At 40.1% G+C, this 576,716-nt stretch overlaps 11 protein-coding genes across 25 annotated transcripts in view; 6 read left to right on the top strand and 5 right to left on the bottom strand.

Annotated features, from left to right (window-relative positions):
• Positions 1-105,370: 105,370 nt before the first annotated feature.
• Positions 105,371-266,367, top strand: enox2 (ecto-NOX disulfide-thiol exchanger 2). 5 transcript variants are annotated; one of them, XM_041048652.1, is made up of 17 exons: positions 105,371-105,508; positions 117,722-117,817; positions 139,821-139,910; positions 181,575-181,721; positions 216,550-216,681; positions 229,266-229,421; positions 237,350-237,556; positions 240,417-240,650; positions 242,107-242,319; positions 245,295-245,401; positions 250,019-250,133; positions 252,460-252,632; positions 254,615-254,755; positions 259,279-259,335; positions 260,186-260,291; positions 262,271-262,356; positions 265,551-266,367. In XM_041048652.1, the coding sequence occupies exons 3-17, from the start codon at positions 139,877-139,879 to the stop codon at positions 265,680-265,682; spliced, it is 2,040 nt and encodes a 679-aa protein (XP_040904586.1). In that variant the 5' UTR covers positions 105,371-105,508; positions 117,722-117,817; positions 139,821-139,876; the 3' UTR covers positions 265,683-266,367. The 5 variants fall into 5 exon arrangements, with proteins under 5 accessions (XP_040904586.1, XP_040904583.1, XP_040904584.1 ...); XM_041048649.1 differs by having other exon boundaries at positions 252,445-252,632; XM_041048650.1 differs by lacking the exon at positions 105,371-105,508 and adding an exon at positions 105,684-105,830 and having other exon boundaries at positions 252,445-252,632.
• Positions 266,368-277,753: 11,386 nt separating this feature from the next.
• Positions 277,754-301,539, top strand: wu:fb13g09 (multidrug resistance-associated protein 5). The gene is made up of 29 exons (XM_041047856.1): positions 277,754-278,020; positions 279,667-279,855; positions 280,370-280,525; positions 283,466-283,613; positions 284,537-284,770; positions 285,101-285,274; positions 286,045-286,192; positions 287,359-287,507; positions 287,757-287,864; positions 288,618-288,962; positions 289,078-289,149; positions 289,341-289,465; positions 289,559-289,631; positions 289,797-290,000; positions 290,165-290,290; positions 290,603-290,714; positions 290,861-291,045; positions 291,446-291,592; positions 292,527-292,656; positions 293,096-293,249; positions 295,962-296,090; positions 296,292-296,478; positions 296,881-296,970; positions 297,419-297,611; positions 297,728-297,887; positions 298,478-298,556; positions 298,661-298,774; positions 299,149-299,313; positions 300,198-301,539. Exons 2-29 carry the CDS (start codon positions 279,677-279,679, stop codon positions 300,288-300,290), a joined length of 4,179 nt encoding a protein of 1,392 aa, XP_040903790.1. The 5' UTR covers positions 277,754-278,020; positions 279,667-279,676; the 3' UTR covers positions 300,291-301,539.
• Positions 301,540-303,472: 1,933 nt separating this feature from the next.
• On the top strand, positions 303,473-324,073 carry med12 (mediator complex subunit 12). 2 transcript variants are annotated; one of them, XM_041047820.1, is made up of 43 exons: positions 303,473-303,608; positions 304,355-304,459; positions 304,564-304,755; positions 305,034-305,193; positions 305,379-305,554; positions 306,127-306,237; positions 306,596-306,868; positions 307,005-307,151; positions 307,412-307,511; positions 307,625-307,761; positions 307,955-308,086; positions 308,852-308,978; positions 309,186-309,415; positions 309,531-309,590; positions 309,757-309,930; positions 310,371-310,515; positions 311,444-311,562; positions 312,467-312,610; positions 312,707-312,870; positions 313,311-313,442; positions 313,683-313,910; positions 314,017-314,161; positions 314,469-314,589; positions 315,226-315,336; positions 315,429-315,542; positions 315,666-315,802; positions 316,509-316,688; positions 316,992-317,063; positions 317,161-317,324; positions 317,467-317,628; positions 317,854-318,055; positions 318,195-318,304; positions 318,471-318,606; positions 319,071-319,220; positions 319,513-319,878; positions 320,016-320,157; positions 320,244-320,449; positions 321,342-321,416; positions 321,658-321,887; positions 322,023-322,203; positions 323,021-323,215; positions 323,476-323,557; positions 323,661-324,073. In XM_041047820.1, the coding sequence occupies exons 1-43, from the start codon at positions 303,507-303,509 to the stop codon at positions 323,696-323,698; spliced, it is 6,477 nt and encodes a 2,158-aa protein (XP_040903754.1). In that variant the 5' UTR covers positions 303,473-303,506; the 3' UTR covers positions 323,699-324,073. The 2 variants fall into 2 exon arrangements, with proteins under 2 accessions (XP_040903754.1, XP_040903752.1); XM_041047818.1 differs by having other exon boundaries at positions 320,244-320,458.
• On the bottom strand, positions 324,042-327,617 carry mars2 (methionyl-tRNA synthetase 2, mitochondrial). Its single transcript, XM_041047824.1, has 3 exons — positions 327,344-327,617; positions 326,823-327,157; positions 324,042-326,347 (listed from the first exon to the last, which is right to left on the bottom strand). The coding sequence occupies exons 1-3, from the start codon at positions 327,615-327,617 to the stop codon at positions 325,169-325,171; spliced, it is 1,788 nt and encodes a 595-aa protein (XP_040903758.1). The 3' UTR covers positions 324,042-325,168.
• On the top strand, positions 327,575-333,071 carry zgc:101583 (uncharacterized protein LOC494104 homolog). 2 transcript variants are annotated; one of them, XM_041047826.1, is made up of 6 exons: positions 327,575-327,689; positions 329,421-329,553; positions 330,232-330,288; positions 330,598-330,688; positions 331,500-331,660; positions 331,790-333,071. In XM_041047826.1, exons 1-6 carry the CDS (start codon positions 327,642-327,644, stop codon positions 332,422-332,424), a joined length of 1,125 nt encoding a protein of 374 aa, XP_040903760.1. In that variant the 5' UTR covers positions 327,575-327,641; the 3' UTR covers positions 332,425-333,071. The 2 variants fall into 2 exon arrangements, with proteins under 2 accessions (XP_040903760.1, XP_040903761.1); XM_041047827.1 differs by lacking the exon at positions 327,575-327,689 and adding an exon at positions 328,980-329,118 and having other exon boundaries at positions 331,790-333,067.
• A 66-nt stretch (positions 333,072-333,137) lies between these two features.
• Positions 333,138-334,616, bottom strand: timm8a (translocase of inner mitochondrial membrane 8 homolog A (yeast)). The gene is made up of 2 exons (XM_041047829.1): positions 334,417-334,616; positions 333,138-333,866 (listed from the first exon to the last, which is right to left on the bottom strand). The coding sequence occupies exons 1-2, from the start codon at positions 334,525-334,527 to the stop codon at positions 333,705-333,707; spliced, it is 273 nt and encodes a 90-aa protein (XP_040903763.1). The 5' UTR covers positions 334,528-334,616; the 3' UTR covers positions 333,138-333,704.
• A 253-nt stretch (positions 334,617-334,869) lies between these two features.
• btk (Bruton agammaglobulinemia tyrosine kinase) lies at positions 334,870-345,528 on the bottom strand. Of its 3 annotated transcripts, none has more exons than XM_041047821.1 (19): positions 345,390-345,528; positions 342,308-342,359; positions 341,890-342,048; positions 341,633-341,737; positions 340,966-341,047; positions 340,638-340,763; positions 340,479-340,543; positions 340,199-340,386; positions 339,813-339,875; positions 339,614-339,668; positions 339,440-339,519; positions 338,986-339,113; positions 338,719-338,790; positions 338,331-338,502; positions 337,886-338,105; positions 337,655-337,719; positions 337,190-337,308; positions 336,871-337,028; positions 334,870-336,581 (listed from the first exon to the last, which is right to left on the bottom strand). In XM_041047821.1, the coding sequence occupies exons 3-19, from the start codon at positions 342,028-342,030 to the stop codon at positions 336,510-336,512; spliced, it is 1,911 nt and encodes a 636-aa protein (XP_040903755.1). In that variant the 5' UTR covers positions 342,031-342,048; positions 342,308-342,359; positions 345,390-345,528; the 3' UTR covers positions 334,870-336,509. The 3 variants fall into 3 exon arrangements, with proteins under 3 accessions (XP_040903755.1, XP_040903756.1, XP_040903757.1); XM_041047822.1 differs by lacking the exon at positions 345,390-345,528 and adding an exon at positions 343,439-345,351; XM_041047823.1 differs by lacking the exon at positions 342,308-342,359 and having other exon boundaries at positions 345,390-345,495.
• A 401-nt stretch (positions 345,529-345,929) lies between these two features.
• rpl36a (ribosomal protein L36A) lies at positions 345,930-348,059 on the top strand. Its single transcript, XM_041047828.1, has 5 exons — positions 345,930-345,981; positions 346,687-346,792; positions 346,882-346,949; positions 347,034-347,156; positions 347,982-348,059. The coding sequence occupies exons 1-5, from the start codon at positions 345,979-345,981 to the stop codon at positions 348,000-348,002; spliced, it is 321 nt and encodes a 106-aa protein (XP_040903762.1). The 5' UTR covers positions 345,930-345,978; the 3' UTR covers positions 348,003-348,059.
• A 27-nt stretch (positions 348,060-348,086) lies between these two features.
• gla (galactosidase, alpha) lies at positions 348,087-353,431 on the bottom strand. The gene is made up of 7 exons (XM_041047825.1): positions 353,163-353,431; positions 351,715-351,889; positions 350,668-350,842; positions 350,254-350,345; positions 349,889-350,050; positions 348,926-349,123; positions 348,087-348,708 (listed from the first exon to the last, which is right to left on the bottom strand). The coding sequence occupies exons 1-7, from the start codon at positions 353,354-353,356 to the stop codon at positions 348,376-348,378; spliced, it is 1,329 nt and encodes a 442-aa protein (XP_040903759.1). The 5' UTR covers positions 353,357-353,431; the 3' UTR covers positions 348,087-348,375.
• Positions 353,432-372,465: 19,034 nt separating this feature from the next.
• Positions 372,466-414,037, bottom strand: glra4a (glycine receptor, alpha 4a). Its single transcript, XM_041048092.1, is given in 11 exon segments — positions 372,466-372,756; positions 377,919-378,068; positions 380,387-380,601; positions 380,943-381,080; positions 384,583-384,665; positions 386,173-386,396; positions 387,443-387,510; positions 388,786-388,916; positions 413,781-413,862; positions 413,865-413,902; positions 413,904-414,037. Coding segments are annotated over 11 exon segments (1,554 nt in total).
• Positions 414,038-481,939: 67,902 nt separating this feature from the next.
• Positions 481,940-576,716, top strand: part of diaph2 (diaphanous-related formin 2) — a 372,649-nt gene continuing 277,872 nt past the window's right edge. For 3 of the 7 annotated variants that reach the window (XM_041047582.1, XM_041047579.1, XM_041047577.1), the window contains exons 1-6: positions 482,672-483,077; positions 497,004-497,036; positions 498,967-499,143; positions 504,586-504,690; positions 509,657-509,677; positions 572,828-572,967. In XM_041047582.1, the coding sequence (XP_040903516.1) occupies positions 482,994-483,077; positions 497,004-497,036; positions 498,967-499,143; positions 504,586-504,690; positions 509,657-509,677; positions 572,828-572,967 (560 nt within the window). In that variant the 5' untranslated portion in view covers positions 482,672-482,993. Of the gene's footprint in view, positions 482,031-482,671; positions 483,078-487,556; positions 487,744-497,003; positions 497,037-498,966; positions 499,144-504,585; positions 504,691-509,656; positions 509,678-572,827; positions 572,968-576,716 lie in introns of those variants that run through there. The other 4 variants (XM_041047578.1, XM_041047581.1, XM_041047580.1 and 1 more) reach the window with 4 other exon arrangements.

Raw genomic sequence — 576,716 nt, 5'->3', positions numbered from 1 at the left:
TATTTCCTTCTTGTAGCTCTGAGTGAATTATGATAATTTATACTTTGCTGTGAATGTAACTAAATTTTCCTCTGAGCTCCTGAATACGATTAATTCTCAATCCATTTCATATGTATTTATACCTTCACATGGTTAAGAGCTCTCCAGTGATTTAAAAAAAAAAAAGTATACCATGTTTACATGTCATGTAAACAGTCTCACACACCACATGTGGAGTGTTAAAACTTTGATTTTTTTTGTGTTCTGACAACTGACAAAGCCATGTTTACTTGGTTTGGCTTCCTCAGTTCTCTCCATCCCTTTTTTCTCCTGTAACTACTGCACACGCCAAAATGAGATTGGCTTCATGCATTTATGCATGCCTCTATACCATTGTTATGTCTCGGCTCCATATATTGGACAAGACCAGGCCTCTAATGTGTTTACAAGGGATTTTAATAGCTGCCTTCATTCAGCCGAGTCTCTTCCCCATGCACTATTAGACAAGGACAGACAGAGCCTCTCTATGTGTGGTCTCTCACCAATCTATCTTGTGCTTCTCCTCTATGTATATGTCTTATATTATTGCGTCTGTCTGTCTGTCTGTCTGTCTTTTTATCAAACAGACAAGAAGAGTGCCTGTAGCTGAGCATTATCTCTGGACACAACCACATTTAGGTTTGTCCAACCTATTTTTGCGACTTAGATGACTAAAGACACAAGCATAATCTTGTCACAGTGCAGGATAATCTGGATAGGGAGCTGGAACAGTATATACTTTTGGTGGGGTGAATTTATTGGTATTCCAGGTGGTGAGGGAGCAAGGTTCAATACCAGCCACTCAGCTCCTCTAGTCCACCTTAAAAGCAACAGACAGTTTCCTAATGGGCTAAATGCAGAGACCCGTCTGGTTTCTCCTAAGAGAAAACTGTTGCTGTTTGGGAGCTGGTTCCAAAGTGCAACCATACAACATATGCCTCCAAGTGCTATGCCCCTCTTTAAGTAGATAAAGATGTTTGACCATGTTACCATGTTATCTGTGCGTAATGGTGCAGCTGATGCAACACTATGCAAAGTTATTTTGGAAGAAAGATGTAACTGCATTTTGGCATCAACACAGTACTTGTTTGTTTTGTTTTGTTTACTAGTAATTAAAAGAGTTGCATTCAGTTAGTAATATTAAGGGAAATTAACATATACCATATATGGGTATTATTACAAATTTTCCCCTTTTAGGTCTTTAAGTAGTACTAGTCTGTGATTCCACAGGTCTCTTAGAAATAGCCCTAAAAGCAATAGTTCATTGTCTGTCTCAAGCATAGTTGTGAAGACACTGACAGAGTCAAGCTGGCCCAGAGCCCAACAGTAGTTGCCACAGCAACCAAGGTCATAAAGATATGATAAACCAAGCCTCCGGTTGCGGGAGTGAACAGTCATTATACTGGTGCCCTTCAGGGTCATGGGATAAACAGTGTTCCCTTGGGGAGGACATGCAATGCCAATGCCTTAGGTGTATGTGTAGGATCTACACACATATATGGAAAGATACTGTGGTCCTATCCTTGTGATAACTTTTGTATGGGTTTAAATACACCCTACATTTTCAAACTTGCAGTCTTCAGCCCCAGCCAATGCCGACTTAATCATCACTTAAGGACAGGCTTCATATAGCTCCACCCTGAAGCCACAAAAGGCTTTAAACAACTTTTTTTTTTCACATATGCAGTTGTTCTCCTCAACTTTTATTTGGTTATCAACATTGCTGCTGATTAATTTTCTGTTTATAGACTAAACATTTCAGCAACTTATTGCTTCAGCCGTAAAATTGCTGTGAAAGCTAGACAGGAAAAACTCAAGAAAAGGCATCTGAGTGATTTGAAGACATCCATATGTGCGACTCCTCTGACTACAGCCATGAAACGAATAAAAAATACTTTTGCGTTTGAGATAAGAGTTGGTCTCAGTAGTCAGAAACACAGGCGCAATTTCATGCCAAAATGATTACCAAAATTAAATAAACACATTGCAGGTGCCTCACTTGACTTCACATTTAGCGTATAAACACACCAGTAATTATGGAATGAACAAATCAAAGCACAAGGAAACACCTTCATCTTTGCAGGTATTTCTGTTCTAACCATCAGCTGAGAGCAGTGGCGCTGTAATCTAGAGTACGTGACACCAAAAACATGTTTACCTCCAGCCTCTCCTGTAAACACAGATCTTCATACTGACTGTGTTGCTTCCCTTTTTGGAACCCAGAACAGAATGTGAATACCAATGTTCACACATGCTTGAGCCTGCATCTGTATTTCTCCCCAAAAAGCCCTCCACCTCTTTGCTGTCTGTGTAATGCAACCGTCTGGGGTTACATCAAACACACCAACGAGCACTCACTCACTGACTGCATCAGTCCTGCGATGTCTGCAGCCCATCAACATCCATCTGTCTGGGGTTTCTCTCTCACTCTCTCTGGAGCCGAATGACAGACCCAGGAAAGTGTCAGTTCATCTTCTGTTGCTGATTTGATACTACTGCTGTCAGCCTACAAACTGATCTTTGTCAACTTTTTTATCCAAGACATTCAAAAGTATAAAGAGAGGAAACAAGAGGGCAAAATATCAGAGTCTGTAAAAGAAAGAAAGGAAGACAGAGTTGGTTTGTACACATGGGTGTGCCAAGAAATTCTGGGCCTCAAAAACAACATGTAGCTCCGTGTTCACCACCCTGATGTGTCTGACATCAAACAGCAACCCCTTGTCTCTCTAAACAACCCCTGTAAAGTTTTGTTTTGTTTTTTTTTTTAACTCCTGGCATGTTTGTGTGCTTTTTTTTTTTTTTTTGCATTGGTGGATATGTTTTTGCTAAGCTCAAATCTGTGTCTCCTTTCTATCTATAACCAGGCAGGTGGATATGTGTATTTTTTGTTTTCTCCAAAGGCCTTAACCTTGATTGCCTACACTGCATGGTAGTGCTACTCGGACTGGAGTTTAGGTAGGCATGGTCTCCCAGGTAATAACAAACACTCTGAAAGGGAGCACGGTGGTATACGCCCCGACCCAACACATACATTTGTGCAGTAGTATTATCAGAAATTAGCAACTTTTAGAAGCATCCAAGTATTTTAATGCCACAAACAGTGTGATTCATACATTTAGACTGGTGGCTATAAATGACAAGTCCTGACAGAAATTACTCACTGTCCCATAAACATTTTTGAGCTCCTTGAGGCAGAAAAGACTTTGGGTGGAAAATTTAAAGTAGCACATTTGGTGAATAATTAATGCGGCAGCCTAAAGATCGATTCCATTTTCTTGAATGTGCTCTCTAATGTAGCCCCTGAACATTTTACATTCAGATTGCCACCTACTCCAACAATGTAAGTAACAAATATCAAAATAAATCATTTTAATTTTCGCATGTCAAAAGTTCACCACTTTATCAACGGATGGAAAAAGCTAGAAAGCCACACTTTATAGAGACTAATGTGGACCAAACTAATTTAGGGCTGCAACTAGCCAATAAGTACATCGTTCGTAGATTATTACAAAATGTCACAAAATGTTGAAAAATGACCAATCACAATAGAGTCCTGAGTCTTCAAACTGCTTGTTAATCAGACCAACAGAGCAAAACCAACAAATATTCAGTTTAATGTCACAGAAGACCCACAAGTGAGAGGCTGGAACTGCAGTAAGTAATGGTTGGCATTTTCAATAATCAATTTATCATCAAAATAGCTAATGACTCATTTTCTGTCATTCAACTCAATGATTAATAGACTAATAATTTCAAGTCTCAGCTACTTTCACATAAAAATTGATTTTGAGATAATTCTCTCTCTTTTTTGACATTTTCCTTTGCATAACTAGAGTGAAAGCAAACTGCAAGTGGGAGTGAAATGACATTTGTTGAAGGCGCCTGTGGCCAAGACCGAAAACGTAGGGAGAACGCAGTATGCGCCTTGAACCTATGAGATACTAGGATGCCACATAATGGATAATTTCTCCTATAGTGAATGAAACCTGAGAATATGGAGCAAGAATCTGACAAGACTAAACATATTCAGCAAGAAATTTTATCCTTGAGCCTACATGCACAAGTCCCTATCAGGTTTGCACATCTGGACACTGGAAATCTTCCCTTCATTTATTCCTGTTTGCAAAAGTGCTCCAGCTCTATCAGCAATATCTTTCTGCATGTAAGCGTAAGCAGACAAGCATTTACAGGAAGGAGACACATAAAACTTTATACAGAGAGAGATGACCGGTGAAGAAAATCACTTGAACCACTAATCATTAAACAATGCCATGTAACAGTAATGGATCTAAACTGGCTAATGGGTAGCACACATACATGGACAGTGTGCTACCATTAGCCATAAAATCTGCTGAATATGATCCCCCTGCGCCCCCCCTTTATCAGTAAGAGGAGTCAATGCCTCACTATGAACACAACACATGACTCAGAAAATCATTTTAAACATACTGAGTATCCTGTTACTTAGTTTTCTTTGTCTTTAGTAGTCAGTACTGAGAAATGCAGGAATAGTAAATAGCAGAGGGGTAGAGCAAAAAATGTATAAAGAGGGAGAGTCCAAGAAGGTGTGGCAAGCTGTTTGACCACTGATGGTTCAGATCTGACACTGTAAATACATAAATATACAGTATGGTGTTAATTTCCAACCATTTATCTAGGTCTGGGCCGTGGTGGCAGCAGATTCGGCAAAATTACCCAGATATCCTATTCCCTAGCTACATCCTACAACTCCTCCTGGGGGATCCTGAGGTGTTTCCAGGCCAGACGGGATATGTAATCCTTCCAGCGTGCTCTGGGTCTGCCCCGGAGCCTCATCCCAGTTGGACGTGTCTGGAATACCTTTAAAGGGCGGCATCCTTATCAGATGCCTCCTGGATAAGAAGGAGAATCAAAACAAGCTGCACTGAGCTCCTTACCAAAACCTATAAGGGTGAGCCCATCCACCCCGCGAAGGAAACTCATTTCAGCCACTTGTATCCATAATTTCACACACAATCAACAGAACAAAGCATGATTTTTTTATTTTTTATTTAATCGTTATGATGAATAATTTAGTAGCTTAGTAGCTTTTCCTAACTGGGAATTAAAATTTTGGACACCAAACAAATCAAAGCAGCACAGAAACATGTTGAGGGAACCAGTATCAGTTAATTCTAGTATTAGACTGGGTTCTCTTTCTTTCTTCCCTTGTCCTTGTTAAAATGATTTATAATTCTACATTACTCCACGTTCTCTTCTGCACAATTTGTCTGCGCTGTGAAACCATTTCTTTTGGAGTAAATTGGCTGTGTAAATACATAGATCACTGGATCTTGTTATGAACATATGAGCAGTTTAACAGCAGAAAATTGGCACACATTAGCAGGTGAACTCATGTGCATCTATAAGTGTGTGTCCAAGAGAGAGAGAGAGTTTGGGTTCAGAGGCAGTACAGTCAAACTGTCCCAGCCAACCATGAAAAAGCATATGTAGATTACTGTTCATTCATCTGAAGCAGATAAAGGTCCACCCTAGAGACATAAAATATTAACACATCATTGAGTGAATTTGATTTGTTTTTTTTTCCTATAACTTCCCACAGAACCTCCATGCTTATTTGCCCATGCACCTCAGAGGATTTAACTATTATGACAATGAAAAATCAAGGACAGTGGAGGAATTTGAATTAATGCTTGAAGTAAGACTTCTCTGTACCGGTGTTTGAAAACATGAGACAGAGCATACTTTATGCAGCCCCAATCCTCATAAATATACACCACAAATCCATTTAAATCCAATTCAATCACCACATACATTGGGATGGTAATTTAGGCCTAAAGATAATTATATGTTTAGCCATACAGGCACATATCAGGAGGGGATGCAGGGAGAAAAGAGCTGTCAACACAAATTTGCTTCAAAGCCTCAAACCTTCATTTTACAGTATTTCTGTAATGAAAATATTGAATAATTTACAGCAGTAGGCACACTCTCAACAACTGAATTAACCACAGTAAGCTTTTCTTCCGCTACCTTTGTTCTCAAAGGAGTAATTTGTATTTGCAAGGTTACACCTTGCATTTGGCCTTAATATTCCAGTTAATAATGTTAACACTTGGCCTTACAGAAACAGGACAGAGAATAGAAACTGTTTTCTTCTGTTTTTAAATTAAATGTAGACACCATGTGCTTTCCTATTGTCAGCCAGCCTGTTCTCACCTGACATCTGACCACTATGAAAACTGCACTGAAAGTCTTTAAAAGCTCTCCTTGCTGACAGTGCAATGGCGGATACAATAGACAAGTCATCATCTTTTCAGCATTTTACCAATCATATGACTTTAAAAATGTTAGAAACTAACTTTTTTTCTATACCATTTAGACACTGACATACATATTATCATGCCACAAAGGGGAATAATAACAGGATATCACCTTTAGACTCTCTTGGCGCCGGAACACAATGCTTTACTTCAGTCCTATATTAGGGAAAAGGGCAACAAATTAACACTTCAGGTCATCTTTAATCAGCAAATTGTTTGAAGGCAACTATTTGCAATAAGTTCCACTGAGGGGTCGTGACCTTTAACAGAAAGACGAAAAATGAAACTCAGCCGTCTATGACCTTTATGTCATCCCTTGAATTAGCTGCTTCCTGCCCACTGAACAAAGATATCCAGGCAGAGGCTGACAGAGCCAATGACAGTCATGCTTTTTACAAAAATTATATCGGTCACAAAGGCCGTAAGTCACACTCGGTCACAGCTGAGGGTTCAGGGTGCAACGTAGCCACTCACATTAATCTACTGGCTGATAATTTCCAGGTTGGCTGCTATTGGTCAAATTTAAGTGACAGATTTCTGGTACCGCCATGCATGGTGATAGCTCCAAGATTAGCTTCCTGTCACCTGCAGCGGATATGTTCCCATATTTGGAGCTTTGCCCATTAAACCCAGTCATGAGACCTCTCAGAGTCTCTAAGTGAGTAGAGATACCAATAGATAGGTCAACCACTGGAACAAGTCATTGCTCTATTCATAGACTGGACTGTCCGACTCAACGACAACAACACTGGTTGAAGGTCACAGATGCTTGGCTGTGAAATCAAGACAGTGGATAAACAAGGTGTCTGACTGATTTGGCTTAGAAGTAGCTGGTTTGGTACACATGGCATGTGAAGCATGCTCAGAAGGACATTAACCTGGCTTTTCTCTTGTTGTTTTGGTATTTTTAGCAGCAGAAACAATAAAGGGGGAAGAGAAAACATAAACCTCCCTGGAGATTTGTGTTTTACCGTTAAAACACTGATGACCTGGCAAAAATAAAACAAACTGGATCTCTGAAACAAAGTGGACTTCTTGGGGGGAAAAAAAGGTTTCTTTGGTGCTTCATGAATTTATGTCCTCACAGACCCTCTGTCAGCTATCAGACGTTTAGCATCCAGATGTACAAACGCAACCAGATGGGCAGCTTTCATCGTGTTGATCTCAGCACAGTGGGCTACTTCCTGCATGCCAGGACCGATGAGGAAATGTGAAAGAACATTCATCAATAGTTTCTCAGTCGGCCCACACAACATCTGCCTCTAGTGATGACATGAAAGGCTTGTACACACAGAATACGTAGACACACCACAAATAAACGGGAAGGCAAACAGAGTTACAGTTCTACAGTGAAAAATGTAAAAGGTAAAAAGTAGAAATTATAAACATGCATTTTATTTTTTAACTTTAAAAAGGGATTTACATCTGTGACTATGGAAAAAAGGGAAGTTTATGATATGGTGAAATGAGCTGACTTTGAGATTAGTTCTATAGCTCCTCCAGGTGATTTCTGACCTTCATCATGACTGTTAATATACACTGTGCCCATAACCTAGTGGCACAATGTGCTCACCAATTTTTTTAACATCAGCTCTTTGTTATTCCCTCAGGAAAGCAGCAGAAAAGGGTTTTTCTAAAACCTACTTTGCCCATATTTTGTCAAAACTGAACCTTTATTAAAACTTAATACTGCTACAATCAATGTTTTAATATAAAAAATTAATCAGAACAATTACCATCTGACTGCTCACTTCCCATGAGTGTTTCAGCATCTTTGAACTACTGCAGCCTCACTGTTTTGGTTCGCTCTCACCACTCTCATCAGAGCTTTTTTCAGACCCAGCAGGCAGCTGTTTTCAGCAAAAATAAGCCCACTGTACACTACCTGCCCAGCATCAGACAAAATCAGCAACTAGCCGGTGAACATCACGGACCATTTATCAGCTAAAGAGCCACATTTTCCCGAGGAGAGAAAAACAGAGCTAAAAGGACAGTGAGTACTGGACTTATATTCATTAGATGGTCAGACACAAGACTCCAAATGACTGACATTGTTTCTCTGAGTCTGCTGGATGTGTAAATATGCAGCTTCTTTATCTCTAATTTGTTTGTTTTTGGGCTTTTTCATTTTCGCTGGCCAACATTATAAGCCTTAACATAACTTGATTTGATACACAGAACAATATATATTTATATACATTTCTTATAGGTATTAAGGTTTTCTGAAAATTGGCTATGCTGAGTAGGGTATCTATGGTGACACCGTAACCCTTGGTGACAGGTATCTGTTAGCACAGGTACCAGCTGCTGTTGTTCAGTTTGACTGTTTCCACAAAGATTTGAACGCAGAAAAACGGAAGATCTCAGCTGTGCCAGCTGTCAGCTTTATGTTGTACACACACAGCGAGGCTGCGAGAGACATTACACACACAGTCACTCTCACACACAGAGACATACACACACTTGAGCGTGCAACCAGGCAAACTGAGCAACACAAGTGCACACAGGCATACATAAACACAAACACACGCCTACACGCTCTCTTTGTTTCGTCTGTATCACACTCAGCCACATGCACTTTTGCATGCAAGAGTGAAACAGCCGCACATCTTCCATGCCAGTAGTGACGACTTATCAAATCGACACCTTTCTGTGAAAACAGGCTTAAAGCAGACAGTGAAACCACTCAGCCAGCCGTTCTATAAACTGTCCTTTGTGAGGACTGCTTGGTAACGCTCTTGTACAAAGAGGCCAATTACAGATTTTATGGTATCAGGCCATTTATTGAGATAGCAGAAGCTGTGTGAAGGAGATTGCTGATGTGAGACTGCCTCATTTGTACAGCTTTAGCAGAAGTAAAGAGTGGAGAGAGAGTAAATGCTGAAAAGGCTATTGTTTTCATTGACACTATAGACATGGCACCTACTCACGGTTCTGTGCTATGGAGATGTATTAAAAAGACAAATGAATAAAACTTACACTGGAAAATACAACGCAGGAAAGAAAACAGAAAAAAAGATTGGCTAATGTTTTAATCCAAAACCACAAGTGAATTCTAATGAATCTTTCATAAACTCCCCAGTGAAGGTTCATAAAATGCAGGCTGCGAAGAAAAATAAAACATAGTTTTCATATCAGGACTTGGCAAAATGCAGTAAATTCTCAGCTGAGAGAGTGGAGCTTTTCTTTACAAAACTTCACTGTGTCCTGTTCAGAGCATATAATTTTAACTTTCAGTATAACCCTGATAAAAAATATTTTTGGCTACTCATAGGTATCACATCCTCACTGACATTTTACATTTATAAGGTCACTTCTTGTTTGATATTTTAGGTTGCTTTGCATGGAGGTTTTTCAAATGTCTTTCTTTATTCTTATGCTCTGGACACACTTTGTTATGAATTTAATATGAATCCACTTCAGCAAAACCTTTATTTACAACTTTGCCACATGTGCTGCTTTTATCCCAAAAAGATGCATGCACAGACACATATGAAGACACATTCAATATACAATCCTGAAAATATGATAAAGCTTATTTTATTTATTTTTAGTCTCCCCTTCATCATTAGGTATCTCATGTCCATTCACACAAGCGCATGTTTACTTATAGGCTGAACAAGATCAGAGTGCATTCAGGCCCGAATCATGTCATCAGTATTCATTACATCGGTGACAAGGAGAAAATTCCTTCTCAGCCCCCTTCTGTCATTCCCCCAGGCCTCAGGGAATCCACTGAAGGTTAATTTATTTAAATCCCCCATCCACTCATCTCTATTCCATTAAACTCTACTAATAAATCTTTGGTTTGCCATGTAATCTGTTTTCTACTGTCAAAGGCCCAAGCCTCAGCTGCATTTTGCATGCATGCTTGTGGATGTGCCTTAAAAGACAACATGGCAGCAGATAAGGTCATGTTAAAATCAGTAGATGTCATGTTCTGTGAGTGTGAGTGTGTGTGTGTGTGTGTGTGTGTGTGTGTGTCTACAGACGTGTGTAACTGTGGCCAGACATATGCCCTTTGAATGTGGCCGAAAAGCCTGGCTTAATTAATCTGAGTGCAGCTCATGGCAGGGGGCAATAAAATCAAAAGGCTGAACCCTCTCAGATCCCTGTGCCGCTCTAGTGTCCCAAAGGTCCTATAAAGTCTAATCCTGTGGTATGAAACACAATTTCCCATCTGCCCTCTCTGCTGTTTTTATCCTATAATAAAGAATATGGTCATACCTCTCTGGTCATGATAGCAACGATTAGTCTGAGCTGCAAGGGGACCTTGGCTATACAGACAAGTGCTGTATCATTATTACAGCATGTCATGTCAGCGTTACACAGATGCCGTTATGATAATGATTGTTAAAAAGCTCAGCTGTTGACTCAATAGTGGGTGAAGCCATTTGCAGTCTGTTGGAGAGGACGTCTCATTGATGTCAATGTGGTTTTTGTGTTCAAGAGGTTTGGTTAATGAGAGGCTCAGAGGAGCAGAGGAGTCAGGACCAGGAAACTGGCTCCAAAGGGCTTCAACACTGGTAGAGAGGGTAAGTGCACAGTCTGAAGTACAGACGGGTCTCTCAGCCAAATTATGTTTGCCTAATCAGACACAGAGAGCATTTAAAGGACAAAAATGCTCACTTGTCTTTTCAGGTGTTAGCCAGATCACAAATCACAAACATGACTGCAATATGTCTTGATTTTCCCGTGTCACAGGCAAATCAGTCATCACCACACCAGTTCAGAGGGTGGTGGTAATGGACATGAAGCTTGTTTTCGTAACTGAAAGAAATGACAGAGGGAGAAAAACTTCAATCAACAACAAACAACAGTAGGAAACAGCGAGCTAACAACTACTGATAAATTAGAACAATCACACGAGTGAATTGCATTTATGGACTATGAGAGAGAAAATTTTCAATGGCATTCAAGCGACAGAGAGAACAATGGCTAATTTCAGTGTAGATTCGGTGAAACTTCAGCTGCCATTATCACAGGAAACAGATCCTGTGAGTGGCTGTTTGCATAAACACACTTGGGGGAGGGGGTTCAAGATTATTTACTGTATGTATCTTGGAGAAACTGATGCATTTACACCTTTCTGGCATCTGGCTGGACTGTGTCTTGAATTTCAATCTATCTTGAATGCATTTACTTTTAGATTTCTTGATATCTGATAGCTATCCAATAGGCCCAAGAGGCATGGAATGCAAGTGTTATTGGAGTCATATAGTGTTATCCTAACATAAGTACATTAGGTGGTTTGTTGAAGAAGACTTACAGATTGAAAAAAAGTTTATATATAAGTTATGAACACTTTATGATGACAAAACCTGACTGACACAAGCTTTACACGGCAACAGGTCTCCTGACAATTACGCAGAGAACACGGTAGAGTCTATTTCTGAGTGGAAAGCAGAGTTTATCTCTTCTATTGAAAAGGTCCTGGGTTTTAAACTTTCCCCCGAGCTTTTTAAAAATCCCAGCTTCATTGGCAACAGTCTCGAATTTAGCATACAGGGAAGCAAAAAACGTCACCCAAAGATGTCAAATATCCTCTCTGAAACTTAGCTTCAGAGATTGAATAAAGCTACGCCAGCACAAAATACAAGAATGTGTCTCTCATATTACCCATTATACATGTAACACAAGCTCTGAGTTTTCCATTTTTCTTCTCTCATTTTTCCTCTATTGCTGTGTCCACCGTTTTCTGCTGCACCAGTTTCTGTCACATCAGCCACATGGTACCTGTGACATTTCAAACATCTCAAAGACATCAATATAAATGTAAACTATAACACGCTTTCCAGTGATGACATTTTTTTCTAACATATTTTCCATCACTTTTCCCATTTAGTGGAGAAAGATTTCCATTTACTGTCACTAAGATATCCATCACATTAAATACACCAGTGATATAGACAATACCAAACAAATGACATTACATTCATGGTCTCTTCAAGACTGTGTGGTTGGGTACAGATTTTTCTTTGATGGCCCTTTTTTTTTTTTTTTTTAAATTAATGGAGCAATAGTTTTGAAAATCACCCTTGCACACAAGTAAAAAAAAAAGGGAATTCTGGGCAGAAATAAAATTATATACACCTTGTTTGTCAAATTCAACTTCAATGTGTCAATAGTAAATTTTCTTTATTCTTTTAGAATAAGATATTTCTTTTGTGATGTTATGCATGAGAAAAAAAAATCTTTCTGGACGACAGCAAATCACATGACATGCAATTTTGACAGTGGCCACTGTACCAAAAATCCCCACACAGCCCAGCATTATTCCTCTGAGCTTGACCACCCTGCAGCATGCAAAGTACTAATCCCCCACTGTAGATTCTCTTCCTCTCTGGACCCTCTATGGCATTTTTCTACAATCAGGCAGGAAGCACAATGAGCTTAAGTTCTATTTTCCATATGAGTGTGATGATTACGTGTGATTGAATCTGAATCAGAATGAATTATAACCCGGAGCAATGACACAAGGGAGAGCTTTAGAGCCAGAAGCCTTCAGTTCAAAAGAAGAGGCTTTCTCCTTTAAAGCTATTCCAGTATGCAGTTCGTGAATAAGCTAGGGGAGAAGGATAGCCAGATGGCTGCTTGTCATTCTCTGTGAGCTGGAGCTTTCAGTTCTGCAAACCTAACACGGATGATTTTATATTTCAAATTCAAGTGTACTGAAAAAAAAGAATCACGTGTGACTCAAATTGCAAGAAAGAAAATCATAATGTAAATAAAATGCAGTCTAGGTTTAGTCGAGGATTCAAAATTATCAAAATTGAAGCTTGTATCGTGTTTCCAATGTTTCACCAAATGATAAATAGACAGATAAAAAAATCCTGTTAAAGGAAACTAAGAAACTTGTCTGATGTTTTTGTTTGCATGTGTAAATTTTGCTGACGTATTACATAATAGTGGGACAAAGTTTACTACATTGTACATAAATTGGATTGTTTTATCTGTGATGTTGAAATGTGCCAGCTGGCCGGGGCCTTTCTCTGTTTCCTCCAGGCACTCCAGCTTCCTTTCACATCTAATCTGTTAACATTTTTTTTGATTGATTGATTAATCATTCAGTGTATAAAAAGTCAGAAAATGTTGAATGTTTCCAGAGTTTCCCAGAGCCCAAGATGACGTCACCAAATGTCAAATTTTGTTCACATATTGGTCCCAAACCACAAAGATTTTCAGTGACATAAATCAGAGAAAAGCAGAAAATCTTCACATTAGAGAAGCTGGAACCATCAAATGTTGAACATTTTTCTTTCATAACCCACTTTAACAATTCCAAAATAGTACTTTTACGTCAAACACCTCATCAATTAATCAACGAATCGTTTCAGCCCCTTTATAAAATACTGTTTTTTCTTCTTTCTTGTTTATGAACTATGCTGAACTCTCAGCAGTGAATATGTACCCGACCTGGCAGTGAGTGCAGCTCAATCCACTTATCACGTGTGGACGGACAAAGAAGCACAATAATTCATGTGATTTATTCAGATGCCCTGAATTTTCAAGAATACATGCTGAAGAAAAGCAATGAGTCATTTTGTGACAGAAAGAACAGAAGGCAAAGTGAATCATTATTAAAGCAGCTCTGTAACAAAGAGAAGTAAACCAAGTGGCGTGTTCTACAGTGAATCAGAGCTGCTGCAGGACAAACAGATGGCTTCCTCACTGAATGGTTGTCCACTGTCCTCAGAGATTTTATAACATTTCAAATACTTAGCACGACGTACAAAATTTTAGACAGTAGAGGCTACAGTAATGGGGACAGACTGCACAAAAGTACTCCTCAGTCTACTTCTTGTCCTTTAAAGAGGTCCAAAAACCAACACAGATTCATTATGTCACTCATAGTGAACAAGAAAACAAAAAAAAAACCAGAAGATGAATTTAGATTCTCTGCACCTTTTGCGTCACCAGTGCCCAGTCTGCTCCTCCACAGAGAAGTGTATGCATCCTTCGCATTTCCTTCTCTTGTCAGTTTACTCCATTGAAAAAGAAAAAGACTCCCACTGAGACCACTTTGTTATGAATTCTCCGCTGTTTGCACTATTTCTTACTTTTGGAGCAGGGATTAAGATGGATAACAAGGGGGAAGGATTAAAACAGACATCACAGTGGAAATATATTACAGTTTCACCACAAACTTGACAAATGGCATTGGAATTGATGGGCGCATTCGCAGGATGGCACTGAGAGAATCAACCTTTCAAGACAAGAAATGACCCAGTCACAGACACCATTACTGCAGTAAAGGAGAAGGATAATCAGCCTGTCCATAGATTACAACTTAACTGCTGAGGGAAAAAGCAACCAAGCCAGCCAGAGCTTTAGCTAACATTACACTGGACCTTGCAACACCAATATTTTGCACCTTCAATATCCTAAACTCTATCCTTGGCTTCACACCCTGTGATTGAACTGATTGAAATGATAATAGCTGTCATCAAGGCTGGTCTGACATTTCACACCTGAATAATTTGATTCTTTGGACACAACAGAATGCTTCAAACAGGACTGAGATTCAGAGTTAAAAAATAATGTTATTTCACTAAAGCCAGTTTAAAATTTTTAGCCCAAGGATATAGTTTCTAGGAATTGTAGACTGTGGATAAAAAAAAATCCTTATAAAAATCGATTAAAATAGATCAAGCAGGGTTTCAAAGGCGTACATGCTGAGTAGCTGGGATAATACACATCAGTGCAGTGCTACTGATTTCTGGAGACATTGGAGTGAGATTAGCAAGGACTTTTTATTATGAGGGACTGACCCCGCTGACACCCAGACATGTTCAGCCCTCTAAATACCTCACAGCATTCCTGTAACCCACCTGTCCAACAGCAGCTGGGAAGCAGTGTGGGCTATTTCTGTGCGCTGACCCAGAGATGACCGTTCACACTGTCCACATCACAAGCCCGCCTCCAATATAGTTCATTTGGCCTCCAGCCACTGGACCTGCAAAGGGTCATGGTGGAATCACAGTCAACTGCTCCAGATGTATATATGTTCACCCAAACACACATGCAGCGACTTTTTGGCCTTAATTACTAGGTATGGGTCGAAGGAAACATTTACCAACATCACAAAATACAAACAACACAAGGATGTCACAAACACTGGCAGTGTACACGAGTGAGAAATTCGACTGGATTCTTCTCCTTGAATCCAAAATGATTGGAGTCTGTATTTACTGAATGAGTATGAAGGTGTTTGCCGAGTGAAATTAATGTAAGCAATTAAACATTAAAGCAGGATTTTCAAAGGCTTTATATGCTACAGAATGTGTTTGGTCGGTATATTAGACAAGACAAACACTCATACCTAGTTTAAATAAAATTAGAATAAAAAGTATGAGGGAAAACATTTGTATATCTGTTATTCATCATTACTAAATTATTTGTAATTAGGGGAACAGTGATCCACATTTTTCTCCCCCAGTAGTGATTCGGTTACCTCAACTGGGAATCTGATCACCACCATATATACATACCATATAGCACATTTCATGGACAGTGGCAGTTCAAAGTGCTTTATAGATTTCATTAAGAAAGGAATAAAATAGCAATAAAACAAAAAAAGTACACCAGTGCTCTCCTTTTTCCATATTTAAACTGTATATCTCACATAAAGTATGTAAAGTTAACACTAAAAACTTTGTCAGCAGCCTGCCATGACTGAATAAAGTGCAGAAACACTGAATTTTATATTGACATTGACAGAGACTGTATTTAATGGTACTTAATCAGGTCAGTATCGGCAGGGATACCAAACCAGCGGATCAGACTGTGCATCTCTATTTGTCTCACGACTAATCCTAACTTTCATAGCACATAATAATTGTATTCAGGATAAAACCTCTTGATCTACTAGAAGGGATTTCCTGTGACATTTTCATAAATAAGCTGCGGAACTTTTGCACTGGACCAAATAAAATATTTTTGGATCTAATCCTTACGATGAAGGCAGAAGCATTTCTTTCTAATAATATAATTTGTCATTAAAACATTATTTACAGTAATATGTTAATGAGAAAATGCTGCACTAACTATTTCATACTACTTCAACCAAGGAATCTGAGCTGTACAGTTTTAATTATTCTTGGAATTACTTGAGGCCTATTTCTCATCTTATCCAAACTACAATAATAGAAGGGTGTTGATATAAAAAGAGAGCTTAAGCAGCTTAACCTCCTTTCACTCCGAAAAGATCACCCAGGGACATGTGAATCACACAAGATGATTATTTGAGAAAGGACTGAAATAACTGTATGAATTTGTTTAAAAAAAATATATAATAACATTTTTTTGTAAAAAAAAAAAAGTCGGAGTTTCAGAAAAGCCGCAGATTTAAAGATACAGATTTGTATCTGTGGAAAGTTCTTCAGAGAGGTTCGACAGGGAATTGATCCTCTACAGGGAGTTGATCCTCTGAACTCTGATATAAAGCACCTTCCAGCTCATTCCCTGTAGCAAAGGTCTGGAATGGCTCTGTAGGAGTTATGATGGTCAGTGCAAGTTAATGTAGCTGTGATTCACTGGAAAGCCCTCCATTGGTGCCCTCTGTGCCATTTTATGGCCATTATAAACCATAGCTTCCATCCACCACAGCACTGCATGCATGTCTTATGAGACAGAACTAGATGTGGACTAGAGAAATACCAAAGAACAAAACAAAAAAACTTAGGTGGTAAAAAATTTGAGGGGACAAGCCAAAGAGTCTGGGATTAATCCACCAAATTTTATGCATTTCCATGAGAACTCGCTGCTCACATAATCCCTCTGCTGTCTGATCTCCACTGTTCACACCTCTGCGTTCAGAACAACACCATGCAGTGCTTCTCTTTAATTACCTGGACTGTGGCAGCCTGCCAGAGTCTAATTTGTCCCACCACAGTTACATACTGAACCAAAAATATTTTTACATAAATCAACATTCACAGCCACATATCAATTGCTCCGCACCCTCCTTGACCTCACCACCGGGAGAAATCCCGCTGCATCGGCGGACCGTCAAAAAAAATCCATAAAGTTTTTACCGTCCCTGTCCTGTCTTTCTCTGTGTGCTTATCATTCTGGGTGTGTGCGTGTGCTGGGACTGGGTTCACTGGTCAGTTGTTTGACACAACATCAAGCACTGGATCTTGTTCAGTTATTTGTTTATCTATTTATTTGTCACAAAGTATTTGGTGATTAAAATATTTAATTATTCATTTAAGAAAGCCACCCTCTGATTCTATTTGTGGCAGTAGCTGACCCCCTGCCATGTGCTCGGTGATATAGTGTATAAATAGTCTTATCTGGTACCAAGACTATTCAACTGCATGGTGTTGAATAGTTGGTTGTTATGGAGCACTGCTGGTATTCACCACAATAATCTGACATGGGTGGCAGAACAGATTTGTAAACAATATGAGGAAAAAAAAAAACAATTTAAGACAAATGAAATGAAGACGCTGGAAGCTAGATGATTCATGGCATGGCCTAATGAACCAGTGGATTTCCCCAGCTTGACTATTCATTTTAATGTAGTTAATATCGTAAAAATGAAATACTGAACACAGAAGTGAAGGAGCTCTGCCAGCACACATGGCAAAGAGCCTATATGAAACCCTTTCTATGATGACACAGCAAGGGATGTGAATGAAGTTCACTGTACTGTCAGTGAATAAAGCCAAAGCTAAATGTTTCATATGTCTACATTTGTAAAATCTTTAGATGTGTTTGCTTAACACTGGACTCAGAGGAAAATAGCATCTTGTTGTTTCAGCTCCTTAGAGGCAGTCATAGTACATTGACCTGGTTTTCTCTGAAACTGTTCATCTGAGTTACCACAGTGGAGAAAAAGTGCTTTGGGCCCTTCAGGCTGTCGTGAGCAAGGAATAGAAGAGCAGCAGTTGGCATCAAACCCCTGCTTCTTTATTTTTCAGTGGCACTGCAGCGGGAAAGCAAGATAATTAACAGTGACAAAAAGCCATCTAAATAAGGAGATGGCATGGAGGCTTGGTGGGTTTGAGCTCACTAGCCTTATAGACACTTCTCCCAAACCACGCTCCACCCTTGATGAGCCAGTCAAATCAAGCCAAAGCCAGAGGCAGCGCAGTGCAATGTCCACTGACCAGCGCCAACGTAACATATTTAAAATGAGTGAAAAAGAGGCAGATGTCTCAGCCAATTAAAGAGGGGACTGATGAGAAGTTGCTGCTGGGCACAGGCTACAACAAAGCAACATTAAAGCAGATCAAGTGTCTGACTTTATATTTGTGTCAGTAAGCTGAAGATCCAAAGGCCACCTGACTTGGCACAGGCAAGAACATCCTACCGGAGAGACCCGGGGAGCCCATTACTCAGATGTTTCTCAGGCAAAATATCAGTCAGCCTAAAGTCAGTTTAGGCTGAATTTCCCCCTATTTTTACATCCCCACGACAGCAGAGAAGCAACAGAGAAATTCAAAAAGTTATTCTGGATGCTAAGCCAGTTTTGAATGGTTCAGTGTTTACAGAGGCAAAGGTTTGTCAAGTACAAACAAACAAGTACAGAATGGGAAAATGACACGTTTGTTCTACAGTGTCCCACAGTCAACATCAGATTTAGGCTTGCAAAACTGACCAGGACGATATCCTGCAAACTCAGTTTTTGCACTTTCAAGATTATAAACCTGACAACTGACGGAGTCTGACTATAATATGTTGGATTAATCAGACAAAGAAGCTGAGTGTTTAGATGCCTTGGCTCATTGCAACTCTAAACTCCCAAACCTTATGAAATGTTTTATACCACAAATTTTCCTCAGTGGCATCAGGTTTGACCTTCAAAAGCCATTATAATTTTGAAATGCACTGAAGACTTGTCTAAGAGCTGCACACTGTGTTTTCAAGTATCTGAATGGAGGAATCACTAAAGGAAAACCAAGCCCTGTTTGTTCTTTTCCATAAATAATGTACTGTTAGTATATGAGACATCTATTTAATGTTTGACTTTAAAGTTCATTTTCAGCAACTCTTTGGTTCACACCTATGGTTAGTTATAGCTATAGTTAGAGTGTAATAATAGGCATTCACACCTGGGATTTGCCCAGAGCAATTACCCTCTCTTATTGTTGCCTACTGAGCAATTCCACTGTAGAAACACAGGCAAAATAACCTTCCTCCAGGCTATCTTAGTAGTGACCACTGAGGAATTCTTATTCACTGTCTCCACATACAGATGAGAGACAAATTAAAGGAAAAGCTTGAACAATGAATGGAGAAAACATCATGAAGATATTTCATGTTGGTTTTTCCTTTAATGTGTCACTCGTCTGGTACATTTAACAGCAAGCTCACCTCCCTAACATCACCTACTCATTATGCTCTGATATGGTTGTAATGCACCTGTAATGTGCAAATGTGCATACAGTGGCTTATAGGCCATACTCTAAGTAAGACATTGCCCCTTTTCCCTTCCTCATAATACCTAGATTCAAAGGTATGAGCATTCTCCTATCTTTCAGATGTGTTGAGGGCTAATGTAAGACTGTCTAGGTGTCTGACAGCTCATCTCTTCAAAGGCTTTTGTCAGCTAGTTGTTCTGTGGGTGGATTTGAATAGCAAGCTCCCCACAGGAGCAAGTGTGCCCTGGGCACATCTCTCATCTCCACACTGGTCTGTTTACCTGCGGGCCTCATGTTCGACTGGAGGAGTCGATGGAATTCTGGAAACAACCTCCTCACTTGTCAACAAACACATACTGAATGAAAAGGTCCATCAATTTGGTTGAAAAAACAATGTACGATAATCTGCACCCAGTAAGTGTTGCCATCTCAGCGTTTTGATTTGACGACAAACACTGACAAATCTTAATGTACTTCTGTAAAACAATACAAATAATTTCGAAAGAACTATGTACTTACAACTATTATTCCTTGATGCATTTTCTTTTCATTTAATTATGGCTAAAATAAAGCAATAATAAGAATGCTGGAAAATTAGAGCACTGTATCAAAGCTAATCCTAATGGAGAATTGTTCTGTCGTTACCCTCCAGCTACTGGCCCACAGAGATACTCCCTGCATGTCGACATGTATAGTTCATGATCATTATTCCTCTCTTGAGCCTTGTGATTGTCTACAAGGAGCTCTTCACTGATGCCACAGACCCATGTATGTGATAACCATGGTGATGGCTTGCCCTTGCCCACTTCCTCATTAGGAAAGTACAGGACAAGGAGTAAGTTGGGTAAACAAGCTGAATCCATTCCATTAATGGCTGTGGGCTCCCCTGCCACACCACCATTAATTATCTGGTCTTACAGAGAGATTAGATGAGAGAAAACAACGAGCCAGCATCAACTGCCTGGAGGTCTGCTGACTTTTTAATTAGAGAGGCATTCCTCATGAAGCTGCAACATGATCAAACTTCTCCAGTCATTTATTCCTGTATTTAATTATAACTGTTCTATAAACATTTCCAAATTCTGCTTATGTGGGGAAATGGCTGCATTTAATAGAACTAAGCCCAACATTTTTTTGGAGAAATTTTCAACACGTGACAGTATTTTGACACAAGTGAAAACTCCAGAAACAAAAACAGGATTCCCCCAAGATTAAGTTGTTGTGAACAGATGTGGAGGCTGGAGGAGGGAGTGCCCCCTGTACAACAAGCACTAACTTGAAAACCACATCAACTGAGAGGTGTGACTTCTCTGGAGACTGTAACAAACAAGACACTTGGTTGATCAACCAGAGATAAGGAAATTCAGTATGACAGTAAACCGCCTTGCAAGTTTACACAAAGTTATACTACACAGGTGCATTTTATATAACAAACTTGTATAATGAACAGCTATAGTATACTCCTGCAGTAAACAGCATTTTGTGCACAATGAAAATGCCATGCCTTTAAATCAGCAGCACACAAAATCAAAAATCAGTTTAACCCACTGAGAGTGACCACTCAGCTATGCAGCTCTATGCAGCTTTCAGCTTATTTTCTGTCTTTCATCAGCCTCCCCATCATCATTTGCTGCAAACACTCTCAGCCAGGCTGAGTGTACCCTGCCTGCCTGCCCAGAACAAAACAGCAGAGAGCTGAAGTAAACAAATGATCGGTGATGAAATTTGAGCATCAAGAAAGCTAAACAACAAAATATTTCTTCTCTAGAGTTGATGGACCAAACAAGGAGAGGAAAAAAATGGAGCACAAATTCATCAAGTAGCCGGAAATACTACTACAACATTACTATTCTCAGTCTGCTGGATATACGCATGCAAGTGCTTGCTAACTGTTCTGTGGTACAAGGCGGTGAGTTTGTTTCAGTCTTTCTTACCCCATGGTGGTCAGAAAAAAATCTTTAAACATCTATCTATTCAGGAAAAACTTTTGAATTTATTATTCTTTTTCAGCCTGAATTTATTTGCTGCATCACTACATCAAAAACAGCTTTGATGGCATAAAATCAACAAATTATCTGACTTGCAGCAGGTAGCCATTCCATCTATTTCAATTTACCCTAATGCAGTATAATACTATGCTGTGCAATCTAAACTTAGCATGCTAAATAGTTTGGCATTGTTCATTTTATACTTCATTATTACTGAAGAAGAAGAGGAGAAGAAGAGCCACTGCACTCAGAATAATATTGTGTGATCTTGGGGGAAATGGCTGCATGTATGGAAACTATTTTTTGTGTTTTCCGTATGTTGTATAATTGCAGCAAATCATTATTACCGTGAATTCAAATATTTCTAAATGACGAAGGTATCAACCATACTGTTAACTCTGGCATCCAAAAGGTAATGGCTGGTTTTCAATTTGGCAACGAATTAAAATATGTGGCCTTAGTAAATTACTCAGACTCGTGTTCTTCTGTCAAGAAGAAGCAAATTATTTTTATAAGTACAAGTGGGGAATAGAAAAACACTGTCAAATTGGAAAATAAGTCTGCAGCCATTCTCTAGATGGTGTACACAAGTGTAAATGAAAGGGTTGTCGCTTTAAGGCACATTTTCACAGCATTAAGGCACAGTAGACATACTTTCTATTGATATGATGGTGTGTCATCACATTGAGGCTGTGAAAAGATCTTCAAAGTCATCTCATCTTTCCTCAGGGCAGCCAGGAAGGTAATACGGGTGCAATTCAGTGTATTATATCAATCACTGTCAGGAATTCTATGAAATAATTTCAGCACTTTTAATAAGCAACAGTAAAAGTCCTTCATTATTGATACCTACAATCAATGTAAGCTGCATGCTATTTGTTAGAAGCCCTCTTTTCCAGCCAAAGTGGCCAAATGACCTGGAAACACAGCAAACATTTATTATATCAGTGATGTAATAAATCACTGTGGTTGTGCTGGTCTCTAAACACCGCTGCTCTGGAGGCAGTCCTCCTTAATGTGTACCGGTTCAATAGTTTCCACCCTTTGGAGATCTGTTCCTTTCTGGTTTCATTCTAATGCAAAATGTATGTACAGTTCAGATTTATTCTGTATTTTTTTCTTCTTTTTTTCAGTAAGAGGTTAGGATAAAGAGTCTCACACCCTCTTACAATGGTAATGTCATTTGGCAACAAGCTGATAAATGAACAGGGCAGGCAGGATTATTCATGTTTAGATATAGTGGCTTAAATGTAACTTGCAGTATATCTAACCTCATGGATCCAATTTTCCAGCTACTGGACAATCAACTGCTAAATAATTCAATATTCCAAATTAATACAACCCATCTTTGTCACGAATGTCATAAAAAAAAAAACACTACAAATGAGTCAGTCTAGAAAGAAAGTTTCTAGACAGACTGACATCAATCTTATCCCTCTACAGTAAATAATGAAGCTACAGCCAGCGATCTGTCAGTCAGCTTAGCATAAGAACTGGAAGAAGGGATAAACAGCTAGCCTCTGTATGTCTGTCTTCTCCTCTAACTCAAGAAAGTGAATAAGCATATTTCCAAAAATGTTGAACTGTGCCTTTAAGCATCCATTGACAGGACCAGGAAGGAAAACTAGGGGCTCTCTGACACTGCCAGCTATTGGCCAGATTGCTAAGTGGGAGTTAATAGTCTGCATGTGAGCATACGGCACACCTCCAGCTATGCTAAATCATCCTCCACCTCCTCTTTCCTTCCTTTTCTTCCCCAGCGCATTTAGAAGGCTAAAAGATGAAGCGACAGGTATTCAGGGGTCCTCCACATCTCACTTATCAAAAAATAGGAAAACACAAACATTTAATCTTGCTGCAGGTGATTGATGTGAAGTTGTCACAACCTCAGCGGTATGCTTTCCAGTCCAGCCATTAAAGTATACACACAGGCATATGGCAAATTGAAGGTCATCTGCAGGATGGTGTATATATATATAAAAATATATGTGTGCATGTGTGTGTATGGTGAACACTAGGCTAATTGAATGTAAGGAGCTGTATGAATACTGATGTACCATGGGGAGTAACAGATGTGAGGCTTTAATTCAAAGATGCAATATTAAGTTGAGAGTGAAAATGTGCGCGCACGAGCACACACACACACAGTACTAGGTTCTTTGTTTCCACATAAAGAAAATTCTCACCACTTTATGAAAACACAGTTATTTATTGTCTATTTATATGAAGAAAAACAAGCTTTTCAGAGCACACACACCATTTCACATTCAAACTGTATTCACACATGGATGCTGGCTAGAATTGCAGCAGTCTATTGCACATTTTATTTTGGAGGGCCTTTTGTATTCACAACCATCTGTAGTCATACTACAGAACTATGAGTACAGACGGATATCTTTGCTGTACCTAGTAAATGTGAGAGCCCTAAAGACATTCCCATGTAGCAGATGTCCTGCAGAGATAAGAGTCGAGGAGTTTCACTAACGAATGCTTTGATGTGAATGCAAGAGACAACATTATATGATCAAGCTTAACTGAAACAATCTTTTGTTTTAAATATTTCATTGACTGAGCAAAAATGTGTCAGGACCATAGCAGAGCTTCCAACTCATCCAATTATGTTTGCACTATACATTAAGTTTATTTCCAATTAAGAATATGAATCCTCTGCTCTGATTTTAGCGAAGAACTGAATTACTGTTGGCAAGGATGCCTAAATAGTCATCACATAGAAGTGGGATTTAAGCCTGTACGCAATGCTATTACAGTATAGAACTGATCATGAGGAATAAGTATGCGGAGATTAGTATGGATGAGGAGATTGTTTGACTCCGTTTACGGAGGCAAAATGCTTTTGCTTGGAGTGCAAATCCCTCCTGAGGGAGCAGTGTGCTTACTATCTGTATCTTGCTGCATTTGCATCAGCTTCGACAGTCCATCCAATCAGACGATCCCAAGCACACCTACGGTGACATCACCCCGTCCATATCTACCAGCGGCAACAGCAGATATCATTCACGACCCCATCAGTAACGAAACTCCTCCACTCACATTCTGTTTTGTCTTTAATAAATCAGCCTGGCAACACCCACATATTCCTGTGGCCTTCAGAAAGGGAATTTATCATTCAGCTGTTGACCAAATCTGGCACACCCCAAGCATTGCTGGCAACAGCGGGGGAGGTTACACACATACTGTTGATTTATTGGCATGATATACTGGACATAGCAAAATAAAATATGTTCCACTGGACATAAGCCATTTATCTTGGAACTGTCACAAACCAATCTTCACTGCAAGGACAAGCAGAAATTGAAAAAGGGAAAACAGAGTAGCAAGTTGACCAAGTAAGCAAAGCAGTGCCCTCAAGGACCAGCGACATTCAAGCACACAGATATCCTGAACTGAAACAAAAGATGCTCCTGAAGGAAAAGTCAGTCTGACACATCGGCAGACTGAGGCACCAAAGACCTGATGTCTCCAACAACAACAATCCCACTGTAATCTAATACTTTATTTAAATGTTTGCAGATTTCGTTAGGCCAAGTGGATGGCATGATTTCTAGGTTTGGATGCTCCTTCTGCTGGGAGACGAGCCACGGTGTGCTGCTCTGGAGCTTTTTTCCAGTCCAGAGTGCAGACAAACATGCTCAAGCCAACTCGGGGAGAAAAGGAACAGATTTCACCCTGCATATGGAATCTCAATGGGGGCCCGATGAAGCAGACCGCTGTGATTGCCCTCTGTACCTGCAGAAAACAATTAATCCTCATTCCTCTCTGCCATGGTTGCTCTTGTTTGGAGCGGTGTCAGCAGCGCAGAGAGACAAAGGATAAGGGTGAAAATCTGAAAAGATGCAGCTGGACTCTTTGGCTACTTCTCACACCAAGGCATTTTCTTCCCCCATGACACAGGAGAACCAGTTCCAGTATTTCTCTTGCAGCAAGAAAGGACTGCTCACTCTGCCATAAAGAAGAGCACAAGACAAAGATCGGGTGAGAGAAGGGTCACTTCATACTGTGCAAGGCCATATGTTCTGACCTCTCCGTTTAGTTCAGGCATGGCCTCAGGTTTAAGGATGTACAAAAACTCTGTGGATGACATTCCTCTTGATGCCTTTCATCTTCCCAGCTCAGTCCTGATCAATGAAAAGAGCTTGCTGTTGCAGTACAACGAGAAGAGGGGCAAATGACTCATGAGATCCTGCGGCATATTTGTAATTTGACCCAAACAAATGAGTCAATTAATACAGTTTTGACTGCCATGTATTTTAAGAGGATTTGGTAAAACACATTAGATATTACTTAGCCCAGTCTTCATTTTAGACTATAAGTCAAAGGTTTAATTGCCTTCAAAAGCATGTATCATTCCAGTCAATGATACAGGGCCTAGTTCTTTGGGGATGAGTGGTATTACAATGACTCATTGCTCATCAGTGGTTTTCCCTCAGTAAAAGCACTACAAAAAGTTAAGAAATGAATACTGATGCTCCCCCGCTGCTCTCTCTTCTGTGCCAGTTATTCGCTACCTACAAACTACCTCTGACAAACCGCCCAACAGTCCCTGAAATATTACCCATAAAGCCCAATGCCACTATAAACCTGAAGCTGACAGCTGATTTGTGAATCCAATTACCTTCCTCTCTGTAATGGGTGTGTTCAGTGCCATGATGTAAGTCAGCTGCTGCTGGCATCTGTCAACAAAGAGTCAGCTTTCACAGAGAACGACATGCAGCACCCAGGACACTGACTTTATGGCATAACCTTTAAGTTATAGCCCATCACTCCTTCAAAGACATTCATGGATGATGAGAACAAAAGTGCTGTTATGATATGATGACAGAAAACATGGAAGCTACCGTTAAGTAACATTTGGGAGCAGGAGATGCACAACATACATACACCAGCGAGATCAGTGTTTTCCAGTAACAAACTAAACCAAGATGGTGAACATTAACGTTATCCACCACTGTGCCAGATACAACCTCACAGAGCAGTCAGCGTGGCTCTGGAATCCTGTCTAAGTGTGGAGGCAGCCCATCTTCTCATTTATGTACTATTCTCTCTAATTATACTCATTTTTCAGAATAACTGTGGTAATTTATTCATATTAAATTGCAACACAAAACACCTACATTAAGAGGTCAATAAACACATTCACACCTTCCTGCATTCGTGGCCCAAATACTGAGGGAACAAAAATGTATGCAGCGAGTCTGGCATGTGATAGTACACTAAAATGGTGAAATGAGCACTTGCTGACAGCACTGTGCAAAGAGTGCAAACTGGAGGTACACAACAGTTGGCATCAGTTGACATCTGGGAGAGAGACAGGCTGCTGACAGGGAGATTATCTCCACCGGAGCTGCAGCACAGTGGGAGCTGTCCACTGCAGCTGTGATGCTCCTTAGGGAGCAAGGACTCTGAGGTCTGCTTGGAGAGACTTTCACCGATACAGTGGAAATTAAGGAGAAAACTGCATTCCTCTGTTCCACTCACTTAGCACACATTCTCACACTAAAAGACACAGGGAGGCAGAGACCACATCCATCAAAAAGGACCAGTAAAATGATATGCAGGAATGCAGCGATGATGACTCAGATCCTTTGGGCATCTGTCACCTACAGGAGGCCATGGTCGGGCCAGTTTGATGTAAAATGGACTGTGTATTGAAATAAAAGGAGAAAAAGACTGAGTGTAGGAGGGAGGGGAGGTGCGACAAAAAGGCAGAAAAGAACAGAATCCTACTGTGTGTGTCATTGTTCGTTAGCTTCCCTCCTGCCTCTGGCAAATTAATTATTTTTAGCTCTATTTAAGTCAGTTATAATTTATCTAATTAAATTCTGGTCCAATATGAGGAACGGTGTGCATTTTTACCATAGTGTGTCTTGTCTAACTGCACCAAATGGGTAACTTGATGTCTTGCTGTTTTCTCCATCTTACTGCTTGCTGTGCTACTGAAGGTCTTGCCAAAAGGACAACCACACTGAGGAAGATACTGACAGTTTGTCCAAGTATAGCCAAAGAGTAATTTTATTTTATCACACTGTTTTTATTTCCTGAGGCTCCAAAAACAATCAGAGGGGGCATCTGAGCTGTTTGAGACCTGCAGCCTGCAGCCTAAAGAGGGATTCAGATTGGGCTGACCCAGGTGGAGGTCTCCTCAGCTCACAGACGAGGCCAAATCAATGAGGGGTGCAGTGAAATGCAGACAGCAAACCCCAACAGGAAGGTGTTTGGATGAAGAGCCACAGGCAGAGCAGGGATCTGAATGTAGATGAGAAATCACATGGTGAGAAGGCTGCAAGGACTCACACAAGCATGAGAGGTGAATAAATGAGCCCTGACAGGAACCATAGGAGCTGATGTCTTTCAATGGATTTTTGTTGCTTCCATCTTTATGTTATAATTTTCTTTGGCAGATGTTTTAAAAGGGTAATGCACAACAGCCTCGCAGAGAAACACTTTTGCAGTTACAGGTAAGTACATTTTTTACCATACTGGAGCAAAAGCTGCTTTTAAATTTCAAAATCTACTTCCTGACATATTACCTAAAAATAAAAAAATATCTCTATCTACCTTTATAAGCATGTGAAGAACTTGAGCGAAACAGACTGCAAAAAATGTAGAAAACCTAATTTAAAAATTACAGTTTTTTGTATACTGGTATCAGGATAGAACTTTTTGGTACCCTTGCTACCATCTACAGACAGGAAAGTAAGCAGGGAAGAAGGCATTATATAAATGTGCTCAAAAAATATGTAAAACCTTCTGCAGGCAATGGGACAACTTGGTAAACCCTGTTAATAAACCTGCCATATTTCTTCATTCTTAAAGCTCTCCTTAGTTTTTGAAAAGCAGTACCTTACCACTCACATTTACAATATAAGAACACCGGTTATGAGAGGAACAAACTCAGTAAAGACATCCCGTCTCTAAAATATGACATTATACTTTTTTATACTTAAAATATTCATGCAACTTCTAGTTAAGGAGATTATTACGTGTGAAGGTGACTGGTTGATAGTTTATATAGTACTTAATCAGAGCAGAGTAAGTTTAAAGGATGTTGTGTCATCAATTGCTGACAACAATTATCACCTTTTCTAAACAATATCCTGTGGGAAAAGCTATATGAGTACTGAAGACTGCAGCATGTGAACCAGACCTCATTTACACATTATGGTTTTTATGTGTACTATGTTATATCCTTGATAAAACACAGTCTAAGAGAAAGAACTATCATAAACAGAGACAAAAAAGTAAGTAAATACACAAGCAAAAATAAAACCCAAACAGCTGAAAGAAAACTGTGCTGATTTATCACAAGCAAGCAAATGAGAGCGTATAAGGAGGTAACAGAAAGTGAAGAAATAGTCTTATGGATGAGAGGAGTGCTGGTTGTGAAAGAGAATGCCTGAGTGAGGGAGGAACAAACAAACTGCTGACTTTAAGCTGCATTTTACTGGTCAGAAATACACAGACCAATACATTAACAACTCAAATGAAAGCTGTTTTGCTTTCCTCTTGAAATGTTACACCCGTGATGTATCTCTTCCTTGTAAATGCTGACCACAATCCATTCCGCAAGAAGGCTTCAAAATAGCAACCGAACAAATTTCGGTCAGTGAGATGTGCTGAACACACAGAAATCCTCAGAGTTATCCAAACAGCAGGGGTCTGACTCTGGCCAAGCGCAGCGGGGTAAACACTCGGGTACAGGGCTCCTTTTGAGCTCGCACAGTGAATCCTTCATCACTGCTCCAAATGACATATTAGATAGAGCATCTTCTGTATTTATGAAGGGGTCTGCACAGTGGAGGTCTGTCAGAGTGAGAATGTTTACAGCAAACAGGAGAAAAATTCCAACATATGATTCCCAGAAAAAGCCCCCTCAGGTAAATGGAAAATTACCGAGTTGCCATGAGGTTCCTCTGTATTTCAGTAATTCTGAAATAAATCAAGCTCCTAATCCGAAGTAAGTCTGATTCCAAAAACAACCCTACAGTGGTGATTTGACTTCCAGGGGGAAAATAAAAATCAGCTCTCTTTCAATGCCAGGCGGCCCCTAAGGACAAGAATCACCCAGCACCCACAGAGCTTCAGCCGCACTATTGATATGTGTGGCTGAAAAGTCTGCCTCCTCTCCTTCACCGTTATGGTTTGCATTTTGTTGCTCAAGCCATTTCTGTGTCACGCAAGTGTTCATGTCCCTGTTCATCCTTCCAAGCTTCCATCAGCGCCCCTCAAGGCATCCTATGTCTATTACGTTGGAGACATGGCTGCTATTCAAACAAGCAATTTCAAGCTGCTGGAAGCTGCTCTTTATTGGGGCCAAACCATTAAACCACCACCTCAGTGTTCCAACATTATAGTCACTACAGGGAAAATGTTAAACATGTCAATGTCTGCAGAAAAAAAACATTTTATATAAACAACATCATCAGTACAGCTATTTATCTATCTATCAACTCAAAATACTCCATATACTTAAAACATTCATATGTCCACACCCATTAAATACCAAGGGAAAAAATCTGGTATTGGTGTGGCCATACTCAACAAAAGTGGTGAGTAAACTGAATTAGTTTTCAGTTACAATAAGTACCACTAGTGCGCATCTATTCCCACATATACTGTACCCTCCATCCACTGTGCAGGAGCAGTGGACGCAGGCATTCTGATGTAGTGTGCCTCATCCCTACAGTAATCCATCATAGCCTGTGTTGTGCTATTTCCAATTGTTTATCCTGGCATTGCTGGAAAGAGAAAAATGCCAGAATCGCAGCAAAATCTCAGCATCGCTTTGTCTCTTGGGGGAGAGGCCACTGTGCAGTGAAGGCGATAGTCACAGCAATACAGCTTACAGTGTCGCTGCTCCATTGCGACGACAACAATGTTCCCGCACCTCCGCTATTCTGGAAGGGTGGGGATGGGGGTGGGTTAAAACAAAGCAGTCAACAGGAGGCCCACGGTTTAGTTCGGACGCAGCCGTTTTATGTTCACATTTCAGGTGGAATCTATCGATCCATCTCTGGCTCAGTCTGTCCCTGCTACCACACAGAGGCTCATGCTGACAGGCTGAGGTGAAGCCGGATATTGATGTGGCAGAGTGAAAGCGTCTTTCTCAAGATGATATGTGAGAACAGAAAAAAAAAATCTGCTGAGGTGCGAGCCGCTCCCAGGGGAACAGTCTAATCAAGCTTCTTCCATCTACTCCTGTATTTCCACAGTTCTCCTACACCACAGTACCTTACAGTCATTTTTCGCTTTCTTTTTTATTCAACATCATAAATTGAACTTCTCTGTTCCATCTTATATTACTGTTTCTAATCTGACCACTTCAGACTCAATAGGGATTGTTTGCATTCACATTTCTGGATGGCATATTGATATTTACCACACAAACTCTGTTACTGAACTGATACCAGCTTCACTAAAATGGACTAGTCCACCGAATTAGGGAGGTCAGTACATAATCCTGATTGCTCAGCTTTGTGAACCTCCAAAAGCTGAACAATCAGACTGTCCCAAACACAGACATCTGAACATAAAACAACAGCCATTACCTAATAAAAAGCAAACAGGGAGAATCAGCGTGTGTGGCAGAGGTGGGACCAAGTCATTGTTTTGCAAGTCCCAAGTAAGTCTCAAGTCTTGGCCCTCAAGTCCCGAGTCAAGTCCCAAGTCAAGACAGGCAAGTCCCGAGTCAAGTCCAAAGTCAAGATTGACAAGTCTCAAGTCAAGTCCAAAGTCCTACACTTTGAGTTTCAAGTCCTTTCGAGTCCTTTTAACCACACAGCAATAATATATTATGTAAGAGGTAAGCATATTAAACAGATGTCAGAACATCCCTTATAGCCACACATGAACTGTATTGAAACTACTCTTAATTACTCATATTATTAATATCAATCTTAACATTGTGTGATAATATATTTTGTATCTTAGTGTGTTACGTTGCAGCACGTAGACCAGCAACTCACGTGTGCAAGCTAACTTGTTTTTTCGTCAATGGACTGCTAGAGAGTAAGAGCAACGAGCAGTATAACTTTGTTTTCCTATCGGAAAAATCCGTCTGACAGCAAGCTAAAACGGTACACATATTCTTAATATAGCGCACATTTAAAGTGACCTTGATTTTATTAGGTTTGCCTCTTTGTAGGTGGCTAAAATATGCGTTGCTGCTAACCGCCGTCTACTGTGTGATACCTTGACTAATGTTATGTATAAGTACCTCAACCATAGCCCTGTTAAAAAAATACTTAACAAAGGTATGAATAAGGGAGTGAACTCGCAGTAGACGCAACAAATTACCGTGTTTGCAATGATTTAGCTACACAGCAAAGAAAAATTAGCTACTTAGCCAATAAATGTAAGCTTTCATTCAGAACTTACCTTTCTTTGTGCAACTTCAGATGTCGAACGAAGTTCGAAGTTGTTGCGTCTCCATCTGTAATCTTCGAGCCACATGTTTTGCATACTGCAATTCGTTTTTTATTGACCACCTCGTAGTTTTTATACCCGAACGAAACTATCTTTGGTATCATTTTTTCCAGCTAGCGCGCTGTTTGACAGTCCGTCTTCATTGGTTGTCCTGCAATTTGATTGGATGGATGCTGTCGGATCAAAACAACGTTGATCTAATTTGATTGGATGTTGTGCCGACAGCACACACACAGACGCACACATACAAAGAAAGATACAGAGCGTTCCTTAATAACATCCTTTTTAATCTTTGGGTTTTTGAGGAAAGTAGCAAGTCTTGTCGAGTCAAAAGGCTCAAGTCCAAGTGAAGTCACAAGTCATTGATGTTAAAGTCCAAGTCGAGTTGCAAGTCTCTTTACATTTTGTCAAGTCGAGTCTAAAGTCATCAAATTAATGACTCGAGTCTGACTCGAGTCCAAGTCATGTGACTCGAGTCCACACCTCTGGTGTGTGGTGAGGCACAGAGACAATCTGAAGTTATTGCTCCTGCACCTGCTGCAGAGTCCTTAGTTCCAATTTCAACGTTTCTTGCATGGTACTTTATCTCTGAGGTGATTAGGAACAAACAGCTCCATCAATCAGGTGGTCGAGCCCCAGAGAGAGCCAGAGCTGATCCAAAAACACTTGCCAAGTTTCTGCTGATTCTGCTGACACTCACAATATTCTACCACGCAATCCTTCACACCGCTCTTCAAATGAACTGAGCCTGGTACTGGCAAAAATCCCACTTATCTACTGAATGCCTCACCTGGAAGACAAGGCCAGCTAACAAGAACAACCAGACAAACGGATTTTCAAACACAGACATCAGAGAAAAATAACGCTCCAAGAGCATTCCTTCACTGGAAAATAAAGACGAGTAACTTGATTCACAAAAGTGCAGGTCGCATCATGTTTCGCAAACAACTGTCACTCACAAACTGCAGATAAAATTTGTGAGACCTCACAAGTTTGACATTTTGTCTTTGATAAATGAAACATTTCAAAATGTGTGAGAAGAAAATAACTGTATGTTGCAAATTGCGGTTTTGGAGACTGAATTCCCAGTTCATTTTACCTCATTTTTCATCTTTCTCATTTTTATTTCCTTTTGTTTTGCTTTAATCAATCAGTATTTGACGTCCTTTTGACATGATTTCCAGTCGACATGGAAGCTGCAACAGCGGCTACTAGGAACATTTCACATTTTTCAAGCCAGCTGATGAAATATGTTGATTTAGGAGTTGTTTCTTGCTCATTTGTTTGAAGAATAACGTACCAGTCTATAAAAGAGGACGTGTCAAATTTCTGGGGAGCTGAAGAATTCCTAGTTTGTCCAAAAAAAAACTAATCTACCATTTGTTGATGCTTCAAAGTAATGTCAAATTACACTTCACAACAGAAAATTGCTGCAGCATAATATATTGCCTCTACTAACTTCATTGTCGCCGTATTTGCATGTAATTTCCACCTGGAGAGTGTGACAATTGGTGAAGTAGTATTCTTTTTCATCACATCCTTGAAAGGTTGTAAAAAAGGGTTTCCACCTGCTAAACTAGTAACATATAAAAGACATATAAACATATAAAAAATTCATTATAATTAGCTAAACATTGAGTTTGTAGTGTCAGTGTCTTCATACAGCAAGACAGAGCTCAGAAATTTGGCCAAACTCAACGTGTTCGCCCTGTAATGTTGTCCACAACTAACCTTTTTGCACTTATCTGCAATCATATCTGTGCTTCCTTGCTTCCCTTCTCTGTTTTTTTTTTTTTTTATGAAGATGATTACAGCCCTTCAAATGTTTCTGGTACCCTGTTATTTCTACTTGAAAGACAGCAAGAATACAGGTGTTAAAAACAATGACTAGGGAACGGTTGGCAACTCGCCTCCATCAATAATTGAGCATTTCAGTTCCAATAAATCCAATCAAATTAGCAGCAACAACTATAGCAAACTTGCACAATGACGGTGAAACAAAAGAAAAGGGAAAACTACAGCATCCACAGCACTTGTTTCAAACTTTGGAGCTACATGAAACCGCTACATAGATGAAACCAAAGCCTCTCACACCGCCCACAATCAGCCAGGAAAGAGCAATCCATCAACAAAGTTGCCAGGAGTGTGAATGCACAATGATAGTGTTCAACAGCACAGCTGTCCACTGCAGTGGTAGTAATTGTGGAAAAGGACCATTATGTGCCAAAATCCTGACATAAGTGTCACAGCTATAACAGGAGCATTTCTTTCACCTCGCTGCCAGTTCAAAAAAAAAAATGGATTAAAAAAAAAAAGAAAGAATTTTACAGACAACTTCTTTTGCACGTGCATGAGGTGTTAAAATATAAGAGGAGCAGAGTGAAAATTACAAACTCGTGTAGTGCCAAACAAACGCTGACTATGTCTTACGGCTTCAACCAAAATTAACCTGTTTCTTTCACATCTTTTTCTAGCTATGCACATTCAGATGAAAACTCTGATGAGCTCTGGAGGCAAATGTCACAGAAATAAGGTTTTGGTCATTCTGTTCCTGAGATGTAACAAGATAAGGAAGGTTGTTGAGGGATTCACTTAAGCTCCTCATCAGGTTGCCTGCTCAAAAGAGGACTTTCATTAAATAAGGGTTCAAACTGCATTTATCAATGATGCTTTCACATGGATGAAATGCATTATGAAAATTTATCCTCGAGAACCAAATTTGATGATGGCTCTGCTTTCTTCATGAGTCTTTTTAGTTCAGGGATATTCCTCAGATTCTGCTTTAAATAATTACCCTCTGCCTTCAGGGTAAAGCCAGTTGAGGTGAGTTGCTTTGTGCAGACGCAGTAAAAAAAAAAAGTGAGTTACTTTCTATTAAAGCTAAAGTAATACAAATGGACAGAAAAGCAATAGCCTTATACTGACCATACACCACACAACATTTCATGTGATTTCAAAGTATTGGGCTGAAAACCAGGACAGAAATCTGCACACCACTCAGTAAAAGCTGTCTAAGCACAGTCATTTTCTTAATCGTTTTCACCATCAGTAATTTGCCAAACAAACCTGCTGTGGCTAAATGGAGAGAGCTGTTTGAGTCATGTAAAATGTGCTGCTGTATGATTGCCAGTCTTTGTGTGAAAGAACTGTAAGGTGGAGAAAATGTAAACACCACACTCTATGTTAACAATGTACGGTTGTGCTCGCTGTCAAAGAGAGTACTTCAATTTTAACCACATTAAAAGGTCATTTTAGCCAAGAAAATACCATAATCCAACTATCAGAGTTTTTCCTTCATTTTATGACACATTGCTGTCCAACAAGGCATCCTCATCTTCATCTGCCTCTTTTTCTGGCATCTGCCTCATCTGTACAACAGAAAACTAAATGTAGACAGGCCTCTGTCTTTCATCTAACAGTGCTCATGCAGAATAGCATAAAAACAAATGAAATACTGATGGAATATAATATTCCATAGGAAACCCATGTACACAAGATATCTGTTAGTCTAATTATTGACTAGGAACTGTCTCCTAATGCATGAAAGACATAATTCTCTGTATAACACTCATCTGTGCCTTAATGAAACTTAGTGGAGACAATAAGAAAAAGTCATACTGTTCAAAGCACACAGTTTGCCATCATCATTTATTGAGCCTCAACCTTTGGCTCTCAATAACTACACGGGAAAAACTGCTTTAAGACTGGACCACAGTAAGACATGAAGAGCTATAGGAAACCAACTTGGGAGTTAAACAGCCAGGAGAGTTCACATCTACCCGGGGCCTTTGAGGCACTGCTGCATGATCCATAACCAGGTTACTAGAGCTGAGCATCTCAGCCTTTCAGAAGCGTACCCTCCTGCATCCTCCATTCCCAAACAGTGATACTGCCAGCGGTACTCAGAACGAGAGCTTCCTTTATCTCTGTCTCATATTTTCACATTTCATTATGCGGCCACTTTTCCCCATAGCCATTGTTAGGAGACACACATTTACTGCTGAATTGTTAGCAAAACTGAGCTTACGTTTCCTCATTTAAAAGGGAGATTTTCCAAAGCTGACAAATCTCTCCACACTACAATATCTTACTCCGCATGCAGTTGTGCTTTAATTTACCTATTCTAGCACCATTATCCTGGGGCCATTGCATACTCTAAACAAAGCACATATCTAGTCCTCCCTTGTGCAATCTTTTACTCCATCACCCTGTGTTTCTGTCAACCGTCTCTGAGCCCCTCCCCTCCTGAAGGCAATCCAACAATGTCCTGCTCATTGATCAGAGAGGGGATCGGATCGGTGCAGTGTGGAGGTAAATGGCTGTCACAGGGAATGATAGACCTTAACTCAACCATGGTTGCTCCTGAGGCCACTCAGCCTCCACTTATAGTGATGGATGCAAGGATGTCACCCATCACATTCTTGAGAGTGAGGCAGACTTTGTTCCATCACCAGAGGACTCAGGAAAACATTAACGTAAAACATCAGTTTTTCAGAAACCATTTCATCTGCTTTTTCCTAACTCATATCACAATGCAAATTTGCCTTCCAAAGACATTATCAAGTCCACAAACATGAGGATTTACAACAGTTCATCAGTATGACTGACTAAACTTCACAGATGTGTGTACAGAGCTGCTGCCTCAGAGAAGGTTTGCTTGCATATTCTCAGCACTTGGCCAGCTAGTTACTGGGGGAACTAATCATCGAATTATGTGCACTTATCCATCATTAAACTGTCTGGGAGAGTCCTGGAGTAAGATCTAAATAAATCACAGCTCTGTAAACCAGAGGCAGCTAAAACGGTGAACAAAGTGGTGGAATAAAAGTTGGGTACTGTCAGCCTGCTGGTGGGAGGTGATTGGATTGCATTATCTCCCAGTAGCTCAGTGAGGGTGGTAAACAATTTTATTTTACTACAGTTAATGGATCACAGGGAAATTAGAAAACAAATGCAGGGATAATACAAAGTCAGTGGCACTACACTATCAGTCCTAGATGACTTTAATCCAGGGGGCATTTAAAGGCTGAGTGTTCCTCCCCACAAAGAAATCAAGAACTCCAAGAGGTTAATGAGTAAAAGTATAAGGATGCCTGTTTTATCAATATGTCTGTGCCTATTACTTGCACATATCTGCTTTGATACTGTCTGGGAATAGACTGGAAGTTCACTTAAATGTGTTGAAACTAGAGTAAGTGGCACAAAAAAAGAGAAAGTTTACGATCCTGAAGCGATGCACGCCTATCAGATTTGTGGCTGGAGAGTCTGATAAAGTTAACTTTGTTTATCCCTATCCAAGCCAAATCAAATGATTTTTCAACAGTCGGTTCACACTTCACACAGGTTCCCCATCACTCACAGGATGAGAAAAAGGATAAAGAATATTATAAAGTCAAATGAGCAAGATGCATTTCATTGTGGAATGAAGTAAACTAATCCTGTAATAAAAGTTTTAGAGAAGTATAAACTTTTAAGCACTGACTTCACCACAAAAATAACTTTTAAAAAAATGAATTAGCCCAGAATGAGGTCACTGTTAACTCATAGTTTATCAGTGGTGGAAGATTAATAAGTATATTTACTCAAGTACTGTAATCAGGTATAGTTTTGTTGTACTTTACCTCAGTATTTCCAGTTCATGCTACTTTATACTTCTACCCACAACATTTCAGACACAAAAATTGTGCTTTTTACTGCTTCACATTTCTAAGAAAATGCAGATAAGACTATTGATTCCTCGGTACAATTTTACAAGCTGCCCAGCAGTATATAAAGTAATTAATCTCAGCTGCAACATTAAAGTAATGCTTACTAAATGCATCAATAATTATTATTCAATAATATGATAAATATTATTCTGAAATGAATCAGAATGAGTACTTTTACTTTTGAAATCTGAAGTACATTTTCATGCTAGTACTTTTACTTGTACCTTTAATGAACTAAAAATCTGAATGCAGAACTGAGCCTCTCACAACAGTGAATGTGGGAATAAACAAATACAGATGTTAGCTAAAATAACACCGGGTGCCAAAATAAACTCAGAGGGTTACACTACTATATTTGCTTCATGTATGATGCTGCGGAGTTAGTTAGACCTGCCTACCGGTGTACTGCAGGACGAACGTGCTCCTCTGCCTCAGGTGTGGACACTCAACAGTCCCACCGACGATAAAGTCTCCTTCATAAATCCTCGAAGCGGAGGAGTCTCCTGCCGGTTACACTGCGGTGGAAACGGTATGACTCTACAGTGCTGTCCCGCTGTGTCTCCCAGCCAACGATCACAGGTTATCACCTGCCTCACAGCACGTGCCATGCCAGCATACAACTAGGAACACCGATTAAACGGAACTTCCGACTTTGACTTTCATAATAAATCCCATGGTGACCCTTACAGTGAGCAACGCGCTAAATCTGCCTTTTGAGACAAATGACAGAGGGGTTCCGTTTAAGTACCGTAAATCATTATTTGTTCCGAGACTTCCGCTGTCTACACCTGACATTACTACTCGCCTATTTAGTTATTTTCATCTTTGGAGAAAAGTTCAAACTTTTAATTTGAAGGCAGGTGCACCTTGTTTTCCCATGTTGCAAATGACGGTAGGTAGGTTGGCAGGTAGTGCATTTTCTAAGGGTGCAAAAGTAAGAGTCCTCTAATGAACACAAATAAAGCATTTTCTCCCACCATGTGGGAGAAAAGCCCAGTTTGTGGCAGTTTGTACCACTCATGGATGAGAATACATTCAGGTCACAGAAGTAAATAATATGAAAAAAAAAAAAAAAAACAAAACACGCAGATACAAATACTTTATTTAAATCTAAACAAAATCAAGAAAATAACATAAAAACATAAATCACTTGCTGGGTTTAATGCAAAATTTAACATTTACAGTTTTTTCTAAGGCTGTAATTTTGTCCAAGTGTGTGAGGACACTGTGGAATTTGTCACAGCAGTAGGTAACTGGGTTGTTTGTTCCTGTCCTCATTAGTACTCCTTAGCCTAGTTCATAGCAGGAACCAGGGATCTATTTTTGTGACAGTGCTCGGCAAATGGGGGCCTTTGCATCAGAAAATTACATTTTTATTGGATAAATATGTATTCATCCATACAGCTTATCCTCCTGAGTGAGCCTTCGGTAACTGGCTCCTGCTAAGAGATTTTCAAACCCTTTTTAGAGCAGAACAAAAGCAAGATACTCCATCATAAACACACACTGTGAGGGTGGTCACATCCTTCACACAAGTTAGATAGTGGCTGGTGGAAGCACTCCTCCTGCATCCAAACTGTCCCTGTGCTTCACCACCAATGTCTGGTTGGCTCTTTGCCTAATATCACTGAACCGTTTCTACACTGGGAAACAGTTCTCCAAGCACCTGTGCAACATATGTTAACCAAATGTGTGATTTCCTCCAAGTTAGTTTAACATTATTTGCTCATTTCTTGTTCTGTAAATTTGCTCGTGGCCAGTTTTATGATGGGAGAAGCTTAATGGGAAAATTGTTGTAGATTCTTCTGTCACCAACTCTTCAAAATGTTGTGTTTGCCACAAACCAGTTAAAAAGGTGTGCTTAAATTGGTGCAACTTGTGCCAATATTGCGTATACATACATACTGCAAAAACACATACTGCAGAAACAACAGCAAAGAAAGGAGCAGCAGTTCTGTTTGACAAGTACAAGTATTCATCAAAAATGTTTTGGGTAATTGTTATATTTCTGAAGGCAGTGAAGTGGTTGCGTTGGTTGATGTCGTGCCCTGTCAAATCATACACCATTTACAAACACTTCAGGGCAGGTGCAATAATTTGAAAGCCTTTCAAAGTGAAAACTTAGGTAAATAGTTGGACAGCAGATGACTCTTCATTTTCTCTTTACCCCGTCTGAAATTGTTTTTTGTTCCAAGGTGATATTCTGCCTTTACCACTTGACACCAGTGTCTCCTTGAAAAATGATTTTGAATAACTGTCCCTTCACCCTGGAACTAGAAAAAGGTCAGAGATAAACAGCATGTCAGACACATCCTAAAGTGGAAAAGAATTAGGCACACGGTGCATTCATCATGCCCAGCAAAGTGTTCTCAGCATTGATTTTTAAACAACTTTGATGTAATTACAGAAACAAATGAGGCGTTCGCTGTTCACAGAGCACTAATGCTGATTTCTCAGTCTGCACAGCCATTTTCTGGATTTGGAAATTGCATGTTTACAGCCAGAGTCTGCAGCAGTGATTATATGTCAAAGCAAACACTGCATATGAAATGCATTAAAGTAAAACACCTGATGTATGAATACATTAAAAGTCAAAGAGTGCTTCAATTTGGTTTTTAATGGAAACAGCAAGTCATTTATCATCTGACTTGGGACAATGTAGCTTGAAATGGAGTTGCCCTTTTAGTGTGCTGTACACAGTGCATAAAGGGCAAAATAAAATAAGAGCAGGGGGTTTGAGCTCAACTGATGCTTTTCTAAGCGGTATTATAACTTGTTCAACCTTTCACACTTGTAAATTTCTAATGCTTAAGTAAACCACCAGGCTTTGTTGCCTCAGAATCTCTCAAGGCTTAAAAACAGGTAATCAAGAGTGCTTGAAATCTGCAGATCGCACTACACGTATTAGCAGTATGGGCCTTTATTAAGAACTCTACGCATCCTTAATTGACTTCATTTGCCAATTACATTACAAGCTGATTACGTATGTATGTAATCAACAGCACGGCTGATTACTTATAGCAAATGGTTTACTCAAGAGAGACGGATATTCACTGATGATGCAGAAAATTACACATTCTGTATTCAGTTTACTGTACATAGGTGTGTGACTATGTAAGCAGTCATTATTCAGTAAAAGTGGCATGCCAACTGATATAGCCGGGCAAGGTGGAGATCATTTTAAGGTAGTTTTTTATATTGTTGAATAGTAAAAACAGTAACAGCACATCATATGTTCTAAGGGCATAAGCTTTTTGTGCAAAGATTTATTTTCATTTCTAAAGTAACTTGTAACTATAGCTGTTAAATAGCAGATGAAAAACTACATTTCCACCTGAACAGTAGAGGAGCAGAAGTGTCTGAAAGAGAAACTCTCAACTAAAGTGCAAACATCTCAAGTTTGTATGTAAGTAAATGCACTTGAATTAATGCACTTGGTTATGTGTCTAACGCTGTCAGAATTGCTGCAAGTATGCAGGGCCTTGTGGAATATTCAAACAAAGTGAAATGTGCTCTGTGCTGTGATGTAAGTGAGAGCTCAATTAAGTCGCTGCACTGTGTAAAAGTGTTGAATGAGCCAAATTTAAACACCGGTATTGATCATTCACAGCTGATGTCACAGAACAAGGCCAGGTGGGATTTGGCTGGCTTGACAGGCACAGAGTGTTGAATGCAAGAGCTAAGTAAGTAGATCAGAGCATCGCTTTTTCTGTATGATGTTTTGGAACCTAAGACAATCTATTTTTAAACAAAACAAGCAGGAAAAGGGATTTAAAATCCCCCACTGGGTGAGCAAGATGTGCTTCATGCGTTGGTTGCATTGGCGTTTAGTGGCCATGCAGAAATGTACAGCCAAACAGGGCTCTCTTTCACTGTTCACGATTCCTCTGAAGAAAGGCAGTCATAAATAATCTTAATGGTTTCCAGACCGAATTCAATTACCTCTGTCACCCAGTATAAATGAATAAAAGCTAGTATGTGCTCTTATTCTATTTCATGTCCCTGGGGGATGATGTTTGCATTTCCTCAATTTTCAGTCAGTGGTTTGCTTTCCATGGCTTGCTTAGTCAGAAAATTCATTTAATCAAATGCTAATTTGACATAATACCTAACAGATGCAGGAGACCTTCTGTGGCTTTTATAGATAGCAGTGTGCGTTAACAACACCACAATCTTCCACAGCAAAGTGAACTGGGTGGCTTGAAAGTGGGGGAGTAATAAATCAAAGTAATTCCTGCCAGAAAATATCCACTTCCCTCAGAAATGAGGAAAAATCTTCACCATCACAGAAAACGTCACAGTAACAGTTTCTTCAGTTAAAGAAGCATGAATTTGACCCAACTCATTCCAGCCTAACGCAAAATTTACAGATCAGCTGATCATTCCTGATAGCGACATCTAAATACAAAAAAACAAGTTTGGAAACTTTTATTATTAAAGGTAATTCACTGTTTTAGGCAGAAGAAACGCTGATATCTTGATTTTGAAAATGGAAAAATGTAATAAAACAGCTGAAGATCTTGGCTTCTTAGATATTGTCTCTGACTGTTGTGCAGATCAAATGAAGCCACCTATGGTATTTTCACACATAGCATGAGCTTTAAATCACAGCTGGGTTCTACTCTCTCCACAGGTCCTTCGCATCCTCTTCATGTCCTTCTCTCAGCAGAAAACACACTCACACCCCTCTGTTGTATGTTCGGTGCTTCTGCATTTAGCAGCAAATATGTGATGCCAAACATAGCTCAAAGCACCTTGCAAAGTAAATAGTCTACCATGATGCTCTTTCCACCTGATAAGAGGTTTCAAGGACCTGGCCCTCTGAAGTTAGAGAAAATGATATTTTAAAGGGGCCACTTAAGGGAAAGATTGAAAGTCTTTGGTTCAATAAGAAGAACAATGGCTCTCTCATACCTGTTACATATGAAGCTACAGATAGCTTCATATGTAGCCTGGCTCTTTCCAAAGGTAACAATACCAATTAACCTGTAATTGTCTGTAATCTTGTTTGTAAATTGGTACATTTCCCAAAGTGTTGAACTCCATGCTAAAAACTACAACAATATTTGGTATCCTTCCTTTTGAAACCAATGAATTGTGAGTTTATTGCTCAGCCAGAAATGAAAATGTCACATCTGAAGGTTGATGATGTTTCATTAACTCCACTAACCTCAGCCGAGTGAAAGACAGAGAGCAAATGATTGTGAGCTCCAGACACTTGTCTTTTTGGCTTTTCATTTATTTCTCCACATAGCTCTGTGGGGTTCTCTTGTTCATTCTATTTCCACTTTCTCTCCCACTCTCTGTCTCTTCTGTCTCTTTGTTCTATCTGTCCTTCATGCCATGTCATCATTAATTCTCATTATTTCCCATCATCTGTTCCATGGCTCCTCTCCGTACCTTCTCGTTCATTAGTGATTAGAGAGTGATCATTTGGACTGAGAAGGTCGGCGCAATTCTCCAGCCCATCAGAGCCACACCTCATTAACTGAGCACCACATTGTCCCAGTCAGCGGGCTGGCATTTACCAGTTTGAATGATGTGATTTAATGGGCGAAAGCAAAAGAAGTGATAACACAAAAGAAAAAGTGTGGCTGAGGTGTTTTATGCTCCGGGAACCTTGTGTTGAGGTCGCTTAGTTTCTCAGAGGGGGAGGAAAAAGATTGGCGTTTTGTCAGTGGCAGCATTCGGTAAATTGGATTAAATCCGCACAGAGGCCAGTTGGTCTCTAGAGGATTTCCCCCCAGCATGCATACTGATGTAAGGGTTTTATGTAGGGCAAATAATAACGGCTCTTAACCTCTCTCTATTTCTGAATCTCTGTCAACAGTGTGAGCCTGAAACCATCCCTTGGAGTCTGGAGGTCACTTGAACGTGAAACATCATCAATATAGCAACGGGAGAAGGCTAAATTATTTGCTTTCATCACAAGGGAGTCCAAACTCCCATTAAAATGCCACAAGGATCCTGTTCCACAACACAACAGTTCCATAACAGTGAGTGGGCACTCTAATGCATTTTGGCAGCTGTGTTGTACAGCGAGCTGGTCATGATATCTGGCACCAAACGTGCCATCTGTGAGGATAAGCATCACATACATTGGCCCTTGGACAACACTGACACGAGGCCAACAGAGTCGGTGTTTACTGAGCAAAGGATAAGGACAAGAAAGAAACAAAATGCCATGTTAGCAAAAGAGATCACCTTATCTTCCCTGGATCGTTTTGGACTGTGGACCTTCCATCTCTCTCGCCCTTCATTTCCCATCATCTCCACTGTTGCTATCTACTGTAATAAAGGCATCTTCTGCCCCCCCAGTTGTATGTTGTAGTAACTGCAAAACCATTTGTGGTAAATTATCGAAAACTGATTTGATTTGACTTGACTGCCTGAACTTTTCTGATCTTTTCAGCTCCTGCCGTGATCTGTCCCTCTGTTCCCCTCGGCCCCTGTCTCCAGCCTCTTCTCACTGCTCTCTGGCCATGTTTCTCCCCTCATTTAAAAAAACCTGCCTCCCCCTAACTGTCTGCCAGATGTTTCTTATACCATGTCATTCTAATTGATAGATATGATGGCCAAAACTATGCAAATAAGACTGAAGTGTTAAAAACTGAATCTTCCTTTAAAGGTGCAAAAGCATAACCATTGTGAACATGAGCTTATTAAAAACCACATCATCTCTTTGCTCATGGTGCGGCATGTTCATTCTGCAGTAATTATTCATCAGACACACTCCAGGTTCATTATCATTGCTTTCCTCCTCCTGCAACATTCAAGTGCCAGTCACAACTCAGAGGAAACCATCGAGGCATCCAAATCCGACCAATCCTGCAACCGTCTGCCCTGCCCTCCACCTCTCACTCTCACCAATTAAGAGGGTGTGGTTAGCAGCCCTGAACTTGACACTTCCCGTTTCTCTGCTTTAAGGCCACAGAGAGGACAGTGTCCAATTAGTCGACAGAGAGAGAGGGCGATGAGTGACGTCACCCGCACACATGCCAGAGTCCATCAGAAAGAGCCAAATGGGCAGTTCAGCTGTTGGTGAAGAATGAAAAAGCTCATCTAAAGAAGGGTGAGGATTAGAAGGATGGGGGTGAAGGATGGAGGGGATCAGAGCTGATGAAAAACAGATGACAGATTTGTGGCTAAATGTAGCTAAAATACTCATCACTTGGTATGAGCTCTAATCACTCTCAAGGAACTTCTCATTTGATTTTCCCTTTATCCACCCTTGTTTTTATCACCACTTCACGTTTGATCTTTATTGCAACCCCCACTCTCACTAACAGTCTCATCTCCTTTATCCCTTTCTGCCTTTTTTTGTCTCCCTTCATCTTTCCCTCTCTTACGAGCTCCCTAAATCTCTGCTGTGCCCACGCATGTGAGCCTGTTATTGTTCTGTAGCATGTCATATGTTTTTCAGTTAAACGTTAACGCTTTTAACACCCTGTAATTTACCACTCACTTTTGGGAGCCTGCAGTTGTGGAGCAATAAAATAAAGATAGGGCTCTCATTTTTTAATCTCTGGACTGCTGGCCTTCAAACAAAAGAGCAGATGGCATGTATTTGCTTAGCTATCTTTACCAAAAATGAAAAGGGCTCTCACTTTTTTTGTGATTTGCAGCCTCAGAGAAGAGGTGTGCACTTTTTGTATTCATTTATCAGGTGCTACATTCTGGTACACTTTGATGAGACCACATCAGCAGCTTGTTTCAGACCTCCTTCAGATCTCCTCAGGGGACAATGACACCGTTATGTACTTTTCTGTTTGACTGTACCAGATGATAAAGTGGACTAATAATAATAATAACAACATGTTTTGGGCTTCGTTGGTAAATAGGTTCATGTGTACGTGGGTAAAGAGGGTGTGCTTGAAGAACAGGGCAGTGGATGTGCTTGTGTAACTGTTTATTTGTAACTGAGTTTTTATTAAGAAACAACAGTTTTTCTACAGTTTTTTGACTCAAGCGGTTTCTTCTTTTACAAACTATTTCCCCAGCCTTGGAAAAAAACCCGTTCAGACGGCACAGATGAGGCTGGGGTGTGTGTGTGTGTGTGTTTATATGTAATGAATCTATATGTCTTATCTATATCTAATTTATATATATATATTGCTCTATATACTGATTCTCCAAAAATACACTATCAACATAAGTAACTCTCAAAACACCTGACAAACGCAACAAACCGACATACTCTGCAAAGAAAAATTCAACACACTCGATCCCACCACGTGATTCGCATGACAAACCGAACCAATCAGGTGATTCGTATGACGTCTGAAGCACTCACCTGCTTCAAACGTCAGTGACCAAACCACACGTTGGTACAGTGGTTCAATACAACTGCCTCATGCGCTGCCGCGCATGTGTAGGAGCCTCAAGTATTAGAGGATCATCACTAGGGAGGACTCCCACACTCTTCCAACCTAACCACCACCTTCAGTCAGGGTGCCGTTTCTACATGCATGTGCTGGTGGTGCATGCCGGGAGATGGGGACGGCGCGAATTGGCCAATTTCCCACACAGTAATATGATAGATGATAGAAAAAAAACAATGAATGAATGAAGTGTTGTCAGAAAAGGGGGTGGGGGGATACAGTGGGAGGGTCTAGGAAGTGATGTCATAGAGGCGGGGTTAGAAAGTGATGTCACCAAGGGGCGGGATTTACGCCACGTGGTGGGGGGTGGAGTGTCATAAATTAGGGTCATAAATCACCTTTTTGGCATAAGGGTGTACCCTTATTCTCTACCCTGGTGCTCCAATTTATCTACACTGCCACCAGTTCAAGGACACTGAGACAATTGGTTAATAAGGGTCGCAGAGTTTTCTTAACCACAGACAAACAAAAAAAAAAACATGGACTTCTTTTTTTTTTTTTGTATTTCATCTGCTGCCCTGCAAAGTAAAGCCTTCTTGCTGAGTGTTGCAGAAGCTCATCTGAGCCAAAGACTGCTCCAAGGTTTGGGAAGGACACTATGACTTTATTGTTAGCACTCAAATGGGAAAAATGACCCAGAAGAGCACAGAAAAGCTACCAGGGGCAAACTGGTAGGACAGTTCTCTGAGCAAGAGGAGCCCTGAGGGTCTTGTGATGGCCAGAATTATTGGATTTCCACAGTTATTATAATCTGCATCATTAATTCACTCTTAACATATTCCAGCACACAAGTATCCCAATAACAGAATCGACAGAATTGTTTTTCCCTGTAGCATCAATCAAAATTAGAATCAGCCCAATGCTTTGGTTTATGACCAAATACCTGCAGACCTAAGGGCAGTCCCATCCCTGTCCTTTGTGTTTAGTGCTAATTAGCAAATGTTAGTATGCTAAAATGCTAAACTAAGCTACTGAACATAAGTGGTGAACATAAACATTTCACCTGATATAATGGCAGCATATTAGCATTGTCATTGTGAGCATATCAACATGCTGATGTTAGCATTTAGCTTAAGTTCAGCTTCACAGAGCCACCAGCGTGGCTGTAGGTTCTCAGCCGTCTTTGTATGTACCTCATCTTTATCCCTTTATAATGTTGATTTGTAAAGGAGAAAAACCTTGGCTGTGTGAAAATAATTAACTTTTCACTTCTGCTGACCAGCAGTTCTGTCCAATTTATCCACCACCCTACCTGCTCCCTCTGCCTTTCTTCTCACAGCCTCAGCATCCTGTCCATCGTATTTGTTGCATACCAGAAATCCTGGCAGGAAGCTAATGGTTGAGGACCACTGATCAATAACCTATCTTTATCTCAAATTAGGACAGGCCTAGTTTCAGCTCTAACACAGAGCCAAAGTTGTTCATTACGTGTAGCTTACTTGTCACAGTGAATAATGGCCAACAGGACAGGAGCACAAGCTGTGTTGTCAAAGTCCTGACTCCAAGCAAGTTTCCTTTGTGTGAGAAACTGGTCAGAAGCACAAGCTGTGAGATTGACAGTGACTTCCCAGACATGTTTTTTATGGCTAAACATCTCCTGAGGACATGTCAAAGCGTTTCACTGCTGTTGCTATTAACACTGATGGCGGTTCCGAGAAACATACTGTACCATAGCCAGTTTATATTAATGAGAGGAAACTGCAAAATAAGATCATCATGGGACAGCAGAGTACTGGAGCTTTTGTCTCAGTTAAGAGGAGCTTTTAATTATAGCAGAAAAAAATGTAAACCACTTCTCCCAATAGCAGGAAACATTTATAGTGGTATAAAAGGATCTTTCTTTTAGGAGTGAATCTTTAGGCAGCTGCACAATTGCTTTGTATATCACAAACATTAAATTCTGACTTCATGTTTGATGCTTGGTGATCAGAATGTCTCTCTGTCTCTCTCGTTTTGTAATTTAATGCACTACTAACCTGTTTGGACCTCAGACTCAACTGGGAACTTTTTATGGAAGAACCCTCCACCCTTTGAGACAATTCTTCTCTTTGTGTATACTCAAAAAATATAGTTGGAGTCATAAATTACAACTTGGCAGTTTCATTTTGCTCTACATGCACTCTAGCATGCTTTTCACTGTAGCCTATTGTTGTTTTCAGTAAGTGTTTAGAAAGAAAACACTTTCTGTTTTTCTTTTTTTTTTTTGCTGAACAAAGAAACCATGGAGTTGAGGTGCTAAACAGTCTCATGTAAGATAATGATGGCAAACAAGAACTGAGGTTCCAATCCTTTCACCATGGAAGAATGTAGATATCGACGATTCTGGTAAACCCAGGATTGAGGTCAAAGAGAACATAACATATTTCAACATTAAGAGTAATCTTGCTTTCAATGATATCTGCATATTGCAACTATAATGGTTATGGCAAATAAACCAAGGTTAAGATCACTGTAAGAAAACATCACCTTAGTAAAACTGAAAATGCTTGTAGGTGGGTTTGTTATGTCACAGTTACATGGTTAGGAATGACGGTGATGATGCTTAACTTTATGACTGGGTTGCAACATTTTTATGCCCATCTCACCAAAATACAAAATTAATTACATCATTTTGAACATTACTCATTATCCTCACTGTCCTTTTGTAGAGCTGTCTTTTTTTTTGGGGGGGGGGGGGGGGGGGGGGTTGTTTAGTGCAGTACATATACTTGGTAGATACGTGTAGATCTGTGTTGATAAGAGGTTTTTTTTTTTTTAGCAGTGTCCTTCGTTGTTTTTATTCATGGCTGATGTTCACACACTGAGTTGTTGATACTTTGTCATCTAAAGAATGAACAAAAACCAGAAGGATGCCGGAGCAGCCATGGTATCTGCATTGTTGTATTAAAAAACAGACACACACAAGGTGCTCTTTGAAAGTGCAGAGGTTTCTGGTAAATGCATATTATCCTCAGACACACCTGTACACAGATAAGATAAGATAAGATAAGAGAATCCTTTATTAGTCCCTCAGTGGGGAAATTGCATTTAGCAACAGCAGGGATACAGTACAATAAGTGAAAGTGAGATATAAAGGAGAGGAGAGAAGGGGGAAGAGAACAATACAAAGCAATATGGCAAAAAAGACACCGTGTGAAAATGGGATGAAAACTGGGCACATTTGCCACTGCTGAATTGGTAGAGAGGCAAAAGCAGTTGTCTTAAAGCAGAGGGGGTTAAAAGAAACCCACACAAAAACAACATCAGCAAGATCCATTCATCACAGCTAAAACACCAATTTTCTTTGTACATATACCACTGAGGTGCAAACATTTCTTTAAAGGACTCCTAACAAGCTTGAAGCAACAAATGTGTAATGATTATTAATGGCCTGGGATATGGGAAAAGAAAATTCCAGCATGGTAATATGCTTCTGTAATCTGTCTATGACTACAGAGTGCATGTTCAGATTTAACCTCCTGAGACCCGACAATTCATTTTTCTCCCCTGTGGGGGACACGAGTCTGAGACCCCTAGGTCAAAATATCATTTATAGAATCTATCTCAATCGTACTGTCCTTTTAAGTGGACATCCTGGGTTTTCTTGTGATGCATCAGTTGTGGGGTTGTAGCCAACACAGCAAATGCACTGTCTTTTCAAAGTGGCGGGAATTCCAACTTCCACAATTTATGGCAACAAGAGAGATAAGTCATTGATTTTTTTTTGCAGATATCTTGTTTCTGTTGCTAAAAATGAAGTTTCTTTAATATCAAAGCCTTGACTTCAATTTAATAAGATTTTTTTAAAGACGCAATAATTTTAACCTGTTGAAAACACATTTTTGATTCAATGTCCTTTGTCGTGGACATCAGGACTTACTAAGCCCAATTTTTAATATATTAGGGAGGAGAGGGCTAAGTGAGGCAGAGAGGATTTTGCAAAGAATTGTGGAGGGAGATTGTGTAGAAAGGGAAATGAAAGCAGTTTTCGTTCACTGTACACAAGTGAACACAGAGGCACAGTACACAATCATTTAAAAGTTTGATTTGGCAAACTACTTACCCTGTTGATTTACATATATCTGCAAAAAATGGAAAAACTTTTTTGTCTCCTTTCTTTATCACTTAAGTTTCAGAATTCATCAGAACTGGAAGCCCTCTGTCTACTTCCAACAGTACATTGATGAGAGTTTATTTGAGTATTCAGTTTAAATTCTTAGCTTTGGCACCATGTTTAACTACCTCGGTTAGTTAGACTGAATAGTTTTAATTAATTGTGTTACACAAAAAAAAAAACAAATAAACAAAAAGAAAACATGTTCTCTCCTTTGGGATTACATTGTAGCCCTGAATTGCTAGCTGGCATCTTTCATTTTTTATCTTTGCACACAGACCAACTGACAAGTTGCAATTGTAAAGGTCTGACCAAAACGTGCTGATTTCCGAGCGAAGAGCATGTTAACTGTGAATGGGAGAGATGCGGCAAGCTACAGGCCTCAGGGTTGTGGGGGCGTGGCCCTGAGTCAAACCCACGAGCGAAGAGCGTGTTGACTATGAATGGGAGAGATGTGGCAAGCTACAGGCCTTTTTTCCTCTGGGGCTCAGGAGGTTAAGCCTATACATGAAAGTAGGGCATGCAGTAGTCACAGTGAGAATCCTGTGAAAGAGCATATATTCCATTAAACATAGGAATTAACCATGAGAAAATGGATATAACTTCCTACTTAAAATGTAGATCTTACATTCACATTTCTTTGAAAATGACACTCCATTACAGACCTACAGAATATGCAAATGAGCAGCATATATGTTCTTAGTTCTCTGGTTTAAAGCTCACAGCATGTTAAGAGCTGATTCGATTTTTGAGCTGTACAGGGAATTTACAGGAGGGGAAGTGAGTCATACTAAAACACGTGCTTATGATTAAAATATTTACAGTTTTTAATTTTGTACCAGGTAAAATAAGCACACAGCCAAAAAATATGAGGAAGAGCTGTGGAGCACTATTTTGTTGATCTTAGAATAATTACAGAAAAAAATGTACTTGACTCGCTCTTTGCAATCACAGAAGGTTCCTGAATACTAAGAGCAGAGGCCCGAAACCAGTTTCAAGCGCTGATCATAGGACCCCCCTCCATGAACACAAAATTACCAGAGAAAGTCAATGTGTGCACTGTAATGGAGGAGGGAGATACAACACCACGACACATCTGAGTCCATTCATCTTGCCTGGTTGCACAGCAGGAAAACAGCAGCCCAGGGAGGCGCAGAGCAACTAACTCCGCACCAGCTCCCCAGCATTGGATTAATCATACTGACTATACCAGAACTAATCCATACTTCACAAGCAAGACTCTGGTTCCTTTCCTTTGCTTTAGCTGCTCCTCAGTCTGCATTCTTATCTGTGTGATAAAGTACCTCAGCTCGTTCACCGGGAAGCAAGAAGGAACTTCTTATTTACTTCCCACCCAAAGCAGCGGATTGTTGTAGGTGGCAAAAGCATTTTGGACAAAATGTTCATTTCTGATTATCTTCTCTGCACCAAAGTGTTTCTTACTAAGAGAAGCAATAGTATTAGAAAGATTTTGGAGAAAAAGCAAAATGTTTTTGTATAAATTACCTGTGAGTTAAAAAGCCTCATGTTGTCAGCTCCACAAAAATATCAGTGATAAAATCAAAGTGGGATTTTGACTAAATCTTCTCTGTAAACAGATAAAACTAATATAAATGACCTGCTTAACAAGTATTACTAGTGGCTTGATTCAAATTGCATTAGACTGGATCTGCTATGAGCCATTAAAGGTCAGGAAAAATACATATTCAAGCAGGAGACCACTGGAGGGAAAAATAAAACTGTCACATTGTTGTTCTTTGTTTTGTATTGTGGTGGTAAATGTATTCATTACTGGTGTCATTGAAGCATTTTCATTGCCTGACTCCATCATTTGTCTCTCCCTCTCTGTTTGGCCTGATTAGTCTCTCACCCTTCTCATGTAAAACACTGTCGTAGATTTTACACCTGCTTTCCTCAGATGTTAGATTTCAGACACAATGTCCTCTGCCACAGTCTGCGGTGATAAATCAGGTGCAGCGGCTATTTGTATAAATTTCCATTCCCTCTCCCACATTTTGCACTTCTAAACAGGAGCACCTTAAAATACATATTGCATGAGCCCAAACATGCAATTCTCAGCAGTGCCGCTTATCTTTCATTTTACTTGAAATGAAGAGAAATGCAATTTGATTTTTTAGTGCCTAAAACCAGGCTGCAAAAGGCTTTTCAGTTGTTGGTCCTCATGTACTGGCTCACTCTGGACAGTGATCTGTTGATCACCTCACACTTGGCAAAGATAAAAGGTGGGAGGGCAATTTTTATTCTATCTTCGGTGAGGGCCTGTTTGTGAGACCAGTTGGTTCTTTGTTTACAATTCCTCTTGTTTCCTGAGGCTGGAACTCTTGTTGGACTGTGGGGCGATGGCACAGATTTGTTTAGTTAATGAGTCCCCGCTGACACATTTAAGACATGACAGGCACTGTCATGCTTTCGTTCACTCATGGAACCAACAACCCAGTGCCAGAAGCAGACGTCTGCTTGAAGGCTGGCAGAGGCTCCACACTGCAAAGCAGATGCCCAGACATAACAAATAACAGAATAACAAAGCCTGAAATGGTTGGAGGAATAAAATCAGAGTTTGACAATAACTCAAGCAATTCCAGTATTTAATGGGTAGAAGTCTCATTGTTTGTGACCAGAAAACCATTCCAGAGTGAAAACTGACTCCTCATTTATATGCTAAATAATACAATATGGAAGAAGAGAGTCTCACTAGAAATATGTAAAGTGTTGGCTACGTTTGCAATCATAATTAATCCCTGGTCAAAACAAACCCTAATCAAGGTTTGTTGGAGCAAAATTCATAAAATTCCATCGCCGCACCCTTTGGAAAAGCACAACTGAACATGTCATGCCCATCTGTAAGTAATTTGATTTACAAATAATTCATGTTTGGCATGTTTATCTCTGCGTGTTGAATTTGCCATTTCTTATGAACATTTATTTTTTAAATTTACGGCATGATCAAACCCAACTCTGAGCAATGAGGATTCTTTGTGAAATGTCTTTACTGTGAGACATAATATATAAGGTGGTCTTCAGAGAAAGTTTAATGCAATAATGTTGAATCTTGTTATATAATAATTAAATGAAACATACTGAACACTTAAAGTCACTTTCTAGCCTGCTCAGGTTGGATATTGAAAGTTAAATCATCCTCTACAGATCATGAGGAAGAAGAACAAAAAATGACAATGATGAGAATGATTTGTTGAGACAATATTTTGTGAAACACACATTAATGACAACATAAACAGCTGACTGGCTGGCTGCGGGACTCGACAGCCCCTACCAAACAGCTCCCCTGAAGTCAGACTTGGAAAAGCAGTCTCCCTGATGTTATTTATGACATTGCTGGGAGACAGTGCACCTTGTTTAACAGCGTATATCCACATGTTCTTCCTTGCATCCATTTCCAGTTGGTAAGACAGGGAAATCATTCCGAGCCCTTTCTCATTTTCAAACGAGCACATAAACATACATCACACATGTCAAAGAAAGGATGCAGTTTGGCAGCACCTGCTTGAACTCTTCTCGCAAAAAGAGGAGGAAATAAATAAATGTCACCAACTTAAAAAGAAAAGGAAACTGATGAAAAAAGTTTAAATCAATCCTGACAACAGCACTGAAGTAACAAGGAAGGAAGAGAGAAGAGTAACGGAAGGGAAATAGAAAATGAGGCACTGCTTGACAGCTTTAGTTTCAGAAGTACCTGTGATGCAGAGTTGCAGTTGCTCAGAACAATAAAACTTAAACTCTTAATCTTTTGTGTGCAGCTCGGGTGGTTTCTTGCTTATATAATGTGCACACAAGTGAAGGATCTTCCTCTCCTGAAATCAATGCTGAGAAACGAGAATAGGTCACAACCCAGTACATGGCTGGACTGTTTATGGTCAATGAGTGAAATTGAGGATGTGGTTGAAAACTGTTCTGGAAGCACTGTTACATGGGAAGTAGCTGAAGCCTGCTCGAAAAGTCACTTAATCTCTCTCAGTCAGGTGATACAGTACACTCTGCACTGCTAAAATCCTGAGTTAATAATAACTCAGTTACAAATAAACGGTTACACAAGCACACCCTCTTTACCCACGTTCACATAAACCTCTTTACCAACCAAGCCCAAAACATACCATGATATAATCTGTATTTGCACCAGTACCATGTGAAAATGACATAAGTCTGTATTTGTAGAGCACATCTCATGAATGTACCAGCACCATTTCAATGTTTCACAACACAAAATATAAGTGAAGATTATGTAGGGTTACAATCAGCCAAGCAAAATAACAAACATAGTCTTCTATTATTATTATTATTATTATTATTATTATTATTATTATTATTATTATTATTATTATTACTATTAATCCACTTGAAACCACATTATCAGCTGGTGCACTCAAACAGAAAAGTACTATTTATCTAGCTCCATGACAGTCAGACTCCCCATCTCCCAGCATATGCATGTATAGACGGCACCCTGACTCAGGAGGGTGGTGGGGTTGGGGGAGTGTGGGGTCCACTTTATAGAGCAATATTCTAATGGAATTAGTGGGCTAAAGTCACTTTGGCTTTCTTCACATTTTATTCATATTATAAATACAGGCCTTCTAATTCTTGGGGGGGGGGGGTCTCGCCCAGGGAGTAATTCAATGTGGAACCGCCACTGCTATGGTGTGGCTGTTGTTGTTGTGGGACTGTTCCTGAAAGGCCCCCTGCTGCCTCTTCATCCACTCATCTCCCATCCCGCCTGACTGATGCTACGACCAGGGTGACAGAGACGAGGGGGTCTCTCTGTAATGAGAGAGGCACAGAAAGAGGTTGTAGAAGTGCTTGATGTATTGTCATTACTGTCACAACAGCTCTGGTGGACATGCTGTGATCATTTGGAAGTCAATCCCCGAGCAGCCAGCAGGGCCGAGTTGTTCCTCTGCGGTTGGTCAATAAGGCTTGTCAGTCACAACAAACCAATTTAGACTTGACGAGTGTGCTCCGATGTCAGATATCCAGAACCAGAAAATTGAAAATGACACCTAATCCTATGAAATGATTGATCCCCAAAATCAATTAAAATAAACACTTGATTTAGCAAGTAGTTTAAGTACTTTGTAAAAACAAATTATAATACTCATACAGCGTAGTTCCTCTATAGTTTAGGGATATTAATTAAAAAAGTGACAAAATGTGCAGGCATCACTGTGAATGTCTTCCTGAAGAGACTATTTGAAAATGAAACAACATCCGACTGGGAGTTGTTGTACGGCTCAAGCAAACAAGATATAACGTGTTAATCTGTGAGCTCCAGAGATGCTGGTGGACAGAGCTGCATTTGGACAGAGCCAGGCTACATATTTCCCCCTGTTTCCAGTCTCCATGCTAAGCTAACCTTCTCTTCTCTTCTCATCTACCACTTGGCAAGAAACCAAATAAGCATATTTCAAAAAATGTTGAACTAGTCCTTTAACAAGAAAATCCACTGACTTGTTGAACCAAGCACTTTAAAGATTGATATTTTTGCAGGATGACTGGGATGGCTTCACCTTGAGTGACTTTGTGAATCTGCGAGCAGCTGATCTAATATTTAAAAAAAAAAAAAAGAGCAGATGTGAGGAATTGGATGTACTGTCTTTCTGATTGTCATTTGGGAATATAAGTCCAGCATCAGATCTCTAGAGCTCATTCTTTGGGCAATTACGAACACTCCACAACATATTACTTCTCTCACATAATATATATCACATACACACACAGAAGCATGGAAGCATACTTCTTGTAATAACCTTGTGGTGCATCCCTTAAGGAATGAGATATTAACTGAGAACGGCTGTGAAACTATGTTTTTTGATGAGGGTTCAGTGAAATTGAAATGGCCATGAAATTCAGTGATGAATTGTTGTCATCTAATAGTATGGTTTCACTCTGCTATAATTGTCATACATGAGATGTGCACAGTTTCAACAGTTATGCTCAAAAGTATATGCTGCCCTCATGGACAAGAAAAGCTCTGAAATATGAAACGTGGATTAGAAATGGATGACACAAAAACTCATTACTTGCACATTTTTCTTATAATCTGTAGCTTGTGATAACTACCATTTCTGTGAGCAAACACTGACCTGTGAGTGTGGACTGGCTGCAGCTTCTCCATGAATCACAGAGGCGGCACTTAAAGAAACGGAGTGGAGTCACTTGACTGATTGCAACACGGAAAGTCCAATACAAATGATTCCCAGAGGCAGGTCAGCTTATATTCTGGTGTGATCTCTGGTAAACTCTAAACAACCACTTTGTTCATGAACTAGTTTTGGCATCAGGTTTTCAGTGATTAGCAGTTGCTGCTGTGGTTTTAAAACTGCTTCTGTATCACCCTTGGGTGATATCTTAACCACAACTCATAAACTGTAGAGCAAATGAATAAAAATGTCTGATTTAAAGCCCAAAAAAAAAAAAAACTGGCAAACTTGTTTGTAACTGAATGAATGTCATTCAGGCACATATAGCAGTCCAAGACACAAATTTCACATTACAACCGCAGAGCAGGGAAAAAGGATTTAAGCAGAAAGAAATATTTTAGATTAAAAACAGTAGAGCACAAATCAAGATTTACACAGTAATGAAAAACAGGATTATGGATTTGTTCAAAAGCTTTTGCATGTCACACAAGTAGGCAGTACAGTCTGTATCTGGTGGAACAGTGTTCAAATACTTAATGCACGCTATCACTTGATGTTATTTCAGTAAGTGCATGTTTGTAGCGCTCTTTTTTTTTCTTGGTTGACAACAATGTTTTTGTCTTTTACTTATATCTCAGGGAGGTTTTCCCACACAGCAACTGATTCTCCATGGTCAGGGCTTGAGGCCACCAAAACACCCTCTATTGCGTGCGTCAGTTGGATATAAGCTGTAGTTGGGTGCAATGTTCGGATGTGCATGGTGTTTGACTATAAGTATCGACTATGGTAGGCTCTCTGTGGCAGGACAAAAATGTAGTTAATGATGGAATCACATTCTATTTACTGGGAACAAACAAAAGAAGAAAGGCAACCTGTGATTTTATGTTTAAAACACCATTTGCACTGAGAATGAAAAACATTTTTTAAAACACCTCCCAGAGGGCAGCAATTCAAGCTGATCACACAGGGGTTAGTTGGTATTTTTGCAAATGGACTGGACTTTGTCTTTTATTATAATGGCCTACAAATCCCCCAGCTGGCTTTGAGGTTTCCTCATCATTTTACGTGCTGTGTTAACCACTAGTTAGATTAATTATATCTACAAATGAGATGTCCATGCCTAAAGTACCTCATGAACAACCCCAGGAAAAAAAGAATTAAATATGATGAATTCATTTTAGCTGGGAAAACAGTTTTCATAAGCCTCAAAATTTCAGTCCTGAGGTGGAGAAATCTCAAATTTCTTACAGCTACACTATGTCTCACATGACTGTCTGGAAAAAAAAAACTTCAACATTTTATTTGTGTCTGGTTTCACTTGCTAACAAAAGTTACAAGTATGTAGCACATAGCACAGTGTTAGTTCAGGCAGAGCTGATTGACATTAAATGCTTCATTCATACTTCACTGGCTCATTCATGAGCTGCTGTGCTGCCAGCTGACTGGTAACATTCGATCATATTCATGCAGGTTTACTGTGCAGCCACCTCCCCACCATTACGCTTACCTCCACCATCCCAGCCTCGTCCTTATGTGCTAAGCTCGTGCTAAGATTAAATAGTCTTGTATGTGTTTGTTAGGGGAAAATGGACTCTCTCTCTTTCACTGCTCAGATTTTTTGAGAGCTCCCTTAAAGAGCAAATTTAACTGTCAAAATATATGATTAAATGTTCAGTTCTTTAAGTGTCTCTAACTGAGCTAATGCAGCATATTACTGGTGTAACTACAAGGCTAGAAATGGGTGTAACCATCCTGAATAATGTGTGAACGCTCCCAAGTCTGAATGACGGGGGGTTGTCTTGTTCTTCCACTTTTGCTGCCATTATGTGAATGCAACATAACATTTACAGAGACAGAGAACAAAGGATAAGCAACACGGGTTTGTTAGCGAGATATGCTAAAGTCATAGTAATAAAGCACAGTACTGTATGAAATATGCTGACAGTGTAAGTGCAGGCTTGAAGTGCTTATTATATAAGATGTGTCTGGAGCAGAGTGCGATCACTACAGCCCTCAGTCACTATCAGTGGTTGAAGAGAGATAGAGGAGAGCTCATCATTCAAGACCCAGTCATCCATCTCTCCCTCCCTCCATCTCTCCATCTGATTCTGTCTATATCTGCCTCTGTCTGATTCTCTCTCCCTCTCTTCCCCTCTGCATTGCCAGACCCTGCTGAGGCCAGAGACAGTCATGTGGATTTGAGGGCTTTGAGCCAAGAGGCCTCCCAGGGAAATTACCTCGAGCTTGCTGGGCATTTAATGAGGTTCACAATGATTTATGTTGCCTTGTGTTACAGAAAATAGAATCAGAGACCCACATATTGGTTTGTTACTGATTAATTCCACACTCTAATTTTACCCTGGATACATTTCAATATTATATTGACAACAGTGTGATGTCCTCTACTTATTGCTTTACAAGGAGGGAAATTAAAGTTCTAAGAAATTACGCACATGGATCCCTGTCTGAGTGTTGTTTTGCAGTGGTTTGTACTGTTTTTCCTTTGTTGGGGAGAAGTCAAGGTGAAAAGGTCTTGTGTCAAATGAACTGGAGTCCCATCTGTGCCAAGCTCAGCTCGACTTTCCCTCCCTTTCTGCCTCTTTTTCTCATGTATCATCATAAGTCGATGCAGTCTCTCTAACAGTGTGACCACATGCACACACACACACACATGCACCATGTGCTCACACACATCAGTCAGATATTTGTCTGACATTGGGAGGAGAGACACGCACTCCTGCCTGTAACAGAGCAGATATTATTTACTGTCAAGTTACCACTGGGCATTTATTCCTCAGGACCATGCATGAGTCACTGTCAAGTTTTAATTTATCAAAGCTGTCAAGTTATTAGTGTTGAATACTTTGAGCTGTCTCTGGGAGCATTTTTCCACTATTATTTCCACCTGCTGTCTGTTTCAGCCGGGTGATATCAGGCCTGCTGGCTATTTTCTAGCTGTGGATGAAGCCAAGCAGTCAGTCCCATGTCCGGGGGGAACAATGGATTATCAAGAATCGGGGTCTGCTCCTTCCCCTCTCAATTTAAAAGCCAACAAGTCTATCTACAGATCAGTTAATAACATGGCACTTCTCCCTCAGCCAAATCTTTTGGTCTGTTTCAATCAGAGTTCCTCTTATTGACCTGAGATTTGAAAAGGACCCTGTCTTGCGGCAAGTCCAAGCCAACATGTCTTTCATAATAAGCAAGGATTTGTTGATTATCAGTAACCTCTGCTCTGTCATGTGCTCAAATGAAAGTATCGGGAAACAAGGTTACAAATATTTGAAGTATTTCTTTAATGAAGAGAAGTTTTTTTAGGCTACAATCAGAACACGTATCTGGAGAAGAAAGCAAGACGAAATAAAACTCATCAGGATTTTGTGTCTGTCTCCACATCCCTTTCTCCAAATCCCCTTTCCCAAAAATAAAAAGACAGATTTCAGAATGGTCTGTGCAACTAATCTCACAAGCAACTGTCAGCAAAATGTTTGAGGATCAACAAAGATGAAGTATTGTTACCATAAGCTAATGAAAAAAATCCACTGTAATATATCCAGCAGCTTAGCTGTGTGAATTTGAAAGTCTTTCCTTAAGATCAGCAGCAGTGAAACTGACAGTGGTAAGAGCTATATCTCAAAGGTACCACTCTCTAATAAGTCACCATTAATAAAGGGTTTATCATAAAACATCAGATAATTAACAGATAATTTCCTGATGCTTTACGAGTCAGTTGTAAGCTGTTAGTGAGAGCAATCATTGGAGTTGCCAGGCTGAGAAAAATCCCCCCTGTGCTATTTATCCTCCTCCAGGATGACCCTTGCTTTGTCTTTTCACCTCTTCAATTCATCAAGAAGACCACTAAAACTGTGACTGTCTGAAAAAGAGCCATGACCCTTTCTTTAATGACTTGCCTGCATTTGTAGCTGCTAACATGATAATCAGCCAACAGGAGGTTTTACAACCTGGCAACCCAAATGTTCTTCTTATTAATGGCTTATAATGGATCTATAAAGCACTGATAAATTCAGTGGACCAAGTAACCAAGTACATTTACTCAAGTACTGTATTAAAGTACAATTTTGACGTACTTCTACTGGAATACTTACATTTTACACCACTTTTTACTTGTAGTTCACCAAAATGGTTCATCTTGCACAGTGAGCACTTTTGCTTTTGGTACTTTGAGTATATTTTGATGCTGACACTTGTGTAAGTCTAAATGCAGGGTTTTTACTTGTATTTCTTCACTGCGGTGTTGCAATTTTTAATTAGGTAAAAGGACTGAGTTTGTCCACTACTGCTGAGTAAATTAGTTATTAAAAAGGCATTAGCTGTGGTGCTTGTTTTTACATTTCGGCTTTTGCACAAATTAGACAAATGAGATGTGACATGTTAATGAACAACTTTACAAGTACCGGTAGGTGGATTTTGTAATCTTTCGACAAGGGCAGGTTTGCAGTTTTTCCCCATTTCCAGTCTTTATGCTAAGCTAAGCTAATCTTAAGAGACAGATGTGAGAGTGGTATCAATCTTCTACCTGAGCTCTCTGCCATAAACTGAGTAAGCACATCTCCCACAGTGTCAAACTATTCCTTTAAAACAATATGTTCTGATTTACGGTTTAGGGAGACAGGTATTACCAAAACTGCACAATGTAAATTCAGCTGGTCCATAATGACATTTGAGCTATAAATACTAGCTGTCACAGGACCTACTGATGTAATATCTCCAGATCTTACTTCACTGGTCCTTGAGTCTCTGCTATTCTTCCCTGTGATCACTGTCCAGCACTGAGCCAAACGGGAAACACAAACTTAACAAGTGTTCAAGTTTCGGCATTAGTCAAATCCACTCTGCCAGCACTGCATAATTCTTTCCTTTGCACTTGTGCACCTTTGAGGGCCATAGACAAATGCACATGCACAAACACACACAAATTGAATGCATATTTTTATATTGCACCTGTGCGTATGAGTGTGTGCACACATGGATACACGAATCCCACCTGTTCTCACTGCTCAACAACACTGAGCTCCCTTTCCCCCTCTCTGCATAACAGACGTGGCTGCCAAAATGTTCCCAAAACCACACTGTGACTTCACTCTGTGCAATATTGTTGGTATTTAGATCAATTTAGCTGAACATATGCTGCTCTTTTATTGGATCATGTTTATTAGAGTTCACTTTTTGTAGCCTTGTGAGGAACTTTGCTTTTGACATGTGTCATAAATTGTAGACATTTTAGAATAATTGTCTTATTTGTGAGGTGTGTGACATAGAAAGGTCTCTTTATAAGAGAAGAAAACTAATGATTTATTATCACAAATGTAGAAGATTTCATTGATCTTAGGGTTAAGCTCTGTTTTCCCCATTCGGACTTGAGAATGTTGTTGATAGACAGGCAAAGCCAGACAGCCTGACACTATCTGAAACTACCATGGGTGTCTTGAGAGGTGACAGAAAGCAAATAGACTAATGTCACCCACCCAATGAATCTCTCATGTTACACTGGCTGACACTGTCCACTGCAGCAGGCACCTAGCCCACTCAATAACTAATTACAATGTCTTTAGCCTTGTCTCCTTCCTCTCTACCTCCACCCTTTCCTCTTTTCAAAGGTAAGTCAAAGGGCAGGATGTCTATTAATTAAAAAGGCTGACTAATGGTACCTCCAGCAAATACTCCCTTTTTCACTCTCTCACTTTGACATATTAAGTAACTGTGTCTGTGGTGTTAGCTGGGATTTCAAATAGAATGAAGCACCAAACCTAAGCAGCTGGATGTTCGCTCAGTGTGGTGCCAGAGTTGCTGTACTGAGACAAATGAACATATGTAACATGCTGATATATAAGACCACTGCTTGCATCCTGTTACCCAGCAGCTTTGGTGTCACCCTGCTTATAGGGCTGCCAAATAAGAAAACATGCTCATTTTGGAAGTCAGTGATCTACAATATATTATTGATTTAATGATGGGCAATGTCAAGATCTGTCTTGACAGTGTACCCGTAAGTGAAACACTTGTTTTAGATTTTAGGCGGCATTTTGTCTTAATTAGATGGTTAACATTGAGGACAGACAGAAAAGGTCCAGAAGGAGACAAGGATGACATTTAACAGATGGTGTTATTATGGATGCCAGGATGTCGCCGTTACATGGTACACTATTCCCTTATCCCACAGGAACAACTACGAAATGTACACTGTATTTAATAGATTGCATATTTTCTATGTGGCAATCCATCTGAGCAACATTTCAGCCAACATTTATGTGCATTTTTGCTTTAACTGTCTGACTATTGAAGATCATGTTTAAGCATCATTACTGTGTCCCCTGTGCCTCTGGTAGAGGAGGTGACAGCAGGCAGAGGAGAAAACGCTGTCACTGGTTTAGTCCTGTGGGAAAGCGTCACAGGGAAAAGATGGCAGAAGGTCATCTGAGTGTATATTAGATCACCTTTTCTTCAGCATGGTAACTTCACACAGTCTCCCCCTCTGGATCTCCCTGTCAGTGGTACTGAGTAGTCCTAGTGCAAATTATTGTCCTGAGTATAAATAGGCTGAGAGTCTGGCAGGGCCAGGTGGTCTAATCTGCCAGTTCAGAGTCCTCCTCACTGGCTGGCACAGCGCTGCAGCTCTGAAGTGGATGTTTTCCCCACATTCACAGTGACCTCGAATTGTCCACAGATGGCACGGTTCCCTGGCAAACTGTAACGAAGCAGCACTTTTGATGAACAGATGACTCCTAAAACCAAATGACAGTCCCTACAATTAATTCCCTCAGAAAATGTTTATTTTGTAATGTGGCAAAATAACCAAAAATCCATCAAATGTAATGCTTTAATTAGAAACTTCAACAAATTTAGTATGACTTTCAGAATACTTATGCTGCTTAGTTACAACAATTCTGTTCAACAACTCAGATTATTGTTCATCTTGACCTTTTAATTGATTACCCTTGTGATTGCGGCTGTCCTTGTTAGACAGGTTTCATTCAAAAAGGTCACAGTTGTGTTGCTGAGAAATTACCATCAGTGTCTATGTTTTGGCCTTAAGTAATATGTGAGGAAGATAAATTGAGCTGATAGTTTACAAGTACACCTAATAACCAATTTAATAAGGCTCAAGTCGTGGTCCATTGGAGACAAAGTCCTGGTACATTCAGTACAGTTTGGTGCTTAGTGCCATTCTCAAGGACACTTTGAGATTTGGACAGGAGGGGTCATGGATATGTTTCTCATACCTTCTCAGTCCATACATGAAAGCACATCATCTGTGTACAATGATAATTTATATTGTTCTCCATTTATTGTCAGCCCCATTAGTTGTTGGCATGTTAATTGTATCTTTAATAAACTGTGTTAGTGTTTCCATAACGAACAATGGGGGCAATAGAGAGCAACTCTTCCTGTTTTAAACCCAGTCTGATCAGGATGAACTATTGTTGCCTCCGTCCAGGAGTGGGCCATGCTTCCAAACTGCAGTGCATGGCGATACAGTAAAGGTGATGAAATTCATTAATATACCCATCCGGTGCAGGGCTTTTGTTGTTTTTCAGTGTAGAGATTTCCTGTTGTATATCCCATCCCATAATCAGATCATCCAACTCCTTTGCCACTGACTCAGATAACTCTTTTACATTTTATATCAATTGAAAATTGAGCTAATTAATCATCATCTGTGCAAGTGTCTGCATGTCTGGACAGGGATTTATAAAACTTTGCAACAGGCGCTGATTGCTGTTTTTTAGATTTTAACGCTAACAATCGACTTTCCCTGTTGCCATTTTCGTAATATTTTTGATTGGTGAACCTTAAATTGCCCTCAGTCTTTTCAGTGATTCGGCTGTTTAGATGTCTGTGTGCTTGTCTGAGAGCATTAAGTAGACTGGAGGTTGGTGTTCTTTTAAGTTGTTTCTCAGACTGCCTTATTTTGTCTTCTAATTCATGCTGTTTTGCTTCCCTTTTCTTTTTTTCGCACTTTTACATGAGATAATGGGACCTGTAATATATGCCTTGGCACAGTCCCACAGAGCGAGAGGTGATATTTCGGGTGAGACATTTGTATCTAGGTAATTACTTAGTTCAGTTGTTGCAAATGTGATAAAGTCCTTATCGTTGCAAAGTGATGCATTTAATTTCCATTGTTTGGTTGTTGGCCTGTGACCTATGTCCCATGATAATGCAAGAGGTGCGTGATCAGATAAAGTAATTGGTGAAATCTTTCTTTTTTTTTCCCAGAATAACATGAATGTGTACGTGAATAAAAAAAAATTCTTTCTCCAAATGTCCACCAGACCTGTTTAAGCATTGTATTCTATTCAAGCATTCTATTCTAGAAGTGAGCGTTTTTGTGGTAGGTTGTCTATCCATAAGCTTAGACAAAACACAGCTAAAATCCTCTCCCACCAGTAGGTTACCAGAGCTGTGCTGTAGTACTGTGGTAAAGACTCTCCTAATGAGGCCAGGCTCATCCTCATTTGGAGCACATACTGTAAAGTGTCTTAGTAAGGTGTAGGGCCCACACAGACTGTCAGAACAGTTTCAGTGTTCTTAGGCAGAGATACAAATCCCAGAACTCTACTGAAGGGATATGTATCATTTTACCAAAGGATGTTCTCTCATTTAGTGTTTTATGGATGGTGGACACATTGTTCCAGAATGTCCCATAGAAGTTTAGTTGGTTTTAGATCTGGTGACTGTGAAAGCCAAAATATATATGATTCACAGTATTTTCAAACTCATCGTTTAGGGGCATAGGAAGCTGAAAACACAACACTGACTGTCACGAAAAGGGCATGGACTTGGACCCAAATGCAAAAACCCTCATGACAGGCAGAGTCTTTTAATTAACCAAAAATCACTGGAAGTGTCCAGGACCAAGAAACAAAACTCAAATAACCAAAAATACAAAAGTCCTTACTAGAAAACAGGAAATCAAGATAAGTCCATGAGGGGAAGAATGCAAGACACAGGAACATGAACAAACACAAGAACTTGACGTGGTGCAGACTCGAGCATGGACACTGACATGGAAACAGACGAACTGACAAGAACACAGGGAAACGACGAGACTTAAATACACAAGGCAAGGGACAACAGGTGAAACCAATTAGGGCGGGGCAGACAATCACAAATGGAGGGAAACAAGACAAAGAAAGGAAGTAGAACAAGACGAGATACACAAGGGCCATGATTTCAAAATAAAACAGGAACTATTAACAGAACTTAAGAAACAGGAGTCCAAAAGTCCACAAAAGAGTTCAAAACATAACAAAAGGGTTCTGAAAACAACTCCCTCAGGGGCTAGTCATGACACTGACATATTATCAGCTTATGAAGCTGATAGTGAACTTGTTTGCAAACACTTGGCTGCTTACATATCCAGCAGATATTTAGCATCATTACAACTACAACTACAGTCTCCATTTACATTGCACATAAAATAATTTAAAAAAAAATAAAATATATATACTGATTTGTGTACCTTTAAATTACTTTAAATTGCAATGCCTATGTTAAAAAAAGTATAGTAGAAGTTATCCAAACTATTTGGAAAATGTTTTCATCTGATGGAATTTGTGCAGAAAACTGTTTAGAAAGTTTTGGGATAGACAAAAAAAGATTGACTTGGTAGCGGTTGCTCACAACTAATAGGATTTTTAAACTCAATGCTAAACTTAAATTAATCCGTAAAATGCATATGTCTTCATTACGGCTCCATCAATTCCCTGATTCCCTTGTCCTAAGGCCCCCCCTGCATCTGTTTACCTGTTTACCTGCTTCCTTCCATTTCTCCTTCATCCTCATCCTTTATCTTCTCCAGTCACGGAGGCCAACTTGTCACCAGCAGACGTGTTGATGTCTAATGGTTGTGGGAACATTTTCTACAACGCCTGCAGCAAACAGGAACCCTGACGGGCTGCTGGGAGAACAGAGGGGGGGTTTATCTGGGAAGGCAGGCCTTGCCTCCATCATCATGCCAATAGAGACGGCAGCACAGAGCCCTGTGCTCCACAGCCAGATAAGGCCCCCAGACAGAGCAGCACAGCAGCTAGACCCCACTCACTACAATGGATGGGACAGACCAGACACAGTACGTGACCAACAGCCCTGCCCACTTCTTGCCCTCTGCACTTTCAAACAACCACTAAACCTTTCTTCCCCAAAATTTCCCCAGAGATCTGAGCTATATACAGTATATTATACAAAGTGTGGAGGTGGCCATTATTAAAATTTCTCAGCATGGTTTTTTGGTGACATCTGTGGATGAAGATCACAGAATTTTACTTTCTAACCAAAGAGGTTGAATGAATGTGTCCAGTTTCTTGAGTTGCCTTTAAGAAAACTTTGGGATTGAACATTCCTCATGGATTTTGAGTGTGACAGGTTACTGATTAACTTAATCTTTTAAATTTCTAAAATGTTTATCTACTCTGCTTGTTACATACATTTGGTTTTACAAACAACAACTTTGATGTTTTTCTCACTGCTCTCATCGACCTGGTTTCCTGATATATTAAGAATCTGTTTTTAGTGAATCCTGCACTGTAGTGTAGTGTAGTGTATTGCATCCTGCAAAAAACATTTACATATTACAAATTTGGCAAACAGTACTGTTTACAGGCAATGTTTTGTTTTTTTTAATCCAGCAATTAAATCAAATTATCTGTACTGATTATTTCCACTGTTAATACAAAAAATACTGATTAATGCATCTTTAATGTTAGGAAAGCTTAGTTGTGGTTCTGGTTAGGTATTGAACATGTCCCTTCTTATACTTCAAGTCATATTTAACCTACACCAAAATCTCTTAACCTCAACCAAGAACCATAAAGCTGCTAATCATGCTTTAGTTTAGGTACAAGATATGATAAAGAAAACATCTGAAATACACTGAACATTGAATATTTTGCAGTTCTGTTCATTGTAAACATTTCCTCTTCAAGTTGATAACAAAAACACAATCCAGTCAGCGTTATGTTTTCTAAGTTTAATTCTTTAGGGTATTTTTTGAATGTGTAAGAAAGTGAACATAGAATTTCACTCTTTGTAAAGGATCATTGTTGAACATACTGTTTTTGAAAAAAGGAAAGTAAGTTGTGTTTTCTTTTCTAGTTCTTCTTTTGTCTCATCGCTGTTGCTGTGGGGTCCCATGCGTGTGTACAAGGTCTTATGGGAAATAACTGCATTCAGTGTGTTCTGTGCTGGGAAATCCAGTTCTGTGTTTGACCAACCATGTCAGGCACTTAAATCACAGAGGGTCTGAATTCCTCTGGGCCATTCCAGCCTGTCACCATGAATGTAAAGACAGGCTTTATCTCCTAAGACTTAAATAAGACCATGAATAATGTAGAAGCAGGTAGAGCAAGTATTGAAGAGGGATCAGAGGAGCATTACATTTTCCACGCCTCTTTGATATTGAGTCAGTGGCACGATGCCACTGAATCATCAAATCTGATTTACTGCTATCATCTCAAAGTGGGAGTGGAATACAGTAATCAAAAATCAACAGAAAACCTCATGAGCTTGGAGATTTCAAACACATGATGGATGAGGCCTGTAGTAGATTCATAATGAAAGAAAGTGTTACAGAATAAGACATAGAGCTGAATACAAAAAACTCTTTGGGTCACCTCCTCTGTCTGAGTTCTGTGCTGATAATGAGGGGGAACAAAATACGTTGTTGGCGGTTTTTGGCACGGGCGAACAGGACAGCTGCCCGGGGCGGCATCACATGGGGGGCAGCACAACCACGTGAAAAGAAAATCATCTGCGCCACTAAGCTGTTTTCTATTAACTATCATATTTCTGTGTGGAGAAATTGGCCAATTAGCGCCGTCCCCATCTCCCAGCATGCACCACCAGCATATGCATGTAGAAACGGCACCCTGACTCAGGGTGGTGGTTAGGTTGGAAGAATGTGGGAGTCGTCCCGAGTGATGGTCCTCTAACACTCGAGGCTCTGACACATGCACGGTAGCGCATGAAGCAGTTGTATTGAACCACTGTACCAAGGTGTGGTTTGAAGCACTTGAGTGACGTTTGAAGCAGGTGAGTACTTCAGACGTCATGCCAATCACCTGATTGGTTCGGTTTGTTATGTGAATCATGTGGCGGGATCGAGTGTGTTCAGAGATAGAATAGCTCTGTATAGTGGCGGCCATTTGAATTTTTCTTTGCAGAGTATGTCGGTTTGTTGCGGTTGTTAGGTGTTTTGAGAGTTAATAGTGTTGATAGTGTATTTTTGGAGAATCACTGTATATAGAGCAATGGATATATAATATATAAATTAGATAGATATAGATAAAAAGTTATATAGATAGGTATATAGATATATAATCAGTCAATCAGTCAAACAGAAAAGTATTATTTATCTAACTCCATGACAGTCAGACTCCACATCTCCCAGCATATGTATGTCTAGACGGCACCTTAACTCAGGGTGATGTCTGGCTTTATGGAGCGTGTGGGAGCCATCCCCATCTCCCGGCATGCCCCAGCAGCATATGCATGTATAGACAGCAACCTGACTGTACAATGGCTGTACAAAAGCGACACAGTGGCCGTGGGGCACTGTGCATTATGGGATGTTTCCATGGCTGTACAGAAACGACACTGTGGCCGAGGGGCACTGTGCATTATGGGATGTTTCCATGGCTGTACAAAAGCGACACCGTGGCCGAGGGCCCTGTGCATTATGGGATGTTTCCATGGCTGTACAAAAGTGACACCGTGGCTGAGGGGTGGGGAGTGGCAGAATCTCAGAAGGCTCACAGGTAGAGACCTTTTTCCCCAATTCCAACGGAGGTGTCTTTCTTAAGTTGCCTGAATTTTTCAGAGATGCCTGGGAAGAAATGACTACTCCCACATTCAACATGCTGCGCTCTTCCTTTAGCACTGTCAGATAACTTTTAATCTCTTTTTTTAAAAAACATAGGTTGAGATGCAGCATGCATTTTAGTCTTGTGTATTTTTCATCTTTACATTATTTATTGTTCCAGGCCAAGCGCCAACTGGGACAGAAAACGTATGACAAAGTGTCTACATTTATGTGTCATGATACCAACACCACCAAAAGATTTTACCAAGGTTATGTAAACAAGTACTATAATGTCACCTCGACTTTCTTCCAAATAACGCACATCTCATTCATATTCTAAATACAGACCTATAATTCGTCGTACAAGTCGTACCTGAGGTCAACCATGTATTAGGAATGGCCCACTGGCTTTTCTGTCATCAGTATCACTCAATAGGGGAGCAGGTTTCATATGATGACATTATTGATGATTTTGCATCAAGGAAGGCCAGAAAGGTCAGGTTTTAGTTTTAGTTTTTTTTTAGTTTTTTTAATAGTGTTATAATTAGATTTCCTTTAGTGTGTTTTCATTTGTGTGATGAAGGATTTGTGCTATTCAGAATATTTATTCTATATTTTATTTGTATATTATTCTTTTATTTTCTTTATTATTCTAAAGTAATAAAATTGCATTGTTTTTATTTTATATTATTGTTATTCTCTGCTGTTGTTATGTGTGATTGTGTATATTTTTGCCACTTTTATGTATAGAGTTTGTTTATTTAATTTCTGATAACTTTAATTTCTAAATTGTTTTGGCAATGTTGGAGTTGGACATTGTTATAATATAAGTATTTTTAAAACATGTTGATGTTAAATGTCTTTTCTTTTTTTTTGGGGGGGGGGGGGGGGGGGGGTCGCTCGGAGGGGTTGTCGCCCAGGGAGTAATTCAAAGTAGAACCGCCACTGGTTGTTAGGAATGGGATTTGCTGTATTTCTTGCTTGTTATTTGTTGTGTGTGTCAGCATATAACCATTTGTGCTTGTCTGGCAAGAAATTAACTTAGTCACAGTGGTATGAGACAATAGCAGCCAGGAATCGCTAAGCCAATTGCAGCACCTCAGCAATGGTAAAGCCATTTCGCTCCAGCAGATCACTTAATAGCTTTGGCTGATGCAGAGTTTGGAAATCCATCAGTCAACTGGGCTAGAATAAGATGAGTAGCCTGCTCAGCTACATAAGCATGTAACTATCCTCCTCACCAGTTCAGGCAATTCCTTGTGAGGTCATCTCACTCAGATTTTGATTTCTGAGATGACATTTTGGAAACAGACTACAGCAGAGCCTTTACAATTTGCATTAATAAACACCAACTTTGTACCATTATCACACCAGACGTGGTAATAGTGCAAACTAGAGGAGCAGCGTGAGAGAATGTGAGCGACTCAGAGTATCAAACTATCTTGCATATTTAGATGTGTGAGTTAGTTTTCCCTTAATAATTGGTGAACTGCAAAACATTTTGCAGATGCTCATGCTCACAGGATGCTCATTTTGTGACATTTTTGGAAATTAGGCTGAAATGTTTTTCGAACCCACGAGCGATGAGCGTATTGTCTGTGAAGGGGGAAGAAGCAAGAGAGCAGAGACCCGAGGGCTGTGGGGGCGTGGCCCTGAGTCAAAACCATGAGTGAAGAGCGTGTTGTCTGTGAAGGGGAGGGAAGCAGGAGAGCACAGGCCAGAGGGCTGTGGGTATTGATGGCTGATCGAGCCTTTGTTGAAGCTTCGACATCTGATTCAAAAAAATGGTTCATTACCCGAGGCTTCAATGGTCAGTGTTTCGTTGGTAAAGAGGTTTATGTATACGTGGGTAAAGAGGGTGTGCTTGAAGAACAGGGCAGTGGGTGTGCTTGTGTAACTGTTTATGAGTTATATATATATGTGTGTGTGTGTGTGTATTTGTATGTAATGAATCTATATGTCTTATCTATATTTACCGTTATTTAGGACTATATATCTATATACCTATCTATCTATTTTATATATTATATATCTATTGCTCTATCTACACTGATTCCAATCTCTGATCGCACTCGATCCCGTTACGTGATTCACATGACAAACCGAACCAATCAGGTGATTCGTATAACGTCCGAAGAACTCACCTGCTTCAAACGTCAGTACTCACGTGACCAAACCACACCTCGGCACAGTGGTTCAATACAACTCTTTCATGAGCTACGGCGCATGTGTCGGAGCTTCGGGGGGGGGCAGGGTGGTGTATTGTACGGCTGTACAAGGCAGCGCACCGTGACCCTGGGGGGGGCAGGGTGGCGTAGTACAACGAAATGCAATGAAGATGTGTCATGTATTGGTTCATGGATTTTTTGGCTTTTGATTCAGCATCTACATTCTTGTTCGATTACACTTACATGTTTGTATGGTTTCAAGCTGACACAATAAAATACAAATATAAAATACATATATGAAATGCATAGGCTATATTATTTGACACATCCGAAGGAAACAGCGATATACTTGGCCTGATATTTTGTGTTATGAATCGTAAGCTACCCTAAAACAAGTCTAAAGAGTCCATAGCTTAAAAGATGTTGAATACTGGGTGTTCAGCCCCCAGATGGAAGGACAGGGCAGTGGGTGTGCTTGTGTAACTGTTTGTTTTTATTAAGAAATAGATTATTAAGTTTTTCTACAGTTTTTTGACTCAATTGGTTTCTTCTTTTACAAACAATTTCCCCAGCCTTGGAAAAAACCTGTAGGACTGTATATCTATATAACTCTCTATCTATATCTATCTATCTATCTAATTTATATATTATATATATATTGCTCTATCTACACTGATTGTCCAAAAATACACTATCAACACTACTACTACTACTACTAACACCTAACAACCGCAACAAACCGACCTACTCTGCAAAGAAAAATTCAAATGACCGCCACTATACAGTACTATCCTATCCCTGAACACACTTGATCCCGCAACATGATTCACATAACAAACCGAACTAATCAGGTAATTCGTATGACTTCTGAAGCCCTCAACTGCTTCAAACGTCAGTACTCACGTGACCAAACCACACCTCGGCACAGTGGTTCGAGACAATTGCTTCATGAGCTACCGCGCATGTGTCCAGGACCATCACTAGCTGTGGCCGTGGCCGGGAAACCACGAGTGAGGGGCTCGCTCCTTGTAAACGGTGGAGATGCAGCGAGTGCAGGCCTCGGCTGTGGCCGTGGCCGGGAAACCACGAGTGAGGGGCACATTCCTTGTAAACGGTGGAGATGCAGCGAGCGCAGGCCTCGGCTGTGGGCGTGGCCGGGAAACCACGAGTGAGGGGCACGTTCCTTGTAAACGGTGGAGATGCAGCGAGCGCAGGCCTCGGCTTTGGGTGTAGTAAAATTTCAATGATGACAAATACTTGAATTACATCCTTTAAAAACAGTGTTCTGTGGAGTTTTCTGTTATTATATGTATTTTTTACAGCTTAAAGCACACAGAAGATATCACTCTAAGATTCCCAATGCAGGTTAATGTCTTAACTCTGATCTTAGTCTGGACAGTAATAGAGATGACCCATACTCATTAATGACAACTGAGTTGTTTCACTATTTGCACAACGCGGCTGCTATCAGAATAAGAGATAAGGTTCTCATTCGCCTCCAACACTCTTGTCTTTCTCCTCTCACCACTTATCCTGCTACAGTCACTCGTCTCCATACCAGCCCAGCAGTCGCTTCAAGCAAACCATAAATAATTCATTGTTTGAAATGGACACAATGAATACCAATTCCCTCATACTGCCCAGCACCACCATCAAGGCTGATTGCTCAACCTGAGGTCATTAATGTTATTGGTGGCAGCATGTCTGCAATATTAAGTGGTCACTTTGAACTGTTGACACCCAGCTTTGCCAGAAACCTACTGGAAACATGTTGATTTTGAAACAAATGAGCACAGTGTATTGAAACAGTTGTAAAGGCTATCACTGAGAGTTGCATGATGAATCTATCATAATAGAGTAGTTCATTTTATTTGCCCGCCAGTCTGTTTACTGCCAAACCAAACAAATTAGTATAGTAAGAAATTACTTGCTGATGGTTTGCTTTTTTCTGTATCTGTTGACTCTCTGCCAAAAGTGAATTTGAGATCAGTCACCAGACTGATTTCAACTTCTGGAACCAGCACAAGCAAAGACTTGGCATTGCTAAACAGACACCCTGATCCATGACATGAAGTTGTTAATTGTTGCCACAATTGTTAACTTTTGCTACAGACATTTGAACACATTCGAACAAGTAGCATAAGGGACCTCCAGGACAGGCTCTGTAGATTCAGGCTGGAGCAGTCAGGAGCACCTTTTCTCAATACCAATGCCAACTAGCCCAGCTTATCAATGCTAGTTTTGCTCTGTTATGGACACAGATAAAACCGAAACAAGAGTTGGAGCAATAGGACAAACTTCAGTTCCCGGTCAAGCACACGTCTTTTACTCTTGAAAAAAAGAAGTTTGAATAAACAGTTGTAGGAAAACTTCATGTTGTCTTTTCTGCAGACAGTAATTTTTAGTGCAAAGTAGTATTTCTAACACTTGCAGGAGGATTTACATTTCCTTTGACACTTTCTTTTCTGATTATCATCAAAAGACTGTATCATCTTCACTTGGTCAGCATCTATGTGACCTCCCTTGATATTTGACTCTCGGATGAATCATAATCCGCTGAACATCAGAACAGCTGAAACCTGTATACAATTTGTGGCATCGCCCATGAGCTATGAACCAAAGAATGACATTTCACAGAGCCGTATCTACAGATGAGTGCCTCCAACCAGAAATACAAACCACAGAAATTCTGATCACAATTTGATTCTTAAAGCAAAGGCAACACTTACTTTCACATTCTTTTCAAAATTTAATTGAAGACTGGGCCAAAGAAGAAAAGATTCATGACTTGGAATACGCAGAATGACAAACACAGTCTCTTATTCACAAAGACTTTGAAGTTCCCCTCCAGCAACCTCACAATCAATTTGAAAAACCTCAAAAAGCCTGCAAATACATTGCCAGTTTACAAGACAAAGAATGAGTAATAACTGATTCCTGCCAACTGAAAGAGGCACAGCTGTATGTCAACTGCTACACATCTGAATCTTATTTTGACTGGGAGCATGAATGGTTTCTTTTTAAATTGTGAAATGAATCGTTTCAAAAAATTGATTGCAGTGATGATAGCACTGAAAGATGCATCCAAGTAGAATTATATTGTATAATGTCCCTCTTAATTTCAGTTTGTTGTTGATTCATGAATCATATAGGAACACAGGCTTTACAGGCTTATGGCCGCTCGTGTGCTTAAAAACTGAGCTCTCCACAAGTTGTGACATGATGACTTTATTTTCCCAAATAGTTGTTTAGTTTCTCCCCATCCTGCATGTCTGTTGTATCTATTTCCTGAAAGAATAAAAACCTAGATTTGTAATCTATGTTGACATGATACACTATATTATACAATACTCAATACCAGAAGGATACAACAACACAGATCCTGCTATCCCCTCTGCAATATGAATTTCTCCTTACATCAGCACAAAAAGCGCACATGCAGACAGAGACACACACACAGCAACACAAATACACACACCCCCAGGCAGTAACTCTGTCAGCTAAAGGGGCAACAAGTGTCCCTGCACTGCTGTGCTTGGGGTTCATGCAGCAGGTCAAAAAGGTCATGTGACTTCTGAGGTTGTTTTGAAAAGTGAACACACTCCGGCCTGCTTCTCTCCCCTTCACAGACAACACGCTCATCGCTCGTGGGTTCGACTCAGGGCCACGCCCACACAGCCCTCCGACCTGTGCTCTCCTGCTTCTCTCCGCTTCACAGACAACACGCTCATCGCTCGTGGGTTCGACTCAGGGCCACACCCCCTCAGCTAGTGATGGTCCTTTGACACCCGAGGCTCCGACACATGCGCAGTAGCTCATGAAGCAGCTCGATCAACCATCATTACCCACAGCCCTCCGGTTTCTCTCCCCTTCACAGACAACACGCTCTTCACTCGTGGGTTCGACTCAGGGGCACGCCCCCACAGCCCTCCGACCACTGCCCTCCTGCTTCTCGCCCCTTCACACACAACACGCTCTTCACTCATGGGTGAAGACTGTTGTGGTTGTTAGGTGTTAGTAGTAGTAGTAGCGTTGATAGTGTATTTTTGGACAATCAGTGTACATAGAGCAATAGTTATATAATATATAATATATAAATTAGGTAGATAGATAGATAGATATAGATAGAGAGTTATATAGATATATAGCCCTATGGGTTTTTTCCCAAGGCTGGGGAAATAGTTTGTCAAAGAAGAAACCGACTGAGTCATAAAAACTGTAGAAAAACTGTTATTTCTTAATAAAAACAAACAGTTACACAAGCACATCCACTGCCCTGTTCTTCCATCTGGGGGCTGAACACCCAGTATTCAACATCTTTTAAGCTATGGACTCTTTAGACTTGTTTTAGGATAGCTTACGATTCATAACACAAAATATCAGGCCAAGTATATCACTGTTTCCTACGACAATCGGATGTATTTTATATTCGTATTTTATTGTGTCAGCTTGAAACCATACAAACATGTAAGTGTACTCGAACAAGAATGTAGATGCTGAATCAAATGCGAAACAATCCATGAACCAATACATGACACATCTTCATTGCATTTCGTTGTACTTCGCCACCATGCCCCCAGGGTCAGGGTGGGCTGCCTTGTACAGCCATACAATACGCCACCATGCCCCCAGGGTCAGGGTGGGCTGCCTTGTACAGCCATACAATACGCCACCATGCCCCCAGGGTCAGGGTGGGCTGCCTTGTACAGCCATACAATACGCCACCATGCCCCCAGGGTCAGGGTGGGCTGCCTTGTACAGCCATACAATACGCCACCATGCCCCCAGGGTCAGGGTGGGCTGCCTTGTACAGCCATACAATACGCCACCATGCCCCCAGGGTCAGGGTGGGCTGCCTTGTACAGCCATACAATACGCCACCATGCCCCCAGGGTCAGGGTGGGCTGCCTTGTACAGCCATACAATACGCCACCATGCCCCCAGGGTCAGGGTGGGCTGCCTTGTACAGCCATACAATACGCCACCATGCCCCCAGGGTCAGGGTGGGCTGCCTTGTACAGCCATACAATACGCCACCATGCCCCCAGGGTCAGGGTGGGCTGCCTTGTACAGCCATACAATACGCCACCATGCCCCCAGGGTCAGGGTGGGCTGCCTTGTACAGCCATACAATACGCCACCATGCCCCCAGGGTCAGGGTGGGCTGCCTTGTACAGCCATACAATACGCCACCATGCCCCCAGGGTCAGGGTGGGCTGCCTTGTACAGCCATACAATACGCCACCATGCCCCCAGGGTCAGGGTGGGCTGCCTTGTACAGCCATACAATACGCCACCATGCCCCCAGGGTCAGGGTGGGCTGCCTTGTACAGCCATACAATACGCCACCATGCCCCCAGGGTCAGGGTGGGCTGCCTTGTACAGCCATACAATACGCCACCATGCCCCCAGGGTCAGGGTGGGCTGCCTTGTACAGCCATACAATACGCCACCATGCCCCCAGGGTCAGGGTGGGCTGCCTTGTACAGCCATACAATACGCCACCATGCCCCCAGGGTCAGGGTGGGCTGCCTTGTACAGCCATACAATACGCCACCATGCCCCCAGGGTCAGGGTGGGCTGCCTTGTACAGCCATACAATACGCCACCATGCCCCCAGGGTCAGGGTGGGCTGCCTTGTACAGCCATACAATACGCCACCATGCCCCCCCCGAAGCTCCGACACATGCGCCGTAGCTCATGAAAGAGTGGTATCGAGCCGCTGTGCCGAGGTGTGGTTTGGTCACGTGAGTACTGACGTTTGAAGCGGGTGAGTGCTTCGGAGGTCATACAAATCACCTGATTGGTTCGGTTTGTCATGTGAATCACGTAACGGGATCGAGTGCATTCAGAGATAGGATAGCTCTGTATAGTGGGGGTCATTTGAATTTTTCTTTGCAGAGTATGTTGGTTTGTTGCGGTTTTTAGGTGTTTTGAGAGTTAGTAGTGTTGATAGCGTATTTTTGGAGAATCAGTGTAGATAGAGCAATAGATATATAATATATAAATTAGATAGATATCTAAAGAGTTATATAGATAAGACATAGATAAGACTTATAGATTCATTACATACAAACATATATATACACACACACATATATATAACTCATAAACAGTTACACAGGCACACCCTCTTTACCCACGTATACATAAACCTCTTTACCAACGAAGCACTGTGTCATTGAAGCCAACAACACGCTCTTCGATCGTGGGTTCGACTCAGGGGCACGCCCCCACAGCCCTCCGGCCTGTGCTCTCCTGCTTCTCTCCCCTTCACAGACAACACGCTCTTCACTCGTGGGTTTGACTCAGGGCCACGCCCCCACAGCCCACCGGCTTGTGCTCTCCATCACAGACAACACGCTCTTCACTCATGGGTTCGACTCAGGGCCATGCTCCCACAGCCCTGCGGCCTGTGCTCCTGCTTCTCTCCCATTCACAGTTAACGCTCTGTTTTTGCAAAAAAAATTTTCACAACTGAGGCATCACAAGAAAGACAGTACGATTGAGATAGAATCTATAAATGATATTTTGACCTAGGGGTCTCAGACTCGTGTCCCCCACATAGGACAAAAATGAATTGCCGGGTCTCAGGAACAGAAATACACACACCCTCAGGCAGTAACTCTGTCAGCTAAAGGGACAACAGGCATCCCTGCACTGCTGTGCTTGGGGTTCATGCAGCAGGTCAAAAAGGTCATTCGACTTCTGAGGTTGTTTTGAAAAGTGAACACGCTCCGGCCGGCTTCTCTCCCCTTCACAGACAACACACTCTTTGCTCGTGGGTTCGACTCAGGGCCACGCCCACACAGCCCTCCGGCCTGTGCTCCCCTGCTTCTCTCCCCTTCACAGACAACACGCTCATCGCTCGTGGGTTCGACTCAGGGCCACACCCCCACAGCTAGTGATGGTCCTTTGACACCCGAGGCTCCAACACATGCGCAGTAGCTCATGATGTACAAGCTGCCTTGTACAGCCATACAATATGCCACCCTGCCCCCAGGGTCACGGTGCGCTGCCTTGTACAGCCATACAATACGCCACCCTGCCCCCCAGAAAATACAAGTGAAGATTATATAGGGTTACAATCAGTCATGCCAAATAACAAACTTGGTCTCCTATTAGCGTGGGTTTGATTCCACATTTGCCATCTGGGGACTGAACACCCAGTATTCAACATCTTTTAAGCTATGGACTCTTGTTTCTCACTTGTTTTAGGATAGCTTACGATTCATAACACAAAATATCAGGCCAAGTATATCGCTGTTTCCTATAACAATCGGACGTGTCAAATAATATAGCCTATGCATTTAATATATATATTTTATATTTGTATTTTATTGTGTCAGCTTGAAACCATACAAACATGTAAGTGTAGTCAAACAAGAATCTGCATGCCAACTCAAATCCCAAACAATCCATGAACCAATAAATGACACATCTAGATCTCCTACTCGAGCACTGTATCAATGAAGCCTCGGGTAACGAACCATTTTTTTTATTCAGGTGTCGAAGCTTCGATGTAATTCAAGTATTTGTCATCATTGAAATTTTACTACGCCCACAGCCGAGGCCTCCGCTCTCTGCATCTCCACCATTTACAAGGAACGTGCCCCTCACTCGTGGTTTCCGGGCCACGCCCACAGCCGAGGTCTGCGCTCTCTGCATCTCCACTACAAGGAACGTGCCCCTCACTCGTGGTTTCCCGGCCACGCCCACAGCCGAGGCCTGTGCTCTCTGCATCTCCACCATTTAGGCCTGTACTGTTTTTTTGCTATTTTTTTTTCAAACACATTGTTTTTTTTCAGCTGTCCCTTGTAGTGGACATTGGGTTTTGCTTGATACATAATGTAATGATGCAATGTTATGATACTGAAATCATTTTTGTATGGATTTCCTTTCTTTTCCTCCCCATCCTCCTGAGTCAGGGTGCTTACTTTTATACATGCATGCTTGTGGTGCATGCTGGGAGATGGGGGCGGCTCCCATGCACTCCCAACCCCACCACCCTCCTGAGTTACTTTTTTTGGTTAGATTTTACCAAATGATAAAAGTGGCGAGGCTGAACTCACACATACACGCACACACAAGCACATGCCCTTCACATAGCCTGTAGATATACATCCTCAGAGGCTGGAACATTAGAGGATGTTCAAACTAAGTAATACAATTGACTATTAAGCACATTTGATTCAGACACCATTAAAAACAAACCCACCACGTGTGTAGATTTACTGTCATTGCTGCTTCTTGACTTGCTGCTGTAAGCAGCTTAAGCTTCTACCTGTGTCCGTCTTATGTTTTATTATAGATGTATCAATGTTTCTTAAAGGCCTGGTGGCCTCAGTTTTTAAGTTATTTCATTACTTGTTTGATGCGCATTCACTAGAGCCAACAAGGGTATATGGCCAGTTCACAGGGTGATGCAAAATGACATACTGACATACTTTTGTATAACTATGTGAAACCACTGAGCGGTTGGACCCTGTAGAGGACTGTCAGATGACACCATATCTATAATGACCAATGCTACTCTCGATATTGTTACTACACAGTATGATTTCTTGGTGGTTGCTCACAGCCGTATCGGTAATTGGTGTTTAGGATGTAAACATTTTACAGTTGCATCCAAGTATCCTCAGGTATTATGTTCATATGGGATGATTTTTAACCTCATGATTTATGTTCAGTGCCAGTGCAAGGGAGCAGGGTGCCCTTAATGCATCAAGGCTGGTCGGATTTTTACTGTAATCATTTTACTGTAATCTCTTTCCCTAAAGGAAGTGTTTTAGTTCTCTAATCCTTACCATACCAGAACTATAGATTACATGCCATAATCATGGTCTTTTATCAACCTTAACTGTCTTCTTAACCACTTCGGTCATGCAAAGATAAGGGAGAAAGAAAGACAATATAATTCAGGGCTTTGAAGAATTGTCCAACATTCCGTCTACTGATTGGTGTTTTACTTGTGTGCCAACAATAGATTTGTCATTTCTGTCTGTTTTGCTTTGTTTGTATGCTCAGGAGTTGGTAGCACATTCAGTATGTGCATGATTTGATCAAAATTCACTGCATAGCAGCCATAAAACATTGATGCATATGTAGCAGGGTGACACTGGGACCCATGCAGTCAATGGGAGAGCAACAGACTAATAAGTAGGCTAATGGGGAGCAGGTGTGTGAGACTGAAGACTGAATGTTAAAGAAATGGTAGAGATGCAAACACATGGAGATACGATGCATTTACAAACATGGGTCTGCTACAGCTTTTATTGTAGCATAAGAACCTTGGAAAAAAAATATTTTGTCACCTTGTCTAAGGTACGTACTGCATTAAAATAAAAAAAAATAAAAAAGCAAATTCATGTTTACCTTCCACCTAATTTGTAACAGTGCTCTTGTTTGTTTACAGGCACTAGCTGCCATTTATTGTGGTATTATTTGTTTTCATGGTTGATCTTAGCATTATTTATTGTAGTATTGTTTCACAACTCCCTTTTGATAGTGGTTTGGTTTGTGGTGGCACATTTTCTTAGCATGGAGTTTTTATTTTAACTTTTGGTTTTGGCTTGTGTTATCCTTTTCACGGTTAGGATACTAAAACATAGATTGCTGATGGCCTGCCCTCTCCTCTTCCTCGTTCTCAGGATTTTAGTTCTTAATGAAGAGCCAATTATGGTAGCTGTTACTGTTGTGGTGTTTTTACTGAATCTGTGTCTCAGTCCATTTGGTAGATCCAGATATTTAAGTCTTGGCGTCACAGATAAATCTTTCTCAGTAATAATTCTGTAGCAATCAAAATCAGGACCTAACATTTCCTCACAGACTGTGAAGTACAAGGTCATGTGACCGCCACTGAGGCTTTGCCAAACACAACATCCTTATTGAACAATGTGCTCTTGTGCCTGTTCAATAATATATCTCACATCACAGTCAAGCCATGATGCAACCCATATCAATTATTCAATACATTTAAACTGAAAAAATATTTGAATGATAATTGATTATACTCAAGGTTGTATAAATTGCACTCTGTGTACAATTAAGTTAATGAATACATTACTGATTTTCAATAGGTTCCACATTAGGACAAAGGTGATTAGTACATACATCAGCATCCATCAGGACAGAGGTTGAATTATTAGCTTATTGATGTGGGTTCAGTGTAATGAGCACAGGTCATTGTGGAAGACTGAGTACCCAACATTTGCAGCTAATAACAGTGCGCAAGGACAGGAAGGCAATATGAAAGGGAATTAAGAAAAAAGACCCAATCTGGGAGGTGATGAAATGCAAATTACAACGGGAATACGGTGAGCATAAAATCTATTAGCACTGGAAAGATGGAAAAAATAAAATATATAAAAAGGGATTTATGGATGGAATGAAAGGTAATGCAAAGTTTAAGGACACTGTTTGGCATGGCTGGCATCATTCGCAGTGTGGTTCACAGGCACAGGGGAAATTAGTGCACACAGTGCTGCCAGAGTGTCAGCTGAATTGCAGCGAAAATACATTCCAGTTACACTGGCCTGTAAGGCAACTGCATCGACTCATGTGCTTGATGATATCCTGTGAGGATGGCAGTGGAGGAGGCCTTCGCGCTGATCTATTGTGGTGAGACAAACAACGAGCCTTAATTCAACTACAGTAATAATCTGTGACATTTTTTACCTCTACTGTACTGTACTGCTTTATTTTTCTGTGGTTTCTTCACAAGCTTCCTGCAAGCTTTAAGGGTTTTTTTTTTTTTTTTTTTTCAGTTAGCTGTTGTTGGTGAGGTCTTTTCTGGGGACAAATCCTCTAATGTAGAATAAGTAATGCAATGATAATACTGTATTGTTTAAGATGTCATTATTAAATTTGAAGAAATATCTTCTTCTATCTATGATTATGTGACATGTTAATGTGCACGAAAGCCAGCTTGGAATACAATGTCATGTCCTGTGAATCACTTGTGAATGTGCACACCATCTGAATCCTGTGCAGGAATGGTTGCCACTGACAATATATTAAGGGAATGCATGTAGATACATTTAATGGGTGTGTATATATATCATATAGACTTAATGCTACTCAAATGTAAACATAACTATAAAAACATTAAGTAGCTGAAATACACTGACAGTGAACAGGTGGCTTTAAACATACATTCCATCCAAATGTTTCCTTATCTTGTTAAAAACAGAATCTGGGAACACAAAACGTGTGTTCTGTTGCAGATTCGTATTATATAAATGTAATTTTTCAGAGACAGGGATGCAATGACAGACAGTCAGACTGTCAAAGGTCAGACTGACAAGAACATATCCAGACAAGGTGGCTGGAAGTTAGGAAGCACCAAACAGACAGACATAAGAACAGAGGGATCTGCTGCTTTGAAAAACCATTTCCTCCCAGCACACGTCATGATCCCATTACAAAGCAAACAAAGAACAGCACGGTGACCATCAATCAACCAGATCCTTTCAGCAAACACGTCACTCATCAGTACAGTACAGCTGCGTCCTCACTGAACAGCATACAGCCTTGACCATGAATTAGAGATGATGCTGTAATCCCAGGACTCTGAAACAAAGCAGTGAGGCTCAGGGATGATACAGGCGGCTGTGAATCCCACCCTTAACTCAACAACAAAAGAACTACGTGCCCCCAAAGTAACCATGTTCCATTCTCTCAACCAGCCACTAATTACAGCCAAAGGGAGGAATGTAACACTCAGTTCCACAGCCCAGTGAAAAATGCAGAGCTATTCATTACAGTAAGAGAGAGGGAGAACAACAGCATATTACAAATCACTGTAGGGGAGAATACTTTCAGTGGATTAAAAAGAGGGTGCTGCTCGTTTTCATTTTCCTTTTAGTTAGCATATCATATTGGCAACATCTCTGAGGAGGGAGCTGAGGGATTTCTTTGGATAATCCTACAAATATGCAAATCCAGGCAGCTTCCTCATTATTCTGAGCATGATAACCGCTGGCACATTCTTGGCTTCTTCTTAGCCCTGTTAGGCAGGTAGTATCCAGAAGCATGGCCTGTTGCATTATCAAGTATCACAGTTGATAAAGACTTGAAACCTGTAGCAGTGAAGAGAATTGATGTGGGTGTAAAAAGGTATTGATAATCCAGCCCCAAAACATCTCTGTGTTCCCCCGTCTGAGCCCGTGAACAGAGCAAAAGGTCTTCACTCTGCCGGCTCCAAATGGCAGTGCATTGATCAAAGGGTCATACCAGATTGGATTCAACTGTCTAATTCGCTGTCTCATTCCATGTTCCCACTCCAACAGCTGTCAATTATGCTACTGGTAAGTCAGGTCAGGAGCAACCATGGCAGTTTATTGCTAAGATAAGGTTTAGGATACACTTCAGAGAGGAAGCGGGAAATGGACAGACCTGAAAAGTGCCGCTCGTCATGGCAGGTAAAACACAGTAAAATAATGTGAAGGGAGTCCAACAAAGCCACAGAACAACTGACTGCTTACTAAACCATTCACTAAACCCTGAGCCCCATGCATGGTTAGGTTTAGGAAACAAAAGCACTTTGGTTAAGGTTAGTGAAAGACTGTGGTTTTGGTTAGATGTAAATAAACACATGGTGTCTGAAGTCACTGTGAACTTTTTCTGTAATCACCAGACCACAATAATAATGTTGTAATTGATATTTTACTATCAAGGAAAAAAATGGAAAATTTCTGTCCATGTACACAAATCAATACATTAAATTTCACGAACTGCTGTGACAGTGGGTTGCAAATTGAAATATATTTTATAGTTTATAGTTTGACAGTCATGCTGAGTGTCACCAAAAAAGGAAAATTTGTGGTAACACTTTAGAATAACGATCCTTTATAAGACAAATATTATAAAGGATCATGTAGGATAGTGTAGCTTCCAAAAAAACACCATAAACTGATTAAATGTCTGCAAAAGAAAAATATACTACAAAAGAAGGTTAAAAGCAATTCATGTCGGCATAAAATGAAGCTGAAGGTACAGAGAGATTTCACAAACTGCCAATGCAACTGGGTTGCGTCATTGTTAACTGCATATGCGCTGTGCAAGAACAAAAATTTGACAGGCATAGCAAAGGGGGGTATAGATTAGCAAACCCTGATCAGAATCACAGAGAAACTTACTTAGTATTACAACATTTACTGTACATTGTTCAATGTTAAACACAGTAACGACAGAGGCATCAGTAATCACCTTGTCAGCTTGTTGAACGCTGCATGCGTATACAACCCAGAAACTTTACCACTGATCTTCTATTCTCATTTTGTGCTCCAGTCTTATGTGTCTCTTCCTCTGTGGGGGGTGGTTTGTTGGCATGCTGGTCCAAGGCCCTGAGGGACATTCAGCTGTGTCTAATTTGCTCCCAGCTTGCATCAGGTGCCACAGTGTTTACACAGACAGAGGTGAACATTGAGTGTGTCTTGTTGGTCATGACAGCCACACATGTTCCTCCTTTTTCGCAGCAGATGAGAGGCAGATGACAGTCAGTGATGTGTCAATCTCTCAGCTATAGCCTCAGCATTCCTCCATCGCAGGGGGAGGAAAACAGGTCGAATCCTTCTCCACATTAATCCAGATGGCTGGCTGCAATTTCAAAAGCCTCATTGTCATTCTCTGACATTTCACAAGCCCCCCTCTGAGTCTCTGCTTATCTGAGTCATGTTGACTGAAATGAGGATTGGAGCAATATGGAATTTAGATGCCTCGCTGGATGATCAGCCCTAATTCTGTCTCTTGATACAAGGAGGATAATTTTTGTGTCCTGATTGTCTTTGAATGATTAGACAGTTTGTCAAATATGAACAAATGAGGAGTATAAACAAACACATTTGCTAACGTGGGCTCTGCATAATTTAACAGTGGTATTTGGAGGTCATTACTAATAGATGCCAGTTGAGGTAGACGACTAAAGGCCACTTATGCCTCACCAATACCTGTTTTGAAATGTAGTGTGAGGGCTGACTGGAAAAAAGTTTGTTGTCTTTATCATTCTTTATTACTCATTTCAATTTGGTGAAAAGGGTTGTGGATTAAAGGTCATATGGATTACCACTCATTCGTTCACCCCTATTCCTCGTGTTTTCCTGTCTTTTCCCTCTTCCCTGTTTTCCCAGTATTTTTCTTAGTGTTTTGCTTTGACTAACCTGTCTTTTCTTGTGCTTGTCCCCCGGGCTGTTTCTCTGCTTCCCCGCTGGCCTCAAGCACCAAGCCAGCCCTGCCAGCCACGCTTTCCCCTCATTCCACGCTCATTCCCAGCCACGCTTCTCTGTCACCGTTCCTCACCCTGCCTCCACTGTATCCCCCAAGGCCAGCAAATTCCATTCACATGAACCTACGCTGCTTACCAACCTCCACTCTCTCTGTGTCCTGTGTTTGGATCCCCTCCGAGTTCTTAGCAATATAACAAATTGCATTGTGAGGTTGTTAGAATGAAGTAGTGCACATGCCATGGATTCTATTTTAATCAAACCATTGTGGGAATTTTTGAGGGTGCCTCATAGTCCACGTACTTTTTGCTCAGAATCTGGTCTAATAAAAGGTCAAATATAGTTCACTGTATAGTAAAGGTAACTGATTTCAGACACAGCCTAGCCTAATTTATCTGTTATTAATCTTATTAATTACACTGAGCTTTTCCTGTTAAATGTCAAAATGGCTGCTGTGAAAACAGAGAAAATCCTGAATAGTTAGGGAACAAATTAAAGAATGACTTCATTAATGAATAGCTAACAAGAAGTTCTTAAATAACCCAACATACCCAAACAGATTCTTTCCCTATTGCCTGTGACTGGCATCTCTGTCACCCTCATGTTAATTCTGTTGTACCCGTTAGAGCGGTAAAACTTACCCTGTTATCATTCTAACAGACACCTCATAGTATTTTCTGACATTTCAAAAAGCCAGGCCTTTAACCTGAGATGAGGTCTAAGCTCTGAGCCAGAGTCATTGAAAACACCTGTGTGAATGTGTAGGGCTTTTAAGAGAGGGTAATACTGAATTACTCATTATGTGCCTTTTAGCACCTTAAAGAGGAATTATTAATGAATTAGAACGCATTCTATTAAAATTAGTTAATATTGCATCAGAAATTTACTACAGAAGGTATTTGGATGATGATTTAGTTTAATTTAATAATTTAAAAAACTGTCACGAAAACCAGATGTGGAACCAGTGGGGGTGGATGGGCACCATCTGCACCATCCACCTACAGGGGATTGACACAGCCCAAAAAATCTTATCGGTTCTCATGTGATGTCACAGAAGAAGTAAAACAATACCAGTTTAGGACAGAGACGGCTCTAAAACATTCACTTTTCTGCACCAAAATTGACACAGTTATCATGTTTAAAAGATTGAGGCAGATCTTCTCCTGTGTGGCAGACATCTAACTCCCATCAGCCTGAGCCGAAAGGATGCCCTTCACATTATTTATGACTGGCAAGATTGACCAAGGTAAGAACCAGCAATGATCTCCTTGTCACTTTCACCAGCTTATATCAAACACGCTTCACCACCACTGCCACTGATAGCTCAATTCCAGCAGCAAAAATACAATCAGTGCCAACATTGACCAGCTGTCTCTTTGAAAAATATGGTTTTTAAGAGAGTGAGGCCTGTAAGTTCCAGGGTTGCGGTGAGGAGTAACTGAGTTAAATAGCTCACAGCATTTAAGGCCAACCTCAGATAATCAGTAAAGGAAGAAAATGTCTCAACTCATGAACATCCCTGCTGAGTGAATTCAAACATGTATGGGTGTGCATAACACTGCAATACGTCTTTTTTTGCTGTGCAGGATTAGCATAGCGCAGTTACCCACATGTCAACTTCAATCAGAGTGACTGCTCAGTCAGAACTGAGTTTTCAGGCTTACTGGTGTATGAAATTCATTTACTTCACACCTCTTCTCAGACTTCATCTTAAATCAGTGGCCATTCAGCTCTGATGGGGGGGACTTATGGCATGTGGCTGCCTGCAGTACATACAGCAGAGAACTTTGCACTCGAGAAGGAAATATTGGCAGAACTAGATGTAAGGTTAGTAGAATTAGATGTGTCTGCTGTGTCATCTTTGGAATAGAGATGCATAATGCTACTATTAGCGTGTGTCTGTGTGTGTTGTGCTGATGGCAGCAGCAGGGAGCGGAGGATCAAAACAATCTCTGGCTTTAGCCTTGTTGGGGACATGTTCGTGCGAAAATGTTTTTGCATAGAGGAATATTTAATGATATATGTGTACTTAAATTTATATTTATGCCCCAATACAGAGTTTAAGTTCTTTACCTGTGTGATCTACAAGAAGTGTATTTGTACTGCTGCTGTTATATTATCATGCTATATTTTTATGGTGCCTTTTATTTGGCCTGGGATGACTGGTAAGGACTATTTTCAGTTATCAACATCAGTTATATGTATTTATAAGGCTCCAAAAGACTGCACAGACTGGGTAACTGTTGAGCGCACAGAGGAGCTGACATGCACTCTTTCCAAATCAAAAAACACCACGTGTACTGTATATACCTGGGACCCATCTCACAAAAGCGATTGGTCAGCACTGTTTACAAAAAAAAAATCACAAATGGTGTGAATGTCCTGATGCACAGGCCGCAAGTATGACATTTGTTTTGAGTAGTGAAATATGTCTGACTTAATAAGAAATGATCTCATCATACTGAACACTGAAGCTCTCATGTTGCAGATTTGGTGGAATGGCTCCTGAATGTTGAGTGTTGTGCATAAATACCTACATGCAGACACGTACCAGCAGTTAGATTGTAAAGTAACGGTGGATTAGTTAAATTCTCTTTTTTTGTGTGTGTCTGTTTCAAACTATAAACACATGGCATCACATTTATGTTTGTGTTGGCAAACGTTTCTTATATTTCTGATATAATGTGCACAGAAAGTAAAGTGATTCTACTGATACAAAAATATGTGGTTGTTCACTTGCTTTTACTTATCAGCACAGGTGGGGAACAGCAGGTCTGCCCACAATCCCACAAAACATTGGTTTACTCTATCATTAGACAATGAAACAAGACACACGCTGACAGACATGGATCAAACTGCGACCTTGGAGTACTTGATGACATTTAAACTAAAGAGAAGGCCAAATGTTTTTCCAGTGATTTAGTACTATTTTGTTTTCGTCTTGGAGCTGTTTCACAACCATCTGCATTTTGTTTTCATGTTTTCCAGCTGTGAGCAGCTCCTCCGTTTCATTTGGTACAGTGCATTGTGGAATAGCAGTGTCAACCAGCAGCAAACATGAAAATCAAGCAAATTTAGTAGGCATACTGACATCTTTGAGTATCCTTAATTTTGGCACATTTCCAGAGTGAACACAGCACATTCAAATTCATCTGAAAATGGTAATATTGAGCTGCAGCACAGTGAGAGATTAGTCAGATGATATAGAGACAAAACATGGAAGAGACAAGGATGAAGGTGCTTCCCATTAGAGTCTATGACATGTTAAAAATATTATACTATATCAGTTTATCTTTCGCTGTTGATGATGATATAACCCTGGCCTCGTTTTTAATGCTACATTTTGTAAGTGCTTTCACTTTTTTCTGTCACTGAATTTATGAGTGAGGTTATGAAAAACAGGCTCAATATGGACTCAATTTACATTTATGGGTTTTAATCTGAAAATATTTAATAGCTCTCATCTTAACTCATAAAGCATTAGTAATGGGTTCACTAATTCACCACACATGTCTTATTTAAACTGCTCTTTTCATCTCTACCAGAGGTGTTATTTACTGGCTTTGCCGAAATTTTGCTCCCTATTTATGACTTACATAATGTCTTTTGTTATCTGTTGGTTTTTGGATTGATGATATCACCTTTAATGCACAGTTAAGGGTGTCTGCGGGCTCTACTGCAGACATGTTAATCCCCTTTGAGACAGCTCACAATCTTTTTTCCTCCAGGCAGGGTCCTTCTACTATTGACCAGGTTTTTACAATCAGATCTAATAGGTTTTGGAATGAGGACTCGAGGCAGTCTACTTCATCTTTTAAAATCCCTTCCACTATTTTTTATACTTAAGTATATATAAAAACACATGTGAAGAACTGCAACAAATGGAGGTCAAATACTGTAAAAGACTGCTCTGAATGAGTTAAACAGCCACTCAGATTTGATACATTTATATTATAAAAATATTTATAATACCTTCATTAATGTTTGCTAACATTAGCCAGTGGTCATACCAGAGTGTAGGAGCGAAAACCTTGAGTGTAATGAACTGAGAAGGGTTTTATTGTTCATAAATTGTCAGCAGAATGGGAATGTTGTAGAAATGTCTGAGGCAGATCTCGTCTCGAGCAGGAGAGTCTTGTATATTATGCTGCACCGAGGGAAAGCCAAACATGGCACAATGGAGAGGATTTTTCCATCAACAGACGGTTTCACTCAGCATATACAGGCAATACAAGAAGGATGTAATGGAGGGGGAGACATTTCATAAATGTAACTAGAGTCATGGGTTTAATCAATAAGATTGGAGTCATGGGGAGGGTTTTAGCATGGACATGTCAGGAAGTACTTTGGAGTACATTTTAGAGTAGTCGCTACAAAACCGTGAGCTCAGACTAATAATTCACAGCAAGAATAATCTGAAACAAAATGCTGTTTAAAGAAAACATGAAAAGGAGATGGATTTGAATGATTTCCCACTAATCTGCTCAGAATTACGTGGTACATGACGTGAACGCAACATGTCTTCATTTCTTCATTACTGCGTTTACCTTTAATAAAACCACTGACTCTGGTTTGCATGGGACATCAGTGAAACAAAACCTGTATATTATGAAAAGTGCCGGTGGGTGTGATTAAGGTGATAGTCCTATTAAAATACCATGTTACAGTGTTAAATATGTCAACATGTTTTCATCAATGAGGATAAAGAAGCTGGGTGAAAATAAGCTGATGTAAATATAGTTTTTAATACCTTTCACTGCAGCCTGCTGATTATCCCATCACATTTCTTCAGTCACACAAAATGTCGGTGATGTCTTGGATTATGAACCTCTCTTTGTGCAACGTGCCAAACACTGAGAAATCTACCTTTGAAGCTTTAAATAAAGAAGCAGTACTATATGACAAGATCCACAACACAAAACGCCTCATACTGAACGGGAAGTTGGTTATTGTAGTGTGGCCCGCTCACCGACACAGTCGACAGAGAAGCAGCATTGGCTGTGGCAGCTCACGGCATTAGGGTATTTTAAAACCCAAACCTATTGTTGCTATACTCCCTCTCTGAGTCATAACTCAGTCAAATATGAACACACAGAGATTATACACACATTTTTTACAATCTGTGTTACTTGCATTTTCTGAGGAATAAATTTCTGCTATGTCCATCACGTTTAAATGTCCTTAAATCCTCTTAGAAATCATAGAAGAAAGATGCTCCACAGAACTCCAGAATTTTCCTGTGAATCGTCATGTTTTTCAGTTTTCCTCTGTGACAAAGTCATCCAGTCATCACTGACTCCATGGCAACATTATACTTCCTGTTTACATTCCCCAAAGTCCCGAAATTATGTCAACTGTTGCTCAAAATCTTAGAGCATGATTATATCCCAAACAGAACAACTACAAAGAATAATATTTGAATCTTTATAATAATAGATATTAAATTCCATTTTTACTATTTTTTTCATGTTGCATCAGTTTTAATATGGGTGCTGGTGGGTGAGGTAGCGTGGAGAACCTTAAATTTGGTTGTCTCAGTTTTGTCTTGGGGCGGGCCCACAGCTCACAGTCTTAAAAACCCCTCGACTATTGTATTATGAAATGTGAAAATTGCCTATTCTACCCGTGGATAGTAAATGTTTCCATTCAGTCTTATTTCAGTGGAATACTTTTAAACTCTGTAATAATCTGATATTACATTGCCACAAATCTTTCCTCATGGCACACAAGCATTTAACGTGGATTCACTTGGGTTTTTTCGTGTGGCTCACCAGGTTCAGAGCTCTACCTTCGAGGCAATTAATCAGTCAACGCTCCATCACCCAATCAAAAGGCATCCATAATAACCAGTGGGACACCAATTAGAGCGAGGTGCTCATATCTCCTATGCCAGCTTCCATCCTCCTATACTGAGGTACATTAATAGGACTGAGTAGCTGTCACAGACCAACATATTACACTTTCAAACTGAAATAGGTCGAGGTTAGAAACTCAAACAGGATTTTGAAGTTACAGAAATGGAAACCTGTGCTGTGAATCTGCGAACATTTTTCAGCAGGGAAACAAGTGTCTGTGCTCTGATCCACAGATACCGTGTCATGATTCAGCCTGTGTCAGTGATGTTTTGCAGAGGGCGAAGATACTGTTGTTCCTCCTGACAGACAAGCACAGCCTATAAAAAGCATATTGATTGAATAGAATGGAACCTCCTCACATCTACATCTTTTCTCATCTTGCCAATGCCCTTGAGGGTCAACACGGTGTCTTTGGTAATTGGAAATGCTGCCAAACCCTCACTGTGAAGGACAAAAACAATTTTGGCCAGGATAGGTAATAAATGGGACTAATGTCTTTGCCGTACAGATGCTGTCTGCCAGGCTGAGTTTTGTGTATACAGCCTAAGGCGGTGGAAATGTTGCTCTTCTGAGGTCAGCTTTGACAAATCTCTGAACAGTGGCGGTTCTACATTGAATTACTCCCTGGGCGACTCCCCCCTCCAATAATATACTTTATTGTAAAACAATATTTTACAATAAAGAAATTTGTGGGTTTCTTTTGGTCAGCCACTATGGATTTTATTTTTAATTGAAAAAGCAGATTAATGATTTATGCATATATGGTGTATCATTGCTGATAGGCTACCTTTAATGTTCTGTTTGTCCTAAACACATCAAGTTTGGGATGATAGGAACATGTAGGCAGTGCTTGCTAACCTGCTGTGGCCATGCTGATCAGTTCTGTGGCTTCACTGGCCTTGCTGGCTGTGTGTGTATTTATATGTAATGAATCTATATGTCTTATCTATATCTAATGTTTTTTAGGATTACATATCTATATACCTATCTATATACCTATCTATATAACTCTCAAAACACCCAACAAACACAACAAACTGACCTACTCTGCAAAGAAAAATTCAAATGACCGCCACTATACAGAGCTATTCTATCTCTGAACACACTCGATCCCGCCACGTGATTCACATGACAAACCAAACCAATCAAGTCATTCGTATGACGTCTGAAGCACTCACCTGCTTCAAACGTCACTCAAGTGCTTCAGACGTCTGTGACCAAACCACACCTCGGCACAGTGGTTCAATACAACTGCCTCATGAGCTACCGCGCATGTGTCGGAGCCTCGAGCGTTAGAGGACCATCACTAGGGACGACTCCCACACTCTTCCAAACTAGCCACCACCCTGAGTGAGTGTGATGCCGCCCCGGGCGGCTGTCCGGTTCGCCCGTGCCAAAAACCGCCACTGTCTCTGAACCCAGCCTGATATAAACCTGGAGGAAAAATGAAACAGCGGGCAGCAAATATAGAAATAGGCACTATGAAAATAATCTATATCAATAATATTGACTAAGACATGGGCACACACAAAACATTCGCCTTCAGAAATAACAAACTGCAGCATAACAGTTCATGTTTTTTTTGTCGAAAGAGGTGTTGAATAGATCTCCAAATAAAATATCACATCAACAACATCAGTGTCATCCCAGATATATTATGTGCATAATGTTAGATTTGATTAGCCGTAACCTTTGAGACACAACAAACAAAGCTGATGAAAGGTTATAATGCTGTTGTCCGTGTATCCCAGTCTCAGCAGGAGCTGGACTTATCCTACACTGGTACAATAGTTCTTTCTTTACGATGAACACACACACTGTGCTTTATTTTGGGTCTATGTATTTTAATCTTCGTCTGAAAATAGTCCCCAGAAAATAAGCTATTTACATCAGTTTGAGTAATGTTTGCTAAAATCTACAGTGCCCAGCTGTTTTAGGAAACTACTCAGTATTTCAAAACAAGGCCACATTTTCACGACCTATTTGTGAAGATTTATATCTTCAGTAAAAACCAGTGGGTTTGTGTCTGAGTGCCACAGACAGAGTAGGGAAAGTGGAAAGCATTTCAGAACCAACTAATACATACTTATAATGTTCATCTTTTACTGAGAAGATGTCGGAGTAATTTTGACTCATCTCTGTTATTATTTACTTTACAAATATTTATTTAGTAACTATTTACCCCTTACACTCCATACACTAAACAAGCAACAGAAAGCCAGTGCACCACAGCTGTGAACAACTGTGACCAAGCAATCCGCCATCTATCAATCCATCTTCAAGGCGCTTGTTATCCCTGTCAGGTTTACAGTTGCAGCAGGGAGAGCACAGCAGTTCAGGTCTCCTTTGTACCACCAAGCTCCCTCCACCTCTCTCAGGGTGACCTCAAATGGACGTGTAACCTCGCCAGCATGTACTGGTCTGCCCTCTGTCTGCTACCTGGCTGGTCTCCTCCCATTCATTTGTGCTTCAAACACGTCCAAAGGGAGATGCTCCAGGGTCATCCTAACCAGGTGCCTGAACTACCTCAGATCCACTTCTTGTTATGCTCAGTAAGCATGCCGCACCAAAATGCCTCTGATGATGCAGTGCTAATCCCTCATTATTACCTTGAGTCCAGCCCAGCACACACAATACGAACAGGACATAATGCATGTTAATTATTGAGCTTATTGTTGGCAGGTTCATTTTGTTACCTTTGGACAGAGCCTGACGAGCTGTTTTGCCCTGTTTCCAGTCTTTGTGCTAAGCAAAGCTAACCAGCTGCTGGTGTCACATTTATTGTACAGATGTGAAAGTGGTAACAATCTCTCATATCTCTCACCTCTTGATAGGACAGCATATTTCCCAAAAAGCTATTCCTTTAAATTCAATGCCACAGACTTAATTAATGCCATGTGAAGTCTCAGAGTATGAGCTCCTACAGCATTTCTGTATCCAGACACTATACTATATCTGCTGTACTTTAGGAGTAAGATGCATCACCTCTGCTAATACACTGAGTTCTATAGTACTGCACAAATACTGTGCTGTGCATTCTTCCTTTATCACTAAAAGCCTCTCCATCACATCTAAGTAACTGGCATCGATTTCTCTGAGGAGCTGCACTATGGACAACATTCAGCTTTGCTGATTTTCTTCTCACGGTCTCAGTCTACTGCATGAACTGAGCTTCGACTACAGAATAATGCAAAGCACAGCAGCTACATTTGTTCACTGAAGAAGCAATGCAAACAGTACATCACGTTCAGGTAAAGGTCCCTGCTGTATCACATTCTCCTCTGTCTCTGTACTCTACATGAAAAAACGTGCTTGGCAAGACCGAATAATAAAGTTATGATGTTTCTGAATTCACTCATTCCCCATTTTACTGGTATGTAGTACCAGTATATCACCATAGGACTTAATAAGTGAGAGAGGGATTTATCTGTAATCCAGAGGCAATGATTGTAAGATTAGATTGTTTATTCAGTCTTGCAGTGTTAGCTTATATTCTGCTTCTGCAGAGAGAGTGATATTTGTAATTGCTTTGAAAGGAATTTGGAGGGTGAAAGGATGAGTTATCAGCTGTTCAGGAGGTTTTTTTCATCATTTAAATGAAAAGCTAAGCAACTGTATGTTATTTCTGCCAGTAAGACCTATTTCAACATGTGGCAAGCTGTTCAGAGGAGGGATGAAGCAGGGGATGAATAAAACTCACAATCAGATATTACTGAGTTTACTAAACTGGGAAACAATTTGCACAGGTAGATTAAATATTTCTAAGTTGTGTAGCCTTTCTTGCAACAGAACCAAAACCAGTTTAACAAGATGATTGTTATTCATGATTATTGTTTAACAGTTTGAGCCAACATTTTAAAGCCCACACTAGTGAACAAATAAATCTCAGGCTCCTAAAAGCCCATACAGTGTATTGTATGTCCATGAATTTTGTCGCCAATGAAAAAGGCAGATCAGGTGACAATAACATGGATGCGGGTGTCATGGTGCAATGCAAGGTCATGGAACCACAGATGCAGGATCAATCAGACAGATTAATGAAGCAGATCCTGCTGACGTGACAGATTTGGACACTACTACTACATCAGTGTCCTGTGGCCATCAAATCTTGCCCAAGTCCAATCATTTATAGTATGGATACATTTTTCAGGAACTGAACAACCCTCGCTGGCCTATAAGTTTTCAAGGATGTTAACATGATTAAATTTCTGTCTGAGAAAAAATTGTTGCACAAATGTCTATAGTATAAAGAGTGATTGATAAGTTTGTGGCCTAAGGTAGAAGGAGTCAACTTTAGAAGGCCCAGCACATTTATTTTTCAACATACAACAAAATTACAACAAAAATACCACAAAAGTTATGAACTTCAAACTCTCTGCATGATAATTAAAAGACTTGAACTGCACAGGCAGGTAACGAGAGCTGTATAACTCATCTCCATCTAACTCATCAGGGGTTCAGAAGCTGAGTCCTGGCTGTGGTTTCTATGTTTAGGCAACAAACGCACTTTGGTTAAGGTTATGGAAAGATGGTGGTTTTGCTGTTTAATTAAACACATCCTGTCTTGTTTATCAAGTTAACAGTGATTTTGTCAACATTAAATCTGTTTGTCTGATCTTAAATGTGCCCTATAGTTTTCATGTTACTCACCAAAAGCATTCAGGGTTGCTCACAAAAATCTGTGTAACCTTCAGACCTAAAAAAAAACATGTTTTTCTTTTTTCTTTTTTTGACAAGTTAAACCTATATTATATATAAAATGCATGTTTATTTGCTAGCAGTCTTCTCCACAGGGAACCTTTAACCAAGTGTTTTGAGGTCCACAACATAACCATAAATAATGTATTATGCTTCAGTTCTTACTGTGTAGATTTTATATTGCAAGAGCAGATTTTGCAGGAAAATAAATGAAATACGTTTTCAGGGAACAATATGCAGATAAATTCAGTCAGAGCAATCGTGCAGCTTGGCGGATACTGTAATTAAAAATGTGTCCTCCTAGTTTTGATAATATAGTTTTGTCTAAATGCATTTGCTTCAGCAAATTAGTAATATACATACACAACATCTAGGAGACAGAGTTGAACGCAGAGCACAACAGTGTTCCATGAAAGATGAAAATGTTTGTGCACTGTGTGCCATGCTATAAAACAAGTAGAGCCCCAGAAAATGAGTTTACCAATATCTTTTGTTATACACAGATATCCAATAGAGAGTATGATACAGCAAGCTGTAATCTGATTTGTTCTGTCTGTCAGGAATGAACACATTTCTCAAAGTTATTTGTGAGAGGAATTGTTCCACACCATCCTGTATAGCAAATCTCCCAGTGGTTGATTTTTCAGTGACAATTATTTGCTGTTGGAGTGTGGAGTGTTTTTGTTCGCTCACAGAGCTGAAGGTGACTGTAGGTCAAATTCACCTCATCATGAGCCCACTTGCAGATAAACGCAGTGGCTGCATAGCTAAGGCTCTGCTGTGTTTTTTGTCTAGGTGCGAGCTCTCCGCTTTGGTGTCCTCATCAAAGACTTATCTTCCAGGCCTTTGGGGAAGTTCCATCATGAAACACTCTCTACTCTCAGATTCTTATATTCTCATGCTTAGCATCAGCATATTATCCACAATTTGTCACACTGCTTAAGGACCCAGCTGGATTTAAAATTCTATGTTCTATTCTATGACTTTTATGCAACAGGGTTTTTCTTATCGCTAATTTTACAATATATCTGTATGTGTCTGAATCATTTGCATCTTGTATGGCTCATACATAGTACTTCTAATGCACTCCTTTTATTGCCTTCACAGCACAAGATTGTAAATTAAAGTCTTTCATAGTTATGCCATAGATGTATGTGTATGTGCAAAAATAATCACAGAAATTAACATTTTTCTATTTCAACACAATCATGTGAGCTGTTATCTGGAATCTGTATCCTCTGGGGAAAGCAGCTAACATGGTAGCTGTGCATTTGCAGATACAAATGCGTGTAGCATATTAAAAGCTGCCCACAATGTGTGCAATTGGTTGTCATATCAGTTGTGTCAGGAAAGAATTTTTTTTTTTTTTATCTCTGCAGTATGTTGAAGAGCAAAGCAACACGGTTGTGCTGTTAAACTGATGATCACTGATGCAAACAGTTATTTTACAACTTTCAACATCATCTACTGAATTCTATTCAAAATTATGTGTCCCAATGTTACATAAACCTTTATATATAATTATTTTTAGCCATCTAGTGAACCAAACTAATGAGTTCCTAATAGTGTTCAACCTTTTTTGATCTCCAATTATATGATTACTTGGCTAAAATGAAATGCACTCCATGCGTGACAAATGCAAAGAGAAATATTTATCTGTCTTGATATACTGTGTAATTACCCAATTATACAATAAGCCGAATTACAAGTGATACTAATGATGCGGTTGGTCACTTGAAAATTATTTCATCCAGGGTGGCAAATAACTGCTCTGTGGTTTCAAATCACTCACTGGAACAGCTGTTCCTCTTCCAATGTGTCAAATCTGTAGAGCAAAGTAGAACGTGCAATCCACTGAGAGTTGAACATCTGAAAGGCTTTAATAGGGAGACAAGTGTGAACTTTCATGTTATAGTCTTAATAATTCTCTTTGATGGAAACAGCCTAACAAAGTGGCTTAGGTCTTTACATAGCCCTGCGTTTTTGTTTTTGTTTTGTTTTGTTTTGTTTTGTTTTGTTTTGTTTTGTTTTGTTTTGTTTTGTTTTGTTTTGTTTTGTGCATATAATAAGGAAAATGGGCAAGTCATATGTACTGAAGGGTTTCAAATGTACTGTATGACCATCAGGTCCATCTTCCATTTGCTGTCTTGTGTTCTGGGTTCCTTCAGCTTGCCATCGAACCACTGCCACCAAATGCCCCCCTCTGTCTGTGAATAAGTAGCTGTAAAAATGATTTATAAGGTAGGAAATCTGTTTTGTTAGCAAAGAACAGCAAAAGGGTGTCCATTAGTGGATTGATGCATTCATTGTGCTCCATTTAACATTATTTGTGCACTTGAAAACTTTTTACACTGTTTACAAGAGACCACACAACTGTCAACAGTCACATCAACAAATTCACCAGTTCATGTCAAAACAAATATAATATGGCTACTGCTGTCCAAAACAAATTAAAACAAATATTTGAATAAACCCAGAATTGGGCAAGAAAACAAGTCAAACTACTCATACCCGAGTGCTCCACTGAGACATATATTGTATAAAGACCACCTTTACCTCTGATTGGGTCCTTTTGCCAGTGTAGATTGGGCTACAGGGGTAAGAACAAAACAGAACACATCTCTAAAAAGTAGAAAAGATAAAAGTCCATAAAAATATAAGCGCTCACTGGGAAGCAGTGCACTCTGGGAGCTAAAACGGACAGTGAGAAGTGACTTTACAAAAGCTGAAATTCAGTTTACTGTGAAATCCAAAAAGCACATGTTTACCAACCCAGCTGGTCTGTGATGGCTCTTTACCAGAGAATACCAGTGGGACGGGAGGTGGAAAAGATTTAATTGGCAAGTCAAACTTTTTCATGGTTGCTCAGTTCCTGCTTTTTAGGAACAAGCCTGTATTGAACTTTTTAATTTTTTTAAGCAGTTATGTCTTGTCCATATCTAACGCCAGAATTTAATTTGAACAAACACGTGAGCCTCAAGAGTTTTATTTAGACCTCGTGGGACACTCTTTTCTCTAGCAATAACACTTTGTGAGTTAATCTGAGAAGACAAGTTTAATTTTATATAAAATCTCTCCTAGTGCAGCTTCAAGGTGGAAAACTGCAGACAATTCAGAGACTGTATAGACTGTGTAACAACATTATGCTTGCCTTCTCGCACTGTGGCATGCTGCTAGAGTAGTCTTGCTGGCACAAGCTTCTTTATGGCTTTTCCCTGTAAAAGTTATTGTCTCATCATAAATTAAGTGTGATATGTGTAAACACCATACAGATGGAAACTAACTTGCTAAAATATGAATTCAGCTCCCTCAGCATTTCAGGCTGAGACAGTCTGCTGGGTTTTCTTAGTTCACTGTCACAGCGTAGCAGCCTAGAGAGGGTGATAAATCCACAAAGGGCTTATATTTGCCATGAAATCATTCTCAGACTGAACACTGGCAATCAAGCCACAATCAGATGCTGTGGCACACGATGAAACCTATCCGTGAATGTGACCCTCCAGTGTGAAAGACGGTCAGATGGTTTAATTCAGCAATCACCACCCAGCTCAAATACCTGATTGAGTCCATTTTGTCTACGCTCATGTAAAAATCAAGCGTTTGGTGAGGGGGGATTACACACACTTCAGCTCTCATTCAGGACAAGAAAAGCCATTATTTCTCTGGTTTGCCACCAGCCAGTTTGAATGATTAAAACATTCTCTGATTGCTTGTAAACACTTTCTCATCAGTTCATAGAGAAGCAGCCCTGTTGACTCTTAAGTTGTGATGGCCACGGGCAATACCCAATCAAAGCCGGCTTTTATTGGCTGTTGCTAGGATACCAAACTTTCCATATGTGAATCACCCTGGACATGATGAGATTTGTGCAGGCTTGACACTTGAATGCATTGCATCATTCCACACACTATGCACTTCAAAAATACTTGGGATGCATAAGAGTAGGAAATCTAATGAGAAAAGCTGAACAGACTGGTGGAGGGACCACAGACAGCAGCTTGGGAAGAGATTGGATGCCTGCAGGAGGGCTGATATTGAATGCTCTCACATACACTGTTGATGAGAAACGACATGTTTTCTCTGGTCAACAGCAACTTATATTGTAGAAGTAATCTCTTTTTCATGTTTCTGCTGGGATGTTTTACCATCAAAGCCGGGTAGCTGGCAGCAAAATCTTTTTTTTAACAAATGTTTGAAAGGTGGGCGTCCATCATTAGCCCAGATCAGTATGCTTTAAATAGTCCAAGTTTCTGTAAACGGATTTTTTTCCCCCACTTTCATTTCTTCAGCGCTGAAGGAAACATCTTACCATTTGTGTCATGCTGGACTCACCAACCATACTCTTTCTACATATGCTGAAAAAAATCTATTCACATTTACGGTGTGGTTTACAAGTTCAGACAAAAAAGCAGAGACCACACATGAGTTGTAACTAAAAATAAGTTTATTTTACATCACTAAAAGAGAATATGAACAAACAATAAACCCAAAGGGTGGAAGACAGGGGAGAGAGAACGAGAGACTGACTAACTGAGCATTTCAGACTGAGACAAAGTTGAAATATTTACATTAAACCTCACAAACCATGTCTCCCATTCATCACTGCCATAGACAAAGATTCCTCCAACTGGCCCAGTATATTTACAGTAAGACAAACAAGACTGGAGTGGGTGTAAACATAAAAAGGTCAGTCAAACCAAACCAAACACAAAAAACCCCCCTGAACATTAAAGGAATAGTTCAACATTTTGGGCAATACTTTTATTTGCTCTCTCGTTGAGAGATAAATGAGTTTATTATTTGTTATCCTGGTGGAAAACAAGTATGTTGACTGTGAAAATTTTACTTACATGTTCAGTATCAATGTGTTTGCAACTTGTCAAAAACATAAATTAGCAACATTTCATCAACAGAAAACATAAAGCGGTTGCAATTATGTTTCTTACAAAACATATTTGCAGTTTAGTTGTGTATAAACATAATTTCTGGGATACTGCTCCCAGAATGTAATGTGGGAAAACTCCAGTAACCAAATAACCAACTTAAACCAAAATGTATTCTTATTAGCACTTAACAGGTTTCAACCATAACTAGAAACATGTCGGCAAAAAGAGACGAAGGACTAAGAAATTGCCCCCCCCCCCCCAGTAGAAAAACAAAACCAAACTTTATTATTCAAACGTACAATAATGCCCCCAAATTTGTAGTTAACAAAGTAGGAAAGTTTTTTCAATTATCCCAGGTGGTACAACACAAAGCAAACACTGAAAATCTTGTTAGTGGGCTCCTGCCTGTACTTTGGGGGAAGATGCAGCTTCTCTTATGAAAAACACCCTGAGTTAAGCAGCAGAAAATTGCAAGAAAACTGCACTATGTACAATATATCCACATTATAGAACTCCAGGATTGTGTTGTGCAGCTGAGGCTGTGCAGTAGGTGTCTAATTGAAGCAACCTGCTGTGAATCAGGCAACGGTACATCTTTCCAGCTGGGGGAGACATGTTAACTGGGATTATGGCTCATTCGGGAATATTAATGGCTCATTAAGCATTAATAGATCTCTCAGATCTGTATTTACACTGTACTGGTTTCTACTTTTTCCCTTGTAGCTGGAGCACATGGGACATAGACAGCTGTAATAGATGCTGAGGTTTGGTCACAATGAAAAAAAAGGACGTCTGATACAGAACAAATAGTGATTGCCAGGTAGTCCAATCCAGTGCAAACATGCCAAAGAAGATAAATTCACGCAGACTTGTCAAAACTTGTCAAATGTCATCATGGGCCTGGGGGGAAGGGTGGGCGCAAAGAAAGCATTAGCAATGGTGTAATTGGCTGTAAATGGTCCAAAACACTTAATGATGTGTGAGTGGAATGCATGCTGGCACATATGATAATCCCCTTGTAATGAGAATTCACTAGATATCACTGGCTTTGTTCATGTCCCAGCATCTCTGAAAGAGCTTAGCCACCAGAACAGTAACAATAAGCTGTGGAGTAGGAGATGGCATTGGAACACAACTGAGAGCAAAGTGAAATTACACACAAAATGAAATCATTTGCTTAATAAGGAAAAGTAAAGTGGTATTAAGTAGCTTTAAAAAGACATGTTCATTCTTCCTCTGTTTTTGGCTGATTAAGTAAAGACATTTTTGTGGTGAGGGGCAGATTAACACAGTTGTCTCTTTACAGGCATGTATTTTAAGTTTTGAAAGAGTGAACCATTTTATTTTTAAAGATCAGGATGTAGACAAACTAAGACTCACAAATCCCAAACCTAAAGTACAGCAGGAACAAAGTGAAGAATGAGAAATGTGGGTAAACAGCTCACAAAACCCTGACCTTTCATCACCGATTTAATTCGCAGCACCTTGGAGAGAAAAGTTGTCATCACTTCTCAGTGTTCAAATCCTTTAGTTGAGTAAAAGTACAAATCCATTTATGTAAACATCCTCCATAACACATAAAAGTCCTGCATTCAAAATCCTACATAAGTAAAAGTACAAAAGTATTAGCTGCCAATTCTTCTTAAAAATATAAAAAGTAAAAGTACTTGATCTATAGAAAAATGTCCCCTGTGACTGATATATAGTTATATGTGACATACTATATATTGACATTGTTAACAGTGATGCATGAGCATTTCTGCCAAAGCAGAATTTATTGTTGTAGCAGCTCGAGGTGGAGCTAATTTTAAATGCTTTATATACAGATAGGTAAATTAGCCCAGTGGTTCCCAGCCTTGCGGTCAAGCCCCTTCAAACGTTCACAAGATAAAACCAAGGGGTCATGAGATGATTAATGGAGGAAGAAAGAAGAAAAAAGTTCTGCTAGACAAATTTCAGTTCAATTTATGGACTTTAATCTTTGCTTTTTTGTGAAATAGGCCTAATAGGTCATTTTACCTTATTGCACCCCACAATATTTTCAGCATGAAACAGTCCAGTCTCCAAGAAATTCTGTCTTTATGCCACTAAACTGTATCAGCAAATGCATTTAGCAGGAAATTTAACCGCAACCAGATCACATTTTCTATTATCATAATTGAGACAACATATTGCTTTTCCACCAAATAGGCTGATCTAACAGTGTAGTATCCACTTGTAGTGGCTACAGTCTCAAACATGATAAGGGCCCCCAGATAAGCCAAAAAAGGCTGGGAAGCACTGATTTAATCTTCAGCTGTACATTGTATTTCAAAATCTTATCATTTGTTTTTAATGTGAAAAAAGTAGCATGTCACTACAGCCTGTTTCCCTCCAAAATGTAGTAGGGTATAAGTATAAAGAAATACAAAATGGAAATATTCAAGTAAATTAAATAAAAATTGTACTTATGTACAATGTACTCGAGTGTATGTAATTAGTTACTTTCTATCACCATCTCTAATGAACATTAAATTTCACTGTGAGCAAATGCAGACCTTTAAGGATGCTTCTCCCGTAAGGGCCAACTCAGCTTTAAATTTCAACCCCATCTACATAATAGTCTTGTATTAATTTGAATTGGAATTTGAAAGGAAACCATTAAATAACTGCAGAAGAATAATGACAGCTGTAAAAGAGGATAACGACTTCTGATAAATGCAGCAGATAGACAGAAATTAGTCATCTGGGTCTTTAAAAAACACTACAGTTAAAACTGAAAGAAAGATGTGAGCTGCCAACTCCAGGAGGTTAAAATGATGTATTTTTGTGTAATTAATAAAAGAAAACCATCTAACGTCTTTGATGTGAAATTTGATGAGGAATAAAAACTGAATATATCCATCAAAGCCCTGTCGGGAGTTTCTGGGAAGTTTTCTGATTTATTAATTTACACAGTAATTGCCTGCCACCCTTTATCCATAACCAAAACAGGTGACACACCTCCGTCCTTGAGATGTCAAAAGTGATTGAAGTGTCAGTCACTTTTGAGAATGAGACACTTTTCATCACTATGGACTTGATCATTAAGTGCAAAACAAACAAACAAGCAATAAATAAATAAATCCTTTGATGCAGAGTCTCGCTGTGTGCAGCTGCTAATCCTTAATTACAGAACTAAGCATATACACGATTACAGATTGACACTAACGTTATTGGAAATTTAAAATTAGAAAGAAGCTTTATCTTAAGTTCATCTCTGAAAGGTCAAAACAAAGTGCTATATTTTCAATAGAATAGACTAATGTGCTAATTATTAATACTGTCTGATGCAGTCTATCTTTTCTGAGCTGAGTGAGTGCATGTGACTCTAATTGCCGATTTTACAATGACAGCAGCCTTATTTTACTGAAGCAGAGGCTTAACTGTGTAGAAGATTGAACAGTATGACCTTTCTGTAGGCTGCAATGTGAGGTGTATTGCATTATACAAAGAGGCGTGTGTTGTTAAGCCTACCCTCATTGATTTGAACGGGGTGGACAAAATAGGATATTATTAGGAACACCTAATAATGCAGGTCAGCAGCACCGCAGACTACATCCTAAAAAATTATCACAAAGTTGAATCAACACCACTTCAGCACAGTTTTAACAAAAAAGGAACATTAAAACCTTCAATGAAGGAAGACTTATTCAAGGACTGTTAGACTGCAGTAGGTTCAGCTTGCTGTAGTCTACCTAATAAACTGCAGAGTATGTATATTGTTTTTTTATTTATCTTTTTCATAACCATATGTGTATATTTATTTATTTATTTTATTTATTGTTTTTTCACCCACTTGTACATAGAAGTAATGTTTGTGCTTATTCATCTTTATTTTTCTTGTTTTTGCTGTATGTCCATGTTTATCTTCCTGACATTGCTATTGGTGTTGTGTATAAGTACACTGAGAGTCACTAAAAACAGGATTCAAATTCATACCAGGCCAATAAAACTGATTCTGATTCTTATTGTACTGAAGAACTGCTCGGTAGGAAAGGCAGGGAACAGAAACGGTGATCGTTCATCATGCTTAATACTTTTACAGGCCATATCTCTGCTGGGTACATCTATTTTAACAGCAGATTATTCCGGCATGCGGCACCAAAACGAAACCATCCTAAACATTTCGCCCGTAGGGGGACGTCAAAAAAAAAAAAAAAAAAACGTCAACAAAAAGCACGTGTCGGCCTCCTGCTTGCCGTACTTGGCTCCGCCATTGTTTGACAGGTCTCGTTGCTAACCGGAGGCTTTCCTGGTTACCCACTCTACGGGAACAGAAACATACTTCCAAGTTTCGCATGGATTTGCACGGAAACTTTTAGCAGCACACAGAGACTGGAGGAGCATAGCCGTTGTAGTCAGGTACTTTTATACTTCCTCTTTGCCTTCCTTTTTCACTTCGCCGGTGCTAACTTCCGACAACATTAGCATTAGCTTCTCTCGCACTGTCGCCGATAGGGGAACAACATGGTAAAAGTTGGGGGCATATTACATATTTTGTCGCTTGTAAAGCGTTCAGTTTAGAGTCATCTGAAGCGATATGTAGTCAGAATATGCTCTGTCTTACTTTTGTACACGGAGCGTTAAGTTAGCTGACTTAACAACTGACTGATTTGACATTAATTTAACCGAGCAGTGTGACAGCATCGTTTTGAGCATCTGCAGTGACAGCTCTCCTGCTAAGGTAATTATTCTGTTTTATCTACTTCTATAAGTCAGTCATACTGCTGGTTAGTCCCGAACCGGGGTGCTTAGTGCAGTGAAAGTGTTCCTCTCCTCGTCAAGTTAAGGTTGCAAGAGGAGCAGGCGATATTCCTGTAACACTCAAAACTATTACCTGTAATTTAGAGCAGCGTTCAAGAAGTTATTTTGAGCACAGAAAACGATGGATTGCTCAAGGAAGAAAACCCAGGATGGTTATGCCTATACCAGGCTGTTTTATACCGTACCTTTTGTACTCACATATTGATGATTATATTCTGGCTTGACTGTATCGATAAATAAGCAGATGAATATGTAAAATACCACTATTGTTGAGGCAACTTTAATCTGGTTAAAGGGCGGGGAGTGTGGCTGACACGTTGGTTTGAGATTTACTGAATTACTGATAAGACAAATAATCAAAAAATAATGTGCAGAGTAGTTGATCATAAAGGCTAACTAATCTTTAGTTGCCGTCCTATCTCATATTGTGTGAGTTTCTGATAAATATGTAACTTGAAATTTTCATTAACTTATAAAGTTGATGCAATAACTTTTGAGCACAAATGAAATTGATTGCAGCCACAGCAACCAGTCTGTGACATTTTGGAGTTCAGCTTTTTAAAGGAGAGCCCAATTTCCATTATAGTTAAGCCCATCTTGTATTCTGTTTATCATGTGAAGGAATAGGTTCAGAAGTTTTCCTTCTTCTTGGGGCCTGATTTATTTAAGCAGTATTGGGGACTGCAGGACTAAGATGTAATAGGTGTGTCAATATTTTGTTCACAATGAGCCTCAACAGACAAAAGCGGCAAATTTCACATTTTAGGCGCTGGAACCAGAGAATAATTGGCATTTTTCTTCATAAATAATCTTGTATTTTTCTGTTTTGTTTTTTTTTCCCCTCTGCACCGTAAAGCACTTTGGATCATTACTGTTGTTGTGCCATAAGTACCATAAGAATACAGATGAATTGAACGGAGTTAAATGATTAATTTATTACCAAGACGATTAACTTCTTCATTAGTCAACTGATGTTTCAGCACAGTAGTAACTTGTTTGCAGAAATTAGTTTGCAGTCAAGTTGTTGTGCTGTGCTGCCAAAAATGTGAGAAACACAGGCTTGCTCCGTGCAGTAAGACAGTTTTATGAGCGCTTTGTGATATGGGAATACTAAGAATCACCTTTGTGGTACTTAGCTAAATGTTCAGAAGACCAGCCTTTGATGAGGGCATGAAAGTGGGGAGCTCGCCTCTAAAAATGTGGAGGATCATTACTAAGACACCTCTGCAAATACATTCATTTCGAGGAAGGCTCCTGATGAGGTGCTTTTCTTTGGAGAGATTTGAAGGATTACTGACTCACTAATGGTAACCTAATGGTAAACTTATGCTGTATTACACACATATGGGGTGTGATACAGGTCTGAAGATCTAAGTCTAGTAATGAGCTAAATCATGTCTTCATAGGTATAATCCTGAATCTTGACTCCACATTTTGCGATGAGAGGCTCTGCTGATAGCAAAGGTTAATCCTCCTATTGATTAAAAATGGAGGATGCCATTTGTTCTGGCCCACTCGGAGTCCCCGTTGTCAGAAATACAACCAGCATCTGGGCAGGAGAAATGACACTGGAGGTGCTTTAAGCCTTTAAGCAAACCAGTTAATTCAAGTAAAAACAGCTTCATAGATATTTCCATCTGCTGCAGAGCTGTGGGCCGACATACATAGTGTTTAATTTTGTCATTTGATGCATTTCCTGTTATGCTGTGTGGATTTACCAAGGGAAAGGAGGTGATTAGGAGGCTGTACATGTATAACTAATAGCTAAATTCTTAATCAGAGTGAAACATGCAACCATTCACGTAGTCATAGGTTTAATCACAGGATAGCCCCTCTGCCCCCTGTGAGCTGAAATAATTTGTTAATTTATCAATTAACTGAAAATTAACTGCCAACACTTCTGATCATCAATTAATCAGTTAAGTACTTTCTCAATCAAAATTGCTAAACGTTTGTTGCAGGGATGCAGCTATGGATTACTTTAATTATTGGTTAATCTGGGAGTCATTTTTCTTGCTTAATTTTTTAGTCTATGAAATATAAAAAAAATGTATTCAAATTACATTTGAATTGTTGTCATATTTTACAAGAAAAATCAGAAATCAACAAAAAATCAACACAATAATTGATAATAAACTGTCAAAAATAGTCAGGAGTTTCTTTTAAGTAGGTTATCCTAGCACTTTATTGCCTTATAAATATTAACCAAAAAAACTTCTGAACACAGATGAAGCTTGCAGTCACTGCTTACAAAATAATATTTAATACTTTCACATGTTTGAAGTTCGGTATTTCCAGGGAGAGTCCTATTTCCATTATATTTAAGCCCCTCTTGTATTCTTTTCATTTTGTGAAGGATTAGGTTCAGAAGTTTACCTGCCTCCTTCTGCTTGGGCCTGATTTATTTAAGCACTGTTGAGGACTGCACGACCAAGATGTAATAGGGGTGTCAATATTCGTCATGTCAGCAGGTTGTGCTTCATTAATCTGTCTGATTGATCCAGCATCCATGTGGTTCTGTGACCTTGCTTTGCACAAATAAGAACTGCACCCATGCCAGTGATACCTGATCTACTGCTCTGTTGATGGATTTATGCTTGACTTATTGAAGGCACAGGACAGAGACAAATGTGGACACCAAAGCTGTGAGTGTAGAGGGGATCATCATGTGTAACATAATAGGAGGCCTATTGTTTCATGTTATGATATCATGCAGTCATGATTGTGGCAGCAGAATGAAGTCATTGTGCTCTGTCCCATTGTTTAAGTCTGATCAGCAGGGAAAATGGGTGTTTTAAATGATAATTTAAGGAAGATATTAGAGGTAAACAATGAGGGGACAAAGAGTGATTGACTGAATGTATATACAATAGCAATACAATGGTGGGGTGGCATATGACTAACAAAGGTGGTTGAAATGTTTGTAACTGTGTCCTCCAGCCTCATTAAAGATGCACCAATCTGATCGGATTAATCATTTGGTCTTTAAAATTTCAGAAAATGCCAGTTACAAGTTCTTAAAGGCTAATCTGATTCCATTACACTACAAAACCTAAATATATTGTTTTATTATCGTATAAGACGAAAAAAAGTAGAAAGTTCCTTCAACCAAGAAGCTGGAATTAGGGCTATATTCATTCAGTCACTGTCATATGTTTAAATGCCAGGTATTGGATCGGTGCTCAGATATCGGAGTCCAGGTATCTCAACTGATATGGGCAGAGAAAAAGACGAATCTGTCCACCCCTAGGACTCAAACATTGTTTAGTCCAGTTCTAACCTATCTTTAACTAAGAATAGCCTTTTTCATCTTATACTTTAACCTAGCCATTGATATCCACATAAATACCTAAGCAAAACAAATTCTAATCATCATTTAATCGTCTTAATCAGATGTAACCAGATAAACTAATGATTGCTTGTTCCTCTCAGAACACAGTGAGTAGGATACACACTGACCAAAATTTAACTTTATTTTGTCCTCTTTAAGTAACAACGAACCAGCCTTTTTTATTTAAATGAGGGTTTTTTTGAAAATTGCATCATGAATGGTTTTCTAAGTCTTCTTTGTCAGAAAAGCCTGTCAGCTTACACTTAAAAGAGAATTGAACTTTTTGTTACTATACTGCAAGCTATTGTATTTTTTAATAATTATTAAAGGTACTTTTGTCTGCACTACATTTCAGATCTGTTAGATCAGTTAAAGCTGGATGTCCAGGAAGGTGACCCTGGCTGCTTACAACAGAACTAAGCTTGAATAAAAATGCAGTAACCTTACATATGAAGTCAAAAGCATATCCTGCATATGAATTTAGGCCAGTTTTTTGCTTTAAAATTAAGCTAGCCTGTTTGAAATGTGATCTTGTACTGTCAGAAATGATTAACAGTGGCTTGTTGCTGTGCTTCAGTATATGTGGGAGTTAAATGAGCACAGAAATCATGTCGTCTTATGCAGGAGTTTTGTGATTAAGGCCTGCTTCTTCTCACTATCACTGGCAGCTCTGTGCGTCCAAATGGAGGACAGGTTATGTAGGTAAATAATTAAGATGCTCAGTCAAAAATGAGATTAGGTGAAGCTAAACCTGGATGGAATATGTGTACGCATGGATGTTTATGTTTGCCATCTCATTTATTTAATTATTTTGCATTTTTATGCAATTATTTTGATAGAAGAGAGACAGGAAATATGGGAACAAGAGTAGGGGACTGACAAACAGCAAATGGCTCAACCAGGGACTCACTGCTCAGGGCCTTTGTGCCCATGTGGTATGTGCCCTAACCACTCGGCTATCAGGTCGCCCGCCTGCTATCTCATTTATATTGTGATGGACAGTACACATTTATGCTTATGCCCCTAAGGGATAAACAGTGGAGTTATTGATGATATATGTAAAACAACCCTTCCTCTACATGTCCCATCTTCATGGACACAAGGAGAAATATGTCTGTTATTTCCTCCTGCAATCCTAATTCAGTTTATTAAAATGCATTACCATAACAGCACGCCCACATTCCACCATATGGTCAATATTTCTATTACTTGAAATTGCTGTGAGTGGTGGGCAGTCCCTCCCCCTCTCAGCCCACATATAAAGTGTGTATCATGTAATGTCATGCACATAGCCCAGCCCAGACAGTGAAATTTGATTAACTACACAATTCTGCCATGTAGCATAAAATGACTGTGTTTTATTGCACACATCAATCATGAGCGAAGCAGATATTTTGCAGGTGCACCACAGCTCTTGAGTGCTGATTTTGTAAAAACTGCATTTGAACTTCAATATTTTGTTCCTGCTGAAGAGGAAGAGAGGCTGTCAGAATCTTGTCTAAACCCTCTTACCACAGACTAACATGTCGCTTTTCACAGATACGAAACAAAACACTGCTGGCACTGTTGGTTACAAGAAAGCTGTAGTGCAAGTTACCTAATCCTAACTAAATTAACATATTCTTCCAAAAAAAAAAAAGATTAGTGTTACTCGACTAAAACCTTACATAAAAACAGTGATTAAAACAACAATTAATAAACAGCAGGTGTGTCTGCCCATTACTCAGTTGTATTAATTAGGCTGATGATGTCACAGGCCTAAACCGCTTGTTAGGTAAAACATCAATATGTGTCAGCATCCACCGCACAACATCATGTAAACAGCTTCACTTTCCTCAGAGGCTTTTAAACCATTTCTCAAGGAAGGTTTATGTTTGTGGATGGCAAATGCTTCATTAAGAAGAAGGATGTCCCAATATTTACTTTGGTCAATAACAAGTCCTGGAAAAGCAGTTTAGGCCTCTGACATCATCAGCCTAATTAATGCAGCTGAGTAATGGACTGGTACACCTGGTATTTAATTGCTGTTGTTTCCTGCTCTAATTACTGTTTTAAAGTGACATCAAAAGCTTCAAACTGCAACAGTGGCTGTCCTTTTTTGACTGTCGACCTCCTGATACATTTACATGTTGTATAAATGCTGCCTGTAGATGTTTACTAACAGGAATCCCATTGTTAAAGTAAATGTAAACACTTGTTAGTCTATTATGGCCTATAACTGACCTGCCAGTTTGTATTAGTGTGACGATTCTTGCTCCAGTGTTAAATTATAAATTTAAGCCTGTCCTTTCTGTTTTGTTGCATCCTGTGTAAAATTGCACTATTTTGATTTCACTTGCAAAGTCTGTCTGACAAGACATTCCTGCCTGAGGCCTTCTCACTAAACTTAGCTCAGTGGATGGCGCCATGTTGAGACCATCTCCCATGGTCTGAACCAAATTGTTTTTGTCCCACTTGAGGTGAGAAGAGGTGACATTTCTCATTAGAGATGTTTCATTGACCCTCAGGGGAATTTGGGAGCTGGATGGAGGGAGGTGGTGAGAGGGTGTCGTTTGAGCTAATCAATAAACCTTTGTGTATTTTTGGCCTGTGCACACTGCACCTGCCTGCAACAAAACATCAAACACGGGAACACTGAATTGTGAGTTAATATCTGTGGATCAGTGCATGAGAAATTTTCTTTTTCTGCACTAAATGTGCAGTTTGTTTCAAAGACAAAATTATGAACTAAACTGATACTGTCAAGTTTCCGTTTTTATTACCTCACTAGAGTGAGGTGGAGTAATTTCTTCTTCAAACTGAGACCTATTCCTAAAAATATGAAACACATAAACAAAATTGTGTCTCATTTGCCTTTAACCACTATGCAGGAGCCTTTTAATAGCCTTAATTGCATTTAATTATATTTAATCTAATCCTGCACTGTTGTGTATCAGGTAATACTGAGTGAACCTGAACCTGATATTCATATTTTCTATATAACAGAGCTGCACAGTGCACAGACCTGACTTAAAGTACTGATTAAAAGGTAGAATATTTTCCCTTTGAATGGCAGTGAAAAGTACTGTCAGCCAGGGAGAGTTTGGATTTCATTGAATGCTTTTCTGCCACAATATCATTCCAGTATTACTCAAGTGTGTTCACACATAAACTGCAAGGGTTAGACAAGAAGGCAAACTTAATGTGCACATGAAGACATTCAGTTGGCGTTGTAACTTAATTATAGTCACCTCCCTTGTAGAGGTCTTATGTCACCTTCTGTTCTTTTCACTCAAATGGCTGTTAAAAATAAATCTATTTCACAAGTTTAAACATCCCCTACCTTTCCAATACAAAAATAAACTGGCTTAAATGACAGTATGGGAGCATACGCTGTGCACTTCCCAGGAGGCTTAAAAAATAGAGCAATGGACTTGCTCATACTCCAAGTGCCACATGGGATATGCTGTAGGCCTACGTATACAACATGGATGAAAAATGAAAATTCCACAGTGACCTTGCAGTATACACCCAGAGTAAACAAAAGTGCAATGCACAATACTTTCAGGGTGTAGTCCAGTGCCTGATAACAGGTCCAATTTAGTCCTAAACACTAACCTGCTATACACAGCCTTTTTGTCCTCAGGCAGTCTGAATTGGTGTTGAAATTGGTCTAACCAGCTCACTACAATATCCCTTATCACTCCCTGTGGTCAGTCATTTAGGCTATGTGGCTTTCAGCTTTAGGGTAAATCTCCTCATGAGGTCTCAATGGACGTTGATCTTATGTGAAGTCTCCAAAAGGTGTGAAGTAAATTAATTTCATACCCCAGTAAGTCTGGAAGCTGCAATGACATTGACAAGTGGAGAGGAGGGGGGGTGTACTTTCATGTTAATCCAGTGCAGGAAATGGAACTGTGTTCATCATACCCAAACATGATCAGATTTCAAACATGCACGACTTTTCAAATTCATGAGCTGAACAAGGATGTGAGCTGTACTTTACTCGTCTTGCACTGATTGCTGATCATCTGAGGATGACTTCAGAGCTTAAAGTCTTTTGGGCAGGGCAATTACCTTCACGAATGCCGTATTTTTCATAAAGATGAAAGCCACACTTTTAATCAAGCAGTGCTGATGATGGGTTATAATTTTAGTGATTGAACTAAATCTCCAGTTGGAGTGATGAGCGGTGAGGGCTTTGATTATAGCAAAAAGTGGTCACAACATCGTTGCACACTTTACCCTTGGCTATCATGTCCTGTATGAATGACATCTACATATTTCAAACTAATGCAAACTGGAATTAGATTTTGCAGTGGATTTCCATGCCCTCATGTCTCATGTTTTCTTGGATTTTATAAGCCGGCTTCTGTCTGGTTTTATGTGAGCATGCTTTTATTTGTAGGATTTATAGAGAGTAACATATGAAACAAACCTTTTTATTTACCCTTGTTACATCTAGTAAAAACTCTGCAGCAGGCATGTAGCCAGACGTATTCCACACACTGGATTTGTTTATGTGATTGCTCTCAAACCTATCAAACGGTAAAGCCTCGAAAGACTGTACAACCGAAACACAATCTTACCCTGGTAGATTTTGTAAAGATAGGCTTGGCCCCGTCACTGCAACTTTTTGATGAAAGATAGCAGCTGATTAGCTGCCAAGACTTTTGAAATGACTCCAGCTCTAAAGCCAGGATACAATTCTGACAGAGCTGTGTGTCTGAAGCAGCCAGACATCTGGATTAATGTGCGAAAGGATTTGACTGGTTTTACTCCCTCAGAGCAAGTGCTGGAATCAGAGATATATAGACTGAACCAAAATAGGAATTCTTATCCTTGTTCTTGGGCTGGTAACAAAGTGAAACTTTTACTTGTCTCATGAATATGTTTATTTGCCTAGTGAATGAAAACAAACAGCTTTTTATAATGTTGTACATTTATTTAACAGTGCAATACAGAAACTATTATTCACAATTGCCTTCTGGGTAAATCTTTGAAATACAATTGGGACATCAGTCGATTTTATAAGTTTCCATAAATGCTGTAATAGGTTAGGTTAGTAGGGAGGGGTTGGAAAGTCTGGATTCATCTTTCAAATACAGTAATTTGACCTAATGAGCATTTAGCTGCTTTGCAAGCATAATTGTACATGGAGGCTGGGCACTGTTGGCTCTTATTTCAGGCGCTGACTCAATGTTTGTATTAACTGTTTATTAACTGAGTGTTTGTACCTTTGAGAAGAAATGTCCATTTTTCCTTTAGCTGACATTGGCACATAAAATCCCTTTTGTCAAATCCTGAAACAGTTTTACTCCATGGCCGTGGCCATCAGCCCTCTTCTCCATCATAGCAGTCTTCTGCTTGTGTGCTGGTTTGCTATTTATTCTATAGAGCTTAATGTTTCAGTGATACTAATTAAATACATTCTCCAGCATTTTAAAAAAATACAGAAAATGCAGTTAATTACGGCTTTAATGTACAGTGTGTATTTCATATATAATCTACATTATTAGCTAATGCTAATTGGCAAACTAAGTAGTAAAATGTTACGGTAGTGTCCATAGAAGAGATTAAGTCACCATTAGGGGAGAAGGCATTACTGTGCAGAGTTTGGATTGTGTCGATGAACAGACGTCTTTCTTGAGTTGGATTTAAGAAATGCATTTGGCAAATACGACAGTGAGGGGATTAAAGGTGTGCTTCATTTGCTGAGAGACACTAGAAATGTGTCGCGTTCTCTCTTGCTCTCAACTGATTAAGATGAATATGACTGAAAAATTCATTCTTACGTAAGCATTATTCTTTCTGAGTTTTAACCCCTTCCTATGTGTGAACTGCCACGTTATGGTGGCCCCGGTTTACCTGGAAGACGACTGACAGCTGTTGGAATTCGAACAAGGAGTGTCACAGTCAGTTAAAGGGCTGGATTCAGCCTGGCCTGACCTTCTAATCAATGCACTCCTATTTAGAGCTGGCGGGCTAGAGACCAGCACTCTTTTTTTCCCGACTAATAAAGATGGCACTGAGAGCAGCTCCTGGGCTGGACTGCCAATACTTTTTAACACCCCCATCGATTCTCATTACTGTTAATGGTTTCTTTGCTAGTGTGAGACGGATGTTGAAGAGGGTGTGGATGGGCAAGGGTGTAGTTGGAGATTTGGCCAGGGGCAGAGTCATCATAATATAACCCTGGTTAGTGGAATGGCTGAGGTAGTGTCAGTTTTCAGCATGTAATACAGTAATGTAAAAGTCCTGTAATACAGTGTGTAAAAGTAGTCATAGTTCTGATCTTTAATACCTGTTAAACATAACAAGAATCATGAAAATATTAAATCACAAGGGGAATTTTGCAATTATCTTCATCAGCCTTGCTCCAGACCTCTGAATTGCCCGCAGCATCTCCGATTTGTCCACCAAATCAAATAGGTCTGGTATTCTGCCCATTGACAGGTGTTTCAACCAGGTGGAGGAACAGTCGGCCAATCACAGTTTAGTAGACAGGATTAAAGATGGGGACGCCATCTTTTTACATAGCTAATTAGCTACATAGTTACATTTATGGAAACAGGAACTGAAAAAACATCACAAACCTGGATGATTCCTTATACAGAAATAATTATAAGTCTGTTATAACCAAAATGCTCACAAACTGCTGTGTTACATTAGTTAAGAAATGAGCGCCCAACAGGCTGCACCTGCACTGGTGGCATAGGGTTGATGGTGGAATGGATGGGGGAGTGTCACGGTTTCCTGTTCCATTATCAAGACATGAGATTGTGGACGTTTGTGTGTCGTGGTTTCAGTCACGGTTTCATAATCATTATGCCCCTACAGTTTGCAGGTGTTGGGGAGCACTGCTGCGTATATGACAGATGTTGTAAAAGCATTTTGTGGCTCCAGAGAAAACTGTGGTTCAGGCTGCAAGTTTGAAAATTTTTAAAAACGAGGGGGTGTGGACTTAGCTGCTTTTAGCATAATACACCTAAATCTCTGGGTGAAGTGTGTGCAGTTGAGTTGCATTGTGGGCGATGTAGGCATCAGGTTCTGACAGAGAAGAAGAATGTGTGGAATAAAAAGACAAAATGTCTTGTTCTTCTATTGTCCATCATGAATCTGACAGTTTTATAGGAAGGCAATGCCAGACTGGTGGACCACTGTTTAAATCCATATAGTTCTTTGTTGATTGGTTAATGATGTTAATTTCCTAACCTGAGCACAATATCAGACTGGAACAGCAATTCAGTCTGGTTATCAGGCAGGCTACATCAGGCAGGCTACATCTTTATCAGCTGAGAGTAAAAAAAAAATGCCACATAAGTCCGGTTTCTTTCAGCAAAACAGTCATGCCTATTCATCCCCTCAATGTTGTATTTTCTTACTGAATTTCTCACTACTACAGTTCAACTACTGTTGCAGGAAGGTGTCCCTTTATCAACACAACATAAATTATGAACAACTCAAACCTGCACTCTTTGGAGATGCAACCACTGTGACAGGGTCCCCAGGAGGAAGATGAAAAATGCATTGCACAGTTTTTAATCCCCCTGAAAAGATCCACTTCCTGCCAGGTCTAAAGCAGTTTGCAATGCTGTTGTTCTCTCACGCTGCACTAAATAGCTCTGCATATTTTAGTGGCCTATACAGCTACTGTATGTACATATTCATTCTTTGGCTCTAATTAGTGAGCAGCCTGGATGGAAATATTTCTTCAGGGGTATATGATTTTTTATTTTGCTTATCTTAAGACAAGTCTCTATAGTCTGCTGTGGAAGGCTGCCTTTAAGTTTTCCTTCCTCACTCAAATGTTCTGGGATTACAGCAACATTGTCTGCTCATCATTTGAACGTTCAGTGCTGCATTAGAGGCCTTCACACCGACAATAGCACTGTGGAAAAACAGTGCAAGGGGTTGTGTAAGTGTGGGCATCTTGCCACAGGGTGCAGGTAAAGAAGATGAAATACAAACAAACGAGCCCGGGATGGAGGCTTAAAATGCCTAGACAGCGGTTTATGTCCTTGTACTCCTCCGAGGTCTGATTGAACATCTCAGGAAAGTTAATCACAGCAGCAGTAAGTTTCCCCTCAATCTCAATGCTGGTCAGATAAATGAGTACAATGCTGCAAGGCCCACAGTGCAAGGTAATCCAGCTGACGTGTGTGCTTGTGAGAATTTCATTGGCCAACACAGTGTTTTGCTGAACGGCCTAACGTTGTTTTGCCGGATCGCACCGCAACAGAATCCCCCGCTGAGCTAAAGCAGTGGTCTCATTGAAATGACTGAGGAAGCTTGAGCTTTTGCAGCAATGTTATTGTCATTGTGAAAGCCACCTTCAGCAGTGCTTTGGCATCCACAGCTAAAATGCGCTACATAAAAATGGACTTTATGCTGACTGCTTTTGTCCCATAGCTTTAAACATGACGGAGTACTACGAAGGTAGAGGCCTATTCGGGGTTTATAGCAGCGTGGGCTTCACTTTGTTCTGTTGTGTTTTGCAGGCTCAGAGATGAAGCTGAACTACTGCAACGTCGTCTTTGCCAGGGTGAAGTGGCTTGGTGCTTGATATAGGCTGCTCCGTGACTGCAACATCACAGGTACGATCCCCACGGCTGGAAAGATGCACACTTTTCAAAGCTGAATTACGCATTACTCTACCACTGCCTCGTGTAGTGTATTTTTCCTTCAAACCCTTAGTTTTATCAGCTTCTCTCAGAAGATGTTCCTGTTATTAAGTAAATGTTTAGAGAACAGTTCACTAATTAACCATCTTGCATTTTCAGCATTTCTCTCATCTCCTAATTCCAATGATTATTTTCAAATTTAACACATCTCTGAAAGTGTGTTAATTAACCTTGTAACTTTCGCAGGAAACTCAAATGATTACAGTTGCTCCAAGCTTTTGTTGCTTGCTCTTGTTCTTCAGAAGGTGACACTTTTAGCTGTAAACTGACATTAGCCGAGAGTACCTACACAATCAGCTGTCATGTACTTTACGGTTCGATGTCTGTATGTTTTGTAAAAGATTTGAAGCGGTTTGATGTAAGTCGAAATGTCCTGTGTGAGAGAGAAGTACAAGGGCAGTAAAACGGCGCTTAAAGTATTTTGCTTGCAGGATATCTGCTGTTCTTTGTTGGCCCTGAGGCTCAGGTGCTGCTTGTCTCTAAGGCTATTAATACTGGAATCTGCCTTCAGATTCAGCAGCAGATAACAGCAGTGGTTTCTCCACTAATTGTCTGTTGCCCAAGAACTACTAACTGCTGGAGCTGTGGGCTGCATGCAAAATCGTTTTCTTCAACTACATTCTGTGCCTGCGTCTGGGCACATGCACAAATTAGAGCCCTGCTCATCTGAATATACTACAGTGTATTTTCCCCTCCATGACATAATTATGTAAACCCTATTTTTAGTTTAGGAATTGATGGCATATCACCATAATTTCTCTAAAAAGTATACCGGTAACCTAATTTTGAAAAATGCTTGGTCAGGATGGCTGAACAACAGTCCACACTGAGCAGACAGACTCTGATTTGACATTTAAATTGCCATTTCAATTAAGTTGTAACTGAACAGACAGTGCTGCTTTCTTGTGCTGTCCTATTTGCAGTTTTGAAATAAAACACAACTTTCTCTGAACAGAGTCTGTGTGCTGTATGACGGATTGTATTTGCATATGGACTATAATGTATGGGCTGTATGAAATGGGCTGCACTTAAAATGTGGATGGGTCTTTTTCAAAAGCTTTATTGGATCTTCTGCTTCTTTTGTTATTGTCTGCACTGGGTTCCTGTATTCAGCTCCTAAGGATAATAATAATTATAAGATCATAAATTTTCCTCATATTTAGCGTTTCTATCTCCATGTCCGACCATGATCTACCAAACCAACCAGTGTGTTGAAGGAAAAATAAACATTTTGGCAGCACTGCACAGTTAATGACCGTGCATCGAATGCCAATTCTCAACTCCTGTTCTCGTCCAAAACACACAATCAAGCTCATTTGCAGAGAAACTGGAGTCAACAATGCTTGTTGCTACCTGTTTCAAACAGGAGTCATTAATATGAGTTGTTACTCTCATTCATGCCAAGTACGAACTTGACAGTATTAACCACTAAAATGAGGAGCGACAATTGCTCTATAGTGTGAATGGTGTCTTGATAGCTTATAGTGTGTCGTAATTATATAATATGTGTTTACATGGAAATTAATTTACCGTTCTCAATAACCTCAGCAAATAATACCCGATAAACCTCTTGACATGGTCAGTAATAGGCCCTGATTTTGTTTTGGCATTTTTATCCTACTAATACAGTGCCCGTTCAACATGTGCCAGTTGGTAGGGGCTAATTACTTGGCCCTGCAGCTTTCTTGAGAGCATCATCCATACAATGTCACACAAATAGCACCACTCATAGACATTCAGTGTAGGCGTAGGTGTCATTTGTTACCACGGGACTTAGCTGATCCTCTGTGGTCCGGTAATGTTTGGGTGACAGCGTAGAACGTGCCTTTGCAGTTGAGTTTTTTCCTTTCTTACAACTGTGGCATATGCACGCTGTAAATTGTCCAGGTGCTGCACTGCCCTCGTTGTGTAGTTCCGTCTTCACCCCCAGCCCTGACTGACTGTCGTGAAATGTTTTTCTTTTTATGTTTCTCAAGAACATTCAAAAAACCTTCACAGTCGACACTGCACTTCCTTTGAACCTCAGCATTACACATGTGAGGTTTAAGTCGAATGGATGTGCGGTTGTCGAGAAAATCGAAGAACAGGCAGACAGAGATTCCCCCTTTTAGATGCCCCAACACTGAGTGAAAATGAGTAGAATAAGCTCCAGTACCTCTCCCTTTTGGTGTGGTCAGACATTCCTTCTGTGCCTCCAGAGACAAAAGAAGTTTCTGCAGCCAAGCCACACAGTGCAATTATCTTGAATAGAGCTCACTCTGCCTTTACCACATCTTCAGAATGATTTATGTTGTCTTATGTAAAGAAACTGGAATCCTGAACTCCAGTATTAGCTGGTTGTTGATTGACTTCCCATTCTAATTTTATCCATACAAGATTTCCATGTGATACTCAGTAGACAGAATAATGTCCTAGTTTAATGCCCAACGTGGAAGCAAATGGGTCAAAGCTCCCATTTTTAACTGGGCACAGAAGAATGTCTGTCACTGCAGCGTTTGGGAAAAACTTTTAAGGTGAAAGATTGGATTAGAGCAGAGACTTTCTTCATGCTGCCAGTTGAGAGTTTTACGTCACAGCAAGAATCCTTTTGTCATTGTGAGATATTTTTGAGTTTCTGGTCATCCTGTCTCTAAAAAAAAAAACACCCTCTAGAGCCAGCTGTGAGATGTGATAAGAGCTTTGTCGGTTCTTTTTCACCTAAATCATATTCAAAATACTGATGCTATTGTCTTAGATTTTTGCTGAGACCAGCTTGCTCAACTCAGCACAACAACTTGACCACACTCACACGCACACAGTTTGAGATACTTGCCAGAGGAATGTTCGTCAAAATTTTACCAGATATTACTGAGAGCAGCTATTTGATCTGTGAGCAGCAGAGCTACTGCTGTCTGTCTGAAATGGAGAGAATATTACCCAGTATTCAGTTACTAGTGCAGACATTTTACAGGCCAGAACAAATTGCTGTCAATTTCTAATTTAACATACTGATGGAGTCATTTTCTGTCAAGTGCTATGTGCCTTTTTCTATTGCTGTTTTCCCTCTCCTGTCTGTTTTGCAAGGTCTACGCTTGAATACACCACTGTAAGAGGGTGAAAGCATGCATTAAAGTGTGTAGGGGGGGGTAATAGTTGAGGATCACTGCTCTGTGCTCCAAAAGCTAATATCTCTGTCACTAAATATGTGACAAAATAACGCCTTTTCAACAAAAGGACCGGCACCTCCGATTTGACACTTTTTTTCAGATTTGTAGTCCTAATGGCTACCCAGTGCTTCAATTATGGATTCATAGCAGTGTAAACTACAGGCATATCATTTTAATAAAATAGCTACTCATTATTTAGGTGAATAAAAGATGCGATTGGTAATGCTAAATTAAAAAAATCTTTTGGGCCAGTTGCTTTTTTCATTAATTTTTAATCACAAAAGCATCTAAAAATGATTCTCATTTATCATCATCTGCTGACATCTGAGAATTGGTCAACACTTAATTTTATGATTTAAACATGGATAGCTTACTTAACCGTCTGGAGCTAATTGAAAGATCATGTAAATATGTCATTAAATTCTTGTCCTTATTGGCCTTATTGCTTATTTTGCATCTTTCTTTGTCTTGGTAGGACCATGAAAAAGACACTGAACTAGATTCTTTGCTGTATTAGCGAATGGTCTTAAATTTTATTGGGTGAACTCCGCAGAAACCCTGAACAGGAAAACCAATACTCAAGAATTTCTGAATACATATTTATATAGTTTTTCAAGCCTGACCGGGTGAAATGTTTAAGTAAAGTGTGAATTGGTAGAATTGCAGCTAATGTAACTGGCACTGATGCCTTTTGGAGGAAAGATTCACAGAGAGCAGAAGAGTATTTCTTGGGATTGTGGTTCATATTGTTAACCTCTCTTCCAAACCAACATGCCATTCACAGCAGCAGACTAATATTAGCACTCACCTTTGCTCCATGTGTCAGTCTGTCTTGCTCTATCTTTCTCACCGACTCTCTCATGATACAAGCACCCATACAAAACACGCACACACACCCACCCACACCCACACACACACACACACACATCCACACACGCAGCCAGTAAATTAGCTCCATTTAGCTCCACCTGTTTTCCAGGCTCAGTACTAAGCTCTCTTTCACCTCTCTGCCTACAGAGAGCTGAACAGTTGTGATTGCCAGGATATTCAGCGCCCTTTCAGATCAGCTAATACAGCCTAATTTTTATGACGCTTGAAAACACCATATAAGCCATGTTAATTTAATTCATAGCACTGAATCAGCTTACAGCATCAGTAAATTTGGACGTAATTGCGGAAACAAATACCGTTGTGCCCATGTGCAGTTCTGTCTCCATTAAACATAAACTTCATAAATAATTGTCAATGAGCTTTAACTCCTATTTTTTTTTTTTTTATCACCATTAGGGCCTGCTGCATACCCGGTGCCAGTGTACATTTTGTTTGCATATGTTGTGACTGCAGTACATGACAAATAAATGGGCAAAGTCACACAGTCTAAAAAGTAGCACCGTCAACACTTTGTTCAGTGAACATCATCAAAATCTCTAATGTCTTTTTCTCTGGCATTTTCCACAGCAGCAGTTTTGTGATGGTGGTGGCTAATTACAATATCTTCGACTCATCTCTGCCTCCAGCCTTTTGTATTTTTAAAAAGAAGGCTATGGATTGGATATCTAGGAGGCTGAAATGGCTGTTGAAGCACCTACACACACTTCAGCTTGCTTTTCCACACCAACACTTAGTAATGCACATACAGTATCTGTAATTTTAGTTTAGGTTTTTTTTTTTTTCTTTTGGAGCAGCATTTGTGACAGTGACCGACCCTCTCCTGAAGTTTTGGTTGAACATATTTTTGATATTATCAAAGGAACGTTTGTGAAGCTGCTTCTTTAATAGTGAATGGGGAAGGAATGTGAGGGCAGGCTCACATTCAGTCAGAGAAACTCCTCACAAGTGGCTCTCAGCACGTTTGAGAGGAATTTCACACTGTAGACAAACATCAGTCACTTTGTGATGAACAATTAAAAGAATAGTTTAGCATTTAGGGAAACATAGTTATTTGCTGTCTTGCCGAGAGCTTTAAGCTGGATTTACAGTTGATGCAAGGGTTTGATGGGAATCAGGTCATAGATACAGACAGAAAAGTTTGTGATTTATACTTGAGAGTTGGATTGAACTGCTAATGTAATGTCAGCAACACTAGACACGTGTTATCATGTTCTCCTCGAAAACTGTGTTTACATCATGTCATTAATGTTTATCATGTTATGTTCGTTCGTGATGAGCAGAACGTCTGCAGTGTGATCACTTTGTTAGATGTTTGCAATCGAAAAGGAGAAGACCACTGAGAGTCTTTCTTTATGTTTCTTATTGTTAAAATTCACACTGAATGCGACAGTTGTTTACAATGATGACCGCCTTTTCTCATATTTGTTTAAAGTCCTTGTACATCACTGAGTTGAATCTAACAGCTTAGATGCCGACAGCTGTGCTTCTGTTTCTTGAGGGAGTCGCTCTCGGTCGTCGCTCCGGCAAGTGAGATGAAAGTTGAAGAAAGCTGAACCTTTCTCAACCTCTCCAGGTCACGCTTCTGGGAGACTTGGGAGTCTTGAATGGAGCCAAGAGGCTGTATGGAGGTTTTATTCACAATGGTGAATAAATAGAGGTCTGTGGTTTGAGTCTGTGTGTGTGAATGGAGGGGGGTGGTAAATGTTGGCAAGAGAGCAAAAACTGTATTTCCCAAATTGTTGATCTATTCCTCTGAGTTTTTTTTTCTAAATCAGAGATAATTTGGTGGATTTAAAGTGTTTCCACAAAAAAACCCCACTTTATTTCCTAATGGTGTTTGTCATTTTCTGTCTTGAGATAAAATATATAGCTATACATTTCTGTAAAATAAAATACCCAGGGTGTGAAGTTGCAGACTGTGGCAATAATGCAGCTCCAATTTCTTGCTATCAAACTCCTGAGACGCCAGATGTTTCTTTCACACAAACTGAGACCAAAAACATCCCAAGGTTGTGTATTGCGTGCAGATTCTGAATCTCAAGAGTGTGCACATTTGATTGTATGATGCAAATATATCCACAGTTTTTCCCATTAAAGGGTTTGTTTTTTCTGCACATAGCAGAAAAGCACAATTCGAAATGTTCAGCATTTCCCACTCGTTTACTTTCACTCATAATCTGCTAATAGTCCTTGTCCTAATCACAATATCACAGTCATGCCTATCAGTCTAAGCTGTATAATTTGTGTGAGACTAAATGTGTGTTATTGTTTAAAGTGAGATCGCAAAGTCCATGACAGTAGATATTTGTACATCTCAAAGTTGAGTAACAGCACAGTCAGTCAGGGTTGTATGAACTGTGATAATGGGTCTGATATGTAATTTCTGAGTGATTCAAATTCTTTACTTTTATTGGATCTGTTAAACACAGTGACACATTAATTTCACTTGGTGACATGTTCATTACTGTGTGAAACGCTCTCTGAAATGAAATATTGGTGCCACCAAATTACGCGCCCGTGCTGCTAATGGGAAAATGTCAGCCACGGCAGAAGCAAAAAATAGAGCTCTTTTGGGGTTTTTAGTTTAAGCAACTCGTTGCCTGGTTTAATTGCAGTATGGTTTATTGCAAAACTGTAAGATTATCACTTTTAGAATTTGCCACAGTTTTGCAGGAGCAGAACTGCAGTGTAACAAAAAGTCATGGCCAAGTTTACTCACAAGTCATTAAAGTAGATATGCTGCTCCTTATCTTTTGTAGATTCTCACGTTTTTATGATGTGTGACACAAACTTTGACAGCATGACAAATCAAACTCTGACATGAGCTTAATCAAAGGCTTTATTGTAGTCCTGTGAGGCGTCTAGAATATATAGGCCACAGTGTTATATTCAGCTGGGAAAGGTATTTGTTTTTGATGTCAAGCTGTCTGCATGAAATAATTCTCTTTAAATGACTTGTTTAATCAAATCAATTTACACATCGACACAAACTTTAAAAAGTCACAAAAAAATGATATACCTTTGCTTTATTAAACATGTATAATCCAGGTCATGTTAAAACATGAATTTCATTTCGTAGCTCTTACACACTGACAAGTCTCTCTAGTGACTGAAGGAGCATACAGTTGCAGAGGAGGACACTGTCATTAGTTCTCTCCTCTGGGAAAGCCACACAGGGAAAAAGAGGGAAGAAGGTCATCACAGTGGCTCTTTTTTTCTTTCTTCTTCACCATGGGAATGTCACAGGGAGCTGCTTCCCTCTGGGTCCCTGTCTCTCTGCTACTGGGCAGTCGTGGTGTAAATTATTGTCCTGGGTATAAATAGGCTGACAGTCTGGCAGGGCCAGGTGGTCTAGTCTGCCAGTTCGGTGTCCTGCTCCCTGCCTGGAAAGGTGGTGTGTCGGTTGTTTGTCCCCACAGTAACATTGGCCTCAGTACCCACAGATGGGCTTGTTCTTGTATATTGATCAAAACGTGGCCTCAGAGATACTTTTTTATTCTTTTATACTTAAGGGACACCAGATCTTTTTTTTAAATGGTCAGTATAATAGCAAATGTATTACAGTGTGGCACAAAATGAACATCACCTGTGTTCACCTAGCTCTGGACATTTTGTGGAAGTATGAACTAATCAGAGTGATTAGTCATTCTGTAGAAAATCACTGTTTTAATTGTATGTATGAAATGATTCATGGCAAACATTTTCTGGTTTCTCAAATGTTGTCTTAGCATCAAAACAAACTGGAGATCTATAGGTGACTTTTGTTAATCGAATATTTGAGAAAGCATTTGGCGCATTAATTGATTATGAAAACCATTAGATGCAGCCCTGCCACAAGCTGGGAATAATTCCATGTTTTGATTTGCTCATGTGTCTTCAGACCACGTTTGTTTTAATTTCCTTCTGCTTGTTATTCATATCAAAGTTAAAAATTCCTACTAGCAGTTTGTCAGACTACTTCCAACCTGTATTTAGAGGATTTTGTGCTGTTGTAATTTAAGTTTTAAGGAGAGAAACTGTTGAGCATCCAATTATGCCTCCCTGTATCCAATCTCTCGCCACCTGGAAGGAGTATGGCTGCTGAATATTCAGCATAACAAGGTTTTCCCCCTGGTGACAGTTTTGGAACAGCAGCAGCAACAACCATCATTACTGTGTGGTTACTACAAACTGTCTGCCTCACTTTTTCTTTTTTTTTTTTTTTTTCATGGTGCACCATAATCATTTCATACAATTTTTTTCAAGCTTGACTACATCTGTGCAGTTAATATGGAATTTTACTTGAAATGAGTTTTGAAATGAGCAGCGTCTCCTGTTTAGCTTTTGGTCTCAACATGCTGGAGTGCATGGTATTGGCAGAAGTGTTGATTGTGCTATTAGGGCTGTAAAACATGTATTTTTCAGCACTTTCATGAGAAATACTTTATGAAAGTACAATCACTTTTATCAGTCATCTTATTTGGTAGCCATCCTAGTCTAACTTTACCCTGTCATTCTGCCTTGTCCCTGTGTTGCCAGTCTCCATCTCCCCTGTCATCACTTTCCCCCATCTTCAGTTGTTTCCCATCAGAGGTGCCAACATGTCACCAGCAGTGCTAAAGTCTAATGGCTATGGGAACATTTTCTCTGACACCTGCAGCAAACATGAAGCCTGCTGGGCTGCTGGGAGAACAGAGGGAGGTTTATCTGGGATGGCAGGCCCTGCCTCCATCACCATGCCAATAGAGGCAGCGGCACAGAGCTCGGGCGCTTCACAGCCAGATAAGGCCCCCAGACAAAGAGGCACTGCAGCTAGACCCCACTCACTACAATGGAGAGGAAAAGACAAGATATATCACGAATAATCCTTGACAGTTCGCTCCAGTTAAATACTTTTACTCTCTAAGTCAGTCGTCTGAACTGTTATCTAAAGTATAATTTACATGTGTTTAAACTAAAGGTAAACTTTATGCAAAACTGAAGTTCCAACTTGAGAATCCAGCTTGTGGCAAAGGTTTAGATAAATTTACTTTGAGGAGAATAGTTTAGGGGGATCTAATTCTTAAGAATTACTAGATTGAACCTATATATACCAGCAGACAGAACATACAGTTCACAGATTAAGCAAGTTTAGGGTGTGACTTAGGTTACATTACTCTGTCAGACACCAAGGTCAAAAAGGTTGTACCTATAATCACCACATATTAACTGCCTAATTAGCATTTTATGCAGTTATGTAATTTTTTTTTTTTTTTTTTTACAGTAAGAACTGTGATTGGCTGCTTGTGTTGTCCCTTGCAAGTGACGATACCATGAAGCAAATTAAAGAAAGACTCAGCAATTTGCTTTTTTCTCTCACGTCTTAACAAACCCATCACCACTGCAAACTCCCGGCTCACTGTGATTGTAGCTGCAGAACATCATAGACAAAAGGGATTAAATCAGTAGCACTTAATGATTGCATACCCACACTTATTTCAAAGGCTAAGGCGCGGATTCTTTTGGTTATTCTTTCATGTTTGCAAGGAGCTTACATTAGTCATCACATTCCTAGATTTTCTTTTGGTTGTGTCCTTAGGCCACGTGTGTGCTGCATGTGTACTGCATGTGCACTGCACCTTCATAAGTCCCTGTGGGAATATAACCACAGCCAGAGCCCTGGACTGGGAAATCAGGTCTGTGTTTGGCTAACCATGGCAGGCAAACTTGAATCGCGCAACGCCACAAGATGCCTGGGTCATCTAGTCTGTCACCATGAATACAAAGAGTGGATTTATCTCCAAGCACTCAGATATGGCCAGGAATAATGTAGAAAAAGGTTCTGCATCCTTTTAGCCCTTTCCCACATTTTCATATAATAAAACCTGAAGCTTTTTTCCACTACAGAGCTTGTCCCTTTACATGGCTTTAAGACTACAAGTAATTGTTATTAATTTATGTATTTAATATATGCAAGACATTTTATCTACAAGGACTATTTTTTGGACTGAATTAAACTTTACTGAATAGTGCAAGTCTTGTGTTAAGTCCTTACCCTGAGATATTGAATGGGTAATCCATTAAAGGTAGTTGCTGTATTACACGGTGGTTTCAAACATAATATTGGTATACTACTTCACAAATGCCTAAGCATAAAAAGAACAAGCTATTCACTCAGGTTCCTTGAATGAAACTCATTTGGCATGGGTCACCTTACGTGACCATATGTTTGCTAAAAGAAAAAAGAGAAAATAGAGCCATTGGGATGATTCTGTTTTTTGTTTTGTTTTTTTGTTTTATTTATTTATTGTGTCGGCGTAAGTGTTTGTGCTTGTCTGGCAAGAAATTAACTTTGTCACAGTGGCCCTAAACAATAGCAGGCAGGAATTGCTGAGCCTAATGTTGCACTCTGGGAACAGTAAAGTCATTTCGCTCCAGCAGACCACTTAATAGCTTTGGCTGATGCAGAGTTTGGAAATCCATCAGTCAGTTGAGCCAGACAGAGATGAGCAGTCTTCAGAGTTGCCAATATGCTTAGTATGTGCAGAAACAGGTATCAGGACAGTGGAGCTACTCTCACCATGAGCTGGAGTCATGTGAAGACATCTAATTGCTGTTTCAGACAACATAATATCAACCAGTGAACGGCTTGATCAGACAGGCGGCTGTTGTGAGCATCAGCAATGGCAGTAGGTATTTAAATTCTGTATAGAGTGCCATGGTCTTCTCCATCTTATTTCAGAGTGCTTTTGATCTTTTTTTTTTTTGTCTCAGCTTTAGTCACAGGTTTGATTGCATCCATGACAAGTTTAGTGATGTTCATGACCAATCAGATGTTGAGCCAGACGTTGTTAGGGATCGCTGTCTTCTCACTGAGAGACAGGTTTAAAAATCTGTCCAAGGTTCTTATTCAGAGTCTGGACCATCAGTGGCCACAAAAATGACAGCTTTGTTCATTTGTTCAAGAAGACTGAAACACATTCCCTGACAAGTAACCTGTTGTGGTTGTGTGTAGCAATTGTTGTACAAGAAACCAGCACTCATAGATGTGACTCCATTAAATGAGCATAATTGTTTTCAGGAATGAGACCTTGCTCTGCTTTTAAGGTGGATTTAATACCTGTAGTTGAGTTCAGTTGGCCTTGACCAAGAATATTATGATATATTGTTATCTGCTGGTCCATTTCATGTTCATTCTGACTTATTACAAACAAACCAAGAGGAATAAATATTAAGTTGTATGATAGGTAACCCATTCATTGGGTGGCTGTGGAGACCCACATGGACAAATCAAATTCTAGTGACTGACAGAAAGTTATGCAGCACTGTTGTACATTTATTATCTGCTCTGGCTGTCACAAAGAGCTCACTAAGATGTGCATAAATATTCAAGATTTCAGCTAGACCTCACGTGTCATGGATCACAGAGAACAGGTAGAAAGAAGATAAAGGAGGTGTCTTTCTGTAATATTGTGGAGGTGGATATGGGGATAGATAGTTAAATACATGGCAGCTGCATTTCATTCACTTTTTGATGACAAAGTGTCAGATTAAATGGAGTCTGACTGGCACCAGATCAAGGCCCACCTCTTTTAGGCAGCCTCTTTCCAGTTGCTGTCTACACCAGAGTCCAGCTGACAGCTTTCATAACAGGCTAAATGAGCCAAACCAAATGGCCAAATGCAGAGGTCGTTTGGACCTCTGGAAAAAAAAAACCACATGTGACAGAAAATACCAAAACTAAAGACTTGAATCCACCCTGCATTCTCTAAGTTGTGCACAAACAGGGCATTTTATCATGTCCAGTGAGGACAGTTGTATGAAAAAAACCTATACTGTGGGCACGTGTGGTACCTCATCTCTGAATGTGAGTCTCAGTAAATTTAGTTTTTTGCTGAAACAAGTTTAACCATATATAATTAAAAAATTCCAACCTCAAAATGCCCTCCAGCTTTTCATCATGTGGACGGGGGACAGACAACCTGGCCCATTGTGTCAGTCTGTAAGGACCACGTGCCCAGCTAACCTCAGTGTCAGCACTCTTATCTGACTGGCGAGCAGACACATCTCCACCAATGAAGTAAATGCCCTTAGGTAGCTTAATCAGCCGTGATGATGGTGCAGGGCAATATGAGGGCATTGTTATTCACTGTGTCCCACAATGAATTATTTATACTTTGCTTCAAAGTATGGTTAGATTTGGTGGAAAGATGAGTGATTACGGCAGCGTAAATGGTGAAAAAGGCGACTCTGCTTTTATTGTCACAGCAACAGCTTAAAAAAAAAAAACCTGGCCCACAATTAAGTGTCATGGCTTTGGGTCATTTTCATGATGGCTGATATTCATTGTGATTTGTTGTTTCCTCAAGTTTCAGGGGTCAGCTGCACTTTACAAAGGTTAAAAAAGTGAAGGTTGAATGTTATCATAAGCAGCAATATTGAGGGTTAAGCATGATTCAACAGTTGCAACATTTCTGGAGTCTACTGGAATGACTCTCTTAAGACTTGGAAGCTAATTGTATGTGTTGCAAATGTGTTTCCTAGTTTTTAAGTACTGATTTGAAATGTAATGTGAGGGGTAATAATTGTTAGTAATTCATTATGTTTTATAAATAGGTTTTATTAATCGTTGATGCCTTCTGTGAATACTGCCACACCTTCATTGCACTACATTCAAATATGGTTTCAAAATTTGTGCGTAATTGTAAGCCCTGAAACAAGTGAACAGTAAATTAATTTGTCAATTTTGAAGTGACAGTTTTGATAGTTGAGTAATTGTCAGTTAATAAGAAGAAAATTTCAAACATCTTTTGGTTCAGGCTTTGGTTCAGGATTTCATGTCTTTGGGTTTTGGACAGTTGACTAAAGGATGAAGTAGAAGAAATAATCAACAGTTTAATTCATAATGGAAATACTAATAAGTTGCAGCCCCAATGAATCTCATGTAATTGCACACAAACTTCTTTAAAAAGCTCAGTTTATCCTGCATCCTAACTATCTCTAGGTTTAATTGTGCCAATAGTCTTCAGCAGTTTCTCTTCACTCCTAAGCAGCTCATGCCTCTTATCAGAGGCTGCTTCAGTGTTGAGACAAGGTAATTAGCTGTTAAGAGAGGAGCCTGCATTGAGGAGCAGAACAGACTCATCTGCTTTTCAATCAGAGACTGTGCACTCTGGTCAGGACCTGAAGAGAACACAATAGACCAGCTGAATGAAGATGCCTCCTCATAAGTTGTACGGGAAGAATGGATCGTATTATTTCATTATTGCTCACGACAGAGTGACAGCCGAATTTGGATTCTTCTTAATTATGGATTCTTCTTTGAAGCATAAAATTCATACACCTAAGTAGTGATCAACAAAGGACTCTGAATCTTCTTCATTTATCTCTTTATTTCTTTATGCAGTGTTTGAAAAGATAGGGAAGAGTGCACACCCAGTCGATGTGCTGCTGGCACAGGCGGAATCAGACTGTTAAATATGAGACAGCTGCACACCCAGCTTTCATTGCATGACAAGCAATTTAGGACACAGATGATGATACCTACTTTAGCTTACTTTAATGTTAATTGGGCAAAGTATGACAGACAATTGTGAGAAAAGTGCAGTACCTTTATGTGTTTTGTGCAGTTCAGAATGAATTCTACTGCCTGTGGTCATTGACTCACAGCATCACAAGCACACATACACACACACGGTATTTGTTGTAACACAAGGCAACATCCTCCTCAGGCCAATCATTGTTTTGGTTGCCTAAAACCATTTCAGTCAGAGGCAGCGCCAGCTTGTTAGGTATCAAACGTTTCCAGGTTCTGAAATCTTTCCTGAGTTTCCTGAAAGGGTTGTCTGCAATCTGACAATCTGGAATTTGATTCTCTTCAGATGAGCTAACCTTTTAATTTCTTAGCTTACCTCCCTTCATGAGTATTATCCTACCTGATATGAGTTTAATATTTTAGTCCTTGTGTTGTAGGTCTTACCGAGACATCAGAGTTGAAGCCGGGGGTGTCTGCCTGTAGCAGCAGTATTGGTCTCCCTGTCTCATCCTTTCCCCTCTACACACATGCCTTGGCCTGCCCTCCTACCTTTCTTCCCTGACTTAAGTACTTGTGACAGGGAGAGCTGAGCCCCATCTACCCCTTCACATGCAAGACTGCTTTTTCAAACCTTTATTTACCAAGGGTTGCTTGACTCAACACCTCTGCTCTTTTTCAGCAATAGGCTCTCTACACATTCACACAGTTGCACATATTCAAAGTAGGAATGCGCCGTGCATTTCAGAAAAGGCTTTTGTGCACTATAGTCAAACTTTCAAGGATATTTACTCCATTAAAGGCCCCCGGTTTTAAGGATTTTCAGAGATATGAAAGCCTTGACTTTTACAGGATGGAGGCTGATGATAATTAAGACCTTAAAGGCAACACAGTATTGGTCTTCTTTATTGCCATTTCTAGTAATCATTCACTTTTAATATTCTTATTAAGTTCCCTCTTTGTCATTGTTAACATAATAAATTAATGCAACGCACTTGAGATTTCTTTTAGATTTTCTTCTCAAAGGGAAAATAATCCACACTAATAATTTAGCCACCTAAATGGTTCCCTCCTCCTCTCCAGCTGATATTAAATCCTGTTTATTTTTCATCTTTTTGAATGAAATTCTTTGTCGTCCATGACTGTGGAGCTCACCGTGTATGTGCGTGTGTGCGTGCATGCGTGTGCGCGAGAGGGTGAAAATGATTTCCCCAACCTCCTCATTGGCCATGAATGCAAAGACAGCACGTGTCTACGGCTGTTAAACAACACTCACTGGCTCCCAGCCCACTCGTAAATTACGGAGCGAAAGCCTCTCCCAAGACTGCCTTCAGTGAAACAGTCCAGTCAGTAAGGTTGCCTCCCATAACCAGCACCACAGCTGTCAGTTAACAGAGTTTTGTGGCTCAGAGACCAGGATTGTGTTAACAAATTATGAAAAGCGGCTTGGCCGGGTTCATTAGTTTCTTTATTGCTCGGATTGTATAACATGTAGAATGGCTTTCTTCTGTATGTTTCCCCCAGAGGCTCTCTCAGACAAGAGTACTATCTAGTTATCGGGATACTAATGGTACAGTGCTGGTGTTGTAGCAGAATATAGGATTCAGAACTGCAGCGATTTCTCAATTTTTCAATTAGTTGATCACCAGAAAAATAATTGGCAGCTGTTTTAAGTCATTTTTTTAAGTAAAGATGATGAAAATTAGCTGGTAGCTAACTCTGGTATGGCGGAGAGCTATGCACTGTCCCTGTTAAATAAACCAATAAATAAAATAAATCATTTTATGATAAAAATAGAAAGCATGATGGTTCAACATTCTCAAATGTGAGCACCTGCTGCTTTTCCCTGTCTTACTGTATAGTAAATTTAATCTCTTTGGTCACATCACCTTGGACACTTTTCACTGTGTTAATTAAGAAAATAATCGGCAGATAAATCGATAATGAAAGTAATTGTTAGCTGCAGCCCTGATGGCATCTGCTTTTTGTTGCATGCTTAAATGAAAAATTCTTGAGGATAGCAAGTTCTCCTGAGCGGCCTCTCATTCACCAGGGGTTTCAGAATGGCTCATTGAAGTACGTTCACTTTGCATTGTGCAACTCTTAAAACTACCAATGCTCCACGCTTTAGACCTTGTGTAAACTCTTCTATAAACCTAAGATGCAGTTTCATTTGTTATTTGAGGATGCAAACATTTTTATTGCTTTCCTAACACTTGTGGGCTTGTTTCCTGTCTTGGAGTAAAAGAAAATAGTGTTGTGTTGGTCCTCTGGCTATGTCTGTTAACATTGTGGAAAATTGTTTTCCTGCTTAACTTTAGAGGTTTCAGCCTGAGCCCTGTCTAAAGGATGGAAGATGCAACCACTTCTTTCTCTTTGATCATTGTTTGGTGGAGAACAGTGGATACATCTTTGCTTTGCTGTTGCTGTCATCTCCTTGCCCTCTGTCTGCCCTCTGGCTGTCTTGCACTTCCTAAGTTTTGTTTATTGTCATTTTTTATGATGTGCAATGTTAAATCTATACTGTAACGTCAACCAGCGACTACAAAAGCAACTAATCATTTGCTTGAAATGCTACACGGATGATTTATAACGCACATACTTCTTTTGTTGCTCTGTCTTTATCACTCACAGATTAATGGAGTGAATTTCAGTAGTTTTTCTTTTAATTGTTTTGTTCCTGGATGATTTTAACATTTATGACAAGAGAAATCTACGACCATACATCACTATTTTTTACTGATTTTACATTGTGGCCATTTATATTGAAGCACAGTGGTGCTGCCATCTCTCCAACATGTTGGTTCCCTGTGTGAAGAAAAGCTTGACAGACTGTCATCTCTTCAACATGTCTGCAGGGGCTCATTAACAAACAAATACTGTACCACATGATTCTATGTTTGTAATGGCGTGGGAACAGTTTGACTGTATTTTTAGTTTATGTTATGCAATTTACAATCATGCTGTTAAAAATATGGATCATATTGATTGTAGAGTATGCCCACACGGTGATCGTGGGACAGATGACAGAAGTAACCACATCAAGACAAACATGACAATGCTTCTATCCAGTGCAGTGTTTTTATTCCCACAACCTCCATGTGACGTTTGACAGCTGGAAAGGTTTTCCTTGTCATTATTCATATGCTGTATGTATTCAGCCAACTGTAGGAAACCATAATACGCATCAACAGTATATTGCTGACTGTAGAGAAATGTTGAACATCTATGCTCATGTCTATTGAATCTTGCCTTTAACAATAGCACTTATCAGAAAGATGAACATTGAACTGTAAGGGTTGGTCTTAGCAGTTCCCAGGGATCTGTGGGTAATTAGCTTTGACCTTCCTGTTCTCACTGTATTAGGTCGAGTGCTGCTGTACTGTATGCTACAAAGGCAGCACTTACATCACAATTATGTAGCTCTCACGCATATAGCTCTTATTCCTCTGGGATAATTTTAAACATATACATGTTCTTACTACTATTATTAATCATGGAATAGAAGAGAGCTGAAACGGTTAATGGATTAATCAATCAGCCAATTTAAAGAAAATAAACCTAGAACTTTTTTTTTCTCATTTTTGAAGGAAAAATGTCAGAAATGTCAAGATTTTTCCTTTGTTTTCATCACTAAACATGACATGCTGGGAAGCTGGGATTCATATTTCATAGACTAAATGATTAATTGAGAAAATAATCAATAGATTCATCAATAATGCAATTATACATTAGTTGTATAGGCAGTAGCTTTTTGGTTTTTTTTTAGATTACATTGTGAAGATACTATAATGTATTTGTATAAACATGATAGTTGTTGTAGTCAGGTTGTGCTTTTTTACCTTTTTCAGTGTCATGGACATATTTCTGTGATTTTCAGACAAATGTGAAACCTTCCGAGCTTTCTCTTTGTTGTCCCTGTGTGGGAGATGAGGTACTTCATCACAGAGATAAGCATGCAGACTGAGGGACAGCTACAGGAAAGAAAAGGCACACAAGAGCAGCCTGTGAAGTACAGATCAGTTCTTGTGAAGTTGGTATGATTAATCCAATGCTGCAAATTTTTGCAGAGGGCGATTTGGTTTGCTCCTTCCCAGGCTCCTGTTTCCCTGCTGGGGAGACAAAAGATGAATGGACCTTTCGGGCCTATTATGGGGTATCTCCCTTCTCCATCGCTATAGGGGCTGGTTGACTCTGATAATCCTCTCCTCACTGAGGCGATCTTCTAATCCCTGCCAGACACAGGTGTCTGGCCTTGTGCATTTGTTAAGATGGCGGATGCACTCAGCTGTGTGTGAAAATACGTATGAAAATACATACATACTGACACAGAGCTAAATATGTGGAATATTATAAGAATGATGAATCTCTGTAGGAGGGGATGCACAAGAAACATGACATCTAATGGCATTTTAACACAGTAAGACTGACAATTTGGCCCATTTTCTGTTAATTCACCAGTTAAGCATGAACTGTCATCAATAACTGTCGCGCCCCCAATGCCCCTGAGATGTTTTTTTTTTTTTTTTTTTTTTTTACTATTGAGAAATTAGACCAAATAATCATTAACCCTTATATCATTTAAAGCGACTTGTGTTGTCCTAGCTGCCTGTAACTTCTTTCTCATTTTGACAAACAATGCAAGTTGTATTTCTGCTTCGAAGAAAATCTGCTTTTCATTTTAATAATGGCTATGGTCACAGCAAGTGTGTCTGCATAAAACTCTGGCTAGAGCACTGTCTCCCCAGCTTTTGTGCTTACTCTGAAGCTTGCATATTGGTGAGCATACTGGATTTGAATCATAATTTCAGAGACTGATTTCAAAAGCCAGTGTGAAGCCTCCTTCTTCCCAGCTTCTCTGCTTCATTCATAATCATTAGTGTACACATTTCCTCAAGTTAGCGACTCATGGATTTTCCTAACTATAGAAATGTATTTTAGAGCTGAGTGTGTGGAAATGAAAAATGCTGGTAATAACAAATGATCGGGAAAGTGGGTGCTTTAAGAGTGATGAATGCCATTTGTTGTTGTTGCCACAAAGGACTTTTAAAACGGATTTTCTTTGCATCCTCCTCATTAAGAAAAGTCTTATTTTCCCAAATTAAAATAACTGTCATTATTCTTCAGAGGTTTAAGCTAATGCCATTCTGATGGTGAATAAGTAGCCTATTTTTCTGTCCTCACAGTGTGTGCATTTTCTTGTTGGCCTTGATTTCGCTTTGTGGTTGCCATTACTGTGGTGAATGGTCTGTTCACATTTTCAGCAGTCTCACTGGCTCTCAGTGCTGCACCATCTTTAGGTCCAAATGTCTGTCACTGCAAGGACAGAACATATTCTCATCAGTCATTCTGGTTTTCTGTGTACAACCATGCTACTGTGCAGTAATGTGTAAAACAACTAAACAGCACGTCTGATTATATGCTAGACTTTTATGGTGGGTTTTTCAGATGAAGAGGTGCTGAAGTTGATGTATAATTTTGTACACAGTTATGGTTTTTGGGTTTATTGGTCAAGAATCAGAGCTCTTTTTGTTTAACATTGCATTACAAATCCTGGGTCTGGGTTGTTTTCTTTACAATGCTTTCCTAACAAGCCAGTATGTTGAAAACAGACCATTATGAGTTGAAAACTGGTTCAGATGTGTTCTAAAGTGGGTCTTGTGATGCGAATAGGAATGCTTTTCTCTTTTTAAAAAATCTTGTACAGTCTTTTTTTTTTTTTGAAAGTATTCATGCTTGGAGAGCGCCTATCTGAACACAGGCCAGCATTTTAATCATGTTTCTCTTTTTCTCATCCTCCAAGAATTTTTTTTTTCAGTCTACATTGTTTTTTATATTGAAACCATGTGGAAAAAGGAAACAACTGTGCATTCATTCATAAACATCTCCTCACCATATCCTGGGTTCAGAGATCAGATTGTCTCCAATGAATAATATTAAAAGGTCACTTTGGGTCAGTCGTGTTGATAAGGGCACCTTAGCAATGAATTTGATTATAACACAGGCAAATACAAGTAAAAACGAATCAACATTACAACCTATAGAAACCCGGGGAGAACCTTGGGCTTTGGCAGCACTGCTGTTGTCCTGTTCTGTTGTCTGTATTCACCACAACACACACAGTAACAGTAATAAACAGTTTGTTTCAGTGTAGGAGCTGATTCCAGGGTTGCTCTTACTCAGGGGAAAAAAAGAACCAGAGTTTTGACTTCAGTTATGTTGCAGAAGTAGCCAAAACAAAAATCTTTTAAATGCTAATCTGATGCTCATAGAGGCTCAAATTGTTGAGTTAATCACTGTGACTTTTAAAATTTGCTGATTAAAAGGTAGACTGAGGAATGGTGTCATGGCACAGGCAGTGCCATGACGATTTATTGTTAAGCCTGGGAGCTTTTTGGCTGTATCAGCTACTGCTGAAGGTCTTGATTGCCAATAATAAGAAAAGATGCAACTCTTACCTGAACTCCACTGAACTTAACTCTCACTTTGTAGCTGTCTAAAAGAAGCAGCTTCTGTGGTCGCTCCACTTGCCCCCTTTGCAATGTTGCTCATCCAACTGAGTGGTTGGTGCCAGGCCTGCCATCGTGTCATCAACTCTACAGTGAGCACACTTCATTTTAATTCTCCACTTCATACTGCAGTGTTGCTCTTTACATTCATGTGCAGCATTCCTCCATACCTCTTCTCTCCCTCTGATTTGACTTTTGACTGTACCTAGAATACACCAATGTGGAAGGAGCAAGCTGCAGGAGAACAGTTAAAAGAACATGTTCTAATGTTCAGTCCAATCTCTTAAAATGATGTTCATATACAACTAATGAATTCACACTTCTACCTGAATTATATTTTTTATTAGTACTCATGATTTTTATTAGCAAAATGTTTCTGTTTGAAGAATGAAAAACAAAATGAGAAAACTTCCAGAGCAAAATGTTCATCCAGACAGGATAACTTCTTTGTATGTTCCATACGTGTCTTCAACTGATGTCGAGGCGTGGCTGTTCAGGGCTTTTTGTGTGCTGTGAGCTTTGCATCTATTGTGTGGGTTTAAAAAGAGCTGTTTGCAGAGATGTACATGCATAGTGGGCTGCAAAGATGCCATGATGACGTTATTGTGTATGCCAAGGTTCTGTTGTGCCTGTCATATACAGCATGCATGTCAGGCAGTGATAAGTGATAAGAATCTTATCACTGCCTCGCATGTAAGGAAGCAAATAACAGAACTGATGCACTAAAATCCTCACAAAGCTGTGACATGAGATGTGGTCAAAGGGGTCTACATTATGTGGTATGTGCCATATGTGTGTCATTATACGTGATTGTATTGTATTGGACTGCAACCAGTTATTATTTTCATTATTGATTAATCTTTTATGATTAACTGATAAATTGTTTGGGTTTTTTTCTAAGAGTTCAGAAAATGTTGAGTTCAAGATGAGTTCATCAGATTGCTTGTTTTGTATGTTCTGACTTTAAGATATTCAATTTGCAATTATATAAAGAAGAGAAAAAGCATAAATCTCCACATCTGAGAAGCTGAAATGACAAAATGAATTTTAATTCATTGACTGATTGATATGTAGTTTATGTGTTCGCTGTTAATGTGTAAGGTTTCACTTTTATTGTTTTTAAGTTTGGACCACAGTTTAAAAAAGAGTAAACTGAATTCCAAGTCACAAGCAAATATATTGATACTAAAAAAATTTACTGAAAGTCTAAAAATTCAAGTCCTTGAACTAAAGATAAAATCTCAAGAATGCAGAAAAAATGCTGCTCGTGTGTCGTTTGAATAAGAATTCAGATGCTGCTGTCAGCAGAGAGGAGCGAGGTTTGGGGATCACTGTGACCTTCTCAGTGGCCTGAGAGTGTGTTGGCATGGCATGACTGATGCAGATTATCATAGCTGGAGAAAGCCAATTACTCTGGTCATCACGGCACCCTCAGGGCCCCTCTTGGTGGAATGAAATGCATTACAGAATTCTCTGTGCATCCTTCTGGCAGCGCTTTATATTTCCTCTATGCTGATCCCCCCAGTTTGAGTGTTAATAGTGCAGTCAATGGGACCCTCCTGCGCCTCAGAGCCCTCCCTGGCTCGGATGAGCTTCTGCTCCACAAAGCAGGGAGGTCGTGCCTTTTGGAAAAGCGGATGAATTACATTCTCCTGTTTGTCTTCTCTTTCTATTCAAGACAAAGCCCTTCTATTTTGGCCCCTTTTTAAATGCTCCCCTCAGTCAGCGTCCTTGAACGACTACAGAATGAATGAATGAATAAGTCGTATTGCAGAGTTGTGGTGTAACAGACCCTTCTGTAGTGTTTTTATGAAAAGAGCAAACAGTGACTGATCAGACTTTTTTTTTTTTTTTATCTTTGCTTTTGATTCCCAAAAAAGATTTGCTGCAAGACCGGAGAGGGTGAGATCACACACAGCAACGCTGCATCTCTAGGATGTACAAAGACTACAGATCAAGCCGAGTCACAGGTAGGAGACCTGGATCTCTATATGTGCCATGTTGGTTTATATGTAGGTGGTTCCACTGAGTTTTGTTCCAGAAGTTTTCATTGTAATGCTGAAATTTCACACTCAACATCACAATGGGGATTTGCTGGTCAAATCTTCACATCTAAAAAACAATAGTCAGTGACCCTCTAAATGTCTTTTTGTGTAACTAGCTTGGAAGAGATTTGTCTTCTTTTTTTTGCCATAACCTCCAAACCTGCCTCACTCTTTCCTGGATTTTAATTATTCTCCTTTAATCATGTTTATTTTTTTCACAACATGTTCACTTTGGTTTCTTTTGTGCACACATCAAAATCTGCGGCATCCTCTCAGTTATTAGTGTCAAGGCTTCTGATTCAAAGTGTCAGTCTCATTCGAGCTTACACATATGATTCATATAGCACCCAGACATAGAGAGCAGTGGCACACACACACACTGTCTCAAAAAATACCATGAGGGCTCATTTTTTTGTGAGCCTAGATTTGCCAACAGAGCACTGTCATCTGATAGATGTTTTTTTTTTTTTTTTTTTAAATCCAAAGTGACCTACTATAGTAGGAGTACATATGTGAATGGGAAGCTCAATTCAATTCAAGATTTGTCAACGTCCTCAACGTCAGAAGGCCATTTCACAACACATCATGAAGCCACACCTAAGAAGATGATATGTTAACTGAGATTCTGGTACAGTTGATCTTGTTCACCACTGTGTGAAATTGTGATAACCAAACTCGTTACCCTAGTCTTAATATGCCATTGAATTTTGAAGACTCTGGGTATCTTCAGTATATGCATGTAGAGATAGTTTCACCCCCAGAATATTTTATTTATTCAAAAAATAAAAAAGTCGACACTGCTTCTGAACAGCATGAGATATTTGGCCTACTTTGACAGAAGATTGCATAACATAAGATACAACTAAAACAAGTTTCTGGGCCAATACTGATGTTTGGCCCTGGTTCTGTGGCTCCGTCTGGCCAGTGCATTTACAGAAGCCATTTTTCTGAGACTGGACACTGCAGGGGGAGGTTTAGTTTACATAAAGCAGTATGCACTGTCGCAGATTTTTGTTTCAAGCACAACATTGAGATTGTTCTATAATTGCTCAGATGCAGTTAATAGATGCAAATTGTGGATCAAGAAGCTAAATCACTTACATGGCCATGCATTCATTCATTGTTTGTATTTGTTTCCCTTTTGCGTTGCTGCAAAACTGTGTAAGGTGCGTTGCGTCTCCGACACTTTATTGCCATTTTAAGTGACACAGAGTATAGTGTAGTATAATGGTTTTTTAGATAACTATAGATAATGAATCACTCTGATTTTGGTGATCCCCTGACTTTTTGAGATTGACATTTTCAGTCCTGAGTTAAATGTCTCAGCAACTATTGAATGGATTGCTGTGAAATTTGGATTGGATTTTCATGTTCGCCTCAGGATGAACTGTAATAATTTGGTGCTGACTTTTCATCTGTTCCCACCATTTTTAATTTGTCCAGTGCTTTGATTTACGACCAAATACCTGCAAAGCCAGTGACGTTCACATCAGCCTCAGCTTTACTTTGTGTTTCCTGCTAATTAGCAGATGTTAGTATGCTAACAAGCTAAACATGACAAGCATTATAGCTGCTCATTGTCAGCATGTTAGCACGGTCATTGTGATCATGTTGGCATGGCAACGTTAGCATTTATCTCAAAGCACAGCTGTGCACAACCTCACAGAACTGCTAGCATGGCTGTAGACTCTTAATCTTATCACATCTCCTGATCAGTTGTTACTCTGCCTCAGATATTTGCCATTTAGCTGAAAGCTCATATAACTAACATGATAAGTGCACAATACAGAAAAAAGGGATAAGAGTACTCATTAAATTAACAATTAGATGTTACATAATCATGTTCAGAGAAACGGCATAGCATGGGCTATTCAGTGTGCATTACATTAGGCATGGCACTGCTGTGTCTCAGCAAGCTGTTATTGTATTTCTGAAAACAATGGGATTCTACAGTACATTGTCTGAGAATAGAAACTGAACCGAGTTAGAAACTGACAGATTGCTTAAGAGAGAGGAAAGAGAGGGGGAATGAAAAGCGCCTTTCTTGCTGGGCTCTGGCCGATGAGTGTGTCCTTTCCCATTACTCTCACACAGTGCAATATGCAGGTCAGTCAGGTGATAATGAATGCTCTGTCTGATACTTGGCCTTTCTCCCTCCCTCCTGCTTGTCTGGTCTGCTCTCTCTGTTGTATCCTCTCTCTTTCTTCACCCTTGTACACTGCAGAGTCTTCTGTAGTATCTAGTATATTTTCCTTTAGCGTTTTTAATTATCTAGCAATCTCCTCTTCCTCTGTCCTGGAGCGTTCGGCAGTTTAAAGGTGTCTCAGGTCAGGTTGTGAGACAATGAAGATGTCGAGTTTTCAGTCTCTGTCTTCATTAATTTAATAATGACTTAAGGCCTGTGGAACCTAATTTTTTGTATGAACAAAAGGAAAAGACACCTTTGGTTGATAGATCATTTGCTTTAGTTTTCACAGTGCCCAAAGAATTGAATGAACTAATCGAATTCTGTGCACACCAACCCCCACTGCATGACCGTCTGCAATAGGAAGCGATGTAATAATGCATTCAGCCAACGTTTCGCTAAAATACGTGATACTGGGTTCAAGGTTTGATATGGAGACATTTCTAGTAAACAATAAAATATGAATGAAATAATTATGACTAAAGCCAAAAACAGAAACTAAATGTAAACTAAATGCAAGTTGTTCAAGCCATCTCGGTTGTATTTTCTGTTTGAAATACAACTGAGTACAACTGAGTTGTGATGCTGTGTTAGTCGTTAGTTGTGTTTTAGTTTTCTTCAGGCGTGCACCAACTGATTGGCCAGCAGTCACTGTTAGTTGATAAATGATCGCTCTAGGTGTTTGTTTACACTGGTACGTATTTGTATTCTGTTGTTTCAGTGGGTGGTGAAGTTGGTAGGGTTAATATTTTGCAAAATTAAAAAGCAGGTAAGTTGCATAATAAAGGAAATTTACCACATCTGAGTGGCTAGATGTTAGTGATGTTTGTAGCAAAGATCCTTCTGATGTTAAAACTTAAAAATTTTGATATAAGTAACAGCAAATAACTGATGACAGCCCATCAAAGTTGGATAATGGCCTCTGTCATTTTAAGAGATTGCTTTACAGTGGCAATATGTGCAAAAGACCTTTTTCAAAATATGATTGAAATACTTCCTGACTGGAGCGAAGCAAAGCTTTTATCCATAAAAACATTAGGTTTAAATAATATGCCACATCAACTCCTGGCAACTCATGACATATCAGTGTTTTATATAAAAATACATTGTATAGTTTCCATTATTTTAGAATTTGAATTTGACTATTATGGAACAAATGGGTGTTTCTGTCTGAATACTTTGAAGGAAGCTTCTCCATTTCTCAGAATCAAGAAGAAAAGGTTTCTGCTGTCCTAGAAGGAACAGAATATTCCAAAGTGATTATTTTGGCACCTTCTTTGACCTACATTAATAGTGACTGTTCACTTGGTATTTAAAATGACTATATATTTAACAGTTATCGTCATCAGAGGAGAAATGACCAATCCTATGACTAATAATCAGCAAGAAAATTAAAAAAACACAAACAAAACATTTAACTGTTACTATATATGAGGTGCTTGTTGATAAAGATTTACAGCTGCATCTGCTGTTATCTACTGGTCAGAATGTAATTTAGCAGATAAATGCATAGATATGCAGATGGATAAATGGTCTGTTCTCATGAAACATGCAAGAATCATTCTTCAGTTCAGTTCAGTTTTTTGAGGTTTGGCTATAAGACATTACCGGCCTTTGTGTTAATGTTGACTTGGGGGCAGTGAATTTGATGCCCTTGCACTGCTGATGGTACATTTGGTGCCAGCAATCACAACCAGCTTGCTGCACAACACAGCTGCCAAAATGCACCACAGTGCCCACTTGCTCGCATCAACACCTTTTGCTTGTATCGGAGGACCTGCAGCATTTTTATACCTTGTGGTAATGTTACAGAATAAACAAACACGATTTGTCATCACCTCTTCTTCTGTCTATATTGGTGGCAATGCATGAGTGGTGTTTGAGTCAAGTGATTCTCTGGCTGTGAATGATGGTGGGGCAGCGGATGCTGTTAACAACATTTCAGCAGTGCAGAGGGGTTAACAGTTGTTTTGCACTCTGTTTGAGACCCATTTCCATCAATATGCATGCTGAGGGAAAATTCTCCAGAGATAGTCCTGGCCTCCTTTTGGATTTAGCCTAATCCAGTATCCAGAACAGATGCTGCCGTCACCAAGGCACCTCCAGTAACTCCCCCCTCTCACATCATCATGAAAACTATGGCAAACATAATTCTGCATCTCAAAACACGTTGTCTCCAGTTACTTTTTATGGGGCCCTGTCACTCCTCCACAACTCATTAAATTCATCCAAGTAGGAATACACCAGTATGTCAACTGGGACGCTGTGAAGCTCGCTTAATGAGGTGTGACTTAAGCTGGGGAGTCACCTCAACCTTTCCTGTCCAGAAGATCATCTGCTAACCATCAGTCAGGGGGCAGGAATGTGAGGTAAGGAGGGAGAGAAGGAGAAGAAGAGATAGGTAATTAGAGAGGGAAGGATTAAGGAAGATAGAGGTCGAAGATAACTAGCAAGAACCCAAAAGACAAAGATGACGCCCATGTTCAGGACACATTTCTGTGCTTGCTGTTTTCCTCCATAGAGGGCAGTGGAGTTAATGACATTTTTCTCTCGTGCCTGAGCTGCAAACACACCATTCATTGATCTCAAAATGGACGACACTAAATATCACTGCAGTCACTTTAAACTGATAAGCTTTCCGCTGAGCAGAACCTTTTTAAACATCATCCTCTCTCCCTCTTTGAAGGCCTTGTGGAGCAGCTACCTGAACACTGTTGTGTGACTGCAAAGGGCATATTGATACAGCACGGTGCACTCTTACCAGTTGAAAACAGGACTGTGTGATTTGGCAAATTACTCAATAGAGGCAGACAAACAGTGCCAACACCTCATGGGACAAATAGTCATAAATGTTGTTTAGTGAAAAGGGAAATATTGAATAAAACGAATCCTAGTTAAGAGGAAGGCAATGCCTCTCAAAGCCCTTGTTAAAATTTTACTATGATAGTTGTCAGTGAGGCCCAGCTTCCATTTAATATGCAGTAACTGAATTTGAATTATTCATTATATGAGAGATTTCCCAGCTAACTAAACAAATGTATTGAGGGGAAGATTAGATCTAACTGGGTCGACCATTCTATATATTTCTGCATTAATATATAAAAGCGAGATGAGCTGGACGAAATGGACTTGTGATTTCTCTCACATTCCTTTTTCTTTTCTTTCTTTCTTTCTTTTTTTTTTTTTTTTAAAGAAATGGTTAAATATGTCAGCCAGACACTTATTTCACTTCACTTTGAAGTCAGGCAGTTTATTTGACTAAAGAGGACTCTAATGTCACCAAACACACATGTTCTCATACAAAACCTTAAAAGCCAAAAACCAAGGCTGCTTTCATCTGCTGAGGCACGGAGTCAAATTAGTGTTTGATTTGAATGTTTTGCTACACTAAGCAGGCCACAGAAAGAACATCATTGTTAAAAAAAATCAAGACATCAGACAAACATCATTCCCTAGGGACACCGAAATTGAATGAGAGCATGCACTGGCTGTTACTCATTACTACTGGCTGACAGAGGTAATTGAATTCTGCCTGGAAAACATTCAGTTTATTTATGACAAGTCTTTTCTGGTGAAAACATGGACAGCGAAAAAAACAGCTATAAGTTGGTTGCCTTGCATGTTTTTATAAACAAGTAACTCCTGACTGATTATACTGTGTTCGTGTCCGCTGACGCTTAACGAAGTGTGTCTTAGATCCAACCTGCGCGTGTGTGTAATATGTTTAAGAAAAATAACCTACTTCACAGAATGTGTAAAGCAGTGAATACAGCCTTGTTCATCCAATATTTTTCAAAGGCTAGGCTGTAGCCATATTTGTGAAGGCTTTCCAAGTAACCTGTACCATAGCCTCAATAATACATTTTAGAATAAATTGGATTAGTTTCCAAAAAGAGAATTGAATTTCACCTTGATTAGTCTTCAAGACTATCAGGCTTTATTTTAAAATAAAAAATAATTTGTATAAAAAGTCGGAGGGAGGAAGAACTCTAACTGAAACACTGAGTCTATGATAAGAAAACAATCAGAAGAGAAGAAGAAGCTTCTCGGTCATAGTTTTGGAGTCTCATAGCTTTAGATTCTTGTTAAATTGTACCTGCGGAGGGAAGTTGTCAGCTGGAAGGATCCTTTTAATTCTGTTTTCCATACTTGAGACGAAGCTTAGCGTGATCATTATGTATATATACTGATCATCCTTCAACAACAGCTGACTGTAAACATGCTATTTTTGTTTCCATGAAATAACAGTGCCTATTGAGCCAACGCTGTTGTTTACCGAAGAAGAGACTCGGTTTATTTCTCTGAATCAGTCAAAGCTGTTTGGAGAGTCACTGATGGTATTTGTTGACAATGGATGAAAGACACAGTGTAGTAGGTTACTGTCATAGCTACTCTGAATCAGTCCAACACCTTCTTTGTAGTGTAGTGTTCTTCTGACTTCACAGTGGACTGGAAACTGGTCATTGTGTCAAGTCTAGCTTAAAACAAAAATCTAAATACTGCAAAAAAAAAAGCAAAAATGTTTTTACATTTGGCTGACGTAGAAAAATTGGTGCGTCGTTAAAAGCAAAATGCAACGAAGTGCACTGGAAACCAGCATGGCGAATAAATCATGAGGTACATGAAGTATGGGACTTAAACATCCACTGAAGCTTCTGCTCCACTGAAGACACTAAAAACAGTGGAGGCTGAAACCATCAGGTCTGCGTGGCACGATGAGGAGGCTGTGACGTTCAAATTAATACATTTAACAAAAATAAATTTCATACCTCCATCGTGTTTTCCATGTTGTTTTTCACCCTTTTGAGGTTTGACCGGCGTTCTTTTAGTTACATCACCTCGTTGCGCCCTCTTCTGCAGTGGTTTAATGGCACCTGATAAGAATTAGCACAGCCAGCTGTCATAACATCATATAACTGTAATGGATAGAAAGGTCCATTCCATTCCAATTTTCTGGAAGTTCGGCCCAAATTAGCTGACTAACCCTGGCTAATCTCACCTCAAGGCCCATTTAGTCGTTGTCCTGTAATCATGGATCACATCACATGGTCCTCATTAGCATTTTGGACGCTGTGGTTTGTGGTGCTGTTGAATTGTATTCTGTTTTTCTGAGAGGTGTTAATAATTTTGTCCACCCCATTTTTATAAGGAAGGTAGACTAAATATTATATCTCAGTTTGACACCTGGATCAATAGTTCTCTAAAACATTTTCCAAAAAAAAAAAAAACTTATTACAACCTTGATTTGTTGCAGGACCTCTGTATTAGACTGTATTGGGTGCAGCTAGGAGTAAATTGACAATTAATCTATGAGTGCTGACCTATTCATTCTCCTAGTACAAGGAACAAATACTCTCAAAGTGGTCTTCATTTTCTCATGGGAAAAATTCCTATAGTATCTGATGAAATGTTCCCCAAAATGAGCACACTGCTTATATCAGCTTAAAAGAATAGTAAACCTTTTTGACAGACTCTTACCATCAGAAGCTGAATTAAATATTAACATTGAACAGGTGATGTCAGTGTCTTTCCAAAACCCAATCTGCAGGGGGTTTATGAGATCAAAGATGCCTGATTCAGCTGACCACTGCAGTGATACATTCGATAGGATTGTAATGCACGTTCTTTCTTGTCTCTGTACACAGCTTGTGTCTAATTATGGAAGCATAATAGTGTTTGCTCTGCTGTTTTCCTTGTGTAATTAATCTTTTGGCTGTGTGTTGATCCAGCCACGTCAGTGATCGCGTTCTCAAAAGCCTCTGTTGCGTTTTAACATATTTATTGTTGTCAGCGTGAGCACAAGATCACGCAAATATTTGGGTGGGGTACTTCTTAAAGAGTATAATTATCAGAAACATCTAGCCTTGTGGAAACAGCTTGAGTCAATGTAGAAACCTGGCTGAGAGCAGACACTGCTATTAAGTGGACAAACAAATCCTGGTCATTAGCATTCATTCAGTCTTACTCTGCTGATTCACTTGAGCCACTTAAGGAAATCACATCCACAACTAAATGTGAGGAATCCCACTTATTTTTTATTTTTTTTAATAAATACCTTAATCACTTAAGGCTACTTGGACAAGTACTCTCATGCTTTAATTCTTTTAGATCATAGTGTATCTGGAGCCTCAAGGAATGGACAGGAATGCCTCTCATTACAGTCTGCATGCTAAGCTCTGGTATTGAACTGATAATCTCTATGCTTCTCCTCCTCCAGCTGGCAAGCTACAGAATGACACCTTCTTAACAGCACAACTGTCAAAAAGTTTTGGACAAATTACCTCGCTTTTTTTTGGGCATTTATCGCTTGGCTGCTTCTCAGAATATGTAGGTTGTTTTTTTTTTAAATGCAAACTCGAAAGAATGGGTCTTTTACTAAATTCTTATTTATTTGGCATACAGCTCAGGAGCGGGTGGCGTGTTGACTGATTCTTCCTCTTGTTCGCTCTGAGTGATTTGCCGTAGGGACAGCTTGGCGGTATGTGGCATTTCTCCATGAAAGCGACATCCTCTCTTGACAGTTCACCAGTGCTTGAGCTCGCTTTTACAGCAGAGTGACAAAGAGTAAGAGCTCTTTTTTTTTTTTTTTTTTTTTTATTAATGTCAGTGACTGTGGCGCCCACCATCACATCCCGAACAGTTCGCCTGCGTTACGCTGCGCGCATCTGAGGCGAACTAGTATTCTGCTTCAGTCGCGAACCGGGCACGTCGTGAGGGCGGGCTCGCCTGCCGTAGCTAAAAGGTCCCGCTTTGACTGGCTGCTCTCATTGCAGTCCAGTCTGCTGAGCGGAGTGGACTGGCTGAGGAACGAAGCCCCGTCTCCATTCAAGGATTTTACTTCGCACGCTTCGTCCTACAGCAGAGGACCGACAGGAATCGCACCTCGCCTTCTGTGGACAATGTTTCTCTTGCAGTACACAGGTACATGCTTCAAGTTTTATCCTGCTCTCGCTCTTGGTTCATCCTGTCTCTTCTCCCGGTTGCATTGACAGCACAGATGTTATATTATATTTTTTGTCCACACCGACTGTCTGTACTTATTGTGTGTCTCTGCGGGCTGTAATGTATCACTGAACGGCAGGTAATGCGGGAGTTATGTGGCGTTTTACCACATTTCGTCGCTCGTCTTTGCCTTGTTTGATACAAGTTAAAAGAACAAGCCAAGAGATTTTTTTCTTGCCGTTTTTAGTCCGTAATTGTCGGGCGTGTACCAGCTGTTGAGACCGCAGAAGAAGAGCGGTGCTGCCTCGCTCCACTGTGGTAGGACTGTGCGTGTTCGTGTGTGTGTGTGCGTGTTTTTTTTTTTCGTGTGTCTCAGCATTTGATGTGCAGTGGTGTGCTTTATGATGATAAAAGATCAATAATGATTTCCAGTGCACGCTTTCCACTTGCTTGTCAGTACAAAAGACACGAGCCGTATCTATTATCTTGAGTGGCACACGCCTACTGCAGCTGTTCACGGATGAAGTTTTCAGAATAGATTTAATCCGCGCTGACGCCGGATCGCTGCTATTGAAATGCTTATTTTTTTTTCACATGCAATTCAGTCCACGTTTCTGTTATATACGGGCGGCATATTCGAGCTTGGTGAGTCACATAGTATTAGATAGGCCTACCGTGCAGAGGCTTGCGAGTTGTTTGTTCTTTATAGGTACAAAGTTGTTTGGTTTCTTTGCTGCCACGGCCGACTGTTAAAGATTTTCGTGTCATTTATTCCCGAATCGCCACAACGCATAAATAGCTCGATTTTAAATGGGGGCATTTTCTCCGGGCTCACAGGATCTAATTAAGCGAGGATGCTGTTTGAACTCTCACATTAACCTGCTTACTCTGCTTTATTCTGGCACTCTCTTCACCAGCATCCTCTGTTTATAGTCATGGTAAATTTACCTCAGATGTCCCACAGCTTCTTTTTTGTTGCTGTCTGTGTGTTAATAGCCTAATTGCTGCTTTCCTTTAGCTCATAAAAGCAATGGCTTGTCAAAGATTAGTCTCATGGCATTAATTTTTGCTTGTCATCAGTGAGTTAAAAAAAAAGAAAAAGTCTTTTACTTTTCCTGTCCCCCCACCTCATATAATGGATTTATACAACACAATATATTCTTTATGTACTTTTTGACATTTAAAAACAGGCTTTTCAGTAGTCTTTGGAAAGTGCAGTTTAATTGGTTTTGTAATGAACCTTGTTTTTGAGCTAAAAGTGCTTAAGTGCTGTTATTAAGAGTTTTACACTGCTTAATTCTGAATAATTCTTAATTCTTCTTTAATTGGAAGATATTTACTTCTCTGTTGCACTGTTGTTTATCTTGCGCAGACAGAACTGCTCAGTTCCATTCTCCTCTTCTTTCTTCCCTTCTAGATGCGCAAACATGTTTTGAATCAAATCAAATGGGGGTTGAGCACCTCCCCATGTCCACTGGGGAGAGAAAAGGTCCATCAGGCCTTGTGACAGCCATTTACCTCCACACTGTGCTAGTCCTCTCTGATCAATCAGTAGAGCATCTTTTATATTGCCTTTAATGGTGCGAGGGAGGGGGGCACTCTGCTTAGATCAGTCAGAGAGGAGAGATTTAAAGGTTGTACACTGAGTGCTTGAGAAGGAGCTAGAATATTTCAGCTCTGTTTGGCATAGGATGATAGGGTGGCAGAACAAATTAAGACTGAATACAGAGCAGACTACTGTACAGTATCAGGAGATTTGGCAGCTTTGGAAACTCTCAAATTTCAGTTGGATGCTGGATGACAACTTGTGGTTACTTAGTGGGATTTTTTGTATCAGTGGCTATTGAGAAAAAAAAAAGTGTTGAGGACAATGGAAAAAGGCAAAAAAAAAGTGAAAATATGAGCAATAGATGACCTGCAAATGTTAGAATGAGTAAAACGTTTCATGCGTTTCTTGGTCTATTCAAATGTAGCCTCATACATGATACTCAGTTTGTCCCAGCACAATTAAATGTATGAATTGCTGCCTATCACAACTGTAAAATCTCAAAAAAAAAAAAAAAAAAAAAAAAAAATCCAAACCCCGTGTGTTTATTTTGAGTGTGACTAATGCCATATTGAACATAGGGTCTCTTTATTTACACATGCTGGACCAACTGAACATTATAATCACTGCAGAGCCTATTAATTTCGTAAGTGAGCATCAAAGTCAAGGATGAAAGTAATACACGCCCACTCACCAGCAGTGGTTATGTGAATAAAGTCAAAATTATCCAGGAAAAATTCATTTGGCCAACTGAATGCAGACCAGTTATTTTATTTGTCTTTGATGACAGTCACAGGCACTTCACCTTAAATGAAAAAGTACTTGGCTTCAATTTCATCCACGCTTGTGACAAATTCCCACAGCTATTCACTGACTCAGCCTGCCCATCTGTATTCCACCCTGCTGCTGTCAACTGACTGCTCAAAGCGGAGCTGACAGACAGGTAGGAACCTCTTTAGCTTATGGATGAGGCAAGTGCGTAACGTTAAAAGTGCAAATTCCTTGTGTAAAGCTTCACCAGCCAAGCTAGACATGTTAGCCGTGCTCATACCGACATTAGTGATATGGTGAACACACAGAGAGAAACGAGAGGCTCCACATCATCGCCTGTTGGGGAGAATTTTGTTTTTCCAGTAGACTTTAGCAACACTGAAGTGTGGGAGTAGTGTCTCAGACATTAATTGTGCTAACAACATTGTTTACATCTAATGAAGTTATGCTTTTGGAAACAACAGCCTAACATCTCCTGAGTTTTGTTTTTTGTTTTTTTACCTACTTGGAAGCAAGTCTGTCTCCACCTGTGTTCAAGAACTGTCTTACTGCACTCAGACTGGGCCAAACGGATAAAGATATTGCAGCAGATATGCACTGCTACAAAATCAAAAAGCCATGTAATTAAATATTACGATTAAATCTTATAAAAGGATTTTTTGTATGATTCTTGCTTACCTCCACTTTTATTTTCACTTATTTTGAAGAGAAATCAATTGAAAATATTTTTTATATTGACTAGATACTAAGATAACACAGGAATAATCTGCTAGATAGTCATTTACTTTATTGATGGTATGACAAAATCAGCTCAGTGCAGTCCAGTGCATATTTTTCTTGTTTAAAGTTGCTGCCTGTGGATTGTGAAACCTCATGACTTTGGTGGCTAGTTTAGTCCCTTGTGGTAGTGTTTTACATCACTGTTGCAAACACAGCTTGCCACATTTAGACCTTTTGTACACTCATGTCAAAGTTCACCAAACTGATGCATTTTTTTGTTCAAATGTCAGTGCTTCCCACTACAAGATGTCCTCAGATTTCCCCTGCTTCTCCATAGCTGTCACTGACCCCAAGCCTTGAATGTTTAAAATCCTTCTCTCTAAATGTAGTCATTTAATTTGGGTTATGAAGTTGTCAGAAACCACATTATGTCCTGCCCTGAAGTTTTCTGTTTGCCATGTTTATGTATTCTATCTATGTGCAAGTACTATATAATGTGTCAGCAGTGTGCCAGTAGACCCGTACTTGAAGGAGAGCTAACATAGCATGGAGGGAGCTAAAAACGATTCTGATAGTGGAGACACTTGGAACTGGTTCTCACCTGGAACCTGTTCTCAAGTCCCATCCCTATTGCTGGTGTAAGATGATTTATTATTTTAATAATAAATAACAATTCAGTACATTTAAGTCCAGCCTGATGTCGCTTTGCAGTTAAAAGAATGATCCCAGTCTCTTCCACACAGTGAGGCATACATAGATTGGTACCGGAACTGGATCAGTGCTCGATACTGGACGATACCCAAAGCCCAGTTATCAGTATCAGTATTGGGACTGAAAAAGTTGGATTGGTGCATCCCTACTTTAAACCGTCTTTGAGGACCACACTATGTTTGTGACCCTCAGTCACAAAACAATAGCCATTCATTAGAACCTCTTTACAAAACTCCTGTTGAGAAAACAGCATAGATTCTTCTGTGCATCATTTTTTACAGGATACTTGGCTGCTTTTGTCAAGTCGTTCCCCTTCATGTGGTTCTAACGCTCCAGTGCACCATCTGTAGGGTTGGTGTTTAAGGCTGTTGGTGTAATAACTGGATTGTTTCATCGCCTCACCACTCATCCTAAATCTCCATAGCAGGCTAATGTAGAGTAATGATTGTTGTTTGTGTCTGTGTCTAATTCTCACTTGTATGTGCCCTCCAGAAGCCCCATTTGACTTAGTCTAATTGTTCATCTTTTGAATTGCAACAGCAATGTTAAAGCGAAGCTAAAGTGTGTTCAGGTTGAAAGAAAAGTATATTAGCTTGTGTGGAAGATCCCTGTGAGGATCAGCAGTGTTGGCAGCGGTGGTAGTTCAACCTGCCATCTGGTATTGAGTAGCTAAGAGAGCTTGGCAGCCTCAAGGCAACCAACTCGGGGGCTCCAACCATATCACTGACAAAGCTCTTCATTTCTAATCACTTTCTTGATAAGCAACCACGCAGGGAACCTTGAAATTGGAGCTAAGGACTCTGCAACAGCAAGTTCAGGAGCAACATGAAAGATTCTGCATTTGCTGTATACGAGTATTGAGCGAGACTTGATTGTGGCTGCAGTGCTGCTGTGTTAAACCCTCTTGACAGTCCCTCAGAGCAGAGGAGAATAGAGAAGCAGTTTGAAGATGCTGGATTATGCTGTTCACCAGGGAGTAGCTCTACAACTTTCAGCTTTTTCATATCTACTTTCAGAAACATATAATGAACCTTCAGTCTTCTACAGTTGCCTCAATGTTCTGTGGAATCTGTAGTTCCATGTGTGTTGGGTTAGGCTAACACAAACATTGGAGGCATGTATCCTACGTCTGACGCTATGAGTATTTGCTATATTTACAAAGAGGGTCTGTCACTCAAAAGCAAGGATTTCTATTTCCTGCGTAATGCTCGTAAGCACCAATTTATCTCACACACCCACTTTTACATCCGATTGTAAACATTAATTCACTTGTGCTGAATCAGTTCAGCCCATTTATACCAGTTAATTATAGTGTAGTTCAGACTCAGCATTGCATATGACTCACCATAAGAACAGACACTGAGACAGTCATTACACCCAAGTTTGCTTGCTCTAAACAAAGTTTTCCTCTAAATATAAAGCTAACATACTAAAGGCTCAGCATTAGGATTAATAAAATTCTGAGTCCATAAGTTGCTGTTTCTTGACAGAGTCTCTAAAATGACTGTATGATAGCTCCAGAGCTCCGTCGTCTGGTAATGAATGACATAAAGCTTGATCATAACTTAATTTTGGATTATTATGAACTTTCTGTTCTTGGTCATTCTCTTGGTCAATTTGGGCTGCTGATATGGAACTCTCAGGAGAATGGTTTATTTTGTTTTTTGAGCTAAGGCTCAATCTGAACCGGCCAAAGATTTAATCCATCTTGTTAAATCAAAGTGCCTTTCTTGCTGTTTGGTCTCTAACATGTTTTGCTACTCATCCAAGTGGCTTTATTAAAAAATTAGAACAATAAAACTTTTGCATGAGAGACAAAACATCTGTTATATGGGGCTTGTCAGTCTAATTGAGAAGACACATACCACATAACCGCAACATCCACTGTTCAGTTCCCAGCTGGGGGACCCTTGTTGCATATTATACCCCTCCTTTCTCTCTCTGCCATTGTGTCCTGTGTCTCTCTAGACTGTCAGCTGAAAAATAAAGGCAAATGCTAAAAAAAAAAAAAAAAAAATCTTATTTAAAAACAAGCTGTTATACCAAGCTACAAATCCAGTCACTTTTCACTTTTCACATCCTGTGACCTAAATGACTGAGAATCTTTGCAGACATCACGTCATATTTGACTGTCAGACCTTTTACAACTCAAAGATTTAAGAGCAGCATCCTCACATACTGCAGGCCTTGTGCTTATGCTAGTGTTTTAGTAATGAGAGAACCCATAGCTGTCACTATAATGTGCAGACACACACTTGTAGCTGTATCTCCTGGACTGTCCCACTTCAGTGCGCTGCAAGAAAAGGACACGACAAGTCTCTGGGTGAAACAGTCACAGAAATATTACACCTACCAGGCCATTTGGCATTCCCTAGATACAGAATGAACCTGAGTTTTTGTTTTTAACGGTGGCATCTTTTTTCCTTGGCAGCAGTGCCAAGACAAGCAGTTGAAAGAAGCACAACACATGGCGTGATTTATCACCAAAGGGATGTGGGCCACTACTGCTCCACATCTCTGAAGTTACCTGTGTCCACTGCTGCTGCAGAGACTGTATTACAATAAATTTTCTGCCTTAGCACTCGATGATAAATTGAGCCACTAAATCTAACGTTTATGTAGGAGTTGCGGTGTGGATCGAATTTGTTGTTTTCTCCTTTAAATATCATAAGAATTGGCTTTTGCATATACCGTGGATTTATTTGTGAGGAACTGCATTCACTGCAGGAAGTTCCATGACATTTATTAAATTTTTGCTGTCCCTGTGAATATATGGCTGTGCAGGATTTGACCCTCTCGCCCGAAATCTGTTCTTCCACACATTGATATGTTGAACATTTCCCCCTCAGAGAGAATGGAGAAAGCTGAGACCGTGGTTCAGTGTTTTGGACCAGAGAACAGGGGTGTCCACAGAGATTGCTTGTCTGGAAAGCAGCCATCGCTCTACTGTAATAGAGACTGAGAGCCCAGATTTATAGGGCTCTTACTTTAGGAAGAAGGAATGGCTTAAGGGGGGGGAGGAGCATGAAAACAAAATGGTACTGGAATGGACGGACAGAATGTAACCAAGAATGCATTATTAATAGGGTAGCAGAGGTTCTCTGTGTGCTGTCTGTCTTATGGGGGCATTTTGCCTCTTAGTGAACAAATGAAAGAAAGTGCTTTCATGGGTTCGTTGGTAGAATTTTCTGCAAGAATATTAACCTCAGATTCTGAACCATGTTTACATGATAATTTAGCTCTCTGTGGAAATGAATTTTGAAGACTTGGTAAACCAGGAATTTTCCATTAACAGGATTCAGTTTTTTTTCTGTGGTGAATTTCATTTGGGCTGTTTCTTTCCATTTTATATCAACAAGCTCGCACTCACAGATCCCCACTGTGCAGAACATTTCATAACTCTGGAGGAAAAAACCCTATCTGAAATGTCACTGGAACTGCTCTGAAAGGTTTGGTGTTTGAGCTCAAAGGAAGCACTGTACTTGCATGTTTACTGCATTGAGCCTGGCTAGAGTCAGACCCCCAGTGCTGGATAAATGCAAGGCTTTTTCTGCGCTCAGCACATCTGACTAGCCAGTAATAACTTTTTTCTTTTTCTGAGGAATGGGTGGGTCAACATTTATGAGAGTATGATACAACACCAGTGTAACATTTTGACCAGGGAATGGGGTTTCGTTTTCAGTCGGGTTCTTTAAATTATAGCTCTGTCTATTTTGGACCATTGGAATGCCAGTTGAGGTCAGCAATTGGGTGAACTTAAGAGCTCTCCCAGTGACATGGTCACGGCGAGTTGAATTGAGGACAGTCTACATAGACGACTTAAGTCCCAGTCCACTTGACTTTCATGGTCTCTTAACTGTGTTTTTGTAGTTTTAAGTATATATGTCAGTGAAATCACAAATTCCTTGCATCTTTCTCGCCACAGTAATCCATGTGAACTCTTGTTTTTGGTGGATAACCCTTCGTGACAATTTTAATTCAATTTATCCTGTATAGTTTAACACTAATATTGATCTATGACTGTTAAATGTCTACCTATTTCACAGTTTAATCTTTTGCAAGCATTAGGTCTCAGCCAGCTGGCCAGTGACTATTGTTCGGTTACATTTTTAAAATAAAATTAGTTTCTTTTTGATGTGGATGGATAACTACTCTTGTCTGGGTGCCTGAATCTGATCATTTCCAGAACATCATTAGTTTTGTTTTCTGTAAAAACACCAGAACATTCTTTCTATTCATTAACCCTTGTTTAGGAAAGCACCACTAGTAGTTGAGGCTGAAGCTCAAATTACACTGTTAGCCCTCAGGCAAGTGTCAGCGAACTTTCTGGGGATAATGTGAAACAGGCATTCAGAGGAAGCAGTGAGGGAAATGATGGCTAGAGCCAACTGAAATGCCACAGCACCTGTTTGGCCTTCCTTTTGTTTTGCATGCTTCACATGAAAAATATTTTAGCAAATGTTGGAGAATGGTGCACTTTTTAAGCACGTGTCAGAAAACAGAAGCATTGTTAATGAAGTGAATACAAATGATAAAAAGTGTGTGGGGCATTTTGTTTTTATTTCAGTCTGATATTAAAGGCTTTAAAAAAATTGTTAATGTTATACTTACTATATAACAAACATTTTGAAAAGGACACCTTCAAGTTGTTTTTAAAGAATAGTTATGACAATATGTACAGAAGCAAGATTTTAAAACATTACAATGGTGACACTGTTTCTAAATTGTGCATTTCTTTTCTGCAGTTTCTTGTTACTTTACTGTGTTTGCTGGCATATGCACCGACACAGTTATGTCAGCCAGTATTAGCTTATTGCAAATATAGCAGTCTGAATGAATTATCGGTATAGCTTAATGTAAGACTTCTGAGACTAAGATCACTAGGCTGCACTTTTAAGTCCGACAGTTGAAGAGAAACAGTCTCATGGTGGAGTTATGTTACAGCATTTCAAAAACAAATGAGCGTAAAAGAGCCCAAGATAAGTGGCTGGAAATCCAGGCCTCCACCTCCTTGCCTTGCATTATTTTTCAGCGTTCTCTGCCAGCAGGTCCTCTAAATCAGCATAGGTCTATACATCTTTAAATGCTCTTTGACCTCTTCCTCAGTGTTTTTGTCAGCAAGCTAAACTTTTGTTTTTGGCTTCCCATGCCTGTCCACCTTCCTGTGCTTCTATACATCAAGATGGTTATTTAGATAATCTGTCCTAGATGCTGAATGTCGTCCCTTGTGGAGGCTGTGGCCTTAAGGACATATGCTGACAACAGCTGACTTACCATCATAGCACTGAACACAGCCATTACAGACAGGGAGGTAATTGGATTCACAAATCAGCCATGGCTCCGGGTTTATAGTGGCACTGGGGTTTATGGGTCATATTTCAGAGATTGGTGGGCAGTTTGTCAGAGAGGGGGCTTTGTGGTAACAGGAAACCTGTGCAGGAGAGCCAAAGGAGCATCTAAAATCTCCTTTCACCTCAGAGAAACTGCGGGAGAGAAAATACACAGATTAAGAGTGGATCCTGAAACCTGTATGTCCCAAACGAGGTCTTGTCAAATATAATAGCTCTTAGGTGAAATTGTCTGATATATGTGGAATGTTTTTTCTTTTCTCTGTTTGTCCTTTTCAGTGACTTGACATTGCTCACTTACAACTATTTTCTCCTACTTTATCCTGTTCCATTTTTGTGCTTTATGGGGATTTTGTGCCTCCTAAACCACTTACTCTAAACATATCTATTTTTTCCTTTTTATTTGTTTTCTCCCTTATACACAAATAAAATTTCTCCTGAGTCACGGGGGAGGGGGGGCGATCATAAAGCATGTGTGTGTTTGTGAGGCTGGGTGGGAGGAATAGCTGAGGAGAATCTTCTTCCTTTCTTTCAATCCAAGAGCTGAACGGTACTGCGGGTTCTCAGTCATGCTTTCTGTGCTCGTCCCAACAGAAGTCAGGGAGGTAGATCGATATGAAGATTAATTATTGTGTCCAAGTTGAGGGCTGCACCAACAACTTGCATTTTTCAAACCTCTAGTGAGTGTCCAAATGCCTCCTTCCCCGGCCAGTGTTCAGCTTTAGCTTGTTAGTGTGGTCTCTGGACCGAAGCTGTGCTGAGAGAAAATTGGACCAGGCTCCAGGGGTAAAGCGCTGAGGCTCAGTGCGGCTCAGCTCAGAAACCACCAACAGGTAAAGCAGGGATCCCACAGCATATTCTTGGCTTAATAGAACGTCCTGGATATTAGGTATTAGGTTAACTGTTCTCTGAGGGAGGAGAGGTGGTGGCACACCCCAGGCTGTAGCGAAATGATATCTGTTTCTCTTGGTCACCCTGCCTTAAAATGAAACATTTCCTTGGTTTGATCTGCATTGGATCAGTAATGGAAGTCTTTTCAAGTACCATCCTCTGGCTATGATGATTTATAGTCCAGTGTCATGTCATGTCATCATCTGCTGCTTATCTAGGTCCAAGCCCAGGTCGCGGGGGCGACTCCCGCCCAGTCCTCAATGCACCGAAGTCCTACGGCACCTCCCACAGCCGGTGAGCCCATGGGACGTGGTGCCGTCCGGAGTGAGGCTCAATGACCATGACCCTGAGAGGCTGAGTCTCGTGCTCTACCAACTGAGCTAACCGGGCGATAGTCCAGTGTATGAGCTATAAATATTTAAAGTGGAAGTGAATCCTTATTGATACTGCATTGTATTCTTTCAGTCTGCCTGTTTAAAAGAGGATTATTTAGTAGGTTTGTGCAGTACATCAGTGTGTTTCTGTGGCAGGCACACTGATATATTGTGTCTTAAAATGTCCCATGTGTCATGCCAGTAAATCAGCGGCATGTGTCTGAACTGCCTGGGCAGGAAAATTAGGGCAACAGCATCAATGACAGACTAACGTGCTGATGGCCTGTGGAGCATTTTAGTGTTTTACAAAGGTGAAGATGTTTTGAAATCATCAGATGAACTTGAATCAGTCACAAACAGAGTATGCCAGTGTTCAGTTCTGTTCTGTTTAGTAGTAATTCACATTTGAGCAGAGAAAGAGCTATCAGCCTGAATTTATTTCTAAAAACTCCTGCTTTTAATGCATCCTACTCTTCGTAAGATCAGTAGGTAATAGTCGAGCCAACTTGAAAGCAAATATCACTGAAAATATGCTTATTAAGGTTTAAAAATAACTGCCCAGACTTAAAAGGTTGACCTTGACAATAAGGCTCAATAGGAAAGGACTGACAAAGGGAAACAGCAATTTTTTTTTGGCTTGAATTTGATACAGTAACCTCCTTTATCCAGACTACCCACAAAGTACACGTTTGATTCAGGGTCAGTGGAGCAGCTAAATATTTTGCAGAAGAGTTGATCTGTAACTTGGGTTTTTGATTATCACTAGTTTCCCATTTCACTCTAATCTTTATGCACTATTTAAAAATTTAGTATAATGGCAGCACTTCTCTGGCTGAAAAACTTGACATTGTCCAGTTTCAAGTAATTATGGATCAGTGTTAAGTTTTTATCATGGGGATGATGCAGCAGAATAACCTTTACAAGGGCATTGTCTGTAATAAGCACTGTAATGGGTTGCAAATGTGCACTAAAATTCCTCTCCGAAATCATCATTTACATCATCAGGGGGACTTGACTCCTTTTGAGAGTATGACATTGTGTTGTGGGTGTTTCCCTGTTGCAAACCATCATGGAACTGGAACTTTTAGACAAAACCCTCATCTCTACTTGCCAATCCACTCACTCTCCCATTTTAAAATCATTCAGCACCAACAACTTTGAAAATAGTTTGTGATTGTTGCACACACACGGATGCTTTATTTGTGCGTTTACATTGTATGGAAATGTTTGCTGTTGGGATTGAGAGAACTTCACACCAGAACCCTCCATTTCTGTCAAATGTGCTTTGAGGGATTAAAAATTAATAGCAAGGAAGTAATAACTGTCTTGAAAAGTGAGGCTCCAAATAATGTTTATTTTCTTTATCTCTAATGATTCTAATTTCATAAGTCATAGGTCTTTGGTTTACCGCCATATGATACTGTATGATCAATCACTCAGCATAGTTGCTAACTTTCTTGATTGATTATTTGACTTTCATGTGGCACTTATAAAAAGCTTCCAGAGTGCTTTACTGTTGAGTGAAAGTAAGTAAGGTAAAAAGTAAGTAAAAAGTAAAAGTTGAATAATCCGTAATGAATCATAATCATAGTATTCAGAGGACTTCAGTGATTCTTTTTTTTGTTCTGCCTTCATACTGTGTAAGCTTCGGCTCTTAGGTATTAACTGTAGTTCTGTGTTTGAGGAACATGCAAAGAGCCAGACAGCAGTAGGTTCTGTGCAGTGTGTGTATCGTAAAAATCACCCTGCAAACTCAAGTAACGCCTTGCAGGTTTTTCACTGTATGTATTAAGTGATCAATCGGATGTTGCAATCTAGGTCTTGTCACACCTTTTCTTTTCACGGTCTCCGGTCTGTGTGCTCTTATGAGTGATGGATGGGTGGATGGATGGCATGAGGAGCAACAACAGGGAAAAAAGACAACAGAGGAGCGGAGTCAGTCTCAGCCAGATCATAGCCTCTGGAGTTATTCTGTTGCATGATCTATGGGGCTTCATTTGTTTGTGCTGTTTTGGTAATTAAACAGGGGAGGCCCACTCAGAGGAGTCTGGCTCTTGGCTTAGTTTCTCTCCCCTAATCTTCCCATAAGACCAGATAATTAATGGTGGAATGGCAGGAGAGCCCACAGTCCTTCTGTTAATGGAAGGGATTCATCTTGTTTACTCAACTTACTGCATGTTTGCTTATTCAGAGCTTGGCCAGGGTGTCATCACTGCGATGGCCGAAGATATTGAGAACTGGCATCTGTTCAGACGTCTAATGGCAGATGATATCGTGACAAGTCCTGGACCAGACATGAATATTCTCCACTAGGCTTTATCCCTCATCCTAATTGTCTGACTTTATCCTCATTGTTTGCTTTAGTCACGAATTAAATGGATTATAAGAGTACTGAAAGTTCAGGAATTAGAATCTCACTTTGATATCAAGTCATCCATCATAGTTTATGCAAGGAGTACTTTTTAAATATTGGCATTGTAAAAAAAAAATGTCTTACTGTTTGTGTTAAAGGACATAGCTAGTGATATTCCATATTCTTGTCCACAAATCCCATAAAAAGACCAAACACAAGTGCTTTAGTGCATCTCTCAATACTTTCCTTCTTCCCTACCCTGTCTGTGGGGCTCTATCCAAGCTGAATGGTTTCTTTTGAATATGTAAATCTTTAAAAACATCACAAATATATACTTATTATATTTCCAAGAAAGGCTAAAAGACGTTCAGTTTTTTGGAAATGGTACTCTTACAAGACTATATAGTGATTTTTTTCAGCTGCAGATGAATACACATTTAGTGCTCTAGGGAGTATTTACTACAGCAGGATGTTGTATGTGGGATTCACTGAAAATAAACTGCAGTGCCCATGTTCATTGTATTTCAGGATTATATCACCCTGTGCAGCCCATGTAGGATGTGTTTGTAATAGTTTCTGGACCACAGAACTGGACAACAAAAAGGTCTATGGCGCAGAGAAATAAGCTATGTATATCACACTTTAGGTACACAGGCATTACTTGTTACTAAGATCAGTTCATTGTCAGTTTTTATCTTTTCATGGGATTTGTTGGCAGTCAGAAAAACACTCTCACCAAGCAACACTTGTCCTCCTGTTTATTCATGCAATCATGTGTCAGTTGGGAAATGCATAAAATCATGCAGATGCATGCCAAGAGCTTCAGTTAATGTTCATATCAAAGATCAGAATGGAGGAAAAATATTATCTCAGTGACCTTGACTGTGGCATGATTGTTGGTGTCGAACTGGCTGGTTTGAGTATTTCTTAAACTGATGATCTCCCAGTGTTTCCCACAGGTTCAGAAATTATTTGTGGTGGTGCATGGGGCAGCATGTAACCGATGTGCATGCAGAGTCTCATGGTGTTTATAGGATGAGAATGTAACCCAGGTTAATATTTGTTGATACAATTTACATTTATTTATGTCCCCTATCTACCACACATGGAGGTTATTGGTTAACGGTAACTAGGTAGCTGTTCACAGATAAGCCTCTGGTCCCCACACAATTCAGACAGACATGTGGCCTAATATAATTTTGTTTTGAAAGAGTGAAATAAGGCGTTCTAATGTAAGATTTATCTAGGTTAAAACAGGGTACTATTATCTACCTGGACGGACCATCCAAGTTAGAGTCTATGTGTGGGAGATGCTGATCCCCCCGAGAGAGATTTTCATGCACAACAGTCTCTAGAGTTTACTGAGAATTGTGTGAAAAGCAAAAAAAATATCCAGTGAGCAACAGTTCTGCTGACAGAAACGCCTTGTTGATTAGAGAGGTTAGAGGTGAATGGCCAGACTGGTTTGGGCCGGCAGAAAGGCTACAGTAACTCAGATAACCACTCTTTACCACTGTGGTGAGCAGAAAAGCATCTCAGAATACACAACACATCACCCCTTGAGGATAGAGAACAACAGCACGTTCGAGTCCCACTTCCTGTCAGCCACGAATTACTGGCTGACAGGAAGTGGAACTCGAAATCTGAGGCTGCAGTGGGCACAGGCTCACCAAAACTGAACTGTTGAAGACTGGAAAAGCCTGGTCAGATGAATTTGAATCTCTGCTGAGGCTGCAGACGGTAGAGTAAACTGCATGAATCCATGGACCCAACGTGCCTTGTGTCAGCAGTGTGGGCTGGTGATGATATAAAGGTGTGGGGAGTGTTTTCTTGACACACTTTGGGCCCCTGAATAGCAATCAATCACAGTTTGAATGCCACAGCCTATCTGAGTATTGTTGCTGACCATGTGCATCCCTTTATGGTCTCAATTTACAGTCTTCTAATGCTGGAAGTAGCCAATCTTCTAATGGCCATTTCCAGCATGATATTGCATCATGTCACAAAGCAAAAGTCCTCTCAAACTGCTTTCATGACAATGAGTTCAGTGTACTTTAGTGACCTCCCCAGTTACTAGGTGTGTATCCAACAAAACACCTTTGGGATGTAGTAGAACAAGAGATTGGCAGAATGAATGTGCAGCTGGCAAATCTGCAGGAAGTATGTGATGCAATCATGTCAAGATGGACCAGAATCTCTAAGGAATGTTTCCAGAATCTTGTGGAATCCATGCCACAAAGAATTGACTCTCCTTTGAAAGCAAAGGGAGGAAACTACCCAGTATTAGTATGGTGTTAAAAATAAATAAAAAATGTTCAGTCAGTGTATATAATATAATCTGTCTTATCCTTTCAAAACAAAAACCTAATGTAATTCTGTATGTGGACTGCCATATGAGTTATCTTAGTACTGCTCCCTCTGACTGTGGATATGAAAACATTTGATATGTATTCATTTCCTGTTATTGACATGTGTCGGGCAAAATGTGGCTTGTCACATACAATAGTTGGACATGTAGCCTGCAGGTAAACAGAGCAGTGGGGAAATAAGAGATATGCCCATGGTGGAAGTGTTCCTGTGGGCAGCTAGCTGCTCAAATCTCTCCCGGAGCAATATTCTGACAAAGGCTTTTGAAGAGCTGAGCTGTCAGCATCAGCCTCCTGACCAGACCCTCATTAGCCAACACCACTACCAAGCAAACAGGCGAGATGGAGCCACCTCTTCAGCAGCACTCAGGAGAAAATGCCTTTCTAACTGCAAATTAATTTTTGAATAAGGGATTCATTGTGTGAGAACAAGGTGGGGAGCGCATTTAGTATTGTCTGGTAAAGTGGGTTTCTGAGTGACATGCCACACAATTTCTCATTAATGTGGATGCTAGGGAGAACTTAATCCCCAGGAGCTGCTTTAAGGTAAACAAAGCAATGTGGGGATGAGAGATACTCCCATGGTAGACTAGTTGTTCAGGGTTGTGTCTAATTGTCTTTGCACACCAAGCTTTGTACATGTTGCTTGCAGCCGAAATCTCCTCTCAGGTCCTTTTGTAATAGAGGCCATGGCACAAGGACTGTTAACATGTAGAGAAACATAAGCAACTGGCCAGAGAGCTGGCTCTGCAACAGTGACTGGCTTCTGAATGGTTTCTAAACAGAGGACTCTTGAGGGCTGAGAGATCTCAGGGGAGCTCCGCCCTGGTTTAGTGCACTCTAGATCAGTTGAGAAAAAAAAATCACTCATTGTTACCTTACTACTCTATTACCGTACCACTCTGATTAATGAGCTGAGACATTTGAAGCACTCATTTTAAGTACGTGTGGTTGTTGCAGCGTAGGGCACGCTGCACTGGGCAGCATTTGTATTTGGCTTTATGTGACACCGTCAGTACAGGTCTGAGAGAAGAAACTGAGGCAAAATCCCTCTCTGCACATCATCTCCGAATTTAGATGGGATTTTGTTGCTGTTGAATATCCTGTATTTACACTAGAGCACTTGTTAAATAAAAACAGAAACATTATTAAGCAAATTTCCCTTTCATTGACAAGACAGTCTCACCTCAAGGTCCATCTAGTATCTGCTGTGGAACTTCCTGATCATATCATGTGATCTTTATTACCAGATAGAGTTTGCCAGTTGTCAAGGAACTGAGATGTTTCAATTTTCTTGAAGTTTCTCTAAAAAATTTGATTTTCCTTTTGTTATAACAACACCATGAAGGACCAAAACATTTTGACAGTATAAACCACAGGGCTAATTTACCTGTTTGCAGCCTGACAGTATTTTAATATGGAGAGGATATGAAAATATAATTTATACAGAAAATATACACAGCAGGGTCCAGTTTGCAGTATTGACACTATAGATAGTCATAGTCTGAACTTGAACTTAAGAAAGAAAGTGGCATTCTCTCTGTCAATACCGGGTGAATTTCAAAAAGGAAGAAAAATCAGTTTCAAATAGCTGTTTGATCCAGGTCGAAAACCCAGCTTTATTCGCCTCTCCCAGCAGGCACTGACTGAGCTGCCTCTCACAGCCCACGGTGCAATGGTGGATGGAGACCATAGTTTATAACAGTCATAAAAGGACACAAAGGGTGCTGGTGCAATAAAATTCCATAATTCAGTTTCACGTTCATTTGCATTGACAATCATAATTCCTCTGGAGCTGGTCCAGAGTAACGCAGCCAAGAATTAACATCTTGTTAAAGTTTAGAGGGCATCCTCTTCCCCGCTGAAGCCCACAGAAACATATTTCAGCTGGATGTCAGAGGGAAATCTTTGATTTTTATTTATTTATTTATTTTACTTATATTGGGTTCGGTGTAAGTCTGAAATGAATCAAAAAAGTCATAGATGCGTCAGTGTTTTTAAATCATCAGATGCCATTTACATTTGTCTAGGGTCTTTCTCGCAAGCGAATGGCAAGGGAGCAGTTTCCACTCCATATTTGAACATTTCCATGAGTTTACAGCCTGTCATGTGTAGATGATAGAACTTACTTTCCTAATCTTTCACCATCCACATCCCAGACATGAAGCAGCATCGTGGCATTTGGTATCAAAAGGGATCTTACTATGGTCCTCTAAGGTATTCAGACCAATGGAATGGAACTGGGTCTTGTAGTACAGACAGGATTAAGGTTTTGCTGTGGTCCATCATCCAGAAATAGCACAAGCTGTTCATCGGCTGCTCTGGGGCAAGGTGGTTACCACAGGGCCTCAAGGTATTGAGAGGTCTGACCATGTTGGAGTTTCACTAAAGCTGGTTCTATATAATGGGAAATCTTTGCTAATCTGTCTGTAATTCTTCCACAAATCACTAGTGCATCAGTGGATTATTTTGTCTATCCCCTGAAATCCATTTTGTGGTTTTCAGTCCTGACATTGAGATCCTGGCTTCCATTAGTCGTAGACTACTGCACCTGTCTGACATGCCTGAAATAATGCAGTGTTTTAGATTGAAAATCAGAAATTTTAAGACAAAAAAGCTCTATGGTTTAATGTCCTTTTTAGGAACCATGTTTTTCTCTCTCTAGCTCTTTATTCATTTGTTGCACAACTATTTGTGGCACTTTTCCTGTGCACAACTGAGTAGGAGCACTATTAATGTCTTCACAGGGAGATTGTCCAGAACTGTTCACTGTTTTCCCCATATTTAAACAATATTGCATGCAGTGGCACATTGAATGTATTGTTTCATTCCTTCCAAAAATACTAATGAGGCATTATTATTGTTGCCAGATACCAGAACACATCTTTGTGTCAAGTATGTATAATTCATGAATTACACAAAGAACATCAGACATGTTTTTTTTTTTTAATAAATAGATAAATAAATAAATAAATGAAAAATACAGGGTATACAGTGTGCCTGGCAACTGCATCTCCTGTTAGACAAGTGCTCTATTGATTGAAAAGGAGATTGAAATTGATTGAGAAGGAGACTGAAATCACTGAATTACTCCAGTTAAAATTATGTTCCTACTCTGCTATTTCAATGATAATGCATTGTGCACAGGGCAAGTATTTTTCTGGGTGACACTCCTCTCAGTCTTCTACAGGCAAATCTATAGTCAGAGAAATACACCACTGTGATGCCCAATGTTAAGACGTGGTCAAATACGTGGTATTTTTAAGACGTGGTCAAATACGAATACAGTAGTACCTACTGATGCATTGATGTTACGTTTTGAAAATGCCAGTGACATCTGATCATGTGCTTGTGGGGAGCTAAGAAATGAAGACTTCAGAGAAAGCTGCCAAACTGCAGACTCACTTAAAACACTCCCACCTTTCCACAGTTCTTGAGCGACCTCTGTGAATAAAAAAAAACATTTATCTCCTCTACTTCCCAGATGTTTTTTTTCTGCTCACTGAGAATCATTTAACTTTATCCAATCAAAATCGAACCAAACTAAAAAAAAAACTGTGTTCGGGACAGTAGCAGTAGCTGTAGATAAAACATAAAATCAAATCAAGGAAGTGCTGCACTACTAACCTTTCTTCAGCTACTAGAAATCTTGTTCCCACCATACCATTCGTTCAATGTATTAGATCTCTTAATGGATATATGTTTCAAATGGAAGTAGTACTCTTTATTCATTACATTGGTTGAATGGCCTCTGCTGGGCTTGGTTGCCTCCTCTATAGCTGGATAAGTGTGATCTATGAACTGGCTAATTGCCTTTGTCCTGATCGCTTCCGTGACCAGGCCATTTACTGCCTGCAAAGGTCATTTCCTGCCCTGTTTCTGCAGTATCCGTCAGAAAGACTCAGTCACTGTAAAGAGGAACATTGCAGATGATATTACTGCAATGTCATTGTTTCGTTTTGTCAAATTATCAAAGCCGGTACCCTGGGAAATGGCATGGAATGTGCAAACAGCTGGGAATGTGTAACTGATTTCAAAGAGGCCAGCGGATGGTCACTTGAGGACTCAAGGCTGTCATGCTACATTTGTGCCACACAGCTCCTGCACTAGGTCGGAATCAGGAAAGAAATTAAAGATTAGCTGAGGAAATATTTATTCCTCTAGCCCATATGGACCTGACGTGTAAATACTACTGAAAGCTGACACTGTCTTCGGGTTATTTTAGCTGATAAGTTTGCAATTTTTTGGGACCCATTAAGGGTCGACATAAATTCCAAGAAGTGTAGGATTTTGCTTGTTTTGTGGTACTTGTATTTCCCTCGGCTTTGACAAACTGCATGGAAGCAGAGGTTAAAACACTTAGATAGCCTGCTTTATTTAGAGCCAGTTTTTAGAACATCCACTTAAGATTTATATTTCAAAAAGAGGTTTTTGGCTTCTACAGAAAGATGCCAGAGTCACAAAATGTGTTCTATTCTGGTGCTTGTTGGCAAGGGAGATAAGCAGGAAGAGTACAGATTTGACAAAGTAAAGCTGTGATTGAACATCAGTGGGTAGAAGACAGCTTCTTGAGCAGCAGCCTGCAGAGCCTGTAATGACGCTATTTGAACTTTTTGCTAACTAATGTTATTAATAGGGTATGTGCAGTCACTTTCTGATATGCAACTCTCTCTGATCTTACATTTTTCAAGGTAAACATTAGTGCTGTAACGGACACTCTTCTTCCCATTTGTGATTCCTTTTTTTTTTAATAATGAATCTATTATTTTGTTTATAACATGTCCAAAGATAGTGAAAAATGCCCATTTACAATCCTAGAGGTGACATCTTTAAATTGCTTGTTTGTTTTTTTTAGCCAACGCTTCGAGGACACAAAGGTATTCAATTTACAATCACACAATACCAAGCAAATTAGCAAATCCTCACATTTGAAAAACCTCAACCTGTGAATGCTTGACATTTTTGCTTGATAGATAAATGATAAAGGACTTTAAACAGCAACATGATTTTAAAAGTATGCCAAAATACCTTATAATGAGACCTTATACTGATGTATTGTGGGTTCTGTCTCACATTCAGTGTTATTCTCATCAACTGACTGGCTTGATGCATGCATATTGCCTCTCCTCTACAATTATACTCCACTACAGCTGGCTGACTCTGAACAAAAAAATCACCACTATGTAGACATTTTCCACACTCTGGCATGAAAGCACAAGCCAATAAAGTACTGGTCAGGGATAACTTCATGTGCTGACTGAAGTGTTTAGAAACACTGCTGGCAGGAGTCCTGCTTCTCCGGATCTTTCAAATTCTCCTGTTTTGCAATATTTTGGTGAAAATGAAGTAAATATTCCCTGACAACACTAGTTATTAAAGTTATTAACATCTGTGTGCTGTTGCCATTTTGACTTAGTGTTCTTCCTACACTGGTATAGTTTCCCAGTGAAGTTTACTCCAGGGGTCACGTTTAAAAAGATGATTCACTTTGCCCTCTGTCACTATGTTTCTCTCTTTAAATGAGTCAGAGCGTAGCTAGCATGCATCAGTGGAAACCCAAGGCATTTGAATAAATCAAATAAATCATTGTGTTCCTAAGTGGGTGCTTACTTGACTGAGTGCAACCTGTTGTGACCCCAACTGCTCCTAGCCTCCCCAAAGTAAAACAGAGGTGTTGTTTTGTGCTCATGTGCCCCACCTCGGCTACTCGTTTTATTTATGCCTTAAATTTCAGTGTGGCAGCTCTTGGAATAGATTCTCCCTGACTTGTTTCCCTGGTCATTACAGGAAGAAGTTTCTCATGCTTCACTGAATAATTCCTTCTGGCACACTAAAAACCTCTTTGCCACAAACACCTTCCTTCCCATTTTCCAGTGACAAAACAACAAGAGACTTCGCACAATGAGTGTTGACATTTTCTGCCACAGGGTCCATTAGCACTCTCATGTGTGACTAAATGTTTTTTTTTTTTTTTTTTGCACTCACAGCTCTAAATGTTAACATGTCTGTACTTAGTGAGGGCAAAAAAGGACAGAAATGAAAATCTTCATGGAAGACTTAATTCCTAAATGTGGCCATTTTATTGTGTTCTGTCATTGTGTTCTGTGGTGTGTTATATATTTGTGTTGATTTTGAGGCTAAGCACTGTTGACAACTGTGGTTAATCTCAGTTAAATATTAAAGCGGTGTTCTGCTGACTTTACACTCGAAGACCAGTTTGCTTGTCATGATGATGACCATTATGATTATCACAGCTAGGGTTTGAAATCTTCACCAAAGCCTGCATTCCAAACTGGGGAAATGTTTTTTTTTTTTAATAAATTTTTTTTTTTTTACCTGTCAGGTATGGTCTCAGGAAAGATGCTATTGATTTACTTGATGGGAAGTGCTATGGTGTTTTTGGAGCATGACCCATTTCAGGGACTAAAAGTCAACATATTTCAGCAAACTTTATAAAATGAACTGAATCATATTGAACTGGACTGAAATTTAAAGATTATAAAGAACTTTGTACTTTTTTTTACCCTTTGCATTAATATAGTTGAAAATTGAAGTGATGCTATGGTTGAGTTTATTTAGATTGAGTGTTTTGTTCCACTACCTTGCAATACTGTAACTCGTGATCAACATCAGACTTCACAGTGAGGGCTTCAGCTTCCTGGACCACAATTCGGAGCTCCGACTCATGGAGAATGACAGCTAGCCATCTGGTGATTCTTCTCTACAGACCTTTACGGTATCTACATCCCAAAATAGCATCAAAGGCAAAGAATTGTCTTTTGAAAATGGGCTGTTGCATCTAGAGCACTGAGATCTCACTTGTATTGTCACTCAGGGGGTCTGATACACTTGGATATGGATTCAATCACACTCATTTCTCATTTCAGAGAGTGGAAGGGAGAAGAAACTGCGTGCATGAGACGAACAATACAAACAACTAAGGAGCACTTTTCACAAGTATTAATTGACACACAAGGGAATAAGGCTTCTTATCTACCTTACTTGAAACTAAGTACAGCCTCTGGGATGTTCTGAAGCGCGCTGACAAGGCGTGGGTGTGCTTTTCAAAACCAAACTAAAACACGGTTTACAAAGAAATCTGTGAAGTTGTGACACCGACTGTGAGTCAGGAAAATTTCCCGGAATGGCTATGAGCTGATTCAGCTTAATGATTCTAATTTTCATGTGACAGTGGCTACAGGGCTCAATCCTCTATTTTGTTTTAAACTTACTATCTCCTTTGAACTGTAATCGGTTACCATTTAATATATGTATGGATTATTACACATATCAGCTTCATCTCATCTGGCTAAGTTTTCTTGGAGAAGAAGGTCTTGCATCATGTGTTCAAAATTTAAAGAGAGAAAACCTTGAAAACACCCATTCATTTAAAACTCCCTCCAGTAACTATTCAGAATAGAGTGACCCATTCACCGAGGGCAAGTGTTGACAAATGAAGCTGATGATTGAAATGCATAATGAGAGAATGAGGGTGAATAAGAGAAGAAGGGCCTGGTGCTTTGAGTCATTTTGTATGTGGAGATAATGACTGTATATTGGTATCTTGAGTCCAAAGCTTCACACAGCTCTTTGTCCTTGTTAGACTTTTTTGCCTCAATAACAAACAAGGAGAGCAATAACAGTTCAGGAAATGAAGGATGGAAACACTTAATCCAAGAAAGAAATTGCATAGTAAACACTGACCCTTTTGTGTGTTGTTTTCTCCAATGTCCCTTTCCTTTCTCTAATTTGTTATTCGGTCTTTTCTGCTTAGATTTTAAATATTAGTAAGCCAAGATATTGAAAATGTCTTGGAGGTTTCAACAGCTCAAAAAGCTGCAGTTTCACATAGAGAAATGGCTATTGAAAGACAAAAGTTGGACTCTTGCAATCAAAGGTAGAAGGCCGGGGCAGGATACATCCTGCTGCTTTTAAAAGCTTGTGTCGCTGATGACAGCTGCTCATCATAAATCTCCCCTATTGACAGTCCATTCCCTCACAAGGATAAAATATAGGTGGTTGGAAGCAAATTATAGAGCAGCTGAGATTTCAGAACGGGCAGGAAATAAGGCAAAAAAAAGAAAAGTAGGTGGGAGCAACACATTGGAGTAAAGAGAAGGGCATAATTAAAAGAGAAGCTTAGGTTTGAGAAGACAGATGGGAGAGAACAAGAGGTGGCATAAAAAATAGTGAAGGAGCAGACGGTGACAAAAGATGGTGACATAAAGTCATGAGCACTTTATTAGGAACACCTGTACTCCTGCTTGTTCTTGCAAGCATCCAATCAGCCAATCATGACTTTGACCGTGGCATGATTGTAGGTGCCAGACGGGCTGGTATTTCTGAAACTGCTGATCTCCATGGACGTTCACACTCAGAATGGATCATGAACAAAAAACTTCCAGTGAGAAGCAATTCTGTGGGCAGAAACATCTTGTTGATGAACGAGGTCAGAAGAGAAAGGCCAAACTGGATGGAGCTGACAGAAGGGCTACAGTAATTCAGATAACCACTCTTTACCACTGTGGTGAGCAGAAAAGCATCTCAGAATGTACAACACATCGAACTTTGAGGTGGATGGACTACACCAGCAGAAGATCATGTCAGGCTCGACTTCCTGTCAGTCAAGAAGGAAATCTGAGGCTGCAGTGGACACAGGCTCACCGAAACTGGACGGGTGAGAACTGGAAAAACGTAGCCAAGTCAGAATGGCATCAACAACAAAAAATCCATGGACCCTACCTTGTCTTGCGTCAACAGTCCAGGTTGTTGATGGCGTTATGGTGTGGGGAATGTTTTCTTGACACACTTTGAACCCCTTAAATCATCCTACCAGTGCCACAGCTTATCTGAGTATTGTTGCTGACCATGTGCATCCCTCTATGGCCACAATTTTCCAGTCTTCTAATCACTGCGTGATAATGCACCATGTCACAAAGCAAAAGTCCTCTCAAATTGGTCTTGTGAACACCACAATGAGTTCAGTGTACTTCGATGGACTCCCCAGTCACCAGATGTGAATCCAGGAGAACACCTTTGGGATGTGGTAGAGCAGGAGAGCGGCAGCATGAATTTGCAGTTGACAAATCTGCAGAATGTGATACAATCATGTCAACATGGAGAAGAATCTCAAAGGATGTTTCCAACATCTTGTGAAATCAGTGCCACAAAGAACTGAGGCTGTTTTGAGAACAAATGTATGCTCACTAAGCACTAATGAAGTGCTCAGTGAGTGTACATTTGATACCCTAAAAGATCAGTCAGACCACTATGTAATCTAATCCCATTTTAATTAGGAGGATGACTTGGGCATTACTCTCAAGGAGCACACGTTTTCTTCAAATTATGTCTGTCATAGGATTCAGTGCTTCGGTTTTGTTAATTCTTTCTGCCTTTTTTTTTTTTTTTTTTTAACGAACACTTGGTCAGCCAAAGAGAGCACGTGCAACCTTAAAGGGAGGCACCACTTTTCACTGCAGCAGTTGGAGCCACTATGTTCAAGTCACAGAAGCTAAACTTTTCAAGTGAACCCTCTGATGTGATAGACTCAGCAGAGAATGGACATACAGTATTGTCAACTATCGAGCCAAGTGTGCTTTAGAGGTGACCATTCACAGCCGTTCATGGCCATACTCAGACACAGATAGCTCGTTGTTGAAGTACATTGGAGCCAGTGAGCATCTCATTACCCATAACTCTGGAACACAAAAACACATTTACATAGGCTGGATGTTTTTCTAACAGACTGCAAATAGCCTCACCAGCTATTTAAGGGAAGGGTTAGCGTTTCAAAAGTCAATAGCATAAGAGCGTTAGTGCCAGTTATAACGCATGCCATGCTGTAATAATGATACGAGGATTTCCCACGTTGCCAAGATATCCTTTGTACCGCAGCCTAATTGTTGATATCTTGATCTGACCACACACTGCATGCATTAAAGTATCTGTCTTTCAAAGGAGGGGACAGATGGTAAGAGCTTAGACATTTTCAGGCCTCAAGGACAGTAGAAAAGAACAGTTCCCCTGGGAGGAACCTACATTTCCACTTTATTGTCTCATACCATGTGTGCCTCGTAGACTTATTAGTCCAGTGTTATGCATTGCTCTCAGTAGATATTGCACATGCATGACCTTATCCACTGTTGTGTTGTCTTGTTAACACACACACCCTCTCGTTCACTTGCTGCATTGCAGAAAGGGCATGGGCCTTTGACAGTAGAGAGCGGATTATACTGCAAACCAAAGATTCTTAGTCAGTTTAATGGAATAGAGATGAGTGGATGGGAGATTTAAATAAATTAACCTTCAGTGAATTCCCTGAGGCTCAGAGGAATGACAGAGGGGGTCTGAGGAGGAATATTTTCCTTGTCACTGATGTTTATGAATAGTCATGACATGATTATGGTGAGCTAGTTCTTTTCAGTGTGCATGTTAACCTGAGACTGTATTTCAAGCACGGCAGAAGTGAGCACCGGAGATACTGGCAAACACAGGTGCAGAAAAGCAAAAATGAATTGCCCTCCTTCCATATTGGTAACCCTTTGCATTTTGTGTTTGCCCTTTATGTGTCACACTGTGCTCCACCTCCATATGCCAGTGTATTGGTAGAGTTTATATCACATGTAGAGCTGGGGGAAATTTATAAACGCACAATGAGATATTCCAATGCTAAATGTCATCACAACATCAGGGAATAGATTAACCTTTACCAAACTCCCAACTGTAAAAACATAATTCTTTCTGCGTACTCATCATGATATTAACCCTGATTGTTGTCTTTGACATTTACTTAAAGATGCAAAATACAGAAAATTCTGGATATTTTCTCTGCAGGTTAGGATGTGATAACACACTGTAATAGTTTTAAATTTTTTTGTGCTAAACTTAATATGTTTTGTCCTTTGAAACCACCATTTATTTCTGAGTTAAAAGTGTGTTTTGCTTTGTTTCTGTTTTCTTTTTTTTCAACAGTTGAGTTGGGAAATGCCAGGTTAGATTTCTTTTGAGTAATTGTAAGATTTGATCATTTTTTTAAAGTGCTAATCTTTGTGATTAATATTTTTTTGGCACTTTTGTTGTTGATGAATATTCATTGCTGCACTCTTTACGCTGCATTTCTCTGTGATCCCTGTGCAAGTTTTGTTGCCAGTACTCTGATTTTACTTCACTGATAACACCTGCTACTCCAAACAATCAAAGTGTGAACGGTTCTATGGGGGGTAAAGAAATCATTACAGTAAAAATGCAGTTTAACCAAGTGCCAGAGGAAATAGCATGCCTACAGAGATGCTAAAATCTACTATGTAAATGCCATGTCAATAACAGAGTGACTATGAACTCCAAAATTAGAGCAACATAAACAACCTGAAAGGGTCTGTATAAGGGAGCATTTGACTACTAAACATAATTAGTTCCAGTTTTCTCAGTTAAATATATACCTGTAAGAGTTCCTGTTGTCACAGCCTGAGTGGTGACAGACGCTGAAGCTTTCCCAGTCCAGACTCCTTAATGGTCTTTTAATTTTCTGTGGTTTTAATGAAAGCAGAGGTTTTGTTTTACCTGGCTTAAGCAGCCTTGAGAAACAAAGTAGGATGCTCTGAGCCATTAATTATATTTGTTAAAATGAGCAAAGCCCACAGGATAGGGCAGCTGGACAGAAAATGGTCCTCTACTTGTTCAAGCCGCCTGTTGTTTTAACTGCTCTTTGTCTTTGCTATAAATACACAGGAAGTGAAAAGCTTGGCTAATAGCCTCATGAGAATGCCACAGCTGCTTGGCATGCTTTGCCAGCCATTGCTAAGCCACATCAGTCTGACACCTTGTTTATACATCTGCTGAGGGCAGTCATAACTTTGGTCAGCTACCTTTTTTTAGGACGCTTTGAGCCTGTGCCCAGAGTCCTGGGCCAGAACCTGTTCTGTTGTTCTGATGGACAACCCAGGCTATGAATAGAGCAATATCTCATTTTATTGTGGTGACTGATCGGTGTAGAAACTTTTTGGTGAGACCTAATGGAGGTCTTGTGACTTTGTTTCATCAGTAACCTTTCAGGTGACTGAAGGCTAATTTGGGATCCTGTTTGTAGACTTGCCAGCTGCCACCCAACAGGACCAGGAGTTATGGCCCATGGCTGTCACTGTGCCCCACAGCTGCCAGCTATGCAGTCACAGCAATGCAGCATGATTCTGAATGTTATCAGAACGTGGCTTGTGATCAGTATTACTTATGCATTAGTGGACAATGTGACCTCTTTTATTTTCATTTTAATCCATTATTAGGAAACGTTTCATGCCCTTTCCACCCAAACCCCGTTTTGCCCAAATGGTATGCATTCCCATTGTGTCTTAAATGTTAACAACATGGACTCGATAACAGGCAATCAAGCAGTAATGTCAACATTCATTGGTTTCATCCCCTCAAATGTGAGGATTTACTGGTTTTCTCCTCTGAACATCTTCTGGTTTTTGACTCTTGGCTGAACAAAACAAGCAATTTCAAGAGGTGACTTTAGACTTTGAGAAATTGGCGTGGCCATCAGTTGGACTGACAGTTCGGTCAGAAAGGCAGAAAGTCTGCTGAACGCCAATTACAGATGATTACATCAAAATCTGTTACCTAAGTGTTTGATTATACCCTCCTATAAAAGGCTGTTTTTCTGGCTTTCGATTCAGATGACATTCATTGTCTAATCCGTGTAGATTGTCTCTCTACATTTACATTGTTGGTCAGCTCTCTGTAACAATCACCCCTATCTGTTATTGTGAAGTTCGGAGAGAAAGGAGCTCTTCTTCAAAAGGAAATGGTAAAAGAACAAAAAACAGAAAATCTTGACGTCATATTTATAATGGGACTGCAGCGTGGGAATTTTTGCTCCCTGTTCTTTCTTCTGAGCTAAATCGGAGTGAATCATGAATAATGTTTCCCTCATTCCCTGCATTAATTCAGCTAGGTAGATCCAATTATGAGCTCATGACCTTGCAAAACTTAAGTGATGAAGCTGTTTTTCTGTGCATATTTGTGCATGTCGTGTCTTATAACTATATAATCTAGAGACATTTGTAACATCCTAGCAACACTTACATTTCACTTGCTCAGCTTCCTTTGGCCGCTGATTGTCACAAGACTTGGTCATTGTTTAAGATTTTTAAGGCTGACTGTTTAAGTTCAAGATTCTAGGCAGAGGGGAGCACACACATAGCTCGGAGAATATTCTGGAGCCCATCATATAACAGCACCTCCCTGTGAAGTTTTTGCTGTTTAGTATGAAGAGTTGATCCCATACACCCTATTTAGATTTTGACCTGATAGGTGAATGTGCCCAGCCGCTTAGCTGGTTTGATGATACAAATCAGTGGAGCTGAAAGGCAGTTTGTTGACAGACAGTTATGGTTGAGTAATGCAGTGGAATAGTCAGAGAAGCAAATTTACTTCTGAGGTTGGGGATATGTTAATGTTGTGTGCCACCATCTGGCCCTTTGCCTTGTTCAGATGAATGAATGCGCAGTAGTTTACATGGCCTCTATATTTTCTCTGTGCTATCTTAGATTAATAGTCCACTGCTTAGGCCATCGCCCCACTTAAGCACTTACTCACAACATTGTGCTGATGCACATTTCCTACTGCTCTGCATTATGCATGTTGTACCATGGGGTTTATTAGCTGATAAGAGTTAGATTGAGGACTAGAGGAGAATTATATAAACGTGTTAGTAAGAGAATTATTGCAGCTCAGTGCCACACTGGTTAAAGCTGTGATCTGTACCTGAAGGATCACAGGTTTGATCACCGCAGCTGCCACTGTGTTTTGAAGTCATTATTAAAAACAAACTATGAGCTCATTATTTAATGAAGCTCGTATTTCATGATTCTGTGTTGCAGCAAACTTGTTTACCTCTGTTCTCGGTAATTAGTGTAACTGGGCCAGACTGTTGTTTTATATTATATTGTATTATTAGAGATTTCTACTGCTGTACTGTGGTTTCCTTCCCTGCCATTGAATAGAGGCATTACTTATTTGTGTTATGATTTGTGGGAGTTTGGGAAGCATTGTTGTTTCAGATTAGATTTCCACTAGTCGCCAAAAAGTAGTTTTCAGTCACTTTAAATGGCAAAAGTGTGTTTTTATAGTATACTGTACAGCCAAATGTGCATAGTTTCAACATAAGATATTAGGGCAGCAAATGAGGATTGATTTCATTATTTATTAATCTGCTGGTTATTTTGCTGGATTGATCATTTTGTCCATAACATGTCACAGAATACTAAAAAACACCCACAGTTTCCCCTGAACCCAGTGACTGATGCCTTCAAATTGCTTATTTCTGTCCAGCAGTCCAAAACCTAAAGCTATCCAGTTTACTGTTATAAAAGACAAAAAAAAACAAGAAATATTTTCATTTAAGAAGGAGAAACCAGTGAATTATTTTAGTATTTTGCTCAAAAAGTGACTTTCAGCAATTAATTAAAATTTAATTAAACAAAAATTTGTTACTTTCTGTTTTTCATCACAGAATTTGTTTTATTCCCGAAACACTGGATTATTCATTAGCTTTATAAGTTATGAGGCCTGTTGTGTGACTGGACAAATCAAGCTGTTGTTGGCCTCATTCACATAGATTTGGTTATTGATTAAGTGTCATTAACCTGTCTTATTATTATAATATGGTAACATAATATGCAGTACACATTTCCCCACATTCTACATTGTCTAGATGCTGTAGTTGGTTTCACATCCAAAGCACTTAAATGGCGTTTTAATGACCCACTGAGTTTCACTGTGTCCTCTAATGGTCCTGTCTTTTCCTGGCTCACTATACCATTAATGAGGCATGTTGTTAATGCATCCTTGATGTAAGATCAGGTTAGTTTCATTTGTGATATTTCTTGCATCCCATCCTGAAGCCACAGAGCATAAAGTTTGCCTCCCAGTTCCCAACATTTTCATTTCCTTCACCGACTCTGCAGCCCCTCTGCCCACAGCCTCCGCCTGTCTCCACCCAGCCTCTTAGTATTTATTTTCCTCCTCCCCAGGGGACTGATACTCACTGACATCACTCCTCCCCCTGGCCAGATGTTGAAATTTAAACACGCCATCCATCAGCCTACAGACATATGAGTAGCACAGCAGACAGCGGCAGTGACCCAGCAAAGAAAATTCTTAATAAACAGGTTTATACTCACACATACAGTATACACACAATCACAGGCTTCAGTCCTAAGCTCTGTTCCCACCCTTTGTTTTTAAATCAATGTATTTTACTGCTGTGGGTCATAACTGTCTGATTACTGGTTCAGAATACTGACAACTGTTCCTAAGCTCAAAACCAGAGAACAAAGCTTCTGACGTGAGATAAATAAGCATGTTCAGCCCAAGGCATTTTCACTGAGGCTGAATCCGTAGAAGGCTTTTACCCCACTTTTCCTACAGAACTTCTTATAGTGTAGTGATTCTGTCCTTCAAGAGCCAGATTGCACCACAAAAAATGTGGATGCAGGCAGTCATTTGGCCTACGTCAGTTTTAAATGACACACTGGTGTGGAACAAATTTTTTTCTTCCTTATTCATCCTTTGTCTGTTGCTCCAGTCATCTTGACACCTCATTTTTTTAAAGTCCCGTTCTATTTTTAGTATCTGTTTAGGAGAAAAGGTTGTGAAAGTTGTGAATAAATCCAGCACTATGAGAAACTTTTTGCCTAAGTCTTGAACTGGAATAACACAGTAACTGGTGAGGTTAAGTGGTATTTCCCTGTCAGCCATTTGCTGTGCCGTTTCACTCTTTCCATGGTCTCTCTTGGCCTTTCTTCATGGGAACTCTCATGTCTTTCATGACTGAAAGGCTGCTTCTTTAAATGGAAACTGTAGCTGTTTATTGGCAACTGAGTTAACATTGGCAGAGTAATGAATTCATTTCACTCTCCAGAATATTGACACTCATCTTAAAAGTGTGACAGATGGATGCTGAGGAGGAATCGCCTTAAGAGATATGTGTCTAATGTGTGAGCTCAGACAGAAGATCTATTTAGACTGACTCTGTGTCAGATACACTGTCCCCACTGCCGCAACCTAACAAATCTCCCACACACAGGTTTTATGTATTTTAAGGCCTTATTTCTCCGGGTGTGTTGTCTGAATTATAAGCACGACCTTCACCTCTGCTCCTCAGAATGAGTATGTGTCTGTGAAAGGAAAAATAGGTTTGTACACAAGTCAGTATTTGCACTTACTGCACCTTAATAGTTTTGTAAAATCCTTTAGCAGAAGAAACTAAATAGTTTATGCTGCCTCACTCTCCTTTTTCAATGTCAGAGCTCCTTTGCTTTATTTTTTATCTCTGTCTGAATTGTCAGTCTCTGTTAAGCTTCTGCTCAGTCTTGCTATTGATTACCTGAAGTCATGAAAAGTGAAGACACACTTGACACAGAAATCTATAATCTCATTAGATTCGGCCTTACATGGAAACATGAAAATGCACCAGCACACACCTTAATGACAATATTTCTCCCAAATTGCATTATCATCAACATCACTGAAAGCAGATTTATGGTTAAACTCCCTAATAAGGATGCTGTTGATGTGTAGAGCAGCATCTGATTTTGATACTAACTGGTTAGGGTCCTTCAGACCTCTGATACGTCCACTGTAATGCGTGATATTTTGCGCCATGGAGGGAAAAACAAATCTGAGCACAAAGAAGTGTCATGAATTTTTCATGAATGTAGACAGAGTCTCTACAGGACCCTGCTCTGAATTATAAACAAATACACAACTCTTTTAAGAGAGCAGAATAGCTGATACATTTTGCAGAAAACACAAGTTAAGCTGTTTAGCATTTATTTGGACTCAGGAACAATCTCCACACTATTTTTGTTTTCATCTCTTATGGATGTAAGTTGTTGTTATTGTCTTGTATTCATGATATGACTGTTGATTCCAATATTATAAGATAACAATGAGGAAAAATAGCAGTGCTGAAGAAGAGCGTGCCCACACTGAACTGCCTGATAAATTGGCCTCATTACAGAGAACATCTGAGCTTGAATTTTTCTTACAGTGCAGATCTACCTTTACATCAGTGATGAAGTTGCGACGAGATGCTGTTTTTGTTGAAGTGCTGTTCTGCTATGGAGCATTAGTTTCTTTACAGTTCATGTTATTCTTTCAGAGAAATATTCTTAGAAGTATTTGCACCATAGTTTTATATCATATTTCTTTCTTTTGAACTTAATTGTACCGAATCCTGATTATGGCCAGAACTGAGTCCTGTTTGTGTGGTTTCACCGATCCCACCGACATTAGTGTCAGAGGTGTTGAGTTCTCTCTTTAGCCAGGAGCTGTTGATTTACCTACTCTAATACGGCTTTCTGTGTTATCTGTGTCTTCCAGGACTCAACGCTCTGCCCTTTGATCCAGCAACCAACAACGACCCTCTCCAGTTCAACAGTTCCAGTGGGCCACTGGTGACAGAGTGTCCTCCTCTGGAAAACACAACTGAGAATAGCAAGAAGAGGAAGAGAACCGTTCTGCCTCCAGGTATGGGCAACAGATACCTCACATGCATTTGTGCCACAGGTGCAGGATTGCTCTATGGTCTCAAATCCTCAACCGTTTTGCCGTCAGCCATGTCAAATTCTAAATGTGCGTGTCCGGAACCTTAAATAGAGAATGCCTCCCTTCACTCAGGAGAGCTTTGATACAACAGCTAGATTTCTTACCCGGAGATTCGCCTTCCCCTTCCCCTACCAACATCAAGTAACTGTGATGGGAATTGTTGCATTATCCTATTATTTGGTAGCAGTATGGAAAAGAAGTAGCTTAGTTCAGTCTTTGTTGTTTTCGATTAGCTTGCCATGTCCTGAGGCTCTGGTTGTCTGGCCTGTTTGGAGGTCAGGCAGCTGCAGCAGGAAACTGCTCCGCTGAGATTGTGTGCCTGGCTGTCTGTTACCGTGCCAACACCACCTGCCAGTCACAACCGCAACACGCCTTCAGTTTTCTCACACATACACTGACCTGTCACACAGAGTGACCCACTGAGAAAAGAGTATCTAGGCACACGTGTGTTTATGTGGCAGTGTGCATAATTAAAGAGTAATTTGAGTTAGCACTAGGTTGCCTGGTAATGTGTCAAATTAAAGAAGGACTTTCTAATTAAAGAATTAAAGAAGAACTGACTAATTAATTGCTTTATAAGTAATAGAAAGAAGAGCCCTTAAGATGGAGAGGTGTTGATGATGTTCTCTGCTTTCTTGCCTATGCTAATTGGACTGGATTAATACTCCACATTAACACTGCCCTAATCGACTATTCATCTTTTCTTCACGTCTTCACATGGATGAGTTCACATTTTGATAAAGTTTAATTTCATTTTAATTAACTGACCACGTCAAGCTGTAATTGGATAATGTATCTAGATGATTTGTCAAACAAATAACCGGTGTCTGTTCATCTTATGGACTTGTTTATATAATTGAAACCAGGTGTACATGAAATGATTTTGCACTTTTAACAGAAATGCAGCAAAATAACAAGCAGCAGTGTTAACTGACAAAAAAAAAACATTCCTTTGCTTTTCACCAAAAAAGCAATAGCTTGCACATACAGTACACAGAGGATCTGGTAACGATGGGCTAAAAAAAGATAGATTGCGAAATGTTTTCTGAGTAGATTCCAGCGGCTTAAAGACCATCGTCAGAGTCAGAGGAATTACTCGAGCCCAGTAGCACCATGACTCTGCAGAAGTGTAATGTCTCAGTGACACTGATGGAAATGAAAGCCATCCGTTTCTGCTGATACTTCTGTTTTTCTGAGAACTGAAGTCAGACCAACATATCACCAGGAGAAGTTTCATCAGACGTGTTAAAAGCACTGCCTCCCTTCGGTTAATGTATTAAAACTAGGCGGGCAAACATTTTCTGGCCTCTGATGATAAACCACAAGTCAGTCCAGTCGGCTAACAGAAGAGGAGTTCACAAATGTCCTAACACAGCTTGTTGATTCTCATATTTTTCTCAGATCAAGAAGAAATGAATATTAGTCTACCCTGATTATAACATGTAACGTAATACTTCCATTAAATTACCGTAAATCATAACATAGCTCCCACATTTGTGTAGCTTGTCTGTTAGCCACAGTGCACACACACTTTCTTTGACACAGCTCCTCATTATCTGTGTCACCCGCAATTCTTGGCTGCTTGACAGATGATACGGACCACGGCGTGTTTCTGCAGTCAATGTTAGAGGACGCTTTCAGCTTATTCTCACACGGTAGGAATTTATTTCCTCTGTGGCTTTAATGCAAGTTATACAAGCCATCAGAAACTCTCATAGGTTGAACTGGGTTTCTTGAACACTTCCAGGGCTGACTAACCCTAAAAGACTCACTTAAAACAGAGCTGAGAACTCTCGCTAGTAATAAGGCTACAAACAACACGTTCTTTCCATTCAAAAAGAAACACAGATTATGTGACCACATAATTGTCTAGTACTTGAATATAGTACAGCCTGTTCTTTTCCAAATGTATTTCGAAGGAGAAAAATATCATCTTTAACATCTTGAAAGGTCACAATCAATCCATAGATACTAAACAAGGAAAAAGGATTGAACGAGGAGAAAAGAACAGATTGGTCAGGTATGTGTTTAGTTATAATCAATTAATCTATTACCAGTATACATCCCTAGTTAAAACCACATTTTAATGTTGTTTATCATTCAGTAACCTGTCAACTGTGCAAACAAAACCCCACATAATAATATGTGTAGTTACACCAAGATAAAGTGCGTAAATGCAGGGAGACATTTTTTTTTTACATTTTTTTCAGTGATAGATTCTGATTTAAATGTACAGTGAGTTCCCACCACAGCCTTGAAAATCTAGTATCCTGCAGTCATAATATCATTAGTGTAATGCGAAATCACACAGTCAGTACAGTCATGCAGGTTTTTCTGAACAGAGAATATGTAATGTGTTCTTGTGTTGTCATATTTGCACATTAGGAGAGGCTAAGATGTTCAAAACTCAGAAAGCGTTAATGGCAACTGTCGTAACAATGAATAGCTTTATATTTGTGTTCACAGATAAAAACTTGTAAGAAAGCCTTAAGATAAAAAGCATTAGCAACGCATAAATATAGTTTGTCCTACAGATGGACAGAGCATCACACTTTCATTTTCTCCTGGCATCATCAACGTAGCAAGGACGGACCACTCTCAGCCATTTTTCACCAAGTTATTTATATCAGACGTACTGACCAGGGGAACTTTCTTCCTCTAAATATTAAATAATGCAGGAAGTTGAAATGGCCTCTTGTATAATAAAGGCATTTCTCAAATAGCCATGTTAAGCTTTATTTATATATAGTGCAAGAGGATAACAAGACTCATACTTACATAGTTTTATGCAAACATGTTTACAGTCCTGAAAAAAAATAAAAACTTGAAAATAGAAGATGTGATTTACTGTGTGATCTAGAGAGATGGCATTGGCTGTGTATGTTCCTATATAACTGTAGTTACATCCAGGTAACTTCAGATTCGCCTCATCTCCTTAGTGAACAGGAGACCAGTGCTGTGCAGTTACCATGTTCATGTTTTTTTTAATACAGTATAGAGCTCAGTGGAGAGAAGATTAATGAGACTTTCTATAACTTTCTCGTGGTTTTTTTTTTTCTCCACTCTCAGCACACTACACTGGCATCAGAAAAACTTGAGAAGAGAACACACAAGAAGCCCAAGCTGGTCTGGAACAGCTGGAGATGTGGATTTATTGGCTTATATGGCTCTGATTCTGATTGTCTCAGTCAGGTCCTTCAGCTCTCTGATGGAGCACAAACTCATTAAAAGCCGTGCTGATTGAGTCTCGTTGAGGGACCGTAATGGATAGATTTTTCTCATTACAGTTGCATTTGCTTTTGATAAACCGTCATGCATGTGTGCGAACATCCATAGCAACACACACGCTTTCTTTAAACATTACACAGCTGTGTTTTCTTTCACATGCAACAAACTGCCTATTTGATGTGGCCCATGAGATATTCAAGTCATTTCAGACTTAATGCCACCCTGCTGATAGATTATTTACGAATGATCTTTAAACCACCGCAGCAAGACCAAACAACAACACAGCCAGATACATAATTAAGAGCCCTCACCTCCTGTAAACAGCTATATGAAATGTTTGAAGTTTAATTGATATGCTGTTCACTCTGTCTCAAAATAGACACTGTTCATCTAGTCACTACACGCTGGGACTCAGTGTGACAAACTTGATATTTTTATTTAGTTGACTATGAAATGGCTCCAGAGAAATGAATTTCATTGGAAATCATGCCCACATGGTAGGAAATTTCCAGTTTATGGCACTTTTACTAAGGCATATAAAAAAAAAAAAAAACATGTGCTTCTCTGTCTTGGACCCAGTAAAACCGAGGAACTGAATAGTTGAATATTTTACCATGCTTTCTTTATCAAACACCACTGTTTTTATACAGCTGTTCCCTCTAAAGTTAGAAACAACGTACTTGGCCACCATCTTTGCCCTTTATCTTTTTAAGTTTTGTGTGTTTATGTTCCACCAACTGGATGTGTGTATGTGCCTGTCTTTTAACAATCCATAATAAGTGGTTCCTTGGGGCTGCAGGCACACTGCAAGGATTTTCCTGATTCTGTTTTTTATCAGTTTTACAACACAGCCAGAGATGGCCATTTCGCCTCAAGTCCTGCTGTGTTAAAGCTGCAGGTGGTGAAGAGAATGAGATTTTGAAATGCTGCGGGTTTTTTAGGGGAGCAGTATTTCTCCTTTTACAATGAATATAAATGTCATTTTAGTAGAACCTGCACAAACTGGATTTCATTATCTCATGCCTCTTATGTTAATGTAATACTAATAATAAACTTTATTTGTGAAGCAGCCCAAAGCACAGTTAAGTGTGATTTACAGTGCGCAATCGAGATACAGCACAGTTCAAAAGGCATCATTAAAAGCACTTGTAATTAAAAAAAATAGAAATAAAAATAAGAAAAATAGGATTAACTGCAGTGCAGTGTAAAACATTTTTGTATTTAAGGCTGAAGGTGATTTTTCAGGCCTGAGAACAAGGGGTCCCACAGCTGTCGATAGCAAAGGTCCTATCAACTTTGGTAATGAGGTGTGTTTTCACTCACTGCACACGGTATTGTGTCTGCTGCACTCCTTAACGAACACCTTCCCCCCTTTGCAGTCCACAGTGGGTCAATTAGAGTATAAACATTAGCCAGAAATCATCCTACTTAAAGGAGGACGTGTTGGGGAAAATGTGGTCACGTTACCCCAAATACATAAGGACATGCGTCCCTCTGTTAGAGACTGTACTGTATAAACCATTTGCACTGGAAACTGTCTGAGCAGTTGCAAATAATTTTGTTTATGTGAAATAGCTCTTTGAAGGAGAAGGCTTGGCCTTTGGCTAAGTGGGTTTCAAATACCCTTGTAACAAGTTTGTTTGACTGGAAAAAATATTGAGTAGTGATCAGAACTGAGGCACATTTTCAATCCTAAGGCCATGTGTATGGATTCATCCAAAGCATATCCAATGCCAGGGTTAAATAAAACGCCACACTCATGTTTTTCTGTGCATGGAACTCAATTGATTAAATTTTAGCACAAAGGCCATTTCACAGCCGTAGTTTTAGCAAATAAAGGAATTGCACTCTCACCGATCCAATCTCTTGTGCATTAACCTTTAGTGGGAGCTAAGAGAGAGGTGCCGAATAAAATGCTATTGATTCTCCAGGAGAAAGGTTAATGTCATTGAGCAAAGGGAAAATAAGCATACATGTTGTGTAGGTAGGGAGCGGCAATATTTCTCAACCGACTGGAACCGACATCATGACATGACATGTAGCACCGAAGGTTTATTTGGATACATATTATTACATCCCAGATTATCATAATGTGGATGAAAACATTTAGGTCCCCTGTGGAGTTTTATTTATATTCAACATTACTCGCTAAAACACATTTTATGCCTCCTTAAGACCTAAAAACAATGTTGAAAAACATTTATTTAAGATTCTAATATGTTCTGGCTTTACAGCATGGGCCAAACGTCAGCTTTCTAAAGATGTATTTGTAAGAAAAGTACAAACCGCACCTTGTGCATCACATTTTGAGGGAAAAGCAGTTTGGTCCTGCAAATTAACAGCCATCAAATGGCATCAGGACAGATTTCCATTAAATTCAGTGTAATTAAGGTTTGGAGGATTATGTATATCTGATAAACAGTTGTGCCTGGTGATGAGGAGGAGTAATTCTGAGATTCAGGCTTGATCTTGAAGTGCAAAGTGTACTGTTCGTGAGGGTCAGTGTGATATAAAATGTGGTCATTGGCCCAACAACTGTGTGCATCAGAAGCTCATGTGTGAACACATCCACCTTTGTAGACACCAAATTTAGCATCGACAAAAATGCGTATCTGACTGTTCTACCTTTTCACGTCTAATCTGGAGTCAACCACCCTTGAGTCTTGAACTTCAGTAGCCTCAAATACAGTAACATGCCTGTATCTGTACCACTGCTGGGAACTCATGAGTTTTAGTCGTAATGATGTTGTTTTTCTACTTTGACTTCAAAAGTAATTAAGTAATAGGAAACCACAAGCTCTGAAATTCTAATTGGCTGGGTCATTTTCTCATGAAAAGGGGAAAATGAAAGAAAAAGTTTCAGTCATAAAAATTTTTCTGCTCTTTCCCTGTAAATTTAAATTAGACATGCTGGCTTTAATGACAGAACACTCAAGTAAAAAAACTTGTCTTTTTTCTATATGCTTGTTAGCTACTGCACTTTTACTGGTGACAGCTGTGAAGCAAAGAAGTCCTCACTGACTTTGTCCGTGGTTCTGAAACCATTTTGTCAGTACAAGGTCTCCTATGGGAGTGTGTAGTCCACACACTGTCTTTCTACTCAGGCCGACTTATGATGAATGGTTTTCAGTCGAAATGGATTTTTCTGTGCAGGGCACCAAAACCCCAGTAAACCGAATGTGGTTTCACATTTGAGAAAGTGCTGCGTAACAGTTTCTGTTGTTACATGTACCAGTGTTTCTCTTTTGTTGTGTCCCCCCCATTGGAAAGTAATGAATTTGAACATAAAAAAATGTAATGTTTTGTTACTGACCCTTTACTGGCAGGCAAAGGCTGTTGGTAAATAATGTAATGGGCTACTTAAGCTGTCAGAGATGACAGTCCATTTAGATATATGGCTGTGTCATTGTCCCAGAGAGGTGTGTGTGTGTGTGTGTGTGTGTGTGTGTGTGTGTGTGTGTGTGTGTGTGTGTGTGTGTGTGTGTGTGTGTGTGTGTGTGTGTGTGTGTGTGTGTGTGTGTGTGTGTGTGTGTGTGTGTGTGAGCAATGAGCACCCTGATTGCTGTTTTGAGGCAGGCGAAGATCTACAGCTGTATGTCAGTCTTTGTGACACTGAGGCCACACAGTGACACAGAAGATTTAGAGTGACGCTGATGGATGGGAGACAGAGGATGACCGACTGAAGTTAAAAATGAATACATTATCTCAACAGGATGTATGCAGACATTTAGGCGGAGTATAAAGATTAATGGCTTAGGGATTCTCAAATATTCAGTTTGGAAGCAGCAGCTGCATGCTTCTGCAGCACTGTACAGTACGTCTACACAGTGTATGTGTTTTAACTCAAGGAGGGAATGGTGATTGAAATGCATAACAAGCTGCAAAGGGGCCCGTTTCTCCTTATTCACCTGGGATTCCTCTGCTTCAGTCAGAGCATAACAGTCCGCTTGTCTCTACTGCTGCTCTGGGAGAGATAAAGACTGTGCAATGTCTATATGAACAGTATGTGCTTGCATAGCCATGTTGAGCTCTCTTTGCCAGTTCTGTATACAGTGGTTCATACAGTGGTTCAAATCATATCAGATTGCCTTTGATCCAAGTCAAAGTGGAGATATAAGATCCTATTTTCTCCATCTGTGATCTGATGATCATCAAGTAAGGAAATTAAATTGGGATTCATTCATTCAATCTCTTTTCTCATTTCTCTCTACCATAATTTTTAAAATGTGCTCTCTCTTGCCCTGTCACCCTTCTCTACGCTGCAGTGGTCAGAGATTTAGTGCCACTTCACCCCGTCTTGCAAAGCCCAGAAACATGTGAGATCTAAATTATTCACAATGCCAGAAGGTGCTCTGCTGTGCTCTGCTTGTAGACTTAGCCTAAAGCTAATGATAAAGCCTCAAACAAGGCTCAAGCCGTAAAAAGATTCTAATTTCAAAACAGAAATCTTCACCTGGCCTTTAGTTTTCTGCTTGATCAAAGCGAAATGGGGCTCGTGGTCTTTCTCTCTTTATTCAGGCACAGCAGCAGTGCAGGGAAGATGAACAATTAGCCCTTCAGAGGTTTTCTCTTCATCCTTCAGCCTGAGGGACGAGACCAAATAAGTTGTCTTCTGCCAGTGTTTTTCATTAATATTCTCTGATCCATTTGGTTATTATCTCTGCAACTTTGCTAAATTGATTTCTAATCAGGACAGGGCCTGCAGGAGAGGGTTGTACAAATTGACAGTGTTGTATCAAGAGTCCCCGAATTACAATTATTAGGGCCCGAGCACCGAGTGGTGCGAAGGCCCTATTGTTTTTGTAATGTTTATTATTATTATTATTATTATTATTATTATTATTATTCCTCCCAAACAACTGCATTTTTCAACCCCTTCCCATGCTCTAAAACGCCTGAAATTTTGCACACTCATCAGGTCTGGTGAAAAATTTGATATTTTGTGGTCGTTGTAAATGGGGGGGGCAAAATGGCTCTGCAGCGCCCCCTTGAAATTTTCAAAACCCCCCTCCCATTGGGCTTAGTTTGTCATAGGTGCATGAAAATTGGTACACATGTTGATCATACCGAGACACACCAAAAAGTCTCTTGACACCATGACCTCAACCCAACAGGAAGTCCGCCATTGTGGTCGGAAGTTGGCGATTTTGGCGAATTACACCATTGGTATGCGGACGAACTCGTGCTAGGGATTTCACCCGATCCACTTCATATTTGGTGGACCTCACCTCAAGACCATGATGATCAAAAGTTATCACAGAGTTTTCTCTAAGTTAAAGGGCGTGGCCTCTGTGGCCCGCCAAAGTTTGGTGGCGTTTGGTGAATTTGCCATGACATTTTGACTGGCTCTCACGTCCACATACTTTATCCAAACATCTTCAAACTTTATGAGCATGATCAGGGCTCTGCCCTGAACGCCTCCATATGTCAAACTCCCGCCTTACTCGTGGCGTCCCCTGCTGGTAACAGGAAATGACCTATTTTTACTCTGAAGTGTACTGCTCCTTAATAGTTGACACCATCGGCTTGGTTTCTGCTCTACAACCTTCCCAACTACTTGGTGAAGCTACATTATAAAGGCCGTGAAGCTGGGTGCAATGGCATCTGTATGGCGGCGCGGCAACTGACGATCCCTCGCCGTGAAATTACGTTTGGATTTGTAATGACCTTAACCACCTCCTATGATCCTAAAAATTCATACACACGTTCTTGGGGGCTGGTCCTAGACTCTGATGGGGTTTTTGTAATTGGGCGGGGCAAAATGGCTCAACGGCGCCCCCTTGAAGATTTAAAATACCCCTCTCCATATGGGTTTTTTTGGAATACAAAGATGAAAATCGGTACACATAAAGAACACTTCGGAACGCACAAAAAAGTCTCTTGACACCATGACCTCAACCCAGCAGGAAGTCAGCCATTGTGGTCGGAAGTTGGCGATTTTGGCGAATTACACCATTGGTATGCGGACGAACTCGTGCTAGGGATTTCACCCGATCCACTTCATATTTGGTGGACCTCACCTCAAGACCATGATGATCAAAAGTTATCACAGAGTTTTCTCTAAGTTAAAGGGCGTGGCCTCTGTGGCCCGCCAAAGTTTGGTGGCGTTTGGTGAATTTGCCATGACATTTTGAATGGCTCTCACGTCCACATACTTTATCCAAACATCTTCAAACTTTATGAGCATGATCAGGGCTCTGCCCTGAACGCCTCCATATGTCAAACTCCCGCCTTACTCGTGGCGTCCCCTGCTGGTAACAGGAAATGACCTATTTTTACTCTGAAGTGTACTGCTCCTTAATAGTTGACACCATCAGCTTGGTTTCTGCTCTACAACCTTCCCAACTACTTGGTGAAGCTACATTATAAAGGCCGTGAAGCTGGGTGCAATGGCATCTGTGTGGCGGCGCGGCAACTGACGATCCCTCGCCGTGAAATTACGTTTGGATTTGTAATGACCTTAACCACCTCCTATGATCCTAAAAATTCATACACACGTTCTTGGGGGCTGGTCCTAGACTCTGATGGGGTTTTTGTAATTGGGCGGGGCAAAATGGCTCAACGGCGCCCCCTTGAAGATTTAAAATACCCCTCTCCATATGGGTTTTTTTGGAATACGAAGATGAAAATCAGTACACATAAAGAACACTTCCAGACGCACAAAAAAGTCTCTTGACACCATGACCTCAACCCAGCAGGAAGTCGGCCATTTTGTTTTTGGCGGCCAAATTTCAGTGCTTTCCACCATTGGTATGCGGATGAACTCGTGCTAGGGATTTCACCCGATCAACTTCATATCTGGTGGACCTCACCTCAAGACCATGATGATCAAAAGTTATAACAGACTTTTCTCTAAGTTAAAGGGCGTGGCCTCTGTGGCTCGCCAAAGTTCGATGGCGTTTGGTGAATTTGCCATGACATTTTGAATGGCTCTCACATCCACATACTTTATCCAAACATCTTCAAACTTCATGAGCATGATGAGGGCTCTGCCCTGAACGCCTCCATATGTCAAACTCCCGCCTTACTCGTGGCGCCCCCTGCTGGTAACAGGAAATAACCTGTTTGTACTATGAAGTGTACTGGGGAGAAGAGGAGAGGACATAGGAGGACTCTGGTACTCATGGCTGTGCCGGCTGTGACTCCCGCGGGTCGCAAGGGGTGCGAGGGCCCGTCATCGCTGCTTGCAGCTTTAATTCTCTTTGGTTCTTCTTCTTGAAGATTGAATTAGCAACTGTGTAAAACACTACTTACACTACGTAGTTTACTTTGTCAATAACACTTGTAAAGTCAACATGTATGCTTTTATACTCTTTCCTGAAAATAACTGAAGGAGTCCACATGTCGCACAAGTACATCTAATAAATCTAGTGATGCAAAAGTGAAAGTTTAATGTAACCTCTACAGTGCCTTTAAAAAGAACTCACTTTCTAGAGATCTGTTTTCACTTTGACATTTAAGGGTATTTTCCCAGTTATACACTATAACGAAAGTCAGCTCAAAGTCAGAAATGTTCTAATTGCCTATCTGTACATCTGTAAGAGGCTGCTGTAATCTATGCTGGACTTCCTCTGTATCTCATTCCCCCCCTCCCCTCCACATTTTAGTTGAAATAAAATCTGTCATTTCCTCCTGTTGAGGGCATGTTATCTAACAGAAGAGGCAGGCCCGAGATTTAAGGGCTCAGAGGGTTCAATTACAAATGTAAAGGCTGTTGAGAGGTTTTATCTACAGTGTTTTTCATAAAGCCACCAGCAAATGTCAGATTTCTACATGTCTGAGATGGCCTCAAAACACTAAGGAATAACCGCTCTCTCAGATAGGTCGGATTACCTGATGAATTATTTATGTTGTCTAGGTGGTCGAGCTGTGTTTCTACTATAAATGAACCAAAATTAGGTTTTGACTGTAACCTTGGGTGTTTCTTTCTTTTTTTTTTTATTTTGTGTAACTCATTTAAATTGTACTTGGAGACTTTTGGGCCCACATTATTATTATTCTTCCTTGGAGATGTTGGACATGTTGATATGATATAATATGACACTATATTATTATACAGTAGGCGACATGTTCAGTCCTCCATTTACATGCACATGGAGCTTGTGTAGAGTTTTTTTCACATTAAAATCACCTACAAGAGGAAGCTAACCAAAAGAAGAAGGGGCTTCAACATGGAAAAGACACTTGATCATTTTTCTGTTTTTTCCTTTTTTCCTGTTTATCGGCTGGGCTTCCCCACATCAGTTACCTCAGTAAGAAGCTGCAGGAATCTCCCTGTTTTTACCCAGCGATACGTTCAAAGTTGCATGTTCATGACAGGAACCCTACGGCTCCTTTCTTCTTCTATCTCCCTCCATCCATCCCTCCCCTCCGCTGTCCTTCTGTCTTCTATCTCAGCCTCCAGCCGGGTTAACTGATCCACACCAGCTGCTTCTCACTGCCTGACGTTAGTTCTGAACGTCTCCTCTGCCTCTTCTCTTCTTCATCATCCTGCCACCCTCTTCCAATATGTACCAAAACGTACTAGTGCAGAAAAGGTCAGTGGTAGTTAAACATTTTAAACCGTCCTAATTTATATTACAGTACTGTGAGCTGGTGGATGAGTGGAAACAATGGAAACACTGTTTTTCTGTAAGTTCACTCTCTAATTAGGAAGAACGGAAGGGGATGGGAAAAGACTACTACTGCAAAACTAACAGTTAATTAGATTATTTCCTAATTTTGACTATAAAATGTCAGTGAAAATTGACTGTTGTAATTGCCCAGAACTCAAGGTCGAACCATAAGAATTCTTGTTTTATCCAACCATTACTCCAAAGCCCCAAAATATTCATTTTACAATCAGATATGCCAAAGAAAAGCACCAAATCCTCACACTGGGCAAGCTGGAATCAAAGAATGTGTGGAGTATAAAAAATGACTGACATTATTGGTGGTGAAATTAGCTGTCGGCAGGGGGAACGGCAACTAATGTCAATGTAACTTTAGCTGCTATTCACAGTCACATGGGACAGACCATGGGGGACTGATGCTGTTAGTGGCTACTTCCGCAGACTGATGTAGTTAGAGTAGGAGATCTAAATTCTTATGTATGCATCAGTCTCAGTGAAGATTAAACAGGGTTTAAACAGTAAACAGATCAATCATCTCAGATCTGCATGTGAGGGTAGTTTCCTTTTTTTTTTGCTTGTTCAAGTTCCTTCATTTCACCTTATGGTTTTATGTTTTCACAGAATTTTTTGAGAGGAAAATCCCACTGTTTTGGACTCAGTCATCCTTACAACTCACTGGGTAGCAGTAGACATACTCATTGGGTGCCACCCAGCCATAATTACTGCATGAGCGTACCTATTTACACATAACCAAAGGGGTGTTTGTTGATATCGGTCCTCTTCAGTAGTGAAGAAGTCTATCTGAAAGCCATGCAAGGTTACAGAACATAAAACATCAGAGAGATGATAGAGAAAGTGAGACTACATTTTGACAGACAGTACAAACTAGACTTTTTTTTTTTTTTTTAATGTTTGCAAAGGCTCTGAACCCCAAAATGTCATGGGAGAGCTGCACTGTAGCTGACCATGTGCTCTGACTCCTTTGAAGAAACACATACTGCATGTAAGCAAGCAAGCAAAACTTTATTTATACACCACATTTTTTTTATCAAGGGAAAGGCAGTGCACTTCAAAAAAGGTAAAGAACTACAGTGTATATACAATCTGTGGATATGTGCAGGTGCGTTTGAACAGAGAAGGGATATGTAAAGGACCTATTAATTGCTGGGGATATTGGCATTATGGACAAAAGCCTTTTCTTTAAGGCCGTCCACTTCTGAGGTGTTCTTTTTTTTGTTATTGTCTCTTGAGTCTTCATATTCTGCCTTTTAGCTGCTGAGTGAAAAATCCCTCCTTCAGTCATCCTTCTGTTATATCTTGAAAGTTAAGCTGCTTTTTATGACTTTGTAGGAGTCAAATGTGGTTTAGAGATTTCAATACTACTGCTTGGACAAAAGTAATGCAGAGGCGAAACAACAAAAAGGTTTTTGTTGTCACAGGTTCTTCACACCATTTATCGCTTTTATCTTGTTAGTTCCAACTCGCAGTAGCTGTAAACACTGAATAGATACTGTATATTACAGCCGTAACTAATGATTAGATTCATCATCCACCCTTCTGATTATTTTCTCGATTTTTGTCTATTAACTTTTGTCTACAAAATGTTGTTGTACATTTTTTGTCTTCAGACGTCATGTTTTATTAGAGAAAGTGTCCTAAATCCAAATATATTTCACTTTTTTTGTATCATAGAGGACTAAATAAACAGCAAAAACTCACAGCTTAGAAGGTGGAGCCAGTTAAGTTTTGATTTAAGTGATTACCAGAATAGCTGCAGATAAATCTTCTGTCGACTGGCTAATCAAAGTGGGATTATGTATGGTAATTTGTGCACAATTCACAGAAGGTTTGACTCTCATACTATTTATTTTATCTGTATTTTCTCATTGTCTATAAATTCCTTTCAAATCCTTTTATTAATGACCATCTTTGCTGCAGTGATCCTCTCCTGACTTTATTCATAGAGGCACCTTTTTCTTAATCAAAGCCATTTTCTAAAGGGCACCAGTCTCACTGCTTTCCAGCAGTGACTGCCAAAACAAACTGGAAATGACATCATACAGGTACCTTCTGTCTGCAATGTGAGAAGCCTGATGGATCAGAAGAAAACTCTACTACAATTCTGCATCTTTCGCTATTACTCTCGCTGAATCTCATGACACGTAAGAAGGACAGATGCACTCTGGCTGCCAAAGTCTAATTATGCTAAACAGACCCCTTCTACAACAATGACTTACACTGCTCTGGATCTGGCTGCTGCTTTTGCCTGTCTGTTATTCACTATCTCCCTCCTCTCCTAGTTCTTGTCTGATAAAGGATATTGTGCTTGTGCGTGGGTGGAGGAGCGAGATGACAGTGTTTCAAGTTCATAAGGTCGTTTTTACCTTGTTACACTTTGGACGTCGTGTACACAGGTTGGCCACTTGGGACAGAAGCTGTGATTTACACTTTCGAAACAGGACGTAGATTTTCTGTTGGAAATGTGGCCTAATTATCGCAGCCTTCAGTGATGTATTTGGACATAAAGTAGAATAATGGAGAAGTCAATAGTGACACTGTAGCTATGGGAAATGTAGACTGGCGCCAATAAAAAGAATAATGACAGCCAAAAAGGACACAACTCAAGCGGAGCATGTTGATGAAATATCCTGACTGATTTCTTATTTATCACAGCAGTATTTTTAATATACATGCTAATTAAATTGATCAAATGAGAAATGTAGATGGTAGCTTTACTAACTAGAGTTTCACAGACTGTACAGTAGAAACAAGTCTCTTTTTGAAGTTTCAGTTTTCATACTGTATATTGCAGAGGCTGCAGGGTATTCTGGCAAGATGATGCATGTTTGTATCAACACAGCGGGGGGTTTCGACGTTCCCCTGCTTGGCTTGACCCTAGCGAGAACCACATCATACAGGCAGAGAACAACTGGTTTTCCTTTAATATGCTCTGCTGTGTTGTTTAGCTTGATGACAAGTTGGAGGTTTGACAGTCTCTCTAGTAGTGCAGAAGCATTTTTTTTTTATTAACAATGGAACAGTTTTTATAATTGATTTTAGATAGTAATCTTTTCTGTGATAATAATTTAAATTCCTTTTGTTTTTGAATTGTTTGTTGGACAAAACAAGCAATTTGTGCTAACAAAAATACTTATGGGACATTATGGGACATTGTAACATGCATTTTAACTACTTTCTGATACTTTACAGACCAAACAATTAATCGAGAAAATAACAGGTAGATTTGCTATAATCAAAATAATTGTTAGTTGAAGCCCTACTTTCTAGTTGCATTTATTTATGTGTATTATCTAAGTATATTTGTATGCAAATGTGTATAACTATGAATAAAACATTGCTTGAAACAAATGAGCTAGTTATCACCGAATTTACAATAGTCTTTCTGCTGGAGATATCAAATTAATCTTAAATTCCTTTTACAGAGGATTTGAAGTGGCTGGATATCTTAGGCATGAGTAACATACAGCAGATCTGTGTTGTGATCTTAGATGATGATTGCAAGATGAACTCAGTTTGTGGAGATATGATGGAAGCTTGTTCAGAATAGCTATATAAATAAAACTATACCAATGACGTAGTCAACATATGGACAGTGATGTATGACCATATATGTTGAGCTGTAACAGCTCAGCCTGGTTGAATACACAGAGAGTCATGGTTTGGTCTTGCTCCCATTTAAAGCCGTAATATTGGGGGTCAGCAGTTAACCCCTCCTATAAATGTGCAGTGGAAATGTGTGCCACGCCACATTATCCTGCACAAATTGTGTTTGCTGTGGTGCTGTTTCGATTCCAAACCAGTGCAAAGAAGGGTTTACTCGGCATTAGATGTTTTTGTCTGCCATAAGCTCTATGTTGCTGCCACTGCAGGTATATCTCATGCCTCTAGTCAACCATACCGCCACTAGAGAAAAGATAAACCATTGAAATAACTGCAATGACCTCCATTTTTGAAAGCCTTACTAGAGAAAGCACCAGACCATGATTCATTCAATGCTTCATGACTCTGTGGAGGTCACTGTCTGCTAGAATCTTGTATGTGGTCTTAAAAGCCAGGCCATACTGTTGGATGTCTCCATTAAGTTTCATGACCAATGAACCATATGATGATGACATTTGACAGAAACGTCCCCGCCGACACGCTAAGCCATTGTAGTGACAATAAAAACATCATGTCTTGTCACCCCCTCTCAACTTCTGATCTCTTTAAGTAATATTGATCATGTTGGTAATAACAGTGCCAGTGTAGGCATCTACTCTACAGTAAAAATATTAAAAGTACTTTTTTTGTCAGATAGTACAGCCTTAATTAAGTTAGAGCGAAAATTCAGCTGGCACCATTCACTGTAGTGTAAAGTAGGTTTGATTTATGTGTTTGAATGAATTTAAGTAGTGTGCAAACAATTAATTAGCAATGACAATTAATGATTAACAGAAAACAATCAACACTTCTGATGGTTGTTTTCTTCTATATCCAAACAAAAAGATGATATCTATTTCATGGTTCCAACTTTATGTATTATTGTAAGCAACATATCTTTAGGTTTTGGACTGTGGGTCAAACAAAACAATGTTTTCACATGTCACTTTGCGCTCTGGGAAGTTGTGATAGACTTGTTTTTTTTTTTTTAATAAAACTTATTATATACCAAATAATTGGCAGATTTATCAGTAATGAAAATCGTTAGTTGCAGCATTAAATTTAATCCAATAATTGTAAACATGGGTGTGAAATAGAAAGAAAACACCAGTCGTCATTGTGACAATAAGATAAGAAAGAAATGCAACAAAAGAACTTTTGGGAAAAATAAGTTAAGCCTGTGCAATGTAAATTCAAGACAAAATAAATCAGATGAGCACTGCAGAAACAGACACAAAGACAGAAACAATGCATTTGTTCTGTTTACAGGTCTTCAGTTGCTGTGGAAAAGCAGGAGCGTGTCATTGATTTCTCAGTGGAGATTGGTGAACAGATGTTTATAAGTGGAAATAATGCATCCTACCTGTCATCCATGTCAAGGTGCTGTGAAAAACAGAAAGTAATCTCTCTATCTCTTAATCGGTTTCAGAAGCCAAAAGCATTGTGCTCCACACTTCTTAGTTATCTTTGATTTAGTTTTTAATATCTTGTGTAAGCTTAGGTATTCCGTCTGAACACACACCCAGTTGGGGCCAAGAAAGAATTTTGTAGGTTTCTAGTTTCTATCAGTTGTCAAAAACATACTAAAATATTACAGTTTTCAGGAAGTGTGGAGTCTCTTCGGGAAGCTTGTTTTATTGAAACCTTGCTATACCTCCAGCCCCTCTTGTCACAGCATTGCACTGGCCATCGTTACTGTGACAGTAGACTCAAAGAAAGCTGCCTGGATGAAGAGGTGTGGCCAGATAAAGAGCCCTGGCAAGTTCACTGAGCTGTTGACATTTCCTCACAGCAACTCCCCTGGTTCTAATTGGCTACTGCTGATAAGATTCCCATGTTGTAATTGGCAGCTACTGATAAGATGCTGTCAGCTGCTGCAGTAGTCAGCAGCATGGTGAGATGACAACAGCTCAGGAGTTGGTGGGCGGACAGGGCTAAATCCAGGGCCTGAACCTTGTTTTCCAGAGATACTATTCCAGTCATGGGTTGCCATACTGGCTCTGACAGACTTTTAGACCAGTGAAATACTGCTTAGAGGCCCTAAAAACATATTTAACATATTTTATCAAGCAGTTTCTTACTATGATTTACGGGGTCATTCATAAACACAATTTCTTTTTGGGAGAGTTGGAACAGTTTTGGTTATTTCACATGAGAGATTTTCTTCTGCATGGTTTTACCTATGCTCTTCTGACTAGTTTGATAAGGTTGGGACATATTTGAAAAATGGTGGACACTTATTTCTGTGCACCAATCAGAATTTGTTCTGAGTGACGGCTTCAAGAAATGCCACAGATAGATCTGACCTGCTGCAGCTGATGGAAATTGAGTAGTCGTTAACTGGAATTAGAAGCATTGGATATAATGTTCAATGGAAAGGAAAGTGTGACACTTACGACCCATATATACCTTTAAAGATGTGTCCTTTGATAGACACATTCTATCTTTAACTACCTAAATCATCTTGTATCCAGGTCCTGGGGCACCAGGCTAGTCATGTCACAAAGATTAATTTTTCTTTCATACCCCAGTTCTATACTACTCCCTATTATACAGCTGACTCTGCTGAATTCAAGCCACTTTTTCTGCAGAAACTTCATTCCATTTGGTCATGTTTCAGGCCATAGTCAGATTTAGCAGATGTTTTTGCTGGCAGAAGTAGCCTGAAGTCTCCTGGGTTTGAGCTGGAACTGCTGATAAAGAGATTTTTGTGCTATTGTGTCCTTAGCCTACATCTCTGTGTAATTAATACACTTAAATTCTCTACTTCTCTCCCAACCTATTTCCTGTCTGTCCTCCCTGAACTGCAGGCCATTATTTCTTATTGTCTGTATCATTTACCAGAGCATGCAGGCACTTATTATTATTATTTTTTTTTTTTTTTTGCTTGATCTTGAGGAAGTAATTATGCTTCTGTTTCAAGTTAATGGAATGCACAAGAAGCTTTGCCTAGCGGACAAACTACTTCATGTGAAATCTTGCTCCATTGCCACAGTCCCCAGAGTCTGTCTAATGGAAGGGTAGGTGGGCGTGTGTGAGGACTAACTGTGGGTGAAGGCTTTTGTCTCAGGTTCTCTCTGTCCACTTCAGGGTTAGGAAGACAAATCCTTCAGTTCCCAGGAGAATGAGTACACAGGCCTCTCCAGCAGCGTTCACTCACATTTAAAAGTACTGTTAGCTGGAAGTCTTTAATTTCTTTCCTCCATTGGTGCGTCAGTCTCAGGAAGAATTATACATTTGTGCCTTTTGCTTTGTCTCTTGAAATGAAAGAAAAATAGGGAAGCCGTGTAGATCACAGGTATCCAAACTTTTTTGGTTTGACGCATCCTAACAGTCCTATCAAATGAGGTAAAGCACCCCTTCACTGACGCCTGCCATGTTCCAGATGTGTTCTTTTGAATGGATAGCATACTGAATGTTAATACAGCACTTAGGGGATGATGTTGGATTATGTTTTTTTCTTCATAGAAGACTAGGTGGCCTGGGAAATGTTGACATGTTGCCTCTTTCTGTTTTTTTATTATTATTATTATTATTATTACTGTTATTATTATTTGTATCTGGTTTGCACAAATTTACATTTGTACTCCATCCACTTGGAGTGGCAGAAGCTGGATGTTTGAACCATTTATTCATTATTTTTAGCCATATGTTTAGACTCCTCTGCTCACTTGCTAACTAGTTTTCATGCATACTAAATAGCATCATGTAGTGTTGAGGTGTTACAACTGACTCCAGGTGGTGGGAGGCATATTGTCTTTCTTTTGTTTTTTTTCAAGTTAAGTCAACAATCTCTCCATGTGCACACCAGCAGCTCCACGCGTACCTTTTAGGGTACACAGACTTCTGGTTGGTAATCACTGCTGTAGAGTTCTAAAGTTAATTTTTGACCCAGTAAAAAAAAACTGTTTTACAAAAAATGATCATAACAAGATCCACTTACCTGGTCTTTCACAAGCTTTCAGCTGCATCTCATGGCCTTGCTAAGAAGGTGGAGTTGCTCAGTTATCATTGAGAAGGTTTAGGTTTATCACTCAAGTATAGAATATCAGTCACACGAGTGGAATCAGTGCTGAAAATAATCATAAAAATAATTTTAGAAAATAGATGCAGTACATGTGATAACAGTTGGATGAAAATGGGGCATGATTGTAGCTACTCTGTTCAAGGATATTCTCTGGCTTTGGTTGTGGCTGGCCTCCTTAATCTTTGTCCACTGACTCCTGGTGCACGACTTTGAGTTGTTTACTTTGGGTGTGGTTTCATAAAGACGGTGGTGTGCTGTAAAGATAAAGGGCAACATGAAATGCAGGTGCAGAACCACTGGAGTTGTATGAAGGTTCTTGTTGAGGAGGGATGTTGTGAGGGATTGTTAAAAATGTCATAGATTATATCTGATCTTTGAACAAATTCTGTTTAAGCAGCTTAATATGATGTACGAAAGACTGTACACCTTTCAGTTAAAAGACATAAGACCGACTGTGCTTTCAAGGTTATTCGGTGAACATTTATTTTATTTCTGAGGAGGCTGAATTGTGGAGCAGGAAAAAAACAGCTGTAGATTTGTTTTACAGTTTTACAGTTTAGTTCCAGGACTTTTCCAGCTGTTGATTAACCATGACCATCAAAGATGTTTTCTCTTCAAGCATGGCATAACATAACAAGCTATAAGGACTTACAGCGCTGTTACTCCCTTTACCACAACAAAGAATGACAGTCCCACAGGTTTTTTTTTCTCAGGCCCTGGTCTCTCGTTCTGACAGTGTAAACTTCAAAGGGGAGCAAAAAAAAAAAAAAAAGATTTAAAGAAGCTCTCCAGCTTGTTTTTCCTCCTAGAGGGTGTCAAGCTGTCCTTCAGGCATCAATAGACACATTCAATTTGTGTCTCTTGTACTAAACAAGGGTTTGGCTGTGTAGTGACTACTTGTTAAACGGCAAAGTGCATGCAGGCTGTCTGGATTATATGCACAGTCCTGAAAACACAGAGATGCTCATACAGCTCAAGTACTCTCCTATGTTACAGCAAGGTTCAAGGATTCAGTTTAACATATAAATCGCATTTTTGTATTTCAGTATTCACCTTTTAAATTGTATCACCTCAGAAGGTCATGTCTATAGGTATTGCTTGGGTTCTCTATTTTCCATCTGTGCCATCATCTTTGTCCTAACCTTCAGTCAAGAGATCGAGCTCTCCCTCTGGCTGCCCTGTATGTTCTCAGATTTCTTTATATTCAGAGAAATATAGAAAAATAGATGCTTTGCTGTGTAAATGCATCCTCAGTTAAGGTATCCTTTTCTTTTGCTCTCTCATATCCTTGGGGGAAACAATGGAGGACATAAGGACTGACAGCACTGAGGAGGAAATTAATCAGCCCTCAGAACTTCACACTTGGTCACTCTCGAGATTTCTCCCTGTGAATCTTCAGTGGCAAGGCTTTGGATTTGTCTCTGACACTCCCTTTCTTCTAAGTCTTCCTTCACTCTTATAAAAGCGTTTGCCTTAAAAGCTGGGGATTTGCCTTCAAGCTGCCGTTTCATAATGGTAAACAAGAAGTCTTAGGTCTGCAGCTTACTGCTCGTCAATATATTGAAGACAAATTGAGGTTGCGGAGAAGGTAAATGACCTTGCTAGAAGGGCTGTAAACACAAATATTAAGAAATTAACATGTTCAATGCTTTTCTAACCTTATTATGTGTACAACCTTAAAATGATGTAAAGCAATTAAAGGGTAATAAAAGGCAAGCAAAAAGAAAAGAGGAGAAAGAGTTTGCACAGTGAAATGAAGGTCTCATCAAATCATGATAGAGCTCATTGTGTTGTTGCAGTTTTTCAGTTTTAATTTTCAAATGAATTCCATGTTATAATGTTGGCCTTTTTAATGAAGTTGTTGTGGTTAATGAAGGTTAAAATGGATGAATGCTGCTCTGAGGAGTGTCGTCAAATTTAAACCCCACATCTCCACACTGAGGCCGAGGTATCGCACTACATATCAGTGAGCTAAACACTAAATCAAACAATGCCAATCCAGTATCCCTGATGTAGTTTGTTTTGGAGAGCCCTAACCTCTCAGAGAACTGAGCACAGAGAAGGATTTTTAGTCTGAGACGGATTGGGTGCTTGACATCACATGTGGGATCAATTATAATGCACAGCTGTTCAGTTTCCTATCAGATTTAACCGGCTCTGTTCATTGTTTTCACCCCCAAACTGGAGGCTTTTCATTTATTTTGCTCATCCAAGCCACCATCTGATCCATCCTCAGTTGGCAAGCAAAGCTGTCTGCATTTTTATTGATCCACTGTCTTTGCTTTCTGTTGGTTTGGCATCGCACTTTGGTCATTAGAAAGTATTTCAGATTTATTTTGGAAGACTGAGCCAACCAAGAAAGAACCAAGGTGACCTCTTGTACATGTTGTATTATATTATACATTAGTAGTAGTGGTTGTCATAGAAGTATTATCCTGGTAATTAATAAATAGTTGACAGTGAAAACATTAAACATAGTGAAAAGAGAGATTTTGACAAGATCAATCGACAGTGTCCTGGCTGAATTTGAACAGATTTTATGTTCTGACACCTGGCGGTTTGTGCGGATTGCTCTGTGGGTTTTTCTCAAGCCTACACTTGAAATTACGGGTAGCAGAGATAGACATAGCAGGAAAAGACAGCTGGGGGAAGTCAGAGAAGTATGTCACCATCAGGGGCAGAGAGCAGAGGAGATATTTTACACATGAAATGCCAAATGTTTATTTATTTTGAGAGAGTTTTTATTGTTCAGGCCAGTATCATAAATGTCCATTCCCCATTAAGTGGACCCTGAGTTGCTCTTTAGTAATGTATCTTGAGAGTAAAATCTATTCAGTTAGAGGGAGAGGAACAATAAGTACAATAATCTTTTTGTTGCCTGCTCCGTTCTGTTTATTTCTTTTTTCCTCATCTCTGCTCATATTACTTCACAAGTGCATCCAGCCTCCACTGATCTGCCACTGGGTCTGTCAGAGGAGCAGTAGACACTGAGGTCTTGAATATTTTCTCTGTAGTATAAAGTCTCCGTTTCATGGTTCTGTTTTTGTTGAAAACTAATTGTTTTAGTGAAACTTTCGTACCTTGTGATACTCACTTAGCTTTGATGTTAACTTTGGAAGCACTTGTTACATCTGTTTTGGATTTGTCTGGTGAACCGTCGGACACTGCAGGAGAGCTGAAAGGCATGTAAATTGCTTATACGTCACATTCTGACATAATGCATAATGAATGAGCACGAGTTAAATTAACATGGCACACACGTGAATGTGGCTGTCTTTTTCATTTCAATAAAGTCCATGTTATCTAAATTCACTACCATGACATCCCTGGTTCAGCATTGAGGTTTGAAATCTCAGTGGATGCGTTCATATGAAAGTTTAGCACCCCGTGAATTCATCATTTCCATTACAGCATATAAGTTTTACCCCCTGCTGTCATATGGCTGTGGAATTATTCACTTTGTGAAAACGCTGCAGGAATTTTGCCCAATTACTTCTCAAGAGGAGCTCAATTCCATTCCCTTTCTAATTAGTCATGCTAAAAGTTGTAATATGTTTTTAATGGTCACATCAAAGTGGAATTTGTCCTCAGTAAATATGTTTAAAATTAATATTTGATAAAGCGTAATACTTCTGGACTAAAATCTGGATTCTCATAGTATTTGTAGAAAATATTTGTGACTTATATTTGTTATTATTAAAACAAAAAAGGTTCTGTTATGTTACACTTGAGTGGACTGTTTACTGATATTCTTAACTTGATTTAAGGAGTTAAATTTTGCACAGTTCAGTTTTTCGAGTACTTTGTTTTCACTGGGAAGATTGGGGGAAAAAAAAAGAGTAGCAAACATAACGAAAGCTCCATTTAGCAATACTTGATCTGTGACTGCTCTCGTGTGTATCTGTCACATTGATCCCTGTCAAACCTGATGATCTGCACCAAAACTGGCTCAGCAGGAACAGCATCATGTGTCTCAGCCAGTCCAAGTACAGTAAATGGCTGGAGTCTTTTTCCACTTGGCTGACTTTCCGTGATTGCTCAGTTCTAGAAGAAATGAATGGACTCCTGGTGACATGTTGATCATTTTCCTTGAACTATAGATGTGTCGTGAGTCTAACCCTGATGTGTTTAGTGCACATTGAGCACATTTTCCCAAAGAGAAACAAAGCATTCGCAGGGTCTGTCTTGCATAAATGCTCTCTGTGCCTTCCGTGGGAAAAGCCTTGGATGAAATGAGTGGAGGGAGAGAGCAGAATATGCACTGACATTACAAGAAGACGTATAATATTCTCATAAAATAAATAGGCATAATTCATTCTCTCTGGAAAATGGTAATACATAAAATAGCCGTGCATAAACCCATATACCTACAGTAGTAAATAAACAAAGCATTTACAGGGTCAGTCTCATACAAATGCTCTCTCTGCTTGTGTAAGTTAAGTTTAAGTTTATACTTTATTAATCCCTCAAGCTGGGGAAATTACTCTCTGCATTATACCCACACCAAGTGAACGAAACACACACACACAAGCATGCACATGCACTAGAGACGCTGTGGCAGGGGGCTTCCCTAGGAGGAGCCCGGGGAGCTGGGGTATATGGGTGCCTTGCTCAGGGGCACCAGGCACCGATCTACCCCGGCTCCCCGGGGTAATAGTCATTAAATGCTCCAGGTTAGCCAGCATATTCTCAACACTATACTCTAGTATTGCAAGCCACACTTAATTTGTCGTGTCACTTTATTCTTGTTTAAAAATGCTTACATGTAAATGTTTTATTGACCAAACAATGAATCTGTTAATTGAGAAAACATCTGTCAGAGTAACTGAGACTGAAAATGAGCAGTAATGTTCAGGTCAGAATTTAGCACACTGCATATGCACAGTATCATCTTTCTCTGGTTCTGTGGTTCTGATGACGTTCACTGTGTTGAATCTAATTTCAGACTCATCTATGCAAACTGTCTAATAAAAGTAATATGGTGCTTTATTGATCCCTGGTTACTTGTAAAGAAAAGGCAAACCTGGATTAAACACCAGATTAGTTCATTTAGTTCATCAGGTTAAAGCAGTTTGTTTTTATGCACTCAGCTATGTGTATCACCTGAATTAGAGGCTCAGGTGCTTTGAGATTCAAAGCCACTTAATTTTTTTCCTTTTGCCCAGCTGACTTTAAATGATCAAATTGCCTTTCAGTGCCTTATTTCATCTCTCCTCTTTAGATTGGTGTTCAGTTAACAGAGTCTGTTTCTTCATTTCTGTACCACACTGTGTATTAGATTCCCTACTCACAAATCAGTATTTACTGATGGGACAGCTTGGCTATGATATAAAAAAATAAAAATTAAAAAAAAAGCATTTCAGATTCATAGTCTCCACCACTGTCGCTCATCTTCCCCCTCCAGTTCAGTGGAATAGATGCTGTACATCATTTGCACATTAAAATGAGAAGCCATTTCTCCTGCTCAGTAATGAGATCCGTAGGACTTGTTTTTTAACGGGCACAGTGTAAAAGTAAGATAGGTATTTGGAATTAAATACACATGGCAGACATCGCTCATGGCAAGGAAGCATATTTTGCGTCAAGCTTCATGCAGTTTTACGTAGTGCTCCGCCGATTCATTGCGCGTGTTTAAATTAGTAAGCCAGCAGATGACAATAGAGCTTTATATTACATATTGCTTCAGTGTTTTATTGTGTATGTCCAAATTAATAAGAGACGCATAGACCTACTCCCATCCTTAACGTTCTTTCTCGCAGATTTCCCAGCTGTGCTGCATTTTTCTCCCAGGTGTGACAGAGATACAGGACAACAATCAGCTTCTCTGTAATTGGGCAAATCCTCACTGTTGTCAGCGCAGACTGCCAGCAGCCATCTCAGTAAACTTGTTCATTAAAGTAGCTTCCTGTCTCTTGGAGCTCATCATTCTTAGAGATTAGTAGCAGCTGTTATGTTGATCATTAAAATCAATGGTACACTCAGTTTGCTCCTGCATCCTGTCAGTCATGCAGTAATTTTCCAGCTTGTAGATGTGAGCAGTGTCTTAGTTAAGGAAGCTGTTGGTATTGATGATTGAATTAGAGAGGTTCAGCCTAGTCTATTGTGTGTTTAGGGAAAGGAGGTGGAAATGTTTGTCCTGAAATTCACATTTTGTCTCACCTGTTAAACTTTAAAAATGTTAGGAAAAGCTGTAAAAACCAGCCTATCAGCATACCCGAGGCTTATCGTTGTAATTATTATAATAACTATGTTGACCCATCAAAGCAGCAGAGAAACAGAAGCATTAGCATTATGGCATTAAAACAATGTTATAATGATGTGAGGTGTCTTAGCATTAACATAATAAGATACATAATATGACTTGCAACTGCACTTTCAGCCAAATTTGTCAAAATTTGTATCACATCGAGATTTATCCAGGTATTATCATGAGCAAAATATTTTGGCACACCCATTAATCGGTGTAATCTTAACCACTTTGTGAGGATTCTGTTAGATTAGATACAGATATTGTTTTGTATTGGTATTATTATTTGGAGTAGCTCAGACAGCAGGGATCCTGTTTGAGTAGAAGCTCATCCCAAAAGGCGATTACATGGTACCAGTCACTGACAAGTCCTGGAAGAAGCAGTAGCTGCGTTGTTTCTATTGTTCCATTGTTCTGACTCAAGAACAATTAATGCAATGTTAAAACTGTCCTACGGCAGAGCTAAGAGCATTTTCTTGGTCCTGCAGCCCTTTATTTTAAACTCAGGCCAACAGGAGTTTAACTTGGCCTTGCATGCAGGCGGAGAGTTGCATTCATCAGAGTCACCTCAGCTTCAGTTGTTCTGTCTTGTCAGAAATGTCAGTATCTAACAGCATTATATAAAGGAACCACAAGTCAAGTCAACAACTGGAGGCTTAAGTATTGGGATTTAGATTTTTGCCACCTTATCACTTGCTTTGTCAAAACACCAGGGGTGCACTTTCCCCCTTTAGGAATCATCCTCACAATTCGACTACTATCTAACCGAAGCATTCAAATGTTAGCATTTTAGAAACCTCACCAGGCAGCGTGGCAGGTGGTCTTCACCGAACACCAGTTTGTTTGTTCTATTATTGTTTCCTCAGACAACCTCACATCATATTATCTGTGAGTACTTTGTGGTGACGTTGCAGCTCTTTTCGAGATCTGTTCTTTTTTTTCTCTGTCATTCTTTTGATCTCCCATCCCTCTTTCTCACACCCAGATATCAGAGTAATCTGTTCTTGTCTGTCACCACTCTCAGCCCGATAAGGAAAGGAAGAGTCGTGCTCCTGTCCAGGAGCGGATGTTCCTCCTTGACAACATTGACACGAACACAAGAGCTTCTGCTCCATTTGTATAAAAATAGCTCCTGATAAGGCAATAGAAACTGAGGTTGTTTACTGTAACTAATCTGCCCAGGGAAGTCTTTTTCCTCACTGAGATAAATGCTGATGTCCTCTCTGCTTCTGCTTTTTCTTTTTCTCTCTTATTCCCTGTTAAAGACAATAAATTCATAGTTCAGGAAAGCTTTTGTCATATCAGGGGGTTTATGGCTCTGCAGCTCTTGATGTGCACTAGTGTTACATCAGTCTTTGCTTCTGAGCTGAGCCTAATCATGTAGTATATTTAAAAGAGGCAACTGCAGCCATTTCAAACCCAGCACTGAAACTCATTTAGGTAATTGAAATTTGGCATGTAGCTGTACTTGCTGAGCAAAGATTGTTGGACTCATGACAGAGCAGCTTTAATTTGTTGGTTTATTATGTCACCATTATTATTTAGTCCCTCGTAATGTGGATGATTTTGGTTGGGATGAATGAATATAAGGATCATTTTAGCATAAACATTTTAGCATAAATGTTCACCATAAACATAGCAACAAGAGCAGCTTTTGGCAAAACCCAGGACTCTGCAGTGGTGCGGGAATGTTTGCTCCAGCTCCACCTCTGTGCGCACAGACAGAAAATTACATCAACATTGATGCAGAGGTAGAATTATATTTAAATATAATGACATTCTTACTCATTATGAGTCAGAAAATCAACTTTATTGAAAGTGTAGGCTGTCCATACACAACATTGCCATCCTTGTTGCTTGACTTCCTGTTTCATTGGTGTCGATTGTTTGGTTGTGATTGACAGTTTGATGTGATGTTTAGTTGGGAGACTGGTCTGTTTTCATTGATCAGGTAAAATGTTGTCTTTAGATCTATACAAATGTCTGTTCAGTCTGCTGGAATGGATTTATTAATCATGTGGAACAAGTAAAGTCTGTAATTGATCATATTCTGATGAACGTCTCTGGGGGTCAGGCAAGCCAGTGAACAAATAATTTCAAACCTGTGGAGCAAGTAGGATTTGGTCCACTCTGACTCAAAGGACTAAACCATGCAAGCAGTGGAGAATTGAGCGTGAGCCCCTGATTGGGCACTAATGTGGGTCAGATATGCATTACGGTGGATTGGGTCCAGGTAAGTTTTTCCAATCCAATTTCGGAGGCAGTAATTTGATTTGACAACCTCCACTGCCACCACCTCACTAAAGCCATGGTCACCTGTTAGACACAAAAGGCAACATAGATTCACTCCCAGCCATCAAATTCCAATGTATTTGCAGCGAGTGCTGGTATCTGCATCTGTTTTCCACAATTTTTGGCAGGGCTTTAGGGACTCAGTAATATGATCAGATCTCTAAGGTAGCACAGAATGCGAATAAGACCCTGCCCAATTTAAATTCTCCGTGCAGGAAATGCCTGAGGTTGTCTCAGGTTTGGAAGGTAATGAAATAATTTTTCTTTTTTTTTCCTATGACAGTATAAAGCCATCACTCTTCCAGTTTCAGTAATGATGTTAGAGTCAGGTGCACTATTCAACCAGCAGGTCATTATATGTTTAACATTGTTTAGCCTCTGTAACCTATTCATGGCTGTAATATATAATGAAACTCTTCAAACAGTTCAGTCTTTTTTGAAGTAGACAGACAGATAAAGGAGTAACACAAAGAAAAAGCTTTGCTGGAACAACTCAGAATCAAGGACGCCTTATTGGTGATAACAAGGAAGAGGTAAAGCAACCTCACTACTATCAGTGGATGATATGGACAGAATTCTTTCTCACAATATATGCTATTTTTTATAGAAATATTGATTTTTTTTTTTGTCATTAATACTCTGGAGAACCAATATTTTATCAATCAAACAACCAGGCAGGAATGACAAATGACAAATAGTATGGCTCATTCTCTGACATTAAACACATTTATATCATGTTACAATGTTATTTGCCCTACTGCCCACCTGTTATAACCTGGCAAAGACAGACAGAAGTCAAAAGCACATATTCCTCAAGGAACTGTTTTGCTGTAGTTGCAGTATCACAGGGTATCGTCACAAATGTATACAACTTTATCATCACAACAAAATGCAATATGATCAAGCTGTCAAGACTAACTATCCAAGAATCCTCCCAACCACACACCAGCGCGTTATACCTGACGAGGTCCTGGAGACGCTTTCTATAAGAAACACGAGAGAAAAATGTCACAGATCTGAGTTTGAAAATTTTGCATCTCAGCCAGATTTTTCCAGCCCGAACTGAATTTATTTCTGTAGGCAGGAGGGATGATTTTAACATTTCCTGCACTGGTCAGTGATTTTATTCCTGTCCAGAATGTGTACGTGGGTTGTTTTTCACCCCCACGCCAGTAATAATTACAGCTGCAATTACCTGCTGTCCTCCTGTAATTCAAATCCCTTTCACAGTGATGTCCTTGTATTTTGAAGTGGATCTCTGGGACTTTTCCACAGGAAGAGCTGCTTGTCCAGCTTTTTATACATCAGCTCAGTGTGAGATTTGACTTTTGTGTGAAAATGGGAAAAGTGAAAAATGTTTTTTCTAATTTGATTGACGGAAACATGTCCAAGATAGGATGGTATTTGCTTTTCACTAGTCCAGCAGAATTTCCATATCTATTACAGACCACATCCTGTACCATAAGTCTATACAGGTTAAAATGCCGTCAGAAGCAATGACTAAGTTACAAAGGAAATCCCTGCAAAGTTAATTCTGTCTGAATGGGGCTTCAGTGTTTAACATAGTGTTTAACACAGAACACAATGAGGTATGTGATCAAGCGGACAGGTGTGACTGCACCAAAGGCACATTGAGATACAACCACATTCACAGGTGGTCTTGGCCACAAATGCCCACATTCTTTTAGCAGTGTGTATGTGAATGTCTCCTGGGCCAGACTGAAGGACCCCCTTCTCAGCTGACATCCACCCCATAAGCGGAAGTACGTACTCATTCGGGTTTTCAAATAGCGTGAGCTGATGAGATCTAATCACAGCTGGTCACTCGAGATGCATGCGGAGATGCATTTTAATGCCAGGTGTGAACATGTGTACTTAGAACTGTCCAGTTATGATTGAATCACCTGTGAATGCCAGGTATTAGCAGGGCCTCTGCCAGTCCCCCTGAACCTCTCTCTTATTAACCGATTTATCGAGGTGATTGAAAAATAAATGGCAGAGGGGGTTTCTCCTGCTTTTTTTTTTTTTCCTTTTTCCTCATGAGGACAGGCTGTCTTCAGGCTCCCTCTGTTATCTTTACATCTTCATCTTGTTGTCTTCTTTTCTGGTCCTAAATGAGACGTGGTGTAGTCTAACACTCAGGGCACTCTTCACTGTGCCACCACTAATCACCAGACCCCTACCAGTTTTATCATAATTAACAGATCAAAGAAGCGGAGAGAAGGGCAGTCATACATTATTAAACAGACACTGTGTGTGTCAGTGTGTGCATGCATGCTTGTGTGTGTTAGATGTGTAAGTAATTGAAAAATAATATGGTGATCTTTATGAGCACATTTCTGTATTTGCAGGAGGCTTTGATAATTCATCAGAGATGAAGTTGTACAGAATGTCCTCTTAACATGGTTTTCTACTCATGCATACATCTTATCTTCATGTTCTTCGGTTCCTCTCACATTTTGATGAGACTCATTTTTCCAGATGACCCTGAATATGGTCTTTTGACCTCCCTCGCATACTCAGAAACACACATAAACAAACACACATAGGCAAACGTACAGACCTGCATGCAGGAGAAGATGAAGGTCAAAGAGGCATCCTCTCTCAGAGAGCAATTTTGCACTGAAGGCATTTTTTCTACTATGTGCTTTCCATTCGTAAGTGTGGACACTTCACACGTCCTTCCAAGTGGAAAATGTCAGACATTTCCTCCAATACTGTGTCTCAGACCAAAGAATCAGGGAGTAGCTAGCAACAATTACTTGGACTTTTTTCCTTAGGTTGGTGGACATGTACTGAAACTTAATTACACTCATCTATCTGCTCAACCACTTTGTGCTCAGCAGTGACATTATATAATACAATAATTATACAGTAGATTTTTGCGGTTCCTATTTTGTGGTAATGACTATCATCAGGTCTCTGTGCTATATTCATTGCTGCAGTGTTCGAAGTTCAGTTTGAGGCAGCTTCCATTTTTCTACTTTGCTCTTCTTTTCGTTATTTTGTCTTGTCAGCATCACATCTGTCTATTAAAAGCGACCTTTTTGTTCTCTTTTCATATCCGTACCTCATCTTTTTAGCTCCCTTTTGAATTTGCTCTCAAGGGACTGTAATAAACCTGTAGTTAGCTGTTAAAACCATGTGCATTTTAGTCTAAATGGCCCCTAGCGTCTCTCTGCCTGCTGTTGGGGCTTACGGCCAATGGGCCTTAAAATGACTTAATTTCCTATCTGCCTCCTGGGGGAGCTTTTAGGGAAGCTAAAAGCTGGTCACAGCCCTCAGAGAGTGAGTATCAGGAAAGCTTTGGGCTGGGGTAGACCCCAGCTGAATCAAAATCACTATCGCTTTAATTGCTATGGGCAATATCCATACAGAAATGTATCATGGTAATACTGGTGTAAAGTTGCGCTCAGGGTGGTCTCGTAACAGCATGTCCATGAGTACTTACTTTTTTCATAGATTTTTGGGCTTATTGTTAATGTTACACTTAAATTTCCTTAGTGTTTACTGGTATCCGTTGTCTGTTATTTTCTTGATTCAATTAACCCCGTGTGTTACTTTTCTGATTGTACTAAATATATTATTGTATGTAGTAATACTTATACTGATGTATTATTTTCACAACAAGTCTGCTGATTTGGTAATTATAACTTCACAACATTTCCGGATTAATACAGGCATTCTGTGAGAAGAGTTGCATTTAACCTCCACCTGTAGCTGTAATTAATTCTAGCCAGGCTTAACCAGACTTATGAACATTAAGCTCAGGTCTACATTTAGATCTCTGTCATGAGGTCTTGGCTACACATGATTAGATTATTGTGTTTATATAATTAGATGTTGGATTTGTATGAGCTCAAATTCAATTGAGCCAACAGCTGAAAATAATCTGGCTTATTTTTCTGTTATTGCCATTGATTTTTCACTTTCTCTGATCATTTGACCCTGGGATAAATAATTAAATGCTGGGATTCAATTAGGTACTTTTGATTCCATGTAGACGATGGGCTTCAAAACCACAAAGTCCTCAAATGTGTGTTTTAAGTTAAAAATATTTACCAACACTGATTTGCTCACTGGTAGTATTGTTTCTGGCTCCTATTCCTCCTTCCAGGCAAGGTTAACTTATGTGCCGTGTGTGTGTGTGTGCGTGTGCGTGTGTGTGTGTGTGTGCCCGCGTGTGTGCTTGCACATGCATGTTTCCCTGTGTTGATTTTTCACCAGCTGTTTTCTATTCCTCCTGCAGCTCTATATATTGATGCAGTGGTGTGGAATGGTTCCTTTTAAGAGGAGCCAAGGCTGACTCCTGCCCTCAAGGTCACTTTAGCGTACTGAAATCAAAAGCCCTCAGTGATTGACAAGCAGAGCTGCGAGACTGAAAAGCATAATTGATTCATGGAGGAAAGAGTGTTTGAGTTGAGTTGGGAAACGTGAGACAGTGGATGGCGATTGAGTTGATTCAGGGAGCGGGAGTTTAGTACAATGAAAAAGAAGAAGGTGACACAGATATTTGATGCATTAAATGAATGGGATCAGAGGAGCAAACAGATGAACTGTAGCGTGAGTGACTTAAATGCAAACTGTGTCGGCAGGGTCAGAGGGCTACTGTAGGCTCACTTGACCCAGTTTTTACAGTATCTGTTTATTTGTTTGTTTATAAGGATCCCCATAATCTCATGCCGTGGCAGTCAGCAGATCTTCCTGGGGTCTTGTACGCTTTAACATCTGTGACCCGGTCAAATACAAGAGGCTTTGAATGTGAGCCACGCAGTCAATAAGTATTCTGTCCTCCAGTGAGGAGAAATGAATTCTGCTTAAATGTCTTTGACCTGTTCAGTGATTTCCCCTCAAAGACAATGCCTTGCAGTGTTTTCACTCACAATCCAGTAGATTAGATGTGAGGACAAATGGACATATGGATTTTTTTTTTTTTAAATTTCAAAGGATTGGTAGTAATTGGGTTGAGCAGGAAACACTTTCGACAAAATTATTTACATCAATAAGTCAAAAATAAGTATAAATTGATTTTATTGAACTAAAAAACTTAAATAAGCTCAGAATTGTGTCACTCTGAGTAACTGGAATGCAGTGTTAAAAGCCTGCAATAGACAAGATTTAGGATAAATCTTAATATTACAATTACCGATTCCCAAATGACGTTAAATCTAAGAAGTTAGCTCTAATTATCAATATTTCACTAGCCAGAAAAAGAGGACTAAGCCTCCAGGACTTCACCTGTCAAACCCTGAGTGTGTGTATCCGTCCACGCTGCAGTAACAGTTAACGTTCTGTAAATTGTAATAAAACTGCTATAAAACAGCTCACCAACACTCCTCTCCTCCTTCATTTTAAGTCCTCGAAAGTGTCCCCAGTTAATGGGGTTGTGTTAGTTAACAAGCCTGTGAAGTCCTCGTCAGCAGCATTATCACAGCGACACACAGACACAGGCGGTTTTATCAGGCCTCTCTATGGCAGCGACAGCAGACAGCTCTGAAATTAGTAGCTCGGAGAAGGAGGCAAAGAGGCAAACAGAATTATTACACATCACCGGCTGTGTCTGAACACCAGGAATACCAATATAGTGGTTGTTGTGCAGACAGACACACACACATTTATACGCACAGAGCAGAGTGTTATCTCCACAGTGGGCTTTGCCACAGACCTTCTGAGGTGTGAAGTGTGTGCAGGGTGCAGAGCTTCTCATTATTAACAGTAATGTTGGCTTTGGCATCAGGAGAAAAGAGGGCAGCTTGGCTCAGCCAGCAGTCACAGCAATTTACAGGTTCGTCAGAGAGAAAGAGGTCGACCGGAGGAGAGAATTAAAGAGCATTTAGAGCTGTGAAATAGACTGCAGACGGGGAGAATGAGCCGCTGGTGGATGTATGATGTGTTCACGTTGACTTTACTGCAGGGTTTTTATTATGGGGATCTAAATGTGTTTGCTTTATTATGCAACGCTTGGCAGAAAACCATGAGTCTGGGGTTGTGAGTTTGAGATGATGTGTGTGTATTTGTCGTGCTAAGTTGGAGATTTTTCAAAGTTTCCCAAGGTTTAGTAGCAGAGCGCCTGGCAAATGCCCGATAGCATCAGCATTGGTGCTTAGTGCCATGATAATCTTGTTTTACGCTGTATTATTTTCTTACTGTCTTGCAAATGAAAGCTCTGATCTTTCACTGGTGTACTCATTAGTGTACATTTTGTGTAGATAGATGAATCCATATGAATCCCTTTTTTTTTTTTTTTTTTTATCTGCTCGTGCCCTTTTTTTTTTCCCGTGATACTGCAGCATTTCCAGTGGACTGTGAGTACAGGTCACTTAGACAGGAAGAGGCCAGGCTGTTGAACCTCAGTGCAGACACCGAACAAATAGCAACAACAGGATGAATAGTTTTAAATGACAGTGTTGCTGAAATCACTGTGATGTCGGACCGGCTGCACGGTCACGGTAGCCTCCTCTCTCTTCTCCTTTCAGGCAGAACACCGACTTAAAGGGAAGATTTCGAGAGACGAGGCATTTGGAGAAGCCATAACAGCGCCATACTGTTAAAAACTATATCGTACCTAAATCTTTGGCGTGATACAATTCCTCATTTAGCATCACCTAATATCTTGATGATTTAGACATCACAGGGATGACACTGACTCCTCTATCTGTCCCATTTTTGTGTTTGTTTCTGCAGAAGGGATCTGTAACATGACAATGGACTCCAATTCAATCACAATGCCCATGTCAGACCCCAACGCCTGGGCAACAGCCATGAACAACCTGGGGATGCCTCCTATGGGAATGACTGGACAGCCAATCATGCCAGGTACCACACACTGCCCCAAACCACATTAACAAGCAAACCAGGAACACAGAAGCCCTTGTGGCTCAAGTTTATTTCAATAAATTTGAATTTTTAGCTGCTACTCCATTCCCATCATAATGATTGTGTTCATTTTTGGTTGCAATAGTTTTTTTTCCCTACTGGCTATTTTCCCTTTAAGACAGCAAAGTGTTGATTATTAGCAAAAGAGAAAAACTAAAGGAAATTCACTGTAGAAAATTAATTAAAACCTCGTGAATAATAGTTTTTAGCTTAGATTGGTTTCTAAAGGGCTGGCTGTCTTCTTGCATCTAAAATAGATCATTTTAATTCGTTTAGAGAATGAACAGAATGTTGTCTTCTATTGTGAGGCTGGTTTTTAAAATGTGATATGAGAAGTGGAGGGTTTGTTAATTAACAGCACTGTCTTCAGCTGCATTGCTGTTCAGCAGTGTATATTATCTGCCTTGAAGGGTATAGAAGTGGATTCTTATGTGAGACTGTTGTTCATTTAAAAGAAGTGAGGCAGAATAAGCACAATGAGCCAAGTCACCAAGGTGGGGTTGTGATGCAGTTAGTCTTATATGGCGTACTGTCCACAGACAGGCTGATACTACTGAATACAGTATCATTTCTCGGCCTTTAAAGCTGGGTGCCACTGCATATCTCTCTGTAGTCAGTTATGCAAGTTGAATGAACCCACGATGCATTTGATCGTTTGACCCTTAGAAAAAGATTCATATTAAGTTCTTTTTCCAAGCGACCGATCTGGACACGTATCTCCCTCATTTTCCCTCCTCTTTTTCTGACAGTGACAGAAAGTGTGTTGTCACTGGTTAAATAGCACCTTTTTAACAGTTGGGAACAATGTGGGATTAAAACAATGAAATTTCAGCGATCTGACTGTTTATGCTGTGTTACAACAACCTCAAGGAGCATTTTATAAGCACAAGGTTCAGCTACTGTATTCTGATCTGCCACTGTAACATTCAGCCTTACCGATTGCTCTGCTATCTATAACATTACGCTGAGCAGCACCCTCCCACTCTCCATCTCTGAAGAGTTATTCTGCCATGTCTTTTCTCCCTCCTCAGTAGAAAGCCTTTCCCTAAAGCCTTATATAAATCACTTCCCACTTCTTAGCTGAAATGCACTGTCATATCTGAAATATGCCAGGCTTGTGTGTGTGTGTGTGTGTGTGTGTGTATGTATGCACTTGGAGACGAACAGTCTTCCAAATGCACTCCTTGAGAAATATTAAGGGAAGCGCGCTCACACACTCACACTCAGGGCTGGCATATTTCAAGCATGGTAAACAAAAGCCTTTCCACTGAAAGAGAGACGACACAAGCGGCAGCAGAACTTCTCATAAAAGGAGATGGAAGCAGAGGAACTGCACCTAATGGTAGACATGGAGACCGGACACTCACATTCAAGAGTCAGTATTTCAGATGAAATGTGGTTTGGGGTGACAACGTCCTCCTGTTGAACTTTATCTCCCGCGCTTTAAGGCCTTTTTACAGCAGGCGTTTTAACTTGTCACAGCAGGGAATGCACAGTTGTAACTAATAACGTTAAAGAATGCTCCATTTCATTTTAAGTGTGCTATGAAGCCATGCCACTGATCCAGCACCCACAACGCCAGAGCCCACCAATGCAACGCAGTAATTACTTCAATGTTATTAGCTGCACCTGTGTTTGGCAAGTTCAGTTAAACTGCTCTTACACTTAATCAGCCTGGTCTATGCCAGTTCTTGCCTCAGTCATATTTACAACCAGGTGCATTTAGAGTATTTTTAAAAGTTTTAGTTTACTAGTTTACTTTGCAGATTCAAATTATTCAAACAAAATGTAATATACAAATAAACTGTGATGTATTGTTTTACATTGACTGCCCAGCAGGGTAAGAGGCAGTTAGACTTACCGTCACAAATAAATAAAACAAAGGGATATATAATTATACAATATGTGATGTATGTTATAATTCAGAACTATATATTGTTCTGAAATGGGCCATTCCGCCTAATGATTAGTTTAAGTAGATTGTGAAATGACACAAACGTGATATCAGGTTGAAGATTGGTGCAGCCACGCTGGAATTATGCAATGTTCACCAGACCCCATGTACCACAAAGAATGATAAAGATGCTATTTGTCAAGTGCAAGAAACTAATTAGAGTTGGGAAGGGGGGGCGGTCAGTGAAGCACAGTCTGCACACACCCACACACTCTTGAGAAGGGCTCTAATCAGGCGAAATAATTAAACTGTCCTGCATGAGTTTATCATGGGAGGGCAGGGCCTTTAACACTAAACAGCCTCAGATATCAGAAGCAGTTTCTGAAGGGTAGTGTCGAGACGAAGGACCGGAGGAGAGTTGGGTAAAGAGGACATCCACGTCTCTTCTCTTGGATCACTTGAAAAACAGCTGCTGTTACCCTCTTCTTCCTTCCTTTTTCCTTTCCTGTTTCCCCTCCCTTCTTCACCAGCCCCAAATTACCCAACATCTCATTTCTGTCTCATTACAGCTGAGTCAGCCACTGTAACCCAGAGCTACATGAGAGCACACGCTGTTCATCTGCTCTTCACAGAGCCGAGCTCCTTTACGTACTCAGTCTGCACAGTCGCACTGAAATGCTCGTCTGGGCTCAAACAGTGTATGGTGTAACTGAAGGTGTAACAGATTCAACAATTGACGGTTATAACAGTAATGTATTATTCATGTAACTGAAAGATAATTTAAAACTGATGAAGTGATGAACAAGAAAACTACTTCTGATATGTAAATTTCAGAAATGTGCTGCTGTTTTATCATCTCACTACACTCCAAATGAATTTTACATAATATTACTCACAGGCCGATGTATTCCACCCATGCATTTTTCACTTCACTCAAGCCAAAAGAACTTTACTTGTTGAACCCCAGGAGAAATATGTAAGTGGGAAGAGATCCACTTAAGCACTGCTCCCCTTGCTCTCCTCTTTTTCTCAGTTTACAACTTATGAGGAGGAAAAAGCTCGAGCTTGGCCCAGAATGATGTCCCAAAATGGCCAGATTTTTCCCCTGTGCTAAACATGGCATCTGCACACTTTATTTTTTTGCTTTTTCATGCTTTCTAAAGTCAGCCCAGTCTCCCCATGAACTCTTTCTGAAATCTCTGTGAGCCCAAAGCTCTAGGCACACACACACACACACACACACGCTTTCACCTGATGTCACACAGCCTCATACTGTCATGCAACGCTTGGTACCAGAGCACCTTGTGCCTTTGAAGTAATCCAGGCGGATTAGTTATTGATTCTCCATCATCACTGAACATCATCTTTGTCTCCTTTTTGTTTCACCTCTAAACAACAGGAGAATTCAGCGTCTCTCTTTCTCCTTTCCTGTTTGATCTGTGAGTGTGTTTGTGCACATGCACAAGCACTCACATGTTTCCTGCATGTAGGTTTAAGTGTTTTTTTTTTTTTATGTGTGAGTTTCAGGGTTATCCATTAAAAGACACTGCCTGTGCCAGGGTGCTTTCATTACACATTACAGTTTGCCTCCGTTTCATCCACTTTGAGCCCGAAATGTATTTCTTCACCACAGAGTCTTTACTCTGCCTCCGGCCAAGTGGATTTATCCAGACAGACAGCTGGATAAACAGACCACTGTGGGCAGAGCCTTCAACACTCTGCAGCCTCACAAAGCCTGGTGCACGTCTACAGTGATGGCAGTTTTATTTCTATAGATGGACTGGGCAGTGTTTGTGTATGTTAGAAAATTATTATAATATGTTTGGATTAGGGAAGTGTTTGGATAGAGAGAGAGAGGAGAGACTGGACTCAGGCGTAAGTCACGTTTATGCATACTGTATGGCTTGATGGCTCCTAGACATTCTTCTCCAATCCATATTCTTATGTATATTTGCACTTGTACTGTATTTACCTAACATTTTCATTCTGTCTCTCCATATTGTGATTTCACTGTTGCTATTTCTAGTTCCTCTGTATAGATGACATCTCCTGCCTGTTTGTCTGTCCTGAAAGAGGGGTCCTTCCACTCTTGATCTTCTTGAGGTTTCCGCTTCTTGTTATTTCCCTGTTAAAAGGTTTTTTTTTTGTGGAGTTAATCCTCTTCCAAATCAAGGATCTAAGCAGGGATTCAGACCGAAAACAGCCCTGCATTAAAACAACACAGGGCTGTTTTGGTGGGGGCGAGCTGTTTAACATAGCGGTGAGACAATGAAATACAGTCCAGAAGGTCCAGTTTTAATAACAGATTAATGCGTTTAAAGGTCTGTGAGATGCCAAAACACAACTGGAAAGTTATCACAGTAGCAACTTTTTTATCTTTTGTCAGGTCAAAGATGCAGTAAACAGGAGAAACACTCCATTCACTTTCAAGTAATCTACCAGGATAACAGCCTTGCCAGAAAACATCACACTGAATTGCTTCTAAAGTTGAGCGGGGTTCAACAAGTAGTTTGTGCAGATTGTAAAGCAGCTCTCTTGACTTCTGTAGCCCAAAATCAGCAGTGGTTTCTGACCCAACCCAAACTGATAAGAAAAAACTTCAGGATGTACGGAAAAAAATAGCAGAGACCCACTCATCTATAATATAGGTGCAAGGGAGTAAGTCCAAGGAATACGTACAATATCAGTTCCTTACATCGCCAAGGCACCAAGCAGGCTCGCTAAGGTTTAAGGGGAAATAGACCAGGGCAGCTTGGATGATGTAGTTGACAGTCGGGGAAGAGGGTGGCCTGCTAGTGGAATAAGGTGTGGAGTAACTTGAAAGGAGGAAGAGGCCCAGCTTTTTAAAATGACTCAGGAGAGAAGTGCAGCACAGAGAAGCCAGGAGCAAATAGGAATTGTCTGATGGGGAGGAGCCAGCAGGGTAAACTTCAGACCAGCTGTGCAGAAACCTGAGGGACACATGACAAACAGTATTGATCAGCAGGCGAGACATCAGGGCAGAGCTGAATGTAAGGAATCTGACCCACATGTGACAGGGTAGGTGGGGCCCATTGTGTCTCTGGAGGAAATATTGATCGTGTGTCCTGCCCTCATAATAGCTGCAGCTGCAGTCTTAGATTCTGTTTTTTTATTGTAATCATCATAGTGCACTTTATCACTATCAGCTTCAGTGAATTGGTGCTGTTCTGCAGATTGTGTGCTGAGTTTACTTAATGCATTGAGTCTGAAGAAAGTGGTTGTTTTAAGTTTTTAAACCCCAAGATGTAAATAGTAAGGGAAACCTCTGTTTGCTTACACAGTGCAAACAGAGCAGAGGCAGAGTTCCTGTGGTCATGGAAAACTTGAAAATTCACAGAATTTGACAGCAGGGGTTTTTTTTCCCCTCTGGTCAGACGCAATTATGGTCAGTGATCTCGGTTTGGGAGATTTTTTCTGGAACCAAATAAATATTCAACAGAGTTGAATTCTGTTCCAGTAATATCTAGTTGTGTTTTTGTGATTATTGTAACATTGATGATTACATGAATTCCTGGTGTTAGTGTCGAGTTTTCTCACGAGGACAAAGAAAATGTATCCTGTCATGAACATTACGCAATGTCATATGGTTAGCAAGCTCTAAATCCTGGTAAGCAAAATCCCAGATATGGTGTTAACTGTGAGAACAGAGCAAAAATTTCAGCAGTAACAGCAGGAATCGACATCTGGTTTCAACATCTTTGACATCTGACTGAGACAGAGAATATCCTATTCCAGGAGTGTTCACCATGTATTTCCCCAACCCTCATCAGCGTTCTCTCCAGCACATCCAGACTATAAGCAAAACCAGATGTACAGCTATAGAGTTCCTCCTCTATATTTCTCTGAACATATAGACCTCCCAAGATGGTTTTTATTATCCAAGACACTTGACAGTATGTATTGTATCACTGTCTCTCCATCTCCAGGAGTTTGCAACCTTTCTGACACGAAAAACTAAATTTAGATAAATGTCAGAAAAATACACATAATTCTGATGTGTGAGTTTTTGCTGACACTGTCGTCGAGATGTTAATTGAATACTACGTTTTAGCATTGAGGTCGTAGTAGTGGTGTTGTCCCGGACTGCGTTACATACAGAGGTGTTTCTAATGTTCTGCCCGCTTCTTGTCTTTAAATGGGAAGGACGATATATTTGAAGCAACTCTCAATATCAATACAGCAACACCTTTAACTGTGACGTCAGTTATAAACATATAATTGAATTAGCACATTGAATTGCAATAGGTTGTATAGGAGGCCACTGAGTGTATATAAATGCAACATTAAGACTCTTTTAATAGCAAACCACCTTTCAGTAATGAGGCTTACTGAAAGTAGCAGTAATTCTTGTGTTTTCTGTTGCTAGGTTTTCTCATTTTTGTGCTTGTCTGACCTTGAAAGTTAAGAGTATTTTGCCTCACCAGTAACTGCACAGCAGCTTAGTCCTGTGTAACATCTTAGGCATGTGTAATAGGCTTTCCTAATAATAATAGATTTGTGCATTCGCAGGAATGATGGATTTGATTAGCCATTTCGGTTTTCTCACATTTTGAGTCCAAAATGTGTGGAACTAACAAAAGATGCTAGCAGCCCACACGCACATATTCACTCACCCATAAGGAGAACATTTAGCTTTTTACACACATGTATTTGCGAATTTATCAGAATTAATTTAGATGCACATTCTTATGCATGAAAACACACACAAACTCAAACACCCCGGAGAATAGATAAGCAGGCTCCAGGGACAGACGACCATTCCCTGAATAAACAACCACTCCTTTGTCTGCTTCATCCCACTCGTCCTCATCCCTTCCCCACGGATGCCACAAACCCCTCCACCACTGTACACATACAGATACAGACACAAAGCCACAGTGGAATATATGAAAAGCTAGTGATTTAATGTCATGCCTCATAAGCAATCACGTACACAGTGCCCTTCATATGAATGAGGAGCGCACAAACACACACACACACAGACACACAAATATGAATCAGGGTCTTCTCATTCTCACACATTAGCTCACCTTAATGTCAGGAAATACATTAGATGACAGTCATTCCTTTGCTGTAAGCGTTTTCCAATCCTTGGACTGGATGCTGTGTCCTTTTCTGCTGACTGCTCAGGAGCTGTACTGGTACGATGCCAGAGGTTTTTGGCTGAGTGTAGGCGGACAGAGTGGAGAAGCAAAGACTCCCTTGCTTTGGATATACAGTGTGTCTGACAAAAAATAGAGCAGCAGTTATAGGGGCTACCGAAATGGGACTTTCTGACAGTTATTCCTATCTAAGGCAGATATATTAGATTGTAGGCAAGATATTGTTAAAAGCTAGATTTGCTATGGATATTTGAATATGGAGGTGTCAGATAAAGAAGATGGATTTTGGGAGGCAACATAAGGAAGCAGATTCTTATTTACATGCAGTGGAATGGGGAGATGGAATAACTTTTATAAACAGGAAGGAGTTTTTATTTCTGTCCTGCAGGTGGAGAAATGTACTCGTAAGAGAAATGAAGTCGGAGATCTTCATATGAAAATGCAAAGCGGGTGACTCTTGGCAGAGATTGAGAGAGGCATGTTTCAGCCACTGGTAGGGTTCCAGGTGGCGTGGCTAGCTCGCCTCATTAGAGAATATTATCCAGCATGCCTCACAGCAACCGTCTATGTCCCCCTCCAACCCCCCACCCGCTGCTGACTGCTAGAAGGGACATTTACCCTGGAAATCAGAGACGAGAAAGAAGGCAGAGGAGAGAGGAGGATGACATTAATAGCCAGAAGCTTTGCACAATCAAATGTCAGTTGTTGGGGTTTTTTTTTTTAAATCTCTGCACCTCCTGATTGATGGGCAGCTCCAAATGTCATTACTTTGAACAAACCTCCAGGAAATGGATTGTTTAACATCAAAAGTATGTGATGGAGAAGAACGAGAGGTAGAAGGGAGGAGAACGTGTGCAATAACCTTTGGCCATCTTTGTGTCTATGTGTGTGTGCACTCATGCATGTTACTGTACAAGGAAGAGGTGTTAGCAGGGAGATGTTTGTGAATTTCCAACAGAGAGAGTAGAGACAGAAACTTACAGAGAAACGTGGTAAAAAGGATAATTTGGCCGTTTGTTGTTGGACCCATCCTCAGGTTGCTTTTGTTGTTCTTTTTCAAGAGAGGCCTTGTGCTCTCTAAGTCTCTCTGTGGAGTTTCTGCTGAGTCAAAGAGACCTACTCTCCCTCCCTCTCCCTCCCTCTCTCTCTCTCTCTCTCTCTCTCTCTCTCACTCTCACTGAGTGCACAGCATATTGGCTAGTAGTATATGCTGTATCACAGCTGAACTGTTTTACTTTGCACCATTTATTATCCCACAATGTTGTTCCTTTAACACCATATGTACCTTTTTCAATATTCAAAACAAAATGTCTAAGTTGAAAAAAAAATTGAAAAAAGCAGAATTTTCACAACTATTGATAACAAGTTAAAAGTCTGCTCTTTTTTTCTCTAGATGTTCTCCACACCATGGTTCTCCTTTGGCAAATGCAAGTTAAATTCTCAAATGAGGCCTGCAACTAACAATTCATTTCATCATCATTAAGCTAGTTAGCTAATTAAAATAGTTGCTTCTGATAATTTTCCTGTTGATTGACTAGACGGTTAATTGTCGTATCTCTCGTGAAAAGGAATTACTACCTACAGATGTCAAATAGATGTAGTGGAGTAGAAATAGTAGAAGTGAAATAGAATAGTGTAGGAACAAGCACCTTCAAACCTAAATGCAGTACATGAGTAAATGTACCCAGGATATTGTCTTATGACACTACCAGCATTGAGTTGCACAGCAAAGCTGGGTGTTATTGTTACTGCTCACCTTCAGAAAGAAGCAAGCTTAACTGTTCCACTAGCCATTAGAGTGAGACTCAATACAAAATGTTTGTAATTTTGAGAACTGGGGATGAATCTAAGTGTAAGCTATGCTGCTCTTGGCAGCTATAGCTGTATTTGGTGTCAAACAGGTGTGGAGGACAGTGGCTCCATGTGGCTATAACATTTCTTTAAGGCCTTTGGATTTGTTGTGATATTAAAACAGCTGTGATTTAGGTACCACGATGACACACTCACCCACTCATCCCTGTAGCATTACGACCGGTGTTTAGTGAATGGAGCTGCCTGACTGCTTGTTCTTTTATATTTATGAAAGTGTAGCCCAGTGCTCAGTGGCATCAGCAGTTTATTAACCTCATTCTACCTTCACATGTTCGGCTACAAATGTGATTTAGAATTGATTTTAAAATCTTATCGATCACCCGTAATGTTACTGTTGGTCCACAGCCTGGCTTCATTTTTAAGTGTATTTTTTTCCTGTGATAGTTTACGCTACAGGGAGGAAAAAAAAATAGATGGTGACAGGTAACAAATAACCCAGGCCAGCTTTAAACCCAGTACATTCCCATTACACTGAATACACCTTATTGAACTGAGCTACCAGGACAAGAGTTTTACAGTAATTTAAACCCTCTTCCTCCAGTGCATTGTTTTTTTGCAGAGGACAACAACACACGTGTGAAAAACACATGTGTTGTTGTCCTCTGCAAAAAACAAAGTCTGGACTCTGGCGTCACACTATCGGCAGTAAAATCTTTTTGATGACCATAAATCACCAGCAGTTGTGGGTTTTTAAAAAATGCCAGGTGTAAAAAGAAATGCAACAGAAAACACTAGCATACTTAACCAATCAGTGATGTTCAGTACTTCAAGCCCCACTTGAAAAGTTCCTGAACCTCTACCACCCGAGCGGGGACTTTTTGGGGAATAAAACTATCCCCCTGGAGCATAATTTAGACTGTGGTTCCTCCGGTGTAAACGCAAGTGGGGGAACTGAGTTCCTCAAATGGTTCCTGTTTCTTGGGGAAAATTCTTGCAGTGGAAACACACCTTAAATTTTAATAAGATGTGGAAAACAGTTTTTTCTGGAACCTTGTACTGTAGGACATTCACAACTTTTATTCCCTTAAAGCTGCAGCTGTTACAAGCACAAAATGATGGGACGTGTTTTTTTTTGTTCAGAGCATCTGAACCCTTGAACAAACCAAACAGTCATATCCACCAGTATAATTCCTTTTCAAATGTAAAATGTGCTCTAATAAATCTTGAAACACTGTAAAATAAATTTAAATCTTCAACATAACAGCAAATCCCTTAGAAAACTGCATAAATACATGTAACTGATGAAATACACTAGTCTGATGTACATGTTCATCGGTGTCTACTTACAGCAGATACTGTAATGAAAGGAGGAAATACAAGTAATGGTATGTTACTGATGAAACATGTCCTCAAGCAATTTTGTTGAAAAAGAAAATGGAGATGAGAGGACTCTGCCGTAGCTGGAAATCCTTAGGAAGAACTTAATAACGTCCTTTATTGCACGTGGTTCTACTACATGCTTGCTTCAGGTCACAGGCTCTTAATGGGCGAGGATAAATACACAGGCACAACGCACTTCAGAGGGAACGTGAGTAATACAGCCACGGCTGGTGAAATTGTACCAGCCGTGGCCTGATGTAACCAGATTGTGTGCTCCATGTGAGCTGAAATCTAGTTTTCTTTGCACCAATATGCAACATATAAACTCATAAGCATGTTTCCTTATTTTTACCCCTGGAACAGAGCATTGGCTTGGCAGAAAGCGGAGTATGATTTCCAGAAATATTGTATCCAAGATATTTTTCGTTCTCAGTGTTTTCGTCTGTAGGGCAACCTCCCACAACACTGAATTCAGTCTTGGTGTATACTCTATTTTGTTTCCTCAGTCCTCTAATATGCAGTGTTTGGTATTCAGGCTGGCTATTGCGCGACCCTCCCATCTTCCATCCTCCCTTTCTTATCATCCCTTCTGCTATCCGTCTTCTTTTCCTTCACCTTAACGCGCAGAAGAAGTCATCAATCGCCAGGCAACTAGGGACCCTCTTATCACCTGTCCTCTCACTCTGACTCCGAGTTAGAGACTGATGGTGAGGTCATCAATAGACATATTGTTCGTTTCCATCCATTTTCCTTTAATGCAGTTCATCTGGTTCATTTTTTTTTCTTTTTGGACTGTTTTCTTTTCTCTGGCTTCTATTTCTCTTTCCTCATTTTTGTCCTTCAGCCGGTTTTATCAGTCCAGCGTATTTATTACACCCTCTCCTGCTCCGGGGACCAATTGCAAGTCTTCTGTAATGTGCATATTTCTTTATTCTCCTTCGCTGAGTGTCATTTAATTCATCCATTTTCTCTCTTACAGTAGATTTAGAGGAAATCACTTATGAGGAAATGTACTATCTATTTCCTGTTAATAGTGTATACTGTAGAACAGTGAATATTATTTCTCCTTCACTGGATATTACTATCGAAGATCAAACAGTCTCAGCTGAAATGGAACCCGCGTAATGTTTGCTGCTCTTATTCTCTGCTGCGGGGATATATTATAATGAACCGAAGGTATGAATATTTTATGACACGCATAAAAATTTTAATTCACAACGTTAAACTTTAAATTCAAATTCATCTATTTGGTGGACATTGAGAAGTTTAAATTGTGTCATATCCAAAATTCAGTTCAATTAAATCTTTGACACGTCCTATTTCTGTGATGTATATTTTATTTATTTAATATTTAACACTTTGGGGTTCCATACTCCTCACATCTGCTGCCACTGTACCCTCCCACTGTGTTGACTGATAACTGTAGGACCACATCTGCGTGCATTCAATCAATTCAGAAGATTCGGAAAAGCAAGGTTGGAAAAAATTTAAGAAACGTCAAAAATAAATATTTAAACTTTTTATCCCCCCTGTCAGGTTCCACTTGTCATTATGTTGGTTGTTTGTTTATACATTTCAAGATCCTTATATCAACTGTCACAGTCAGCAAATAACACCTTCTGTAAAATTGTTTTTGTCCAGTGTGTCAGACTGATTTTGTTACATGTCTAGTATATTACAGTGTGTGCATAATTTCCAGTGAAGGATTTGTTTTAGTGAGCACTGCTCCTGCATACACATACACAGGTGCATAAACATTACACACCCTGAGGCATAATTGTCAACTCCAAACCCTCTGCAGGTGATGCTGAGGCACATACTGGAGGGCAGCGTCATTTCCATTTCAAAAAGCTCCATACTGGGATGCTTGTGCACATAAAAACATATGTGGTGGCTAAGGACGCCACTACTTGTGTCTGTGGGTGTGTGCATATATTCTCCCAGTGTATATCAATATTGTAAATACGATTTCTCTGTTATGTGGGTTTTAGACCCAACTGTGTACATTATCTATAAGGTCATCATTCAAACGGCAGGAGTGACAGAGATTGACTCAGTGAAAACTTCTTAAAATATGCATGTTGTTTACGAGATGATTTATTCATGAATGACTGTGTTTTCCATTATGTGTTGGCTGCTTGTGTGTCACTGATGTTGATAGAAGAATCACTCAGGGAACAAGTACACAATGTGAAATGGAACTTGAAAGATTTAGTATGGGCTAAAGTGATACCTGACCAAAGGTCAGGCGGTGTTTGAATGTTACTGCGTAGCTGTTAATTCTTTCCCGTCTCATTCATATTTCCTGCCTCCAGATTTTGATCCCAACCTTGGAATGATGACTGGAATTACCCCCATGAACCCCATGATGCCCGGCCTTGGTATCGTGCCTGCGCAGCTCTCCCAGGATGTACCGGTTGTCAAGGAGATCATTCACTGCAAGAGCTGCACCCTGTTCCCTCCAAACCCCAGTAAGCCATAATATCATTCTGATTCTACCACCACCAGGACCCCAGCCTTTTCATTTACCACTGTCTTAATGTTAAAAATCATATTTCTAAAGGCTTAGAAACATCAGCTTGACACAAACGTTAAAATGTCTAAACAAGGTCGACCTTACTAGTTGTTTTTGAAGCTTTCAGTCACATCTCATGACCATACTCAATGGGTGGAGTTGCTCGTTTCTCATTGAGATGGTTTGATTGTTTTCACTTTCACTGTTTTTTTCACTTCATCATGTAATTTTTGCAACTAACAGTTTTTTCATTACTGATTAATTTCCCAAGTTGGCATCTTCAGATCGCTTGTTTTGTCAAGTTCAGTGATCCAAAACCCAAAGACATTCAGTTTACTACCATACAAGACTAAGAAAACCTGCCAATATTCACATTTCAGAAGCTGCACCAAGAGAAATTTTGGCATTTTGGCCAGAAAATGAACTTAAATGATTAATCAATAATTTAAACTGAGGAAAAACCTAATTTTCTTGAATGCACACAGAAAAACTGTGGAAGTTTTCATGGCAAGTCCCTTTGTACTGAATAATCTGACTAGAGGTGAGCTGCACAAGCTGTTGTTTATATTTATCTCACCTCCACCTTCCAATTATCCAGAGTTAGAAAAGAAGTAGTGGGGGGTCCTTTGATTGATCCCACCTTCGCTTTTCAGATTTCCTGCTACAGAAAAGTTTCTGCCGGGAGACTTTTTTTCAAACGAGTGTTACATGTCATCTTCAAGGTGAAATAAAACTAAAGCTTCTCACCGCAGTAGCATTTGGGAGTTTACAATCCTTTCACAAAACAAAACACACACTCTTGCGTTCTCCTAGGCAAATAATGTTGTTTTTTACCACACCCATAAAGCTGTTTTTAAGATATGCTTGTGTATCTGCGGTGTGCATTATGGCTCAGTAAAAACTGTCAGTGTCACAATGTGGTGCAGGGAGAAAAGCTGATTAAAAGTTTAACTTCAGTGAGGAACATCTTTCTAGCTAGTCCTCAGGAGCAAAGAGAAAGAAATGAACCAGGTGCTCTGTGCCAGGGCACATATAGACCCTGAGGCTGAGTGAGGGATCAGGTTGTCAAGAAATTACCCAACAACTTTGGAGCCTGTCACGATCACTCTGTGACACAAGTAGAATTGTTTTCTGTGTTGTAGGTGGCCTGGTATGTATACATGAATTGGGAAATTGATGCTACGGCTTTATACTTTCACCTAAGATGATATGTGCTCCAAAATCTAACGGTTTCAATCCTTAGAGATGCATGGACACAGTTCTCAATTCCTTTCTTATTGTTATGCTTTCTACTTTCCTGCCTTTCTCCTCTGTCCCAGTTACTCTTGACTCACTCTTTTGATCCCCATCTCTTAAGATCTCTGTGCCTGTCACCTATTTCAGTGTCACATGAAGCAGTTAATCTCTAAGCCAAGTATTTTGAATAAGCAGACATCTGAGGGAAACTGTGCAGGCTTGATTCTGCTCATGAAAGTCACGTCTGTAAGAAGCCAACGGGGATGGGTCACGCCCTCAGAGACTTGCTACCTCAACGCGGTGGACTGTGTGCGTCTGTGGCCCTCGGGGTTGACGGGCCTGAAGGCAAATCAAAGATTTGTATGGACTGGTGTTTCTGGCAGGGTTGTGACTTGTCACCAATTCTAATTTTCATGGACAGAATCTCTGTGCTGTGTAGATGTGCGGTGTTTCTGGATGGGTACCTCTGGATTGCATTTCTGCTTGGTGTCAGTAATGTAGTTCTGTTGACTTAATTCGATTGTGACCTCTAACATGCACTGGGGTGGCTACAGCTATTTGTGAAGAGTCTGGGGTGAGAGTCAGTGCCTCCAAATCTGATGTGGAACCCTTCTGCCCCCCACTCAGTTTGGGAGCAGGTTGCTGCCCCAAGAGAAGGAGTTCACGTATCTGAAGCTTTATTTACAAATGAAGTTCAAGGGAAATGTCACAGCAGTTGTGATCCAAGCAGGTGAACTGGTGCAGCATGGCAGTGGTGGATACTTTTTACTGGACTATTGTGGGAAAAAAAAGGAGCTGAGCCCTAAGACAAATCTCTCAGTTTACTAGACCTACCCAGAACCCACCATCCAGGGTCATGATTGTCAAAAAGCATTTTGAAGACATCACTGTGAGCTCTGGGAACTTGTTATAGGCTTTTCATTTTGTTATTTGCATTTGTAGAACAAACCAATTCATAGAATAATAGAAAATAAATAAATATAACATTAATGCGGCCCTAGACACACGGCAGGGATTTGATAACATTTTCCTCATCTCCTGACAGTTTTGTCCTCACCCATCACAGTTTTGCATCCAAAGGCACTTTTGACAGCACGCAGTGTGAAATAATGATACGCCTCTATCATCATACTCTCCTCTCATTTCCCCATCAGCCCTTTCCTATTTGGAGGTGACACAGCTTTAGTGAGACATATGCTAATATTACCAGACCAGATCCAGAAACTGTACTGTAGCGTGTATAAAGCCCCCCTAGGCTGAAAATGCCGCAGGATCCTCCGCGAGGAGCTGGAGGACATGACCGGAGGGAAGGACACCAGTGATATGACAGGGAACCCCTGCAGCCAACGCAACCTGGGCCTGCAGAAAGCGATGGAAAATCAATACTTGGATAGAAGACCTTATTGGGCTTTTAACACCCATAGCAACAAGGCCTACGCTTCGTTGGATTGGTACATACCATCTGGCAAATTCTGTCACGCTTCAGGTGAAGTTTCTTTTGAAATTTCTGGAAATAAGCAATTTGGCAAGTGATTGGTTACACCACGTTCTTGAGCAGATAAAAAGTCTACCAGGCCTTTTTACATAAGAAAGATGTAAAATGCGGTTGTTAAATGTTATTGTTGAGGATCGTTTTAGCACATGTCTCACTAAAGCTGTCTCACCTCCGAGTAGGACAGGGCTGATGGGGGAATGAGAGGAGAACATGATGACAGAGGCGTATCATTATTTCATACTGCATGCTGTCAAACGTGTCTTGCGATGCAAAGTAGTGATGTTTGAGGGCAAAACTGTCAAGAGATGAAGAAAATGTTATAAAGTCTCTGCCATGTGTAAAGGGCTGCAACTAAAGATTATTTGCTATTCAATGTAACATGTTTTCTCTCTTGTTCTGTAAATTTTGTTCTGCACAATGTCACAAATGCAAATAACAAACCAGCAAATAGCCTGTAACAACTTCTTCCCTGAGCCGACGTTAATGTCTTAAAGTGCTTTTTGTCTGACCAACAGTCCACAACCCAAAGATAATTAGTTTAATATCACAGAAGATTAAGAAAGCCAGAACATTTTCACAACTAGACTCCTGGAACCAGTGAGTTTTTGCCTTTTTAAATTTGAAATATACTGCAATATTGATCCTGCCTTGACCCCTCTTTCACCTTCTTTACTGTTGCTTCTTCCCACTCACCAACATATCGCTGCAGTGGCACAGTACCTTCTTCTTTCTGTGAATGGTTTGCAGAGACTACGCTCAAGATTTTGACCTGTGGACTTTGTCAGATTAGACTCTGTGTTGTCTGTCTCTCTTACTCTTTGAGCTTTGAGGATACGAAGCAAAATGTGTTTCTTGCTAAATAAAAAAAAAATCTTTGCCTACTAAGGGTTAAAGGAATTCTTCAGCTGGTCAGTTAGTTATTTTAGCTGAATCATCTGTTTGTTTTTGTTTTTGGGGTTTTTTTCCTTCGCAGTCATGCAGAAAAATCCTTTTAGAAGCCTAAATATTGTTGTGATGCTAGAGATGCTTGCCTTGTCGTTTTCATTAAAGAATAATCTTTTTAAGGTTGTTTTTCATAAATAAATAAAACCCTGAAAAGTGACTAAATAGCTTTAAAAAAAAAAAAGCAGATATAGAAAACATAATAGATAAAGATGGGACAGCCGAGTGAGTTAGAATGTGGGTCTGTTTCTCCATGTGATAAATCTTCATGTGCGCAGGTTGATGCTTATTGTTTGTTCATGTGTGAACCTGTGACGTGTTTACTTGAGTGTGTGTAAATGTAGTTTATCTTCTGAATAACAGTCCTTAATGTCTGAAGCCTCCTCCCTGCAGCAGCCCTGCCGACTGTAAAAAGGTGTTTGGCCAGTCCGGGTGATGGATGATGATGACTTGTGTTAGAGTAGCAGACAAGTGGGTGGCCACACAGACGGCAGTCCTCTGGGATGGGGTGTGTTTGCGTTACAGTAGGCTCTATATTTCACCAACGTAATGTGTCAAAATAAAAGCACAACAGCCCGCTCATTAGCAGAAATTAGCAGACTGTGTTTTGATATGTTAAGAATCATTAACTGACTCAATGATTCTTAACATATCAAAATACAGTCTACTAAGTTCCCAAGATTCAAAACGTACAGTGAGTATGGTGTAAGTGTGCGTAAGAACAGTCCATCATTAGAATATAAATAAGGTTCAATTCTGTTGTAATTTTTGAGGTAGTTTATGGTGTTTTTGTATTTTATTGCATTGGTTTATTAGTTTTTCTAATATTTTGATCCTTAATAAATGCAAATAAGTTGGACAAAATATTGGAATTTTAATATAAAGCAGTTTTCAAAGACTCTACTTTGTCTTCATATCCTGTCAGTACCCTGTCTCTCCCTCTTGTTTATTCAGTTTCTCTTTTTTTTTTCTGCTGTGGACCCTACATCTACCCTCTCCTCCTCCTTCTCCTCCGTTTCTCTGCCTGCAGTTTAAAATTAACAGCCTTGAAGCCCCACAATTACTCAAAAGCACACACACAACGATTTAGAATTTGGACAGATATTACGTTTTGAACTCTTTCTGGCAGCCACATGTTATGAGAGATCTGCAGAAGCTGCTCCTTCTATCCACACCCCCCGCCTGTCTCTGCCTCAGGTTCATGTGCTTATTTTATTTTCATAAAAATCCAATCACTTGGACTGTTCATAAAGGCTTTCACATACTGTTTGACATCATGTATTTATTGTAATTCAATAAACAGTGGGGTCTAGTATCACAGTAGCAAACTACACAACAGAAGCCAAGCTAACCGAAATTGTGTTATTTAAGTTATAACATGATGCATGAGGTTACTGCTGCACTGGCCCTGTCCTCCTTCCTCTGTCCTCTGTCCTCTCTGCTCTCTCCATTGTCACCATCACCACCATCGGCCACTCGTGGACCGAAAAGGTCAGTTAATTTGAAACTCTTTGTTGCATCTGCCAGCAAAGCTGTTTCTTGCTTTTGCAAGCCTTCTCTGCACCACCTTCACTTTTTCTACCCATCTCAACTCAAAACTAGTTTAATCCATCAATGAATGAAACTTCAGTCAGTGTTTTTGCTTTAACAGTCACATTTAAAGAAAGGAGGAGGCAGAGGGACAGTCATGCTTGGTATCGGGGACTGAAAGTTCTGTTTCAGCTCTTCACTTCTCTTCTCTCCAGAGTGCTGCATGAGGGTACAAAGGGCTCTGACAGCAGGAGGATTATGACCTAATAAATCTTTTTATCCAGAGGAAAACTCTTGACTTTTGATTGCTATGTTTTCACTGCTTGCGTCTATCTTTTTTGCTTTTAGTGGAGTACATTTTACAGTTTGTTGTTTTATTAATTAGAGCCCAGGGGTCCCTGGACTCAACCTCTGAATGAAGTGACTGTGAACAGTTTTGCTAGAAAGTTAAATACGCGAAAAAAAAAAAGACCACAAAGATGTGAAAATAACCACAGAGAGATGCAGAACAACCATAAGATTACCACAAAGAGACACAAACAACTATATGCAATGTAACATGACCATAAAGAGACAAAAGTCGACCGCAAAAGGACCACAAGGAGACACACTCTGAGTGTCTTTGTTGGAGGAGTGGTTAGGGGGCGTTTACATGTCTGTTTCCACTGGCCCATTGTCTCAAAATCCATTCATGGAATTTATTTGCCACTCATTTATTACACTGAAGAAACACTCTAACCATTAATCATGTGCAGTTTATTATTGCTCAGAACCAGGGCTTTAAATTTGGCACATATTTTACAAATGTGCCCCGCCCCCCTCTTTAAAACTGGTCTTCCCTTTCAAAAGTTTCTAAACCCTCTCTTGACTGTCAGAAGGGATCTTCCTGGGAGCCCAGATGACATGAGCTGAACGTGAAGCAGCAATAAAAGCTCAACTGGCTGAGCTCTCCTTACTCTGTCTTGTAGAATTAGACCAGCCGTCCCGCTGAGAAACCCCATCTCAGCTATTTGTATTGTGACCTCATTCTTTCTTTCACCACCCAACCCCTGTACAACAGGTGAAGGTTGGAATGAAGGCGGTGCAGTAAATTTGGAACTTTCTCTAAAGCTTAGCTCTCTCCTCGCCGTAACAATCAATCAGTCAATCAATCTGTCACTTTATTTGTAGTCTGGGGACATTTGGTTGTGCATCAGAGAAACACACACACACAAGAAAACAAGATAAAAACACAAAGCACATGAACACATCATATCAACTCAAAATAAAATGCCATGTGCCCAAGTTAAAAATATTTCAAATTAATTTGAGTAAAGACTCCAAGTAGCAGTGGTTTTGCTGCAGAAGTTTACCGCCCTATTTAAAGTGCTTTTTCTGTTTGACAGTGAGAGGAATCTGATGAAAAATCTATTTTACTGCACCCAGCCAATTCTCAGTCTAGAAATCCTTTTGATCACACCTGAACAAGACCCCAAGAAACCTAAATTACTCCTCTTTTGTGCTGACCAACCAGGCGCTCATGATACACCTCAGGTATCCAACCAAGCTCAACTCCAGTCCTCTCTCCAGCGTGTCGATATATACACAGGGGTGGGAGCATCAGTAGCAGAGATTGCAAGGCCTTTCTAGCAGACGTTCAGAAATACATCATCCTCAGCGTTTCACTGATTACCTCGTTCACTCCTCATAGACCCCGCTAATCACATTCATCATGGATGAGAAGCCTGATCTATTGGAGTCAACACTCATCTGTGTTGAATAAGTGATTTCTGCAATGCAGGGGACATTTCACATCAGAGGATTTGCGATCCCTTTGTAGCCAAAAGGATTTCATTTTCATGCATGGAATGGTTTGATATTAACATTTATCTAACAAAAAACGATCTGAGCATATTGCTCCAAGTTATCATTATTCATGCATTAAGCTTTATCATTTTTTAGGTCATAAGTGCTGTGTTTTAAATATGACTTAATTGAATCTTGTACCATCAAGCTCCGGAATCTGTTCTGTTTTTCCAAAGTTGTATTATAAACAGAGTTCTAGTTCAGAGTTCATTATACTCTCATATATCTGAACTTCTGTGCATGTTTAGTATATCGATACACCTGGTAGGCAGAATATGCAGTATAAACACAGGTTTTTGTTATTTATTAAACCCGATGGAATCAGTGCCATTCAAGTGTTGGCATTTAAAGTAGGAACTGAATAAATATATTTTTGGTTTGGAGCTACAAGTGCACAGCTGCTTCTTTTCTCTCTCTTTTCAGAGAGTATAACGTTGTTATTTGGATTTTCTTTTATTGACGGCACATACAGGCATACATATTTCTTTCTGAGTAAAAACAAAAGACAGGAAATCAGACCTGCTCCTCGGGTCTGCCAGAATGCTTTACAGCAATAGTGTAATCAAAACACTATGTTCTTGCCATTGGAGATACTGTCTTCGGCTTCTCAAAAAGCATAATTCATACTCAAAATTGAGTTTCACTGTTCTCAGACACATGAATCATTTCTAGAATTGTGTGTATTTCAGCTGTGTTTATCGCTGCATAAATGCACAAAGTGCATGCAGCCTTATCATTCAGGTTGTTTTTTTCCCATCCCATTCTTAATATTGCAGCATGGTGACGGTTGACACATGACTGTATTATCTCTCCTTTGTTCCACTGCTTCCGCCCAGACCTTCCCCCACCAGCCACAAGAGAACGTCCTCCAGGGTGTAAGACGGTGTTTGTCGGGGGTCTGCCGGAGAACGCCACCGAGCAGCTCATCATGGAGGTCTTCGGACAGTGTGGTGATATCACCGCCATACGCAAAAGCAAGAAGAACTTCTGCCATATCAGATTCGCTGAGGAGTTCACTGTGGACAAGGCTCTCTTCTTGTCAGGTAAGCTGTCATTACTCATTGTCAGTCCTAAAACCTTCATCTCACTCATTGTGTAAGTGCTTGTTGGTATAGGATTTGCAAGTATTGTGTCAGGCTAAGTGCCACTTAGATAAATGTCAAGCAAGAATACACGGAGTTGCAAATGGGCCGCTGGAAGTGAAACTCCCATTTATTTTCTCATAGACAATGCTGAGTGACTCAGCTGGAGCACTGAAAGGCTCGGATGGTCATGAAACTCAAAAAGAAACAGAACAACTGTGCCAGTTGTTTGATGAAGATGAGGTACAAGCCTGTGTATATAAAAATTCCCAAATTGCATTTTGGTAAGAAATATCCAATGTCTCGGCTCAAAATTGTGTCACATGCACCTCCTGTGGGTGAAAGTCAAAGTTTATGTTACTGAGACAAATTATTTTATGGCCTGCAGTCTAAACACTAAACGCTTTTGGATTCAGGGTAAATTTTGGAGGAATTCAGCATCAGTGGAAGTGTTTGTTTTTTTTTCTTTTTGTTACAACTGAAACAACGAAGTATCTTGAATTTGCTGATTTGTACCTTCCTGTCCATGGCAACGGCAGCAGAGGCTCATGGGTATTATTTAAGGCTGTCCACCATGCCGGGCTTACACAAAAAATGTGATTTTTTTCATTCATTACATCATTCAGGATACTCCCATGTTTTGATGTCAAGGTCACGAGAAAAATGAAAAACAGTTTTAAATGTGAATTCAGCGTGGAGAAAAAAATACTTACAGAACCAGCAGCTTCTCCCACTTTGCAGCTCTTGTAGGTGAACTATTAGAAAGGACAGTTAGTACACTTACAGGGGTTGGGAAAAGTCAGAGGCTCAGACACCACAAGATATAAGTTACCATTTAGAAAAAAACATCTGCTTACCATGTGATACAAGCTTATCATTTCTTCTTCATATTCATTTTCTCAGCAGCTTCAAGAGTCCAGATGTCTTAAATCTCTGCACAAAATGCTGGCGACATATTCCTACTTTAAAAACCCTATTTAACTTAGCAGCCGGTTCAGTAGTATTCCCAGCATCATTAAGTGTGTGTTCATGCATGTGCAAATGTTTGTCTGTGTGTGTGTGTTTATGTGCAACTGAATTTGAGTGAGAGATCCTGTCATTTCTTCTGCCTCTATTCTTACAGTGAGATGTGGGAGCTGAGGTCCATATATTAGCCCAATGATAGAGCTGTGTAGTTTTCCCATAAATAATACCACACCCACACACACATGCCTATGTGCAAACACAGTACCCAGCAATGACACACACTCCAGCAGCCCCAGCACACTGAGCTCTCCTCATATGAAATATTGAAGTAGCGGTAGATTGGGGGCCTGAAGGGGAGAGAGCGGACTGAAGCAGAAACCTCCAAACCCAGACTCATTTCTTTTACACTGGCATCCACCACTGCCCCCCTTCTTTTTCTTCTTCTCTGAGGAGAGTGTGTTGGGCCTCTTAGTGAATCACACAGGGCATCATTACTGTGTCCAGCAAGAGCACACACTCACATGTGTGCGCAAACACACACACTGAACATTCTTGCTGATCATTTCAACCAATTAAATCACAAAATGGGCATGATTTCACTTCAAATCTGCAACCAGCCGTTAGTGAGAATTGAGTAAGGAGGAGAGAGTGAGGATAAGAGGGAAGTAGTGAAGAGAAGAGGGGGTAATGAGGGATATTGTGGTTTTTCAGTGCCACTAGAGAAGTAATTGCCCTCCCTAAGTTTCTCTCGTGTATTGATGAAGGGATGCAGGCCTTCTCACTCCACAAAAGCCTACAACTACAGTACATCTTCTCAAAGGGATCCAGCAAGAGAAAAAGGTAACAGGTAGACTCCAACTCATATCTGTGAAAATGGTCTAAACACAATTTCTGGAAAGTGATGGAAAGCGACACGCCGTTGGCCCAGAAATATATCCCACAACATATAGACTAAAGCTTATTTGTGTACCTTTTCAGTCTGACGCTCCTCTTTCATCAAATTCACACCTCCAGGCGTGTTTTTCATTTGCATCAACAGGATGCATGGTGTCTCTAATTCAACTGATTACTTTTTTCCGTGAGCCATCTAGAAGGCTTCAGTGATTATCGTATGTATTAGCCAAAATCACTGAGAAATGAGCATAGTTTTGATAAAAGAGTGGCCGTTAGATGTGAATGGAAGGTGTGAAGTTGACAGCTGTCAAAATTAAAAGCATTTGGGCATGGCACTGCCTCAGTGGGTCCAAGGTGGAAACCACTTAACCGTGACTTCCTAAGCCTGAATCTGACTAGGGATCTTTGCCACATGTAACCTCTTCTCTCTCGTTCTCTATCTCTTTGTTTCTTGTTGCTCCGTGCTGTCAGATATTTAATAACAGGAATAAGAGTCTGCAGACACGCTCTGTGAGCACTAAACACAAAGCACAGCTGAATCTGATGGGACTGTCATTAGCTTTGCAGGTATTTGGTCATAAAGCAAAGTACTGAATACATTAAATGTTTAGGTTTCATCATTTGGGCACCATGAATGTCTGTACAAAATTTTATGGCAGTGCATTGAATAATTATTGAGATATTTCAGTCTGGACTAACAGACTGATGCCACACCTAAAAAGCAAAAAAAAAAACTTTTTTTTTTTTAAATGAGGGACATTTACATGAAGCACACTGTGAAAATGACACCAAACTGTCTGAGCAGACAGATTTACTCACTTTAATTGCTAAGTTTCCTGCTGTCCCATCTGCTTCTCCCCATTATACTGTGTTTTATATAATGTGTTTATTCCCTATTCCATCTCCTTCAGTCTTCTTTTTGTTTTTAGTTTTTAATTTTTCTGTCTTCTGTCTGTCCCAGGTTATCGTATCCGTTTGGGCTCCAGCACAGACAAAAAAGACACTGGTCGTCTTCACGTGGACTTCGCCCAGGCGAGAGATGACCTGTATGAGTGGGAGTGCCGCCAGCGAATGTTGGCCAGAGAGGAGAGGCACCGGCGCAAGATGGAGGAGGATCGCCTCCGGCCACCCTCCCCTCCGCCCATCGTCCACTACTCTGAGCACGAGTGCGGCCAGCTGGGAGACAAGATCAAAGGTTGGTGGACATGGCAAAGTATAAAACATGTACAGTATACTGTATGCATAATATGATAGCACAAACAGGGGACAGAGAAGAAGAAGCAAAACCTTGATGGAACAAAATGTATTTGTAAATGTTAAGGGAGTTTACAAATACAGCATAAATTCTAATCGTTTTATTGTTAATGAATGAAAATGGAACCACTCATGGCATTACTGCAGCTGATGAAAACCACAGACTAACTAAATGTTAAATTAGAAGATAAGTTGTGTACGTGTCTGTGTGCTTGCACCGTGCACCCAGTGCAAACCAAGACGTTTACAGGAATAATCCTGAAGTATAGCTGGTGAAACTGACAAAACAGTTCTCTGATGTTCTATCAAATTCAGGGAATTTGCTTACAAAAGACATTACACAAGGGCTGTAAAACACAGTATATCAGTTTACTCTCCCCTCAGCACATGCTCCTCTCTCTTATCTTGTCCTTACTCCTCTCCTCTGTACTCTGTCCCTCTCTGCTTATCGTTTCCATTTTCTGTCCTCCGCTCTACTTTCCATCTCTTCTCAGTATTCTGTCGAGTTTCTGGCTGAATAAACGTGTTTCACTAATGAGCAATGACACTTCCAGGTCTCAGTCACAGTCGCCTGATAACAAAATGGCTGTGACTTTCTGCCTCTCTACCATCTGAGTGTGTCTTTTTCAGCTATTCCTTCTCTGGCCCTGGTGTAAAGAACTCGAACACAGTGTCGTTCTAGCCAAGGATTTGTTTCTGATCACTTTGGGCTGCTGTTGTGAAACACACATCCTGGCTCTTTGTTGTAGATTTGGGTTTACTCTTTTTCCTGAATCTTCCACCCAGAGGGAAAAAGGGGGTTAGCCTTTTTCAGTCCCAGTTATATTTCTCTGTTCCAATCCCACCTCCTCCTTTTGATGACAAGAGGCTCACAGAGGAACTTTTTATCCAGACCACCTCTAAGTGGGTTTCATCCTGGTGTTTGACTTCTTTCTTAATCTCCCTAAGGTGTCATTAATGTCCATATTGTTGCTTTTGCTATGACTTTATAGTTCTCTTTTTTCCTTTTCATCCGGCATCACAGCAGTCTCTTTGTTCCCTTGTCCTTGTTCTCTTCAGTTTATTTTTTTTTGTTTCCTGTGGCACCTTGTTCATATTAATCCAAACTTTATTTCTTCTAAGTTCCACACAATGAGATAGTGTTACATGCTTCTATATTAATGCAAAGTTATCTGTTTTCAGCTGTAAATGATAAGAAATACCTACCAGAAATCAGGACATAATTTACATCCTTGTACGTTATGTTTACTTTTGTGAAGTCTTGTTATTGATTTCAGCTCGCCAGCTGTTGCTTGCTACACCTTAGGTGTCTGGGGACTATAGAGGAAAGATTCCCTTTTACTTTCCTGTATAGATTCTGACTCTTTCCTTTCTGTATCTGCTCACCTCTTGGTCAGACGATGCCAAGTTTCCTGAGGCGGTGCGTGTGCTCCTGACCTGGCTGGAACGAGGGGAAGTCAACCGCAGGAATGCAAACAACTTCTACTCCATGATCCAGTCCTCCAACAGCCACATCCGCCGGCTGATGAGCGAGAAGAGCCAGCATGAGAAGGAGATGGAAGAGGCCAAAGAAAAGTTCAAGACCGCTCTGGCTGGCATTCTGGCTCAGTGTGAGTCTCATGTCCTCGATCACACACACACTACAGACTAGGATGTATACCCCATCATGTCCTGCAGATTCTGTAAATAATCTTCAAATGATGCTAACTCATTTAAAATGTGCCACTAGCATACTCCTTGCTGTGCATATATGTGCAGGAGGAGGATGAGAATGAGTCCAATCCTTTGTTTCCAGTTCAATGTAAGTTTTCCTATTTTAGGACCATACACACCACATTAACATATTATAGGTTACAGTGCATTACACAGCCTGGCAAAGACAGAATTGTCCCTGGAGTAGTGAAATCCACCAAAAAGTAAGTATAATATTGTTCACAGCCGCCAGCTGACTGTCACATGATGCACAGATTATTGGTGTACAGTATTATAAATACCAAAGCAACACACGTTGTGGATGTAAAGGTTTTTTAGATTTATAGCCGTATAGAAGCCATCTTGTTTGGTGCTAGTTTTTTGTTGGGAGGATGGCTTAAAGGTAAGTTTAATTTCTTTCTTCACCATGGTATCTTTGATATCACCCTAAAACCAACAGGGATTCAGTGGTGTCCTGCTCCGTTTTCATTGTTTCCAAGATTCAAAAATATTTAAAGAAAAAAAATCGTAAAAATCTGAGGAATAAAAATATAAATATTTGTATTGTTGTTAGGATTCATTGCTGAAGAAAAGACTGGAAGTAAACATTAGTTTGCCTTCAGCTGAAACTAGTAAGTAGTCTCAACACATTAATCGCATGGATACAGCAGAGGCCAAACATGTACAGTAAATGCAGGCTTAGCTCATTGAGGTTGATGAAAGGCCAGAGGCTTATTATTCTGCTCCTGCAGCACCCACCTTTGGCAGCTTTAGCTGTGCAGCTGTTGGTTTACAGTACAGCCTGCGGCACTTTGTCTCCACATATCCCACCCCATGCATGTAAATAGAATGTAAACATCCTTGAACACAACCTGAAGATCACCTGAAGATTTGTTTATTGTCCTTAGGTAAATAATACATGTAGACGACGTAGAGGGTGTATGTGGGTGTGTGTTTGTTTGTGTAAGCCACAGAGAGAGAGAGAGGAAGAGTTCATTTCCTTGTATAAGCCATCCTCTATCATTTCAGCCCATACAAACACTTTCCTATTCATTTCAAGTTCCAGATTTCACCTGGGCACAACTCTCTGTCCATACCAAATAAATTTAGCCTGTCTGGTCTTCTAGTTGTTGTTCTGATGGAATATGTTACCATAAAGGGTCCGTTCACCGACACCACAGTTTTCATTTTATGCGCCCACGTTTTGAGATATTGGCGTGTCTGTCTTCTGCTGCTACCTGACAACAATAGAGGTGCGGGGAATTGAATTTGTGCTGCTCACAAATTAAACATTTAAAATTGCATTTCAAAAACCTGAAAGCATCTTGCTTTTCCAGAAACAGTGTCCCTTTTACTCCATAATCCACAGACCTCACTGAATAGTTTATGTCTGAACTTCTGTCTACCACATTGAAAAGCTGTAGAATACAAACATTTTTTAACACACATATAATATACTTGCATATACACTGACAGCCCTGAAAGTATGTCAGTACCCTTCCTCCCTTCTCTGCCTTCACCATCGATCTGCTCCATCAAATTACAGGGTGCTGGGAAGATGCTATTGATCCCTGTAGTGTTCTCTCTTTCACTGCTTAGCAAACACACTCACACACACACACACTCACACACACTTGCTGGTGGTCTTATTGACTCCCCCCCCGTGTACATTAGGACCTCTGGGGTACACAGACCACCCATACAGTCCTCCGTGATCACCCACATGATAACATATAGATAGCAGAGAGGGGGAATGACAGTATCGGTTCACTGCAGCTAAGTTAGAACCTGTCGAACCCAGAACCAGAGCAGCTGTCATCCTGCACATCACGTGTAGGACCGGTGGAGACCACAGAGTTAAAGGTCTGATGATGCTCATAAGACACTTTGACCAAAAAAAAAAAAAAAAAAAAGAAAGCTCTCTTAGCTCAATCCAGTGTGAGGTTTCTCTATTCTTGTCATTTTGATACAGCTGTACTGGAGCTGTAACTATAAAGGCTTGAAGCTTGCTGTTGCTCCTTTTAAAAGAAATCTGCATAGGGAAAGTAAGTCAGTAATACTGGGCTGGTTCAACAAGGTGTCCTTGGGTAAGGTTCTTGACAGCCCACTGTTGTAGTGGAGCTGCACAGTGGTGTGCAGTGGAACACTTAAAGTAGGTTATTGTTGGCAGCTTCCAGTGGCACAGAGAAAAATTTCTGTTGTGAAACACATGTTAAACAAGACAAAGTCTACAGCCATTATAACAGCTCTGTGAGCCTGTACATAGTCACAGCAGGTCTTTGTCAACATGCTGATGTTTAGCAGGTATAATATTTACCATTTTCACACTAGATATTTAGCATGTAAACCTGCTAATACTGGCAACACAAAATACATCTGAAGCTACAGACTATGAGACTAGTAGCAGATTTTTGGTTTTACAACAAAGTATTTCACAAATTTTGACCAGGTAATGTCACTAATTGAAAAGTCTTGCCATCCCTACTGTGGAGCCACACCACCAGCCTGGCTAATTAAAAATCAAGTCAATAGTAGCAGAGCTACAGCATTAAAGGGCCTTATTCTGCATGATCCAGTGTATCAGTTATCATTTAAGTATGTTGGAAGAATCTATGATTTATTAATGATAAGTTTTGCGTGTGGGAACTATCTGACCAACTATCTACAAGCTGATACGTTGGCATCAGCTGGTAAGTAGATCACACGCTTGCACAACCACATAAAAATACACACACATGCGCAGCGCGCGCACACACACACTCACACACATGTCTTTACATCCCTAGTTGACTCCACTTTCTCACTCCTCTGCTCCTACCCACCTGCCCTCTGTCTTTCTCTCTCTCTCTCTGTCTCTGGATGGTCTCTGGCCCTTCCCTGCATCCTGCCACAGTTGAACAGATTGTGTCTGTATTCCAAGCTGCTTCCAAACAAAAGGCATGGGACCATTTCTCCAAAGCTCAGCGCAAGAACCTGGACATGTGGCACAAACAAGCAGAGGTTGGTACACTTTGATTTTGTCCTGTTGTTCACATGACTTATGCAAAATTAGACTTCATCACATTTTGTTCTACACCTGTCTCGTTGTAAAGTTCTTTATTTTTCTATTGATAGTTAGAATGCTTACATTAGGGCTACATTATGACACTCAAAGTGAAGCAAGAGAGGAAAAAAAATAAGGGAAATCAGAAGTGAAAAGAGCAGACTCCTTGTTACAGTAAGTACCTTGAATGAAGCCTGCTTAAAGAACAGGTGCCTGCTCACTCCAGCCAGTCTAAGATCCAGACACTCCCAGGTCCAAACCTCTGCCCCTCCCTCCTCCTCTCCTCCTCCACCACTGCCCTCTCTTGTGAAGGGATACAAGCTGCTGGGTGAGTTTTCCATCTCAAAGGGTGTCCAGGACACAGGTAAATCTGTACAAGCCTTTTCCCTATGCACCAGAAAATTTGTAAGGTTTTTTTTTCTTTTCTTTTCTTCTTTTTGAGTGGATAATTACAGGGGAGCATCTTGAGACATGATATAAAAGCATATTCATTTTCAAATCTAATAGTATTTTTGTCATCCACTATCTGCTCACCATTTTTCTCTCTGCCAAAAGGAGCATTAATTAGCATGATGATGGGTTGGATGTAATGGAGGGTCTGGAGTGTCTGAAGATTCACACTCGCCCAGGTTATGGTATTTCTAAATGCTACACAAAGGCAACTGGGCTTGCCTGAGGTTCTGTCATCCCTCCCCTTCTTGAAAAATCTTCAAGAAGTGAAACATCTTCAAGAACCTCAAGCATATCCAGTTGCTTTCGTATCGCTCTTAGAAAGAGGGTCTGGAGTGTGTTGAAGTCCTGGGTCTAATGGACCATATATGATCATATCTGATTGGTAAGTTTCTTTGAACCTCAGTATGAAAAACAACAAACAAAGTTGGAATTTAGTGTCTAATTCAGACTTGCACACACACAGTAATAATATCAGAATCTCACACAGCAGAAGCACCAATCAACTTGTACCAAAACCTCTCTTTGACAGGTAGGTGTTGTAAAGAAAAAATGTTTCTGTAATGTTCAGATTTGCAGCAGAACTATGAGAATGGTCAAATAATCTAAAACTTAACCATTTTGTACCAGCAGTTTGTTAGAACTTACCATGCTTATAATAGATGTGGAGATCTCTCAACACATACTTGATGAGTAAGTAGAAAGCTGAATGATGCATGTTTATATGCAAATAATTAAGTACATGCCTGGTTATATGACGTCAGTAAAGACCACTTGTGTATTGTTGTCTTCCCTAGCTCAGGCCTTGAGTGTCTCTCAGGGATCTACTCTCTGGAGAATCACTCTTTTCTATATATGTACACTGCAGCTGGAAGTATTAAAACCTATTATGTGGATGGCAGAGTGTTTTCATCAGGCCTCAGGGATCTGTCCATTCAGCTCATTGTTTAGTTTTTTTCCAGTAGCAGCAGGTGGGTGTTTTTAGATAAAAAGCTCTAAAGACCAACTGTGCACTACCTGCCCAGCACCAACCAGCAGCGAGACAACAGTAGTGACTAGCTGATAAATACAGTGGCAGCTAATAAAGAAGATCTTAATCTTAGAAGTTGGTAGAGACCAAAAAAGAGCTAAAAGAGCATAAAATTCCCAGAAATGCAATCCCAAATGAATTGTAAGGCCGCTTTGGGTCTCCTGAGTGTTTCACTAAGTGACTGTTTGCCAATAAATTCACAACACCGACTTTTTAAGGTGATGTCATAATGTATTTATTGAATAAAGTAATAAAAAAAACACACACACACACTGAAATAACACAGCTTTAGAGTTATTAATCTCAGACACCTTATTTTTGATGAGATCCTTGAGTAAAATACTGTAGGTAATGGTATATAAATGTAAACTTTATAAAATTGATATGAGAGGAATGAAAATTCAGTAACAAGAATGCCAGCCTGCACACCAACATCTCACTCTGTTGGATTTGTTGAAACTAAAGGAAGACTTGGTTGTACAATCTTGTCACAGAGTGGAGGTTCTTCCCTCACAAACTATCTTTATTTAGGCCTATCATCAAGATACTCACTGAATTAACATTAATTAGTGACAGCTGAAATGACAAAAGCAACACTCAGCACCAGCTGAACCTGAGAAGTTGCTAGCTGAATGTTTTCTACACAGCTTTGCTAATGAGTGCCGCAGCTTAGTGGATCTATGTATCTCTCCAGCCTCAGAGTCTGAATGTAGAGTCACTCACCGTTGCGCCTAAATAATATTTCACTTTCACACACGCTAATTTTCACTGGCTTATCCAGCAGGATTTTGTTCCGGAGAGCCCTGCTGTTAAAGGAGAGAGTAGCAACAACGCTAACAGGCTGAGGCAGATAAAACAGCACAGAGCACAATGAAGAAAGGGCTGGATTTTGATTGGTGTTATTTTAACCGATACTGTTCCATTAAAATATTCCCAGATCTACTAATTTCACACATTGACGTGCTTTAGAGGCCGCACTGTACAAGATTGGCAGCCACTGGCCAGTGTAAAGAGCATAAGTAAGTAAGTCCAGTTGCTCTGGGGTAGTTTATCATCAAATAGGCAGCCAGTTTCACTCTCAGTCATATTGTATATTCAGTATGATTCTCTGGCCTGGAGGTGAAATATGGAGGAACAAGCCGTGGTGTTGAGTAGCTGCAGCTCCCAGGCAGAATCAAATAACAGCTGCCTCCCTCTATCAGTGTTTTTATGTGGCGTGTGTGCTCGTGTGTGTGCAGTTGATGTGCGTGTGTGCACAGTGTGCTCCACACGCACCAGATGGTTGTGTGTCTGCATGTGCTCGTGCGTGTAGAGTACCTGTTTGACCTCCGCCATGGGCTCAGGCTGATAACGTCAGCTGACAGATGGTTGTAAGTTTATTTACTCTTGGGCAGCTTTTTGCTCCCTTTAGCTTTTTAGGAGTATTTTTCAGGCTGTTGTTGTAATTTCTTCATTGGTAGAACACCAATGCCTCTATCCGCTGGTTTTGTTTGTACAAATTGTATACCCATGTGCATTTCGGTGTGTACTTGTTTAATTCCATCTGTTCAACATCTGTTCTTAAACATGTTAAATGTTTGAACCTTTACATCTAAACTGATGACCAGATATCCTCGTTGATATAGTTGTGTACACTCCCCATACATCACTAAAGGTCAGTTAAGTGTTGATTTTTGTGCAAAACCACTATATTAAAGTACAAATCACAAATGTAAACAGGATAATTAATCTCACAGCATGAACCTCTCAAAAAAAAAAAAAAACTAAATAATGAGCCAATATGAAGTTGCAGGAGAGACATGCATCTTCAAAAGCTAATATTGGCTCTGTGCCAGTTGTTGTGTTTCGATTTGTCTGAAGTCTGCGGCATCTTACTGCAAACCTACGTTAGCGTGATTAAGGTTGAACACTATAGATTATAGTGTAGTCAAATAATAGGATAATGGAAAGCTAAATTGTGGGCATCAGCCTGTCAGCATGAGGAGCACGAGGTTCAAAATACTTGAAAACATATCAAGTATTTTTTTTTAAATTTTATTCAAATAAAACACATTTTGCCCACTTCCACAATCCGCCCATGTTTAAATGCATGTCTGATACTTATCTCTGTGCCATTTTTTTTTTTTTTTTTTTTTTTTATTGTGTGTGTGTGTGTGTGTGACCTTCAACTCTCTGAGAGAAAAAGTATTAATGTGCGTCTCTTTACAGTATTTTTGGCTGTGCTCTCCACTCTCCTTCTCCATTAGCATTAGATCTTTTGCTTTTAAAGGAGACACACTCAAACATCTGCTCACAATAGGGAATGAAAATTGAATTGTATTTAAAAACCCATGAAAGCACTGATTTTCATAGACATAATGTCCATGGTTTGATGCAATGTGTGAAGGAACACAAGGATCTGGTTAGTTTGTTTTGCTTTTCTCTTGACGCAGACCTGGAGGGTTCGGGCTCATTTACAGCCAATTCGGTGGGTTGACCTTAATCTTTAAACCATTTTGAAACCTGCTTCTGGTTACTGGTCTCCAGACAAACGTAGTCATTAGTGAGTCTGTCTGTGAGGGTGAAATGAAACGGAGAAGGTTTTTTGTTTTTCACTTACTGCCTGTTTTTCCAGATGGGCATTCAATTAGAATAAAAATTTTAAAAATGGACAGAAAAAAACAACAACAATAGACTTGATGTGCACACATGTCATTCTTTGTCCCCCTGAATCAGTATCTTCTGAAGTTGTAGTACTTTGATGTTTTTGACAGGAGCTGTGGTTGTCAGTGTCATATACTTAGCTGCATTAATGTGTTGTTTTCTCCAAATAACAAGAGCAGTGAAGTACAAAACTGTGGGGCCTGGCTATATTTGTGCTACCATCTGCCCTGTTGCTGTGCCAGAGGAATTGAGCCCCAGCTCTGAGACCATACTTTTCATCTTTATTCATCCCCACTCCTTTGTTCTGGACTGATCTCTTTTAAATATTCCTTACAGCTAATGCTTAACATTAACGGTGAAATCAAAGAGGTGCATCACTGATAATCCTGCCCCGACTGGCAAAATGTGCCTCACAGCTCTGACTCACCCCTCTTTCCGTTGTGTTTTTCAGGAGATTAGAAACATGCACAACGAGCAGCTGATGGGCATCAGGCGAGAGGAAGAGATGGAGATGTCTGATGATGACATGGAAGACACCCCTGACAGCAAGGACTCTGAGGACTCAGGTAGGCATTCACAGTTCAACACTTCTATCAAGATGACAGGCCATACACTGATCATGATCTCCAGAGGATGAACACAGTTTTAAATAACTAAGGGAGGCAGCTGTGTTTGACTGAAATGACAGTAATCATCCCCCAAGCATCTGACAACCATCTGACAGCTCCACCTGAATAAAAAACACATTCAGAGTACATCAAGGTGCTTACACCAGACACGCTTTACTGGTTTGATGTTGAACATTGCTGGTAAGTGACATCCACCCAAGTCCACCCTTGTGAATGTACACAACAACTCATTAGTGTGTGTGTGTGTGTGTGTGTGTGTGTGTGTGTGTGTGTGTGTGTGTGTGTGTGTGTGTGTGTGTGTGTGTGTGTGTGTGTGTGTGTGTGTGTGTGTGTGTGAATCTGTCCACACCTGCCAGCTGCCATCTAATTTCAGATTGGGGTACCACTGAAGTGCCATAATCTTGTGTTTCTCCCTCAGAGGAGCCTCTTTGCATTTGCTGAAGCAAAAAAAACGGTGCTGCTAATCTCTCAAAGCCCATTATAATAACCCATAGGTCTCGAGTAGTCACCAGGGCAACATGCTATAACCGTCACCACCACACGTAATGCTGTCTCTCAGCTTGTGGTCTGTGCGTGTTGTTGTGCTCTCTTCACATACTTTTTCTTCTTGCCTTTTAATCAGCCTGATCTCTGCCATTTGCTAATATGACAGCTTCTCTAATCAGCATGCAAATGTATGTAAATGCAGTCGTGAGCTCAGCCCCTTCTCTTTTGCAGGCTTGCTATTTAGCTATCAGTCATTAGCATGGCTGTCAAAGATCTGTCAGTTCACTTGATGATGCAGCATTGGCCGAGGTGACAGGTGTTAATGTGGCACTTCTTGATATTTGTGTTAACAGGCTGACTGTTACACCCCCTTTACTCACTAACCTTTAAGCAGAGGGGGCATGTTTACACGTCAGCCAGCTCCGCTGAAAACACCTGTGTTATGACTGCAGCCTCTTAAAAAGTGAATCGATGCTCTGCATCTGACTCATGTACAGAATAGAAAGCAAAAGAACTGCTCGGGTGCGTGAGTGTGTGCCTAAAGATGTGTGTGCACACGCACGCTTGTGGATATCTGCAGGTCGATAGTGCTGCCTGTTATGTAACAGAAGGGGAATTGCTCAGAATCTGGCCAAGCGTTTGACATCTCCTCACACCAAGTTGATGAGGCTCTCAGATCAATACTCTTCTCACCTCAAACCTTCATTTTGCTGGAAGAAAAGTACACACAAACATGGAATGGACACACACACACACTCACCCAGCGAGAGTTCATTAACACTGCCAATGGTCCTCGATGATAGACTGCAGGCAGCACTCATGAACACCCACACAAAACCTAACCCGACACGCTTTCATGCACATACGCACACACTCACACAGGATGGGGCTTATCTCCCCAGTCCAGTCAGTGTATTGCACTTTCCCAAAGAGCTTCCCCTCGAGGTCCACAGGGGGAGAGCCAAGCTGATAATACTGGACATCGCTGGTGCTGAGCAGGTCTCATATAATAATAACTCCCACTGTCTCCTCTCTTTGCTCAATAGGTCAGGTCAAAGAGCTCTTGGACAAAACTCTCTGGGATTATCACAGCTCTCAGTAGTCTGTTAATATACTGTAGGAGTTTGATTATCTGATGTGGAGGGAGTGTCCAAATGACAACATTATACCTTGAGATTTTGGACTCTTGTATGTTATATACAGATCTTAACAAATTTGCAAGTGTAGGGCAGCGAATTTCAAAATTTTCATCAAGCAATATCCTTAATGTTACTTAAGACAGAAACGAAGGACACGCTCAGATGATGTAACAGTCATATATAGGTTTATATTAAGAAATTTTATCTATTTCCACTGTGCTTCAGAGAAATGATCTTGTGTTCATCATTTCAGCATGATGTACAGCTCTAAATGCTACAGTACCCATGAGCACAGGCCACCGTTGCTATGCAGAAGAGGTCAGAGGCATGAATGAGAGTGGCGGCAAATTCAGAACACGTCGTTCACATTGTTGAACGTGTTAACAAAACACACTCAACAATGTGCCATAGTCGCTGACATAATCACAAAACATAAAATTTAAAAAAAATTATATTTATATTTATATTTATATTTATTTATATATTTATTTCCACAAAAGAGCCAGGTCATGGATAAGTAAGGATCAAAAGCCACTCTGTGAAACTGAGACCCCTGCGGTGTTATAGATTTAAAAAAGACCTCATTGTATACTGTCCTCTGTACGTTGTGTATAACTCTCTAGGTGTTTCCCAAGCAGAAGCCTTAAAGGAGGAGAACGACTCGCTGCGCTGCCAGCTGGACGCCTACAGGAACGAGGTGGAGCTGCTCAAACAGGAACAGGGCAAGAACCAACCAATCAGGAGTGAGGAGGACAACACACACTCACAACAACTCAGCTTCCTGCAGCAGGCTCTGCAAGGGATGCAGAAGGTAATACTTAATATATATATACACACATACACAGAAAAAGACTTTTTTTTTTCAAGTCATCCGTCCAACAATAAGTTAAATCTCATATTCGTTTCTGTTATTCACCAGGTTCTTTGTAAGATCAAGGTTGTTCAGGTTAACCTATTGAATTTTCTATGCACAATGAAAAACACAGCTGTCATTTATTCATGAGGCCCGGCTCTTTAAAAGAAGACCAAGAGCTTTCTGGGAACAGGCAGAAAAGTACAGCTGTCTGGAGCAGCTGTTAGACTTTTATGAAGAGCTACTGAAAAATAATATTTTCAGATTTACTCTGGTTATTGGAAAGCTTATTCGCAGTTGAAATAAGTTTTACTTGGGATTGGAGGGTTGTGTGCTACAGTGCACAGATAATACATGCAACAAACCCAAAGCTATTAAAATTACTTAAGACCATTTATTCAAAGAAAGATAATGAAAAGTATTAGATTTTTTTTTTTTTTGTTCTCTGAAAATATGCCTTGGATGTCATATAGTAAGTTTCCTTCCAAATGCTGTTGGAGAGTCTCTTTAGTCTCTTACAAATTAAACCTATTAATGGGTTTAATTATGTCTAAACTTATTTAGAAAATACAACATATGAGATTTTATCGGGGATATAAACAATAAAACCCTGGACTTATTTCCATTGTTGTGTCCACCAGCCTTTCAAGACACACATTCAGTGTCTGACACTGATAAATATTAAACACATAGGAACCAAAACACTTGAAAGTGGAATTATTCTACGATTACTAGGATCCATTCACCAACTGGAAAAGTCCAGCACGGACAATAATTCCTGGAAGTGCTCAAAAAAAAAGAGGAAGACTTTTATATTTGAACAGCTACAATTCCACATCAAGTGGGCAAACTACTACTACGTGTGATACGATCAGAAGCTATAGAGCAGCCATTAAAGGGACCTCGTGGTGCTTTTTTATTCTTAACCAATTCATCTGTGGGTTATATGACGACCACCTTTACATGTGTAAAAGAACGAGCACAATAATGTTAGAAATATACCGCTATAAATACTGAAGAACTATTAAACTGACTCATTGTGGCATTTGTCAAGTGTCCTCACTTAGCTAGCTGTCACAGGCAGTGGAAATTATGATCGATTCATATTTAGAAAAAAAGAATCCATTAAGCCCCTACTCTTCATTTCTTCCTGCAGAGAGTAATTACCTTTCCAGCTTACATCACTCATGGTGTGTTTATGAAAAGAATAGGTGGATGGATTAAATGAATTGGAAGACAACGAAATTGGATACCTCTCCTTGCCAGGGTCCACATGTTGTATCATGCAACCACATAGATTGCAATGAAATATTATCAGCATGTACTGGAAACCTGTTTTCCTCTTCCATGAATTATAGTGCGTTTAACAAAAAAAAACTTGCAGATGAAACTTCCTGGCTTTAAAGACCCCCCTCGTGACGTGCAGACCCTCTTTTTAATTGCTGAAATTAAAACAGCAGGAGATGAATCTTTTCATCCGTGTTTACCAGATAACTTCAGAGTACAAATTAGCTATCAAAGCTTTCTCCACACCAGTTCTTACATTACCCAAAGCAAGGATACAAAGCAAATGAGTGTTCATTTTCTCATGATGTTTTACCTTTATGTGTAATTTATAATTTTGCATTTACAAGCAAAAGATCTGGCAAATTACTCCTCTTAGACACATACTGCACAACAGAATGGAATAATATAGAATAAAACAGTTGTATTCTCTCTAGAAAATGTTTATTAAAGATATAATTCACTTCAGTGTCTAATTGTTTTTTTGTAACAAGCTAGAGTTATAATTACTGGTGTAGGGATTACATGCTAAATATTAATAAAACAATTGGCTGGCTGTTCCTCTGCTTTCAGAGCAGTAAGAGTACAAGGTTGGTATCGTCACGGTCAGTTAGTTCACTGTAGCATTAGTGGCTTACCGTTCTCCCTCTCTGCAGCAACTGTTGAAGATGAGGGAAGAATTAAAACAGCGGGAGTCCGAGCTGGAGAAGAGTTTGGAGGACAAACAGCAGCTGAAGAACCAAGTGCAGACCCTGAGAGAAGGACTCCAGAACTTGCAAAACGCACACATGATGCAGGTTGGTTTGACCGAAAACGCACTTTTATACACAGGGTTTTCTGAGAATGAAGAAAAGGGAAGAGTCTACCATGTATCATAGGAAAGTTCATTTCTGGGTTACTCTTTGTTTGAAAGTGAACGCTGTCCAATTTGCACTTTAATAAGAAAGAAATTAGTTCAAGATGAGTTTCAGCGCACAGAAGATATTGTAGAAATAAATCATCAATAAACAAAAAGACAGAATGTGATAGTTGTAATATGTAGTTTATGGCTGAGAAAATGACTCAATAATTTGAATGGGTTTAGAACGTATTTCTAAGCCCATCCAGTGTTGCAAAATAGCTATTTGGGTGCATCTTTATAATATCAACACTGCGGGAAAGGGCCTACCACAATGAGACAGGCAATTTCTAACTTCAGTCAGTGTTCTGGTGTTCCCATTTTCCTCCCAGGGTGTTTAATGCGTTCTTTTTTTGACTCTTTAATTTCTAATTTCCCTCCAAAAAGTTGAACAGCATTCAAGTTTTATGTGGCTCAGTGAAATGATGGTGATCAAACGTTTATGACTTCCCCTCATTTAGCTTTTATTAATGTAATCATTTGAAGTACTGTTTATCATAATTTATGTTTAAACATTTCTTAGCTTTTCAGTGTCCTTCAAACTTTGTTCTACGTCACTGTGAAAAACCTTTATTGACAGTTTATATTTACAAAAACAGATTCACAGTGTCACATAAACTCATAAATTGCTATTGTGTTGGCTGTACTATATCTTTAGTGCTGAAATGATTAGTTTATTAATCAATGAGTCATTTGACCAATAACTAATCAGCTATTATCAACTATTTTGATTATACTGCGTTTTCATGTCAGTATCATCTGAAATGTTTGAATAGCCTACTGAGAAATTTTTCCTCTGGCTCTTCCAATAATCATTCCACAATGGAAACATAGGCTCATATTTTTTCAGGTCTGTCTTAAAACAATAGTCAGGGACCCATGTGAACGCTGAAACAGATCTTGCGTGCTGTAATCATTCCTTCTGGTCACAGTAGCCATTGAAATCCCTTCCTAACATGTCTCCAGTGTAAAAGATGGAGGACGAAATACACCAATCCTGCTCTGTGAAAACGCATTCTAAAGTTTATCTGTAGGTAATGTGAGCCTTCAACTGTGAGTTAGTGAGTAACTTTCAAAGTTACAGTCTTTTAGCATGAAATTCCCTCTTTCTGTGAGGGGGAAAAAGAAGAGTCAGGGAAATCAGTAAAAAAAAACTGTAATTCTGTACAAAAAAACCATAACTTTGGAAGGTGCTTACTTTATTTGATTAACTCAGGCTGCTGAAGCCTCAGATAAACTGTGGAATGTATTTTTGCACAGAAGGAGGACTGGGCATTTTGTTCCCCACCACTTATATTTATGGATTTTTTTATGGACAGTAGGAATGATTACAGCAAGCAAAAGCTGTTTCAGTGTATATACCGTCTGGGCATGTGAGTGTTGTTGTCATAGCGGACAGTGCTGCATTCAAACTAAGCTTCATTTAAACTGGCACACAACTGATGCAACAGCCTGCTGCAGTAGAAATTCATCCTCCTTTGCAAAGCATACAAAACATTAAATATCTAACATATGTATAGATATTAGTCTTCCGTCGTCTTTAAATGTGTAAAACCCAAACTTATTCAAATCCAAAAAGTTTAACTATCTGTTTTACGTAAACATACAAACTAAATGCAGTTTAATAAGATTTTTTTTGCTCCTCCACCAGACAAGATGTTTCTCTCTCCTGTTATTTTGTCTAGTCGTCTGAACTGCATGTTCTCAGCGTAGCCACATTAAGAAAACACACACACAGAAGATATCTATTCATTTCCTAACTAGAAACATATTTAGCCTGGTTGACCGCAGTAGAATTGTTTCCTTATTTTTCTGCAGCATGAGATTTCATATGACATCGACCACCAGCAATCCAGTCACGTACTTTTCATTCCTGAGCCTGTTTTTTGTTTTTTTTCTTCTTTCCTTTGGGCCACATCAACGCTGGCATCACATAAAGCGCTCATTTTTTGTTTGAATTGACCAACAGGCAGTAACAAAGAGAGAGATCACACTGATCTGACTATGTACACAGAGTAATAGTGCAAACACCAGATAGGGAGATATTATCTGCAGAAGACATCGCACTAATGTAAACCGCTGCTGCTGTCTCAGAGCTGTGATAGGCCACATCATCTGTTAGAGCCATTCGCTCTACATTATTCATCCAACATCACATTTGTTGTGTGATTGAATGTGTTGCTTACATTGACGCATGTTTTTACCAACAAAACTCCCATCTAATATTGATTAGTGGCATGGTGTATTACTACAAGTGTACACGGCTAAATGCAGCGCACCACAATCTACAGTCTGATTAAACAGCTTCAAGATTCAAGGGTCATTTTTCTCCGTTAGACATGTCATGTTTACTAATGTTTCAGGTGTTCGTTCGCAGTATTCAAGTGCTAATGTTTGTTAATGTTCCTTCTGGTTTGGAATAATGAGAGGAAGGGCTGCCATTAAAATGAGCCTCAGGTTCAGTCGCCTATTAAATTGGATAATAATGCAAACAAGAGGCTCTCAATCCACGTGGGGAGCTGCTCCATGTGTTGTCTTTTTGCTCTGAGATGTACGAGCCGGCTGCAGGTTTCATACAGCGCAGAGGGGAATTTGTAATTTGCTAACTTGTAATTTGAGATTTCTTCATGCCATCAGTTCTCCTTCACTGGTCCAATCACGGTCCCTGCTGTCACCAAGCTGTCACCTCACATTACTGGATTGACACCAGTGCAGGTCACTGGGGCTATTAACCTTTTTTTAGTATTATTGTGATCACAACATGCGCCTTGATCGGTTTTTACGCATATATTTTAGTGCTGCCACTAACAATTCTTTTCATTTTTGATTGATCTGTTGATTAATTCTCTAATTAAAGAGCTACTCTAGTGACTTACTATAGCATCTCTGTGAAGTTGGGGGAAAGATGGTTAAAATTGGTGCAGCTGAGATATCCTGACTTGAAGTTCTGGTTATGAGTCAAGCTCCAAAAATAATGGATCCTACAGTCTTTTTATTTCGCCCGTCCTACCTGGTAAATACCCATGTCTTTGAAATTCCACACCCCAGTTTGTAATACTTTATGAGTAAAAATGGAGTTTGCATTACCAACCTAACGAGAGATAACCCTGATGACGTAACCCCCCCCTGCACCTTTCCAAATTTGGTATTTGAGGGCAGCGTCTGTACAGTTTCTGTAACTTTCTAAAACTAACAGTCCAACATTCATGTCCACTTGACGCAGTGATTGGCCAGGTGTGCAGAGGTGTGAAAGTGAGCAGGCTTTGACCTCCTCCCTGAAGATTCCTTTTATCACAAAGTCACTTGTCACTTTTTATATGTACAAATGCCTTTGAACAAAGCCTTTGAAGAGAAGCTGTCCAAAAGTGTTACCCCCATATTCAAACTTCACTGAGAAGGGGCTTTGATTGTGGCCTTCGATTGTGGTCATCCAGAACAGCTGTGAATACTTTTGCCTTCAGACACAGTCAGACGACACCTTGTACGCTCTAGTTAGTTTCAGACATGCCAGCAATGACCCCTTTTTTTTTTTTTTTTTTTTTTTTTTTTTTAGAAATTCAAAATTTAGAGTCTTTAAGCACAACAGACCGTCTGAAGTTGTTTGCCATTTGGTCCAGCAGAGGGCGTTCTTAAAATTCATTATCAGCTTGACCTCTTGCTGCCTAATTGCCCTTTTTTTGTAAACAAAGCTAATAAATCAAATGGAGGAGAACAGTAGCGAGCATATTCGTGCTGATCGGAAAATTGCGACACCAAGGCAACTGAGAAGCAGTGTGTGCAAGTCCTGTGGGTTAACATGCTAGTTAATTATTTGAACTTGACTTTTTGAAAAAGTGACTGCCCTAGAACACAGTAATGCTCCCCTGTGACAAGTGAACGGATGTTGATCTGTAAATGCCCCTTTAGTGGATAGATTGCAAGAGTTGAAAATGCCAGTTTCAGAGTCCAAGTTAATGTCTTCAGACAGTTTATTTTGGTAAACGAATGGTCAAAATACACATGTACTCAGCTGACAACAATATAAAAGGGAAAAAAAGAAAATCCTCACATCTTGACAAGTTGGAACCAGTGACTGTTTGGCCTTGATATATCAGTTATCAAATTTGTTGTTGATTGCCTAACTCACTGTTTCAGCAAATATATTTCCAAGACTTCAGGACTCACAATGTCTTTCATTGTTACAAATGTAATAGCTGACTGTTTGTGCCAATTCTGACTTGAGAAGAGTTAATTATATCCATATGGAGTTCATTGTCATTTGTTCAAATTCAGCACATTTCTGGACATTATTCTAAAAATAAACAATGCTTGTATTTGTCTGTTTTTGCGCACCATGCTGTGCACCACCACGCTCTCTGTCTATATTAGCACTTAGCTTGTTTCTCAGTGGCTTACCCCTCATATGTTTCTAATGTGCCACAGCTGGAGATGTCGAAGCAAGATGACAGAGGCAGCGAGGACAGCGCTAATCAGACCAGTGTAAGTGAAAAAAAGGTTTAGCCCTCCTCATTCATCTCCAGATATTGTTTGTGTCCTCATTCTCTCTTCTTCTTCTTCTCCTTCCTCCTTCTCCGACTTTCTTCTCTAACCTCTTCCAGTGACATGACAGATCATTACAAGCCAGTCGAGTTCAGTGCAACTGCATTTGTCATTGAACAAATCACCCAGACACAACTGGGCTAGGAAATAAAGGAGTCATAAAGCAAAAATGGCTTGCACATGTGCATATGCCAACACACCCACACACTGACACACGCTCGCAGGGTGTAATGGATCGATTAAAAACAGAAAAAGGCCACCAGGCATCCCACACCATAAGTGGAAAGAGTACGCACAATACAATGTGGGACAACAAACAGACAAAAACTCTTCTGTCGCTCCCCTGCCTTTTTTCTGCCACCTGTCAGAGATCTGAAACAAACAGCTTGATCATTTGCCTTCCAAGTCTCTTCCCCTCTCCCTCCATTTGTTCTTCTTGTCTCCTTTTATGTGTGTGTGTGTGTGTGTGTGTGTGTGTGTGTGTGTGTGTGTGTGTGTGTGTGTGAGAGACATGCATTTCATCCCTCTATCAGAGTTATAGCTGCTGGCTGAATATTCTCCCTTGCCTCATTATCCCCATCCTCATCATCTCTCCATGTTGATGTGCTGGTGGTGAAACTTTCTGATGTGTTCATTCCACTTATTTGTGTTTGATTGTCTTTTTATTGTGTGCCATGCATCAGCTTAAATTTGAGCTTGTTTACTTCACGTCAGCAACAGTCAAGTCGTGGGTGGTGGCAGATTCATTTACGCGAACTCAGTGTATGTGTGTGTGTTTGTGGGTGTGTAGGAAGCAACAGTATCAACAGTGGTGTCCTGCAGTCAGGAGAAGGAAGGTCCAACTGAGAAGAATCCGCCGAGTCCTGTCCACTCTGAGAGGGAGGCTCTGCTAGTAGGTACGCTGACGTGACTCTGTTTATATCACTTTGATATAAACATTGTTTTTGTTGTGTTTTTACCAATTAATTGCTCAGTATTCTTAGAGTGCGTACAAGCAAACAGACATAGTGTTATTATGCATTTCTAGGGATGTTTTGAGGCACATTTCAGGAATATGCACCAGAAAAAAAAACACAATATGAAACAGAAAAAAAAGAAAAGAAAATAATAAACACCAAAGTGTTTATACCTGTTCCAAATGGCCACAACACAATCCACACTGCCTCCTGTTTGCATTCTGCTGCCTCACTCATCTTTATCCAGGAATTATTTGTGTGTGTATCTGTGTCTTCGTAGTCACAGTGCTGTTAATAGTACAAACGGGGATAACACAGGAGATAACACAGTTTCAGGCAGTCTTCTCTCAGTATTCATGGTGTTGCACAAAAAGTGACAGAAGTTTGAAAATAAAGAACTTAAGAAATAAGTACAAATCCAGTCTGCTTTCAAAGATCTGTACACCTGACCAGTGGCTGCATTATTTCCTGCATTATTCCCTCTCTTAGGTCCTGTGTCAAAATCTGGTTTATCTGGACCTGTATTATTTCAGCTTATATTGTGACCACAGTTTGCATATTAATAAACAAATATATGCCATTTTATAACTGACAATTAATGCCTGGGATCAGGAAAGATTCCAGCTTAGGGCAATTGATTGTTTAATTGCTTGCAAGTACTCATTAGTAATGAGTATTTGAAGGGCCCAGGATAATACATATTTCACAGAAAGGTAGGAAGGGGGTTCAGCTCAGTTTTGCCCAGGGCAGTCTAGCAGGTTACCAAACACATACATAGCACATACAACCTCATTAAGAAGACTCGATAAGAGGTGAGCAGATGCAGATTTGCTCTAATTGGTGCAATTTAAGGTGAAATTCCGTCTACCGTCGAGAACGAGCTACAAATTTACATGACAGTGTGACGCTTGGGATTCCCATCAGGTTCAGAAAAATCTGATCACCACAGTTGGCATTTATCCCAAGTTGTGAGACTCAAAGGACGAAATGTGATGTAAAATCAAGAGGAACAGCTGGATTTTATGTTATCCTGTGAAAGCGTTTAAAGGTCATCTTTTATCGGTAAAACATTAGATGATAATGAATCGGAGTCTTGGTATGAGCGCCGACACTCACACACGTACTGGCAATCTCCACACACATGGAGTGGGTGCGTGTTGATACAGCAAACGTCTGTACTGTCAGTTGGAGAACATGTTCATTGGTTCTTTAAGGCAAATAAACACAGACAGCAAAAAAGACTCCAGTGGGCGAATTCATGCAAATAAATCATCATGAAATTCTACTCTGCGTTGTATCTGAATGCACCATTAGACTCCCAGTCAGACGCTTATTCATTGTCAGTGGAGCAGCTCCAGGCTAGCACATTGTTTGTGTTCGAGTATCGACTGACCTCCCACAGGTGGCAAAAATGAAGTCCTGGAGTAGTATTTTCCTCTCAAACGTCTCCAGTGACAGGGGTATTCTTGCATTAGTGTTCGAGCTTTATGATTTTAACACTGCGTGCGTTTGTCTCAACTGTCGGTCCCTCGATGCTCCATAGGTGGTTAGTAAGCAGAGGTGGAGGATTATCTCTCTCCTGGCCCTAACTGTGAGCTGATAGCAGATGGTTTGTTTGAGCTGGGGGAGCGTATGGCTTTGATGAGAGACAACGGCATCAAAGCCATCATTAAACACTCTCTCTAATCTCTAATCTGAAGCCACAATATACAAGAGGCTCTTAACAGTATTGGGACTCGGGGAGAAGCCACTCCAAAGCTTGTGTTAGACTCAGTCAGAGGAGAGAAGGAGGACGTAGATAAACTGGTGTTGTGCACGTCCTTCGGCACCTTGTTAATGCTTGACAGGTGACAGAAACTGGAGCTATGTGACATGTCTCCGCAGTAACATCTTTGCATGACTTGCTTTTTCTACTTCAGGGATCATATCAACGTTTCTGCACGTCCACCCGTTCGGAGCTAGCATCGAGTACATCTGTTCCTACCTGCAGCGTTTGGACACCAAGGTAAAGGACTCACACACATCACAACTTCCTCTGTGGAGAAGATTAGCAGAGCTGGCCTTCAGCACTCCTAGATTACATGCACCCATACAGACACAGTGTCAGTCCCCCCTACAGGGCTGACATATGGGCTTGTTGTGTGCCAGAGTCCTGCTGTGCAGTTGAGACACAGCCCCTTGATGCAAGCGTTGCTCCTTAATGCTTTTCCAGCCCTTTCCATACAAATGGATTCATTTTGCAGAAGAGCTCTTTAGTTGAAGCCAAAGCACTTGAAGTAGGAACAGTTCAGCATTTTGCAAAGTGGTATTGATCTTCTCGTCTAACTCTAAGCAAGAAACAGAATACAAGTGCAGTATACAACAAAAGTGAGTGCACCCCTGTGCAATATCACTAAAATGTTAAATGATTCAAAATTGTACCATCTTAGAAAAATAGTATTATTTCTAAGTTGAAGTTTAAGGCATTCGATGGCATGTATAATAATAAATAAACCGATTCGATTAACTACATTGAAAAGATTGGCCCCAAAGTGCAACCACAGTGCAACAAAAGTGAGTACACTTGTGATTTTCAGTTAAGGATATGAACAAGGTTATAAAGTATAAACTCTGAACACCACAGGCTTCTCAGTAGGCTCCTGAACACAAGCCAAAACACAGATGTAGCAGTGGTTAGAAGGCTGTAGGAAGAACCATACTTCCAGTAAGAGAAGACACAGTGGCTGTCCTCAAAAAATGACACCATGTGGACCTGGACAGGACCACCACAGTGACTGCATAGTACATTAAAAACATGAAGGTGGTAGTGTGCAGGAGAGATGATGTTTATAGATGGTACTATAAATGCAAGTATGTACACCCAGATTCTGAGCGAAAAGATGACTCCCAGTCTCAAAACACTTGGAAAAATCAACAAGAGTTTTTAAAGAAGAAAAAAAGTGAGAACTATGACCTGGCCAAATATGTTCTACTGACTTGAATCCAGTAGAAAACCTTTGGATTATTTTAAAGCTGAAGGTAGAGCAACAAAACCCCTCCAGCAAAGAGCAGCTGAGATTTATGAAGAGCAGCAGAACATCTCTCCACAGATTTCATTAAGACTGGTATCATCCCTGCCCAGCAGCTTCTTGGGTTTTGGCTAAAAACAAATAAAATTGTATTAAATGGGCAAGATTTGTTCACTGTATTTGCCAAAATGTTAAACTACTACTGCTACGACTAACTTTGCGATATATCTCTAAATATACATTTAGCAGAAACATTTGGCTCTCCAAACCCTGTAATAATGAAAGCTAAACTTTGGCCTTCTCTGGCCTGAAATTTCGTAGCTAGTTGTCGAGCTGTATGTGGTTATTTGTGTGATTTCCCCTGACAATGTAACATATTAAAACTAGATCCTTCCTCCTGACCCCTGAAGCCAAACACCACCCTCAGTCCTCAGGCACCCTGAGTTTCCACTCTGTCTTGCGAAGCATAGCTATTTTATCCCCATCTTTCTGAGGAGGCATTTTAGGCGTATTATCGCTCTTCACTGCCACTTACATGAGGCTTTCAAAATGCCAGCTTTCAATGTCACCTCCAAAAGGTAACACTAAGATTAATGGCCTTTTCTGCTATCCGCCCCCGTCAAGAAGACATTCTGGAAAAATGGCAGATGTCTCCGCTCCCTTTAGAGTTGCAGTCACCGATCAAACAGACTTCAGGCTCTTCTTACTTTTTCATTATTTTTGGAAGAATTAACTTATTATCTTCAAAAATGTTGTCTCTGCGTCCACAAGGTGGCCCCAAGAAATTACTCTTCTATGTAACAAACTCTTTGAATATGCTCATCACTACCCTGACTCATTCTCACACATGAAAAGAATAGAGTGTGACTGTCTTTCCTCTCTCATGCCTTTTGGGTTTTTCTGTCTAGTGTGTCTGTGTGTTGGGTCGTGTGTGTGTGCGTATGTGCATGCGTGCGTGTGTGTGTGTGAGCGTACGCCCACGCTTGTCTGTCTGTGTGCGTCTGAGTTTGCCTGTGCATCTGTTGTTCCCACACCGACTCTCCACTACACTCATCAAGCAGCCCACAGAGTTTTGTCAATATCATTGGCTAGACTCCCCAACAACAAGCCCAATCCCCTCTGCTTATCTGGTGGCTCCAAACACAGCTCCATTGTGTATAATGATAATGAATATCTCCATGATGGAGTTTAATTCATCCTGACATCAGCACAGGGCTTGAACAATCTACTTATTAATGCAAGACACTGCGGGTTGTCTACAGCAGCACGTACAGTGCATTTTGGCTCCGTCACCTCTGGATTTCAATTGACTGATGATCCTCAGCCCACCCGAGTGGTGTGAGCCAGATTACACTTAGTCAGGTGGCTGCTGTGCTGTCGCTATAAATTTACTGACACTATGATTCTTCGATTGTGATGGAGGTGTGATTGGAGCGAGTGAATGCTTTGTGAGTGTGGGTAGAGAGGAGGTGTGGAGTATGTTAAAAGAATAACATGTGGATGTATGTGTCACATCCAAATTTAATTCAGCGGGTGACCAAGGTGAGAGAGGGAAAAGGAAAACCAGAGGAAAAAAAAAAAGGCAAACATTATTCATCATATGTGTTTCGTCATAGCAACGAATACATAGCAACATGCCCCTCTAATTGTTTTATTAAAAAAAAATAATGTGGAGCATAGGTGCATAATCAGTCTGTATAAACTATGTATATATTTATGAACTGTCAATCATTTACCATGGTGACATGTAAACTCAGTATACTGCCATAAAAGACATGTCTTTTTTTTTATCCTTTATCTACCCATTTGTCATAATTCGTGAGATGTGATCAATTTACAGTCAATAACACTTGTCAGTCAATTTCTCTGTGAGCTCTTTGTACCACCAGAGAACATGAATATACACATAAGAAGCACTGAAGCGCAGAGTGACCTGCTGTCAGTCACTACAATTTGATTTCCCCACGTGGGTCCTGATGATGCAGGAAAACAGCACTAACACAATCCAATCAGTGTGTTACCTGTCGGTCGTCATGTTTACTCCTCTTGGTTCATTTGTAAAAAGTCAGCGTGAACACAAACCGGACCAATACTTAAACAATGTAGTATTTTTCTCTTGGTCTGGATCATGTGAACCAGACTACAGGTGTAAAAGCTCCCTTAAAAAGGGTGTGTGTGTGTGTGTCTGTAGATTAACCCCGGCGAGGTGGAGGCTCTTCTGTCTCGGCTGCCCTGCACCTTCAGACAGGAGTTGACCGGGGTTGGAGCAAGTCTGGAGAAACGCTGGAACTTCTGCGGTTTCCAGGGCATCAAGAGCACATAGACTCCGCTGGTGGCACTTCTGGGACGTGGGAGAGACGACAGGCAGACGAGGCAACGCAGAGACACTGCAGAGATGTGAAGGAAACAGTATAAAGCCCCCAAATATCAAAGTCTGTGGACTGTACCTGACTGTACAAGGACACAGATGACTGAGCACAGATCTCAGATCAAGGAGGAATGTTACATGAGCATTTCAGGGACTCTGTGTAGGTGGCAGAGACGTAAAAAACGCAGCATTTCCATGGCGACAGGAATGTTGACACCAGAACCATGGTGACGAAGTCTTCATGAGGTTGGACTCTCGGTTTCTCAGTGCAAAACATTTTTAGACATAACGAATCACTGGGAGTTACAGAAGAGCACCGTTTTCTGCAGTCACTGGATTATTACGTAGTTATCACCCACATGGGCAGGGCATTGTACATTCTGAGCCTATGGTTGGCTCTGTATGGTGTCAGTGTGGGCCAGGACTACAGGGCTAACCAAGGAGGTTTATCAGGGTCAAACTGAACACTTCAAACCTCCGAACCCTTTGGCCTCATCTCTCTCTTCTCTTTTTGCTGTTCCTGGTTTGTAACATAGATCAAAAATGGATATATTTCTTCATTTTCTGTAAAGGCTGTTCACAGTTGCATAGAATCATTTGTTGTAATACACTGTAAATGCTTGGATGATATTTTTGATTATAAAAAGATGTTTGAGTATATAAAAATGTTTGAGTTTTATTTTTGTACATCTGATGCTCAGAGTCTGGTTGTAAAACAAGTGTCTGTGTGTGTGTGTGTGTGTGTGTGTGTGTGTGTGTGTGTGTGTGTGTGTGTGTGTGTGTGTGTGTGTGTGTGCGCGCGCGCACGTGCACGCTTGTGTGTGATTCTCATGTGGCTGCACAAACATCTTTAAGCTGGCCAGCCCGTTCTATCAGTCCTGAGAGACACACACCGACACACCTGCACAAGACAAGTGGTCTCTTCTGTGCTCGTTCTTGCTTGAAGGTCATTATTTTTTTCTGGTTTCTACCTTTTCATCCCTCAGTGCCAGTGACGGCCGTGACCCGAGGAATTATTTATGTACATCCCATTCTCATGAACATGATATCTCAGCAACGCTTGGAGAGATTTTCTTCAAATTTGGCACAAACATTCACTTTGACTCCAGAATGAAATTATTTTGGCGGTCGAAGGTCAGTGTAACTTCACATCCATCCGATTCTTGTGAACGTGTTATATCAGGAACAACTGGAGGGAATTTCATTATATCTGGCTCTTTATTGAGTTTTCTTTACATAAATGAGTCTGGACATACTTGGATGTAAACTGCAACTTGACTGGTTGACGGAGGCATACAACCGCAAGGCGGTAATTCAAGCTGTTCTTACTCAAGGCTGGTTTTAGAATCTTATATAGGGGCGTTTATGCCTCTGAAAAGCCCATTAAGCCTGGCTCTCGGCCTGGCTAAAGGCATAGCACAGCCGCATCACACTTAACAGGGAAATACACCTAGGGGATCGTGGTAATGATGTTTAATTGGTGAGGCAGTTGGTGTGTGTGCGGTTTCTGGCATGGTGCATACACAAAATGTTTGTGTGTGTGTTTGTGTACTACTCGCCTGGATCCATATATTAAGTGGTTATACAACACTCTACTGAGGGGAGTGAGTTTTCTTCTCCACCTTCAGATGGAAAGCTCTTGCCGTCAGAACTGGAGGTTCCTCCCAAAAGCCCAGTCAAGCGTTCTTAATGCGCCTCCACTGGGCTATTTGGCGGCGCACTCTCTTCCCTCGTTGCTCTGGGAAACAAAGGTTTATTATTACACATGATTTGCTCTCATAGGCCTCCTCCATCTCCTACAGGCATTGCATTTGAAAAATTAGCGTTCATGCACTTGTCAGCATACTAGTTCTTGTACCTGAATTAATAATGGGGAACGAGTACGTTCTGCCTACAAGCTCCTACAAGGCCTTTCTTCCGTACGCATGTATCCATTATTAACAGCAGCGGTTTGAAAGGGAAGAAGGTTTCATGGATGAAAAGTAAACTATCTGTCGTGGGAGTGGAGTTGTTTGCATGTTAAATACAGAATGTAACCTCCAACCCACTTAGTTTGTAGGCTCTCGTCAAGCATGATATAAAATAAAAGAGTGAATGCAGCTGCTGTTTACAGCGCTTTTTTTTTTTTTTTGATGTGTAGTCATAGCAATGTTTGAGAGCACAGATCAGTCCTGCCTCTGTTCTCCAAGACACTGATTCGGTATGTTGTTGATGATGATGATGAGAAACTGCACACTTCCATATTTTCAGCTTTTGCCTGCTTGATGGTGCACGTGGGATCGTGAGAGATGCTGCCTGTGCAGAGTTGTGCATCACTACTCTTTCTACTTCCTTTCTCACTCATTAGGTATCTCTCTTGCTCTCTTTGACATAAACAAAACACTAATATGGTGCATTCTTTTCTTTCAGAAGCTGCTTTCTGTCTAGCGTTTCCTCCCAACGGAGTTGCCATTCCTACGCACTGATAGACTGAAGGCACTCGCAATTTATCTCTTTTACAGGTGTTTGTGTGTGAGTGAATGTGCACGCACAAATATGCTTGTGATTGTGCATCAGGTTCTCGGGCATTGCACAAGGAGGTAAACACAGACTAATTAAATCCACCAGCAGTCCCTGTGAATGCCAGTCTCTATTCACTGTTGTCTTCTCATCGCTATGACACAGTGAGGAGCCTCCTCATTAATTCAATTCAAGGTGTGTGCAAGCAAAAGCTATTCAAGGGTGTGATTTACCTCACGAGCGGTGACAATGCCGCAGGACAGCTCCCAACTTGTGAAGTCTCTGGGAGAGATGTTTGAAGATGTCCTTGGGCATCTGCTGATGCGAATACTGAGCCTGAATGTTAAATTTAAGGGCATTAGTGTCACTGTGGGAGGGGGGGGTTTCTTAGAATGATTTCCTAAATCCATTTATGCATACTCACATCACGTCTCAGATCGGTATAATTGGACGTGAGGAGATAAACAGGTTCTTTAGGGTGATATCATGATGCCCGAGATGCCCCTTAATTACCTTTTCCTCTCATGTTTTTTCCTGAAGGCATCCTCGTCTACTTAATTATGATTATGGCCTCCCTTGAGCGAGCAGGTGAGAGGATTCTGGCTGTGTGTGCAGCACATGTGGACCAAAATAAGATAAACAAATCACCCCTGAAAGTGGATTAGAAGAACACAGAGGGGCTTCAGTGCTATGTCTGTCCACACTGGTCATGGGCCAGCAGGTTTGCAGTCAAAGAGTTTGGACACTGACACAGAGCAGTGTGCTGCTGTTTTTGGCTGTCACCAGGTAAATCACTACATATTTAAATCTTAACTAGATCTATCACTGGATAAAGCTCAGAAAGCCTGCTGACACGAGGTGGTGAGTCAACAGCTCCTCCTATTGAGCACAAGAGCAGCTACAACTCACCCTGTAATTTTCCAGCCAGTGGGCCAGCACTGGGGGTGATTTGCATTGACAGTGGGTGTATGGCCATAGCGCTGGGGGACATGTTCATGCGGGTTCCCTTCTCAATAAAAGCTGCACGGGCCTTGTTAATTTATGTATGCATAAAAGCTCCAAAAATTGACTCTTATTTCCAGGGTGCCAGTGCTGCAGCACAGAGATGCAGCACAGCTCCAGAAACACTTGCCTGCAGGCACTTGGAATGACATCTTAGAAACCAGAACTATGGAATATTAAAGCTAGAACTAAAGAGATTTCTATTTCTTTGAGGATTATTAGTTTGGCAGGTAGCAAATCATGTTTTATACAATGTTTTTGTTTACTTCGTTTTAGTATGCTCGGAGAATTGCATGCACTTTTAGCCTGAATGAATGGCAAGTGTTGGAATAATTGCTTTACAGTGTGGTCTCTGGGGTGTCTGGGCACAGGATATTAAGCTGCAGGTTTCAGTGGAGTATGACACACAATGCATCTCACTGCTTTTACCCAATCTGTCTTTCTCTGTCCCTTTCCCTCCTTCCCTTTCTTATACATAGATCATCATACAAAGTAGGAAAGAGTCTGGAACACAGCAGTGAATCCCCATAAGGTATTTGCACCCCTTAAGCAGACTTTTCCAAATCAAATACTCATACCCTAAAGGTCAGAGGAAGGTTATGGAGGGGAAATGGTATAAGAGAAGTCTCTCTCTGTACTTTGGAAAATGTATTCATGGCATTATTCTAGAAATTATTGCAGCTTAGTACTGTTCTCTGGTAAGAAAATATCTTGACCACGGATCATCCTGCGGTTGGGTCCAGCAGTAGTATCTCTGACCCATTAGACGGTGAAAGCAGTGGGCCTGATCAGTGTGTTTGATCTGAAATGCCAGCACAGTGTGGCTCATGCCAGGTTAGATGGGATAGTGAAACTCTCTCCTAATGAGCGATGGACACTCTTCATGCTGTTATGAATCGAGTGACCTTTACCAAAGATGAATCGCTTTGCACCAACAGCAATTATCTGCACAGTGGAAACTTATTTAAGAAAAGTTTTATTTTTAGACATGAGAAGTGGTTTGGTTGGCATGAGTTCTTTGACATGTTCTCTAGTGTTCACATTTGGTCCTTAGACACTGATTTTCAGTATTTATTACTTTTGGCAGCAAAGCTGGCAAAGCATCCCCATGTGGTGTTTTCTGTTAAGGGACTGTAGGATTTTCATTAAGTTCTTGTAGAACTGCAAACACCCGAAGGCCTGCCGGGTTGCTTGGCACCTTAGGAGGTTGGCAGTGATGTACATGAGCTAACAAAACCAGGTTTTTGGCCATGAGATAAATATGGGAGTAAATAGAACTTGGCAAGAGGCAGAAAATATATTTAATTTTATATTACGATGTTGAAGGACTCACAAACCTATACTCAAACTTGCAGCAGTATAACTTGATCAAATTCTATGTAATTTTCACAATAATTTGCTAAAATTATTAAACTAAAGGATAGCTGTATTGCTACAGATTAACTTAAAGAAAAGCAAAGACAGAAGTTATCACTGATATGGTTATATAGTGTTAAAACATAGTCTGTACAGCTATAGTGGTCGAATGAGTCTAATGAGTCTTTTTTACCTGATGCCAGAACAGAAATCGAAGAACTCCCGATGGCTTGGCGACAAAGAGAAAACTCTTCCTGGTGTTACATCTTTTACCCGGGAAGGATGGAGGAGAATATCTGATGAGCTCACTGGACGTGCACCCGGACCCTGAATCACACCAAGGAGTTGGATCTGATGAATGCGGGAGGTGGAGGGGATCAGGTGAAGCTTGTCAACACAACACTGAAATGACAGCTGAAAGCAGCTTAGAGAGGAGTAGTTTTAGTCCTGACAGCCACAAGATGATATCACATTGGTTGACGCTCACAGCCACAATCAGCTGATTGAGATAAGTGAGTTGACAGCATGGGAAATATGCATTAGCATATGTATGGAATTTGAACTTTGGCTAATGTTTATTTCACACTACCTATCTGTATTGTAATCACATTATCATTGTGTTTTCTGTACTTAACATCTTCACGTTAAACACATTACTTCTAATATCCTCTCCAGTCAGACATGCTGGTTAACTGGCATAAACAGCCTCTTAGCTATTGCCTATACAGTATGTTGCCGTTTGTATAATGTATGGATATGACTCATGAAAGGATGGATTAATTTAACATATGCTAATTAGCATATGCTAGCATGCTAAAGCTAAATTAAGATGTTGAACATAAAAACATTACACATGCATAACACATGCTGCAACTATCATTGCAGTAATACCAGCATTACATTGATATCATTGGTTATAATTCACTTCTGATGCACTCTGAGTTATTCTGTGGCCTTGTGGGAATTTGTACAGTACTTTCCTCATAAATCTCGTCTATGCTTGCATCATATGACAGTGGTTAATTTATAATAATTGCTAATAATCATTTATTTATTAGTAATACATAGTTCCCAGAACATGTGAGGAGGCTTTCTAACTGCACTTACCCTGGATGAACCGTGAAATAGAGTGTCAGTGTCATTAAAACTGCATCAGTGCTCAGTTAATGTCTTTTGATTCCTTGCTGCACAGCTTGATCAAGATCCCAAGGATACACTCTAGCAAAATCAACAGTGACAGCCCCTGAGCTTTCACTCAATGCATGACTGACCCCTTATTAAAGCTGATTGATTGTCAACTTGTAGGCTCTGTTCCCCAAGTTACTGTCAGGGATATTGTAGTTCCTCCAGAGAAACAGCATCATCTCCAAAAGGAAGTATAAAGATCTCAAAACCACTGAAACACACTGAGCACATTGTTCATGATTTCAGTAATGAGGCACAAAGCTGAGCAGTTGGATGCAGTTTCTGGGACGTTTCTAGTTTTTTAGATTAACTGTCACGAAAACCTCTGTAAGTTAAGAAACACTTTTTGTAAGTATTACTTAAGCAATTAATGGATTTGTCGATTGACTTCCAACATTTACAATTTCTTTTAGAAAATAAACTTGAAAAAGCTGTGAAATTGACTCAGTTACAGTTTACATTGCAGAAAAATTCCAAACAAAGAAAGAAATTAAACTTTTCTGTTTCTTTGGATGGCACATATTAATACTGCACAAGCCTGTTTCAGATGTTTGTCAAGTGTTTCAATCAGTTCTTATGGGCCTTCCCCATCACAATGATTGATATCGCAGACCCCCACATTCAGATATATGAACCCCTGCATGACTAATCCTGAGTGTTTCCATGTTTACAATAACATGAGAAGTCTGCTTTATGTCAATTTCCTTGCCCAAATCCTGCAACACTAGAGCCACCCCCCTCTGTTGCATTATGTTAATAACAGGAAACCTCCATTCTAATAAATAAAAAATTATTAGAATGTGCAGTGCTACTGACAAATGTATAAATATTAATGGCATTTGACGACTCTTCACAAACACAAACAAGCTCTCCGTTTATCTTCTGGAACATTTAAGGTATCAAGGGAGGATGAGTTTGCAAAGAACAATGAGCTTTCTTCTGAAGTACTGTTGACAAATAGCTATTGACAACATACTATATTATATGATATTTTGCTGTTGGCGGATGTATTTTACGTACTCCTGTGGATAACTGGTCAAATGCAGGCAATGTAATGGCATATCAATACATTTCCACTGCAGCTACTCTATCTAGAGTTTGATGGAAGAAATTTTCCCTGCTAGCCATCTACAACATCAGTGGTAAATATAGAACCTTTTTTTTGTCTCAGTCCCTCAGAAACTGATTAGGGTCCTTTTTTGTGGGCCTACCATTTTGCACCTGTATTCAACAATCACGATCACAGGAGAGGCAGAGAAACCAATTTATTTCGGACAGTAGCCTCAATAGTCCGTAAATAATGGAAATGTCTTCCCTACAGCAAAGTTGACAGCATGGTGAGGGACTGTATGAAAATATTGTGTGAGGACTGTACAAAGGTGAACACCTTAAAAGCTGTAAAAGCACCATGTTATAAGCTCAATTCAACTTTGTGTAAATTTCAGGTGAGGATTCGTTTCCACCTACTCAGAACATTTTTATTTAACCTTTATTTAACCAAGAAAATCCCATTGAGATTAAGAACCTCTTTTTCAAGGGAGCCCTGGTCAAGATAGGCAACAACAAATACAAAACACAGTTACACAAGTAAAGACAAAATAACAGGAAAGAGACTAAATTTACAAACAGATTATTAAAAACAAGTGCATGTTGTGGAGTTGGCCTCAAGAACTCTCAATTTGGATTTAAAAGCGCTCAAATAAATGAACTCAGTTTCCTGTCTTTCTGCAACATATTCCATGCGTAAGGTGCAGAGTGGACAAAAGCCCTTTTACCCAATTCAGTATATCAACAATACCATAGCCCTTCTTAAACCATGTAATACTGTGCTCCAGACTTCAGTATGGCTTGGCAGGGATCATAATTGTTCCCAGAAAGTTGATATCGAAGTCCAGATTCAGGGCATTGATTGCAGAAGTTCAGCAAATTTCCCAGCTCAGTAAAGTGAGACCCTGTCGATGATTTTCTACACTATTTCATGTATTGCTATTTTCTTTCTATCTGCAGTGCAGGGGAGGCAGTTAGATTGCATCATTGTGTTTAGTCACACTGCTAGGAAAGTAGAGGCACAGCCTAAGAACTGTTGAAATTCTCTTTTATATTTGCTGACAGCACAACAACTATAGTAACTGCTGGATTCTAATTAATTAGTCTTATGTCTCTCTTTTCAAATCTTAATGTCCTATGAATTCATGATGGTGTAAACCCTGGAGACACTGGATGAATTTCTATCCTCAGGCCATCGTGCTCCCGAATGGCTAACTGACTGCAATTTTGAACATGTAAACACGCACCATCTCATTGTCGCATCTGCTCACATCAGTGACAATGAGAAACTTGCACATAGCTTGTATGTTTATACAACATAAACAATATTTGCACAATGTCCTACCTGCGACAGTAATTGCACCTTATATTCTGACAAAACTCCACCGTTTTGTACATAATACTCATAGTACTCCTTTTGTACATGTACATAGTACTTGCATATTTTTATTTTATTGTATTGTATTTATTATGCTTAGAGTATATTTTTATTTCCTTTATTTTTCTAGAATCTTCAATCTTCAATCTTGAACTGGCCTCAGGACGATTGAAGTCCCATCAAACCCTCAGCAGGTTTGTACATGTCAAACCTGCCTATACCTAAATATACACAGTGAGGAATACTTGTTAATTGCAAACATGTTTTGACATGACGTGACATTTAATTATGTTATTCACAGTGGATGTTGCACATTCCTAGATAAGTGTTATTTGCTATTGAAGTGACGTTAGCAGTAGGAGATCTAAACTAAACTACAAGCTGTTGATTTGAATCAGAGTTTCAGCTGCCTTTTCACGGAGTGAATTTGGTGCAAGCACATGGATTAATGTGGTCAGTGTACTTCATCCTCTGCAGAGATGAGACAGTATTTATTCACCATGTACACAGTGGTCTGCACAGATGCTCTGCTTTCACACTTAGTGATGGTTCCTCATGATAAGTGCTATCAGATATGTATGTCTGTTCCCATCCTCAGATTAGATGGAGTGATTTTTCTGTGTGTGCATGTGTGTGTGTTCTTTTACTGTTTCCGTGTTAGTTGCTGTTTTATTTGAAGAAATGTTGTCTCTCATTTTGGGATCAAAATAGCACTGCCAGTCCAAAATTCAACCTACACTTTGGCCTGTAACTATCAACTTTTCCCAAGTTCTGTTTTTTTATAGCTTGGCAAATCAACGTCAGTTATTTTTTACGTGTTTTTAAAACCTGTCTTTACTTTTCAATAAAGTGAGTGAGCATGTTTATCTACACCGTTTCATCCAATTATGGTCAAAACTCCTCAGGAGATAAACAAGACATCTCCTGCACCTGTTAGCACACATGAAACACAATTTGGGTAAATTAAACAATCTCTCCAGTGCCATCCATCAAAGAATCTGTTTTTCTTATGTTTCGTTCAAAATCTAATCAAGCAGCTGTTTATGCTCCAAACCATAGCTTAGTAATGGGGACTTAAGTTATGTGATATTGATTTAGTCAAAGTTTAAAAGATGTTTACAGGAGTTAACATATGCCTCACCAAGTTTTGCAAATTTAGACTCACACCCCAAATGTAATCTGGAAGACAAACCAAGTGCTCTGCATCTTCATTGCTGATGCACTTGACCTGTATTTTTCAGGATTTCTTTTTTATTGCTTGGATCCATAACTTTTGTAATAATTGGTCTGTCTCAGGAATCACAATGCAAGTGTTTTAAAAAGGCTTACAAGCTTTTTTTTATAGGAGTCATTTATTGCAGACCACCTATCTCTGAATAAGTTTGCAGCAAAGACAGAGGCCCATATCTCCACATTACTTTCTTCAATAAATGAAAAATTTCTCATTGTGTAAACAAACCTCACTTTACCTGTGTGCTGTGAACTAAGCTAAATGTACTTTTGCTTACTGCTGAGTCCCAGCAGTATTGTTGTTCTGAACTTGCTTAATGCTGTTGTCCTTATATGTCCAAACTTATAAATTGCCATTGCTTGACTTTTTTGGCCTGTTAGGAGGTCTCTCAGTTTAGCTGTTATTTGTATAGTCAGCTGAGCTTAAGGTCTTTAACAGTTACGTGAGGACAACTTAAAGTCATGGTAGAGAAGGTTTACTATTTATTTTTCCAGTCAACTGAGTAAAACAAAGCATAGTCAGGATATTGAAACGTTTCCAGCCAGTGACAGCATTTTAATTAGAAACAGCAGCATACCTTGATAATTGCAGGCTATCACAACATCTGAAGTCCCTGTGTCTGCTGTCTGTCAGGTTTTTTTTATTTCTAATTGTTTATGACCTCCATATTTTGAAGCCTTGTCCTCTGTAGGATATGCTGTGCCGAATGAGATTTGACTGACATGTTAACACTTGGAATTGATGATGGTTTTTTTTTTGTTTGTTTCAAAATGTGTTTCATTAGATGTAAGCAAAAGAGAGAGGAAGCTTCTTCACTCGTACTTCTCTGTGGTGGTGGGCACAGAAGTATGTTTATTAAAATCTTACAAAATATTCATACAGATCACCTGACTTTTGGACTGGCATTTACATGGATTGGTGCCATGTGCAGATTCATATATAATGACAGGTAAACACAAACACCTCCATGTGATTTCCTGTAATTTTCAGATGTATAAACAACACATTTATATACAGTATATTGAAACAAATATACAGTAATTCCGTAAAAAACTGAAGCCCAGGACTGTCGACGAAAAGAGAGATTATAAAATTAATTAACTGATAATAATAATGTAAAGCATGTTCAGAACTCCAGCTGTGAGCACAGCCTTGTGTTCACCCCTTCTTCCTTTGCAAACAAGCAGAGGTGGAGGAAGTATTCCGATTCTTTACTTAAGTAAAAGTAGCAATACCACAAAGCAAAAATACTCCATTACAGGTAAAAGTGCTGCATTTTGTAACTCAAGTGAAATTAAGTAAGTCTCTTAAGTGAAATCATGTAAGTCTAATCAGGAAAATCTACTTAAAGTATTAAAAGTAAATGTACTTACTGCACCCTCACAATGCTTGTTTTGTCTCACCAGTACTCTAAACCTCAAAATGACCCGGCATAAATTAGAGTTATTAAAAAATAAATGCAGATAATCCTCACATTTTAGAAGCTGGGATCCTGAAATGTTATCTCTGCTTGTATAAACTGTATATACACAGGTGGATGCACAGCACTTCAAATGAATGTACCACCAGTCAGTCCTTTCATCAGGTTGAAGGACTGACTATTACATTGTGCTTTGACCACACTGCAGAATATCACTCTTACCCCTTCCCTGACTCACTCTCCAAAACCCTCCCACTTACCCCACCACCCCAATTATTATGGGGCTGGTACAACAACAACAACAACAACTACAACAATAGAATAAATGAATTGTAAATGCTCATAATGAACAATTTTGCCCTCCTTTCCTGTATTTATATCTGTTCTTAACTTTTAAACTGTATTGTATTGTTTTGATATGTATTTTAATGTTTTAATGCTGTGTTGTTGTGGGGTTTTTTTTTTTCTTCATGTTTTCTTGCACTATGTCAAGCACTCGAAAAGCCCCCTGGGAGTGAAATGTGCTATACAAATTAACGTGCCTTGCCTTGCCTTACATATGCATACAGCAGTTGTGTATGGTAGCCTACTGTGTATACACACTGTGTACTTTTTACATCTATATATTGAAAGTGTCAACGTACAGAGAGGAAAACTCGCCCTTTGTTTACATGCTCTCCCGCGGCTTGTAGACACAGGCCAGACCACCTCTCTATCGTGTTTGACATTTCAGAGCGGGTGGCCAATCACATTTGCCGTCCCCGCCCCCTGTCTCGAGCGTGCACTTCCGCGTCATCATTCCCGTTACTACGGTGACTGCACAGCACCGTCACCGGTTGGCGGAGCCGCAGTGACATCAGCGCGATAGCGGGAATTCCTCTCCCTGTAGGGCTTCGTGGTGCTGGCGAACCGGGCTGTCAGGCTGTGCTGGGAGGCAGCCGCACGCACTGAATACACGTGAGGTATTTCCTGCTCGTGTTTTCATTTGAGCCCCCGCACCGCCGCAGAAGCACACCTCGTCTGTGCGGTTGCGGAAGAGAAGTTTCGATTTAATGACAAAAGTTAGAGGAGCGACACCATGATCAGCTGCATCTCCATCAGCTTTTCCTGCTCGTAAACGCGAGACCTGAGATCGGTACCGCTACCAAGGTGATCCGAACAAGGCCGATTTGAATGTAAGTGTGTTGTCAATGAAAACTAAAGTCAGTTAAAATCATTGTTTTTTTAGCCACATTACAGTCGCTGCTGACAGTAACAGCAGTAGTATATAACTGAAAAAGTTATGTATCCAGGAAGTAGTTTGTAATAGTTTGAAAATGTGGGCAAAAAGTTGTATTTAAAGTGATGATCATGTAAGACAGAAGTGAAAGGAGATAAATTAGTTCAGTGACCTTTTCAAAACTGATCTGCTGACAGAGGCAAGAATAATCATCTTCTGTCTTATCAGAAAGACTGGTATGTTTGACACGGAACATGACACAACATGCTAAAATGGGACAAACTTTTTTGCCCTAATTTCCAGCTTTGTTTTCTTCTGTCCTGTCTTCTGTCAGCTTTTTTTTTTTTTTTTTTTGTATGTTTTCTGACTTTTTTTTTTTTAACGTCCAATTTTTTCTGGAACACAGGGCTTTAAAGTTCTTGGCTGTAGCGAAAGACAAGCGGCCCTTTCTTAAAGAAGGCTGTGTAAAGTTCACAGCCATATGACAAACTTCACATGATATAGGCACTGAGGGCTGCAGAAGGAAACACAAGACATCTTTTCATGCTTTTTTCTCAACCCCAAAGTTTGGTTCCCACCGCACATTTACATTAACAGTGACTATTTGTTTCAGCATATTTCTCAAATTCTGTTATGTGACTCTGTTTGTGTGCCCACTGGGCTATCTGTATTGAATCTCATCTTGGACTGCTTCTCTGGACAGTCGGTCTGCACCCCACAGCGAGTTGCTTTGACCTTGTCATGGATCTTTGCCATAGAAGGGATCAGTGACAGTGTACGGATGTACTGGCAGCTCAGATGTCTGCTCCCAAGCTCCTGGGGCTGCTGGCAGGTCGTCTTTAAATAGATAAGCACTTTAGTTGTATGCCAGAGAGGGGCCGTGACCTGGGAGCAAGGTGATTTCTCAAATCTATCTGCGTCTCAGAGGGTGATTCAGCAAAACACTGCTCTTCTCTAATAGTTTTCTGGGTTAGAGGAAGACCGAACAGGCAGATTACAGTGTTTTATTCATCTGTTTCCCACTGAGAGGTTAGCTGAAAATGTCAGGTTGGAAGTGTTTTTTAGAAAAAAACAAAAAAAAAAACAACTATAGTCTACTCTGTATCACACCATTCCAACAGACTGTTGCCACTCTGTGAAGATGTTGTTCAGTGTTTTTCAACAGAGCAGCAATGATTCATGATTTAGTTGATCAACCGAAAATCAATTGGCAACAAGTTTGATAATTGAATAATAAGTTTAATTCATTTTTAATGCAAAAATGGCAAAAATGTACTGGTTCCAGCTGCCCAAATGTTGTCTAGTATAATAGTAAAATTTAAATCTTTGGGTTTTGGACTGTTGGACGGACACAGCAGGAATTTGAAGATCAGATCTCTGATATAATCAAAAGTAATCAAATCTCTAAGCTCTTTCAGAAGCTATTAACAAGCCTATTTTTTATTTTTTCTAAAAACTAAAAATGTTGCAGTTAGGGGTTTTTATTTGTAGTGGTATAACCAGGTACCAATGTGTAGATGTCTGCAGTTGTATATTTTCAGGCTGTTATCACACATCTGAAATGTATTTGTGATTAATGTGGTTTCGCTGTTCTCTCCCCAGAGGGTCTGCCATGTTCCCCGATGCCCTTGAAGCAGCCGGGCGGGTGGAGGGCCTGCCTCTGTCCTCCCCGCAACCGCTACCAGAGCTGGAGGAAGAGGAAGCAGAGGCATCGGTGGAGAGGGGGCCTAAGAGACGTGGACGCTACCGGCAAAGCCTTCAGCTTTTAAAGCCCTTCAGGATAACTCACAAGTAAACAAAATTGTATTTAAGTTCATGTGGCGACTGTCTGACCGTGAGTCATAGAAAGGCAGACATGAAGACAGACAGACAGACAGACAGTTTTAGGCTGGCACACTGACAGACAGATGCCCATTTAAAGACACACATGGTCACAAAAGTTTTGTTGTGTTTGCTGCTTTTCTTATGAGCCTACTGTTAGGGCTGTTAGGGAGTAGCGGGAGGCCATGATAAGGGATGGAAACTTATCCCCCGGCGACAGACAGCACCTTGTTTGAACATATGCCAGCTGATAAACTTCCCCTGAACTTTTTTTCCTTTGCTGCTCTCTCAGATTTCTGTGAAGAGCGTGCAAATTACTGTTCAAACACTGCGGGCATGATTCACCTTTCGTCAACTCTGGCGAGCAAAGGCGCCGCTTCGCTCTCAGTGGCAGATGTGGGCCTGCTCTCCCAACATAGCACCTCTGTGTGTGCCTGCACTTTTAGACATCTCACCCATTTCCACGTCTTCTTCTCTATTCCAGGCACCAGCACCCAGTCGATAACGCCGGCCTCTTTTCATTTATGACTCTGCACTGGCTCTCCCCACTGGCAATGAAGGCCTACAAGGCGTCCAGCTTGTCTATAGATGATGTGTGGGGACTGTCTTGCCATGAAGCCTCTGAAATCAACTGCCAAAGGTGAGGTAACTGTGGCCCTGCTGAGGTTTGCCTGATGAAGGTGACCTGCGGTGTGAAGAAAAGTCTATTTGATGCTGAATTCCTAGAAAACTGTAGTTGGGGTGAGACATGACATGAAAAGAGTTTGTGAGGTGAGGTTAAACCACATAGGAGTAATTTGTGAGTTGTCAGATTTCTTTTTTTTTTCATAGTGCCCCTATTGACCCCATCCTACAGCATTTCGTGCATTGGTCTGCCCTGTCGCCCCTAATATTTATTATTGTCAACAAATTCCATGTAAAGACCAAAACCAACAGCGAATTGATTCTTAACACGCATTGCTCGGCGCCTTGGAATGCAATTGTTGTCCAAAAACTATTAAAAACACATCAGTAAGCCTCACTGTTGCACAGGGTGACATCTTCCTTCATTAAAAGGAACATGGGCGCTGTAGTCCCCATCATGTGCGCTGTTTACCCCTGTTTGAGCAATGTTTGCTAAAGACTGTAGTGCGCAGCTGTTTTATAAAACTACTGATGCTTTAAAAAAAAAAGTATATATTTGCCAAACATTTTTAAAGATTTACATCTTCAGTAGAAACTGAAAATATGAGCATGAAGCTGAGAGCCCCAAACAGAAGTCAAAAAGTAAAAAAGTAAATTAAGAAAGAAAGAAAGCTCTTAAAACAGAATTTTGACACATGGTACCTCTAAAAGGCAGGCTGTCAAGATTAGCTAACAACTGTAGGTCCTGCTGTAGTTGATACTGTACATAAGTTGTTTAAATTACTAGTTTACAAATAGTCAGATTACTAATTGACATGTAGTGAACCTGTAGAGGATGGGGTTGCACATTGACCCCGGGATTGTTGCGGTGAAAACCCGATCAAACCCACTGCAGACAGCAGCAGAAAAACAGGCACAGGTCCGAGGTTGCTTTTACAGTAATCCTAGCGTGAGAATTAGCAGTGCTGAAGATGCAATTCTCTGCCATGTAAACAACCCTCTAGGAGTTTATATGTTTGTACAGTACGTGGACAGTCTGTGCAGTGAGACTTAACTGATGAACATGCAGTCTTTCTCTCCCAATATAGGAACATTATTCTGGGATGGGAGGCTGCTAAGAATAGCAGGGATTAGAGATTACAGTGAGAGTTAGTGCCTGACTTGGGTGGTTATGTCATTAACTCCTCTGCCGTCAGTGTACTGTGTTTCCCCGTCACATTCATTAGCTGTCATTGACTGGAGCCAGGCTGGAGCAGACCATGAGATAAAAGTCACTGTTTGCCTGCCAAACCTCAGCTGGAGAAATGCGCTGTAGTAACGTAGTAATTCTATGAATGAATGATATGGACTTACAATAAGCTTATTAGAGGGCAATTTGTTTTTAAGTGCTTGCGGAAGAGAAAACCAATGCTCTTCCCATTACTCACGTGCTGCCAAGTCATGGCACCATGACTCGGCAGTATAGAAAGGGGTGACTATTTGAGGAAGTTCGCTCTTGTATCTGGTGACAGCTGTGTGGGTTGTAAATTACTTGTTCTGTTCAAAGGCTCTGGCTCAGGGCCTGGGGGTTTAGCGCTGCTGCTGCCGCTTTGTGTGTGTATAAGAGCACATAGATGGGAATGAGCAAAGAAGCACAGAGCTATCACACTGGCACGGCTGGGCAATGGTATGCATGTATTTAGTGTTTACATAGCAAGAACAGTTATGCAACCCTGATGCAAAGCAAAGATGGTGGCGAGAGGGGAGAATGGGAAAAGCACCCTGGGAGAGTTGACACTTGTTGGTGCTCAGTGAGGTGCGAACCTTGAACGCGATGTCCTGGCCAACACACCCTCGGAACATCAGCTTTGCTTGCCATCTGGCAAAGTGAGGCGATGGCTGTTAGGAACATTTCGGTCATGTTTAAAAGCAAATCATTCCTCCTTTGGATCCCGCACTGTTGCCCGGGTGCTCTCATTTCCATTTAAGTGTGCGACTGCACGCATATTTAAAAGTTTGCTTTTGTATGAGTTTAATTACACATGTTCTTTTTCCTCCATTTGGTATTGATATAAACTTTCAATACACGCAAATATATAGTGTAGTAATCTTCATCTTTATTTGATTACAAGTTAATATGGTTTCAGTACATTGTTCACTGTTCCTTGCTTGGTCCATTGATGGGATTTAGGTACACAAGATGTTTTGCTCATCTCATTTCCAGTGACTCAAGCTGTGCTCTGTGCAGCTACTGGTTTGCAATTAATTGTAATTTCTTAGATTCAACACCATTTGACATCAGTAGTAATTATCAGGCTGTGTGAGAGTCTGGTTGGTTTAATGTTCTGTCTATCTCTGATACGTTTTTAATAAAGTCATTAGGGCGTAAATTACTTTCTGCAGCTGCTCTGCGGCTGCTTTATAGAGTCATTAGCCATGATGCATTTGGCCAACAAGATATTTTACCCTCTTCAAGGGGCATTATACAGCAGTAAACGTACATTAACACATCTTTAACATGTTTGGTAGTACCTTTCTCAGTTTAATTATGTGATGCATCATTCATGATTGTACATTGTAGGTCACCTTTCCATTATTATCAGCCTTCATTTTTCTTTTGTGGTTTTTAACTGCAGTGATTGCCTGCCAGGCTGTTTATATCCCCCACTGTGTTTTTGGGCAGTCTGATTAATTGGAAGTTCAGCTCTACATTTTTTAATCAACTTAATTTAAGGAAAAACAACAATACATAAAGTATTCTTTTTTTGCTTATGATAATTTTGCCCTTCAAAAATGCCAACTTTTACATACAGTTAATTGGCACTGTAACAGGACTTTGCATAGCATTCATTTGTGAAAAAGTGAGAAAATTAGTTTGACCAATTGTTGAAACTCATCACTGTGTAAATGAAGTTCAGTGATGTAATGATGTTTGGCTGAGCTCTTGTCATTATGTGCTCCTGGTTTCTGGTTCCAGGCTCGAATTTTTGTGGCACGACGAGCTGAAAAGACGAGGGCGGGAGGGGGCATCCCTGACAAGGGTCTTCTGGAGGTTCTGCCAAACACGCATGCTGGTGGCCATCTTTTCCCTCCTCCTCACAATGGTGGCAGGCTTCGTTGGGCCCGTGAGTACCGTCCAAATCCTCCTTTGCCTTTTATATTCTGCTGATTCGGCTAAAATGCCTTTCATCGTGGTCGCTGGCCTGGAGTCCCAAGTCCGGGTGTATTTTCTGAAAATCGCTTTATCCCGTTTCACGCTGGTCTGGAAATTGAAATGAAAACATACTCGGAGATTACAAAGCCTTCGATAGTGAAACCCGTATTAATGCCGTAGATTAGCTGGTTTGTGCCCAGTCACGCTTTGGTCCAGAAATATGCTGGGGATTTTTTTCCTGTTACACTTTTGGCTTTAGATTTCCCTCCAAAAAATGCCCATAGATGAGCATCAACAAAGAAGTAATCACCATAAACTAAAGGGTAATTATGCTTGGAGTTCTTGATATTTCTTAGGCGGCCCCATTGTTCTACATGCTGTAAGCTGTTTATTTTGGTGTCATGTCATGTGTACAATATGTGCCTGCTACTACCCACAACTAATAGCATTAACTGGATTTAACTCTTACACAATAACGCATTTGTCTCACATTCCTGTCTAATTTATTTACTACACTAGCTGACAGTGTGTTGTAAATAGTATGTTTTCCCTGCAGCTTTTCAATTTCTAGTCTTATTTTACACATTTTCATTTTTCATGCTCATTTTACTCATATCATCTCTAATCTGCTGATCTAAAATATTATCTTTCATCTTCTTCTCATCCTCTGGTCCCTACCCTGCTTATCTCTGTCCATGGCATTTCCTCAATTGTACCCTCTCTTTTTCATCTCCTTGTTCTTTTTCTCCTCCATCTCCCGTCCCACTTTATCTTTTCCATGTTCCTGATTTTGGTCTGTGTTGTTGTCTGCCTCTTTTTGTTCTGTTACTAGTTCTGCATGGTTTGCTTTACCTTCTTTTTCACTTTGTACCCTTTCTCACCTTTTGTTCACAGGCTCTCCTGGTTCGAGCCCTGCTGGAGTATTCCCAGAGCTTAGAGACCTGCGTGCCATATGGCCTGTCACTGGTTGCTGGGATCTTCCTCATGGAACTGATTCGATCCTGGTCTTTGGCGCTCATGTGGGCCGTCAACTACCGCACTGCAGCACGCCTCCGTGGGGCAGCTCTTACTTTTGCCTTCCACAAAATCCTCTGCCTGCGCAGCACTAAAGACATCAGTCCAGGCGAGGTAGGTGGCATAACCCTGGAGGGGATTCATCTCCAGATTAACTAAATCATCCCTCACTGCAGGGCACCAAATGCAGATGATTGAGATGGAATTAATTTCTGCTATTACACCATTCCTGCTTAGATCTCAACAAATCCCACAGCCTGAGGGAGGGGAGGCTGTCTAAGATTAGTCATTACATAGATTAAGAGGAATCATTGTCCAACAAGTAAACGTGGAAATCAGGACAACTCTATTTGTAACATCGCTTTTGTCGTCTTAGTGGCGAGGTTTCAGTATGAAAAGGTGTAGTTCTTTAATTGTAATATAAATCACTGTCTCTCTACCTAGTTGATCAACATCTGTTCCAGTGACGGCCAGCGCCTGTACGAAGCTGTGTCAGTGGGCTGCCTGCTGGCTGGGGGGCCCTTAGTGGGAATACTGGGCCTGTCCTACACCACATACTTTCTGGGCCCCACTGCTCTGGTGGGATCAGCCATTTTCATCATCTTCTATCCTACCATGGTACGACTTCATCTGAAACAGAGAGACAAAGGATGAAAATTTCATTCTGTTCAAGTCTGGAGGCTTTTGTGCAGTGCTGTTGTAATGCAAACAGTATGAGACAACATGCAGGATGCATTTATTACGGGTGCACAAATTGGAATAAATTGATAACAACACACACAGACAACTGTCAGTGATTTTAATTTAGTGGAAATTGCTGTCAAAAACAGAGCATAGTTTCATTACAGACTTTTATAAAAAATTAATACCAAGTAATGATCGCAGTCATTATAATCATGACAAGCAATTTCATTATAGTAATTTCTAAAAGTTTTACCAAAACTTATGATCATGCAAATTACAGCCATGACAAGCAGTTTCATTATAGCAATTTCATTTTACCAAAAGGTAATCACTGGAGGCACTGCTTTATTGTTGACTCATTATTTCCTGAGCTAGAATTTGCTTAATAGAAGACATAAGCACTCATCACTTTAAACTCTTTACATTAATTCAGGCTGTTGACGAACACAACCAGCACTTTTTAGAAGCATCATAACTCTTGAGTTATCAATCTCTTGTCAACTTTGTTGCTGTTATTTTCAAATTACGCTCAGTCTAAACTGAAGCCTGACAGCTGGAGACCCTGATATTGATGTGAAAAGCATTTATCACTGTGGTCCCCCGGACAGGCCTCCAGCACAGCTAATGTGATTGTGTCTACTTTCATTTCCTCCTCTGCCACTTATTTTCTCTTGTCATCATTTCCTCTATTCCTGTCTGGACAGATGCTTGCATCGAGGCTGACGGCGTATTTTCGCAAGAAGTGTGTGGTGGTGACTGACCGGCGCGTGAGGCTCATGAACGAGATCTTGAACTGCATAAAGTTCATCAAGATGTATTGTTGGGAAGATGCCTTTGCACAGAATATTCACAGTGAGTAGCAGTCGCGTTGCCCCGTGACTCTGTGATATCCAAACACACCGCTCATGTCTTCTTTTGGATCAAGACTAGATATTTTTTAGAGATGCAAACTTTATACTATTTAGTGCTGTTTGGGCCTTTGATTCCCAGCCCACCCAGAACAGTCACCTCATTGGAGCGCCTGTCACTGTTGCAAATTAGTGACTAAATAGTCAGTTTATCACCTGAAATTAGACTTATCCTTTTACTGAACTGGCAAGATAACCCTGACTCTTAAGTCTATTTTCATTAGGTTGCTCTTTTTTAAATCTTTCCCTGTGTCATCATCTATAATCAAGGCCAGTTTGAATCCCCTGGTTTCAAGGTTAATTTGCAAGTTGTCTGGGGCCTCATAATATCTTGAATGGCTGTCAAGGCTGCTCTTCTCATCCATGAATTAGCGATGGCCTTTTCTCATGAGGTCCTTGCTGTAGGTTGCGGATAAGGATCATTTTTCCCTCTTAATCATGCTCCAAATTAGCCAGGTGGGGCTCGTTTTCACTGCTGTCCTGTGATTACTTATTATAATGATAATTAATTGGCATTCAACTTAGTGGCCAATGAGTCTTAAGAGTTACAATGTCATTGCCTTCAATTACTATTGTTGTTAAAGGGATGATCACGGCGTTTTTTGTCTGGGGTGTGTGACTTTTGCTTTATAATCCACTCAGAAACAAACATAGCATCCAAAGGGAATCCCATGGGGAATAACATGTATCGGGAGGAGGGAGTTCTCATATTTCACATACACAGCGCTGCTGGCCCTGAATTAAAGATGCTTTTTGTTCCAGTGTTTGCACACAGTGAACTGGGTTAACAGAGCATCTAGCCTGTGCATTTGCATTTGGGACATACAAACATGCAGGAAGGGGGGCAGGATTTGGGCATTAGACTTGGACAGTTATCAACGTTCAGCAGGTTTTGAAGTTCTTTTCATACCATGTATGGATATGAGACCCTTGTCCTCCCTCCCGTGTCTATTTCTGTCTGCTCGCTGCATGTTTAGTGACCCTTATGGTGTTGTTGATTGAACGTCCACCCTTTGGGAGTCACTCCACCCTTACTTTTTTTCTCTCTCTTTCCTTCTGCCCATCATCGCATTTTTATCATCTCCTTGTTTCTTATCTCTTCAACAACAGAGGTGCGGTCTGAAGAGAGGGGGATACTGGAAAGAGCTGGGGTCACCCAGAGCCTCACAGTGGGCGTTGCTCCCATCGTTGTGGTGATAGCTAGTGTGTGCACTTTCACCCTGCACATGGCCTTAGGCTACGACCTTACAGCAGCTGAGGTATTTTTTTATGAGGCTTTATAGTCACTGTGTCATCTCTGTTTTCATTTGGGGTTCATCTGTCTTTATTGCAGATGGGCTTGATTATAACATTCTGCTCAACATATATTAACCAGTGATTTGATTAGATGGTTTTTCAGTATTAACTTGTCATGAAGTTAATGTGACATGAGATTGTCTCCATCTGTGATGAGAATTTAGATCTTTGTAAGATAATAACTTTCTCTATCTTTGCACACTCTGTTTCAGGCTTTCACTGTGGTTGCAGTTTTCAACTCCATGACCTTTGCCCTGAAAGTCACACCGTTGGCAGTGAGGTCACTGTCGGAGGGGGCTGTTGCAGTCAAAAGATTTCAGGTGAGAAATATAGACAAGTGTGCCACAGGTGTCCCAGAGCCATCTTTTACCTAGCAAAAAAAATGGCTGAGATTAATGTCATTTAACACACCTCATTTGTGCTTTGACACAAGTTAGGATTTTACAGTCCTGAGGTAGTTAAAGCACATCTCTCTTGTCAAAGTGTACATAGACTTTATAAAGGTCAACAGACTAAAATAAACTTAGAGAATGTGGACACAGTATGTCAGTCGACAGTGCTCAGACCCAACATAAAGGTGCTTCTGTTGATGCTAAAAACACAGCCGCCCACACCACATACTGACATTTTCAACATACTGTATTCCAAACACATGGTAAAAGTGACACATTAGTGAGAGGTGGTTGCACAGAAGCAGCTAGGGTTAAATAAGCAAGCATTTCTGCCAAGGACGCACCAAAAGGCCTGAGGTATTCTGTGTTTTACGCATATACAGTGCATCATAAAGCAATGATGTCCTCAGGGGCAGGTAATTAACTAAGGTAATGTATTCATGTATTGGTACTAATACTGACAATGCTTTTATCACAGCAGTGTCAGTATCTCATTACACAGCACAACCTCATATATGGCCACATACTTGTTTTTTTATCTTAGTCATGCGCACAGGGAAAAACAGAAGTCAGCTGTTTCAAGTTGCGACCACAAATTTTTGACATATTGTCAAGTTGATCATCACGATGTGTGGTCAAAACTAAATGTTGCATAAAATAACCCAGTGTCTGTCTCCACAGAGGCTCTTCATGATGGATGACAGGGAGGTTATTTTGGTCAAAATGGAGGACCCTAGTAATGCAGTAGAATTTCAAGATGCCACACTAGCTTGGGAAAAGGCACGTGCTCCAGCTGCAAAACCTCCTCCCAAGAAGCGAGGGGGGATGAAGCGTGTGTTGCGCAGAGAGAAGCTTAGCTTGTACATTTCCACAGAGGACAGCAAAGGAAACAAGGAGGGTCCCAATGCACAAAGTCTCCTCACAAACATGGAGCAGGAGAGTCCACAAAGCACCATCTCCTCTACTCAAAGCATACGACCTCCTCTGCACAAGACCCTGCACCGCATAGACCTGCGGATTAAGAGGGTAACAGCATAAACATACATGAAGTGGATTAAGGATATTTTTAGTTAAACACTTGAGCAAACATTTGCCCGCTTTACGTAATTCCCACAATGCCACTGTTTCTTGCCTTTTTCAGGGTTCGCTGGTTGGGATCTGTGGAGGTGTCGGGACTGGAAAGAGCTCTCTTCTCTCTGCTTTGCTGGGACAGGTGAGATTCAATTGCATGTTCAACTAGATTTATGTTTCCTCTTCAGACAGACACATGAATAACAACAACAAGGATAACTTTAGTCTTTTCGGAGCCTTCATTCACACTCAATGCCACCAAACAACCTGCAAACTGAAAAGGAACACGTCGAGTGTTTTCTTTGCCTCCAACCTTCGGTTTTTGTTTTGCAGATGACCCTGTTAGAGGGTAATGTAGCTGCCAGTGGTGGCTTTGCTTACATGTCCCAACAACCCTGGATCCTAAATGACTCACTCAAGGAAAACATCCTGTTTGGAAACGAGTACGACCAAGACAAGTAAGATCAACCAGTGTATAATGATGTTATGAAGAATGAAAGCCATGGTGGCTGAGACGTATCCATAATTTTACATATTTGTTTCCTCACCAGATATAACGCTGTCCTGGAAGCCTGCTGTCTTCTTCCAGATCTTGCAGAGCTCCCATTTGGAGACATGACAGAGGTATCTGTAGAAATCTGTTTCTGTTTTTACATAATGTTCTGTATGTCTGTACTCTCAGTTCTGCAAACTTTCTTTTCTGAGATGACATACACAGGAGTTTCAGTTACTGCAGCATATTTAGTTAAAGCACTCTAATGAAGGTTTCTTTTTTTTTCCTCATTCTAGATCGGAGAGAGAGGTGCCAACCTGAGTGGAGGGCAGCGTCAGAGAGTGAGCCTGGCTCGTGCCCTCTACAGTGAACGCCCCATACTTCTCCTGGATGACCCTCTCAGTGCTGTTGATGCTTGTGTGGGTTCCCATGTCTTCTATAAAGCTATCAAGGGTGCTGCCAAGGGCAAGACTGTGCTCTTTGTAACCCACCAGCTGCAGGTAAGAGACTGTGTGTGAATTTCTAATGATGTGAAATTTTTTTCTAGATTCAAAAAATAAAAGCTTCCTCGATTAGCTGATTAAAGTTTAACAACATTAAACAAGCAACATTAATTTTTTTTTGTGCTATTTTTCCTTTGTGTTTTATCCTTTCATTTTTTTAGTATCTGCCTGAGTGTGACGATGTTATTCTGATGAAGGACGGGCAGATTGCTGAGCATGGCACCCATGCGCAGCTAATGGCTAAAGAGCGTGACTATGCCACCCTATTCAGCAGCATGCAACAGGAGGTAAGGCCAGGGGCACATGAGGCACCAGGCCAGCTCTTTTGAATAAGGCATCTTTGCCCCTGCTACACAATAACACTGAACATTACAAGCTGAATTATTCATAAACTCAGGCCCAGTAGCTGGCAAATGTTAATTCATACAAGGCCTTTCATTAATTATGCGTGCATTGATTTACTGGTGAGCAGCTAAAGACCCTGTCAACAATGTCTTTGTTTAAATGACTTGCAGGGTGTTGCCGTTACAGCTCGTGTGATTTGTGGCAATGCCGTGTTTCAAAATTCACTGTCTTCCTTTACCTTTTTTGTCTTTTAGAATCTAGTGAAAGAGAATTTAAAAAACAAACAGCAGAGGGCAGGTGCAGACAAGGCTGGCAGTGGTGTTGATGTTGCCGAGGTTAGACCAAAGGTGGGCAGCAAGGGAGGAGGTGAGATACCCTGCCACTTTTCATGCTCCGCGTATAGAATGAATCCTAAATGGCTTTTTTTCCCTTCCAAGAATGAGTCACAAGTAATTTTTTTCTTTTTTTTTTTTTTACTCTCTCTCTCTCTTAATTTCTTGGATATTATTTAGAACAACTGATGAAAGCTGAAGAGAAGGGCTCTGGTGCAGTCGCCTGGTCTGTGTATGGTGCCTACATCAAAGCAGCAGGAGGTCCGATAGTCTTCATCCTCAACATCTTCTTCTTCCTCTCCACCACAGGCAGCGTAGCCTTCAGTAACTGGTGGCTGAGCCACTGGATCAGGCAGGGCAGCGGGGTGAGTTTAGAGACGATCCTGCTTTACTATAATAGACGCCTCTCTTTAATGTGTATTTGGCTCCCAAAAGAAAAATAACTACTATGCTTCAGTGAATTGTGGCAGCTGAGTGAGCATTAATCTGAATGTGCATGATTAAAAAAGTAACAGCACCACGGTAAACTTAATTAAAAACAAGCACAAGCAGTGAAGAAACAGATGTGCAGCAAAGCAGGCAGTGGCTGCTATTGAGAAATGTGCTTGGAATAGTAAACATTATTGAACTGACTGATTTTTCATGTATGCCAAAATGTGCCGTTCTCAATTTCATTAGAGGCAAAATTCCTGAATGGTGAAAAAAAAAAAAAAAAAAAGATTTTTTTCCTCAGTCTTTGTAATTTGTTGCTCCATCTGCCCTCAGAACACATCATTAATCTTGGTGAATGAAACAATGGCAAGCAACAGCATGAGACTCAACCCTCACATTCGGTACTATTCGACTGTTTACGTCGTCTCCATGGGAGCTGCTTTATTGCTGAAGACGATGAGAGGGCTGGTGTTCGTGAAGGTAAGCCGTCACGTACCGATTTTCCTCAGAGACGCCCCTCTTACTGTCACATGGGTTGTCCTCTTGACCACTGATGAACTTTAAAATGATATTGGTGTTTGAAGGGAATATGAAAAGTTGATATATTAGGGGTTTAATCTGTGCGTCTCCCTAATTGTCTTTATTGCCATTCATTCATGCTCTTGTGGTTCCAGTGCTATAATTGAAAATGCCTGTGAGCCAAATCCATTTATCTGTCCACTACCATGTCTCACAGCTTTACAATGCCTAGATGTGTGTGTTTGTGTGTGTGTGTCTGTGAGTACAAGAGAGACAAAGAGGCAGAGAGAAAGGAAGAACGTGTGCGCGTGGGTGTATGTGTGTGTGTGTGCATGCATGTCAGTGCCCCTTCGGGTGTGCGTCCTCTTTTTCAGTCTAACCCATCCTGACACTGCATTGCAGAGGTTGGGTCCCCACGTTAATGTGTGCCACTTGAAATTGCTAATTTTTCAAAGACGGCTAATCTTTTTTTACCCCTAGCTGTGATGAGATCTTTGGGAGTGTTGAATATTCCATTAATAGAATTAATTTGTTCTCTGCTGCCAAATGTAATTTCTGTCCAATTGGTGAAATGTCTCTTGCGCATTAGGTCATGACCTTTATGTCAGCCTCCCAGAAGCTCATTATAAATGAAGATTTGACAGCTTTCCTTGTGCGAGGAAAAGAAAAAAAACTACCCACCACTGTGCACATGCTTAGCATATGGTGCAGTAGCATTTGTTACTGTGCAGGCAACATGTTTGTGCCACTTTTCTGTTCGAAGCTCAGCACATCGACTATTTCCCTCACAGTGTCTGTTTATCCAAGCCGTGATTGTTTCCCTATGTTTCTTAAAGTTGTTTGTTTATATGTGTCATGTGTCATGTTCAAACACGGCTGTTGTTTGTGTTGACAGTGCACGGTGAAGGCTGCCTCCACGCTCCACGACAAGCTGTTCCGCCGGCTCCTTCTCAGCCCCATGCACTTTTTTGATACAACACCTCTGGGTCGTATCCTGACCCGCTTCTCCAGGGACATGGATGAGGGTGAGGCTTGATTTGACTTGACTGTGAACCTTTCCCCCCCAAGAGAGCTCTTAGTCAGTGAAGTCACCCTGGTTGACGAGGTGTAGTGCCAAGACACAGTGTGATTTGACATGGAGTATTTTCCCTAGTGAGTGGCTCTTTGTTATCCACTTCACTCGTGTCTTTGCTTGACATGTTGATTCGTGGGTGTTTATTTTTATTTTTTTATTTTTTTTGGATGGTTTTGTTTCTAAACATAATATTTTCAAAGATTCTGTTGTGGTTTTTTTTATGTTACCTGCAGATTTTCTCATGCTCTTTCACTCTTTGTAATGTGCTGTGAAATGAGAACACAAAAAGACGCTAAGCGTGACGCAAAAAGAATGTTTTCTTCGCATACAGAGATAGAGATCCAGCAGCACACAGTGTGTCTGATATATGATATGCCTCCTCCCCGCAGTGGATGTTCGTCTGACTATGCAAGCTGAAATGCTGCTGCAGAACCTGACCCTGGTGCTGTTTTGCTTGGGAATGGTGGGCATCGTCCTCCCCTGGTTCCTGATCTCCATTCTGCCTCTGGGAGTTTTCCTCTGCATTTTCAACCGTGTCTCCAGGTCAGACTCATCACTTCTGTTCCTATCATGGCTCTGGCTTTTTAGCTGCTAGATCTATAACCTCCTTGACTTTATAGTCGCTAACTTTGTCTGCCCACCTGCCTGTGTCCTGGGCAGATAGCTTATAGTGCATTTATCAGAGCTTTTTTCTGAATAAATTGCCCCGCTGCCGAGAGCGATCACACTAAACCATCGTAAATGCACAGCTGAAAAAACAGAATGGGCCACAAGAATTTATGTAATAATTCTCTGTGATTTTGCCGATTTTTTTTTTTTTTTAATGAAATGTTAATGAGATTGTAATGTGCAGTTCTTGCCAAATCTATTAGTCAACCCGCTCTTAAATATTGGGTCATTTATCGTTAGTGGAAGTTTTAAATAAAGAGATAGGAAAAGTTAAAATCTTGCAGCATCTCGTGCAAATAAATGCTGTTGGCGTGGTAGCACAACCTGAATGATACAGTACGATCATGACTTAGGTAATGCAAACTTTTTCTGATCAGTAATTTTCATTGGAGAGTAACTTCAGAATATAACAGGAGACAGTGAAGGAAGTGCAGTGATAATCTGTATCGGCAAGTGCGAAGAGTGTTATTGGTCATTGATTTAAAATTTTCACAGCTTCTGCTCTGCGGTAAATGTTGCAGGAGCACCCTGGATGATCTGATGACTCTGCTTTAGTTGTTATTTACAGTTTTGCAGCAATTTTGCAATAAAGGTGAATCCACCGAGGGGAACAACAGCTTGCTGATATCTTGGGAAATAACCACAGGATCTTGTTATTTCCTCTGTCTGATAGATAAAGAAGAACATGACTCTCAGTGTTATTGTTGTTCTGGTGTAAAGTCTGAAGGTACAAAAACAAGCTGCGTGAATGGTCTAAACATTGTTTTACAAATAGAATATATACTGTATGAATATATGTGATTTCTAAGTATTGGTAAATATACAATGATATAGTGTTGATTTGAAAATGTATTTGTCTGGAAAAGCTGTATGCAACAGGATTTGGTTTGCTTTAGGTTCCCTTCTGAAATTTCTCCCTGCTTAAAAATCACAGCTTGCGTCTCCTCCCCTTCTGTGGATGTGCATCACTTGATATCTTGTCCCTACATAAGCTTGAATCCCTGACTTCTTTAATCAAATCTGATACCAGTTTTTCTCTTGAGGAAGCAATTTAGATATGAAATATCTTAATTTATCCTTCGAGAGACACTCGATTTGTACACTGCATGTGGAGTGAATGAAATACTTTGATAGACTATTAAACTCAGTTAAACCAAGCTGAAAAGATGATCCTCAGCTGTTACCAAAAGGTAGCGCTCACCCTTGGCAATGCTATTTAAAAAAAGAAAAAGAAATGCTTTATCTTACAAAATCACAACGTGACTCATGATATGTATGGATGTTACATCAGACTGAATCTCCCATTGAAATTACCCACTTCTAAAGCAGCCTTTATTGAATTCTGAAATGAAACTGCCCAGGGCATAAACATGTTTGTGTGGATCACAGCCCTGAAGTGGGGAAGTGTCATGTTCTTTCCCTTTCTCATCTTGGCTTTTATGAGAAAACCAAATGATTCATGGGAGACTTGTAATTCGCATGCACCACCCATTCTATCCTGGCATCTAAAAGTAGAGAGACACCTCACCTTTGTCAATAAACCTCTCTTGCTCACACTGCCTTGTGTGACGGCAGTGTCTGGTGTCTCTCTGTCTGCCGAGTACGTGGCTCTCTGTGTTGCGACATTACTTAAACGAAGGCACATGCATCAGATAGTGGGGAAACGACCACTTTTGCCAGGAAACGGTTGCTGTGCTGTGGTTCAAATCCCTCTCCGGCCACTGTGTCATCATTATCTGTCTGCCACACAAGTGCACCATTAAAGCTGAGGCATTTTCCATTCCTTCACTCCACAGTGGTGTTTCAGTATTAAAATGTAATGTCTCTGCTCCCTCCAAGATCTTACAAAGTAGCTGAAGGCTGCAAAATCAGTGTGACACGCAAGCTTAAATTTTAAAACTACACCAAATCACCTTCACATTTTATTCAAGATTTTAATATCTGTCTCTTTTGTACTTATGGTGGCTCGCTGGAGTAAAATGTTATTCGTGATGGTTTCCAGCTAAATGTAATTTATTTGAGAAGTTTACCATTTACATGCTGGAGCCTATTTGCACACAATGAACACAAAACATCCACTTCCTTCCTGTTGGAAGTCAAATGTAAAAGATAATTACGGCTGATGGAAGCAGCGGCAGGCAGAGTGGACCCAAATGCAGACTCAAAGGCCAGCAAATTCTGTGAAGATGCTTTAATGGTGAAATTCTGGCTCACAGGCAGACGAGATGAACAAGCTGGCACGCAGGGACACAGCTAACAGGAAAATACACGTTGGTAGCAGGAACACAGGGAAACCACAAAAGACCATTAGCAAGAACATAAGCAGATGATCAGACAAGGACCTAGTGAAATGACAGGTTTAAATTGAGGCTTGGGTGATAAGGGAACTTGATTCAGGTGTGTGTGTGTGTGTTGGGAGGGATGCACAAGTGATTGGGGAAGTGGAACAGGGAAAAAAAGCTGGGGACATCTGGTGGGCAGCTGAAGAATGGCAGGTCTGAAAGGGAAAACATGGAGATTAGGGTAAGTGAGACGGGGCCAAGGGGAACTGGAAGGCAGACTGTGACAGTCCTTGTCCATTTTCAGAGTTCTGATTCGCGAGCTGAAGCGCCTGGAGAACATCAGCCAATCGCCATTCACCTCTCACATCACCAGCAGTCTTCAGGGACTCTCCACCATCCATGCATATGGAAGAGGGCACGACTTCCTCCAAAGGTGAGTATAATGGTGTCAGGCAGAGATGGAGATCATTAAATTTTAATTTCATCTTATCTCTCCTTGTAGTTTTTCAGTTTACTCCAAGGATAGTAAATATACCAAACCTCATAAGAGAAAATTTCCCTTCAGAAGGCATGGGGGGATAGAGCTCTGCTTGCTTTGGCTCTGGCTGAAATGGGTTTATCTCCCTTTTCTCAGATATCAGGAATTATTGGACACCAACCAGGCCTCCAACTACCTCTTCAGTTGCGCAATGCGTTGGCTGGCTGTCCGCCTGGACCTCATCAGCATCTCTCTTATCACTGGTGTAGCACTTCTCATTGTCTTCATGCACAATCAGATACCTCCAGCCTATGCAGGCCTGGCCATATCGTACGCAGTGCAGGTTTGTAAACAAACACATGTAGGGACACAGAATGAATGGAAACGCTGGCAGACCTAGTAATCAAACGGTTGGGAAAAAAATGCTAGTTTGAATCTCCAGACAGGATAGGAAATATCACATGGTAAAGCCTCTTCTGTTTCTAACAGCTTGCATAAAATTGCCCTTTGTTTTGTTCTATTTGGCATAGTTGACAGAGTCATGATAGTCAGGGCAGAGAAATAAAATTGGTTGGCTAAATGGTGAAGGAGCCATACCAGCATTTTTCACATTTTTCAACATTTCACTGCTCATTCATCAGAGGAGAGCAGCTCATGTAAATACCCAGTGTACCAATAGTAATTGGTGTAAAGGTGTTAATCATTAACCTTCCACCTCTCTCCCTGTTTTCTGTTTCACCTGCAGCTGACCGGCTTGTTTCAGTTTACAGTGAGGCTGCTCACAGAGACTGAAGCCCGGTTTACATCAGTTGAGAGGATCAATCATTATATAAAGGTAAGAGCATTGATTAGCACAGTGAGGTGGATTATGTGGTGCTCAGACACATTGTACAAGGTCACATAGACAGGGACAACGCCTAGAATCACACAATCAGACTCAGTCCAGTTCACAACAACAGAGCCGTTGAATTCAAGGGCAGTTGGCATGTCAAGACGTGTGTGTGTGTGTGTTTTTGTTGTGTGCATGTGATTGTAAATGTGTGATAAATACAGCAGGAAGCAGATAGAAACCCAGTGTGAGGTCTTTACACACTCCAGAGCACATGACAGGGCTTGTTTCGCACAACAGCCATCAAACCACAAAGATACGAATATCAACTCAACTTTTTCTTTCCTGTTCCAAGTGCAAAGAAAAGCAAATCACTACAAATCAGTTCGGGGGCATGCACCTCCTCAGAGATTTAGAGATTAATACCAGATACCATCACTGTTCCTTATCTCAGTGTCTAGAGAGTGAAGCACCCCGACAAAGTCCTGAGGCAGACGCTCCTACCCCCTCCTGGCCTCAACAGGGAAAGATTACCTTCCAGAACGTGGAGATGCGCTATCGAGATGCTCTGCCGCTGGTGCTTAAGAACCTGTCCTTCACCATCCTGCCTGAAGAAACCATCGGCATTGTGGGCCGCACAGGATCGGGTATGAGTGACACCTTCTGTTCTCTAGCCCGCGGCATTTTCAGCCTATGTTTTCATCTCTGTTTCAACTTGTGCAACCATTTGTTCACACAGCATCTTTTCTGTATGGGTTTGCAGGAAAGTCCTCTCTGGGTGTAGCTCTGTTCAGGCTTGTGGAGCTGACAGGAGGCTCTATTATCATTGACGGGATCAATATTGCACAGATTGGTCTGGATGACCTGCGGAGCAAGCTAGCTATCATTCCTCAAGAGCCTGTGCTCTTCGTCGGCACCGTCAGGTAATCCAATGATAATTACTTTTACTATCAAGAATTTTAACTAGTTCATTGCTCTTTCTTTGAAAAAGAAATTTACCTCCCCCTTTAAAGCTGCAATGTATGTTTTATTTTACATCACAAATGAACTAGATTTGTTATACATGGTCAGTCTGTGTCTGTGATCCTGTTTACATACATGCCTACATTCCACTGTTTCCCTGAAATTGACTCTCTGAAGATTTATGTGGAACATATTTGCTGCGAATGCGCCCAGCAGTGATCTGAACTGTGTCTATTAGCGTTAGAGTAAAGCCATGCCAGGGGGAAATTGCAACAGAAACAAAAATGGTGCTAAGCAGTAAGAAATGAAAGAACAGATAAGCTAAATTTGACAGGAAAAACTGATTCAAAATCAAAACGTCAGCTCTGCTTTAATAAAAACTTCCAGGGTGCTTTACGGATGTCAGTTACCTCAGATGAGAATTGATCTTGGTCATCAGAGGGTTTGGAGTGCAGCACCACCAGTAAATGTTTTGTCTCAATGTGAAATAAGATGGATGTTTAATCCATCTTATTATTGAATATTTAAATTATGATTTGTTTTCCAATAGGACCAATTTAGACCCATGGGATCAGTACTCCGATTCTCAGATATGGGAGGCTCTTGAGAAGACACACATTAAAGAAATGGTAAGTGACGAGATGGTCAAACAGTGTCAGATGATGCTTTTCTTGAATAGACTAAGCCCCTATCATTTGTCCTCACACCTCTGTATACCTCTGCCCTTCCTCAGGTTAGCCAACTGCCTCACTCCCTCCACTCAGAGGTGACAGAGAACGGAGAGAACTTCTCAGTGGGAGAACGACAGCTGCTCTGTGTGGCCAGGGCCCTGCTGAGGAACAGCAAGGTGCAGATCATATGATTTTTTTATTTATGTGTGGAACATTGTTTGGCACAAGTGATCATGGTTGCAACTTGAGTAAGAGAATATCTTCATTTTCATTAAAAAAACACAGACCTCGCTGTTTCTCACACTTGTCAGTGTGCATGTGTCCCTGCATGGGATAATACTGCCACCTGGTGGTATGCATTCGAACTGCACCTCTACAACCATTAAGCAGCATACTGTATTTAATGTGATGAATTTTATATCAGTAATATTCTATAATTTCACATTTTTTACAGCAAGCACAGGCACCAAGACTTTGTGTGGAAGGTGTAATTTGCTTACCTGTCAACTCATCTACTGTTTGTTTTGTTTTGTTTTGTTTTGTTTTTTAGGTTCTTATCCTTGATGAGGCAACGGCAGCCATCGACACTGAGACAGATCGTCTCATCCAGGAGACCATTTGCAGTGCGTTTGGCAGCTGCACCACCCTCATCATTGCTCATCGTCTCAACACAGTGATGAGCTGCAGCAGGGTCATGGTCCTGGACAATGGGCAGGTGTGTATAAATGCAACATGACTGATTGCACGATTGCACAATTTGGCCCTGCTTTGCTGTGTGAATTGGTCTCTGTGATTGGATGAGACATTCGTTTCATTTCAGTGGTCTTGTTTTCAAGCTGGCGTTTGATGAAATGCACACAAACGGTTACCGGTTTCAGTGTCACCCTTTAACGTTGTTAATAAGTTGAGTTTATTTTTATCTAAGGATTCATCAGTGTGAGCGAAACATAATTCATCCATCAGGATAGACTGTCCCTAATTTGTTGCCAGGGTGATTATGTAACCATGCTTCCTGGCCTGCCTGCAGTGGAGTGCCAGTAAACAGACAGTTTCTACTCAGACATGAATGAAATTGAATTATTTTATAATTATTAGATAGCCCTGAATGGTCTAATACTTGTTATTGCATCAAATGGCACATATTCAGCTTTGATGATTGGTTTGTTATTTTGCTATGGTGTTTACCACATAGCCATGAAACTTAGCTTTTCATTAAGGCTTTTAATTTGTTGTATATCTTCTCTGATCTTGTTTGTCTGTACTCTGCGATATCCAATATTGCAGAAGTTACAAAAAAAAAGTCTTATCGTTTGAGCCACGTCAACAGCTGAGTATAAAGTGGCTTTTAGTGATCAATTAGCATCGGCTTGTGTCATTTGCCGAAGCGTAACAAGGCTGTCTGAGGACAATATTTCCCAGACATTAAATCTCTTTTCATATGCTGCCTGCAGGAAATAACTTACTTTGCAATATTTACAGGGAAAAAAAAATATTGTTTAATTTTTTTTTCTTCCCACAGAAAATTCATGGAATGAGTGAGTTGAACTCTTGATTTTATATGCTGCTGCTGATTTTGTTTTATCCTCTTTGCTTTCATAGATTTTGGAGTTTGACAGTCCTGCTGCTTTGCTGGCAGATGAAAAGTCAAGATTCAGAGCCATGATAGAAGCATCAGAAAACCAAAGCAGATAAAAGATGCAGGAGCTGAACTTTGGATGTGAGCTGTAGCACGACACAATATTCAGTGGAATACCTGAATTGCACAAAAAAAAACAAAAAAAAAACAGTTATCCTAATCCTGCCATGGTGTGAAAGTGATGTGTAAAGAAATACAGAGGTTTTTGTTATGGGTGCTTTGTGTAACAATGTCTGTTTATTTCCACACCAAAGACCCAGGGACCACATGTCTGAAGGACTCATCAAATCTATCTATGCAAAGAAGGATGTAACTTTCTGTTCTTTGCTGCCGTGTCACAGTTATTTCCTTGATGTGAAATAATTAACTGCAAGTGAAACAGAGCAATGACTCTGACAATAGCACTTTATTTTTCATGTGGACACAGTGAAGAACGTGTTGCTTCCTATTACAAATTTGTTTTAGTCATTTTATTTCTGTAAACAAGACCTCACAACAGAGGAACTTACTGTTAAGGTTAGAAAAGTATAGACCAGATTAACCTTTGATATTTATACTTCACAGCATAATTGATATGATTGATTGCAAGAATCAAAGAGAAAGCTTAGTTAGTATTGATTATTCAATACACTATAAAAAAAATCAACTATTGACTTTTTCTATGTGGCACTGTCTGAAAATGTTTCACAGTTTTTTTTATGTTTGATGCATGTAGTTGAATGTTATAATGCAGTCATCTCAATAAGTTATTGCAGACGCAATATGTGCCTACAGTTATCGAGATTTTCAGGTCACATAGTGGAGTTAACCATGAAAGCTTGCTTTTTTTAGACTGCATGGAAGTACTGTGTTTTGAAATGAGCTAATGTTTCCTTTAAATCCAAATGCTGGAGTTTAAAATCTGCACATTTTACACTGCTGGTAATGGGTTTTTTTTTTGTTTGTTTTGTTTTTTTTTACTAGAAAGATAACTCTGACATTGAACAATGTCACACAGTTGCAATTTAGGTTTCAAACCATGGTACAGTATGTTACTTGCAACAAAGCTGAAACTGACTGACATCAGGGTGTGTATTTTAATGTTGTGTTTTTACAAAGCTGGGGATTGTAAGCCTCTGCCTTATAATCAAGTATGTGCTGAACAATCATGAAGTGTGCAATATCTTTCTATTGCATTAATACAGTTTCAAGATTGCCTTTGTACGCTTGAGATTGTTATTTTGCAATATTTTTTTATTGTAAACATTTGATTTTTATTATAAACATTCTTTGTTTTTCAATAAAGATATTTTTTGTATATGCTGATGTCTAGTCTATTTGACTTGTTAACTGTAATAGACAAAGGCATGGAGATAATTATAAGTATCATAGACATTACAGTTAACAGTGGTTTAACATTATTGTCGTCAACTTGGCAGAACAGCTCAGCAGCATTGCATATACATGACACTGAAATAAGTACCTCTTCCTTGGTCCTGGGGTGGTCTTAACACCTTTTAAATGTGTACATATGTTAGTCTACCCAAGTGTTTTAGCCCAAGCCCAGGCTCCAGCAAAGATTTGATCACATGCATTTTAATACTAGTGATTTAGTTCTGAGATCAACAGTAAGTGAAGAAGTGCAAAAGAGAATCATTGAATTGTTGTCAGCTGCTAATCTGTGACCTTGTTCCTGCAAATCAGAAATCTGACGTGCTGCTATCTGTCCACTGTTTGCACTGTGAGGAAGGTGGTCAGCTGTTAGCAAACAACATAAATTCCTTACGAAGGCAGGAGAATAGCTTGAATTCTTGCAGCTGCACAGGAGTGACAGCCGATACTAATTTATTAATTTATTAACAAGACATGAAGAACACAGAAATTTCAGACGTGTGTGTGTATGTGTGAGTGTGTGAGAGAAAGAGATGAACAACTGCATCCACAAACAACTGGAGTCAGTATCAATGCCCTTCTGTCATCAGCTGCTGGTTAGTGTTCCCTATCAGATTGTCAACAACTCAGAGCCTTTGTATTTCTTCTCCAGGGTTCACTTTCTTGACCTTACATGCTGCAACATTACATAACCTTATCTTCTTAGTTTGCAGCTACCTGCATTCTTTACTGTGTGTTCCTTAATGTATCAGGATGTGTGCATATACAGACATGTTCTGACTGACTGTAAATTTGTTTTCCCCTGTTTTCCCCTGGTTATTTGTCTGTCATTCAAATGCATTAAACTGTCGGTCTGCCTACTTTTCAAGACTATAACCTGATCTGTTTTAACATTGCATTGAGAAAACTGCTGAAATGAAATGCTGGATGTTTTAACAAGTAGGGTATGTCCATTGTTCATTTTTCACTTTGTTCCAGGGCAGAAATGAGCTGTCGAGCAATGTGTACAGATTTCTTTACTGTGTGATATTTTGATTAAACATATTCATTTAGGAATATGCACAAAACTGTAATACTGAAGGTTCTAAATCTTAATGTTGACAAATGAACTCTTTTCAAGACAGGGCTTCAATAACAGTGAATAAAGCAGAACCCACCTTAAGACCCAGATCATATCAGATAATTGTGTGCCTTGGTGGCACATATTTCTGCACAAATATTCAATTAAATTAGCACAAACCTGCTGACACGGTAACATGAGCGCGGCGCATTCAGGAACTTTGGGGTTACTGGTTGTTAATCCAGCCACCCCCATAACTGTGAATCAGCTCAGCAGAGCAAAGTTTCGGGCCTGCACATCTCCTTACTTTGTTTAATAGGATCACAAAAGGGTCAATAAGATTTTTATCTTGTGAAATGATAGTCAAATAACAAGTCAAGGGTTGTATTTTGCTCTTTGTAAAACCTCTGCATGAGAAAATCAAGTTTGTAAATGGGTTATACAGACTTAAACACAAATGTATACTCATAAGTACAGACTTCAGCCCTGCTTTTACAGCTGAAATCAGGGTCCAAATTTGTACTTGTGGCACATAGCATAAGAAAATATAGTGCTCATTTTCGAACAGTTTTCTGTTTTGAATCTGCAGTAACATTCACAAAGGCAGTCTTTGTGCAATCTCACTACTGCTATAATTTATGCACAAAGTTACACTCCAGCAATGGTCTATTTATTGCTTTGTTGCAGAAAGTAGTATAAATCCAAAAGGAAAGGGGCAATCCAAGCTTATTAGTTTTCTTCATGACTTTTATTTTGAAGTTCGTGGCGGAAGTGCGTTTGGTTGTTGTAGCTCGGTTCAGGCTGCTGAGGAGGAGGAAAGCCCTGGCTGTGATGCCGCTGGATGATGGCTGCTTTCGGGATCTTAAGTTACGAAAACCGGCCATTAAAGCGGCCCCGGCTCGGCCCTCCAGACGTTTATCCTCAAGATCCAAAACAAAAAGAGGTCAGATTTTTACGATGCGTAGTCTTTAAGGCCAGGAATGATGTTTTGTTGGGGAAAATTTTGTGCCAAGAAGCTGTGCGAGCTAACACTAGCTAGCCTGTTTAGCAAGCCCTCTAGACGATCGGGGCCTAGCAATAACAATGAACAGCACCTAGTTGTCAGTTTGTTAGCTAGCTCGCCAGCTTATTTGGAAAACAACCGGTTCGTTAGATAACAGAGTTTGCTAAGCTAGCGTGTCGGCTGGCGGGTGCTATCCAGTTAGAAATAAACTGCTACTAGTATTTAGGTCTGTGATGGAAAATAATATGCGTTGGCTTCTTACATTGTGCGTGACTGGTAATTGTTTGTTAGCTTGATGTTTTGGTACAATCAGTTAGCGTTAGCGAAATCAGCACAGCTAACCCTTATGATCTATACGACTGTGAGCTAAATTGTCTATGCCGAGTTTTAAAATTTGGGTTTGGCCTGGCTGGGCAGTGCTGTTGGCTCCTGATCTATTATTAACGTAAGATAATCTGTTGATGTAGAGAGAAAACTGGCTGATTTGCCTCAGGGGTATATATAGTCACCGTGTCTGCGAATATCAATAATGACTTAGTAACATTTCGTCATAATTATGTGCTTTTTCTTTGAGTCAGCAAACCCAATTCATCACACAGACCACACAGATCAGATCAAAAATATTGAGATACTGTAGGCTGATGCTAGTTACTACGAATATGCATTGAAATGTGTGTTTGTTTCAGGATGAGTTGACTGCACTGAATGTGAAGCAGGGGTTCAATAACCAGCCAGCAGTATCTGGTGATGAACATGGCAGTGCCAAAAATGTCAACTTCAACCCATCAAAGGTAAAGAGTCTTTGCATTTTAGCTACTCTGCTTATTACTTGTATTTTTGTATGAGTGCTTGTTGATTGATTTGGCCGTTACATACTTTCCTTAATGCTTTGCAGATCAGTTCAAACTTCAGCAGCATCATTGCAGAGAAGCTGCGTTACAACACATTTCCAGACACAGGGAAGCGTAAACCACAGGTCAACCAGAAGGATAATTTCTGGCTTGTCACAGCAAGGTCACAGAGCTCCATCAATAACTGGTTCACAGATTTAGCTGGGACTAAACCCCTAACTCAGTTGGCTAAAAAGGTAAGACTCTGGTGTATGTCACTAAAAGCCTTCTTTACTAGAATATGTCCTCCTCATGTTGTTTTAACTGGCTGTATAATCACTGGAGAAATCTGCTTTGTACATGTGAAATATTTTTTCCACATTTCCCTGTGCTTGGATTAGCTGGATAATCAGTGAAATTTTTCTGGCAGAGTTAATTTTTTCTTGTCATTTGTGGTCTTTTGATAGAAATTTTCTTGGTGTGTGCATTTTTCCCTCTCAACATTACTGATGCACATGAAATACCCTGCTCACAGGTTCCAATCTTCAGCAAAAAGGAGGAGGTTTTTGGATACTTGGCCAAGTACTCAGTCCCTGTCATGCGTTCAGCATGGATGATCAAGATGACCTGTGCGTATCATGCAGCCATCACAGAAACTAAAGTCAAGAAGAGGCATGTGATTGATCCTTGTATAGGTAAGCAAGTGAGGCAGGTAATCAGTAAGTTGTTGTTTTTTTTGTTTTTGTTTTTTTTTAAGAAACTGGTGTGTTTTGAGACTTGTTTTGTTCGATTGGCTAAAAATACATAATTACGCTTACTTCTATTAGATTTTTCTGGGGCTTTGAAATACATTTTAATTTGTCTGTGTGTGTGTGTGTAGAATGGACCCAGATCATTACTAAGTACCTGTGGGAGCAGCTTCAGAAGGTGGCCGAGTTTTATAGACAGTTTCCCTGCCAAGGTTGTAGCTCACCCCTACCAGCCACTCCTGCTGACGTCGAGACGGCCATGAAGCAGTGGGAATACAACGAGAAGCTGGCCATGTTCATGTTTCAGGTCACTTTACTCTTTAAGTCTGCTGCTGAACAGTGTCACAGTGGGTTAACGTGTTACAATAATCACATTAATTTTTTCAATGACACAGTTTTAGTATTGTGCTACAATGATTCTTTGGTATTTACATTAGTTGCTGCTGTGCTGAAAAATGTGCTATGGGCATTTCTTGTGTCACACATAAAATTTCAATATAATTATCACATATTACATCATCGCACCGTGGCAGAATTTAGCTATCAAAGAAAATGCTGGTTCCTCTGGTTGTTGTTCGTTCTGCTTTACATTTTGCTGGAAGAACATATGTACTACAAAACAGCAGAAGACATTACTTTAAGCTTTATTAAACAGGCACATCTTCGCCTTTTTAATAAGAAAGATCAGTTTTAATTAGATGTACAGCAAGTATCACAGGAAAAATTGAGACTCGTGGCATGCTACTTAGAGAAAATGCTGTAAAATCTATATCCCTTAGAACAATTTTAAACATAAAACAAGACAATAATATGATTTATTTATTTATTTATATTTATTTGTTGCTCACAGAGGAAAAATAATCTGTGTTCTGTGTACAGGATGGTATGTTAGACAGACATGAGTTCCTGACATGGGTGCTGGAGTGCTTTGAGAAGGTCCGACCCGGTGAAGATGAACTTCTCAGACTTCTCCTGCCCCTTTTACTACAGGTATACCCTTATTATTCTCCTTTTACTATCACCTCAACATCTCTTCCTCAGTCTCACATCATCGCTTGTGTGCTGATGGATTACATTTGGGAAACATGGAGTCCTACTTAACATTCACACAGCTGTACACAGTTACACACACTCTATCTGCTGCTCTAGCGGCTTCTACAGCTGTCAACAGTCTGTCATAAACCAGTTGTGTGTCTTCGTCCAAAGCACTTTGCTGGTGTTGACCTTTTGCTGACAGTGGCCTCTGGGGCCCAAAGCCTCTCATTTTCTTTCTAATTCCAAAGCTGACTGATGTTAATGGACACTGAGTGCTGTGGGTAATGCTGTGAATATCTGCTCCGTCTTGCAGTACTCAGGGGAATTTGTACAGTCAGCTTACTTGTCACGGAGACTTGCTTACTTCTGCACACGGCGCCTCAACCTGTTGCTAAGCGATGGGAGCCTAGGCCCTGGCACAGGAGGACATCCAGGGCATGGCATCTTGACGCAGCAAGGTAACGCCCTACCCCCCACCCCAACCTCCCAGCCAGCAGGAGGGAACCAGCCCCAGACACCCTTCACGGATTTCTACATCTGCCCCCAGCACAGGCCTCTGGTGTTTGGCCTCAGCTGCATGTTACAGGTATTATACTTCACCATGCTACAATGAATTAATGTGAAAATGGTTTTGAAAATGTAAGACAAGACATAAAATACACCACTTACTAGTTCTATTTTTCCTTTCTCTTTTTATTTGTGTCTCGCTCTTGTCACATCAGAGCATAGTGTTGTGTTGTCCCAGTGCCCTTGTGTGGCATTACTCTCTGACAGACAGCAGAAACAAGACCGGCTCTCCTCTGGACCTCCTTCCCATCGCTCCGTCCAGCTTACCAATGCCAGGAGGCAACACTTCCTTCACACAGCAGGTACCTCCATCAGCACTGATGTAGTGAAAAAGGAGAGAAAGCTTATCTTAAAGTACCACTAAAGCTTGCCAGTGAAAATCCATATTCTTGTTTGGACATATCAGATGGTAGGAGAGACCTGTCTCCTGATAAAAGCAGCTGGGGAAATTCTGGCAGTAGTTTCTGTAACCACTCTTGGTTGGTTTTCCCATTGGTTTCTGGGTATTTCTTTATTTGCCAGATGACAGGGTGATGTTCTCTGAACCCCTCTTTCACCGCAGGTCCGTGCAAAGTTGAGAGAAATCGAGGAGCAAATTAAGGAGCGAGGCCAGGCAGTGGAGTTCAGGTGGTCTTTTGATAAGTGCCAGGAGACCACAGCAGGTAAGAAAACTGTTCATTTATCTCTGCAGACACCTGTTTACAGCTCACACAAACAGGCTTGTTGGGGGACAACAAGGTCAGTGCTTGAGATGGGATTTGTACTCTGTTGCCAGGGTTCACCATTGGAAGGGTTCTCCACACTCTGGAGGTTTTAGACAACCACAGCTTTGAGAAGTCTGACTTTAACAACTCCCTGGATTCGCTGTACAACAGGATATTTGGCTCAGGCCAGAGTAAAGATGGCCATGAAGTAAGGACTGATTCCTCTGATCTCTCTATACACATATATACAGTGAATCTCTTATAGACCAACATTAAAGTTAAAATTTTGATGCTAGTAACTGTGCTGATACCATGCGATTACTGATCATCAGATTATAAAATGTGGCACCTAGTGATTCTGTTTTTAGCCGCATTGTCTCATAATGCATGTTTCTGTCCAGATGTCTCCGGATGATGATGCAGTGGTGACCTTGCTTTGTGAATGGGCAGTGTGCTGTAAGCGCTCTGGCAGACACAGGGCCATGGTGGTGGCTAAGCTGCTGGAAAAGAGACAGGCTGAAATAGAAGCAGAGGTAAGAGACACACCACCTCTGGCTGACTTCTGAGACATGTTTCTGTCTCTTGCTTGTCTTACACACATCCAAACTAATTTCCTCACAATTTTAGTAGAAATCCATTTCATTACATCTTCTTTTATTGGTTTCCAGCCTTTTTGGCATGTGACCTCTTAAAATACAGCAACAACTACTTGTGACTCTGCATCACAAGTTAGGGCTTCACTGTGCAGATGAGTCAAGAGCAGTTCAAACAGAAAATTAAGTTTTCCTGCTCAGATTTTCATGTAAAGGAGGCCCGAAGAGATGAAAGTATTCAGAATGTTACCAGAAAAAGAGAAGTTGAAAAACAAAAAATCAACAGAAACTTGTATTTTTTTTCTTATTCCTTTAATTATATTTTGACCTTTCAGATTTATTTTGAGACTCCACTGATAGAAGTCTGAGTAAACATACTAGCACGTCTGAAAATATCAGCCTCTGATATTTATTTGCATTCTTTTAAAGTTTGTATTTTACAGACCAAAATTTGATTTTAGTCCACTCTACATGGTATATTGTCCAGTGTGAATTACTTCTTAGATACAGACCCTTCATACACCTCAACATTATAACATTTCAAATGGTCCTGCAGCATAATTCACACTTTGGTGATATCTGTAGACTAACTGTAAACCCAAATGAACGTCTCAAATAAGGAAAGTTTTTAAAAAAGTGTTCTACATTTAGCACTCAAAAGTCTGTTTGCTCTGTGTTGTCTGTCTGCTGTGCGTTTGTTTGCAGAGGTGTGGTGAGTCGGAGGTGGTGGATGAGAAGGGCTCTGTGTCATCCGGCTCCCTCTCAGCTGCCACACTACCCGTCTTTCAGGATGTTCTGCTGCAGTTCCTTGATACTCAGGCCCCCACACTGAGTGAGTCTTTGATTATTTTTTTTTTCCTCCTCCATTTTCTGCGGCTTTGATTCTCAAATGTGTTAAACTTGATCTCAGTCTAATGTTGAAGGAACTTTACTTTTTGTCTTTGCCTTTAATTTCATTACCCAATGCATATTTATTATAAATGATTTGGCGAGGGACACCTGCTATTAAATTATTCAAATCCTCTTTTCCCCCTCGTAGCGGAGCCCGGGAATGAAAGTGAACGAGTGGAGTTTTCCAACCTGGTCCTGCTCTTCTGTGAGCTCATCCGTCACGACGTCTTTTCCCATAACATCTACATGTGCACGCTTATTTCCCGCGGTGACCTGGCATCTGACTCCCACCTGCCACGTCCACGATCCCCCAGCGATGAGCCCTCGGATGAATCAGAGCGCAAGGAGCAGGATGCGGGCAGCAGTGTCAAGATGGAGGCATGTTGGAGGCATCTGTTGTTGGTGTTGTGGAGTGTGATGAATCATTTGTGCAGCAGTACAAAGTAACAGTGTGGTGTAAGAGGGTAACGTGAGGTTATGGTTTGTTCAACAGGATACCGGTCTGTCAGAGTCGATGGAAATCGATCATAACTCCAGTGCTAATTTTGACGAGGTAAACACAGTATTTAGCCTTTTAAGTTTCCTTGCACAATTCATGCATAAATATAGTTTTGAACTAAGTGTTATTTTAGCAGTTCTCTCTCGAAGAACTCTCTTGAACTCTTGGCATTGCTCATGTACCCTTCCTCAGAGACATTCAGCTTCCTTTTGCCTTGCAGATGTTCTCTCCTCCGATGCACTGCGAGTCTAAGGGCAGCCCCTCTCCAGAGAAGCCAGCTCAGGAGCAGGACAACAAGGCTGGCTGTAAGGACAAGGGCTTGGACCCGGCCTTCCCTCAACTCTACGAGCAACCCCGCCACATTCAATATGCCACTCATTTTCCTATTCCTCAGGTGAGCTAATAGTTTGGTATTTAAAAAGAAATTCTAGCAAAATACACTTCTGGGTTGTTATGGGTGAGAACATATTTAACTTAGAACAAACCAGATTCTATTTTGTTTGGATGTTTAGTAAAGCTTCAGTCGTAATACATAAATATACAATATGTTGGCATGTAGTGAAGTTTACAGTTTTCTTTGCTTACAAGTAGTGGCTGAAATTGTTTTTCAGTCAACTCAACAACTGAGAAAAAGTTAGTTTTTATAGTTAACAGTTGTAAAGTAAAATCTGTAAAATTATTCCTCAATCCTTGTCATGCCTATGGTGAAAAAATATATGACCCAATATATCTTTTCCTGTTTTTTGGGTTATGTTATTTCTTAACGTGCTGCCTGAGGTTATCGAGTGCATCCAGTTTATAAGGATCTTTCTTTCTTTGTGTCTTTGCCTTTAGGAGGAAAGCGCCAGCCACGAGTGCAACCAGCGGTTAGTGGTCCTGTACGGTGTGGGCAAACTGAGAGATGAGGCGCGACACACCATCAAGAAAATTACCAAAGACATCTTGAAGGTGCTCAACCGCAAAAGCACAGCAGAAACAGGTAACACAATTTAATCAGCGTTTGAGTGATGCTTAATGTCCTAGATTTCCCATGTAGCTGATATTTTGCATTACCTTAGCTGTAGGCATGCAGTTTGTCTGACAGCCAGCTGCCATTTAAGATTACATTTCATCAATTTTATTATACCGACTTTTCATGTTGAAGAATGGAAATGGAGTCAGTGAAATTGCTTTGAAGTTTTAATGCGTTTCCCACAATTTATTGAGTCGATTTTTTTCCTGCTTCTCTCTGTAGAATAAGCCTTGTATATCATATTAAATATAATGTTTTGCCTTGTGGAAAAGAGGAGCTTTATCATGCTTGAATGTTTGTAAAACACTGTTAACACGCATGCTGACTGTTCACTTTAGTACCGTGGCCAGTCCAGCTGTTATCCTCCTAATAACTCTCCTCTATGAATACTTTTAATCTGTATTCCTTTTCTCATGCCCTTCTTAAGAGAACAAGCTTTTTTTCTTTCTTTATCGACCCTGGGGGGTTGCATTACTCAATCTTCTTTCCAACCAATTTCTATGCTAATAGCTCTCATCTGCTCACAGACACTTTATCTCAGATACATGTGACCTTATTAAGGTGATTTAAGGTTTTCGGAGTTATAATTGCACAGACTGGAGTGTTTTGTGTCAACCTAGCACATTCCTGTGAGCTCATGATGACCTTCAGCTTACAACTGTGTTTTTCTTAAATGAAAAGCACCATTTTTCTTGACTTTGTGTGCCTTTAAAGCAGTGTCTTTTGCAGTAAAGCTTCAAATCGAGGGATGGGCTGGAAATAAGATAACAGGCCACTGGTTTAACTTGATTTCACGGCTGGCCTGTCAGGCAGACTGGAAAAAATACCGCTGACCAGTTATGAGTTGCTGCTTCCCCTCTTATTTTTTTTTTCTTCTCTTCCCCCACATGTGCAGGGGGGGAGGAAGGACAAAAGAGGAAGAGGAGTAAGCCGGAGGCCTTTCCCACTGCAGAGGATATCTTCTCCAAATTCCAGCACCTCTCCCACTTTGACCAGCACCAGGTCACCTCGCAGGTAAGACCAGACAACCTCACCAGCTACAAGGTTTATAAATGTAAATACTCAAGCAGCCTAAAACAAGAGACCTCCCAAGGTGACTCATTTAAATGTAAATGTAATTTGAGTGTAATTTGATTTCTCTAGTGAGATGTCTGAATACAATTTGAATGGATAATTCACTCGGGTGGCTGTAACTGTAACCCAGCAGAACATAATGTATTTAAATTTTAGACAGAACAGGTTGTAACGGAGAATGCAGTTGATCCCCAATGCAATAAAGTTAATAATATCTCAATAATATCTTTGCATACACTTTGCATTTGTACAAGTTCATTTGCATTTTTAAGTGCTTTTAATTCAAGTATAGCTAATGGTCCCAGGGTCAAGTCTGCATGAAACTAATACAGATTTAAAAACTCCCAAGGTCAAAAGCTCTTTCATAATCAGGGATTTGCCCTGTTTTGCCAGCTAGTTGTCAGTTTCATATGAAAGAACAACTTTCCATGCTGTGTTGGTATTCCTCTTTGTGTAAAACTAGTGCAGTGCCTGTTAAAATGTGCCTGTTTGTAGGGGCAAAATCTAATTTGCTTTGCACTCTTTTCACTCTTGAATTTTGTCAGATAATGGAAACCATGTTGTTTAACCACCTATCTCTGTTTATAAAGTATCTGTGAGATATTGGTTGTTTTTGCCTCTATTTGTCTGACCCCAAACAACACAATCCCAGTGGCTGGTAAAATATTCTGGCATATTTTGAATGTTTCTGCTCATTTTAAATATAGACTGTTGGAGCTCGACCGTACAGCAGCATATTGTTCTTTTGCAGCTCAGAGACAGAGCCAAGGCTGGAAATATTGTTTTGGGGTTTTGTTTTGTTTTTTTGCATGTAAATGATGGCTGATATGTTGTTTGTGTGCAGGTGTCCAGAAACGTTCTGGAACAGATCACCAGCTTTGCCTTAGGGATGTCTTATCACCTGCCTCTCGTCCAGCACATTCAGTTCATCTTTGACCTCATGGAGTACTCCCTCAACATTAGTGGCCTCATAGACTTTGCTATTCAGGTACTGCCAACTTCATCGCCAGTGTCATGTAACATGGATAAATCCAGCTAAATCTATTTTTAATCAACACCGTTTGTGAAAATGTGTGTTTTGTAGCTTCTGAATGAGTTGAGCCTGGTGGAAGCCGAGCTGCTGCTGAAGTCATCCAGCCTGGTGGGCAGCTACACCACCAGCCTGTGTCTGTGTATTGTAGCTGTGCTGAGGAGGTACCACTCCTGCCTCATTCTCAATCCTGAGCAGACAGCGCAAGTTTTTGATGGGTATGTGACTTATAAATCATGATGTTTGCCAACAAGATAGCAAAAGTCTAAATCTAGACTAGACCAGATATTTAATTGGAGGCCCAAACCTGTAACCGGAGGGAAACAGCTAGCCTGGCTCTGTCCAAAGATAACACAACAAATGGTTTTGTTGTTTGTGTGTGCTGCACTATTTCTTCAGGATGTTAATGGTCCTGGTCGAGGAATAGTCTGGCTAGCTGGCTGTTTCCACTTCCTGTTTTCCAGCCCTAATGCTAAGCTAAGTTAGCCGGCTGCTAGCAGTAGCATAATACTTACCGTACAGCCATGAGAGCAGTAAGAGTCTTCTCATCTAACACTGAGCAAGAAAGTGAATAAGCCAACCCAAACTGCCATACTTTTCCTTTAAATATGTAGCTAAAGACGTCGCTGGTGGATCATGTGTGTAAATGTGTTCACAGGTTGCGCATCGTGGTGAAATCAGGTGTGAACCCAGCAGACTGTTCCTCTGCTGAGCGCTGCATCTTGGCCTATCTGTATGACCTCTACACCTCCTGCAGTCACCTCAAGAACAAGTTCGGCGAGATTTTTAGGTAGGAATGAATCTTCAGCTGTTTGAAAATTAATGTTTATCGTTGTCTTAACAAAAAAAAAACATATAACCTAACATTTATATAGAGTATACTACACATGTACACAGATTTATAGAATTTGCATCCAGTTTTCTTAACTATCCCAGTGTCATTTTAGTTCCTTGCTGTAATTTATAGTTGCTTCTTCTTAGTACCCGCCTTACCTCTGATTCTCCCTTTTCCCCTTGTGTTCTTTCTCAGTGAGTTCTGCTCCAAAGTGAAGAACTCCATCTACTGCAACATTGACCCATCAGACTCTAACATGCTTTGGGATCCTGTGTTCATGTTGGACGTCATTGCCAACCCATCCGCTAATGGCTTGAGCCACCCCATGGTGGGCAAGCTCCTCAACGACTCCCCAGCCAACCGCTACAGCTTCGTCTGTAATGTGCTCATGGATGTGTGTGTGGACCACCGAGACCCTGAGAGGTGCTTTACCCTAGTCACAATGATATTGAATAATTGTTTGTCTCCCGCTGCTACAGTTTTCAATTCCCTGTTGGACTGTTATTGATATTGTGTAATGTGCTTTCAGGGTGAACGATATTGGGATCATGTGTGCAGAGCTGACGGCGTATTGTCGCTCTCTGAGTGCCGAATGGCTCGGTATCCTCAAAGCTCTCTGCTGCTCCTCTAACAATGGCAACTGTGGCTTCAATGATTTGCTGTGTAACGTAGATGTAAGTTATGGTTCCATAATTGTTTATCTAGCACATATCTTGATAAATGAACAATTTTACAGTAATGTGGACAACATAGTTTTGATCCCTACCATAGCTTGCCTTTGAAACAGCTGTTCTGTTGAATTTCTTTGTAAATCACATTTTGGATAATAATATCATCTAAATATGTTTTTACACTTACCCACCTTTCGGCTTAATTTTAATATTAATTTCCAAATCTCATATTTAGTTTTTCTCTAAATTACGGCGCCTTTTTCCATCATACAGCGTTTTTAAAGCTTATCTCTTCGCTCGTGTTCTTCAGGTTAGCGATTTGTCCTTCCATGATTCCCTGGCAACCTTCGTAGCCATTCTCATTGCAAGACAGTGTCTGCTCCTTGAAGACCTGGTTCGCTGTGTGGCCATTCCTTCTCTCCTCAATGCAGGTAAGGATTATTTAACATTAAGTATTCTTTTTTTTCTTGAGTAGTTGAAGTAGTTGAGCTATTTTTTTTTATACCCCTGGTTGGGAACAATCCAAAAACAATCTATATATAATCTCACAACCATTTAGCTTACTGTAAATGAAGGAATAGTATATTGCAACTTGGCTTATAGAAAGAAATACCAATCTGTATAATGTGTTACTTCTGTCAGTGAGGAGGGTAAACACAGCGTATTTGATCAGGGTCCATGAAACCTCGATGTGCTTTGTGCACTGGCCAGAGAAGTGCCTCTCTCTCCCCGCTGTTAATCTTTCTTCTCCCGGTTTGGACACAAAGCCCCATTCAGCCGTTCTGTTTGGTTGGGTTTGGCTCATTTTATAATGCAACTACACACACCAAATGCTAACAGCTCTGGCTTGTGGTAAATGCTTTGTTCTCACTCCATCTTTCACGACAACAGCTCTATTAAAATTCCACTTCATCCCGACTGATGAAAAATCTATCTAGGACAAGGTTTAATTTTAGATGTGTGACACCGGTATAATAGATTGCGTAGCCTATGCAAAACGGTGTGAGCTATGTGATGCGGAGAAACTCAACTCTAATCAATGCAAATGTGTCTGAACTTACCTTCAGCCTGCAGTGAGCAAGACTCTGAGCCAGGAGCCAGACTCACCTGCAGGATTCTGTTGCACCTTTTCAAGACGCCACAGCGCAACCCTGCCCCCCAAGATGGTGTGAAGTCAGGTAGTGGAGACAGCCAAAAACCTTTTAACATAGTTTGAGCACATTTTTGTTTCTACCTGATTGTGACTTTTTGTCTTATACTGGTGTTTCAGAGAAATCCTCAGTTGGTATCCGATCGTCTTGTGATCGCCACCTTCTTGCTGCCTCTCAGAACAGCATTGTTGTTGGAGCAGTATTTGCAGTCCTAAAAGCCGTCTTCATGCTGGGTAATAATCTTTGTAACACAGTCGTATTAATAAGTCTAAGGTCACAACCTGCCATATAGGTTGACCTCTACTCATGAAGCCACTCGTAGATCTTACTGGTTGATTTTACTCGTCATGTTTCAGGTGATGCCGAGCTCAGAGGCTCAGGACTGTCTCACCCTGCTGGCCTCGATGACATATCTGACGGACGCAATGTCTCTATCGAAACGGCCAGCTTGGATGTGTATGCGAAGTATGTTCTGAAGACGATCTGCCAGCAGGTGAGAACATGAGTTGAAATGAGGTGAATGATATAAAAGCAATAAAATGCACTACCACTGTTAACACAGTCGGTGTGAAATGGAAAATGTGAAAATGACGGTGCTGAGATAACTGAGTGACAGATGGCTTTCTCCTGAGTGGACCAGTGCACACATGCTTCCTTTTCATGTTCAGTGTTATCAGTGCTGTTGTATTTTCTGTCTGAAAGCTTTTGTGTGAATGCACATTGAAGCAGTAAACTTTTCTGTTTTTGCTAATATAAGCTCTCCTGCTTTTCTGAGCTACTTGGAAATGCAGCAAGCCAAAGATGCGAATGAAGTCATTTTCTGCACCAGATGTCACTTATGCCATATGGATATGAAGGCCAGAGAGAGTGCTGGTGGCAGCTCTGGCAGCAGCTCAGAGGGCTGGACGTGCTCTGGGGCCTTAAGAGACTTCAGACACATTTTCTCCCCAGCAAGGCTCTGACATGTGCAGTTCTATTCCTGAGAAATGAACCTTTGCCCCATTTTCACCACCACCCACCCAGCTTTGGTTAAGCTTGTTTTGCATGAGTCATGAGTTTACATGGCTGTATATCTTAAGCTCTGGCATCACTGAAGTCTTGCTCCTGAAATCAAGATCTTTGCATCTCACTTTCACATCTCCCATTCTGCCACTTTGTCCTCCTCCTTCCCCTGCTTTCCCTCTTGTTTCGTCTTGCAGGAATGGGTTGGAGAGCGCTGCCTGAAGTCTCTGTCTGAGGACAGCAGTGCCCTCCAGGACCCGGTGCTGGTAAACATTCAGGCCCAACGGCTGCTGCAGCTTATTTGCTATCCTCACCGCCAGCTGGACAGTGACGATGGTGACAACCCACAGAGACAGCGCATCAAACGCATCCTACAGGTAGACAACACTCATGTTGTGTTTTCATTTTACTCACGTTTCTCTGATCGATTCAGAGAACGATCTATTTTTGAGTAAATTAAGACTCCTTTAGGGGCTGGGTCTTAACCATCTCTGATTATTCTCTTAAAAATCATAACTTTCTTGAATCAGAGCTGTGAAGTTTTGCTGCCCTCTCCTGGCTGGATCAGGGGTTGGGAAAGTGTCCTTACAGTGCTGTGAACTGTGCATACTCAGAACTGGCTTTTGACAAGAAAGAGGAAAATATGTAAATAACTAACTGTAATCTTTTCTCTGTCATAGAACATGGACCAATGGACGATGAGGCAGTCGTCCCTGGAGCTGCAGCTGATGATCAAACAGAGCACAAACAATGTAAGCCGCTGTTTTAAGTGCATTTAACAGAGGACGAAATATGAATGTGTAGTCTTTGTCAAAATAATCTGAATATGACCCATTTATTTTTCAAAAGGAGCTCTACTCACTCTTGGAAAACATAGCCAAGGCCACCATAGAGGTGTTTCAGAAATCAGCTGAGATGAACTCCAGTAACCCCTCAGGGAATGGAGCAGCAGTCCAAGGTGGATCCGCATCCAACAACAACAGCACCACAAGCAAGATGAAACCTATTTTAAGGTGTGTTCCTCTTTGTATGTAAATATAGTATTCCACACAAGGGCTCAAACACTAACCGCACAGACCTTCATTTCCTTGTCTTTTTAGTTTGCATTCAGTGATGCTGAAGTCTTAACATTTGTGTTTGCGCTCTGATCTGCAGCTCATCAGAGCGGTCAGGTGTTTGGCTGGTGGCTCCGTTGATAGCCAAGCTGCCCACCTCGGTTCAGGGCCATGTACTGAAGGCCGCAGGAGAGGAGCTGGAGAAAGGACAGCATCTGGGCTCTTCCTCACGCAAGGAGAGGGACAGGCAGAAACAGAAAAGGCAAGTGGCAAACTCATTCTTCTTTGATAGTAGTTCAGATAAGATGGTATCAATTCTAGTTGCTTTACAAGATAAAAACCTTTGCTAGCATCCGGCAAATTGAATGGCTAAAAGGATGTTTTCATTTTTCATCACCCTCACAGGCTGTGGAAGCCACAAAAACAATATTAGCCAGCCATCTGAACATGATATCTTCTTTATTGAGTTGAATTTTCCCTTCCTCAGTATGTCTCTGCTGAGCCAGCAGCCATTCCTGTCTTTGGTGCTGACCTGCTTGAAAGGGCAGGATGAACAGAGGGAAGGCCTTCTCACCTCGCTCTACAGCCAAGTGCAGCAGATTGTCACCAACTGGAGAGAAGACCAGTACCAGGATGACTGCAAGGCAAAGCAGATGATGCACGAGGCTCTGAAACTACGCCTGAATCTTGTAAGAATTTCTTGAACCAGTTCTACTGTACAGAATCCTTGTATGTTGACTCTTTGGAGATTCTTATCCCAGGGAACCAGCAGGTTTTTAAAAGGTGTTTAAAAGGAGAGTAACAGTATTCGTTCCTCTCCTTACACAGGTGGGCGGCATGTTTGACACGGTGCAGCGCAGCACCCAGCAGACGACTGAGTGGGCAGTACTACTCCTCGACATCATCAGCAGCGGCACAGTGGACATGCAGTCCAATAAGTGAGTGTTGACCATAGAGAAAGCCCCAATCCAAAGTGCAATCCACACATCTTATTCTGTTAGTTGGGCATTTGATATGAAATATTTGTTATTATTTTTAAACAGCCAGTACAATTATCACTCACTTGATCCGTCGGACTCTTGTTTGTCTCTCTCTCTCCCACAGTGAGCTCTTCACAACTGTGTTGGACATGTTGAGTGTGCTCATTAACGGCACACTGGCTGCTGACATGTCCAGTATCTCTCAGGGCAGCATGGAGGAGAATAAGAGAGCCTATATGAACCTGGTCAAGAAGCTCAGGGTAAGAACAGCACACCTCTCTCACCCAAAGCCAGGGTGCTGAGTCTGAAGACGTGCTCCTGCTTTTATTTAAGTAGGAGCATTTTATATAATGATTGTTAACTCTGCCAATGGGTTTTGTGGCACTTTAAAGTTTAAAGTTTTTTGCGTTTTTTGTTTATTGCTATTTTTTTTCCGTCAAATAAGAAAGGAGATGAAAAGGTTATAGCAACATTAGTTAAAAATGATGCACGTTCAGATGACACTTTGCACAGTATAACCCCGTCTCCCTAAATAGTCATCTCAAAGAAGACTGTGTTAAATATGTGACTGACCACAACAGTATCAGGGTTGTGAAACAGTAAAATGAATCATCCAGTGTGAAAAAGTATTTCACACTTGGGGAAAACATTGTCAAACTGGCCGATTATTTTGCATTTTTACTCCTTTGCCCCTCTCTACATTGTACCCATTTTACTTCCACAGAAAGAGCTTGGAGATCGGCAGTCAGAAAGTTTGGAAAAAGTTCGCCAGCTACTGCCGCTGCCCAAGCAAACCCGTGATGTCATTACCTGTGAACCTCAGGGCTCGCTCATAGACACGAAGGGTAACAAGATCGCTGGCTTTGAGAAGGAGGTAAGCAGCTTTATCACATGCTCATTTTGTAGCTGCAAAATCAGATACACAGTGGACATGTTTCACGTTGTACCACAATGTGGTCACAAGCACTTAGAAAAGAGTTAGTGGAGAGAAAAAATAATGCAGCTTGTAAAAATAAATAAGTAAAAACAGACCCAGATCAAATGTTCCTCTGGGTCAAGGGTAGACTAAGTACATGCCATATAGTCTGCCATGCCATAAGTGCTGACTTAGCTTAAATAAATTGAGGTGAGCATAACATGTACACGCTGTGTCTTTGTTCCATCAGGGCCTTCAAGTATCAACCAAACAGAAGATTTCTCCTTGGGATGTCTTTGAGGGTCTCAAACACTCTGCCCCCCTCTCCTGGGGCTGGTTTGGTACAGTGCGTGTGGACCGCAAGGTCACCAAATTTGAGGAGCAGCAGCGTTTCCTGCTTTACCACACCCACCTGAAGCCCAAACCTCGAAGCTATTACCTGGAGCCGCTCCCTCTGCCCCCTGAAGAGGAGGAGCCTCTGACGCCTGTCTCCCAGGAACCAGAGAAGAAGATGATGGAGGCAGTGAAGCCAGAGAAGAATGTGCCCGCTGTGCCCGCTGACTCAAACAAGAAGAAATCCAATAAGAAAAAGAAAACTCCCTCTACCAAGACTGAGGTGGGTTATGTCTACTATTAAGGATTTAATAATAGTTTGGTTTTACTGGCAGTCATCGTTGATATATTTGTTTCTTGGATTGATGTCTCTGAGATCAGATTGCAAAAGTGATACAATTTGCACTTTTTCCTCACCAGGACTTTGTGAACCGTACACCAAGTAGTGTGAGCTATGGGACTAATATGCCACCTGAGCTCATGCAGAACCACCCATATGGCAGGCTGCCGTACAGCCAGCCGGCCATGAACATGTACACACAGAACCAGCCTCTTCCTCCAGGTCAGTTCACGGCATATTGCTTCATAAAACAGTAATTTAAATGCCATCTTAGATTTTGGTTTACGTTATTTGCTTGTTTTCCTCAGGAGGGCCTGGTTTAGAACCTCAATACAGACCTGCCCGCAACCCACAGATGAACAAAATGATGACTACTCGGCCCAGCTACCCCGGCATGATGCCTGGCATGCAGGGAAGCATGCCTGGCATGATGGGACTGGACAAGCAATACCAAATGGGTTATAAACCCCAGCCTAGCATGCCACAGAGCCAGATACTGCGCCAGCAGCTGCAGGTCAGACTGGTGAGTCAGTCTTCACTGACAGCTCAAGCAACACATTCTAGTCAGGTAGAGTTGAACAGACTGAGTAGCTTGTGAGATGAAGCAGAATTAAAGTGGCTGATTCCCTGTTTGATTGCTAAAGCCCCATTTGGACGAGATTAACATTCGAGGGGGGGGGGGGGGGGGGGGGGTAGAGGATAAAATATTCCCTGTGGTCCTTAACTCATCGTTCGAGGCAGGATTTTAAATGCTGTAAAATTACAGGATGCGTGTGGTCTGTAATAGATTTGCACATTCTGCTGCAAAACTATATTACTATGTAAAAAACGTACATCTGTTTCTCATGTGGTAATTGCACTTCTGTTCTTTGAGTACTGGGGACTGGTGTATGGCGTTAAAACTAGTGGTATAGGCTTTTATGCAGTGTTATGTTTCGTTCTATGAGATTAACAAAAACATTTTTGATTGATTTGATTTGATGATTTCCTCCTTTTTCACGCAAAAGCTGAATTTCACACTGAGCTGGTAAAATGCAGGAGGAGGAAAGATCTTCCCTTGTTTTAAAAAAAAAAAAAAAAAATCTGAGATCCACTTTAATATACAGGAGTGTTGCAGGGGACAGGATGCAAATTACAGGAGAACCAGTGAGTTCACTGAAAAACAGTGATTTCTGCTCTAATTATTACTAGATAGGAAAAATTAACCACATAAAACCACTGACCAGGGCAGGTAAAATTAAAATCACCCCACCTCCCACAGAGAAATAAATCCCATCTGAATGGAGCTTAAGATGAGAATGATTATTTTAAGTGAAAAAAAGATGCTATTAAATCAGCACTACTTTTACTTCTGGCAGATGATGCTGAATCTTTGCTTTTTGCTGACTTGCTGCTTCTCTTCTCAGAATCAGAGCATGATAGGACAGCAGATGAGACAGATAACACCCAACCAACCATACACTCCAATGCAGGCATCTCAGGTAAATGTTGCTTTTCTTTTCTCTGGCTAAGAAATGCATTCAAGTCGTTTGACAGCTTAATTTATGCACACTGGTGCTGAAGAGCTTTAAAAAGCTGCTTCCATGTTTGAACAGGATTCAAATACGCACTTTCATGGTCTTGTGTGGGTTCACTACATAATTCATCCTGGCGTAGACACTGCCAATCAATCAGTAATGGCAGTCTCAGTTTTATTTATCAACGTTGTCTCTGTTTGTTCAGAACATATCTCAGGGCTATACCACATACGGATCACACATGGGGATGCAGCAGCATCCGTCCCAAGGTGGTGGTATAGTTCCTTCCTCCTATGGGAACCAGAACTTCCAGGGCACCCATCCTGCAGCCAACCCGGCTGTGGTGGATCCTCTTAGGCAAATGCAGCAGAGGCCCAGTGGTTATGTTCACCAGCAGGCTCCAGGCTACACACACAGTATGCAGAACACGCAGAGGTCAGTAAAGTGTTGTAAAGTGTTCTTAGAACTTACATTGGCACTATATTGTTTTCAGTGTTTTTGTCCTTACTTTTATCTTAACTACATTGCTACCTACCCTCATATTTCTTCTTCCTGTTCTATAAACCTCAGGTTTCCTCACCAGCCCCTCCAGCAGACTCCCATCATGCACGGTCTCGGTCACATGGGAGGCCAGGGCGTCCATCTAGGCTTGAGGCCCAATCAGATGCTGCCAGAACAACAGCAACAGCAGCAACAAGCAGCACAGCAGCAGCAGCAGCAGCAGTACCACCTCAGACAAGCAGCGCTCAGGGTATGTCATTTGATCGTCATGAGTTTATCCAGATCTTTAGCTATGTTTTGTCTAATTTTATTCATTTTAATGAGTAACTTGTTTAAGTGAAAAGGAGGCTGTTTGTGTGCGCTGCCTTTTTAATCCCAAAGCTACCCACTGTTTCCCAGTTGAAATTCATTTTTTTTGAAACATCTTAAAACTAAAATACAAGTGGTTTTGCTGAAAAGTAGTAAATCAGTACTTGGACACAGACAAGTCAGGTTGTGAACATGAGAGTGCTGATTTACTGTTCTGTCACCTTATTTTTGAGCACTGGAAATTCATGTTGTTTGGCTACATTTTGCTCCTGCTGCAGTTGCTTTGTGTAGCCAAAAAAACAGTAAATTAGACGACTAACTGATTTAAAAACAATGTGAAACTGCAGATAATCAAAATGACAAACAAGTGGCCTTTAAAGGCGGTTTGAAAGATGATACTGAATGAGCAAAGATAAAGGGTGTGTCCCTCTGTGTTGAAGTGCCTGTATGGTTGTGGCATCAGGTTATGAAAACCTGTTCAAAACTGCAACTAGAAAGAGAGGAAAGTCAAGTTAGACTGACGTCATACGAGTTATAATTGTGCAGTGGTTGGTAGAGCCAATACATAACTATGCTGATACATCATAATCATGTTTGAGTCCAGTCTGCATGAGGTTCTGAAAGGCACTGGCCTCACGCTGAGAAATTCCGTATTTAGGTCTGCAAATTTGCCGGGGACCGGACCAGTCAGTACAATTTTGAAAATCGAAAGTCGCAAGTCTTAATCTCTAATATCATCTGTTGGTTATCCACTGCAGCAGCAGCAACAGGCCCAACAAGTTCAACAGCAGCAACAACAGCAGCAGCAGCAAGTCCAGCAGCAGCAGGTTCCTCCTCAGCAGCAAGTTCCACAACAACAGCAGCAGCAGCAGCAGGTGTCCGCCGTGCCTCCTCCAGGCCAGGCGCAGAACCAGGGCCTGGGTATGCAGCCGCTGCCTCCACAGCAGCCTATGGTAGGTCACATCCAGATGGTAGGGACTGGATTGTTAGTCCAGTTGTTAGCAGGGTGTGCAGTAGGACTTTGACAGTAATTTCTAGAAGCACTGTCTGTGTTAGAAAGATTCATATAACAATATGTATTATAAGGAGATCTGTGTCAGTGTTATTGTGCACAGTTAGACGTTTTTATTTTTGTCAAACTCCATTTTGAGATGATTTTGGAAACTTCCTGTTGGTGCATCCAAGATTTTGTGACACCCAATCTCTGTTTTAGTTCCCACGGCAGGGAATGCAGCAGACTCAACAGCAGCAGCAGACTGCAGCCCTGGTCAGGCAGCTGCAACAGCAACTTTCAAGTAAGTCAGAAACGCCTTCAAACATTATGTTTTCCACATTTCTGTGTGAAGCTACAGTTGTAAAGATTCCGTGTTTATAATGAAATGTTCTGACTCTTTCCAGATTCACAACCAGGACAAGGCACCAATTCATATTACTGATAGTGCTTGTTCATAGTAGTGTGCAGAGAATAGGCCCTGATTATGTGGAGAGGCCCAGCTCTGTAGATTGGCAGATGAATGTGTCCAGTCCTGTACAGGCTGTTAAGAGGGAAGACTGTTCCAGGGTGCAAAGGACAACCAGGCAGATGAACCAAACTCCATCTCGACCACTGAGACAACGATCAGACTTCAGTCATGTAATTATGGATTATCAAAGGAGGGATCCTGCTCTGGGGTAAACAGATAATGGTTAATAATGGAAAAGTCTATGTAAAAAAGTACCAGAAATTATAAGAATAATGCAATTTTTTAATTTTATTTCAATTTGTACAATTTTTTCAGTTTCGTGTATTTCTCATTAAAAAATCATGTCAGTTTTTATGTCTTGTACTTGTGTTGGCTGCGTGTATACTGTGTTTAAAACATATCAAAGAAACATTCAATCATGAAAGTCAAGGGGATCAAAGAATTTGTTCAAATAAGGCTGCTGTTATGCAAAAAAATTCTAATGCTAAATTATAGTTCTTGTGTTTTTAATAACTTTTACAACTCCTGGTGACATGAAATTGTTTTGGCCAATGATTAACTGATCCCACAACTAATTCAAATTAAGATGTTTAAACAGCAACTTCATGTAGATGAGCATTTAATTCTCCAGGTCTGGGGGAAAAACATTTGAAAATTTATTACATGAACAGATAAGACTGAAAGGATGATGACATGATGCACAGAGGTAAATAATAGCTTTTAATTGCACAGGTGTCTCAGATTTATAGGTAACTCAAGGCTGGAGGCATTTTTCCTCTGACTAAATACTGTAAGGGTTGGACAACTTTCACAGTCAGAGTTTCAGTGTCTGAAGCTTTACTACAGTAGACCTTTTTCACAGCAGACAATTTGACCTGTTGCAACAGGAAAAGCATTGTGTTACTAATGCACAACACCAGGACCCTGAAACTGAAGTAAATGGTATTCAGCCATGATTCATTTCATTATTTACACCTGTGACTTTCCTACTGTGACTTGTCATAATGTTCATGAAAAAGATCCATTGAGAGCTGGATGACTTTTTGAAACTTAGCATGGAAGTGTTACTACCAAGAAGAGATAATATCAATGTCTTCAAAAGAAGAAACACAGTAGTTTTGGTGAGTGTAGGGCGCTTTGACATACATATCATTCACACCATTACCACCTGTGTAGTGTTTAGAGTTAGGTTTCCTTTAACAGTGACAAATCTATTTTGTTACAGACTTTGAGCCATACCTACAATGTATGTAAAACTATAAAACAAAATGTTCCTTCCATAATTAAAAAAAAAAAACACACAAAATGAAAAAAGGTATTAACAGAAAATTTCAAGACCCATACAGGTGTTTTCACTTTCTGCCTAATTAGACTTCCACCCAGGTGGATGTGGGGTGAAGCTATGCTGACTCAATCAGTCTACAGGGCACATTAAACAATTCCTCATTTCAGTTTTGTTGCTTTTTTTGCTTTGTTCGGTTTTTGTTGATCCACATTCGGATTTTCCAGGCGACTAAAAAGTACTCCAGAGTCAGATCCCAGCGCTCTCCCTTCAAAGGGACAGTCCATTCCCTGATACCTTGGCAGAAAGTTCAGAGCTGCCCAGCTCCTCTCGCCTGGTTGCACCCCGAGTCTGGACAGGAGTTTGTTAGAAATCTCTGGCACTATTGGCTGGAGGACTGTGCCATAAATCCTCAGGCATTCAAGGGAGACATGGATGATGGTGTCTAGCCAGCGCTGCTCTGCACTGTCCTTCTTGTCCAGCTTCCAAGGTGCGTGGCGCTGAACAAACCCGTTGGTCTGCCTCACACAAGAGGTGATAGCCTCCAGAGCTTTGTATACATGCATGCTCTCATAGTGCTGCTCTACCACAGCAGGGAGATTTTTTACAGCATCCAACATGAGGTAGTCTTCAACCACAGCCCTGCCTCCCTGTTCTTTCGGGAAAGACTGAGGACAAAAAGAAGGGTAGACCTGTGCTGGGTTCAGAGCTGGAGCTGTGCAGCGGTTAAGCAGACCACCCAGAGAGTCAGCTAGCTCTGCGTTGAGAAGCTTGATTACTTTGTGATCTGTGTAATCGCAGTCTGAGTCTGGGACACCTTGACGCAGAAGAAAGTACCTCACACCATCAGTTGTGAACATCTGTGAGCGCTGAAGAGGATCTACCACATTTCCCAAACTTTTAGACATCTTCTTTCCTTCAACTGTCCAGTGAGAGTGGACATGTATTGTCTGTGGCAGCGGCAGTCCAGCTCCTAGAAGAAAAGCTGGCCAGTACATGGCATGAAATTTTAAGATATCCTTTCCTACAACGTGGTGGACCACATTCCACCATTGGTCGTGCTTATCTGGATAGCCAGCTACTGTGAGATAGTTCACCAGAGCATCTAGCCACACGTAGATGGTTTGTTCAGGGTCGTCGGGGACTGAGATGCCCCACTGAAGGCGGCTTCTCTGACGGGACACTGACAGGTCAGGAAGGTCATGCTGCAGCCACTGGAGAACAGCCTGGTAGAAACGCTCAGGCTGCACGGCCTGGGGATTTCCTCTGAGCCAGTCGAGCAGCTGAGACCGGAACGCTGAAAGACGGAACATGTAGTTCTCCTCTTTCATCCATTCCACCTGCAAAACAGTGAAGAGCAGGTTTGTTGTAGTTTTGTGAAACTGCACAATCTGTTTCTTGTCAACCTTATGGTGACTCGAAGAATCCAAGAAGTCACTACATCCGGCCAAGAAATACCGGCACACAACCCCTTTAATGTCATTTTTACCCTTCATTTTTATGTTAAGACCCAAATATGGGTCAAGCTCTGAAAATACTGGATCCTACATTTGCACAAATGCAACTTGAGAGCATAATTTCCATTACAGCCTCCCTGCTTGGTAAATGCCATGTGTTGTTCCAACTCCATGCCTGCAGTGTGCCTCCACGCTCCAGCTGATATATTCTCTCTGAGTTTAGAAAGCTCCCACAGATCCACATAAGACATTATACAACTGAGTAGAACTCCTTGTCACAAGTAAACTGACCAATAATGTGTAAAGTTCATTCATTTTCACTAATACACTTAAGTTATCTCAATTCTGCTCAACTTACCTTGTGTCCACTCTCCAGCGATATCTTGATCTCCTTCCCTGTTGAGTCCACAGCATCGCCCACCTGCGACGGCGTGAGGAAGCTTTCATCCTGTGTGGAGTACCAGCCTTCATAAGTCCCCTTGTAGATGAACCCTTTGTTCCAGAGCACTGACCAGAAATGCTCCACAACCTGACGGTGTCTCTGCTCAGTGGTTCTTATGTAGTCTGTGTACGAAATGTTGCAGCTGCTAAAGAGATGTTTGAATCTCTCAGACACATCAGTGCAGAAAGTCAGGGGACCTTTTCCTGCAGCTTCAGCGGCTTGTTGGATTTTCAAGCCATGTTCATCTGTGCCTGAAATGCAAATTGACAGGATGAGAGGTGCGACTACTTATTTTTTTATTTATCAATGCATCTACTGATTATTTTCTCTAATCAATTAATTATTGCGTCTATAAAATGTTAAAAAAAAACTCAGCTCCAAGATTGTGCTTTTCAATGGCAAGAAAAGCAACATATTTGGGACAATGGATGATTTACCTGTTGAAAACTTTGAGTTGAAGCCCCGAAGCAGCTTATACCTGTGTAGGCAGTCGGCTATCACAACTGAATACAGGTGTCCTAAATGAGGAGAAGCATTGACATAAAAGATGGGAGTGGTTATGTAGTAAGTCCTCTCGTCTGTGCACAGGTGGGTCAGAGCAGCGATCCTCTGATGACTGGACTGGGATGAAAATGGTGATAAAAACGGGCTTCGTTGCAGACTGTGAACAGCCTTGCAGCTTCTGGTAATAAAAAGAAAAGGGGACCTCATCGTCGGATCGACGGTGATGCCCACATGAGGACCACCAAACGATATTCACTCCAGGAGAGCAGAAATTGTATGGTAAGTGCTAATCGTTCATTTAGCTAGCTTTTTTATTTTAGTTTTCGCTGAAAAAACGGTACGCGGAGAAACGTGACCACAACCGGAAAAATTAATGGAAGCTCTTAAAGTAGTCTCGGTAATGGTTTAGATCGAAATTACATGAATAATTTAATTTTGGGCTTGTTTCCTAACTCTGTCGCACATGTGTGTCTGCTCGCTTGTCAAGGTTAGCGCTTCTTCCGGTTTCTATCGACAACAATCACTCGTCCAATCAAAACGCTGCAAAATGTGCCACATGGCTCAGCCACCAATCAGATTGCGAGGACTGTCTCCCTCCGAAGCTCTGATAAAGTTTTCTGGCTTTTTTTTTTTTTTTATGTTAAACCTGTCTTGACAAGAAGTTCTAAACTACTCAGGCAGCAAATGTTTACGGTAGAAGCCCGTGGATGTATGAGGAAGTTTTTTTTCTTATGAATAACTTTGTTGGAATGAGTAAGACAGGGAAACAGTTAACAGTTTGTGAAATGCAGATACTGGTAGTATGGCAAAAAAATATAGGGTTGGCTTTACTTGGTTGCCTGGGCTGCCAATCAGGCAAAGCAGGCAACTGCGTAGGGGATCCAAGAGCCCCAGGTTTACATATAATTTTTCCTTACATAATCTGATTAATTGTAAATTTGTTAGAAATTTGAGCCACTCAAGTAGAATATCAACTATGACGGGTCCTCCATCCTCTGTCTTGTCTTGAAGAGGGATCCGATGTCAAGACCTAGCTTTAAGACCTTAGTTGTTTTAAGTTATACTGTGTTCATTTGTTGTAAAGCTGTGTTTTGTTACTTAACTATTACACAGAAAAACAGGCAGGGTAGTATTATTCAATCACAGGAGTAAGGCTGATAACAACAATTACTTCAATTATCAGTAGGTCTTATTTTCATTAATAGCTGATAATTAATTGATTGTTCAGTGCATAAAATAACATAATATAGTGGAAAAAAATGCTCATTTCACCAATTACCAAGTAAATATATGCTAACAGATTTTTTTTTGTCTTACCAACAGTCAAAAATCCCAAAATGTTGAGTTTTGAGCCATATTGGTTTTCCGACTTGTTGTACAGGAAAACAACTCAGGTGTGATATAATTTCCAGCTCAGACTTCTGAGGTAAATAGACTCAGGTCAATTAATTATCTCCCAATCAAATGTCTGACTGGTCAACTAATCATTTCATCTCTTGAGTACTGGTTAGTGTCTTAGTGGAAATTAATTAAACTGCCATATATAACCTTCATTAACCCCCATCTCTGCCTATGCGTAATATTTATCGACCGCGGACGTGTTTGAAGAGACGCCTCCTCCCTCCTGAGGTGGAGGCGCAGCCAATCAGCTGCTCCACTTCCTGAAGTAAAGTCAGCGACGACGGATGGGGTTGACGTGACAACGGAGGTAAAACATTTTAGTAAATCTTCCCGTTCAGCGGTAACTGAAACGATTATTAGTCCTAACTCTACCAAAACCAAGCTGGAGACGTCGGTAGTTTTTAATTTCCTCGCATATATAGCCGTCTAAAAAGCCAGTTTCAGCCTGTTGGCAGTAGTGCGGTCAGCCTATCATGTGATGTCAAACATGGGGTGCCTGTTGCTCGACTTCTGAAAACTTCCCCGACAGCTTCGTTTTCCCTTTTATGTTCGGTATAATTTTTTTTAGCGTAACGCAGGGACGACATTTTGTTTTACCCGTTGTTCCAGATGGAAGTGAACCGTTTGGACTTCTACATCGGTCTCTCTCTGGCCGTGAGCTCCAGCGTCTTCATCGGTGCCAGTTTCATCCTGAAGAAGAAAGGCCTGCTGCGATTGGCCAGCAAGGGTTCAATGCGAGCAGGTAGTGTAAGCTTTTACTAAAATATCGGTGTTGGAAGAACTGCTTTGGTAAAGTAACAAGTAATAAACAATAGCGCAATGTAAAGAACTGTGTGTGCAGTGTGGGAGTGTCAAGATCATAAAGTAGCGAGAAAGAAAATCAAAAGTAATAGTTCTCATTATGCAGCAGAACAACCCTTGTCAGTGCTATATTATTATTTTTCATCATTAAACTGTTGGTTACTATCACATTAAACAGTAACGAGCATCAAAACCTCTGGAACTAGATCATTACTGGCTTTATTACATGAAAAATAGCCAGTGACTAATTTAACACCAAGTGACTAATCAATTAATTGACTAATCATTGCAGTTTGTTTTATTACTGATCAGTGACTGTATAAGGAATAGTTTACAGTTGTAGCTGGTTGAGATTGAGCTTATTTCAGCTAATTAATATACTATTGGGTAACGAAATGTCATTTTATGAGTTGATTATATGTTTTGCACGTAGAGTATTAATCTGTGTATAAACTAGTAATTGTAGCTGTTTGATAAAAGTTGTGGGCTAAAAAGTACAGTTGTTGGTGAAAGCAGCTAGTGACCTTCCAACTTAAATGTAGTGAGCAATCATTTTTAGTGAGAAGGCTGTAACTATAACTGTGACATCTACTGCAGTTTTCTTTTCTGCTCCTCACAGGTCAAGGGGGGTATGCTTACCTGAAAGAATGGCTGTGGTGGGCAGGACTGATTTCAAGTAAGTGAATAATTCACAGACATATCTGCCTTTAAAAGGAGTGACATGTTTTACGTGATTACATGGCCTTCCAGCTATGCCCACAAACATTGCCGCCTTTGTTTTTCGAAGCTGAAATGAGTCTCTTGTGGGTTTGGTATTTCTGCCGGTGACGTTGCCGTAGATGCAGCACCCACACCATACCTTTGGAGTACACATTCCTCCAGAGGACTCATTTGCACATGTGGGTTGGAAGGAAATAATTTCAACAGCTGCAGAAGCTCTGAATTTGTGCATCCTGATGGTGATGGTGATGTTGATATGTTCTAGTGGGAACTGGAGAGGCGGCCAACTTTGCCGCATATGCATTTGCACCTGCCACACTGGTGACCCCTCTTGGAGCACTGAGTGTACTTGTGAGGTGATTATCTTCAAGTTTTATTTTTATACCACTGATGCTGTTCATTAATATTCTGTATTCTTCTTATTGTCAACAAATCCCGTGAAATGAACAAAGATTAGCAGAAAGTCAATGAAAATAATAATTAAGTGACATAATGAATATAACTTCCTTTTTTCTTTCTTTTTAATTAATCTTGTGACCAATCTGATTTACTCTGGGCTCCATTTGAGGAAGGGTTAAAGACATTAAGCTGTCTGAATGTTAAAATAGTTTTTGTATGTTTGCCTTATTTCATAACCATGACATAATGTGATAATATCAACATAAATCCAGGCTATTGACAGTTACTCTGCTGTGTATTCCGTTACATTGGCATTTAAAATTAAGAGTCATGGGCAAGTAAAGGTCTTTACTTTACTTCCACACAGCTCCTGACCATCACTGGGCTGGCTATGACCAAAATAAGCCACTTCATAGTTTTGCAAAAGCTCTGTTTATTTCATTCAGATTGTTACTCATTCAGATTTACACAGTCTGGAGGGGAGTTTGGAAAAGTTCTGTTTTGGGGGGAGAAAGTGTGGACATGTGTTGGGAAGAGTTCAAACCAAAGAGTGTTTTTTTCCTTTTACTTCATTAGGAGTCTTAGAGAGATGAAAGTATCCATTAACTGTTTTTTGTTTTTTTGGGGGTTTTTTAAGCGCACCACAAATAGAAGAAAAGAACACGATTTGGTCTTTTCAAGGGATTTGTTGCATGATAATAATAAAATCTTTTACATAGTTGTATTACCAATTGTTCTAACTCTTCTTTCATTTGTTTTTCTTTCCAGTGCTGTGCTCTCCTCTTACTTTCTGAACGAGAGGCTGAATGTGCATGGGAAGATTGGTTGTTTACTGTGCGTCTTGGGCTCCACAGTGATGGTTATCCATGCCCCACAGGAAGAGGAGGTTTCTTCCCTTACTTCCATGGCAGAGAAGCTTAAAGACCCAGGTAGAGACAGCACTTGATCAGTGTGACTTGACTTGTGTGATTAACCATGCTGTGAAAACTAAATCCCTGATAACGGTTGGATGGATTTCTTTTCCAGGATACTAACTCCTTCTTGAATGCCCCCACTAGGTTTCATTGTGTTTGCTGTGTGCGTTGTGGGAAGCAGCCTGGTTCTTATCTTTGCTGTGGCTCCGCGATTTGGACAGAAGAATGTGCTGGTCTACATCCTGATCTGCTCTGTGATTGGCTCCCTCTCTGTGTCTTGTGTCAAGGGCCTGGGCATTGGCATTAAGGAGCTGTTTGCTGGGACAGCAGTGCTGAAGGAACCCCTGTTCTGGTCCTTAGTCATCTGCCTGGTAATCTGTGTCAGCGTTCAAATCAGTTACCTGAACAAAGCCCTCGACATCTTTAACACCTCCATAGTCACCCCCATCTACTACGTCTTCTTCACTACATCTGTCATGGCCTGCTCAGCTATCCTGTTTAAAGAATGGTTGAGTATGACCACAGACGAAGTAGTGGGAACGATTAGCGGGTTCCTCACCATCATTTTAGGTATCTTCCTTCTCCATGCCTTCAAGGACATCACATTTAGCTCAGATTCTCTCCCACTGTACCTGAGGAAGGGTCCTCAGGGCTTTCCATGGAGCCACCAACCTTATGTGGCTCTTCCCAGTCATGACAGCCAAGCAGAAGATGAGATCAAGCTGCCAAGGGAAGGAGGCTCCAAAGCAGGGTGGGGTACACACCAGAGAGCTCCTTAACAGTTTTGTCACTAGTCACAGTAGTTGCTTATTGCAATTCTGAAGCTTTAATGCACATCACAGCTTTACAGTGTGACAAGATAGTTTACTAAATCTGAATTTCAAGTCTGTCTTAGTGCTGTGTGCACTGGATGGACGAAGTTGCCTTAAAACGAGCATAACCTTGCAATCAACACACTGGAATCCATAAAAACATGTATGTTATTAGTTGTACATGAAGACGCTTCCACATTTTTCCTTTGGTTGGTAGTGTAATTTATATCCATGTGAATGTGTTGCACTGCTGTATATATATATATTTTTTACAGTACCTTAAGTTAAATTCATTGAAAATTTAATAGTAGCCTGCATAAGCAAGGCTGTGCCTTCTGTTACTGAAAGAGATAACCTGTTCATAGTTTTGCACTTTTAACCTTGATCATGTACAGTATTACACAAATGTACAAACTGCTTTATGACCAATTGCGGCAAAAGAATGCATTCAATCATCTCTTGTTGATGAACAAGTTTGAATAATTCCTCTGATGGGTTACTGTTAATACCTCATACAAATCACACCAAAGAATGTTTTTTTTTTTCTTGTATGAATTAATTCCCAAAATGTGCCAAGCTGTAACATATCTCTGATGTAACTGTACTTTCTGTGTGTTTGATAATTCTGATTAAAACAGAATATAACTAGAATATAACTTGACTACGCTTTTCCAAAAGATGGACGGAAGTATTTGGCATTATGTTTATTGCATATGTACAGTCCAGAACCGCTAGCTGTTGATCGCGCCTCTTCGGTCAAGACATTGTTAGTTTTCTTAAATTACAGCAGTGTGTGTGCGGTGAAGTCCTTGCGGCTGTCAAAAACAGGTGGCAGGTTGAATGTCCCAGATGCATCCATCTTCCTGGAGTCTCCCACACTTAACCCCCTAGTTACAGCAGTGGATATTAACACATTCAAGCTCATAGTTTCACAGCCTGGCCAGTGAAATGGCTTGAATGTCTTGACAAAACCAACATAAAGTCACTGCTAGCAACAGACAACAATATAAGCATTTTGCAACACTCATATCCCACTAAGTGGAGGACAAATAAAGCCCTAGACTTGTGCATGGTTTCATGGTGATGGTGTTATTCTCAGGCACTTGTATCAAAAGTAACACTTCATCTTGTTCCTTCCTCCAGTTGATCGGACAGTTCTGCAACATTCAGACAGCTGTGTGAGGACCAAACGGCCTTGTCACAGAGCAGGAGCCGTGTGTCTTATCAGTCCTTCTAGTGACAAGTTTTCAGTCTAACATGGTCTCAGAGAATGAGCCCCGGCTCTTCTGAGTCTGTTCCAGTCTGTTTAGGATGAACTGGCTGGTGTCAATAAATCGTTCCACACAATTAACGAAGCACATTTCTGTCCTTGAATCCAACTTTGGCCCGGGCTTATCCATACATTTCTCCTGGAGAAGGAGACAGAACAATTTAGGTATTACTAGTAACATTAGTAGGGCTGCAATAATCTGCTGATTGTTCTGTGAAACATCAGAAAATAGTGAAAAATTTAAATTTCCCTAATTTCCTTCAATACAGTAGCCATTTTTCTGTAATGTGAGCTTTAACTTTTCATACTTTAAATACATTTTCCAGAATACACTTACGTACTTAGCATGTTCAATGCACGACTTATATTTGAGTATTTTTTTTACTGTGTGGTATTAGTACTTTTAAGTAAACGAAGTTAAAGGATCTCAATGACTTCTTCGACCACTGTTAACGTTTGCGTAGGATAAGCTAAAGTGATCGGAGTAACATACGGACAGCTGGGTTACAAATGGGGCTACGTGTGGCCTAATGTATACAACTGGGCATAATTATTTAGTAGCTGAAAATAAAACCCTTATATGCAAGTTTTACGTGTACATATGATAAACCGGCTTTAAGTTACAACCACAGACGCATGAGTAAAAAGCACATAGCTGAGCTTCACTGCTAGCTTAAACCTGATCTTACCCAGCAAACATCAGCCATTTGATGCACCAGTTGCTGAAATCTTTGTTTTTGAGACTCGATTTCGATGAACTGCTGAAGCTGAGGGTCGGCTGTCGCTCCCTGGCCGTCCATATTTTTCTAAAAAGAGGTCGTAAAGGTAATATTTTTGTAATTATGAATGCCTTGTAGCTGTATTGCTGACCTTCACGTGTGTGAATGGACAACGGGAAGCAGGAATTAGTTCAGCCAATCACGGAGCGCGTTCCTCTTACGTCGCTTGTCATCACATGTACGTAATTTTCATTAAAAAAAAAAAAAAAAAATAACAAACTTGGACTGGACATTTGTGTACTTGCAACGAATTGGGCGAGCGCTATGGCATTTAACTTACATACAGAGAATTTGTAGTTATTATAATGCAAAATTTTGTTTATTCATTTTAAAATCTTAAATCTTGTTTTTCTAAAAGATTACCAGTATTTTCTGCCTCTACTTCTCAATGAATTATTCATGGGTTCACATATTGTACAAAATCTCTAAAATGTCATCAAAACAAAAAGAGTATATGCACAAATAGCTAATCATTAGAGCTGCATTTCACACTTAGAATTCAATCTGCCTGCTTTTTCTTATAGTATTTATTTACCTTTATTTTTAGAAACCTCTCATGAGACTTGATTATAGTTTCCAGTTGCAAAAGATGTCTAAATTTCATCAACAAGGTCTTACTGCAGAAAAACCATGTCTTTGTACAAAACTTTTTGCCGACACAACCACTGAGGAAAAATAAATACATTGAATACATAACCAGAGAGAATAAATCTCTGTATTTATAGCATTGGATTGACACAATCATTGTTTTCCTTGCAAGCTCATGAAATGAAAATGCTAAAATCTTTTAGTAGAAATTCCTCCAGTTATGAGTTTCTGAAATCTAAATGTACGAATAATGTGGAACTCCCATTTTTCTAATATTTAGTGGCAAAAAAACACAGACTTTTCAGACAAATTAAGAGAAGTACAATACAAAACATGTCATGATATACATCACATCAAGAGTTAGATATATCATCAACAAATATGATTTTTGTAAAGAGGAAGAAGACACAATAAAACATTTATTTTGTGAAAGCCCTTTTACAATAGTATTCTGGAGACAGAGGAGTAATTTGCCAGTCAAACAACCCTTTCAATTATGTAATGAAAGCAAGAACCAAAAATACAAAGGCCTATTAATCTTATTAGGCAAATTTCAAATTCAAATTTTCTAAATCCCACCCATCTTTTGAACTATTCATTATTAAATGTATAAGTTATTATAATACATATTATACACGTTTGTTAAACTTTAATGATTTGAAATGTGTACATGTTTTCAGTCTGCTTCAGAGGTTACTATAGATATGTATTTATTTATTTAGCTTAATTTTTCACTCCTCTGTCTTTATGTATCACCTTTGACCTTTGTGTGTTCACACTTTACTTTACTGATGTACATCTTATTTTTTATATGTACTTTACTCTTTAAAAAAATGATGAAGTGAATGTCTGATTATAGTTGTCATGTCGCCCTTTTTATGTGTGACGTTCTAAATAAGAATCTTTAAATTATTTGATTGAACAGATCAATCTTATACCAACCTATGCAAAATCATTATTGTTACACTAAAACAGGCCTATTAGATATTTTGTTATTTTCATTTCATATGATATTTCGGTAATTTCAAAGCCTGGTATACTTGGCTGTTATTTGTGCAATACATCTGCTCTTTCAAAGCTTGTTTCCACATGCAAAGTTGTCTACTTTCCACAATGATTCCACAGAATACAGTTAAAACAGATACAATATTTTTTAATCCAACAACCTTCAATAAAATATACACATTTTAAATGCTGATCTATAGGACTGTACTTATGTGATAGGAAAGCTATTCTTATCATTGAGCTATAATGGTTTTCACATTACGCATATTCACATTACAGAGGACCTCAGTGTGGCTGAGTTGTCTCATGTTCAAGTTGTGAACTGTTTTTCCAGTGACATTCAGAGATGCTTCTCTGTGGGGATGAGAGTGAACTGTCTGGATGTGTGTCGGTGTGGTCTATTTCGAGATCTACTGGAGCTCGTACAGCAGATCCTGAACAGTCAGCGACAGCTCTTGAAAGGTGGGTCTCTCATCTGGTTTCTGAAAACAAAATAAGAAGAATTTGTGAGATTGGTGTTTAGAAAATATTTTCATATACTGTCATCAACTTGTAAAAGGTCATTGTCATAACAGCCATCAGTTAGTAGAGGAAGAAGTACTCACTGTATAATTTTACTTTAATAAAAGTACACAAGAATAGGCATCAAGTAAAGTATGAAAAGTAAAAGAACTCATTGTAGTACAAGTACTCTGGTGCTCAGTAAAGCTTGACTAAATGCTTTCAGTTACATTTCACCACTGCCCACAGTTCAATACAAAATTCACTTACTTCACACCAACAGCTTGACATAATGCTGTAAACCTTCTCATTGGCCAGCTGGGGGCGGTAGAGGCGCAGGCCTCGCGACACTTGATCCACTATTTCCGTATTGTTAAGGCGTTCATACGGAAGGCGGCCCAAAGTATAGACCTCCCACATAAGAACCCCTGGATGTTTATAGAAAAAAAGTTATGACACTTTAATACAGATGTGGATTCATCAACATTCATAGACATTTAAACATAGATTACACTTATAACTGACCAGAAATGCAGTAAGGAACTGTCAGCTGATACTGAAAAATATTCTGTGCATTATGTTTACTCACCATATGCCCAGATGTCCGACTTGCTGCTGAATTTGCAGTAGAGTAGGACCTCGGGAGGTGACCAGCGAACAGGGAACTTGGAACCTGCTGAGCTTGTGTACTCGTCGTCTAAGACATATCTAAGAGAGTGGTGAAAGATCCTTTACTTAAAGCGTGAAAGCACAAAACCACAGTGTAAAAATACTGACGTTTTGTCAACTAACTGTACTAAAAGTATCAAAACTAAAAACATGCACTGTGAAGAAAAAATGGCCCCCATGAGTGTTGCCCAATGTCAACTAAAACTGTAAAAGTAATGTAGTTTAGAAAAAAATTAAATATTTCCCTCTAAAATGTAGAGGAGTCAAAGTATAAACTAGCATAAAATTTAAATTCTTGAGCAAAGTACCTAAAAATTCTACTAGTGTAGCAAGGGGATTTTAGTATTGTATTTCATTAGGCACCAGTTCATGTGAAGTATTTTACCTTGACAGTCCAAAGTCAGTCACTTTGACAGTACCATTGCCATCTACTAAACAGTTCCTGGCAGCCTGAGAATAAAACAAACAACACTCTTGATTTTGGTGTAATAATTAAACTTTTAGCATCATCTTCAAACACATAATCCCATCGTATCTCAATGTAGCATGATGCAGTGATGTAGGAATGTAGTGGTATTTGCTCTGCATTGTTACACAGAAGATCTTTGTCTCTCACCAGATCTCTGTGGATGTACTGCTGTGACTCAAGGTAGGCCATGCCCTCAGAGACGTCTTTACACATCTCTAGCAGCTGGATGGTTGTTGGGTGCTGCTTCAGGCCCTCCCTGAGGTACGTCAGCAAGCAGCCATTTGAAAGGAACTCAGTCACTATGTAAATGGGTCTTTGTTTGGTGCAGACACCATATAGCTGGACTAGGTTCTCATGGCGAAGCTTCCTGGTTTGAGAAAAAGGAGAAGGAAGTTAAGTATTATGAATTGGTTTTCCTCACAGAAGTTACAGAACCTACACTTCCCAGTGTGACACATCAGTTTTTTGAGTCTCAAGCATAAAATCAACACGGACTCAATTAAGGTTTTGAATTGCAGTCACCGAGCTGAGCAGTCAAGAATGTGAACCAGTCCAAATTAAGAATCTGTTAAGACTCTTAAGTTTTGCTTACATCATGGTTTTGGCCTCTTCGATGAAATCATCTTCAGACATGGAGCCCTCTTTAATCATCTTAATGGCCACGTCATTCACGCCCTGCCACTTCCCATACTTCACCACTCCGAACTGACCAGTGCCCAGCTCTTTGATGAAGGTGAGGTGGTGGGGGTCAATCTCCCACACACCTGGAGAAAACAAGAGAGAATGGAGGAGGATTTTTATATCTGCAGCTTCAACGTTAAAGGAATAGTTTAATATTTTGGCAGATATGCTTGTATTTGCTTGACTGATACCACTATCAGTAACCACCAGCATGTAACAATACAAGAAAGAGAATTAGCGTACTTCCAAAAATGTTAAACTATTCCTTTAATAATCAAAATAAAAAGTCACACTCTTACCATAGCCAAGCCCTGCTGTTGATGGAGGCCGCGTCCGGTTAGACACAATGTATTTCAGCCTGCTAACCATACCTGGTGAGGGAGATAACAAAAACACATCATTACCTGTAAGGTCAACATTTTTTGATGGGTAGATGTTTGACTTTTTCCATTTCCTGCTGTTACAACCAAATTTGAATTATTTCTTACTGTACGACAGATATCGGATAGTTAAAATCTAATTTTTTAAAAATTAAATATTCATATATTAAGAGCTACTGTGTTAACCTGCTGAATTGTGCTGGTGGTAGTTGATGAGCTCTGGGATGGTGCCGAAATTATGCTTCTCTGCAAGATAAAACAGGCCTTGTGGGGTGGTGCAGATGTTATAATGCCTGCAGCTTCCACCTGTTTCCCTGGGGAGAGAAAAGCAAGAGCAACTTAAATTAGATTTAGTCAACAGGTTCTCATCAACACAGGAATCTATCATCTATCATGTATGCATGAGTAGGTAATATCTCCACAATGTAGTTCTGTCGTAGAGCTCTGCGATGAAAAAGTTCTGCAGGCAGATTAGTCCAAGTTTTGCATGAAAAATTTACATCTCTCTCCCTCTGTCGCCCACTGTTTCCGCTTTCACTACAAGCAGCTTTTCTTTTGATACATTCACACATGAGTGGAGACACCCGCATATTAATGCCACACCATTCAGCAGTGTTTTAACACCACTCATTTTACTCACCCTCCACCCTTACTGAACAAAGACACAGTGTATTTCCCAGCCTTGCTGGAGTCCCGTACCAAGAAGCCTCCATCTTTGTTCTGAGAACAAGAAACAACAACACATAAGCATATATTTTATGAATTAAATCATTTATTCAACAGTACCATTGTGTATGTCAGTCATTGAGTTTACCTCAGTCTTTAACAGCTTTTCTGCCTGGCTACGGTTCATATTCTTGCAATACCAGCTGTGAAAATAGATTGAATATCGGATTTCCTGAGTACTATTTGAATTCATTGTTCTTCCAAAAAAAAAAAACAATTATAGGTCTAATGACGATGAACTGGGAAAATTCAACAGTTTAGGACAGAACAATTGTACCCATACTCACTCAAATCTTTCTAGTTCACTTTCTGCTTCCACAACATAATTACTAGGTATGTATCCCTCTTTGCTGCAAAAGAAAACAAATCACATTGTAGATATCAATACTGTCTCCATAAATCTAAACTAGCTGTTAGTTAGCTACACCAGTAGCATCTCGTAAACAAATTCTATTCCCTAGAGCTCGATATACAAATTAAATTCATTCAAATTAGAGATTGTCGGTATGTTATGTTTTTGTTTTGTATGTTTTATTAATCATACATAGAGTAAAAACACATCCATACAGATGTACATATTCAGATCTTTGTGTCTACTCTTAAAACGCTGTCCCCTGTTCTAAATGCACTTATTTTAACGTATGTGCTTCAAAGACACCTATAAATATTTCACCCGTATTTGTCGCGGGCTCTCCACCAGTTTGTGTCAGACTTCTCGAGGATTGTGTACTCCTCATCTTTCCTCAGCTCCAGGTCTTGTTCTGTCATGGGTGTGTAGTTATACTCAGCTATGACCGTCATGCCCACAGAAGGTGCAGGTGGCTCAAGAGGCTGTGGAGGTAAAGGCCGGCCAGGCTTCTCCTGAAACAGCATGAGATTATTGGATGTATTTGCAGGACAAAATAGTCTGTCTGTAATTTGTGAATATTAATGTAAAAGGACTGGGTGTGTACCTCTGTTGGGGTAGGAGGAAGAGGTTTCCTGGATCCCCTTCGCCGAGATGGTTTAGATGTAAAGCCTATTAATGATATTATTTGATACATACATGGATTAATGAAAAGGTTTAGCTGTTGCTTGTTGCACATTTCAAGCCAAAAGCAATTTGTTCTCACCATTCTTACTATCCAGCACTTTGCAACCCATAGCTTGTTTAACTTCCTGGTGGCAGCACAGCCACACCCCATCGACCCAGAAACAAGGATGGTATTTCTGCATCAGATCCTTGTTGAAGCGCACCACTATTCACAAATATAGACACACGCACGCACGTAGGACATTTACATTAAATCAACATTTGTATTTGCATAGCCATGTAACTCCTGTGTTGTGCAGGTATTGGGTGATGCTAAGATATGGCCTAATATTGCATACATAAGATACTGTGACTGACAAGATACATAAATATAAGATAGATGTGTATATCTATGTGCGTGTACTTACTTTCTTTTAGCTTCTTTATCCAATTATCCCGAATATCTTCATTCTTTGCAAAGACGTACAACGGCCCTTCATCATAAATGATCTGTGGCAAAAGTGAAAAAGAAAATAAAAACGTTAGCTGTGTGTGAGATCTCTTATGCACAGTACTGCAGAACAGTGCTAAATGTGTGACAAAGTCTGCATTCAAATGTATTCACTGCAGTTCAGCAAGGAACATTAACTGTTACTTGCTCTCTCTTTGACGGCTAATGCCAGTCATACACATTTATACCTTGCTCCCTTGTCATGTGATTTAACATGTGTTCAATGGCAACACCTGCACAGTCACTGAAAGTCCCTAGTTCATTTGAGTGTGAGAAACAGTTTCACTTCTTAACAATTGACTTTCACATTATTAACTATTGGAGGATTGGACAGCTTTTGTCTGTCAAGCAGAAAACTAGGTCTTATGTTACAAGGCTGTGTTGGTTCCTGCAGGTTCTACATGGGGAAAGATGGTGGAAAATGGGAAACACTGTCAAACACAGCTTTATTTATTATTGCACTAGAGTTGCCTAAATTGATTATGTGATGCCATTCTTGCCTATTTACATTACACATGGTTTGTCTGTATTTTTCATGACTGTCATAAGGTGGATTCTGAAGTTAAATGACAAAAAATGTCTACCTGGAAAGCATAAATGCGCTCGACCGGGCAATTGGGCTCCGGCTGGACACTCTCTACACACTTGATCTTCTCCAGGTCAACCGATCCTCTCAAACCTTTTCGCTTCTGCTTAACAGATGAGGAAACAGTCGGGTAACTCAGGGATAAACAAACAAATGTAGCTGAAACAGTTTTTTTTATAGGTTACCAACAAAATCAATCTGAGACAAATGTGATGCTAGTTCAAAAAAGGATTTCTTGCAGTTCCACATACGTACCCCTTTGTCGGGATCAAAATCATAGTAGGCTATTTTTTCCTGGGTGAGAACAAACCATCTCTCCTTGTAGTTCAAAGGGGATGTCTTCTTCTTCTGCTGAGATCTTTTAATGAAGATTTCTTCCAATATACTGTCTGACATGATTTAGTCAGAATTGATCTACATGGAAACAAGGAATAATGAATGCATTTGTAAAGTATGACTGTTTTATGTGTGGCAGAACAACACTACACTACATTTGCACCTCAACTCAAGCAGTAATGACTGTTGAGAGCTGTGACTGACTCATCTGTCACCATTGGGCTTAGCTTCACAATGTTGCCTTGAGTTGTGTTGCACTTCACACTTAATTATTCAGGGTTTTCGTTTCCTTTAAGTTTTTTTTAAAGTATTTTTAGAAGTTTAAGATAATACCTACCCACTCTAGACAGAGTCCAGGCAATGCCTCTACAACACCAGAGACTTCAGATCTGGAAAGGGATGGAGAGACATGCAGCATGAGTGCGAGCACATATCAGCGCGTGATTAGCCATAGTTTGCATAAGCCCTGCTTTTCATGCCAGCAACATCCTCTGTGTCCAAAATTTCCCCTTCGTGGCACATCTGTTTGTCTCAGCTATTATATCCTGGTCATCATCACGCTGGCCCAAAAGCACTTCCCAGCTTTTGTACTGGGAAGCCGTGCAAGGAAATGTTGGATTAATGCGTCCACCAAATCCCTGGTCTGCAAATATAGGTTTTACATGATGGGTTCACATTATTCTTCCGCTTCGTAGATTGTTATGTGAGAACTTGTATGGGATCACCCAATCACCCACATCCAATCATCTGAATCTAAAATTTTTAGGGGGTTTTGTAGTTGATGTCGCAGCGGCGTAGACATCTTTCTTGTTAGGGCAACTGTGCTCTCTCACAGTGCAGACACACACACATATGTTACTTTGGACCTAATTTTGAATGCTATTTTAGGATCCAGCAACCTGGTTGTTAATACAATAACCCAGTTACATAGGTTTGTGGAACACATGAAAATGTATAACCTTAGATAAGTAACAAAATCTAAATTAGTTTACTGGCAAACTGATAAAATATCAAACAATCTCACCATCACAAGGCTACCTCTCTCTCTCTCTCACATACATACATTCACTCACCCTCTTGCACGCATAATTACATTTTACCCGCATTATAAGATAAGTACGCAAATGAAAAAGCCTGTCTCTTCTTAGTTTATGACAGCTTATTGTGTCTTGTTTTCAACATCTGCTAACCACCTGTGCTGAAATTACACTTGCATCTCCAAAACAAGACAGGGCCTCTATTGATACCACTGCCCAAACCCAAATCACATTCAAACACTGCCTTTACAAAAAGAGCATGATTCTCAGAGGTATTTCCAACAAACAAAAACTTTGCTGTCATGTCTAAACTGTGTTCTGGACACATTTTTTTTTCTAAAATACAACAATAGAACACAGTGCACTAATGGAAGAAAGTCTTAGTGCCATATTGCCAGGTCAAATACAGACTATCAAATGTTCAAACTCACCCTTGTCACACAGCTGAATGCTCACTGTTTGTTAGTCTCTGGAAGACGTGTTTGCACTTCAGCTCAGCCTATTTTCAGCTTGTGAGCACTTCCTTCTATCATATGAACTGTAACACTACCAGAAGCTTCTGTCACTCCCTGCTAACCAGGAGTGTGACATTTCTTCACACTAGAGTGACAATACCTATTAGTTTTGTCTGTACCGTCATGAATAGACAGCTGTGTTCCCTATTCTGTGAAGCATTGTTTACTCATTCCTCATTTGTTGCAACCCAGTGTTTTCTCAGATCACTAACTTGAGCAGAGGTCAGTAAACTCTGACAATGGATAATCAATACATTGATGTACCATCTCCCCTCTTTGTCTCCGACCAATTGGAGCCAGTTGACTGAAACTGTACGTCCATATTTCACCGTATCGTGGCCACCAGAAAGATATTTTTCTTTTTTTCTTCTCTGAAGGGAGTTGACTCATGGTGGCTGACACAGACAAACTGATAGGGAAGTTGCATCAGTGTTGTACTGCAACATGAAGGGAGAAGAAACCAAGTGCCCTGCAGCACTTCAGCCTGACATAATCTCTCTCTTAAGTATAGTTATGGTTGTGTTTAAAGTGTATGTTACATGTCTATAATGTGTGCTGTTTCACATTACTTCACCACTCACTACTTCCAAGTATATACAGTGGTCTCTTAGATTAGATTTGCTGAATTCATCTCTGTTTTTGCACAACACAACTACACTTTAACACTCTGCAGAGAGCTTTTTTTTCTCAGTTTCTAATGGTTATCTTTTCAGTTGCTTGTGTGGTTTTTGGTTGTGAAATTCAATATGCTACATCTATCCACGAAATCAAGTGAAATTGTGCTCAAAAATTGCACTAGTAATTTTCAGCAACTCAAAAGTCAAGCCAAAGAAAGAAAAAGACATAAAAAAACCCCACTTTAATCTCACACAAGCATCTAATCACAAGAAAATATGTTAACCATTTCCGACTTGAGTGGCTGTCAGAGTGATGGGAAAAAATATCTTTGTAAGTTGTAAATATCACCAACTGTGTCACTTTGTTGGCGCTCGCACGGCAGTGATACATGCATTAAAATGAAATGGCTCCAGTTAAATAAGCTATACAGATGAATGAACATGTTTTAGGATGGGATGCAGTTATTTGTGTGATGTCCGCCAAGTATGACACAGCAAGCACCATGAAAGAGTTGGTTTAACAGGAACCTGTCAAGATGCTCTTTTTTCCTGACATTTCCTGACAGATAAGTAGTATGTGCAATGTGTGTATGTGTGTTGGTCTGTGCATATAAGAGAGAGTGGCAGTGGGAGAAAAAGAGAGTGAGAAACATAGAACAAGCCGTGCAAGCCAACCACAAAGAATATACCCCCCACACATCAGCTGAATTACCATATCAGTTTAAAATTGTGGTGGTTTTGAAGAGGTCACTTGTCAGAACACACAAATAGGAATTAGGATGTGATGCATCTAAGTAAGGGTCATTTAAGGAAACTTTGAGACTGCAATGGACAGAAGTGCTCATTAATTCATCATAGATCATTATGTAACCACATGAAACTACATTCTGGTGATGCAGTCAGTACAAAGGTTTTTAAAAAACATGTAATGAGTTTTCATCAATGCAAGGCGTAGCAGAACACACCACAGTACATCACTGTGAACAAAAGACTCAGAAACAAGTACAAAATCTTTGCCTTTTAGCAGATAATGTCACAGTAATTTGACATATGTATTTGTAGCTTTGTGGTGAGCACACTCTTCATTCTGGATTTGCATACAAACTGAATATTGGTGGGTTTCGCTTCAGTACTTGCAAAAACTTGCATAATACTTTCTGCTACTTTTGTCCACATTCTGTCAAATCAAATATATGACTAAAAATACCTCTTAGACTTACATATTACATTCATAGAGCAATGCAACTTACCCACACTCCCCAGAAAGTGAAGCATCAGACACACTACAGGTACTGAGGATTGTAGCGACGGCCTTTCCCTCAGTTGCTCGCCTTCCATTAAATGTTAGTCTGTGATGCAAGAAGCTTAAACTCACCCCCACAGAGAGGAATCGGCTCTGCTTACTTCCCCTTTTTCTTCCTGCTCATTTTCATATCAGCCCTCTGGACAGTTTTGGTGATAAGTGGAAGCAGAGCTAAACATTAACACAGGACTATGTTCATCCTTGGCTTCTATACTCTTACACTTTTATTTTGAGAGTATTTTTTATTTTTTAGTCTACTGCTAACTTGCAGCCTCAGGAGATAAACACACTTCAAACTCATAACTTTTGCAGGCATTGTGGAGTTTATGCTCACTGTGTTTTACAAATATTAAATATATAACACTTTACATTTGAGATTTAATTTTTTATTTGCAGTTTGCGTCCTCCTGGTATTTCTCGCCGCTAGGGGGCAGACAGCAGGGCTACAACCGTTTCACAGCTGAGGTCTACGGGTCTACTTTAAGAAGTGCTTCCGGTCTCTGCCTCCCTCTTTTCCTCTGCATTGGGTCGCAGCCATGGTATGAAATTACTACACGAATACACTTTACTCAATCAAACGCAATCTTGCCGATTAAAAAGCCATTTTTGCATCTAGTCAACTCAGATATGTGACAAATGTGTCGATACGCACACCGATGTTAATATTTGCCATCATTGTGCGTGTTTTACGCTGTTAGATTGTCCTCAAATGATGCCTGATGTGTTGGTGGCGAAATGCAGCTGCTAGTCGTGCCTTAACAGGAACCGGCCTTTCTCTTAGGAAGCTTAGAGTTTAATGTCAAAGCTACCGTAATGGCAAATAAAAACCTTTTAATTTTTCTTTACATTGCTTTAGTAAGACATGTTTAGGGACTCATTTCCTACTGAATTCACGTTAAATGCAGTGTTAGCATGCTAGCTAACGTCAGCTACCCTTACCGCTGAGCGCAGCGCTAACGGTGTAAACGATGAACATGAGCTTTCTAGCCACTAACATCAATTTAAAAACATGTCTTTTGTACAACACGGCACCGGTTACACAATTTGACCTGTGAAACGGCCCCGTTGTACTCAATGCATTATCTGTTAGCGGCTGCTAGCAAGGCTAATTGATAGTGGATTGCATTTCCTCATGCGTTAGCTTTGCTAATCGATGTCTTCTAAATTGTTACGGAGGTGTAATTTGACCAGTCTGCTTTTAGGCGTTATTGCATGCATCAACGTTTATTTTCTATGTTGTCCAGGTGAACGTCCCGAAGACCCGCAGGACCTACTGCAAGAAGTGCAAGAAGCACCAGCCCCACAAAGTTACCCAGTACAAGAAGGGAAAGGACTCCCTCTATGCACAGGGTAAACAGTCTGTTAAGAACGGTTCATATTTTTGCGTGTGGTAAGCTCTCTGCCTAATGAAATGTAGCTGAACTGTAAATGTTTTGCAGGTAAGAGGAGATACGACAGAAAGCAGAGTGGGTACGGTGGTCAGACGAAGCCAATTTTCCGCAAAAAGGCAAGTAAAGTCTTAGTTCTGTTTGGCCAGGCTTGTCTAATGTTGTGACAGAGGTGGAGTCTAACTAAAACATTGTCTGTACAGGCTAAGACTACAAAGAAGATTGTGTTGAGGCTTGAGTGTGTGGAGCCCAACTGCAGATCCAAGAGAATGCTGGCCATCAAGAGATGCAAGCACTTCGAGTTGGGTGGTGACAAGAAGAGAAAGGTAGGCGTCATTGGTGTCCTTTTATGTTTTTGAAATGTCTGTATTCACTCTCTCTGGGTACTGTTTTTCATGTGATACAGAACACTACCATGTGCTCTGAATCGTGTAGTAACAGGATGTAAGTCTATGCAGTAAACCCCAAAAAGCAGATGCACTGTTATTTGAATTACACCGCTTACCCAGATTATATTTTACTTTTATTTTTTAAATAAAATATTTTTTTTAATTTTATTGAATATTAATCAGCACAACTATTTGCTTGTTGACCAGTGAGTGTGCCCTTTGACACCTACAAGGGGGTTGAAGAAATGGGGACAGTATTGAAAAGGCTGGACAAATAGCTGTCTAAGTTGGAGTATGTTTAGAAACGTAACACTAAAGAGGCAGCATAAAATTAAAGAAATACTGCCCACAAGTGCACGTTTCAATGTAGACAGCAGAGGATTTGGGAAGACTGTCAAAATATATTGTGGGTGAATGGCACGGCCTGTAACTGGAGGCATGTTACTACTAAAAAAAAAAAAATGGAGTGGTCACAAAGGTGTTGATATAGATTCATAAAACTCTGGAAACTGTATTTAAGGGATTAGTGGACAGTGTATGTTTTATTTGTAAAACATTCTGTATTCCCCCATCCAAAATGTTTGGAACAGACTAAGATAGTATATAAGAAGTGATTTGTAATCCAAATACTAGATCATAAATGTTATGGAATCGCCAGCAGCATTCAAAGTCAATCACAAACCTTTGACATTTTGGTGTCATGTGTTGTTCAACTACCCTTAAGTCATATTTAAACAAATGTTTCCCTCTGTTGTCTTACAGGGCCAGGTCATCCAGTTCTAAACTGTGGTCCATTCTTCTGGATGAAGTCACTATTTTCAATAAATGTGTTAAAACAAATCTGTGAGTTGAGCTTTTTCTTTTCTTTATTTTCATCATGCTTGTTAAATGTGCAAAATTCAAGTTTTGTTTAAGATGATTTAACCTCCTATTAGCAGCCTGGTCTGGACAATTCACATCAACTGTCCCAAAATCATTCTCCAGTGATTTAACATGATAAAAAGTAGCACTGTACCGTTGTCATGGCAGCAACTAGATTATAAAACATTTTCCCTTTTTAAATTTATGCTTGGTATTTATTTTATAAAAGCAACTGATCAGTTAAACTTTCCACTTAATGTAGTGTCGGCAGATAAAGTGCATAACTACCTGAGGACTACAAAATGCTAGTGTGCTTGTGTTTGACGGACGTGTCCTGCCAGTACAGCATGTGTATTCCCTTAAAGTTGCTGCTGATGGGAGTGACAGTGAGTAGAGCAGTGCCTGACGGGTTGACAGATACAACCATTTTGCTGTGTGGAGTCTGAACGCCCATCTCCTTGTACTGAGGCAGGATCTGTGTGACGTTACACTGGGGGTCACAGATCTTCCAGCCGGGAACTGCTCTGATGGCAAACCCTCGGGGACCGCCGATCTCCTGTTTGTTCAGAATAGCGATAGCCAGCCGGTTCTTAGATAGCGGCCTCTCCCACACTTCAAAACTGTCCACCTGCAGAACAAGTTATATTTTAACAATGGACCAAACTATTCCATACCTTCAATTGCCATTATCACTTTGATTTCATTAGAGCTATTACCATAAAGTCTTAGTTTTGTGACTACTAGACTCTGCCAAGATAATCACAAAGTATTTCTAAGTGTTCTATAAATGCTGACTGCTGTCATTCCAGGAGGTGAGCACGGTTTGTGTCACCTCTCTCACCCACCTTGGCGGTGCGGTATCCCTGCTTGCCCAGTGGGTCCTGGCTGATGTCTATGACGTGTCTGTTCTGCAACAGCTCCTTGGAGCGAGGACAGATGTCCCTCAGATCATTAGACATGAGCAGGGGGGCTGCCATGATGGCCCATAATGCCATCTGAGACTCCTGCTGGTCATGACTCAGGCCAAAGTTCCCAATGACCAGCTAGAGAAATGGACCAGTGTCATAAAAAGGGAATTTAGGCTTACTGACAGAAATCAGTACACTGACGTACAATGTCATGGTGTTTTACACAAAAATGCTCTTTGGTTTAATATAAAACTCAACATAAATGAAAACAGATGCAAAAACAAGAGCCTTAACTGAGGAATTGAGAATTTTAAAGAAACAGTTTGACAATTTGGGAAATAAATTACTTAAATCAGAAAATGGATTTCCTTATTATGACTAGAACTAGCACAAAGTCTGGAAATAGGAAAAAGACTAGCCTGGCTCTTTCTGAAAGAATCCACCTCCTGACACCTCTATAGATTAGTTATTCACGCACTGTACCCCATTTGTTGACTTCGTGAACTACTAACCACTGGGTGCTGGTGGGTTGATTTTGTTACCTGCTGACAGATCCAGGCTAGCTGTCATCACCAGTTTTCAGTCTTCGAGCAAAGCTAAACCAGCTAGCTTCATATTAACTGTACAGATAGTGGGTCTAGAGATAGTGATTGTGAGTCTTTTTATCTGTCTCTCTGCAAGAAAGCAAATAAGCATATTTCCCAAAAAGTAAAGCTCTTTCAGAGCTAGTGGACCTCCAGCTGAGAAACAAATCAGCACTCAACACGTCGCAATCGAAAAGTCATTCAGTGATGTTTTTAAAATGATAATAAAACAGCTTGGTGCTCAAAGGCCACTGGGTCTATGCTTAGTTTGAGGTCAAAGAGGGGAATATATAAGAGCTTGAGAAGAGCACAGTACCATATCGGGGTCATTCCAGCCCCCAGGTCCAGCCGAGGGTACGATGATGTCCTGATGAGAAGCAGTCCAGTCCAAGATGGACTTGACAGAGCTCCATGAGTCGCTCACATCATTGAAGTTGCGCCATTGGTTACACGTCTCACGAATGGCTGTGTAGTTAGGCTGGAGGCACAGAAATGCTCTTTTATGTAGCATAACACATGGCATATGGTCTCATCATGTGTGAATGAGATCATATGTGGAAGATCACTAAGAAGAATTCTTTCATTTTTACTGTTATGTGGGTCAAATTCTGGACAACAAACCAGAGATTGATAATGCATGATGAAATTTAAAGTCATGTAAATACAAACGAGTTCTCTCACCTGTCGGATAGGCCACTCATATAAAGGCCACTCACAGGAGTACAGGATACTTCTTCCAGTTTTATTCAGTGCTACTGACATTTTTATGTAGCCTTAATCAGAATAAATAATAAGAGAACACCTTAAAATGAACACCAAACTGTCAAATAAGATGTATCATGTTAAAATATTGTTTTCAAGTTTATTTACATATTCTGTACAGTACTGGGCAAATGTTTAGACACTTATATTCCTGTCTATCTCACAATATCATCAGGGAATCATTTCACTGGTCACAAAGGTTGGTCAAACCCGTTAACTGATAAATAAAATCTGAGTATCCTCACCTTACTAAGTAACTTTTGCTTTAGGTGAAGTGCATGGTGACCAGGACCTAAGTTCACAGCTCATCTGGGGACAGAATTAAAAGCTCACCTTCTCCCAGCAAGGTCCTGTCCATATTGCAGCCATCAAATTTGAGCAGATCCACACTCCAGTCAGCAAAAGTCTGAGCATCTGTCTCGTAGTAACCCAAACTGCCAGGGTATCCAGCACAGGTGTTTTTCCCGACATCTGCGTAGATACCCAGCTTCAGGCCTTTAGAATGGACCTTAAAACAGAAAAATAAATTGGAATTCATGGATTTATTTTACAAGTACCAACTACAGTTTTATTTTTGACAGGTTACAGACATGTACCAGCAGGTGGCGATGTTGCACAGCTAAAAACTTTATGCTTCTGTTACAGGACGCAGCTCTGCCTTAGTGGGCCTAAATATATCCCCTTTCCTGATGAAAATAACTTTTTAGATGCCTGTGTGGGAATCAGCCTGTCACAGTGGTCTACAATGCAGAAAACTCCTCTCCATTCTGACTGTCTGTAGCAGAGAGGGCGAACGACAGCATACTCCTACCGAAGACAATTTAATGCCTAGGTATCTCCCTTGGCTCCGGGTGCTGAATTTCTATTGGTATGAAATCTGAGACCTGGGTTCTACATCTGGTCCTTTCCCCTTCATTATGTAAATAATTGCAGGTCGGCTTGGATGGATGTATAATGAATACGTAATCTGACTGTGTAATCACTTTTACTTCTTGAGTTATTAAACCAGAGCTTCCCAAAGTTTTTATTTGTCAAAGATTTTCAAACTTAGACGCATTGCACCACTGGTTCTGTAACACTGTACCCCATGGAATCACATCTGTGGGAATATGTGGTAAATTTGACATGGTTTACCATTATATAACTATGCATACCATTCATAATGCAACCCAAAGACTAGAAACTATAATAAAACAGTAATATCGTAGCACATACTCTGATTTGGTCTTTCCAGCTAGTGAAATAACTCAAATTAAAGTATGTCTCTCTTTCCTTAAGTCCCTCTGAAGCCCTCTCTCTTTGATGTCTATGGAGGAATTATGGCATTAATACCACATTCACATTCAGAGTTTTTGTGCCTTCTTTATATCTAATACTCACATAGTCGGCCAGTTTCTTGATGCCCCCCGGGAATCTTTTAGGGTCTGCCTGCAGGCGGCCCTGGGCATCACGCTGAAGGGAGGGCCAGCAGTCATCGATGCAGACGTACTCGTAACCAGCCTCTTTCCAGCCCTCCTTCACCATCACATCTGCCATCTGCATGTACAGACGCTCACTGCCAGGGCAACAGGAGGAGACAGGCGGAGCTGATAGTATCAGTTAGATGCCAGTGTTCAATGTCATGTGCAACAGCAATATGGCAGGCACAAATATATATAGATGAGCAAAGAATTCTCATAACAGTGAATGCCAGCTTTGCTGTTGTTCATTGTTGAGTGATATAACAGGGTAACAGTTCGACCCATAAACTACCATTTGGTGCTCTAAATGCTTTATAGGCCAGGTGCTTTCCAGGGAAAAAAATGCAGTGGACAGAAAAGTGAGGCATTTTATGTTCGTCACTAATCAACACAAGCATTCAAGCATTGAAGACCCACCTGACATTTGTTTGTTCTACCTTTTCAAATCAGAGGATATGATGCATTTTCTAGTTTTTTATTATAGTAAATTAAATATCTTTGGCTTCCTATGTAGTCAAACAAAACAAGACTTTTGAAGATGCCCCACTGACTGGCATTTTTCAGTGTTTTTTTTTTTTTTTTTTTTTGAAATCTTGTACCAATTAATCAATTAATTGATAAAATAACCAGCAGGTTTGATTGATACTGTTGCAGCCCTGTGCAATTTCTCTTTGTGTTTCTCTTCTTTGTGATTGTTCTACTTAAAAACCCTGTCTGTTCAGATTTGTTCTTCCTGAAACATGTTCAGACTCTCTGTTCCTTGTTTTCAAAGTGCTTTACAAATAAAGGTTATGTTACTCGTTGACACCCACGTGTGTGTGTGTATATATATGTATGTGTATGAGTGTGTGTGTGTGTATTTATAAATATATGACACCAATATCTCCCAGTGCCTCAAACCAAAGCACAAATTAAATCAGGTCATTGTGACCCTGACTCATCAACCATGAGTAACTATTACAATCACGTTTCTGTTCTCATTCTTACTCGCGCTGTTTTTAGATAAACCTCGTAATTTCAAAATAGGATTTTTGTTTGTTTGTTTGTTTGTTTTTAATTCACCTGTAAATTAGTCTCTGATCCAAGCAAACACCCGCGGAAACCTAATGGCGTCACTTCCTGTGTGGAGCTTTTTAAGGTAAAGTTTTCATTCACCTGGGTCTGGATGAAACCACCTTTTTGGGAGTTTAGGACACAAATGTGTTTATACGAGATGTTTACATGTAATTCACCGGGTGAACTTCAATAATGGAAAAGTAGCCTATTTCTGTGAGTAATTTTAGTATGAGAGTTTTCATCGTGTTCAAGCTCACGGACATGTCAGACTGTGCTGGATCACCGCCGCCCGACAGCTCTGATGTCTCTTACCTGATGCAGTTGTCGGGGTCCTTGTCACAGTCGATATTACACATGAACCTCTCCCAGTGCAGCCAGCCCATTGTGGGCTTCAGCGCCAGACCATTGTCCAATGCCTCAGCGGCAGGACAGATTAAAACGATAAGCCCGAGGAGACACACAGCTCTGCTCATTTTTACTTTTTTTTTTAACTCCACACTTTTCATGCAAACAATAAGACAATAACACAATAAGCGACTGTATGCGCTTCAAGATCTATTTCCTCGTGTAAAACGCGCTCAGACCGCCCACCTGGATGATTGACGTGAATCTGGGCCAATAAAGTGAAAATGCGTCTGTAACTGTCCAATGACATTTCGCCCGGATTCCTTTACTACAAACTAGGAAGCGCTAAGGTTCACCGCCTGAGTGAAGCATATGAGCAGGAGAAGTCATCTGATGTGTGATAGATAAGAAACATGTCATGTGATTCTCCTGAAAACAAAAATATCAACCAGCTCCAGAAATATTAACGACATTCTGGTTTGGGATGTTAGACCCATTATAAATAATACTTTGCAATCCTGTATTAACAAAATAAATACAACACACCACAAGGCATGATTTGTATGTTGTGTTTTGTAAGTTATGTATGTTGTTTTTTTTGTGTTTTTTATATGTTGCATTTTGTATGTGTGAATGGTGTGCTGTATTCCTATGTTGGACCATAACAGCCCCAGATTTGCTGTGTGGTCATTTGATGGCAGGGCCTAACAGGGCCTCAAGACCAGACAGTAAAGTATTTTTCAACCTTGGACTTATTCTCAAGATAGTGCCATTTTGTTGAAGACATTCAGAAAATACAGCTCTGGCATAACAACGTATCAGGGCAAAGAGCAGGAACTTCCCAAAACGTCTCATTTTCTCTGAGTCCCCTTGGATTAGCTACCGTCTTGAAGCTAACTGCACAGGGGTCTGTTTCTAGGTCAATTTGCCTTTGCTAAGAAGACTAGCTGCCAATCATCTGCAGTAATAAACATTATTACTTATTGTTTCATATATAGCATGATTCTGCTTCAACAGAGACAAATACATAACCTAAAAATGTCCCTTATCAGGACATATTCTTATATTTGTGAAAACCATACACCTCTAAAATGACAGCTTTTCATGAGCCAAGAAAAACTGCCTTTTCAGCTTTATGGCAATGCACGTTTCACATAATCCAGTGGAGCTTTAAAGGGTTTAGTCAGAGAATGGCCTTAACCCATAAAACTTAGTCCTTAAAAAAAAATCTGCAATGGCAAATTAGCTGGCACACTGAGAACCTGTGCCACAGATAAAAGTCTTTCTACATATACTCTGGTCATTTTTCGTGAGGGCAGTTAAGGGTAAACTGAAGCAGTTACTCATCATTTTGTGTCCAAAACAAAGTCAGGTTTTCATGTATGAGATTCTCAAGTTTAAGTGAATATGTATTTGCATTCACTTTCCAACAAACACTAAGAATAGAAGAAAATGCCCCCCTGTTCCCTGAGGAGGCTGGCTAATCAAAAATGCCACACACACTATCAGCAATAATGTAGGACTATGTACATATCGACGCCGCTTTCAAGATGTTTATTAGCTTTGGATCCAAGACACTAATTTGTCTGTCGCTGACATTAAATGAATTATAGATAGGTTTCTTAATTTAGCTGTAAATGGACACCCTGCTCCAGAACCAAATTAATCCTGGACGTTTTTCCTTGTGAAACTGTCAGAGATCTTCTCACACATGCAGAGAGAGTGATGGGTTTTGTATTTACTGTAATACTTTGCTCTTTGGTAGAAATTTAAAGAGACATCTGCAAATTGTTTATTCACTAATGAGATTAGTTTTTTTTAAGAGTTTTTGTCGAGAAGTACAAAAGAGTTGAAACTTTACAGAGAAGATATGATTTGAATGAGCAGACTGCTCATGAATGCTGAAATCTTCCTGTGATCTTGTTCCTCACAGTCTGTTTTTGCTGTGCACAACTCCTCGTGTCCTAATGTTGAGAGGAGTCAAAACAAATGATGCAGCATTCATGAGATGGCACAAACCCAGATTATGACAATAATCCTCATCCCCGCTGCTGGGTGTATGTAAAAAGGGAGCATTAATGAACACAAAACCTGACCTTTCGGCGGAATGTCAAGGGTGCCGATTTCAACCCTAAACATTATCAGAGGCTTTACCCAGGGACAAGCCTGATACAAACAATTTGTCACTTGCTATAGTTCATATCAGTGCCAGTGAGCAATGGCGCTGAGGCTCTAAATGTCAGATTTCAATTTGACTCACCCCCCCTGCTGATGGATGGACCAATCCAGCTCACTTGAATACACAGTTTTCTCTTTGTAAAAATGGGATCTCGCCCACCGTTGTGATAGAGACCCTTGTTGTTTTTTTTCAAAGCGCTGCATAAAAGGTCAGCGTGCCTCTATCTATACAGTGGTTAATTGAGATTGTTGACAGATGGGCGGCCCGTGCTTTCTGTCTGGCTTATACGGCTCCCCAGAGCTTTGACACCAATCCATCACGTTCCTTTCTTTGCCAGTGTCACATAATTGAAGAGACTGTCATGGCTGACTTATGTTGGCAACTTTGTTATGAAGTGTGAGGGGATAAAATGAAAGGGAAAGCTGTGTGATGGTGCACCTCCTTGCCAAGGAGTTACGTTATTGTATTGATCTACAGGGACAGGTGGCAGTGTGAGCAAATGTCATCAAAAAGTTGAACGTCCATAAATACAATAGCTAATTCTATATGGCTCATATACCCTCAGTGGAAAATCATTTATTGTCGTGTAATTAGCTGCTTAAGTTGTTTATGTGACTGTCACAGGGGAAGGAGCCTACATGTGCTGATGTTGCTACTTTAATTAGGTCCTTGTTGAACTGAGCGTGTGTGTGTGTGTGTGTGTGTGTGTGTGTGAAATGGCTTTTCGTAATAACCTTTAGAGGCAAGCTTATGATCTGTAAATTACTCAATTGACAATATTTTTTTTTTTGTATTTATTTGTCGTTCAACATTTCTCTAAAATTCAAATAACTTGTGTAAGTGTTTTGCTAATGAGTTAAAGATTAATTCAAGCTTAAGCTTATTTTGGTTAGTGTTGTTTCTGTTAATGTTTTTTTGCAGGGCTTATTCATCTTTGTTGGATTTAATCCTGCCTGAGGGTATATGGCAAGCGGGTTTAGCATGTAAAAGGTTTCACTTGATTATCTCTAATTACATTTTTGACATCTGCAAATGCATTTTGATTCGTCATAATTACAGTGTGACGACTCAGACACTGTATGTGCAATTACAACCTGACTGGTAGGACATATAATTCAAGATATCTCCAAATACGTTTTGAATACTTTTAAGATAACTGTAATGACAGTCCAGATATTGTTACACATGCACTGCTAACTTTACAGACAGTCAGCAATGCATGCATGAATATATTATTTTTTGGGGCAATTGTTCCTTTATTTGACAGTAGACAGTCATGAGGTGATAGCAAAGAGACACAGGATGAATAACATACAGCAAATGTCCAAAGGATGCATTCAAACTGAGGACACTGCAGTCCTAGTGGTGTGCATCTTAAACATTCCAACCAGACATCCCTAAATAGTTGAAATTTTAATTTAACATTAGTCAGATATTTAATTTAAGGTATTTCTAATTACATTGTGATGAGTAAGAATGAACCATTAAGTTGTATGGTGATTCAAAACTGAATTGTAGATATGTTTAATTAAATCCTCCATACAACGCAATGGTTCATTCTTGTAAGTCGAAATTTCATTAGAAAGTCATAGATGTAGAGTTCATATCTTAAATGTGAGTCTCGTCAGTCTTATATTATGTCTGTTGAATCTTCTTGCCCTAGCCGCTATATTTGGAAGAATTTTTGTGAAATATTAGAGAAGTGTTACTGGTTATTTAATTTCATTTTCCATGATCCTCGCAGCTGGGAAGCATGTTGTGCAAAGATAGATCAAAGATGGATCAGAACAGTTTTCATGTTGCAGCAGCTGCATATCTTGTCACCCAACAGATTAAGACATTTTGTGCAAAGTAGAGGGCTGATGTGCCTTTTTTATTCAAATATATTTAACCAGCTCTTTGTAGTATTGTTAATTTTGTCTCCTTAGTGATGCTCTGTCTGCCTCTGATGAATTACTTGAAATTACATTCAAAATATAACCAGGGATTTAATTTGCTTTCAAATGGAGAAATTGTCATCACTGTAGTTTCTGCTACAGCCCATTCTGTAGCTCTCTCTCAGATGTTTAGGTACTGCACTGGGGGTAAGTCCTTTTTATCAATAAACGTTCATCATAAATTATTCACCAAATACATTATTCACTGCCTCATAGCCGAAGGCTTTAGGTGAAAGAGGCACCCTTGTTCTTCCTGTTTGTTCTTTTCAAACACATTTGCTATTTAAGTGTGATTTTTCTGAGAAAATAGAATCTCCAATATTTTCTGTTCTCATTCCCAGATAGTGCATCAAACATTTGTTACATTTCTGTCTTGGAAATGATGAGCCTAATTATGATTTTAGCCTATTGCCAATGTGAAAATATGGTGTTCAATAATTGTCTCCTCCGTGATTAAATCTGAAATATTATTACTAATGATCTCAGGAGCAGCTTCCCTGGCAGAGAGAGTTACGGAGCTTCAGCTGAAGGTACTGTAGTGTATTTTGAGAAAATCAATTTTAATAGTATAATCGATACATGATTCAGTTTGTAGTCCTTAAAAAATCAGGGAGTACACAAAGTCTGACCTTCGATCTGACTGCTGTTACAAAAGCAGCATGGACCTGCCAGGACTAATCCTACCTTTGATGATGCACGTTTTCGACAATTAGATAGACCAGTGTATTGTGTGCTATAGCTGGTAAACAAAGAGCATTGCAAAATCAATAACAGGCAAAGAGAGGCATTACATTTCTGATGAAATCAATGATTTGTTTGGCTCAGTATGCAGGACACTTACTCAAGGATATTTTGAGGCTGTCTACTTGGCACCTGCTTCAGTCTTCTTCTGTGGCATTTGTCATGTCTGTGTTTATTTAAGTCAGAGCAGATGGATAAAGGACACTTTTGTTAAAAGTCTCATAAAAAGGCTCCTTTAAATCTTTCCACATGGAACGTGCTGCTCCAATAAGAACTGGATCCGTTCACCTAATTTAGCAAATTAATGTGAACCAGGTACTGAATCATTTAGTCCAATATTGAGTAGTTTTCTTTGTCTTGTTAAACTGGTCTACCATTTTGGTCCAGACTGATATTTGTTGGTACAGACATTCATGATGTTAAGATAATGTATCCTAATGTCTTTTATGATTCCCTGACTTTTCCTCTAATGGCTCTGTGCAGTTGATGTTTGTGGTTTTGGATGAAATGTCTTGATAATTGTTGGATGGAGTGTCATGACATTTGGGTTCAGACATTCATATCCCCATCAGGATAAACTGTAAGAACTATGATGATCTCTTTCATCTACTTCGAATAAATTGTTCAGCTATTTTGGCAAAACTAATAAAAATCCCATCAATCTGCAAATAGTAGCACACTAACAGACTAAACTAATATAGTGAACACGGTAAACTGTTTATTGGGTTTAATTGCAGTTCATAATGTTGAAGAGAAAATACCTTCACACCCAATTAGTTTTAAAAACACAGCAATCATGTCAAAAGCTGTTGTTCCTGAAAAGATTGTATACTGAACTGCTGAATAGCTCAGAGCAGGTTTTCAGTCCTCCATCACTGCCAGTCATTGGGTTTTATTTCGCCAGTTTTGCTGCATAAGCTCCAGACAGAGTGACCTTTGTTTGGGTGTTTTCTCGCTTATACAGTCAATAACATCTGCAGGTTATTTATGATTGCAAGTCCTATTTTTTTTTACAGGGAGTACAATGGCAGCACTGGTTCATTACACAAAGAGGCCTCTTGCCATACATAGAGTTGGGATGAAGTCAGCCTTTTTACCAGTTCAAACTCGTCTTTCATGGTTCACATGTTGCATCTGTGTAATGGGTGCAGGGCTGACCTTTTCACATAGAGAGAAACTGTGATGCCAGAAATGCACCCCCACCCCCTGAGAGCTTTGATAAGCCAAATAACACAAGTACCAAGTAGCTTGAAAGCTACACCTGTTACACCTGTATATTAGATAGATGAGGCTTTAGACTTTATTGGAAACTAAAGACCTTAAACTTTTAATGTGCTCCATTTTGAGTGCTTATTACTTATTCTGAAAGAGAACAATCAATTTTGTCTTTTCATTCAGGCTGTACTCTGTGTTTAATTTTTCATTTAAAAAATTCAGCCTGTGTTTTCTTTGAGACACTGCCTCTGTATAACCTGAAGAAATTATTCTGTATAGGAGTTCAATATGTCTCAGGTTACCACAAACCTGCAAATTGATTTCACTGGGTGGGTTTGCAGCCTGGAGCACATTTTTTATTCTCTTTACTCTGAGCAGAAAAACAAATAATGTCACGCACACCATTCTATTTCTTTGTTATCACATGAAGTTTATTGTTATATGGCTCTATTTGGTGATGGAAATAAGAAATTGCCTAAGGGGAGCAGGTTATCAAGTCATATTCTACCTGGTCATGCAGAGTGCAGCAGAGCCAAGAAAGAGGCTGTAAAAAAGCCTGCGAGGTGATATTTTACCCCTTAGTTAAACTGGTAACATTATATTTTATGACAGCAAAAGGCCACATGTGGCCTTAATGGACAGAAATACAGATATAAGCAGGAATATCTGTGGGTTCTCTGAGACTTTTTTTAGAGGGTCTACACAAGAAAACATGGCCAATGTGATGCAGTATTCAGGATTTTATGATCACCATCACCATGGTAACCAAAGCAAGATCGCTATCACTGTGCATTCAGGAGATCCCATGATTGCAACTCCATGTCCGTGTTCCCATGGTCTTAACACCTCCCCAATTGTTTACAGTCCTGTGAAGCTCTCCAACATGCTAAAATGGAGGCTTCAGCTCATTACCCCTGTTACACTTGAGCGGTAAGCTTTTCGGCACTTGAATCAAATGGCAAAGGCATAATTGGATTCAAATGAGATTTTAACCTATTAGAATAATTTTCTGACTGTTGGAAGATGCTAAAATTTTAATGCTTAGTTCTTTTCATATTAAATGCTAATGAGGAATTGGTAGGTCAAAGCAAAGCCCATTCACAGCTCTTTAATTATCTGACACAGAGATTAAAGGTTTTGACTGCTATTACCCTCAGAAAAAAAAAAAAAAATTTTAATGATGTGAGCAAAAAAAAGTTATGCAAAGAAGGTCTACTCCCTCCTGATTTTGAAAACTAGAACATTTAAGCATGGGGTACCATCTAATGTTATTATTTATGTTACATCATAGTCCCCTGCTATATTTACACACTTAGTCCAGTGGTGGTGGAACATACAGGGCCCTTCTCTGTAGTAGCCAATGTCTCAGACCTCCAGAAAGTGGTCCACAGCAGCAAAGACATAAACATCACTGTCAAAATGGCGACCACTGAGCTCCTTCTTCCTTTTTTAGGAAGAGGTACTAGTCGGAGGGAGACAAATGAGGTCAAATCAGGCCAAGGACATCCTTTGGTGATAAGCCCATGAAACCGAGGCTGTTGCTGACGGCATGAAGGCTGATGTTGTCCATTTTCTCAGACAGGGCTGAATCTTTAATTGCAAATGACTAATATACACTAATTAACTAATCACTAGTTAGCTAATGAAAACCACTTTATAAATTTGTGCACTGTAAACCCAAAACAGTGAGCTGAGAAAGTGCAAAATCATTTGATCCATAGCAATTTTATCCACAGTCTCTTTTTTGTGAGGTGTTTGAACCCATATGTCCTGTTAAAATGACATATTCATGTGTTAAAATAAAAACTCTCTGTTTAGATTGATTTGTAGAAATCTTGGTGACAGTGTGGAAAAGCTTTCAGCGCTCACAGCAGGGATGAATGTTTGACAAATGGCCTTCAACCATACATTTAATATCTATATATCATGCGCAATGGCAGGGAATGGAAAATGCAAGTTGGTACAGCATTTTTACGCCCATGCAGTTACAGCGACACACTGGATGAGGTGTGTGTAGTGGGGGGTAACTGGATGGGACAGACCATTACTCAGCAGGAAGTGGACAGTAAATAAAAGGGTGTGGTAGCACCTGCTGAGTGTTCCCTCCTGAGTCTCGTCTTTCACATTTCGGGGTGCTGAATGCCTTTGCACGAAAACCACTCTGCCCCCAGTGTTGTGATGCAAAGCTCAACACAGAAGTAACAAAGAAAGATGTGATGTTTATTTCTGAAGCTCCTGCAGAGACTGCCCATAGTGATGACGATGGGAGTTTCAGAGCAGACGTGGAAGAAAAAAAAAAAAGTGAGGGAAGAGCACACAAGCTCAGCTCACTGCTGTTGATTCTGGTGCATCTCCTTCAAACACCATAGTCCCATCGCTCCAGCACAAGCATAGTATGTATCATGTATGCTCACACAAACACACTCGTATACACACCCCTTCGTGCTTCAGCCCCTGTAGGCTAGTCGCCTCCCCTCCAACACCATCGCCATGTCTCACAGAATTATTCACTCTTGTCTTCTCAGCAGGCCCTTTGTTTCCAAGGCAACAAGACTTAGTGGAAGTGTTGGGGTTGCTGTGGTCTAGACAATCAGCATTTTTAAGGTGCCTCAACTCAACGGAAAAAGTTTAACAGAAATAGGAACATTTTTTTTTTTTGGCTGCCAACATGTAGAACTAAGTGGCACATGGCATTCAACAACATTTAAGTCCTTTTTATTGCCTTTTGTAATTATTGCTTTCTATTGATTATGCTTAACAGCGCAGTATTGATAGTATATGCATTGTCACACTTGTTCTCTGATCCCAGGTAGAGAGCCCTCTAAAAGGCACTCTGCTGGTACCTTGGCACATCTGAAATTTGCATGTGCATGCCCAGGCAATCACAATGAGCCTTTTAAGCCTTTTCACTATGAAAAGGCTTAAAAGGTGAACACTGACTATTTCGCTCCCTCATGTGTCAGCAGCATAAACACATCTTAGATGCAGCTCAATCAGAATGTGGAGAAAAGAGACACAATTGACAATGAATTTGATGCCTGAAAACCCAGCTATTTTTTTTTTACTTGCTCAAAATGGTGGATTGGCTTGTGAACCTTGAACAGCCTGTCCTATACAGTTCACCCTGTAGAGCAAAATCACTTCTGCTCCAACCTTATTGTTAGACCCCGTGTTCTTCATGAGTCCTTGCACTGGTTCATTCAGGCATGAAATTCTACACACGGTGCTATTATGTGTGTTCAAGACCTATCTTTCACCACAGGCAGTTCTCTCATCAGCACTTAGCTGTATGTGAACTTTGAATGTTTCTTTTAATTTGTGTTCTTGTTCATCAGAACTGACCGCCATTACAATAAATGTGTGTTCTTGCAATAAATTGTTTGAACGTTGACGTGACTGTCCTGACTGAAATTTTTGTTGCAGGTAGCTGTTGATGGAGACTACTGTGGTATAGAGGCAGATTTTCACCAACACGTCCTTCTGTCACTGGTGTGAAGTGTTGCAGGACCAGCAACGTCACTGTCAGTTCAAGCAGACTGGTGTGACAACTCAACCCTGAAGGCCTCACACCACCTGCTCACCTTGCAAGGCAGGTCGCCTATCAACCTGCCTGAGAGGTGACTGCGATCACTGACACTGTGGAGACTGTCCTCACCAATGCCATTTACTGCTCCCAGGGTCTCTTCAAAAGTTCAGGTCCCTCACAAACCTGCTCTAGCCCTGAACCGCAGCAGTCCCACTGGGTGAAAATAGTTGTTGCTCTGCCACACTGAACTCTTTGAATCTCCTCCTCAAAAGCTGATTAATTATACAAACTGTTTGAAAGAATTAAGTTGCACCCCCAATTACAGCATGTGGCATTAAAACAGGCATTTTTCCAAACTGGTGATGCATTCAGTGGCTGTGAGAGACAAGGCCATTTGTGGAGGTGGACGGCACTATTTTGGCAGAAAAAGAAGAAAGGTCATAATCTTTGCTTTCCTATAGCAGCATCAGATCGTCAAACTCAGCGGGAAGGGCACAGACCAACAGTGGGGGATCAGATATTAGGGCAGCAGGGCTGGACGTGGGAGACCTACCGCCGCACTCACAGTAATCACATCGCTGCAGGAGATCGAGAAAGCACTGAAAATGCTTTCAGTGTTGCTGTTGCCTCAACATAGATAAGGGCCAGAGGCATTTGATGCATAGCCCGTAAGATGCTACCCTTGGTAGTGTTGACTGTGGAGTGCTGAAGAAAAGTCAATGAGGAGTGGTGTTGTCCTGGCCTCTCCACAGGGAGGAGACCTACAGAGCTGAATCGGTTTATCCCGAGCATGTGCAAAGAAATTCTAGCATTTAGGCCCTGAAGGACAAAGTCTGTATGAATAAAAGGTTCAAAACACTGACAACAAAAAAATCCCTATTGTACCTGGCAGTTGCTGGGGAATTCATACTTTCCTATTCAGAAATAATAGAGAAAGCTACAAGACAATGACTGATAAAACAATGAAAGAAATCACATCTCTTACAGAGAATGGGGATAGCACAAGAAGCGTTTTATAAATTGTTATCAGGCCAATTAAAAAGACATCATGCCTTACACTATTTTCCCTTTTAATCTGTCTCTCAGTCTGAATTTTAAGATTTTGGAATGACACACGTTTTAGTTGGCATATCTGTGTGCCAGTTGCCATCCCTGTCTGGCTATGTGACTATTTGTCTCCGTAGTAGCATTTTAAAATGAGACATTCATTCAGACTACAATTGCTTTTGCAAACTCACTGCATGCAAGTAAAACCTTTAGAGACTACTGAAGCTTTTTTCATTACAAAACAATCACACTTTTGGGAGATTATATTTTAAAGGTGTTATTAAATTAAACAAGTTCAGGTAATTATGGCAATTGCATACAGCATGGGGTTCAATTATTCAGGAATTTAAGTCCTTGTTGTATGATAATTTTTGTTGAAATGTATGAGCTCAGACACTTTGTTTGCATACTAATTCACACACACACACACACACACACACACAAAAAGAAGTAGAATCGGCAGACTGACAGGGTCATGCACGCTCAGCCTTGCTTTTTGACCTGCCAGTGAAAACAAGCTAGATGAAGATGGAAAGGCTAACCTTAAAAGATATCACAAGCATTCATTATCATGCTGTCTTTGGCATTCTCTGGGATACATGATATTTAACAAAGGGACTTTTCTTTGCCCCACTTTTAATTAGCACAGAAGAAAATGACCTTTTTGAATTGTCACATCCTGTGTCACCTTCAGAGAGGAAATCACATCTGCTTCATGCTGGCTTTATGATTATAATGTGTTCAGGTTACAGAGCTTACAACACATAACATCGTAAGTATTTGCACTTCTTTATCTGTTTAATAGCTACGGTTTATCTGTAGATGTAATGAACAGCTTGAATTTCAGTACAGGTTTAAACTGTAAATTGTGCATGTACTTGTCCACTAAATTATGTAGCCACATGTCTATATTTGGGAGATTTTCACACATTTAGGCAGAAATATTGAGATGAGAGATGTTGTAAATGTATCTACTCGCTGCAGGGGCCATTGGGGGCATCAATCTGTCTTGTGGATGATCCAGGCATGATCTGCACTGTAATTGTTGGGTTTGGTGAAGGTGTCTGTTGTTCATCCAAGCTCAGTTTTTTTTTAAATCTCTACAGAGTAAAGAGAACTAAAACAAGAAACTTATATAAACTGTGACACATTCAGAGTAGAGCTGTGCTGGGTGTGGTTAGGGATGGTCTCTCCTAACCAGCCAATGTTGGCTCCTCCCCTTCTGGATCTTAAGGGTGCAAACCATCAGCCCACACCTGGGGATGATTACCTTGATTGCTCCCGGTGTATGGAAGGGGCAGCTCAGCAGGTGGATGAGATTAGAGCTGTGTTGTCTCCTATTCTGAATCGATTCTCCTTTTATTTTCTAAAGATCGATTCGTACGTGCTCACGTACGAATACGCGTCATCGAATTCACGCATGCGCGTGGTGTGAAGCTACCAGCCAATGAACATCGTCGGTCAGTAAGCAATGCTTAGTTAACGTTAAGAATGAAAAAGTGCAAACTTGGGCATTGCTAAATTACGTCGGACAGAGACGCCATGTTCGTTATTTGGTAGCTTCACACCACGCGCGCATGCGTTAATTCGATGACGCGAATTCGTACGCGAGCACGTAGCCTACGAATAGAGCTTTAGAAAATAAAATGAGAATCGATTCAGAATAGGAGAATCGATTTTATCAACACAGCTCTAGATGAGACAGCATGTGACAGAGGAGCAAGCTGCAAACCAAAAAAATAGTCCTTTTTCCAAATTGTGCGCAATGGTGTTTGGAGAGAATAAAATATTTGTCTGAGGGAAGACTGGATATTGTTTTGGTGATCAACAAACGAGTGTGCTGCTTTTCCCAGAGACATTCACGTGTGGATACCCTGCACAACTCTGAATGTGTCACAGGTGTTGGAGAATACACCTGCCCTACCTTCTCTGTAATAATAGAGCCTCCGTATCCTGAACACAACCTGCAGAGGAAACGCTACAAAAACAGCAGCAAAAAAACTTGCTTTAATAGGGCTCTCTGCAGTGGCTACCCCAAGTAACAGAGGATCGTTGCATTGAGGTGAACCAACAGGTGTTTGAGAAGACAGCTACCTGGGCGAAGCTGGCCATCAGCCAAAAGAGTTGGACTCACTGCTACATGTGCTACATGTTTGTCTGAAGAAGCCAAGAAAGCCTACCAAGACCTCCCAGCTGCTAAGGTAGGTTTTTATCATGCCATCAAAGATTAATTCTGGTAAGTAGTATCAATCCACTATTACACCACTCACCCCTTGTTTAAATGATCCATATAATCACACATAATCAGTATAAATTATCCAAACTGAGAAAATACGAAGGTACAGAGAAAATAGCAATGCTGAGCAGCAGCTTTTGTAAGTCAGGTTAATTGTTCTGTGTTGATGTCGGTTTGCTCTGCAACAAACATCTTGAATAATTTCTGAGTTGGTTGGTGTGAGTGTGTCAAAATCAGCTGAGTCAGAGTTGAGTTGTGATAAGAATTTTTTTTTTTTTTTTTTTTATGTATTAAAGTATGAGCAGTGGAAAGTATGGCAACCTTACAAAATGCAGCCTTGTACGGGAGCCATTGTGAGATGATCTTTTTTGGGGAAAAAAAAAAGTTGAAACAGTGCTGATGTGTGACTGCAGCCTCTTGGCTACTGCTTTTTAAAATTCTGATGCACTACTGAGAGAGTGAACTCAGAGTACAGAGGTGAGAATGTTTTTGAGTTGAGTTGTTGCATCAGCAAAGCTCACAAGATCCTCATAACTACTCCATACATGACCTCGGGAGAAGGAGCCCTAGGGAGAAGGTTTTCTCTTCTGTTTCTTGTGATTATATTAAATATTTTCTCTCAGTAACAGAAATGGGCAGCGTGAATGTAAAATGTAATCTCCAGAACTAATTGAAAAGAGGCATCAAGCTGTCTTTCTGTGCTGCGCTTATGCCTGTGTACAAAAATAATCATTTTAGAGACATTACCAAACACAATCAAAGCACCAAAGTGTGTAGCGTTAGACAGACAGTTGGTTACAGAGGGGAAAAAGTGATGAAAGCAATGCTCACTCTTTGACAGCACTGAGAGAAACATTTGCGTCTTTTGCTCTTTATTTTCTCCGTTTGGCGAAAAGCCAAGGAGATTTAGCTGCCCCAACTTCACACACTCTTCCCCCATATGCATGCATGTGTGCACATACATGCATCATCTCCCTAGGAAATAATTATTTTCCCTCTTGGCTCACCTCTCCCAGCCAACCGCCAGAACTGAATCAGTGTCAGAGTAGAAGGGGGAAAAAAAGCTGTGTGCTGTCGCCCTCCCTTGCTCTCTTGGGCATTAACGGTAGCGTGGGTCGTGTCTGATGGACAAGGCAGAGAAGGAGGTAGAGAAAAGCCTCTGTTTACTTAAATAGCACCAAGAGCAGAGGAGCAGAGGCCTGGGAGCAGGGTGGATGAGGGATGGACACAGTGTTGAGGAAGTCAGCAAGGCAACAAACAGGCCCACCCAAACCGATACAACTCCTCACCAGATGTCAGACCTCAGTCCATGGATGCTTACCTGCAGACTTTTTCATTGCTTAGTATGGACAAGGAGAAATTGTATGATGATTTTTTTTGTTTTGTTTTTCTGCCTTTGGAAATGGAAATACTAAGGCAAAGTACAAGTACTCAAAAGTATGATGCCTGAGTGACTATACCTTTCCCCACAGTTTTTCATGTGTCCGTATAAGCAGATCTCTGGGCTTTTAATCCTAAAACTGTGTCACTCTTTCTTTCATTTAAAAGCTCATTATTGCATTTCTCTCCTGCTTTCCTGTGTGAACATGTGGAACATGTGTTAATGACCTGTGAATGTCTTAAAAGCGCGATGCAGGTGTTTAATCGAAGGTGTTCGCTCATGTTGCAGTACTTAAACCCAGCCCTAAAAATAAATATTTTTTGGCCTCGTACAGATGACTTACATTCTTAGCATTGCACAACAAGAATACCACTGCGTTTCATGGCATTTTGTATGAAGAATTGCTGTCACACCTAATTCAATCTTCAACTAAGCTCTCCCCAAGAAATTCTGAATATCTTATAAAGAGAGGGAATTTTGAAAAGGGGGTTGACATAATTCCGACTGGTGCCTATTCTCTCCACAGGGGGATTGGGAGGCGACTAATTCCTTGTTTCTCCTGTTTGCACACAAAGGCATTGCAATGTGCATATATGTCAATAGCCATTATCCACGTAAATCCTGAGCTGCAGTCTTCCCAGCTGTAGGGCTTCTCTCAGATGTTGGAATTGCAGAAATGTAGAGGTGCAGTGAGGGATTAGTGGAAATGAATCCACATAGGATTTTCTGTGTAAGTATACACAAAGATGAGTTTTTTAGTGCTGCTTGAAATGTAGGTTTTCCCTGCTGTGCTGTTGAAGTCGTTTGACGATGCATGTTTTCTTGATTTCAATATTCAAACTGGGCAAGACAGGAAAAAAAAAACATGAAAATAATCTGACTTCTAGATATGAGCAGCATGAGCAGAAATGTTTAAATTCTAGCATGTGTGTTCTGTTTTGGTGTCACCTTCTGGCTGCTTCATTTTTGTTCAACCTTTCCCTGCAAATTTGCTGTTGGCTAATAGGTATCATCATGCACTGTTCTGTGTTTAGAAATGGAGAAGTCATATTCCAGTGACACGCCTCATTTTGGACATGGCTGTTTACAGTTAGCTTTGGCTCTGCTCACTGTTTTTAACCTACTCCAGAACTGTGACATTACATCTTTCTCAGGGCGGAGCGGTTTCACTGAACATAAGCCTAATGTATACCTTTTAACTTCAACCATATGTTCAAATGGAAATGCAGGCACTGCCATTTGAAAAATAGCAATGTAAATAGTTTTACTTGTAGAGAGTGTAAATATTATTCAGCAGAAAGTTGTAATATGGGATGTAACAGTACACAAAATTCATTCCTCTGAGTTATTGTGAGCTTATAAATAATGCTGTCACGCTGCTAAAGATTTTTGAGTGAAGCTTTCATTTTTGAATTTTTATGTGGCAAATGGCAAAATGTCAACTATGACTAGACTGTAATATACTGATAAGAAAAGTTTGTGATGATTCTGGTATGTGTTTGGAAATTAATGTAATTTTACTTATCTTGCCCTCCTATGTTCTTGTTTACTTGGATTCATGTGTATCTGAGTATGTGTGAGTAGAAGAATGTTTGTGCATATATGTTAGTATCTTTGTGTACATATCTATTTTATAATAATTATATTTTTGGAATAAAAAAAAACACATTACACCCCTAAGGCAGTGCACCACCCATGCAGTGGTGGAGTCTCAAGTGGCCACATACGAAAAGGGTGTATTTACAAGGATATCCATTTCCATGTGCTGGGTGACATTCACAAGGTTTGCATTCATAATAATGTGTGAAGCAAGCAGTTTCCTCTGTTTACATTCATATATTTAAAGGTGACATGCATAGCACTGTCTCATTAATACATCATTGTCAGAAAGAAACCAATATTTTCCCCTTGGCTGCTGTTTTTTTTTGTTTTTGTTTTTTTCTTTCCCCATCCAGCAGCTGTTCACCAGGTTACCATTTCCTAGTGATGCAGGAATATTTCTCATGTTTGGTGTAACAGATTTTAGTTTTTAGACTACTGTTATTCTATTCTACCCTTGTAACATGTAAGGTAGTTAACCATCTGGCTTCATTCAAGATGTTACAATTTAAAAGAAATTACAAATTATTTTCCTCTTAAATTGGTCACAAAAATATTTAAAAAGCAACCAAGGAAACCCCTGACAGATAAAGGCTCCTACAATGTAGCACTCATTTCTATTGCGAAATTTCACTGTGTGCAAAAAATCCCATGCATTGGAGTATTATTTTTGTGTCCATGTATGCTTTTCTGTTTTTATGTGCGTGACAGGGTAAGAAGCTGGTGCTCTAAGGGACAGCAGTATTGATTGCAGGTCTTAGGCTGCTCTCTCAGAGCTCGCACATCAGTTTTAGCTCTGGCACCATTGACATTCAGCTGAAATGAGGAAGGGGAAGGCATGTTGATTACCCCCAAGGGAGACAGCAAGGCCATGCCTTGGACATGATGACCAGCAGCAGCAGCTGCATCAAAAGCACACTCAGCTTTCCTACTCATTGTATGTTCATTTGTACACAATCAGATGACTTAAATGTGGATGTATCATTCATCAACATTGAGAATTCCTCAGAGGAGGTCTTCAAATAAAATGCAAGACATCACAGCGTTATAGGCATCTAAAGCCTGTTTGGAACAATGAATATTTAATGTCCTCATTTGGGTCCATCTTTCCTTCAGAGGATTACTTTATAGATCAGACACTTTGATAGCTGTGGGTTTCTTTTTGGAGACTTGTGAGATGAGAAGGGTTGAGGATTGTATCTGTTAAAGTCATGACACCCTTGGGATTTTGTGTGTAATGAAAGGTAGTGAGTGAATCCAGTCAACTGAGCTGAGATCCTGAGTTATTGGAATCCATCAGTGTTCTCTGCTTTATTTGTACTTGAGAAATTACCAGCCTTCCTAATGAGATTTAAAGTGTTAATTAATGAGCTTCAGAGCTGCTGGTTGGCAGATTTTGTTACCTGTGGACAGGACCAGAGCCAAGTATAAAAATGGTACTGATCTTGTCATCCAACTCTCGACAAGAAGCAAATAAGTGTATTTTCAAAAATGTTGAACTGTTGCTTTAAGAGTTGGGGATTAAAGGGTGGGGGATGCAGTGCCAGTGACAGGCAACAGCCAATATTTTTGACTTTTGCATGCCCTCACATTCTGTTTGAGAAATCTTCTTAAGCTGTCGGGGGCACTTCAGTGAATATGTCAAGCTACTCTGTCCTTCAGCAATCTGAGGCAGTAAGTCCTCTCCCCTTGTTTTTCTGTATCAATGCACCAAAGATGAAAATGGGATCAACCTTTTAAAGTTTTTTAAAGACAGAAAGTGTGACTCTTAAAAAATAAATAATATGAAGAATTTAAACAAATGAGAGATGTTAAAACAGAAACAAAGCCAAGTGACAACACACACACACACGCTTTTCATTACCTAGGGAACCATACAATACAGAGGAGTTGATTAGGATTGCCGACAAAAGGACAGAAGGCTCCAGCTGCCTCTCTGAATTCATAGTCATTAGCAGTGGAACACCAAGCCCTTTCAAACTCATTAGCTGATAAAACAACCCTCTGATTTCCCATTAAAAAAACCCATTCGTCCTCCCTTGCTGGCGATGCTCCCACTCCACTGCATCCCTGCATCTCCACACCTTCAAAGCTGCCCGTGAGACTGGGAAATAAATGGCAGCTCTTATGCAATTTCTGCAAGTGTGTGCATGGTTTATCCCTGATTGATTGTGCACATGTATGGTTCACAGCTAAATTGTAGAACTAAATTTCAACTTTCGGTTTAAGGTTTTTTTCCCTTACTCCTTGGGATTTCTAGCTGATTCCAAGTGTATTAACAGCTGTTTACTTACAAGGCGAGAGGTTAGAATGGTTAGCATGCCAACTTCAGTAGAAGAAAAGAGTGATAAACATAGAAGCAAAACAAGAGTTAATATTTGGCATTGCTTTCCACTGCTGGAGACAGCTCACGGAGAGAGTAAAGAGTAAATGAAGTTTGATGCTGCTCTTTGCAACATTTCTTCTAGACTGATAAGCAAACAGCTGTTAATGCTAACTTTGGCTATGTGGCAATAACAAAAACTTACACATACCATCTTCAAAAGACTCCAATAGAAAGGTAAATGTGTGTGATGTAGTTAATCTGTGATTGAATTTCCTACACACTTGAAAAAGCTTTTCTTTTCTGTGCATGACCCCTGCATCGTTTTTCAAAGTAATTAACTGAATCTTCAAGTTAAAGAGGAGCAAACTCAATTTTGATTTCCTGGCAGAATAACAATTTATTTAAATTTAGACAAAAGGAAATACATATTTGTGCTTTGTGCAGTTTAATGAACAGCTTTGTTTATATACACTTTATACACTGTTATATATAATCTTTTGTTACAAGTAGCTAAACTGAATTATCACCACTTACTGGATATTCATAAATATCAAAGACCGTTTCCCTCCACCCCCCTCCCCACACCATTTATACCCATTTGATAATCTAAAGGTGTAAAAAAAAACCTTTTTTTCTTTTAATTTTCAAAAACATTCATTCAGAGATGCGTAGTGTCAAAATTCAAGTCAATATATCTCATCCAGCCAGGATCAACATTGAATTCTCTGAACTCTCCTAGTCTCAAACAAACATCATGAACTCACAAGTACCAGCAGTGTTTTGTCTTTGTTGTAATCCAGACAAATCAAACCAAGACAGATATGAGAGGGCAATCACTAACAACCCCAGCCTGAAGCCACGCAGCTTAACCTTGTCTTTCCCCTTGATCACTCTTCGTCTGAGATCCTGAAGACGCACCTGAGCACAATGCTTTTAGCAGTGGTTTTGAGAAGCAGATCTGCCTCTTGACGCATTTCCTCATTGTAATGTAGATCTGACAGGCAGTTTTGGTTCTGAGAGAAAAAAACAAACAAAAAAAACCTAAAACGTAGCATCTGGGGTTGGCAGAGAGCGTTTCACGTTTTACAAATTTGCATGGATGTCCTCGTGTCGCAGCACTTTATAGGTGATCCAGTAGAAGATGTTGAATATGAGGAAGCTCAAGGGAAAGACGGCTCTGGATATGGTGTCAATGCGCTTGGCCCGGTCCACGAAACGCTTGTGAAGTACCTCCCCGTCGTACATGGTAACAGGAGGTGGGGGAGTGAACACAGTGGCCCCTTCCACAGCGGCACCATCCTTGGTCTGCAGGCAGTGACCCAGTCCATAACCACGGAAGTAAAATCCTCGGCTCTCCCTCATCAGCTCCTCCTCCTGTGGAGTCAAGCATAGGGAAAACAGATTGGCCTCTCGCTGTCAACAACAATTAGCTTACAGCTTTTCATATTTCCTCTTGGTGGCCGATTCCCAAATGTGTTTGGGGTGTAGCAGCACAAAAGGATAGAAGAACAATGGAGTAAGGACATTTCTAGAAAAAAGACGCATGGGTCCTCATTGAAAAAGGAAGATTTTTAAACACAGTAAATGATTTGTCAGTGATTGTGTGTAAAACAAGGGCTTCCCAGGTTGTGTCTCTCATGTATGACTATTACGTTCACGTCACAGACCTAATCATGTTTTTCTCAAAAAATTAATACCAGCGATGTTTGAAAAAACCCAAAAGTTCATTAAACACTTCCTGCTGTTCTGATGGTATTTCTAAACTCCACAAAGACTCTCATAACCATCTAATCAAAAAGTTGTTTCTCTAGTTGCAATGGTATCTCCTAATCCAGGTAGCAGGAAATCACACACATCCTTTGTCTTTTTGTGCAAAACAAGCAAAATGTTCTTTTTTTTCTGTATTAATTGATAAATTAAACTAATTGACACAGACAAATATCCCTCATGAAAAGCATACAGAAGTTCTTTTTTTGTCCAGCAATGGATGGAAAATTGTTCCATCCAGTTGGTTAGTCTGTGAGCATTTTGGAAATACCTTCAAAACAGTGATAAGTCTTACTAAACAGCCTCCTGGGTGTTCAAAAATTGTCATGCATTTAAAGGATGCTTACCTCGAATGTAATGGTAAAACATGAAAGGGGCTTAAACAGGCACTAGTTTCAGAAAAACTTTCTTTAATTAATTAAGCTTTTTGAAGCTTCTATAACACAAAGAGGGGAATCAGAGGGCATCTTCATTAACAGGAAAAGGGGAAATTATAATTCTGAAAGTTAATCAAAAAATTAACCTCCATCTCTCCTTTCAAGTTGCAGAATGACAGACTTTTCGAAATGCCTATTAATAAAAAGTAAGTCATGATCTCAAGCCCACCAAAAAAAAAAAAAAAAAAAAAAAAAAAAATACTTGCACTATGGCATTATGCTTTGATGAATTGCGGGGCACTTTTTTACAGTGAATGAGACACTGTTCCCGCCCTCTGAAGAGAATATTAATAGACATGCAGCTTAGCTCTGACAGCCCTCTGACACTTTGAGAGATTCACTTTAGCGGGGGAAAGCGAAGATGAGGGATCTAAATTGGATGATTAGTAGTCAGTGTGAAGAGCCCTGAAAGCTCTGATCCCTGTGTCCCCTCCTCTCTCTCTCTGCTTCTCTTTCACTGACCCCGGCAGCTCTCTGGTACTCTGCCGAACGTCGCATCCCAGTGCTGGACAGGCTTGGCCGTGAGACACTATACCAATTCCTGTCAAATGTCCAGTGCTACTAATGTATTTCACATCTGTCTCCACCTGTCTCTTACTGTTAGATTTTTCTTGCACAGAACATTCATTTAGTAAAAACTTTCCTAACCTCTGATCTCTGCCAACTGCCCTTTACTTTCTGCTAAGCTGCTACCTTCATTTACACTAAACTTCCCCCTCCTTACGATTGCAGGGTTGTGAGTAACTCCATGTGTAGCTGTTGCCCCAATGACAAATTACACCATACAACAGGGGGATAGAGAGTTGTAGCTCTTCTAGCACAGCTTAATTATCCCTTCTACTCTTTCCTAAACGATACAGTACATCATGTGCTAAAGTCTAATGGTGCGTTTTCCTTAAGATAATAGGTCCTCATTGTCTTTAGTCTGTGCTCTCAGCGGCAGCCACACACTTAGTGATTTGTTGGCATAAGATCAGTGGAGACTAACCCTGATTATCGCATTGTTGCTCTGTGCAGAATTGTGCCCGCTGCTGTGAAAATGGTTGTTTTTGTTGAGTGATCAGTGATGATCTCTGTTTGCCTTTTCTTTTTTTCTTATCAAGGTATCGGTATCAAGGTTGTCATCTAATGCCTTTCAAGAAAACAAACCGGTTTTCTTACTATTTCTTTAAATTGGGCAATTAGGTGATTAAAAACAAAACAAAACAATTGCTCTGACTTTAGTAAATGCCAACAGTGAACAAGGAGAGCAGAAGAGCTAATTTAAATTAGCCTCGAAAACAGGTCATACATTGGGAAAGAATCAAGAATTACAAGTTAGTAATGTTGGTATGAGGGCAGAAGGTGTGAAAGAGGGTCACAGTGACAGGGTGAGATCAGCATAAAGTGGGTTTGGTTGTGGGAGAGATGCCAGGATAAATTCAGGTTTGAGATGAAAGTCGCACAGCACAATCAGTTTGGGAGGCTGGAGGCAGGGACAAAAATTAGGTTTGAAGGTCAGGGTTGACACAGGGGTCAATTTTTACCCTGGCACAGGCGCTGCAGTGCTGATTCAGATTCCTGTAGGTAGAGTTGTTACCAGGGATGTCATTCGCTTTCCGCAATGACTCAACACTCCCAGCAGGCTGACTGGCAAACACCTCCATTGGAAAGGAAGGTAGACAAATTGAAGTAAAAGTTATCACTCCTTTTTATTTCATTTTTTGATGTAAAACAAGAAGAATGAAAGCTCTCGTAAGAGAATTTCATCAGTGTTGAATAATTTGGTTTGGACATTTGGTGGGAAGAAGAATTCCCTCTGCTTCATTTAAATAAAAATAATAATAATAAAAAAATACCTGTGCCATGCCAAAAATAAAGTCATTAAAGATGCAAACTTCAAATCCAAACAACAAACTCAAGCAGGCGTTCTCAGCTTTTAATTAAAGAGGCACTGTGAGTGTGATAATACAGGACATTATCTGCAGCTTTTAGTTGAGAGAACTGGCTTTGAAGATGGAAGAAAGAATCCTCAAGGAGCCAGTTCAAGTTATTTCTGTAAAGACTATAAATGGAATTGCAGACCTATTGATTTATTTATATATTTATTTGTAGTTTTGAGGGCTGTGTGGATATATAGTACTTATTGTCGGCCTAGTTGTTTGACAGCTCTTGTGTTTTCTAAGCCAAGCACAAGGCTCAAAAAGTGCATTGATTAAGCCTGGTCAGTCTGGGATGTGTACACTCCATCAGATTCCCAGCCTCTCTCTAGTACAACACATCGGGTCATGTGTCAATACCTCTCAGATGGATAGTTTGTGACCTCAAACTCCTCAGTGGGAGTAATTGTGCAGCTGATGTGGACACGGGAAGTCCTTTCCTCTCCACAGACCATAATTTTCTCTCTCCTATATCGATGCAGGAGGGCAGACTGCCCAGTAAATCTGCCAGACTCTTCTGCCTTAACAGGGAACTTTGCCATGAGTCTGGGAAGCTGCCCAGTCTGTGAACTGTTTAATGGGTTTTTCAAGACATCTCATCTGTTTCTCTGGAGAGTCACCTCTCTCTGTCAAACAAGGTCTCGCACCTCTTAGTAAATGCTTTTTATTTGTCAACCTACAAGCTCCTTGCCTTGATAAACTTCATTCAAGATATATTCAACAAGTTAGCAGGTATATGTTTGGCTGATGCCAAAAACAAAGTTAATCCTTACTAATAAGACTAACTAATGACTTCATTCATGCTAATAAATCATGCATTAATGCTCCATTGATTTGGCTGGTGTTTTTGTCCTCTTCCAGAATTACTTTCTTTGTTTTTAGTCAGCATCAGTAAGATGATGCCAATGGACATTTTGTCTGTGCAAATTGTCAATCTGGACAGCCATTTAATAGCAGCTTAATAATGTTTACAGCTATAGACTTTATTATGTATTAGAAAATGAGAACACATGACCCTTAATTAATGCCTCACTAACATTTGCTTTACAGTGCCTTATTGGAAAGTTAGCAAGTCATTAATATAAGGTAATTGTTCTGTCACTTTGAAATAAGCAATCAGGTCTGCAGTTATAAGTAAGTAATTCATAAATGTTTTAACAGTACGACTTGAGTTGTAAATGTTATTTGTTAGAGGATTTTGGTTGGGATAGCCTGCAGCTCTTTTCCATAGAGAAAGAATTTCTATTGCTCTCTTGAAGTAATGCGAGAAGAGACAAAATATATATGTGTAGACATTATCTGGCAACTCAAACACACATGGTTTCATTATTGATTTATCTATAAATATTAATAAAGACAACTGGTTATCTTTGTTGGACAATACTGTCCTTTGCTTTCTTGCTGAGGATTCAAGGGCACTACTGTATAGACCCCCCTCTCATCTGTCCATTAAATATGAGGCCACAGCCAGGAGCTGGCTAGTTTAGCAGGCCTGGCTCTGGGGTTGGGGATGTGTGGGGGTGTCTGGCATGTAACCATATGTCAGTTTATGACAAATAAGATATAATGTGTTAATTAGTGAGCTTCAGAGGTGCTGATGTGTGGGTTTATTTTCACTTTAGGATGAGGACATAAAAGATTTTTTCCCCTTTTTTTTTCCAGTCTGTATTTTTAACATATATTAACAAGCTGCTAGCTTTTGGGTATGAGAGTGATGTCAATCTTCTCATCTAATTCTTGGCAAATAAGCGTATTTTCCAAAGTTTCAAACTGTTATTTACAGAGAAACTATTTACAAAGATTTACAAGTATTAGAGGGGACCTGTATAAACGTTAATTTAAAAAACATAGTTATCTAGTTAGTGTTTGCTCAGTTGTTATAATCATCAACAGTTATGGCAGGTAATGACGAGGCAGTGAATGAAGCAACTGGAGTCTCACACTGCCCACAACAGGTCAGAATATAGAAATGTGTCAACCAGCGTGGCTGCAGTATAAATACAGGGCTGGGGTATCCCACTCCCAGGGGGCTTGCGGAGAGGTTTTTGCTCTGTGCCAAATGCAGTGACAGAGGGTAAGGATCACAAAGGCTCTTCACAGGTCAGTGCTCACCATGGAAACAAGCTGAACTGAAATGAGCAGATCTTCCTCATGAAATATGACAGCCAGCTGTAGCGTGTTGATGTTGTCAGTTCCTGAATGTACAGCGTCCCACAATAACAAGAGGCATAGAGGCTGACAGGGACCGGAGTGTGTGTGTGTGTGTGTTTGTGTGTGTGTTTCTCATGCTTATTTTTTAGAATCTGCTACCATGTGTGACACAGTGCGTCATGTGCATGTTTTTTCTTGTGGAAGTATGCTTTGTTTTAGCTGGGAATGTCTGTGTGTGTGTATGTGTTTGATTTACACTTACTATTCTTTGCTGCCGCTGCTTTTTCCTCAGCCTGATGAACTCCTTGTGTTGCCTTGAGACAAAGTTAACTGCTGCGTACTCCAGTAGGGCAGCGAACACAAACAGAAGACACACTGCCATCCAAATGTCAATGGCCTTCACATAGGACACCTGGGAACAGACAAGGTCACAGAGTCATCAATAGCCAATCAATGAGGCTGATGGATAATCTGTGGGTTGTTCACAGTCTACCCATTTCTCAGCTCCGGCATGCCATGACACACATCTTTGGGATGACCTAGAATTGTAATGAGTCAGAGGGATGCGGGCCGTTGACACATAGCCATGAGACAGGTCATGGTTACAACTTGGGGAGAGCCCTAGTCGTGTCGTTCATGAGAGAAGATATGTCACAACACATCAGCAACGCACGCTGAGCAAGCGTAGTGTGGAAACTTCACTCAATTGAGCAGCAGTTTGCTGTTACAGATACATACAGAGAAGTGGGGTGGGGGAAAAAAGGCAGGAAATGACACGTTGGGTACATACTGTTCCTCTTGTGGAATCTGAGAAACACTTCAACCATGTTTTAATCAACACTTCCACTGCATTAGTCTCATACTCCAGCTGTCACACATCTTTTGTCTTTCTTCACTGTGTTAACATGCCATTTAACACCTAGTGACAAGGCTTTCTAGCAATCTCAATACAAGTATTTCAACCACATAATAAATCGATCTATCCCTTCCTTTCATGGTAAACCCACAAAAACTTTCCTTTTTGTATTTCACAAGGTTAATTAATTTTTTTAGTAACAACTCATGCTCAAGCAAAGAGGAAATAGCAACTAGAAAAACACATCTATCACAACTATCACACACACAACAATCAAAAAAATCAAAATATAGAATTAAAAACTAATTTGTGTCAAAACATCTGAGGTTTTTAAAACAAAGACTATATGTACTGTATTATATTGATATGTGTTTGTAATACTTTTAGTCCCCCATGTTTATATACATATAGTGGAGAAAATACAACAACGCCACAAACTACTACCACAGAAATTACCATAAATATCTCTCTGACATGAACAGTCACTAACAAAAATATCTGTTGCATAGATGGTGGTACAAGGTATTTAACACAGCACAGTATTTAATCTACTTACGCTGAACAGGCACATCTACTGTATTGCCAGCGTATAAAGTAGTGGTGGGTAAAAGTAGTGGTTCCCAACCCAGGTCCCGAAGAAAAATCTGAAGGGTCACAAGATCACAAGTCTCCTTAATATTTACCCGAGTTACAGGCAAACATGAATATGTTTGCCTGTAACTCGGGTAAATATTATTTTCTTCAAAAATTGGTGGAAAAAAGTAATAAAATTTCTACTTTTCTCAAAGGTTAATGAATTTGTTTCAAGTATTTTCTTAAATCAAGTTTTTTTTTATCATTCTAAAGCAACAACCTGCCTCCACTGTTTGGTGAATAGAGAATGAGTGAACATGGGAGTGGTTCTGGACACAGTCTGAGATTCGGCAGCTTCCAGGTGAAAATGTGTGTAACTCTGTGAATGTGAACTGGACGTTCCTGAAAAAGAGAGCACAGCTCTCTGTGTTACTTCACAGGTTAAAGTTTTAAAATTCCCCCTCAGGGTCAACATGCAGCCAAAATCCACAAGCACCTGTGAGACTCAACTGGTAACCTAGCTCGAGGCAGAAGTACTGTTGCTATGGTTACCTACAATCTAATATACCTTGTGCAGTGATTTAGAACGCTGGACCTCATCAAGGTATTATAAAACACATTTTAATGGACACCTGTCTGCCAATCAGAAACATGTATTTGGCACTCTGGTGGTAGATAATGTCTCTGCCCTGTTCCCTAGCCTCTTCCTGTGTTTTCCCCTCAGATACAGTGTGCCCTCTAGTGCCCAGTAAATGTGCCCTGCATGTCTTTCACATGGAGGCCAGTGTCCTCACCTCATCTGGCCTTTGTACTGTACTCTCCCTAATTAGTCTTCAGCTTTGTCCTGAACCAGGACCTGCCTCATGCAAAGTCATCATCTCATGACTAAATACGCCCTTACAGGTCAACCCAGCCCACACCTCCCTCCAAATAGCTCTTTTACCCAACTTTTGGAGGACACAACCAGTGTACAGTCGACAGTAACCAAAGTTCCAAGTCTGCTTTGCCAACGCGTCAGGAAATATCAGCTACAAAAGGAAATGGTATTTCTAAATCATGTTTCACTTTTGGGGGGATATGTCAGAACAAAATGTCAGAATAGTCTACAAGTTTCAAACTCAGACCATGCTACGTTTATTAGATTTTTCTTTTAAATTTAGATGCTGACCTTTTTGTTGTGCTTCTAACATTACGTAGTGCTGTTTTCTTTCATATATACGTGTTTCTCATAGCAAGGAGAGCATATGATTGCAAGTACAATCATCCTTCCACCATGTACAAATAGGAGTCTTCAGACTCACCTTGGGCAGTGAGGCTCTGGAACCAGAGCTCTGTGTGGTCATCGTCAGTACAGTGGTGATGCCCAGGCCCACTCTGGCCGGTGCAGCATCCATGTTTATCCAGAAAGAGACCCATGAGAGGATGACAATGAGGAGGGAAGGGATGTACATCTGGATCAAATAGTAGCCCATCTGACGTTCCAGATGGAACTTCACCTCAATACAGGTGAATTTTCCTGTAGATACATGACACATTATAGGCACTGCTGTAGTGTTTTTTTTTTTTTTAAATCATACTGTTGGAATAGTAGAATATGAAGTAAATGTAAGATAAATAATAATAAGTAATAAATATGTGTGGTAAAAGCATCTGTTTTTTTTCACCTTACAAGTCATAGGTTAAATCCCAACAAGAATAAATTTGCACAGTATTCTTGAATTTGACAATCAGATTCATTTCTACCTTAGAACCTATTCACTGTAAAAAAAAATCAGCACTCAAGCACTCAATTACAATTGGGGATTTTAGCATGAGGTCACTGGTTTCTCAGCACTTTAAATGGAATTCATAATGTACCTGTGTTATAGTGCTTAGTGCAGTAGCCCAAATCCTTCTCCTCTTTTAGCACAAACTGTGGGAGGGTGAGATCATCAGCCACCTGAACAGGGTTCTCAGACAGCCACTCAAAGATCAAGTCGTTCATGGTGTAACCAACTGTGAAAAGAGGGGAGATAAGGAGGAGAGAGAAATCTGAATAAGGGAGAAATGGTAAGAAACGAGCCTCTGCATCATCCTTTTGCTTTGTATTCAGTTAAAGAAGAAGAACAGACAATACTGTTTAGATTTCGATAGATTGCTTTAAGTCAAGTAATGTGCTGTACTAGCTGTTAAAAATTCATCTCCGTATTATCACTGTTGCTGTGATCCTCCTCCTCCCCGTCCTCTTCCTTAACCTCATTTTTCACTGGGATCTTGTTACTGTGGAATAAAATCTGTGCTTCAGAAACATCAGAAACCCTGGCTAATGAGACTTGGAGAAGGACAGGATGAAACTTGGAAGACAGTGACAGTGCTGATGTAATGTCTCTCTGCCCATCTGTCCAGCTACCAGCTACCCTCTGCCATCGTGTTTGTCACAGTAAAGGTCACACACCATAGCTACATTCGTGTTGTTGTGGTTGCTTGAAGGTTACAGAATAAGGGGGTGGACATGAGGAGCATATCTGCTTAGGACAGTGGGGAGATACTGTATGTGTTCACTCATCCTGAGCTGATTTGTGTGAGTGTAATCTTGCCTATGCGAGTCGTTACATCAATAAAAATGTGTAATATCATTTGTAATATAATGGAATACATATCTACAGTTGTGTTGCAAGTGAATACACAATTAGAAAAGCATTTAGAAATGACCACTCAGGATAAGTCAATAATTATTTTGTCTACCTGCTTGAAACACAAACACACTGTTGATTTGCATGATCTTTTGAGGGGTTGCTCTCCTCGCAGCTGCCTTATTATAGGTACATTAAAAATGCATGCCACATGCAACAACAACAACGCAGAATTCCTCGCACATCTGAATAATACTGATGTCTACTGGGACCCTTTAGGGCCTGAGTTACAAAGACATCAATTATTCAAGATGTTATACCCTATCCAGTGCCACATGCCTGATAAAACAACACTACTCAAACACACTTATCTTGTTCGGTGGGGGGAATTCACCGTCATTCACACATCCTGCTGTAACAAGCGAGGGGAATACCAATGCTTTCCTGAGATAATGAAATGGTCTCCTTTTCTTCCGCCAGCTACAGCTAAGAGACGTCAAAACATAATTGACATAGCGTTCAAGGTGCAATAAAAATGAAATTTATGAGACAGAACGTCTGGAATATCTCAGCAAGGTAGGGTAATGACTGTTAGTCACATGCCATCTCCTTTTTCATGTAAAAAAGCAGTTCACCTAATGAAAACCACCATCTTAATGTAGCTATGGTTATGCTTCAGATTTGCCGTCTTAGTCTTGCTTTTCACTTATAGTGTAAGTTACAAAGTGGATTTGAAGTTACCGGACACTAATGGCTCAAGGCAAAGCAAAGTGGTATAAGCTGCATATATGGGGCTTTGATGTGTCAGAATAGGGCAGAATCTATTTATATGTCTATATAAGCCCATGGGATGAAAGGCCAGAAAAGAAGATTGGCCTTAGCTCTCTCAAACTCCAAAGATAACTCCTCTTTTTCATCACCCTCCTCTCTCTCTCTCTCTCTCTCTCTCTCTCTCTCTCTCTCTCTCTCTCTCTCTCTCTCTCACTCTCTTTTTCTTTCTCATGTTGAACAGATAGTGTTGCCACAGCTCCAGTAGTGGCAGTAAAACCTATAATGTCCTCTAAACATCGAGCTCTACCCAAGGTGATAACACCCTTGGGTGGTGTACCAGCACTTGTCAACACAAGGCCAAGTATCCTCACCAGGCCTTTAATCAGAAATGATTACATCTCCCCTAATGGCAGTGTGAAGCGATACACTTACCCAAACACATGCGTATATACACACACACACACACACACTGCTGCCTTCAGCACACATCTGTTTGCCTGAGAGTCTCCTCTCCTCACGCTCCTAAAGGGTAAAATGTCTTTATATTTTTTGTTTTGATGCCGGCTGGCATACATCTGCAGTATTTATTTGATTTTTTATCGGTTTGGCCCGGTGTTAATTTGCAGAAATAAATCATAGTGCCCCCCTGTACAAAGAGGGAGTAACTAGTTCTATACAAACCCATGCCTCTTGTTCTTATTGAATCAGATAAGGACATAGGTAGTGATATCAGCATTCAGCTTGACTTATTTGTTTGTGAGAAATGCTTCTGAGAAGGTGCAGTGACTTGATGGTATGAGTGAGCTGTCTGTTTCCCCCTTTTGCTAGACTTAAATTCTTTTGTCCCTGTGATGGGAAATTAGGTCACCTCTAGGCACAGGGGGTGGGTCACATATAATAAAAGGGACACAAAATTAAAGTTTCATTATTTATATCCTGGAAATTGGTTTCATGAGGGCAGATACTATCTCTGCTTAAGGCAACGGAAGACTGAAAGAGGAGAATATTATTCCTACCCTACATTTTATCATTGTAATAACATTTTAAAAGGTTTCAAATTCATCTTGTACATTTCTTGAACTCCCCACTTTTAATAAATGTACAGAATATGTGAACAAGTGGAAAATGGCAAACAACTGACCATTCGATAAGCCCCACACCTTACTGTTGCTACACCTGTCATGCTTTCCACTCTCGCACAGTGCGTATGCAGTTTATAGTGAGGACAGCGGTGGATTAACCATTTGAAATTCTTAGTAAGTACTGAAACAATGTGTGATTGATTTCAGACAGTGGCTGACAAAGGCAGACTTCTCATTTATAGCCATTAATTATACCAGTCACTAACGTTACCCTGCACACTGATATTGTAGCATCCATGACTTCCACACAGTGGTGAAATGCAGTGGATCTCCTTCTCCTGAATGTTTTCCTGTTTTGTTTCTTTTAACTTAACCTGTAACTGCATAGAACAATGCAGAAGGCTATGAAATGCCCCTGGCCTTTAGAAGTCAAGCTGCTTTACTGTAGGTAGTATGCTAATCCTGACATGCTGACGTTTGCAGCTTTCGTTAAAGCAGACAGACACAATCAAGTCAGTTTCTTACAATTCTGCTCTTGTATGTTAGGTTTGCGGAAAGGGTAAAAAAAGAAGCTGCCATGCAACGTCTTTATATACAGAATATCACTATTGCTGCACCCCTCACGCACCCCACTCCAGCATAAAGCTTGACAGGCCTGCCATGTCTAGTTACAGTTACTAAGCTACAAGTGGACAAGTGCTGTTCAGTGAAGGGGGTTAGCAAACGGTCACTTGGGTTTTTTTTGCCTCCCTACAACACCACAATACACTGATGATCACATTCACAAAATTATTAATAAATAATCACAAGAATATGGGATGCGATTAGAAAACACAACGTGGACTTTGTGAATATAACCCCGGTAATGAGACAGATTATTTGTATGATTCAGCTTGTGTCTCTTGTAATACAGCAAGGGTAGACACAGGTTTAGTGACAGGCCAGGGAAAAGGTAGAGAAAAGGGAAATGAGAAGAGATAAAAACAGGAAAGTGAGGGGGGAAAAAAGGAAGCAGAAGAAGAGAAGACTCACAGCTTTCAAGCTGCATGGTACAGGTCTGAATGTCCATTGGGAAATTCTTCAGGTCCATAGGGCAGGACAGGGTAAGAGTCAGCCTGAGATAGATAGACAGATTGGAAGAGAGAAAAGGAGCCACAGGGAATGTCAAAAGGCACAAACGGGCTCAAGGAAAAGACACTAAACACAAGGAAAAAATATATGGTAGGTTAATAGTCAAATAAATCAGTGCCAAGCTGCTTTGATTTGGAAATTATGAAACAGGAGCCTATATGATAGTGTTCAGTGCAATAAAATTGGACAAATGAAATAGGAAAAAAACTAAACACATATTTTCCTTTTTAAAACAATAGATTGAAGAAAACAGAGTTACTGCCATTTGATTATTCGTTGCACCCCAGTAATAGCAAAGTAATTGGTGTAGGCATCCTTACTTTTATTTGTTGTGGTGTGGATGCAGTAAGCCTTCAAGAATCCTCAGAGAAGAGAGAGAGAGAGCTATTTGGGAGTCTGTCTGGAGGAAAGCCGTGTAATTACCTGCTGTAATGCATCGCCCAGAGGCGCGACAAGAGCCGCCAGCAGTATACACACAGGCACCCATTTGCTACTGTGTTATGATGACACAATATCTTTTTCACCACCTGAACAACAAACTACAAACACCCTGGTGACTGACTCTCCTAACGTTGCCTAAATCGTGTCACGTATTTAGAGCACAGAAAGATGTTTGATCCAAAATTACAGAATATAGTTATTAAGCAAATCTAGAGGATGCAGTAAATCAGTAAAGTCTGTATTTGCAATGCTTTTGTTATGAGTACAATGGAGGACTTGTGTTGTTCGTCTCTCTCTCTTAAATGTTGTTAAATGGGAACTTGAGCAGGGACTCAATATGTAAAATATGTCATGGAGTTTTAGCCTGTCTACAAATTTCCCATCCAGTGCAGAGTGTTCTTAAACAAAAAGACTCCAAAGAGTCTGTTGCACACTTGCCACTTGACATTTCCACATTTTTTTCCATGCCTGCACCCTTTTGGTATTTTGGTAACCTGCAGTGCATCTAAGTAGGCGGTTAGGTGCAGCAGGGGGTGTGTGATTGGCAATTGAGCAATCTGCTGCATTTATGGTCAAGAGGGTCTTGTGTGAGGGTCAGACCCAGCTGCCCTCATGAACTATTTTCTTTGTTATTTGACAGATGTGCATCCAAATAAACCTCTCCACAATCATGCAGTGTTTTTATGTATATTATGAATATTTATATATGTGTATTTATGTATATTATGGTAGATTTATTCATGGCAGAATAGAATAGAATTGCATTTCTTATGTCATTTGAACAACTATAAGGCAAGGCAATCTAACTGAGATACAAATCAGTATCTTATTAGTTAGCTTATTGGCATCTTGTTTAAAAGAACTGCTGCTCATTGTGTGTATATAGTGGTAGTTTTCCACCATAAGACAAAAATAATCTGAAAGTGGCGAGACAATCATTCTGCAGCAACATTTATGTTTCAAAACTGAGCCACTGATTAGGTCCCTGATGGCCATACCAGCACTCAGTTGCTCCAATCTTTAAATTTTGGGAAAATTATCTTTAGTTACCTGATGCTATACAGAACACTGCCATCTTGGAAAATCCGCAGCAGCTTGTTATCAGTGGTGACCTCGTGGAAATTGGCTCCTTTCTCGTTTGCAAAGAATAAATCAGGTTTCCAGATAGAGTCCAACATGGATGGATCCAGATCAAGGGAGTCATCTGGGTATTCGCTGTATGCCAGACGAGGGTCATTCCATTTTTGCCGTAGAAAGACATTGAGCCTGTAGTCCTGTGGAAGAACTCAGGATAGTTAATGGAAAATATGGAGAACTTAGAAGTGAACTATTCTGCTGTAGTGATTTGTTTCTGGGAGGTCTGATATTGGTCATTACTTTTGAGTCACCACATTTAGATGGAGTATCACTTAAAATTTTAGATATGCAACATTACAGTTTTTTTTATATGAAAGGACAGAATCCCCCATTCCCAGAAAATAGACTATAATGTATATGTTTCCACTGTGCCCAGTTTCATTAACAGGTAACATGAATGTAGTCACATGCAAATAAAACTAACAAAAATTTTAGTGTTTAATATTAATGGGTGAGACACCCCTCGTTGACCATATTTGTCAGATTGCAGCCATGTGCTGTTGGTTAACAGAAGACAAACCAAGGACAAGTACTGAACACAATCACTCCTGCCTGCAGCCAGAATACATGAGTAATTCAATTAGAATTCTAATCTTTGCAATTAATACAGAATTCATCTTTGGCCACTGTAGATTGTTGCTTTGCTTGCTTGTTCACTTCATTTGTCAGAATAAAAAGTAGTGCTTCACCAGCACATTCAACGACATCATTAGTGTTGTCGCTCCCTGGGCTAACCTGACCAGAGGTCTGGCCTTCTGGGCCTCCCTTGGACGGACACCCTTAAACAGTTCACTGCTCTATTGTGCTGACCCAGCAGTTATGACACATAAGTGCAGACTTGAGGGCAGCCATTTTTCCCTGAACCCCTCGTCCTCTCTTCCCTCCCCCCTTTTCATTCATTTTCTCAATTTTTCATTTTAATTGCAGAGTGGACAGTTCATTATCAGTATGTCAGTGACCCACTGGTCTCTGAAGGTTGCACTGTTATGCTCCAGGAAACACAGAAATGAGGGAATGGCTTTAGCACTGAGTGGATTAGCAAAGTAGTTGGTGGGGAAAGAAGGGGGATGGAGTGCTTCAAGATTTTTTGTAAAAGAAAGATTTTTAAGCGTAACAATGTTGCTTTTAAGAAAACACATTTGCATTTCCCTATGTGCAACATTTGAAATTAAGGTATTCTTACCATTGTAGTTTCTGTGATGGACCCAAAGCTGTTGATGAAAATATTACAGGTGACATTCACAGGTGGACCTGAGGGAAGAAAAAACAGACTGAATTTCACATCTTTCACTACAGATGGGATTTATGAGATCACGCTGCTCTCTGCATTAAACCAAATACCAATTATAATGTATACCCCCCGAGGCTCCTTAAAATTTACAGCACTTCTCCATTACTTTTCAAAATGTTGCTACAGTGTAAATTATACCAGCTCCAGTTCTGCCTACTCTTTAAAGTCACAAGAAAAATGTCAGTTTTTTTTCTTTTTTTTTTAGTCAAAAAAAATAATCTAATTTACTGAAACCAAGCTCAACAAATATTCTATTTGTTGAGAAAAATTCTGTAGCAAAAAATAGATGATGCTGGGATTGTTAAAGCTAAGAGCAAGGAAGGTTACAGATGTGTCTGCCCACATTTTTGCAGTGTCTGAGGAAATTATTAGTGTGCAACTGTGTCACCAAATTATGTTTATATGCAAAAGCAAATACATGAAACATCACTCGAAATGTTTTTTTTAAATCAATATGAGGAAATGTTTTTGCAAAAACATTTGCAAATAAGCGTTCCTAACCGCAGAATTATTCCTCAAATCAAAGTAAGACAGAGAATAGTAATAATTGAAATTACAAGAGCCAATGATACGGACATTTTTATGTTTATGTATATATATATTTTTGACATTGTTAAGTGTCAGGCTATGAAAATCCCTGCTTAAATCAAACCAGACACAGGACTCGAGATGAGGACCCTGGCCTCTGGTGTTAAAAATCCTGTGCTTTGTATGCACATCATCAACTTTTACCACTTCCCCATGACTTGCATGTGGTACAAAAATGTAGCACTTCCAGTACTGGATCATAGCAAGTGAACATAATCCTGGCAGTAGTTATTTTTCCTTCAAAACATAACTGTCAAAGCAATTTCATGGTATATAAATATAATATTCTAGGAGACAGTGTGCTTATACAGCATGGTAAAGTATTGTCCTTAAATTAAGTCAATATCAAATAGCTGTCATCACAAAGGTTTAATTAAATGTTGAACTAAAAGTACTCTTTGAAAACAGACAGGGTGAAAACGAGGACAAGCTGATGATGATATATATATGTACTGAAGGGCTGGAAGCTTCAGAATCATACTATAGTTTTTGACAGAACACCATTAAGCACATACACATGAGAATGGTCAGCTGTTTAGCTTTCACAGCACAGAACCACTGCTCTTTGTTTTGTTTTCTAGTGCTTGTGCTTTCCACTGGATTTTCTTGAGGGCTACTGTGATTGTTTGCCTTGGCATGTACTGTACCTTTGAAGTTGGGTCTGATGCGGGCATCATATCCTGACGTTCTCCCCATGAGCTTGTCCAGGAAGTCAGAAGGCGACAGCTGTGGTCCTGCCCTGCTGGGGGGCTTTATCTCCTCCTTACAGGAGCTCAGTCTGACATTACCCAGGGAGAGTGGGAGAGAGAGAGAGAGAGGGGGGGGGGGGGGGGGGGGGCAAAGACAAAGAGGAAGAAAAGAAAGAAGATTTGAGAAATAACAGAGGAGGACTGTGTATATGTATGAGAAGTAGCAGTGGGGGTGGTGGTGGGGAAAAAAAATAATGAGAATCCAACAGAATGAGAAGCCAACAGCTATCAGCAAGTCAGTCATCAGCAAAAAATACCCAGCGGTGGATGGGGAAATGAGGGTGAAAAATGACGACTGAATGGCTTGCCTCAGCTGGCAACTAAAAGCTTATCTATTTCACATCATGTCTGAGACTTATCGTGGTTGTTAGGCTCTGACTAGAGAGAAGCAAAACAGAAGCAGAGGTAAAAATCATCCCTCTCCTGTGCTTCCTGCTGCTTGTGGCTTAGCAGGGGTAAGACTTGACAGATTGATGGCTCAATTGTAATGCTATGAATGTCACAGCAGGGAGAGGAAGAAGTTGATACAAGCTCCAGTGAGGCTCAGGCAGCCACTGACAGGAATAACCAACAGGCCAGAGAGAAAGTAAAGAGAGGACGGGAGACTCCGACAATATTAAAGAAGAAGCAAAGAAAGACAGAAGAAAACATGTAAGGAAATAAGGAAATCTCTCTTTAAGCCAGGAAACCCTGGTTTGTTATGGATCTTACTTCTTACTGGCGCCTGCTGTGGTACAGCTGATTGCGCCCCATGCTTTGATACAATTGTTAACAGTTCACGATCTGTCATGATCTGAAACTCTGGAGTACAGATGGTGGGTTCAATCCCCTCCGAGGCACAGCTTTGCTGAGGCCCTGTGCTCTCATGAGTGTGTGTGGAGCCAGTCACTGATCCACCAATCTTATGGCCTCTTAGCTGTACTTAGAGTCACATAAACTGCATTGTCAGGGGCTACAGGATCTGGGAATTTGTGGAGGATATTTCTGGGACTTCAAGTGTAAAGCTGAGCTGATCCTGAGAGATCTTCCATTTGTAATAATGTAGAGTACAATTAGAAATTATTTAGAAATTAAGCTACAGCGATTGCTATCACTGTGACTCTTTCACAGTGTTATATTACTAAACTATTGTTTAATATGCTGTTTCATGTTACACTGAGATATCCCAAGATGGGTCTCAGGGCTCACCAGCTAATCACACACTATTACCCTCAGAGGAACTGGCAATGCCATGGGATATTATCAGTGGTGCTGCCCTTATTTCCTGGATCCACTTAAGACATCCACTTCCCTGCTAGTACAACTACTCAGGCTGAGTAATTTTCTCCACAGAATATACTAGCATATAAACCTTTTTCAGAGGGTCGGCTTGTTGGCCATTCCTTGTTTGCACTCCACACAGACACCTACATTTTAAGTGCCCTTCCACACCAATGATTTGTAAATGCTTCCCAGTCCACAGAGGGAAAACAGCATGCTGTCAATTCCTCAATGTTCTGAACTGACAATGTTGTCTTACGATGTGTGAATGTGAATGAATGCATTCATCTGTATAAACCAATCAACTGGTTTATTTTGGCAATAACTGTGACTTTTCATGAGGCTAGGCTAACTGTTATGTATTTTACTCACTTCAGTTTAGGAGAGGTCTAAATTTCCAGTCACTTTTTTGATTTAGATCATTTCATTCAGTGAAGTTTTCTGACTTGCTTCACATCAGTAGTGCATTCAATCTGATGCTGGTCTTAGCTGTTTTGTTCAGTTCAGAACTAAATTAGGTCAATACAAGCACAGCTGCTTTCTTATTAAAACGTGTTTGCCACGTTTTAATATGTTTCTGACAAAGAAGATACTCACTCTGTATCATGACTGACCTGACAACAATCAGTCTCAGTCACCAGTGAGGGGAGCTCCACTGCTAAAAGTTTATTAGACCATTTACTGTGGTGTTCTTCTAAAAGGGACAACTCCTATGCTCAACCCTTACTGGTTGCATGTTTAGCTTGCTGCATTGCCATGCCAGCCCAGTGAACTATTAGCATGATAATGTACAAAGAGTTTCATGGTAACGTACGAAATTTCATAGTTTCCGTTCCTGGAGCCTCACGGTTAGTGTGGCTAAAAATAATCCCCAACCCAGCAGCTTTAGCTGATTTTCCCAGGGGAGCTGCACACATATCTCAGTCTTTCTTACATTATAAAGATGAACTCCCTCTGGTCCTCTGACTCCACTCCACTGCTTCTGGCTGAAGTCCACTCTGTAGTGTTGCTGATGTTACAGTATATTGGTACTCCTTTCATCCCATTCTCTCTCTCTCTCTCTCTCACACACACACACACACACACTCAGTTACACACACACCCAAGCACTCAGGGAGATGGATTGATGATCAGACTCCTACGCTCACACTAAGCCACTGATAGCGGTCTCTCTTGGGTTATACTTGTTTTACAAACCAACACACAAAAAAACTAAATATCCTGTTTGGTCTCAAGTGTGATTGTTTTACTGACAGGTGGTCGCAAGCATTCGGAGAAAAGTGATTGTGATGTTCAACTCTTTAATCTTCAAGAAAAATTGATAGAAGAAGAATGAGTCGCTGATGAAATAGCATGTGCTGGCAGTGATCTGTGAATGCTTTTGCTCAAGACTGGTGAAAAGTTTGATGATGTTTATTGTGTGAAAATTACAAAGGGGTTCAATACAGCCAAAGAAGTACTTGTTTTACCAAAACATAGCAAGTGTAGCCCATATGTAAAGTTTCCCTTTCCACCCCTATACTATACATCAGTGAGTCAGTGCTCTGAAGTCAAAACCATTATCCAACACATACGCTTCCACAGCAAATTCTAGTGAAATATAGCCTGGATCTGTGGAGCTGTGTATGAGTCATTTCTGCTTGTTGATGGTAATAAACACACAAGAAGCAGCAGTATGAGATTCCTGAGATGTAAAAGTTTTGTAAATTTTATGATGTTTCTTGATACTGATCAAAAACTGTGGTCCAAATGTATTTACAGTAAATGATTGGAAATGATCTTAAACTGTATCAAAATGAACATTTTGGCCTTTTTCATCGTTCTGTGACACAGAGCGGAAACAGTGTCTGATATCAGTGTTTCTTTTTTTGTGGTTCCGGGTTGATGTATGAAGCTTGCGTTTGCATTAATCTCCATTAATATCACTTTCATCTCAAATGAAAACCAATTTTTTTCCTTAATTTCTATATTTGTGAGCGCTCTTATGTTTGCAGTGGCTTCTCGAGGAAGATGTGGTAATTCCTTGCTAAGGGTAATTGTAATTGCAGACACAACTTCATCAAATTCAGGACAAACTGGCATTAATTAGCTGATACATCTTGAGATATGCATAGCAGAGGTTCAGCATTTTTCATCAGAGGCATTATAGTAGACTCTTTGTAGTGATGGCTACAGCTGAACTTCTCACTCTCAGCTGTGAGAGTAGCTGTTGGATTCTACTTTCCCTCAGGGCCTACATCACCTCCCCATAAGCTCTCATGCATTTCTAATTGGACACTTTCCTGCTGTGTATGCTGCCATCAGTGCTTGAATACTGGCTATCTTGTATCATGGAGAGGGTGAAAGGAGAAATATCTGTTTACAAGCATGTCCAAAGATTTTGATCTTTGAATTTTTGTCATGCACTTATCTGTCTGAAAATTTGCATAAACTGTGTCTGAAATCATGACACTTGATGGATGTTTTATATACAGTTCAGCCAGTCGGAAAACTGGACCCCTTCCAAAAGTGGATGTCCTTATTGACAAACAATATATTGTGTTGGCTGTGTGTGTGTGTGCGTGCGTGCGTGTGTGTGTGTCAATTGTTTTGGGATGTTGTCTTTTGAGGTTAATGCACTGTAGAACATTCACTCTTAAAATTATATCTACAGCTCCTATTGACTATTAACCCTGTGAGACCTGAACTATGAAAGAATGGTCAGAAAATTCTAATTTTTCAGATATGAACTCTTTATTTGTCCCTTTGACAAAATGTAAAAAAAAATAATTAAAAAAATAAATTCTAAGTATATTTTATATTTTATACACCGATTTTCTGCTCGATATAACTACTAACTGTAATTATAAAACTGAGTAATACAACGTTTTAAGGACAAACTAACTATTCATTTAAAAAATATTGTAAGTGTTTCAAAGAAATTCTCACCATAAACCATGAAATGATCAACTTTCTTGACCCTGAGAAACACAAATGTGTGCTAGTGCGAGGCAGCCATTTTGAAAGAAAGAAAAAACACATGTCAAAACATTTGGAAAGTGAGGAGTGTCCACCAGGAGTTAGTATACGAGCATAAGAGTTCATCTAAAAGGGTTAAATGCAAAGTTTATGCTTGATGGTGATGCAATGAGTCCCAGAAATGTGGGTATCATATATGATACGTACGGGCTCACAGGGTTAAACTACAAGTGTAACTGCAAGTGGCTCCACAAAACCCTTCAAAACTAAATTATGTGGTTCTTTGTCTGAATGATTCAATTATTAAGATGCTCTTTGCTGACATTTAACGACCTTTTACTTCCCCCTACATCCCTTTCATTTGAGCATCCGTGCCAGACTCCTGTCGAGAATGCATAACAACTCTTTATTCCCTTCCAATACTGAGCAAGTTTTTGGCTGTCACTCTCCTGTTAACAAGGGACTTTTTTTGGCTTTTTAACACAAAGTTGAGTCAAAGATAAAATTCTGTTGTATACACACTCTTCAAAGTATTAGAACAAGAGAGCTGGTTATAAAAATGCCACATTTAAACACAACTTCACAACTGCTCAGAAATGATTTAGTGTCTTTGAAATTTCAGGATGCCAGCCAGTGTCACTGTGCATCTTTATTGCTCTTATTAACATTTTATGTCCACTTCAATTCTTGATTCTCTACAAGGAGAAGGCTAAATAGGCATAAACATGGCTTTAATCTTAGGATCCTTCCCAGATATTGACATATAAAGTAACTGCAGACTTAAAGATTCAGTACTTCTACTCTGAATGGAGTTTCTATGGCAGTTATTAATCATCCTGTGCTCCCTTAAACTAAAGATAGTGTTGGCCACAGCTGTGAGAAGGAAACACTGTTATGACAAACCTGTCAGGACTGTGCTGTCAGCAGATCAACCATGGGAAGCCACTGTATGTGCAATTAATCTGAACAGCAAGTCGGCTTGTGATCACCGTTCCACCCCACCTGGCCTTAAACAAAAATTTCAGTCAGCCATTAATTTTAATCAAAGTATGTGTACACATGACCAATGGTTCAAGAAAACAGCATGTAGTCATTTTCTGCAAACATGGACAAATGGGCCAGTGTTGGCCATGGTTGCTTTGTTTTCCAATTTTTCACACAGAAAACTGCTCCCTCAGCAATGGCCAGCTTTGTCAATAATCACGGCGGCAAACATTTGTTTGTAAAACTGCAGGGGGTTAATCTAAAATAATTATGTTAAGAGCCCTAATCAGGCTAGGTCCAGACACAGTGTAAATGTCTTCAGCCCTGTAAGAACTCAATTTTCAATGACAACATTTATTTTTTCTTTTTTAACATTCACTTACTTACTACTCTATCTATGCATGGCTACAGCGTGGTGAAAGGTAGGGGATGGTCATGGTTTTGACAAATAGACTGTGAGGGTATGCTTAATTCAGCAACCCCTGAAAATATTGTTTTTGCTCCTGCAGTCTAACTTCTTACCTTGCTGAAGGGATGTCCAAGTGTACTTTATTGCTTCACCATCCTGACCTCCACACCCTTGCTTTCTGCTTTACAATAGGCACACTGCTTCATACATTGGCACTGGATTATAACTGTGACGTGTGGAATTGTCCACAATGAATGTAATAGCTGTGATACCGGGCTGTTCCAGATTGTTGCAGCCAGTGTTTAAGATCCATTCTGATTTCCAGTTATGATATAAAGACACAAAGTAGGTCAATGAACCTTATAAACCAGTTTTAATGGTTGACCATTTACAAGCTTCTACAGTCGATAATACCTACAAATAATGTGGGGCAGCAGATATAGAGAAATGGTCCTCATTCACAGCATCGTTTACATACAAGGAATATATAACCATAAACAGTAAAAGAAGCTGTAGCTGTAATTCTGTATACAGCACATATGGTTCAGATGTATGAGGACATAAATGGACTGTGGAGAGGGGGTTATGGTAACCAAGAGACCGATGTTTGTTTACATCTGCAAAATTCACTGCTTCCTCTTATTTTCTTAAAAATAAGATTAAGCATGCCTTTAGATATATGTTGATATACATTAAACTGGTTGATTGGTTTTCACTTAATGAAGTATGAAGCATTTTTGTCAGTAAGTTATTCTTGCTTAGTATAACTTTAACCTTGTTCAGATTTGGAAGTAACCGATCAAAATTACCTCTAATTAGATGGGATGGGATTCTGCTCATGGAGTGCAAACATATTCTGTTAATTGCTTTTTCATTAGAAAGCTGGTGATCAGAAAAGCACATCATTTCGCAGTATGGCTGTTCTCTGATTTCCAACAAGGAAGCACTGGGGGATATCAGGGCCATTAGACATCCATGCATGAACATACCAACTTTTTATTGCCATTAGCATAATGGGGAAGAGAACAAAACTGCTCTCTTCGCCTGTTGAAACACATTGCTCTAATTTCCTACATGTCAAATTGCCCTTGACATCCACTTGAGCCTTAGGCACTGCTCTCACAGAAGAGCTCTCACTGTGAGGTTGAATGCAGGCCTTTTGAACAATCAACACAACTCTCAATCCCACAATATGAATTGACTCATGCCAGTGACGGGCCTTTTATCAAAATACATCCAACCACGACATGCTTTATGGTAAGACAATGACACGTCGTTTTTTTGTCTTAAATGACCTGCGTAGGCCTTGTCTTCACACTACTGTATATGATGGCTTATGACTACTGCTGTCCCCTTTTGATCAATAGGCTCATTGGGGAATGGGATTAGGAGCACACTGCAATTTACCCTTGGAAATTCATCTTCAGTGACATGACCACTGCCACTCCTGCACAGTGACACCTCTAGGTATGGAAACAGATATAGACAGAGCTTTCAGTAGTTAAAAGCTCCTCACTGAAACTGGCTAACATCAACCAGTAAACCATATTTGGCTCTCCAAGGAAAAGTGGAGACATGGATTACAACTTGAGAACAAACCACAGAGACCAAAATGAAAGCAGTTAGATTTAACTCAGTGACACGATACACACTGACACAAACTTTCTGCATGTCAACAGTAAGCCAGAGTTCAGTAGGACTGAGGTGGAATGAAAAATTGTGTGCAGATTAAGCATTCAGTACAGAGGTTCCATTTGCAAGGGAGATTACTAGAAATTGTTCCACTGGGTTTATGATGTCGTGGGAGAAACCTACAGGGGATACATGCATATTCTATGTAGATAAAATAGAAGATGGATGGATTTGAAATGACTTCTGAATTTTGCAGACAGTTCATTTTTTTCTTATGACCTCTATCTGTAGAGCAATATCTGTCATTATGCAGGGAGGAGGTTGACGAGCAAAAGACTAGGTCCTCTTTGACATTGTTACCCACTTATATACAGACTACAGTAAAATAAGACGATGAGCTGCATTGTTTTACTGCATTTGTTGCAGGATAAAGCTGGCAAAATTCTATATTTTTGCTTTTGTCAGTAAACACCATGAAAAGACCCAAAACCAATAATGCATTTGCCTGTCACTGAATACTTTGACTTACATGTCTTGTATGTAAAACTTAAGTAATATATCAGAAATACATACTTTTATTTAAAAAAAAAAAAATGTAATAAAACAGCTTTGGCAAGTGAGGGCAATAGAAACAATAGAGGTCCAATCATCACACAACTTTTAAAACAACTCTGTTGTATGTGTTCAGGGAAGTGAAAGGAATGAATGAATATAATATAGTGTACATTATATTGCTCCAGCAACTGTATGATTATTTTTATACACCTCAGCATATGTTTTCATACAAGGGGTTATACACCCGAAAGAAGAACAAAGATGGTTGGTGGATTTAGTGTACTTTAAACAGTGGCAGTGGACTCATTCCCACCAGATATTGTGGTGTTTACAGACTTGCTTTTAGTTCCATCCCTATCTTTGAACTATTTCTATTCTCCACAGTATTATCTTTGATCTTTTGTTTTGTAGTAAAGCATAATTAGTTCAGCCATGAGCCAATGCTAATGGTAGAATATCCTTCTTGTTAAAGAATATTTGGCTGTCTCAATGCAAACCCCGGGGTTTAATGATTTAGATTAATCCATGCTAACCCAGAGTAAATCGTAACTCTGTGCCATCGCTCATGCGTACTAATTTGTAATGCAATCTTTAATGTTGAGGGAGTGAGGCTTGACATCTCTGGAGTACCCAGCAGAAATCATGTTTCCAGGCTTGTGCCACAGTAATGACAAGGGCACAATGAACTGCGGCTTGATGACAGATTTGTTCATGATGGCCTGTTTCTACTGCACCGCACTACTACACAACTCCAACTACCACCCCAGGCTTTTCCCATGCAGCCTTAAGTAATCTTCAGCACTCTAATACATTCTAGTCTAGTGACTTAAAATTCATGTTTGTGTGAAATATAATATACTTTTCTTTGTGATTAATTCTTTTATCTCTTGGGTTTCTGAACACTGTGCGATTAAAACTGAGGAAAACAGTTCTACACTTTCTCCAAATCATAATTTCTGCATCAGAATGCCATGGCAGAATGAATTGTTCAGACCACACACATTATCTAGCAAATATTCTTTTTTGAGTTCATCTCAGAAAATATTTTACTGTTGGCAGAGGTGAATTGTTCAGCGATTCTGGCGTTCATAACCAATGCTAGACTGACAATAATTGCAGAGGGATAAACACAGCGGGGCATCATTTTAGCTCTGGCTGGAACTCACTCAGGATGAACTTTATTGACACAATCCCACTGACAGCCCAGAGACTTTAAAGGTCAGTCCCAGCCCATCTTATTGGCTGTTACCACTGTCCATCATATAGTGCCTGCATTAACGCCTTACCCATTGGCTTTGCCTATGTCACAATACAAAATACAGATTCATTTTTCACAACTGAGAGCACATCATTCCAAAACGTTAGCACTTACGTTTAAACTTGGGAACATAAGGAACAGAATTTTTCTGATGTACCCTTTTGCTCTTCTATATACCCATTATGCCTCACACAAGGACAATGCAGAAAATACACTGATGCCACCCAGTGCGACTTTAGAACTCAAACTCCCAGCAGAGCAACATGGGGAAGTTGAGAAAGGTTAAATTTGCATGCATGGGAGCAACAACCAACCATGAATCACTTAGTTGCTTTCTACTCCACTAAACTGGTAAACAACTGGGTGAAACACTGATTGTTCCAGTCAACAGCTTCCAAATTATTTACCTTTAACAAGCTACTGGGATTTGAATAAGAACAACAATGCATGGATAAACAGTCAGGGAGTGAACTTCATTGTGCGCTGTTATGGTGGCAACAGGTGACAATACGGTGGGAACAAAGAGTTGTTGTGGTTTATTGCTTGGTTTTACTTGATAGCAAACCATATAATAGCCCTGGAAGAGGGACCCTTCTTATGTTTTTTTATTTATTTCTCTTTCAAATGTTCACATCATCAAATGTATACTCTTAGATAAAACCTAAAGTCATCATTGACATTTGAATCAGTGGTGACTCAACTAAACTCACTTCATCAACAGCCCCCTTTCCAACTAACCATTAGCATTAAACTTAGTAGGAAAAGTATGTATATAATTGTATATGAAGCATTTACCTCGTCCTGGCTCCCCCCAAAGCTAAATCAAACAAAAGGTTTCCAACAGTGGTTAAATGGCAAGCTCTGTGATAAACTTGAGGAACTGACCTTTCCCCCCAAGGGAGATGAATCTAACATAGAACATCCTCAGACTCACCCATCCTCCAGATATCTTTCCAAGCCTCTCTGTATTCAGGCCACCTTTTCCACGTCTAAGATCTGATATCAGCGCGGATTGCCTCCTGTCAGTCTATGTGAAACAGAGTTAGCAGCATTTCTGATAGAGAGGAGGGACTGTACTGACTGCAAAAGATTGCTTTGATGTGTCTGCTTAGGGGCTTGAGATGGACTGCGGCTTTATCCTCATCCAGAAGACAGCTCCTCACCACATAAGCTTTAGGTTTGTTTTGTCATGTTTCTGTAGACAGTGAAGCACTAAAATAATTTATTTGGTTCTCTTGGATCAAAAACAAAATACGGTACATCAAGATTTATGCAAATATAACCCAGCCCATATAGCATGTGTGTACACTTATATATATGATATATATTTACATATGTTATACCTCCATCCCTCTTCTTATCATCTGCTCATTCAACACTTCTTGTGGTTTCTTGAAGCTAACGTAGCTGATGAATGCCTGCATGTCAATTTATGCTGTGGTTATGGGCCTTGCTGTAAGCTGAACGGTTGTGTTCAGATGCAGGAGGGGTATAAACATCATGATCAAAGCACGGTGATTGTCTCTCTCGTCTTCTTCATGTACTGTAGTCAAGGTAATGAAATGCAGTGGATGGAGAACTAAGATTGGATTTTTCGTTGCAGCCAAACTGGGGTGGTAATTGCATGACATAATGAAGCACTGCAGAGTGTGTGCATGTGCATTTTCAGCATTTAAAGAGAGGACTGCGTGTGCCTCCACATGTTGGGCTCTGCTTCCCCACACCCCCCTCCCATCCCTCTCTAAATTTAAAGGCCACTGGGAAATCTCTACAGCTGGATTCTTACAGAAGTCGACTACAGTCTAACAGTGTACACTGAACATGTAATTAGAAGCTGAAGACTGCTTGGCTGTGATGATTAATGTCTTCCATTTGCTACGTGCACCTATATGAATATGGATAGAGGTGTCAGCTCCCATCAGTCTCCATATAAATCACATCCTTTGATAGCATATGCTTGTTTTCCTGTTACCCCTAGCTCATTTCCAGCTACCATAATCTTTTTCTTCTATTAGTCATTTGCTAACTGCTTTAAGCAGCTTATGCAGTGGTGTTTTCCCTGCTATATATGGTATTAGCCTTTGGTTAGTCTTCTGTAGTTCTGACTTTCCCCTGGCTGCTCCCTCATGCTCATTAAATGCTAACTGTTGCTGCTTACGGAGTAAGTACGATTTGGTGGCATTCTCATTTTTCTCTGTGGTCATTTTGCAGACCATAGCACCATAGGAGCTACTGCATTGTAAGAGAGACATGAGAAATCCAACGGCCAGAGGGTGAGTCAATGTGCGCTTGGCCCCTGTTTATGGTCCACCTGTCCTTAAACCAAAGAGTAAAAGCTGCTGGGGTTTTGTTGCCAATCTGAATAGTGAAGTGAGGACTCAGCCCAAGAGGACGAGGTAAAGCAGACTGTCATACAGAAAAATGTTCCCTCAAAACATACAATACATCCACACACACACACACACACACACACACACACACAGTCACTGCACTCTACATGACCCATATTTTGGACATGACAGCGAGGAGGAAGGAAGTTGTAGGCATAGCCGCTGGCCTGTTTCGCTTGATCAAACTGCTGGATGGAACCAACGGCGTCATGACAAAGCCACCATGGAGCTCAGTCTACCAGGGATTTTCCGAATCACACCCATAAAGGAGGCAGCCTAACAATGCTTTGTGAAATGCCAGCTCCTCATTCACTGACGCTAATGTAGAAGTTCACTATCTAGAGGTAGAAGTTGGTTTTTACCCTTTGAAGAGAACTTTACACTGTTTGAGGACATTTTGTGTTTGTGTTGTGGTACATTCTTTCCCACTAACAGATGTGTAATGGAAAATTCTGTACCGATGGACATTAACAAGGGGGGTATTTATTATTGTGCTTTATTATATTGCAGTTGCCCACTGTGAAAGTCCCATGCTGGTTTTTATGATTATCTTGCCTCAGAAGTACAAGGGAATAATTAATAACCGTCAACTCAAAGAAGAGAAAAACACTTTGGCCCAAACATTTTTATGTAAATGTACATCTTTCCAACCCAGCTAACACATCCCAACAGCCCTTTCATGTTAACAGGTGGAGAGATATTTTAAAGTCGTAAACACTTCCCCCCAAAAAATTGCAATTTTTAAAATATTGAACAGTAAACACCAGTTAACACATTTTCTCAGACTGTGCACAGTATACAGTTTGTTAGAATGAAACCAAATTTGTTCAGAACTACTTTCCAGGTGGTATTTTCAGTACTACTGTTTGAGCCAAACACACAGTGATGTTTAATGCTTGAAAAAGCAGAGAATTTTACAGTTCAGCAGCAGATGTACTAACCGAAAGGCGCAAGTTCCAGCTTCTGAATAAGAGAGTGATATATTATAAAGTGTTTGTAACCTTACAATTGCTTTGCTTGCAGGTTGTGTACTTATCACGTTAGTCAGACAAAAAGGTGTCTATAACCTCACTTTAACCAGCTGAAGTTATTCGAGGGAAAATAAATTCCTAATGAGCAGAAAGTGTCATCCGACGATTTTACTGCAGGGGTGAAAAAAAAACAGGAGTCAGAAAATGTCACATTATGACAGGAAGTGGGAGTAAATCAGAGAAAAGGAAGGCCTAATCTAACACTGCTGTTCAGGTGATAACTCTGGAAATCACAACTGAATCCATTAGGTAATGTCTATACTCTAAAATGTTAAAATGTAAAGTTCAGAAGTTCGTACTCGACCTTGGAAAACAGCAATTGTCAAAATATTCTCACCCCAAGGTCCATAAAGTGGCTGTTCTGGGGTTTTCAATCATATGACATCAATCATCTATAATTCTATAACAACAGAGCAAACTCCTTCTACTGATGAAGGTCATTGAATATAACTGAAAACTCCACAACAGCTACTGGTCTGAACAGATCTTGAGGTCAGATTGTTTTGTCAAATGGTAAAAGGTATTTAGAAAAACAGTAGGCTATAGTTTATGTTTTCATCTGCCCTTGTGTGTGACACCAGTCAAACTGTTCCATTGCACCCATATTGCATTTCATGCACTAAAACACAAAAGAGGCTTTAACATCAGTCTGAGTGAACAAAAGTTTTCCTGTTGCCATTCTCAAATCACTGATTATGTCTTGGTAGGCAAGTCTGTGATGGAACAGAGCTGACGGTTAAGTAGAAATGTCCTCATGTTTTCTTTCTCATAGATTTGAAAAACCCACAGGCGAGACAGACGCTGGCTTTGTGAGATTTCCTCACATGCTTGAGTCCAAGAAACAACTCAGGCACTGCTCCATTTGCTTTGTGCACCTTTTCCAGGGTGATGTCTTATTCACAAGAGCCTCTTGGGGTGCTGGACACGCATTGCATGTCTTGCAGTTTTTCCAGAGAACAAAGGCATATGGCTATGGTAATCCTTTAGCCTGTTAAGGAAAAACAAGTTCAGACAGACTACAAACTAATCCTGTTTGACATACACTGTTGTACTTTCTCCATGTCTTACTATCAGGTGGATTTAATTACTCCATTGTATTAGAGAGAGAAGCAAATCCTTCCAGGTTTAACTGGAGTTGAAATTGTGTTTTGTTGGTGTAATATGCCCTGCACTGCAGACATGTATTACAAAGATTTAAAACATCTCTAAAGTGTTTTCAGGATTTACTTGTTGAGTAAGTGACAACAGCCTGACCCAGGGCCATCAACAAATTCAGTGACACATTTATCGGCGGACCACCCATTTACTGAAAAGCAAACATTTCTCTTCCAGGGAGAAGAGGCACAAGATTTGACACACTATTTCAGGAAACAATGTGGGCGTCTTGTGGGAACATTCACACAAATGGAGGGAGTCTCAGTGGTCAGACACCGAGGTGAATACATTTTCAGACTCGCATTGTGTCTGCTCAACACGATGAAGAGATGTGTCTCCAGCTTTGTTATGAATGGCGAGAAAGCTCTGAGCGTAGTGTGTGGCACGAGATAACCATGAACAAAGTATGGCCGTGCGTGACTAAAAGAGTGTGTCACCAAGCACAAAATCACGATAAAATCACGTCTTTTGAACATCAGCCCAGACATCCAATTTGTGTCCTCCAAAGAGCTATAATAAAATGTCACATTCATTCTTCTTGACCATGATGTCAACATATCTTTACGCAATGTCAATGTGACTTCCAATTTGACGTCATTAAGACTTGGGCATTTCAATATCAGCTGCATAACCTTGAAATGACAAATTTCAACTGTCTGCAACACACATGTTGCTTGTGACTGCAGCAACGTTAAGCGAATGCACGATATCCTGTCTTTAAATTACTGGAGGACAGTAATGGAGGACAGTATAAACTATGTATTGTCCAGACTGATATCCGAAGGACCTAATGGGCTAGAGCTGAGCCTGGTTTGGAAGGTTTCAGTTTATAAGTATTACTTTTAAACATTCAGTGTTACTGTTAATTGATAAAAAGGAAGTTAATATGAATATAATATCAGCCTAGCCCCACAAACATGATTTCAACAACTAACATGAATCTGTGCTTTCAGGGGAAGACAAACGCCTGCCAGGCCATTGATTAAATCAAGAAAAGTGGAGTTAATTAAAGGCTCAGGATAGGATCTAACAGGCTCATAAACTTTGTGATAAATATGGTACGGACTACTTTCAGTCTGAAACTTGATATTTTGCGCAGAGCTTGCCATGCTGCTACTGTTTAAATGTTTAGTATCCCATCTTACATTTGATTAAAAGAGGTGCAAAACAAGGGTGTCCACTTTGGCTCCATATGTTTGCCCATGTGATAAACCACTCAAAACTGGCAAATAAATAACATGCACAACACTATTAAGCACATTTGGAAAAGAGAAGCATAACAGCAATAACTCAAAATGCTTTTTTTTTCAAACCATGGCATTGTCTTGCTATTCTAACATGGCCCACAAACTTTCTGTAAATGAATAAGCGCTCTAGGATTACTAATTTGGTTTAACAGTACTATGTTTAATGAGATCTATTTAATTGGTTTTGTCCAAAACGAGGCTTACTTGCAGTATCTCTTTCTCAGTTCTGGGGATCCATGAAGCAGCGATTTCATTCTGCTTCAGTGACAGATGATGTGAAATAATAAGACTGTGAGGAGCTGGAATGTCTAAACTCTGACATCTAAATAAGGTTTACTTAACAGCAGTGCTCCTGGTTGTAAACTGCAGACTGCAATTATTTTTGTGAACACATCCCTGGTAGAGACATAGTCAAAGTTGCATCCTTTCAAAATCAGCCTCTATATGAAGCTGTGTACCAATACAATCCAAAATATCCTTGGGCTTAGAAACAACACCTTCCAGAGCTAAAACTGTTGTGTTCTACTCTTGAGAAAAACTTGGTTCAGCTATTGTCAAAGTCAGCTATTGTTTTTTTAGTTCTTTTTTTAGGACACGGTGATATCATTATAGTTGAATACTGCACTTCACCTGTCAAGGACAACTAGTCATCTCACTAATGTGTGGAGAAAAAAAAGTCTTCCAGTGAACCAGAGGTCAGAGAGCAAGGGATTTGTAGAAGTACATGATCTGTGGTGTTTTACCCTTGAAGCAGCTTTGCACAGTCACCTGCAGGCTACTTATATCACAAAATGTCAGATAATGGACACAGACAATGTATTCAACCATCAATGCACGGCTATTTTTTGGGAAACGTACCATTGAGGAATCAGATCTCTTGCTGTTTCAACGGAGGGAGCTAACTATTAATATAATAAACATTTAATTGCACAGCTATTGTGTTTCATACACAAAACAACACACTGACACACTGATCAATGTATCTCTCAAGCTTTTCTGTTCCCGAAGGTGAAACTGTGACAAGTGCTAGTGTATATAATTCGGTTTTTCCTGTAGTGTGTGAGAGTTAGAGTGAGCCCTAACATCAGGTAGTAATTCATTCGGTGTGTAGAGGAATTACACAGGCTCCTGCTTTGTATCCCAACATGGACCACTCTCATTTCATGCTGCTGTAGAGGAGAGGCCCTCTTATACTGCCATTGTGTTATCTGACGAACACAGCTGTAATCCCCCTATACGACCCTCTCAACCCCCTTTACCACCTGACAAATTCTGCTTCACTGCTCATGTGTTACCTCAGCTGGAGTAAAATGGAAGGAGAGGAACCTTTTTCTGTTGTTTAGGCTTTTATTTTCACTGCAGGAAGGCCTCAGTTTCTTTTATACGAGTGACCTGGGTGTTATTATGTACCATTTCTGAAAGGATCACAGTGGGTACACGAGCCACACAGTGGCTTCTTTAATCAGTGAGCTGTTACGTTGCAGTCTTAGGAATGCCCTTCAATGACTGCAACAAGTGCATCATTGCAAAAAATGTTAATAGTATGAGCAAATATCTTTCTAATGCCCACTTCTCTGTAATACTGTGTGTTATTTCCTCCCATAACTCCCTTGGACAGGGTAGTTTGGTAAAGTTGGGCTGCCAGCACTACAATACGCAGAACTTTCACAGTCACGATTCACAGATGATTATAGCAGTGAAAACTAAGGTCATGAGTGTCTCTACTCTACATAAACTTTCAAAGCAAAAAATGAAATAATTTCTTGAAAAAAAATAATTTCAAAGGTCTTACAATAAAAATAATCCATTTGACTTAATTAAGACAAGGTTAAGGAATTAAATCTATTTTCTGAATGAATGATTAGAATGAGTTAAGTCTGACAAAATCTTGAACCTTTTTCAAAAGTCCCTATATGTAACTTGTTTGTCTGATGGCTCCGTTCTCTGTTTTTCATTTTTTAAAAATAATTGCAAAGTCTCAATCTGAATCTTCTCTTATACTGAACTCTAGCACACTGGTAAAATAGCCAAAATGACCAAAATTAAAGTTAATGGGTTTAGACAGAGGTGTAATTTTTGCTTTGAATTAGTGACTAATATGTGTAGTATGCTCTACTACTGTTGGCTTTAGCCTTCAGGATTTGGCTGATAAATTACAGGCCTATGTAATTACTGATTGATTGCAGCACGGTCATTCTAAATGAATCAGTTAATGAGCTTTTGATTCAATTACAAAGCTGATCTTCAGTTTGACTGCACTACCCACAGTTTCTTTTCGTCCAACCATTTATTATGAGGTCTGGTTTTTGTCGGCCAGACTTCGCCTTCTGCCTTAAAGGGAAGTTTAATCAGCATGGACTGTATGGTCAGACATGATGGAGGGTTTCATAATGGGCCACCACTTCATGTTCCTAATTGCAGAGAACAAAATGACCTACAGTGGTGAACCTCAGAGCCAAAGTGCTGCTCTAGTCAATAAGTGGCCATTTTAATCTGCCAGGGCCAGAGAAGAAGAGTGGAGAGGTTCACATAATTGCATTACCCTACCACTGTGTCACACAGTTTTTACTGACAAACTGACAAGACTGACAATGTATGCTGCGTTCTTTTGGTTTGTGCACAGAGAGAAACAGTCTGCAGCAAAGAATCGCTTGTATTTGTAGGTACAACTGTGATTTTTTTTTTTCCCTACCTACATCACTGTCTCTTCCAACTTCTTTGGTTGAAGTTGCTTTGAGTCTTCTTGCATTGCAGTTTGCAGGGCTGTGGTAGTTTGTGGCCATAAGGTGGCAAATGTAACGCAGTGCTTTGTTTTACTATAGGCCTAATTTTTTATCCTACGCATGTGTGAAGCGAGTGATGTGCAGGACGCACAAAAACACATTTGATTTGAACGTATGCCTGAAAGGTTTCGGTGGTTCCCTCCATGACTAACAGACAATGTTGCATTTTAATGCTCTCCCAGCTTAGCATTAGCCAGCTACATATCTGCAGAGATTAAAAGTTTACCCTGAGCTGATGCGCATCAGTTACACTTCATGATGCATTTATTATTCAGTGGCTCTGGGTTTTGATTTCTGCTGGCAGCAGAGGCATGTCACAGACACATGGTTTAGTGTGGGCAAGGAAACAGCGGGGAGAGATACCCATTTCTCTTCCAAACTTTATGTAAGATGTCACTGATTATAGCTTTTAAACTCATGGTGAGATTCTTAATAAGAGAAGAGATCATCATACAGATAATTGGCATATTTCAGGAGATGCACTCCCTGAAGACAAAACCACTATCTTTATCCCCGAGCATCCGGCTCTCAGTGAAAATTACTTTGTCTTAAGATGTGGCAGAGGAGATGGAAACGCACATTTCATATAACAGAAACGGGGAAAGGTCACATGTGGTTTGATTGAAATGGGCAGAAAACCATCAGTCACATCTCTCTGCTCGGGGTGTCAGCCGAACACTGAAGGTGCTGGCTGACTGCTAGAGACCATCAGTAAGCTGTCACCTCCACCACATATCCAAACACAGATTTAATGCCCAGTGAAGCAATGGGCAGGTCTGTGTCAACTCCTGCTTTCTTGTCTGGGATTTTTAGAGTAGTCTGTGTGGCCAAGTATGTGTGCTCACCAACTCCCCTTTTTAATAAAAGTTGTAAATTTATAATCAGGAGGAAAGTTCCTTTGTTTGGCTTAAAGTCAGTGTTGCAGTGACTTTTTCTGGCTGCAAAGACAGTTCCTTTAAATTATAATAACTATATTATGAATTAAAAATTAAACTAGTTGTGGAAAAAACAAATCCTGACATTCCCCTGAGAACGAGCACAATGAATCATGCCTTGTTTTGAAGTTTTATTTAACAAGCTACAATTAAATCCTCAGCATATCCTCAAAGGAATTTAAAGCTTACCAGCACAAAAATATAAACTCTTTGTTTATCTTTTGATGAATTTTCTTTGTATCCCTGGTCTTCATATTTCATTGATAAGTATACCACTACTGTTCACGGTGGCGCTGGCTGTGGAGAGCAAACCGTCTGTTCGACTCTTGTCTCCAGCTTGGCTCTCATTTTTTAGTCATTAACTCACGTAAACATCCCATCTGTCCTCCTTTCATGCTTCCTTTTCGTCAGCACTCCTCGCTGCTCTAGTCTGTGTATCAGCCAAGTGTGTGGGGATTTCCTGTGTTTTCAGAAAGGATAAGAGAGCCCCAGAAGTGTCTGTGACACTCTAACTCAAGGTGAAATTGCTGCTACACTCAATTGACAATGTTTTGTTTTTGTTTTTTTTCCACTGGCATGTACAATTGTCCTTTTGAAAACGATTAACAAGCGAAACCCTGCGTGTGAGCTCAAACCAGGTCATTATTTCATGTATTTATTTTTTAATTAATTACCTGCTTTAATTTCACTTTAAACAAGTATACATTTCTTTTAAAGGTATGTTTTTCTTTTAGTGAAAAACAATTCACAGGTGGAAATCGCATTTTTTACTCATCAAAGTTTTTACACACACATTTTTTGGACAAACCACGTCACTTGTGGTTTGTGAAGCGTTTAAAGTGAAGGCACACAATAATTGCAGTCCTTCTTCCCTCTACTGTTTACTAGCCTCCAGATACCAGCTGGGACTACCATCAGAATTTAATTAAAAACTATCACAGAAAGATTGCGTCCTCGCCCAACAACTGAGCTTTTGAAGTTTGGGTTGGCTAAATTGTGTTTACTTCTTTCCAGAATGTTTTCTGCAGGGAACACTTTTGCGGCTGCTGTTTAACAGGTGTTTCTTGATGGAAGCAATTTGACTGTGACATTTTACGCAAACATTAAAATATAGTTACTCTTTGCCTTTCTCTCTAGAAAGCCCTTGTCCACCATACCTTTAAGTTTGTGAGTCTACATCTTGATTCACAATGAGTGCAACAGCTGCATAAGCTCCAGGTCAATGATCAGTAGCTTTAAGGCCACAGTGAACTTCATCCAAGTGTCTTCACAGATTATGTGGCTCTAGGGGCTTGGTGATGTAGTGACTTCTCTCAGAGCTTCTTTCTATTTTCTCTGAACTGGGCTGTTTTTTCACCTGGCATTTTGTTCTCTGGGCTGTACGTCATTTCATTCAATAAGGAATTATTGAGAAAAAAGGCTCTCTGAGCTGTGAGCTTGCTTTCAGCTGCCTGTCACGTTTTTCAGCTGTCAGGTGGCAAGCTTGCTAGTGATACAATAAGTTCACACAGTTTATTCAGACGTAATTTATCTGTGTGGCTGACTCCTCTCTCATAACTGACTGCAAACCATTCCTGAACAGTTTATATTCTGACAGAGGAGGGAAGTAAAAGTGGATGGTACAACACAGCTAATGAGCTGTGTTGAGCTTCCTACACTTTTGGTCCCTCTGGTTCTCTGTTCCCTCAAAGGTCACCGTCAAGACAGTTCGCTATTGGTCAATAGTGTGAATTTGCGCATCAAAATTCACAAGAGTTGAACTGGATATGAAAACTTTGCATGGATGTACTTCACCCCCACATGCACATCCACGGATTATGGCGATTTCATTGTAATGAACTGGTTTCATTTTGCTGTTTTTAAACCCTTACACAACAAACAACAACTTTAGAAGGCAATTCTACACTTAAACATCTGGGAAGGTTAACATTAGTACAATCTAGGCATCAGCTTCAGCCATTTGAGGAAAAAAGTTCTGCTGCCCTAGGCATCCCATTTGCCCACCAGAATGCTCTTAAAATGAGAAGTCTGTTCAGGGAAAAAAACGTTAGGTGCATTGAAGGATAGCTGTCCTAAGAGACGTCATTTGGTACAAAATGTTATCACCCATTGCTCTTCACACTGACCAGACCCATTCCCAAACCTTCTTCCTCTCTTGCAGTTTACACTCTCTGACTTGCAATTTAAAAAAAAAACTCATTGATATGATGCCTGACAACCGATAGGCAGCTGATTTGTGGTATGAATGGACTCTTAATGAGGCTCCTCATTGTAATTTTTAACAACTTTCATTGAATGCAAGAATGCACACAAGAATGTTCCCACACGTCAAAAAGTTCACTTTCCGACTGAAAGTAGTCAGTAAACAGGAGTTCTGAAAATGAAAATAATGACTTCTCAGCCTTAAGCACAGATTTTTGAACACTAGAGAGTCTAGATGGCTTTGCTCTTTGATTATGAAATTTGACATTTAAAGTTGATTGTTTAGATGTCTGAACGTTTTTCTGTTATCTCAGTGGCATATATATCATCTTAATTGGGCCAGATATCCATGAGGATACAAGAGACTTGCCACCAAACCACAAAATGGGCCCAGAAATGCAAATCTTGAATAGTTTTTTAACAATGTTCGCACTTTTGTTGTGGATTTTTTTTTTCTGTAAGAACTTTCTCAGTAAAGTAAGAAAAAAAAACTTTCCTTGTTATGTCCTTAACTGGGTTGCTTTTTTTTTGCTAACGTTAATTTCCAAAGATGCTACTTGTAATTTATTTATTTTGATAACTCTGCTACTGACCCACTTTCTGAAGATGTGATGACTTTAAGTTTATGATCAAGTAAAGCCATTATCTACTTGAAATAATTCATTACAGCTAAGAGGAAAAGACAGTAAGCCTCCTGCAAATGTGCCTCTCTCTTTCTCATATGCACACGCAGACGCACTATAAATGGACACCCACTAATCAGGCATGTGAGGACCAAGCTCCACTGGATGATAAGACTTATTCTCTGATTTTTCCAGTTCTGACTCATGATCTCTCACTGGCTGGAGGCAAGGACAGAAGGGATCCTTGGTGAGATTCTCTGCCCTTCACCTCAATGCGATTCACTGCGCTTCACTCTGTTTGCCAATGAACTGACACACATCAGATGACCAGTGGACACGGATACATTTGCACAATTTGTGTGTCCACTGTTGTGATTTCCCATACTAGTGAAGTCAGTATGTGTGATAGTTTTAGGTCTTTATTATATTAATGGCATACAACCTTTATAGAAGGGAACAAAATTTGCCAGTGAGCTGCTTTTAGAGATGACATTCTTAGGACGACATTGAACCAAAAACCAAACTTGCACAAATCCAAACTGCTTTGAATCAGCCTATTGTGAGAAAATGCGAGTAGCACACACAACTTGAGCTCAATGCCAGATGGCAGAGCCTGCAAATCACAGAGTTAACTACAGTATATGATACGTTAAGTGTCTTTGTAGTCCCCAGCTGAGTGATCACAATTTAAACTGGTGCTGGGCTGCGCACCTCCAAACAGGCCTTTTACACAGCCAACATTTTGACTCTTAGAGTAAAAAGGTGCAGTTTTTACTCAGGTCTATAGGTCTGCTGGCAACAGTCCACAAGATTAGTGGCTACACCAGCCAACTGCCACTGTGGTAAATGGATTTGTTCTTCACCTGACATAGACTAACCTGAAGAAGATGACTTCTTTTGGTGGGTGACAGTAGGTTTGCAGCGCCGTGGACATAAAGTGTGACATGAAGCACAGTCTTGCTTGCATAGATTATGCCTCCCTGCCATCCAACTAAATTCCCAGGTGCTTATTGTATAGTGCAATAGCAAGTATCACCACCACTGTTGCAACAGTGTGATTTTTGTCTTGACAACTGACTTCACGGCATTTAACAATGCAGAATACAGACTTCTTTTGTTGAATGAAAAAATGGATTTTGTGTGTGATTTCTCTATTTAACATTTCTATAGTATCTATTCATTGAGAAACGTAGGTAAGGTATCAGCACTAGTATCATACATTCCCAATGATTTCCACCCTAACTTTAAACAAGTCCAGTCTCAAATTAATCAATTAATTAATTAATCAAAAAGGAAAATTGTAACTAGTTACACCACCAAATTTGTGCACACTGCGGCTATCAAATCAAATCCAGTGAAACATCAATTGACAACTATGCATTTTAAATTTCATTAGTTCTGTGTTTCTTCTATGAAAGGACATTTAAAGGAACCTGCTCAGACTTCCAACCAACCAACCCCAGTGGCAGAATACTGGTTCAGGCAACCAGGCAGATACAGGGTTTCCTTTTGAGCTGACATTCAAGTCTAACAGACCTGAAGTGCTGCAACAATGTAAGACATGACACAGCAGTGTCTCTCTCTCTCTCTCTCTCTCTCTCTCTCTCTCTCTAACACACACACAGACCCCTTAACCCCTCGGCCATCACCTTCTCTGACTATGATATGAACTTTGTTATTTATTACAGCCTTCGTTCCTGTTTCTCATTTCCTCTTGTCGACAACCATCCAGTCCGAAACCAATCATGCCAATCGAGTTTCTGGACTATTTTACATGACAATCTCTATTTCACATCTTTTACAACAATTCCTGTCTCTCACACCTACTGCCCCCCCCCCCCCCCCCCCCCCCCCACCTTCCACTCCTCTCTTCATCTCATCTCCTCTTTCCTATCTGAACCATTTCTCTCCATCTCCCAGCCCGTCCCCCACTTTACTAATCTCCCCGCTGCCTCAAGCTAAATGAATCACCCTCGCATTTCTCTCCATCCCAGTTTGCCCCATTCCCATTTTGACTCTCCATCTCTTCCCCCTGCCTCACCACACCCCTATCAGATTCTGCCTGTCTTGTACACCTGCCCTCCTCTTCCTTCTCGATCCCTTCCTTTTGCCACTCTCTCCTCCCCCTCATTCTCTCCATACATGGTGAGCAGAGAAGCTGGTAGGAGAGCATATAATTTCTCAGAGGAGGTGCTGTCAGTTGACTGCTCTCCAGGCTAAGAGCTGCTCTCCTTGCCCCTGGGTTCACGGAGTCACGGCTCTGTTCCGCTCCAGGATTATGCAGATCTTAATTCCCTTCCACTCACACCTGAGGGTTGGCAGGGCATGAAATAAGGAAAGTGTTCACTGCAAATAAAAGTTTTTGCCACCAAGAGGGGGAGAGAGAGATAGAGAGGGAGGAAGAGGGCAAGGATGTATGGAAAGGGGAAGGAAGATCGAAAAGGAAAGAAAAAAGGGGAGCTTGGTTTCTTGTAGATGGTCTGAGTGAATGAGGGGAGGAAGAGAGACATGAGGAGTGTGGCAGTGTGCAAACCAAGAGAGAAAGAAAGAAAGAGGCAGGTGTTTTTATTTTGTCTGTCCCCAAACAACTTGAATCTACTTTAATTGAATCTTCTCTGCACATGTGTCATGCATGCTTGACTCTATTTCATGCTCTTACTGAAAACATGAATCCAAATGCTTAGTATGCACAACATTTTTCAGGTTTCAGTCAGCAAGCAATGAATGGGTTGTTTCCCAGTGAGCTCTTTGTTCACGTTGTTGGTAAATTGTTAATCACCCCATGAATATCATATCACTCACTGGGGTCTTGACGTTACCTTTTAACCTCCTCAAAAAGCCACCAATCAGCCCTGCAATGCAAGCAGGAATTCCACAGGTAGTTTGAGACCAGGGCAGGTTTTAAGGCAATAGTATGTGATATTTCTTGCGATCCTTAATTTGTGCAAGTAGGCTTATTACTCATTTACATTTGCTGCCAGTTTACAAACTGCGACCATGATATTAAATTCTGATTTTCAGAGTCAGTGCCGAGAGATCAGAGTTTGCTCCGTGCGTAAAAAAAAAAAAAAAACCCCACTGGATTTTTTTTTTTTTTTTTTGTGAAATCGTGCTCAACTCGGCGCGCATGTACCGCTCTGTGGTAGGATATGTCCCATTTTTCTCATTTATTAATATCTTATTAATTGTCAACGATATTTTTTTTGGGGGGGGAGGGGGCGTCAGTCGGCTGTAGGTAACATCAAACCTTTCCTTCGCACCAACATCACAACGTTTTGCGTGCGATGTTCGCTTCTCTGAAGAGCTGCATCTACGCATCAAGTTAAAAAGTCTATAAAATGACAGATGTGTTGTGAACAGCCAGCAGCGTCGAAAAGTTGATGCAAAACAGTTAGCCAGAGAGAAAACAACTCGCACAAACAAAAAAAAATAAAAATAAAAAAGACCATAATGAATGTTAGTGCGCCTCACCTGATAAAGCCTCCTTGGAAAAAGCAGAAAGACAAGACATATAGAATCCGAATGACCTGTGGGAGCATCCTCTGGCTCAAAATCTCTCCTCAGTCCCGTTGAATAACTTGCAGAAAATAAATTTCGGAAATCAGCAAATCCGCTGAGCAGCCTGTGAGACTGGGTTAGAGGAGGAAGGCATCGTCTCTCTCAGTGATCCAAGCTTGTCTTTGGGGAAACTTCTCCCCCTCCCACCAAGTCCAGAGGGCTGCACACATCCACGCAGCAAGCTCTCTGCTTCAGGCTGGTCAGTCAGTCGGTGCGTTGGTGCTTGTGTTGAAGGGGAGTGTCGGTTTGCGTGTCACTGTGAATGTGTGTTTTCTCTGAAAGTGTGGTTTTGCCTGTGTGTGTTTTTTTTTCCTGGTGTATTCCCCTCTCGCTTCCAAAAAATTAAAAAGGGGGTGAAGATTTAAAGGAAAAGCAGCTTCAGTTTTGATGGCCTCTTCATGTGTAATTAGCTTTAATTAGGATGGAGGCAGTGATGGCTGTGATGATGAGCTAAATTACAGTGTTGGACACACTGCAATTTAGCTGATGACCAGTCTGGAGTGAATCTCTAATAAAAATGTCAGTTTGGAAATGTTGGAGGAGGAAGTCTCCAAGAGTGTGTGTGTGTGTGTGTGTGTTATGTGTGTGTGTGTGTGTAGCCTATGCAGAGCTTGTATAATGGGCTTAAAATGGTGTCCGAAAGTTTGAGACTCGACTTAATATAGTACACACTGAGTCAGTGCCTCTGAATGAATGTAACTTAAGAGGTTTTTGGTTCCTTTATTAAGCCAATGTGGGCCTCTAAGGCCACTAGAGGGCAGAGCATGTGGAGATAGTTTTTGTATAAATGGAGAGGACTTGAAGCTGCACTTGAAGCAATGGACATAGCTTAATGTGAAAGAAGTTTGCGATAGTGAGAAACATCAAACGTCGCTCTCCTCAGTCTTTGTTGCGGCCACAGCAGGCAGCTGTTTCCAGCGAAAACAAACCCACGACTCCAAGTGAATGTTAACTGTATTCCATGTCTGTTTCAAAACAACTTTATAAGTTTAAAGAATATCACATTCAATACTATTAATTAGAAGTAATTTAGTACCCCCAAGGACCTGATGGTGTTCATCTTTAATAATATGTCATATGTCATGTTTTCAGCTTGTTCTGCTGACCCTGAATGGATAAATAAATGGATTTCAGATTGGGCACCTAAAGCAACATGGTGGCAGAGCATAGCAATACTTAAAAAAAAGAACATTAATGAAATGTTCTGGGATGAAACAGTGGTCTCTGGCATGAAAGTTACTCACCAACATTGATATTCTCTGCACCCAACCTACTTCAGAAGCACTGACACATTTGGTATCAGAGAAGAAGCTTTAGCATATAATCATTAATGTAAATTTTGTGGGTTTTGTTACTTTTCAGCTGACAAAGTTTATTCAACAAATTACAAGGCCCTTTTTCAGACATCGCGAAGCAGCTGGACGTCTCAAACAATCCCACCATCCTTCTACTCGTGGGAATGGGTTCTGTCTTTCCCAATGGCGAATAAATCTCTGTGTCGATTACATACCTACTATGAGTCTTTCAAATGCGCTGTGACTCAGGTTATAGATCAGCGTATCTGCACTCTCAGTGTCCATTAAAGGCTCTGTATTAGAGATCACAGGGCAGTAGCACTTTGTGACACATCACTCATAGGGTTTGACCATTAAATTGCTTCTGTTGCAGTCATTCATCTTCCCGAGTGGGTTGCACCCAGCAGATCTAGTGTTTCCTAAGCAGGCAGCTGTGTCACCCTTTTCTTGTTCTCTTTATATGGGAAAACAGAGCAGATTAACCTTTACCTTAAACAATTACTCAGTCTCCTGGTTCCTCTTCCGCTGTGGCAGTGGTATTAAAGATGCATTAGATTTTTCTGTTCTTATGAAGAACTGGAAAACCATGAACCGCTTTGCCTTTTCAGTCTGATAGTTAATTTAGATCAGTTTTTATTAATATCAGCCAAATGCTGCTTTTATAAAGTTTAACTCTGCTACATGAGCTGGCATGCAGACTTTCATCCCAGTTGTAGAAGTCAAAAGACTTGTTAAATATTAGATTTATTGAGGCAGTTTATTAAAATGCCTCCCATGGTTTCTGGTAGCTGAAATGGTAATGGTGTCAGACACTGGTGTAATGTTCTGCTTCTTTTCTACCGCCTCGCATTTCTTTTTATTTTCTGCCAGCTGTAGAAACCTGAGAGGCCAGCTCTGTAGTGTGGTGAGGATGTGTAGACGAGGGAGGTGGAGATGGGGTGAGTAGATGTGGAGACGACCATGGAGAGAAACACAGAGAGAGGAAATGAAAAGATGAGGGCTTCTGTCACTGGCAGCGAGACTGTTGTTGCTGCTTTCTTAGCCAGTTGGCTAGCAGTGGAGCTCTAAAATGAGCGCTGACATCTGGGGCTAGAGAGTATGTCACCCAACCACTGGCCACTGTCACCCACCAAATTTCCACAAGGGAACGCAGTTCTCGCCAAATTAAGATGAATATTAATGCCACATGTGCCATTAGTTAGTTGAGGCCTGGCTCAAGTTACTGGAATTTGTTTGTGACTTACAGCTCTGTGTGTACTATATAAAAATGTTTTTTAAAAGATTTCCCTGTCTGTGGCCTCAAGCATTTATTCCTACTGCAGATGCAAATCTTTTAAAGGAGTCGCTAGGCATTTTTTGGGAAATACACTTGCACAGATAGTACTTTTGTCCCACAGCGAGAAGGTTCAGAAACGCCCTGATTCGGATCATCAAACTCCCAGCAAGAAAGCAAATAAACATTTTCCCAAAATACCTGAATACTCCTTTAAAAACATATCACAAATGCATAGTTTCATTGAAAAAACTTTGTTAAAACAGCAGGGCAGTGCAGTTTTTACTCAGCATACCAGTACATATTTGCTATGGCACAGATTAACAAGGATCATTTCATTGTTTGTTCTCAATAACAACAATATAAATTATTTCCAGCCTTATGCTTTAAGACACCCAGACTGTACACTAACTGAAAACAAGCTACTGTATACCCACCTTACTTAAACTTTTTTTTTTTTTTTTATGTTACCACCTCAGTGATGTCAGTAGTGAATGCTGAAAATGTCAACCTTTTTATCTTGCCTGTCACTCCGTCACCTCTCACTCTGCCCTGATCTCAGCTTCGTAGATTAACGGCTGGTTTGCCAGTGAAAGGTCAGATTCCAGCTGTGATGATCACTCCGTCCTTTTTTCCCTTTCACCCATGCGACTGACTTTCTTTGACCAGCCCTACCTTAATATAACCATGAGCCATGCCTCTGTTTTATTCATGGTCACATACCAAACTTGACCTTTTTAACACAGTAACCTAAGGAGACAGTGTTTGAGATTGGCTCTAATATTTCCCCACACAACCTCACAGGCTTGTTTCTTTACTTGAGGTCTGTAATGGAAAAAAATAAATCACAGACTGTGATTTAGACTGATGAGTGGAAATCGCTTCAAAATGTGTGTGTAATTCTCTATCGACTGTCTATTATGTTGTCATCGTGTACAGCATTTGTACATCATTTGCTGTGAAAGTGGTTTTTAGCTGGCAAAATTATACCTTAGGAGGTTTTCACCCCCTTAGTCCTAGAGAAATGGCTGCTCAGCCTGGCACAAAATCCCAATCTTGAACCATCCCCTGAGGGACTGACCTGTGGCTGGAGTAGCCTGTTTGTGGCCTAACCTCTTTCTTATCCTCCACTGCAGAGTAAATAACATTCTGCATGGCTGTCTGGGTCGGTCAGACTAGGCGAATACAAAAAGCTTTGTGCAGCGGTCCATGCTGTTTATGGCCTAAAGAGGTGATTATCCTTAAAATGTTTAGAGAAACTTACATGGAGACAAGGTTAAGGTGCCATCCTCTCTGGTTGTATTTCAGCTGTCTGGATTTAGGACTGTGGTAACAAATGGCTCTCCTCTTTCTTCCATGTACGTGTCTTGGCACCCTTTATAAGTTTCTTCCTGTCATTGGAAATAGAATTCAGGATGATAATGAACCTGGTAGAGTTTAACATTTGCATCATGTGCAAATTATTTGTCAAGGTGTTGACATTGTTGTTAAGGTGACAAATATGCATCCAATACAAATGATCAGTGTCCTGTTTCAAGATATTTTATTTCTTCAATACAAACATTTAAAGAACAAAAACAAATTCAAGTGAAGGACTTCAATCACACAAATCATTCAGTAACTTCTTCTGACATTGACATAATAGATCCCAAATGTCACTTTTAATGTTTTTAGTAGTGTTTAACTAAAACTGCTAATTTTTAAACCCAGTCTTCAGACTTATCTTTTTAGCCAAACTTTTTAGTGTTTAGTAGTAATTTAGTGTTTTTCTTCTTTATATAAAATGTCCTTGTGTTATGTGAACAGGGCTTCAACTGAAAATTGTTGTTGTTAATAACAACAATAGCTCTTTTTTTCATTTACTGAAGTTTTTCTTTTGGTTTTATACTCTGTGATGTTCTGTGGTCTCATTTAGTCATTTTTGTCATGATCATGTACATGAAAGGAACGTTTTGATAAGGTTTTCTAGAAGGTACTTGGATAAACCTAAAAATCTAAAAACTACCCACCATTCAGTGAAGAACGTGCTTGGTCATATCTAAACTCCTCATACATAAATATGGGACTCAAGTCCATTTCCACTTAATCCTCATGGCCTTTGCCGTTTACTCAATAATGTTTTCAGCTCCGAAAACTTGACTTTAAGCAAACTTTATTTAAAAGCAAAGTGTGCTGTAGATGTTTTGTTAGTATCATACCTGTGAGGGATGAATTTTCCCCATGTACAGGTAAATGTGCCCCAGGTCTTCACAGATGTACAAAGCGAAGGAATAATCCAGGCAGACATGACCATCAGTCTGCATAAAGCATCCATTCAATTTGTACAACCAGCCAAAGTAGACAGCCAATTCATAAGGACGCTGATAGGCTTTGACAGATGGACATGGTCGCCACGAAGAAAATGACAGGGCAATACAGAGTCAGTCAGAGTCAGTCAGCCAAATTATTGGAAGATTACAATGTCAAAGTAAGTTTAACACAATATGGGCTCCACATGTTATTCATATTAGTGGTACTCAAAGACTCTTTTATGATTCCTGAGCACGTAGTTCACTGCAGCAACCACAGCCTTCCATTCAAAGGCAGTCTCCTTCAAAGAACTTATGAAAGGAGAAAAACTGTCTAGAAGGAACTACCACCTGTATTGTAATGAGAGTTATGGGTTTGGCTTCTTTTCAGTGAGTCCATTTTTTTATTAGAAGTCTGCGATACAAGATACAAGACAGTCTGAAAAGCCATTATTAGACACTTCACAACATTCATTGTTTCTGTGTATATCTGAAGTTTGATCTAGAAGACTTTCTGCTTCTCATCAGACATGTTTGTGTTTGTGTATTGTCTTGCTGGATAAGATAAAATGTAGATGGAGAAAACTAAGCTTCACAGTGTGTGGTTAAGCTTTCATCCTGGAAGAGTTGTAACACATTGTCATATTGAGCTAATATAAAACACAGAAACATGTGCATATTAAAGGAATGCTATGAAGATTGAAATCACTGTCGTGTCTGCACACTTGAAGCTACCGTCAGCAGTTGGTTAGCTTAGATTAGAAATGGCTTTTTAGAAAGAATACATGAGGCATCACCAAATCAGTGATCAGGCGGCTTTCAAATAAATTCCCAGTTTAACAAAACTACACAATTAACTTGTTTAGAGGTGAAAAGAAAGGTGAATGTCAAAGTTATTACTCGAACTGTCAGCTGTCAAGGTCCACGTTTTGCAGCGCTTCCTCCTAGTTCAACTTTGGCCTAACCTACTTATCCAAGTTTTACTGTCTTATCCTCCACATGGGAATACCCGTGCCCTGTGTAATGCTATGTTTAGCAATATTGCCATGTCCATGTATTACTACCATGAAGCTTGGGGGTGAGTAACTCCCCACACATGAAAACTGTTCTCCAAAACACAAGCCTTTATGCACTAAAAAATAAGCAATTGTTGAAATGTAGTTCACTTCACTGGCTCTGAGTCAAGCATCCATTGAAGCAGGCAGCCTTTAGCAGTTGACTGACATATAATTACAAATAAAACTCAAAAGCACCACATTATCCAGACTCAGATATGATTTAACCCAGATGGGGAAAAAAAAATAACATGCACAATGTCTCTGACCTGCTGTATGCCAGTCTCTGACCTGTGTCAGACGAACATGGCATCTTCTGATATTGCCAAACAACTGTACAGAGTCTAGTCAAAGCCTGATGGTAGGTCTGGTATGTTCAGCAGTGGTATAAATAGATGAACAAACTTAAATGGAAAGAAAAGGTCAAACATTGACAGACATGAATATGGTGACATGGGTTAGGTATGTCACTGAGAGAAAGGTCACTAATGAATGTCTTGGAGGCCTGATCAAAGGTAGTATCTGCTTTCAGTCTTCTGCATTCCCATGTTGTTTGTCTTGTCACGCTATAGAGCATGTTTACCATGTGAAATTTGCTCACTGTATTTGTCTTCAATATAGCCTGTTGTGTGGTAGAACAGTTTCTTTCAACAGCATTCCAAGTGCTTTGTGCTACATTCCTCCAAGTGGACAGACGCCGGTGCTTTGGTCTAGCGTACAATAGCGAAGTGAACACTTTGCTCAATTCCAGATAAGAGCTTCAAACCTGAACAGCAACTCTGCTCCATCTCTCAAACAAGAAAAGGCCACCCCTGCACCTTTTTACTCTCTCACAGCCTTATTTACAGCCACAGGAAGAGACTGTCTCTGCCTCTGAGAATGCCCTTTTTTCTCCTACCCACATGTGGAACAAGACTAAATGACAAAACGTAACCCCTTGCACCTACATTTGCATTCCTTCCAACTCACTGCACTGAACCACATGCCTCCTTCTTTGTGGACTGACAGACAGAGTGGCCTGCAGAGATAACTTGGCTGTGTTGTTCAAGCTGTATATCCTTCCATGTACAGCCATACCCCCCAACTACTGCTTTAAACAAGGTGGCCCACACATAAACACACCTGTGCATGTAACTTAAAGGCTCAATCTGTGATCCAGAAAAAAAAAAATCAAATACACTGTATGAATGCAGTTTCAATTCGTTATTTTAAAACAAGACAAACGATATACTAACACAAAGCAACAAAATCTTAATCCTAATTGTTTTCTGATGTTTTAAAAGGAGACATTTCTCCCAAGAACAAAGACAGCATTTCCGCAAGGGTCCCAAATGGCATATGCTTTCATTTGAGCGACAAAGTCCTATAGTGAAAGTAGTAATTATGATGGGAGCAAAGGAGGAAGTCAGATTATGTTATTATAGAGGCAAAGTCCACATAGGGAGGAGGTTGGGGAGGTTGCAGAAATGTATTATTCAACTTTTTATGGTGTTGAGATATTCACAGCACTTGGTTTAGGTTAGTGAAAGATCGTAGTCTGGCTTAATTCGGAAAAAGGTTCACAGTGTCTTCAGATACAATGTGGTATCTGCATGTGCAGTATGTAGATAACGTTCAGGACTGTTTGTAGAAACCAAGAATAAACAGCTGGCTCTTCATCCACAGACACACTCTTATTTTTATTGTACACACATAAACACTCAACTCTAACGTTCTCCGATCGATCGATTGCAATGATTTGTACACTGAGCAGATTGGAAATGGTACGCTTTGAGTCATATTACAACTGTGCTGCAGTGGGTTTTAATTGCAGCGTCTTTTATGATACACATGCCACTGTATCAAAGAGTTGTAACCATGAAATACAACTCGGGCTGCGTCGACTTGAATGTGCAGCTGTGTGCAGCTATGTGCAGCTTTATGGCTCAGGAACATGGAGCAGCCATAAATACATTGCTCTATACTGTCTTTGTTCTCTTTGTAACTTCAGGTGTCCTTGACTATCTTGAAAAGCACATTATAAAAGTAAATCTATAAATTAAACCTATTGTTATTATCATCATCATTATTGTTAACTTGCCATGGCAGAATATATTTAATTGGTTGTAGAACCTTTTCTTGGGGAAAATGTTTAGATCTCTTTTTATTTAACATGAGGAACTCATAAAAGAAGTTTTTGAAGACTGCAGTTTTGAACAGCGTCTGTGTGACTCATTTCTGTTAGAGTGAATTTTGATGGAGCGTTCAATGGCTGTCCTATTTTCCGCGTTATGCCTGTGACACTTGCAGGGTTAGAAACAGCCAGAGACAACAATACAGTGCCCTGTGGCTTCTTTTATGTTGCTGTTTTGAGCATGTGATGGAAATGAATAGAATGCAAAGCAATGCGGTAATGCATTAAACTTTAATTAGCTAACAGAGGCAGTGAAGAGTTAAGAAATCTGCCTCTTGGTTGTAGTTTTCCTTCACAGTGAGGAATCTTTTGGTCTCATTTTGTGTGGATATTCTTTAGAGTTGTATTGAACCTGTGTCCTTGCATCTTTTTGAATTAATCATGGATTTGTATTCAATCATAAATGCTCTGAAGTTCATGTAGTCTCCAGGCAGCATTGTACATATCAATTTTTAACTTCTACCTTTCTTGGAAAGTCACCTGTGATTCACACTACATTGAATAACAATCATAAACCTTACAAATCTGTAGAACCATCATTATTTTATCCAGTGATCCAATGTTGGCATAGTTACAGTTTACTGTATTTAGCAAATACAAAATGCACTGCAGCTTTGACTCAGGTTTATATAATATATCCACAGGCTTGTGACATCCTTGTTTGGATTTTTTCAAGAGCATCTTAATACAATACTACAATGGCATATATACTTTGAAAGAAATACTGGTCACTGTAACCATCCCTCCTCTTCAGCAGTCTGAGTTAGCCAGTCAAGTGGGTATCTTCAGCCCACATGTGCGGGTTAATTGTGTGTTTTATTCCAACAAGAAACTCACGTGACTACCAAAACAAAACCAAAACCCCTGAAAGGCAAAACCATCCCAGGAAACAAGTGACACAAGCCACACTAACTAAACATGAGAATCTGGTTTTGCACAATACTGGGTGGATTGTGGTATTGTATTCTGATGGATTTGGAAACACGAAAACCTTTCCTTCAAAATCTGTAACAAAATTTTCGGTCGGTGTTCAAGGTTTATGTGGTTATATATCAACAGAATAATCTGTCATTGTTTTATTGAGCAGCTGTCTTGGCCGGGAAGTGGTCCGTGATGTTTGAACATGAATAATGGTCCTGTCTGGCCATGTAGAACTTCACAGATACAGTAATCACCATCTGACGTTTGAGTAAATGCACCTTAAATTGATTTTAGTTCAATGTACTCGTTGGTTAGTGTCTGAAGCACAAAGACGTATGAGCGCCACTCAGGGGAGATATCTTTCTTTCACTGTGGCCGGAGAACAACAACAACAGACCAACAGGGGCATTTTGAAGTGAACATGTCTGCTTAAATGTAAATTATTGATTGGGATTCACAATGGGTAAGTTCTTCTTATTCATATTCTGCCACAGCTGAAAGTGCATTTGAGTGCAAGCATTCTGAAAACGTTTTCATAATTGATCAGTGACTCTAAACTGCAATACAAATTAGGTGCAAAATTAGTCAGCGTGAAAATAGAGCCAATTAACATACAGCTGATTGACCCCTTTGTGGTCAGGATCCTTGAATCTTAACAGGTCCGTTTGTTTGCTCTCAGTTGTTAGTGATATGATGGAATCTGGAAATGTTTCTCCGAGTTAATAGGTCTAAGAGGGATTTGAGTTATGTACCATGAAATAAACAAGGTAGAAGTTCTTCTTGTCAGCTGTCAGAGGTGTCCAGACAAAGAGAGAGAAACCTGAAGAATTCAACAAGAATTTTCTCTGACATAAGGTATGATGAAACCAGGAGCCAACTGCATTTTATCTTTTTCCAGTGGAAAAGGTTGACATTGTAGTCTTCCACTTTAGCAAGACACAGACCTCAGAGGTTACATTTCCCCCAGAATCCTTTGCTTTGCAGACCATACACCAGCTGTTCAGGGGTAAAGCGCATTTTCTGGAAAATAACATAGTTAACTAATGCTACTCATTTCAGAATAGTCTGGGGGGCGGGGGTAACCAACAATTGAGCTTGCAGCAAGAGAGCGAGAGACCAAGTGCAGTAAACAGGGAGAGGATGATTCATCGTGCAGTATCAGGAAAATGCTTACGTGAGATGGCACGGGAGGTTTTGTTAGGTCACCTGTGGAGTCACTTCAATTTGAATATCCTATTACAAAAATATCAAAAGTATCTCAAAAGTATATCCACCACTACCCTCCCACCCAGCTGTTTTTGTTTATAGTCCCCAGTGTAATCATCACTGCATTCACCAAACACGTATTTATCTTATATCCTTATCTTTCCCAAATATAGCAAAGCAAAAAGAAGTCTGTGCCTTCTGATGGTTTAAAAGATGAAAAGAATAAAAAAACAGCTTAGGGTATTCTGCACAGAACCTTTGGATAAGATAAGGATCTCTCAAGAGCAATAGCAATCTCTTGTGATATAGTACTCCACTGATTTGTGTGACCTAAAATGGCACAACATCCAGATACAAGTTCAAGAATTACTTATTTGTTTGTAGAGTAAATTTCTCAATTTTTTCCCCCAAAATCATATTTTAGATTATTGTTACATTTACCATTAATCCTCATGCTATAACTTTCTTTTTTTGGTCTTCCTCAGTCATTATGTATAAAGGCATATATATAATAAGTTAGTGTATAAATGTAGGAAACTTCCACACAAAAGTTAAAGAGATAAGAGGTTCATCTTCTGAAAAGTTTCTTTAAGGACTGAATATTATCAGTTTTTAGGTTTTTAATTTTTTTCACAGCAGCAGACATTTTGAATGAACTTCTCTGATTTCTCAAAAGACAGAAATACACAGATGAGTTGACACTTCTGCTGAAAACATGTCTTAAATATTCTTCAAGTATTGGAGGGGGGGCTTGACCTTCATCTGTCTCAGCTGTGTAACAGTGTTCTCACACTGACATCAAAATAAGCCCACAGCTGGAAAACCGCAGGAGACTCAACAACACTGTAAACAACACACGTGTGAGGTCTTTTATGCCAATGACCTCTGGTATTTTAGCTAAAGGAAAGAAAACCTAGAGAAGAACTCACACTCTAACTCTTTACTCACTGCTTGCACACTCAAAAATAAAGATTTAGGAGGAGTACCTGTTTGTACCAAGAAGTAGACTTTTCACAGCAAGCACATAGTGGGTCTCATGAGACCAAATGCACTCATTTTTGTGCAATACATGGCTCCTGATACTGAATATACAAGGCCCTCAAACCTTGTCAAACTTGTCCTGACCCTCTGATACAACCCACAGGAGCATCTCCTGAAATGCAGCCTACGGCAGCAAGCATATGGGTCTTCGTCATCATGGTTACAATAATAAACATGCAGTTAAGCTTGTGGAAGGGTGAGGGCTTTTTTAGGTTTAGCCACAAAAACTACTTAGCTAGGTTTAGGAAAAGATCATAGTTTGGGTTAAAATAAATTCTTCTGGGATGTGGAAGAGAGGCAGTGTAGTGTAGGAACTGAGTACAGTTCTGGCCTGCTTTTTTTAAGAGTGAGTGATTCCTTACTCTCCTCATCAGTTTACCTCCCTCTCCCTGGTTATGAATATTTTAGAGCTTCAGACCAACATGCAGGGGCACATGAGAGAGCGAGGGTGAAAGGGAGAGAATCACAAAGTTTGAGTTTGGGACAGTGGGAGAGTGAGGAGTGAGAAAGTGAATAGTGAACGATCTGTTTGGTGAGGGTTGTTTGTCATGTTTTCAATTTGGCAATGGGCAGCAAGAAACGGATACAACAGGATCTCCAACTGAATACGTTTCGCTTTTAGACTGTTGCTTGGACAAAACAATTTTGATTGCATCAGCATGTAAATGATCATTTTCATCATTTCCTGACATGTTGTACACATGAACTGATTAATCAGGAAATCAGGCAGATTAACTGATAATGAAAATAACTGCGAGTCTTAAACATCATGTCAGTGTTCTTTCAGGTTTAACTGTAGAGCACAGTAGTACCTCTTCTCTCAGTAGAGCACATTGCCATTGACAAACTGCTGGAACAACTGGAAATCACTTTGAGTTACACTATGAATTGATAAATTCCATCAACTCCATCTTTGCACCGCAGCAATTTTGACTGCAGCTAGTCTAGAATAATGTAAGCAGCCACTTCCATTCCTGCTTCTCATACGGAGCTCAAGAGCTAGAGGGGAGTGGATGGTAATTGGTTTGACTGGGGGTTCAGTCGGTGGGAGGGAGGGTTTTGCCAGAAGTGCTAACCGCATCTCTCTTTTGCAACTCCATACATACATCACTGAGTCAAAATTGAATAATTCATCAGCATGTTGTGGGTTTATTTTGTCAGAGCATCCCCAGACATGATGGAAGGCAGGGTTTGGATGTGGGAGGAAGGGGAAGCAGTGAACTCTCAGGGAATGATCGACACAGTTATTAGTTCTTGTCAGAAACTTGTCTAACATCCATCATGGGTAATTAGGTTTATGACACGCAAAGGCACAACATCTTATTTTGATAATTAATGGGTAGACAAGTCAAATGCAGAGCGACTTCTGGAAATGAGAACTGGTTCTCTGGATTTCAAAGTTATCTCAGCTGCACATTTCAGATTCTCTTTTTGAACTATTTTGGTTTTAAATCTATAATTCACCCTGTTCTGTGAAATGCATTTTACTGATGGGGAGAAAAATAAAACTTTAGTACCCACAGACAAAATAAGATGTTCACTCATGTATCAATCCTTCTAAACAACAAGTCTGTACATGAACATCTAGGTCACCCTTCTTTGGTTAAGATGGCTTTGGTGCCCTCCAGCAAGTGTCTCTATTGTAGGATACACCACCCACTCAAAAGCGACCACAAAAAATTAGAGCATTTTCCTTCACTCTTCTCTTTTGTGTTCTGTTTATGGTCTATTGAAATTCAGAAGTGCTCACTCTTGTACTTTTGCCTTCTGACATAAATGTCTTTGTTAATGAAAATCACAACCCCCTGCTTGCCTGCGTGTCTGCCATTTTGTTTGCATCTTCATCATAATTATCATCTACCTCTGTTGAAATCCCAGAACAGAAGGTTTCATGCCTCAAAAGAACCCCTTTCTTTTATAAATCACATAGATGACAGCCACCCTCTGGGACTCGTCTCACTGTACCCTTTTTCAAATTTGCAAAATGCTTCCCACTTTCTAAGATCCAAGAAGTCGCATCTTAAAATCTACGTCTCTGCTTTCTGACGAGGATGGTGAGCCGAGACTGATTTGGTATAAAAATACAGCACTATTTTTAATTCCTCACTTCTTTTTACTTCTATGAACTTTTATGTCAGCTTCTATTTTATGGCTCACAAAAAAAAAACTCCTCAGCACCTTCCTTTCAGACCACAGAATTGCACCTTAGAGAGAGGGGTAGATGACCTACCTAGATACGACTTCCTGGCGGGGTTTTGCTGGTTTGCGCTCAACTGTCTTGGAGGCCTTCTTTAAACAGTATCCTGCTGAGACACCTGCGGGATCTTCTTTTCAGAGAAGCTGACATTCAGCCGCGTCTCTCAGGCTCATGGCTAGCTCTCCGGGGAAGCTGAAGAAACAAAAGCCCAATGTGGCATGGATCCTGACAAAACCAGCTGCTGTAGATTGGTTCTGGCCTCCCCGCTGAGATACATTGATAAGGCCAAGTAACTAACTGACAGTATCCTCTGTCTCATCCTCATGTCTCTCCTCCTCTTGTCTCCATTTCTTTTGTAGGAATATAATGAAAGGACTTTTTAAAGGTCTCAAAATTGTAGTATAACCTGTACTTGGAGTGTACCTGGATGGAAAGGAGAATAATGGACAAATGGGTAGTTTTATTCATTCCAGCCAGTTTCTCTGTTGCATGATATCAGTGATGTTAACTGATGATGCTGCAGGTGCAGGTTTTCACAGGTCTGAACAGGTTTTCAGTCATTTTTAGGTTAAAATAGGCCAGATAAGTGGTGATGTTTCTAGCTGGTTCTAACGGACATTCAGGTTGACTGGCACTCTTCTAATTACGTCTTGTTGCACCCTCTTCTTCTGCAGTGGTATGATGGCACCTAATTGGAAAGTTAGCGCCACCTACTGCTTATCTTGATGACCCAGCTCCTAACATTCATATATGAGTAGTGGATGGATAAATTTGCATGTCATTTGCAGATTTTCCAGTAATTCTGTTACTATTTGCGACACGTTTGGCTTGAGACCTGACCTCTGTCTGACAGTATCATACATAAGCTATATTCTGTGTTGGCTTGTTTCAGCTATTTATAGAAGAGTATATGATGTTTATACTAAATGAAGACAATGGCCACCTACTGTCAAATTGAAATATTTAAAAATACTAAATATTATATATATAATGTCACCAGTGTCACCAAAATTGTATTTTACCATTATGGTGAGCTAATATCACAAAAATTCAGTCTGACAAATGTGATATCTTTGGAAACTAGAAATTAAAATAAAGCTCCTTGGGTTTCAGTAATGTTTGTTATGTATGAGTGAGGTTTAAGAGATTAACAGACTTTACCATGCTTAACCACAGATTTTGGTGGGTTTACAGCAAATCCTCCAAATTAAATGACTCTTTAAATTGTTTGCACCTTGACCTACTGACAGGACAACATCATTTGTCAGTATTGTCCAAAATCATTACAGCTACATGTTTTCTGACACCATTTCTGTTCTCGGTTAGGTTTGGACACAAAAACAATTTGGTCAGAGTTAGGGGGAAAAGCCTGGTTTATAATTCAGAGCAAGGTACTTTGTTAATGTCAGGGACTTCCATTGCCATTGCTAAATGTTAACTAAACATTTTATTGGTCCAATCATACGCCCTGTCGTCCTCCCTCTGTGGACTTTGTAGTTTTATAACATCACACCATTTCCGCCTTTGCTCCCCGACAGACAACAGTCACCATTCCTATGGTCTCTTCAGTCTTTGTCTTGAGCATAAACATATTTTTCAGCATTTGCTGAAACAACTTAGAAATATTCATGTAAACGTTCATGTCATTCAAACATGCTCACATGCTTGTATCATGAATGAATCTTGCATTTTGCTACACAGACGTATTGAGTTGGCACAGAAAAATATCCTCTTCAAGGGGAAGTATCTGAAAGCACAGTACAGTGTAGTGTAATTAGTATCACTATGACTGACAAACTACCTGATGCTCTCTGACCCTACAGCCAATGTAGATTACAAAAGTAAAAGACTAGGAATGTTTTTACATGCTATATGAGCCAGGCCTGGATGCCTGCCAGGCTTTCTTTGATAGAGGAAGAGTCAAGAACATTAAGATGATAATGCACGCAAATACTTTCCGATCAATGCTCAGGCAGAGATACTTAAACTCTGTGTGGCATTGTTTTGGATGCCCGCTGACTCTCTCTGTTGCCCCCTAATGAATACAAACTGCAGCGTAAAATTGAATAAAACAGAAACAACACAAACGAAAATTCAATAAGAAGAAATAAATGGGGCTTTTCTACAAGACCAGGGAAGTGTATCTAATCCCTTAATTAGACAGAATGTCCACATAGTGGCTTTTTTTTTCTTCTTCTTTTTTGTGATGGTCACATAGATGTAAGGAAGAAAGAGAAAGAGAGTGAAAGAAAGAGTGAAGAGGATAATTAAAAGAAAAGAGAATAAGGTAAGACTGACACTGGCGCTCTAGATTTGATGTTCAGCAAAGGCCTTTTGTCAAATGAGCAACAAAATTGAATTCAGAGACTTTTTTTAGACCTCTGTTGTTTTTCTTCACTGATGAATAAAAGCAGTGACTTAGAGTTTTTTTATATGGACTCGTTTGTTTGTTTGGATGGTGTTATTGCTGCCAAAAAGAAAATCCATGCTTCTTCTTAGCTTTCTATCTCTGTCTCTTTGAGGGCAAGAAAATTAAACCTATTTTTGAGTCACATTAAACCTTAAAAGCTACTGCCACAAACTTTCTCCGCACCCCAGGATATTTCATCTCAATTCTTATTTTCCTTAAGACTTTGAAGTATGTGGGGAACAAAGCTGGGGTGTGGGGATCATGGGAGGGTCACATAATGGGTTTCATGTTAGTTTGCCGCCATTATTTTACAATGAAACCAACAGACACTAATGGAACGACACTGGGGAACGCAATATTGCTCCTCCTGTCTCAAGAATGAGGAATTACACCAATAAATATAGTTAATGGGAACACAAGTCAGGGCATATAGAGGGGTTACACGTCAACAGAATACTAAACTGTGTGTAGAACTGTAAAACAAATGATCAGGAAGGAGTTTGAAAAGTGCTGGAGATACGTAGAGGTCATTTTAGACTCCATGGATGTTGGAACAGGAAGACAACGAAGGAGGAAAGGGAACATGTTGGAAGAGTAACTACACAAACACAGATGATGTCTCCCTTAGCGCCTGTTCCACCCTTAATTCTCTATGCTTGTCTCTATGGCAACCATTGGCTTTTGAAGTCCCCCCACCCCCCAACACCGGTGAAACAAGCACCCAACATAAAAACAAACACACACATGCTGTACACGGACGCAAACCCATGTTCTATTCTGCACTGGCAGGTGCTTTGTGCTGTGGGTGAAAGGGAAAAATTGTGTTTTTCAATGGGTTTTCACAAACCTGGAGCAAATAAAAATATAATTTAGTTGAGTTTAATGACACCCTCAGGTGATCAGTCATCATTAATTATGCTCTCAGTCTCTGTGGAATTATAATTTCTGTTGGACTGGATTATGAACAGAGAAGATGTGTTTTGCATATAATACAAAAATATGTTCAGCATTCTCACCAGCCTATATTCTCCTCACAAGCTTGTTTTAGCTTGCGCAAGGCGGCATGGTTGTCTTGGGTTGTGTGCGTCGTAAAGTCTCAATTGGCAGCTTGTCTTTGGATTTATAAGCAGGGGAATGCGAGCGGCATGTAGGACAGCAGCTCAGAATATCATCAACAGCCACATGGGGGGAGTGAAAGGAGCAGGAGCGAGATGTAATCTTGTAATAATTCTGCTTCTTTCATCCCTGGGCCACTCCAGCAATGGTGATGGAAACATCTTGAAGAGGGATGCCCAATAAAGCTCTTGCCCTCGACAGTCATGAAACGAGGCCTGCAGAGACCCAGTGGTAGACAGTAAATAAGATTATGTGATATGTTCAACCCAGAGGTGATGTAGATCCTGGAGGACGTATGTCGACTTAGCCTTATTGATGATTGATTGTTTACATTTTCATTCCTCACATCTTCTTGTATAGTTAAATGTAATTCAAGGTTTGGCTTGAAAGCTGCAGTAATTAGAGCCCAGCGTTACTTAGCAGTCAAAGTGTTACTTGTGTTTTGTTTGCAGAGTGCATTTTTAGGGAAGGAAATTAAGCGAAAATGAAGATAGAGCTAAAGTTGTAGAGAATTGGGTAGAAAACAGCTTTTTCTGTGTTCTCTCGTGTTTTATAATCCCTTCAGGATATGGGCTCAGGTATTATAATAATCATCCTGCCGACAGCTTTACTGCTTTATCATTTCACTATGAACGTCTTTACTATAAATCGGTGTTTCTGCTATTACTGTGTAAAATAATTTAAAGATGCTCGAGCCAAGAAGCAGCCAAGTTGTAAAGATCAGCTTCAAAGCTAAGCACTCAGGTTGTGTTGTTCATTCAGCCTTGACTACTGTATATTTGGGATCAAATATATCTACATTAGTGCCTTTAGTTTTGCACCATAAACCTGTAGAGCTTTATTCCCTCTAAAATACCTTACTAGCTGCTATACAATAATTTCAGTGCTCTGTAAAACCCAATACAATGTTCAAACTGTCAGGTTTTAGTGCAATATTTAAGCCACACAACTCTTTTTGTCCATGAGGTGGATGTGAGGTACTGCATATACATTCATCATTTCAGGTCCCCATAAAATAAAATCGATACGGTATATGTTTGAAGGTGGTGAAAATAAGGTTTATTGGAGGCCCTGTAAATAGTGCTGAAGGTAATGCTCAAGGTTGTTTCTGGGCGTGTGTGTGTGTGTGTGTGTGTGTGTGTCATGTGCCTGTGTTTACTGACATGTTTGTGGATTTGAGAAACACCAATATTGCTGATGTTTCCCAGACGCGTTCTCACTGCTTCTCGCTCTCACTGTGCTGCTGCTGTGATGTGCAAACATTACGTTACCACGGAGCAATCACGAAAAACAACCACAAGAGCCACATGTGCATACATTTTAGTTACAGTGTATTCCTGCAAGACCCAAGACCAAATGAGAAATCACTTTCCTGAAAACCCAGACAATCACACTCCAACATCCCACCAAAGCAAACATTACATTTCCTGTGTGTTTACAGCCCAACCAAGTTTCAACAGCAGAAACTATTGAAAGTGACACTGGTGACAAAACAGATTAAACAGGAAACCAGTCAGATGTGTGCAGCGTCCAAATTAACATGCACCTACAGCAAATGTGCCAAGGCTGGTGCACACAATTAACACACAACGCTGTGGCAAAATAAAGTTTTCCATTTCCTGCTTCCCATTAACTCAGCACTTACTTGCATAGATGAGCGAGCAGCGAGCTCTCCACTTTATGTCACCTTAATTATCACCTGGAAGAGCACACAGACTGCAGGCAAAGTTTGCACTGCTGCCATCTATTCCACTGCCAAAAGAACAGTAAGTATAAACCCTGCAAAACACTGATACACTGAAGCACCATAGAAAAAGCAGTGGGCTTATCTAACTGAAATTGTGGCTCAAGTTCAACTTTAAGGTTAGCTGATCAGTCAGAACCAATGTATCCGTGGTTATGTATCTGTGATGATTAAAAGACCCTCCATTCATTTCTTTCCCAGAAAAGTCATCCTCCCTCTACCTTCCCTTTGGCAAAGAGACAATTTTCCCAACAGTTCCTGGTAGATATTTACTGGAAAAAATATGTGTTTGAAAATAAACAATTAATTATTTAGAGCAGGCTTTATGGAATTAGTCTGGTCCTTTTGCATTTGCTGTTAACAAAGTACACAAAATACTCTTGAAATCTACTGTAAATGCTACATAGACAATTTTTTCAACATGCACGATTGGGGACTGTAATCAAATTTATAATACATAATTAATCTATCATTCAAGCACAAACACTCCAGGGACACATGTTTCTGTTTCATCTGTGGTGCAGCTGCTTTGACTCTGATCCCCTCATGCTTTTATTTGTTCATAATCACGTTGCTCTGGGAGTAGCTCGTGCTGCTGTTGACTGTAAGACTGTACAATATGTCTGTCTGGATAAGTGCTCAGCTGAATGCCAGATTTGGAGTTGGTCTGTTAACTTTGCACGACTTTGCAGACTGTTTCTTTGGACAGCAAAGAATCTGCCTACCAGCACCTCTAAAACTCGCTATTTAATACATCATACTTTGCTTGTTTTTATCTTTACAAAATCCAAAGTGTAAAAACAACAATTTGTGGATTTACAGGGGTTATGTGAACCAGGTTAACTGTTTCCCCCGTTTCCAGTCTTCAAGCTAGGCTTAGCTTAAGCTAGGATGTAGCTTCATATCTGGTGGACAGATGTCAGAGTAGTAAATGTCAAACAATAACAAAATATTGAGAACCAAACACTTATCATCATCATAAAATCGTCTGGTCTTCTCATAGTTGAAACACATGCATGATTTAACCTTGTCATTCACTTCTTGCACATAGTTAGTTGTTTCAACCACTTCTGACTCAAGCTCTGGTATTAAAGGAGTTAATTGCCTCCCTGGGCAGTGTGCAGCTGTGAATAAATAGCCACTAATTGAGTCATTTTCTCAATTCCAACTCATTTGGAATCACATTGGTTTTAACTGGCTCCTGCTGACATCCAGCAGTGTTGATGAGAAAATTATATTTGACCAGGGGAGTCAAAGCCACAGAGTAAGAATGACACAGGCCTGCAATTAAACTGGATCATAATCTCGTACGCCTATGCTCTCACCACGGTACATACATTATTGAGATTGTAATGCCTTAATTCTCCCATACATTCACAAAGTGAATAGAAATATGCCTTATCACCACGTGTGTTGTAACCTTGAACTGTTGATAAGTAATTTTATTTTGCCCTCATAGAAATACTTCCGATTGCCCTTCAACCTTAATGCACTAACAGTGTTCTAGTTTTAATTGTACAATGGTCACTAGAGGGATGGAGAGATTTTAAAATGTAATGCAGAATGTTGTTATAATTTTATTATCTGGTGTCTAGGCTGCTATCAACAAAACACCGAAAAATACATCTTCCTTACACTGTCAGATGAAAGGATTTTATTAAATAAGACCCACACTACAACGGTTGTGCATCTTCAAAAGAACAGAAGACCGCAACATCACCCTTAACTATAACTAATGCATTATTTTTCCACTTCAGCAGAGCCTCAGGCATCAGCTGCTCGTGCCTTAGGCAAGAAAGATGTTTCACTCATTTGAAGTTTTGAGGGTTTTTTACACATACCTGAAATCTGCTGTTTGCAAACATGAAAATATTTCCTTTTTCTTTTGTATTTACATGAAATCCTCTAAATGGCTGCTCTTTCTGAGAACTGTTTAGCATAATTCCACTATATGTAAGTACAACCTCGAGGGCCTGCAATCCAGCGGTGGAATGGCAGGCAAAAAGAGGTTGCTCGGGGGCAGACAGTGATGGATGGGGAGTGTCTGGAGCCATCGGCTTAGCGTTAAGGATACGCTGCATCTCTCTCTCTCGTCCTGCTGCCCTTTAAGGAGCATCAGCAGGCGCTCCATAACTCAGTGGCATATTGGAGGGGAGGAAGGTGGGACACACATTGCTGGTCAGCCCTGATAAAGGTCTGTGTCCTTGAGAGGTGAATAAAGAGTAAACAGCCTAAGATGGCCCAACCTTTGTCATGTAAACATGGGAGAATTTGTGCATGCAGGTGCATGACCGACTGTGTGTTTGTGGTGTGTGACAGAAAGAGAAAGTGTTCACCAAGGCTAATCAGGCTGCCACTCAGGGTAGTCCAGGCTGATCTGATCAGGGTGGACTTAAAATCTTCGTCTTGATTGACACTAAGGGTTGGTCGCTTTTAATAGATTTCTTTTCATCATAAATCTACATCAGGAGAGTTTCTGCATGTAAATATCAATTTGCCACTTTCTATTAAGTCAGAAGATGAAAAAACGCACTCTTTGTGAAGTTTAGTACAGCACAGGGCCATGAACTAACTTCTCAGTAAGGAAAATTGAGAAATGTCTGAATGGCCAATGAGGACCAGCTGAACCTGGGGGTAATCGTCCAAGAAATGTTTCATCAACTTGTGTGCTCCCTTCCTCAGCAGATTTGCATCCCCTCCTGCTCGCCCCATCTTTCCAACTTTCTCTCTCACTTCATCATTTGATGAATGACCCCAAACAGCTGTCGGTGTAGCGACATTTAATGGCTTCTGCAATCACTGTGACATGTCTGCAGTAAACAGAGACCCTTTCATGCTCCTTCGCCGCGTGGAAAAAAAACAACACAAACTGCAGCAGTGAATCACTCAGTCACTAAAAAACCCCTGTGTACAATCGAGTGGGTGAGGAATCATTTTAAATAAAAAAAAATATTCTCATGTAGCCTTGTGATTTTGGAAATAATTCAGGCTTTATTTGTGACTTTATGCAATAAACCCAGGGAAAGTACTTATTACTCATTAAGTGTGGAAAAAATATGTAAGGTGTAGCACATTTTAAATAAATAATTTCATAGTCAAAAGTACTGAGACGAAAAAACAGACTATAAGAAAAACTGAGAAAAAAGTCAAGCAAATAAAATAAAATTCCCTTAATTTCAGTTTGTGATGTTGCTTCAGTCCAGTTACACAACAATAATAACTTAATACACAGGGGCTTTAACCATCCCCTTCAAATTTTGTCTCCATACCAAAGGAAAACATGATTTTTACACTCATACTGATGACAATGAAAGCAAAGGGCTGAAAAATATTTGTTTCTGTGACTGCTGCTCTGCATTAAATAAGCATAAATTTAGGAGGGCACACATTCGTCTGCTTTGATTCTGTTTTCATCCCGAACTTGAGACAACAACAATGCTGCTACTCAAATTGATGAGCAAAGCCAGAAGTGGTTTCAGGCTGTAATTGAGCTTTGATATCTCAGTGTTTACCTCCTCGGTATTCACCTGGTGTATATCCCTAATACTGAAGTTGTTTCTTCCGTAAAAATGAAAAGCTGCCAAAGTCAAAATATTTTGTGTTTTGTTTTGTTTAAATTCAAATATTCATTTGTAAGAAAAAACACTGCTGAAGTGTCATGTGTCCATACTAGAGAGAAGGGGAAAAAAATCAATGCACACCTCACAGAATATGATGAAATCATGACAGCACATATAGATCCTTCTGATGCCTCAAGGCTTTTGGCAAAGCTAATAAAATTCTTTTTCATTTCAGCACTGTTTTATTACCATGTGCCGTATTTCTCTTCAGGGGAGTCCTCTTTACTAAGCCTAACCTTTGACACTGAGTAATAGTACACAATATCACAGAGTATCAGTCTGTCATGTTGATAACAGTTGCTTTTGTCTACTTGTGGGCAAAAATGTCACAACTAAACCTGCTGTAGTTTGTTTCTTCATGAGCAGCAACTCATCATGTATTGAACTTATTTGCATTTATTGAGAATCCAATGCAACAAATTATCCCATTACGAAGTATGTTTACACATTTGGCTCCCGAAGAAATAGTAGCTTGCAAAAAAATTTAATAAAACACAGATAAAACACAGATACATACAGAGACAGCAAACAGTGTTATAGACATATTAATATTATGATTGATATCAACATATTACAACAAAAAGTTCAGACTTTTGCCCTACTTTTCAGTGTTAAGATAAACTAAATGTATCTCACATTCACTGTCTGAGTTTGGGTTCATGTCAGGATTGAGAATTTGGTTGAGGATTCATCACCAGAGATGTTGTCGAGTGTGTATTTTTCCTACTTCACTGAGTCACAGCCGCACCAGGTGAAGTGTATTTGGTCATAAGCAGTCATATGGAACACCTTCAGTTTATGATATCCCTGGGGTTAAGATGCATGGTACACAGATATAGATACCTGTGTCAGCTGGTCAGTGAGCCACAGGTTCACCGATGTGTATCTGCACAGCATGATGAATTGAACAGTGACATCTGTCTGGGAATGTTGCGGTGCCACTTTATCCTGTAGCGCCCGGCTCATTGCTCAGTGGAGATGTGGAGTCTGGATGGGGAGTGGGAACGGCACCATCTGAAAGCTAACAGGCCTCAGGGGCAGAGGGGGCGTGTTTTGGGTACATCTGGGCAGCCGGCTGTCCTCTGTCTGTTGGCGTAAGAGCCAGACTCAGCTGAAAGTCCAGCTGTCGCTTCTGCTGCAACAAATGCTGGTTTGTTTTACTCAGGTACCAACTTGTGATCAAACGATTTGAGTTATTTGAACCATTTAGAAGTCCTCTAAATTGAATGTCATATCATTTGTCGTTGCCTAGAACAACACGTAAGTGATCAGACGCATGATGATTGAGTTTGTCAGTGCCGTCTAAAGCTGTTACAAATCACTTTTTAAAAAGTAAAGCTGTTTTCTGATCTTACACTGACATGGTTAAGGTTTGGTCAGGTTTAGGCATGGCTGTAGTGGACCCTTATCAACATGGTTGAAACAACAACCATTTGGCTGAAAGAAACCAGTGTTTAAAACATTGATTTCCTGCTTCAAGGTGCTAGGTTTTGTTGACCCATCCATCCACCCAGACCTCCTCCTTCCCCTCCCTCACTGCCAAACGTCACACTACCTCCTCTTTTGCTCCCAACAGATTGTAATTCCTATGGCCACTAAAGGGCTTTGTTATTCTAACAAGTGTTGTTAGTGTTGATAGACTCATCAGAGACCCAAATAAAACAAAATTGCTTATATCCTGTTTCTTGTCACAACCAGAATTGTACCTCTTTGGTGGTTTTCTGGCTTTTAAATATTAGAATGCCTTCTCATCTCTGCTTCCCGTGCTCAACATAGGCTGAAAATGACAAACAGAATGGTTAGGATATCCAAGTGGACATTAATAAAACGTAATTGTCTCTGAATGTTTAGAAGTAGATGCAGTAGAGATACTGCTGCTGCTGCTTTCTCTCAAGGGCTGCACAAACTCTACAGTATATCTGTCAAAACAAAACATATCTGGAGGCCATGCAGGCTGGTGAGAATTAATTCTGTGAAACATCATTTCACATTGCGCATTACAGGGCAATGACTTTATCTGGACAGAATAAATTGGAAAGTGAGAAATCGAATCTTTTATATTGTATTTATTTTATTTATCGTCATCTTTTAAAAGATGTAATAACAAAAAAGTTTTTAAATAACTCAGAAAAAAAGTTTTCTTGTAACTTCTGATCAAACTTGGATTTCATCTTAGAAAAAAAAGCCTAGATGATAACGTGTGTTTGTATTATTCTGTTACACCACTGACAAATTTAGGGGGTACTGAGAGAGAAATACATTAACTGTATTTATTCCTTGGGACTTACACTCAATTAAAACAGGACTTTGTTAATGTTAGTTATTGTTAGGTAATTCCCCTGTTTTTTTATGATCCATCATCTCAAAGAACTGCAATATAACATAAATCCCCCACACATATTTCATCCTCATCCTATGTATTGTTGCATAACCCCCCCCCCCCCCCCCCCCCCCCCCCCTTTTAAGTATTTACAGTTGATAAAAGTGTTTTTGCTGTCAAAGACGGGCTTACAGTGGATTTCAGCCAAGGTCCTGGTACAAAGAACAACTGAGTTTCACATTGAAAGTTTGCCATTAACTTTCCCTTTCAAAGCTTTCACACACCCACAGCACCTCAGGTCCAGAATTCCAATTAATGAATTCACTCTTTCACATTCTACTGTCTCCCTCATGATAGAGAGTTGAGATGGAAGGTGTTGGTCCAGTGTAAAGAGGTAGGAACTTCTGACCCCTCTGATCTATACATGTGACAGAATAATGCTATACCCTAGCTCCAGGGACGGGCAAATGTAAATGGTGACAGTAAGCACTTTTGTCCTAAGACCATCCCCCATCTTCCTCTTTCTATTTGCCCTCATCATTAGGGTGGAGAAGGAGCCGATCTCTTTGTTAAACAGGATCTGTTGTGGGGTAATAATGACTTTTTTTTTCAAAGCACCAGAGCTCAGTGTCTCACTTAGAAAACTGATACAATTCACAAAAAGCTTTTGTCCGTTGAGGGCTCTTTCAACCAGAAATCAGCTCACATACAACACAAAATCAGGCTGAGAGAATCAAGTGGAACAAAATGGCCTTTCAGGCTAGTTATTCTTATAATTTCATTTTACTCACCACTTCTATGATAGAAGTTGGATTGTAAGAAACACTGCAGACTACAGCAAGAACAGCGTTGGGGATGTCTAGCCTTCAGCTTTCCAAAAAACCTTAAATTTAACAGAATTAATCTCAAACACTTGCATTGGAGTCTGACCAAAAGTAAAGACAGAAAGGATTCCTCTGGAAATCCCTGTAGTGGTTGTAGCAGACTGTGTAGAATTGTAGAGCTACTATTGTTCATGGAGTCCATGTTCCCCACATCACACACATATAGCACAAGTGCAGAGAAAAATGTCATCATGATCATAATGGGCAAAAATGTGAAAATAAAACCAGGTCGCCAAATAAGAGATTTTCCATTTAACACCAAAAACATGATGAGAAAAATCTTTGTAACTTGAATATTCATATTTCGTGAAGCCTGTGAGTAATTTGAAGTAATGAAGTTATGTTTGGCTCCAGTCATCCATCACATTGTTGAATATATGTGAACTGTATTGTTAGCATAGGGTCAGTGGTCATTGTGTACAGAGCAACTTCAATCAATCATTATTAAAGCAAACAACAGATAACGTGGGCAGAAGCAGGACACACACACACACACACACCCCTTGTCATTTGACTACACAAATTTGAGGAGCAGTTTCAGGTTCTCCCCTTTGCATACAAAAGAGATGCATGCTAATACAGGGGCAATCTTATTGCGTTAACTGCAGTGTGATTAAATGCAAAGTAACCCCACTGAGTATGCAAATGAGTTGAGAAAAAGACTGCATTGTGCTCAGTTTCTTCTTCATGGTCATAGAGAAGGGGACATGAAGATGGGGGTTGTGCTTAGGGAAGAGAGAAAATCAATATCTCACCATTTCAGGTCTCCCTGGGCTTTTTTTAGTAACTCAATGCACAGGTGTTAATCACTGAGTCAATTGTTTCATTAATCAAGTGAGGAGTCCCTGAAGGTGGAGACAGGTATAACGGCTCTCCCTCTCTGTCTCTCTCCCTCTCCTTCTGTGTCCTGTCCTCCTCCTGACAAGTAGATAACTATCCCTAAAAGAGAGAGGAGATAGAGGTGACTGTGCTAAAGCGGAGCCAGATCTCACTGGGAGGCTGTCAGGCTGAGTTCCAATACCGAAACGTCTCCTGTCTCGATCATCTTGTTTCCTCAGCTGGCTGTTTGGGGCTGACTGGGCCGGCTGCTTTTTGACAGTTACTGTCGCTTCCTCAGTCTGCTGAAATCTTATGTAACAGAGCAAATAAGCGCACAAAGGTTGCACATGACACTGTATCAGACATTCTGTTTTTATTTCTGGTTCAGGATACAGTGCATTGAAAATCTCAAAAGTCAGAGAAAGCCCTGAATGACCCTCATCGGTCTGCCATGTTAATCAGTCACGGTAGACTGATAAACCAGATCCAGAAACATATCCAGCAGAATCACTAACCTGCAATTAGTTTACTATATTGAAGCTGCTTGTTCAATGAGCCATTTACTTATAATTACATACAGATCATGAGTAGATAATACTTCTCTCTCTCTCTCTCTCTCTCTCTCTCTCTCTCTCTCTCTCTCTCTCTCTCTCTCTCTCTTTGATGTGAGAATCTGATTTGAGATATAATATTTTCTGTCATTATTTAAGGCCTTGTAGAAAAATGCAGGTCTTCAAATTGCGCATCTTCCCCCACTGACATTCATAAAAATACATGAAGCATTCTGCTCTGAAAAGTAATTTGTGTGATACAGAAATGTCTCAAAAAAGTTCAGTCACCTTAAAATTACATCTACTCCTTCTCCCCCATAACTGCTCGATAAATAATGTTTCCTGCTTTGATAAAAAGTACGTATGTGCACTGCAGGTTTCAACATCACACTTATATGCCACTACCAAGTGGTATATTAACCATGATTCGACCAAATTAGTTGTCATCACAAAATCATGCTTATAGGTACACATATTGAACTCTGGTTTAAGGCAAGCACACAGAAACTGTTGCTTTCAGCAGATGACTGTGTAAACAGCCTTCCAGTGTTTGAACATGGATCATTCTGCACAGTAAAGGTCAAACATCCACGTGTTTTGAGTGAAGGGGGACTTTAACTTTATAAGTTGACTTATTTAATATGGTCTTTAATTGTATTTTTAGCATAAAAATCTGATTAGCAAAACAAGAGTGACACAACAAAACTGAATCCATATGGTACCTGCCAAACAGGTACCAACAGCATCTCAGGAGAAATGCATTGTTAGGGTCAGTTTTGCTTTTTGAATTATAATGAATGTGTTTGTAAGGGGACCTTGGTCACAAATCTTGTGTCAGCACTTAATCATTGAACATTGATGAATGGGGCTCCAGTCATTGACTGGAGGGGATAAATAAAATCATTACACCAAGAACAATTCCCTTTCCTATTAAACCAAAGGAACTGGTCAGTGAATGGTCTGAATTTGTAAGCAGTTGCCAAGTTCTACCAACCCACTGATACTGATGCTTCTTGGGTACTACACTCTTAAATTAAACATGCATTGACTTTCATTCGCCACAGTGTGTGTCATGGTGTACAGTAAACAAAATGCATTTTGTCTCTTTGGCAGCTTATTTATATATGAATCCGAGCTAATACAGAAGGATTGTATTTTACACTTCAAAGCTCATTGTTTCTCAGGAGCCTTGAGAGAAAAAAAATAATGAGAAAAGGGTCATGCTTTCACTTTGATGCTGGCATGTACAGTTGAAATACCATATTGCGTATGAGAGTCCTCTAAATAGAATGCACACCCAATGATAAAATTTGTCAGTTTTATTAACAGTGCTGGCGTCCACGTCTGTTTCTGTTCAGTATCAATTTTGTATTCCGTTTTCTAGAAGAGCATGCACTCCAACACATTAACAAAAATGTGCAGTCTATGACAAGAGAACTTAAAGGCATTAACTCGTCTCGACTGCCCTCCTTGTGTCCTTGAGGTCCCCTTGAAAGACTGACCCTCCTCTCTGACCCCTCATGTAAAATGTATATATTCAGTATGTATGTACAGTATGAAAGTAGAGATTAAAAAAAAATTGTCATGAAAGTTGAAATATGATTATAAAGCACCAAATTCCAGAACAATCAGTGTAAAAAAAAAGAGAGAGAGAGAGGGAGAAGTGTGATACTGTATCTTATCCCTTGTGGCACATACTGTACTTATAGAAAGCCTGAGAAGGGATGATTTTGATCAGCCATAAGGAAGGGCTCTACACAGACTCCGATGAAAATTCCTGCAGCAAAGGCATATAACTTATTAACATCCTCACTGGGACCCAGGCAAGAGACGAGAAAGCCATAGGGCCTATAAAAGACATATAAAGGTGAGATGCAAGATTTCTCCTCACTGAGATAATCATGTGAACAGATGAGCCCAGCTTGGACCCATCTCTGAGGCTCACCAGCAAAACAGAGCTGACAAATACGGCGACTGGGAGATGTGGGGAGCGATTATGAGCATGGCGGAGAGAAAGGCCTTGGTGTGGTAAAATCTCTTAATGTTCTTGGATGGAGATGGCAAGTCACGCCTGGGAACTCCATGCATGTGAGCGTGTGTGCGACTAACAAGCCTAGCGGAGTGTCACCTCTGTCTTATCGGTCTGCCACTCATCCTCGGATCATGTGTGCGTTGTGTGTGCAGGCATACATGTTTAAGCATGTGTATGAGTCTGTGTGTGTGTGTGTGCGTGCGTGTGTGTGTGTGCGTGCGTGCGTGCGTGCGCGCATGTGCATGCTTACTTATGTATAAACTGACTCCAGTCTCAAACACCCACTTTGTGTTTCGACATTAAAGGTGTTTAAAAAAGATGAGGTGTGAGTTGCCTTTGAATTAAATGCTGGTTGTTGTTTGCCTTTCAGTTTAATTTGGGAGAGGAGACCTTGTGCTGGTAAGTTCACTCTTCTGTGGGCTTGACAGACTGAATTCCTTAGAGTCTAATTCTTAGAAGAGGAGGGCGAGGCAGACAGGAAAAGACTTTGACAGGGCTCTTAAGGTGGGAACAGAACAAAGGTGAGCTTGGTTTCATTTTCATTCCCGAGGACTTTGTGCTGAATATGAGTTTTGCTCTAATGACTTCTGAGCCTCAAATCCCACTAAGATTGTCACATTGGATTCCAGTGGTCCCAGCATGGAAGTTTGTCCTGGGGGAAAAAAAAGGTGGAGATGTAAAGGAGAAAGAGGACAAATGAGGGAAAAGATGCTAATCCTGGGATAACACCAGTCACGTCTAGAAAAAAAAGGAAATTCCTGTTTCCTGGCTTTCTCATCTCCAAAGCCCGATCACATTTTTTTTTTTCATTTGCCATGGTTCGTAGGTCATTTAATCACCTTAAATTACAGTTCTAATTTGAATCAAAGTGACAGTGAATGGAGTGTGTCCAAAAACAGATTACCTGTGCCGCATATCAATGAGGAACAGTCTGTTTGAAGGCAAGCGCCAATCTTGTGGCAGTTCTTACCCGTTTATGGCTACAAGCCCTCATGTCCGTTACTTGATTGAACAGCTTTGTTTACTGTACAGAAACCCATCTATTCACACCCATTGATTGCATTTATACAGCACAAGCTGACCCAGGAACCTCCAGACATTTTATTTTGATTGCAGGGAAAATGCAAGAAAAGCACCAGAATGAAGTACAGTAGATGACACGGCTGCAGTAGATATGATTCCCTTTCAGTGATTTTATCAGTTGGTAAATTCTTGTGCCCACAGTTTTGAAATTCAATTTTGAGTTCTTTAAAATCTCTCTCTCTCTCTCTCTGTCCCCCCTCAGTAGTTGGAGATGGATTAATAAAATGAAATGTAGTGCTGTTGCCGCGCTCTGCCATCTTTCTGCAGCATTGGCAGAATGTAAAAGCTCCCCTTTCATTAAGTGTGTAAATGGTTTCTTTGACAGCCGGTGTCAAAAACATGCAAGAGGTCTATTAATAAAGGATTGGAGAAGCACACTGGAGGAGTAACCTCAGTGAGGCTTTAACCTTAATGGTCATCTCTTTCATGAATTTTTCAATTCCTCATTAAGGTTTTAGCCATTAAAAGAGCATTTGTTTCAACTATACACTGTCAAGCAAATGACAAATATGTGAAGGTAATGAAACGGCTACATATCCGTAAAGTACATTTGCATAGAAAGCTAGAGGCAGATGAGTAATTTGATAAACGCAGCCTTGGGCAAAACTAGGAGCCATTTGTTGTTGCCTGGAGCCATAGAACTGGATTAAAAAAAAACTTTATACACAGTGCAAATCAGTAGTGTTAGGAAACCAACAGACTGAATGAAATCCTCATTTTTTGTAATCTATTTTGTAAAGGAGCTAAGTATTAAAGTATAAACACAACACAGCAAACAGCATCACTATGTAATGCTCAACATTGGTAAAACTTGGTGAAGTTTCTCACCATTGAAGAGAGAAAGCTATTCAATCTCTGGATGGTAGAAATTAAGTGACCTTATTCTTCTCCTTCACTTCCCAGTCTAAATGTTGCCTCTCCTGTACACCCAGTATTGTGATGTAAATGAGATGCATGTTTGGCTCATCCTGCTCTGCTGAAGTGGAAAGGTAAATATTTGCATTATGCTTTCAGGCTGGAGTGCACACCACATTGCATTGTTTCATTAACCCACGTCTTCATGCACAACAACACTGTATCTGCGCTAATCGGCCCATAGCTCCATGCATACTAAAGCTGGACTTCTTACAAGCCATATCTGCATGCTGGCCAGACTGACTCATAAGAAGTACACTTTACTCCTGTCTGTTTTTCCACCCATTTTTTTCCCCAGTGAATGTGTTTCTGGATATGCTTGACCAGTAGTTTCATATTTCTCAGATGTATCTGTCTATGGAAAATGCTTTAGGTCAATCAGATATAATGAATGAGCTCAATGTTCTCCCACTGTCCCTGTTTGAGCTGCTATTGATTTGATTTCACTGAACAACACGGTGTAATTTCACTATCCCATTTTTTCCACACCATTGTACCACTGACATTGCATTGTTTTGTTTTCAGGATGGGTAATTAACCTCTTTCACGATCCATGTTTCATTCAGATGTTTTCAGGTCGCAAACACTTTGCTTATTGACTCGACCTTTTTAACAGCATCCTCGGCTAAATGACAGGAGGAGCACTGGACTGCACAGGGCAGCCTACATGTTAAATCGGGCATGTGTGTCTCCAACAAGATCTGAAATCCTGATGTTGAGATGAACACATCAGTACATGGATATACTGTAGATCTAGGTCTATTTGACAATGAAAGGCCATTCAATATAATATATGACACAAGCTCTATAAGGCCAAATTGTATACAGTATATCTGTAGTATAGTTGGTGAATATGCAGTTTTCCTTGGGGCAGTATACCTTTAACTTAACTTTAACATTAAAGCCTGTGCTCTGCTGATTTCTGATGCCATCAGGCTGGGAAACAGTTACTTAGATTCACGCTCACTTAATTATGAATGGCTGTTTTCATGCTTGAGAACAACTTACATATCATATGCATGAAAGTGGTTAAACGTGTAATATTTGGTCAACAATAGCATGTTGTAACCAGGTATACAATTGTCCCTCAGTGTTGCCCAGTGAGTACATATCAAACATTTTAAAATATTTGTAGACACAGTAACATCAGCAAAAACCTGTAAACATCATGAAGTGATTTTCTTTTTCTCAAATGCCTTGTGTAAATATAGACGTCCTAAAAGTCCCCATATAAGTAGAATTGGTTTGTTAGAGCTGCCCCATATTTGGCAGGAAATGTCCAGAAGGCTCAAGTGTCGTTAGTAATCTGACAAGTATTTTAGAACATCAAAGATTCGCAGCAGTTTTCCTGTCTAGTTAAATTTACAGGATTTGAGAAGCAACAATCTGCAGACTGTGTTGAAGGACTCAGTGGCTACTGGATAGATGTAGCATCATGGCTGAGGTTGCATATCAAGGCCAAACATTTGATCTTTCAAGTATCATCAACTCTCCGTTCTTTGAAGTGACTGCCTCCCTGCTTGGAATACAGGGATGAAAGTAAAAAATCTGGTTGCTCAGTTAGCACCTCATCAAGCCAAACTAGCAACACAAATCATAACTTCATTTCACACTCTGTTACCTGAAGCACTTGGGTGCTCGTCTAAATAAATAAATATTCCACAGAATGGCACTGCTTTGGTGAATAACATTTCACAGTGCCTTGAACCAGAAGGGACCATACAGAGAGAAACTGCAGGGAAAATTGAATTGGACTTGGCAAAAACATGGCTGCTGAAGTGACTGGTTTGCCTTTACTTGCTGTAGCAGTGTGAGACTGCACTCTGGCACTGCCGTCTTCTGAATGCAAGCCAAGGCCTCCTGCCTGCTGCTGAGGTACAACAAGGTTGCAGCTGCGCAGCACTTTAAAGAGAATATTTAAATGCCTGCTGATAAATTGGGCCCTGTGGTGTGCTGTGTCTGTTTGTTCACTTCGTGTGTTTTGGTGTCCTTGTCAAATAATCTTGCGGTCTGCACAGTCAGCGGAGTTAGCTGTGTGTGCTTGATATATCTGCATTGAGCTTTCTACTCGTCTGTTGTTCTCATCCAGCTTTTCCCATCGAAGACATAATTGTTAAATTTATCCCACTTACAGTGTATTCTGTCTCCAAATTGGATTGACCTGAAGGCACAATCAACCCAGAGGGCAGTAGATAATTGTCATATTTATACTGTAATTATTTGCTCAGCTTGATGGACCAATTAACGTCTCAACACAGTGATTGTGGAGTTGGAGCTCTGTAATTTATCCCCACCACATACAGCGCTGAACACAGAGTACAGTATCACCTGAAACCAGAGGCGAGTGAAGCAAGCTAAGCTGGAGGAAAGCTCTTACTTTTTCATACAGTGCACGAATGAGGTTGGGATTGCATCGAGAATGAATAGCATGGTAATCCACCTAAAATCCCTTTGGATCAATTGCTGTTGAAGGAGGCTGCACACACCTATGCCTTTCCAAACCAGTGAGCCCGGTGTACTTTGTAGAGGAGCTATTACTCAAATCAACTTGGGGAAAGTGCGTCATGTCCTCTCTGTGTAGTTGGAACAGATGAAGTCACTGAATGATGTGTTGGACTGAATCAGATACTTTGAGATACTCATGCAAGTTGTGAATGCTTTACTTCAATTATCTATCTTTTACAGTGTAATGGGCTTTTTAAGTATTACATTTTAAGTACACATCTATACAGCAAGAACCTCCACACTTAACGTAATCACCAAACTGTGAATCAATACAACTTACAGCTGTCAGCGACACTAAATAATTCATGTCTAACATATTACTTGGACTATAGCCTGGCCTCATTACATCCCTTTGTAGAATCTCTTCCATTTATGCAGTGGACTAATTTGTGAGGGAGTGGTTAAAGCATTTTCCCATCCCCTCTAGTGTAGTATACCATAGCAAAGGTTCCTGTCTCAGCTGTAATCAAAGGAAAATGTGCAGCAGGAGTACCGTCAGTTAGGGTTTACTAATCTTCAGGGCTGACTGTTTTTGGAGCAGAGAGAAGAGAAGCCTTATTTCTGAAATAATGAGGTGAAGTGGATGACAAAATGACAAAAATGATCGAGTGAATATTCTTGGTAGAGGTCTGAACTTTCTGCAGGTCCTTTTTCCCCAACCACATTACTTATTAAAAGAAGTGGCTATAGCATGATGCTGCAGAGGGATGCCCTTTGAGTCAAGTGAAATGATGCCATGGGTGAGAGGTAAATTTTAAAGAGATTGTGAGGTTACAGAAGAATTTCCTCAGCTGTCAGCCGGTGGAACACTTCCTAATCCTACAGGATTCCCTTTGGAGAAGGAAAAAAGCTTGATAGTGTTCCTGATTAGTCACCAAATAGGCAGATAAAACAATAACATTCAGCACTATGATGCAGAAAATTCAAAGGCTTGAAAACTGTTTATTCATAAATTAAATTAAAGTTTGAACTTAAACTGGTTTCACTGCTAAGTTTCAATTACATCTACAATATGTGTAGTTGTAGGATGACTCAACCAGGGTATGCTGTCAATGCTGCTCAAGCTCAGCACTGATAGATATCACAGCTATCACAGCACCAGTGGATTAAAACAGAAACTACGTCCTCTGTCCAACTTGTACAATCTGAAAGCCTTGATGAGAATTCCCTACAGCACACAGATTTGGGGTATGTGACACACTGCTGATCATCACAAAATGATGGGCAACAAACAGAGCAATGCTGTGCCCTATAATTTACATGACAAGTCCAATTGAGTGCCTAAAAATAACCAGAAAAAATATTTGACAATGGTGTTGTCACTACAAGTGGATGTTGAACTGCAAGATCAGATATGTTAGTAGAAAACAATTAAAACGTAAACACTCTACCGATATGTTCAGTGTCAATGTTCTGCAACTTGCCAAATATATAAATTATTATGTAATTATACCATATGCTCATTATGTTATTAGAAAAAGTACTGTGGTCACAATTACTTTTCATTCACAACGTTTTTGCTGGTGCAGTTAAATTTAATGGAAACATAATTTTTAGGGCAGGACAAAACAGAGAGTAATTTTTTTCTATTTTCTCACAAGGGTCCCACTTTGTGTTGAGAGAACACATTTTGACAATTATGCCCTTTTTATGAAGACAAAGCTATGTCTATGTCCACCTACTAAATGGTACAAAAAATAAATAGTGCAATTCCTGGTAATGTAATAGTGTGTGGCTCAACGGGACCCCTCTCTTTTTCCCTCTATCTATTTTCTCATTTTTTCCCTGCTGTTTTACTTTTTTTGCAAAATGATAATGGGGATGATTTTGTGTGTTCAATTATATCTCCAATGTCTCTCCTCCCAGGCCTAATGAGAGATTGTGGATTTCTTAGGCCAATTTGGTGAAACTAAACTGATATAATATTAGTTAAATTAAACAAGGGCGACCTCATTTAGCTCCGGGCCTGAGACCGAATGTATGTCATCTGTCATTGCCCTCTCACTCTCCAGTCTTCCTGTCCCTCTTCACTATAAACTATTTGTCTCAAACGTTGACAAGTCTTTAACCCAAAATAGATAAAGAAATCACTGAAGAATAACTTTCTGTTTTTCCTGTAACTCTTGCACTATGTAAAAACCTGAAGGCTTTATTTTGTCCCTTTATGTGAGCATACAGCAGGTCTTGCATTTTTCTTTGGAAAGCTGATAAATATAAAATATCGCCCTACCACCTGAAAGCGCCTGGGTTGCTTTGCATGGCTGCACTTTGTATCTCTGCTTGTGACTGAAAGGATGTGTTGCATTGAGTAAGACCAAGAGCAACCTTGCTTATCTACATGGGGGGAAAAAGCAGAGAGAAAAGCAAGATTTGTGTTCTGGCCAGCCATAATGCTGTTTGAACCTCTTAGTCCTTTTAAATGAAATTGTAGAGAAGTGAAAATGTTGCAGCTAGGGTGCCAATGCTGTACAGTTGTGCCAAATGCTGTCAGACAAAGTCTCTACATAGATTTGCCAACATGTGCCAAGACCTAGAGCTTTGCCAGGACATACTGTCACCCAGAACTAATCTAGCACAGACAGGCACGGACAGGGCACAGTTTTTACTAATTTACTCACATTCAGTGTAAGCCTTACTGCTGCTTTTTGTTGCTGATTCACAGTGAATCTAACCAGCATTTCAAATGTAAAAAATCAAGTCAGCTATTATGTACATAAATAATATCAAATAATATTAAGAGGCCTGGAAGGGGAAAATGAGAATATTGAATTTCCATATTTACAGCTGTTGACCAGAATTATGTTCATTAGCAAAACATCAAAAGATAAGATGCAAGTAGACAACATATCAGGATCCACACTATGAGAAACAAATGGTATGCTGTCCAAACATGACAAGACTGAAAACATACTGTATCTCTCAACAAATCACCCCTCTCCATGGTGTAGCAAAGCAACTCTACTGTAACCATCAGGGTTTAACACAAACCTGAATCCTCCTCCAAGAGCCTCAGTCTGTCATGGGCTGTCTAAAACCAATGAGTGCCATGTCTATAACCCCGGCCAAAAGGCTCAGCTGGGCTTTGTACTGGGAAATGGACTGCGGGACTCTGCCAAAAAGCCCTCACAGTCATTTCTCCCAACTGTAGTCTTGGGGATTCTTGTTAATCCACCGTACCCATCATCTATAAATAAGTGGCACACTTGTGGAGAGGGCAGTTTAGAAAGAGCAGTTTGAGGCCGGACACTTACAAGGCCTATCATTCTTCATTTCCACTCCACTGAGCAAAGCAAATTGGAGGAGGCCAGCAGGAACAGGTAGGCAGACAGGAAGTCTGTATGTCAGGTGTTAAAAAGACTTTCCTTTCCATTTCCAAATCCATCACTCTTTATGGCAAATAAAAATAACTGCAATTCACACCATTCTAGTAAATCAACCTCAACGTGAGCATGCGTTTTGGGATAGACTGTTGATTTTTCTCAGTCAAAATTTTCACCATCTGCACTGCCTTTACTGTTCATAACTTTAATTTATTTGGCTGGGCGTTTACCCCCAAATACAAATACTGCAAAACTTCACACAGAATAGCTGTTTTTTTCCCTTAACTTCAAGATGCCAGGGGCTGTTTCACTCCCCAGTCAAAGTCTGCACTAGGCAGTAATACACCCCAGCTATGATAGGGAATGAGTTGTTTGTTTCACGTCACTGCTTTGCCAGATATTTGTTTAATAAATTGCCAAGGGGTAAGGCGATTATACAACCTAATTCTCTTTGTGGCATTAATTGCCAAGTAGTTAATTAAAATGCACAGTGACTGGAGTGTACACTGTCCCGCAGGATGTAATAAAGCTGATATTATAAACACTTGATTATGAGACTGATACCATAATATGCACTATCTCATCTATCAGCATTAATGAGGTCTTGAAATTATACTTCCTGTCACCTTTTGTTACTCATAGTCATCTCTGAAAACCATTTCTGTCACTTTCATTTCCTGTCACTAATAACCCATTAAAGGACTAAACTCCTTTAAGAAATGAGGATAGACTATGTTTATCAATGTAAAACTAGTTATTAGGCTTTTATTGCAAGGGGCAATGGGGTTAAATAGGTAGGATTAGCAGACTGATTTAAAATATTACACTGCTGAATTGAAACAGGGGAGTAAGCTGAAGCAATGGACTATTATTGTCTGTTTGGGGCTGTTTTTGTTCAGTTTCTCTTTTGTTTATTTGTATTTATCTCATCATAAATATCCTCAACAAATCCAGCATGAAGAACTTTCTGTGTTTGTACGTCAGAGAAATTTTTTTATCAGCTTAAAGATAAACAATGCATTAACCTCTTACAAAATACAATGGTGTGTCTGCTGTAAGAAGTTTTTGAATATATATTTAGGTGCCCAAAGTCCACAGGTGTTTCTGTCAAGGGAGGTTAAAGCAGGACACCGTGAAAGGAAAAATAAGCTTCTATTTGATGTTTGTCATTTTGGTATTTTGGCGCTATGAGTCATAGTTACAGCAGCCTGTAATTGAATAGACCTACAAATAGTATATTATTCTAAATGGTCATAAAAGTAATTCTGTGTCTACAAAAATTAAGCCACCTACTAATTTCTGCATACAGCTGTGTTTTTCAGTAGCTGCCACATGTTTTGCAACCAACATAATGGCTTAAATGTTTTTTTTAATGGCTGAGTAGCAGCTCTGACCAGCTGGCATGCTCTCTGCCCCTCGGAGCATTGCAGCACTGTTGAGTCCGCTGACAGTTGTTTCATGTCTGTCACATTAGCAAGATTCTGCAGATAATATTCAATAGCTGTAAAACAGATGTGCTCAGACTGTTAACTCAATACATATGGGTGACTTTATTATCCAAGTATGCAGAATGGAGGGCGATGTCAGTTCTGGAATATGTTGCCTCTGTAAATCCTGATGGAGAAATGAATATTCAACATTTTTTGTTTTATACAGGAAAAAGAGGATGGAGATCATACTCAGCTTGCTTGCACTGAATGGTCAGACACACCACTCCAAATAAATCATAATGTTGCTCTGACTCTGCTGGATGTGCACGTCGTCAACTGTTTGCTAAAATGTTCACCATATCAACTTTATAATGTGAGAATATATTTCATGTGTCATGTGTTTACAGTTTGCCCTCAAGTTGTAGAATTCATCTTAATTCGTATTTATTAAGAAAAATGTTTGCTTAGAGAGCCTGGGAAATGCTGTATACTAGAAGCTCAAGTCAGGGTAAACACATTCCAAAAACATCCAAGGTACTCATTCATGTTAAGAAATATACATACATTTAAAATTATCATACCAATATGATGTTACCAGTCTCTCCAGCTCCAGCGAGCAGTTTGTAACCAGTTTTTGACGTCAAGCCTTGCAGTCTTCTTATTAAGGTTGCGCCTGTAGTTGCATGATGCATCGTAATGGGAGATCCTGTCAAGTTGAGATATCTAGATGAATATGGTGTGTCTGAATTTAACCAGTGTGGCCCCTTGTACTGGATTCCATCCATCACTGAAAATATTTTATTGTGGAAACAAACATTTAATGAGAATGAAGAAGAATGAATGCATTAGAAAGAAAAGTCACATATATTCTCCAAAGAACATTAGGATTACACCAAAGTGCCTTCTTGAATGCTACGGTCTAGAAACCAGACTTTCATAATAATTACTGTGATCCCACTAGACATACAATGATCTAGAAGTCTATCTCCATGCATTTTCTATATTTTATGAAGGTGTACTTCTTCAGTCCTTAGACATAACTGGGATGCAACTGGAGCACTGCCACACTCTCATCATTCCTTACATGTGAATTAAATTGCCTGTGGTCGCTGTTTTTTTTTTTTTTCCTCTTACTGGGGAATGCCATGGGTGTCAAAGGAATCACAGAAGCTTAGAGGCATAAAGTCCACTGCTCCCCTCCTGCTGTCAGCCTGGTAGCCCACCACACTGGAGCCCTGATCCAACCTGACACACAGGGCTGCACAGTATGTCCTCCAATACCTTTGGGGTCCTTTTTCCTTTATAGGCATAATTATCTGTCTTTATCTGGAAAGTAACTCACGGGAGGTATTTTTGATTTTCTTGCTACTCTCTCAGTACAGGTATTATAGGATCCAACATTTTTTATATGACCTTGTGAACTTGTTAAACTGCCTTTTACTGTAACCAGCAGCTGTGTTTCTAATGCCACATAACCTAGCTCTAAACTTGAGTTAGAAAGAGAAAGAAAGAGAATATGCATATTTCCTAAAATGAGCTATAGCTACAATACAAGATTATTTAAAGACTCAATACCCAAAATTCATTCACTACAGTAAAAATAGTTTGGTGCCATAAGAGAGTGCAGTCCATCTATTGTAGAAAGGAAATTTGTAATATAGAAACCTTTGCATGCCCATGGAGCTCCCCTCTAGGTCTCTTGAGTCAAATAGACGTGAGTGCCCACTGTGCACTCATGGTTTAAGCATGTCAGCAGTGACTACACGATCGCTTGTGCATGCTGCTTTAATGGCAAACCTCATGTTGCACTAATAGCTCATGTTCTTTGCCCTCCCCCATCCTCATCCTCAGGGACTTAACAAATGGACCATCCACTGTATTGGAAAGGGATATCCCCCTCTAACCCCACTGCATCTAATGCTGCAAATCCATTTTATCAGGGTTTTACTTCCTTCAGCTTTCTGCCTCATTGGCTGATCTATGGTGGTCAGTCTTACAGTAAATGTTTTCATGCTTCCAGCCCATAAACAATATGATATTGCAAAATGCATTATGCAAGGTAAAAAAAATTATACATCCACATTATTGCCTCAGCAGCTTCCATTTGAATGTACAATGTCTGCATGAATGTTCTTGTCAATTTCTCATGTTGCTCAACATGACAAATTGTATTTTCTTGTGGTTTCCATCTAATTTTCTGTGCAGAAGATCAATAGAGTCGCACACTCGGAGTGAAATAGCCCGTGAATTCCTGTGCATACACATCCTTTGCTTTACAGCAATCCTGGAAATGGATTACACATACATACATGTTAAAAATATTTACGCACAGCAATAAGTGGCCATCGCTGTTGGAGTAGCTGACTGCAGTCAGTGGCCTATAATTCCCCCTCTATTGTATATCTGAAATGACTCATTCACTTTATTTATGGCTTTCTGATGACACTGCCTGTAAATAAGTTTGCACATTACACAGTCCTGCGAATGAATTACCAGAAATGAGACTGCATAAAATGCAATTTTCCCACATTATTGTCTGCAATGCCTTTTTTTCCCCCCCTCTACATTGATGGCATGACATGCTTAACATTCCAATGTAAACAGTGGTATACATGCCTAAGTTTGTTTTTTTGAAGTAGGCACAGAGAGATTAGCAGAGATAGACTGAACCATAATGATCACAATTTGTGTGTGCCTCTTTTCAAAATGAGGAATGACTGTGTTCTGTTTTTTCCTTCCTCTCATTATGATACTCCACTCCATTCAATCGACGGCAGGCTATTCTATTTCCAAGTGTCATGTTTAATGAACACACAGTTCATTCATTTACAGCCAGAGAAGGGAGGGAAGAAGGGAGGGGACTGGGTGGTGGAAGACTGACAATGAAGAAATCAGAAGAAATGAGAGAAAGGGAATAAACGTTGGCAGAGAATGAGGATCAGAGAAAGAGAAATGGACTAAAAGAATGGAGAGGAAAATAAAAGGCAGGGGTTGCAGTGAAACAGTGAGCTCAATGCTCTTATATTCTGTGTCTCCTTGTGAAGGTCCTCAGGCTGGAGTCACTACATTCAAACTCACAAATTAAAGAATCAGGGCTTTTCCCACTGCTCTTTGTCGACACCCCAGGATGGGACTTGTCTTATTGTGTTCTGATGGATTTTGGCAAATGTATTTTCCCCTTGTCTGAACCCACGCTCAACACTGCACGGTTTCTAGCCAGCTATGCAAGCATGACACAGATGACATGGAAAGAGAACATGAGAAATGCATTTGTTGTCGTGTACTGCCCATATAATGTTAGGCCTGCAGTAAGACATGCCCATTAAAGATAAAACTGCAAACATACACAAAAGCAAACCACATCGTTTGTGTTGGCTGCTGCAAATGTGACACTTTAATTATCAAATTATTCACTGATTCCAGTCTTCAAAAGAATTAATGCCTGAAGGGGTTTTGTATTCTGGCTCTTTGATTCGTCCACACTGCCCACATTTTCTGAGGACAACAGCAATACTTTCAAGGTAAGGATGTGTATCCCTGAGCTGGAAAGAGCCAAGTCAACAATCCCCTTGGAATGCATTAGAGACTCATCAACGTTACCCTGCCTTAAAAACATCAGCTCAGCTCTTTCTTTTGCCCATCCCTTGTGGCAAAAAACATTCTCATTAAATAACTTCCATAACAGAGGTGCATCTGAAGAACAGGTGATGGGGAATTTTCAGGAGCCTCAGGGGATTTGTGAAGCTATGAACAGAAGCCTGCAACTATTGATCTGCTTCATGTTATGGAGAATGATTAAATTCATTAGATTAAATTTTGGTGGTTCAACATAAGGAGTGTGCAGTGATGTTTTAAAAACACTGGAGATAAGGAGAAAAAGTTCAACACGGAATTCAAAATTGATTCTAAAAGAAACCATTATGCAGAACTGTAACGTTACCTGTACCAAAGGGATGGGACTCCAGGCACGGGTAAATCTTGAAACAGCACTACACCATTTCACATTTGCTTTTCAAACCCATGAAATTGTCCATCAGCTTTGGCCTGGGGGCATTAGAGGGCAAAAAGAGTGAGATTATTTTAACTCACTGAAGGTCATTGGTTTTGTGGCTGAGGTCGTTCACTGAATAGACCCTGTGGTGTTTTATTTCCCTCTTTATCTCTCTCTCGCTCTCTCTGTGCACCTCGCCTCTTTCTTGTCTTCTCTATCTTTTCATTCTTATCTTCTCTTTCCCTTCCCTTTTTCAGCCTTCATCCTTTCCCCCCATCTCTTCTCCCTGCTTTTCCTCACACATTATTTACCATTAGCTTTGGACATTTTCCTATTTCTCAGGCCAAACTGCGATACCGCAAAATTCTGTGTGCTTGGTCAGGGAATCCAGCAGGATATACTCAGAAGGGTTTTAGAGATAAGATAGCTATGTGAAAAAATTTTAAATAAAAATGAAGAAAAAAATATCCAAAGACCCCTGCATGCACACACATGATCACACACATACAAACACACAGTTGGAATCTGTCTTTATTGCACAACAAGAAATCCTTGGAGCAGTAAACAGGGATATAGTGATAGCAAATCACCTGAACTTTTCAGAACCACTGGAACGCTTCCATTTGTGAAGTGAATCTCTTATTCATTCATCCCCTTGTCTCCACAAATTTTACGCACTGGCTCAGTAGAACTTGTTTTTTTTTCACAATACATATCAGGATTCAGAAGTATGTGACTTCCCTGCAAATTTTGTATTTTGACATGTTTTTTTTCAATCAAGGATTTCTGCCTGAGAATCCCAAGGGGTACATATTTCAGCTTACTTATTTGACTCATGTTTCTGTGCTTCCTCGTCTGCCGAAAGGAATCTCAGGCTGCTCCTGGCATGTAGATGCTGACATCTTCTGATATAAGCCACACTAAATATAGTATTCACCTTGGAGTTCAAATATGAAGGTTATTTTGTTAAAGATACCATGCAGAATTTTTGACCACTGGTGGAGCTGCAGAGCAATGTTTTGATGAGTGGACCCCTGCGTTATTTCAGTCACATGCTGGTACAGCATTTGACGTCAGTGTCCAGTGAAAACCAGGTATTTCTATATTTGGTGATTTTCATTTTATTCAGATAAAAAGCATGATTAAGTGTTCCTTTAAAGGTTGAGAAAATTCTCCTTTCTCTTAAACCTGTTTTTTTTTTGGGGGGGGGGGGGGGGGGGGGGGTCACCTGGGGGCAGCACGCACAAGTTGAGAACACAACATTGATATTATTTCCACTGAAAACAGCTCCCTCCAGTGGCCGAAAACAACACTATGAGAGAAATGAGAGTGAACTGAAACAGTTAAGTTGTGGGCTGGACAGCTAAACAATGAGTTGAACCTCACTATAAATCTTTGCAAAGCTGTGGGGAGCTGCTGGGGGAATTACTTTCACATTGTCACATTGTTTTCACATTGTCATAAAAGAAATAATTTTAGCAGTTTTGAACTAAATAAGCCATTTTAAAACTCATTGGGTGAGTGGGAAAATGTCTTGTCACAAAGCTGACAACAAGGCTGTTAGCAGAGCTCATGAAAAGTTGATATTTTGGCAATACCTAAGCAGCAGTAACATGCACACTGAAGCCACAAGCACAGAGGTGATGTAATACACATTTCACATGCACACATACATACAAATTTGACTGCTGAGGATGATGATGTGCCTGAAAAAGCATCAAATTGCCTGTAAAAGTACAAAGTACTGTAAGTTGATGTAAACAATGCAGGTCTCAAAACATCTGAATAAATACTTTGCAAAGGTTTTAAGAGGTAAGACTTGTATTCAACGTGTTTGTAAGGCTTTAGGATACACACAATATATTGGAGAGGGTAATGCTGAAAAGTCAACAAGGTACCTCTATGGAAGTGTGGTGGAATGTGTTTGAGCTTTGTGAGTCTTGGGAACTGGTGGGCATCACTGTAAGATGCCTGGTGTGAAGCTTTGGATGGCCGAGTGGGGAATTAAATTGTGCAGAGTAAGCTGCCTTCTAACAGTTTCTCAGGAATGCTATAGGAAGGATTAGCCAGTATACTGTAGATGGACTGCAGCTAATGGTGGTATAACTAGCTGCTGACTTGTTAACACTGTAATGAATAGTGTCTCTGGTATCTTGTTGTTTCAAGTCTGTATTTCTAGGTCAGTTATCATGCAGTTTGGTGTTTCTTCTTCAATGTTTTTGATTTTATCTCTGTGGTGTTTTCTCCCCAAAGCCTCTATTATGCAACTGTTTATGAAAATGGGGCAATAGTAGCTAAAAGAAAAATCAAACCTGTGTACTTCACCAGCTGTGAACTCTTGTGTTGTGAGGGAAAAGCTGGGCAATCTGGGTATTCCCTTTTTCCAAAACCTAGTGTCCTTGAACAAGACACCTCAACTCCAGTTTTTTGCTGCACTGGAGTCACTTAGTGGTCATCAGCTCTAGGAAGTATATCTAGGAACTCTGAAGCAGGAAACAGCAAGAACAGCACACCTTCCCAGGATTGAGTCTGCAGCTTGGTTCTTACAGAACTCTACGAAAATGTGAACCGTAAGAAATTCTTGTGGAAATTTTGAGTTTAAATATACTAGACTTTCAGAAAATGGTGTGATGTGGTTTATTCTGCACAGATTAAATATGAAAGTATAAATATGAAGATTTCTTATGTTGTCTGTGTACTTAATGAAAATTAGAATTTATTGCCTAAAACAGATTACTTGCCTACTACAGATTTGTTGTATGTTCAAAATTAATGAATTTCTCACAACACAGAACTCTTTAATTCAACTTTTCTCTATTTCTAACTCTAGCCCAATTGAGATTACTGATCTTATAAGCAACAGTTCAGCTGAGATTTGTTTGCAAGGTTATCCATGATAAAGATGCTATAGTTCTGTGGAAATGAGCCATAAAGATAAGAGAAAGAGACACGTCAAAGAGTGCCTCTCCATCCAGAGGCAAGGCGCATGGGACGTTTTTCAGTGAATAAGTAGGGCAGCCCTAATTCTAATCTGACAGCCTCCTCTAACGCTCAGACCCTCAGTAAGTGAGAGAGGAAAAGCCTGTAGAAGCAAGAGAGAGAAATAAGCATATAGTAGAAGCCCATACAGTGGGCATGCACACATGCATGTGAATGCACATGCAAACACATGCATGCATGAAAACAGCCCAGAGCAGTCCAGCTGAACATCTAAGTCATAATTTTCAACATTTCCTCTCACTCACTGCACAGCGTGGGCCACAAGACCAACAGTGTGTCACTCTCACAAGCTCAGTTCTCAAGGGCATCCATGTGAATTTGTGTATGTTTCTAATTGTTTGTGTCATAGACGGATTGTATAAATCTACTATGATGCATGAATGCTTTGTTTAAACTTTTTCATAGTTGTGTGTCTGTGTGAAAGGTGTGCAATGCTTCAGTGCGTGAGACCCTTTTGCAGCATCTCCACAGGTGTTTTGTAGGCCATCACCATTTTATTTCTCTGCAGACTGACTGAGGAAGAAGGAGGGCAATGAAAAGGCTTTTCATCTGCTGTTAGTAGACATGATTTCACAGGTGGACGGACCCCACTTTCAGCCCACGAATACATTAACAGCAGGCACAGATGAATGCTACGCAGCACGGCGTCTGACAGTCAACACTGTAAATCCAAGACCCCATTTAACAATTCAGGGAAGACATGAGTAGGTTATCTGCCAAGGGTGCAGCATCTACTCATTAGTCACCACTTATTACAACAGGTTCAAACTATTATTGAACAGCTGAATATTCAGTTTCTAAAGAAAACAAAAGTTCCTGTCAAGTTATACTTTTGGTTTTTAAAAACATGCGTGGACATCTCCTTTGGAACAGGCATGTTATATCATAATATATATTGTCACATCCAGGAGTCTATTATTGCAGTAACCTGTATAGAGACTTTAGAGCAGGTTGACTTAGTGTGTGCAGCAATACAATAAAGACTCACTGAAACTCATCAGCTTTCTTATCTATAAACTTAAATTCCACACGTTACAATTTAAAATAAAAAATAAGCATAATTGTTTCTTGCATCATGTGCCTTTTTGTAAGATTATATTTGTTTTTGGGCCAGTAGAACTTTGTAAAGGCTTTTGCAGACTTGTGCTGCCCCCAACTGGTAGCTAAGAAAAATACAACTTTTCACAAACAAATCTTTGCACAAGCACCATGCCTTTCACTGTCATACCTTCAATCTATCAACAATCTGTCCATAATAATATAACTGTATTAAGAGGATAATTTCTGTTTTGGAAAGACTCCCCCTCCATGATCTATACTAAGGATAGTTCTTCTTGTTATGTTAAGTGTTAATAATACTAATAATAATCTTGTAAAGCAGTTTGATCACAGTATTAAAATGAAATGATTCTCTAGTAGATCAAATGGTGATTTTTTTTTACATTCTTTTAATGTATTTTTTATTTTTTTTATTTTAGACAAACATTGGGTGATGAGTCTGACATTTCTGCAAGTTTTTTTTTTGTTCAGAAATCTTAGTTTGAAAAAACTAAATACAAGTACCTATTTCACAAATTGTTCACAAATTCAGAATTCATTAAAATATATGGCATCACTTCACAAAGGTCATGTTCAAATTCTAACAAGTATTTCAACAAGACAAGAGTAAAACAACATCTTGGATGAATGATGTTGACTAGGTGGCTTTTACTGTTCTGCCAAGAGCCTTGATGGAAAAATCCATAAGGGTATTTTTTTTCTTCATACACTCAGTGTTAATTTTGACAGTTGGTTTTGATTTAGATTTAGTCCTAAAAGTCATTTGACACAAATGTGTATTAGTTTTGGTCAAATTTTACTCATTTGATTTTTGTTTAGCCTAAAGTTATTTTAATCTAGGTTTTGTCAGTGATAATTTTTGTAATATACTTTTAATTTTTATGTCTTCAGTGCATTTCAGTGCATGAAGCTACAGCTTTGTGTACAGTTACCATGGTAGCAGGTGTCTCTCTTACTCCATGTACCTGTGCTGTTCGCTGCAGAGTGGTGAGGCATTCAGGGGCTGGATTCACTCACCTGTTGACTACTGCTCATTTACTGAGTTTAGCTTGACAGTAGACGCTATATCGTTGGATAACATCAACAGTGTGATCTTTGATTAGCGAAGATCTAGTAGACAATTTACAAGAACCGCCGATGTTAATCCTGTCATTACTCACTCCCCCTGATAGCAACAGTAAAGATGGCCGACTGAAAGAAACGTTAACGTTACCGCCACCTCCACATCACGTGACTATACATTAGCTTACCTGTTTACAAGATGTCGCCGTCCTGCCCGCGTGTTTTTGTAGTTTGTCGCAGCATGTTTCCTCAGTGGATGACTTTAGTCTCTAAATCTGCTTCTCCCAACAACGGGTAATGTAACATTACTAACAGACACTTAACTTCGAGAGGAGTGTCTTGCTAATGGTGGCGCGAAATCATTGGAGTCTGTCGTTGCCAACCTCAGGAGGCATGTCGGGGGGTTCGTCCGGGATCACCAGACCCACTCCACAAGGTAACATCCAGCCTCAGTGTGACCCATGGAGGTTCGTTCAGCGGTAAATTGGACAGTTGCTGTTACTGACCATTTTAATTTGTGACCATTGTGGTTAATTAATGCAAAATTGAGTTTAGAAGCTTTTAAGCAATGTGGAGTAAAGTGCCTTTGGTACTTGGCATTGCAGTTAAGATCACATAAACGTTTGTGTATACTGTTTAGACTGGCTACTTGAGATTTGTGGAGGTAGTTTTGGTGGATGTTGGAAGGGAGCGCGATTTGTCCCTTACTAGTTTGCTTTGTGAACTCATTTGAGATTTATCATGCATGTCTCTTGGGTGAGTACAGCCACATTTGAGATTACTGGAGCCACGCTTCTCCTTTGTAGGCTGAAGTGGTTGATCTCAACAGGTGACCTAGTTTGTTGTTTTCACTTAAGTGTGGTGGAGAATGTAGGTTAAGACAAAGTATGGGAAGCATTTCCCTGGTTTCTAAAGGGTCACCTCAACATGTCTAGGCATATGGTACAATTTATTTAGGGAAGTGAGGATCAGGAATCATTAAGAGGACGTAGAGTCCTGCAGCTGTTACTGGGTGTCTGCAGCTTGATCAGGTAGCTTTGTAAACACAAACACTACAGCTCATGTTTTGTTTTTCTGTGAACTTTGTTGTAGTTTGGTTTCCTCTGTGTTTTTGTGTGTTTGGGCAGTTTGATTGGTTAGGGAGTCTTTGTGTTTGCTACTTTGGTATAGTGCTATGTGTTAATTTGAGTTTTATGTGTATTCCATGGTTGGAGTTTTGTGTAAGCAGGGCATTGAATGTTCTTTGTCTAGCTGCAGGCCATGTTTTGTTGGACACTTGCGATGAGCTTTTGTGCTCATTCTGAACAACATTTTGACCTGCACTTTGGGTCAGTGGCTGAATTTCATCCCTTTCTGACCATAGGCCTTGCTTTTCTGCGCTCCTCACTTTCCTGTGTTCTTGCAAAAACCAATTATACATTCTGGATTCTGTTTTATATTATATCCTATACGTGTATACAGAAAATGCCATTTACAAGCACAGGCTTCCATGTGACCAGTTTCTAGCAGAACTTGACCCTGTTCTGCTACCTGTTTCTCATCCTTAAATTGCTCCCCTGGATCCAAGGTTGATAAATTATTTTTTGTAACACCTTTATGTGGACTCCCTTCTTGTCATATTCCTTGTGCTAGTCTGTGTCAATGGTCATTGCTGTGCTCGGTTTTGCCTCCTCTCCCTATCGCTGAAATGACCTTCCAGCTACAGCCTGGACTACAGATTCACACCAAGTCCTGGTCTGCTGTAAATTAAAAAAAAAAGTCACATTTAAAAAAAAAAAAAAAAAAAGATCTGTCTTCCTCTTTAATACTATTTTCTCCTCCGATAGTGAACCTGGACTTTGAAACACATTTGAAGCTTTAATGTTGGAGAGAAATTGGAAATGCACATTTGTATTTATACTGTGTTTGAAAAGTTCTCTGGTTTCGTCCCTCAGATCAGACAGAGTTTCGTTTCTAAAATACTGACTTACATAAATGCAGAATATAACTCTACAGCTGTGTCTCTTCACAAGAGCCATTAACTTTCTTGTTTTTGTTTGCTTCATCTGGTAATTTAGTGCGTGACTTTACTATGACCGAGCAGGCAGTAGAGGGGCTGGTTGTATTTTGATTGGTGTACTGCCTTTTGAGTCCAGCAGTTGAGTGGGTCATGAGTCAGTTCAGTGGGTTAATTAGTCATATTTGTCACACTGTCAGACCCCTAAGGACTGTGTACCAACTGCCACTGTTTACAATCTAATAATTTTCCAACCCATTAATCACAAGGCTCAAAATTTTAAGAGAATAAGCCTGGTAACTTATTAGCTTTAACATTTTCCTTGCTTTCTTTGGTTTTGATAAATGCATTTTAGTCATAATGACAAGGTTTACAGATCAAGGGCAAAGAAAATATGAGTTTTGAAATATTCAGAGATTTGTTTCATGCTCTGTGAATTCCAGAAAGAAAAGCAGATGTGCCAAAGAAACTGCATCATAGTCCGTTCAAAAATGATGTAGATGAATCCTTTGAAACCTTTGTTCTTTGCACTGTGTGTCTGTTTATTAAGATTTATGAAAAGTGGAGTCAGATTCATTCTATGGTTAAATATGCTTGGCCACTTAAAGATAAATTTGAATCGCAGGTGAAAGTGTTACTGCCCTGTACAAGTTTTTTTTAGTTCTTTTTGTAAACTATGATATTAGGAAGACTTAGACCAGTCATAAGTTGGAAAACGATGTCCATCCATTTTCATCCAGAAATCCAGAACATAGTGATCATATAAACACTCTTATTCACTGACTTTAAAGGGTACTTCAAAGAAATAATATTGCCATTCCATTAAGATGAGGGAACTCACAAGAGAAATATTAATTAATACTAAAATAATAATTATTTAAGCAGGAGAAGCTGAGATATCCTGAGTTTTAGTCCCTTATAAGGATCAGGCTCCTACATTTCTCATGGCTCAACTCAAAACTGTCTTGCATTAGACTCTCCCCACACTGATAAATGTTCGTGTCTTTCAAACTTCACACCTCAGTTTGTAACTCAGGCTTTTGTTGTAAATTAGTTATCTCTAAATTCAAACTGAGGTAACCCTGATTGCATCTTCATGGTTATTTTCTCAGACTTTGTAAAGCTCTGGGCTCACAGAAGACATTATACCAGTGTTTTCAGGGGCTGAGTAGTGCTCCACATGATGAGCAAACTGACCTTCATATAAACATTCAGTATTTGTGTAGTTTGTAAGCTCCTGTACTGGACAATAGTAAGGAAGTAGGGCTTTTGGAGTGTTGAGAGTGAGATGTGAGATATGACACAGATTTACCACAGGATGGCATTGTGATACAAGAAATGAGCACAGTCTCCCCTCCGCTTGAGTGCTTATTCCCTGACCTTCAGTGAGTCACTTCCCAAAAGAATGTTGTTTTTAAGGGTCCATTTATGCCGAGCTAGTTAAACAAAGCTGTTGGTTTGAAAGAAAATCATCTTTGAAGAGCAAGTGAATGCCAGGCATTAGGTGTCCTTCTTTAAGCCTAATAGCAAATTGACGAACTCCACTCTTAACAACTCTGTGCAGCTCAAAACAAATACACCCTTATGTGGCAATCATTTCAAAGGATCAAAAGTTAACAGCTCTACATATAACTCAGCCAGGGTTTTCAAGGGTACATAGCATTCAATGGTACAAAACTAAGGTTTCTTAATTCTGGCAACAAAGCTGCTGATGTGATTTTTTTTTTATGTACTTCACTCTGAAAATTTTATACTTAAACACTTGAACAACATAAGTGGTGGAAAAACATTTCCCATGGATGGCCTTTAGGTACAGTGTTCTGCTCACACTATATCGCACAACACAAATTAACTCCAAATTAAACGACAAAATATGTTGTTTGTCCATGATACAAATTCATGATGCCTGTGGTTTTATTTTTGTATTTTTGGCATACGTGACAGGGACAAGCAATCATGTAGTGGAGAATTACAACCTCTGATAATTAGGTCTGTATTTTCTTTTTTTTTTTTACATACCACCCACCTCTATCCTGTTGGTGGTGTATAAAGTGATTGATTATCTTCGGAAAGTAGGGGATTAAAAATCACGCTGGCATGATCATTTTTAATTTATATTCAGCGTAATTTTTCATCACTCCAGCTCCATTTCATACATTAATACCTGCAGGCTACAAAGTACCACCACCAGTATTCTACCGTTGGTCACTGACACATGGTATATATATCTGTATATATTTTTTTAAATCTTTCAGACATCTAACCTGTTTACTATCAAAGCCTCTTAGTATTCAAGAGGTTTCATACCATTTATGCTTGTCAAAACTGCATATAAACTACTTTATATATTTTCATTGATGATTTACTGGACATATGAATTTGGTTTTTTTTTTTGGACACAACAGATGCACCAAGCTGCTATTGGTTGGGAAGAAGTGAGTGTAGTCAATAATATATTTCAGGGATACAACATATAAAAGATGTGTGCTATTAAAACATTGAATTAATTGCCACTGTTATTGTGTTCCACAAAATTTAATCTTTTTCAGTAAATGGGTTGGTGGGTGAAATCATCAGGAGTGAACTGAAGGGCTGACAGGTGGGTTATAATGGATTCTTTCCCCCAAGTGGATGTGTCTCTCTCCTACAACATCCTCATTCACTCCCCCTCTGTACTTTGTGTGTGTGTCCGTGTGTGTATGTGTGGGTTTCCACCCTTTCCTCCAGAGTTCTTAAGTGAATTGAACGAGGCAGAATAAATCATAGTGTGATCAAGATGTCATCTTCATGTTAATGAACACATGATGTCTCGTAATAAGTTTCCTGATCAAAGGGGGCTGTTGGGGCTTAATAACTCAGTGCCAAGTGGTCGAAAAGTGTGGGTTGTGGAGATGGATTCAGCAGACAGTGGTACCAGTAAAAATCTATTATCCATATGACGCTTATATAGTGTATTCATCAACCTTGTGTTTTGTATTCCGGACTGTTGATTACTGATTGTTTTTAAGACAAAGCATAAAGGTTATAGCACATACATAGCTTTAGGTTGTATTTTTTGATGTACAGTTTCTATGGGTGCACAGTTTATATTATGGGTTGTATCTTCTCTGTGTGTCATATTTCTTTATATTGTTCATGTTTGCCAGATGAAAACTGTCAAATTCAGCAAAGGGATACTATATCCAGAGTAATTACCATGTATCTGTGTTTGTTGCTCATTTTACAAAGGCAGCATTGCTGATCTGCCAAAAATAATTTATTTTTTAAGGCCTACAACAGTAGAAAAAAAATCTGAGCTGATGCAGTTTATTTTGTTTCCAATTGTAAGCCTCAAAAAGGTCAAAAACAGTAAACCTTGTTCTATGGGCTCATCTCTAAAGCTAGAAGGAAAAGCAACAGCAGAACAATTTTGAAACAATGTCATGACAATAGGACAGCAGAGCACCAAACAGAAAAAAACATGCAACAACATACAGCTTGTAAGTAAATAAGTTCACCCTATTTTTTTTGACATTCTAGGAAAGTTTTACAGTGCGTTGTTACTTCTGTAAATCTGTGTTTATAGCTTCAGCCCCTTTATCAATTATTCAACAAAGAGGTAGTGTGCAGATGCATGTGTTCAAATGCGTTTTCTAAATATCTGTGGTATTTATAAGGTTCCTCAGAGAAAAATGAGGGTGTGCCTCCTAGGTAACTTCAGTGCTGAGCTACAGTTGTTTGCCCTGCAATTTATGCCATCTGTTTCATTTGATGCAAGATGACATTCGTCATTTCAGGACAGTGCCTCGATCACTTTGATTCAGGAATTTAATGTTTCATGAGATGGCAAGACAAACCTGGGAGGGGAAACAAATAGGTTCAGTATTTTGGGAAGTCAGCGCTGTGCTTTTTCTGTAGCCTTCATGGAAAAAAAAAACAATTGCTGGAATGTGACAGAGTAAAATATCAGTTACTGTGCAGTATTCACTGACTTTGGAGACAGTGGATGAAATGATTAATTTTAAATACATTTTTATGTATTATGACTGATATAAAAAGCTGTACTCAGGTTAAATGTACATGCATTTTGAAGCATGCTAGAGTTTCTTGGTTTCTTTGAGCAGAGCTTAAAAGCAGTTTCCTCCTGCTTGGGCCTTCTGTTTTACACTCTTAACTACATCACTGTGATAATAAGGCATGGTAAATGCTCAGCTGAAATGTCCCAGTGGGAACAAAATTAAAATTGGACTAGTTGGGTCCAAACCAGATGTTTGTCTCTTAGAATGTGGATAATAAACCAGAGGTTCTGTTTTTTGTTTTACCACTATGGGTTGGCTAATATACTGTATGTTTTGGCAGTGTAATGAGCTTTCAATTGGCCCATTTGTTTTCACCATTGCTTTACCTGAACTAAAAGGCTCCCCAGATATGTTGGGTTGTAGTGATGTCCCTCAATTTAAGCCTTAATGAAAGCTTTGTCCCACCGCTGTGAAGCTGTTCCTTGACAACACTTCACATTCGCCATTCCAAGGAAAGTGCCAAACAAGATGCGCCAGTCTCCTTCGCTCCAAAACGAGCTCCCCTTCTGTGATGAAAAATGCAGCCTGTCTCTTTGCTTATTGCTGTGGCATTTAGGTGGCTCAGTGTGGTGATTTGGAGAGCCTGTAGTGTCAAAGCTATTTCTCCTGCTTGTGGCTTAATGCTCTGACTCAACAAACCTGACCATTGTCATTTCCCCCCATCGGCTTCATGGTGGCCGTGAAGAAAAGCCAAGAAGTGTGGGTAATAACCTTCAAGGAAAGGGCTGTGATTGCACATCCATTTCACACTGAGGACCTCTCCCCTGCTTCCCCAAAGCCGTAAAATGCTATATGGGGTGAGGAGTGAGAATGGCAGTAAAGTAGACACAGTGTTTTGTTAGTGGTGGGAGATAAAAGAGGAAGGGAGGGAAGAGTGAGTGGAGGAGGCCTGTTTAGGGGCTACAAGAAGGAGCTGCAAATTTACAAAGGGGAGATGTAAGTGAAATAAAAAAAATTATTTTCCAAGTTACAATTATGTGTCCTTGTGTCAGATCCTCTGTTATCTCTTGATTTGTTTTTGTGTGTGTTCAGAATCAGAATTTCTCTCTCATTTCTGCTTTGGTTTTTCTGTGAAACATTGCAATATTTTTGATGACTCATCTTGATCTCCACAGCTTATACATACATTTATTCACTCAAATGTGACTTAGAGAGAATAGCTAACCCTGCTCATTGTGTGGAACTGTTAACTCGTGGGTTGTAGCAAGCAAAGCAGTATCATAGCTGGAGGTGTTTGTTTCCATTTAAAAAGAATGCGGTTGAGGTCTCGTTTATTCCTGAGGCAATAATTATTAATTGATGGTATCAAGAACTACTGTGTATTGCTCAGTACAGATTACAATGAATTACACATACATTTGTGCACTTTGCTGTGCTGTTTTTGTGTGACTGCAAAGTGCTTTGGAAAATTTTGCTTTCCAAAGCTCCCCACACAGAGCTGTTGACCTTGCAGAGCAATGTAATTTGATGGTAAATGGTTGTCATTTGGTCTGTCATGCCTCATGAAACCATCTATGTTGTTATTTCTTGCCTTCCAGCTACCACTGATCACCACATTACTGTGGTGCATGACTAATTGGATGGCCACAGCCAGAAGCAAAATTAATGCAACTGGGTTGTCCATGTTGCGGTCTGTAGTATTTGGGCGGGGGGTTACATACCTGTTTCTCCCTGTAAAGTGGTTTTTAGCTTTTACATGAAAAGATACTGTATCCAGCATAATAATAATCAAACGGTTTTGTCCAAATTGCATGCGGTTTTGTTTGGAGGTGATGAGATGTGTAGTTATATATTAAACCTCTAGATGTCACTGTTGGTTAACCGCCGGTGTGTTTCCATCCTGCAGTGTGTTTGTATGGATCTCACAATTTCTATAACAGCAGATGGTGCTGATCATCAAGACTTGCATCATATTTATTTTTCTTTGTTACTCCTTGTAAAATACCACCCTCCAGATAAATAAACATTACAATTGACTGTACATGTTGGCTCAATGCAATTACTCCTAATTAAACAAAATAAGATATGGGTTCTTGGCTGACAGTCTGAATCTGCAATTAAGTTGAAACAATTCAGGTGTGTGATCTTATGTCTTACCCTTGAGGGAGACTAATACAAAATACAAACTGACAGGAGAGTCCATTTTCCTCAGTTGTAGTTCTTCAAATGCCTCTTCATGTAGCAACACAGATTGTTTTGTCTTCAGCTTGTACCAAGACAATTAGTCAGTAACTCAGAAAAACATTTCATCTTAATGCAGTGTCTCATGGAAATGAGAAAATCATGCTCGGCGGTGTCCACGCACTTTTGGAGATTGTTATCCATGATCCGTCCCAGGATGTTGACTTCCCCCTGCCTGATTAAGGGATCTCAGGAATTAGAGACGATGATCACTGAAAACTGCACAGCCCTCTGTGGGATCACAGCAGGTCTTAAATACCTCCCCCTCTCTCTCTGTAACTCTCCCTTGATCTCCCAAGTTTAGATGAAAATGCAAGCAAACAGCCTGAAACATAATGAAATGCTATATCGGGTGCCTTGTTTACTGCTTGCCTCTTTAAATGCAATACGGTACATGCCATATCATCTGTTGAACAAGCGAGGGAAGCATCCTTCGATTTATCACCAATAACATGATAATTTTTTCAGAGTGAGTCATAGTTTTTCATGTGTCAGATTTAGCCCTATGAGAAAGTCAGGGTCAGAGTATTCTGTGACAGCGCTTTGTTTGCCCAGAAGAACCCCCTGGGACTGCAGCATGCTAGCAAAGCCAATCAGCACTGTATAATTGAAATGGAGCAGCAGTAAATGACTGCAGATAGGAGCTGAGCTGAGTTCCACTCCCACTATAAGATCAGATAGCCAGGGCAATCTGTTGAAAACTGACTGTTGTACAACACACATGCAGTCCCACTGGGCCGAGCAGATAGACTTGCACAGAATTATGCTTTATGTATGCAGGAAGTACGGTGAATATAGGGAGGAAACTGGCAGCAGTGATATGAGAAGGGAGGGTTTGGGAGTTGATGGCAGCATAATAGAGTTTTGGTCAGTGTAGTCATGGTTAGGTTTGCTTCCTGCTTGTTTTGGTCAATGATGCACTGACTGAATTGCTTGACTTCCCTTGAGTCCTCTGTTAGTTGGCTCCTTTGATTATGTAAACTTGCAAAAATGTTTGATTTAGAAACCTTTCCACAACCCTGGTTCACCAAGAATACTAATATGTGAAACTCTATGTTAGGAAACTTCAATCTAATCTGTGAATGCATTTTTTTGTGGTTATTTATTGTTTTTATTTAAATTGCCTTGCCTCATATCAGACATACAGTGGCCACTTGAAAAAACAGCATGACACAGTATCAGAGTGGAAAGTATATTTCCCACTAAGATATTTATAGGAAAAAATAAAAAACATTGTCACTCGGTAAGACGTACTGCGGGACAATATGTGGATAATTATGGAATTATTTAAAAAATTACATACAGTTGATATTCTTGTCAGGTGGTCAGTGCTTCTTGTGATTCACACTTAAATTAACACATTTCAAGCACCATCAGATTAGACAGGTTTAATACTACCTGGTTTATTTCTCATCATCATTATTTTGCACTAGTGAATTCACCATTCAGGTGAGTTAAATTCAGAATGTCTGCGGATGTTGGGTTTAAACACTGAAATTTTTACTGTCGGCCATAGGGGATCTCCAATAGGGAGTTCAGCTGTGTGCTTGCACCTTCCATTGTGTTTTTCCTCTGTAAATCTATGACAGACTAAAAGGGCTTCCCACAAGGGAAATCTGCTTGTGTTTCCTGTCCCAGAGCTGCCTTCTTACTCTCTTAGTGAAAACACACAGCCTGCTGCTTCTCCACACAAGAGTTATATGAGTATAACCTTAAACCGCTACTTTACCTCCCCCGAAGCCTTGTATTTAGGATATCTAAAGATGTAGATGAGAGTCTGAGTTTCTCTTCAGCTTTGGGCTGCATTGCCTAAAGCTGTAGCGAAAAACTGAATTATTTGGCCCTGGGTAATCCTTTTACTACCTCTCTCACAGTCCAAAAAATGTTGCTCTCACACCCGATGCTAGCTGTCCCAACTGTCAAGTGTTGTGCAACATATGACACCCTCCTCCTACGGATTGGTAATTTGTTGTTACAACTTAAAGGTACTATTCAGTTCAGACCCTCTGTGATGCCTGTCTTTGCTTTTATGTTTGGAGAACTTTGCAGGTGGATGTCAAGCACAACCCTGGCAAGCCACGGTCAGTGTGTTGACAGACTCTCCACTCTGTCCCAGTGGTTCCAAGCCAGATGTTTAGCCGAGCTGCCAAGGTACTAGCTGCAGAGCAAGGTCGGCTCATTGAGCCTTGGAGAGCTGTGTGCGGGTAGACCACACTGAGTAGTAATTTGCTGAACTACAAGGAGGAACTGTGTTGGTTCCTAAGAAGACACCTGGGTGCGAGGCTCAAGAGATTTATGGAGTTGACGGCTATCCTGTGAGTGACTGACAACCTCTTAATATGGGGGTTAAAAGAGAGGCATGTCCCTGGAGATTAAATTTAGCATATTTCCAGGTACCAGAGGCTGCCCCTCTCTTGGGGAATGGAAATGCAACTGTGTGTGGAGGCTCTGTTTCATTTCGCTCTTTGTTTCATTTTGCTGCCCCATGTGTTGTGGCAACTATCAACAAGTCTTCTTTCACCTCATAACCTAGTGAGCATTTCTTGTGACTTTGTCAACCATGTAGTGCGCCACTTCTGGTCAAACACAGAGAAGAAAACCTGTTCTCTGCATCATCCCTGGTCAGGTGTTGGCTCTGTCGTCATAGTGACCTAGCCTGGAAATTTCTAATATGGCAATTTCCAGAGGCAAAGCAATCCCTCTGATAACATCAAGATTTCATAAAATAACATAAGTTACATTTGTGACTTCCATTTTATCTGTTTTTGTGTTTGTTGCATTTGTTTTAAATGTTTAATAAATCTTAGAGGTGTTCAGTGTTGATGAAGAGATAAAGAAATCCTTGAAACAACCCCTTGTAACAGTTTTTGATTTTGTCTATAGTCACTCATTCTTTAAGAGAATTATTTTCAGCCATGATAATTGAATGCAGTTTAATAAAATAACTGATATTTTCCTCTATAGCGTGTATTCAGCTAATTCACCAAGTTTCTTTCTTGCATGCATGTACATATAGCGAATCAAATTCAACTTGGGAGGAAAAAAAGTATTGTTGAATATTCATTTCATATTCCAGAGATTTAACCTTCCCCCCAGAATCTGCTACAGTATGGCCATATATTATTTATGACAGGAGGAGGAATATTCTTAGTATCAGTAACCAGTATACTTGGGTCATACAAAACTCACTCAGTGCAACTTCACAAAACCTTCCTTTCCTCAGACGGGAAGCTCTGTGGAATTGCATTATGGGCTCTGGTTCAATTGCACTTCCTGAATTCCTGGTCACGTTGCTCTGTGGCCTTTATGTATACCATTTTGTTAGTTCTTTTTGTTGCAGCTTACTCTCTGGAGCTTCCAGTTTCAGATGAGTGCACTGATATTCTAACTTGCATCTCTATTATCCCCTTTGTGGATTTTTAATGTTGTGTAGTTATTTGCAGGCATCTTGACATTACTACTGAGAGGCTCAAAACACAATATTTCTATCTAGACGTTTGTTCTCTGTATTTCCATTTCCATCAAGTGCCAACTCACATAATGCGTGATATCTTGTGTTATATAAATACATTAGAAAAAACTGTTTTATACTGAATTACTTGGACTTCTGCGAGATAGGACTAGAAAGATGCCTCAATCTACCATTTTCAGTTAAATTCCACTTTTAAAGCTATCAAAAGAAAAGGTTTTTAATTGAGAAGGATTTGCTGTAGTTCCAGTGTGGATTGGTTTAGCAGAAATATAATGCAAGCTTGTTAACTGAGTCCTGACTTTGCACTCTCACAGTTTTATATATTCAAACATCAGTTCTGACTGTACAAACAGTGTCTTCTACTTTTGGCCAGTGGAGCATTTGAAGGCTAAATGCTTTGGTCAGGGGCATATAGCCACTGGGTTTCTGAATGAACGGAGAGTTCTGTGGTGCAGCAGTGTGCATACCAAGTGCACATGCAAATGATAGAGAAAAATAAGACAAGCATTGATGCTAATCAGCTAAAGTTGATACTGATGCGCATTCAGTAGGATTTAAGTACTAAAAACAAATAAAGGTTAAGAATTATTTGACAGACTTTTTCTGTATGATTCACTTTGTAAATGAAAAATGTAATTTCTCTTGTATTTTGGACCCAGTCATTTTTAATTGAGTCTGATTTGCCTGCTTGAATCCTAAGTATTTTTTGAATTGGGTGGTGCTCCTAATATATTTTTTGCTGTCATCTCTGGTATTCCAGGTTTCTCTGCAACAATTACATCCTGACTGAATTAGCATTTTAATTACAAGGTGATTTTTTTGCAGAGCACTGAATGATTTCTAATTAGGGAGAGTTCAGAAAATTATCGAAAGTATGACTGGAGCTTTTTTTCAGGAACATAACTTCTCCCTAACAATTCATTTCAATTGTGGCTTGGTCAGTCCTGTGTAGAATGTCAACCTAAATCACATACTGAAAAGAAGTACAAGCCCCCTGCAGGGACAATAAAAATCAACACAGATACCCCACAGAAAACGGTGAACAGTTAGCAAATCTGCCTGTTGTTTTCTTGATTAAGGTCACAGTCACCTGTAGGGACCCTAAAGTTAGAAATGAGTAATTACCAGTCTTTTTTTAGTCCTTAAAAAGAAGTATTAAATGGAAGTATTGCGAGGTACTGAGCCTTTGTGCTGCTGCCCTGTAAGCAATTACAGTATAATACTGGTCTGCAACATTTTATAGGAAACTGTGGAGAATGTTCTGTATTGTATTCATTCACTGCCTGGCCTGAACAATGGGCCTTTCTCATGGTCAAGCTGATTATGGTGTCAAGTTTTACAGCTTGGTTTGTGCACATTAATTGCCCTCCACTTATGCCTGTTTAAACAGACCAACCTTACCACATCAGGAGAAAAGAGGAGCATCAAGTTGTGTTCAAGTTTTCATCTTTTGAAAATGTAGCTGAATGTTCATTTGTGTGGTTATTAATTTACTTGAAGTTCACCACAGGATTTTGATTTCCTACTGTAATAGCCTGTGCTGTTCAGTTTATGAAATGAAATCCAGCCAATATTGCTTAGATTGCAATGTGCATGATGTGCATTTCCCTTGTTGGAAAGATTTTTTCCCCAGTTAGAATATCCAATACTGGGGAAAAAATCTTTCCAACAAGGGGGGAAAAAAAGTTTTTTGAATAGAACCTGACCACGATTTTTGAGGCCAGTATCATTACTGACAGAAGAGCGTTTAAGAATTACATTTCAATACACTGGCCAATATTCAGTTTTTTTTTTTTTTTTTTTTTTTTGGGTAAGCGCTGTTTATATCTGTGATGAACTAAAATGAACCTGTAATTTTGGTACATCAGTCTCTCACTCTGGTTTGGAGGCTCCTGACCATTAGAAGCTTTACTAAATATTTACACTTTAAGCAAGACACTGTAAGTAAGAGCAAAGTTAACAAAAGTATGTCTTAAAGAACTATTTGTGGCTGTGCACTTGTGGTTTTTTTTCCGCAATAATACAAATGGATCAACACCTCACACATCCATGAGCCTCAGGACATCCACAAAATGCTTGATATCAGGATGCCTGCCATATGTTAAACATCTGGGAAATGTACATGCCTTTAGTAAGTCATAAAATATACTTCAGTAAATGTAAGTCTGTAAAACTAAACTGTTGACGACTTAATGTTTTTAGGCAAGACTTTGGTACTGCCAAATGGGACATGCTGAAGAGCCCAGTTTGCATTCTGGCTCAGTATTTTTCAGTCAGCCAGTTACCAGCAAAACAGTCAATTTGTGTGTTATATTTACTCATAATGTGCAAGTAGGGTGTTGAGTTGTAACATATATCAAGTGGTGAAGTGTGTGTATGCGCACTGAAATGCGCATACACTCTGAAATGTACGGCACAATGTACCAGTTTAATAAAGCACTTTTTATGATACCAAGATCTTACATCAATCAGTTGCTGTCTTGCATCGCTAATTTCCCATGCACCTTTACTGACTCCCCTCCCTGAGACTATTTCAGTTTAGACAAATCAGGTTGTGTTCATTTGCCAGTAATTGAAATGTATGCATCTTTCAAAAAGTCACACAATAATATGCAATCCAAAACTCATTTTGGGGTCCACTGGCCCTCATGATTTTGTGATTTAGAGCTGAACAACTCAAAAGCAGTGGATTTACTGTTATGGTTATGTAAACATGGCTCAGAATCCTTATACATCTGTTTAAGCTGGCAAACCCATAACTAATCAGTGACAGCAAAGTCACTTTAAAATCTTTTTAGTTTTTGCAATCAAAGAAGGGAACCACAGAAAACAATTGAATTCCACTTTCATTTAATTTTGTGACAGTGTTGTTCCAGCTAGTATCAGTTCCTTCAATGTGCTCCTCATGAATGCTGAAGTAATAATGTTACTTTTCTGACTTGAAGTTTACCAAGTTATTTTTTTGCGTTTCCATAACAGTGTTTGTTACAGATAAAAACTGCTTCTTTTATCATCCATCTGTTTAATAATCCTATATCTATATCTCTCTGATTTATCATCATCATAATGCACCGTCAGCCAGTGTAAGTGCAAATATGGAGCGCTGAGTAGAGTAAAGGTGGAGGTCAAGCAAAGGTCTTCATGCTTGATCTAATATAGTCTAATGTGAACAGGATATTGTTCATGGACTCTGCTGCCACTTCAGCTGATGTGCCGCAGACCATGCAGCTAATGATGTGGAAGCACACTCAGAGTCTGCTGCATTTGCATAACATTGAATGGTGACATCCTCCTCTTAGACCCATCTTTGTGTTTGTCTCTATGTTGTCACATGAGCAATGTTTTCAAATGCCCTTTTAATAGCACACTCATATAACTAGCTTCCATGGTAACAGGTATGCCAGGCTTCAGGGGAAGTCATTCTATACAAATTTCTCTCAGGATATTTCAATGAAAAGATGTTTTAGCACAGGTTGGACGTTCTGGTATACTTTCTTTGCAATATTTGTCTTAGGTTATCTCAAAGTAAGTTATTGAAAAAAACAAACAAACAAAAAACATTTGAAAAAAGGAAAAAAAAAAGGATGCATGGCGGGGACCGTTATGACAGCCAATGCTTGCTTCTTTCACTTCCTTTCATGGTTTTCTAACCAGAAATGCTTACTTTCATATGAGAGAGAAATGATACAGAATTGTGAACTATTACAGTTAGCAATACAAATACTCATCCAGTATGACTTAATTTTTTCTTTCAATGAAGGTGGACATCTTGATTTTCTGATAATATATATGAACCCCTATGTTTTTTGGAGTTAGGAATTCGACATTTGGACATTTCTTACACATTGCCCCTTTAAGTTCCTTGATGCATAAATATTGGTATGCTGAGCAAACAAAATAAAGATAAGCAAAATAAGCAAAGAATGTTCCTAATAGTGCATCTTCTATAAAAGCTGCATGTCTAACTCAAGCAGTAGCAAAGAAACAGCAGAATTTACTCCAAGTTGGTGTTGAGCTCTAGAGTACAGAATTGTGTGGTGCTACCTTGTAGTATGTGGGTGGGGGGGATACATGAAAAATTTACAAGTCATTTCTCTTTCATCTCTCAGGTCTAAACACAGTGCTCTTTGCCATCGCTGCCTACACCTCATATCTTCCCAAGTCTTGCAATGCTATAATAGGAGAGGCATGGCTGTATAAGACAAGTGCAAAGCATGCTGGGAAGTTCAGGAGGGACCTCCTGTCTCAAGTGTTAAATAGGATGTTAATGGAGATTTAAGGATTTAAATAATTACTGGACTCAAACGTCCCCAGTTACACTGACACATTTTTCTAGAAGTGCCAGAGTGCACACTATATCCTGACATGGTGCCTTTTGAATCATCCTCATCTGCTTTGGAATGCATGTGGTGATAGTTTCAGATTTGTCATGTCTCAGCAAAGTATAACTAGTGCAGCAGTGAGACACTAGTGATATCCATGGAAAAACAACATACTTTGAAAGGGAATAAACATTGTGACCTTATTTTTTTTTTTTTTTATCAGGGAGAGTCTACTTTTTCAGGGCCATGGCCAGTCATTTCAAAATGGCCAAATGACTCTTGGGAAAATGATGTCCCACATCCAGAGCAGCTGCATGTATTTAATTATAGAGCTTGCAAGTGCATGTTGACTCCAGTGATTACTAGCTACCCAAAAAGCAGAGACAGATTCACCAGGGTCATTACTGTAACATCAGTGGCATTGGACTAACTTTGGATTGCCAGTTGCGTTGACCTGTTTCACAAAGAATTTAGAAATAGAACAGAAGAAATAAAAGAAATTAGACTTTAAAAAATATAGCACAAATAATTGCTATGATTGCAATGACTAAGATCATGATGCGTTGATTAATTTTTTCAAAAAAAAAAGGAAAAAACTATACACACACAGACACATTCGTGTGTGTGTTTTCTGTCTCATGGTCTCTTTCCCAAACTGCAGCAGTGCTTTGCTACTAAAGATCCAACACTCCCAACCTAATAGTGGGTGACACTAGTCCAACATGGACAGATGGAAAGCTGAATGACCTAATTAAATGTTTGGAGCTGCTTTCAAGCAGCTGGACTGACACATAAAATAATATGGAGGGAACTGAAATACAAGGAGTGAAATGCCTAGCATGTTTTTAGTGGCATGTTTAGCGGAATTTAGATGTTTACTGACTTTTACAGTGATCTGTCCAATTTACTCTCATATTTCACACTGAGATTTATTACTTATCTCAAAGCACAATTGCTTTGAGTGGCCAAAATTCAACCCTCAGATTTTCCCTTCCTCAGTAGAACCGAGAGTAAGCATAATTTCAAAGTAGTCAAGAAATTTATAGTTTAAAGTTTAAAGATCTGATTGACTTCTTATCATGTGTTTTTTTTTTAAATATATAAACACACATATATATATAAACAAATATAATATATAACACAAAAAGTGTTCCAAAGTTTATAGTTTTACATCATATCAACATCTGTTTTACCTTCAAACTATCTGGTATGATTTTATTGATAAATTAAACACATTATTTTAACCTATCCTGTAAACATCTTTCATTTAACCTTAATTGAGCAGCACCATTTCACTTGGTCTATTGCCATCGCCCATTTTGTACTATGGCAGCAGGTGTGTGGGTGAGTTGTTTGGTTATATGTGTTTGTTGTACATGAGCTGCAATATGATGGCATGTGCCTTGCAAATGAACATTTTGCATGTGTGTCACAGGACACTGTGTTTCACATCTCTTGTGGCACAATGTGCTCCCGTTTTCGGTTTTCTTTTTTTTCTTTTTTTGTATTTCTGTTTTCAGGAGGAGCCTGTAAGGCTGCTGTGTGTGGAAGCTGCTGTCACAGCACTTTCCTTGGTTCAAAGCTGGGTTGACTTCCCTCCATGCCACAAAGGCCCTGGGCTGACATGTCTGTGGCACAGAATAACACTACAAGCCAACAGCCTGTCACTTGTTTACGTGTGAATGTGGCCACAGGGTCCTCTTCATCATCTGTGTTTAGCCATGTTAGTGGGGCGGCTCTTTGTATGGCAGTGTTGGCTGGATGGTTGGTTGGTTCAGGCTGAAATACCTCAACAACTATTAGATGCCATTACATTTTGTACAGGTATTCATGGTGCCCATACGATGAATCCTAATGACTTTGATGATCACTGACTTTTCTTTGAGCATCACCATGACATTGACATATTTAGTTTTTAATGAAATATCTCAATTGGATATACTGTCTTGAATTTAGGTACATAGGTGCCCCTACGATGAATCCTAATGACTTTGGTAATGTTTTATTTTGTGCCACCAGCAGATAAAGACTGACTTCACATACAGTTACAGTTTTGCGGTGAGATATCTGTACATGTACAAGAACGCCATAAATTTTTGTACAGATATTGATGGATGGATCTTAATAATTTTTATAGCCCCCTTTCATTTAGTGCTATCACAAGGTTGACTTTTGTGATTAAGAATGAAGTGGCTTAACAATTGTTGAATGGATTACCATGCAAAACAGACATTTATTGTGTTTGTGAACACTGATCACCTGAGTTTTCATCCAGTGCTGTCATCAGGTCAAAATTTGAATTTGTCCATTACTTTGTGTGTCTCTGGAAAGAATTTGATTTTCTCTATAGTAAGATTTTGCAGCTTCAGAGAGGTTGACAGTGGCTGTAGACTCTGATCTTGTTTCAGAATTAGTTGATTCCTGGTCTCAGTCATTTTGCTTGCACATGGTGATCACATGCCAAAGAATCACATGAGAGCAAGAGAGAGAAGTTTTATTTATAGACCAAAAATACCAGCACTGATGAGTGTTTGGTAATGTTGTGGTTGGATAGAATACTGTCTCTGTTCCCATAACTAACACATGTAATATTCTGGTTTTGGTGTTTGGGTTTCATGGCTGGAGACCTAAGATTTGTGCGAAAGCAGAAAATGTTGCATGTGACTGTAACTGGATTTGAGATCTTCACCTATTTTCAATAGTTTGGAATAGTTGATTTATGTGGCTGAAGGCAAGAAGAGGATTAAAAGAAATATTTTCTTAATGTAGTCATCACTATCTATTTGGATAGTTAGTGTGAAGGGTGTAGCGACACTCCTTGGTGATCAGATGAAAGCAAACACATTTATTTCAGTGTAAAGCTGAAAATTTATCAGTATTGATCTGAACACAACAGGAAGGTTAAATGATTGCTTCCCTGGTGTCTCTGGGGCAATCAGACAAATGGGCACATACTCTATAAGCAGTGACAAATCATTCTGTCTGTGTCTTCCACACAAAGGGGCAAAATTGTACCTTTTGATTGTTTATCACCTGCTTGACAAGGGCACATGCTCTTTCAATGTCTTCATCAACGCTTTTGTGAACTATGAGTCACAGAGTTAGACTATTGTTCAGCCAGGGATGTGAAAGCCCAAACAATGTCCCCTAACTAATGCCTCTCCCACTTGAATTGATACTCTGGCTCTGATGAAAGCTTGTTTGCTGACACATCAACATAAAAAATAAAATCCCATAGTATTGAGATTCTTCAGTGGGGTTTTTTTTTTGGGAACTTAGAAATTATTTTACCATAAGTATCCCACGGGTGATGTCTGCATGCAAAATGCAGCATACTCCCGGCAAAACTCAGGACATTCAGGACAGGATCAACACATTCCACTCCTTTATTCAAGAAGTTGTATTATTAGCAGTAAATAAGGTCTCATTTCTGTGAAGAGCAGGTTTGTGTTTTTGTTCCACATTTGAAAATCATTGACCTCAAAAAACAAGTGAGACTCATTAATCAATAGAGCAGCTTGAGAAGATTGCAACTGCAAACTGTGGCCATAAAATCTTTTGTGCTCCAGTAACTTCCTATTATGATGTCTTGATCACTTTAAGTCATTCTTGAAATATCACCTCAGAAATATGTTTTGTGATTCATTAGTGACACACATACTGATGGTTTTCATAATCAAATCTATAATTAATAATTTAATAAAATATATTTTGTCTGTATTTGTTAACTCTATAAAATGTCAGAAAATAGTGTATAAGGCCAGTCATAGTTTCTCTGAGCCCAAATTGATGTTTTCAAATTGCTTGTCTTGTTCAACCAAGTCAAAAACCCAAGAGCTTTTCAATTTACCACAATACAAAACACAGAAAAACAACAAAATTTTGAGAGGCTGGAACCAACAAATATTTGACATTTACTTTAATAAATTATTTAATAGAACTGATCAACATTTTGGGCTTAATCGCTTCCTTTCTTGGAGTTAGATGGGAAGATCAATATCACTGTCATGCCTGTGTGGTAAACTACTGTGAAATTACTGTGGGCAGTTAATTTGTTTACTTTAGTACAAAGACAGGAAACATGGGGAAAACACTTGCCTGGGTTTGTCCAACAATAACAAAATCCGCCTCAATCTCATTGGTTTAATCCATTCAAAAACTGCAGGGTTTAAATGTAAATTTGCCATTTTAAGGGGCTTATGTAGACCTACTGGCTGAGACCAGTAACTTTTTGGAGCCTTTGCCAACTTGTAAGTGAAATGTTTTAAATTAACATTCACATTTAAAATTGTTGTTTTAATTCTGTTACAAAAAATATTTTTCTTTTTTAATATGCAGATATAAATGTAGGCTACTTTTGTTCCTTAAATGGACATACACAGGCCCATATGATGCACTCTATAATGTGAGTAGGTAAACATATAACAATAACACCAGCTGTTATTTTCACACACACATAGAGACAGAATGGGTGTGTGTTATTATCGCGCGCACACACGTACGCGCGTGCGCGCATCCGGGGTCCCACAGTGTGTTTTGTTGCCGCAGATTCCCGCCCAGCTTCCTATCCGCGGTCAGCCTTTCGTAATTCACTGGCAGCTCTTTTATCACAACCAACTGGCTGAATCCCATCCGCTTGCTATGAAATCAGACTAACCTCTCCACCAGCACAGTCTCCTCCCCGTCGACGCTACACTGACCCTGTGACTGTCAGCTAATCTGACCAATGGCGGCAGGAATCCCCACTCCTTACGTATCTCACAGGCCAAACAACGTGGGCGGGCGGGTTCACTCTGGGCCTGGATTTCACGTTTGGTTGCAAAGGTAAGCCTTGGAATGGGATTTTTCTGAGTTTTCTTTGACATATTTTCAATTGTTCACTCCCTTATTTATGACATAGTGTTGTATGCGCTTGATTATTATCGCGTTTGTTAAAGTAAATGTTCGCCAGGTGACGGTCGTCCCTTTTTTGCTTGCCTGGCTAAGTGCACAGCACTGCAAAGTACTCCAAGCAGAGAGAACAACGGCGATTTTCCACTATTACACCAGCTGTTTACTAATTCTGGTTAATGACTGTTTTGTCGGGTAAACAGCGGCCTTGTCAGCGGACATTAAAGACTGTCATTGCACCCTGGTGGACATGAAACGTTTTTTTTTGTAGGTGACTACTATGTTACTGCTAAGTTGCACGGCAAGTTTCATCTCTGTAACAATTTAGCCTGTTTCCAAACACAGGGCTCTGTGTATAAATTAAACAAACTGGTTTTATTTATTTTTTACGAGCTATTTATAGCCACATCTGACGTGTTTGTATACATCTGGTTTTCCGTTCACAATATGCAGTCATGTATGAATGTGTTTCCATTGTGCATACTAACACGACTGCACAGGGAAACACGTGTTAAGGCAAACATTTATGCAACTTAACGCCTAAGACAATACGATAGACTAAATAATTGTTGTTTACATGCTGTTGTCGTAATTTCAGAAAGACTTCCATCGCGGTGTGAAGTGGCTCACTGTTGAACTGAGGAGACTTCTGGACGGAGACCATATCCTACCACACCTCTTCTTCGAGCAACCTCCTCGACTGTTGGATATTAACGGGGACTATTTGGAAGCGGTCAACTTGAATTTACATTTCATCTTTAAACGGAATGGATTTTGAGAAGACCTAAGCTGGATGGTTTGCTGTATAAGTGTTGTTAAAAGCGTGCTGGTGGAGTTTGCCAACTTTTGAGGAGGTCCCATTAAGTCTTTCTGGAGGGAAACTAACTTAAAGCTAACATGGATCAAGCCAGCGGTGGGGAGGACCCCAATAAACCCTCAAAAAAGAAGTCCAACGAGGATGAGGGAAAAAACAAAAAACTGGTAGGTATGCAGATTGGCTAAGTGCTGTTGCATGGAAGTACTGTCCAGTGAACTCTCACATCCTGTAATCGCACAAGCAAAGGGTAATTTCACATTCAGCTTAAGTCAGAAAATTGTACTACTCAAAAACTGAGAAAGTTTCCACCACTCTACATTTTTGCTATAAGTAGAAGTTGCTTTATTAGGCCTACTGCACTGAACATTAGGCCTCTCTTATAGTTTTATTGTTTTCAGTCAGTATAGACCTTGTGGTGAAGCCAAAAATCAGGCCAAGTGGACTAACTCCAGAACAGTTAGTAAACAGCACGTTGTTGGTACAGAACATCGCTGGTTAGTGCAGGATGAGGCTAAAATAGTTATTGATGTGTTGTTATTACTTTTTAATGTGTCCCAGTACAGAGCACCTAATAGCTGTTAGAGTTGGGTAAAAGAGATAGTGTTTCACTGGAGTGCTTTACTTTTCAAAGCACTGAGTGCATCATATGATTATCCCAGTCAGTACATCTTGTCAAAGTTCTTTGAAGAGCATTCTTGTTGTGACAGTTCGGCTTGAATGTGTATGTTTCATGCATACACAAAGACAAAGTTCGGTTACTGGATGAGTCATTGTCATGTCTGTATGGTTTGTGGTGGTTGTATGAACTATGTGAGTGTGTGTGTGTGATTGATAAAACTTCTCCTTAGTCAGCCTCTTAATCAGTATTATCAGCACATGAAGTGAAATGCACAGCAGGACAGTGTCTATTAGATCACAACTGAAAATTACATTAACATTCAACTCTGCTGGCTTGGCCTGGTGGAACAGTTTGGGTAGAGTGAAGAGTGTGCTTATTTGGGAAGTGGGCAACCCTGAGTCAGCTTCATTGCAGCTCTGGTGTAAGCCATTCCTGCATGCCATCCTTTGCTTGGAAATGAGATCACAAGATTAGGGAGGTGTAGTGGTGGTGGTGGAAGTGGAGGTGTTGTGTAAGATTTTGTATAATGTGTGAAACAATCACTTGTGCTTGACAGCTAATGCTGTACTGTGAGCATTTTCAACTATTGCAGTACTTGTGTAAACTACATCTTTTATTACCAAGAACATTCAAATCTATAATTAGTTGCCTTATTTGGTAAACTGTAGCCACAGTCTTGTATTCACTGTCTTGAGTGGAATGTAAAACAGTAAATCTAAACTGTGTTACTGAATTAACAGTGTTAAGTGCATGTAACTGTCTGCACACTTGCAAAATCTGCAGAGACGAGCGGTTGAAAGTAATTTTCCGTGACCAAAGACAAAAAACTTTGGCTCATGTTTGCTATTTTTCCACGTTTGTCAGCGTGGTAAACTTGGCTGCTGCTGAACTTTCTGTATAACGTCTCCTCTCAACAGCCAGTAATTGACTATTAGTAGTGTTGCTTTTTATTGTGCCTTTTACTTGACTGTGATTGTTTGCTTATAGGTGGGATTGGTCAAAAGTTCAATTGCAGCCACTGCTACCAAACAAGGAAATGAAAAAGGAACAATTTAGGCTGGCTAGTGTTTCTGTTTTTGTAGAAAATGACTGAGCTGGACAGATTGCAGACAATGAGGCTGACCACTAATGGCTTTATTAACACCTCAGTTGTTTACATAGGTGATGTTTCTTGCTGCTCTGGTATTAAATTGAACTAAAACTGAGACGTGAGGAGCACCACTGCTTAAACTTGCAATCACTGGTTGTTTACAGCAAAGTTAAAGTAAGGGAAAGTGTGACCGTAATAACTGCCAGACAGGAAATCCCAGAGTGTACTTAAATGATATGCACTCCCAGAGCTACAAAAGGGTGTTGTCTTGAGAAAGCCTGCAACTGTTGAAGAGCCCGCCTCCCAAGTTTAAAATGTTCGCAAGGGTTTTCTGGATAACAGCTGATATCACTCAGCATATCCATAGTGAGAACTCTGTGAGGTTATTGCTTTTTGTTCTGTAAAGTAGACTCAGGGCCAGGTGATACCTCTAAGCAGAGCCGTCAGAGGCAAAGGAAGCGTGAACTGTAGCTGAGTTTGAGGGAGGAAATCATTATTCATCCCCGGGTGGGGCCGTGGCCCGTCCTCTTTTGTTTATCCGCACTTTTAAGCTGCCCCGATATATATATAGTGTAGCTTCAAGTTTGTTTGCAGACATGTAAACAAGCTGAAAATGTTCAAGCATGAAGGTATATGCATAATTTAATCGGTGAAAGTGCAGTTCAGAATCTGTTTAAAAAGGCAAATGAAATAAAAAATGCAGTTCATGATCCAAGACTTTTGGGCGGGTCCATTAGATGATTATGTCATCTCATCCTCATAAAAATGTTTTGTCTGATAGGTGGACATTTGAAGCATTACCTCTTCTTTACCATGAACAGATTTCACCATATATGGGGCTGTAGGGTCACATTCCTGACGTGCAGTGTAGTTTACGTGGATGTGGTCCATACAAAAGGCTGAGGTTATATTTATCATGAGCAGTATTAAAGCAGAGGTTATTGCTGTTCTTTCACAGTCAGAGCAGCTAAAAAGCACAGAACCGTTTGTGAGGTTCATTAAAACAAAAAGCAGACACTGGTACAGTTTGGTCTCAGCAAAGTGAGATCAGTTTTTAGAGGAGAAACACTGAAAGCTGTGTGTTTGTTTAACAAGTCACTGGGCAGGATTACATCACAGAAATGGCTTTTGGGCTTTGGGCCCAGGATGTAGATACTCAACGCGCCAAGGACATTAGAATAACACCGCAGTGTTCAGCGATAGAGATAAATCAAAGCTTTTCCGTTGTTCGTAACTATACATTGCAATAATGTCCTTTTCTTGAAGTTGTAACAACATGACAGCCAGCAAAAAGCAGGCTGATGGAATGAGGTCTTTCCAAAGGAATTCAGGGGAACTGGTCTGACAGAAAGGGAGAAATATTACTCTTCTGCATACCAGAGTAAAAGATGAGCTCATAAAGAACAGCATGAAGGAAAAGTCAGTGCATCCATATTCATAACTATGTGACTTCACATCACTCACAGTTTGTGATTTGTGATCATGGATGATAAATAAATACATTTTGACTAGGAACTACCTTATTTTCAACCTGAAATATGAATGTAGAAAACATTCATTTATTATATGCCTAAATGTGTATGACGTTTTGTGATTACTTTAGTAAAGTGAAGTGTTGTGGGCTTTTATTTTTAACTTACGTACTTACTTTTTAACTTTGTTACGTAAACCCTGATTTCAGTCTTTCAGTTACAGTAATTTCCTCTTCTCAAGAAACCATGTCTCAAGCTTAACAGCGAACATGTTTTGAGGATTTAATTCATTTACCAAGAAATGTGAATAAACAAAATGTATTAAATAGGTCTGCATCATGTAGTACAGCATTTTGCAAATTCACACACTTTGAATTTACCATATGTAGCTCTACTAAAGTTTTAGTGTCTTATGACATGCAGTCTTGTGACATGCAGTGTTTATTTGCTGATCCGACCCACAGACCTACTTCATGTGAGGAGGAATGCGGTTGTTAAAGAGCCTTGCTGTGCTTTTTAGAGAATCAGTTGTAGTAAAGTACCACTAATGTAAAAGATGAATGATTCAGTGAGCAGAGATTTGTGATACATCAGTTATTTTCAAGTGATTGTCCCCTGGAAGATCTGCCGCACACAAAATATTTAGCAAAATTTGTACAATTTGGATTTTTATTCAATAGCCAGTAATGCTCTATTTGAAGTGATAAATGTTTAATGATTAAACATATAATTCATATCTACAAAACAGAAGTACCAATTCTCGTCATCAGTAGTTTGTGCAGTCGATCAGTCCTAGTCTGCTTTTACTTTCTACTATAGATAGTAGGGTCAAAGATGAACAGTATCTCAAAGGTCATTTGTTCATGTATGACTGAGATGAGTATCTACTCTTCTGACCAGGGCTTTTTCACCATAACTGTACACACCTACTACTGATAGGTAGGATAGCTTGTCATTGCCTCAGTGGTTTAAGTTTTAAAGCAAATGCTTGTGAAAAAATTAACAACTTCTTTTGGATATAATGTTGGCATAAAATACATTTTTGTGATGCACTTTGGCTCTAAACTGAAAGCAGTTCTCATTTTTGCATTATTATTCTTTGATAATAATGTGACCCTATCTCTTTGAGTGTTTCATTGTTATCAATTTGTAGGCCTTTGTAGAAGTAGAGCAAAGAACATGTATCTGTGGAAAATCAATAATTTTACAAATGGTTCAAAAATATGTATGTATAAACAGTATGTCATATTGGTGGCGTTAGAATTAATTGAAAAGACGAATTAAAATAAAATGAGAGAATGTAGCAGCTTAGTATCACCTCTGGCTATTTGTATTAAGTCAGCAGGACTGAAATCATGGTAATACATTTAAGAATAGAAAGCAAGGCAAGGAGGTCACATTCATGCAGGTCCCTGCTTGTACAGCTATTGTGGGTAATGTGAGTGAGAAACAGGTCAAACAAGCTGGACAGTGTATATGTCAATATTATACTTTAAAAGACTGAGTGGAGGAGCATATTTTTAGAAGAAACAAGAGCCCAGCTGAAAGACATTTATATTTAATGTGAGATGGTACTGTGAGAAAAGGTGTAAGAATACATAAAAAAGTGGACTTAATAATGACCAGATGAAAAGTAGGACACTATATATGTAAGTATGCATTTGAATTAATTAACATTTTGAACAGTGTCAAAAATTAAACGTGTGGGAAATGGTAAAAGTGGTAAAAGTAATGGTAAAAGTGTGTGGAAATACTTCGGCTTCCAGGCAAGTGAGCATGACAAACCAAAAGGATACCAGTGAGCCTGTATGCAGAAGTTGTTATCACATTTTTACCAACAAAAAGTGCCAAACAACTTTGGCCTTGCACTTAAAAGGACTTACAACAGAAGTTTGAGAGGTTAGCGACTGCTAGCATTTCAGCAGCACTAAAACGTTAAACAATGTTGAACTGTTGTCAGCTTTGTGTGTTGTTCAGTTGTTGGGCCAACAGCCATTTGTAATGCGTTAAGTAAAATTCAGGCTTGTTGAGATTAACCTTACCATATCCAGTCATGGCCTAGGGCTTATTAAAAGCTGGAAATGCTGGTGTAGTCTCAATATAGACACATGTCCATCATTGTCTGTTATTTGAGTGTTTGCAATTTTTAATGAACCCTTGTTAATTAAATTTGGCCTCGATTATAATCACGCTTGTCATTTAGCCAGTCATTAAAGTAATTAAGGCTTCAGTAATGAATGGACAGTTCAGCACGACTTAAGGGGTGGTGTCTTTAATATGAGACGCCGGACATGGGAGAGCAGTTTTTCTCTGAGTGAATTCTGAATTCTTGGATGATAGCTATAAATTCAATTCTACCTAGTTCTCTAGTTCCCCACCCAGGGTTCTAAAGAGATATTGTGATTTACTGTATATTTGTCAGAAACAAACTTGTAATGTTTAGGATTTTTTTTATTTGCATTATCAAAAATCACGCAGCTCTGCCACATATTTGGCTTGAGCCCAGAGTTAAAAGTGTCTGAATCAAAAGTACAGCTAGGCAATGGCTCGCTTAACCTTCATGCTTTTTTTTTTTAACAGTATCACATTGTGAATCATATTTAATGGCTTACTGAGCAGCTGTTGTTCGAAGCTTTGGCATTTGAAGCTTTTGACGCTTTGATTCATGAACTTTAAGGAAGCCTCAGGGATCATTTTAGGTCATGTTAGCATGCAGTTAGTACAAGCCGTCAGCTTGCCACACACTTGAGGCTGTTCTGAAATGCCTCTCTTCTGTTTGGTTAGTTGAAGTTTTTTTTTTTTCTCTTATGTGGCGCTCTGTATTTTTTCCACTTTTGCATTGTGCTATTCAGTGAATATAACTGCGACTGTGTTAGGGACATGTGTGAAAAACGGCAGGAAACAGACCACATGTGAGTGTTTTAATAATGGCATTCAGGAAGTTGGAGAGAGGAAGTGGTGAAGAATGCGTCAGTCACACAGTGGAAGAAACCAACAGACTCACTGCTCTGTGTCACTCTCTGAGATTAGGCCTGCTCATGTAGATCAATAGATTAAAACTTGAGAATGAGAAATTTATTTGGCTGCCACAGCTACATATTAAAAAGCCTCCCTAAGACAACTTGCAGTGTATTTGGGTCTTCCTCGTGTAACAATGCATGAATCATTTGAAGTTGTTCATAGTTAGAGAGAGTAGTTTGATGATGTTTTGACTGAGCTACTGCAGAGTCAGATGTAGGCCAGGCTGAAGGGGTTTTCCTGCTCTTTTGCTTGATCTGTGTTGAAGGATTGTGATGGTGGAGGTTCCCACCATTGCTTTTACAGCATTTGAGATCGAATGCAGTAAAAATATTCTCTTCTTTCATCCACACCTGAGCCACATGTATGCCTTTTTTCTGCTCTGGTTCTATACCATGTTCATACTTAGAGATAATAAAACAGTTACCATTGAAACCCTCTGTAGGCTTACTTTTTTTCTGCACAGAAAATGGATCCTCAATTGGTAAGGGACTCAAATTCAAGATTCAAGATTCAGTAATTAACTTCCATATCAACCTAACAGTTGATTGGAATTTGTTTCAGTGCCCTCAACATCAAACAGCAAAAATATAATCAGAATCACACAAGAAGGGACCATGAAAAACATTCACAATTACAATACAATAAATACAGTTACTGTAGCCATATGGCCCTTGCCTTTAAAAGTGTCAGATTAAAGTAAATGTGCTTGTTTATACAAGCAGTGAAGCATTTAGGATGCGGATTGCTTCAGGGTAAGTGCTATTGTGAAAGCAAGATGTTCTGGTCTTAATACTGCGGAGTCTTTTACTCGAAGGGAGATGATTGAATAGCGGGTTTGCTGGGTGTGAGAGGTCCTGTAGAATTTTAAAACCTTTCCGCTGAATGTGGTTGTGGTGTAGTTCAGAGGTGGTGGCGAGTTTACAGCCAATTATTTGCGAAGCTGTGCGCACAGCTCTATCCAGTAGTTTTCTCTCATGGGCTGCAGAGTTGCCATACTATACAGTTACTGAAAAAGTGAGCACACTTTCTGTTATTTCTCTGTAGAACTGTAACGTTCTACCCCTTGACACTCCAAGTTTCCTTGACTGTGTTAAAAAGAATAGTGTGTGGTGAGATTTCCTCTGGATGTTGAGAATGTTGTCTTCCCATTTCAGGGAGGAGCAGGTTTTAATCCCAAAAGATAGAGACTTATGGAAACCTAGCTGCAAAAGTTTGTTATACAGCCTTATGGGTATGATTATATTAAAAGCGAGCTGTAGTCAGTAGTTCCCTACGTAGTACCCGAGCGTAGGTTGCAGACGCCTCTAGATGCTGCAAGATGGAGTGTAGACAGAGAGATACAGCATCATCCACTGACCTATTAGACCTGTGTGCAAACTGATCTATCCGGATCTATCACAGCACTGGACAGATGTTTACACACTATCAGCTCAAATACTTTCATTGCAACAGATGTTAAGGCAACAGGCCAATAATCTTATAAACAGCTAATAATGGGCCTCTTAGGCACCAGACTTTTTCCTGAAGATTTAAAACATGGTGGTACTTTACACAGGTTGATAGACAAATTAAAAATACCAGTCAAAACAAGTTCAGCAGCACACCTTTTCAAAGTTGGTGAGGACACAAGATCAGGGCCCCCAGCTTTCCTGCTGTTCTGATTACTCAGCAGACACCTGACCTCATGTTCCTCAATCACAAAAGGTATCAATAAAATCTTATCAATTCCCATCCCTCACTCGCTGATAGACTTGATGCACTGCCTAATACACATCAAGTCAAACAGGCATTATACAAAGATGTCATGAGCTATTGTATTTTATTAAAGTCTTAAAAGGCTCACAATTTAGCAGTGCTATTGTGCAGTATCACTGTATAATTATATACAGTATCATTATCCACCAGCTATCAAACAGCCTGCAGATAACAACAGGGTCATGAGTTCATATCTTTTTGCACCTGGTAGCAATTAAGGAAAACAACTGGTTGAGCAGATGTGATCGCTGCATGTTTAACGCTGAATTTTAAATTCCAGTTTAAATAAGTCAGAATAATAATTGCATAAAGTTCATGTGGTTTTAATACAGTCTTTGCTGGAACAGATTTATTTTGACACAATGGTCTGTAAAAGGAATGAAATTAAATTTCTGTGTGATATCATGAACAATTTAAGAAGATCTAAATACCCTGACATTTCCATCCTTTCTTACAAATCTCAACTTTTGTAATAGCTGCATATCTTGCTAACCCTCAAGGGTACAGTACTAGAAATTCACTTTCAACTGAGCCAGAGATAACCTGAGGGCAGTGCTGTGCTAGTCTGCTGTCACATGGTCAGGCCATCCAGTATGGAGCCATTCAGATCTTAGCTGTGCTGGCTGTTGTGTGCTTTCCCTTTTCAATAGATGCTGTTTTAGGAAAGTGTAAACAGTACCAGCACTTTCTTGGTATAATAAGGCAACCACAGACTCATGCCCTTTTAAAGGCAGCTCTTGCAGAAGTCTTGTGCATTCTTTATTTATTTCTTTTTTTTTTTTTTGATTTTCAATTTAATTACTTGTTCTGTTTTTGGAACTTTTTTGGAATGAAACAAGTGAACGTACCTCAAATTCAAGATTGTTTGTAAGAACTGAGTGAACGCTGCATCTGTCAAGATTTAATTTATTTGTTTAGGAGAACAACTGACATTCTGTGCTTGATTAAATTTTCCGAATCCAGTTTGCAGAGAGGACAAGTATGCCATTATGGTGCATGTGTATGATGGATCTTTCTGTGCTGGGATAAGAGGCTGTGTCTCCTTGTGTGTTACCTTGCCATATGTGTATGCTTATGGCATACAGTTTACAGCTACATCACTATGCACTCTGTGCTCTACAAGCACCCAAAATCCTTCACTCTGGATTTTACTCTTTCACTTTTGCTCCCATTGCCTCTCACAATTTCCTACAGTGACCTATTTGAAAAGTTGATAACTTAACATTTGGCTTTTTTGCTGGATTAATGAAATAATTGATTATTTTAAAATGTTTTTTGGTGAATTGACAAATCATCTGCTCCATACCATGTAATTATTCTGAATGCTGCTACCATGCAAACAGAAACTAATTTATATAACCACATTTTCTGTAAAAGAATGGGGTTAAAAAATGGTTGTTGACATTAATTTAAATGAGGAATGGTCAATCATTCATCAGCAGTATACGTCCCTAGCATGCAGTTTTGTTTTTAGCTGAGCAGTGTCCTGCCCCGAGAGGCAGGTTTATTGAAATGTCATGGTAACTGAGTAAAACTCATGAAACTCAGGAAAGGAGGAGGAAAAAATCTCAGTACTCCCACAAATCTGATGTTAAAAGACCTGTTGTGGATTTTACTCTGCAGAGTTATTCAGACAACTGAGTGAAGTTTCTTGGAACCGGCCACAGAGCTGGGGAGACTAAAACATCAACCTAATTTTGAATAAAGATGAGACTCAAGGCTGCAGTGCAAATGAAACCATATGTCTACTGTCATTTCAACATTCAGAAAGAATTATTTGCATATTGTAGGGGGAAACAACAGAGAGGGTAGTTGTACTTCTTTGTGGTTACTGACATCAGTTATAATAATAAATATATTCTGGATGAATAAATGCTCCACAGATATAGTTTGGATATATGTCACATGAAATGCCAGGTGTAAATGGGGTCTTGGCTTCTCTTGTGGCCTCTTTTCCCTACTTCTTTGCTCTGCTTGAAAAGGGCACACTCACAGTGCAAACATAAAGATTAATTGGATTGATTTTATCAAGAAGGATAAATGTTACTCTCATGCTTTCATAAATCTTTTGCAGCAGTGTTGGCTGTGTTGTGTACTCTGAGTTTACGAAGACAGCCACTGAAAAGACTTTGTAACAAGATTAATGTAGACAAATTGATTTGTTTAGACTATGTCTAATTCAGTTACTCGGATGGTATTTGTTGCATCCTGATGCCACTCCCCCAAAATTGAGCATGATATTGGCAATGCTGTACATCCTATCTGATTACACAAAGACAAATTATGTAATCTTGATGTTTGTGGGAATCACTAGCAAACATGAGTCTCTAATTTAACTAGAAGAAAGTAGTGCTATGGCCCAAAGTCCTGTCAGTCACAGGCTTGTCTTGCACAGTAGGATTTTGGTGGTGCTTAGTTGTTCTTCGGTGTAAAAACAGGTTTTTGATTTCCTTTTTAAAATAATATACAGTATTTCTAGATAGGTTTAATAATTAAAGCCTATCTTGTCAGATCTCTAGTCTGTTATATGCATTCATCTCGGCTTTGGACACATGGCTCTTCATCATTTTCTAGTAAGAGCTCTGGTGCACCCTATTGAACTGTTGAGGAGCAACATCCCAAATTTAGAGGCCCTTCATACTGACATTCAGAACAGGACATAATATATATTCTTTTCCCTTTTTCCATCTTAAATATGTTTCTCATCTGTGATTTGATAGTAGGCACTGACACGTATCAGCTATCGCTCTTACAGTCTGTGCACGTGCACGTGCACTGTCATTGCTGTGCATCAGATTCACTTGTAGTTATTTTTCCCCCCTGAATATATTCAACCCATCCTGTGATTTTTCTCAAAGACAGTTATTCCTTTGCATTATGGTAGAATGTGTTGTGATTTATCATCGCTTCTATTTGTTCTGCTGACAGATAAATATCTGGTTTAAAAAAAAAAAGTTGTAAGAATTTAAGGTGTGTTGTGATCAGCACATGTGTCACATTTTTATGTTTTGTACAGTTACTGCACTTAAGGGTGCATTCATGTTTACAGGCTGTGGCGAATTGGCAAACCAAGTTTTCCATGCAGCTGTTTGGACAAAACTGGCAGTCTCCTGTGTTGTGTGCTTTATCTCCATGCGATGCACTCCTCCACTTTTAGGCAAATTTTGTTGAACTGCACACAAACAATATGAGCTACAGCCTGTTATTGTAAGAATTACAATCTGAATCATCCAGACCATTGTGCAATGCTGATGTCGGGGTTTCTATTTATTTTTTTTAGGTCAGCACTCCTGACTTAGGCCAGAAAGTTCTCGTGCAGTGAATACTGCCAGCTCACATGCTTGTTCATACTTGGCTATATGGGCAGATTACTTAATAATAATGGGACTTATACAACACTTTTAAGTAAAGAAATCTTGGCCATTCCTTTTGCTAGGAGCTCTTTAATCGCCTTTTGGTTGTTAAGTCTAAAATTTAAGTGCAGTATGTGAGTTACGCTCCTTCTGTGTCTAACAGTTGATAATTATTACTTTCTGAATAAGCAATGAACAGCTTTGGATTTTATTAAACCAAGCTATTCTGTTAGCATTTGAGTTGCAGTACAGATTTTTCCATAGCCTGAAAACCCAACAACAACTGCTGAGCTACTGAAGCGTGCTTGTATATGCAATGTATGAGGCTTGTTATACATTCTTTTACATGTTTCATAAATTTTTCACAGCGCTTCTGTAAGCATTTTAATTTTCTGAATTTCTTTGCCTTGTTAGAAACAGGTGTGAGTGTTTCTAACCCTTACTAGCCTGTAGCTGAACTGAGCAGTTGATTAAACGGGAACACAAGGTAGTTTCATGAAGTTGCGAAGAACTGACGGCAGTACATTGCATCACAGTCCTCACTGCCAACAATGGCTGGCTCCAAGTAATCCTATGTTATTATTAGAACTAATTAAAGTAAAAACCTAATTTCCTTTTAAACTCGTTTAACAGAGGCATTGTGGCTACTGATTTTATAGTGATAGTTCCAGTAAGTGAGTTAAAATGACATCATACAGATGGTCTAGTTAAATTGGTTGGGTATAACAGGCGTTGCTATTTAAAAGCTGTGAATGGTAGCCAGTTTGAAACAAAGTTGGTCCTTTGTCCATCTTCGATTAAAAAAAAAAAGTATTTAATGTGTCACCTGGTAGCATTTTGTAGATAAACTAAGAGCAATGGAAGGATATGGCTTTACACGAGTTAATATCATACTAACATTAATTGTACTGTGTAATATTAATTTTAGAAGTTATTGTGTGAAATATGCATACTGGCATGGTTTTGTGTCCCCAAATTGACTCTCAAGTTGTGGAATATTGCTTTGTGTTTTCATTTTTAAGGATCTGCATGGAGTCATAATCATATTTGATTAAGGAGGGACCCAGAGCTAATTTGATTAGGTTATTTAGAGGAATATGTGTCTGGTAATAAACATTTATTATGATGAAAAAGTTTACTTTAATAAGCGGGAGAAGCCCAGAGGACATGCAAGCTTAATTGTTAGATGTTAAATTGCGTTGTTGCGATGTTGCCAAGATAATGGGCAAAGAAAGGCCCTCAAGTCAAGGCAATTAACCAAACAGTGGTTTGATTGTTGTTAAATTGATTAGAAAATGTTTAAGTACTCCATTTGAAAATAAGCTATTGTTTCACGCAGTTTTAGACTGCTAGAGAATGCTGGGCTTAATGACACATACACTCTGAGATAGAAATGGGAAAAGTTGTTGCTTAGGTCAAGTTCTTAGCTTTACAGATGTTGCAAGAAGTGGTGCCACTGTATTGAAGGCCAGGGATGATGGTGAAACGAATACCTGGACATTCCAGACAGAGCCCTCAGTGCCTAATGCCTGATCACTTGGCTTGAAATAACAGATTGGACAACACATGAAGCCTGTGCGGAGAGACTGAAGCTTTGTGTTCTGTGGTTCACAGCTTTGTCTCCCAACTGTTGATCAGTTGTTGCAGACAAAACGAGTGATAGAAATGGCAGTTTGAGTGTCTGCTCTGTGTTGCCCAGAGCGACAGCTGATGAAGATGCACAGTGGGAGGTGCAGGTTAGAGCCAATCTGTTTGCTCGCCCCAGCATCAGTAGTTTCCTGATTAGAATAGTGGAGAAATCCGCGGCTGGAGGCAGGCTTTATGGCCATCACCACCCCACATCTCCCTACTCATTAGTACTTCACAGCCAAGCGCCATAGCATATGGCAGTGTTGCTACTGCTTCCCATTTGAGGTGTGTTTCAACTGGCTGTCCCTCGCTGAGCCACAAGCCTTTGGCAGTTGCCTGTCTTATTGTGTCTGAGATGAAGACAAACATCTGTAGTAAAGAGAAGTTGTGGTTGAATTTTTTTTTAGCTTTTTTGAGCTTTGTAACATTTTGTGATGATGCAAAGATTTGGTTTGCAAGCAAATACACAATTTCTTTGACTGGACTTTATAATAACCATGAACGCGAATGATTTGGTTGGGCCACTGTCACTTCATAAGATGCTCTTTAAAACACATATAATAGAGATAAAAGAATCTTTTTGTGTTAAACTGTGCCGGGGTGTAACATATTGTCTGGTGAACCAACTATTACTGACTTTTTTTCCCCCCTGTGGGTGTTGAGAACAGATGTGCTCATTATGTCTGCAGGTGTGGGATTTTAGGTGCTTTATGATTTCTCTCATTTTATGTAAAATGTTTGGTATGTGTCTTGTGTCGTGTGTGTGCTCAGGGTCTTCACTCTTGAACACACACCTACGCTTACATACATTTAAACCCTGTTATTGGGACCATCAAGTATTGTCACATCCTACACATGTACAGCATCCTGGATATGCTCATATCCTCATATGAAAAACTATGATAATGAGAATGAGCTAATGCTAAGTGTGGTTCTGTGACATTTAGCACATATCCTATATGTCACCACTCATGTATACAAGTGTAGTTGTCATTGGAAACGTAATTTGGCTTCTGAGAGGACAATGAGACAGTATCCAGAGGACACCGTACATGTGAATGCTCTTCAGATAGGATACATAGTGTGCACTTTGCGGGTGTTGTCATTTTCCTTTGGATCTTGTTTTTCACACTATGCCCTCCCTCCAACAGAACATACACATTAAAACATTGGCTGATGATATGGTAAGGTGCTTGGTTTAATTTTGGTGTGACTAGTTTTGTTTTACATCATTTCATGTTTTGTCACAACTGCATGAGACTTCAAGCTGAAATATGTGGATGGGTCAAATGCGTTAAAAGCAAATTAATTGAATTAATGTTTTAAAACAGGAAATAGTAAATATAGGTTAGATCAAGTGTTATTATCCAACATGACCTTTTTGTTATTGTACAGTAACAGAAAAAGCTAAACTGAAATCAGACTCACGTACTTGTTGTTTGTAGTGCTTCATAATGCTGTCTAAATAGCTGTTATTTAGCACCACCAACGTTAATCTTATCCGAAATTTTTCATTATGAACAAAACTTTGCCCTTAGCCTCTAGACTTTTGTAAGCACCTCATAGATCATTTAGTCCACATTTATCTGTGGCTCTTCTGATTAGATGTGCCCATCTGCCTGGGGCTTTTTTAATACCCTTAGTTAACAAATCGTCTGACTTTGACACTCGACAGCTTATATAGTATTGCATTAATTTAAGGATATATAACGTAATGTCATGCATGTAATTGCATCTATCAGGAATGATGTGCTTTGTCTTAGCCCACAGTGTGTTTGATCCATCCAGTAATATTTCACCAAAGATATCATGTATGTCATCATCATATGTTTGTCTTTCCATTCCATTTCTGTATGTTCATTCATCCAGCATGTCCTCTCCATTCCATTTTACTACATATGACTAACATTGACTAGTTGCATGTGGCCCATGAACGTTTTCCTGCTTTCACACTAAACTTTACTAAACTGCATTCATCACAATAGTGCCAGCTAATGAATGTAACAAGGAAACTCAGCTGAGTCTCACTGATGTTATAACAGCGAGCTTGAGTTTATTATATGCTAAAACTATTCTAATGACAAGCTAGATAATCCTTGGGGTACGATGGTAAGTAAAGTCCTGATTTAAAGTTTTATTCAGTATACCATGTCAAATACAGTTGTTCTTTGCTACTGATATGTTGCAGACCTATTGTGACCAGCATTTCCCACACATAGGCTCTACTTGGGCGGCCTGTCCAGGTAGATTGAGAGCTGCCAGGATAGATAAAATCACTTGGTTTCAACTTAAAACGTCTTACTTCACTCCTGTCAAATTAATTTTTGTCCGCCCACCTTTTATTTATTTTTTTAATCTACAAAAAAATCTTTTTGTGTTTTGTGGAAACAAGTAAAAAAAATATTTTAAAAAATCAGAAAGTTTTTTTAATCAGTTATTGTATCATTTCATGCTTAAACATACCGTTTTGGTTTTTATAGTTCTAAGCCTCACCTGAGGTTCTGGTCCAACAAAGTCCAGTGTAAAATGTCTTTGGATGGCATTTGTCAGACATCGTGCGGCATCAGCACAAACTTGACATACCCTTAACATACCCTGCAACTAGTTTTTGTTGTTTTAAGAATTTTGTTTTCTGGGGTGTAATGAGCATTGATCCTTGCTTGGTCCACACCCCTGTGGTCAGTTGTACATACTGGGTGTCGTTAGCTGTGCAACGGACTTTAACCTTTCAACCCACAGAGGTCAGAGCAGCAATGCTTTTCAGCCAATAAAATTGAGTTTGAAGTTACTCTTAAATGACTTGCAGAGATTCTGGCTGATCTGTTAGTAACACAATCTGAGCTGCCCTCGCCATCAGAGAATCCTGTTTACTGTAAATTGTGGTGTTCTCTGATAACAGGACACAGAGCAGCTCTTTAATGTGTTAAATCCTAATTATAGGGAGTTACAGCGATTTATAGGCAGTTTAAACCAATCTACTCCTTTTGGAAAAAATCAGGTTTTCTTTAAGTGAAAATCAGCAGAAATTAAAAACATCCTTACACTCAACATAGTCTGAACAGGATTGTTAGATGTGCAAAATGTTAATATCTCAAACACTCTGCTTTCTTTCAGCGTGATCGTATTACCAGTTTCAGAAAAACGGGGATGAAGAAGGAGAAACCTCTTATTCAACACCCAACAGATCCCCTCTCTACCCAGGCTGAGCTGCCTGTTCCTCAGCCCCTTTTCGATGACCGCTCCATGAACCTCTCAGAAAAGGAGATCATTGACCTCTTTGAGAAGATGATGGTGAGCTTTGGATTTCTTTTGTGGTGTTTCCCCTGTATAGGATAATCTGTAGCACTCCACAGCAGTTTTATTACAGCTGCCACAGAAAGATAAATAATGAGCATTCTATAATGAAATCCTAAATTGATTCATTAATCTGTTCAAAGATGTGTACAAATAGAGAAACAGAGCTGCTGCCTTTGGGAAGGAGTTTGACAAGGTAGAAAGTAAAGTTTGACAAGTATTTTTATACCAGTATATACCTACAGATCTCCACGTGTACTTGTTTTACTGCTGATGAGATTTTTTTTTAGTGTGCAAAGCTTTGCCAGGCATGTAAAAACAGGATGATAATGAACTTACTGCCTTTCAGAACTCTCCTAGTTTTATGCAGCATCTTAAATTTGTTTGCCATTTCACAATATAATCTGTCCTGATAATTCTCCTATCAAGATATCACGGTCGTAGCAGTATTTCCCGGAACAACTCCCATGCGGACATAAAGTAGTGCCCTTTCATGGGGCTGATGTCTGAGCCTGACTTGAGGTATAAAATGTGCAAAATAAATTTGCGACACACATTTGTGATGCAAAGTTTCATTTTCGGAGCATGTACAATGCTATACAACACTTTTTCATATCCCATTTAAGCGAATGGGAAAGTGGTCTCGGACTTTCTGATCCCACTGTGTATATAAAATTTATCCAAAAAAGACATGACACACATACAGTATTTGCAGTAACAATAAAGGCGTTATGCAGTCAGATTTTATGCTTTAGTGATGCAGGCCTCCACCTACATATTCCCGGGGCCACTGTCAGAAGAACACCAAACTTTGAAATTCACTTCACACTCATCTGTGAGGTCAAAGCTCTGTCACACTTGTGATTTTCTCTATTGAAATACATTTTTGGCCTTATGTACTGCAGGATTGAAATCTAACAAAAAGCTTTCAGCTCGTCTCTTTGAAGTGGGGAGCTGAATTACTCTGGCTTCATTGCATAGGTTGTGTGTACTAATGTGGATAATGTCTCAGAGTGTGTATATGTGTGCGTGCTATGCTGCCTGTCTTTCCTCCCCCTCATACAGTGGTCTTGGCCAGAGAAAGGCGACCACTGCTCCTGGTTTTCATCAGGCTACTGCTCAGTGTTTTCTTGCCTGGGTGCTCATCCCTGTCACTCAGTTCACCTCTCAATTACTATGTTTGTGCTCACAGTGGCGTGACATTAAACCCAGGCTTCAATTTGCTCAGTGACAGACGACACAGAAGGCATGTTTGCCGGTGTGACATTTGACAGGCCTTGACACTTTGGGTTGGGAAGTATAATTACAGTAATGAAATCAAAAAAGAACAGGGTTATTTACTTATGTACTTTTGAAGCCACCAGTATTTAGACTTTAAACTAGACTGTAAACACACTGCGGTAAACTTTTCTGCTTTGATGTAGCAAACACAGAAATGACAGTGGTGGTTTCTTTTGATGCTAATTGCTTCTCTTCACCATCTAACAGTCTTTGTCATCTCTCTATCTCTTTTTATGTCACACACATACATTTTAGTTGCTCTCTTGGTCTTTACACCCATTCTGTTATTGATTGTTTTTATGGTCCTACATGCCACAACCTTAGATGTCTAGCTTGCTTCAAATGAAGTGATGACCCATGGCATATTAGTGAGACCACCCTCTGTGCATTAATGACTAGGGGGAAGTGAAAATATTTTTTTTCTCTGAAAAGTGGTTTACACATTGCACTGTGTATCTCAAAGCCTAAATAGCACATAGCCTATTACTGAAAGGTCATCAAAGGGTTTTGGGAAAACATAGGAAGAAACACTCAGTCAGTGGGGAGGAAAAACCAAATGAACTCTTTCTAGAATTTTTGAAGCTAAGCATCGAGAGCCGAAGTATGTTCATAAAACTACAGGGAAAGTTAAAATGCATGAAAAAAATCTTTACTTTCAGCTCTGCCTTCAGAACAGTGTAGTGTATGTCTTTATTCTATGGGTCCTGTTGTTGGATTTCCCAAGATGTGCACAGCTGGAATTCAGAGCCCCTCATTAAAATGCACAGCACTGAGGAAATTTCCCGTATTTGCATCTCACTAAGGAGGCAGCTGTGTTGCAGTGACAGATCCAATCCAAGAGGCTCAACCTAGGGACACAGTAGCACTCACAATAACGTGTGTGTGTGTGAACTGATTTCATCAGCGTTCAATTAGCTGTGAAACCTTTACAGTACACCTTGATGCATCTCAAACCTCCTTTCATCATCAGTTCAGCTTTTGATTGTGCGTAAATTTATCATTATATGAAAGCTGTGGTGGGATGCTTGGTGAGGTCAGATACATGAGATTGTCCTCTCTATTCAGAAAATCTTCCTCACGGCATGAATTTGTGTCAATAGCTGCTGCATATTGACACTTCAAGTCCCCTGTGCTGATGTGGCCATTTGTAGTCATGACATTATTATCCAGATGATGGTTTTACTTGTCCGTCAGCATGAAAACCGTCAAGAGCATCACATTCTTACTAAGGACTGATTTGATTCCAGTGCCCATTTGTTTCTGTTACCATTTTTCAGAGAATGTCTTGTCATTGTCAAGAATAGTGTATGATATTGAGGTGCTGGCAGAGACAGAGGACCAGTGGAAGAAAAATGTCACATTGCAGTGCTGCTGTGGCTACTTTGAGGTTTTATGTGCCTCTCTATGCGCCATTGTCAGGATGAACACTCCTAGTAATAAGCTCCTATGTGATCCCTCAGCAGTTACACCCTGCACCAGGACATTAAAACCAGCCCTCAGGAGAGATACCGTGTGTGCCCTGACACACTCATGGATCAGACTTGAGGGCAGTGGACAAAATAATTGATTTGCTACAGTTGAAGCAAAACATTTTTATATGTCTTCTTCTTTTCTTAGATCCGCTTTCCCCCTTTGCACGGACTCTTCATATCCATTTCAGTTTCAGACACGTGATGGCAGCCATTAATTGCTCTCTTCTTTGATTTGAAGCCTATGGCACTCTGGTTTGGGCTGTATTTGGAGCCACATCGCACTGCAGGACTTTTGCCTATAATATATTTTTTTATATGCAGGGTCCCTAAGTTGAAGGACAGCGGCATGTTTTTTTCGCTGCTTTGTCTCTGAACTCTCTGTAGCTCACTGAGTAAAACAGTTCCTGTGAAGTTAAAGTGCTTCATATCCATTTTAATTTGCAGATGCATATTTCTACACCAAATGAACCTTATAGGAATTGTTGCACTTTTCATACACAAAGGTCTAACAATGCATAGGTCTAATCAAAAGCTTTAATGAGGTTTACATATTTAATATATGGTAGCAAATCCTTTGCAGATAATGACTGCCTGAAATCTGCAATCCATAGACTTCAGCAGATGCTTGATACCTTCCCTGGTGATGCACCGCCAGGCCTGTAATGCAGCCATCTTCACTTATTGCTTGTTTTTAGGACTTGTCTTTAGTGAGCGAAACACCTGCTCAGTTGGATTGAGGTGGCTGACTTGGCCAGTTAAGAACATTACTCTTAGGCTTTTAAAAACTCCTTGGTTACCAGGTCTGACTACAAGTCTGCTCAGCCAGTTGGGGTGGGGGTGTACAGAGTACAGAGCCAAAAGAGTGAACATAATGTGTCACTGTCTTACTACTTATGGACTGACTGCACTGTGTATTCATATGCAGTACAGCAGTCCACTGGGATAGACGGTGTTCCTAAAACTCCTGCCCATGACACTTTATTTAACAGAATGAAATTATTTTAGGGTTAAGCAAGACAAGTGGAGACTGATTTGCATTGAAAAGTCTTAGCAGAGCTTGCCAGACCAACAGGAGACAATATGATCAAGAACATATTTCTTGTGAATTTCACTGTCATTGATACAAGCTCAGATCTCATCATTTCAGTTACACCCGCAGCATAGTTGAAGATATCCTGGGACTTTTTTTTATGAAGCCTGCGAGGGTATAATTAATAAAACAACATTAATCATTTCGGAGCCTAAACATGGAGGGCTCATTCCTGCAGTTTGCCCCCTTGACAAGTGTCCCAGAGGCGCACTACACCTACCCCTCCTACAACATACTCACCCTGCCATATTTTGCCTGGTTTATTGAATGCCAATTAAGCAGATAAATTAGCAGGGTTCAAAGATTAATTAAAAACCTGCTGGTTTCCTTGGGTGAAAAACCTGCCAATTGTATAAGTTTCAGACACATTTTTCTTCGTTCCTGTTCCACAAAAGGATGTTAATGGTTTTTTAGCTCTGAGTGTATTTACTAGAGGAAATGTAGTGGGAGGAATTTAGGTCACGGTGCCCCTGGTTGGGATTCCTGCCCATGCTTCACTGACAAACGAAGCGCAATCAGTTTGAATTAGATTACTCTTGGTATGATATGCAAACCATTATGTAATACAGTGTTCTTATGTAGAAGTGACATGCTTAATTTAGAATTTTACCTCAAGTTGGACAGAGGGCAATCACTGCCAAATCAGATCACCCAATCCAGAGGACACATGATTTTCTTTGCCTCCCAGTAGAGGGCAGCATGGCTCCACAACATAAGGTTCACCATCCTAAAACCCTGAGGAGGAGGTTTTTTCTCTCTGTTCATTCTAGCCATCTCTTTGTGAGAGAGTGCTTCTGATAAACATCCCCCTCCATTCTAATCATCGTGTCATTCCCTAGCTTTTAGTGCTCTGTCCGGCCTTCACTCCATCCCCTGATGTCTCTCACATGAAAGACGTCTTTTGTGATGCAGAATTAAAGCAGCACGAAGATAATACTCCCAATAACACACAGATACTGCCTATCCAGCCTATCTGATGTGATTGCATGGCCTCAATAGAAGCAGTGTTGTTTGATTTTGTTCTCATGTTCAGAGTTGGGGTGCACAGTTTATATTGCTGTAGCTTTTCTACTTTCGTTTCAAGGACTAATTATTACTGTCATTATTTCCTGTCGCTGGACCTTGTGACTTTGACAAAGAAACATAGATGCAAAAGAAATTTGTTCATCTGTAGAAGGACAGGATCTGATGTACAAGGGTTATAGTAGAAATGGAACTATAAGTGTTGGTAGGTCTAAAATATTTCTCCTTACTAGTGAAACTATTCTACTGTAAATAACATGGTTCAGAGTTTGAGGTTGAGAATTATTTTGATGTGTTCTATTAGGTTTAAGTGTACAACTTCTGTTAGGTCACCAGCATAGACGTGTTGAAGGTTGAAAATTTGTTATAGGCTGTTGTTTCCCACCATCTTCAGTCATCTCTGATGCTAATAAATCACAACTGTTATTACACAGAAAAATAACCTTGATTTACTTTTTAAGTTTATTTTGATTCATTTTATTTAAAAATTTACTTACATTCCCTATCATCACCAAGTTCCCAATTTCTACCAATACTGTACATTGAAAATTTTCCCTGTCTGTGTTTAAACAGGAGGACATGAACCTGAATGAGGAACGCAAAGCACCTCTGCGTGGAAAGGACTTAAGCACCAAACGCGAGATGGTGGTCCAGTACATCTCAGCCACTGCCAAATCTGTAAGTGCGAGAAAAAAACCTAAGTGCTGTATGACTATAAACTGAAGTGTACTGTATAATTGTAGTGGCGTGCTGAAGTATCATGATACTCCACCCGACTCTCCAGAATGAATTTAACTTGATCCTCTGCTTTGTGGCTTGCTTTGTCATCCTTTCATGCACACTCTCACTTTTGTCTTTGTCTCGCTCTCCACCCTTTATGCTTGAGTCCCACATCTTTGATTGCAGTTGTGATTTATTTTCTTCATTAATTTCCCTCTTGTGCCACAATCTATTGGATATAAAATGTAGTCACTCACTCACTCAATGCTAGGTGGATGGTCAACGCTCGTCCGGTCATGTGTTTGCATGTGTTTCCCAGTGGTGGAAGTGCCTTGCTTCATTATTTGGGTATAAATACAGTTCAATCAGCCTCTTGGTTCAGCAGCACTATAACCGTAAGGATCACAGCCACCAAAAGATTTTAGACTGCGCTCAGCATGAGCCTATGATAAGCCTATTTTTATGACACATTGCACCTGGCTTCCCCATACAGTTTCATGTTTGCTCTGAGTGCTTATCAGAACAATTTTGCCATACGGTTTACTGTCAGTTGCTTTATATTTAGATTATTAATAATTCAAATTAGGATTATGTTGCCCATTCTTGTCGATCTGGAACTTGATACTTCATCAGTCTAATCCAAAAACACTGATAAAAAATGGAGTTTTGACTATAATCCCTGAATGTATGATTAATTCTTGTATCCTCTTTCAAAGTTATGGCCAACCGTGTGAGGTGAAATTCACATCAGCACAGGAGAAAAAAGTGATTTCTGCCCCCATTGCTTCCCAAACCTGGTAGCGCTCTCTTGACATCATCATTTATTACCTTCCTCATTGTTATGGTAATTAACTGGCATTATTGATAATGATGATTATCCGAGATGATTGAATTCCTCATAGGGCCCATTATGCTTTGTGAGCACTGATATTTTATTCAAATGAATAACGTAATCTGTGTAGTGAAAGGACAGAGGACAAAATGTGATGTCTGTCAGCACCCTGCTATCACATTTAAAAGGAGTGAAGGAGGGGGGTGGTTAAATGTCACTGATGATGTAAAGTATCTGTGCATACACAAGAGTCATGCAAGTGTGCATACAGTCACACGAGAACACCTGTATATCCACACACTAAGCCATGTAGTGTCTAATACATGAAGACAACTTGAAGTTTCAGGTATAATTTTGTGTGACTCTAATGTTACACTGGTATAAAATCTCTATACACACTATACATATTGACGTAACAGTGTCTGTCAAGGACACTGTCTAAGAGCATATCAGGAGATTACTACAAAAACAAGCAACAACAACTGTTTTACAGGTCTAAAAATATACTTTAAAGTAAAAAACAAAAAAACAAAAAAAAAAACCTTAAATTGTATAAAATGAGACTCGTGCCTCATTTAACGATTTTCAGTTGCCCTGGAAATAAGTTTCTCATCAGCAGTTATTTTCACTTGTTTTAAATAAAATGAGTTTTATAACACTATGCCTAATTGAATATATTCTGAAAACTGATTACTGTCTCAAATGAAATTGATACTCTGTGGTCCTTTTCGCTCCTGATAAATGGAAAGAGAGAAAATCTATAAAAATCTGAGTAACTGTGAGTGTTCCAGCAAGAGCAAGAGTGCAAGAGTGTTCCAGCCTGGAGCTTGTGAGCATCTTGTATCTACTGACTCATAGTGATCCTGTGTCCTGTAGCATCTTAGTGTGATTTGGATTTCAATAACTTATTAACATGAGGGGACTCCTCATAACCATAGAAGCTCAAGTATAACTAAAGTACTAAAGCTCAGTGTGTAACTCAGAAATATGATATTGGTTTTAAAATTTAGATGCTTAACTCAGTCTTTGCAAGGCAGGTTTCATGATTGTTTTTAAAAATGGAAAAAAACAGTCCGATCTATTTTCACTCAGTCTAAATATAAATGTATATACAGTATATGTATGCATGTGTGAGTCTATGTATTAAGAAATCTCACAACTAAAAGCGTATTTCTCTTGCAGGCTTGTAGGCATTATCTGGGGTAATGTTGCTGGTGGTTGCTGATGAGCATGCATTGTTGGAAATGTAAATGGTGATGAATGTAGAAGTGATGCATCTTGGACATGTTGGGGTGTCTGTGTTTTGCTGTGGTGCCTTCACTGTTAATGTGATTCAGTCTTTTTCTACCAAAGATGTCTGCAGCATTGTGAGATTGCAGTTTCGTGGCTTTGGAAGGGCTTCGCGTATGTTCAGCACAATTTCCTGTTTGTTTTTGTTTTCTTGTAGATGATCCCAGTAGAATATCTGACAAGACAGGGATTTTTGATTTCACTCTTACAGGAGCAACATGTTTTAAATTTATATTTTATTGCAGCCATGAAAATACAAGCTCTCCCACTCCCACACCAGTGCTCAAGTTTGTGTATTTAGTCTCAGACAACCCTCTTTCTTTCTTGACCTACAGCTATTGCAGCGTATGCAGGCTTTGGAGCTGGAAGTTTAAATCAGGAAATATTGTTGTAACAAGAAATATCCTCCAGTATTGTGCCCCCTTTTTTCTTGTCTGACTCTGCAGACCTGCTCAATTGAACATGTTCTGAGGTGCCTCAAAAAAAGTAACCTTATTTTTTCCTGCAGCAAAAAAGGAAGAATTTAAGCTTGAATAGCTTTAGGTGTGTGAAGTTTCCTCCACAGTGTACAACTTCTTTGTATGTATATTCATCATTCATGAATTTTTGATATACCAAAAAGGCTGCTGTACTGTAATGCATAGATATCTGGCTTCATTCAGATAGCTAACATGAGAAAAGGGTGATTATTACTTTGTTTATTCTTGAAAAATATGTCTTTCAAATGAAAGTCAAAGCTTTTTTCCTTCCCACGTGAATTGCCAACCTCTCTACTAGTCTATCACCAGGCAAGATTGAGAACACTCCCATACTCCACCAAGGTGCCTCAGCAGGAGTCTAGCAAATTACCCCCAACAGAAAATGGAATGTCTTTTCAAGGGAGAATTCTACATTGACCCTGTTCATTTGAATATGAGCTGTGTTTCAATGGTATCCAGCTCTGCTTTTGCAGGAGTGTGTCTGTGAACGTCCTTGACCATCAGCTTTGCATGAATAGTTGCCTTTCTCTCTCACCTCATTTCGTGTTCTTTCTTCTTTCTATAAATGTGTGCCAACCTCATTAAAACTGCCAAAATTCCTTTTAAACTAATACAGTTGCTTATTTCTCAGAGTACTTTGTCTACCGACTGTGAATATTTTCTTGTTTCATTTCAAACGTGATGTGGCTCAGATGCAGGAGAAAGTGTGATGGCAGGTTCTTGTTTGGGGGACTGTTCAGTGTCAGTTTTATTTAAATAATAGTTTGATGTGACCATCAGTGTGCCACCTTGTTCTCCTAATGGGGACTGGCATTTGCTCAGGACGCCCAGGCCCTTTATAATACGACTGAAGAGTGTTTATGCAGTTAGTATACATTTTTATTTGGGGTCTGAACAGAGTAGAGTTTTGCTGTTGTTTTAGTGAGAACAAGGTGTTACACTTTATTCAAAATACAAACTTGTTCGTGAAACTGTGCCGTTCCCCTCAAGCTCCTCCCTGTCTGTCTGAGCACCCTCAAGATAGTGTCTGTTTATTTTGGTCAAACTGCTCTAAAACAAGACTCAGAAACATGAAGGCAGTATTGTAGGCATCAGCATCTGTGGAAAATATCTTAAGCTCTGACTTGCGTCAGTGTGACTCATTTCAAGGTGTCTAACCAGCAGATAAAATATTCCTTAGTTTTAAGACAGTGACATGCTGCATTCACAGGAGAGGAAGAAAAATGTGGATACACAGAATGATTAAAAAGTAGTATGTCTGTAATCAGGTGGTGGCATGCGTAAAACGGACTTTATGGTTATCATAAACTCTTGGTAGAGGGATGGAGAGGGGAAATCGTGCATCAAATGGCCACAGACTTGCAGAGTTTGAGAGTGACAATAAAAGAAATGGTAAGGGAGATTAGGAGAGATGGAAGGAGGGTGAGAGAATAGGAGGGAGTGAAAACAGGATAGAAAGGAGGTGGTAAAAGACAAGGGAGCTCAGTGTGTCCTGTAACTTGCAGTCAAAATGCATTTTCTTGGAAACATGTAGCAAAGAAAGAGAAGCTCAGCCACAGATTAGAATACATTTGCTCGGGTGACAGACACCCTCCTACTGTGAAACAAGCCCCACAGTTGCAGTAATAAAAAAACACTCCTGCTACCTGCCACTATTGACAGATAACAAGGTTAAACTCCAAGAATCGTGCTGACTGCACAGACTCAGGGTAGCTCTGCCACACAAATTTGACACCTGAAGCCTAGCGCTAATGGCAGCTGATTGATTTGAGCCCAGGGAGACCCTCTGCAGCCTCTTTGTCCACACTAGCCACTGTTCCTTTTTGGGGGATGAATCTGTGAATCTATACCAGTCAGTCAGTCACAAGGACAATCACATTTCACCCGGTTAATCATTTAATAAATCCCTTGTGTGGATAGTAGCATGTCTAAACATGTTGATTCATCACTTCCACAGCTGTTGTTGCCATGTATTGATAATACCTTTTGTTATGTGCATACTTTGCAAGTTCTTTTTGCCTTGATGTTTTCATTTATCCTCATTTCATGTACCTGTCTTCCTAAGAATTTGAAAATTTGAAAATTACAGCTGCCAAACAGACATTATCTTGTGTATGTACCCATAATTACAAAGGTTCTCTTGTTGGCTTTTTAAAAGTTTAGTTTTATGGTGTGTGCTATAATTGTGTGAGGGATGTTTGTAATGTCACACAAGTTACGCTAATGCCTCAACGTGTAATGGAGTGGATTCTCCGGCCTACTAATGATTGTGCTGTTTGTGTCTTTTTGCACATTAACCTTCTCCGCTGATCGCTGCATGCAGATAACTGGGAGCAAAGTTGCGGTAAGTAGCCCATTATTTATTTGGCTTCTGAATCTTGTTCCTTCTATGTATCTGTCTTTATTCAGCCCCCTAAGCACACACACACACACACACACACACACACACACACACACACACACACACACACACACACACACACACACACACACACACACCCCACACACACACACACCCCACACACACACACAGACACACACACACACACACACACACACACACACACACACACACACACACACACACACACCCCACACACACACCCCACACACACACACACACTTATCTTCTTTTGGAACAATGTCGAGGAGCACGTTCCAAGCTGTGCAAGTGAGGTCATTTTTATGGCTTGGATTTTTATTTTCAGCCCTGATATTGCTAATGGTTTGTAATTTGGAAAGGCTATAAATTGCCAGCACAATTCCTGCATGTAAATGGTAGCACTTTCAAATGAGGGATTTTGATATTATGCAGCCTGAAAATGAACTGGGAGGCCTTTTGTTGGTTTTTGCTGATTCTCTTTTGAAATAGATTGCAGTGTAACACCTATTAGCATTTGAATATTGTAATACCAACAAAGAGCGATAGCTTTTACACAAATACTCATAATCTGCAATCTAATCTGTTTATCAGAACATGCTGCATCTAAGTGGTTTCAACTGTGCTCATTCTGTCTACGAGACACAATGCACACTGTATATCACTTCATAAGGCTTCGAGCACACACGTTTGTGTACACACACACTGAACCTAGTAAACAGTGGGAAAGATATCAAGTACATTTGTTCTGCCTTGAACAGATATATTGGACTATACTGATTTAGTGAAAGTATTCATGGCCATATATTTAAATTTGCAGTCAACAACTGTCACTTTATGAACGAAATTAAGCCCACAAGACTGTTTTCTTATAAATGCATTGTCATGTTTTGTTATTAAATTCCTCCTCCTAGTTTACAAAGACCCAGATAATCTTAACAAATTTAATGTATGCTGTCAGTGTATTAGCAAGACCTTTTAATTTCTCCACGCTGTAATAGACCAGTTGCTTATTTTCTATCTCAAGATCCCATGAAGTGGCACCCTGTTGCCTTTTCAAGAACAGTTTCTGATTTTTTTTTTTCTTGGCTAGGTGCTTCTAGGAAAAAAAGAAACTCTGTTATTGGTTTAGCAAGTGTTGAATTATCACTTTAAATGGTATTCCATTGCCTTTTGAGAGCTTTGTAAGGATTAAGAGGACTGTAAAGCTTAACAGGAACACAGACAAGGTAAAGCAGTACACTGTGACCTGGCCTCTGCTCAGCCCATGCTCTCAGACAAACCTCGTTCTTTGAAGCATTTTACTGAGACGTTTTGTATCGATTGCATTTTCCTCTTCTTTGTCAAACTGTTCTTTTGTGCTTGGTTATTTCTGTGGGAAGAGTGGGTTTTCGGCTTGGCCTGTATGGACACGGATGGAGTAGCTCTCGATCAGCAGCGATGGCCACATTGTGTTCTGTAAATGGAATATGACAGAATTACCCCAGCTTGTATCATGACCGCTCATCCGAGATGTAGAGGCCTACTTTCAGAAGTTCTGCAAACCTTGTCAAAAGGTGCCAGAGACCCTGATTTTCAAGAAGTTTCTTCAAACTCAAGACTATGCCAACAAGCATTTGACGTGACCTTTGTAACCTCTGTCAATCCTGTAGCAGTAGCCTACAGATATGGGAAGCATAGTAAAAGCTATGAGCTGTCTTAAAAGCTCAACTGAAAAAGGAAAAAACAGGGAAAGTGTTTAGCCTGGTTAGCCGATCGTGGGCTGCAGTTAGCTCCCTGCTTTGCTGGCGGATTCCCATTTTCACGCTGTCAGCGTGCGTCAGTGGGATAGAGCGCTCTCAGGTGTGCTGGAAGGAGAGTGTTGGTTAGGATTGTCTATAGGGAGCACGCAACTGTAACTCCTCTGTCTCAGGCATGAAATCTCTCTGGCACTTTCTCCTCTCCCAGTAGAGAATGAGGTGGGAATAGAGGACTGCGTGAATTGGCTCTAATCCAGTCTGACCAGCGTGTAAGTGTGCAACACTTCTAAGTCTCATATGCTCTATTCACCTCCTTAAGTAAGATTGAGGGAAATATGAGTAGCGCACATACCTGGGTAACAGCATGTCTGGACCAGACACCACTTCTTTTGCACTGTGTTGCATCTGCCTGTTGACCACTGTGACGGCTTTATAGCGTCAGTCTCTGTAAAGATTGGCCTGATTTACGTCACAAGTCAAGGGCCATGTTGTAACAATCCATCAATGACTCCTGCAGTGTTACTGTGAAAGCAGACTTCTCTGCACTACCGTTGACAGGCTCTGCAGTTCGGAGGAATGCAGCACAGACTATGACAGCGGGAGCGCACATGAGCAAGAGAAAGGGTGTGTGCACCGTGTGTTGAAAAGCAGCAATCTCCAGACCACAGGGAGGTGATCAATATCTGTATGACTGGACAGATGACTGCTTATTTCCATGTTAACATTCTGGTCAGTTCTGAGATGTCAGGCAGTGATGGCCAGTGTAGTTGTGGAAACACGTAAATCTCTGTATGGTTGTCAGTATGTGGATTTGACCAAAGAGCCAAACAACACCTCAGACCTGGGAGAAAAGATCAGATGACGCTGTGTTGGCTGTACCGCAGCTGATCCAATTTGTAGAAAAAAAGCCTTTTCATTTCAAAGTGGCTAAGGACACGTTTTTAACATTGACCTCATTTCCTGGGTGTATGGTTGTGTGGATGATAATGCCTCCCAATTTAAAACCACATATGACAACATAAGATTCAGATGTGAGAAGTGGCAGTAATCATTTAAAACGTGTTTTTTATTTTTATGAAATAACATGGGGTATGGCTTTAGGGAATCTAGCATTTGTTTGTCAAGAATGTAGCTTGAAATGACTGCAAGGTCATTCATTTTTGTTAATTTAAGTAAAAGTTCTCTGTGTGGCTTAAGATTCGACAGCATCTCAAATTGAGTTTTTTTTGTGTCATAAAATAGAATTGGACAAACACCATGAGATTTTTTTTCCTCAGCATTGAGATGAGTTGAAGAATTTGATTTACCTGCGATGAACTGTTTTTGATCATTCCATCACTTAGTCAAAAATCATGACAAATTCCTATTTGAAGTTATTCAATTTACAATAATATGAAACAGAGAACAGCAAGTTCTCAATTACACACAATGCTACTTATTGGCATTTTTAGTTAAAAAATTTAACTGTCAGGTGTTTTTCTTAAGTAAGTTTTGTCACTCAGGTTACTTAATTTAACCTAACATCACTATTCCTAATAAAATGAATAGCCTTCTCATCTGTTTCTGTTGCACGATTGGTTGATTTTGTATTTAGCCACGGTGAACTAGCTGTCCCCTTGGTCTCGTCTATTTGTAACTGCGAAGGATTAACAGAACGAGAGATAGCCAGTAAATGAGTTGTTATAGATAAGGCAGAGGACTGCACAGCATCCAGATGGGAAACGACAGACAGAAAGAGAAAGTTACACGGAGATGAGGACAGGCAGACATCTGGCTCCTCTTTAACTCCAATCAAGTGTTCGTTCACTGTGCAAGGAGTGCTTACGGAAGACCTTAAAAAAAGAAAAAAAAATATAGTGAGACTGAAAGGAAATCAAGTCAACCTCCCTCCTTCATTCCCCTCTTTACCTTTTAAAACCACATGCCTCAAAAGACTTTTTGTTTCAAGCAAGCTATTAAACTGGGCGCTGAGGGTTGAGCAGATTTGATGTGGCACATGTCCTTGGTGCTTTAAAAGAACGGCAATGAAAAATTAATCAATAGCGTGTTCCTCCCATGCCCTGAGCCAGTGTTCACCATAGATTCTATCTTAAATTAAGATCAAGGAAACATGCTCAGGAGGGGACTATTTGAATAAGATGTTTCTTTGATTGGCTGAAAGCTTCTTTTAGAGTTCATCTGATGAACATAAAAAGTTGTCTGGGAGTGAGATGAGGGAGGATTTATTTGACAAACCACTGTTGAATAACATATCTGCAAATCTGGAGTCAGCTGTCGTTTTTAATGGATATCGAAAATTTGCTGCTTCATTTAGTCAAATGCGTTTTTGCCTTTACTGGAAGGTTGGGGAGCACAGTCATGTTTAGGACCGTACCTGTTTGCTCTCGCTGGTAGAATATCTAATACCGAAAATATGGGCACCTGCACACCAAAATTCTGTAATGGTTTAAAAAAAAAAACAACTCAGGGGGTACAGTAACATTTTACTAACCTCCTCCGCTCTAGAGATTTTGAAAGCACAAGCTTTTGGTCAGACTCAAATATAACTGTATGAGAGAGCCTGGAGAGCTTTCAGAGGCTTGTGCTCCTTACCCCAGTCGATATAGTTCTTGCCATGCATGTCCACGTTTCCCAACTCTCTGCAACAGAGGTGGAGTGTAAAGTGTTTAAGTATACTTGATTGTAATCACTAGCTAAAAAAGAGGTGTGGCAATTAGACCTTCTTTATTTTAACTTTTAGACCAATATGTCAGCTACTAAATCTCCAAAAAGGTTGTATGATTTGTAGCAAAATTTCATGTGCATTGGTTAAAGAAGAGAGAATAATTTCTGCCTTGTGTCATTGGGAACAGTTTTGGAAATTATGACAGCATATGACATGCAGCATGTCATAATTTTTGAGACTGTTTCCATGCCAATCTGTGCCTAAGTTAAATACTACTAATTAACATAAAACCTAACATTACACACAGTTGTAGCAGTGTTTGCAGCAATGCTTAATTAAGATTATTTTGTTAGCTTATGTGAATTTTGCCCATTTTCTCCCAATTATATCCAGAAAGCCCAATTTATGAGAGTGTGAATAGCACTGCACTAATGGCAGCCAGTTGTGTTTTGTTGGAACACACAACCCAGCCAGAGGTGCCTCTGTGGTAGATGGGAAGTTTACCCTTGGTTAAATTCCTTTTTCAGTAAGTGTTTCTTTTTACACCTTGTACGTTGTCATCAGAGCAGCACTTCATATTGTGGGGACCATCAGTTATACCACAGTTGCCTAGAGCTCGGCCAGGATGATGACAAACAAAAATTGACAGTGTTTGTTTTCATCCCCAACCTTTTGAATTCTGATTTGTCTACAGATTTACAGTATATATGATTATTACACCTCTCTCTCTCTCTCTCTCTCCCTCTTGATTCTGTCAACTGATATTGAATTTGGGACTCTGAATAATAGTGCTTCAGATTTGAATTAACAATTGCATAGTGCCTGTTTCTTTGTCTTACCCACTCTTGAAGACCTTATATACATATATGAAATTTAACACAGTGACAAAGTTCACTTTGATGAATCATAGCTATACTATTACACTTTATGTGTCTTAATTAGCTTGTTAATAGTGTAATGGGCCAAATTTGTCATGTAACACTGAACTTTGCGGTCTCCTTAAGATTTATCAATTAATGTTGCTAGTTTCAGCCGAATGGCTTGTCTTCAGGCATTCATGGTTGTATTGACCTTTGTGGGCTGTGGGAGAAGCAAAAGGCTAGCAGTGACAGAGGGTGGGCTGTGTGGGAAGGATTAAGTCAACACCAGCTCCCACTGGGGATGAGAAAAAGAGGATACTTTTCCATCAGCATGTGTCATCTTTTCATTCCTTCCTTCCTTGCTAATTTTCTCTTCACACATCTCCTCTCCATACCTATACAACATATGTTTTTCAAAGGCAGAAACAATCATTCCTCTTCAATCAGAAGGGGAGAGCTGGATCTTGTTATTTTGAAGGGAACATGAAAGGCTAGAGTGGTCACAGTATGCTGATATTGGATTGAACCGTGGCTATGGCAGTGCTTTATAGTCTCTCTGTATTTGTGTTGGTGTGTGCACATGCTTGTATGTCTGTGTGTGTGTGGTAAGTGGCACTGTTTTTACCATTGCAGTTCCAATAGACTTGGATATTACAGCTTGGATTTAGATATTGCGCAGAAGAGATATAGTATGATAGAGTATTTTTGAGAGGGGGAGGGAGGAAAAAATAGGATTCTTAGTTCTGTTGATTGCATATCTGTGAATTTTATGTACTGTATGCACATCCCCACACCAGTGATGGAGCTTGTGAATACTGGCTATGCTCTCAGTTGTACATCTCTCCCCCACAGCTCTGTCACACACTCAACAGCACTGTCGGCATGCTCAGCTCGGCAGGAGGCTCCTGAAGGGCTGCATTAGGCTCCATAAACTTTATAGCATATTTTTACAACCCGCCTCTCTGTATGCATCCACCATCACATCCCATCGCATCTGCTTTAACTGTTCACACAGCTGTGAAATTCCGTGTATCCCCATGTTTTATGGTTGCCTGCTCCTCCAGTCACTCCCGATTTCTTTATTTGCTTCTTTAGTTTTTTGATATCCTTCTCTACATCTGTGTATATTTAGTAAGTTATTTGCTTTGGTTGATGGAGTTGTCTGCTTTTTCTGGGTGTGATCTCTGTGAAATGTGGACTCCGTCTGAGTATGTCAAGATTTGTATGGAGAATGCTTGCAGTGGGTGATGTGATAATGCACTTCTGCTCATAACCTTGCCAGGCTCTCTCTTGTGCATTCCACGTCGATTCATATGCAGACTTCACACTGACAATATGTGGACTTTCATTCCAATGTGGGCTGTGTCCACAACAGCATTTGCGAGGACCCTGCTGATTTATAATATCTCTGTTTCGCAACTGACACAATGCATGGTTTGAGGACAGGAAGGACAAAAGAGGTAGCTGTTGACAGGGGCTCATGGTCAACATGTGTGGACACCAAAGTTGCTGTAGCTGTCGTGTTTGGAGAGAGTCACATTGATGGCCTGTTTATAATCCTCCCCTGCTCTTGCAGTAAGCCCACCAGGCCCTGTGGGACCGCCTCACTGCTCAGCCAACTAGTCCACTCAGCACAACAGAGTGCTAACAAGGTATAGTCTCTGCCTATCAGCTACAGTGCTTTCATAGTGCTGTCATACTTGGAGGCACAAGAGTAAAGCCACATAATCGCCTCATCAACAGCCAGGTTCCCCCTGATTCCCCTGACAGCTCTCTGCAGTAATGATTGGTGACATGATCAAGGCCAGATCACTTGCTGTGTTATTGTCTGGCTTGCAGTTTCTTTTCTAAGGGTGCTCAGGAGAGATGGGCCTCAGTTTTAAAATGGCAGTCTTCAAGCTGTTCCACTTTAGCCGTTTACTGGCAGCAGGCTGCTGGCCCTTCTTCCCTTGTGAATGAATGAATGAATGAATGAATGACTGACTGAAAAAAATGAATGAATGAGTAGAAGTAAGCTAGCCATTTGCTAGAATGAGAGGGAAGGTTTTATATGGAGTAAGTTTGCACTCCCACTACTACTACATGTACTGGACTAGGATGGTCTTAAATAGCCAAACTGGTTGCAGCCTTTTGCAGATTACGTGGTCTTGTCTTTTTCCGCTGTACGCTGCCAAAGTTTGTAGCTCTGTGTTAAAGTATTGAGTAGGTCTTTAGGGATGTTTCACAACAGTGCTGATGGCATTGGATTGTGGTTTTATTTGGCTTGCTGAGTGTATCATTGTCATTGCCATAAGCACAGTAGCTGGTTTTGCATGGTCATTGTCTGCCTCTACTCAGGCAGAGGCAGCAACAGCTGCGGTTCTCCAGCCAGTACTGTAGTACTGAAGGCCAGCACTTGGTGGCAGTGGGTGCCCACTGAATTGGCCAGTCGATGCAGTGCATAAGGGCTGAAAAGCCACATTGTTGCTATGGAATTGACCTAATGGGTTTCTCTTAGCCCACGTAACACACCACTGTGTGTGCCACTAATGCCATTTGTTAGACGTCTGATCTTTAAAGGGGAGAGTAAGTGTGAAATGACTCAACAGCATTCAAATTGGCCTGTCTTATCTGATCAATACCTTTACCCCCCTACTGTAGATAGAGAGGAGAAAAAAAAGGATAAAGAACAGATTTATCATTGTTATTTTTCCTGCACACAGATGCAAAAGTGAGACTTCCTCTGACATGGTGGAAGACAGCCAACCTCTGCTGGGTCTACGCCTTTTTATTTTAAAACTTCACTTGCATAATCAAGCCCTGCAGGGAAGCATGTGTTACCTTACCTGTTATCAGCATGACCTGTTGTATTGACGGCTCTTTTGTGATATCATACCTAAATTATTTATTAGATCGGCGCCACACTGATGGACAGGTGCAGTCTCTTACCAACAACACATCAGTTATGCTTACAGAACCACACCGCTGATATCACGGCCTTTCCTGCTATTTCTCTCTGTACATCCCTCTTATACATTATGCCTGTAGAATGACACATCTCTCTTTGTGTATTCCATAGCAGTTTCTTCCTTTTGATATGAACATCAAACTTCTCTTCTCTTTTCTGACCACCTCCCTTCATATTTGCTTATTGACAACTTGACATGACACAGATTCTTGGCCACATGTGCTCTGCTGAAACATGGTCTATGGCTGCGTATGGCTTTCGTTTATGTCCCAGATAATTTTCCAGAGACGCTGGTGACAGAGAGTGGCGGAAAAAGCACATCTTCGCTCCCCCATACATGCTGTACTCACTATTTTGACTTCTTCCACCTTGTCATTCGGCTCAGGTGCCCTCATTAACATACTGCATCAATTTTTAACGCACAGCCATATGGTGGTCTTGTTTTTTCTTCAGGTACAGTGCCAGATAAGTATGAGTAAAATAAAGCAAACAAAAAAAAAAAAGATCTTCATCCCTGCTGATATTTTCGCATAAGGCAGAAAGATTTTTGGCTCTATCAGTTGGTGTCCAAAATGTGTCAAGCACTTCTTTAGAATGGGACCAATTACTAGATATTGGCCTGAGGCTGATTTGATGGCAGATGTATAGTGTTCCAAATGATGATGTCCTTGATGTTGGCTATTGACCCAGCATGTGAGGTGACATCCAATCATGTTTAGATGGCTGACCTGTCTTTTTATGTGTGGAGTGGTCTTGAGAGATGATCATTTTAATGCTGATTGGGTGAATGTCTTCTTCACACCTGGGATGCTGGCCTTGAATCAAACATAGTCTGCCATTGGGTGTGATAAAAACACAGGACCTTACAATGCAGACCCCTGATGTGTATAATTACACAGTCATTTAATAAGACAAGCAGCAAATTCAGTGTCATGTGTGAGGTGTTTTTCTTCTTTCCTGTCAAGATTTCCCATGTTAGCTTTCAGTTGGCTGTCTCTGCTGCCGACGGGCGTTGTTTGCTAGATTGTTTGTGTGTCACCTCACATGTCTCTGTGTGAGGAGGAGGAATTTGCTTCCACAAAGGAATGAAATTGAGAGGGAAAAAAGTTCCTTCCAAGCCCTGCAAGTAGAACAAAAGAACAGAAAAAAAAAATCTTGATGTTATTATGCCGGCAACATCTTCTGAGCTTCTGATATAAATGAACTAAGGGTTCTAAAATTGTCATTTGAATTATGCCTTTCATCTCCCCATGGTTTTTAGTGAAGCAGTTCAGCCCAAGTCTCTAGTGAATGTTTTTTCTTCCCCTGTTTGCATTTCTGAACAAGCGCCATAACTGTAATGAATTCTATTATTTTAAAACCAATTACTGTTAGTTGGGAGCTTTTTCACCGCCGTTGTCGTGCTCTCTGAGGAATAGTGCTGTTGCAGTGTCGACTGCACTCAAACCTGATGGTATTTCTTCCTATTTCCCTAACCACCCATACTAATGTAGTTTTCTGGTGTTACTATACAGTACCTCCTCCATACACAGCATGAGCGTTCATCTGAACCAGAGTTAAAGGAATCAGAGCAATGAAGTATTTTTTTGGCATGTATTTATTTGAATAACATTTTGTGTAATTGGTTGAATACTCTAGAAGCAGATGCAGTCTTTGAATGAGGAGAAATTTTAAATAAAGTGCCAGAAATACAAGGCACACTGTGTTTCCTTGGCCATGGCTTCTTAAGGGCAAATTTCAGGAGTAAAATGATTTACATCCTTGATTATTTTTGAAATTTTTATAATTGTATTAATTCTAATTGAGGCATTTTAAAAAAAAGTTTTTATTTTCCTAAAGGGAATATCTTGCACTGTATTTTCATGTAATATCTCAGGAATCCTTTTAAGTTTCCATCGAAAAGAGCAAAGGGAGACCACAGAACAAAGCTCAAATGGCTGCAAATGTAATGCTGATGTTGATGTCACATTAAACATTGACATTAGACATCTCACAGTATGATTTTCTGCCCGACTTTTCATTATCTGTTTGTTTAAATGTCATCCTAAAAAAGAAAGCGTTCAAAAACAGAAGCAAACTAACAAAAAGGTAATGTTTCAAGACTGGCATAAGAAAGGCTGTGTGTTGTGAATAGGGTGAGACGTGCATGGGATACAGGGTCGATGCTGACTGGAATTTCTGAGAGGTTTTTCACCCTTTCCCTTTTATTTTATTGTATGTAATTAATGTGTCATAGTCTAACAATGGAGTGTCGTTTAAACTCATGTTAGTCCACACTGTTTTCTTTTGTCCGTAGTAATTATATTTATTCGCGATCGCCAAAGACTTGTACAGACACTTTTGTAGACACTATTATGAAGTTTCCCTTTGACGCTGCTCTCCATTATTTTCTTTTCCAAGTTTAGGACTAATTGGATCCTGCTTTCGTGCTTAGCCAGTGTTTGGAGGTAGACCGTTTTATATGCTTTTTAAATTTTTTTTTTTTTTAGCTCTCTAATAGAGCCACTTGCATTCAGCCACTTGAATCACTAGTGTGCAACTTCAGGTTGCATGCTTGGAAGTTGTGGTGAACTGAACAATGATTTTTCTACTCATTCATATCATCTTACCTTAATAAGCATATAGTGTGTTTCCATATGCCCATACACACAAACACTGAGAGAGTGAAGGAAAGAGGAAAAGTGAGAGATTAGACACGTTCACTCATTAAAAGCCAGCCACTCATTCAGCCCTAAAGATTGATTTATAACTTATTTAATAAGCTGAAAGGTTACCTCAAAACAGATTTTCTCCATAATTGACCAATTTAGTGCCGCTCGATAAGCATTCATGTCAAGCTGAGATGTTGTGGTATTTCTGTCTCTCTCCCTTCCCCCTCTCCCTCATGCATTACCACTGATATTACAGTGTCACGCTTAGTTATTAGTGAAAGTATGAAATATTCAACATGTTGTATTTTGGATGTTAACAGGGTGGGGTCCAAAACCTGGGCACAATGACTGCAGCATTAGTTAGCATCGCTGAATGTTCTCTTAATTAGCTCACTTTGCCCAGCAGCTGTCTGCTATTAGGGTCCTTTGTTCCAGATGTTATCTCATTAGAATGGCATTGATCATCCTAATGACTCTGGGAGACATTATTGGTCCACATTAGTGTGACCCGCTTGCTCCCTCTTTCCCTGAGGTCAAACCACACTAGCTTCACCCATCCATATGTTCAGTTGATGGTTTAAGTATGGCGCCCATTTCCTCTCGTCATAGTTACTTGTATGTGGAATGCCAGTAAATAGGAAGCAGGAGTTACCCAGAATAGTGCTGCATGCTAGTTGCAAACAGAGTAATTTGTGGACATTAAGCCCATTCTCAGTGTTTGTCAGTGAGCTAATGCTTGGAGTACACAGTTCCCTGACTGTGAATTGGCCCCAGTGTCATTGCATAAATGGATTTATTATTATTTTTTTTTAAATGGGAGAAGTATGTGTTTCAGTTTGCTGAACATTACACACACACATTACATTTCAGTTTAAGAGAATGGAGGGTATCAGTCTGTTTACTGGTTACCTTGCATGTGAAAGTAAGGTTTTCTGAAGCAAGGATACATTCAAAACATCTAATAGAAATACAATTCAGTATTCAGAGTCACTGGTGATGTTGAGTGGTCTCATTCATATTGTTCTACATCCACAGCTTTCATTTTGTGCTTGTTTGTGTGTCTGTGTTTGATCGGTGTTTGTGTGTGTACATGCTTCTGTGTTTGTTTTGCTGGTTTGTGTTTTTTTTTTTTGTGTGTGGATGCGGCGCTGCAGTGATGATGTTCTAGGAAGAGAAGGGGCATTTGAGTCCTGATCTCACACTTTGATCTTGGTCTGAGTAGCTTTGTGGACAGACAAGGCTTTGCCAGGGCATCGTTGACAGCTAAGAAGCAAGCAGTTCCCTCCCCTGCCACAACAAGCACAGAGCACAGAAGTACACAGGAATCTGTGTGTCTCTTCTCTTTGTTTCCCCTTTCTGCCTGGCTTGAAGCCGGCCATATCCGAGTTCTGTGAGCCAGCGAGGCGTTTTACATTCATTCTGAGAGAAAAAGTGCAAAGACGGGTAAAAGAGGACGACAGTTAGAGAGAGATAGATTGAGAGAAAGGTGGAAGGTTGAGAGTAGGATGGAGTAGAAATGAGAAAGGAGAGAAAGAAAGGAGTATTCAGGCAAAGTGATGGGAAAAGAGTTCAAGGCAGGGAGAAGTGAAATGTCTTATTACACTCTCCAGCCTGTCCTTCCCTCTCAGTAGTCAGGAGTGTAACTAATCCTGACTTGACCAATTCCTTCAGACTACAGTGTAAACCTGCCTTCTGCACCACACCGTGCCTCTGTGGCCTGCTAGTTTTTTTTACTTTTCCTGCTACACGAACACCTATTGTATTAACTTGGTGCCTCTGTTTTATACTTTAGACTCAAATGTGTAGTAAAACAATCACGCTTAATTGCATCCATCTCAGTGGTTCAGTCTTCCAAGTTTTCAGGCTCCACGGCCTAATGAAAACGGAGAGGCATCAGTTTAATTATAATGTACTCGCCTCTTATCGAGGAGAGATTGTTTTTATTTGGAGCCCTAATGAATTTCTCATCAGTTTGTTATTAACATTGTGCTATCTGGGGGTCAAGTAGGGAAGCAGCCAATTACATGGCTTTGTTCTCCCTGATGGACAAGTATTTGTACCTCCGTTGAGAGAGAAATAACTCGTGAAAATGGTGTGGGGAAAAGACAGAGCTACATCTTCCCACCATCTACTGCCAGACAATTTTCTGCTTCAGGTAAAGAGGAATGTGTATGTGCTATTTCTTGTAAAATCTTTCTACTTAAGCCAGCTAGGTCTGCTTTTCTTCTAACAACCGGCTCATCAATTGCTCAGACTTTTTTTTTAAATAGATGATGGTTGGCAGCTTCAGTAAGGTAATGGCTTAATCTATAGAGAGAGCATCAAAGCAACAGTTCTTATGCTATGGATGGACACAAGACAGTTGTGTGCAACATGAAATTCTCAAACTCTGACCATTGTGTTTCTTTCTCCTGCCCATTTCTTTACTGAGCTATTATAACACTGGGTGCATTGATTCTGTTTAGCCTCTGGTGGGTTGAATAGGGTGGAGTGCTGAGTGTTCATACCGTGGATTGAGGACATGTAATGATAATTTGACATTCTTATCCATGACCCTGGCTGCATATGGCATGGCTTCCTTAACCTAAAACCCATTTGGAACTAATCTAATGGGATATGAAGGGAACATAATGATGTGTGGGGCCTTGTTATTTGCCTTTGTTCACAAAACACTTCCCTAGTTTATTGCATTTTACGGTTGAAGGACTTGATCACTAGTATTATGGCTTTGTAAATGGGAGTCAATAAATTACCCTCTGATTAAAGACGATGCCCTCACTTTAGGTGTGAGAGCCATTCGCTATGCATGGTTAGCATGAGTCTTTTGTGTGTACTAGCTTAATCACTTTAATTCCTCTTTCATTTTGGCTCCCTTCATCTCCATCACTCTAACTTGTCCCTGACAGTTGAACATTGCACAAACATTTTTTAATGCTGAGTTCTGAAAAGCTTTTGGGTGAGGAGAGGGGCTTTCACATGCATTTAAATAACTCTGTTAACCGTCTGCACAAGATCTAACATTTAGGCCCAGACAGTCCCGAGTACCTGTCTTCTTTTGAGTTGGACGTGTTGTTTTATGAAAGGCTGAAAGCTAGATGTTGCCCTCTCTCCTGTTTTTGTCCATTTACTGATCTGCTCACACCAGGCATGATTTCAGTGTTATAAAGATGTTACCTCCAGTGTTGAAATGAGAAATTCATTCATTCATGGGTAATCTTGCTTTTTAAAAATTTCTTAGGACTAAGATCTCAACTCATAAATTGACATGAAACCATTTGAATGAGAGAATAACAAGAGAACAAACTATAGTGGTCCTGTTTTTCTGTGACTGTTGTATAGTTTACTTTGAATGTGATGGGCCTTTTAATGCAACACAGTCAAATGGTCCCATCTAGTTATGAGACACTGAAGACAGTGGAAGGTGTCCAGTGTTGCTGACTGCAAAATGTTAAAAAAAAAAAAAAAAAAAAGATTTTGTTTTTGTTTGACATGCATAAACTTTTTCTCCAGGTTAGTCAAATGAACATGTCCTCTCCATTTACCATTTTTTTTGACATAAACAATGGAAATGCCAAAATCCAAAAAATGCAAATGTGTTAAAGTCCTGTTTGCTTCGCGAAGTTTTCTTTTGCATATTTTTTTTTTTTAACTATTCCTCTTAATTACCAGTAGTCTCTTTATCTTATTCATAAATGCAGTTCTTCACTGAAAACATGAAGTGAAGTTTTGGGTTACGGAAAAACAAGATTGTGGTAAATAACAAGACAGATGGTCCAGGTCTGTTGACAGAAGCTTTATGCATGGCAACAAGGGAAGAGAATTGTGCTGCATTTCTGCTGACCCCCATGCTTTGGGAAAAACTGCTGACCCCCCTCCCCTAGCCCACTGGTTTGTTTCATGCATCTTCAAACCTCAGTCACACTGATTGATACACTGTGGAATAGCCTCAAGCTTCATTTTCACATGAAAAACCAAACAAGTTCCCAAAAGCACAGAAGACTTGCAGGCCATTATGGGACCAAAGAACCACAAGCTACGCAAAATAATAATCTGTTGCACCCCCACCGCCATACCTCCACCCCTGCGTCATCCTCTGTGTTCTGTTAATGAATGTGAAAATAAAATATCAAAGCAAAAATAAATTACATTTCATGTGGCAGGCATCATTTATTGATCATATCTGGGTCTAGTTTGGGATATGTTATAACTCAGTAATGGCAATCAGTCTGCTGTTGCATATTGGAATACATAAGAATACATTATGTCTGAATGGGAATATTGGACTGCATTTGAAGATAGAAATTTGAGACAAAGCGGTGTTGTGCACGTCTTACCGTGCACAAGAGCATTTGTGCGGGTTCATCAGCCACCGAGATAATTAACAATCTGAGGGTTTTTCTCGACACTGCAGTTTACCAGTACAGTGGTTTAAATCCTTCACAGAGTGATTGTTTTCTGCTTTGTTTTCTCAGTGGCTGCAACACCACACTGCGTTTGTGTGCAGAACTGGTGCCTGTCCTTAGTCGAAACTCTTCTGCTGGGTTTAGGTTTTACCCCCTCAGTCTGGATTAGTCCCACTGCTGGAGGAGGATGAGTGGAGGGAGTCAGGAGGATAATGAGGGCATGGGGTGGGCCCAGGGGCAGCCAGCAGGGCCCAGCTAGGTGGATCTGCCTGTGGTGCTAAGCCTCTTAACTCATTCCTCTCACTGGTGTATCACCACACATTGCCTTCGTGACAGTCTGTGTAAAGCAACATAGATCCTACAAGAGACATACCTGTAATTCCACTGGCCACGTAATAATAAATAATAAATCAACTTCAGAGTCTGAGTAGATTAAAGCTTGAGGGAGTTGTGTGATGATCAAGCATATTTCGTTAAGTTTCATTAAGGGGCATTTGCATGTTACCCAAAACACTTGTGGTTTTCCTGAGTCCACGAAATAATGAGAAATGAGCTAATTTGAATTTCATATAAGCCAAAGATACCTTTTAAAAAATTAAGCATATCGTGTCTTCAGTAGAAGACTTTTTTAGGACCATTGAGAGCTATAAACTGTGAGCACTGAAAGCACCCTCCACCCGTGTCTCTCTTCCTACATATTCCTCTTTTCGCTTGCCAAATTCTACCTTGTTTTTCTCTCATAGATATGGCTCTCTGTTGTTGTATGGGTCACACTGTACGCTTCATCAATGAAAAACTGCCTTGTGGTTTTTGACTTAGCGTCTCCCTGCCTTGATTTTGTGCTTGTTAATGACAGCAATTATAATATTGCCTCAACACAATGAACGATGATTAATGAATGGATATACAGCTTATTCAACAAAAGGATTTGTGGTTTGGGGGAATCGTTGGTCTGTGTCATGCGAATGCTGTGATTCAAAATGAATAGAATATGTAACACGGACATAACAAGGATTGTAAACCAAGGAAAGCTGTTCATGAATACAGCATTTATGTATGCATGTAATAATGTTTAAACATGTGAGGTGACTATGGCGGTGGCTGCCAGCCTTGGAAATCATGTGGCTATAACATCAAAACTAATGTGTTAAAAGTCATTCAATGACACTCAATTTAATCATTGCTTTACATTATACAATTAGGACCAAAGGCTGCTGTCGCTTGGCTTTTGGCCACAAGTTGACTTGTGCTAAATTGGGTTGGATGAATTTTTCATTAATGCATCTGCAGCTGAAAAATAGCACCTCTGACTAATATCAAATGGTTGTCAGGCATAATTGAGAGCTCAGATGGCTGAGAATGCAGTCTCAAACTTCTGGTTAATAAGTGGCTTATGTTGTGCAAGTGCCATGATTTAACGTTCAAGTTTGGTGAGCTACAGGGAATTCATTAAGCATGAGGCAAAGGTACAAATGGTGCAGTTGTCTCCACATTGCACTGCACCAGCTTGTGATGTTGTGACAGATGTCACAGGACAGATTGATGCTCCATATAAATACTTTTATAAGTTACAGCACAGGCACAGATATGTTTGTTGCCATCTGTTGCTATACTTCACTCAAAGCTCAGAGAAGGTGTGCATCCAGTGTTGTTTATTTGCTGTCAACAGCTTTCACCTAGTACTAGACTTTTGTTCACAGATACAGATTGAGTTTTGCTCATCAAAAGGGGGGACTTTTTGACCATGTATGTTCAATCGTGCATGTGAGAGAGGAACAAAGAAAATGGTGGGAAAAAGCAAGAATGATCTTAAAAAAGGGAAGAGAGAAAAGTGTATCCAAAAGTGTATCAATATGCACATGTTTGGGAATGTTTGTTTTTGTTACTCTGAGCGCAGTGGTGCTCCAGGTATAGAGTAGATGCCTGTCATTCTGCTCTAGTCCCGCCTCTATAAATAGAAGTCTCTGTGCGCTGCAATTCCTGAGGGGCTTTGTACCCTTTTCTGTTTTTTTTTTCTCTTCATCTTTATCCCCTGCTCTTCTCCTCTTCTCTCCTCTACCCCCTCCTGTGACTCTGTTAGGCTGTCTTTCCATTTATCAAAGAGCCATATTAGGATGCAGCATCATTACTTAAGAATAATTCACTTTGACGTAAATCACCCACATGAGCAGTACACAAGAGTGGTTATTGCTGTATGGCCTCTCATTGATCATTCGTCATTTTATAATGTTAATCAATAGTCATTTAGTATCTTTGAAATAATTAATGATGAATTTTGATCATAATTCATCAGACCTTAAAGAGATGTCTTAAATGAGTTTTCTTTGATCATCTACAGTGATCTGAAATGAAAACAAGCAAGTCAACAAGTAGAATTAACAGTTACAGTGGTTGTTCAACTAATTGATTAACAGTTTAATAATTTCAACACTAGTTCAGTCACACAAGATTAACCACCCACTATGGGCATTTAGAGAGGGCAGAAGATGTTGGTTCTTCTGTTGTTTAGACTTTCCTGCTTGTTTGTAAGGTTGCAGAGGCAAGAATGAGAAGCAGAGAATGGCAGCTTTTTTTGGTGTGTTGCTCGCACTCAGAGAGCATCAGGTATTAAGCTTCCACATGTCACCGCGGAGTCTGACAGTTTGGGGGTAGATGATAGTTTTGACACTTTGAACTAAGTAGAAACTAACCAAATCAGATGGAGAAACCAAAGCCTCTGCTGTAAGCGCCGCATGAGGTGTCTGCCACCCTCAACTTGCTTAGACAGCTTGACGTTCCATATGGTGTGCAGTTGTACAGGTGTAACAACATTTAGAGTGTGACCCTAATGTATCAGCAATCACAAGTTTAGTTAACAAAGTGATATGTTTTACTTGAATTGTTCTTGATTCTTATTTTTAGATTGATTCACTAAGGATTTGCTGCAGCTTTTTAGTCGATAATTAGTCAGGTAGCATTTGCCCAGTTTTCTTATAGGGCTGTACAGGTGTCTGAAGTGGTGACGTGGCATCACAAAAGATGATGTGTTTGGATTGATGCAATATTTGTTGTAGAATATGTAGTTTTTGTGTGGGAATTGTTCATTTTCAGCCATTCTTATCCAACATTTCAGTAATGATAATATGATGATGAAAACAACTTAAATGACAGAAACAAGCAATATCGCTGCAAATTAAAATATATACTGCTCATTTTATAGACACTTTACTTGAGTACCTCAGAACAACATCAGCCAAAAGCTCAGCAATACAATACAGTATTACCTGTTGTTCCTCAGTTGGGTTAACTTTGGTTTTCTCCTGCCATTTTACATCTTACAGCAGGTCTTGTCAGTTGTATTATGAAGATTCTTGTAGGATTTTTATCACGTGTTTAATCACCTTTGATCCGTTTGTTCCATCTATTTTACTTTCTCGTCTGAAGAAAAGAATACGAGGCTCTTAAATATATTTACTGGTTTGCGCAAGAAATGTCTTAAACAACCCAGCATCAGGTCTTAATTAGCGACAGTGCATTCGAAATAACTAAACTATGGGTATGCTTATTTACAACATCAGTATTATTAAATACCCTTCTAAATTGAAAACATGCGGTGACGCAGAAATTTGTGGCCATGAAGGTAATTTGCAGTAGACTCAGTAAATCAACCCCCAAATCTAAATAATGACATTTGCCGAGTGCTTGCCTTCCAAATAATTACCATCAAGTGGGACGTGACGGCAGGAGGCTCCAAGGGCTGATGGGAGCTCATCAGGGAGGCCAGCCATTTGCCGCAATAGACACAAAGACAGTCTGCTCTCCCTCAGGTCCTCCTACCCACACCCTGAGATGCTGACTGTGGGGTACTGCTAATTAACTCAATGAAGATGAGGTTTCTGCCACAGTTGTCTTAAACAGTACTCAGGTATGCCTGCACTCTTATCTGGCTTACAGCCAGTTAGGTCTTTTGTAGTGTCTTACAATTTGGAATTCTGTTTGCCATATGTTGTGCTTTTGCTTTGCTCAATGCATTTTCTTTTTTATTACTTCCTTGTTCACTGCAATGCTAATAGCTATTTGCTCATACTATGTACCATACGAAAACCCCAAAATAATTAAATCAGAGGGTTGATTAATGCTCTTTCTTGTATTTAGCCGCAGCTGCCTTTATACCACTCATAACTTTTTCTCTGGCATTTCTATGATAATATATTACTTTCTTTATTGCTGCTTATTATTCACTCTAGGGGAACTTGTAGTGAGATTTTTTTTTTATGTTGAGCTAATTGTCTTTGTAAGAACTTAAAGTAGCTGTGACTTGACCATGAAGGAGGGAGGCAGAGAAGGTAATTACTGAGAGGAGTCCTTTTTTTCAGTGAGGAAGAGACAATGGAGACACCATCAATAAGGACAAACTTTCCCCAACCCTCTTGCCACACACTCTGTAATGAAGACCTTTGCTATTGGTTTAGATGGATGAGGGCAGCACTGTGAGAGCGAGTGAGTAAGAGGCAGGTAGACGTTTGTTTAGGGCTAGCTCATGGTGGATATATTGGAATGGGAGCGGGTCTGTCGGATAGAAAGGCGCATTAAGACCAGGGTGATTAAGGAACAGAGTTGATGGAAAACGAAGTACTATTGACAAGGCTTTGTCTTCCCCTGGTCTCCCTTGTGCCCACATTGATGCCCCTGTCTAGTCTCCTCCAGGCTAAGCTACCCGACTGGATTCACAAAACTTAAGAGGGATTGATTGTTCTGCAGCAATTTTCTATGCAAGCAGGCCAGCACATCGATTTTGCAGGTTTCAGGAGTGGTGGTCTTATGTTTATATTACTGTTAATCATTACTCTCTTGGCATTTTATCTCAGGCACTGATGAGCAGGACCATAGCGTGCAATTAATACACTGAGTGCAAACTAGCAAATGGTTGATATCTTTTCATGTTTTAATACCACTATGCCATATCTGCCTGCACACACTCCACATCTTCAGTTTTATATTGCAACACCCATGCACACACACGTCCAACTCCTTCTCAAACGCGCCTCCATACTGCTCCCTCTGCATTTTTCCCTGTTTAGCATGCACAATCATAATGTAACAACTGTTACACATTTATGGATATACTCATCATGTACTTTATCAAACGCACACGCTCAGAGTCACACAAATGTGCCCACACGCACAAACCTTAAAATTCACCCACAGAGGCTCCTGTGCGAAATACAGAGCCAATGCTCCTGACTTGAAAGCCTCTCCATTGCCTCAGATGTGACATCAGCTCGTTCTGTCTCTTGCTCTCCCCCTCCTTCCCCTACTCCCTTCCTCTTTCCTATCCTCTTTCATCAGCTGAGCCCATCTTTTGACACTTCAGAAGGTGTTCCTCACATGCCTGTCACCTCTCCCCTCCTCCACTAACGCTTTCTTCCCAGCTCTCTATCGAGAGCATGCGTCTCTCTCTCTGAAACTTATGTACTTTGTAGAGTTAACGCTTTGGCGTTTGCATCACCTTGAAGTTGGTAAGTGGTACTGAGCGGAGAGACCGATCTTTAGTGTTTAAAGAGAGAAGAGCTCTGAAACATTCTGTGTTAGTATGGCATGGCGAGCAGGCAGATATCACACTAAAGAGGGGGGAGGGAAGTAACTGTTTCACCTTTGTACCTGCACTTTCTTACAACTTTGAACAACAGACTGTGAAGAAGGTGGAAGGTTAGGGACTTCTGTTTCTGCTTTATGAAAAAAAAAAAACTATGCTTGGCAAGTCTTTTTGCCTCAGTGTGTTCCTTTTATAACCATCTTTATCCATTTATGTATGAAGCCATCACCAAATGTATTTTTTCAGATACTGTATGATCATTTGAAATAGTTCTATTAGGGACTGAGAGCAAATAATAGCGAGAGTAAAGACATCTCATCAGGAAATGTGTGCTAAGCGTGTTGCGTTAGCTATAGTTAAATACATTGATTAATAATGTATATGTCTGTGCTTGAACCATAATGTATTCCCTGCTGAGACAGAGTGTACCATTATGTAAACACTTTGCCGTGTGGGCTGAGCTGTGTCGACTCCCACATGCCTGCTTAGGAGCAGCTTGGCTCGGGCTCAGAGGGAACATGTTACCTTCGTATGGCTGGAGGTGGTCTCTGGCACTGAAAAATGAATTCAGTTTGTTGATGTATTCTTTCAGTGTGCTGCATGTGATATGCTTACATGTATGTGGGCTTTTTACGTCAGTATGTCTGTCATGCGGTCACATGGAACAAGTGATAGATGTGATAGTGTTTTGTTAAATGTGTGTATTTGGGTTTGTATTCTGGTGTGTGAATGTGTAGCTGTATACTTCATATGTTGTCGGTATTAGTAAGGCTTATTTAAACTGGAACGGGTTCTGAGAACCATGTCTCCAGGTTGAGATTGTGAATAGCTCCTCATGAACTTGTTGCTTCGTGTCAGTTGGCTTCAAGGATTATTTGCTGCACATCTGTTTCAATGTCAGTTTGAATAATTCTTACCGCTTTGTGTACCATTTCAGAAGGGTATACAAACATGTACACTTTCACACATGTATGAATGTGGGAAAGAAAAAAAAAGCTAAGAAGCCTTGAAATATCCATAGATGCTGCGTGATCAGTATGGCAGATCATGGCAGGAACAGGTTAAGCAAACAAAAGTCCCTGAGAAACATTTTCCTCTGAGTCTTAGTATCTAGCCGTCACCTAAAGAGACATCAGTGGCTCTAGTGGTCTTTCAGCACTGTTTCCTTCATAGTCGGTCTCGATGCTGCAGAAAGCAGGGTTCCATTTCTACGGTATTATCCTCTCCCCATGTAAAACCATGGCTCCTATCAAGGCCTAATCCTCAGTATGGGGAGAGAAGGGCAGGCATTTTAGATTTATTAGTTTTTTTGCACAAAGCTAAAGAAAACCCTAGGAATGCAGTTCATGCCATGCTGAGATCAGTATGTGTGCAATGCACACAGACAAAATAGGATTTCGGCTGGTCGAGTAAGAGAGAAAGGATAGAGAGAGGGGAAAGGGGTAAAAAGTAATGCCAAGACTTGAAAAACATTCTATTCTAGAAAGCTTTACTTCATTATCAAGTGAATTTATTATTCCCTGGAGTAATACTAACATTAAATGAGGCTTTTTTAATATGCTGGTCAGACACACTGCTGCTGGCCATTTGTGCTTTGGAGGAAATAGACACAGAGGAGTAAGCAAAGCAGCTCAAAATATGGCTGGGGATTTTCTGCCCCTCTGAATTTAGTTATTCCTCAGAAGAGGAAGTAGCAGTGTTTGGTGTTTTTCTGTTTTATGATTATTGTCTGTTGCTTTTTGTTTTGTTCAGTGAACAATGGCCCGCTGCCATCTTTCTCTGGGTTCAATAAACACTTCCTTGAATGACATTATTCTTAGGCATCAAGCCAGACCAGGGCTGGGGAATCACACTTTTATTAGAAAACATGAATCTTGTCACTGAGATGCCTAAGGAATATTGATGGTAGTTGCAGTTCAGATGGCATTTGCAGATAAAGTGGAGCTTAATATTCAAAATTATCATAGTGTTATCTATGACATTCTTCAAGTAGTGCGAGGTCCTTATCGATCGGGTGCTGGTTTCAGAAAACGAAAGAATTAATTAAAGCTACAGATCGATTTTTTAAGATAACACATTTTGTGCTGCCTCTCTGATGCCACATTCACTTTGATATGATGGATGTTAAGAGGATTTTTGTAAGAATATTTAGGAACTCATGGGTGGCTAAGTTAGGACAAAAGTTTTGTTCTCTGAAGTTGGCTAGTAGGATTTTTGTTTTCTTTTTTTTTTTTTTAAACTTGTCACTTGGCTAAACTCTCTTGTATCATGGAAATGAATTCAATGGGTCCTTTCGCAAATTAGATTCAGAGTACTTTGAATAATGGTTCCTCCTAAAATGAAGCCATATTGCATGCCATCATTTTGTATATCAGACAGGAGTGAGTGCTTTTGCCGCTCATTGTCATTTCCTTGATTCTCACCCCTGCAGTTGAACTCGTTATTAAACTATATTCTTCTTGAAACATTTCCTTTTCCTTCTTAATCTGTCATTGATGGGTTTTAGTTTGTCCTTTCATGTGCTATAACTGACAAACCAAGCTTCTGAACACCCTTAATCTCTCTTTGATGAATTAGTTTGTCTTTTTCCCGGTGCCGTAATAGACACATCAAGTTCTTGAACAAAAAACAGTTTTCCATGCTCCACAATTGAGTCAGTTAAATAGACATCATTTCCCTCTGACAAGTTAATGCTTTGTTTTCCTGTTTATGGGGCGTCATGTGGGCACAATGAGTAAATTATTGTCACTGCTGTCAGAGGTATTAAATTTCCAAAAGTTCTCTGTTAGTAGCATTTGCCTAATTTTGTAAGTAGCTCGGCCTGTCTGTAGGGTCTGATATTGCCAGCTCTTGTTTATGGCACTGCTTTCCCGAATTGGAGCAAATTAAGATCCTCATTATTTTATTTGCCGGATGCAGGGTTTTTAATGGTCTTTCAACAAATTAAATAACCTCGGGGCATGGGCAGGATTAATTAGATAATAAGAATCACATCTCTTTTCATCTTTTTTTAAAATGTCTTGATGGTTCCAGGGATGAAATGGGACTTTGTTTTAACAGCGGATCAGAGTGGGAATCAGTGCGGTAGAAAATCTACCAATTATTTACAGAGAACCGGGAGAGCTTAGTTTTTTGTGAACCTAATGGGTAGTGGCCACCTGGTCGTATCCCTAAATTAGCTACTGAAAGTCAAAGAGATGTAGCTTGTAAACTTTGTTTCATCTAATGGAGACATTTCGCATAATGGGTTTCATGGTTTTGTTATATTTTATGGAAAATTTCAGGCTAGCTTAATATATGCTGAAAGTGCAAAGACATGCAGTGCTGGGATTAAAATTTCAACCCTGACTGTTGAAAAAGGCACAATAATGACATGAAGACAGTAAACATTATCTAGAAAACAAGAACAAATGTGACGATTAACAAGCAACTCTCTTGTAGTTCCTCAGTATCTTGTGTGATTTTCTCTTGCAGCCACCATGAGTTGACTTCTTTGGGGCATAGAATCAGCAGACCTCTCAGTTTGAAGTGTTCGGTTATTATCCAGTTCCTGAAGAAAGGCCTGATAATATTATTGGCCCTGGCAGGCTGAGGGTCAGATCTCTAGGTAGCCAATGACTTCTGCTTGTCTCATAAACAGGAATACAGAATTAGTTTACTAGCTGCCGGGTCTTTGCACACATGTGCAAAGCCACACTACAAAGGCTTGTTCAATGTGATTGAAAGGTTTGATGAACAGAGAAACAACAAAGAAATGAGAGAGTGTTCTGGGAGGAGGGGGCATGGATGGGTGGAGAGTGTGCACAACAAGCAGAGGACATGAATTGCTTCATGTGCGCAGCAACACAGTTAATAGCATCCACACCCAATCCTATTAGACAAGTGTCTGAGAATTAGTTCTAGGTAAGGTGGGGGCAATATTAAAACAATGCCTGACCTTTTTGTTTTTTTTCTTTAAGATTGTTTCACAGAGAAGTAAGCAGGCTTAAAAAGCCACGTATCAATCAGAAACAGTCGCTGGAGATAAACTCATTACCCGTACGTTATGAAGGCTTGGTTGAAAATTGCAGTGCTCTCTCTTTGGTGCTGGACCGTACTGAGTTGCTCTGTGAGAAAAACTGATGAAGCTGATTAAGAGATACAGTGCTGTTGTGTCTGGTTCAATTAAACAATTATACTGGTTGCTGCTGCGGAAATGTATCTCTGTGGGTCTCTTCTGTACAACAGTTCTCTTTCTTCTTGCCTGTCCTGTTCACATGAACTTAATCTGTTTCATCTCAATTTTCTTCTCTCATATCTCTTTCTTTTTTGCTTCCTTTATCTCTCTCATCCCAGTCCTGGCCTTGTGTCACTCCCCTCATTTCCTGTCCATTTCTTTAGTTTTTATTTTTTTTATTTTTTTTTTGTTTCAAGCTACTACTACCGTATACCACCAAAGGCTTTGTTCATCAACACTTATCAGATTTTTTCATTGCAGCGTAGTTGTAGGGGGCATCAGTGGTATTTTGCTCTGGAAGACAATGGGTATACACAGAATCGGTTTCTCTTAAAACAAAGGTAGTTTGTGTGTTGTCAGGTGTGGTGGCGCCATTTAATACTTGAGTATCCAACTTTGTTCTTTTGAAAGACATGTCTGACCCCTGTCTGATGTACACTGTGTGCTTTCATCAATCTTTTCATTAGAGGAAGTGTTGGTCCTTACAGTGTCTTTCCATGAAAATAGGGGGCTGCTGGCGTCTGCCCAGAGAAATCACAATCAAAATGTAGTGAACTGAGCATTTGAAAACTGTTTCCAGTCACTGAGTTCCCTGCCATTGAGATGCACAGAACTGACCCTCACAAAGGCCTCTAACTCCTTTTTAGTTTATATCATCCACTAGAACACAAGATGAGAGAAGTCTGACCTGGTGCAGGGACCTGAGTAATCTGAACCATCAGGACTCAGACATGTCATTTGCTGTTCACTGTCTGGAGAAGAGGCATCAAAAGATGACAATGCCAATTTTTCAACATCAGTTGAAAAAATTGCAACAACAGTTTCATGCCAATGCACACCTCCTTTAGTGCGACTTTCTTTGTTTCTCTGTTTGCTGTTTGACCACGTTTGAAATAAGCAAGCCTCTTGAATACGTGGCAAAATATTCTCCACTTACAAAAGCTGAGAATGTTAATTCTTTTTTTTACATCTTTTCTGACATCTCACTACCTGAAAGTGTTAAATGACTACACATACATACTGCTATCTTTTTGATTTGACGATACTGTATGAATGAAATTACGTCGACTATATTTCTTCTTTATATGCTAGTGTATTCTCTTTGACTGCCTAATGGAGTGAAGTCATATCAAAAGCCTCATCACAGCCGTAGACTGGAGTGGTGCATTTATGGGGTGCTAAAGTTCTTCACTTCAATAGCCGTGGTTTAGCATGATCTAATGACTGGAGTGATGCTCACTCAAAGTTATTGTAGGCTCTCAAGTTAGAGAAAACACTTCACATTAGTTGCCGGAATAAAAATGGTTGATTCACACGGAAGACTGCTTTAAATGAGGGAGAGAGGAGCGCATGTGTATTGCATGTAGAGTATGCATGTGTGTACTTGATTGTACTGGGCGAGTTAATCACGAGGGGGAAAGTTTAAATGGAGGAGTTGTGAATAAAACTTTGTGAGAGGCTGCTGATGTGCCCGTAACAGTGGCAGGGAAAGGAAGCAGCCTCGCAACTCTTGTTAATGGCCTCCTCACTACAAGGACTTAATCACATCACAGTAAAATCTCCCCGTTTTCAGCTTGCTGCTTTTTTATGTGTTTACAGGTACAAGAAATACAACTCTTTCAAGTTATATGATTGTATTAATAGAGATGTAGTTTTACATGGTTTTACATTGTCACTGACTGTAAGAACAACATATAATGTTTGCAGCAGGGGTCTAGTCAGTGGATGGTTTTGCAGCCATATTCGATATTTTCCCCAATCTTAGATCGAAATCCCAGTAGGCTGTGAAACTACACTTCATCCTGATATATTTGCCTTCTTCCTTCCTCTTATTGATCTGTCTTTCAAAATAATTAATATGCTCTCAAAACTCTATCTGCTTTACATTTAAATATTTCCTGAAGGTAAAAAATGAAATTATTATTAAAATTGCATTGTTACATTTGTTGCCATCTCCTCTGAGGAGCCTTTAAATACACAATAAGCTTTCAGATGGCAAGATAATGTGTTGTTGTTGAAAGAACTAGCACCAGTGGCATTGCATTGACATGCAGTTGATTTGAGCTTGCAGGCATGCTGCAGGCAAGAGTTAATTTCTTAAAATTAAACTAAGCATATTGGTAAAGAGCTTTATGGTAATCTGACCAGTATGTCTCTGAGGCATTACAGAAATGTTTCAGTGCTTGTGGGGGAATATTAAATAGCTGGTTGTTTGTTATTAACTGGATTACTCTGCAGTATGATGGAGGAACAGTGGGTGGATTTGGAGGGGTTGGGGGATCCGCTAAAGTTGCTTTAAGTTTTTGCTATCAACCTCACAGAGAGGCTAATGACTGTATCAAAGAGCTTTGAGCTGAGCTTCTGCACCAACATGCCAGAATCTTGACAAATCACCTAGGATACATTTTTTTGTAAATTTATTTATTTTTTATACTTTACGCTGTTTCTGCTTGATTAGATACAGTACAAAAAGTGACAAATGTAGGAGAGAAGAAGAGGATGACATTTGGTAAAGGTTGTTAACCATTCTCACACCCACAGTGGTGCATGTGTAATTCACTCTTTAATTCCCTGAACCTTTTGGAAGCAGCAGATTTTCTCAGATCATTTTTTGTTGTAATATATTATCAATAGACACTGAGGTGGGGAATGTGCTGTTTTATATCCACCAGTGTTTCAAAGATTCTGTATTCTTCTTATGTGCTTATGCAGCACATAAAGTTCCTATATTAAGTTTGAACTATATGAAATGGCCTTTCTCTAATTTAAAAGTCCAGTTGTAACTATGAAGTCTTTAAAAGTAAGGCAGCCTTTTGCCTGATGCAATGCCTTGGATAGCGACACATGGCTAGTGGCCTAATGACATGGCCCGAGTCTTTGTGCTGGAGCAGCTGAAGATGAGAATTAATGGCAGAACTCTAGTGACAACCTTTATTCCTCCATTATAATTTCTCCCCTGGAAACACTGACTGAAAGGTGGCCTAACACAAGGTGAGTAACCTTTAAAAGGTAAGCCACCTTTTATGAGCAGAGCAGAATCATAACCATGCTTCTCTTTCCCTGTTCTTCCTCTGGTCCTTATTGCATTTATTGCAGAACAAATATGTCACTTTGTTTTTACATTTAACAGCGTTGTTGGCATTTGAAAAACACTTGTATGTTGATCAATTTAACTGTTTTATGACTTGATTTTCATGGTTACAGTATTGCAGCAACTATGAAATAAACAAGACTAGGTCAAAACCTAGTACATGGCTGGATCACATATGATCAATGTGCAGAATGTAGCTGAAAACTGCTATAAAAAACTTCTGTCAATGGAAAGTAGTTAAAGTCTGCTTGAAAAGTCACTAAATGTTGCTAAATGATGCCAGTTCATTTTGAAAGAGCAAGAGTCTTGGATATTAGCGTTTCTAAGGCCGGCCTTGCTGTTGCGGTCCAGCCAGGAAAAAAACAAAAAACGGAAAAAAAAACAAAAACAGAAAAAAATAGTCTATAAAATGGCTACATGCTTAACAAAGCAGCTGGGGAAAAGCATCCACATTTCTTTATTTACGGACCATGCAGAGGCAGAGTAGTGTACTGAGCATTTAAATATTCATTATCTTTTCTTTACAGATCCTTTGCCTTTTTAATGTTAAAAGGCCTGGAAATAGCACATCGACCTCCTCTCATTCCATTTTTCTCCAACTCTCCCCTGCAAAGTGAAGTGAGGCAGATGTACAGAAAGATAGAAACTGTTTGTTGATAATAGTGTAATATCTTGTTGACACAAACATGGTTACATGCTTGTAAGCCAAGCCACGGCCTGTTTCATTTGTCCATCAGCTTCGGTGTTCGATTTTGCAGGACAAATTGTGACATTTAAAAAACAAAATTTTTGTGTAGACCCCCACCAGGATTCTTCACTTGTAGAAGTTATGGCTTTAATGTGTCCTACCCCACACAGATTGAATGATAGGGCTGGAAAGGAATAAATAATAGATAAAGAAACAAAGTTGTTTTCCCCTTCTAACCTTGTTCTGGAAGTCATGAGTTGCACAAATACATTGTCTTGTCAGCCTTGTATCAGAGGAAGAGAGAGAGAGAGAGAGAGGGAGGGAGAGATGTTTTGGCAACTTTCATGTGTAAGTGATGCACTGTTTTATCAGCCAGCAAGTGTGCCGATGCACTTTGTTATCAGGCTGGGTTTGTAGAAGTCATGTTGACTCTTTTGTCTCCTTGCCCCCCCCTCCCTACCTCGGGCTATGTAAAAATGAGGGCCCTAATTGATTTAACGGTTGTTCCTTCCCACATGTGTGAACATATGCAACATCAAGCAGGGCTAGAGGGGGTGGGGATACAGTAAGAAGAAAAAAAGTCATTGCAGAAGGGGCACCAACTGGGAATGTTCCCAAGTGATACCTCTGTTACTAAGGGATAGAAACTGTGTGGGTGTGTGCATGAGAGTGGTGGGGTGGGGTGATTTGATCTTGTATACCATGAAAGGTTGCTGGGGAAAAGCAGTGCAGGCCATGTAGCCTGGTCGAGATTTATTCCCATTCAGAGGACCATTATTGTTGACCTTGCCTTGCCTGGGAAAGCCAGAGTAAACAGAGGCCTAATAAATCAACTTTAACAAGCCCGGTAGTCCTGGCTGGTGGAGCAGCCATGCAGCTCCGACACGCAGGGGTGGATTAATCCACACTACCTCCTCTCCACAGAGGATACCTGTAGAGTCTGATTTGGCTGATAGTTTGTATGCAGACGCACAGGGACGTTTAATTGCTCCACTGAATGCATCTCCCCAGCCAATGTGTTTGTATTCACATGCAGGGCTGTGTTTGTCCGAGAGATACAGAGCAGTCAAAAGAGAGGATGCATAATCACACTCTTGTGCTGGATTTTTAGACTACACTAGAAATTTCATTACATGCTTACCTGGTGTTCCAGCGCAGGCAATATTTGTAGAGCAGATTGACTTGGCTATCTATTTGATTCCTCATCAATTTCATATCCCCTCCACGTCAGGGGAGATCATCAATGATTCATACTTTATGCTGCAGCTCCCTGCAATGTAAATGCATTCATAAAAATCCTAATACGCTCATGTTATGGCAAAGTAATAAAACTGTTTACCAGTCACTGTTGTGTTTTTGTCTAGAACCTCAGATTATTGTTTTATTGCAGCATTTTCTTTTTCCCTTAGCAAATGACAGATAAAAATTACGGTAATTAAATCACAGCGTGGTGTTTCAGTACAACCAAACAGCACCCAATACACAAATACACACACACACACGCACACGCACACGCACACGCACACACACACATACACATGCATATATACACTTGCTGCCCCATTCTCCCAATGCACCCTCCCTCACCCCAAGTCTCCTGTTTGCCTCAGGGGTGTAAATGTGAGTGGGTGCTGAATAGTAATTTTTGAGTGTAGCTTGTGGGATGGGTTTAGAGTGAATATATGCAGAATTGGCACTGTCAGTCAGTCAGTATATCAGTCTGTCATTCTAGCTGACAGGTGGTTGAGGGAGGATCCCTGATAGTATGTATAGCGGCAGTCAGAGCCACACAAAACAAAATATTTTTTTATCTGATGAGGACATAAATGAGTTGAAGTATGAACATGTGACCAGCAGCATATGGATGACAGAATTTCCGCCATTGGTTCTTTTGTGTGGATTCTTGCTTGCTGTGTTCGTACATTGGGCACAAGTGCCACGTATTCATACACATGCATGTATGTGTGACTCTCAGTGTGTGCACGTGGGTGTGTGCAGGCAAGTAAATGCAGGAGAGTTATTCTTCCAGTGTCATATTTTTGGCATGGTTGTGTTGTGTCCCAGGCTGCTGCACAGTTGGTGAATATCAATGCGGTGTGGCGTAGTGACGGGGACTGGAGCTGACATGTTGTCACACTGTGATGAAAAGCACTCTGAGATGATGTGGCGGGAGTGTTCCTCCTGTCCACAGAGAGATGGCAAGCTGGCTGTGGCATTTGTGTATTCGTTTGTGCTTCCATGCCTGTGTGAGAATATGCTCGTATGCATACTTGTTGGTTTTTCTCCTGGTGCACTTGTGATTGTGTGTGCCTATTGCTTGGCATTCAAACCCATATCACTTTGCACGAAAAATGGGTGGATTTGCTTCTGTTCTGTTTTTGATGTAGCAGCAGCAGCAGAGTTTTATCTGACCATGTGTGCCGCAAAAACCAATCCAGTTTGTGTGTTTCAAGAACAAGCTGGACTCAATAAACCAACCAAGGTGCTGAGCAACTTGGTTGGTTTATTGTGTCAATTATTTATTGCATCAATGTCACCAAGCACTGTTGTGCTGTTGAAGAAAAACTTGCCGTATTTTTGATTTGAAGCATTATTGAGGTTACATGAAAGGTGTATTGATATAACAACTCCGCACTTTGCTCTGCCGTTTATGAATTTGGTCTCCAGTCTCTTTGTTCTGTCCTGTGAGATCCTAGTGGAATCTTGACTCTACACTTTGAGGTATTGGTTAAAAAGAAATGTCTCAGCGTCGAAAACTGTACCAGGTCTGTAAGGTGATAAGAACCTGCACACCCGGAATAAGCCCATACATTTAAAATCTGCACTTCCTTTCTATTCACATTGGAATTTTGTTGTGGAGTTGTGCAGCACTTTGACATATGCTGCAGATACGGCCGCATGTTTACGTGGTTTGTGCACAATCTCAGAAATGCCACAGTGCATCAGATGTAGCATTTTCTCCCTCTCTGTCCCTTGCCAGTTTTTCTGAATTTCACAAGCACTCTGGCTCATCTCTGTGAACTTGGTGTACTCTCTAGCCTCTACACCACTGGAGAGCTGACATGGGAAGGGAAAAGAGTCACTTATCCCTGGCTGTGGTTGTAGTCCTGCCAGGTCTGTGCAAAACTCTAGAGGGGCCTGTTCAGGCCTCTCGTTTCCTGTTTTGGGCAAAGGTTCAGCTCTCACTTGGGCTTAGGCCTGTTAAAAGCTTTGCTTAATGCATATCTCTTTGTCTCTGTGGACCTTCATAGATAGATAAGAGACAGGCCCCACCTGGTCACTGCCCGAACTCTGTCAGTTTAATTATTGAACAGAGGAGCGTGACGAACACGAGTGCACAAGGGCCTGTGCAGCACAAAACGGTCCTTTCGGTGACCTTTTTCAAAAAGGACTTCTTTAACTTAGAACATACGCCACAAACACACACAGAGAGATGAATATCACATAGACTATTGCTTTTCTCGGAGAGGTGCTGACTTATATGTATATGCAAATAAAACTGAAAGCGCAGATGTAGTGTGAAAGTAAAATTAGTATGAATCATTTGCTTATAATTTATTCTTTGTTTTATCATTTATTCACTTTGTTATAATTGTGTGCTTTTAGGACAAAGTCTCTACTTAGGTGTTTTGGAATGTGGGTCAGTGAGGAAAGTGAAAACATCCTGCTAATGCGAGCGTTCAGTGCTAAGACTTTCTCTTCTGGGAAACTGTAACTGTACCTGTGTTCATCCTGATAGGATATATCACTGAGTGTCCAGCTCGTGGACAGTTTATTGGTTAATATTATGTTGGTTTTGGACAACTGGTCAATCATGGCCTTCAGCTTTGTCTTAAAGAAAACTATAAGTTAGACTTGGTCTTTTGTTTTTAGAAGATCTCCCCTTTGGTTCAAGTTTGTAAAGCATCTGTATGCAATATACTTATTTTTCCTCAGCCATCGGTCTTTTGTGTGTTTATTCAGTCCAGAGTGTTTTTCTTAACATGACAACTGTCTGTACCAGTAGTCAAGATAACTTATAAAAAGCAACAAAGCACAGGAATCTAATCCTGTCATATACCATCCATATGTTATTGAAGATGTCAAGTATTGAGAGAAGTGTTAGTCATAATACTTGGGTTTAGAGATTTATATTACATGCAACCTTTAAGGATTGCACGGTATGAGATAGGAGATGCTCTCTGGAATCCATTTTATTTAAACTCCTGGAATATTTCTCTTTGCTGTTGTACTAAGTGCTCGTGGTTTAGTGTTTGGAAGAAATCGGTTCAGTAAAGTTGGTGATGAGTTGATGAGATTGAGTTTATGTTGTACTTTTCCTCTGTTGATTTTCTGTGTGCAGATGTGAGTGCATGTGTTCTGTGTGTTTGAGTGTATACAGTATGCTTATATTTTTATGTTTATGTAGTGGCATGCGTGGTCCTCTGTAGTTTCCTGTCCTGCTGTGTTGCCAGTGTGTTCTTAAATATGCAACACCATCAATCAGGGAGCTGTCTGCTGTCTTTTCTGTCCTAATTGCACCCCTAACCCTGTCTCTCCTCTCTGGCAGCCTTTGGTTGCAGTATAACATTTCATTTCCACAGAGGAGTCCTTTTTGATACAATAGTCTCATTGAAGTACTCCTCTCCAGATGTTCTCTCCATAGATAAATCTGCTATTCAGATCTCTATAATTGATTGTAATATGCAGAATTAATGCCTGGGGTTATAAAGAGAATTCTTGGAAACGTTTTTCACTTTCCTTTTGAAATTCAAAACAAGAAAGCACCACAATGCACTTTTTTCTTCTGCCCAGGCTCAGCATACAAGTGCAGTGCAGCGGTGCCTATTTGCATATTCTCTAGCTGATTCTGTGCAAAACAACTTGGGTATTGTTACAGACGTAATTAGGGAGATGATCAAACAGGATTTTTTGCGACGTTCTCTCCCTCACCCTCTCTCATGCCGTTTGGAGTAACAGTGATACCATTGCCGAATTTCCACTTAGAGTTAAATCTCTATTGCAAAGAGTGGCGGCTAATGATGATTTTCATGCACAGCAGTAATGAATGTATGTGATGAATTTAGGAGTGTCTGCTTTTGTCAAGTTCAGAAAGAGATAGAGTCACAGCGACAGAGAAGACAGACAGACAGACATACAGACAGAGAAAGCTTGTGAGACAGACTGATAGAGTGACACAGACCGAGGGTGAGTCGTGAGCTCATTTGGAATTCCAGTGTGTTGGTAATAATAAGGGAACCTCGGCAGCCCTTGTTGAATTATAGATCACACCAGCATGATTGGATGAGGTTAGGCCATTGTAACACCAACTTAATAATTTACAGATTGTATTACTACAGTAATAATTGCATGGGGAAGGTAAGTATTTTTTTCCAGTCCTCCCACATATATGAAAGAAGAAGAGCTGTGTGTAATATTGTATGTTGAACAGTCTTATAAAGAGAAATATTGACAAATTTGCCCAATTTCATTCATTCTGTCTGGTTTGAAGCTACAGATCTATACAGTCTTTTCAGTCTTTTGTTCTGATGTGATTTTATTTGAAGGCCACAATATTTTGGGGTTGCTCTGGTTCAGCAGATAATTTAAGGTTTGTTCGGCTGCTCTGTTTTTGAGTGATTTCCAACAGGAAGCGGACTGACACGGCATGTACTTAGAGTGCACCCACCGCCCTCAAATTTCTCACTAACCTGTGTCCTCTTTTCGGCCATGTGATGAACGTGGGCTTTGGGTCACTCAGTGTCAGCGTCAGGCTCAATGATTCAACCTCCTTGGCTTCATTAGTGTCAGCTCTCATGCTGACATTTGAATCTGCACAGATGTGCGCACATACACACTCATGCACATCTACGTTATCATTAACTCGTATCTACCTCTTGTTCTTATTATTGCCACATTTGTCTTCAGCACTTCTTTTTGATATGTGACTTTACGACACATTGCCCATGTATGTGTGCCATGTCACGGTGACTTCACGTGGCCGCACTCCAGTCCACTTCCTCCTGCCTGCCTGTGTTTATGAACAAAGGATGCCCCAGCTTTCAGTCTGCCAGATACGTGGATGTATTTTCTTGCTAAAGAAAAACATGGCGAGCCGCAGAATTCATGATGATGACATAGGAAATGAGAATATATAGAGTTTTAGAGGACACCGGGGTTGGTAGTGATAGGACCATGGAACAACTTCATTAACTTCACCCCCTGTTGTCGGCAGTAGGTGAAAATCAAGTCAGGCAGGCACACATTTCTCCTACGTGGTCAGTCTTTTCCCTCGACAGACTGCTTTTTCTTTTCCTCTAACGTAAGTTGACAGACAGTTAAGTATCCTTACTGTACATCTTTGTGAGTGTACGCGCACACCTGCATCCATATGCTGGCGTGGGTTGCCTGTAGATTTCAGAGGCAAGCCTTCCTGAGGAGATGGTGAAGTTACATCTAAAGCAGGGTGATTGTCTCTGTGTTGCATCAGATGGAAGGCAGTGGATTAATAGCAGCCATTTACCACCTCTGTGTTGATATTGAGTTAATTTAGTGAAAGAAAACAAAGGGTCTCTGTGCTTTCTAGTCATGTACAGTACATCAAATGTACCTCTTAATACCTGTTTCTGATGAAAAGCATAGTTGTCTCGTAATGGAGCTGTCACATTTTGAAACGTTTATAATGTCCTAAAGTCAGATTTTTCTGGCATGTGAGGATTTTTCTTTTTTTTCCTTTTCTTAAAAGGCTGTAGACCTGCAAGATAAGTTTGAGTTTTGACTTTTGCAATAAGGTATATAGCATACTGTAAATGGGGGAGGTGCAACAGCTACAAATCAAAACAAGATGGTGACAGCATTCATAGATTTGTACCTAAATTGTTTGACTTACGGTGGATAGTCAACATGAAAGACGACACAGTTTTTTGACAGATATTTCTCCAGTGAAACAGATATTTGTAACACTGTAAAGAGTGGGATTTATTTTTTCCTGATTTTACCTTTTCTCAGGAGAATCTTGTGCAGTTCTTTGTTTTGTGAGCTCCAGGCGAGAGTTTTTAATGTCCACGTTTATGTTCATCAGTGACAGCAAAATGAAAACTATGCTTTTTAGAGCAACTTTTTTTCTATGCCCAGTGGTTGCACAGCCTATTTGTGACTGTCTGTTTTATAAGGTTTTAAGGGCAGAAAGCCAGTAACAAAATAATGAGTGCTCTTTTTGCAGATGACTACAAATAAGAAAAAAGAAATCTAAATAATGTAATTGCTATTAAAGCCGCAATTGGCCAGCCAGGTTTAGAACTAAAGGAGGGCAACTGAGCAAAAAGTAAATAGATGCTGTTTTAGAGATTGTTCTTTTTTTGTCACTTTCTTTGTAGAAAAGGGGTAGAGTAATCATGGAGTGTACAGTGTGACAATAAACACACAATAATGCAAAAATAGGTTTTCAGTTAAAGGAAAACACATTTATTTAACTTTAAAGTATGCTTATTCTAACTGCCATCATCAAGGGTTAGGGTTTATTGTGTCTTTTCTGACAAAATGATTTCGCACACTGTGTTGCGGTGGTCCATTGTCAGAGTGAACCATCTTTGTCAAACCTACAACACATGTAGTGTTTTGTTCCATTAAAGTAAAGAACAAACTTTCATGATTGATTTTTTTTTTCTTTCAGTCATAAATAACAGAAGTAACACATACAGTAACAGCATGTATAACAGAAGAACATATAAATACAGTAAATAGCAGAATTATTTGGAATCAAATATTGGTCAACATATTGTTCAGTCATGTTGACGGCGGAAAGTTGTGTGTGGGGAAAGTTGTGACATAAATTGGCAGTTAGCTTTTATCTTTACTCTGGAAATTATCATTTAAATCTGAGCAATCTGCTGCCTTGTCGTCCCTCTCAGATGGAGGTCTGTGAACCACTTTCTTCCAGCGTAGCAGAGGAACCTCTTCTGCCCTGCATCTCTTTTAATTGGGACGCCACGGTTGAAATTGGAGTGGCTGGGACCCACAGGGACTCCTATTTCTATCTTACCCTGTACACTTTCAACTTCCAAGTTAATGACCATGCCAGGCCGTTAAGTTTAGACACACAGTATGACTCAAACACCACATATCTCTCATTTAACACCTTCACCTCCATTTTCCTTAAAATAACCCACACATCATTACCTAGCAGCATTTTTAAATGTGGGTATGCAAACAGTTTGTGCCAAGTACAGCAGGTTTGAGTTTTGGTGCTCATATTAAATGGTACTTATGCTGGGTTGGTGTGCTGTGAACCCCAGAATCATATCCTACTGCTGGTCTCGCAATCTGAAAGCGAGCTGTGCTTTCAGAAAGGTGTATTGAGCTTGCTTGGAGGTTTAAAATTAAGAATGAGAGGAAACCTGGAGGTTGTGTATTGTCTATTCTATTGGCATAAAAATGTACCACAAATGCTTTTCTTTGTATTTTCTTTTCTTTGGTGCCTTTTTTTTCTCCAGATAGAAATCTAGTTTAAATGAAGTTTTATCTCTGGCATCTGATTGGAGGGCAGAGTTTTGCAGTCTGCATTCTAATAAGATATAAAACAAGGTCTCACTTTTATGCCCACTCACTTTACTCAGTCCTGCTTTCAGAGCAATAATTCTGTCTTTTGTCTCTTTCTACTCACAAATACACATAAAATGATAATTACACAGTGTCATTGAATATTTGCCAATTTCTTCTTCCTTTACTCATTTTCCGTTTCACCCCACTTTTTTAATCATCACACTGTTGAGGAGCTCAGGGTTATAACTTTCTCTCTCTGCAGGATGGAATATCATTTCTTCTTAAATGTGTGTGGGGGTGGTGGTTCTCTGCTACTGGTCTCAGCATCTCAGCAGCACCTTTAAAGCTTTGTCGGCCCTTGAGAGTGCTTGGAAAAGGGAAGATGTTGGCAGGCTCAGGAATCCTACCAGCTTGTCCATCTTTCTCTACATGGGCTGCTGCTGTTTAGGGTCACCGTTCAGGTCAGCTTTAGAATCTGTCAGCAGGACTAGTTTTCCTTTCACTGTCTGGTGCACACACACATACACAGTCTGTGGATAATTTAACAAAAACCCAACAGTATAGGATTATCTATAACTATTAAGGTGTATGTGAACGTGATGCCTTTTTCTTCTGAATCATCTCGGAAAATCTATGGAGAAAATATTATGGAGGAACAGTTTTCATCTTAAAGTAGCCACACAGTTCTGATGTCACTTACAATACTCAAGTTGCATTTGCATTTTCCAAATATACAATAAACTCTAAATTTATTGTGTGGTTAATGCTGAGGATTTTTTTGTTGTGCGAGCTATTGCATGTGATCTTTGCTGATTACAGTTTTGTTTAAATAGAGTATATTCTTGTGACTTTCACTTGTCACATTTTAGGTTTTAAATTGTGTGTGTATGACTGATGTGTGGGAGCCTGCCGTTCAGGTAATGACTTTTCTGCCCCATGTTGCTTCAAAAATTCACATATTAAATTTGAGATTACCAGACCTCTGAAGCTGAAGACACATAATATTAATTGACATTAATCTTACATGATTTATCAGTGTAATTCTGCCTTAGAATCCTAAATGTTAAATGGTTATTTTGGACATTCTTTTTAAGGACTCAACCTTGCGCACCTGTATGCACATTCACACGCGCCCACACAAAATTATAATTTTCAGCTTTCCTGCTCTGGCTAAACTCCCTCAGAAATCGAATACTCAGGGAGGCTCCGGGTTCTTCCTTCTCCCTCATCACTCTTACTCTCTCTCCACTCAGTCTGTGCTCTCTCCCCCCTCTTTCCCGTTCCTTAGAGGTTTCTGACATCATATGGAGCCGCAGCTTCCCCCCGTTCTCCCTTTGATAGAGGTGTGGGGTCTAATGAAAGTGAAGTGTTGGGGACTGGGAAGAAGCTAAGGGACTGTGTAAACCGTAGGGGTCTGGAATTGGATAGTTAGAAGGTTGCCACAGTGCATTAGTGCGGGGGACATGGAGTGGGAATGTCGGGAATGGCTTTTTTCACCAGTGATTGGGTCCCCTGTCACCAAGCCTGGTGGTTTAAATGATGCCTGATTAATCGAATGAGCCACACACTTCGCATGGACAACACTGATAAGGACTCCATGCAATACACCAAGTTCCTCGTATTATTTTCACCACAATTGCAACATGATTCTGTTCAAGACAGTTGACATTATCCAGTAGAACAACATAGTACCCACAGTGCAGTAGTTTGTCAGTGTATCGTGGGTTCTCAATTCTGAGTGCAGTAATTGCCTTCATAGTAAAGGAAGAGTAGAGAAACTTCCACATCTAGTTGTATTTTTCAGAGATTGTCGGCTGTGTTACTCTGCAGGTCAATCAAGACTCTCGTAACTCGCTTCATATGCTTGACATATCAGTATGATGAAACAGGATGTCAACACAGTAGGCAAGCCTCAAGCACTACAGTAGACTACAGTACATCTGAGAGATTAACCAGGTATTCAGATGTATTAGAAACTATTTCAAAGGATTAAAATGTTTCAGCCTCACCTAAAGTGTGACATCAAATACAGTTTCTTCACTTAGAGAGGGAAAGCGGATTTAGGCTCTCTCCTTTCATTATTTCTCGAATGCTGTTGAAACGGCCCAGGACGGACTGGCGTCAAGATGTGTAGAAAGGATCGATTCCTCCTCCTTAGAAGCCGACAAACGCTGGGCCCCATGCCTTTGCGCCGATGCATTAGAAGATTAAAAGTAATGTCTGGACGTGGCAGCCACTTCCTAATTGATCCTAAGCCTCCTCCCTCCACACACAAGCTCCACTCCCCTCTCTCCTGTCAGATGAGGTGCTGCACTGTATCGATCCCTGACGCCAATTTCTTGATTGCAAATTCTGATGTGAAGAATCCGGCCTAATGCCATAATCATACACTTGTGATTATGGGGGAGTCTCTTCTAATCAAAGATCCAGGCTGCTGTGCCAGAAGCCAGCACGGGGAAGCAATCAGTAAGTGATCGTTTGAGGAGGCACACTGAAAATATCCAACAACCTTCTGAGTCTTTCCTTCTGTCACTACTTAGATTCTTGCAAAGGCATGATCCTCAACTGTGATTACAGCAAACTAGGTGAATGGAAATCCAGAGCTGTTTAATGTCAGTTGAAGTGAATCTACAGTAATTGCTATTTGCATGTCAGATTATAATAGTCATCGGTGTTAAAGTTGGATCCTGAAATGAATGTATCAAGGCAGTTGTAGCTCATTTATGGCACCGTGAGGCACACTCCGCAGTTAAAAACAAGCAGTGGCAGACTTTATCACAACACATGAGAGAACACGACTTTGTACACAGTCATAGCTACTAGAAAAACAGTTCACTGTGTTTTGGAGAGTCAGAGACCTAAAAGCTAATTGATGACACTGGCCTGTAGTTATTTATAAAGATGAGCTGATTTCACTGGGCAGCATTGACATCTCCGGGCATCTACTTTAATGGTGTATCAAAAGTTCAGCTGGGGTCACCGGTAGAAGCTGACAGGGTAAAATATGTTGTTTCCACCATTGACACCAGCTACTGGCCCAAGTAGCTAATTAGCTTAGTAAAGTGGTTGTATGCAGTGGGAGGTGGAGCATGGATGCTTCCTCTAGAGCTCACTTTTTAATAAGCTGATTCTTCTTTTTAACAGAACAGAGAGACCCCTAGCATCCAGCTGACCTCCGTACTTAACATGTGTTAAGAGCCAGGGCAGTGGACTAGAAAGTCAGGCTGTGAGAAAAGGAGGGAGCGAGAAAGAATGTGTGTCTGTATCAAGGCAGAAAAGAGGGAGAAGAAATTAAAAGATGTCCTCATAGGATATATTATAGCCCCTTAAATGATCATGTTTTTTCACCAACCGAGAAAATCAAGATGCAGCTCCACATCGTGCCAGGCAATACATTTCACCTTTTAAATGCCATCTTCAAGCACTCATTGTCTTTTTTTTTTTACCTCTCTCTTCTCTGTAGTATGTCGGTGCAGTAAATAATGCTAATAATTTCACGATGTTCACCTTGACAGGTAACTGGCTGTTTTCTTTCAACGTTTCATTCAAAGACTGATGTGGTGCATTGTTTTTGATGTGCAGCAATGAGGTACTTCAACTGCTGTTGCTTAACCTATGGGGAATAGCGCTTGATCTACCTCCCATCTTCACAGAGACGGAAATGAAATGTGGATGTGTGGATGTGCACATACTTTTCAATGGTATTGATAGTTTAGCTTTCTTGTTTGTTCATAGTTGTGGCGCTGCTCATGATTTCATGATGTAGTTCTGAAGGAAATTGAGCTATTTCTGTAATAGTGGGAGCTGAAAGACATACAATGTGTTGTGAAATACAGTTGATATAAATAGTCATATTGAGCAATCAAGTATCAGACAGACAGCCCTGATTCAAGGACCCAAATGAATGAAGACTGAAATTTGTTATGTCACTTGATTTGGTCCTTGAAATTTTGATTATGTTATTATCAAAACCATCATAACTGCCACTGAACCACTATGTCAATTTCCATTCCATAGTTCAGAATTTATTTTAATTGGGTATATCATCATTTTTCAGATATTTATATTATGTTTGGAAGGCACTAACATTTACATCAGAATGTTTTGAATGTGAAAAATGCCCTAAATGAGCTGTACTTGAGCTTGTCTCAGATTGCCACAGGAAAAATAATTTTCCCTTTAAATGTGTACAGCACAGCTACAATGAAAACATATTTCCACTTTGATAATGTACTTGTCTGCCACAATGGTTCATTATATGTAATGGTTTTCAGTAAGTAGTCAAAAACCAGCACGAACATCATCAATTGGGTAAATGGTTCTAAAAATGTGTCCTTTGGAAAATAATACAAGCAGCCATCATAACAGTAAATGCTGTTGATAAATGACTGTTAATAATCAAAAATAAACTGAAAACAATCATATGCCAAAGGGTTTTTTCTTATTTGGGATATGATTGTACATCAGCATTTAAATCCCTGCAGCACTCTCCTTGTTTCATCTAATCTTTCCCCGCCCGTCTCCCTGCCTCTGTTACTCTCCCAGCCTGATGTTCTCGCTGTCCGCCTGCAGAGGGTAGTCGCTGACTGCATTAAGGAGCACACACCAAAACCTTCACTTCACATAATAGCCACGAACAACCTTACATATCCGCACATGCATGTATGCAGGTGCACAGGCAAGGTTGCACACACACGGTAACACAGGAACAAACCTGCCTCTGTCATTACACCATATTTTGTACTCTATTTGAACACTAAATATTTATCTGATTAGGCAGTTAGCTAAGTGTGAGAGAAATGGAAACGCGATTGCCAGATGTTGGCAACTTTACTTTTTTTTTTTTTTTTTCTTTTTTTTTTATACTAGACAAACCCCAGTCCCAGACAGGTGGAGCTGGTGCAGCCCTGTACCAGGCTTCAACAAACCATACACTTACCAGGGTTGCCGAGATGAAACGAATGGGATTTTATGTAAACTGCTTGTCAGCAGAGATACACACTGATCCTTTTTTCCACGGGGCTGGGGGGTTTTGGGAGTTGCTACAGTATGCTGTGTTGGTTGTGTGTGTTTGTATGTGTGTGATATGGCTGTGTATTAATGTCTGTTTATTTGTTCTCCCGAGCCAGATCTGGGGGAAGACGGGCATATGTACATAACTGTACACATGCTTGTCATAGGGGCACTTGAGTTTGCTATTGAATATGATGTGGAAGCTTTAATAATGGATGTGAGCAGCAGCTGGAAAGGTGGAAAGGCATTGATTTATACCCACAGGTTTCCTGGGATTTTTATAGGATTGGCTAAATGTCATTACACTGCAGGTGGGGAGGTGATGAACTGTAATAAACTTTGATGTGGATGGGTGTGTGTCTCCTGTCAGTGGCTCATAAACCGGAAAACTGCGACAAGTCTCAAAAGATCTACTACCCTCCCACCACCTGTCATCTTTTCAAATGCACTTAGTACATATAACCACACTTGTGAACAGAAATCCTAATCTATGAAAGTACAAACATACACATACATTTACTCGTGTGCACACATGTGCAGTAGACATATATGAAAACAAGGTGAGGAGTGCAGGAGGATAATACAGCCACCAGACTGACTGTTGCATGTTGGAAGAACTGTTTTCCTCTCACGCCGTTGTGTGTGAACAGTGTGTGTGCCTATATAGTAAATAGTGGTGAGTAAAAGCTGGAATCTGCTACATCCTTTCACGTGTCAAAAAGTATTGATTTGCTTCACAGTGTCCATGAATTTATTGAAACATACAGTATCGCTGAACACAGGTGATGCAACAGATTGATCCCTCTTATTAATGTGCAGGCATTTGAAGGTTTCATTTTAACTCTGTGCTGGCATAAAAATCGATGGCTTACAAAATGAGTTTTCAAGTTCTGTCAAGGTTAATCAAGATGCATGAAAACATTCATTTTAAACCTAACGGGTTTCAGCCCTGATGTCACAATTTAACTATGAAACTGAGATTCTTCTAATCTTTGGCACCATCAGCGAGCTACTCCTCTCTTATAAAAAAGAAATTCAGTGTAGCAGCAGTGTTTCGGTTAATGTAATGTTACAGCAAAGTGTTTTTGTTTTATTAAATATTAGGTTTTAATAGGAGACAGCAGAAAGACCCTTTTTTTCTTGTGCTATATTGTATTCAATTTCTTTATTTATTTTGGAGACACATGCAATGTTTTTTAGTGTAAAAAGCATTAGCTGCTGAGGCTAAGTAGCAGTTGATGGTTAAAGTATCTCCCAAATGCCAGGTTCTCACAGTAATAGTAAGGTCATGTTTGATTTAATCTTGTCCTAAGTATGGTTTGCGGATCTTTTTCAAAGATCTCATCCGGCATCACCTTTGTATTATTATTATGGTATATTTTTTTTAAACACTGTGGCTTGAATGATATGACTTGAGCCTTACATGGGAGTCTAAACTGTAGCTTTACAGGTTTTCCTGTTTCAAAGAAACAGATCTGATTTATTTTGCTGTTTTTTTTTGCCCAGCATTAAACAAATGCATCCTAATGTCATCCAATATTAAACAGCCATTAATTCTACCCCCCAACTCTCTAATCTCAAATGAGCAAATCTGTCCTTGTTTCCTATCAACAAACAACTGCAGTGGATGCACCTTGAAGGTCAAGTCCCGTTCTCTAATTAATTGGCCTGGATGTTTCTGATAGTGTTGCCAGGGCAGAGATCTTGCTAAGTGCGACATTAATATTCACACACTTGTTTATCTGCCATTGTATTGTTTTCTCGCTCTGGTTGTTATTGTCATTGCATTCAAATAGAATCCAAGCTGAAAAGCTCCGAAGGATAGTTGTCAATTACTTCATTGTTCCAGTGTGGGTGTCTCCATTAAGGAGGCCAGGTGCGTTCTTAGGGTGCCACTCGGGAGGCAACATTGACTTCACTCATGCCGGCGCTGAGCCGTCACCAAGGGAAATAGAGTAAAGCTCTTTCAGATCCTGAGGATTCAAGGAAGTCTTCATTAAAAATGCCAAATGTTGTCGATACAAAGCACAAAGAGCAGAGAGAGGATGGCAGGGTCCTTGACTTTTGATTGAGGTATGCACTCAATGATAAATTACTTCGGCTTTTTAAATCCTCTTGCATGTTGGATAATGATAGCATTTTAGCAAAAGCACACATCGACATCAGCGCTCCCATAATTCTTAGAGACGCTTAAAGAGGTTCACACCCCAGTGCCCCTGTGCATTCATCGTATTTTACCAAACAGGGCCAATTGTGTGCATTTACAATGCGATAAACCTCATTATGTCTGCCCACTAACCAGTTGCGCATTTTCTGAAATGGTTTATGGAGCTTATACAGGCCAATTTACCACAGCGCTTGGTTCCATTGTTGGCCCATGAATGTGATGCTTGTCTTAGCCTGACTGAGCTAATGTTACTCCTGCTCAGAATGAGGATGCACTCTTCCTTTAGAGTCTTTATAGTGAGGTGATTAAACCCCAGGGATTTTGCGTCCGCGGCGGGACATTATTGCTGTCACTGGTGCATAGCAAGTTGAATGCACCTTTTTGCATGTTAATCATCCAAGTCTTGCACTCGTGTTACAAGGAGAAAATATTCCAGTGAGGGACTTACAAATGAAAAGCAAAGCAATGGTGTTTTTAGAGAGGCAAAGCATGAAAATGTTAGCTAATCTATACTTCTGCGGATTGTGTTGTGAAGCGATTAAACACAATCAATATGATGTATTGCGCAAGTTAAAATTAAATATGGATAAGGAAGTGAAAATAGAAACAGCTTAGAGGTTAGAACAGCTGCTTCAAGCCGTTGTCTCTGCCTGTGCATACTGAGTGGTGACAGATGGATTCTGGTATTGGTTTTATGGCCGACGTGTTTAGAGCAGGGTCAAATACAAACGTGATCTGTGAGGTTCAGCCAAAAGGAAAACGTGTAATATTAGGGCTGCATAATCACCTTCTGATCATGATATCCAGCACAAATTGTAGTACTGGTGTTTTCTCACTGATGTAGAATTAGATCTGATAATCTAGTGTCCTGATTCACATCTGCACTGACAGCTGAGCCTATATTCTTGTTTATCTGTGTACTCTGTTCCCACTGCTACCACCATCCCTCCAAACAAAAATTCCATTATTGTGACAACTCTCTGAGGTGTTTGTAGATACAGTGACAGGCAAGTCATACTCACTCACCGCATTTCTCTTGAAACCTAATCTCCAGCATGGCCTTGCTCACCCACTGATAGGCAGATAGTGGTGGGAAAGGCGGCTGATACACTCGCTGTCACCGGTTCCACTTGGAATATGTCTGCTCTCATTAGTATTGACTCTGTGCTTTGGTTTTATAGTAGCTTGCTAGTGACCCGTGAAAGATGAAGTTAAGACAGGGCCAAGATGCTCAGTAGCCCTTGATTGCGTCAGGAACACGTCTGTCATCACTACACCAGGTGCTGCTAGCTCTGAGTGGTGTTGCTCCACATAAAGCCATGTGTATAGTCAGAAGGAATCAGGGGCAATTTAATGTTTGTGGCTATTGATCGCGGCCTCCGTAATGTAATTTCGCCATCCTTTTTCCTCTTAGCAAATATTGGGGTTAAAAGGGGATCGTCACCCATCGTAAATCCTCTTCCTTTTCTCATCTGTTTCCTCTTCATAGCTCTCTCTCTCTTACTCTGTCTCTCTCTCTATCTGTTTCTCTGTCTCCTGTTGCCCATTGGGCAAGGGCCCGGAGCAGTAAAGTCCTCTGGCTGATGGAATTTTATGGTTGGCATCTTGGCAGACTCCTTCATTTCACTTTTATCCTTGTCAGTCTTCAGGCAGCCTAGAAAACTGCCTGTATGGAAAAATCATAAAATCCGGTCCCTGTCACCAGGCAAATTTAGATAGCTAATTTTCAGATCAAATTATAAATCTTTTAACTTGGCTGGCTGGCTGGCTGGCAGAGAGAGGCCTACTGAGCAGAAGTTTGAGCAATCTTTGCCTACTCATCAGTCTCTTGGAGGAGGCATATCAGTCTGTGGTGGCTGGCAGGAGTAGTGGAACCAGACAGAGTCACGGTCAGCTAAACCAAATGGAATGAGATGAAATGCTGAATGATTCTGGGGCAAGTAATATGTTCATGTTCTATTACACACTGGCATGATTCTAAGTCAGATAGCAGTAGCTTGTGCCGCTCGTCTGGAATGTTTTGTTGAAGAGATGCAATATGTGTGCTGCAAGGGACACCACTGGAAAAAATACACGTCTACTTCTGTCTCCTCACGTGCAGCTAAATCTAGACACCTCACATGCAAAGTAATAAATGATGGTGAAGTATGGAAGTATTTTAGCAGATCATAATTGAGTGTGGTTAAATACAGATTTAAAAATATATGTGCATACACATGAGAAAACATGCAAGTGTCTGCGTGGGAGAGGGTGTTCCAAACTGAAAAGCACTCACCTGGTAAAATCCTTCTGCATCTGTTGTGTACTTATTACATTAGAGAGAAGCTGTCACGCATTCTGATAGAGCACTCCCAGATGCTGTTGTCTCAAGACGCAATCTGTATTGTAGAAATTCACTAAAACTGACAGTTCAACCTCATTTCGCTGAAGACTCCTCACCTAGTCGTCCACCCAACCTCACCCTCTTTGCCCCCTTCTCTCCTGCTCTGTTTTCTGGTTTCCTTGTCTGAGATATATTTTGTAATATCAGAAATCATCCAAATGTTTTTTTTTTTTTTTTTTTTCTTTCACATTTCTATGTGGTGGTACGAACGTGGGGAGTTCTTCCTTTGGAGCAGCAGTGGGTTTATCCATGAGAAAACGCACATCACACGCACATGTGCACACAATCACAGGAATGCACACGTACAGAAGGAATATCCGCCTGCCTCCACTTTGAAGCAGCCATGCCAGAGCTGCCTGTGTGTTACTAAATCCCATTCTCAAAGAGCGTTTTACCCCCCACGTCTGAGAGGCCCTTGGCATTGGCGGAGACTGCACACATAGGCACGCACAAAAGCACATACACAAACACAATCTACATGCCTGACGCAATGTTCAGTCACTTTAGCAAACAGACATATTTGGGTACATGAAGGCAGCATTGCAATGTTTCTGCTCTTATTAGTGAAACCTCTTCATGGGTTGTTTACTGCATACGAAACTAGAAGAGAAGCTTCTGCCTCGGATTGTTGCACTGCTGAACTATTGTTTGAATATTATCATTTTGTTTCCTTTCTCCTTTTCCTGTTACTCTTCGAAGAACTGTGTATGACAGCAGGAGCTCTCACACCGAAGGCCCATCTAAACCTAAGGTTTTGAGAGAGAAGATGAGGATCAGAGAGACAGGGGTATGGGGGTATGGGTGGATAGATGAAGGGATGAAGCAAGGCAGTGGCCCCATGAGGCACCTGGAGTTGTGGTGTTACTGAGAGATATGGTGTGTGTGTGCGTCTAAAATCCTGCCGGCTAACCTTTGGCATAGTCTGCTTTGTTATGTACAAGCCCTGTGTGAAAAATTGCCTTTACCCACTGAAGGAAGTCGAATCTTTTGGGCCATTGCTTGTCAACATGGCTTTTTGAATCCATCTCTTCCATCCTATAAGAAGAGTGCAAATTGAAGTTGTAGATTGCAGTGGCAAATCAAAGTTTTGAGTGGTTTGGAAGGACATGTGCATGCAGCATGAGTTTGGGCATGCATATTATCTTTTCTGATCTCAGTGTGTGTGAACTCTGTGCTTCTGAGCTGTCTACATTCCTTGCTCCACAAGTTCGCCCTCATTTCCATGTCTTCCAGGCAATGCAGGAATCCCATGGCACAGAACCTTTAGGCTTTGATATTTTCAATAGCGCGCCATCCCCCCTCGCCCAGTATCATGCTAACCCCTTGTTGGTAGAGTGGAATTTGAATAAACTAAGAGAAAGCAGTCTCTCCCTGTGTCCTGTTATATTTTGGCATGACCGCACACTGGGCATCATCTTCCACCACAGTATTCCTCTGTGACCTCCCAGGATCAACGGAGAGGAATGCAGAGATGGAGCAAAGACGTAAAGGAAGAGATGTCATTACCGAGCCATGCCCCAGGGTTTAGCAGTTCACTGCAGAGGTTAACTGGTCTGGCTGCTCGGCGCCAGTTGGCATAGCTACTATTTCCCAGGGTATTTTTTTGGCTCCCTCCTGGTATTCCCAGTGGTCTTCCTGCAATTGTCATTCAAAAGGTGGCCAATGGAGACACCCCACTGTGCTGAATCAAGTGTTGAAGAAGTTCCATACGCATCCATCTGTTGATGTCTGCTCTCATAGAGAGATTTCATTCTATCTATGAGAGATCACTTGAAACAGGAAGAATTGTAAAAAGAAAAAAGCAAGGGACTCTTTTGGGGGAACAATTTCTAGAAATAATATTACATTTTTACAGCAATAATAATAAAGCTCCCCATCTCTCTTTTATTACTCTCCAATAAGTGAGTTGTTTCTGCATCTCACTACTGAATAGAGAATAGGGAGGGAAGGCAGCACACAAAGCAGGCAGGCAGGGGCCCTGGTCTTTGATGAATGTCTCTATCTCCAGGCATTAGGTGTTCTATTTTTCATAGCAGGCCCTTCGGCCATGCTGGAGAGAGCCTGGGCCTCACATGCGCATTCGTGCAAGGCGCCACAATCCTCAGAGATGGTGACTAATCCAGGCCTACTGTTTGGGGGCGAGAGTGGCCTCTGCAAGCACAGCCGAAAGGTCACACCTGTCAGAGGTGGGGGAAAAAAAAAACAAAGAGGCCAGAAAAGGAAGCCGGTCCCATAGTAGCCTGTGCTTGAAAAGGTAGAGCTTCATAGTGTCTCAAATAGTTTGGCTCACAGACATGTGCAGGTATACTCGCTGACACACAAAGACATACCATGTGTGTATGAGGGGACGGGTAGCTGTTATTGAAATAATTTAATTTCTTCTCTCTCATTTCATCGTTCCTGACCAGTTCTCCCTCTCCAGAGCAGAGTTTCACTAACTGTGTCTTCATCTCTCATCTTGTACAGGTTCAGGTATTTAATTAATTCACCTAAGGTCAGATATTGTGTTCTCTGAACGCCCGTTTTTTATTGTGTTGAATGGTACTATCATTTTATTGTTAATGGAAATATTGATTATAGCTTAGGGATATTGTATTTGCAGTATCTCTTTAATTAATCTTTTGTAATGGACTTCATCATAGTCCAGTTAAATATAATCATAAACTCAGTGTAATCTGAATTGTCCCCAGTGTCATAGCACCTGAACAGAGCACCTGCTCAAGTTCTTATTAGTCCTAATATTTTTATGCATATCAATTCTTATACTAGTGATGTGTAAATATCTGTGTCTTGGCCATCTGTCTCATTGACTACCCACTTATCTTTCATGTGTATGTATGGCCTGTGATGATGACTTGATGTTTTCAGAGCCATGCAAAGAAATGCATGTTCTTTTCTTCTAATTAAAGCTGTGGAGGCCAGTTTCTGCTTTTCCCTGTAATGCTGCGCTGTTGACATTATACCAATGTTCCTGGTGGATGGGAGGCACCACTGCACCTCAACATCAGCTAGGCAGCATGCCATGGCTGGGGCATCGGCCTCAATTCAACAGGCAAATTAATCTTGCTTTGTTGGAGTAGTCAAGCCCAACCTGGGAGAGAGTTCGTTTAGCTATTGCTCTGCTGATGCAAGTGCTTTCTCTCAAGTTTGGAGCCTTCATTTATAGGCAGTTAAAGATCTCTCCATCTGTTATTAGGCAAGGCCTGGACACAGATGCCTTGATGAATAGGTATTTCTACTGCTATTGAATGGGCTGCAGGCTCTCAATGGAGATGAAGTAATGGTGCGGATATTAGAAGAAACAGTTTATGTTTCCTGAGGCCTCAATGTGAATGCGTCCAGGAATGCTTGATTAGAAGGGGAACCCCTCTTAGACTGGAGACAAACACATAAATGGTATTGCGCCACTCTCACTTTCTCTCAAAATCTATTTTGCTATTTGTCTATTTACATGCACACAAACACACAAGAACACAGTTGTGCACATACCCTCTCCTTCACACATACACATTGTGTTTCTCTTTCAGTACAGATCACCTCTCTCACCCTTATCTGTTAGCTGTGCTGTCTGTGTGATGAGAAGATAATCTCCCAGTATGGGTTTTTCATGGGAAGATATTTCATGGATCATGTTTTTCCTCTGATGGGGTAGTACCAGACAATTTGAAATCCTATTTATCTAGCTAACAGGGAAGAGGAGAGGAAATGTACCTGTGGTTATTAGAGATGAGACGACCCCAATACAGACATGAGAAGGAGATCAAAGCTGACCGCCCTGGAAATAATAACTAAATCCAATGTACCCATCCCACTGCTTTGAGGTTCAGGAAATGCAGAGTTTTTTCTTGCTTTGTGAGTTTGTGTGTGTGTGTGTGGGGGGTTTGTGTACATATTACACATTCATGTGTGTTTACCTGGTCAGAGCTCAGTCTACTCCCATTTACAATCCTGTCCATGCTGAGGGTCAGTACCGCAGACACAAACATTAACACAAATACAAACACACTCGCATATCAGCCATTCTGCTTCGGGCAAGGCCCATCACCATTCTCCTAGGACTACCATTGTCGTAAATCATGCTTGTCCCCTTCATCAGAGTCTGCCCACAGAACCTGTGTAGGGATTGGACATCATTAATGTCTCTGCCAAATCATGTTTACCTGCGCCCAGTTTTTGTCCTCAGTCACCCTGCTTGTTTTTTCCCCTCTTTGTTATTTATTGCACATCCTTGGCAGTTCGTTCTCAGGTTAGAGACGATGACCAGGGAATGATGGGTTGTGGGTATCGACTATTTCACGAACAGAGGTTAAGTAAGGACGGTTACAATTTACCAATGGTTCTGTTAGCACAGGCTTCACTCTATCTGGCTAAATAGGGTTGTCTACTCAAGCTGTGGAGCAGTGCATGAAATTTGCATGCATGTGTTAAGTGGCTCAGGATGGACCCACCAACCTTTCCTTGGTAGAAGCTTTATAAAGTCTTTGATTCTGCATCCACAAAGTCAGTCTGCAAGAGGAGGTTAGGGGGCTCTGCCTGCACTTACAGAATTAGGTTTTCAGTGTGGAACCTTTGTTAAATTTCACACTGGTCTCCACAGTCTGTATATGTGGGACTAGATACTTCCTCTGGTGGCATCAACACACACCGCTCTGTGACACTGGGTCACGCAATGGTTTAGGAAACAAAACAAAGTTTGAGCTAATCTACTACATAACATTCACCTCAGATAATCCTATGAGCCACATGTGCAAATCACAGCTATGTGAATGACATAGGAAATGGCTTTTAATAAGTTTAAATCTTATCTTAAAAGCTGTCAATGTATGCATGTATATATTCTTTCATACACACCTATAAGAGGCTGATCTTGTGGACACAAAGAGCAGAGTGAGTATTGTTACTGAGCATTTGCACAATGGCAGCTGACTCCACCAAGTTGACATTGTGAGATGGGGGCCAGAGAGAGCTGTAAACTTTGGTAAGAATGGCAGAGACACAAACACAAGCTTGGCTTTGTTGTCCCGAATGCTGGCAGCAGCATGCTCTATATAGATACTGAAGACAAGACCAGACCCGCCACCATGGTGAGATGGGAGTAGTAGGGGCAGCACAGCAACAAAGAAGGGTAGATAAAGCCAATATATACAGTAACCACCCGTACTTGTTGCTTTTTTAGTTGCTGAAATAAAGACAGCTGCTTATTCAGCCATTGACAGGATATTGAAAGGGTTGCTGAATGTGTTCTGGCTTGCTGAACCAGTACTTGTGAATTATTGTGTGCTGTTCCACGAAGGTGTCTTGAGTGAATGCATCGTGTTTGTGCAGTTTTGGCTGTGCGTGCATTAACTACTGAGAAGTATCTAAGTCATGTTATCTTGTTCTTATCGCTCCCAATCCCTTCATAGAACTCTATTAGCTTTCAGGCTTAGTTGTGCATCCTCAAAATGACTAGACGAACTCAAACCCACTTCTCTCACAGGTTGCCGGTTCTGCTCATGATCTGTTGCCACACGTTGTGTCTACACACAAAATTTCTCTCAACTTTTTAAGTCAACAAAAGATAATTGAAGTGTTGTTTATTGTAGGAACAAGGATTGTTATTCAGCTGAATCGCTGGGGAAGGCAAATCAGAAAAGAAGAATATCAGACTAACCTGGACCTTTTGCCCCCATAGTGTGTTTGCCCTATGTATGATTTATCAAGGTTAGTCCCTTATGTAGAGGGTCAGCGAAGAAGGACAAAGGAGCATAAAACAGGACACGCATTACAAATCAGCGTCAGTACTCGTTCTCATTTATTCATCGTCTCAGCGTTGTTTTCCTATCTTCAAACCTTTTTTGTAGTCTTCCTCCAAACTTTTAGTCAGTAGTTGCAGCTCTTGGCTTCGTACCCCAGCTCCCAGAGCAAGAAACAAGAGCACAGAGTACGGAGTTCATTAGGCCTTCACATTGCAATCAATGCAGCAGAGACCGCAGTGAAAACCTAAATTAGATCCTGTGTGACTTAACCTGCTTAACAGCTCACTTGTTTAGCCCCCTCCACCACGACACTGGGAGTACATGAGGGGGAAAAATGTGCCAAGATGGCTTGACATGCCTTTCAAGTTTTCTTCCGTCATTGTTTGTCACTTTCTGTGGAACTTTGACTACTTTCTCACCTCATCTACATATAGAGTAACTTGTGTCTTTGTGCATTTGGGGAACTTCTGGGGCCATGTTGAGTCACCTGCTGACCTAGAATTGATTGGTGAGTGGTTGGAGGCTTGTGCATTATCTTGAAAGCAGTGTGGGTGAGTCAGTGCAAGGGCTTATTTTTAGGTTGACTTAGTGGTGGAAAAAAAAATCCATAAGTCTCCATAATGATCTCATTGTTGAAAAACCTGTCCGTCGGCCACCTTTCAGTTTTTCATGTTAAAAGATATGTTTTCTTTCACGTTATACCTTTACAGTAAATCATACTCGTCTCTTGTATTACACTTCTTCAAATAGACACATAACTTAAGACTTCTCTCTGCCTCTAGTGTGCACTCAATTTTACTCACTCACTCACTACTTTCACTCTCTTCTACCTGACTTTCACTGAGCTGGCTGACATCTGCTCCTATCTTTATAGAGGTGTCATTGAAATTCAGCGCAGGCAGGAGTCCTGCAAAACACAGAGAGAACTGCTTAGAAGAATATTCTGTACCACACACAAACATAACCCAAAAAACATACGTGTACGAACACAGGGATGTACGCACATGCAGATATGTGACTAAAACCGTGTTGTGTGGACTTGCACACACAAACGCGTACACACAAAAAGGTGAAAAGTTGTGGTTCAAGATTTTCTTGGCAGTTAGTTAAATATGCTCACAAAAACGTATCACACTATTGAAAAGAGTAATGAAGTTCACTGAGTAAGATTAAAGTACATTTTTAACAATGTGTGGCTGCATATGCGTGTGTGTGCATGCAGGTGTTGCTAGCACTGGGATGTGAAAATATGTTTTGTGCTCTGTCCACGTTGCTACAGTTCTGTGAGCGTTAATAAGGCAAGGCCAAAATTCCTACCCATGTGGCTGTAGACACTAAGGGTCCAGGGCCTGAATGCTTCCCTTTTTAAGCAGCAGATCATGTAGGAGCTTCAGAACCATACTCGTCTCCATGGGCTTGAGCAGGTTTGTCTTAGGTTGCCGCACAGTGGTTGTGAATGGCTCTCCCCCACTGTCAGCAGTTATGTTCCAGCATCTTCCCTCACTTACCCCTCAATTTCATTAATCAACACAAAGCAAAATTATTTCTTTGTTGTTGTTCTAAAATCACATTTTAATAATACACTGATGCTGCACAACTCTAATTTAGGTGTGTATATTCCCGCACTGGAATGCAAATGTGTGTCAACAGTTTCCACATCAGTGTGGCACAAAAATAGGTTTTTAACCCCTGTGGTTGATAACGTTGTTGCAAAACCCTTATCCACCATCAAAATTTAGAGGGAAATGACTGAGTAATATTTCTGCATTCAGCTGAATAGGCTGATCTTGCTTAAAATAATGTATTTTACACTGGCAGGGGTTTTGTCTAAATTGGCTGAGTACCCAAGGGAAATGTACGACAGCCACTTACATTATAGTAGAAATTAAGAAGGGAAATGTACAATATTGTATTACTGTACATACAGAAGCATGGAAGTATTTGGATGGTATCTCAGAGATGTGTGTGATTGGTTTCTGTAGCAGTAATTTATCTCTGTCAAAAACTCCTCTCTGTTCTACTCATTGTCTGATTCTCAGATCTAAATTTTTCTTAATGGAGCTCTTAGTTGTGTCCATGTTTTATTCATATATTCATTTACCATGTTTATTGTGGCTCCATCATCTCTCTCTCTCTCTCTCTCTCTCTCTCTCTCTCTCTCTCTCTCTCTCTCCTGTCCCCTATGTCCATTATTCTTTTTATTTAATTATCAGTAAACAGCCTCAAGTTTATAAGTAACAGGTTGACTTTGATTCTTTTTTTTCTTTCTCATTGGCAACAGAATTCAGTCTTTGCTTTTGGATGGTTTCCTGGATTGTTCAAGATCCTGTTTTATTGATATTATTTTCTTTTTGACACATAAGCATTTAAATTCCATCTTCCACTCTCTGCAGTTTAAAAAGTTTACAATGGCTCAGTAGCTTGGCTACGTTTGTATAGACTTTCAGTGAGTGCTTTTTAGAGTTTTAGTTTCACTTAGCCATCAAATAGACTCTGGTTTTGATTTTAACCTCGCTTTACTGGCTGTGACTGCTTTACCCTTAAGCTCGTGCGATGATAAGGATTCCAGCTCTCCTTGACTGAATTTTCTATCATTGTGGACTTCTCTCAGCCACTATTTGAAACACTGATGATGGCATATTGTAGGTCAACTCTCAGAGGGATTAAAGCCAAGGGAGTTTGCTGACAGTGCCTGTTGGTCTGCCTTCCCCTTGTCCACATCTGGGGCACAGCCAGGAGGACGGACATGTTGGGTGTGTTTTTTTCCAGAGCTTGAACTGTCTAGTGTGGGTCAGGCTGAAGTTAAAAGTGTGAAAGAGAAAGGAAGGAGGTGAGGTAAACACAATCACCTCTTGTTGTTAGCCTGGTAAAGGTCAAGGTGGAAGCATCGCAAACAGGATAACCTTGAACTGACTTCTACTTTGACTTTGGCAGGATTTAAGTGGTGAAAGGTTGCAGCAAAAGTGGCTTGGGGTAGAGAGAAATATTTTTTTTTCAGCGTTGTTGTTGTTACCGCAGCACTTGCCAAGCCATCACATTGAATGTTTTTGTCACTTGAAAATTGTCTTTTGCATCATGAAAAACATACAATTCATAAGGACATACTGATAAACATTTTCATTAGTAGCAGTCTCTGACAAAAATGTCTTTTTTTCAGAGGTCCACGTGTAGTTATTGCTGATGAGGCTGAAGGAATGCATTTCATTTCTTTGTTCATTATAGACACCGAATGCGTCAATGTCTAAAGTCATGTAAGGCATTTTATGTGAGCACAGAAGCATCCTTTATTCATAACTGCATGACGAGTAAATTCTAGACATAAAAGGGATCTTGTTCCTTTCTATTTTGTTTGAAAGTTTAAAACCCATTTACAAGAACATGACCTTTCTTTAATAAAAACATATTCCTGTATAAATTCTAGTTCTGAATAAATAAATCTCATATCTATTCAACCCCATGGCTGAGGTACCCCTGACCTTTTGGCGTATTTATGCATACACACCCACACACCCACAACAAACAAATATAGAAGCAGCATACCCCTGCTTGTAATTGAATTACTGTTACAAACTATTGTGGGCATTTTGTGTTGAAATAAAAAGGGAATGGGAATGTTTAATATCCTCAGGTTTTGTGGCTGCTATTGTCACTGGGTGCTCTTCCTCCAGACCTTGGGGATCAACACACACACACACACAAATACACAAATAACATTATGCCTTGTCCCCTGCCCAGTGCTTCTTACAAAGTGAACATTGCAGTACTATTTTCAAGCTGTTACCAGCCTAATACCCGATTGTTTCTTTTTTGTGTTTTCTTCTCAGTCTGCCTCTCTGTCTTGTCTGGACACAAGATGTAATGCCACTGCCATGATTATTGAGAGAATGTTGTAGGCCTAATTGTGTCTGTGTTATCAGCTAGTTGTAGTTGCCCAGACATGAGAGAAAAAAAGATGTCTTTAGATTTTGTTTTCTGACCACAACAGGCAGAAGATAGAGGAAGAAAATAAATAGAACAAGAAGAAAAAGCCCCCAGTGTGTACAGATATACACATATTTCTTCGTGGTTGTCACCCAGGGTTCAAAAACACCTCACTATGGAGTGAGTGAAATACAGCGACCGACAGATAGGAAAAAAAGACTGAAAAAAGGAAGAAGTAAAGAGACTGAATAGGAGGTGGAGGAGCAGTGAAAGGGCCGAAATGCTTGGCCACATGGTCTGGTGGGAAATCCCCCACTGAGCTGGGAGCCCTGCGCCCTGGTGGCTAGATGAAATGTCTTATCTGCCAGCAGCAGGACTCTGTCCTTTAAGTAGGGCTAGGGAAAACTCATTGTCCAGCCAACCAGCATCTCAACTGATCCGTGTTGCCGTTGACCTTTACCACTGCTGCAACAGACTCATGCCAAACTTTAGATTGTGTTAAATGTAAGATTGCTCATTTATATAACATCTCTCACACACATGTGACAGCGTTGTTCATAGGTCATATTTGTATCATACGAGAAAGGGTGAGACGTGATATTTGGATCTACGTGTCTGTAGACTTTGTTTTACCTATTCTTGTGTTATCTTTGCTCTCAACTAATCTACCAGCCCCTAATGAGCAGGAAATTAAGTTATAATGTGGCTACTATACAGCATGATATGCACTAATTGCTCAGATTGTATCTTTATTATTTTTACAAAGAGCTCCCGGGTAGGGTAGTAGTAGGGTGCTATAGTAATTTTCATTAATTACACACAAAGAAGGAGTAATTAGATTTCTCATTATTCCATAACTTTTTGTCTATGACTTTTTAGGGTGTGTGGTGGAGGCTATTATATGATGTGTTGAATGTTGCATTTACTTGGGTTTTCCCTCAAGATTTGCCCTCTAAGCCTTCTGTTCTGTCAAAAATATCACAATCACACCATCAGGTGTTGAGAATGTGTTCTTGCATATCCCTCTCCCCCACGTGCAGTTATTTTTGTAAGTCTAGCTTGCAAGATGTGGCTGTAAACTCTTTAAGATGTTTATAGTCATTTTGTCTTGAATGTCTTCTGTGCAAAATTCCTTTAATCAGAATTGTAAAACAAGCAGTGTTTAAATATCATCACTTTTTGTCCAAGCAGCAAGACAACTTCGTTACATTCAAACAATCAAATAAGTTGTTAGATGGTGTTGTAGGAGTCAGTCTTGGTTGTTACATTTTTGCCCCTCCTTAAAATAAATCTTAAAAATGACAGTAACATCAGTGCTCCAGTTTAAATACCATGCTTTGCTGCAAAGACTGTTTCATTCAAGTGAGTACAGTGGTGTCATGATTTTGCATTAAGAGGAAGCACAGTTATTCAGACACAAAGCTTTGGATCACTTTCATGCTTGCCATCTAAAGACACCATGGTATCATGCTAATCTCGTGCTGTGATGAATTGCAGATACATGATCACAGATGAGTTTTTCTTCTGTTGTTGCGTCGCGTGCTAACTGTAACTCCTCATCTCACAATGCTGTAAGAGATAAGAACATTGTTTAGAAGGTTGTGTAGTTGTGCATGTGTCTGAAAGAGAGAGCGAGGCAGCAAAGCCGAATGCAGACAGCTCCCTCCCGCCTCTAGCTTCCTGGCCAGACACGTTGTTGCCATGTGGTTTTCCAGTAAGCTGACAATGAGGCTGAATAATGTATCTATCAGTCTGTCTGAGTGTGCTGAGCACTGGGCACTGAGGAAGCTGCCAGCTTGTTATGGGCTCATTACAGGTGAAGATGACATGTGGCGGTACAGCCGCCTTGGCATTGTCTCCCTGCCCTGCCCTCGATAGAAGGCACAACACTCTGTCACTCCCCATGGCACAGAGAGAGGGAGACAGAGGTGATGGAGGAGGTGGGAATGAGCCTCAGTGCTCCCCTAACCCCCCAAAATGAAATTGACAGGCTCGCTGAAGTAATTGCTCCCAGCACTATTTTCTTTGGCAGGAAATACTGTTATCGACAAATAGGGGATTCAATAAGCGGCTGGAGATGAGGCTCTAGGCTGTGGTCAAAAGACTGTGTCCGTCCTCTACTGTGGAGGTTGCAGTGTCTCATGATGCTCTATCTCTCTGCCCTGCCCTTTCTCCCCCATATACTTTCTCTCTCTTTTTGTACCCTTCTTTTTCTATCTCCCCCTGCTTCATCACATACTAACCCACACAACATCTCTCTCTCTCCACCTCCCCTGCCCCCTTCCCTCCATCCTTGCCTGCCCCCTTTCTCTGGGGTCTGTTTTGACCATTTTTGTCTGTTGACCGTTTTTGTGAGCCTGAAGAGGAAAAAATCTATTACCCAGTAGCCAGCAGGTAATACCCCCTCCCTCTCCTCAGATTGTTTCTCTGCTGCCAGTGTGGTGCTGTAATGTTGATATTATCCCAAAGGATTCCATTGATTTGGGCTAGGGTCATGAAAAAGCAGTTTATGGTCAGTGTCTTTGGTTTCCAGAGGTCAGAGCATGCGGTGAAACCAGAGCTCTAGCTTTTCTGGACATAGTGGTATGCCTGCTGGGAACTACTGAGAGGTAAAGTAGATAAATACAAAGTGGGTGATGTGTTTCCCCCTCACCGCCCCCTGTGTATTACTGAGGAAGTAATGTTCTGAAATGTAGTCGCCTAATCAGCCATGTCCAAAAATGGAACCACAGTAGTGTGGGCAGCTTTTTTACTCTTGAAATTGTGAGTGCCTTCTCTCAGACATCACACAGTATCCTCTTGCTGTGGTTGGGTCAACGTTTATGATGTTTAGTTGTTGATTACTTTGCCAAAAGCACATATATTAACTGTTGAGTGTTAAAGTTGTATCAGTGGTGTTTTAGTGTATTTTGAAGTTGAATTCTTCCTCATGCTGGAAAGCTGTCCTTGACAAAACCATCGAGTGCTTTTGATTAAGCTCTAACACTGTCAAAGTCAAGCCTCCGCTAAATGGCAGGTGATTGGTCTTCAGACTTGCATGAAACCCACCACTGTGGCTTTAATACATCTCACCTGCCATTGTCGTTCAAGCTTTAAACAGCATAGTGCTGACATATTGCCTCTCCACTGTCTATCCAACCTCGCTGCTTTAGCATTTGTTTTTCATCTAAACCGATCCACTGCAGACAGCGGTGTGTTTTGAAAACCCTAGCCTTCTCTACAGCAAAACGTTTGTTGACGAGTTGTTGATTTGACTGCTGTGATGGTGGCATATTACACTGCCACCCCAACAATCCTCAGCCTGAGCATATAAATGCCAATTGTAGTTAATCTTTTTCCCCTCACCTTTTCAAGGACAAGGAACGCTCACATGGACTGTGTGTTCTTCTTGGATTCCTGGCGTGATTAGATCAGACACGCATGATGTACTCTTCTAATCAGCTGTTTAAATGGTTCTAGTCACAGACCTTTGGTAGGGCCCTGCCCAAGGAGTATCAGCCCTGCTGGATAATGATAACTGTAGCTTCAGCCTTCTTCTCAATAGGGAAGGATCCCCCTTGAGGATCTATAGGCCCATTATGCTGAAAGTGTTTTAAATTAATGAGCACTTTTATGCAGTACGCCAGTGGAGGACATGTGTGTAGCTGCCTAATGGTCCAGATACAGTTCAGGTAGAGTCTGGACTAGGGGTATTCAACACCTTTTGCAGAGCACCTCATACTGCTTTTATATTGACAATGGTATGACAACCAAAGTAAAGGTTAGGCTTCAATTATGTCTGAAATTTTGTTATAATAGCACACAAAATAAGCCTCTTTCAGTGACATTGGCAAGTCTGGTTCATAAATTGGAACACAGTTTATTTTGTAGCTCTGTGAGATAAGCACCATGTACTTACTTGGTTACTGTCCTCTGGCCAGATGTTAAAAAGGCACCCTAAAAATAGACCCAGCTAAATGCTGAGGTAAATAATAATTTCATCATGCCCAGATTGCCTAGTTATCATATCATGACATTAATTCAGAATGTTTTCATACATCTTTTTTTTGACATCTTCATGAGTAACCCTTGGAGGCATACATCGATTGCACATATCCTATCTGAGAGCCCTTTAAGTGAGACAGTGGAAGATTATGCTTTGGGCTGTGATTGAAAATGCTAATTTTTTGAACACTGTACATATCAAAGTTAATAAAGTAGAAAGACTGTGGCTTCGGAATTTAGAGCCTAAAGAAAGAAGGTGTGTGCTCTGGTAGATGGATGGAAACACACATATAGACACGGTCACAGTTCGTTGATTGTTAAAGGTAAAAATTCCTGAGTATTTTTTTTTTTAAGTGAGTGAAACACAAATGACAATGAGAACCGATTTCTAGAGTGTGTTTAAAAACAGTAAGCACTGCCACTCAGGGATTAAAAGCACATCTTTTTTTTAAGTACTTAAGCAGAAAAATGTAATTGGCATTGTTATACCTACTGTAAAGACAGTTTTACATCACTGTCATTGAACCTTGAAGTGACTCGTTTGCATAGTCCCCACATTTCATCTCAGGGTTTTGTTAAGTGTCTGGGGAATCTGTCTTTCTCCTTTTCTCCATCTAATTGAAGTTTCTCATGCTGTATGACTGGTTTTATCAATTTCATTATTTCTTATTTTTGAGTCTTTCTATTCATAGTCAATACCAAAAAAGCACGTAAAATAGCGTTAGGCAGAAATGTGCAATAAAGAGTCCTGTGGAAATCTAGATAGTAATGAGAAGGATTCTCACCTTTCCCTATGGCCTAATAACTACCTTCAGTCAGATAAAAGCTAAGCCAGTCACTCCTCCACATTCACCCAGTGGTGCTTGAGAAAAAGATGAATGGCATAAATGTTTGTATAGATCAAGCAGCGAAAGACAGAGAAAAGAGAGAAGCACAGAAAATGGATTTACTACGAATTCAATCGATAGTCTGGAAGACTAGACAATTATGTGAAAGTACACTCTCAGTTTTAACTTTGTTGAGATTTTAGAAGTGCTAGTGGAAAGCAGATGAAAAACGTCTAAAGCCATGGCAGAGAAAAATGGCTCATCTGTGTGTACACTCACTCCCTTCAAAAAAAAAAAAAAAAATGAATAAAGTAAAATCTTATTTGAAATGGCATTAGTAGAACCTTGTTTACAATTTTTGGGTGTTGGTTAGAAAATGTTCAACTTACAAAGAGAAACTATGAGCCTGGTTGTGGAGGAGTCACCCCTTCTACTTGGTTTTGGCAGAAGTCACCCCTGCAGTTTGAGATGTGATTTTATGTCAGCTTTTATCAAATAAATGCTTCTCGTCCTTAGTGAGCCAATCAAACTATGGACTCAGCTTACACCTAGAAATACAGAATTATTGGTAGCTTGCTGTTGTTATACTGTCTCTGCTATTGCCAACATAAAAACAGTTTCTTTCATGTTGACTGTGCATTGCAGGAGAGCAGCAGGCCTCTTTTCTCCAGATAAATGAGCTAGCTTATTACTTCCCAAACTGCCTATTAGCACAGCTCACTTTGTGGGGAACCAGCAGTCCAGGGATGAACACAGTGAAGATGATTTTGCCCAGCACTCTGGTTCAGGCATATGTTGTGCTGTTTCTGCAGCATGTTTCCTCATTTTATTTTGTATGGTGCCTTGACTCAACCCCCATCTGAAATGTGGCTCATTTTGACTACAGAACCTGAAAATTTCTAATTTAACACAAATTTGTTCTTGGAGCATGTATTGAGAGAAGAGATAAATTCGTAAATTAATCATTTTTACATGCAAATCCTTTTCATTTGTATTTATGTTGGTGGCTGGACTAAATGGACACATTGCACTAAGCTGTAGCTCAATATAGTGTATGATGTTGACTTCGCTGTGTGCTGGGAGAGTGATTGTGTAAATGTGTTTTCCTGTTGTGGTGTGTTTCTGTGTTGCTGCCAATAGGTAGTGTCATTGTGCAAGCATCAGTGTAACATGTCCCTTGCACCGTCTGTGGAGATTAGACACAAGAATCCATTTACTTCAAGCAGGAGCTGCGGTAGATATCATGTAGAGCCTAGTGTTTGGCTCGCTTTGAGTATGGTCCATCATTAGAGTTTTGGCTGATTGAGAAAAAGAGAAGTTTTGGCCTGGTTTTATCACTAGCACCTTTGTGAGAGTCCAAAAATTTAAGTCATTTGTACTGTTTACTGTTAATCAAACAACTGTTCCTACAGAACACAAGGTACTGACTAAGCAACATAAAATCCTTGTCATGGTATAGTTACATCTGTTCTCAATTGATTTAATGTGTTGGAATGTTGCTTATTTCTTTCTTATATCAGTGGAACAACTGCCATATTGCCGTGTAATGTTTGAACTATATAACCATTTATTTGTCAAATCATGCTTCAGTGTCTTTTATCACTGTTCACAAATTTATTTTGTTATTGATGATACTGTTTTATTTTTTCATCACATTACCATAGGTGTTGAGGTTATGGTGTATGATGGTAATCTAATAACTGTCCTGTTGATATTTTGCTTTCAGGGTGGACTAAGGAACAGCAAGCATGAGTGTACACTTTCATCCCAAGAATATGTCCATGAGCTGCGTTCTGGCATCACGGAAGAAAAACTACTCAATTGCCTGGAGTCCCTCAGAGTGTCTCTCACTAGTAATCCTGTCAGGTAACTCAAGCTTTTTTCACATACTGCAAGTTGTGCACTGTGCTTGGGAATTTATTGAGTGATATTTGCAAATACCACAGCTCAAAGAACTTTTGTGACAATCTCTTATTATTGGCACAATAACAGAAGGTTCAACAAAATCAAAAGAGGACTCACTTTTAAATTGCTTCATCTTTGCTGATAACTATAAAAACAGATATTATGAAGTCTCATGATGCTTAGCTTGCTGTGAAGGATCAACTGTTTGTATAGCTCTAGATTTTAGGCTCCCAAAGTAATTGAGATAAACACATTATGTTGCTCTTTCACTATGTTGATTGTTAGTTTACCTACAAAGTTTTCCTCTGGATGAAAGTATCCTTTGAAGAAATTACTACCACACGCAAGAGACCCACAGGTGGAAATATACTATATTGTACTATAATCTCACCAGGAAGTTAAATATAAAAATTCCTTGGCTATACAGTATATGTACCTGGAACATCTTTATGACAATTCATGCAGTTTACTTCTTTGTGTGTTTATTTACACCTCAAAGAGAGAAAATACAGCTTTAATATGGGTTTTTCCAGCAATATCCCTCTTAAAGTCATCCCCATTAATCAGAGCAAGGGAATGCCTGTTGGAAACCATCTATTTTCTAACTGATATATGTAAAAGAATCTCATTGGACCTGTTCCATGTGGATTGATCAGTGAGGTTAGACAAGCTTTTGGTTGCTGGGACTGAGTCTATTATTCCAGGCGACTTTGTCCATTAAGCTCTAATAGATAGAAAGTCTAGTTTTCCATATCAGAAAGCCAGCCATTCGGAGACCTTAACAAGCGCATGGCTCTGTGTCATGTGCACAACCTGCCTCCAATCTACCAAAATAAACATGGCCAGTGCCTGCCCTTTTTCTCTTTAATCTGTTATGAACCTATATAAAACATAATTTTAGATTTTTTTTCTTTTTTCTTTTTCTCATTTCTGTCCTGTTGAGCTTTGATTGGCACTTGAGCCTTTCATTTCAACGGCTCACTGATTTATCCAGCCTGGCCTCTACTTGTTACCCAAATTCTCTGCCTTCTCTCCTGTAAATGAGATCTTCAATTTTAATTTTGTCCCTCTAGTGCAACGGAACCCTTAGTGACAGCAGATCCTCTAAATTATTTACCAGCTCACTGTTGAGGAGATGTTTCTTAATGTGAATCAATGAACGGTGCATATTAAATGGTCATTGGATAAGTGGAATACTTTTTTATGTTGACCCTGGGTATAGAGAAAGGACCTGCCAGCATGGCCCCAGAGGAGCTTTTATTTAATCTGTGTGCTACTACCAGCATTCCCGCTACATCCCTGCATTAACCGGTTTGGAAGAAAGGAAATAGAATTGTGTTCTCATCCTAAAATCCTGCACATTCACTGCAACAACAGATGTTCAGTCACCCATTCATATATTCACTGAGCATTTTATTAAGAACACTTGAACATTTGCTTATTTATGCAATTATCCAATCAGGCAATCGTGTGTAGTACATAAAATCATGCAGATACAGGTCAGGAGTTCAAATAAATGTTTATATCAAAAGTCAGAACGGGTGAAAAAGTGTGATCTCAGTGACTTTGACTGTGGTATGATTGTTGGTGCCAGAAACAGAGTATATGTCGGCTGATTTGAGTATTTCTGAAACTGCTGATCTCCTGGGATTTTCACACACAGTTTACTCAGAATAGTTCAAAAAAACAAACAAACAAAAAAACATCCAGTGAGCAGCAGTTCTGCAGATGGAAATGTCTTGAGGTAAGATGAGAACGGCCAGACCGGTTTGAGCTGACAGAAAGGCTAAGGTAACTCAGATAACCACTCTTTACAACTGTGGTGAGCAGAAAAGCATCTCAGAATGCACAACACGTCAAACCTCGAGGGGGATGGGCTATAGCAGAAAAAGACCACATCAGATTCCACTCCTGTCAGCCAACAATAGAAATCTGAGGCTGCAGTGGACACAGGCTCACCAACACTGGACAGTTGAAGACAGGCAAAAGATGCAGCCAGGTCTGATAAATCTGAATTTCTGCTGAGGCTGCAGATGGTAGGGTCAGAATTTGGCATCAACGACATGAATCCATGGGCCCAACCTGCTTTGTGTCGACAGTCTGGGTTGGTGCTGGTGGTGTAATGGTGTGGAGCATGTTTTCTGGGCACACTCTGGGCGCTTGAATACCAACCAGTCATGATGATTGAATGTCACTGAACATGTCATTGAGTTCAGTGTACTTCAGTTGCCTCCACAGTGACCAGATCTAAATCCAGCAGAGGCTGTTTTGACAGTCATTGGAGGACTTTACCAGTGTGAGGATGGCGTTCCTAATGAAGTGCTCGGTCAGTGTATGTGCAAATTGATACAATGGCCATTTTAATTCATAGCAGTGCTCTTCTTGCAGATCAGACTTAGAAGATCTTTGAAGTACACAAAGATATATGTATACTAAAATGCATGTTTCACATATAGAATGTTATATAGTACAATGAATAGCTTAGTAGTTAAGTAATTATCCCTCGAGTGATGGCAGAGCTGTGGAGTCGGTCTCTCCAGTCTCCAGTAAGCTGTGGGGAGTCAAGTCAGCCTTTCCACTCAGAAAGGCCAACTTGTGCCAAGGGGATGTAAGTGAGGCCAGACTTGCCCTGTGGGTATTTTCAAATGGCTGAACCTTTGACCAGCATGTAAGGGACCATTGCTTTATGCAGGGGTTGCCTCCCACGGATGGCCAGGTCCATCCAGGAGGGAAAGCCACCTTCTGGTGTGTGTGCTGAGGATGACTACGCAAATGTTGACTAACACCAGTTCTTACACCCTTCATTATTTCTCTCCCAGGGAAGGGAACTGATTTTTTTTTTTTTGAAGAATGGATAAGGTTACTCCTAATTAATATGAATGCACTTAATTGTCATGGATCACAACACACAGGAAATCCACATTTGGTTTGCTATTCTTCTGACTCCACTATGTTAATGTAACCTTTGTACGGTATGTTATCTTATACTGAAAATAACCATGAAGTAGATGTCAGAGCAGTGCATTCATGCTTATTTTAATTCACACCGTAGAATAATGATCAGTTGGCTTGTTTTTAAATACTGCTATTTGGGGGGGATTTATTATTAATTGTATGTAAATAAATCAGTAAATTCCATGGTAAAAGCTGTCTAGTAATCAGTGTGTTTACATATTGAGATATACTAGTAATTTGTGCAGAATATGCTGCAGTTTATGTCAGTATGATAACTGTACCTCATCTATGGCATTAAACAATATTTTTTCTACAAGAGATAAGGCCAGGCAAATTTAGCCAAAGATTGTCTTACCTGTATTCAAATATGAAGGGCAGACTTTTAACATTGGGGCCAGTGTTTATCAACAATTTTGTCCTAAATTGCCAGAAATTCTTATTAATGCATATCTGCCTCTAAGATCCATCTGGATTTGGAGTAAAATAACTTGATGTTATAAATGTTTTCAATATCCTTGATCTAGGAGAGCGATCCTGTCTGTGCAAGAGGTTAAATAATTTTTTTTTTTTTTTTACAAATGTCTACTCAATTAGCTTCTCTTTGGACTTAAAGGACCAGTGTATGGGATTTATTGCCATCTAGTGGTGAAGTTTGAAATTGTAACCAACTGAATACCCCTCCCCTCATCCCTCATTACGTAAAAATGCTAAAGACCCTGTCTAGAGCTAGTGTTTGATTTGTCCATTATTGCCTA

The sequence above is a fragment of the Toxotes jaculatrix genome, chromosome 10 (genome assembly GCF_017976425.1).
Source record: "Toxotes jaculatrix isolate fToxJac2 chromosome 10, fToxJac2.pri, whole genome shotgun sequence".
NCBI lineage: Eukaryota > Metazoa > Chordata > Actinopteri > Toxotidae > Toxotes > Toxotes jaculatrix.
The sequence above is the reverse complement of the archived record's forward strand: the minus strand, read 5'-3'. Positions and strand labels throughout refer to the sequence as shown.

Bases quoted from the DNA above. Each gene is read 5' to 3' on its own strand.
- enox2 (XM_041048649.1), top strand. From the start codon at position 139,877: ATGTACAAAGACTACAGATCAAGCCGAGTCACAG. The intron at 242,320-245,294 runs GTGAGTCTCATG...ATCCTGCCACAG, and splicing joins GGCTGGCATTCTGGCTCAGT to TTGAACAGATTGTGTCTGTA. The intron at 252,633-254,614 runs GTAATACTTAAT...CCCTCTCTGCAG, and splicing joins CTCTGCAAGGGATGCAGAAG to CAACTGTTGAAGATGAGGGA.
- wu:fb13g09 (XM_041047856.1), top strand. From the start codon at position 279,677: ATGTTCCCCGATGCCCTTGAAGCAGCCGGGCGGGTGGAGGGCCTGCCT. The intron at 290,291-290,602 runs GTAAGGCCAGGG...TTTGTCTTTTAG, and splicing joins TCAGCAGCATGCAACAGGAG to AATCTAGTGAAAGAGAATTT. The intron at 296,479-296,880 runs GTTTGTAAACAA...TTTCACCTGCAG, and splicing joins CCATATCGTACGCAGTGCAG to CTGACCGGCTTGTTTCAGTT.
- med12 (XM_041047818.1), top strand. From the start codon at position 303,507: ATGATGGCTGCTTTCGGGATCTTAAGTTACGAAAACCGGCCATTAAAG. The intron at 315,803-316,508 runs GTGAGAACATGA...TTCGTCTTGCAG, and splicing joins TGAAGACGATCTGCCAGCAG to GAATGGGTTGGAGAGCGCTG. The intron at 316,689-316,991 runs GTAGACAACACT...TCTCTGTCATAG, and splicing joins GCATCAAACGCATCCTACAG to AACATGGACCAATGGACGAT.
- mars2 (XM_041047824.1), bottom strand. From the start codon at position 327,617: ATGAGGTCCCCTTTTCTTTTTATTACCAGAAGCTGCAAGGCTGTTCAC. The intron at 327,158-327,343 runs GTAAATCATCCA...TTTGCATTTCAG, and splicing joins CAACTCAAAGTTTTCAACAG to GCACAGATGAACATGGCTTG. The intron at 326,348-326,822 runs GTAAGTTGAGCA...ACTGTTTTGCAG, and splicing joins CGCTGGAGAGTGGACACAAG to GTGGAATGGATGAAAGAGGA.
- zgc:101583 (XM_041047826.1), top strand. From the start codon at position 327,642: ATGAGGACCACCAAACGATATTCACTCCAGGAGAGCAGAAATTGTATG. The intron at 327,690-329,420 runs GTAAGTGCTAAT...CCGTTGTTCCAG, and splicing joins AGGAGAGCAGAAATTGTATG to ATGGAAGTGAACCGTTTGGA. The intron at 330,689-331,499 runs GTGATTATCTTC...TTTTCTTTCCAG, and splicing joins GCACTGAGTGTACTTGTGAG to TGCTGTGCTCTCCTCTTACT.
- timm8a (XM_041047829.1), bottom strand. From the start codon at position 334,527: ATGGACGGCCAGGGAGCGACAGCCGACCCTCAGCTTCAGCAGTTCATC. The intron at 333,867-334,416 runs GTAAGATCAGGT...CTCCTTCTCCAG, and splicing joins AAATGGCTGATGTTTGCTGG to GAGAAATGTATGGATAAGCC.
- btk (XM_041047821.1), bottom strand. From the start codon at position 342,030: ATGTCAGACAGTATATTGGAAGAAATCTTCATTAAAAGATCTCAGCAG. The intron at 340,544-340,637 runs GTGAGAACAAAT...TATCATTAATAG, and splicing joins AGTGCTGGATAGTAAGAATG to GCTTTACATCTAAACCATCT. The intron at 337,309-337,654 runs GTAAAATACTTC...CCACTCTCTTAG, and splicing joins ACTGACTTTGGACTGTCAAG to ATATGTCTTAGACGACGAGT.
- rpl36a (XM_041047828.1), top strand. The intron at 346,793-346,881 runs GTAAACAGTCTG...AATGTTTTGCAG, and splicing joins GGACTCCCTCTATGCACAGG to GTAAGAGGAGATACGACAGA. The intron at 346,950-347,033 runs GCAAGTAAAGTC...TTGTCTGTACAG, and splicing joins AGCCAATTTTCCGCAAAAAG to GCTAAGACTACAAAGAAGAT.
- gla (XM_041047825.1), bottom strand. From the start codon at position 353,356: ATGAAAAGTGTGGAGTTAAAAAAAAAAGTAAAAATGAGCAGAGCTGTG. The intron at 349,124-349,888 runs GTACTGTGCTCT...CCATTTCTCTAG, and splicing joins GCTGGAATGACCCCGATATG to CTGGTCATTGGGAACTTTGG. The intron at 348,709-348,925 runs GTGGGTGAGAGA...CTTGTTCTGCAG, and splicing joins AGGGATACCGCACCGCCAAG to GTGGACAGTTTTGAAGTGTG.